This window comes from Phyllobates terribilis, unplaced genomic scaffold (assembly GCF_046119375.1).
Source record: "Phyllobates terribilis strain yellow unplaced genomic scaffold, ASM4611937v1 Scaffold_4__5_contigs__length_816908805, whole genome shotgun sequence".
NCBI lineage: Eukaryota > Metazoa > Chordata > Amphibia > Anura > Dendrobatidae > Phyllobates > Phyllobates terribilis.
In genome coordinates, this window is record NW_027362764.1 from 533428082 (window position 1) to 534004797 (window position 576716).

A 576716-nucleotide genomic window follows, 5' to 3' on the forward strand; every position below is an offset into this window, starting at 1 on the left:
TCAAACTGAAAGCCATAACCAGAGTCTCGAAATGCCCTTCAAAGGTATTGAACGCTGTTTTCCATTCGCCCCCTTCTCTGATTCTAGCTAGATTGTAGGCTCCCCTGAAATCCAACTTGGAGAATACCTTTGTTCCTACAACCTGGCTGAATAAATTAGGAATCAGAGGAAGACGGTATGGATCATGGATGGTAATTTGATTTAATTCCTGGAAATCTAAACAGGGACGTAGACTGCTGACACGCCAAGGGGATGGGGACGACTCGGAGCCCGGGCCTTGTTGCTGCCTGACCTTGGGGGGGATGTCGCGGTGGTTGGCTCCCGGGCCCGTACCCTGGGGTCACTCTTAAAAGAAGGGGGAAAGTTGTATGGGATAGGGAATGTTCATGACACCACGCGTGGTGTCTGGTGAAGATCACCAGCGCTGCGACAGTCCTCTGAGGCCGGTGTTCAGGCAGCTTAGTTGGTGTGGCTCCCCACAGGTGGAGCGGGGCCTCAGGGCAGTGTAAAGAGGGTGTAAAGTAGAGCGTCTGCGGGTGCAGAGCCGCAGAGAGAAAGAACAGACAGAGGCGGTAGTTGAAGTCATCGAAGTCTTTACTCACTTTGGTGTGCAGTCAGCTCAGAGCTTCTCTCTGCTGTCACATGGCGAGCTTCGGCCGCCAGGGTGGGGTTCAGCACACTCCAGGTAGTTCAGGAGCACTTGACAGGACCCCTCCTCTAAAGTGTTCCTCTCCTGTTGTACTTCTCCCGCTTTGTGTCTCCCACTGAGTCCCGTACGGGTACTGCGAAGTCCCTTGTAGGTAACGTTTAGTTCCCGGACCGACTGGGTGCCCTTTTTGGTGACTTGAGGTGAGAACGTGGCGTAAGGCCGGGTCCCTCTGGATAAACTCAGATTAGGGCATACAGGTGGCGACCCCGCTCCATCCGTATCCCCCTGGGATCCACATAATCCTCCGGACTTTTCCGACAGAGAAGTGAAGTGCAAAGTCAGAAAATTGGGGACCGGTACCCCTTTTGCAGCAGGGTCTCTCTGGCTGGGCCAGAATAAGGTATGCAGGTGACGACTCCGCTTCGTCCGCACCCCCTGAGATCCTTTCACCTGTGGAGCCTATCTCCTCTTGCTCCCCTCCTGGGCCTTCTTGCTTGGACCCTGACCGGGGACAGAGCCGGTTATAACTCTGCCCCGATCCCCTGCCTCGAGGCCTGAGACCAGGAACCGTGAACCCTCAGCCTGCTGCAGCCTTGTGCTGTCTTGCCGTCCCAAGGACCCACGACCAAAGACCTTGTTATTAAAATTGCCTCCAGTTATATAGAATTCTAATAAGTGCTTAGGCAAAGTGCTTCCTCCACCCTCACTCACTACGTGGTTCCCCCTTAACTTTGGTTCCCCCCAAATCCTCCATTCAGGCCCGGGGCAGCACTATGGTGCTTTAGGCCCCCTTCCGTACTGGAGTGGTGAAGTGTTGAGTGTGTGGTTGGGGTCCTGTGAGGTACTCCATCCTTACCTGGCAGAGGAGATACCATACCTCGTTCGGAGGTGCAGTACCCCTGTGGCGACTGAACCCTCAGGGGCGTCACACTGACATTTTTTTTCTTCCCAATAAAGAACCCTGCCTCCACAGGCGAAGATGAGGGTCTGATAAGTTCCTTCTCCAGCCTTTCCACAATGAAATCCCTCATGGCTTGTCTCTCAGGGCCAGAAAGATTATATAGTCTGGACTTCGGTTGTTTTGCTCCGGGGGTCAGGATAATAGGACAGTCATTTGCACGATGAGGAGGCAAATCCTGACACCCTCTCTCAGAAAAAAACGTCCTCAAGCCAGACAGAAAAGCAGGTAATATTTCAGTAGAGATAGTAGCAAGGAAAAAATCAGTAATCTCACCATTCAATAATCTCCCCATTTTGCCAATCCACCAGAGAATTATGTTTAGCAAGCCAAGGAATACCCAAAGCAACAGGTGTGGAAAAATTGTCAAGGACATAGCAAGGGATTATTTCACAATAAACTGACCCCACCCTCAGTTTTACATTATGTACAATCCGAGTAAATGCATTCTGTGGAAGTGGCACCGAGTCGATGGCAAAGATGGAAATAGGTTTAGCTAAAGTACAGCAAGGAAGCAAGACCATCACAGTTTTCACAAACTCTACCAGACTACCAAGAGTTAATAGAATCTCCTTTTGTTTAGGAATTGAAGGACAGGTCCCGACAAAATGTCCCTTTTTCTCACGCAAAAAACATACGCCTTTTTTCTTGCGAATCTCTGGGGAAATGTATGATGCAGAGACACCCCCCAACTGCATGGGTTCCTCCACCTCCCCCAGCTCTGGAGAAGGTGGTCTCACCCGTCTATCCCAAAGGCGTCTTTCAAGATGTATGGCCAATGACATGGCAGCCTCCAAGGACTGAGGGGTTTCATATACTGCCAAGGCATCTTTCAACGTTTCAACCTTTCAGAAAGACCCTCACAAAACTAATTTCTAAGGGCTGAGTCATTCCATTAGGAATCCGTTGCCCAGCTTCAGAACTGTACGTCTCCACTGACCGATTCTCCTGCTGAAGGCGATGTAGCCTAGACTCAGCCAAGGCAACTCAGTCAGGGTCATCATAAATGAGGGCCAGATCCCTGAAAAACCCCTCCACAGACTGGAGACAAACCAAGTCCTGCGGTAAAGAAAGCACTCACGACTGAAGATCTCCCTGCAATAGAGAGATCACAATTCCAACCCGTTGCTCCTCATTTCCGGAGGAGTAAGGACGAAGTTTAAAATACAGTTTGCAGGCCTCCCTTACTTGTCCCTACCGCCTGATAACCTGTCCGAGTTAGGCTGGACAGACCAACCTGTAGAGACCCCCACATTGGCAACCTATAGCCGCTGATGCTGCTGAACCTCACAGCGGAGGTCATTCACCTCCAGAGACAAACTGCGCATCCACTCTGTGAGCTCTGCAGCTGAACCTATACCATGGAGAAAGGAAAAAAAAACACCCCCAAAAAACACACACACAAAAAAAAGAGACCAAAGTGTCAGTCTTTTTTTTCCTTTTCAAAATGTGCTCGGCCGCCGATAATGTCACTCACACTCAGGTAGTACTTATGCAAAATTAATTTATTTACATGAAAAAGAACACTCAAACCATAGGAGGGTGAAGGTGACAGTAAATTTCGGTCCTTTTGTGCTTCTTAATCATTTTGGTCGCTATTGTTATCTTGCTTGGTTCTGTCAAGCAAGGTGTGGGGGGAAAGACTTAGTGCAACACAAAGGGAAGAGGGAAAGGGAGCCCAGTCTCTAGTGAAAGGGGGGAGTGGAGACCTCCTAAGCTGATCTACTATCGCCCTGTCTCCACTAACATCCCTGTATTGGCTCTTCACCAATCGCCGCAAGCGATCCTCGCCCTATCTTTCCCTGGCGTTGGGCCCTGGCTAGAAAAGGGAGGGGGATGAGCGCTAGTCGATCCCCACTGACCAACAAAGACAACAAGGGGGAACAAACAAGGGAAAATAGGTTAGCTTTTAGTTGATTTCAGAGAGATTAACACCCGTCCTCATAGCTCCAGAGAGGATGAAGTAATGCACTTGCTGCAAGCCTTCACAAAGGGTAATGTGAGTATCTCCGGCACCTCCCTCCAGAAGACAGCAGACATTTATACACCTAGGCCAGGGTGTTAATTATCCAGAGGAAGGTAGCTGCTGGGTCATAGAGAGACAGCCTCTAAGAAGGTGTCTGCAATGCCAAACGTAGAGATCTTGTGCAACCAACTGCAGGGCAATGGTCTGTCACTTCTGACACACCCGTGACAGGTTCTGGTTAGGCTTAGAATTTAGTGGGTGTTGCATCACAGTCACCCTGGTGATATCGTGGTGGAGGATGAGGATGAGGAGAAGGAGGAGGACAAGAGCAAATAGACAAAATCAGGAAGTTTATACACATGTCTAGTAGAGATGAGCGGTGTTCGACTAGAACTGTTCGCCAATCTCAAATTCGAGCTGTTTTGGGCGGTGTTCGAGTTGTTTGACGAACCCGAACGATTTGCAAAAAATTCGGCTGTTCGAGGTTATGTTCGATAACTGTTCGTGCACCAAAAGCGTGTCCTGCATGTCTGGCGCTATTTAGAGCACCAATCATGCAGGGATTGTCTGCCACTCACTGTAATGCCACAGCCATGGTGGTTGTGGCATTACAGTGATTGCCCAAATCGATGGGAACAGTGCCAACAGTGAAACATGAAAAGCCGGCAATTCAGCAGCGGCATACACCTGTACCCGACAATTTAGAACCGAAAGAATAGAGCTTCACACATAGATTAGATAGATATAAACATGTCAGCCACATATATGCGAAGTACAGTGAAAGTGCTGCTTACTGTACTTGTCATTTAGCGTAAAGGATTTATCAAAAAAAATAATAGTGTTTTCATGCACCGTCTCTTTAAAAAAGCCGGCCGGCAATTCAGCAGCGGTACCCGACAATTTAGAATAGAAGGAATAGAGAATCACACATAGATTAGATAGATAGAAACATGTCAGTCACATATATAAGAAGTGCAGTGACAGTGTTGATTACTGTACTTGTCATTTAGTGTAAAGGATTTATTTAAAAAAATAATAGTGTTTTCATGCACTGTCTCTTTAAAAAAGCCGGCCGGCAATTCAGCAGCGGTACCCGACAATTTATAACAGACAGAATAGAGCATCATACATAGATTAGATAGATAGAAACATGTCAGCCACATATATACGAAGTACAGTGAAAGTGCTGCTTACTGTACTTGTCATTTAGCGTAAAGGATTTATCAAAAAAAATAATAGTGTTTTCATGCACCGTCTCTTTAAAAAAGCCGGCCGGCAATTCAGCAGCGGTACCCGACAATTTATAACAGACAGAATAGAGCTTCACACATAGATTAGATAGATAGAAACATGTCAGTCACATATATATGAAGTACAGTGATAGTGTTGGTTACTGTACTTGTCATTTAGTATTAAAATAAAGGATTTATTATAAAAAAAATTGGCGTGGGGTTCCCCTTAATTTTAGGCTCTAGCGGAGGTTAAGCAGACGGCTGGGGCAGATGTTTGAAGCCTGGGAAGGGGGTAATACCCACGGAGCTTCCCAGGCTACTAATATCAGCCCCCAGCTGAATACATAGCCTTTACTAGCTATTAAAATGGGGGACCCCCCAAAAAAAATGACGTGGGGTCCCCCCTAATTTAATAGCTAGCAAAGGCTAGGCAGACAGCTGGGGGCTGATATTAATAGCCCAGGAAGGGAGCCATGAATATTGGCCCCCTCCCAGGCTAGAAACACCAGCCGTCAGCCGCCCCAGAAATGGCGCATTCATAGGATGCGCCAATTCTGGCACTTAGCCTCGCTCTTCCACGCTGCCCTGTAGCGGTGGCAGTGGGGTAATAGGGTTGGGGTTGATGTCAGCTTATAATGCCAGCTGACATCAAGCCCAGGTTAGTAATGGAGAGGCGTCTATAAGACACCCCCATTACTAACCCCATAGTCAAAGTTAAAAAAAACACAAACACCCAGAATAAAGTCCTTTAATTGAAATAAAGACACAATCCTTTATTGTTCTAAATTAAACCATACTTACCGTCACGCCCATTCCAGCTGAAGCCAACGATCTCCTGCAATAAAAGAAAAATAATAAAGCAACCTCATCCTTACCTTTCCATGGTTCCCACGACAGCTTCAGCTCTGCTACATCGAGATGACAGGCTGGACTGCAGCAGAACGCTGCCATCCAGCCTCTCATCCCGCAGACACTGAGAAGCGCAGGCTTGCTTGCGCTACTCAGCGTCTCTCTGTGACGACATCCAGATGAGCCGAGTTCATGTCCAATGAACTCGGCTCACCTCATGCACGTCACTGACAGCGTGGGAAAATTCTCAAGCTGAAGCGGCAAGTGCAGGAGAATTCTCCCACGCTGTCAGTGACGTGCATAAGGTGAGCTCATGTCCAATGAACTCAGCTCACCTCCTGCACGTCACTGACAGCGTGGGAGAATTCTCCTGCACTCAGCGCTTCAGCGTGAGAATTCTCCCGCTGAAGCGCTGAGTGCAGGAGAATTCTCCCACGCTGTCAGTGACGTGCATAAGGTGAGCTCATGTCCAATGAACTCAGCTCACCTCCTGCACGTCACTGACAGCGTGGGAGAATTCTCCTGCACTCAGCGCTTCAGTGTGAGAATTCTCCCACGCTGAAGCGCTGAGTGCAGGAGAATTTTCCCACGCTGTCAGTGACGTGCATGAGGTGAGCCGAGTTCATTGGACATTAACTCGGCTCATCTGGATGCCCTCACAGAGAGACACTGTGGAGCGCAAGCAAGCCTGCGCTTCTCAGTGTCTGCGGGATGACAGGCTGGATGGCAGCGTTCTGCTGCGGTCCAGCCTGTCATCTCGATGTAGCAGAGCTGAAGCTGTCCTGGGAACCATGGAAAGGTAAGGATGATGTTGCTTTATTATTTTTCTTTTATTTCAGGAGATCGTTGGCTTCAGCTGGAATGGGCGTGACGGTAAGTATGGTTTAATTTAGAACAATAAAGAATTGTGTGTTTATTTCAATTAAAGGACTTTTTTCTGGGTGTTGTGTTTTTTTTAAATACTTTACTAGAAATTCATGGTGGTCATGTCTAATATTGGCGTGACCCCATGAATTTCGGGCTTAGGGCCAGCTGATAATGCCAAGCTGGCCCTAACCCCTTTATTACCCAGTGAGCCACCGCATCAGGGCCCTGGATGAGTTGGGTACAGCGCCAGAAGATGGCGCTTCTATGAACGCGCCATTTTCCGGGGTGGCTGCGGACTGCAATTTGCAGCGGGGGTGGCCCAGAAAGCTTGGGCCTCCCTGCGCGGCGGATTCCAGCCCCCAGCTGCCTAGTTGTACCTGGCTGGACACAAAAACAGGGCGAAGCCCCACGTCAATTTTCTTTAAATTATTTCATGAAATAATTAAGAAAAAAAGGGCTTCCCTATATTGTTGTGTCCGGCCAGGTACAAATAGGCAGCTGGTGGTTGGGGGCAGCCCGTTCCTGCCTGCTGTACCTGGCTGGACACAAATATAGTGCGAAGCCCCACGTCAATTTTTTTTAAATTATTTCATGAATTTCCTGAAATAATTAAAAAAAATTGAAGTGGGGCTTCGCACTATATTTGTGTCCAGCCAGGTACAGCAGGCAGGAACGGGCTGCCCCCAACCACCAGCTGCCTATTTGTACCTGGCCGGACACAACAATATAGGGAAGCCCTTTTTTTCTTAATTATTTCATGAATTTCATGAAATAATTAAAAAAAAAGTACGTGGGGCTTCGCCCTATTTTTGTGTCCAGCCAGGTACAACTAGGCAGCTGGGGGCTGGAATCTGCAGCGCAGGGAGGCCCAAGCTTTCTGGGCCCCCCCCCCGCTACAAATTGCAGTCCGCAGCCACCCCGGAAAATGGCGCGTTCATAGAAGCGCCATCTTCTGGCGCTGTACCCAACTCATCCAGGGCCCTGGTGCGGTGGCTCACTGGGTAATAAAGGGGTTAGGGCCAGCTTGGTATTATCAGCTGGCCCCAAGCCCAAAATTCATGGGGTCACGCCAGGTTTAGACATGACCGCCATGAATTTCTAGTAAAGTATTTAAAAAAAACACAACACCCAGAATAAAGTCCTTTAATTGAAATAAAGACACAATTCTTTATTGTTCTAAATTAAACCATACTTACCATCACACCCATTCCAGCTGAAGCCAACGATCTCCTGCAATAAAAGAAAAATAATAAACCAACCTCATCCTTACCTTTCCATGGTTCCCACGACAGCTTCAGCTCTGCTACATCGAGATGACTGGCTGGACCGCAGCAGAACGCTGCCATCCAGTCTGTCATCCCGCAGACACTGAGAAGCGCAGGCATGCTTGCGCTCCTCACTGTCTCGCTGTGACGGCATCCAGATGAGCCGAGGTCATGTCCAATGAACTCGGCTCACCTCATGCACGTCACTGACAGCGTGGGAAAATTCTCACGCTGAAGTGCTGAGTGCAGGAGAATTCTCCCACGCTGTCAGTGATGTGCATGAGGTGAGCTCATGTCCAATGAACTCAGCTCACCTCCTGCACGTCACTGACAGCGTGGGAAAATTCTCCTGCAATCAGCGCTTCAGCGTGAGAATTTTCCCACGCTGTCAGTGACGTGCATGAGGTGAGCCGAGTTCATTGGACATGAACTCGGCTCATCTGGATGTCGTCACAGAGAGACGCTGAGCAGCGCAAGCAAGCCTGCGCTTCTCAGTGTCTGCGGGATGACAGGCTGGATGGCAGCGTTCTGCTGCGGTCCAGCCTGTCATCTCGATGTAGCAGAGCTGAAGCTGTCGTGGGAACCATGGAAAGGTAAGGATGAGGTTGCTTTATTATTTTTCTTTTATTGCAGGAGATCGTTGGCTTCAGCTGGAATGGGCGTGATGGTAAGTATGGTTTAATTTAGAACAATAAAGGATTGTGTCTTTATTTCAATTAAAGGACTTTATTCTGGGTGTTTGTGTTTTTTTTAACTTTGACTATGGGGTTAGTAATGGGGGTGTCTTATAGATGCCTCTCCATTACTAACCTGGGCTTGATGTCAGCTGGCATTATAAGCTGACATCAACCCCAACCCTATTACCCCCTGCCACCGCACCAGGGCAGCGTGGAAGAGCGAGGCTAAGTGCCAGAATTGGCGCATCCTATGAATGTGCCATTTCTGGGGCGGCTGACGGCTGGTGTTTCTAGCCTGGGAGGGGGCCAATATTCATGGCTCCCTTCCTGGGCTATTAATATCAGCCCCCAGCTGTCTGCCTAGCCTTTGCTAGCTATTAAATTAGGGGGGACCCCACGTCATTTTTTTGGGGGGGTCCCCATTTTAATAGCTAGTAAAGGCTATGTATTCAGCTGGGGGCTGATATTAGTAGCATGGGAAGCTCCGTGGGTATTACCCCCTTCCCAGGCTTCAAACATCTGCCCCAGCCGTCTGCTTAACCTCCGCTAGAGCCTAAAATTAAGGGGAACCCCACGCCAATTTTTTTAATAATAAATCCTTTATTTTAATACTAAATGACAAGTACAGTAACCAACACTATCACTGTACTTCATATATATGTGACTGACATGTTTCTATCTATCTAATCTATGTGTGATGCTCTATCTTTCTGTTCTAAATTGTCGGGTACCGCTGCTGAATTGCCGGCCGGCTTTTTTAAAGAGACAGTGCATGAAAACGCTATTATTTTTTTAAATAAATCCTTTACACTAAATGACAAGTACAGTAAGCAACACTATCACTGTACTTATTATATATGTGACTGACATGTTTCTATCTATCTAATCTATGTGTGAAGCTCTATTCTTTCTGTTCTAAATTGTCGGGTACAGATGCTGAATTGCCGGCCGGCTTTTTTAAAGAGACGGTGCATGAAAACACTAATATTTTTTTTAATAAATCCTTTACACTAAATGACAAGTGCAGTAACCAACACTGTCACTGTGCTTCTTATATGTGTGACTGACATGTTTCTATCTATCTAATCTATGTGTGATGCTCTATTCCTTCTTGTCTAAATTGTCGGGTACCGGTGTATGCCGCTGCTGAATTTGCCGGCCGGCTTTTTTAAAGAGAGTGTCTTCTGAACAGTTTGTCAGCTTTTGGACACCTTTGCAGGTGTTTTCTATGTGTTTCTATGTGTTTTTGTTTGCCTGCCATTGGTTTTAACGGTGTTCGACGGTGTTCTAAGGTGTTCGACGAACAGTTCGACGAACAGTTCCTCGAACATCCCGGTGTTCGACGAACCGAACCGAACCCGAACACTACGGGGGTGGCTCAACACTAATGTCTAGGCATGAAGAGGTGCATGGGAATAGACCTCCCAAAAAAGACACTGGATTTGAGCGTATGTTACGCTGCTATCATTCGGTGGTGTTGAGAAGTCTGGCCCAATCCAGCCCTTGTTCAGCCCATCAGTATTTTCAGTTGACTGGCGGATGCGCCTATCAGTTATAATTCCCCCAACGGCACTAAAAACCCGCTCTGACAGAACACTAGCGGAACGGCAGGCCAGGACCTCCAAAGCATAGAGAGCCAGTTCCTTCCACGTGTCCAGCTTGAATACCCAATAATTATAAGGCACAGAGGAATCATGGAGGATGTTGGTACGGTCGGTAAGGTACTCCTTCAACATCTTCATAAAATGATCCCTCCTTGTGACAGTACCCTGCGCATCAGGGCCTGTGCGATAGGAGGGTCTGAGAAAACTCTCCCAGACCTTTGACAGTGTTCCCCAGCTTCTGATGGATCGTATTTGTGTCTCTCTCACCTGTACTTCTTGGTTGTCCAACGAACTGTGACCTCTGCGGCCAACGTTTTCAGATGGGAATTTTTTTTAATAATTCTGCAACAAAGGCCTTCTGGTATTGCACCATTTTAGCAGACCTGTCTGCCATGGGAATGAGAGATAGAAATTTCTCCTTGTAGAATGGGTCTAGAAGTGTCACAAACCAGTAATGATTGTCTCCCAAAATTTGGAGAACATGAGGGACACGGGAAAGGCAGCAAAATATAAACTCGGCCATGTGTGCCAGACTGCTAATCTGGCAAGACTTCCATGTCCTCACCAAGAGGACGACTGACCTTGCTCTCCTCCTCATCCTCCTCCTCCTCCCTCTCCTCAAGCCATACACGCTGAACAGACGTAATGACAGTTGTGTGGAAACTATAGCGCAGGAAACTAGCTCCTGTTCTTCCTCCTCCTCCTCTTCCTCATTGTCACCCAATCCACGTTGGGATGAGATGAGGCTGGGCTGTGTGGAATCACCCTGTATGGTTTCTTGCTCCATCTCATCGTGCTCCGCCTGTAATGCTTCCTCTTTAATTGTGAGCAGTGATCGTTTCAGAAGACAGAAAAGTGGGATGGTGATGATAATTATGGTGTCATTGCCGCTCACCATCTTGATGGAGTCCTCAAAGTTTTGGAGAACGGCACAGATGTCTGACATCCATGCCCACTCCTGTGCCGAGGCTGAATTGAATACCGAAGGACGCTCACAAATCCTTCCCAACACATGCAACGTTGAGTTCCAATGTGTGGGGACATCGCACATCAGTCGGTGAGCAGGAAGCTGCAAACACTGCTGAAGCACAGCAAGGGCGGCCGAAGCTGGAGCTGACTTTCTAAAATGGGCACACAAGCAGCGCACTTTGACAAGCGGATCCGGCAGATCCGGGTAGGTTTTGAGAAACCGCTGAAACACTAGGTTGATCACATGGGACAGGCATGGTAAGTGTGTGAGCTTGCCTCGCTTCAGAGCCGCCATCAGGTTCCAGCCATTATCACACACGACCATGCCTGACTGTAGATACAGCAATGACAGCCACAGATCTGTCTTCTCTTTCAGAGCTGTCAGCAACTCTTCAGCGGTGTGTGGTTTGTCACCTAAGCATATTCACTTTAGCGTAGCCTGTTGTCGCTTGGCTGAGGTAGTGCTGTAGTGCTTCCAGCTTCCGACTAAAGCGGAGGAGGATGTACAGGAGATGTACAATGTGACAGCAACCCTGATTGACCAAGGGCCCGCAATCCTCGGCGTCAGGACGTTTTCCGTCCCAAGGTCCGACTGGGTCCCGGCTTCCACTATATTAACCCAGTGTGCCGTCAGCGAGATGTACCATCTCTGCCCACAAGCACTTGTCCACATGTCTGTGGTTAGGTGGATCTTCCCAGTAACTGCATTGTTGAGGGCACGGCTAATGTTCTGCAACACATGCTTGTGTAATGTGGGAAAGCATACCGGGAGAAATAGTGGTGGCTGGGGACTGAGTACCGAGGGATGGCCGCCGCCATCAGGTTGCGGAAAGCTTACATCTCCATGAGCCTAAAAGGCAACATTTCGAGTGAAAGCACTCGCGAAATGTATGAGTTTATTAGTGTGGCCTGTGGGGCGTTAGCTGCGTATTTGCACTAGCGTTCCAAGCACTAGGGTAGAAAAAACTGAATGCTGCGCTTGGACAAGGAAGTGGACATGGTTGCTGATGGTGGTAGTTCTGAATGTGCAGCGATAGATGCAGGGCGGGAGGCATCTTCACATGCTCCATGGACAGGGGATTGGCATGCATGGATAACAGCAGAAGAAGAAGTGGTGTCAACCGCAGACACTGTTTCTGGACCCTGGGATTTGGCCCACCTAGTCAGGTGCTTTGCTGTCATGTGCCTGAGTATGCTGGTGGTGGTCAGGTTGCTAGTTTTGCTACCCCTGCTGATGCTGGCCTGACAGAGGTTGCAAATGACCTTTTTGGGGTTATCTGCAGAGTCTTTAAAAAACAACCAGATTCAGGAAGACCTAACAATTGTGCTGGCAACTTTCGGGGTATTCCGGGGAACGGTTGCACGCCTTGTTTCTGTGGCCACCAGACTGCCTGTTCCTGCCTGTTTTGGTGCTACACCTCCATCTCCCTGTGTGCTGCTGTCCTCGTTCTGCATGTCACCTTGCCAGGTTGGGTCAGTGACTTCATGGTCCACCGCCTCATCATCCACTTTCGCACCTTGGTCCTCCTCCTGACTTTATGGCAATTGTGTCTCATCATCATCCACCTCTTGTGACAGTAATTACACTTTCCCACCGTCACCTTCATTTGACCGTGGTTGCTCAAATATTTGGGCATCGCTTCATGCAATCTCCTCTTGTCCCACTTAAAGCTGGCCAGGCGAGAGGCCAGAATCTATAAATGGAAAAGTGAACAGCTCTTCGGAGTGTCCAAGTGTGGGATCAGTTGTCTCTGGGCATTTGGTATAGTGGAAGGAAGGAGGATCAGGGTGAGGAATATGCCGTCCAGACTCACGGCTACTAAGACGTGACTGTGTGGAAGACAGGGTGGTGGTGATGGTGGCAAAGTGACTGCAAGCATTATCTGCTATCCAACCAAAAACCTTCTGTCACTGCTCTGGGGTCAATAGTTGTGTGCTGCGGTCCCCTAGTAATTGAGACAGAAAGGTCAGGCGACAAGATGTGGTTGCTTGTTGTGGCACAATTTCAGCTTGCCCACGGCCTCTACCTCGGCCTCTGCATGCAGAAACACCATCACATCCACTTTCCCGTCCCTTGAAATGTGCCTTACCCATTTTAAATTGAGGATAATATTTTACATGGTCCCTACAAATTGCTGGATTTGTACATCAGTTATATGGGAAACATCTGACGGACGCCCATGGTTTTAAATACCAGCCTTGTAGTTTCCTAATATTGGCAGTGACCACGTGTCAATTGTTAGAACCCTCCTGTTAGTTTTTTCTATCTTGTGTTTTGCGGTCACGTGACCATCTGCCTTTATATTCCAGCTCCGCCCTTCTGGCTGTGTTGGACTTCAGTGTTGTTTGACCGTTTTGCTAGCCTGGTGCTTCGGTGCCTATCTCTGTCAGTTTCTTGGTCCTCTTGGACCTCTAGTACTTTTTGTCAGTTTGTCTTTTGTGTTCTACATCATCTTCTGTTTAGGAGGTGTCCCATTTTTGTCCCAGTCCTTAGTACTTTTAGGGACCCCTCCCTTAATTCTATAGGTCTTTGTTCCGACTAGCCGAGGACTAAGGCGGGTCTGTTCACAAGGAACAGGCAGCCCTCTACATCGTAGGGATTCAGCTTAGTCTTACTGTAGGGACAGCTTTCCCCTATCTTTCCTTAGTACTTGTTGCAGATCATAACATCAATAGCTTCACCGACACACTTCTGCCTAACTGTAAAAGGGGGATAATATTTTACACGGTCCCTACAAATTGCTGGATTTGTACTGCAGTTTTATGTGATATGTCTGACGGACGACCACGCTTTTAAATACCGGTCTTGTAGTTTCCTATTATTGGCAGCAGCTACGTGTCAATAGCTTCACCGACACACTGCTGCCTAACTGTAAAAGGAGGATAATATTTTACACGGTCCCTACAAATTGCTGTATTGTACCGCAGTTATATGTGATACGTCTGATGGACGCCCATGCTTTTAAATACCGGCCTTGTAGTTTTCTATTATTGGCAGCAACCACATGTCAATAGCTTCACTGACACACTGCTGCATAACTGTAAAGGGCGGATAATATTTTACATGGTCCCTACAAATTGCTGGATTTGTACCGCAGTAATATTGGATCACGTCTGATGATGGAAAAGATCTGGCTGTATTCTGCAGTGCTAACAAGCAAATGGAGCAGTAAAATGTTGGACTCTATTACTTTTTAAGAAAATAATTAGGATTAAGAGCAAAAAAAAGCCCTGATATCTAGTCCAATGGCTATCTGTAACAAACAGCAGCAGCACCAGCACCAGACAGATCGTGCATTGGACACTATTGTGCTGTATAGTGTTCACAAATTTCTCTGCCTGCCTAACTCCTGATATCACCACTAAACATATACAGCTGGATTAGTCCTCAGAAGGACTGCTAGTTCAGATGGATATGTATCCTGGTGTTGAATACCTATACCTAAGTATTACACTGGCAATTCTGTCCCTCACACAGCAGCACCTCTTCCTACTCTGCCTGTCTGAAGGTTAGACTGTGATGACCATAGCAATTGCAAAAAGAACTTCGGCACTCCATACATTGTAGGTTAAAAGCCCAAGCAGAGACATATTGTCCATACAGGCTTACAGCCCAAGAGTGGCATATCCAGTGGTAGTGTAGCGTAGTTTCCCATCATACGAAGGTGACCTTGTCGTGGTTGATGGGCACACATAAATTGGCCAAATTATGCGCAAAAAAACTTCATTTTTCAAAGTGACATTAGTCCAGATACAATATTTCTTATATTTTCATGTATGGAGTGCCAAAGTTCTTTTTGCAATTGAGATTACTTTTTTCTTCAGAGCACCTGAATAGACCAGTGAGCGACCCCTCTATTTTTTCTATTAATCATTTTTGGGATCCCGCTCCTGGAGCATTGCAGCAGGTACGTGTTCACACTATTAGAAGTTTGACAGCCTTTTTTCTGACCATGTGTCCCTCCCATTCAGTCACAGGTGGTTTTAACTAGCTCTACCAGCCCATACATTGTAGGTTAAAAGCCCAAGCAGAGACATATTGTCCATACAGGCTTACAGCCCAAGAGTGACATATCCAGTGGTAGTGTAGCGTAGTTTCCCATCATACGAAGGTGACCTTGTCGTGGTTGATGGGCACACATAAATTGGCCAAATTATGCGCAAAAAACCTTCATTTTTCAAAGTGACATTAGTCCAGATACAATATTTCTTATATTTTCATGTATGGAGTGCCGAAGTTCTTTTTGCAATTGAGATTACTTTTTTCTTCAGAGCACCCGAATAGACCAGTGAGCGACCCCTCTCTTTTTTCTATTAATCATTTTTGGGATCCCGCTCCTGGAGCATTGCAGCAGGTACGTGTTCACACTATTAGAAGTTTGACAGCCTTTTTTCTGACCATGTGTCCCTCCCATTCAGTCACAGGTGGTTTTAACTAGCTCTACCAGCCCATACATTGTAGGTTAAAAGCTCAAGCAGAGACATATTGTCCATACAGGCTTACAGCCCAAGAGTGGCATATCCAGTGGTAGTGTAGCGTAGTTTCCCATCATACGAAGGTGACCTTGTCGTGGTTGATGGGCACACATAAATTGTCCAAATTATGTGCAAAAAACCTTCATTTTTCAAAGTGACATTAGTCCAGATACAATATTTCTTATATTTTCATGTATGGAGTGCCGAAGTTCTTTTTGCAATTGAGATTACTTTTTTCTTCAGAGCACCCGAATAGACCAGTGAGCGACCCCTCTCTTTTTTCTATTAATCATTTTTGGGATCCCGCTCTTGGAGCATTGCAGCAGGTACGTGTTCACACTATTAGAAGTTTGACAGCCTTTTTTCTGACCATGTGTCCCTCCCATTCAGTCACAGGTGGTTTTAACTAGCTCTACCAGCCCATACATTGTAGGTTAAAAGCCCAAGCAGAGACATATTGTCCATACAGGCTTACAGCCCAAGAGTGGCATATCCAGTGGTAGTGTAGCGTAGTTTCCCATCATACGAAGGTGACCTTGTCGTGGTTGATGGGCACACATAAATTGGCCAAATTATGCGCAAAAAACCTTCATTTTTCAAAGTGACATTAGTCCAGATACAATATTTCTTATATTTTCATGTATGGCGTGCCGAAGTTCTTTTTGCAATTGAGATTACTTTTTTCTTCAGAGCACCCGAATAGACCAGTGAGCGACCCCTCTCTTTTTTCTATGATGACCATAGCGTCACCAGGTCTTATATAGACCCGATGTTGCTATTACTTGGAGCAAGAAACATCTAAAAAAAGATTATCCATACCCATTCTGGAATAGATTTTCTAAGTTAGCACCCCAGTCTCATCTGGTCTGAGAAGTTTGTTTAATAATATAAGCATCTTGTATTGTGAAATCTGGTGCATAATCCATTTGCACTATATACCAAGACTTAAATCTCTTGCAGAACACAAAAACATGTACTTATTGTTAGGTTCTTTAGAACTTTGCTCACACTGTTTAATGATAATCTTATTAAGCTGCAGAAGACTTCCATCATTAGGTGGTTTACACTGCAAGTGACCAGTAATAGGTGTGAACATAACCCGCCTACTTACATTTTTACATTATTAAAAAAAACACATATTTAGCAATAGTATTACCATAGCAACCTGTACAATAAAGAAACATTTATAGTGCTCAGTGGCCATAATAATAATAACAATAATATTACTTTTCTGTACAGTGTTTTACTATTATCCTGAGAATATAAGAATGTGCAGCAATTACAACATTCAGGTATTTTAAAAGAGATGGATTTGAGTATTTTAGTCATTTGCTTAACCACATAAAAACACATTTACATTGTTCAACAGTATACAAGCCGGGCCAGTTTTAGACAATCCCTGATACCATTGCTCTGTCCCCATACCCCATACAGTATCTTGTTGTCGGCAGCACTTGATCTATTTACACAGGACAACACACTGCCGAGATTGATGATTTTTGTTCAGAGATCAATGATCCAATCATCTGATTAATGACCATTTTTCTAATTTATTTGGTGATTGTCAACATTTTTACAACTAGGAATGCTTGTATTTTTATCTGTGGATGCTACTCACACTGTATGTTACACAGACACCATGCTACACGCACTGTATGTCACACACACATCTTATGCTACACACCCACAGATTATATGTTACATACAAACTCTCCATGTTATACACATATTGCACAGTTCACACACACTGTATATTAAGCACAATGCAATTTCACACACTGCATGTTCCATGTGTAATAGTGGGGAAGGGCGTAGCCTTCCCTTGATACCGAGATAGCTAAAGGAAGTGCTCCTAAAGTCAGACCTCTCTGAACTGTTGGTAGACCAAGCTAGGGGTTAGCTTTAGTGGTCCAGTCAGTAGAGTAAAGGGGGGACTTAGTGCCCGGATCAAGCCTTGAGTGATATAGAGCTTGTTCCTGGCATAATTCATTGTGGGCTGCAGTACCTGTAAACAGCCACAAGATGCCACTGTTCTGGGTGCAGATGTCAGGTTGAGTCTGCTAGCAGGGTTACAGGCAGTGATGAGTTAATGCTGTGTGATGACAGCTGACCGAGGGTGGGCACTTTAGGAAGATTCCTGCTTAAGTGTCGAAAAAGCAGGAGGAGTCACTCAGTAAGAGACAGTACGGGGAATCGTGCGGGCAGCCTGACTATAGTGGCTGCTAGGGTAGACGGGAGCTCTACACCCTCAGACAGTGGGATCACTACTATGCAAGTCTCCTCACGCAAGAGCAAGAGTCCTGTTAGCTGGTCGGAGAAACTCATCAGAGGTAGTGAGGACCCGAGGCACTTCTAGTCTGCAGGAAGCAGAAGAAGATAAATAGGACTCCAGGCTAGGACGTGGGGGAGATATTTGATCCAGGTCACTGTTAATGTTACAGAAGAGTCTCGTGGACTAGAGATAAAGTCACAAGAGATGCTTCACTTAAAGAGGGAACCAGGGCTGAAGATGTTGTCAGTGCCTGTGAGAGAGATGATAGCCTGTCGGGCCTTATCCATTATATCTGCCTGTAAATACTGTATATATCCCTCTTCCCCAAGTAAAGTTCAAGTTCTGGTTAAGAACCTTGTGTCCTCTGAAGTTCTTGCTGCCCTGGTCCCAGAAGAGAAATGCCTGGAGACAGCCACGATCGGATGGATTGAAGTAAGTGAAGAGCAACACATGCACAGCCACACTTCAGAGGGAGGACACGTATTGTCTGTAGGGTGCCATAGCGAGTGGGGACTACAGCTCGCCCACGACTACCTCGCTGGGGCACCTTACACATGCAAGGTAAGTTACACGCACACTGTATGTTGCACACAAAGTGGAGAAGACATACCAGGCTCTCTTCAGTTCATCTACACTGCCACATGGTTAAGGACCATTAGTCACATGACCATGATGCTACCAAAGGTCCTTCTGTACTATTTAGCCTCAGAAGCTACACGGATAATGCAGGACTGGCATTATCAATACAGTTTCTGGTTTGTAAAAGCAAGTGGTCACAGGCTGACCAGCCACCAAACCTATAGCTGTGTAGGGTCTTCCGATGAGCATGTTTTGGAATGGAGGTCCTGGGCAATTGCCAAGTTTGTCCTTTATCCCCTTCAGTGCCACCCCTTTACTCACATTGTACACTCTTTAAACAGATGTTTCTGTGAATGAACTGTTCTAAACGTGTGGATGCAGGTGCATAGATTTCTGCAAACCACATTCAACAGAGACAGTTACAAAATTGTCTGCAACAAATCTGCTGTATGTGGATAAACGCCAATAGCTTCTCTCGCTTTCTCTCTGCTCAGGATATGGCAATTTACACATCTCTCTTTTTTAAATAAACAATCACTACTTTTGACCCAAATCCCTCTGTCAATTCTGCCCCCCCTAGCCATTTCATCACACACAGCTTTTTAGTGTTTTCTTTCTGATCTAAAACAATACTTTCTTGGATTTTTTTTTACAAGCACGCTTTGCGACTTTTTAATGCATATGTATTTTTTCAAAGGCATGGTCCAACATTGCATCAAAAGTGTAAAGGTAATTCAAAGTAAATACTTGTATAGCATTTAGTATCTCCTTTTTGACTTACAGCCATCATCTTTTTTCGGCAAAATTGAAATAAATGTCTTTGTATTTTACACATATCTAAAAATATGACTTAGGAAATCTTCTGTTTTGCTCCAGAAAACATCAGTTTGCTTCCTATTTGTATATCAGTTGTATATTACTTGAATTGTAAGTAAAAAAAAAGTCTATTCAATTGTATAGACATGAATGAAAAACATGGATCTTTCTCAAATTATTTTGAACACTCCTACAGCTATAAAGGCCCACATGGCAGTCTTCATACACCATTGGTATTAAAAAATGCAGCTGACGTAACAGTCATACTGTGAGAAATCATGGACAACAAAAGGCACAGAGGGTATCACTCTATAGAAGGGATCAACCTACACCATACCAAAAACTACCATAAATAGGAAAAGAAAGAAGAATACAAAAACACAGGTATACACTCCTAGGTGACAATATTGACTATTGGTGTCCTATTCATTATATTGCCAGATGGGGCAGACTCACGCTCCATTAAGGGTTGGTCTGGTAACGATTAGGCAACGGTCACACGTTTAGTATTTGGTCAGTTTTTTTCCTCAGCCAAAATCAGAAGCGGAACAATCAGAGGAAAAGTAGAATAGGAAAAGTAGAATAGAAACACATACACCACCACTTCGGCATGTATCACTCACTCCTGGTATTGGCTTACAAATACTGATCAAATAAAGCAATTGTGAAATTAATAATAAGACATAACTTTTAATGATATCATTTAAAATACAAAAATGCCATCTAAAAAAGAAAGAATATATATTTCATCTTAGATATAAGTCACCTTTTGCATGGTATGGAGATCTATTAAAATCAAGTTCAACAAAGAATGAGCCAATCTATCCTGCAGTGCAATATGGAGATCAGAGTCATAGTTTCTAGGACTTGTGTAGTGGATTAGGTTGGACACAGATCGACATTTAGTTGCGTACTGTCCAATGGTCCATTCACCTCCAAGAGGCAAGAAATCCTATTGCATAAACAGTACAGACCAAAAGTTTAGACACACCTTCTCATTTTAAGATTTTTCAGTATTTTCATGACTTTGAAAATTGTACATTCACACTGAAGGCATCAAAACTATGAATTAACACATGTGGAATTATATACTTAACAAAAAAGTGTGAAACAACTGAAAATATGTCTTATATTCTAGGTTCTTCAAAGTAGCCACCTTTTGCTTTGATGACTGCTTTGCACACTGTTGGCTTTCTCTTGATGAGCTTCAAGAGGTAGTCACCGGAAATGGTTTTCACTTCACAGGTGTGCCCTGTCAAGTTTAATAAGTGGTAATTCTTGCCTTATAAATGGGGTTGGGACCATCAGTTGTGTTGTGCAGAAGTCTGGAGGATACACAACTGATAGTCCTACTGAATAGACTGTTAGAATTTGTATTATGGCAAGAAAAAAGCAGCTAATAAAGAAAAACGAGTGGCCATCATTACTTTAAGAAATGAAGGTCAGTCTGTTCGAAAAATTGGGAAAACTTTGAAAGTGTCCCCAAGTGCAGTTGCAAAAACCAGCAAGCGCTACAAAGTAACTGGCTCACATGAGGACCGCCCTGGAAAGTAAGACCAAGAGTCACCTCTGCTTCTGAGGATAAGTTTATCCAAGTCACCAGCCTCAGAACTCGCAGGTTAACAGCAGCTCAGATTAGAGACCAGGTCAATGCCATACAGAGTTCTAGCAGCAGACACATCTCTTCAACGACTGGTAAGAGGAGACTTTGTGCGGCAGGCCTTCATGGTAAAATAGCTGCTAGGAAACCACTGCTAAGGACAGGCAACAAGCAGAAGAGACTTGTTTGGGCTAAAGAACTCAAGGAATGGACATTAGAGCAGTGGAAATCTGTGCTTTTGTCTGATGAGTCCAAATTTGAGATCTTTGGTTCCAACCACTGTGTCTTTGTGCGACGCAGAAAAGGTGAAAGGATGGACTCTACATGCCTGGTTCCCACCGTGATGCATGGAAGAGGAGGTGTGATGGTGTGGGGGTGCTTTGCTGGTGACACTGTTGGGGATTTATTCAAAATTGAAGGCATACTGAACCAGCATGGCTGCCACAGCATCTTGCAGCGGCATGCTATTCCATCCTGTTTGTGTTCAGTTGGACCATCATTTATTTTTCAACAGGACAATGACCCCAAACACACCTCCAGGCTGTGTAAGGGCTATTTGACCAAGAAGGAGAGTGATGGGGTGCTATGCCAGATGACCTGGCCTCCACAGTCACCAGACCTGAACCCAATCGAGATGGTTTGGAATGAGCTGGACCGCAGAGTGAAGGCAAAAGGGCCAACAAGTGCTAAGCATCTCTGAGAACTCTGTCAAGATTGTTGGAAGACCATTTCCTTTGACTACCTCTTGAAGCTCATCAGGAGAATGCCAAGAGTGTGCAAAGCAGTCATCAAAGCAAAAGGTGTCTACTTTGAAGAACCTAGAATATAAGACATATTTTCAGTTGTTTCACACTTTTTTGTTAAGTATATAATTCCACATGTGTTAATTCATAGTTTTGATGCCTTCAGTGTGAATGTACAATTTTCATAGTCATGAAAATACAGAAAAATGTTTAAATGAGGTGTGTCCAAACTTTTGGTCTGTACTGTACTTTTAAAGGACAATTGGTTATGTATCCCTTTCCATTGCTGCCTCAGATTCTCACTGATATCTTGTGCCAGGTACTGACAGTGGTCAGATTAGGACCATCTAAGCACAATGGGATGCATATATCAGACCATGTCAAATTAGCAGACATTGAAACTTAGAATAATACATGGTACAGATAAGAACACACAGTGGTTGGGGAAAATAGAACATTCTCCCCATTCTGTATTCTTTAATCCAGAAGCGGGTGTACTTCATCCTGGTTTATTCCTCCAGGAGAAAAGATGGGTGCAATATAGCCCTATAGGTCCATATAGAGGTTATATCTAGCTCTAACACCAAGTTCTTTCGCCCTGACAAGGGAAGTCCACTACTGGCCTTGTAATGGAGGCCTCGCACTCTCCGTTTGTTAGGATTTGAACCTGTGACCCATTGCTTGCTAGTCTGTTCCTTTGCTGTGGAGCTATTCGGAACTTGTTTAACTCCTGCCTGAAACCATATGAACTTCGTCTGGGATAGAGATCATCACCTGCCCTGCTGATTGTTCCCACCCTGATTGAGATTGATTGGACCTGCTATATATACCTGGCCCTGTGCAGCTTCCTGTTGCTGAGTATTGTGGTGCTCAGTCTAACTGAGTGAAGCATTATCTGAGCTCCTGACTTGGAAGGTGTTCTGCTGGCGCTTTCCTGCTTCTTGTGAAGACTCTGCTGTTCCTACCTCGAACTCCTATTGCCTAAACGAACCTGGTGCTTGTGTGTGATCCCGGCCGGCCCTTGCTCGGGCGGGCCCCTGCATCTGCTGACAAGGTGAACTACTACCGCAATATACTGCATCTTCTGACAAGGTGAACTACTACTGCCATATACTGCATCTTCTGACAAGGTGAACTACTACCGCCATATACTGCATCCCCAGAAGTCTTCCCACGGTCAGGTCACCTGTACACATCTGCTCCGGCCACTGACCTCCAGTCCAGTATCGCCAGTAGCGTGACAGAATACTCAGCCTCTCAAAAATGGAGGCCACTGGGGCAGAAACTATGGAGGCACGTGTCAGAAAACTGCAGGGTGCAATATCCAGTCTGCACGCCGAACAGATGAATGGAAAATCACGGGTAGACGCATTTATTGTACAGAGCGATCATAATGTTCAGAATCACCAACAAGCTATCCAAGATCTGCAGAATGCGGTACAAGTGTTGACTGCTCGAATTTCACAGCTAGAAGGACAAGCTCCCGTCTCGGCATTTGCCATGCCCCCCAAGCTACCACCTTTTCGTTTTGGCGGTGATCGAGACAAATTTCGTGGATTTTTGAATCAATGCTACCTGTTCTTTGATACACATGCTAATCAGTTCCCGACCGATAGGTCAAAGGTGTTATGCATCATTATGCTGTTAACCCACAAAGCGATCGCTTGGGCTAATCCTCTGATTGAGACTCGGGACGCACGTTTAGACAATTTGAATGAGTTTATTCGAGCGATGCAGCAGATGTTTGATGACCCAAATCGTGCAGCTACAGCTGAATCAACGTTGCTGGCATTACGACAAGGCAAACGTCCCGTCGCAGAGTATGCTATGGAGTATAGGAGGTGGGCCGTCGACACCGAATGGAATAATGCAGCAAAGGTAACTTTCTTTAAAAGAGGACTTTCTAGTGCAGTAAAAGACGAACTTGCCCGTGGAGAGACCCCTTCGGATCTGGATGATTTTATCAAGCATTGCATCCGGGTTGACACCCGTCTGTCTGAACGACGACAAGAGAAGTGGACCTCCATGAATCGTTCAACTAACTCGTATAACTCCTCCCTGCCATCGGTCACTAAAGAAGTGCCTAGCCGAAATTTCCGAGATACAGAATTAGAGCCAATGCAAGTGGATGCGATCCAGAGATGAGCGAGTGCAGAACGAAGATAACAGAGATTTAAAGAGAATCTATGTTTGTACTGCGGGGAAGCAGGACATTTTCTCATTAACTGTCCAAGTCGTCCCACAAACCGTTCAAGGAAAATGGTGGCAGCCATAATGGATCCTGATTCTTCCGACGAGGAGTCTTTCATCTCAGAGACTGATTATGCTAAAGATGAGATCCAGTCCATATCATCCATAGCTCCACATACCAGGAAGGAGAGCCGAGAATCTCATTATTTTGTAACTATCAAACTGAAGGTTAACTCCCAGTGGATCACCGCATCAGCCATGATTGACTCTGGGGCCAGTGGGACTTTCATGGATTCTGCATTTGCTCAAAAACATGGCATAGATGTGCAGAAAAGACGTTCACCTATTGTGATGGAGACAGTAGATGGATCTCCACTGAATTCAGGGTCAGTGGATCATGAGACAGGACTTTTGGAGATCTATATTGAGCCGCAGCATCGCGAGATGTTGACATTCCTAATTATTTCTTCTCCACATTTTCCCATCATTTTAGGTCTGCCGTGGTTGCAGAAGCAAAACCCTATCATCGATTGGGAGATGAAAAAGATTAGTTTCCCCGAAAACGAAGTTCAGGCGGAGGTTCCAAGTGAGTCCTCATTAAAAGCAGCTCAGAATCCAGAACTGCCTCAGCTGCCAGCGGTGTATGAAGATTTCTTAGATGTCTGTGACAAGAGGGGAGCGGATACACTTCCCCCACATCGACCGTACGATTGCCCAATAGAGCTACTCCCGGGGGCGGCTATACCATTTGGAACTATCTACCCTCTAGCGGGTCCTGAACTGAAGGCTCTCAAAGAATTTATTGATGAAAATCTAAGCAAAAAATTCATCCGTCCATCATCCTCGCCCGCTGGAGCCCCTATATTCTTCGTTAAAAAGAAGGATGGAGCACTACGGCCAGTAGTGGACTACAGGGAGCTTAATAAAGTCAGGGTCAAAAATCGTTATCCCCTACCGTTGATCCCGAAACTCCTAGAAAAAGTACAAAGTGCGAAAACCTTCACTAAGTTAGATTTACGTGGGGCATATAATTTAGTACGTATAAAACCTGGGGATGAATGGAAGACGGCTTTTCGTACCCGATATGGACACTTTGAGAGTCTAGTGATGCCCTTCGGACTTTGCAATGCTCCAGCTACTTTCCAGCACCTGGCAAATGATATTTTCCGAGACCTGTTGGACCAGTTCATGGTCGTTTATCTAGATGACATCCTGATCTTTTCAAACTCTGTGGAGGAACATCAGACGCACGTAAGACGAGTGCTACAACGGTTAAGGGAGAATTCGTTATATATTAAATTAGAAAAATGTGAATTCCATCAAGAAGAAATCCAGTTCTTGGGATACATCATTTCACCTCAAGGATTACGGATGGATGCTAAGAAAACGCAAGCTATCACCGAGTGGCCTATCCCTAAAAATGTGAAAGAAGTTCAGCGTTTTGTGGGGTTCGCCAACTTTTACAGACGTTTTATTAAGAATTTTTCAAAATCGTGGCACCCATCACGCAACTAACAAAAAAAGGAGCAAAATTCATCTGGACCCCCCCAAGCGCAAGAAGCATTCTCTCGTTTAAAAATGAAATTCACGACGGCTCCCATACTACGCCATCCTGACCCTGAATTGGCTTTTATCGTCGAGGTGGATGCTTCAGACTGTGCGGTCGGTGCTATCCTCTCTCAGAGGACAGGGGAAAAGAAGTTGCTGCATCCCTGCGCATTTTTCTCACAACGTATGTCTTTAGCCGAAAAAAATTATGACGTGGGAAATAAAGAATTGCTCGCCATCATATCAGCATTCAAAGAGTGGAGACATCATCTCCAGGGGGCTGCACAACAAATTCTAGTGTTGACCGATCATCGCAATCTAGAGTTTATCAGGTCTGCAAAATGCCTCTCTCCTCGGCAGACCCGTTGGAGTCTGTTTTTGAATCAATTCAATTTTGTAATTTCATACCGACCAGGCTCCCGTAACAAGAAAGCAGACGCATTATCCCGAATGTTTTCAAGTGAGGCTAACCTCGTGACAACACCCAAACCCATTGTGGCAGATACTAAGATCTTGGGAGTAATACATGATGGAGATTTGCTGGAAGATTTGAAAGCAGCATACGAAACAGACTCGTTTCTATCACGTCCATCAGGGGACGTGCATCTGTTTTTTAAAAATCAAGTATGGACCGATGGTCGACGACTATATGTGCCAGAAGCAGTTCGGTTAAAAGTTCTACAACTAGTGCACGATTCTAAAGTTGCAGGGCACAAAGGGGTACAAAAAACGCAGGAATTTTTGTCACGTTTCTTTTGGTGGCCTAACTTTCAAGAAGATGTGAAGAAGTACGTTAATTCCTGTGACATCTGTGCCAGATATAAGACTCCACGTGCATCTCCTATGGGACTATTGCAGCCTCTCGCCATCCCAACTCGACCATGGGGATCGATTTCAATGGACTTTATAGTAGACCTACCAGACTCCAAGGGAAAAACATCCATTCTGGTAGTAGTGGACCGACTTACGAAAGCAGCGCATTTTATCCCGTGTTCAGGTCTGCCTTCAGCAAAAGATACAGCTGATCTGATAATTTGCAATGTTTTCCGCCTCCACGGAGTGCCGGATGAAGTCGTCTCAGATCGAGGTGTGCAATTTACATCTAAATTTTGGCTCAGTCTATGCTCAGCGCTAGACAACAAGGTACGATTGTCAACCGCTTATCATCCCCAATCTAACGGTCAGACAGAACGTACGAATCAGACGCTGGAGCAGTATCTTCATTGTTATATTTGCCATCTGCAAGACGACTGGGTAGATCTGTTGCCATTTGCGGAATTTTCATATAACAATTCACAGAATGCCTCTACGAAACAGACGCCATTTTTTGCAAATCTTGGATATCACCCAAACATCCTTCCCAAGAATCCTGTGGCACCATTAATACCAGCAGTCGCAGAAAGAATCTCTCTTCTACAGCGAAATCTGAATCTTCTGAAAGACACATTAAGGGAAGCTCAGGAGAAATATAAAAAAGCTGCCGACAGGTATCGTAGACCCACTCCCACGTTTAGGATTGGAGATCGAGTGTGGTTATCCACTAAGAATTTGAAATTGAAGATTGCTTCTCCTAAATTAGGACAAAAGTTTGTGGGACCATACAAAATCAGTAAGATTGTGAGTCCATTGGCCGTACGTCTACAGCTACCAACATCAATGAGAATTCATCCCGTGTTTCACGTATCTTTGTTGAAAGCCGCCACAGCCAATCCATTTCCAGAACGTTCCCCTCTGCCTCCCGATGCAATTGAAGTGGACGGACAGGAGCAGTATGTGGTGGAAAAGATCTTGGATTCCCGAATACACAGAAATTGTTTACAATACTTAATCAAATGGCAGGGCTACGACACGGAAGAAAATTCATGGGAACCAGTAAGCAACGTCAATGCTCCCCGTTTGATTAGACAATATCATCAGCGGTATCCTGCAAAGCCTGGGCAAATTGCGTCCAGAGGCCGCCATTAAGAGGGGAGTATTGTTAGGATTTGAACCTGTGACCCATTGCTTGCTAGTCTGTTCCTTTGCTGTGGAGCTATTCGGAACTTGTTTAACTCCTGCCTGAAACCATAAGAACTTCGTCTGGGATAGAGATCATCACCTGCCCTGCTGATTGTTCCCGCCCTGATTGAGATTGATTGGACCTGCTATATATACCTGGCCCTGTGCAGCTTCCTGTTGCTGAGTATTGTGGTGCTCAGTCTAACTGAGTGAAGCATTATCTGAGCTCCTGACTTGGAAGGTGTTCTGCTGGCGCTTTCCTGCTTCTTGTGAAGACTCTGCTGTTCCTACCTTGAACTCCTATTGCCTAAACGAACCTGGTGCTCGTGTGTGATCCCGGCCGGCCCTTGCTCGGGCGGGCCCCTGCATCTGCTGACAAGGTGAACTACTACTGCCATATACTGCATCTTCTGACAAGGTGAACTACTACCGCCATATACTGCATCCCCAGAAGTCTTCCCACGGTCAGGTCACCTGTACACATCTGCTCCGGCCACTGACCTCCAGTCCAGTATCGCCAGTAGCGTGACACCCTTATTGCACGTCCTGATGTGTTTCATTCAATGAATTCTTCAGGGGACTAAACACTTGTATCTAGACGTAAGGTTTCTAAGGTGCTAGGTGCAAAGTAAAGTCCGTCCACTCTCTGTCCAATCATTTTTTGCAAAATTTTAGTATTTTAAATGGAATCATTAAAAGTTATGTCTTATTAATCTCACAATTGTTATATTTGATCTAACGGAATGGGATATCTGTATTGTTAGTGGGTAGTTACTCCCACTGTTTGCTATTTCTGATCTTACAAATACTTAGGTAAAAAACTCACCATATACTCAATGTGTGAACTTGGCCTTAGTGATAGTCACTGTGCTTTTCAAATGTTTTTAATGTATTTTTTGGGCATAATTTTTAAGTAAACATTAACTATTTATAGGTGATCCCTCTCTTTGCATACTTCTTTCTCTTCCTATTTCTGTGAGGAAACAGCAATAAAATATGGTGGTTTTGGTAAAAAATTATTTATATATCTATTATAAAATGTATTATATAAGTAACTGGAAATGTACTTTAAAATCTAACATTGACACTATGGATGTCATTAAAGATCACCTCCCATTCTGTATACTTTCAATACCAAACAATAATAACAATCATCTTTTTTGAGCAGGCAAGCTGTCATCTTACCATAGTCTCCAATGTAGTGTGTGTTTAAAAGGAGCTTGTCTACGTGTAGGTTCATCTTTGGGAAAGTATCAGACAATGCAACATTGAACTATCCAGGCAGAAAAAAATCCACATTGCCTATAGTAAACTGAGAAATCCATTATTCTCTTGAGGTCAGTCCCATGGGCCCAAAAATCTTGATATGTATTACTATATTTCAGCTGTCAAGATAGTATTCTAAAGTATGAGAAACACTATATTCATACGCACACATTAAAAACTTTGCTTTTTCATTGTTGATTTTTCTTATTGAATATCTATTACACTATTTTTCTCCTACTTTCCAAAATTTGAATCTTTGAATAATAATTATTATTATTTTGTTAAATGACAACAATAAATTGTACGTTCCATTTCCCATTAAAAAAATAATTTTATTTTCATATTTGGTTCTTTCACATCTATGACTTGAGCTCCAGTTATTGGATCCATATTTCACATGAATTCCATTTCTTCATTCCTAGAATGGATCAGAGATATCAAGCTTAAAAATGCAGGTATGACTAGACTCTATCTCGGTCTGTTCTGAAGATCTGCAGCAGGGGGTATGTGTCATAGTAAGACATATATTCAGTGAAAAGTCTATACAATGATTCTCCTTTTCATTATTGTAGGAGCCAAAACTAATTTTCTATAGTAGCTCCGTATGCTACACCAGAAATCTTACTTCAGTCTCTGACTGGAGTAAGATTTCTAGCATAAGTAATGCGTCATGAATTAGATGAGCTGTGGTGTCACACCCCGTTATTTACAAATTGCAGTGAGGCAAATAAACTCTAACTAAAGATTTTATAACGATTAAAATGTAAACTTTATTTTATATCACTTTAATGACTAATGTGCAGAATTAAAAACACAAGTTTGTGTTGGTCATTTGTAGGAGGAAATTTTTGGCTATACAAGCCAAGGAGCTCAATGATGTTATTTATGGGGGTTAACTCTTAATAGCCAAATATCTCTCAGAGGTTTACTGTTTATGTCGTTTATCAACGATTCAGTCTATCCCTCATAGGTTGGCCTCCATGTAGAGATTAGTATCTGGCATTACTATATTTTGTCTTGTATAACCATTCTGCCAGTGTATAACTGGTAACATAAATAGCTGATAGCTGACTAGCCGGTTACTGACTGATCTAATTGCCCCCACTATTCTAAATAGCTTGCTGTGATTTCTATTTAATTCAAGGTAATTGACTTGACTGTGACCCCTCACAATTACTGATACTGATTGTGACTCTTCAAAAGTCTTAACTCAGCACTTTAAAATAAATATTTCCTTCCAGGAATGACCAACACAAACTTGTGTTTTAGTACTGCACATTAGTTATTGAAGTGATAAAAAATAAAGGTTACATTTTAATCATTATAGAATCTTTAGTTTGGGTTTATTTGCCTCACGGCAATTTGTAAATAACGTATTGAATACCCTACGCTGGTTCTTATGAACACTTATGGTGGTGTCACACCCCAATCCACCCCAGTTCTGCCCATTTTGGCAGAGCTGGGAGAAACTGCAGTGAAAAAGCCAAAAAAACTCAACATTTTTGCTCAACTCCAAGTGGCTCAGAAAATTTGCAACTTTTAAAAGCAATTTATGCCAAAAGTCTAGCACAATTGCTTTGATGAATCTGGGCCTATAAGTGTATTTAAAGATGGTCCCTTCAAGAAAATTATTAAATAGAATTACCACACACCTAAATTGATTTAATATTTTATTCATAATAATATATCTTTGAAAACTTTGCTTAAAGGAGTGTTCTTAAGAATGATTTTTATGACTATCCCATCATGTAAAAGTGGCGCCACTAAGGTATGTCTGACCCTACAGGATGTTTATGTGGTTGAAAGGTAGGCATAGGAAACAGGATGAAATAACAAGATATTTTACTTGTTTTCACCAGGAGAGGCATTCTGAAGCTTGGTACTTCACAAAGGACACAATAGCTTATTACAACAGAAGCTCTTAAAACATGATAGCTTTGTATTATCCATAGAACTTTTAAGAAGAAAAGGCTTCTTAAACTTGTTAGTTTCTCTGCTTCTTAAGCCATAACCTTTTCCCACTCAAGTGGTGTCTGCTAGCCCAGACTCTCCTTGACATATACCCCCTGCCCACTGTGGTCATCTTTGATGGTCAATTAGAGAACCAATGAGAGAACCATCCCTGAACTGTACAACAAAACATGTGGCTAATGCATTACACGAAAGATAAACATAATCTGCTCCTTTTAGGCTCATTCATAATTATGCCAGACTGCAGATTGCAGTTTTTTTGTGTGTTTTAGTTATTTTTTCGCTTTAGACATACCATATGTGCAACCTTTGCATTTGCACAATAGTTATCTTTTCATATGGGACTACAAGACTAAAATTATAGTTGAACATTTATGACAAACACATATAGAAAATTAGCTAGTTTTAGGTCATAAATAGTGTTGAGCCACCCCCGTAGTGTTCGAGTTCGGTTCGGTTCGTCGAACACCCGTGTGTTCGCCGAACTGTTCGTCGAACTGTTCGTCGAACACCTTCGAACACCGTTAAAACCAATGGCAGGCAAACAAAAACACATAGAAACACATAGAAAACACCTTCAAAGGTGTCCAAAAGCTGACAAACTGCTCAGAAGACACAACTAACACATGGAAAAGTGACAAGTACATATAGTCATGCGAAAAGAAAAGAGGTGGAGGAGTAAAAGGAGGGGGAGACACAGATATAGGCATGTCATGCCCTTCTAAAATCCAAAAAGTGAGAAGCCGAGACGGCCAGTCCGCTCCTGCCCGTGCCACCTCCGTGTCGCCGGGTTTGTGCCAGAGCCGCGGTGAACCCTGACGGCCAGCCCCCCTCTCCCAATACTGGTGCCTGTCCGCTGGTGGGTCGAGAGAGCCCCCCTGTGGTGGAGGCAGCGCTAAGCTTTTTAATTTAAATTGTCCCTCTAATTTGAATGAATACACTTTAAATCCATTTACAAGGATCTATTGGAGGGCAAGTCTCATGCCAGCAGCCGCGTAATTCCAGCTCCAGTAGCGTCCACTAAAGCTGCTGCAGTTAAAAAGCTTTTATAAGGATCGAACTCGGCTGTCCACCGCAGGGCATCCTAGTGCCAGTCCCAGCCCCTATGCCTTGGGGTGCCTCCTGATGCTCTTCACTAAGTATCCCGTGGTCCCGAAGCATTTCCTTTTGAAAAAATTAAGTGTACAAACTACAGGTGGTGTAGCTTGCTTAACAGCCGGGATAATCCGCTGACTAGCAGACACTGCTACTAGGCACAAAGTATTTCCTGGGCTAGATGCAGTTAAAAATTTGTAAGTAGATACTCTCGTTGGATGCTGAGAAAGCATTCCATAGAGTCTCCTGGCACGCCATATATGATTCTCTTAAAAAGCTTGGGGTAGGGGTCTAGGGGACCCTTTTATAGCCAAAATCACGGCCCTGTATCACAATACGTCACCTAGGCTGAAGATAAATGGAACTGTAGCACCGAGGGCTCGGTTGCTACAGACGTATTGCACCTAACCCAGAGGTGTGATATCTCACTCTCAGATAAGGATGGAGTGTGGATCAGGACCCGACACCTGCATGCATTACACCACATTGCCGTGGGGCAGGGCGACCAATATGCCCCTGAGATGGGCACGACAGTCCCTGTCCCTGGCTGGAGTGGGGGGAGGGAACACTGAGGAAGGGGAACCCTGCAGTGCAGGAGCAGGGAGGAAGCAGTTCCTGGGTGCATTGAGAAGGGAGTATAAAAGGTGGGCACCATCTTAGTTCAGTGCAGAGAAGTCTGAGCAGAAGTGGCAGGGAGCAGGGGCTCTGCATGAGCTCTGCTCCGGAGGCGGGCCTAGTAACAGAGGCCCAGGCCTGCAAGAGGGAGAAGGAAGGAAGAGGAGCGGAGAAGGCTCCAGGAACGAGTAATGAAGAGATCCCAGGGGTGCGGACGGGCGAGTCGCCACCGCACGCCCGAATCCACCTGCGTGGAGGGGTCAGGCCAAAGGGGGAGACCGGTCCCCGAACTAGTGGAGGCAGGAAACGACCCTCAGCTAGAAACGGGAGGCTCTGACATTTTATGTGGCGCAGCCCCTTGCTCCACCCGCTAGGAAGGCACCACATAGGGTCAGGGAAACTGGCGCCAAGTTTACCAAGAGGAGGCCCGAGGCAGCCGGACAGAAGGGTTGGTAAGAAAGGCCAGACAAAGGACACACAAAGGGGGTCCTGTGAAGCGCTCCAAAGTTATCTGGGAGTTGTCTGAGCCCCTCACCTGGTGAGCACAGTACGATGTGGGCAGCCGTTACCTGCAGACGTGGTCTGGATAATAAGAACTGTGAGTAAAGGCCCTGAACTGCATCACTGACTCCGTGTCGTTACTGCTGCTGCCCTGCACCATCACCCCCATCCTCCGCATACACTGCCCTGAGGCTATACTCCTCCCGTGGGGAGTTATGCTACGCTCTGCTGCACCCACAACACCAGCCTTAGCGGTCTGCCCTGTAGCGGCGGTTCACTCTGACCGCAATCCACGGGTGGCGTAGTCGGACATTTAAACATCAAAACCACATAAATAGTTCCGCCACTGGTTTGACCGCCCTGAGCCACGGAACCGGATCGCCGCCACGAAGACTACAACCACCAGCATCCACCAAAAAGGGTCCGGCTCCGGGTGTCCCAAGGCCCAGGGGGTGCGTCAGAACATTTTCATCACCTTTCACAATCACCAATGGGACAAGGCAGGGATGTCCTCTGTCCCCTCTCTTATACATCCTAGTGACGGAGCACCTGCTCTCATCAATTCGCCATAACCCCAATATTAGGTGGATTGAGGTGGGAGGCACCGAGTACAAGTGCTCTCTATTTGCTGATGATGTCCTAGTATATATCACTCAATCACATATATCCATCCCTGCTGTTATGTCTGAAATAGATCACTTTGTTACATGGTAAAATTTTAAAATCAATGCAGCGAAGTCTGAGGCCCTCGATGTCTCCCTCCCTAAATCCATATAGGATTCCATCCAGTCCAACTTTCCCTTTGCCTGGCCCTCACAGGGTATCAAATACTTAGGAATTCCTATTCATAGAGACCTCTCCCATCTATGTTATCTTAATTTTGGGCCCTTTATTGAACAATTCCATACAGACCACGGTTGGCAAGTTAGAACTGTAAGATTCACTACGTGAACCACTGGTGTTTTGTGGAAAAGCACATGTACACCGCGTTCCAAATTATTATGCAAAAAGTGTTTAGGAGTGATAAGGGAAGAATTTGTTTGTTTGTCAGTTAAACTCATTGATGGTGATGTGTGTCAGGGCTCTTTGTATCACTGTAAGCAATTGCAGACACCTGTGCTAATTAGTTTGGCAGGTGTGTCCAATGAAAGGCAAGACTACTTAAGAAGGCTCTCTCACATTATTAAGCAGCCTACATTTTCTGCCAAAATGGGAAAGAAAAAGGATGTGTCGGCTGCTGAGAAGCAACAAATTGTGGAGTGTTTAGGTCAAGGCATGACTACAATCAACATTGTGCGATGATCAGGATGAAGTGTCTTGGCAATCAAGAAGTATGTAGCTGATTCACAGTACACACGTGTGCGTGCTGATAAGGGCAAATTGAGGACTCTTTCCTACAGGCAATTACGTCAGGTTGAAACAGCAGCGGCAAAAAAGCCTTGTCATAGCAGCAGACAAGTTTTTGAAGCTGCTTGTGCCTCCAACGTCCCCCGAACAACAAGATGCAGGGTCCTTCAGAGGTTTGCAGCTGTGCATATGCCATCCTGTCGACCTCCTCTATCCACTTCACACAAGCAGAAACGGCTCCAGTGGGCCAAACATTACATGAAGACTGATTTCAAAACTGTTTTGTTCACGGATGAGTGCCGTGCAGCGCTCGATGGTCCAGATGAATGGAGTGGAGGATGGCTGGTTGATGGACACCCCACGCAAACACGGCTACAGCGCCAACAAGGAGGAGGTGGAGTAATGTTTTGGGCTGGAATCATGGGGAGAGAGATTGTCGGCCCCTTTAGGATCCCTGAAGGCGCTAAAGATGAACTCCATAATGTATGTGGATTTTCTCAAACAGCACTTCCTGCCATGGTTCAAGAAGAAGAACCGTGTATTTCACAGCAAGATCATTTTTCTGCATGATAATGCACCATCTCATGCTGCACATAAAACATCTGCATCTCTGGCTGATATGGGCATAAAAGGGGACAAACTTATGGTGTGACCCCCATGCTCCCCTGACCTCTACCCCATTCAGAACCTTTGGAGCATCATTAAAAGGAGTGTCTATGATGGCGGGAGGCAGTTCACATCTAAGCAACAGCTCTGGGAGGGTATTCTGTCCTCATGCAAAACAATTGAAGCAGAAACCATCCAAAACCTGACAAATTCAATGGACGAGAGAGTTCAGAAGCTCCTTTCGAACAAGGGGTCCTATGTGAAAATGTAACATCACCTAGAATAAAGTTTTGAGTTGAAAACTGTTTGATTTCAGTTTCTAACAACCTGCTAATGCTTATAATTTCAAAAATGACCATTTTTTTGGTCTTTATTAAAATGAAAAGGTTGATCGAAAAGTTTGGGGGATCTAAGAGTGTGGCAACCCAGTAGTCATGATTACTTCGAATTCTGACAATATGAGGGTCATGCTGCAGGTAGTGCAGCAAGAAGGCACTTATGTGTCTTGCGCATCTCGGAGCCCCAAAATTATTTTCCGGGCTAGATGCAGCTAAAAATTATTTTTAATTTTAAATCTGGTGAAGCTTATTATAGATGGCCTAATAGGATCAGTGCTGCACACTGCTACAAAGCCCAAATTATTTTCCAGTCAAGATACAGATAAACATGATTAGTAATTTGAAAGCTTAAAACGGTTGGTAGGGTGATTTTAACCAATCATCAAGCTTTTACTCTCCCCAGGATGACACAGGGGTAGAAAAGTCGTTTCGGATCCATGATTTGTTCATCTTTATGAACGTGAGTCTGTCTACATTATCAGTGGAGAGCCGCGTGCGCTTATCTGTCAGCACACCACCAGCAGCGCTGAACACACGTTCAGACAGAACGCTGGCTGCGGGGCATGACAAGATCTCCAAGGCGTAAGTGGCTAGCTCCGGCCATTTATCCAGATTGGAAGCCCAAAAAGAGCAAGGGTCCAGTGACACAGTCGTGGCTTCAATGTTTACTTGGAGATACTCCTGTACCATCGTCTCTAGGCGTTGACTATGTGTCAGACTTCTTGTCTCCTGTGGCCTTGCAAAGGATGGGCTAAAAAAGTGGTGAAATGATTCCGCAAAATTGATGTTACCAGCAGATACTGTGGTTCTGTTACGGTTTGAGTGCTGAACACTTGACGGTCCCACGGTTGGCAAGTTGGAACTGTGAGATTCACTACGTGCACCACTGGTATTTTGTGGAAAAGCACATGTAAGATTCTGCAACAGTCTCTGCTGATACTCCTGCATGCGTGCATCCCTTTCTATGGCAGGAATAATTTCTGCAAATTTACTTTTGTACCGGGGATCTAACAGTGTGGCAACCCAGTAGTCAGGATTATTTCTAATTCTCACAATTCGAGGGTCATGTTGCAGGTAGTGCAGCAAGAAGGCACTCATGTGTGTTGCGCATCCAGGAGCACCAAGTCCCTGTTGTGTTGGTGGCGAGGTAGCAATCATGCTTCCTTCCTCTGTCCTCTCCCCCCAACCTCGCACAACAGAAATGTGATCAAGGTCTCCCTCATCTGATGAGTCTTCCATCAGTTCGTCCTCCACTTCTTCCTGGGCTCCTGCACCTTCCTCACTAGTTTGGCTGCTACCATGCGCCCTGGTAAAATCATCTCCCCCACCCTCACATGCCTGCCGCCTTGGTGCTGCCGACCGTCTGGACCTTGCAGATGTTAGCCCTTCCGCATACAACTCCTCCTCCTCTACTTCCTCCACCTCCTCTTGTGCCACCACCTGACTCCGAATTCTGTTTAACATGTGCTCCAGCATGTAAATCACCGGAATAGTCATGCTGATAATGGCATCGTCAGCACTAAACATCTTCGTCGCCATTTCAAAACTGTGCAGAAGGGTGCATAGGTCCCTGATCTGAGACCACTCCTCCAGCGTGATTTGCCCCACCTCTGAATCTCGTTGGCCCAGGCTATACGTCAGAACGTATTGCACCAGGGCTTGTCGGTGCTGCCACAGTCGCTGCAACATGTGCAGAGTTGAATTCCACCGGGTAGGCACATCGCATTTTAGCCGGTGAAGTGGCAGGCCCAACGACTTCTGTAGAGATGTAAGTCGCTGAGCTGCGGGATGCGAACGGCGGAAGTGAGCACACAGCGACCGTGCCCTCTGCAGAAGGCCATCTAGTCTGGGATAGTGGGCTAAAAATTGCTGGACAACCAGGTTCAACACGTGAGCCATACAAGGCACGTGTGTGACATTGCCCCGGCGAAGGGCCACACCCAGGTTTGCAGCATTGTCGCACACGGCCTTCCCTGGTTTCAGGTCCAGTGGAGACAACCATTCATGAAATTGGTTCTCCAGAGCTGACCACAACTCCTCAGCTGTGTGACTCACATTTCCCAGACATTTCAATGTAAACACCGCCTGATGACGTTGAGCCCTACTGCCAGCATAGTAAGGAGGTGTGCAGGATCCCTTCTGCGCAGTTAGAAAGCTTGTGGCATGACCAGACAGGCTTTGGGTGCAGGTGGAAGACCGAGAGGAGGTTGAGGAGGCAGAAGCAGTGGAGGAAAAATGACATAAAGAGGATTGATGCACAACTCGTGGGGACGGCAAGACTTGGACAGCAGCCCCTTGTCCTGCTGTCACCATAGTTACCCAGTGCCCAGTCAGCGACATGTAACGCCCCTGTCCATGCCTACTCGTCCAAGTGTCTGTGGTGAAATGCACCCTGTCACACACAGAGTTTCTCAAAGAAGCGGTGATGTTGTGTGCGACATGCTGGTGGAGCACAGACACACCTTTCTTTGAGAAGTAGTGCCGACTGGGCATCTGGTACTGGGGCACTGCGACGGACATAAGGTCTCGAAAATCCTCTGTGTCCACCAGGCGGAAAGGCAGCATTTCTGTAGCCAAGAGCTTGCAGATGGTGAAATTCAACCTCTTAGCTTTCTCATGGCTAGGAGGAAATGGTCTTTTACTTGTCCACATCTGAGGGACCGAGGGCTGGCTATTGTGCTTAGACGGGGTTGATAAGGGTGTCCCCGGCAAACTGCCGGTCTGTGAGGAAGATGCAGGCGGACATGTTAGGTTGCCTTGATCCAAAGGTGGTGCTATCGATGTCGGACAGCGCTCAAGACCAGCTGGTGTTACCACCTCCAAAGAAAATGATGACCTGCCAATCACGCTGGCTGTTGCGGGTAAAGAGGTGGCAGGTCTGCGCCCCAAAACAGGTGTGACTGCTGTCCCCCCAGTCACAGAGGATGAAGAGGCCGCGGATGCACAAGATATGGCAGACGGTGGTTGGCCCGGCCGGCTAGACCGCATTGTAGCACACTGAGCTTCCCACTGCAACTTATGCTTCATGTCCATGTGCCGGTTCATGCATGAAGTACTCAAACTATGTATTTTTTGGCCTCTACTAAGCTTTTGCTGACAAATGTTACAGATAACACGAGTTGGGTCATCTTTATCGATCTGAAAAAATGCCCAGGCTATGCAAGGCTTAGCACCCATGCGACCTGAAGAGCCACCACGACTTGTGGTGAGAGGCAGAGTTGTGTTTGAGGATGCAGTTGTTGACGTGCTTCCAGTACTACGTCTCTGTCCAGGAAGGCGCAACCTGACCTCGTCGTCACTAGCATCTTCCTCCACCTCCTCTGCTGACCTCATCTCTTGGCTGACTGTGGGTTGACAGTAAGTGGGATCTCCGACCTCATCATCATCACCCTGTGCGTTATCACACCCGTCGTCCTCAGAGCCAACCTGTTCCTGCCCTGACAAAAAACTAAAGTTGTCGCTCCAATCAGGTATTTGAGTCTTATCATCGTCTTCCTCATTGTCTCCACCAACAGGAGTTACAGTTTGGGAATGAGGGTCTACATTATGGTCAGAACCTTCTGCGTCTGGTCCTGGATCCGACTCATAAAGATTCTGGGCATCAGTGCAGATCATTTCCTCGTCTGGATTCACAGAAGCGCTGGAGTCGACCTCTGATTCCCAGGCTATAGTATGAGTAAACAGCTCTGCAGACTCAACCATCTGTTCTACCTCATACTCAGACGGGCAGCTGGAGATTTGGGAGCTGTGAGGAAGCAAGTGCGATTTGGGTGACACCTTTGAGGACTGGAGTATTTGTGATGTTGAAGTTGATGTGGAGGAGAGCCCACTTAAAGGAGCACTTGATATCCGTTGAAGCACCTGCTGTTTTTGTGCCTCATCTGGAATTTGTAGCGATTGGCGTGGCCGTAAGAAAGGGATCTTATCACATTGTCCGCTAAAAGAAGTAGACATTTTAGTTTGGCTGGAAGATGGTCTTTCTTCTGCACCTACCCCACGGACACAACCTTTTTTCCCCTTCCCAACACGCCTATTCCCCTTTCCACCAGCAGCAGGCCTTTTTCCACTCATTTTGGTGGTTAACTAATTCACAACTCTGGAGTTGTTTGCACAAAAAAACAATGGATGGTAACCGAGCAGAGCTGAGTGGCCAAACTGTGGTATTAGGCCAAAACTATTGGCTGGGTTAGATGCAGAAAAAAATTATTTTTAATTTGCAACCTGATGGAGGTCAGTATAGATGGACTAATAGACCAAGTCCCACACACCGCTAGAAGCCCAAATATTTTTTCAGAGCTAGATGCAGAAAATTTTTTTATTCAATTTGCAACCTGATGGAGGTCAGTATAGATGGACTAATAGACCAAGTCCCACACACTGCTAGAAGCCCAAATATTTTTTCAGAGCTAGATGCAGAAAAAAATTATTTTTAATTTGCAACCTGATGGAGGTCAGTATAGATGGACTAATAGACCAAGTCCCACACACCGCTAGAAGCCCAAATATTTTTTCAGAGCTAGATGCAGAAAAAAATTATATTCAATTTGCAACCTGCTGGACGTCAGTATAGAAGGACTAATAGAACAAGTCCCACACACTGCTAGAAGCCCAAATATTTTTTCAGAGCTAAATGAAGAAAAAAATTATTTTTAATTTGCAACCTGATGGAGGTCAATATAGATGGACTAATAGACCAAGTCCCACACACTGCTAGAAGCCCAAATATTTTTTCAGAGCTAGATGCAGAAAAAAATTATTTTTAATTTGCAACCTGATGGAGGTCAGTATAGATGGACTAATAGACCAAGTCCCACACACCGCTAGAAGCCCAAATATTTTTTCAGAGCTAGATGCAGAAAAAAATTATATTCAATTTGCAACCTGCTGGAGGTCAGTATAGAAGGACTAATAGAACAAGTCCCACACACTGCTAGAAGCCCAAATATTTTTTCAGAGCTAGATGCAGAAAAAAATTATATTCAGTTTGCAACCTGATGGAGGTCAGTATAGATGGACTAATAGAATGATGCTATGCCCAAAAGATTTTACTTCACTAGGTGCAGTAAAAAAATTGGTATTCTATACACAGGTGGTATATCTTGCAACACAGATAGGCTACTCCACTGACTAACACACTCTGCAATAGGCCAAAAAGGATTAGCTTTGCTAGATTCAGCCAAATGCTGTGAAAAAAACTTGCACAGCACTGGCACAGACCTGCCTGGCAAAAACTGATAGGAACTGATGTAACCTAGTCCTGAAAAGGACTCCAATTACAATTAGTCTTTACTCCCACAATCTATCTATTTAAGAGCACAGACCTGCCTGATAAAAGTCGTAGGAAATGCTGTAACCTAGTCCTTAAAAGGACTGCAATCACAACTATTCCCTACTCCCAAGCTATCTGTATATTTGTGCGAAAATTGGCTTGAAATTAACAAGGTATAGCGCACACAGCAACAGCGGTGCCGTCTAACACGCAGCTGCAGCAGTGAGAAAATGGTGGCGACGGGGAAAATTGCTTGGTCTTATAGGGCAAGGACATGTGACATACACTGCCAATCACACATGCCCTTGCTTGTGTGAAAAAAAGCACTTCGCTCCGTGTGTGCGCTGCTGATAGGCTGACAGATTGCACCTCCCCACTGCAAATGCGGGAAAGAGAAAAAAAAATGGAGATCTTCATTGTTCCTGCAGAGATCCATCCCCTGCCCCTCCCCCCGCCCCGCTGTACACTCAAACTGCGTATTAACATTAATTTTCATCATTACTGAGAAAAAATCCAGTTATGATTTTGGTGCACGAACAGTTATCGAACATAACCTCGAACAGCCGAATTTTTCTCAAATTGTTCGTGTTCGCCGACCGGCTCAAACACTGCCCAAAACAGCTCGAATTTGAGATTGGCGAACAGTTCGAGTGGAACAACGCTCATCTCTAGTCGTAAAGTGGCTTTTGCACAAGAATTATTTTCTGTCAACTGATCAATTGTGTGATTAAAGGGGTATTCTCATCTCTAAGATCCTATCCCAATATGTATAGTAGTAGGTGTAATAATAATAATAATATTATTAGCAAATATCTCCAATTAAAAATGTAGTATAGTATTTTTGATTCGCTATCTCCCTTTCCTCATGTGCAGGCATTGCAGGACCTTAGGTATCCACGGTTACGACCACTAGCAACTAGCTAACTAACTGTGACTTTATCAGTGGACGTAACCATGGATACCTAAGGTCCTGCGATGACTGCACATGAGGAAAGAGAGATAGCGAATCAAAAATACTATACTATATTTCTAATTGGAGATATTTGCTAATATTATTATTATTACATCTGCTGCATATTGGGATAGGATCTTGGAGATGGGAATACCCCTTTAACACTTTTAAATTTTCAAGTGCAAATCCAAAAGCAGCGATGGAGGAAACCTAGAGCTGGGAAGAAATACTCCAGACTTCATAGAAAAAAATATATTTATTGTAAGTTTCATGCTATTTTATATATTTTCCATGAAATATCATGTGTTTATCTATTTAGGCTGAATATGGTATAACCATCACCGACATTCATTGATCCTTACCTGCATTCACAGAGATTATTTTATAATTCCAATTCTCCTGTTACTCTGCGGTGTGAATGTCGCCAAGCTAAATTTACTGATTTTATAATAGGCATTATTCAGTGAAAATTAGAAAATAAAATAAAGCAAGTTAAAATTCAGTGATAATGTGCTCCTCAACCAAAAAAGAACTAAGAGGGATAAGAAAGGTGTTTTTTAATTGCTTTAATAATCATGTACTCGTGTTAAATATTTGTGCCTGTCATTCAAAACACCAATCTTCAAGCAATTTTCTACAATATCCCTTTAACTAATTAGATCACATATGTTTTAAAGCACAGGACAATGATGAATATTTATCCTAACACTTTATTTTAACGGTCCAACCAGAATGCAAAATATAATTTTGTTCATGTGATTAGTAGTTTTACGATCTACAGTAAATTATTAAAAGGTGAAAAGCTTGAAATCTACAATGTGGCTAAACACTTTTTAAGCATAAGTACAGTATAAAGTCATGTTTTTGAAGGCACACAGGTTAACATATATATATATATATATATATATATATATATATATATATATATACAGTTTTATGAGTAGATTTGTTTTAATTTTGAACACTTGAGAACAAAAATCTAAGTTAAAGTATGGTCTACGGTTAGTAGGGTTCGATTTCTGTGAAATATGTAAAAAATATTAGTATATTACTAATTATATTTTATTTTGCAGTTATCAATCAAGTCTAAAAAATAAATCTTTCATTATGATAACATTTTGCCTGCATTGTCTACATCAGAAAACATTTCACAAACTTTCTGATGGGCCAAAGAATTCTCAAAACCAAGGGTGCATAATCTGCAATGCCACTCCTTGCAGCATCATCCAATCATCTGATAACAGAGTCATGTCTCAGTTTCATGACTGCATTCATTGTTTCTTCATTTATGGCTTAAAAACAATGAGATACAATGCTATAGTATACCATGGTGAACTTTCATGGTGCTCACTGGAGGAAGTTAATCATTTTGGGGGTAGTAGATGTATTTCAAAATTTTCTACTGTGCTTATATGGATCCAAATGATGCCCACATAGTACAGTCATGTGCCATACATTTCCACAGTCATAAAATGTCCCCAGAGTGTCTTATTTTGATTACTGACAGTCAAAGCAAACCGTGCAAACTTAGTCATACTGTTCTCACATAATGCCTTGCCCAGTATTGCCATTATTTACCCCATTGATACAGTGCACTTCTTACCAACCTTAAAAAGAAATTGTGCAAGTGAGTTAAAACGTTCTTTACTGGTATTATCTTCTAGCAAAATGTACCACTGATATTAAAAGCTATATTGTAGACAATGGTGGAATTTAATAATACTGGCTTTTTTTACGCTGGTTTAAAAAAAACTGCTGGAGTATGACGCACCTAATTTAAGAAGCGCACTTTACTTAAATGGAACCTGTCACCAGTTTTTCATGTATGAATCAATACCACCACTTTCCTCAGCACTTGTACTGCATTCCAGAAAGTTGTATTTTATGTCCCGACTCCCCTACAAAGCCTAATACACTGCTTAACGCCGTCCTCCCGCTATGATAGTGGAACAAAGTCTCGCTCCTGGCAAGGACATCGCCGGCTTTCTCAAGCGCATTTTGCTCTGACCTACTGTGGTCAGAACCTAAGACCTAACTGCGCATGCACTCATTTTTCCAGATCCTGCTTACCGGAACCATTTTACCTATATCGTTTTGTTCCCTGCCACCAGAATTAAATTAGATTCCAGATTCAGAGAAAAAAAAAAGGCAGGAGCTGAAATGATGTGTGGTGGCGCACACACACTTAAGTTTTAAACTCTGCCCCCAATTGTACAGAGCAAAGTGCACCTGTGCAAGTTGGAGATGTCCCTGCGCAAGAGGTTGTTTGGCTATGTAGATGCTGGACTCATCAATCACAGTGGGAGGATGACATTTAGCCGGGAGGAGGAGGGAAATGCACTGCTGCAATTATGCCCATCGGACAAGTCACTCCAGATTTGCATACCTTGCTGGAGCACTTAAAAATGTTTTTTTGGTGATACTCAGGGGAGTCAGGACATAATATACAACTTTCTAGAATGCAGTGAAAGCTCTGAGGAAGATGGTGGTATTGGTTCATACATGAAAAAATTGGTGATGGGTTCCCTTTAATTAATTTTGTACAACTTTTGTGTTAATTTGCAGTATGATTTACTCAAATTTCTGGCTTATCTAGGGTAAATTTGTTGGACTAAGTCATACCTCCATTTAGAAAGGGGAGTGTGATTAGAGGAAAAAGTAAAAAGTTCCAAATTATTGCGCTAATAAGGTATGTGCCTTAATGTGCAAGCGATTTTCAATATAAAACTGGCATAGAGTGAATTTTAAACTACCTTAATGTTTCCAAGTATTAAAAGCCCTCCCAGCTGTTAGTGAGATGAGCAAATTAAACCACAGGACAGTACCTGAAATTAATGACTGTACTAGGACATGCTATGCTGTGGCAGCCACATTTCTTTTTGCTTTGTTGTGAGGACACGTATTTGTGTTTACATGATTTAACCTACAGGTATGTGCATGAGCTCTAATGTGAGCCCTCGTGTTTCGTGTTTATTAGTGCAAAGAACTTGTTAATGTCTTCAGGCCTGCCAAATCTAAGTTAGGCTGTGGTAGATCTTATGAGAACATTGAAGCAAAGAACAGTTGAGGGTGTGACTAATCAGGGTGGACACAGTGTCTTTTACTCATTACGCAGCTATGAATTCTGCTACTTGCTTTCATGTATGAACTGCATACATTTATGCACATAATGCCTATATGGCAGTCAAGGATATAAAATATACAAACACTTCAGCAAACTTGTGGAGATTGTTGGAAATAAAATGCTCGTGTATTTCTTCTGTTCACACTGGCTAGAAACTGAATCCTAGAAATGTCTACGTTGGAGTGATATCCACTCTTAGGCCATGGCCCCACTATCAGTATTTTGTCAGTATTTTTTCTCAGGAGTGGGAGCCAAAACCAGGCGAGGAACAATCAGAGAAAAGGTGTAATAGTAACTAGTGAACCAATTCTGCATTTATCACCCACTCCTGGTTTTAGCTCCCACTCCTGAGAAAAAATACTGACCAAATACTGATAGTGGGGCCATGGCCTAACAGTTTTGTAGGCACTATGGAAATATCAAAAACATTCTTTAAGATCTGAAAAGGGGTGCTTTCAGAGATTGTGAGAAGAAAGCCTATGTCTTACATACACTCTTACCTTGTTGGGAAAAATGTCCTGAGTTAGTCTTTGGAGGTTTTTACAGGGACGCTAAAAAAAATTTTTGGTACTGGTATTTTATATTGTGCTATTTGTGTGCTTCATTTTTCTTTAGGTGTGTGAATAAGTGTGCAATTGAAATATGTTAAATTCGGTAACATGATATCATTTCTTTGATACTGAGAGAAAAGAACAATCCGGGGGAATGGCAGCAGGCTTGACCTGTCAATAGAGAAGTAGTAGTGTATAAAGCTGTTTATTGAGTCAGGATAAGGACTCTTGCAGTTCCAAATGCCTACCCATAAGAAGCACCCTTGGTCAGGGGAACTTAAAGGGAATCTGTAAACAGGTTTTTGCTACCTCATCTGAGAGCAGCATAATTTAGAGAATGAGACCCTGAATTCAATGATGTATTACTTAGTTTATTGGATGCAGCTGTTCTGACATAATCAGAGTTTTTAGATTTAACAATGCAGCAGAGCTGAAAAAGCTTCCCCCGCCCGCACCAGGCTCTCTGTGTACATAGTGTATAGACATTGAGCTGGTTATCACAGAAGGGGGCTGAGTTGAACAAGTGCTCTCATGACATCTAGTCACAGCAATGATAATATCCTGATGAAAAAATCTTCAGGGTAAGTAAACAACAGCACACAGCCTGGCACATTATGTTTTAACCTCTACCTCATGATGTCCTCAATTTACATAGCAAAAACCTGCTGACGGATTCCCTTTAATTGCTTAGACAGTCTTGCCCCCAATGTCTGTTCTGTTATTGAAATGCAATCCCCCTGGCAATCCACAATAGGTGACATAGAAAGATTTAAGAAACACTAACTTATAACTCTATGTATGAGGAAGACTGGTGACTGACTTGACAAGTAGAAACTGATAGACTGCACTTTTCAACTAATACATTCTGAAACACTTTTTCCTTGGCAGGGAACAGTAAATGTCAAACATCTGGGAACTTGTTTCATTTATAGCTGCATTGGAAGGGTTTCTCCTTTTTAGATACTAACTATGCCTCAAAGCAAAAACAGGACAGCAGAGACTGAGAAAGCAGAAATAGAATGTACCTTCATTACAGAATTTAGGATATGATATTGAGACTCAAATCATTTTGTGGTGTTTGAAATTAGTTTATTGAAAACAAGAACAGGAGTGAAAAAACTGAGAAAGCCAATATAGAATCTACTTTCATTACAGAATTTGGGGTTGGATTTTGAGGCTAGGTTTCTTTTATGGTGTTTGAAATTAGCTTCATATGAGAATATCATTATTTTGAGGTCTTCGAAATTAGTCTCATAGACTAGGATCATTTTAAGATACATGAAATTAGTTTCATGGAAAGAAGAGAAAAATTAGGAAAGTAGTATCATTCCAAGTTACCGGAAATTAGTCTCAGGGATCCCATTGGGACCCCAACCCCAAAAAATAAAGACAAGCTGGATACTTCATGGTTGTTAGGATAGTCATGGATGCTTTGAGCAGTATATTGGGCAGAAATGCCTTAAAGAATATACACTGCTTAAAAAAATAAAGGGAACACTTAAACAACAGAATATAACTCCAAGAAAATCAAACTTCTGTGAAATCAAACTGTCCACTTAGGAAGCAACACTGATTGATAATCAATTTCACATGCTGTTGTGCAAATGGAATAGACAATAGATGGAAATTTTTGGCAATTATCAAGACACCCTCAATAAAGGAGTGGTTCTACAGGTGGGGACAACAGACCACATCTCAGTACCAATGCTTTCTGGCTGATAATTGGTCACTTTTGAATGTTGGTTGTGCTTTCACAGTCGAGGTACCATGAGACGGACTCTACAACCCACAGAAGTTGCTCAGGTAGTGCAGCTCATCCAGGATGGCACATCAATGCGAGCTGTGGCAAGAAGGTTTGCTGTGTCTGTCAGCGTAGTGTCCAGAGGCTGGAGGCGCTACCAGGAGACAGGCCAGTACACCAGGAGACGAAGAGGGGGCCGTAGAAGGGCAACAACCCAGCAGCAGGTCCACTCGCTTTGCCTTTGTGCAAGGAGGAACAGGAGGAGCACTGCCAGAGCCCTGCAAAATGACCTCCAGCAGGCCACAAATGTGCATGTGTCTGCACAAATGGTTAGAAACCGACTACATGAGGGTGGTATGAGGGCCCGACATGCACAGATGGGGGTTGTGCTCACAGCCCAACACCATGCAGGACTCTTTGCATTTGCCACAGAACACCAGGATTGGCAAAGTCGCCACTGGAGCTCTGTGCTCTTCACAAATGAAAGCAGGTTCACACTGAGCACATGTGACAGACGTGACAGAGTGTGGAGACGCCGTGGAGAGTGATCTGCTGCCTGCAACATCCTTTAGCATGACCAGTTTGGCAGTGGGTCAGTAATGGTGTGGGGTGGATTTCTTTGGAGGGCCGCATAGCCCTCCATGTGCTTGCCAGAGGTAGCCTGACTGCCATTAGGTACCGAGATGAGATCCTCAGACCCCTTGTGAGACCATATGCTGGTGCGGTTGGCCCTGAGTTCCTCCTAATGCAGGGCAATGCCTGACCTAATGTGACTGGAGTGTGTCAGCAGTTCCTGCAAGATGAAGGCATTGAAGCTATGGACTGGCCCACCCCTTCCCCAGACCTGAATCCGATTGAGCACATCTGGGACATTATGTCTCGCTCCATCCACCAATGTCACGTTGCATCACAGACTGTCCAGGAGTTGGCGGATGCTTTAGTCCAGGTCTGGGAGAAGATCCCACAGGAGACCATCCACAACCTCATCAGGAGCATGCCCAGGCATTGTAGGGAGGTCATACAAGGCACGTGGAGGCCACACACAATACTGAGCCTCATTTTGACTTGTTTTAAGGACATTACATCAAAGTTGGATCAGCCTGTAGTGTGTTTTTCCACTTTAATTTTGTGTGACTTTGTTGTCAGCACATTCAACTTTGTACAGAACAAAGTATTCAATGAGAATATTTCATTCATTCAGCTCTAGGATGTGTTATTTGAGTGTTCCTTTTATTTTTTTGAGCAGTATATAAAAAAGAGTGAATAAGCAAAGAAAATCTTTGAGTCACTGTTAAAAGCATGGATAAGGTGGCAGCAGTTTAGATAAACTAAGTGCAGGATTTATCACTAGTGATGAGCGAGTACCGTAATATTTGTAATCGCTATACTCATAACGAGTACTTTGTAATAATCGCATATTCGTTCTGAATAGCGAATACAATGTAAGTCAATGGGAAATGCGAGTAATTTTCTGCTGGACCCTAGAAAGGTGTCTGGGGGCCTGAGGAAAAGGCTGAAATGGATGGAAAAGTGATGAAACTAAATGGGAAGAGCCTGGAGAATGTGCCTGCATGCATTTCTGACTCACATATGGTTTCTGGGAATAAGTTTGTCACAGTACTACGCCTCTTTTACAGACACACAAGAACAACTACCAAACCTTACCTAAATTGCATTTAACAGGCCAAAAGGTTAAGAAACAGTTTTTCCTGCATAATCACTTGTATATAAGGCTAAATAAGCCAGAGAAACCCCAAAAATATCCCTTTTAGCCTTTGTTCACACATACTGTTGTGGCTTTTTTACAATCGCCTTTTACAATTGGTAGGGCCCTGACCTACACATTTTGTAGGTCCCTCTGTTATACATCATTTTTAGTTCGCTATTCCCCAGCACTTTACAAGCACAGATAAAGAGCACTAGTAGGTGTGTTGATCTTTGACCTCAGAGGCCTCAGGTGGCTCTGTAACATGCGATTTGGAGGGACAGCTGTTACTTAGACATTTGGGCGGTCCCTCCATCATTGACACTCAAATAGTGAAATACATATTCCATAGCAGTTTACCATGTGCCCATTGTAGCGTTAGGCTTCACCCTCCTCCTCCTCCACCACCATGTGATACTGCAGCCCTAAATTCAAATGTTCAGAGGGCCTGCAGTAGGCAGGAAAGCTGAGTTTTGTGAGAGCCCTCGTGTAGCCCTGTAACATACATTTTGAAGTGCTCCCCTCTAGAAATTTTGGAGGTGCCTCTTGTGTACATTTGAGAGTGCCCTCACTTATTCATATTGTAGGGCCTTCACTATTATTTAACTCATTTAAGGGCAGAGACTGCAGAGAAAATGTCCAAGAGACATGGAGTACTAGAAGGTAGCAGTGAGTGCGGCCTACGAACCTCAGGTATTGCTGAACTATGTGAACCAGAAAAATAAAGCTGCACTAGTCAACTGGATGACGAGCTCAAATATATCACTTGTGTAAGTCAATGCAAAGGATATATGGTGCCCCCCTCCAGGATGGGTTGGAGAAGCTTCTCCAAATGGCTTAGAGATTTTGATTGTCAATATTCCCCACATTACATAGCAAGAGAAGACTTATTGATACTGTACTACTTGGTCCAGGGCAGAATGTGCATCGTATTTCCAAAAATTACTCCAGGGGCTGGGGGCTGTGTCATAGATGCAGGAAGATTCCATGACAAGGGCCTCCCTTGACAAACATTATCTATGATGGAGTACTGTAGAAGTTGTGGCCCTCAATTCAAGGTTTCAGAGGGCCATCAGTCGGTCATCAACAGCCGGTGTAAATTTCTATTGAATATGTATCCCCTATCTCAGTCACAACGTGGCACAATCAGTGACAAGGGCCTCCAATGACAAATATTAGCTTGGTTGGACTACTGTACATTCCAGATTTGTCCACAGCACAATGTGCATAGGGCTTGTGAAAATTAGGCCTGTGGGCTGAGTCATGGTTGACGCAGGAAGCCACCATCCCAAGGGCCTCCTATCACAAATAGTAGTTAGGCTGGTGCAGGAATACTATTCTGGTTTGTCCACTGCACAATGTGCATAGGATTTTTAAAAATTAGCCCTATGGGCTGTTTCATGGTTGACTCACTATTTTGGCTGTGACTCTGACAGTTAGCTTGGCTTGTGCCATCAGCATCTGAAAATCTATCAACAAATCCCAAAATGCCAAAAAAGCCTGTTGTTAAGGGACGTGGACGTGGTGTTGTCAGTGGTGCACGAGAAGGCACTCAGTCTCTGTCAGGTCAGAAGAAGCTTGATCCATCCACTATGCTCCTGGAAAAAGTTCCCGGTCTGGAACGTAAACATGTGTGGAAGTCAGAAGAGTGAGAGCAGATTCTGTCTTGGATAGCAGACAAGGCCTCTACGCATTTGTCAAGCAGCAACAAATCTTCGACAACCATACAGTCTACTGTGGATACACAGAAGGCTGACCCTTCCAATCCTGAAGCTGGTTCTCCTTCCTCCCCCCATTATCAGTCACAGGAGAGATATGACCCCAAGCTTGGCCACTCCGAGGATCTATTTGGTATGTATCCTTTGGTTGGCTCTGGCCTATCACCGTGCAGCTTTGAAGAGGGACAAGAGGAGGTGGTGTGCATTGATGCTCAAGTATTTGAGGACCAACGGCCAGAAGAAAGCCACTTGGAGGAACGTCATTTACTGTCTCCAGAGGTGGAGGCTGATGATGATGAGACACAGTTGCCATCAGGTCAGCCTACAATGTCAACTGGGAAGGAGGATGAGATAGAAGACGAGGTGGTCGATGATGAGTCCACTGATCTGACCTGAACCATTGGCATGCATAGACATGACAGCAACACAGAGGAAGATGGATATGTAGCACCAACACAGGCACCAAGGGGTCATGGTTTTCCCAGAGTGAGAATTGGGTTAACTGTTCCCAAGAGCACCCCCGCTGTACACCAAGTCAGGGCTAGGGGGCGTTCAACTGCTGTGTGGAATTTTTTTTTCTAAAAGTCCTTCAGAGAAAAACATTGTTGTCTGTAGCATCTGCCATACCAAGTTGAACAGAGGCCAGGGCAAAGGAAACCTGAGCACCACCAGTATGAGAAACCACATGGCAGCCAAGCACCCCAGTAGGTGGGCGGAACACCAGGGTACCAAATCTGCGTCTGCGGGTCAAACCAATAATAATAATAATACTCTTTATCTATATAGCGCCAACCTATTCCGCCTCACTTTACATTTCAGAGGTTCATATTCAACAGTCATAAGAAACATAGTTAAAGATAATACACTAATTAAAGCAAAAATAATGACGACCCTTCTCGTAAGAGCTTACAATCTGCAATGAGGTGGGGGTGACACAAAGGACAGGGGCTTATTTACAATAATGGTCCAACCATCTTGAAGGGATGAGGGATAGATAAATGTTGCATGAGGTCATCACCAGCAGGTATCTCTAGTGCTTTTGGGTTCAGTGGAGACTTATGCCATGTCGCCTGGGCTATGTCCTTCAGAATCTGCAGTTCAAGAAGCAGGCGCTCATACCTCCTGCCCACAAGCTGCGGTTGCTCACACACAACAAACATCAACCATATCCACTTCCTTGTGACAGCAAAGCGTCCAATTGTTCGCGCCTAAGAGTTTGAAAAGAAAGCGTAAATATCCAGCCACGCACCCACAGGCACAAATACTAAACTCGCACATTGCCAAATTGCTAGCTGTGGAGATGTTGCCATTTAGGCTTGTGGGAGCAAAGTCTTCTGTGATCTCTTGGCTGTGGCTGCCCCATGATGCAGTGTTCCCAGCCGCCACTATTTTGCCTGGTGTGCCGTCCCTGCGTTACACAAGCAAGTCTTAAACAATCTGAACCGTGCTCTCACCAACGCCGTAAACCGGAAGGTCCACCTAACAACAGACACCTGGACAAATTGTTGGGTACAGGGATGATACATTTCTGTCATGGCACACTGGGGGAACCTGGTGGAGGGTGGGACAAAGGCGCTAACTGGAACATCACACATCCCACCCATGCTAAGAATAGCGGGCCCAACTTCTGTCAGGGTTTCCACCTGTTCATATTCCATTTATCTCTCCCCTTCTCCTGCTCCTCATCCTCTGCTGAAGTGCCCTACCCATCACTGACAAGCTGGGACCTGTGCAGCAGCACATCGGCAAAGTGGCAAGACGCTCTGCTGAAGCTGATCTGTTTAGGTCAGAAAGCACAGACTGCAACAGAGGTGTGGCAAGCTTTAAAGCAACAGACCAATCAGTGGCTCTCCCCGCTGCACCTCCAACCCAGTCTGGTCGTCTGCGATAATGGGCATATCCTGGAGGCGGCTTTAAAGATTGGCAAGCTGGTACACGTGCCATGCATGGCTCACGTGCTGAACCTAGTTGTTTAGAAATTTCTGAAAACTTTCCGTGACTTGCTGTACCTACTTGAGAAGGTACGCCATATTAGCGTCCATTTCCACCATTCCTCTACTGCTTTTGATGCTTTTACAGTGCTGCATAAGCGCTTGAATTTGCCAAGTCACCGACTCCCTTGCAACCTGCCCACGTGGTGGAACTCCACCTGTCATATGTTGGTGAGGATTAGTGAACAGTAGAGGGCAGTAGCTGAATACCAGCTTCAGCATGCCAGTCAGACTGAGAGTCAGCCACCACACATAACAACTGTCGAGCGGGTGTGGATCGCTGACATTTGTGAGGTTCTTGAGAACTTTGAGTACTGCACCAACCTTGTGAGCGGTGATCAGGCTATTATAAGTGTAATCATCCCACTGTTGTGTCTCTTGAAACAATCACTGCATAATCTCAAAGAGGAAGCCTTGAGTGCCCAGCGTGTTGGAGCCAGATTTCCCAATGGGTGATACTACCCAGCTTAGCCAATATTCTGAGGCAACATTGGGTGATGAGGAGGAAGATGAGGAGGGAGAGGACTTGTTTTTCTGTGCTACTGAGGGGACTCGTAATGCTACAGAGGGGACACCCAACGTAAGCTTCATATCTGTCCTGCCTTGATGGGCTGAAGAGGAGGAAGTGAAGGAGGAGGCGAGTCAGTGTGAGGAGAGGATGGGTACTGTTTTTACTGTTAGGGACACAGAACATTTGCCTTTTTGCAGTTTTGCCCACATGGCACCTTGAGTGCCCAGCATGTTGGTATGGAGCCAGATTTCCCAATTGGTGATACTACCCAGCCTAACCAACATTCTGAGGCAACATTGGGTGAAGAGGAGGAAGATGAGGAAGGAGAGGACTTGTTTTTCTGTGCTACTGAGGGGACTCGTAGTGCTACAGAGGGGACCGCCTGGATGGGCTGGAGAGGAGGAAGTGAAGGAGGAGGAGGAGGTGAGTCAGCATGAGGAGAGGATGGATACTGTTTCTACTGTTAGGGACACAGAATATTTGCCTTTTTGCAGCTTGGCCCACATGGCGCCGTTCATGTGTAAGTGTCTGTGGCAAGACCATCACGTGATACACATTTTATCCAACAGTAAAAATAATAATAATTTTTATTTATATAGTGCCAACATATTCCGCAGCACTTTACAATTAAGCGGAGACATGTACTTACAATAAATTCAGTTTAAACAGTTACATTAGGAGTGAGGTCCCTCCTCGCGAGCTTACATTCAACAAGGCAATGGGTGGACATAATAGGTGAAAAGTGCTTGTTATTTCAGGTCAGGCAATTATAATAAGTCGGGATTTTCATATAAGACTGCATGATCCGGTCATCAGCCAGTATGTTTTAGTGCAATAATCAAGTATCGAGTGTAGTTATCGTGTGCATGGAAGGTGTGGAGACAGATGAATAATAGGGTGAAGATTCAGAATAATATTTAGAAGGAGGGAGCAGGGGAAGTTAGTTTACTGAGTAGTTGAGGTGGTAGGCTTGTTTAAAGAGATGGGTTTTTAAAGCGCGCTTGAAGACGTGGTAGCTAGACATCAGTTGGATTGTCTGGGGTGCTCTTTTCAACACCAAGGGATAATTGGGAGAGACAAGAACACCAGCTCCAACAAATGTGGGGGGAAAATATGCACAAATTGGGCAATTTTCAATAGACCAGCACAACAGTAAAGGCTATCTGTGCCTGTAACAATGCCAAGGATGGAAAAGTTGCAGAACATGGTCAAGGGGTATTTAAGTGACCATACGTGCGTCCTTTCTGTTGCTTCAGTTTCCTTTAATTATTGGGTGTCTAAGCTGAACACTTGGCCTGACCTCTCCTTATATGCCTCGGAGGTGCTGGCCTGCCCGGCTGCTAGTATAGTGTCTGAGCGTGTTTTCAGTTCCCATAGGGCAATCATCACTGATAGGCGCACACGCCTCTCCATGGAAAATGCAGACAGACTTACTCTGATTAAATTCAACAAGGACTGGATATCTCCACAGTTTGTAATCCCTCCAGAAGAGAGCAAGCCAACCTAAATTCACCAAAAATGCAAATTTATGCTACTGCTGTTAACGTCACCCCCTTCCCATAACAACTCATTTCCTTCCTGCGTCAACCATGGCTCAGCCCATAGGGCTAATTTTTAGAAACCCTAAGCACATTGTGCAGTGGACAAACCAGGTCAGTATTCCAACTCCAGCCTAGCTACTATTTGTGATTGGAGGCCCTTGGGATGGTGGCTTCCTGTGTCAACCATGACTCAGCCCATAGGGCTAATTTTTACAAACCCTACACAGATTGTGCAGTGGACAAACCAGGACAGTATTCCAACTCCAGCCTAACTACTATTTGTGATTGGAGGCCCTTGGGATGTTGGCTTCCTGACTCAACCATGACACAGCCCATAGGCCTAATTTTTACAAACCCTACACAGATTGTGCAGCGGACAAACCAGGCCAGTATTCCTACTCCAGCCTTACTACTATTTGTGATTGGTGGCCCTTGGGATGGTGGCTTCCAAAATAGTGGTTAAAATGGCCTGGTGCTTGCTTTGTAGCAGGCAGTAGGAAATGTTTGGACTACTGCTTTGTGCAGGGTAATCAAAGATTTTTTACGTAGACTAATACGGATAGAAGGCAGGCTGACACCCCAAAATAGTGGTTAAAATGGCCTGGTGCTTGTTTGTAGCAGGCAGTATGAAATGTTTGGACTACTGCTTTGTGCAGGGCAATCAAAGATTTTTTAAGTACACCAATATGGACAGAAGGCAGACTCTGACTCCTAAAACAGAGGGAAAATAGACCAGTGCTAAAAAAAGAAAAAAAAGGCAGCACACAATGCTAATTCTGTGTCTGTGTGTGCAGGAAAAATATTGCTTTGCCTCGACAAGAGCTGTTTTAAGATGGACACTGGAAGACTACTTTATCCTCTCCCTAGCTAATACACAAGCTCTCCCCTGTACTCTGACTTTGTTGTAAGTCTTCAGCTCTGAAAAGAGCTATTTTTTGGTGGTATTATGGAGCAAGTGAGCGGCTCCTTTAAACACAGAACTAGTACACACTGCAGGTAGCTCTTAAAAGGGCTTTTGTTTGATCAAGAGGCCTAAACACTCTCCCTAGCAGCTCAGCGATCTCTCCCTATGCTTATAGAACACAGGCTCCAGACCCAATGTGCACAAAATGGCGGCGGCAGGACTTAAATAGACCCTATGACGCTGGGCAGCCAGCCAGTCACAGTAATGCCACTGTGATTGGTTAAGAAGCCCAGTATGTTTAGTGGCTGCAAAGGAGGCTTCAAAACTGCAGGGGGGACATCCGAATATAGCGAAGCGAGAATACTTGTCGAATAACGATTAACCCGAATATCGTACTATTCGTGCGTATAGCGAATAGTAACGAATATACTCGCTCATCACTATTTATCACCCAAGCTGACCTCCAAATGCATCACCTTCACCATTGGACCTGCCCTATAATACCTCCTCTCTAATTTTTAGGACTGGAACTCCAAGCCATGTAACTGGGAAAGGAGCACACCAGAGCATACTACTAGACAGAATACTTGAATACTGTATAGTAGCAAGGATGAGTTTATGACCAATAGTTTGAACATTGTCCAACCTGACAGGAAAGAAGTTCAGCAAGTAGATTACCATTGGGACTGAATTCTAGGACCCCCTCATCAAAGTACTAATGAGGTCCAACTGTGCTTAGCTTCCAAGATTAGATGGGATCAGATATGTTCATGGTGGTGGAGGGAGTTAATGGGGAGTGCAAAAATATAGAAATACTAATGGACAGAGATGGAAGGAAACCACGATGAGCCATCCAAGACTTTTGTTTCTGTGACTCATCCCTCCTGTCCTAAGGTGTGTGTTCATTCCTTCCAAAGAATTTCAATCCAGTTGTTGCTATGTCTGTGACTGAGTAGTTGTGTGTTATCCCTTGTATGAGCTAACAAAGAGTAAGAATACCTAAAGTATCTAAATCCATCAAAAAAGTGAATTAAGGTTTATATGGATAGTGAATGAAAGAATTAATATGTGTTGTACATGTAAAATGGTTTGACTAGTGATTAGTTTGATGGAAAGGAGTGTGATAATTGGGGAATTTTCTCTATAAAATTATGTAAAAAATGAAGTTTGGGAATGTTTATGCTTTTGTGTTTGCAAATACAATGGGCAATATTCTGTGATGGATATATGATTTATATGTTTGCTTGCTTATTATTATTGAATGATAGGAATTTGAGGCTCCGTCTGTGTGAGGTGAAGAATAATAAAGTATGAAAATGGAAAGTAATAGATAACATAATCATTGTAAATGTATTCTGTATAGTGTTTAGTTTAACAGTACTTTAGTTAATAATTTTAAACAGAAAACACTTAAAACCCTGCTGTTGTCTTCGGTCAAAAACAACCGATTTTGAACTTTAATATTTTTTAAAATATGCAAGATGCGGTTCTGAAACTTGTGGTTGATTGACTATTCCTCATTTGAGGGGTTCTTACTATGCGTATTGTTATATATATTTTTTTATGTTTACTTTTTGCTCCACAATTTTTTATACACTTGTACTCTTCGGTCAAAAATGACCGATAGCCTTTTATAGTGATCTCCAGCCATTTTATGAGTAAAATAAAGGAGCTATAATCTCATTTTGGACTATATATTACATCTACTACTATTTATCAATTTATTTATGTCCTTTTGTTCCATGCAGATTTACACATACATACATTTTCTCATTACAATACTGCTGATGGTTACCTTTCAGTATAGTTATGTGCCAAATATTTTTACCCTGCTGTTCCTGTAAAATAGTTCAATTCAGTTCTCAACATTTCATATTGTAAATGAACATATTCTCTTTTTTTACTTGTGTTCCCTGATCTAATTTCTGTGAAATGCTGACCTGAAAGAGTACTAATAAATTCTGTCTGAAAAGTGTGTTTGCTTTACTCTGAGCTCTTATCCTAAAGGGTGGGGGTGGGGTTTATTTTATCCTATCAGTAGACAATTGCCATAGTAGTCAATCCAGTTTCATTTTCAGTCCAGCTGGAGAGAGAGCAGAAAGGACATATACAGACAACAGAGTTCTAAAGGATCATCTTTACAGGTATGTAGCAGATAAACTATTTTTTTTTGTCAAAGTATTCAATTCTTTTGATTAGATTGTATAGTGTAAAGCAGCAATTGATAGAATGAGTGCATGCTTATATGGATGGTCTTGTTTGCGATACTCCAGCATCACAATCGCAGGGGATTTCTCAATGTGTGATGGGGTCCTAATTGTGTTTATTGTTGTAAAACTGGTAATAGTTTATTCTCTCATTGTATTATTATTTTTTATGTATATTTTATGTTTTCATTCCAGAGTGTTGCCTCTTTGCCTAATGAGAAAACGTATAATGATTGAAAAAGGTTTGGAGGACTTTGTAAACGCCTCTAATTCTGATGATGATGATGATGCCCCACCTGAGAATGTGTCAGAAGAGGAGGACCACATAAGTGATGGGGAATCCAATGCAGAGCAATCTGATTCTGAAGTGGAATCTGATGAGGAAACCCAGACAACTAGTGGGATCCAAGAAATCCTTTCAAAGAACAAAGATGTCATTTGGAACCTGCAGCCTTTTACTCAGTCTGGTAGAATGTCTTCTAAAGATGTCATAAAAGGTACACCTGGTCCTACCAGGTATGCTATATCAAGAATTGATAACATACAATCTGCATTCAAATTGTTTATAAATATTACCATACAAAACATCCTAATCCAAATGTCCAACATTGAGGGACAACAAGTTTATGGCGAGAAATGGAATACTTTAGATTTGACAGCTCTAAATGCTTTCATAGGATTACTACTGTTAGCAGGAGTCTACAGGTCATACGGTGAGTGAACCAGTAGTTTATGGGATTCAGAAACTGGTCGCCACATATTTAGGGCCACAATGTCTGTGAAAAGATTTTATCAAATTTCAAGAGTCCTTCATTTTGATAATAAAAGCAATCGAATTGAAAGAAGAGCCACAGACTAACTTGCCCCTATTAGAGATTTGTGGAACAAATGGGTAGAAAATCTACCAATATTTTATAATCCTGGTGACAATGTGACTGTAGATGAGCAATTACTCTCGTTCAGAGGTAGGTGTCCATTCAGGCAGTATATTCCAAGTAAGCATGCAAAGTACGGCATCAAAATATGGACTCTGTGCGACAGCAAAAGTGTGTAAGCTCTAAATGCACAGGTATACATAGGAAAACAAGCTGGAGAAAGAGCCGAAAAAAATCAAGGCATGCGAGTAGTCTTGGATTTGACCCAGGGACTCAAAGGACAAAATGTCACATGCGACAATTTTTTTACATCATATCATTTAGGGCAGATGTTGATGAAAAGAAAAATGACCATGTTGGGTACTATTAGAAAAAATAAGCCAGAACGGCCGCAAGGTATTCTCAGTAAGAGAGACATTTATAGTTCTATGTTTTATTTTACTAAGGATACCACAGTAGTTTCTTACGTCCCAAAAAAACACAAGCAAGTAATTCTGATGAGCACAATGCATCATGATAGTGAAATCAGTAATAGAGATGACAGAAAACCGGACATCATTTTAGCATATAATGCTACAAAAGGGGCTGTTGATACTCTAGATCAACTGATAGGCACTTACACCTGTAAGCGCAAAACAAATCGGTGGCCAATGGTGATTTTTTACAATATGCTTGATGTGTCAGCATACAATGCATTCGTGTATGGAAGGAAATAGACCCAAATTGGAAGAAAAATAAACTATATAAGAGAAGACTTATTATAGAGGAGTTGGGAAAATCACTGGTTAGCCCATATATTGAAGAACGAAAGTTAACACCAAGAGCTGATGGAGCGGCAGCCATTGTCCACAGGACCCAACAGCAAAATAAAGAAAGTAAACCAACAGCTTACACCAGCACTGCTACAATACCCACGGACGCCACCAGCAACGCAACCAGCCTAAAACGGAAACGATGCGACTTCTGTCCAACATCAAGCAATCACAAATTAAATGTGATATGTTACAGATGTGGAAAATATTTATGCAAAAGACATGTCAATATACCTGTGACAATTGCAAACAGTAAATTTTGCACCGTGTGACTTATTTATCATTTTACATAAAAAAAACTGAACTGTTAATTTTTTTTTTTTTTTTTTTTTTGGAAAATAATATAATTACATTTAGTTTATTGTTATTAGTTATAGTTTACAGTTGGATGAATAATTATTTTTGTATGTGCAAATATGCAATATGCATAAATATTCCAATAAAGCCATGTTAAATGTTTTGACACAAAAAAAATAAAAAGTAAGTTTTTCTTTCCATTTTTCATTTGTTTATAAACAACCAGGTTCACATACAATATAATACTGCAAAAATTATTCAATTAAAACACTTAAATTATATAAAAATCAAGACTTTATAAGGTCCGGTCAAAAATGACTGGAAGATAACAAGTGTATAGTGGTAACAAGGAGAATAGCAGGGTTTTAAAGAAGTTGTCCACTACTTGGACAATTCCATGTAATACCCCACGCTTGGCTCCGATAAATTAAAAAAGCTTATACTCACCTCCCATGCTGGCGCCGTTTCCATGGTGTTGGCACTCACTCTTCCTGGGACTCCCAAGCTGTTGTTGTGACTTGTGACGCTGGTGCCCAATCAGCGGTGGCGTCACTGCCCCTGCCCCCTGTCGAATTGAACATGAAGAGGTTGTCAGAGATCAGCTGCAGCCCAGACTTCCTCTTTTTGTTCGATTTGTCCAAAGGCAAAAAAGGTGATGCCAGCGCTGATTGGGCGCCAGGGTCAGGTATCATAACAAACACACAGCATCCCCAGGAGCACAAGTGCTGACACCGCTGGAATGGTGCAAGCATGGGAGGTAAGTATAAGCTTTTTAATTTTAGCGGGGCCAAACATTTAGTTCAAGAAGGGGTTGTCCAAATAGTGGACAACCACTTTAAATCTAGAATGTGCAAATTAAGACCAGCTTAAAGGAATAACATCCAGCATGTCTAGGGTTATCCTGTTGCAGAGAAAATCATGCTGAGAAAAAACAGGCTGATTCTCCAGTTGAAAAAGTTTGAAAAAAAAAAGCTTTCAATGTTAGAAGAAATTACTGTTATGAACTGTGAGAGATAAGTTTTCAACATTCATTTTTCAGGTTAATAGAGTAACATTTGAACCCAGCAGCAACAATGTGGCTTGGTTTAAAAAAGGGGAGAGAAGAATGGACAGATCAAAAACAGGAAAAGGGATGGGGCTATGAAAAAGTGAGGGAAATAAAGATATGAAGAATGTGTCTATTCTATTGCACACAAAAGTTTTCCCTTTTCTAATGAAATCTGAATTGAAAGAACTTGAGAATCTTGTTGAAATTTCAATTGCTAATGCATATTTTGAGCTTTTGTAGATGGCTTCATGTATTACACTGAGGGGATTCCATACACAATGACTACCTTTGAAGATGTGTTGATACCAAACCTACTCCCCCCTCCAGTTCAGCCAGGAGGTGGAAGCACAGTGAACTACTCACTGCAGCATGTACAATTGCAGGAGATCAAACAGCAAACAATTACACTTATTCCAGGTATGCCTTTGGAGTGACACATGACTATGGACCAATTTGGAAGATCAGGGGTTTTGTTGGGTCTTCAGGTAAGCCCATGCGCATTGCTGAAATTATGAAACAGCTATTCATAGTCCTGGAGCTGCATAAACAGGTAGCTAATATCAAAGTACAGGCTCAGATGAAAGAGAATACAATGGAAGCTAAGAGTAATGTTCTGGTGAATATTGATTTTACAGAAGCTTCCATTATACCAATATCAGAGAATTATGTATGTAGTTTTCAACAGGGTATATCTGTGGACTTTGAGCTGTTAGGTAAATTACAGTAGCAGTTCTCAGACAAGGGGAAAGAAGAATAGAATAATAAGGGAGCAAAATGTGTGTGTAATGTGTGTTGAGTGTGAGGTATGAATGAATAAAAAGGAATGTTTTTTTTTCTGCAATGCCGGGCATACCAGTATTACAATCAGAGATCGTCAGTGGATGGAGCCAGGAAACCAGGAGAAATTTAAGTGCGGTTTTATTGTCAACACATTTCAAAGTTAACAAACTTTTCCCTCAGAACAAACCACAGACTTTGTTTTGTTCTGAGGAAGAGGTTTGTTAACTTTGAAACGCATTGACAATAAAACCGCACTTAAATTTCTCCTGGTTTCCTGACTCCAGTCACTGATATTCCCAGTAGAACAGAAAAAAAAAACATTCCTTTTTATTCATCCTGGATTATCTTCTTGGTCTCCAGCAGCCATATTCCAATGTTTTTGTGTTGCTGTGGCCACACAACTTTCTCAGGTGAGGAGATTTCCTAATTACTACATGCTTTGTTACTAGAATCAGACGCTATTGTGCTACTTCTTTTTCCAACTTTTCATCAATCAATCTTTAATTTGGGGAATAGTTGAATGCATTGTACTATGGTGGCCATGCTTAATATCAATCAACATTGATTAGCACCAGGGTTCAATTAGGATGCTAATTAATATGTTTTTTTTCTTGTACGGTCTGTGCATTTCACAAATAAGGTAAGACTGTTAATGTCCCACAAAGATGAAGCCCTAGGCCATTTTATTAATTTCAGCCATTACTGATTGATTTTAGCTACACAGTTTTACAGTTACCTAAAGTAAGCACATGTGAGTTTATCCTGCCCGAGGCCTGGACTTGTGCTCTGGCAATGGTAAAAGCAGGTCTTAAGAAGCATGTGTTTCAGATAAGAGTTGGTATTATTTCTGATCACAACTAATGCTACACACGTATGAAACTGCAAAAATTCTTACTGTCGCTCTTATTCATTCTCGTCTGGACTACTGCAATGCTCTATTAATTGGTCTCCTTCTTACAAAACTTTCTCTTCTCTAATCCATCCTGTATTCGGCAGCCAGGATTGAATTTCTGTCCATCTGCTATACCGATGCTCCCACCTTGTGACAGTCATTGTACTGGTTATCTAGTCATTACAGAGTACAATATAAACTTATCTCTCCCACAAAATTCTCCACAATTCTGTACCACCCTGCATCTCCTCCCTCATTTCTGTCTATCACACTGCTCATGCTCTCCATTCTTCAACTGATCTAAGTCTAACATCCTCCATAATTCAAACCTCCTAATTCCGTCTCCAAAACTCCTCTAGTGCTGCATCAGTTTTCTGGACTGCATTACCCCAGAAGAACCGATTCATACCTATCTCCTGCATTTTTAAGAGTGCTATAAAAACACATCTCTTTAGACAGCCCTGTCATGTCACTATACTATTCTAACTCTTCCCTGTTCCCCAATTCTAAATTTTCCTCAGAAGCTGGTCTCTCAAACTCATCTGTCTCCACATTGTCCATGTACCCCATAGCAATTAGCAACTGTACTTAGACAATGGCTAATGATTGATTCATGCAGCTTTATTTGAATACTCCTATTTATTATTATGATGGCTGGACCATACATGACAAGCAATCTTTAACTATAATGTTCCCCATATTTCGTCATAGATTGTAAGATTACAAGCTCGACCCTCACTCCTACTGCAATTATTGATCAATGTGTTACTTTGTATTGTCTTTATTGTTTGCACATGTCCCCGCTTAATTGTAAAATGCTGTGGAATATTTTGGAGTTATATAAATAAAATTGTTATTATTAAGGATCTACAAGACGGGTGAGGTAATAAATTCATGAAACACCACCAGGTTATAGTAACATATTTAAATTGGCTAATCTCATTGGCTACTGGATTTTCACTCACTCCTATGTAGCAGCTTGAACTATGCCTTATCTGGCTGTGTTACTCTCACAAGAAGAGGTAACCCAGCCAAGTGCTAGAATTTAGTGATGACATCACATAAAACATAGGGAATGATGGATTAATATTAGTGCTAAACTGGTTATTGTAGGATGGACTAAAAAAACATGGTGGGCAGTATATATCAATCTAGGTAGAAATCCACAGGTAATGGTCTATCAAAAAGTTGAGGAGAAATGGAAGAAGGTCTAGATACCTTATGAGTACATGATCCTGGTGCATTTCACCCACACTCCTCATAATCAGTCATGGCCAAAAGTGTCGGCACCCTTGAAATTGTTCCAGAAAATGAAGTATTTCTCCCAGAAAATTATTGCAATTACACATTTTTTGATCTACACATGTTTATTTCCTTTCTGTGTACTGGAACAACACAAAAAAAACTGAGAAAAAAAGGCAAACTGAACATAATTTCACACACAACCCCAAAATTAGGCCACACAAAATTGTTGTCACTTTTCCAAAAATGTGGGTAAACAACTTTGTTTCAAGCATGTGATGCTTGTTCAAACTCATCTGTGGCAAGTAACAGGTGTGGGCAATATGAAAATCACACCTGAAACCAGATAAAAAGGGGAAAAGTTGACTCAATCTTTGCATTGTGTGTCTGTGTGTCACACTAAGCATAGAGAACAGAAAAGGGAGAAGAGAACTGTCTGAGGACTTGAGACCTGCCTTATGAAAATGAGAAAAGAATGAGAAAAGAAATTTGGTTGTTTCACATGTTAGTATGATTATCTGCTAATCATGCAAGTAAAATAAACAAATTAGCTGAACTTTTTTATAATGTTACTGATTATGTATTGATTTCTTAAATATATTTTCTACTCTTACAGTACAATTTATTTTTGCGACTAAATAGCACACAACTTTATTGGACTATTTTACCGCTTCACAAAGAGGAATTTGTCAAATTATAGACCCAGCCTGCTCTTAAAAAATTGACACCTCTAGGGTTATGCAGGTAAAATATGATACACAGTAGGCTAGGATTCCTAAAAGTAGAATTCTGAAAGGCTAACTCACAAGATAATTGGAATCCTAAATTATGTTTGCTAGATCCAGCTAAGTTGTTTAAGGGCCTAGGCAAATGGTTTTCAGGATTATTACAAATGGTAGTATATGTGATTGCTACAGCAAAATATGTAATAATAAGCACAATAATGATCAGTGTACCAGCTTGTGCAAAAAGGCTTACCTGAAATGTCACCAACTACACATATTTTGTGGAATCCATGTTTAAGATAGGAAAAGCGATGTGTGGTATTGCCCACCCTGAATGACTTTCCCCATGTAGTTAAGGGCCTGTCCCTTTATTGTTTGAAGAAGGAGTGGATTACGCAACTTCATCCATTAGGGTGACTGTTAGAGTGGTTAATGTCTTCAGGCCTGCCAAATCTCATAGTTGTGTGATAGTTATGTTAACATTGAAAAACCTGTTGAGGGATGTAACTAAGCTCGACTACTATCATGTATGAACTGACTAAACTTAGAAACAGAACACATATATTCATGAAGGGTATAAATATATAATATATATATATACAGTACAGACCAAAAGTTTGGACACACCTTCTCATTTAAAGATTTTTCTGTATTTTCATAACTATGAAAATTGTACATTCACACTGAAGGCATCAAAACTATGAATTAACACATGAGGAATTATATACTTAACAAAAAAGTGTGAAACAACTGAAAATATGTCTTATATTCTAGGTTCTTCAAAGTAGCCACCTTTTGCTTTGATGACTGCTTTGCACACTCTTGGCATTCTCTTGATGAGCTTCAAGAGGTAGTCACCGGAAATGGTCTTCCAACAATCTTGAAGGAGTTCCCAGAGATGCTTAGCACTTGTTGGCCCTTTTGCCTTCACTCTGCGGTCCAGCTCACCCCAAACCATCTCGATTGGGTTCAGGTCTGGTGACTGTGGAGGCCAGGTCGTCTGGAGTAGCACCCCATCACTCTCCTTCTTGGTCAAATAGCCCTTACACAGCCTGGAGGTGTGTTTGGGGTCATTGTCCTGTTGAAAAATAAATGATGGTCCAATTAAACGCAAACCGGATGGAATAGCATGCCGCTGCAAGATGCTGTGATAGCCATGTTGGTTCAGTATGCCTTTAATTTTGAATAAATCCCCAACAGTGTCACCAGCAAAGCACCCCCACACCATCACACCTCCTCCTCCATGCTTCATGGGAACCAGGCATGTAGAGTCCATCCGTTCACCTTTTCTGCGTCACACGGAGACACGGTGGTTGGAACCAAAGATCTCAAATTTGGACTCATCAGACCAAAGCACAGATTTCCACTGGTCTAATGTCCATTCCTTGTGTTCTTTAGCCCAAAAAAGTCTCTTCTGCTTGTTGCCTGTCCTTAGCAGTGGTTTCCTAGCAGCTATTTTACCATGAAGGCCTGCTGCACAAAGTCTCCTCTTAACAGTTGTTGAAGAGATGTGTCTGCTGCTAGAACTCTGTGTGGCATTGACCTGGTATCTAATCTGAGCTGCTATTAACCTGCGATTTCTGAGGCTGGTGACTCGGATAAACTTATCCTCAGAAGCAGAGGTGACTCTTGGTCTTCCTTTCCTGGGGCGGTCCTCATGTGAGCCAGTTTCTTTGTAGCGCTTGATGGTTTTTGCAACTGCACTTGGGGACACTTTCAAAGTTTTCCCAATTTTTCGCACTGTCTGACCTTCATTTCTTAATGTAATGATGGCCACTCGTTTTTCTTTACTTAGCTGCTTTTTTCTTGCCATAATACAAATTCTAACAGTCTATTCAGTAGGACTATCAGCTGTGTATCCACCAGACTTCTGCACAACACAACTGATGGTCCCAACCCCATTTATAAGGCAAGAAATCCCACTTATTAAACCTGACAGGGCACACCTGTGATGTGAAAACCATTTCCGGTGACTGCCTCTTGAAGCTCATCAAGAGAATGCCAAGAGTGTGCAAAGCAGTCTTCAAAGCAAAAGGTGGCTACTTTGAAGAACCTAGAATATAAGACATATTTTCAGTTGTTTCACACTTTTTTGTTAAGTATATAATTCCACATGTGTTAATTCATAGTTTTGATGCCTTCAGTGTGAATGTACAATTTTCATAGTTATGAAAATACAGAAAAATCTTTAAATGAGAAGGTGTGTCCAAACTTTTGGTCTGTACTGTATATATATATATATATATATATATATATATATATATATATATATATATATATATATATATACTCTTTCATGCCCCTGGAGATTATTAGAAATCACATGCTTGTGTATTTCTTTACAGTTATCAGTGGTTGACACTTTTTAATAACTAACTAAAAACTTTTCAGTTTGCCATTAAAATGTATCAACTGCTGATTAGTGGTTTATTTTTTCTATCTACTAGTCTTCATAGTATAAAGATACAGTGGGGAAAAAAGTATTTAGTCAGCCACCAATTGTGCAAGTCCTCCCACTTAAAAATATTAGAGAGGCCTGTAATTGACTTCATTCTTTCATGTACACGGATCAGTCGTCCTGGTCCCTTGTCAGAGAAACAACCCTAAAACATGATGCTGCTACCCCCATGCTTCACAGTAGGTATGGTGTTCTTTGGATGCAACTCAGCATTCTTTCACCTCCAAACACGCCGAGTTGTGTTTCTACCAAACAGTTCTACTGTGGTTTCATCTGACCATATGACATTCTCCCAATAGTCTTCTGGATCATTCAAATGCTCTCTAGCAAACTTCAGATGGGCCCGGACATGTAATGGCTTAAGCAGGGGGCACATCTGGCACTACAGCATCTGAGTCCCTGGTGGCATAGAATGTTACTGATGGCAGCCTCTGTAACGTTGGTCCCAGCTCTCTGCAGTTCATTCACTAGGTCCCCCCATGTGGTTCTGGGATTTTTGCTTACCTTTCTTGAGATCATTTTAACCCCACGGGGTGAGATCTTGTGTGGAGCCCCAGATCGAGGGAGATTATCAGTGGTCTTGTATGTCTTACATTTTCTAATTATTGCTCCCACTGTTTATTTCTTTACACCAAGCTGCTTGCCTATTGCAGATTGAGTCTTCCCAGCCTGGTGCAGGGCTACAATTTTGTTTCTGGTGTCCTTCAACAGCTCTTTGATCTTCACCATAGTGGAGTTTGGAGTTAGACTGTTTGAGGTTGTGGACCGGTGTCTTTTATACTGATAACAAGTTCAAACAGGTGCCAGTACTACAGGTAATGAGTGGAGGATAGAGGAGTCTCTTAAAGAAGAAGTTACGGATCTGAGAGCCAGAAATCTTGCTTGTTTGTAATTGACCAAATACTTATTTTCCACCCAAATTTGAAAAAAAATTTCTTTCCAAATCAGACAATGTGATTTTCAGGATTTGTTTTCTCATTTTGTCTCTCATAGTTGAGGTCTGCCTATGATGTCAATTACAGGCCTCATCTTTTTAAGTGGGAGAACTTGCACAATTGGTGGCTGACTAAATACTTTTTTCCCCTCTGTATTTTTCTGCTTAGCTTTGATTTAATAATGACATTGACTAATTCTATATGTTGTTGCACCTATATTTGCTTCCTCTTTTTTATTTCAGTTGTGTTTTATGTTATGGTAGTAAAAAGAAAAAAACAACAATAAATGATTATCTGTAGTCCCCAATATGAACCCATAAGAACTATTGGTTTTGCAAAATTCAATCCAATGAAGAAAATTAACCAGCCATAATACAAGATATTGCTTGAATATTGTAGATTATTAGATAATTTTCAATAAAACTTACAATGAAATTAGTATAGCTGCATTAATATTACAAATATTAACTCAACAAATATTGTATTAAATACCATGATGCAGCAAACTATTTCTTCCATTGAACACACCATTAAAAATGTTATTGAGGTTTTATGCATCATCGTATGTTAAGTGTAAAGGTAAAATCTGCTAGATATACTGTATATAATATATGGAAAAAATGGTAGCACTTAGTGTACTTGAGGTAGACCACATGATAATGAAATTTATTTTCCACTTTTTTTTCCAATCTAGTAATCATTACATTGCTATTAGTGATGAGCGAGCATGCTCGCTACTGCTCGGTGCTCACCCGAGCATCTCACTGCTCGAGTTGCTCGGCGCTCGCCGAGTATTTCCGTGGTTGCTCAGTGGGAGCTCGGGTCCTCTCTCTGCATGTTTGGTGCTCTTTAGATTCCCTGCCACTCACTCTAATGCTGTAGCCATGGTGGTTGTGGCAATCCAGTGATTAGATGGCAGCACAGCGTCATCAGGTCTATATTAGAGCTTGCGCCGCTGTGCTCGTCACAGTCACTCCGGAATCAGGCAGAGTAGGGAGAGGTGCTACTCCGTCAGGGAGAGATTTCCTTGTGTATTAGGTAGTGTAGGGAGAAAAACCGTACATCAAACATATCCATCCTAACAAACAGTCCTTTTGAGGACTAACTAATCCATCTGCAGAGATATCAGGCAGGCAGTGTATATAGCAGACTGCAGTGCATATAGCACAAGAGGCTCCATTCCAATTCTGCCTTCTGCTGCTGTTAGATGTTTCTCAGGGGCCAGGAATACTTTTTTTTGGATCCTAATCCTCATTATTTGCTTTAAAAGCAATCCAGAGAACACCATTTTTCTGCACCATTTGCTTGTTGGCACTGCAGAATACAGCAAGGTCTTTTCTATATTACAGCGCTAGAAATCCAGCTATTTAAAACTGTGTTTTCTCCATCACGCGGATCACATATACGTTTTCAGAAAATACTGCCATTTTTGGCCTCCATTCCAATTTTTTTTCACTGTGTCAGCGAAGTTTTTGACACCGGTTTGCTGTTCAAACTATTTACCTACAGACCAGGTATTTAAAACTGTGTTTTCTCCATCACACGGATCACATGTACGTTGTCAGAAAATACTGCCGTTTCTGGCCTCCATTAAAAATTTCTTTCTGTGTGTCAGTGAAGCAATTCACACCAATTTGCTGTTCAAACTAGTTACCTACAGGCCAGGTATTTAAAGCTCTGTTTTCTCCGTCACACGGATCACATATACTTTGTCAGAAAATACTGCCATTTCTGGCCTCCATTAATAATTTGCTTCAGCGTGTCAGTGAAGCAATTCACACCAGTTTGCTGTTCAAACTACTTACCTACAGGCCAGGTATTTAAAACTCTGTTTTCTCCATCACACGAATCACATATACGTTGTCAGAAAAAACTGCCATTTCTGGCCTCCATTAAAAATTTCCTTCAGCTTGTCAGTGAAGCAATTCACACCAATTTGCTGTTCAAAGTCATTACCTACAGGCCAGGTATTTAAAATTCTGTTTTCTCCATCACACAGATCACATATACGTTGTCAGAAAGTACTGCCATTTCTGGCCTCCATTAAAAATTTCTTTCAGTGTGTCAGTGAACCAATTCACACCAGTTTGCTGTTCAAACTAGTTCCCTACAGGCCAGGTATTTAAAACTCTGTTTTCTCCGTCACACGGATCACATATAAGTTCGCTCCAAACTCAGTCATTTGTAGTGAGCGTGGAAGATACTGTCCTCCATTTAAAATGGGTAAGGCACGTGGCAAGGGACAAGGAACTGGACGTGATGGTGATAGTGCATGCAGAAGCCGAGGGCAAGCTGAAATTGTGTCACAACAAACCCCCACATCTTCTCGCCCGACTTTCCTGTCCCAATTCCTAGGGTACCACAGCACACCACTATTTAACCCAGAGCAGTGTCAAAAGCTTGTTGGTTGGATAGCGGATAATGCTTCCAGTCACTTAGCCACCACCACCACCTCCACCCTGTCTTCCACACGGTCAAGTCTCAGTAGCTGTGAGTCTGGACCGCATACTCCTAACCCTGATCCTCCATCCTCCCACCATGCCGAGTGCCTGGAGACAACTGATCCCACACCTAGACACTCTTAAGAGCTGTTCACTTTTCCATTTATAGATTCGGGCCTTTCGCCCGGTCCACTTGAAGTGGGGCAAGAGGAGATTGCGTGTAGCGATGCCCAAATATTTGAGCAGCCACGGTCACACAAAGGTGACGGTGGGAAAGTGTCACAAGAGGTGGATGATGATGAGACACAATTGCCAGAAAGTCAGGAGGAGGACCAGGGTGCGAAAGTGGAAGACGAGGTGGTGGATGATATAGTAACTGACCCAACCTGGCAGGAGGACATGCAGAGCCAGGACAGCAGCACACAGGGGAAGAGAGGCAGAGCACCCCAACAAGCAGGAAGAAGCAGTGTGGTGGCCGCAGACAAAAGGCAGGCAACCGTTCCCCGTAACACCAACACGAAGGAAGTTGCCAGTACAACTGTTAGGTCTTCCCAAGTCTGGTTGTTTTTTAAAGACTCTGCCGATAACCCCAAAAAGGCCATTTGCACCACCTGCCAGGCCAGCATCAGCAGGGGTGGCAAAATGACAAGCCTGATCACCACCAGCATGATCAGGCACATGGCAGCAATGCACCCGACTTTGTGGGCCGAACCCCAGGATCCAGGAACAGTGTCTGTAGGTGTCACCATTGCTTCTTCCGCTGTTGTGCATGCAAGACAATTCCTTTCCATGGTGTTATGATCTGCAACATGCACTAAGGAATGATATGGGAAAACTAACCTGAATCCATACGATGAAGCGGGCTGCCTGTTCCTAGCGAACAGACCCACCTTAGTCCTCGGCTAGTCTGAACGAAGACCTATAGCATAAGGGGAGTGGTCCCTAAAAGAACTAAGGACTGGGACAAAAATGGGACACCTCCTAAACAGAGAAGTTGTTGCAGAACACAAAAAGATAAACAGACAAAAAGTACTAGAGGTCCCAGAAGGACAAAACGAACTGACTGAGAAAGGCACAGAAGTAGATATGAGCAGTGTTCGACTCGAACTGTTTGCCAATCTCAAATTCGAGATGTTTTGGGCGGTGTTCGGGCCGTTCGACGAACCCGAACGATTTGCAAAAAATCTGGCTGTTCGAGGTTATGTTCGATAACTGTTTGTTAGTGTTGAGCCACCCCCGTAGTGTTCGAGTTCGGTTCGGTTCGTCGAACTGTTCATCGAACACCATTAAAACCAATGGCAGGCAAACAAAAACATAGAGAAATACATAGAAAACACCTTCAAAAGTGTCCAAAAGCTGACAAACTGCTCAGAAGACACAACTAACACATGGAAAAGTGACAAGTACATATAGTCATGCGAAAACAAATGAGGTGGAGGAGTAAACGGAGGGGGAGACACAGATATAGGCATGTCATGCCCTTCTAAAACAAAAAAAGTGCGAAGCCGACATGGCCAGTCCGATCTAGCCCGTGTGACCTCCGTGTCGCCGGGTTTGTGCCAGAGCTGCGGTGGACCCTGACGGCCAGCCCCCCTCTCCCAATACTGGTGCCTCTCCGCTGGTGGGTCGAGCGAGCCCCCCTGTGGTGGAGGCAGGTCTAAGCTTTTTAATTTAAATTGTCTCTCTAATTTTAATGAATACACTTTAAATCCTTTTACAAGGATCTATTGGAGGGCAAGTCTCATGCCAGCAGCCGCGTAATTCCAGCTCCAGTAGCATCCACTAAAGCTGCTGCAGTTAAAAAGCTTTTATAAGGATCGAGCTCGGCGGTCCTTTGCAAGGCGTCCTACCACCAGTCCCAGCCCCTATGCCTTGGGGTGTCTCCCCGATGCTCTTCACTGAGTGTCCCAGGGACCTGAACCATTTCCTTTGAAAAAATTAAGTGTCCAAACTACAGGTGATGTAGCATGCTTAACGACTGGGATAATACGCTGACTAGCAGACACTGCTACTAGGCACAAAATATTTCCTGGGCTAGATGCAGTTAAAAATTTGTAATTAGATACTCTCGTTGGATGCTGAGAAAGCACTCCATGGAGTCTCCTGGCACGCCATATATTATTCCCTTAAAAAGCTTGGAGTAGGGGTCTAGGGGACCCTTTTATAGGCAAAATCACGGCCCTGTATCGTAATACGTCACCTAGGCTGAAGATAAATGGAACATTTTCAACACCTTTCATAATCACCAATGGGTCAAGGCAGGGATGTCCTCTGTCCCCTCTCTTATACATCATAGTGACGGAGCACCTGCTCTCATCAATTCGCCATAAACCCAATATTAGGTGGATTGAGGTGGGAGGCACGGAGTACAAGTGCTCTGCATTTGCTGATGATGTCCTAGTATATATCACTCAATCACATATATCCATCCCTTATGTTATGGCTGAAATAGATCACTTTGTTACATGGTCAAATTTTAAAATCAATGCAGCGAAGTCTGAGGCCCTCGATGTCTCCCTCCCCAAATCCATACAGGATTCCATCCAGTCCAACTTTCCCTTTGACTGGCCCTCACAGGGTATCAAATACTTAGGAATTCGTATTCATAGAGACCTCTCCCGTCTATGTTATCTTAATTTTGGGCCCTTTATTGAACAACTCCATACAGACCACAGTTGGCAAGTTAGAACTGTAAGATTCACTACGTGAACCACTGGTGTTTTGTGGAAAAGCACATGTACACTGTGTTCCTATTATTATGCAAAAAGTGTTTAGGAGTGATAAGGGAAGAATTCGTTTGTTTGTCAGTTAAACTCATTGATGGTGATGTGTGTCAGGGCTCTTTATATCACTGTAAGCAATTGCAGACACCTGTGCTAATTAGTTTGGCAGGTGTGTCCAATGAAAGGCAAAACTACTTAAGAAGGCTGTTCCACATTATTAAGCAGCCTACATTTTCTGCCAAAATGGGAAAGAAAAAGGATGTGTCGGCTGCTGAGAAGCAACAAATTGTGGAGTGTTTAGGTCCAGGCATGACTACAATCAACATTGCCAAGACACTTCATCCTGATCATCGCACAATCAAGAAGTATGTAGCTGATTCACAGTACACACGTGTGCGTGCTGATAAGAGAAAATTGAGGACTCTATCCTCCAGGCAATTACGTCAGGTTAAAAGAGAAGTGGCAAAAAAGCCTTGTCATAGCAGCAGACAAGTTTTTGAAGCTGCTGGTGCCTCCAACGTCCCCCGAACAACAAGATGCAGAGTCCTTCAGAGGTTTGCAGCTGTGCGTAAGCCATCCTGTCGACTTCCTCTATCCACTGCACACAAGCAGAAACGGCTCCAGTGTGCCAAACAATACATGAAGACTGACTTCAAAACTGTTTTGTTCACCGATGAGTGCCGTGCAACGCTCGATGGTCCAGATGGATGGAGTGGAGGAAGGCTGGTTGATGGACACCCCACGCAAACACGGCTACAGCGCCAACAAGGAGGAGGTGGAGTAATGTTTTGGGCTGGAATCATGGGGAGAGAGATTGTCGGCCACTTTAGGATACCTGAAGGGGTAAAGATGAACTCCATAATGTATGTGGAGTTTCTCAAACAGCACTTCCTGCCATGGTTCAAGAAGAAGAACCGTGTATTCCGCAGCAAGATCATTTTCATGCATGATAATGCACCGTCTCATGCTGCACATAACACATCTGCATCTCTGGCTGATATGGGCATTAAAGGGGACAAACTTATGGTGCGACCCCCATGCTCCCCTGACCTCAACCCCATTGAGAACCTCTGGAGCATCATCAAAAGGAGTGTCAAAGATGGCGGGAGGCAGTTCACATCTAAGCAACAGCTCTCGGAGGGTATTCTGTCCTCATGCAAAACAATTGAAGCAGAAACCATCCAAAACCTGACAAACTCAATGGACGAGAGAGTTCAGAAGCTCCTTTCGAACAAGGGGTCCTATGTGCAAATGTAACATCACCTAGAATAAAGTTTTGAGTTGAAAACTGTTTGATTTTAGTTTCTAATAACCTGCTAATGCTTATAATTTCAAAAATTACAATTTTTTTGTTCTTTATTAAAATGAAAAGGTTGATCGAAGAGTGTGGGGGATCTAAGAGTGTGGCAAACAAGTAGTCAGGATTACTTCGAATTCTGACAATCTGAGGGTCATGTTGCAGGTAGTGCAGCAAGAAGGCACTCATGTGTCTTGCGCATCTAAGAGACCCAAATTTATTTTCTGGGCTAGATGCAGCTAAAAATTATTATTAATTTGAAAGCTGATGGAGCTTAGTATAGATGGCCTAATAGAATCAGTACTACAAACTGCTACAAAGCCCAAATTATTTTCCAGCCAAGATACAGATAAACATGATTAGTAATTTTAAATCTGGTGAAGCTTAGTATACATGGCCTAATATAATCAGTACTGCAAACTGCTACAAAGCCTAAATTATTTTCCAGCCAAGATACAGATAAACATGATTAGTAATTTTAAATCTGGTGGAGTTTAGTATAGATGGCCTAATAGAATCAGTACTGCACACTGCTACAAGGCCCAAATTATTTTCTAACCAAGATACAGATAAACATGATTAGTAATTTTAAATCTGGTGGAGCTTAGTATAGATGGCCTAATAGAATCAGTACTGCACACTGCTACAAGTCCCAAATTATTTTCCAGCCAAGATACAGATAAACATGATTAGTAATTTTAAAGCTTAAAACGGTTGGTGAGGGGATTTTAACAAATCATCAAGCTTTTATTCTCCCCAGGATGACACAGGGGTGGAAAAGTCGTTTCGGATCCATGATTTGTTCATCTTTATGAACGTGAGTCTGTCTACATTATCAGTGGAGAGCCGCGTGCGCATATCTGTCAGCAAACCACGAGCAGGGCTGAACACACGTTCAGACAGAACGCTGGCTGCAGGGCATGACAAGATCTCCAAGGCGTAAGTGGCGAGCTCCGGCCATTTATCCAGATTGGAAGCCCAAAAAGAGCAAGGGTCCAGTGACACAGTCATGGCTTCAATGTTTACTTGGAGATACTCCTGTACCATCGTCTCTAGGCGTTGACTATGTGTCAGACTTCTTGTCTCCTGTGGCCTTGCAAAGGATGGGCTAAAAAAGTGGTGAAATGATTCCACAAAATTGATGTTACCAGCAGATACTGTGTTTCTGTTACGGTTTGAGTTCTGAACACTCAACGGTCCCATGGTTGGCAAGTTGGAACTGTGAGATTCACTACGTGCACCACTGGTGTTTTGTGGAAAAGCACATGTAAGATTCTGCAACAGTCTCTGCTGATACTCCTGCATGCGTGCATCCCTTTCTATGGCAGGAATAATTTCTGCAAATTTACTTTTGTACCGGGGATCTAACAGTGTGGCAACCCAGTAGTCAGGATTATTTCTAATTCTCACAATTCGAGGGTCATGTTGCAGGTAGTGCAGCATGAAGGCACCCATGTGTCTTGCCCATCCAGGAGCACCAAGTCCCTGTTGTGTTGGTGGCGAGGTAACAATCATGCTTCCTTCCTCTGTCCTCTCCCCTCAACCTCGCACAACAGAAATGTGATCAAGGTCTCCCTCATCTGATGAGTCTTCCAACAGTTCATCCTCCACTTCTTCCTGGGCTCCTGCACCTTCCTCACTAGTTTGGCTGCTACCATGCGCCCTGGTAAAACCATCTCCCACACCCTCACATGCCTGCCGCCTTGGTGCTGCCGACCGTCTGGACCTTGAAGATGTTAGCCCTTCCGCACACAACTCCTCCTCCTCTACTTCCTCCACCTCCTCTTGTGCCACCACCTGACTCCGAATTCTGTTTAACATGTGCTCCAGCATGTAAATCACCGGAATAGTCATGCTGATAATGGCATCGTCAGCACTAAACATCTTCGTCGCCGTTTCAAAACTGTGCAGAAGGGTGCATAGGTCCCTGATCTGAGACTACTCCTCCAGCATGATTTGCCCCACCTCTGGATCTCGTTGGCCCAGGCTATACGTCACAACGTATTGCACCAGGGTTTGTTGGTGCTGCCACAGTCGCTGCAACATGTGCAGAGTTGAATTCCACCGGGTAGGCACATCGCATTTTAGCCGGTGAAGTGGCAGGCCCAACGACTTCTGTAGAGATGTAAGTCGCTGAGCTGCAGGATTCGAACGGCGGAAGTGAGCACACAGCGACCGTGCCCTCTGCAGAAGGCCATCTAGTCTGGGATAGTGGGCTAAAAATTGCTGGACAACCAGGTTCAACATGTGAGCCATACAAGGCACGTGTGTGACATTGCCCCTGCGAAGGGCCGCACCCAGGTTTGCAGCATTGTCGCACACGGCCTTCCCTGGTTTCAGGTCAAGTGGAGACAACCATTCATGAAACTGGTTCTCCAGAGCTGACCACAACTCTTCAGCTGTGTGACTCACATTTCCCAGACATTTCAAAGTAAAAACCGCCTGATGATGTTGAGCCCTGATGCCAGCATAGTAAGGAGGTGTGCAGGATCCCTTCTGCGCAGTTATGAAGCTTGTGGCATGACCAGACAGGCTTTGGGTGCAAGTGGAGGACCGAGAGGCGGTTGAGGAGGCAGAAGCAGTGGAGGAACTTTGAGATAAAGAGGATTGATGCACAACTCGTGGGGACAGCAAGACTTGGACAGCAGCCCCTTGTCCTGCTGTCACCATAGTTACCCAGTGCCCAGTCAGCAACATGTAACGCCCCTGTCCATGCCTACTCGTCCAAGTGTCTGTGGTGAAATGTACCCTGTCACACACAGAGTTTCTCAAAGAAGCGGTGATGTTGTGTGCGACATGCTGGTGGAGCGCAGGCACACCTTTCTTTGAGAAGTAGTGCCGACTGGGCATCTGGTACTGGGGCACTGTGACGGACATAAGGTCTCGAAAATCTTCTGTGTCCACCAGGCGGAAAGGAAGCATTTCTGTAGCCAAGAGCTTGCAGATGGTGAAATTCAACCTCTTAGCTTTCTCAAGGCTAGGAGGAAATGATCTTTTACTTGTCCACATCTGAGGGACCGAGGGCTGGCTGTTGTGCTTAGACCGGGTTGAGAAGGGTGTCCCCGGCAAACTGCCGGTCTGTGAGGAAGATGCAGGCGGACATGTTAGGTTGCCTTGATCCAAAGGTGGTGCTATCAATGGCGGACAGCGCTGAACACTAGCTGGTGTTTCCACCTCCAAAGAAAAGGATGACCTGCCAAACACGCTGGCTGTTGCGGGTAAAGAGGTGGCAGGTCTGCATCCCAAAACAGGTGTGACTGCTATCCCCCTTGTCACAGAGGATGAAGAAGCCGCGGATGCACAAGATGTGGCAGACGGTGGTTGGCCCGGCCGTCTAGGCCACATTGTAGCACAGTGAGCTTCCCACTGCAACTTATGCTTCATGTCCATGTGCCGGTTCATGCATGAAGTACTCAAACTATGTATTTTTTGGCCTCTACTTAGCTTTAGCTGACAAATGTTACAGATAACACGAGTTGGGTCATCTTTATCGATCTGAAAAAATGGCCAGGCTATGCAAGGCTTAGAACGCATGCAACCTGAAGAGCCACTACGACTTGTGGTCAGTGGCAGAGTTGTGCTTGAGGATGCAGTTGTTGACATGCTTCCAGTGCTACGTCTCTGTCCAGGAAGGCGCAACTTGGCCTCGTCGTCACTAGCCTCCTCCTCCACCTCCTCTGCTGACCTCATCGACTTGCTGACTGTGGGTTGACAGTAAGTGGGATCTCCAACCTCATCATCATCACCCTGTGTGTTATCACACCCGTCGTCTTCAGAGCCAACCTGTTCCTGCCCTGACAAAAAACTCAAGTTGTCGCTCCAATCAGGTATTTGAGTCTCATCATCGTCTTCCTCATTGTCTCCACCAACAGGAGTTACAGTTTGGGAATGAGGGTCTATATTATGGTCAGCACCTTCTGCGTCTGGGCCTGGATCCGACTCATAAAGATTCTGGGCATCAGTGCAGATCATTTCCCAGTCTGGATTCACAGAAGCTCTGGAGCCGACCTCTGATTCCCAGGCTATAGTATGAGTAAACAGCTCTGCAGACTCAACCATCTGTTCTACCCCATACTCAGACGGGCAGCTGGAAACTTGGGAGCTGTGAGGAAGCAAGTGCGATTGGGGTGACACCTCTGAGGACTGGAGTATTTGTGATGTTGAAGTTGAGGTGGAGGAGAGCCCACTTAAAGGAGCACTTGATATATGTTGAAACACCTGCTGATTTTCTGCCTCATCTGGAATTTGTAGCAATTGGCGTGGCCATAAGAAAGGGATCTTATCACATTGTCCGCTTAAAGAAGTAGACATCTTAGTTTGGCTGGAAGATGGTCTTTCTTCTGCAGATGTTACTGTTGCTTTAACACCTACCCCACGGACACAACCTTTTTTTCCCTTCCCAACACTCCTATTCCCCTTTCCACCAGCAGCAGGCCTTTTTCCACTCATTTTGGTGGTTAACTAATTGACATCTCTATAGTTGTTTGCACAAAAAACGATGGATGGGAAATGAGCAGATATGAGTGGCCAAACTGTGGTATTAGCCCAAAAGTATTGTCTGGGTTAGATGCAGAAAAAAATTATAATGAATTTGCAACCTGATGGAGGTCAGTATAGATGGACTAATAGAACAAGTCCCACACACTGCTAGAAGCCAAAATATTTTTTCAGAGCTAGATGCAGAAAAAATTTATATTGAATTTGCAACCTGATGGAGGTCAGTATAGATGGACTAATAGAACAAGTCCCACACACTGCTACAAGCTGAAATATTTTTTCAGAGCTAGATGCAGAAAAAAATTATATTGAATTTGCAACCTGATGGAGGTCAGTATAGATGGACTAATAGAACAAGTCCCACACACTGCTACAAGCTGAAATATTTTTTCAGAGCTAGATGCAGAAAAAAATTATATTGAATTTGCAACCTGATGGAGGTCAGTATAGATGGACTAATAGAACAAGTCCCACACAATGCTAGTAGCCGAAATATTTTTTCAGAGCTAGATGTAGAAAAAAATTATATTGAATTTGCAACCTGATGGAGGTCAGTATACATGGACTAATAGAACAAGTCCCACACACTGCTAGAAGCCGAAATATTTTTTCAGAGCTAGATGCAGAAAAAAATTATATTGAATTTGCAACCTGATGGAGGTCAGTATAGATGGACTAATAGAACAAGTACCACACACTGGTGGAAGCATAAATATTTTTTCAGAGCTGGATGCAGAAAAAAATTATATTGAATTTGCAACCTGGTGGAGGTTAGTGTAGATGGACTAATAGAACAAGTCCCACACACTGCTACAAGCTGAAATATTTTTTCAGAGCTAGATGCAGAAAAAAATTATATTGAATTTGCAACCTGATGGAGGTCAGTATAGATGGACTAATAGAACAAGTCCCACACACTGCTAGAAGCCGAAATATTTTTTCAGAGCTAGATACAGAAAAAAATTATATTGAATTTGCAACCTGATTGAGGTCAGTATAGATGGACTAATAGAACAAGTCCCACACACTGCTAGGAGCTGAAACATTTTTTCAGAGCTAGATGCAGAAAAAAATTATATTGAATTTGCAACCTGATGGAGGTCAGTATAGATGGACTAATAGAACAAGTCCCACACTGCTAGAAGCCGAAATATTTTTTCAGAGCTAGATGCAGAAAAAAATTATATTGAATTTGCAACCTGATGGAGGTCAGTATTAGAGATGAGCGTTGTTCTACTCGAACTGTTCGCCAATCTCAAATTCGAGCTGTTTCGGGCGGTGTTCGAGCCGTTCGGCGAACACGAACAATTTGAGAAAAATTCGGCTGTTCGAGGTTATGTTCGATAACTGTTCGTGCACCAAAATCATAACTGGATTTTTTCTCAGTAATGATGAAAATTAATGTTAATACGCAGTTTGAGTGTACAGCGGGGTGGGGGGAGGGGCAGGGGATGGATCTCTGCAGGAACAATGAAGATCTCCATTTTTTTTCTCTTTCCCGCATTTACAGTGGGAAGGTGCAATCTGTCAGCCTATCAGCAGCGCACACACGGAGCGAAGTGCTTTTTTTCACACAAGCAAGGGCATGTGTCATTGGCAGTGTATGTCACATGTTCTTGCCCTATAAGACCAAGCCATTTTCCCCGTCGCCACCATTTTTTCACTGCTGCAGCTGCGTGTTAGACGGCACCGCTGTTGCTGTGTGCGCTATACCTTGTTAATTTCAAGCCAATATTCGCACAAATATACAGATAGCTTGGGAGTAGGGAATAGTTGTGATTGCAGTCCTTTTAAGGACTAGGTTACAGCATTTCCTACGACTTTTATCAGGCAGGTCTGTGCTCTTAAATAGATAGGTTGTGGGAGTAAAGACTAATTGTAATTGGAGTCCTTTTCAGGAGCAGGTTACATCAGTTCCTATCAGTTTTTGCCAGGCAGGTCTGTGCCAGTGCTGTGCAAGTTTTCTTCACAGCATTTGGCTGAATCTAGCAAAGCTAATCCTTTTTGGCCTATTGCAGAGTGTGTTAGTCAGTGGAGTAGCCTATCTGTGTTGCAAGATATACCACCTGTGTATAGAATACCAATTTTTTTACTGCACCTAGTGAAGTAAAATCTTTTGGGCATAGCATCATTCTATTAGTCCATCTATACTGACCTCCATCAGGTTGCAAACTGAATCTATTTTTTTTCTGCATCTAGCTCTGAAAAAATATTGGGCTTCTAGCTGTGTGTGGGTCTTGTTCTATTAATCCATCTATACTGACCTCCATCAGGTTGCAAACTGAATATAATTTTTTTCTGCATCTAGCTCTGAAAAAATATTGGGCTTCTAGCTGTGTGTGGGTCTTGTTCTATTAATCGATCTATACTGACCTCCATCAGGTTGCAAACTGAATATATTTTTTTCTGCATCTACCTCTGAAAAAATATTGGGCTTCTAGCTGTGTGTGGGTCTTGTTCTATTAATCCATCTATACTGACCTCCATCAGGTTGCAAATTCAAAATAATTTTTTTCTGCATCTAACCCAGCCAATAGTTTTGGCCTAATACCACAGTTTGGCCACTCAGCTCTGCTCGGTTACCATCCATTGTTTTTTTGTGCAAACAACTCCAGAGTTGTGAATTAGTTAACCACCAAAATGAGTGGAAAAAGGCCTGCTGCTGGTGGAAAGGGGAATAGGCGTGTTGCGAAGGGGAAAAAAGGTTGTGTCCGTGGGGTAGGTGTTAAAGCAACAGTAACATCTGCAGATGAAATACCATCTTCCAGCCAAACTAAAATGTCTACTTCTTTTAGCGGACAATGTGATAAGATCCCTTTCTTACGGCCACGCCAATCGCTGCAAATTCCAGATGAGGCACAAAAACAGCAGATGCTTCAACTGATATCAAGTGCTCCTTTAAGTGGGCTCTCCTCCACATCAACTTCAACATCACTAATACTCCAGTCCTCAAAGGTGTCACCCAAATCGCACTTGCTTCCTCACAGCTCCCAAATCTCCAGCTGCCCGTCTGAGTATGAGGTAGAACAGATGGTTGAGTCTGCAGAGCTGTTTACTCATACTATAGCCTGGGAATCAGAGGTCGACTCCAGCGCTTCTGTGAATCCAGACGAGGAAATGATCTGCACTGATGCCCAGAATCTTTATGAGTCGGATCCAGGACCAGACGCAGAAGGTTCTGACCATAATGTAGACCCTCATTCCCAAACTGTAACTCCTGTTGGTGGAGACAATGAGGAAGACGATGATAAGACTCAAATACCTGATTGGAGCGACAACTTTAGTTTTTTGTCAGGGCAGGAACAGGTTGGCTCTGAGGACGACGGGTGTGATAACACACAGGGTGATGATGATGAGGTTGGAGATCCCACTTACTGTCAACCCACAGTCAGCCAAGAGATGAGGTCAGCAGAGGAGGTGGAGGAAGATGCTAGTGACGACGAGGTCAGGTTGCGCCTTCCTGGACAGAGACGTAGTACTGGAAGCACGTCAACAACTGCATCCTCAAACACAACTCTGCCTCTCACCACAAGTCGTGGTGGCTCTTCAGGTCGCATGGGTGCTAAGCCTTGCATAGCCTGGGCATTTTTTCAGATCGATAAAGATGACCCAACTCGTGTTATCTGTAACATTTGTCAGCAAAAGATAAGTAGAGGCCAAAAAATAAATAGTTTGAGTACTTCATGCATGAACCGGCACATGGACATGAAGCATAAGTTGCAGTGGGAAGCTCAGTGTGCTACAATGCGGCCTAGCCGGCCGGGCCAACCACCATCTGCCATATCTTGTGCATCCGCGGCCTCTTCATCCTCTGTGACTGGGGGGACAGCAGTCACACCTGTTTTGGGGCGCAGACCTGCCACCTCTTTACCCGCAACAGCCAGCGTGATTGGCAGGTCATCATTTTCTTTGGAGGTGGTAACACCAGCTGGTGTTGAGCGCTGTCCGACATCGATAGCACCACCTTTGGATCCAGGCAACCTAACATGTCCGCCTGCATCTTCCTCACAGACCGGCAGTTTGCCGGGGACACCCTTATCAACCCCGTCTAAGCACAATAGCCAGCCCTCGGTCCCTCAGATGTGGACAAGTAAAAGACCATTTCCTCCTAGCCATGAGAAAGCTAAGAGGTTGAATTTCACCATCTGCAAGCTCTTGGCTACAGAAATGCTGCCTTTCCGCCTGGTGGACACAGAGGATTTTCGAGACCTTATGTCCGTCGCAGTGCCCCAGTACCAGATGCCCAGTCGGCACTACTTCTCAAAGAAAGGTGTGCCTGCGCTCCACCAGCATGTCGCACACAACATCACCGCTTCTTTGAGAAACTCTGTGTGTGACAGGGTGCATTTCACCACAGACACTTGGACGAGTAGGCATGGACAGGGGCGTTACATGTAGTGTTGAGCCACCCCCGTAGTGTTCGAGTTCGGTTCGGTTCGTCGAACACCCGTGTGTTCGCCGAACTGTTCGTCGAACTGTTCGTCGAACACCTTCGAACACCGTTAAAACCAATGGCAGGCAAACAAAAACACATAGAAACACATAGAAAACACCTTCAAAGGTGTCCAAAAGCTGACAAACTGCTCAGAAGACACTACTAACACATGGAAAAGTGACAAGTACATATAGTCATGCGAAAATAAAAGAGGTGGAGGAGTAAAAGGAGGGGGAGACACAGATATAGGCATGTCATGCCCTTCTAAAATCCAAAAAGTGAGAAGCCGACACGGCCAGTCCGCTCCTGCCCGTGCCACCTCCGTGTCGCCGGGTTTGTGCCAGAGCCGCGGTGAACCCTGATGGCCAGCCCCCCTCTCCCAATACTGGTGCCTGTCCGCTGGTGGGTCGAGCGAGCCCCCCTGTGGTGGAGGCAGCTCTAAGCTTTTTAATTTAAATTGTCTCTCTAATTTGAATGAATACACTTTAAATCCATTTACAAGGATCTATTGGAGGGCAAGTCTCATGCCAGCAGCCGCGTAATTCCAGCTCCAGTAGCGTCCACTAAAGCTGCTGCAGTTAAAAAGCTTTTATAAGGATCGAGCTCGGCTGTCCACCGCAAGGCATCCTACTGCCAGTCCCAGCCCCTATGCCTTGGGGTGCCTCCTGATGCTCTTCACTGAGTATCCCATGGTCCCGAAGCATTTCCTTTGAAAAAATTAAGTGTCTAAACTACAGGTGGTGTAGCTTGCTTAACAGCCGGGATAATCCGATGACTAGCAGACACTGCTACTAGGCACAAAGTATTTCCTGGGCTAGATGCAGTTAAAAATTTGTAATTAGATACTCTCGTTGGATGCTGAGAAAGCATTCCATAGAGTCTCCTGGCACGCCATATATGATTCTCTTAAAAAGCTTGGGGTAGGGGTCTAGGGGACCCTTTTATAGCCAAAATCATGGCCCTGTATCGCAATACGTCACCTAGGCTGAAGATAAATGGAACTGTAGCACTCTGAGGGCTCGGTTGCTACAGACGTATTGCACCTCACCCAGAGGTGTGATATCTCACTCTCAGGTAAGGATGGAGTGTGGATCAGGACCCGACACCTGCATGCATTACACCACATTGCCGTGGGGCAGGGCGACCAATATGCCCCTGAGATGGGCACGACAGTCCCTGTCCCTGGCTGGAGTGGGGGGAGGGAACACTGAGGAAGGGGAACCCTGTAGTGCAGGAGCAGGGAGGAAGCAGTTCCTGGGTGCATTGAGAAGGGAGTATAAAAGGTGGGCACCATCTTAGTTCAGTGCAGAGAAGTCTGAGCAGAAGTGGCAGGGAGCAGGGGCTCTGCATGAGCTCTGCTCCGGAGGCGGGCCTAGTAACAGAGGCCCAGGCCTGGAAGAGGGAGAAGGAAGGAAGAGGAGCGGAGAAGGCTCCAGGAACGAGGAATGAAGGGATCCCAGGGGTGCGGACGGGCGAGTCGCCACCGCACGCCCGAATCCACCTGCGTGGAGGGGTCAGGCCAAAGGGGGAGACCGGTCCCCGAACTAGTGGAGGCAGGAAACGACCCTCAGCTAGAAACCGGAGGCTCTGACATTTTATGTGGCGCAGCCCCTCGCTACACCCGCTAGGAAGGCACCACATAGGGTCAGGGAAACTGGCGCCAAGTTTACCAAGAGGAGGCCCGAGGCAGCCGGACAGAAGTGTTGGTAAGAAAGGCCAGACAAAGGACACACAAAGGGGGTCCTGTGAAGTGCTCCAAAGTTATCTGGGAGTTGTCTGAGCCCCTCACCTGGTGAGCACAGTACGACGTGGGCAGCCGTTACCTGCAGACGTGGTCTGGATAATAAGAACTGTGAGTAAAGGCCCTGGACTGCATCACTGACTCCGTGTCGTTACTGCTGCTGCCCTGCACCATCACCCCCATCCTCCGCATACACTGCCCTGAGGCTATACTCCTCCCGTGGGGAGTTATGCTACGCTCTGCTGCACCAACAACACCAGCCTCAGCGGTCTGCCCTGTAGCGGCGGTTCACTCTGACCGCAATCCACGGGTGGCGTAGTCGGACATTTAAACATCAAAACCACATAAATAGTTCCACCACTGGTTTGACCGCCCTGAGCCACGGAACCGGGTCGCCGCCACGAAGACTACAACCACCAGCATCCACCAAAAAGGGTCCGGCTCCAGGTGTCCCAAGGCCCAGGGGGTGCGTCAGAACATTTTCATCACCTTTCACAATCACCAATGGGACAAGGCAGGGATGTCCTCTGTCCCCTCTCTTATACATCCTAGTGACGGAGCACCTGCTCTCATCAATTCGCCATAACCCCAATATTAGGTGGATTGAGGTGGGAGGCACCGAGTACAAGTGCTCTCTATTTGCTGATGATGTCCTAGTATATATCACTCAATCACATATATCCATCCATGCTGTTATGGCTGAAATAGATCACTTTGTTACATGGTAAAATTTTAAAATCAATGCAGCGAAGTCTGAGGCCCTCGATGTCTCCCTCCCCAAATCCATATAGGATTCCATCCAGTCCAACTTTCCCTTTGCCTGGCCCTCACAGGGTATCAAATACTTAGGAATTCCTATTCATAGAGACCTCTCCCATCTATGTTATCTTAATTTTGGGCCCTTTATTGAACAATTCCATACAGACCACGGTTGGCAAGTTAGAACTGTAAGGGCTCTTTATATCACTGTAAGCAATTGCAGACACCTGTGCTAATTAGTTTGGCAGGTGTGTCCAATGAAAGGCAAGACTACTTAAGAAGGCTCTCTCACATTATTAAGCAGCCTACATTTTCTGCCAAAATGGGAAAGAAAAAGGATGTGTCGGCTGCTGAGAAGCAACAAATTGTGGAGTGTTTAGGTCAAGGCATGACTGCAATCAACATTGTGCGATGATCAGGATGAAGTGTCTTGGCAATCAAGAAGTATGTAGCTGATTCACAGTACACACGTGTGCGTGCTGATAAGGGCAAATTGAGGACTCTTTCCTACAGGCAATTACGTCAGGTTGAAAGAGCAGCGGCAAAAAAGCCTTGTCATAGCAGCAGACAAGTTTTTGAAGCTGCTTGTGCCTCCAACGTCCCCCGAACAACAAGATGCAGGGTCCTTCAGAGGTTTGCAGCTGTGCATACGCCATCCTGTCGACCTCCTCTATCCACTTCACACAAGCAGAAACGGCTCCAGTGGGCCAAACATTACATGAAGACTGATTTCAAAACTGTTTTGTTCACGGATGAGTGCCGTGCAGCGCTCGATGGTCCAGATGGATGGAGTGGAGGATGGCTGGTTGATGGACACCCCACGCAAACACGGCTACAGCGCCAACAAGGAGGAGGTGGAGTAATGTTTTGGGCTGGAATCATGGGGAGAGAGATTGTCGGCCCCTTTAGGATCCCTGAAGGCGCTAAAGATGAACTCCATAATGTATGTGGATTTTCTCAAACAGCACTTCCTGCCATGGTTCAAGAAGAAGAACCGTGTATTTCACAGCAAGATCATTTTTCTGCATGATAATGCACCATCTCATGCTGCACATAAAACATCTGCATCTCTGGCTGATATGGGCATAAAAGGGGACAAACTTATGGTGTGACCCCCATGCTCCCCTGACCTCTACCCCATTCAGAACCTTTGGAGCATCATTAAAAGGAGTGTCTATGATGGCGGGAGGCAGTTCACATCTAAGCAACAGCTCTGGGAGGGTATTCTGTCCTCATGCAAAACAATTGAAGCAGAAACCATCCAAAACCTGACAAATTCAATGGACGAGAGAGTTCAGAAGCTCCTTTCGAACAAGGGGTCCTATGTGAAAATGTAACATCACCTAGAATAAAGTTTTGAGTTGAAAACTGTTTGATTTCAGTTTCTAACCACCTGCTAATGCTTATAATTTCAAAAATGACCATTTTTTTGGTCTTTATTAAAATGAAAAGGTTGATCGAAAAGTTTGGGGGATCTAAGAGTGTGGCAACCCAGTAGTCATGATTACTTCGAATTCTGACAATATGAGGGTCATGCTGCAGGTAGTGCAGCAAGAAGGCACTTATGTGTCTTGCGCATCTCGGAGCCCCAAAATTATTTTCCGGGCTAGATGCAGCTAAAAATTATTTTTAATTTTAAATCTGGTGGAGCTTATTATAGATGGCCTAATAGGATCAGTGCTGCACACTGCTACAAAGCCCAAATTATTTTCCAGTCAAGATACAGATAAACATGATTAGTAATTTGAAAGCTTAAAACGGTTGGTAGGGTGATTTTAACCAATCATCAAGCTTTTACTCTCCCCAGGATGACACAGGGGTAGAAAAGTCGTTTCGGATCCATGATTTGTTCATCTTTATGAACGTGAGTCTGTCTACATTATCAGTGGAGAGCCGCGTGCGCTTATCTGTCAGCACACCACCAGCAGCGCTGAACACACGTTCAGACAGAACGCTGGCTGCGGGGCATGACAAGATCTCCAAGGCGTAAGTGGCTAGCTCCGGCCATTTATCCAGATTGGAAGCCCAAAAAGAGCAAGGGTCCAGTGACACAGTCGTGGCTTCAATGTTTACTTGGAGATACTCCTGTACCATCGTCTCTAGGCGTTGACTATGTGTCAGACTTCTTGTCTCCTGTGGCCTTGCAAAGGATGGGCTAAAAAAGTGGTGAAATGATTCCGCAAAATTGATGTTACCAGCAGATACTGTGGTTCTGTTACGGTTTGAGTGCTGAACACTTGACGGTCCCACGGTTGGCAAGTTGGAACTGTGAGATTCACTATGTGCACCACTGGTATTTTGTGGAAAAGCACATGTAAGATTCTGCAACAGTCTCTGCTGATACTCCTGCATGCGTGCATCCCTTTCTATGGCAGGAATAATTTCTGCAAATTTACTTTTGCACCGGGAATCTAACAGTGTGGCAACCCAGTAGTCAGGATTATTTCTAATTCTCACAATTCGAGGGTCATGTTGCAGGTAGTGCAGCAAGAAGGCACTCATGTGTGTTGCGCATCCAGGAGCACCAAGTCCCTGTTGTGTTGGTGGCGAGGTAACAATCATGCTTCCTTCCTCTGTCCTCTCCCCCCAACCTCGCACAACAGAAATGTGATCAAGGTCTCCCTCATCTGATGAGTCTTCCATCAGTTCGTCCTCCACTTCTTCCTGGGCTCCTGCACCTTCCTCACTAGTTTGGCTGCTACCATGCGCCCTGGTAAAACCATCTCCCCCACCCTCACATGCCTGCCGCCTTGGTGCTGCCGACCTTCTGGACCTTGCAGATGTTAGCCCTTCTGCATACAACTCCTCCTCCTCTACTTCCTCCACCTCCTCTTGTGCCACCACCTGACTCCGAATTCTGTTTAACATGTGCTCCAGCATGTAAATCACCGGAATAGTCATGCTGATAATGGCATCGTCAGCACTAAACATCTTCGTCGCCATTTCAAAACTGTGCAGAAGGGTGCATAGGTCCCTGATCTGAGACCACTCCTCCAGCGTGATTTGCCCCACCTCTGAATCTCGTTGGCCCAGGCTATACGTCAAAACGTATTGCACCAGGGCTTGACGGTGCTGCCACAGTCGCTGCAACATGTGCAGAGTTGAATTCCACCGGGTAGGCACATCGCATTTTAGCCGGTGAAGTGGCAGGCCCAACGACTTCTGTAGAGATGTAAGTCGCTGAGCTGCGGGATGCGAACGGCGGAAGTGAGCACACACGAACCGTGCCCTCTGCAGAAGGCCATCTAGTCTGGGATAGTGGGCTAAAAATTTCTGGACAACCAGGTTCAACACGTGAGCCATACAAGGCACGTGTGTGACATTGCCCCGGCGAAGGGCCGCACCCAGGTTTGCAGCATTGTCACACACGGCCTTCCCTGGTTTCAGGTCCAGTGTAGACAACCATTCATGAAATTGGTTCTCCAGAGCTGACCACAACTCCTCAGCTGTGTGACTCACATTTCCCAGACATTTCAATGTAAAAACCGCCTGATGACGTTGAGCCCTACTACCAGCATAGTAAGGAGGTGTGCAGGATCCCTTCTGCGCAGTTAGAAAGCTTGTGGCATGACCAGACAGGCTTTGGGTGCAGGTGGAAGACCGAGAGTAGGTTGAGGAGGCAGAAGCAGTGGAGGAACTTTGACATAAAGAGGATTGACGCACAACTCGTGGGGACGGCAAGACTTGGACAGCAGCCCCTTGTCCTGCTGTCACCATAGTTACCCAGTGCCCAGTCAGCGACATGTAACGCCCCTGTCCATGCCTACTCGTCCAAGTGTCTGTGGTGAAATGCACCCTGTCACACACAGAGTTTCTCAAAGAAGAGGTGATGTTGTGTGCGACATGCTGGTGGAGCGCAGGCACACCTTTCTTTGAGAAGTAGTGCCGACTGGGCATCTGGTACTGGGGCGCTGCGACGGACATAAGGTCTCGAAAATCCTCTGTGTCCACCAGGCGGAAAGGCAGCATTTCTGTAGCCAAGAGCTTGCAGATGGTGAAATTCAACCTCTTAGCTTTCTCATGGCTAGGAGGAAATGGTCTTTTACTTGTCCACATCTGAGGGACCGAGGGCTGGCTATTGTGCTTAGACGGGGTTGATAAGGGTGTCCCCGGCAAACTGCCGGTCTGTGAGGAAGATGCAGGCGGACATGTTAGGTTGCCTTGATCCAAAGGTGGTGCTATCGATGTCGGACAGCGCTCAACACCAGCTGGTGTTACCACCTCCAAAGAAAATGATGACCTGCCAATCACGCTGGCTGTTGAGGGTAAAGAGGTGGCAGGTCTGCGCCCCAAAACAGGTGTGACTGCTGTCCCCCCAGTCACATAGGATGAAGAGGCCGCGGATGCACAAGATATGGCAGACGGTGGTTGGCCCGGCCAGCTAGGCCGCATTGTAGCACACTGAGCTTCCCACTGCAACTTATGCTTCATGTCCATGTGCCGGTTCATGCATGAAGTACTCAAACTATGTATTTTTTGGCCTCTACTTAGCTTTTGCTGACAAATGTTACAGATAACACGAGTTGGGTCATCTTTATCGATCTGAAAAAATGCCCAGGCTATGCAAAGCTTAGCACCAATGCGACCTGAAGAGCCACCACGACTTGTGGTGAGAGGCAGAGTTGTGTTTGAGGATGCAGTTGTTGACGTGCTTCCAGTACTACGTCTCTGTCCAGGAAGGCGCAACCTGACCTCGTCGTCACTAGCATCTTCCTCCACCTCCTCTGCTGACCTCATCTCTTGGCTGACTGTGGGTTGACAGTAAGTGGGATCTCCGACCTCATCATCATCACCCTGTGCGTTATCACACCCGTCGTCCTCAGAGCCAACCTGTTCCTGCCCTGACAAAAAACTAAAGTTGTCGCTCCAATCAGGTATTTGAGTCTTATCATCGTCTTCCTCATTGTCTCCACCAACAGGAGTTACAGTTTGGGAATGAGGGTCTACATTATGGTCAGAACCTTCTGCGTCTGGTCCTGGATCCGACTCATAAAGATTCTGGGCATCAGTGCAGATCATTTCCTCGTCTGGATTCACAGAAGCGCTGGAGTCGACCTCTGATTCCCAGGCTATAGTATGAGTAAACAGCTCTGCAGACTCAACCATCTGTTCTACCTTATACTCAGACGGGCAGCTGGAGATTTGGGAGCTGTGAGGAAGCAAGTGAGATTTGGGTGACACCTTTGAGGACTGGAGTATTTGTGATGTTGAAGTTGATGTGGAGGAGAGCCCACTTAAAGGAGCACTTGATATCTATTGAAGCACCTGCTGTTTTTGTGCCTCATCTGGAATGTGTAGCGATTGGCGTGGCCGTAAGAAAGGGATCTTATCACATTGTCCGCTAAAAGAAGTAGACATTTTAGTTTGGCTGGAAGATGGTCTTTCTTCTGCAGATGTTACTGTTGCTTTAACACCTACCCCACGGACACAACCTTTTTTCCCCTTCCCAACACGCCTATTCCCCTTTCCACCAGCAGCAGGCCTTTTTCCACTCATTTTGGTGGTTAACTAATTCACAACTCTGGAGTTGTTTGCACAAAAAAACAATGGATGGTAACCGAGCAGAGCTGAGTGGCCAAACTGTGGTATTAGGCCAAAACTATTGGCTGGGTTAGATGCAGAAAAAAATTATTTTGAATTTGCAACCTGATGGAGGTCAGTATAGATGGACTAATAGAGAAAGTCCGACACACTACTAGAAGGCCAAATATTTTTTCAGAGGTAGATGCAGAAAAAAAATATATTCAGTTTGCAACCTGATGGAGGTCAGTATAGATGGATTAATAGAACAAGACCCACACACAGCTAGAAACCCAATATTTTTTCAGAGGTAGATGCAGAAAAAACTATATTCAGTTTGCAACCTGATGGAGGTCAGTATAGATGGACTAATAGAACAAGTCCCACACACTGCTAGAAGCCCAAATATTTTTTCAGAGGTACTGTAGATGCAGATAAAAATTAGTATTAATTTGCAACCTGATGGAGGTCAGTATAGATGGACTAATAGAGAAAGTCCGACACACTACTAGAAGGCCAAATATTTTTTCAGAGGTAGATGCAGAAAAAAATATATTCAGTTTGCAACCTGATGGAGGTCAGTATAGATGGATTAATAGAACAAGACCCACACAGAGCTAGAAGCCCAATATTTTTTCAGAGGTAGATGCAGAAAAAACTATATTCAGTTTGCAACTTGATGGAGGTCAGTATAGATGGACTAATAGAACAAGTCCCACACACTGCTAGAAGCCCAAATATTTTTTCAGAGGTACTGTAGATGCAGATAAAAATTAGTTTTAATTTGCAACCTGATGGAGGTCAGTATAGATGGACTAATAGAGAAAGTCCGACACACTACTAGAAGGCCAAATATTTTTTCAGAGGTAGATGCAGAAAAAAATATATTCAGTTTGCAACCTGATGGAGGTCAGTATAGATGGACTAATACAACAAGTCCCACACACAGCTAGAAGCCCAAATATTTTTTCAGAGGTACTGTAGATGCAGAAAAAAATTATTTTGAATTTGCAACCTGATGGAGGTCAGTATAGATGGACTAATAGAGAAAGTCCGACACACTACTAGAAGGCCAAATATTTTTTCCGAGGTAGATGCAGAAAAAAATATATTCAGTTTGCAACCTGATGGAGGTCAGTATAGATGGATTAATAGAACAAGACCCACACACAGCTAGAAACCCAATATTTTTTCAGAGGTAGATGCAGAAAAAACTATATTCAGTTTGCAACCTGATGGAGGTCAGTATAGATGGACTAATAGAACAAGTCCCACACACTGCTAGAAGCCCAAATATTTTTTCAGAGGTACTGTAGATGCAGATAAAAATTAGTTTTAATTTGCAACCTGATGGAGGTCAGTATAGATGGACTAATAGAGAAAGTCCGACACACTACTAGAAGGCCAAATATTTTTTCAGAGGTAGATGCAGAAAAAAATATATTCAGTTTGCAACCTGATGGAGGTCAGTATAGATGGATTAATAGAACAAGACCCACACAGAGCTAGAAGCCCAATATTTTTTCAGAGGTAGATGCAGAAAAAACTATATTCAGTTTGCAACCTGATGGAGGTCAGTATAGATGGACTAATAGAACAAGTCCCACACACTGCTAGAAGCCCAAATATTTTTTCAGAGGTACTGTAGATGCAGATAAAAATTAGTTTTAATTTGCAACCTGATGGAGGTCAGTATAGATGGACTAATAGAGAAAGTCCGACACACTACTAGAAGGCCAAATATTTTTTCAGAGGTAGATGCAGAAAAAAATATATTCAGTTTGCAACCTGATGGAGGTCAGTATAGATGGACTAATACAACAAGTCCCGCACACAGCTAGAAGCCCAAATATTTTTTCAGAGGTACTGTAGATGCAGATAAAAATTATTTTTAATTTGCAACCTGATGGAGGTCAGTATAGATGGACTAATAGAGAAAGTCCGACACACTACTAGAAGGCCAAATATTTTTTCAGAGGTAGATGCAGAAAAAAATATATTCAGTTTGCAACCTGATGGAGGTCAGTATAGATAGACTAATACAACAAGTCCCACACACAGCTAGAAGCCCAAATATTTTTTCAGAGGTACTGTAGATGCAGATAAAAATTAGTTTTAATTTGCAACCTGATGGAGGTCAGTATAGATGGACTAATAGAGAAAGTCCGACACACTACTAGAAGGCCAAATATTTTTTCAGAGCTAGATGCAGAAAAAAATTATATTCAGTTTGCAACCTGATGGAGGTCAGTATAGATGGATTAATAGAACAAGACCCACACACAGCTAGAAGCCCAATATTTTTTCAGAGGTAGATGCAGAAAAAAATATATTCAGTTTGCAACCTGATGGAGGTCAGTATAGATGGACTAATAGAACAAGTCCCACACACTGCTAGAAGCCCAAATATTTTTTCAGAGGTACTGTAGATGCAGATAAAAATTAGTTTTAATTTGCAACCTGATGGAGGTCAGTATAGATGGACTAATAGAGAAAGTCCGACACACTACTAGAAGGCCAAATATTTTTTCAGAGCTAGATGCAGAAAAAAATTATATTCAGTTTGCAACCTGATGGAGGTCAGTATAGATGGACTAATAGAGAAAGTCCGACACACTACTAGAAGGCCAAATATTTTTTCAGAGGTAGATGCAGAAAAAAATATATTCAGTTTGCAACCTGATGGAGGTCAGTATAGATGGATTAATAGAACAAGACCCACACACAGCTAGAAGCCCAATATTTTTTCAGAGGTAGATGCAGAAAAAACTATATTCAGTTTGCAACCTGATGAAGGTCAGTATAGATGGACTAATAGAACAAGTCCCACACACTGCTAGAAGCCCAAATATTTTTTCAGAGGTACTGTAGATGCAGATAAAAATTAGTTTTAATTTGCAACCTGATGGAGGTCAGTATAGATGGACTAATAGAGAAAGTCCGACACACTACTAGAAGGCCAAATATTTTTTCAGAGGTAGATGCAGAAAAAAATATATTCAGTTTGCAACCTGATGGAGGTCAGTATAGATGGACTAATACAACAAGTCCCACACACAGCTAGAAGCCCAAATATTTTTTCAGAGGTACTGTAGATGCAGATAAAAATTAGTTTTAATTTGCAACCTGATGGAGGTCAGTATAGATGGACTAATAGAGAAAGTCTGACACACTACTAGAAGGCCAAATATTTTTTCAGAGCTAGATGCAGAAAAAAATTATATTCAGTTTGCAACCTGATGGAGGCCAGTATAGATGGATTAATAGAACAAGACCCACACACAGCTAGAAGCCCAATATTTTTTCAGAGGTAGATGCAGAAAAAAATATATTCAGTTTGCAACCTGATGGAGGTCAGTATAGATGGACTAATAAAACAAGTCCCACACACTGCTAGAAGCCCAAATATTTTTTCAGAGGTACTGTAGATGCAGATAAAAATTAGTTTTAATTTGCAACCTGATGGAGGTCAGTATAGATGGACTAATAGAGAAAGTCCGACACACTACTAGAAGGCCAAATATTTTTTCAGAGCTAGATGCAGAAAAAAATTATATTCAGTTTGCAACCTGATGGAGGTCAGTATAGATGGACTAATAGAGAAAGTCCGACACACTACTAGAAGGCCAAATATTTTTTCAGAGGTAGATGCAGAAAAAAATATATTCAGTTTGCAACCTGATGGAGGTCAGTATAGATGGATTAATAGAACAAGACCCACACACAGCTAGAAGCCCAATATTTTTTCAGAGGTAGATGCAGAAAAAACTATATTTAGTTTGCAACCTGATGGAGGTCAGTATAGATGGACTAATAGAACAAGTCCCACACACTGCTAGAAGCCCAAATATTTTTTCAGAGGTACTGTAGATGCAGATAAAAATTAGTTTTAATTTGCAACCTGATGGAGGTCAGTATAGATGGACTAATAGAGAAAGTCCGACACACTACTAGAAGGCCAAATATTTTTTCAGAGGTAGATGCAGAAAAAAATATATTCAGTTTGCAACCTGATGGAAGTCAGTATAGATGGATTAATAGAACAAGACCCACACACAGCTAGAAGCCCAATATTTTTTCAGGGGTAGATGCAGAAAAAACTATATTCAGTTTGCAACCTGATGGAGGTCAGTATAGATGGACTAATAGAACAAGTCCCACACACTGCTAGAAGCCCAAATATTTTTTCAGAGGTACTGTAGATGCAGATAAAAATTAGTTTTAATTTGCAACCTGATGGAGGTCAGTATAGATGGACTAATAGAGAAAGTCCGACACACTACTAGAAGGCCAAATATTTTTTCAGAGGTAGATGCAGAAAAAAATATATTCAGTTTGCAACCTGATGGAGGTCAGTATAGATGGATTAATAGAACAAGACCCACACACAGCTAGAAGCCCAATATTTTTTCAGAGGTAGATGCAGAAAAAAATATATTCAGTTTGCAACCTGATGCAGGTCAGTATAGATGGACTAATACAACAAGTCCCACACACAGCTAGAAGCCCAAATATTTTTTCAGAGGTACTGTAGATGCAGATAAAAATTTGTTTTAATTTGCAACCTGATGGAGGTCAGTATAGATGGACTAATAGAATGATGCTATGCCCAAAAGATTTTACTTCACTAGGTGCAGTAAAAAAATTGGTATTCTATACACAGGTGGTATATCTTGCAACACAGATAGGCTACTCCACTGACTAACACACTCTGCAATAGGCCAAAAAGGATTAGCTTTGCTAGATTCAGCCAAATGCTGTGAAAAAAACTTGCACAGCACTGGCACAGACCTGCCTGGCAAAAACTGATAGGAACTCATGTAACCTAGTCCTGAAAAGGACTGCAATTACAATTAGTCTTTACTCCCACAACCGATCTATTTAAGAGCACAGACCTCCCTGATAAAAGTCGTAGGAAATGCTGTAACCTAGTCCTTAAAAGGACTGCAATCGCAACTATTCCCTACTCCCAAGCTATCTGTATATTTGTGCGAAAATTGGCTTGAAATTAACAAGGTATAGCGCACACAGCAACAGCGGTGCCGTCTAACACGCAGCTGCAGCAGTGAGAAAATGGTGGCGACGGGGAAAATGGCTTGGTCTTATAGGGCAAGGACATGTGACATACACTGCCAATGACACATGCCCTTGCTTGTGTGAAAAAAAGCACTTCGCTCCGTGTGTGCGCTGCTGATAGGCTGACAGATTGCACTTCCCCACTGTAAATGCGGGAAAGAGAAAAAAAAATGGAGATCTTCATTGTTCCTGCAGAGATCCATCCCCTGCCCCTCCCCCCACCCCGCTGTACACTCAAACTGCGTATTAACATTAATTTTCATCATTACTGAGAAAAAATCCAGTTATGATTTTGGTGCACGAACAGTTATCGAACATAACCTCGAACAGCCGAATTTTTCTCAAATTGTTCGTGTTCGCCGAACGGCTCGAACACCGCCCAAAACAGCTCGAATTTGAGATTGGCGAACAGTTCGAGTAGAACAACGCTCATCTCTAGTTACATGTCGCAGACTGGGCACTGGGTAACTATGGTGACAGCAGGACAAGGGGCTGCTGTCCAAGTCTTGCCGTCCCCACGAGTTGTGCGTCAATCCTCTTTATGTCAAAGTTCCTCCACTGCTTCTGCCTCCTCAACCTCCTCTCGGTCTTCCACCTGCACCCAAAGCCTGTCTGGTCATGCCCCAAGCTTTCTAACTGCGCAGAAGGGATCCTGCACACCTCCTTACTATGCTGGCAGTAGGGCTCAACGTCATCAGGCGGTTTTTACATTGAAATGTCTGGGAAATGTGAGTCACACAGCTGAGGAGTTGTGGTCAGCTCTGGAGAACCAATTTCATGAATGGCTGTCTCCACTGGACCTGAAACCAGGGAAGGCCGTGTGCGACAATGCTGCAAACCTGGGTGCGGCCCTTCGCCGGGGCAATGTCACACACGTGCCTTGTATGGCTCACGTGTTTAACCTGGTTGTCCAGCAATTTTTAGCCCACTATCCCAGACTAGATGGCCTTCTGCAGAGGGCACGGTCGCTGTTTGCTCACTTCCGCCGTTCGCATCCCGCAGCTCAGCGACTTACATCTCTACAGAAGTCGTTGGGCCTGCCACTTCACTGGCTAAAATGCGATGTGCCTACCCGGTGGAATTCAACTCTGCACATGTTGCAGCGACTGTGGCAGCACCGACAAGCCCTGGTGCAATACGTTCTGATGTATAGCCTGGGCCAACGAGATTCAGAGGTGGGGCAAATCACGCTGGAGGAGTGGTCTCAGATCAGGGACCTATGCACCCTTCTGCACAGTTTTGAAATGGCGACGAAGATGTTTAGTGCTGACGATGCCATTATCAGCATGACTATTCCGGTGATTTACATGCTGGAGCACATGTTAAACAGAATTCGGAGTCAGGTGGTGGCACAAGAGGAGGTGGAGGAAGTAGAGGAGGAGGAGTTGTATGCGGAAGGGCTAACATCTGCAAGGTCCAGACGGTCGGCAGCACCAAGGCGGCAGGCATGTGAGGGTGGGGGAGATGGTTTTACCAGGGCGCATGGTAGCAGCCAAACTAGTGAGGAAGGTGCAGGAGCCCAGGAAGAAGTGGAGGACGAACTGATGGAAGACTCATCAGATGAGGGAGACCTTGATCACATTTCTGTTGTGCGAGGTTGGGGGGAGAGGACAGAGGAAGGAAGCATGATTGTTACCTCGCCACCAACACAACAGGGACTTGGTGCTCCTGGATGCGCAACACACATGAGTGCCTTCTTGCTGCACTACCTGCAACATGACCCTCGAATTGTGAGAATTAGAAATAATCCTGACTACTGGGTTGCCACACTGTTAGATCCCCGGTACAAAAGTAAATTTGCAGAAATTATTCCTGCCATAGAAAGGGATGCACGCATGCAGGAGTATCAGCAGAGACTGTTGCAGAATCTTACATGTGCTTTTCCACAAAATACCAGTGGTGCACGTAGTGAATCTCACAGTTCCAACTTGCCAACCGTGGGACCGTCAAGTGTTCAGCACTCAAACCGTAACAGAACCACAGTATCTGCTGGTAACATCAATTTTGCGGAATCATTTCACCACTTTTTTAGCCCATCCTTTGCAAGGCCACAGGAGACAAGAAGTCTGACACATAGTCAACGCCTAGAGACGATGGTACAGGAGTATCTCCAAGTAAACATTGAAGCCACGACTGTGTCACTGGACCCTTGCTCTTTTTGGGCTTCCAATCTGGATAAATGGCCGGAGCTAGCCACTTACGCCTTGGAGATCTTGTCATGCCCCGCAGCCAGCGTTCTGTCTGAATGTGTGTTCAGCGCTGCTGGTGGTGTGCTGACAGATAAGCGCACGCGGCTCTCCACTGATAATGTAGACAGACTCACGTTCATAAAGATGAACAAATCATGGATCCGAAACGACTTTTCTACCCCTGTGTCATCCTGGGGAGAGTAAAAGCTTGATGATTGGTTAAAATCACCCTACCAACCGTTTTAAGCTTTCAAATTACTAATCATGTTTATCTGTATCTTGACTGGAAAATAATTTGGGCTTTGTAGCAGTGTGCAGCACTGATCCTATTAGGCCATCTATACTAAAGCTTCACCAGATTTAAAATTAAAAATAATTTTTAGCTGCATCTAGCCCGGAAAATAATTTTGGGGCTCCGAGATGCGCAAGACACATAAGTGCCTTCTTGCTGCACTACCTGCAGCATGACCCTCATATTGTCAGAATTCGAAGTAATCATGACTACTGGGTTGCCACACTCTTAGATCCCCCAAACTTTTCGATCAACCTTTTCATTTTAATAAAGACCAAAAAAATGGTCATTTTTGAAATTATAAGCATTAGCAGGTTGTTAGAAACTGAAATCAAACAGTTTTCAACTCAAAACTTTATTCTAGGTGATGTTACATTTTCACATAGGACCCCTTGTTCGAAAGGAGCTTCTGAACTCTCTCGTCCATTGAATTTGTCAGGTTTTGGATGGTTTCTGCTTCAATTGTTTTGCATGAGGACAGAATACCCTCCCAGAGCTGTTGCTTAGATGTGAACTGCCTCCCGCCATCATAGACACTCCTTTAAATGATGCTCCAAAGGTTCTGAATGGGGTAGAGGTCAGGGGAGCATGGGGGTCACACCATAAGTTTGTCCCCTTTTATGCCCATATCAGCCAGAGATGCAGATGTTTTATGTGCAGCATGAGATGGTGCATTATCATGCAGAAAAATGATCTTGCTGTGAAATACACGGTTCTTCTTCTTGAACCATGGCAGGAAGTGCTGTTTGAGAAAATCCACATACATTATGGAGTTCATCTTTAGCACCTTCAGGGATCCTAAAGGGGCTGACAATCTCTCTCCCCATGATTCCAGCCCAAAACATTACTCCACCTCCTCCTTGTTGGCGCTGTAGCCGTGTTTGCGTGGGGTGTCCATCAACCAGCCATCCTCCACTCCATCCATCTGGACCATCGAGTGCTGCACGGCACTCATCCGTGAACAAAACTGTTTTGAAATCAGTCTTCATGTAATGTTTGGCCCACTGGAGCCGTTTCTGCTTGTGTGAAGTGGATAGAGGAGGTCGACAGGATGGCGTATGCACAGCTGCAAACCTCTGAAGGACCCTGCATCTTGTTGTTCGGGGGACGTTGGAGGAACAAGCAGCTTCAAAAACTTGTCTGCTGCTATGACAAGGCTTTTTTGCCGCTGCTCTTTCAACCTGACGTAATTGCCTGTAGGAAAGAGTCCTCAATTTGCCCTTATCAGCACGCACACGTGTGTACTGTGAATCAGCTACATACTTCTTGATTGCCAAGACACTTCATCCTGATCATCGCACAATGTTGATTGTAGTCATGCCTTGACATAAACACTCCACAATTTGTTGCTTCTCAGCAGCCGACACATCCTTTTTCTTTCCCATTTTGGCAGAAAATGTAGGCTGCTTAATAATGTGAGAGAGCCTTCTTAAGTAGTCTTGCCTTTCATTGGACACACCTGCCAAACTAATTAGCACAGGTGTCTGCAATTGCTTACAGTGATATAAAGAGCCCTGACACACATCACCATCAATGAGTTTAACTGACAAACAAACAAATTCTTCCATTATCACTCCTAAACACTTTTTGCATAATAATTTGGAACGCAGTGTACATGTGCTTTTCCACAAAACACCAGCGGTTCACGTAGTGAATCTTACAGTTCTAACTTGCCAACCGTGGTCTGTATGGAGTTGTTCAATAAAGGGCCCAAAATTAAGATAACATAGATGGGAGAGGTCTCTATGAATAGGAATTCCTAAGTATTTGATACCCTGTGAGGGACAGGCAAAGGGAAAGTTGGACTGGATGGAATCCTATATGGATTTGGGGAGGGAGACATCGAGGGCCTCAGACTTCGCTGCATTGATTTTAAAATTTGACCATGTAACAAAGTGATCTATTTCAGCCATAACAGCAGGGATGGATATATGTGATTGAGTGATATATACTAGGACATCATCAGCAAATAGAGAGCACTTGTACTCGGTGCCTCCCACCTCAATCCACCTAATATTGGGGTTATGGCGAATTGATGAGAGCAGGTGCTCCGTCACTAGGATGTATAAGAGAGGGGACAGAGGACATCCCTGCCTTGTCCCATTGGTGATTGTGAAAGGTGATGAAAATGTTCTGACGCACCCCCTGGGCCTTGGGACACCCGGAGCCGGACCCTTTTTGGTGGATGCTGGTGGTTGTAGTCTTCGTGGCGGCGACCCGGTTCCGTGGCTCAGGGCGGTCAAACCAGTGGCGGAACTATTTATGTGGTTTTGATGTTTAAATGTCCGACTACGCCACCCGTGGATTGCGGTCAGAGTGAACCGCTGCTACAGGGCAGACCGCTGAGGCTGGTGTTGTGGGTGCAGCAGAGCGTAGCATAACTCCCCACGGGAGGAGTATAGCCTCAGGGCAGTGTATGCGGAGGATGGGGGTGATGGTGCAGGGCAGCAGCAGTAACGACACGGAGTCAGTGATGCAGTCCAGGGCCTTTACTCACAGTTCTTATTATCCAGACCACGTCTGCAGGTAACGGCTGCCCACGTCGTGCTGTGCTCACCAGGTGAGGGGCTCAGACAACTCCCAGATAACTTTGGAGCACTTCACAGGACCCCCTTTGTGTGTCCTTTGTCTGGCCTTTCTTACCAACACTTCTGTCCGGCTGCCTCGGGCCTCCTCTTGGTAAACTTGGCGCCAGTTTCCCTGACCCTATGTGGTGCCTTCCTAGCGGGTGTAGCGAGGGGCTGCGCCACATAAAATGTCAGAGCCTCCGGTTTCTAGCTGAGGGTCGTTTCCTGCCTCCACTAGTTCGGGGACCGGTCTCCCCCTATGGCCTGACCCCTCCACGCAGGTGGATTCGGGCGTGCGGTGGCGACTCGCCCGTCCGCACCCCTGGGATCCCTTCATTCCTCGTTCCTGGAGCCTTCTCCGCTCCTCTTCCTTCCTTCTCCCTCTTCCAGGCCTGGGCCTCTGTTACTAGGCCCGCCTCCAGAGCAGAGCTCATGCAGAGCCCCTGCTCCCTGCCACTTCTGCTCAGACTTCTCTGCACTGAACTCAGATGGTGCCCACCTTTTATACTCCCTTCTCAATGCACCCAGGAACTGCTTCCTCCCTGCTCCTGCACTACAGGGTTCCCCTTCCTCAGTGTTCCCTCCCCCCACTCCAGCCAGGGACAGGGACTGTCGTGCCCATCTCAGGGGCATATTGGTCGCCCTTCCCCACGGCAATGTGGTGTAATGCATGCAGGTGTCGGGTCCTGATCCACACTCCATCCTTACCTGAGAGTGAGATATCACACCTCTGGGTGAGGTGCAATACGTCTGTAGCAACCGAGCCCTCAGAGTGCTACAGTTCCATTTATCTTCAGCCTAGGTGACGTATTGCGATACAGGGCCGTGATTTTGGCTATAAAAGGGTCCTCTAGACCCCTACCCCAAGCTTTTTAAGAGAATCATATATGGCGTGCCAGGAGACTCTATGGAATGCTTTCTCAGCATCCAACGAGAGTATCTAATTACAAATTTTTAACTGCATCTAGCCCAGGAAATACTTTGTGCCTAGTAGCAGTGTCTGCTAGTCAGCGGATTATCCCGGCTGTTAAGCAAGCTACACCACCTGTAGTTTAGACACTTAATTTTTTCAAAGGAAATGATTCGGGATCATGGGATACTTAGTGAAGAGCATCAGGAGGCACCCCAAGGCATAGGGGCTGGGACTGGCAGTAGGTTGCCTTGCGGTGGACAGCCAAGCTCGATCCTTATAAAAGCTTTTTAACTGCAGCAGCTTTAGTGGACGCTACTGGAGCTGGAATTACGCGGCTGCTGGCATCAGACTTGCCCTCCAATAGATCCTTGTAAATGGATTTAAAGTGTATTCATTCAAATTAGAGAGACAATTTAAATTAAAAAGCTTAGAGCTGCCTCCACCACAGGGGGGCTCGCTCGACCCACCAGCGGACAGGCACCAGTATTGAGAGAGGGGGGCTGGCCGTCAGGGTTCACCGCGGCTCTGGCACAAACCCGGCGACACGGAGGTGGCACGGGCAGGAGCGGACTGGCCGTGTCGGCTTCTCACTTTTTGGATTTTAGAAGGGCATGACATGCCTATATCTGTGTCTCCCCCTCCTTTTACTCCTCCACCTCTTTTATTTTCGCATGACTCTATGTACTTGTCACTTTTCCATGTGTTAGTTATGTCTTCTGAGCAGTTTGTCAGCTTTTGGACACCTTTGAAGGTGTTTTCTATGTGTTTCTATGTATTTTTGTTTGCCTGCCATTGGTTTTAACGGTGTTCGAAGGTGTTCGACGAACAGTTCGACGAACAGTTCGGCGAACACACGGGTGTTCGACGAACCGAACCGAACTCGAACACTACGGGGGTGGCTCAACACTAGTCAGTATATAAGGACTAATAGAACAAGTCCCACACACTGCTACAAGCTGAAATATTTTTTCAGAGCTGGATGCAGAAAAAAATTGCATTGAATTTGCAACCTGATGGAGGTCAGTATAGATGGACTAATAGAACAAGTCCCACACACTACTAGAAGCCGAAATATTTTTTCAGAGCTAGATGCAGAAAAAAATTATATTGAATTTGCAACCTGGTGGAGGTCAGTATAGATGGACTAATAGAACAAGTCCCACAAACTGCTAGAAGCCGAAATATTTTTTCAGAGCTCGATGCAGTAAAAAATTATATTGAATTTGCAACCTGATGGAGGTTAGCATAGATGGACTAGTAGAACAAGTCCCACACACTGCTAGAAGCCTAAATATTTTTTCAGAGCTCGATGCAGAAAAAAATTATATTGAATTTGCAACCTGGTGGAGTCTAGTATAGATGGACTAATAGAATGATGCTATGCCCAAAAGGTTTTACTTCACTAGGTGCAGTAAAAAAAATTGTATTCTATACACAGGTGGTGTAGCTTGCAACACAGATAGGCTACTCCACTGACTAACACACTCTGCAATAGGCCAAGAAGGATTTGCTTTGCTAGATTTAGCCAAATGCTGTGAAAAAAACTTGCACAGCACTGGCACAGACCTGCCTGGCAAAAAGTGATAGGAACTGATGTAACCTAGCCCTGAAAAGGACTGCAATTGCAATTAGTCCCTACTCCCAACCTATCTATTTAGTAGCACAGACCTCCCTTATAAAAGTCGTAGGAAATGTTGTAACCTAGTGCTTAAGAGCACTGCAATCACAACTCTTCCCTACTCCCAAGCTATCTGTAGATTTGTGCGAAAATTGCCTTAAAATTAACAAAGTATAGCGCACACAGCAACAGCGGTGCCGTCTAACACACAACTGCAGCAGTGAGAAAATGGTGGCGATGGGGAAAATGGCTGGGTCTTATAGGGCAAGGACATGTGATATACACTGCCAATGACACATGCCCTTGCTTGTGTGAAAAAAAGCAGTTCGCTCCCTGTGTGCGCTGCTGATACGCTGACAGACTGCACTGCCCCATGGTAAATGCGGGGAAGAGAAAAAAAATGGAGATCTTCATTATTTCTGCAGAGATCCATCCCCTGCCCCGCCCCCCGCCCCGCTGTACACTCAAACTGCGTATTAACATTAATTTTCAGCATTACTGAGAAAAAATCCAGTTATGATTTTGGTGCACGAACAGTTATCGAACGTAACCTCGAACAGCCGAATTTTTTTCAAATCGTTCGTGTTCGCCGAACGGCTCGAACACCGCCCAAAACAGCTCGAATTTGAGATTGGCGAACAGTTCGAGTCGAACACCGCTCATCTCTACTGTTCGTGCACCAAAATCGTAACTGGATTTTTTCACAGTAATACTGTTAATAAATGTTAACAGACAGTTTCAGTGTAGAGTGGGCGGGGGGAGGGTCAGGGGATGGATCTCTGCAGAAATAATGCCAATCTCCATTTTTTTTTTCTTTCCCGCATTTACAGTGGGGAGGTGCAGTCTTTCAACCTATCAGCAACGCACACACGCAGCGAAGTGCTTTTTTTTCACACAAGCAAGGGCATGTGTCATTGGCTGTGTATGTTACATGTCCTTGCCCTATAAGACCCAGCCATTTTCCCCGTCGCCACCATTTTCTCACTGCTGCAGCTGAGTGTTAGATGGCACCGCTGCTGCTGTGGGCGCTATACTTTGTAACTGTGTGAATTGCAAGTGAATTTGCTCTTAAATAGACAGATAGGTTTAGGGAGTAGGGACTAGTTGGAATTGCAGCCCTTTTGAGGGCTAGGTTACAGCAGTTCCTAGCACTTTTTGCCAGGCAGGTTTGTGCCAGTGCTGTGTAAGTGTTTTTCACAGCATTTGGCTAAATCTAGCTAAGTTAATCCTTTTGGGCCTTTAGCAGTGTGTGTTAGTCAGTGGAGTAGCCTATCTGTGCTGCAAGCTACACCACCTGTGTATCTAATACCAATGTTTTACTGCACTTAGCCCAGTAAATACTTTTGGGCCTGTAGCATTGTCTGTTACTCATTGTAGTAGCCCATCTGTACCAAGCTACACCACCTTTGTATTTAATAATAATTTTGTACTGCATCTAGCCCAGTAAATCCTTTTGGGCCTGTAGCAGTGTCTGTTACGCATTGTAGTAGCCCATCTGTACCAAGCTACACCACCTTTGTATTTAATAACAATTTTTTACTGCATCTAGCCCAGTAAATACTTTTGGGCCTGTAGCAGAGTCTGTTACTCAATGTAGTAGCCCATCTGTACCAAGCTACACCACCTTTGTATTTAATAACAATTTTTTACTGCATCGAGCCAAATAAAACCTTTTGGGCATAGTAGCAGTGTCTGGCAGTCAGTGGAGTAGCCCATCTGTACCAAGCTACACCACCTTTGTATTTAATAACAATTTTTTACTGCATCTAGCCCAGTAAATCCTTTTGGGCCTGTAGCAGTGTCTGTTACGCATTGTAGTAGCCCATCTGTACCAAGCTACACCACCTTTGTATTTAATAACAATTTTTTACTGCATCTAGCCCAGTAAATACTTTTGGGCCTGTAGCAGAGTCTGTTACTCAATGTAGTAGCCCATCTGTACCAAGCTACACCACCTTTGTATTTAATAACAATTTTTTACTGCATCGAGCCAAATAAAACCTTTTGGGCATAGTAGCAGTGTCTGGCAGTCAGTGGAGTAGCCCATCTGTACCAAGCTACACCACCTTTGGATTTAATAACAATTTTTTACTGCATCTAGCCCAGTAAATACTTTTGGGCCTGTAGCAGTGTCTGTTACGTATTGTAGTAACCGATCTGTACCAAGCTACACCACCTTTTATTTAATAACAATTTTTTACTGCATCTAGCCAAGTAAAACCTTTTGGGAATAGTAGCAGTGTCTGGTAGTCAGTGGAGTAGCCCATCTGTACCAAGCTACAGCACCTTTGTATTTAATAAAAAATTTTTACTGCATCTAGCCCAGTAAATACTTTTGGGCCTGTAGCAGTGTCTGTTACTCCTTGTAGTAGCCCATCGGTACCAAGCTACACCAACTTTGTATTTAATAACATTTTTTTACTGCATCTAGCCAAGTAAAACCTTTTTGGCCTGTAGCAGTGTCTGTTTCTCATTGTAGTAGCCCATCTGTACCAAGCTACACCACCTTTGTATTTAATAACAATTTTTTACTGCATCTAGCCAAGTAAAACCTTTTGGGCCTGTAGCAGTGTCTGTTACTCATTGGAGTAGCCCATCTGTACGGATATGCAGCGATACTAAATAACCTATGGTGCCCAAGCTTATGGACTCAGTATTGGGCAGAACAAGTACTGACAAAAAAACAGACACTCCTGGAACTCTTCCCAATAGTGGTAAAAATAGAAATATGGGGCGCACGCCTGGCTGACAAAAATATACGCTTCATAACAAAAAACACCAGCCTAGCGCACTGCATTAATAAGATGGCATCATCATCTCTCCCAGTGCTAGGCCTACTACGCCGGCTAGCATTCCTGTGCCTAAAACACAATGTATGGGTCCGCGCTAGCCACGATGCTGAGGGGTCTAACACTGCTGCTAACGCTTTATCACAATCCAATTGGCAGATTTTCACAGAGCTCCTCCCCAACGCCCACCCATCGGGCAACAGTTGCCCACCCTCCCTATGGGATCTATTGGTGAATCGATGATGCCATTAATCAGAGCGTCTGTTGCCCCGTCGACGTGGCAAGCATACGGTAAGGCACGGTAAGAGTGGACACGACTAGTAGCAGGCAGACGGGTTGACCAATGTGAACAAGCCAGATTACAAGTCACCATAGAATTTCTCCACCAGCTAATGATGAGGGGCATATCAGGGGCGTCAGCGCAGCGGTGTCTGACCGGAGTAGCATTTCACTTCCAACTACTGAATTGGGGAGATGTGACAAAGAGATTCATCATCAGACAATCCATAAAAGGGTGGAAAAGGGGTCAGCCAAGTCAGGAGTGTAGACGTCCCGTCCCGTGTCACTAAAACTGATTTCTCACATCATATCCCTAACACCGTTAACATGACACTCACAATTTGAAACAGCACTACTGTCTACTGAATTTGCAATCGCCTTCTTCGGGGCGCTATGCATAAGCAAATTAGTCCCTCAATCCAAAATTACCACCAGTGGAGGCTTATTACACCAGGACGTAGTCATAGCCAATAATGCAATACGTCTACGCATATGCAAATCGAAAACGGTTCCAGCGGGCAGGGGCACTTGGGTACTTCTACAACCCACAAACGGTACACTGAGTCGGGTAACAATAGTAAAAACATATATAACCATCAGATCACAAAGTAATTTCTTCTTATCACACATTGATGGAACGCCATTATCAAGATACCAGTTCCAAGCTATGTTTAATAAATGCCTAACATCGGCAGGGAACCACCCCAAAGATTACGGGACACACTCATTCCACATAGGCACGGCCACGGAAGCAGCAAGAGCAGGACTGTCAGAAACGGAAGTTCAGAGGATAGGGAGGTGGCGATCCACGTGTTTGGCGAGATACATAAGACCAGACTTGTTATCCTAACGTGGTTTGTTTCTTTTACAGGTGACGCTAAGCCAACAGTGTGGGTGATAGGTCACTCGTATATATATTGGGCAGAAAAAAGGGCGAAAGTCCGCCCAGGCGGAAGGAAATTAGAGTTTCATAACACATATTTCAACTGGAGAGGTATTAGAGGCCTGCTATGGCCACAAGTACTAATGGAGGTAATCAAGGTAGGGAGAGAGGCAAGAGGTCTGGTCATCTTAGTTATACAGGCCGGGGGAAACGACCTAGGTCATCACAAGAGCCCATAACTAATGGCAATAATGAAACTAGACACTGAGCGCTTCAGAGAATTTTTCACAAGACTAACTATAGTATGGTCAGAGATTGTGCCGATAGCGGTATGGCAATGTGCGCGAGACATCACGGCCATCGAACGGACAAGGCGGGTAATAAATATTCGGATGGTAAAATTTAGAAGAGACAGAGGCGGTGTAGTGATACGACACCGACAACTGGAAGGAGATAAAGCAGGCCTCATACGTCCCGACGGTGTTCACTTAATGGATATTGGACTGGACACATTCCTGTCAGGACTCCAGGACGGAGTGGAACAAGCCTTAAGAGTGATGGATGGGGGTCAGAGTCCTGCATACGAGTACGCAGGATCCTCCGTGACCTGGAAATAGAAAGGACATGTTGGAGAGTTACACTTGTTGGCCAACTTGCCGGTGTGGAGACACAGGGCATGCTGCAACAAGCTGAATTATTTTAGAAAGAAAATGACTTTCTAATGGAATGAGTATAAAGAGTTAATAAAGCTGTGACCGATCCTCACCCATCCAGTTGTAAGAGTTACATTATTGTATTGTCAAGGAAAGGGGGGCGGTAGGGGGGTTGAGCGTCTGGGTTTGGTTGTCGGTTCCCACAGTCTGCCTAGGCTAGATGCAGTTAAAAATTCTTATTAGATACACAGGCGGTGTAGCTTGCTTCAGAGCTGGGCTACTACGCTGACTAGCAGACACTGAAGCTTTGGAGCAGAACTCTGAGTAAACAGCTCTTCAGACTCAACCATCTGTGTTACCCCGAGCCATAGTGTATGTTGTTTCTTATGGTTTAAAGGGGGGGGGAGTGACCCAACCCACCTGGAATTGACGATGCCAACGTCACATAAAACACAGCAAGGGGACTCCAAAAAGAGTCTCCATTTTTTCCAAAAATTGTGGCACAGACACCACTTAAGTGGCATCAATTGCCACAGAGTTGCTTAAAATGGTTGGTGAGGTGATTTTACCAAATCCTCAAGCTTTTAGTCTCCCCAGGATGACACAGGGGTAGAAAAGTCCTTGCGGATCCATGATTTGTTCATCTTTATGAACGTGAGTCTGTCTACGTTCTCTGTGGACAGCCGCGTGCGCTTACCTGTCAGCACACCACCAGCAGCACTGAACACATGTTCAGAGAGAACGCTGGCTGCAGGGCATGACAAGATCTCCAAGGTGTGAGTGGTGAGCTCCGGACATTTTTCCAGATTAGAAGCCCAAAATGAGCAAGGGTCCAGTGACACAGTCATGGCTTCGATGTTCACTTGGAGATACTCCTGTACCATCGTCTCTAGGCATTGGCTATGTGTCAGACTTCTTGTCTCCTGTGGCCTTGCAAAGGATGGGCTAAAAAAGCTGTGAAATGATTCCGCAAAATTGCTGTTACCAGCAGATACTGTGTTTCTGTTACGGTTTGAATGCTGAACACTCGACAGTCCCACGGTTGGCAAGTTAGAACTGTGAGATTCACTACATGCACCACTGGTGTTTTGTGGAAAAGCACATGTAAGATTCTGCAACAGTCTCTGCTGATACTCCTGCATGCGTGAATCCCTTTCTATGTCAGGAATTATTTCGACAAATTTACTTTTGTACTGGGGATCTAAGAGTGTGGCAACCCAGTAGTCGGGATTACTTCGAATTCTGACAATCCGAGGGTCATGTTGCAGGTATTGCAGCAAGAAGGCACTCATGTATCTTGTGCATCCAGGAGGACCAAGTCCTTGTTGTGTTGGTAGCGAGGTAAGAATCATGCTTCCTTCCTCTGCCCTCTCCCCCCAACCTCGCACAACAGAAATGTGATCAAGGTCTCCCTCATCTGATGAGTCTTCCATGCCCATCGCCAGTTCATCCTCCACTTCTTCCTCGGCTCCTGCATCTTCCTCAACAGTTTGGCTGCTACCATGCGCCCTGGTTAATCCGTCTCCCCCACCCTCCCATGCCTGCCGCCTTGGTGCTGCCGACCGTCTGGACCTTGGAGATGTTATCCCCTCCTCATACTACTCCTCCTCTACTTCCTCCACCTCCTCTTGTCCCACCACCCGACTCCGAATTCTGTTTAACGTGTGCTCCAGCATGTAAGTCACCGGAATTGTCATGCTGATAATGGCATCGTCAGCACTAAACATGTTCGTCGCCATTTCAAAACTGTGCAGAAGGGTGCATAGGTCCCTGATCTGAGACCACTCCTGCAGCGTGATTTGCCCCACCTCTGGATCTCATTGGCCCAGGCTATACATCAGAACGTATTGCACCAGGGCTTGTTGGTGCTGCCACAGTTGCTGCAACATGTGCAGAGTTGAATTCCACTGTGTCGGCACATCGCATTTCAGCCAGTGAATTGGCAGGCCCAACGACTTCTGTAGAGATGTAAGTCGTTGAGCTACGGGATGCGAATGGCGGAAGTGAGCACACAGCGACCGTGCCCTCTGCAGAAAGCCATCTAGTCCGGGATAGTGGGCTAAAAATTGTTGGACAACCAGGTTCAACATGTGAGCCATACAAGGCGCACCCAGGTTTGCAGCATTGTCGCACATGGTGTTCCCTGGTTGCAGGTCCAGTGGAGACAACCATTCATGAAACTGGGTCTCCAGAGCTGACCACAACTCCTCAGCTGTGTGACTCATATTTCCCAGACATTTCAAAGTTAACACCGCCTGATGCCGTTGAGCCCTGCTGCCATCATAGTAAGGAGGTGTGCAGGATTCCTTCTGCACAGTTAGAAAGCAGGTGGCATTACCAGACAGGCTTTGGGTGCAGGTGGAGGACCGAGAGGAGGTTGAGGAGGCAGAAGCAGTGGAGGAACTTCTAGATAAAGAGGATTGACGCACAACTCGTGGGGACAGCAAGACTTGGACAGCAGCCCCTTGTCCTGCTGTCACCATAGTTACCCAGTGCCCAGTCAGCGACATGTAACGCCCCTGTCCATGCCTACTCGTCCAAGTGTCTGTGGTGAAATGCACCCTGTCACACACAGAGTTTCTCAAAGAAGCGGTGATGTTGTGTGCGACATGCTGGTGTAGCGCAGGCACACCTTTCTTTGAGAAGTAGTGCCGACTGGGCATCTGGTACTGGGGCACTGCGACGGACATAAGGTCTCGAAAATCCTCTGTGTCCACCAGGTGGAAAGGCAGCATTTCTGTAGCCAACAGCTTGCAGATGGTGAAATTCAACCTCTTAGCTTTGTCATGGCTAGGAGGAAATGCTCTTATACTTGTCCACATCTGAGGGACCGAGGGTTGGCTGTTGTGCTTAGACGGGGTTGAGTAGGGTGTCAACGGCAAACTGCCGGTCTGTGAGGAAGATGCAGGCGGAAAAGTTAGGTTGCCTTGATCCAAAGGTGGTGCTCTCGTTGTCGTAGAGTGCTCAACACCAGCTGGTGTTTCCACTTCCAAATGAAATGATGACCTGCCAATCACACTGTCTGTTGCGGGTAAAGAGGTGGCAGGTCTGCGTCCAAAAACATGTGTGACTGCTGTCCCCCCAGTCACAGAGGATGAAGAGGCCGCGGATGCACAAGATGGGGCAGACGGTGGTTGGCCCGGCCGGCTACGCCGCATTGTAGCACAGTGAACTTCATACTGCAACTTATGCTTCATATCCATGTGACGGTTCATGCATGCAGTACTCAAACTATGGATTTTTTGGCCTCTAATTAGCTTTTGGTGACAAATATTACAGATAACACGAGTTGGGTCATCCTTATCGATCTGAAAAAATGCCCAGGCTATGCAAGGCTTAGAGCCCTTGGACCTGAAGAGCCATCACGACTTGTGGTCAGAGGCAGAGTTGTGGTTGAGGATGCAGTTGTTGACGTGCTTCCAGTACTCCGTCTCTGTCCAGGAAGGCGCAACCTAACCTCGTCGTCAATAGCATCCTCTTCCACCTCCTCTGCTGACCTCATCGACTGGCTGACTGTGGGTTGACAGTAAGTGGGATCTCCAACCTCGTCATCATCACCCTGTGTGTTCTCACACTCATCGTTCTCAGAGCCAACCTCTTCCTGCCCTGACCGAAAAGTCAAGTTGTCGCTCCAATCAGGTATTTGAGTCTCATCATCGTCTTCATCATTGTCTCCACCAACAGGAGTTACAGTTTGGGACCGAGGGTCTACATTATGCTCAGAACCTTCTTCATCTGGTCCTGGATCCGACTCATAAATATTCTGGGCATCAGTGCAGATCATTTCCTCATCTGGATTAACAGAAGCTCTGGAGCAGACCTCCGTTTCCCAGGCTATAGTTTGAGTAAACAGCTGTGCAGACTCAATCATCTGTGTTACCCCATACTCAGACGGGCAGCTGGAGACTTGGGAGCTGTGAGGAAGCAAGTGCGATTGGGGTGACAACTCTGAGGACTGGAGTATTTGTGATGTTGAAGTTGAGGTGGAGGAGAGCCCACTTGAAGGAGCACTTGATATCCATTGAAGCACCTGCTTTTTATGTGCCTCATCTGAAATTTGTAGCGATGGGCGTGTCCGTAAGAAAGGAATCGTATCACATTGTCCACGAAAAGAAGTAGACATCTTAGTTTGGCTGGAAGATGGTCTTTCTTCTGCAGATGTTACCCCCCCCCCACCGCCGGGGGGCTCGAACCACAAGCGGACAGGCACCAGTATTGGGAGAGGGGGGCTGGCCGTCAGGGTCCACCGTGGCTCTGGCACAAACCCGGTGACACGGAGGTCGCACGGGCAGCAACGGACTGGCCGTGTCAGCTTCACACTCCAGCGTAGTCTCTCTGCCCGCTCGCACCCGTAACCTCAAAGGGATGCGCAAGTGGCTTTTCTTCCCAGGGCTGTTCCCCGCCCAGCAGGAACGTGGGGGAACTCAGGTCGGCCTTCCACTGTACTCCCTTACCTCTCTCGCCCTCTTTCCTTCTTCCGTTCTCCATCTAACCCCTCGGCTCTGTGGTGTCCGCTCTCCCTCCAGCTCTCTCCTTCTCACAGGTGGACTACCACGTGTATTCACACTGTGGTGAATCTTTTGGGCCCAGGCATAAGAAGTTGTCGAGGTAATGGATAATATATGCCCCCTTAGAAACATCCATTACAACCCATTCGAGGAAGCAACTAAACGCCTCAAATAGTGAGCAGGATCTGGACCACCCCATGGGCAAACAGCAATCTATATAGTATGCTCCTTCCCAGAAGCAGCCCAATAGGTGGACACTATTCAGAGGCACAGGTAGTAAGTAACCGGAACGCCGCATCATTGTCTGTTTTGGCCATTAAGGTGACCCTTCCCAACTTCTTGATCTGCCTTATTGCCTTGTCAAAGGATGTACAGTATATACTACTGTACATGGTTCCGCGTCGATGTTGTCGTTTACTGTCCTGCCCCTTGGATATGACAAATGGTGGATTAGTCAGAATGTATTGATTTCTGTTTTTGGCACAACTCACTACGGGGATACCGCTATGTCTTGTAAGGAAAGTGTTCTGAATGGAACCGCCATTCTACCTAAAGATATTTCTTTTTTTAATTTTCTTGTCACGACTTCTGGGTGTTGGTAGGCTGATTTTAGATTTTTACTCCAGCCTTTCTTGATTTTAGAAGGGCATGACATGCCTATATCTGAGTCTCCCCCTCCTTTTACTCCTCCACCGCTTTTCTTTTCGCATGACTATATGTACTTGTCACTTTTCCATGTGTTAGTTGCGTCTTCTGAGCAGTTTGTCAGCTTTTGGACACCTTTGAAGGTGTTTTCTATGTGTTTCTATGTGTTTTTGCTTGCCTGCCATTGGTTTTAACGGTGTTCGACGGTGTTCGATGAACTGTTCGACGAACAGTTCGGCGAACACACCGATGTTCGACGAACCGAACCCGAACACTACGGAGTTGGCTCAACACTACACAGAAGCACCTAGCTAGAGAAACAGTCAAACACTGAAGTCCAGCACAGCCAAAAGGGCGGAGCTGGAATATAAATGCAGATGGTCACGTGATCGCAAAACACAAGATGGAAAAAACTAACAGGAGGGTTCGAACAGTACCCCCTCTTTTATGAGGATCCTCCAGATCCTCCAGGCCCAGGCCTATCCGGAAACCTCTTGTGGAAAGCTTTTACAAGCCTAGGAGCAGAGACATCATCCGTCCTTACCCAGGAGTTGTCTTCGGGACCGAAACCCTTCCAGGAGACAAGATAGTGTAATCTCCCTCTATGCCATCTAGAATTCAAGATACAAGAAATTTCATTTTCGCCGTCTTCCACCACAAGAGGAACTAAGACAGTGGCATCCCTATCTGATACATCAGCCTTTTTCAACAAGGAAACATGAAACACAGGATTAATCTTCCAGGAAGTAGGGACATCCAACCTAACAGCAGACGGGTTAACAACCTGAAGCACTTTAAATGGACCCACAAACTTAGGACCCAGTTTTTTAGAGGGAATCCTCAACCACAGGTTCTTTGAGGACAACCAAACCATGTCACCCAAATACACAACCACATTCTTACCAATCAAAGGTCTCAGGATGTCATTAATAAGGTTCTGAAAAAATGCAGGTGCATTGGTAAGACCAAAAGGCATCACCAGATTCTCAAAATGACCTACTGGAGTGTTAAAAGCAGTTTTCCATTCATCACCCTCCTTCACTTGTAACAAATTGTATGCCCCCCGGAGATAAATTTTAGAGAACCACTTGGCCCCCACCAACTGGTTAAACAAGTCAGGAATTAACATCAATGGGTAGGAATAGTGTAGGGTAATCTTATTAATTTCATGAAAATGCAGACATGGACGTAAACTCCTGTCCTTTTTTTTTAACAAAGAAAAATCCAACTGCCACAGGCGACTTAAAAGGTCTAATGTGACCAGCAGCCAGGCTAGACTGTATGTACTCCCCCAAGGCCTTTCTTTCAAGGATAGTCAGATTAAACAAGCGACTCTTGGGAAGAGTAGCTCCAGGAACAAACTCAATGGCGAAATCATAGTCCCTATGAGGAGGTAAAACTTGCGACTCCTCCTCCGAAAAAACCCTCAAAAAATCTTGAATAGGTACAGTTAATACCTCTTTTTCCACAGCCGCAATGCAACCATTACAACATTTATCATAACACTTCGGACTCCAAGACTTAATCACATTAGTAGACCAGTCCAGCAAAGGATTGTGCAGTTTTAACCAAAGCAATCCTAGAATGACCGGAGAGGGTAGATTATCTAATACAACCAAGTCCAAAATTTCTTGGTGAACTCCATTGATAGTGAGGGGAAATGCAGCAACCTTGTGAGTAATACATTTCAAGGGAGTGTTATCAATTGCAATAACAGAAATAGGTGATGACAAAGGTTTGGATTTCAATTTAAGGTTTTCCAAAAACCCTTTATCAATCACATTAAGTGTTGAACCACAATCCACAAATACCTGAAATTCAATCAAATTTTCCTGCAAAGTAGTACTCCCAGAAAGAAATACTCCTGCAGAGCGTAAACAAGCTATACGGGCGTAACTGACCTTGTTTTTTTCTTTACTTAAACGAAGCTCACAATACTTTATCAAATGGTCAGCTTTACCACAATAAAGACACATTCCCTTGTGAACCTCCAATCTCTTTCCTGAGAGGGGAGTGACTTCTCCCCAACCTCCATTGGTTCTCCGCCGTCAGAGCAGATTTTCTGGGGACTAGGACCTGACATTACAGGAGTCTTTACCTCATTCTGTCTAAATCTCAGTCTCCTATCCACATGAACAGCTAATTGCATGGCATCCTGCAGAGTCTCAGGTGCGGGGAATGCAATTAGCAAATCCTTAACCCTTTCACTCAGACCAGCAAGAAATTGACATTTCAGAGCTGGATCATTCCATTTAACTTCTGAGGCCCATCTTCTAAAGTTTGTACAATAATTTTCAACATCACCTGACCCCTGATTTAAATGCCTGAGTTCTGTCTCAGCAGATGAGATTCTATCAGGATCATCATATAATAGTCCCATAGCAGAAAAAAATTCTTCTACAGACCTTAAACATGGATCATTAGGTTGGAAAGAAAAGGCTCACCCCTGTGGTTCTTTGCGCAAAAGTGACATAATAAAACCAATGCACTGTGATTCATTCCTAGAGGACCTTGGTCTCAAATGAAAATATAACAAACAAACATTTTTAATGGAAAAAAAATCTTGCTGTTTACCATTAAAAACATCAGGCAGTCCTAGCTTGGGTTCCACAATATGCGCTTCAGAACAGCTACTCACGTGTTGCTGGAACTTGGCTACCTCCAGAGACAATCCCTGCAGGCATTGAGCCAAATCCTGAATGGAAACCATACTGATCCCCGAATTTCTTTCCTTTTAGTTTATTTTTTGGGGGCTGGACTTACTGTTATGATCTGCAACATGTACTAAGGAAAGATAAGGGAAAACTGTCCCTACAGTAAAACTAAGCTGAATCCCTATGATGAAGCGGGCTGCCTGTTCCTAGCGAACAGACCAGCCTTAGTCCTCGGCTAGTCTAAACGAAGACCTATAGCACAAGGGGAGGGGTCCCTAAAAGAACTAAGGACTGGGACAAAAACGGGACACGTCCTAAACATAGAAGTTGTTGCAGAACATAAAAAGACAAACAGACAAAAAAGTACTAGAGGTCCCAGAAGGACAAAACGAACTGACAGAGAAAGGCACAGAAGCACCTGGCTAGAGAAACAGTCAAACACTGAAGTCCAGCACAGCCAAAAGGGCGGAGCTGGAATATAAAGGAGATGGTTACGTGACCGGAAAACACAAGATGGAAAAAACAAACAGGAAGGTTCTAACACATGGTGCATGCGAAGATGCCTCCTGCCCTCTACCTGTCGTTGCGCACTCTCAAGTAGCAGCATCAGGAATCACGTCCATGTCCTTGTCCCAGTGCAGCATTCAATTGTCCATACCCCAGTCCTTGGAACGCACGCGCAAAAATGCTGCCAACGCCCCACAGGCCACACTACTAAATTCTCACATTTCACGACTGCTTGCGCTCGAAATGTTGCCTTTTAGGCTCCTGGAGACGGAAGCATTCCGCAACTTGATGGCGGCGGCCGTCCCTCGGTACTCGGTCCCCAGTCGCCACTATTTCTCCCGACGTGCCGTCCCTGCATTACACAAGCACGTGTCCCAAAACATTAGCCGTACCCTCAACAATGCAGTTACCAGGAAAGTCCACCTATCAACGGACACATGGACAAGTGCTTGTGGGCAGGGACGGTACATCTCGCTGATGGCACACTGGGTTAACATAGTGGAAGCCGGGACCCAGTCGGACCTTGGGACGGAACACATCCTCCCAAGGCCAAGGATTGCGGGCCCTAGGTCAATCAGGGTTGCCCCCATGGTATACAGCTCGTGCACCTCATCCTCGTCAGCCTCATCCTCCTCTTCAGCCTCCATCTCCGAAATTACCACATCAGTCACAAGCTGGAAGCACTGCAGCACTGCCTCGGCCAAGTGGCAACAGGCTTTGTTGAAGCTAATATGCTTAGGTGAAAAACCGCACAATGCTGAAGAGTTGTGGACAGCTCTGAAACAACAGGCAGATCTGTGGCTCACACAGCTGAACCTACAGCCAGGCATGGTTGTGTGTGACAATGGCCGGAATCTGGTGGCGGCTCTGTGGCGAGGCGAGCTCACACACGTACTATGCCTGGCCCATGTGCTTAACCTCGTGGTTCAGCGATTTCTTAAATCCTACCCGGAGCTGCCGGATCAGCTTGTTAAAGTACGCCGCCTGTGTGCCCAGTTTAGTCAGCTACAGCTTCCGGCTCACAGACTGGTGTGTGATATCCCCACTCGTTGAAACTCCACACTGCAGATGTTGGGAAGGATTTGTGAGCAGAAGAGGGCATTTGTTGAGAAAAAGCATCAACAAGTCTGTCGGTATTCAGTTCAGACTCCACACATAAGACCTCAGGAGTGGACATGGATGTCAGACATATGTACCATCCTCCAAAACTTTGAGGACTCCACCAAGATGGTGAGCAGCGATGACGCCATAATTAGCATCACCATCCCGCTTCTCTGTCTTCTGAAACGCTCTCTGCTCACAATCAAAGAGGATACATTGCAGGTGGAGCATGATGAGATGGAGCAAGGAACCATACAGGGTGATTACACACAGATCAGCCTCATCTCATCCAAACGTGGATTGGGTGACAATGAGGAAGAGGAGGAGGAAGGACAGGAGCTAGTTTCATGCGCTATAGATGGTACTACTTGCACAGCTGTCATACCGTCTGTTCAGTGTGGATGGCCAGAGGACAGAGAGGAGGAGGAGAGCATGGTCAGTCATCCTCTTGATGAGGACGCGGAAGTCTTGCCTGTTTCTAGTCTGGCACGCATGGCTTAGTTTATGTTACGCTGCCTTTCCCATGACCCTCGCGTTCTCAAAATTTTAGGTGACAGTCACTACTGGTTGGTGACACTTCTAGCCCCACGCTACAAGGAGAACTTTATATCTCTTATTCCTGAGGCGGACAGGTGTACAAAGATGGGGCTGTACCAGAAGGCCCTTGTTGCGGAACTATTAAAAAAAAAAAACTTCGTTGGACAACCAAGGAGTACAGGCGAGAGAGACAAAACTCCAATCCAGCAGAGGCAGGTAAACACTGTCAAAGTTCTGGGAGAGTTTTCTCAGCCCCTCCCATCGCACAGGCCCTGAGGCACAGGGTACTCTCACAAGGAGTGCAAAGTTTGGGAAGATGCTGAGGGAGTACCTTGCCGACCGTACCAACGTCCTCTGTGATTCCTCTGTGCCTTATAATTATTGGGTATCCAAGCTGTATACGTGGAATGAACTGGCTCTCTATGCCTTGGAAGTCCTGGGCTGCCTTACCACCAGCATTTTATCAGAGCGGGTTTTTAGTGCAGTTGGTGGAATTATAACTGATAAGCGCATCTTCCTGTCAACTGAAAATGCAGACAGGCTGATTCTTATAAAAATGAACAAGGGCTGGAATGGGTCAGACTTCTCAACACCACTGAATGATAGCAGCGTAACATAAACTCAAATCCAGTGTCTTTTCTTGGGAGGTGTATTCAATTGCACCTTTTCACACCCAGACATGGGTATACGCTTCCTGATTTTGGCTATTTGCTCTTGTCCTCCTCCTTCTCCTCATCCTCCACCACCATATCACCAGGGTGACTATGGTCTGTAATGCAACACCCACATAATTTTTTTAAAGGGTGTTTATGATGCCCGTAAAAAAAAAATTTTTATACGGTATGTTCATGTATACCCCCCAGGGGTAAAGGTTTGTCAGCCCATACACTTGTACACTAGTACATAGCATTACAAGTATAGGAGGCCCGCTCCTTTCTAATGGGAACATTTTTTTATGAGGCCCTCCTCCACGTCGTTTCCAAGGGGCATTGGAGTGCCTCCAAATTTTTGGCAACCCTTGCATTCACTGCATAGGCCAACACTATGGGAGACCCACTTCCTAATAATGGGAAGATTGTTTGAGGAGGCCCTCTGACCTCAATGTCTCTTCTAAGGGGCATTGAAGTGCCTCCAAATTTTTGTCAGCCCTTGCATTCACTGCATAGACAAACACTATGGGAGACTCTCTCCTTTCTAATGGGAATTTATTGTTACTGTGGCCCTGCTCTATATGTCTTTAATTTCTTAGTGTGATTTTCCTAAATTTGGTCAGCCGTTGGACTCCCTACATACCCTATAACTGTATAGCACAGTCTCTCCTTTCTAATGGGAATTTGTCGTTACTGTGGCCCTGCTCTATGTGTCTTTATTTTCTTAGTGGGGTTTTTCCTAAATTTGGTCAGCCGTTAGACTCACTGCATACCCTGTAACTGTATAGCAGACCCTCTCCTTTCTAATGGGAACATGTCATACTTGTTATTGTGGCCCTGCTCTATGTGTCTTTAATTTCTTAGTGGGGTTTTTCCTAAATTTGGTCAGCCATTGGACTCACTGCATACCCTTTAACTGTATAGCAGACTCTCTGCTTTCTCATGGGAATATGTCGTACTTGTTATTGTGGCCCTGCTCTATGTGTCTTTCAGAGTCCCTAAATCATCAATGAAACAGGATGTGTCTGATGATGTCACACACCACATTGCCAGATAAGGTTGTAAAATGTTATAATGACATTTCCCGGTGAATGCATTTGTCTTAAAAAATAACGTAAAAAAAAAAACAGTAGGATCTTTCTTTAGTATAAAAACAGAGTCGCCAATGTAACCTCAGTGTAATCACATTGTTCAGCTCCTGCACCTCCTCCTCCATCTCCGAAATGACCACATCAGTCACAAGCTGAAAGCACTGCAGCACTGCGGCAACAGGCTGTGCTGAAGATAACATGCTTAATACTTAGGTGACAAACCGCCCAGCGCTGCAGAGTTGTTGAAAGCTGTAACACAGCAGCTTCATCTGTGGCTCTCACCGCTGAACATACAGCCAGGCATGGCCGTGTGTGACAATGGGCGGAACCTGGTGACAGAGAAATGACAGCCAGAGTAGATACGGTTTCCCTCTATGCCAGTCCTTTACCCGAGCTAAAGAATATGGCTGTGGCGAAATACAACTCCCACTGAGAAGCTGTTTCAGATTGAACAACATTGTGCCCACCAGAGAATTTGATTCTGAGGGCTCACCTTTCTCCCCCGCTCAAGCGCCCCAATGCAGCTGCAAAGTTAGCGCTATCATGAACTCTCCTGATGTAGAAGCCAGGGCACACCAGAGGATTCCCTAGTGGGACCTTCCAACCCTGCCGAGAAGCTGTTCCCGGACACTCTATGGCTGCTTTTTTACTGAGGTGGAAACCCAAGCAAACATGGGGAGAACATACAAAGACCTTGCAGATGTTGTCCTTGTTGGGATTTGAACCCAGGATTCCAGTGCTGCAAGTCTTCAATGCTAACCACTGATCCAATGTGCTGCCATTCAACCTCTAATATCTAACAGGCTGGAGAAACTTGCACCTACTGCCACTCTATCTTCAGCTCCTTTGTGAGAAACTAATGTATTTGGGCAGCCACTCAGACTACCAAATAAAATTCCTGAGAAGAAAATTGGGGATGGCTTCGCTACTGATACTGCGGTCAGTGCTAATACCATGGCGTCGTACCATAGTTTACTAGCAGGAGGCAAGCAAATTCCTACAGAAAAGTACCAGCAGTAATGTTCAGTGACCCGCGCTTGTAGAAGGCGGAGACAACACGGAGAGAAATAGTGACGGCTGGGGACACAGTATGGACACGAGCATGAGGCATGAGGTTGTGATAAGCTTCCGCCTCCACGAGCCAAAAAGGCCACATTTCAAGTGCAAGCAGCTGCCCAGAAACCTGGCAGTTAAGTATTGCAGCCTGTGGGTGGGTGGGTGGCTGCATACTTGCGCTTGCATTCCAAGTAACAGTCAACTAAGCAGATGGTGGCCTCTATCATCATCATGGCCTCACCTCTGCACTATGAACTCTCCTGGAGGAAAAGCCAGGGCCCACCGGAGGAGTCTCTGGTTTTCTGGTGGGTCCGTCCAACCCTGCCGAGAAGCAGCACTGGATAAGAAAAGTGTGGGGGAAGGTTCCCGGACACTCTATGTTTTTTTTTTTAATGTGGATAGGACATGCTTATGCATGTTATTTCTCAAACCGGATTGCAGATCAGGCCATTGCCCAACTCTGTAGTCATGAAATTAAATGCGCAAAGAAAGATGTTTGTGTGTCAAAGCACCACCGAGAAGTGCGAGTTGATGTTGGACAGGCTGCCATTGCTTCTGCAAAAGCTGCTTTAGAGGACTTCCTGGGAGAAATGACACCCAGAGTAGATACGGTTTCCCTCTATGCCAGTCCTTTCACCGAGCTAAAGAATATGGCTGTAGTGAAATACAACTCTCAGCAAAAAAAGCTGTGGACTGGCTCCATACCGTCCCTTGCCGCATTCACCTGTCCATGTGTTTGTGGTTAGGCGGTCCTTCCCAGTAAGTTCACTGGGGAGGGCACGGGTAATATTGTGGGACCCGTGCTTGTGGAAGACGGACACGACACTGGGAGAAACAGTGGCGGCTGGTGACCGAGTATGGACACCAGGCCACCGCCGGCATGAGGTTATAAAAAGCTTCCGCCTCCACGAGCCTTAAAGGCCACATTTCAAGTGAAAGAAGCATTAGAGGACTTCCTGGGAGAAATGACAGCTGGGTAGATATGGTTTCCCAAGTCCTTTCACCAAGCTAAAGAATATGGCTGTGGTGAAATACAACTCAGCAAAAAAAGCTGTGGACTGGCTCCGTACCATCCCTGGCCACATTCACTTGTCCACGTGTTTGTGGTTAGGCGGGCTTTCCCAGTAAGTGCACTGGGGAGGGCACGGGTAATGTTGTGGGACCCGTCCTTGTGGAAGGCGGAGACGACATTGGGACAAATAGTGGTGGCTGGGGACCGAGTATGGATACCCGGTCACCACCGCCATAAGATTGTGGACAGCTTCCGCCTCCTCGAGCCTAAAAGGCCACATTTCAAGTGCAAGCAGCTGTCAAAAATTTGGCAGTATAGTATTGCAGCCTGTGGGTTGGTGGGTGGCTGGCTGCATACTTGCGCTTGCATTCCAAGGAATGGGGTAGGGACAACTGAACGCAGCACAGGTGCATGGCGGGAGGCATCTTTGCATGCGCCAAGGATCACTTATGATGGGCACACTTTTAGGCAGTGATCTGGGAGTCAGAAATGCTTCCAGAGGTCTTTCCCATGCTGTTTACATGTCTTTTCAGCACTGTATGCATGTGTCTGATGATGTGTCACACACCACATGGCCAGATAAGGTTGTAAAATGTTAAAATGACATTTCCTGGTGAATGCATTTGTCTTGGTTAAAAGCAATGCAAAAGTGTAAAAACGCATCAAAAACGCTACGTGTGAACATAGTCCAAGGTGTGAAGGAGTATTTTTGGTTTTGGTTATTTATTTTGCCTTATATACAAGTCATTACCCTGGAAAGGATGTTCCTTAACATATTTCCCAGGAAAATCCATTTTGGTTTCGTTTTGTATGTTTTATTGTGAGTCCGTAAAAGTGACGTAATACTCTGACAACATTGTTAACAGCAGTGATCTCGGAGTCAGAGATGCTTCCAGGGGTCTTCTCCATGCTGTTCCCATCAATTTGGGCAATTTTCAGGTCCTCTGCTGACCGCCGGGGGGAGCTCGCTAATCACTAATTGCTATAAATATTCGGCTGGTCAGCTGTATAGAGAATAATAATAAGGCCACGTTCATACATTCAGTATTTGGTGAGTATTTTACATCTGCATTTCTAAGCCAAAACCAGGATTAGGTGAAAAATGCAGAAGTGGTGACGTGTTTCTATTATTCATTTACTATGATTGTTCCACTCCTGATTTTGGCTTACAAATACTGATGTAAAATACTGACCAAATACTGAACGTGTGAATGTGGTCTTATTCTTATTCTCTATACAGCTGACCTACAGAAGATTTATATCTAGGTAATAATGGGATAAAGTGAGGCAATGAATACTGAATTGAAAAAAGTATTAGAGAAGATGAAGATGAATAGTAAATAATGTGATAACTGTGAGATCGGTGGTCTCCTCAATCCTTGATTTGAGAAAATTGGATTACCATCACTAGAAGTGGGAGAACTTTTGTTTAAAGAGATTGTCAAGCAAACAAAGTAAATTTTAATGCATAGCTCTTGGAATAATAATGTTTCATAATTGGATATGTTAAAATATATTACTGTGCTGAGATAATCTAATAAGTATTCCCCTATTATATACTGTTTTCTTTGCAATATCCGACCATGCATAGCTGCTTCAGTTCATGGTCGGCATATACCGCAGTTCCTGGTCAGGAAGGAAGCATAAGTCACTTATGATAAGTAACTATATAGATGATACAACAGGGGCTTGCAAATGCTGCATTCTGTGAAATATCACATTTCCCTTCCTCTTTTATCACAAGTCTGAGAGTTGCTGTTGCATTTCCAGCCCTCTGAGCTCATCATAAATCAATTCAGTGACGTAGGAGCTCTAGTGATCGCTGAGGGCTAGGCACCCAGCAGAAACACTCAGTCCTGTGATAAAACAGGCAGAGAAATTTGTTACTTATCAGAAAGGAACAGTTGTGAGCCCCTGCTATGTCATCTATATACGCTTTTTAAGATTTTCCCCTGTTACGATACTGTTGTAGTACTGCTGGAAACCAGTGACCAAAGGAGCAGAAGCAGGACCAGCAAGCAGTAGTAGAAGTTTTTGGAGTTAGTAAAAGGAGTTGTAAGAAACAATCCATAGATAGGTGAGAACAGCCTGGGTAAGAATGTTCAGGAGCTGGAGACTGGAACTAGGCTAACAGCTAGACACAATACTCAAGAAATGAGTGAGAGATCCATGCGGCTTAAAGTAGGCCTAAACAGGAAACAAAATGGATCCCACAGGTTCAAAATCTGCCATCTTAGTAAAGGACAATTTCAGAACACAATAGCAGCCTCCAGTGGTAAGGAGTGTGATTGCAGCACAATTATTAAGGTGAACATTATCAGCCACTAGTGGTTAAATTGTAGAAGGACAACAGGAATTCTGATATCCCCTGGCTAGGAATTGTGGTATGTGACGACCATGAAATGGAGCAGATCTATATGGTCTGACTCAGCAAGTAAGACAGTACTTAGCAGGTGCACATTTGTAAGAATATATCAGTACAGGAACATTTTTAACACATCCAAGATGTATTAATTAAAAAAAAGGGACTATGTTCATTGGACAACCCCTTTAGGCTATCTTATATTTGAAATATATAGAAATAAGAGATTTAAAAGATGAATACATAAAATATAAATTATAATATAAATTAATAAGATAAAAATATTTTAAAATACAAAATAAATATCACACTATTTGATCCAGTTATTATATACAGGAGTTATTGATGTATATATTTTGATGTTTTGAATTCATACAAGATCTTCACAACAAAAGGTAAATTGTCAAAAAACAGAACAGTTAGTTTTCATCAGCATCTCTTAGCAGTGCAATCTCAGAGTGTGTGGCCTAAATTTAAAGGCAATCATATTTAAGTCTATAGATGAATATGGTAGATTCTTTGCTATTTCAATTTGTTGAAAGATTAAACAGTATATATACATGAAATTTAATGCAACCTTCAGATTGTTGAAATGTACAATAATTGTGTTGTAGAACATGCCCTGGCTAGATAGATAGATATATTTGCTATACCAATGCAAAGTAGCAATTATTTGTGAAGTGTAAAGGAAATGATACTTGGTTTTCTAATTATTTAAAAAATATCTGAAAATTGTGACTGGCATTTGTATTCAGTTCCCTGTAGTCTGATACCTCAAAATAAAATACGGATTGACCAACTGCCTCCTGAACTCACATAATTAGTAAATTGAGTCCATCTGTGTGTAATTTATTCTCAGTATAACTACCTCTGTTCTATAAAGGCCTCAGAGGTTTGTTTGAGTGCCCCAGGAACCAAAAAGCATAATGAAAACCAAGGAATACACCACACAGATCAGGGATAAAGTTGTAGTAGGTTAAAGTTGTGGTAGGAGTAAAGCAGGGTTAGGTTATAAAAAATAGTCCAAGCTCTGAATATGTCACAGAGCACTGTTAAATGTATTGTCTAAAAATGGAAGGAGTATGTCACATCTTCAAAACGTACCAAGGCATGGCCGTCTGCCTAAACTGACATTCCAAGCAATAATTATCAAAGCAGCCAAGAAGACCATGGTTCCTTTGGAGGAGCTGCAGAGAGGCACAGCTGAGGTGGGAGAATCTGTCCAGAGGATAGCTATTAGGCCATGGCCCCACTATCAGTTTTTGGTCAGTATTCAGTCAATATTTTTTCTCAGGAGTGGGAGCCAAAGCCAGGAGTGGGTAATAAATGCAGAATTGGTGCACTTGTTTCTATTATGCCTTTTCTCTGATTGTTCCTCACCTGGTTTGGCTCCCACTCCTGAGAAAAAATACTGACCAAATACTGATATTGGGGCCGTGGCTTTAGGTTGCGGTCAGACGGCCGCAGATTCTTTCATGCGAGAGAATTGGGCCGATTATGCTAATAACAATGGGCTCAAACTCTGTTACAGTTTGAGCCCAGTGTCATCTTAATGTTATCCGATTCTATCGCTTGAGAGAATGGGAGCACAGATGTGGAGAAAATGTAGAACTTAATTTCTCCATGTTCTCCATTGTTCGTGTCCTCGTAAATCAGACTACACTCGGATGATATCCGAGTGCAGTCAGATGTTTTACATGCACCCATAAACTTATATGAGTCAGATTATTGGATGCACTCGCAGCATGATGGAATTTTTTTCTCATGCCAAATCGGCAAGAGGAAAAATTGCAAATCTGCTCTGCCCCATAGTATAACATTGGGCCAAGTGCTATTTGATTAAAGGTGCTCTGGTCAGATGAGACCAAAGTAGAACTTTTTGGGCTAAATGCAAAACGCTATGTGTGGCAGAAAACTAACACTCCACATCACCATCAAAACACCATCCCCACCATCAAACATGGTGAACTAAAGCAGGGTTAGAATATTAAAAAATAGCCCAAGCTCTGAACTTCTCATGGAACATTTTTTAATCCATCATCCTAAAGTGGAAGGAGTATAGCACAAATGAAAACCTACCAAGGAAAGACCTAAATTGACATCCCAAGCAAGAAGAGTACTAATTAGAAAATCAGCCAAGAAGCCCATAGTGCAGAGAGCCACAGCTCAGCTGAAAGAATCTGTCCACAGGACAACTATTAGTCATATTCTCCTCAAATCTGGCATTATGGAAAAGTGGCACTGATAAAGACATTTTTGAAAGAAAGTCCCATTTGCAGGTTGCAAAAATCCATGTAGGGGATACAGCTAGCATGTGGTAGAAGGTGCTCTGGTCATATGAGACCAAAGTAGAACTTTTTGGGCTAAATGCAAAACTCTAACACCATCCTCACCGTCAAATATGATGGTGGGAGCAATATGCTGTGGGGATGCTTTTCTTTAGTTTCTCCAGCAAGGACAGAAAAGCTGGTAACAGATAATGGGAAGATGGATGGAGCTAAATGTAGGGCAATCCTGGAGGAAAACCAGTTAGAGGCTGCAAAAGACTTGAGACTGAGGAATAGGTTCACCTTCCAGCAGGGCAACAACCCTAAACATACTGCCAGAGCTGCAATGTAATTGTTTAGATCAAAGCATATTTAATTTATGTGTTTGAATGGTTCAGTCAAAGACTAGACCTAAATGCCATTGAGAATCTGTGGCAAGACTTGAAAATAACTACTCACAGACGGTCACCTTCCAATCTCTCTGAGCTAGAGATTGTTTACAAAGAAGAATGGGAAGAAATGTCAGCCTTTAGATGTGCAAAGCTGTTAGAGACATACCCTAAAAGAATTGCAGCGAAAGGTGGTCCTGGAAAGTATTGACTCAGGGAGGCTGAATACAAATGCATGTCACAATTTTCAGATTTATATTTTTAAAATATTTAGAAAATCATGTTTCTTTTCCTTTACACTTGATAAATATTTGCTACTATGTGTTGGTATATTATTAATATTATAGCTCCATTTATTCCATGGTGCTTTATATGTGAAAAAAGGGTATACATGGCGAAAACAATTACAATAATCTTGAACAAAACGTGATGGCGACTGGTACAGGAGGAGCGAGGACCCTGCCCGCAAGGGCTCACAGTCTACAAGGGATGGGTGAGGATACAGTAGGTGAGGGTAGGGCTGGTCGTGGAGCGATATGGTGGAGCGATGGTTAATGCAGGTTGTAGGCTTGTCAGAAGAGGAGGGATTTCAGGTTCCTTTTGAAGGTTTCCACGGTCGGTGAGAGACTGATATGTTGGGGTAGAGAGTTCCAGAGTAGGGGGGATGCATGGGAGAAACCTTGTATGCGATTGTGGGAGGAAGAGATAAGAGGGGAGTAGAGAAGGAGATCTTGTGAGGATCGGAGGTTGCGTGCGGGTATGTACCGGGAGACTAGGTCACGGATATATGGAGGAGGCAGGTTGTGAATGGCTTTGTATGCCATGGTTAGGGTTTGGAACTGGAGTCTCTGAGCGATGGGAAGCCTGTGAAGAGATTAACAGAGAGGAGAGGCTGGGGAATAGCATGGGGACAGGATGATTAGTCGAGCAGCAGAGTTTAGGATAGATTGGAGGGGTGCGAGAGTGTTGGAAGGGAGGCCACAGAGCAGGAGGTTGCAGTAGTCGAGGCGGGAAATGATGAGAGCATGCACTAGTATTTTTTCATATTCTTGGTTGAGGAATGTGCGGATCCGGGAGATATTTTTAAGTTGGAGTCTGCAGGAAGTGGAAAGGGCTTGGATATGTGGTTTGAAGGAGAGTACAGACTCCAGAATTACCCCAAGGCAGCGAGCTTGAGGGACTGGGGAGAGTGGACAACCATTGACATTGATAGATAGGTCAGTTGGGGGGGTTGAATGAGATGGCGGAAAGATGATGAGTTCTGTTTTGTTCATGTTAAGGTTTAGAAAGCTAGCCGAGAAGAAGGATGAAATAGCGGACAGACATTGTGGGATTTTTGATAGTAGGGAGGAGATATCAGGTCCAGAGAAGTAGATCTGTATGTCGTCGGAATAGAGGTGATAATGAAAGCCATGAGACTCTATGAACTGTCGCAGGCCTAAGGTGTAGATGGAGAAGAGTAGGGGTCCTAGAACTGAACCTTGGGGGACACTGACAGATAGGGGGTGAGGTGAGGAGGTGGTGTGTGTATATCACATAAAATCCCAGTTAAATACCTTTACGTTTGTGGGGGTAACGAGAAAAATGTGGAAAAGTTCACAGGGTATGAATACTTTTTCAAGTCACTGTAGATAGATAGAGATAGATAGAGTCAAATGATAAGAAAAAAAAGAAATCCATGGATCTAATGAGCTGTAAAAAAAATTACAAAGTAATATAGAGAAGATAGTCAGTTTAGTGAATGAAAATGAAAGAAAAAAATGGATAAGCTCTTCCAAGATATAACAAATGGAAGGTCATAGGATCAGAATTTGCAATTAATAGGTGATATATAATAAAGAAACTCTCCATTTATCGCGATGTATCATACATTTAATTGTAACTATGCAGCAAAGAACACATGAATATTTTTGCAAGTAAAAATGACATGACCCAAGAAGAGATCTATTTTATTTACTGCTGGAAGTATGGCAGTTTTATGGTTCATCTATTATTATGTTTCCATAGTCAATTAATTTGTATTTGTAACACAATACAATACTTCTCCCTAGCAAATGTCCTTGATCAGCACATTTAGAATTTGCTAATTAAATAAAAAATGACATTATTTTATTTTGGAAGAATAATAACCTTTCTTCTACCCATCACTTATTATTTGTAAATATGGTGTAACTAAAACTTTAAATAACCTTTCTGAACTGGCTTAGTCTGCTGTATTGAGAGTGCCTAGCATTTCTCAGGCAACTCTTCCTAATTTGGTCTTCATTTATAAAGAATAATGCAATAACCTTTAGAATAAAATATGACTGTTAGACTACAAGCCGCTTTTTCGGCAATTTTATTTCAGTATCAAGTTAAGTAACAGTGAAAGCTTAGTTTTAAAAGACTAAAATGTGAAATAAACATGTATACTGTTTTCAGAGAGATTTGCTACAGTACTTTTAGAGTAAAGAATGTAGCTAATTGAAGGGTAGTACATTAAAGATAAATTTAAAAGCCATATAAAAAATAAATCTTTGTCTAAAGGTCTGCACACAACTCTTTTATCCACACTCAATCACTGAGATCTAAAAAATCATACCACAGCACCCATAGCAAGCTATTAGACTATACTGTACTGCTAACTCCTAAAATTAAATATGGAGACAGACATTTTCCTGATGGATTCATGCAAAATCCGCTAACTAGTGATGAGCGAGCACTAAAATGCTCGGGTACTCATTGCTCGAGTCGAGCAAATTGGAATACTCGGGTGCTCGACCCGAGCAATGAGCCCAATGTAAGACTATGGGAAACTCGAGAATTTTTCAGGTGGCTCCCCCCCGGCGGCCTGCAGAGGGCCTAAAAATTGCCCAGATTGATGGGAACAGTGCTCAAATGACATGGGAACAGCATGGGGAAGACCCCTGGAAGCATTTCTGACTCCCAGGTCACTGCTGTCAACAAAGTTGTCAGACTATTACGCCACTTTTACGGACTCACAATAAAACATACAAAAACAAAACCAAAATGGATTTTCCTGGGAAATATGTTAAGGAACATCCTTCCCAGGGTAATGACTTGTATATAAGGCAAAACAAATAACCAAAACCAAAAATACTCCTCCACACCTTGGGATATGTTCACACATAGCGTTTTTGATGCGTTTTTGCACTTTTGCATTGCTTTCAACCAAGACAAATGCATTCACTGGGAAATGTCATTTTAACATTTCACAACCTTATCTGGCCATGTGGTGTGTGACACATCATCAGACACATGCATACAGTGCTAAAAAGACATGGGAACAACATGGGGAAGACCTCTGGAAGCATTTCTGACTCCCAGGTCACTGCCTAAAAGTGTGCCCATCATAAGTGATCCTTTGCGCATGGGAAGATGCCTCCTTTCATGCACCTGTCATTGCAGACTTGCAACAATCACCGTCCACGTCCTTGTCCCAGTGCAGCGTTCAGTTGTCCCTACCCCATTCCTTGGATTGCAAGCGCAAGTATGCAGCCAGCCACCCACCCTCCTACAGGCTGTAAAACTATACTAACAAATTTTTAACAGCTGATTTCACTTGAAATGTGGCCTTTTAGGCTCATGGAGATGGCAGCTGTCCACAAGCTTATGGCGGTGGCGACCGGGTATCCATACTCGGTCCCCAGCCACCACTATTTCTCCCGGTATCATCTCCGCCTTCCACAAGCACGGGTCCCACAACATTACCCGTGCCCTCCCCAGTGCACTTACTGGGAAGGGCCGCCTAGCCACAAACACGTGAACAGGTGAATGTGGCCAGAGACAGTACGGAGCCAGTCCACAGCTTTTTTTGCTGAGAGTTGTATTTAGCTCGCTGAAAGGACTGGCATAGAGGGAAACCGTATCTACTCTGGGTGTCATTTCTCCCAGGAAGTCCTCTAATACAGCTTGCTGCAGAAGCAATGGCAGCCCGTCCAACATCAACTCGCATTTGTCGGTGGTGCTTTGACACACACATCTTTCTTTGCGCATTTAATTTCATGACTACAGAGTTGGGCAATGGCCTGATCTGCAATGCGGTTTGAGAAATAACATGCATAATCACGTCTGATCCACAATAAAAAAGCAGCCATAGTGTCCGGGAACCTTCCCCCACACTTTTCTTAGCCAGGGCTGCTTCTCGGCAGGGATGGACAGACCCACCAAAAAACCGAAGTCTCCTTCGGTGGGCCCTTGCTTCTCCTTCAGGAGAGTTCATAGTGCCGAGGTGAGGCCATGATGATGATAGAGACCACCATCTGCTTAGTTTTCTGTTACTTGGAATGCAAGCGCAAGTATGCAGCCAGCCACCCACCCGACCACTCACAGTCCGCATCACTAAACTGCCAGATTTCTGGGCAGCTGCTTGCACTTGAAATGTGGCCTTTTAGGCTCGTGGAGGCGGAAGCTGTCTACAATCTTATGTCGGTGGCGACCGGGTATCTATACTCGGTCCCCAGCCGCCCCTATTTTTTCCGGTATCGTCTCTGCCTTCCACAAGCACGGGTCCCACAACATTACCTGTGCCCTCCCCAGTGCACTTACTGGGAAGGACCGCCTACCCACAAACACATGGACAAGTGAATGTGGCCAGGGACGGTACGGAGCCAGTCCACAGCTTTTTTTGCTGAGAGCTGTATTTAGCTCGGTGAAAGGACTGGCATAGAGGGAAACCGTATCTACTCTGGGTGTCATTTCTCCCAGGATGTCCTCTAATGCAGCTATAATGTTGCTATAGGGCTCTTGAGCTTGGGGAGAAAGGTGAGCCCTCAGAATCAAATCCTCTGGTGGGCACAATGTTTTCCAATCTGAAACAGCTTCTCACTGTATGTTGTATTTCACAACAGCCATATTCTTTAGCTCGGTGAGATGACTGGCCTAGAGGGAACCCGTATCTACTCCGGCTGTCATTTCTCCGTCAACAGGTTCCACCCATTGTCACACATGACCATGTCTGGCCGTATGTTCAGCGGTGAGAGCCACAGATCAGGCTGCTGTGTTACAGCTTTCAACACCTCTGCAGCGCTGGGCGGTTTGTCACCTAAGCATTAAGCATGTTATCTTCAGCACAGCTTGTTGCCGCTTGGCCAAGGCAGTACTGCAGTGCTGTTAGCTTGTGACTGATGTGGTCATTTCAGAGATGGAGGAGGAGGTGCAGGAGCTGAACAAAGCGATTATATTGAGGTTAAATTGGTGATGCTGTTTTTTATACTAAAGAAAGATCCTATTGTTTTGGGGTTTTTTACGTTATTTTTAAGACAAATGCATTCACCGGGAAATGTCATTATAACATTTTACAACCTTATCTGGCAATGTGGTGTGTGACACATCATCAGACACATCCTGTTTTATTTATGATGGAGGGACTCTGAAAGTCATAAAGCCTATTTTTCTAGGGCTATCAGACGGCCCTTACTATTCTTAAAAGGCCATCAGACGGCTATGCTTTGTCGTTCCCATTATTAGCAATCGGGTCTTCTATACTGTTATTGCGTATGCAGTGACTGCAAGGGCTGTCAAAAATTTGGACACAACCCAATACCCCTTTGAAGAGACATAGAGGAGGGTCTCAGTAAAAAAAATGTTCCCATTATAAAGGAGCGGGTCTCCTATAATGGTAATGCCCATGCTGTGACTGCAAGGGCTGTCAAAATATGGGAAAAACCCCACTCTGAATTTAAAGACACATAGAGCAGGGCCACAGTAACAACAAATTCCCATTAGAAAGGAGAGAGTCTGCTATACAGTTATAGGGTATGCAGTGAGTCCAACGGCTGACCAATTTTAGGAAAAACCCCACTAAGAATTTAAAGACATATAGAGCAGGGCCACAGTAACAAGTACGACATGTTCCCATTAGAAAGGAGAGGGTCTGCTATACAGTTATAGGATATGCAGTGAGTCCAACGGCTGACAAATTTTAGGAAAAACCCCACTAAGAATTTAAAGACATATAGAGAAGGGTCACAGTAACAAGTACGACATGTTCCCATTAGAAAGGAGAGGGTCTGCTATACCGTTATAGGGTATGTAGTGAGTCCAACGGCTGACCAATTTTAGGAAAACCCACTAAGAATTTAAAGACACATAGAGCAGGGCCACAGTAATGGCAAATTCCCATTAGAAAGGAAAGAGTCTGCTATACAGTTATAGGGTATGCAGTGAGCCAAACGGCTGACCAATTTTAGGAAAAACCCCATTAAGAATTTAAAGACACATAGAGCAGGGCCACAGTAACGACAAATTCTCATTAGAAAGGAGAGGGTCTCCCATAGTGTTGGCCTATGCAGTAACTGAAAGGGCTGCCAAAAATTGGGTGGCACTCCAATGCCCCTTGGAAGAGGCTTAGAGGGCCTCATAAAAAAATGTTCCCATTAGAAATGAGCAGGTCTCCTATACTTGGAATGCCCTTGTACTAATTATATGGGCTCACAAACATTTACCCCTGGGGGGTATACATGAACATACGGTATAATTTTTTTTTTTACGGGCATCATAAACATCCTTTAAAAAAATTATGTGGGTGTTGCATCACAGACCACGGTCACCCTGGTGATATGGTGGTGGAAGATGAGGATGAGGAGAAGGAAGAGGACAAGAGCAAATAGCCAAAATCAGGAAGCTTATACCCATGTGTTGGTGTGAAGAGGTGCATGGTAATACACCTCCCAAAAAAAGACACTGTATTTGAGTTTACGTTACGCTGCTATCATTCGGTGGTGTTGATAAGTCTGGCCCAATCCAGCCCTTGTTCAGTTTTATAAGTGTCAGCCTGTCAGCATTTTCAGTTGACAGGCGGATGCGCTTATCAGTTATAATTCCACCAGCGACACTAAAAACCCGCTCTGATAAAACGCTAGTGGCAGGGCAGCCCCGGACCTCCAAGGAGTAGAGACAGTTCATTCCACGTATCCAGCTTGGATACCGAATAATTATAAGGCACAGAGGAATCACAGAGGACCTTGGTACGGTCAGCAAGATACTCTCTCAGCATCTTCCATAACTTTGCACTCCTTGTGAGAGTACCCCACGCCTCAGGGCCTGTGCGATGGGAGGGTCTGAGAAAACTCTCCCAGAACTTTCACAGTGTTCCCCTGCCTCAGCTGGATTGCATTTGTGTCTTTTTCACCTGTACTCCTTGGTTGTCCAACGAACTGTGACCTCTGCCCCCAGCATTTTCAGATGGGAATTTTTTTAATAGTTCCGCAACAAGGGCCTTCTGGTACTGCCCAATTTTTGTACACCTGTCCGCCTCAGGAATAAGAGATATAAAGTTCTCCTTGTAGCATGGGTCTAGAAGTGTCATCAACCAGTAATGACTGTCACCCAAAATTTTGAGAACGCGAGGGTCATGGGAAAGGCAGCGTAACAAAAACTCAGCCATGCGTGCCAGACTGCTAACAGGCAAGACTTCCGTGTCCTTCTCAAGAGGATGACTGACCATGCTCTCCTCCTCCTCCTCCTCTCTATCTACAGGACATCCACACTGAACAGGTGATATGACAGTTGTGCAGGTAGTACCGTCTATAGCGCATGAAACTAGATCCTGTTGTTCCTCCTCCTCTTCCTCATTGTCACCCAATCCACTTTGGGATGAAATGAGGCTGGGCTGGGTGTAATCACACTGTATGGTTCCTTGCTCCATCTCATCGTGCTTCACCTGCAATGCATCCTCTTTGATTGTGTGCAGAGTGTTTCAGAAGACAAAGAAGCGGGATGGTGATGCTAATAATGGCATCATCGCCGCTCACCATCTTGGTGGAGTCCTCAAAGTTTTGGAGGATGGTACATATGTCTGACATTCATGTCCACTCCTGAGGTCTTATATGTGGAATCTGATGCTGGTTCTCAACAAATGCCCTCTTCTGCTCACAAATCCTTCCCAACATCTGCAATGTAGAGTTCCAACGCGTAGGGACATCACATACCAGTCTGTGAGCCGGAAGTTGCAAACGCTGCTGAAACACGGCAAGGGCGGCGGAAGCTGTAGGTGACTTTGTAAAATGGGCACACAGGCGGTGTACTTTAACAAGCAGAGCCAGCAGCTCCGGGTAGGATTTGAGAAACCACTGAACCACGAGGTTGAGCACATGGGCCAGGCATGGTACTTGTGTGAGCTCGCTTCGCCTCAGAGCTGCCACCAGGTTCCGGCCATTGTCACACATGACCATGCCTGGCTGTAAGTTCTGTTGTGTAAGCCACAGATCTGCCTGCTCTTTCACAGCTGTCCACAACTCTTCAACATTTTGCGGATTGTCACCTAAGCATATTAGCTTCAGCACAGCCTTTTGCCACTTGGCCGAGGCAGTACTGCAGTGCTTCCAGCTTGTGACTGATGTGGTCATTTCGAAGATGGAGGCTGAAGAGGAGGAGGAGGCTGAGGAGGATGAGGTGCAGGAGCTGTAGACTGTGGGGGAAACCCTGATTGACCTACGGCCCACAATCCTCGGCGTCAGTAGTACGTGTTCCATCCCTAGGTCCGACTGGGTCCCGGCTTCCACTATGTTAACCCAGTGTGTCGTCAGCAAGATGTACCGTCTCTGCCCACAAGCACTTGTCCACGTGTCAGTGGTTAGGTGGACTTTCCAGGTAACTGCATTGTTGAGGGCACGGCTAATGTTTTTGGGTTTTAGTTGTGTAATGCGGGGACGGCACACCAGGAAAAATAGTGGCGGCTGAGGACCGAGCACCAAGGGTCGGACGCCGCCATCAGGTTCCGCAATGCTTCCATTTCCATGAGCCTAAAAGACAACAATTGGAGCGCAAGCAGTCGTGAAATGTGGGTATTTAGTAGTGTGGCCTGTGGGACATTGGCTGCGTATTGGCGCTTGCGTTGCAAGGACTAGGGTATGGACAACTGAACGCTGCGTTGAGACAAGGACGTGGAGATGCTTCCTGATGCTTCTACTTGAGAATGACAGGTACAGGGCAGGAGGCATCTTTGCATGCACCATGGACAGGGGAACGGCTTGCGTGCACAACAGCGGAAGAAGCAATGGTGCCACCCGCAGACACTGTTCCTGGACCCTGGGGTTTGGCCCACAAAGTCGGGTGCTTTGCTTCCATGTGCCTGATCATGCTGGTGGTGGTCAGGCTGGTCGTTTTGCCACCCCTGCTGATGCTGGTCCGGCAGGTGGCGCAAATGGCCTTTTTGAGGTTATCGGCATAGTCTTTAAAAAACAAACCAGATTCGGGAAGACCTAACAGTTGTACTGGACACTTCCTTCATGTTGGTGTTACGGGGAACGGTTGCCTGCCTTATTTCTGCGGCCACCACACTGCTTCTTCCTGCCTGTTGGGGTGCACTTCCTCCCTCCCTCCCCCTGTGTGCTGCTGTCCTGGCTCTGCATGTCCTCCTGCCAGGTTAGGACAGTTTCTATATCATCCACCATGTTGTCTTCCACTTCCACACTCTGATCCTCCTCCTGACTTTCTGGCAATTGTGTCTCATCATCGTCCACCTCTTGGGACACTTTCCCACCGTCTCCTTCATGTGACCGTGGCTGCTCAAATATTTGGGCATCGCTACATGCGATCTCCTCTTGCCCCGCTTCAAGTGTACCGGTCGAGAGGCCCGAATCTATAAATGGGAAAGTGAACAGCTCTTCGGAGTGTCCAAGTGTGGGATCAGTTGTCTCTGGGCTCTCAGCATGGTGGGAGGAAGGAGGTTCAGGGTGAGGAATATATCGTCCAGACTCACAGCTACTGAGACTTGACCGTGTGCAAGACAAGGTGGTGGTGGCTAAGTGACTGGAAGCATTTTCTGCTATCCAACCAATAACCTTTTCACACTGCTCTGTGTTCAATAGTGGTGTTCTGCGGTCCCCTTCCTTTGAGACAGGAAGGTCGAGCGAGAAGATGTGGTTGTTGTGTTGTTGAGGCACAAATTCAGTTTGCACACGGCCTCGGCCTCTACAAGCACCATCATCACCATCACATCCTGTTCCCTGTCCCTTGCCATGTGCCTTGCCTATTTTAAATGGAGGACAATATCTTCCACGCTCACAACAAATGACAGAATTTGGAGCGAACTTATTTGTGATCCGTGTGACGGACAAACCACAGTTTTAAATACCTGGCCTGTAGGTAACTATTTTGAACAGCAATCTGGTGTCAATTGCTTCACTAACACACTGCAACAAATTTTTAATGGAGGTCAGAAATGGCAGTATTTTCTGAAAACATATATGTGATCCGTGTGACGGAGAAAACACAGTTTTAAATACCTGGCCTGTAGGTAACTTTTTTGAACAGCATTCTGGTGTCAATTTCTTCACTGACACACTGAAACAAATTTTTAATGGAGGCCAGAAATGGCAGTATTTTCTGAAAACATATATGTGATCCGTGTGATGCAGAATACACAGTTTTAAATACCTGGCCTGTAGGTAAGTATTTTGAACAGCAATCTGGTGTCAATTGCTTCACTGACACACTGAAACATATTTTTAATGAGGCCAGAAATGGCAGTATTTTCTGAAAATGTATATGTGATCCGTGTGACGGAGAAAACACAGTTTTAAATGCCTGGCCTGTAGGTAACTATTTTGAACAGCAATCTGGTGTCAATTGCTTCACTGACACACTGAAACAAACTTTTAATGGAGGCCAGAAATGGCAGTATTTTCTAAAAACGTATATGTTATCCGTGTGAGGGAGAAAACATAGTTTTAAATACCTGGCCTGCAGGTAACTATTTTGAAAAGCAATCTGGTGTCAATTTCTTCACTGACACACTGCAACAAATTTTCAATGTAGATCCGAAATGGCAGTATTTTCTGAAAACGTATAAGTGATCCGTGTGACGAAGAAAACACAGTTTTAAATACCTGGCCTGTAGGTAACTATTTTGAACAGCAATCTGGTGTCAATTGCTTCACTGACACACTGAAACAAATTTTTAATGGAGGTCAGAAATGGCAGTATTTTCTGAAAACATACATGTGATCTGTGTGACGGAGAAAACACAGTTTGAAATCTCTGGCCTGTTGGTAACTATTTTGAACTGCAATCTGGTGTCAATTGCTTCACTGACACACAAACAAATTTTTAATGGAGGCCAGAAAATGCAGTATTTTCTGAAAACGTACATGTGATCTGTGTGACGGAGAAAACACGTTTTAATAACCTGGCCTGTAGGTAACTATTTTGAACAGCAAACCTGTGTCAAAAACTTTGCTGACACACTGAAACAAAAGTTTAATTGAGGCCAGAAAAGACAATATAATCTGAAAACATATATGTGATCCATGTGACGAAGAATACACAGTTTTAAACGCCTGGCCTGTAGGTAACTATTTTTAACAGCAATCTGGTGTCAATTGCTTCACTGACACACTGAAACAAATTTTTAATGGAGGCCAGAAATGGCAGTATTTTTTGAAAACGTATATGTGATCCGTGTGACGGAGAAAACACAGTTTTAAGTAGCTGGATTTTTAGCGCTGTAATATGGAAAGGACCTGGCTATATTCTGCAGTGCCAACAAGCAAATGGAGTAGAAAAACGGTGTTCTCTGGATTGCTTTTTAAGCAAATAATGAAGATTAAGATCCAAAAAAATTATTCCTGGCCCCTGAGACCTGGACCTTTGTCTAGAAATATCTAACAGCAGCAGAAGGCAGAACTGGAATGGAGCCTCTTGTGCTATGTGCACTGCAGTCTGCTATATACACTGCCTGCCTGCCTATATACACTGCTTGCCTGATATCTCTGCAGATGGATTAGTCCTCAGAAGGACTGTTTGGTGAGGTGGATATGTGTCTCTAATGTAGTCTGTACTCCTACACTAACTAGAAGCAAGCAAATCTCTCCCTAGCTCAGCAGCACCTCTCCCTACACTGTCTGATTCCGGAGTGACTGTGACGAGCATGGCGGCACCAGGTCTGTTATAGACCTGATGACGCTGTGCGGCCAGCCAATCACTATAAAGCCACATCTAACATGGCTACGGCATTAGAGTGAGTGGCAGGCAATCCCTGCATGTTCATTGGCTCTCTAAAGAGCACCAAACAGGCAGGGAGGAGACTCGAGCTCCCGCCGAGCAACTCCAGAAATACTCGGTGCGCCGAGCATGTCGAGCAGTGAGATGCTGGGGCGAGCACCAAGCAGTAGTGAACATGCTCGCTCATTACTACCGCTAACCTGAGCTTATACAGTTATGTGACATTTTGCATATAAAACAAACATTTGTAAAAAATGGTCTCTTACACCTTTGTTATCATGATTGGTCACTATCCCAAACGTTCCACTGTTCTTATCCTATGTTATAGCATATCCTAGCAAAATCTGCGCTGTCGGTGGCTGGTAGTAACATAATGAGGTACAAACAAATATTACAGCCAGAATCATTTAACACCACTATGTAGTTTATACATAGAAAAGTCCTAAAATCAATCTTAAGATTGTTAAACAATTAGGGACATACCCTTTACCCTACTTATCTGTATAATGAAAGGAACTAAGGTGCCTATATAGAAAAGGTATTTTATTTATAATCAGACATAGTGAATCTTGATATTTGTCAAATATGTGATATATCTATGGCTACCACAAACATTTTAATTGTCAGCAGAAAATTAGTTTGGTCTGCCAACAAACTTCTTCTATTCATAGCAACGTCTTTACATTAATGACTATTCTCACAAAGATTCTTTATACATTTTCCTTGCAAATATTGGCATCAAAATGGGAAGAACACAATGTTAAAGCAATATTCATTGCTGGAGATTTTATCAAGCTAGTTGCACCAGAATTCTGGCACAATTAGTGCCAAAAACCTGTCTAGTCTAAGCATTCAAGATATCAGGATTAGACAGTATCGAAAAACCTTCTCTATTGTTTCTGCTAGCCTTTTGGTGTAAAGTTTACTGTTGACATGAAAAATAATAATTTGTGGACACAAGCAGAAATCTCAGGGGCCTCATACACAATAGATAGATTAGTTTAACAATGGTTTGTCTGATCTCTCAGCCAATAGCGATCTCTCTTACTCCTCCATTAACAGAAGCGCTCGCTGTATCGATCATTCATGCGCTCTCTACGAGAGAGTCGATACCAGACTCCTCTGGCGGTGGCTTATCTTGTTGAAAACGAAAGGATCGACAGTCCAAAAGTGAATATGCTGATGAGGTTGGAGGAGAGTCTAGAGGTCCTAATGCACATTAGATTGTGGGCTGAGCCCACTGATATCAATGGGTTCCAGTTACGTTAGTCTAACATGTATAGGGTCCTTATATGTAGGGAGTCATTAAAGGTACCTCTTAAGTAAATGTTCTTATTGTCAGTTATAAGAGGAGTGAACCATTATATTCCTTATTTTTGCAGCATGTAAAATTCAGTTATATCCTTACTGAATAGGTTGGTCAACGAAGAGACTGATAAGAAGTTTATTTGTTTTTGACATGTACATGTGTTCATGGTAGAAATGAGTGAATTGATTCTAAATAAATCAGGCTCTTTTATTATTTACCAAAAATGTATGATTTAGGCGAATCCAAATTGCACAAATTAATTAAAATGTATCCAGTGGCCTTTTCTGCATTGGAAGGGGTTAAAAAAATAATAAACTGTTATACTCAGCTCTCCTTGGCCATCCTCATGCCTGTCTTTCTGTCGCTCCCCATTAGGTCCTCCTATTGGCTTCTCTTAAGTCTTCTTCTCCCTCAAGGTCTTCTGGTGGGTGCCACCCATGCTGACTAGTCCCCATGCTGTCAATAACATATGCCAAAACCCACATGGCCAATCAATGACATGAGTTGCATGGAACAGACAAGTAGCGTTGGAAGCGTCAAAACAGATATGGGGAACATTGAGGAGAGGTCAATATAACAGTTTATTATTTTTTATACTTTTCTGACCAGATTCAATTTGCACTTAATTTATTTGATACAAATTGAATCACCTTCATGAGTTGAGCAAATCTGACTGCATCAAATTTTTTCAAGTTCATTCAACTTTAGTAGATATGTGACTGTGTTTACTGAATGTACTGTGATGTACTGGAACACACCGTAAATATATTGTGATACAGTGGTATCCAGGGGATTCCAAGAGAGGGTTTGATGATGGTGGATTCTCAGTGGAATCTATCAAGGATGGTGTGGTTGGTGAGGGTTATGACAATGATTAAGTGCTTGCAGCAGGGTTTGACTCAACCTCTGTTGAGGAGAAGTAATGGCTCAGAAAATAAATATCAATGTGAATAGAGAGCGGATGTGTGAGAAGCATGCAGATTTTTTGTCATGTACAGTATATGCTCTGCTTGAAGAATGAATGCTAGACCGTGTGCGTAGAAGTATAAATGCCATGTGCAACAGCATGGGTTTTGGAAATACAATGGGGAAGGCATTCACACTTGCTGGTAGTGCATCCAACAACTTTACTTGCATTCAAGTACCGTATATTGAAGTGGCTTTAGTGCCAACAAGGAAAAGCATGTATGGTTATTTCGTGGTTCCTATTCGAGTTGGGATTTGTTCCATTAATTAGGAACGTGGAGTACTAAAATCCTGTAAACATCAACATCTGATTGCAGACTATGGAAAGCTGCTAAGAGGGTTATAGAGTGTCCTGATGTAAAGGTCTGAAAAAGAGCAGTAATAGATTTGGTACTCTTGTAACACATGAGACCAAATCATCATGGGAGGGTGAGCTCACACTAGGAACCTTATTAAAATTTGCGCATGAGGTCTTCTCACTGGGTCCCCAACTGATCATTTGAGCAGGGCTTTGAAATGCCATATTGGAATGAATTTATAATTAGCAGAAAAAACCTAACACATCATAAACTACTAGTGCACATCCCATATCTTAAAAAAAGATCTTTGTTAACATATACATAGTTACATAAATATTTAGGTTGAAAAAAGATTTAAGTCCATCAAGTTCAACATTCCGCCACCAGTTATAAATTCTAATGTTGTATTATCTTCCCTGGTTGTATTACGCAATGCTTGTTTTATATTGTGTTTCATGTTCTGAGCTTAGTTGTGTATAAATTTCACCATTTTTTCATTTTGCTGTGGTGTCTTTCTAATTGGCAAGGAGTTGACCAGGGCTGTAAAGTTGGAAGTGCAAACCAAATAATTATATCCGTTGGAATGAGCAGGAACTAGATTCGAGCAAATCAATTTGCAGGAGATTCTTCACACAAAGGTACTATCAAATGGTAACCATGTGATGCATCATGAAACATGGAGGTACAAAGATATTGCATCATGGCGGGTTGGGAAATTTAATATGAAAGGATTGTAGTGATGCCAGATTAGTTGTTGGATGTATACCTGTGCTCTGTGCAAAACCACCACTGAGATGTTGTTCTCTGTATTCCTGGTGAGATTCAGGGCCAAAACAGCTGAGCCTAAAAGGCCAAAAGGAAAGAATAGATTTTGTTGAGAGGCCACTGTGGGAGGAATTAAGTGTTCAGCTAGAAAGTGGCATGGTCTATTCAGACTACTGCGGGTGCAGTGACTGAGAGCCAAAAAGCATGGGTGTAGGAGTAGTCGAGTGCTTTTGTGTGAAGGGTCTTATTGTCCAAAAGTAGATGGAAGCAGAGACACCTGTGTAAGTGACCCTAGGTTTGAAGCTCAGGTGCCATCGCCAGAAATTTCCAATGAATGTTAAAGGAGTTTTACAATTTCAAGAAAGTAGACCCCAAAAGCTGTAAAATTCCTAAACTAGCAGAGCAGATACTCACCCTCCCCGAGTCAAGCTGTGGCTTCCCGCTAATGCTCAGATCTTTATTTTTTTGGCTGCAGTGGTGACTTCACATCAATATCGCACATCACGGGTGCAACCAATAACTGAGCTCAGCATCTATGCAAACGTGGATAGCATGATGTTCTCTGCCGACGTGGCACCACTGCTACAGCTCTTACAGCTAGATACAAGCAGTAAAAGAAAGTCGGTGTTGATCCCAGGAAGGATGGAAAGATGAGTATCTGTTACTGCTATTTTAGATATGCTACATCATGTCTACAGTGCTCATCATGCAGTCTACTTCGGCACAGCCACCGAGCTCAGTTAGTGGCTATTGGTGACTGACATCATTGCTGAAAGTGGAAAACCCCTTTAATCTAATTGTTACTCCTTTTCGTATGAGGATGTTTTTTTCCCACGTTTGAGAAACTTAGTGCTACTGAGTAGATTCATTTATAAAGTTGAATTATTCATAAAAAAAATAGTTTTCATAAGTGTGAATTGTTCAGAGTTTTCTCTTTAGAAATATTTTATTTTTACCCTAAGTAAATCTTGCATAGCTTTCAGTGAGAATTTCACTTACATTTAAGCACTTGAAACACAAAAGAGCATTGATTTGTATTATTTCTCTGCACTTGTCAAAACAATTTTACACATCTTCATTGTTCACATCATTGTTATACAGTACTGTGTATGGAGTCTCTTGAAACTATAAAACACATTTTCTTGAAATATTGCAGACATCATCATATTTTTATTAAAAATGTTTCAAATAGAGGTAGATAACTAAAACTCTTCTATAACACTAGAAATAGACTTCAGTAATTCCACATACTTATGAATAAAATCAATATCTATGGTAACTTCAATATCGAATATACCTGAGCTTTAAAAATCTGTAACATTAGAAGGTCAAGACTCAAAACATGTATCAATACAACCTCGATGGTAAACACCTGTTAGACCTTATTCACATATTAGTGTTTTTTTTTTCATGTCCATGGACCATTTTTATTCAGTGTACTGGATATGGTCATCATTTGCTTTTGGTCTGTGTGCCATTTTTACCATTCATGTATCATCTGTTTTTCTTGCACGCAAACAACATGATGGAGGTACCCGAAGTTTCTTCTAGCAGCCAGTCAGTGAAAAACTGATAGCACATGCCAAAAGTGTCCTGTCCATGTTTTCCATTGACCCATTCACATGAATGGGCAAGTTATGGAACATAGTAGGAGTCTCTATGTTTTATGCAGACCACCGGACATGTAACATGCAGACCACCACACATGTAACATGCTCAATAGCATACTATCACATGTAAAGCGCCATGGAATAAATGGAGTTATAATAATAACTAATAATAACAATAATGTGTGCTGTCATTGAAAGACAAAATGAGGGGAAACCAAGGGGGATAAACCTCATACTGTGTTTTATTTTGTGTAATATTACTTTAAGAAAATAGATATTTGTTACGGTGGCTAAGTGGTTAGCACTGCAGCCTTGCAGCGCAAGAGTCCTTTGTTCAATCACACCAAGGACAACATCTGCAAGGAGTTTGTATGTTCTCCCCATGTTTGCGTGGGTTTCCTCCAGGTTCTCCGGTTTCCTCCCACACTCCAAAGACATACTGATAGTGAATTTAGATTGTGAGCGCCAATGGGGACAGTGCCAATAATGCATGTAAAGCGCTGTGGAATTAATGGCGCTATATAAGTTAGTAAAATAAATAATTAAATACTGCTATTGCCATGTAATATATAAAGAATTATTCTGTTTTGTGTTCTGTCCTAAACAGTCTATAGATCTTGTAGTCCATGGTATAATGAGATGGTGCACTGCAAGATTGCTTCAAAGTAGCTCAGGAGCAGGAATGATGTATCTTAACTAGAGATGAGCATATCTGAAAAAATTCAAATTCGCCAAATTGCTCGGATTTAACTGAGAAATTTGATTTTCAGTGCACCACATTACACGCTGCCAGCCAATTAGAAGCAAGCAGCTTACGACACGTGCATGTGACGGGGCACATGGCAGTGACGTCACACGCTCTCGTCGCATGCTGGAGTCAGCTGCTGGCTTCACAAGAGGAAGCGTGTTGTTCGAGAGTGAAGGAACAATGAGTATTTTTTTTTTTTTTTTTTTAAATATGGGATGCATGCATTATACTACTATGGAAGACAATGGGGGTGCATTATACTTTATAGGATGACTATGGGTGTGTATTGTCCTACTATAGGTGAAAATGGGGGTGCATTATACTACTATGGATGACACTGGGGTGCATTATACTATATGGATGACTATGAGGTGCATTATAGTACATGGATGACTATCAGCTGTGCAGTATACTATATGGAGGACTATGGGATTCATTATACTATATGAAACACTATGGGGGATTCAATATACTTCTTCTATGAAGCCCTATGACACGGACATATATACCAGGATGGAGGATGCATATATATATATAATTTATTCAGGATGGAAGGGACCCTGTCTAAATATTGCAGCAGGGCCCATCAGACTCTACTTACGCCACTGCCTATGTTTCTTCATCATACCGCATCTCCGGTCTATTGTTCACACTCAGCCAGGACTTCTGTCTGTGAGTAACCCTCAAAGCATGCACAATGAACTTCAGGGCCTGCTTGTGGTCAGATGCTCTGGCCTAGAGTAAACACCAGGGCTAATGATGTGGTGTGACAGAGGCACGGAGGACTGGAAAGTGGGTATGGAGCAACAGGAGTGACTTTTGTAAACTTTTGCAGGCCCTCTACTATTCAGCAAGATGGAGACTATCATTTTCCTAAATTACAAACAAAGTATTCTCCAAAATGTGGATTTTTGTGAAATTTTAATAGAATTAAATTCTTTTTGAATAAGTTCAGTGTCATTGTGGACCCAGGAATGAGCCTGATGTTGACATAGCTATGTGCATTGTAGCGCTGATGCACTGTGCTAGAACACATTGGAAGAGGGAGAGAGGGGTCTATATAGGTCTATATGAGCTTTCTACTGTTGATTACCCTTCCTTAAAGTCACAGAGTCTACACGTTAGCAGAAAGATGTGTAATAAAATAGTGTAAATGTATTCTGCCCTCTTATAATCTACAAACTAGAATTTACACTAGTTTGATAGATCTAGTTCTATCCTGCCACCTAGTGGATATACATTCTTACTCCATGAAAACATGGCTTATCAAACACATGGGTTCTAACAGTAGCACTAAAATAATATATTCAGTTAGAAACATAATTTACAATATTGTGTAGCACAATGATGCTTCCCAATGCACTAATTATAAGGAAGCTATAATTGTGCATATGTTTCTTTTTAATCATGTTTTAATAGTAATACTTTGTATTTATTGCATTACTCTTAAATTCTTATTTGGTGCATTGCAAACTGCTGTTGATAAAAATGTATATTTGAAGAAATCAAACTTTTTATATGCCTTTCTTTCTAATTATATACAAGCAGTGGAATGGCTGTAAAACTCTGTAGAGAGATGATCAGTGATTCAAAACATTAGTGAAGGAATTAGGGTTGCATGTAAGCTAGAAAGATTATGCAGCATGATCTTGATTTATTCAGAGCAACTACCAATTCGTTCCATTCTCCTCTGCAGTCATCTCTTCTGCACAGTAATTCCCAGTGTTCCCTTTTGAAAGCCCTTGATACTCAGTTAGCCCCAAGGTATAATGTTTGATAATATAACTACTGCTCCTGTCACTGTGCTTTGTATAAATGCATTATGTGTGGCCCAGAATAGTAAAGATTTATGTATGGGTATGGAAAATAAAAATCAGCATTGATTAAAAGCCCCGGATAGACCATCCAATACCGCCCAAAGAACATCAGTTATTTTGCATTTTGACGTGGCGATTGATAACTCATAAATGCAAGCTGGAATGACAAATGTGGATGGAAACTGCCTTTGACAAAAACGATAACAGTATCAGTCTCATGGGGCGATGAAGGTATAAGCAGGAGCTGTTTAAAATATTTAATCATTTTATGAAGGCTGCAAGATGTTGTTTGACCCTGAAGGAGTGTGAATGTCACATGGATCAGAAATTGCAAAGTCTTTGAAGTGAAATAAAAAAAATGGTGTTATTATAGATCCTTCTTGACATCCTATCACTTTTGTGTAGGATTAAAAATATGTATACAAAGCTCCAGATAAAGGACTTCAACAAAAAGATGTCTCGCTTGTGAAACTAAAAATGAAAAAAGAAGAGGCATATTTTTATGATTTTTTTTTTCTTAAAAATCCTAAGGGGTCCTTTGTTCTTCTGGAATTGATCCAACAGCCCCTGGGTAGAAATAAGTTGCTTTGTAACTGCACTTAAGGCTACATTAAATTGTTAACAAGAACTTGTCATTTTCCATAGCATTTTCTGTGGTAACGTAGAAAAATGATCAGTAGCATTTTTATTTAGGTTGCTGCATTTTGGATAAAACATGAATCACTGTATCTGTCCTTTTTTAAAGAATTATAGTTTTTTTACCCCCAATTAAATTAATTTCTGAGCGTTGAATGTTTTGTCAATATACTAATACTTTAAAAATAAGTGTCAATACAGAGAATTACACTGTATTTGATGAACTATACTTTCAGATACCATCACCCTGTATGTAAGACCCAAATAGTGGATTTGAAGGTACTGCACAAAGTAATGAATTTATTGTCCACATACTAATCTTTATGTAATGAAATTGCTTGTAGACACAAAAGAGATGTCAGGCAACAGTTTCTCTGACAACAATTAGGATGATAAATTTACCTGTAAATATAGAGTGTCAGATCTTATTTCTTCTGGAAATGTTTGCATGTTAGTGGATCTATTAACAAAGAAGTGAGGGTCCCATACCGTCTGGTGAGGGCTTTTGATAAAAGCCATACTAGAACCGCCTCGTTTATGTAACCAACAGTTATCTGCATTTGCACCTTTGGATCACACACCCTATATCTGTGGATCACTAATACTACATCATGTTTTTAAATACATACAGTGGATACGGAAAGTATTCAGACCCCTTTAAGTTTTTCACTCTTTGCTTCATTGCAGCCATTTGGTAAATTCTAAAAAGTTCATTTTTTTTCTCATTAAAGTACACTCTGCACCCCATCTTGACTGAAAAAAACAGAAATGTAGAATCTTTTGCAAATTTATTAAAAAAGAAAAACTGAAATATCACATGGTCATAAGTATTCAGACCCTTTGCTCACACACTCATATTTAAGTCATATGCTGTCCATTTCTTGTGATCCTCCTTGAGATGGTTCTACTCCTTCATTGGAGTCCAGCTATGTTTAATTAAACTGCTAGGACTTGATTTGGAAAGGCACACACCTGTCTATATAAGACCTCACAACTCACAGTGCATGTCAGACCAAATGAGAATCATGAGCTCAATGGAACTGCCCAAGGAGCTCAGAGACAGAATTGTGGCAAGGCACAGATCTGGCCAAGGTTACAAAAGAATTTCTGCATTACTCAAGGTTCCTAAGAGCACAGTGGCCTCCATAATCCTTAAATGAAAGAAGTTTGGGGCCACCAGAAGTCTTCCTAGACCTGGCCGAACAGCCAAACTGAGCAATCGTAGGAGAAGAGCCTTGGTGAGAGAGGTAAAGAAGAACCCCAAGATCACTATGACTGAGCTCCAGAGATGCTGTAGGGTGATGGGAGAAAGTTCCACAAAGTCAACCATCACTGCAGCCCTCCACCAGTAGGGCCTTTATGGCAGAGTGGCCCGACGGAAGCCTCTCCTCAGTGCAAGACAAATGAAAGCCCGCATAGAGTTTGCTCAAAAACACATGAAGGACTCCCAGACTATGAGAAATAAGATTCTCTGGTCTGATGAGACGAAGATAGAACTTTTTTCTGATAATTCTAAGTGGCATGTGTGGACAAAACCAGGCACTGCTCATCACCTGCCCAATGCAATCCCAACAGTGAAACATGGTGGTGGCAGCATCAATCTATGACGGTGTTTTTCAGCTGCAGGGACAGGACGACTGATTGCAATTGAAAGAAATATGAATGCGGTCAAGTACAGAGATATCCTGGATGAAAACATCTTCCAGAGTGCTCTGGACCTCAAACTTGGCCGAAGGTTCACCTTCCAACAAGACAATGACCCTAAGCACACAGCTAAAATAACAAAGGAGTGGCTTCAGAGCAACTCTGTGACCATTCTTGACTGGCCCAGCCAGAGCCCTAACCTAAATCCAATTGAGCATCTCTGGAGAGACCTGAAAATGGCTGTCCACCAACGTTCACCATACGGCCTGACGGAACTGGAGAGGATCAGCAAGGAAGAATGGCAGAGGATCCCCAAATCCAGGTGTGAAAAACTTGTTGCATCATTTCCAAGAAGGCTCATGGCTGTACTAACTCAAAAGAGTGCTTCTACTCAACAATGAGCAAAGGGTCTGAATACTTATGACCATGTTATATTTCAGTTTTTATTTTTTAATAAATTTGCAAAAATTTCAAAGTTTCTGTTTTTTTTCAGTCAAGATGGGGTGCAGAGTGTACATTAATGAGACGATGAACTTTTTAGAATTTACCAAATGGCTGCAATGAAACAAAGAGTGAAAAATTTAAAGGGGTCTGAATACTTTCCCTACCCACTGTATATCATCTTTAAACCATCAGCATAAGAATGAAAAAGGTGTAACATAAAAATACCAAATATATGGTCAGAGCCATACGTTCTAGCTGTCAGCATATCTTCACACTGCCACTATTGAAGAACCAATAGAATAACCATCATGCTGTCATGCAGAGACAATATAGTGGTCAGACATTCTGCCCAGTATTATTGTGCTGAAGACTATACAAGGGAATACAGTACTGACCAACATTAAAGGGAACCTGTCTTGTAAAATGTTAAATAATCAAATATTAATTTCTATTTTCAGTTCTGTACTGGTACATTGTTTCACCCTCACGGAAGGTTTGCTTACATTACATTTTGATTATTTCTGTACACATACCTCATTGTAGATGGTAGGACCATATATGGAAACAGGTGCTATGTGAGACATATATTTAAACCATGTGAGACACAGAGGGGGGCTCTCTCTCTTCAATCACCTCATTCATTAGAAGGGTCTACGTGCAACAGCTGAGATGTGATCCTCTTGGTACCAGAAATTGAACATTCACTCATGGATAAAGGCCTGACCCACGTTCTTCCATTCCTGCAACATCTTCGACCATGATATTGACACAGACAGACACAAATTACCATTAAGAATCCATGGATGAAGATGGATAAAGGCTTGACACATGTTCCTGTCCGTAAGGCATTTTGGGTCTAAATACATGCAGAGGCATGTGCTCCTGAAGTTTACGATATCCTGGGTAAGCAGTTGAGACGTACTACTACAGCCTACTGTAGCTTGAACGGACACTCATGGAATAGCAACTGATCTAATGAGCTAATTATGGACAAATGGACAATTTCTTTGTCACTACTTCACATATTTTATATTTTGCTGCAATGATACTTTTTGGTGGACAATCCAATAAACCACTAAATTTTTTATAAGAATTATCATGATATTTTCTTTGGAGTATCGCATCTGGTAAGAAATCCTGAATATATAACTATACAAGATAAGTATATTTAACATAAAATAACACTACAAAACTGCAGATATGTGGTTAATCTGCAGGTTAATAGCATCCTCACACCGTGCAGTGCCAGCACTGAGAGCCCTGCTCTTAGGATAAAATTAACTTCATTCCTCCCTGTAGCATTCGGCTTCCTGTCATAGGGGTGGTGCTGGTACGGATTCAATCATCACTCAGTGCATAGTGAGTGGAGCCCCCGGCACTGACTGACAGCCAGCTCTAATACCGAGCTCTAATGCACTGAGCGGTGACTGAAACCATGCTGGCACCACCCCTTTGACTGGAAGCCAAACGATGCTGGAGGGGATAAAGTTAATTTCTTCCCGGCAGCAGGGCTCTCAGTGCTGGCACAGCACAGTGTTAGAACGCTATTAACCTGCAGATTAACTTCATATCTGACGGGTTCCCTTTATTAAGCAGTATATTTAATAATTAACCAGCACCTTTGGAAATGGAGTGTCTGGTTTGGCGTCTTATCCTAAGTTATGTGGCAAGGCTAATTAAAGGGTCTATGATAACTTTTAGGATTGCTAATTCCAATAGATGACACTAGTTCAAGTCCTTTTTCGCTCTGAAGAGGCAATTTGCATATTTAAACAGCACCTGTCAGCTTTCCTGATTATTATTATTTATTATTATGGCACTATTTATTCCATGGCACTTTACATGTGAAAAGGGGTATACATAATAAAAACAAGTACAATAATCAATGTTTCTTGTCTCTGTTATTCATCATGGAAATGTATGAATAAATTGATAAATCGTTCTAACCATTTTCCTTGTCAAAGCACACTTTCCATAGATAGTCTAAACATTTCCTATTGTAACAGTCAATGACTGATGGCTGCAAAGTTGGCAACAATGCATCTTTGGCCCTATTTGGCCATCCATAGTCTCTATAACAACACTACTAAATTCAGATTTCAGACAAGATACCAAAAATAATTCAGACAGCAGATAATACATCTATTTAAATTTAGATACCAGACAGATGCCTAAATGTATGGAGATCCTAGGCCTAACAAATCTGAACCCCAGACTAAATAATTCAGACCCCATGCTATACCCTTTAATCAATTTAGACTCCAGACCAGACAGCTAAAGGAATTCAGATCCCAGACCAGATCTGTAACAGTTGTAGTGGAGCAGAGAGCCATCAGCAGCCTGCTCAGCCATTTACTCTTGCATGCTGCAGTCTACTTATTTCTGGCCTGTGGAGGTCAGCGCTATTTAGATGACATCAAGCAGCCTGATGACATCACTGTATCATGCTGCCCGCACTGTCTCACTGCTAAACAAGCCAGACAAGGAGATGGAGGCTAAGGTGGACAGGTGACCAGGATTGGGTGAGTATAAGATTTTTTATTTATTTTTCATATTATGTAGCCTGGGAATCAGGATTGGGGGCTGTGGTGGTATCCTACTTTGTATGAGAGACTGTGCTAAGGAGCATCATACTGTATATATTGGGTATCATGCTGTATACAAGGAGGCTATATGGCATCATACTGTGTGTGGAGGATTATAGTGGGTCATCATATTGTGTATAGGGAAGCTATGGGTGCATTATACTATGTATGGAAGGCTATGAGCCATCATACTATGTATAGGAGACTTTGTGGACATTATACTATGTATGGGGGATATGGCCATCATACTTGATATAGGGGGTTATTTAAAATCATACTGTAAAGAGGAGGCTATGGGCCATCATACTGTATATCGATAGCTATGGGGAATATATTGTATATAGTGGGCTCTAGGGCATCATCATTTGTATAAAAGGCTATGAGAGCATTATACTTTGTACAGAGGACCGTGAGGGCATCATACTTCTTATAAGAGTCTATAGAGCATCATACTGTGTATAGGGGGCTATTTGGCATCATACTGTGTCTAAGGGCTATGTGCCATCATACTTTATATTGGCAGCTACGGGTATCATATTGTGTATAGGGGTTTATAGGGCATCATACTGTGCATATAGGGCTATAGACATCATCCTACTGCATGTTGAGAGGCTGTGGGACCATGCTATTGTGTATGGAGGTGATAGTCACTATCAAACTGTAAGAGAGGATTGTGGGGCCATTATATTGTGTATTTGTGTTGTGGGGCCATCATACTGTATATGGGTGTCTGTGGGGGCCATATCACAGTGTATGGGGGGCTATGGGGACCATCATATGGTGACTATGGGTCATTATACTGTGTATGAAAGATTGTGGTGGATATCATACTGTGTATGGGAATCCTGTGGGGCATCATTATAAGGCGGCACAGTGGGGGATCATTATCAGTATAAGGAAGCACAGAGTTACTATTACTCTAAGAAAGCATGGGGGGCATTTTCATTGTTATAAGGAGGTACCTGTCATTACTATTATAAGAAAGCACAGTAGAGATTATTATTAAAGGAGGCTTAAGGGATTATTATAATTAGGAGTCACAGGAGGACATTATTTCTATAGGGTACTGCATAACTGTAAGGAAGCACAAGGGAGCATAATTCCTATGGGGAAGTACAGATGGAATATACTATTAGGAGGAGCATGCTGTTCTACTGCTTTCCAAAAATTTACTCAAAGGTGTAAAAATCCATTTAATGATCGGTATGATGGCATTATTCTGTCACTATTTGGTAGTAGTAATAATAATAATAATTTTATTTCTATAATGCCAACATCTTCCGCAGTACTTTACATTGTATTTGTAGTCATAGCATAGTGGTATTATTTAACCTTATATAGTAGTATCATGGTAATATTACTCTTGCAGTAAATCTTGATTTCTCCAGGCATGGAAATATTTGTACTAGGGACCTCCATTTGGAAAAGGGGAGGGGCAGCATGGATTTTATGTGAATCAAATCTTATTCAAATGCATTCTTACACATTGAGGAAGATTTCAGCGGCCACAGAAGGCTATTATAGAATCATAGAATGTTAGAGTTGGAAGGGACCTCCAGGGTCATCATGTACAACCCCCTGCTCAATGCAGGATTCACTAAACCATCTCAGACAGATGTCTGCCCAGCCTCTGTTTGAAGACTTCCATTGAAGGAGAACTCACCACCTCCACTCATTGTTCACCCTCACAGTCAAAAAGTTTTTTTGAATATCTAATTTGTATCTTCTCCCTTTCAGTTTCATTCCATTGCTTCTCGTGTTTCCATGTGCAAATGAGAATAAGGATTATCCCTCTACACTGTCACATTCCCTCAGATATTTGTAGACAGCTATTAAGCCTCCTCTTAGTTTTCTTTTTTACAAGCTAAACATTCTCAGATTTTTTAACTGTTCCTCGTAGGACATAGCTTGCAGTCCGCTCACCATCCTGGTAGCTCTTCTCTGAGTTTGTTAAAGTTTTTTATGTCTTTTTTTAAATGTGGTGCCCAGAACTGGACTCAGTATTCCAGATGAGGTCGGACCAAGGAGTAGAAGGGGATAATAACTTCACGTGATCTAGACTCTATGATTCTCTTAATACATGCCAGAACTGTTTGACTTTTTTGCTGCTGCATCACAATGTTGACTCATGTGCAGTCTGTTATCCATTGGTATACCCAAGTCTTATTCACACGTGCTGTTTTTTAGTTCTATTCCTTCCATTCTGTACATGCCTTTTATATATTTTTCCTGCCCAGATGTAGAATCTTTCATTTCTTACTGTTAAATACCATTTTATTAGTTGCTGCCCATTGTTCAAGCTTATCTAGATCCTTCTAATTCCTATCTCGGTATTCTCTAGTGTTAGCTATCCCTCCTGCCTTTGCATTAACTGCAAATTTGATTAGCTTACCTTCAGTTCCCTTATCTAGATCATTTAAAAAAATGTAGAACACTGGGGCCCGGACAGAGCCTTGTGGTACCCTACTTGAAACACTCTTCCAATTGGATGAGCAACCATTTATTAGCACTCTTTGAGTACGAGCAATGAGCCAATTATGAATCCATCTAACCGTAGCCTTGTCAATCTGATACTTGGTCATTTTTCCAATAAGGATAGCATGAGATACTTTTTCAAATGCTTTACTGAAGTGGATATATACTATATCTACTGCATTTCCATGATCCACCCTGTCAGTGATTCCATCATAGAAGGAAATTAGATTAGTCAGGCATGACTTGTTTGCTACAAACCCATGCTGGCTCTTGTTAATTACTGTATTCTTATCCAAGTACTTATATACATGCTGTTTAATCAATTGTTCAAACATCTTTCCTGGTATAGAAGTAAGGCTCACTGGCCTGTAATTTCCTGGTTCCATCTTCTTTCCTTTTGTGAAGATAGGGACAACATTTGCCTCTCTCCATTATTCTGGGACTTCTGGTTTCAGGAATTTTCAAAGGTTCTGGCTAGTGGTTCTGAAATTTCCTCTGCTATCTCTTTCAGTATCCTAGGATGTAAGTCATCTGGACCAGAAGATTTAAAATTAATTTAGATTAGCTAAGTGTTCCCTCACAATATCTCTGTTTAAAGATAGTGTGGATTCTTTTATTACTTCAATAGCACAGTGAAGATCAGTTGATGCTACATTTGCTATCTTAAGAGAATTCAGATGTAAATTAGGAATTTAAGAGTTTTGCCTTCTCAACATCATTTTTGACCACTTCACCCTTTTTGTCCTGTAAAAATCCTACAGCAACATTGCCTTTTCTTTTGCTTTTGACATACCCTCAAAATCTTTTTTTATTCCTTTTGGTCTCCCTTGCAAGCCTCACTTCATTACTGGCTTTAGCTCTTCTAACGCTTACCCTGCATTTCCTGTAGAAAGCATTATATTCTTCTTTAGATATGCCCGCCTCTTTCCATTTGATATACATTTATTTTTTATGATATGACGTCACACATGACAAGACTTCAGATATGACCGCCAGGGCTTCCCAATGATGCCTTGCAGTTATCACATTACATGGTATACCACAGCCAATCAGAAGGGACAATCTTAGCCGGTAATTTTATTATATTGAGAGTACTTCAGAGATCAAAGCAAGTCAATAGGGAATAGAAAGCCCTTAAAACATATTCCAGACAGTAATGTATTGTATAACTGCAGCAGTGAAGAAGATGAAAGTGGAGGGGAGGAATAATACAAAGATGCAATTGATAGTGGGAGAGAGTGATAGAAGAGGTGCAAGCAGAAGAGTCCAGATTGATTAGTAATATGGTATAGCTAGTATGTTTCTAGGTGCATTTGAATTATAATTACAGATTTTATTCTTCATTCCTAATGCACTAAAAAGCAGAAGCAAGATAAGGCAATAGTTTTTACAGATTTTTTTTTAACTAAATATCAAACAGATAGTGTGCTTGTTTGACTCAAGAAACTGTAGTGACTTTTTGTATTTCTTTAGCAATTGTTTTGTGAAGAGGTGAATAACTGTTTTTTAAAAATGTAAAATACCCCATAATCCAAATATTTACCTGCAACTGTCTACATTCCAATGTGTGTCATATTTTTTTAATATATCCTCTTTTACTCATTAAATTTTATATCCTTACACGTCTCACTAATACATGGCCCTGTTGCAGGTGTTGGCTTTTTGATTGTGTACCTACCTAGCATTTCTTATTATATCATTTTTGGGATAGAGGTGAATTTTGTTAAAAAATGTAAAAAAAATAAATAAATAAAGTAGACATTTTAAAGTGCAAGTTGGTGTTTGCAAAACTATTTTACTAGGCTAAATTGACAATTATACATGTCACATCTAACCTGCGGCTTGCTGACACATTTTGCTCTCTGTTCATGTACCTAACTTCTTGCCATTTCTTATGACATATTTTTAGGCAATAGTTGAATAATTATAATTGGAGTTGAAAAGAATGTGAAACGCTAATTATAGAGTTGTACAGATCGTATGTTAAAATCCAAAGTGACCGTGGCTATTGATAGGAAAACATAAAAGTAATGAAAGCCCATACCATGGCTAACAATGTGGGAGCTGCTAGCAGCAGCAGAAGAATCAGCATCACCACTGGCTCTAGGCATCTGGGCAGTAGTACTACCAACTGCAGACCATAATTAGCCTCCTTTGCCTTCGGCAGACGTATTACTTGGGAAGAAGTGGAGGGGTATTATGGAATATACGGCACATCACTCATCTCAGTCACAGCATGATGATGCTTCTTCTAACAGCGACACTATCAGGTCTGCCTGATCACAAGTAACGAAGAGGGGTCATATTTGGATTATTTTATTTTTTTTCTATAAAACATGAAAAGTCTGTCAGTGAACTGTCGTTAAATTGGCTGTCAGTTACTATTGGGTTACCATCAGTTTCTATGGTGAGGACACTTAGATATTACTAAGACTGTGTTTATATTATAGAGATTGAGGTCTCCTAGAACTGTATCCAAGCCCTTTCAAAGTGAATCAAATTGTTGGTCACACCAAATATTTATTTTATTTAGATTTCTCTTTTGTTCATTCACTTTTCATTTTGTTGATTAAAATGAACTAGCAACACTTCTATTTTTGAAAGTGGTCTTATTGTTTAGCATTTTAACGCCTGACTAAAACATTTGCTCAATACTGTATGCCTTTATATAAGTCTTTTCATCTTAAATCTATAGTGGGGAAAATAAATATTTGATACACTGACGATTTTGCAAGTTTTCCCACCTACAATGAATGGAGAGTTCTGTAATTTTTATTGTAGGTGCACTTCAACAGTGAGAGACAGAATCTCAAAATAAAAAATAGAAAATCAAATTGTATGATTTTTAAATAATTACATTGCATTTTATAAGTATTTGATCACCTACCAACCAGCAAGAATTTGGGCTCTCACAGACCTGTTAGTTTTTCTTTAAGAAGCCCTACTCATTAACTGTATTAATTGCATCTGTTTAAACTTGGTGCCTATATAAATGACACCTGTCCACACACTCAATCAACCACACTCCAACCTCTCCACCATGGCCAAGACCAAAGAGCGTTCTAAGGACACCAGGGACTAAATTGTAGACTTGCACAAGGCTGGGATGGGATACAGGACAATAGCAAGCAGCATGATGAGAAGGCAACAACTGTTGGCACAATTATTAGAAAATGGAAGAAACACAAGATGACTGTCAATCTTCTTCAGTCTGGGGCTCCATGCAAGATCTTGCCTACTAGGGTAAGGATGATTCTGAGAAAGGTCAGGAATCAGCCCACAACTACCGGGAGGACCTGGTCAATGATCTGAAGAGAGCTTGGACCACAGTCTCAAACATTACCGTAAGTAAGACACTACGCCATCATGGATTAAAATCCTGCAGAGCACGCAAGGTCCCCCTGCTAACGGCAGCACATGTAGAGGCCCTTTTGAAGTTCGCCAATGACCCTCTGGATATTCCAGAGGAGGCATGGGAGAAGGTCATGTGGTCAGATGAGACCAGTATAGAACTTTTTGGTATTAACTCCCCTCGCTGTGTTTGGAGGAAGAAGAAGGATGAGTACAACCCCAAGAACACAAGAACACTATCCTAAACGTGAAGCATGGTGGTTGAAACATCATACTTTGGAGGTGCTTTACCTCAAAGGGGAAAATAGATTAGCAAATATAATAATCAGCAAAATTTAGCTGTGTTTACACAAGAATATATTCCCCTACAACTAGAATGCACAACAGACAATAATGAAAATCAAAAAGCTTTATTGGATAAAATTAGACAGACAAATATATAATAGTACAGGATCCAACAGGTGTTTGTATATAGGGTAAAGTGCCAAGATAAATGAATGAATAAATAAGTGCACAAAATCATGGGGACATGTATAATATATTAGAAATGGCAAATAATGCTAGAGACATGGAAAACCCAAGAAAATGTATTAAAATTTACACATGGTGGGTAAATGCAGACAAGACCGCAAAATGCATGATCTAAATACCAATAATTAATTATATTCAAAGGCTCAACAAGTGGAACTATGAATAAAAAGAGGAAGAGCTCATCAGAATTTGTATAAATCACAAAATTGTGAAATAGATAATTGTGATATTTCCCGTAGTGGTAACAAGATAAAGTGACAATGCAAGTAAAGTGCAGATATGCAGAAATAAATAAAGAGAAAACAATTCATAGATTAAGGTAAAATACCCCCAATTAGAGCAGTGAACCCCTCATATGATAAGAAGGGGAGCAGATAAAGAATAAGATGAGATAAGTATGCTTACCACCAGTGTGTTGGCACTGAACCCCGCATATCCCGACGCGCGTTTCACCTTGCTGGCTTTAACGAGGGATGATAGGAACATGGGTGTGGGGTCATTAAATATAATCCATTGGCCAATGCAATTGAGGCAAGTGGTTACGGTCCCCCGCAATAGGTAGTCATGCGGGGCCGTCCACAAGCCCTGGCGCCATTTCCGTGTCACGCGACGCGACCCAAAGGTCACGGCACAGGAGCGGAAATGACGTCAGGGTGCGTTCCACCATGGGACGCATGTTGAAAGTGAGACGACGGGAGCGGTCAAAAAAGGGAAAGCGGAAATGTAAACAGGTAGTGTACCACCAGGGAGCATGTTGAAGAATATATCCCATTGGAAAACAATCGGAACTAAGTCCACAATAATCTCATGAACAGAAAATAACATATATATACCAAGAGTGACAATTATCAAGTGAAAAAATAAAGAGACCAGATATAGACATAGTGAAAAAAGAAAATGAGAATAAAATGAAATGAATGTGAGAATTAGTAAATCATGAATGATACATAGTAATAGTAAAAAAATAGTGAATGAAGATTACGTACAATGACTTTATGTCAATAAAAGAAAAACTGTTGTTGAAATTAGGCCCAAATGAGGGGAAAGTGCAGATGGTGTGTATTCTGTGAAAGAGAGATGACCATCAGTCCAGATGAATAAATTCCGGCCAAAGGAATAAAAAATGTCTCATTGGCGAAAGAACTACAAAATAAACAAAAATTAAAATCAAGTAAAAAAGTAAAACAAATGGATAAAAACAAATGAAAACAAAGACCATATAATAGAGACCAATGGCTTAGAGAAAAGGTACAAAACGCACCGTTTCATTTAGACCCCTCGGAGTGAGGGTTTCCAAGAGAGTAATCCATTTTACTTCCTTCTGTGCAAGAATTTTCTTCCAGTTTCCACCCCTCTGGTCTCAATAAACTCGATCGATGCCCCTGACTAATAACTTTGAACTGTCACAATTGTGGTAGTATTTAAAGTGGCGTGGTAACGTCTTTAATTCCGATGAATCAGAACTTCCTTTAGCCGCCTCAATGTCTAACACATGTTCTCTAACACGTCTTCTAAGTTCACGTGTAGTTAGACCCACATAATATTTGTTACAGGGACAGTTGGCTAGGTAGATTATGCCAATAGTTTTACAGGAAATAACATGAGTAATTTTATAGTTCTTTGTCATAGATGAGTCTGTGAAAGAATCCGTTTTAGTAATGTTTGGACAGGCAACGCAGAATCCACAAGGTTTACAACCCCATTTGGGCTTTCCAGTATTGAAGACTGTTTTTTGATCATCTCTTTTGATATAGCTTTGTACTAGTAAATTCTTTAAATTATGTGAACGACGGTAGGTAATTGCTGGACATTTTGTAACATAATTGACAAGAATAGGAACCAAGGTAAGTATGTTCCAATATTTTTTAAGACTCGCCCACACATCCTTGTTTCCAGAATTGAATGTAGATATAAATCTAATAATCTCATTATCCTTTCTTGGCTTGGTGTTATACAGAAGTGTATTTCTTTTTGTGAACTTTGCACGACGATAACCTCGTTGTATCGATTTATTGGAGTAACCACGTTCCCGAAAGCGTTTGATAAGGTCCTGTGATTGTTTCTCAAAATCATAGTCATTGGAGCAAATCCTGCGCATACGTAAGAATTGACCTATCAGTATGCTGTCGATGCGTTTCCTCGGATGTGAAGAGTCTGCACGCAATAAAGAATTAGCAGCCGTTTCTTTTCTGAAAACATCTGTTTGGATGGTGCCCGAGGTGTCAATCTCCAATCGTACATCCAAAAAATCGATATTCTTGCGTCCCATCTTGTAAGTTAATTTGATGTTTAGGGCATTATTATTCAAGGATTGCATGAAGACTGAAAGTTCCTCATCCGTGCCCTGCCATAGAAACAAAACATCATCTATGAAACGATGCCATGACAAAATCTTTTCCAAATGAGGCAGGGAATCGGATGAAAAAATGTCCTTCTCCCACAGCCCCAGGAACAGGTTGGCATAAGAGGGTGCACAAGCTGCCCCCATTGCTGTACCCCAGAGCTGTAGGTAGAAAGATCCATCAAAAAGAAAAAAGTTATGTGTCAAGGCAAACGCCAAGAGATCAAGAACAAAATTGATGAATGGAACATCATGCCTGGACATTTCTAAAAAATATCTGGCCTTTCGCAAACCATCGCTGTGATTGATGGATGTGTATAGGGATTCTACGTCACAAACAACAATCACCATATTGATGTCCACAATTAGTCCATCCATCTTTTTGAGAAGTTCAGAGGTGTCTTTAAGATAAGAAGGCAGTGTCTCGACCAGGGGTCTGAGAGTATGGTCAATGAACCGGCAAATGGGCTCGCACATACTCTCAACTCCTGACACTATAGGTCAACCTGGAGGATGGATCGGGTCCTTGTGAACCTTGGGTAACAAGTAAAAAACAGATACCTTTGGAGCTTTATAGAAAAGGCACTCTTTTTCTTTTTCAGTGATTGTTCCGGTAGAAGCTGCGTCTTGAAGAAGAATCTGAAGTTCATCCTGGAATTTGGAGAGAGGATTGAAGGTAAGTTTCATGTACGTGGCTACATCTTTCAATTGACGTTTGACTTCATTGTTGTACATAGTAGAGGGCCAAAGTACTACATTACCACCTTTATCAGATACTTTGATTATAACATTATCCAACTCTTTTAATTCATTGAGAGCCTTCCTTTCTTCTCTACTCAAGTTGTTATATAAAAATGTGGTTGAAATTCGTTTGAATCAGCACTGACTAGTTGGACAAAAAGGTCTATATTTGGATATAAAGATAGGGGGGGAAATTTGGCAGATGTAGGAATGATATTTTTTGGTAGCCTACCTGTTTGAGGAGCAAATTGTTCCTCCAATAGACTCTCTAAAATCCTCACCACCTCTTGTTCTTCTATAGTAGAAAAGGTATTGTCAATTGGTTTATGAATCATCTTTTTAAACAATAATTTGCGGGCGAACAAATGTAAATCCTTTATGGCTGTAAAATAGTCAAACTTAGATGTGGGGGAAAAAGAAAGACCCCTATTGAGAACATCTAGCTGAATTTGAGTCAACTTAATATTAAAAAGGTTGATTACCTTTGAAGTTGAGCCTCCTGGATTGGCATCCGCCAGATTTTTTAGTGCATTTCGTCTGAAGTTGTATTGTCGATGTCCAGGTTTTTGTCTCCCCAGATGTACGTCAGATGTGCCTTCGGTGTCAGTTGAAGTAGCTGATGAGAAAGAAGTGGGGCGTATATCTTGTTGTGGTGTAGACAGCCACTTGTAGACTTTATCGGTACGAAAATCTTGTAGATCTCGTTGGAATTTGGTCAGTTTGGTATTTTGGATATGTTTTTCCCATGAGGTAAAACTGTCATCCATATCCTTATTGAAATTATCCAATTCAGTGGTGGTCGCCAATAATTTCAAATCCTCTTGTAGCTTAAGAATCTCTTTGTCCAACGACAAGAGAGTGCTGGCATTTTTCTTGATGATGAGAAGAAGAAACTTTTCGGAACAGTCATCACAGATGATTCTCCATTTCTTGGTGAAATCATCATCATCACGGCCATAAGAGGGGAATACCTGCACTCTCAAGCCCCAGGGAATCAATTTCTCCTTCACATAATTTTCTAAAGTGGTTTTATTCCACCAAACCTTGATTTTTTGGTGGAGATGATGCTTCAGGTCCCGTTTAATGTCAGATATTTTAGTTAGGTCATTGTTTTCCACCTGTGGAATCCTGTTATTAAAAACTGTAAGCGCTTGGGAATGTCAAGCAACCTCTTTAGTACGCCAGTCCATAATAAGACTAAGAAAAGACCTCTGTGAAAACACAGGAAAATAGATTAGCAAAAATATTAATCAACAAAATTTAGCTGTGCAGACACAAGAATATATTCCCCTACAACTAGAATGCATCTTCCAGTATTGAAGATTGTTTTTTGATCATCTCTTTTGATATAGTTTTGTACTAGTAAATCCTTTAAATTATGTGAACGACGGTAGGTAATTGCTGGACATTTTGTAACATAATTGACAAGAATGGGATCCAAGGTAAGTATGTTCCGATATTTTTTAAGACTCGCCCACACATCCTTGTTTCCAGAATTGAATGTAGATTGCATTGTCACTTTATCTTGTTACAACTAGGGGAAATATCACAATTATCTATTTCACAACTTTGTGATTTATACAAATTCTGATGAGCTCTTCCTCTTTTTATTCATAGTTCCACTTGTTGAGCCTTTGAATATAATTAATTATTGGTATTTAGATCATACATTTTGCGGTCTTGTCTGCATTTACCCACCATGTGTAAATTTTAATACATTTTCTTGAGTTTTTCTTGTCTCTAGCATTATTTGCCATTTATAATATATTCTACATGTCCCCATGATTTTGTGTACTTATTTATTCATTCATTTATCTTGGCACTTTACCCTATATACAAACACCTGTTGGATCCTGTACTATTCTATATTTGTCTGTCTAATTTTATCCAATAAAGCTTTTAGATTTTCATTATTGTCTGTTGTGAACTCAAAGGGGACAAGTCGACTGCACCGCATTGAAAGGAGGATGGATGGGGTCATGTATCGTGAGATTTTGGCCAACAATCTCTTTCCCTCAGTAAGAGCATTGAAGATGGGTCATGGCTGGGTCTTCCAGCATGACAATGACCCAAAACACACTGCCAGGGAAACTAAGGAGTGGCTCCGTAAAAAGCATTTCAAAGTCCTGGAGTGGCCTAGCCAGTCTCCAAACCTGAACCCAATAGAAAATCTTTGGAGGAAGCTTAAACTCAATGTCGCCCAGCAACAGCCCCAAAACCTGAAAGATCTGGAGAAGATCTGTATGGAGGAGTGGGCCAAAAATCCCTGCTGCAATGTGTGCAAACTTGGTCAAGAACTACAGGAATCATCTGACCTATGTAATTGCAAACAAACGTTTCTGTACCAAATATTAAGTTATGTTTTCCTAATGTATCAAATACTTATTTCAAGCAATAAAATGCAAACAATGTGATTTTCTGGATATTTTTTTAGACTCTGTCTCTCACAGTTGAAGTGTACCTATGATAAAAATTACAGACCACTCCATTCTTTGTAGGTGAGAAAACTTGCAAAATCGTCAGTGTATCAAATACTTATTTTCCCCACTGTAGCTGTTAAAAAATATACATTACATGGCAAAAAGTATATGGTCACCTACCATCATACCTACATGAGCATGTTGGACATCCCATTCCAAAACCATGGGTATCAATATTGAATTAGGCCATTTTCTTTAGCTGTCCTGTGAAAATTTTCCACAAGGTTTTGGATGTGCAGCGCTGCTGCCAGCCTCCTGCTCAGTGTCCCTTTCTCCCCCATGCGTGTCCCTGATCTTGCTTCCTTGTTCCTGTGTGCGCGCCGTAGTCCCAGTGGGTGCGATTAGTACGTGCATGCTCTAGCTTTCCCATTTTTAAAGGGGCAGCATGCACATTATGCTAAATGCCTTCAGCTGGTTGCTGAGTGGCATTTAGCATAAATAGTACAACTGCAAGATGGCTCCCAGCCAATAGCTGGGAGGCATCTTGTATAAAATACTCCCTTTCCCCTAGGGAGTCATCAAGCAACGAGTTGAATCATTAGTACTGAGTCTGTAGTCCCCTGGTTCTGGAGCGGCCAGTGCCTGAACCCTCATCCCTTTGTGCCGGAGTGGCCAGTGCCTGAACCCTCATCCCCTGGTCCTGATGTGGTCAGTCCTGTTCTTAAAGTCCCCTGATCCTGGTATGGCCAGTGCACCAAACATTGTCCCCTAGTCATGGTGTGGCCAGTCCTGTCCTCGAAGTTCCTGTCCCCTGGTCCTGGTGCGGCCTGTCCCGCCCCCAAAGTCCCCTGCTACCGGTGTGGCCAGTTTCTGAATATTCTACTATCTAAGTCTCCATGTCAGTGATCCTGGACTGTATCTAGTTTGAACGGAGCCCTTATCAGTGTCAGCTAACCTGTCAGACTCCACCCTGGAGTGGTACCTGGCAGCTACCTGCCGAACAAGCTGGACCTCACCACTAGAGGCTCCAGTGAACACCAAAGTAGCTGCTTAGTCATGCCTCTCCAGGGTAGGCCCAGTCCATGGCACAGTGGGTCCACAAATCCATGTGTGCCACCAGTGGGCATAACAAGCGGTACCCCCATCTATGCCATTTCAGCCTAAGCAGAAATTATGAATTCAGCAGCTGATGTTGGATGAGATGATCAGAGCTTTAGACAGACTCCTAAACCTCCTGGGGTGGAGAGAAGTCAGAGGAGCGGCGGACTGTTATTCTTTTTTTTTTTAAACTTAATGTATGGAGATTTTGGCAAGCCAATCAGGAAACAGGAACCATCCACAACATCCAGACATAAGGGCTGCCAAAGTCACATGTCCCTCTCCATATAAAGAGTGGACATGTTGTTTTGGCGCCATTTTGACAGTGTAACAGCGCGGAAAGGCTGCTCCTGCTGCTTCTCCTGGATAGTGAGAGAGTGAGATAGTTAGCTGGGTGCTTGCTTGTAAGTCACATAGTTTAGATGAATATGATCCTGTGTGGCTGTGAAATCAACCTTCCAGCAGATCAATAGTTTTTGCTAATAGTGGGGTCCAGGCAGAGACACCAGGCCACATTTCAGCATAGAACTCTGTTGTGCTGATTTTGTGCTCCATGCAGGAGTACATCTTTGAAACTCTAATTTTTTTTCTGTTACTATTGTGCTACATAAAGAAGGCCACATCTGAGCTTGTAATTGTTTTGCACTGAGATTCTGCTCTATCTAGGGCTCCACATTAGAAAATGAAATTTTTTCTGGTACTACCATGCTACGGAAAGCAGGCCAAATCTGAGCGTGTAATTTTATGCACTGAGATTCCGCTGTATCCAGTGCTCCACAGTAGAAAATCAATTTTTTTTCTGTTACTACTGGGCTACATAAACAAGGCCCCTTTGGAAGTGCATTGAGGTGAAGGGTGCATTGCTGGAAAAGGGGAAAAAAAAAAACTCTTTAAATCTCTTAGTTTGCAAGTGTGAACGAGCTGCGTGTGTCCGGAGCGTAAGTGCGAACGAAAGTAAGTGTGTGACTTGTTTTTCAGTGTCTTTGTATTCAGGGAGTTTGGAAGGGAGGACTTTGGCCTGAATTGCTGACTGTATTTCATTAATTCTTTACTTTTCTTTTTACTTAACATTCTGTATATTGCAATCCCCATTAGGAAATGAGCTCCATTATTGACAATGCTATCCAGTGTACATCTTGCCACATGTATGTATTCCTTGAACAGCCAGTCGAGGTTGCTTACTGCTGCGCAAGATGTGTGCACGTTGTGCGTTTGGAAGCCCAGATACTGGATCTAAATGAGAAGCTGGCAACACTGAGATCCATTGACAACATGGAAAGGAGTCTGCAGCTCACTGAGCAGCAGCTCACTGGGGTAGATGTGGGGGAGGGTGGTAGTCGGGAGCTGCAGGACAGTGAGGTCGCTAGTTGGGTGACAGTTAGAAGGGGTGGTAGAGGGAAGAGTGCCAGGGAGGCTAGTCCTGATCTGGCACACCCCAATAAGTTTGCAAAGTTGGCAGATGAGGGGAGTGACGGTACAGGGGTAGCACTACTGCAGCAAGGCATGTCCCCTGAAAGCCGGAGGAGTGTCAGCTCCAGTAAAGAGGGAAATAGGAGAGTAGGGCAGGCCAGGCAGGTGCTGGTAGTGGGGGGCTCAATTATTAGGGGAACAGATAGGGCAATCTGTCACAAAGACAGGGATCGTCGAACAGTGTGCTGCCTACCTGGCGCTCGAGTCCGGCACATCGCTGATCGGGTTGACAGATTACTGGGAGGGGCTGGTGAGGACCCAGCGGTCATGGTGCACATTGGCACAAATGACAAAGTTAGAGGTAGGTGGAAGGTCCTTAAAGATGATTTCAGGGAATTAGTGTTAGAACTCTCCTGTTAGGTTTTTTCTATTTTGCTGGTCACATGACCTTTTTGCCTATTTAATCCTGCTCCGCCCTTCTGGCCATGCTGGACTTCATTGTAATTTCAACTCTTAAGCTAGCCAGGTGCTTTGTAACCTTTCTCAGTCAGTTTAGCTAGGTCTTTTGACCTTTATGTTCTATGTTGTGTGTTTGTCTTTTTACTGCTACAATTTCTGCTAGGAGGTGTCCATCTTTCTCCCAGTCCCTAGTTCTTGTAGGGATCCCTCCCTCACATCTATAGGTCTTCGTTCAGACTAGCTGACGACTTTAGCGGGTCTGATCGCAGGATCAGGTTCCCCGTTACATCGTAGGGATCTAGCTTAGTTCTATTGTAGGGACAGATCTCCTGTCTTTCCTTAGTGCTTGTAGCCTATCATAACAATTAGGCTGCAAGCTGAAAGCAAGGACCTCCAAGGGGGTATTCTCTGAAATACTACCGGTACTATGTGCCACGCCAGAGAGGCAACGGGAGACTAGGGAGATAAATAAGTGGCTCAAGAACTGGTGTAGGAAGGAGGGATTTGGGTTCCTGGAGAACTGGGCCGACTTCTCAGTTGGCTACAGACTCTACGCTAGGGACCGGCTGCACCTTAATGCGGAGGGTGCAGCTGTGCTGGGGGAGAAAATGGCTAGAAGGTTGGAGGAGAAACGCACCAAAATATGGTGGAACAATGCGTTTCTTGAGAAATATTTGCAAAGGGACCTAATTCCGAGGGGTCTTAGAGTTCAGGTGTTCCCTTCGTTTCCCATCCTTGACGTAACATTTAAAAATAGATGGGAAGAATTATCGGATACCTGCTCTAAGGGATTTCTCTCACTACTTAGAGATACGAATGCCACCACGTTACAGGATATTGAAGCTGAGATTGAAAGCCTCCAAGTTACCCTTAAAATGGGGATGTCTGGGGAATCATTGAAAAAAATGAATGAGGAGATTGATATTGAGATGCAGAAGTGGGCCCATGAGATCCAAACCGGTAAAGCGAAGAAATTTCAGAGGGATGTCTGGGACAAACAGAACCTTAGTGTATATAGCTGGAGAGGTCAGTCTGGCCGCTCTAGGTCGAGATGTCAAAATACATCCAACTTCAGATCAAGATCAAGATCTACACAATCAAATAGATCTCAAGATGACACACATTCCGTATCCTCAGCGGGTTCGCATATGTCCTCCTCTTACGCTTCTAACAAAATGCAGACCAGACAGTCCTCTAAAAAAGGATCGAACCAGGCGGCACCTGCGGTTCCACCTCGGGGCGGGCTCCAGGTAATCAATCTGTCCCCGCATGTACTATCTAGAGCACAGGTCGAGGTCCTGGGGAGGGGACTTTCCTTCTGCCCCTCTAATACCTTTAATTATTTTACAGCATTAAAAGATTTACATCTATTCTCCCGCAAATTGGTTTTGAAGAAATTGCACCACAGGGGCCTGGGGAGCACGGATGCAGCAGGGGTCGAGGAGGAGGCATTGAGGTGCTTGGAGGAACTGGCAGAGGAACATCGTGGTCTCTCACGAGGTGGGTTCCCCCATTCTAATTTTCCTAAGTCTACAAGGTTTCCCCCCTTTTCTCTGTGCCCTGCGGTGGAGATATTTATCAAACTGGTCACTGAGGACTTCCTGAGGCTGTCCACCAGGCGAAGATTAGACAATCTCACATCTGCACATCGTCAGGCATTGCAACAGCTTCAGGAACTCAGTGGCGTGGTTATAAAGGGTGCAGACAAGGGGGGTAACATTGTTATTTGGCCTATCCAAAACTATGAGCGTGAGGCATTCCGACAATTGAGGGACCCCAACACGTATGTCAGATTGTCCTCCTGCCCCCTGACCCAATTCTCTACCCTGCTGCAGGACATTCTGACCCAGGCCCTTGATTGTGCAATTATTTCCAAAAAGGTTTATGAGGGATTGACGGTGGCCCTCCCTAGGACCCCGACCTTCTATCTCTTACCCAAAATCCACAAGGATCCCGTCGACCCTCCGGGGCGCCCGATTGTGTCCGGCATTGGGGGACTATGTGAGCCCATATGTAAGTTCATCGATTATTATTTAAAATCTTTGGTGATCAATTTACCATCATATATTAAGGACACAACGGACGTCCTCTCTAGGGTCGATGGTATCACGGTGGATGAGGGGACTCTCCTGGCTACTTCCGACGTTGAAAGTCTTTATACCAGTATTAACCATACTGATGGGTTAAATGCGGTGTGCTTCTTCCTTAGGGCCTCCGACCTGGACGGCCCCTTGTGTGAGCTCATCCTTGAGCTGCTGGAATTTGCCCTGACCCATAATATTTTTGTCTTCAAGGATCAGTTCTATCTTCAGAAGTGCGGCACAGCCATTGGGGCGGCCTGTGTCCCCTCTTATGCTAACCTCTTCCTAGGGCAGTGGGAAAGAGAGATTTTTGATGGGGAGGCTATACCAGAGGCCCACCATGTGCTGTGCTGGCTGAGATATATTGATGACATCCTGTTTCTGTGGCGGGGCTCAGCACAGCAGCTCGGAGAGTTCATGGACTGTCTCAACGTGAATCAATATAACATCAAGTTGACCTACACCTTTGACACGACGAGGGTGAACTTCCTGGACATATCCTTGTTTGTTGATGCCCAGGGGGGTATCCAGACGGATGTGTTCAGGAAACCAACCTCCGTCAACTCTTTGATTCACCCTGGGTCTGCCCACAGTCCTGTCACGATTGGGGCCGTCCCGGTTGGACAGTTCCTGAGGATGAGACGCATTTGCTCTACTGAACAGGACTTTCGGCGCCAGGCATTTGACCTTAGACAGCGTTTCCTGCAGCGTGGTTATAGCCGGAGATGCATTAAGAGGGGATTTGATAGGGCATCCAAGACCCCTCGTGCCTCCCTCCTTCACTCCAAGAGTCAACCACCCGGGAAGGACGAGACTATACGATTCATCTCCACCTATAACCTCGAGTGGGATAATATGAGAGTCATCCTCCAAAAACATTGGGGCATTTTGATGGTGGAGCCCGCTCTGAGGGGATATCTCGGGCCTAATCCATCCATGACACCGAGGAGATGTCGTAATCTCGGTGACATATTAACCAAGAGCCACTATGTAGCACCGGTGTTGCGTCCTTTTGGCTCAGGGGGCCCGGTAACCGTAAGCTTCAAATGTGGACATTGTGTGGCTTGCCCCAATATTTTAAGGTGCACCAATTTCAGTTCGGCAGACGGCCACAAAATATTTGACATTAGACACCACATTTCGTGTGGTACATCTAATGTCATTTACTATGCCACGTGTAGCTGTCCCATGATTTATGTTGGCTTGACTACAAGGGAATTGCGGGTACGCACACGTGAGCACATTCGTGACATCTCTGCGGCAGCTTAGGTGAGTGATCCAGCCCAACTAAAGAAAATACCACGTCACTTTAAAATTAAACACAACTGTAATCCCCGTTCTTTTATGGTGCGTGGTATTGATTTGATACACATAGGGATACGAGGAGGCAATGCAAAGAAGCTGCTTGCTCAGAGAGAGTCGCAGTGGATCGTGCACCTTAACACGGTGACACCTCATGGTTTGAATGAGTCCCTGAGTTTTGCTCCATTCTTATAACTACACCATTTGCACATTTTTTTCACATGCTGAGGGTTTAGCATGTGTGTTTTTTGAGTGGTTTTTACTTTATATTGTTTGTTTTTTATTAGTGACTTTAATCATTTTTGCCTTTTTGTTTCTGCTATCCCCTTTTCTATAGTGCATAACTGTGGAAGTTCCCCCAGAATCTACTTCTATGTGGAGAGTCATGCAATATATCTACCATGGGACTTACTATTTTTGATGGGAGTGTCATTGGACCAGAATTTCTACTATGTTTGGCTGTACTGAAGATACACCTCACTTCAATATATTAGAGACATAAGTTGTACTTCTACTGGCCCATCTGTGCACTCACCATACTGTGACTTTGTTACTTCTTTGTCCCATGTACTCTCCGTTCTTGTCCTGCTATAATTTTTATGGCAGTCTGCAGCACTAGATATCTCTGTGGGGTGCGCGTGCAGGTGCGGGCCGGGGTGTCGCGTCGCACGCTCTTCTGGCTATCTCTGTGCTGCTTTGCGCTTGCGTGGACGCTTCCTGTCCACGCATGCGTGATAGCGGTCTGACGGCTGGGGCACGCGGCGCGCTCCCTGACCTGCGCGCATGCACCGATCTCTTACCACGTCATGTGATCGGTGGAACACGCCCCCGGCTTAGTTCGCCACTTCCGTGTGCGTGCCCCGCTTCACAGCTGCGCTCTTTCTGGGTCAGTAATTGACAGCACAGTTAAAAGCGCTTTGGGGCACCACGGAGTACCACTTGCCCTTGAGAAAGCGGTTGGACACACCGCAAAATGCGCGTCGGGCTCCTGGCACCACTCTATCTTCCCCTCTCCACTCTGACTGTGCTAGTTTGTCAGGTAACTACTTATGATTTTGTACACTGTTTTGGTACCTGGTTTAGATCATGCTTTTTATATGCTATTTCAATGGCTTTACCTTGCCATTCTAAAGGTGGAAGGTCCTCTCTAATAGGGATCTCCATTAGACAATGTTCTTGTGCTCTTTTTATATATTCATACTTATAATTGATATATATATATACATTTTTTTACTATGGGCATTAGTGCAATTTAGCCTATTCCAGGGACCGACATTACTATTTTTAACACTTGCATGCGCCTGACCCTCTAGCATTTTCTCCATCTAGTCACCTCTTTTAGTCTTTTATATTTATCCTTTACTCCTGTTTGATTTAATAAATATACTTTTTTTGCAATGTTATGCTGAGTTGTTCTCCTTTTTTACTAGGTTTTTCAGCTTGCTGTTTGGACGGATGCCTGTCATGTGACTAGCTATCTGCCCATATTTCTCTTATTGATTTTTTTGTGTGGCAGTGCTTCTGTTGTTAAGGTTGGAGGAGTGTTTAAACTAGGGATTGGGGGGGAGGGTATTCATTTTATAGGTGGGGAAGATAGTGCAGATAGTGACCTGGGCACAAATAAAGAAATTGGGGGTGGGGTTAGAACAGTCAATAAAGTAAGAAGGAATAGAGGTACAGAGAGATACATAAAATGCATGTACACTAATGCCAGAAGCCTCACCAACAAAATGGAGGAATTAGAATTAATTTTGTTGGAAAATAATTATGACATGGTAGGGATATCTGAGACGTGGCTGCACGAGAGCCATGACTGGGCAGTTAATTTACAGGGCTATAGTCTGTTCAGAAATGACCATACAAACAAGCAAGGGGGAGGGTGTTTATATGTAAAATTATCCTTAAAACCTGTCTTGCGGGAGGATATATGTGAATCTAATGAAAATGTAGAGTCCCTGTGGGTGGAGATAAGGGGAGGGGGAAAAAATAATAAATTACTGATACGGGTTTGTTATAAGTCTCCAAAAATAATGGAAGTAGCGGAGAATATCCTCGTAAAGCAAATAGATGAAGCAGCGACTCATGGAGAACTCATTATTATGGGAGAATTCAACTACCCTGAAATATATTGGGGGACAGAAATATGTAGTTCAAGCAAAGGAAATAGGTTTTTGACTATGAGAGACAATTACCTTTCACAACTGGTTCAGGACCCAACAAGAAGGGGGTCACTGCTAGACCTAATATTAACCAATAGGCCAGACCGCATATCAAATATACGAGTTGGGGGTCACTTGGGTAATAGTGATCACAAAATAATACGTTTTCATGTAACCTTTAATAATATGTATAGTAGAGGGGTTACAAGGACACTAACCTTCAGGAAGGCAAATTTCCAACGGTTAAGAGATGATCTTTGTGCAGTAAACTGGGACGATATCCTGAGACATAAAGCTACACAAAGCAAATGGGAGACATTTATTAACATCCTGAATAGGACCTGTGCACAATATATACCCCTTGGGAATAAACATGCTAGAAATAGGAGGAAACCACTATGGCTAAATAGAGCTGTAAGGGGCGCAATAAGTGACAAAAAGAAAGCATTTAGAGAACTAAAGCAAGTAGGTAGTGATGAGGCATTAAATAAATATAGAAAATTAAATAAATTATGTAAAAAACAAATCAAGGCAGCAAAGATTGAAGCAGAGAGAATCATTGCCAGAGAAAGTAAAAATAACCCCAAAATATTCTTTAACTACATAAATAGTAAAAAACTAAAAAATGATAGTGTTGGCCCCCTTAAAATAGTCTGGGTGAAATGGTGGATGAGGATGAGGAAAAAGCCAATATGCTAAATTATTTTTTTTCAACCGTATTTACACAAGAAAATCGCATGACAGAAAACATGATCAGTGATAACAAAAATTCTCCATTTAATGTCACTTGCTTCACCCAGCAGGAAGTACGGCGGCGTCTAAAAATCACTAAAGTTGACAAATCCCCGGGCCCGGAAGGGATACACCCGCGAGTACTGCAGGAATTAAGTAATGTCATAGATAGACCATTATTTTTAATCTTTAAAGTTTCCATAATAACAGGGTCTGTACCACAGGACTGGCGTATAGCAAATGTGGTGCCAATATTCGAAAAGGGGACAAAAACTGAACTTGGAAATTATAGGCCAGTAAGCTTAACCTCTACTGTGAGTAAAATCCTGGAGGGTTTCCTAAGAGATGCTATGATAGAGTATCTGAAGAAGAATAACCTCATGACCCAATATCAACATGGGTTTTCGAGGGACAGTTCCTGTCAAACTAATTTGATCACTTTTTATGAGGAGGCAAGTTCTGGACTGGACCAAGGAAATGCAGTGGATGTTGTGTATATGGACTTTTCAAAAGCTTTTGATACGGTTCCACACGAAAGGTTGATACATAAAATGAGAACAATGGGGATAGGGGAAAATATATGTATGTGGGTTAAGAATTGGCTCAGTGATAGGAAACAAAGGGTGGTTATTAATGGAAAACACTCAGACTGGGTCTCAGTTTACAGTGGGGTACCACAGGGGTCAGTATTGGGCCCCCTTCTTTTTAACATATTTATTAATGACCTTGTAGGGGACATACAGAGTAATATTTCAATATTTGCAGATGATACTAAACTCTGCAGGGTAATCAATACAGAGGAGGACAATTTTATATTACAGGAGGATCTATGTAAACTAGAAGCTTTGGCTGATAAATGGTAAATGAGCTTTAATGGGGATAAATGTAAGGTAATGCACTTGGGCAGAGGAAATAAAATGTATAATTATATGCTTAATTGTAAAACACTGGGCAAAACTGTAACTGAAAAAGACCTGGGAGTATTGGTGGACGACAAGCTCACGTTTAGTGGCCAGTGTCAGGCTGCTGCTGCAAAGGCAAATAAAATAATGGGATGCATTAAAAGAGGCATAGATGTTCATGAGGAGAACATAATTTTACCTCTATACAAGTCATTAGTGCGACCACACTTAGAATACTGTGTACAGTTCTGGTTTCCGGTGTATAAGAAAGACATAGCTGAACTAGAGCGGGTGCAGAGAAGAGCGACCAAGGTTATTAGAGGACTGGGGTGTCTACAATACCAAGACAGGTTATTACATTTGGGGTTATTTACTGTGGAAAAAACAAGGCTTAGGGGTGATCTTATTACTATGTACAAGTATATGGGGGGACAGTACAAAGACCATTCTACTGATCTTTTTACTCTGAGGCCTGAGACTGGGACAAGGGGGCATCTTCTACGTCTGGAGGAATGAAGGTTTATTCATAATCACAGACGGGGATTCTTTACTGTAAGAGCAGTGAGACTATGGAACTCTCTGCCACATGATGTTGTAATGAGTGATTCACTGTTAAAATTTAAGAAGGGCATGGATGCCTTTCTTGAAAAGTATAATATTACAGGTTATAAATACTAGATTCCTTGATAGGGCGTTTATCCAGGGAACCAGTCTGATTGTCGTATGGAGTCGGGAAGGAATTTTTTTCCCCAATGTGGAGCTTAGTGTTTGCCACATGGTTTTTTTTTGCCTTCCTCTGGATCAACAAGTTAGGCTATGGGTTGAACTAGATGGACTTAGTCTTCCTTCAACCTTAAAAACTATGTTACTATGTAAAAACTATGCTACTATGTTACCTCTGAGCTTGTTATTGATTTGTGCTGAGATTCTGCTCTATCCAGGGCTCTACATTAGAAAATCAATTTTTTTCTGTTACTACCATGCTACAGAAGCCATGCCACATTTGAGCTTTTAAATCTTTTGCACTGATATTCTGCTCCAGCCAGGAGTCCACATTTCTGAATCTAAATTATTTGTGCTAATAGCGTGATCCAGAAACCAGGCCACATTTCAGCATATAAACATTTTGTGCTAATATTGTGCTCCATCCAGGAGTCCAAATTTCAGAAACTAAATTGAAACTGAAATCAGGCCACATTTCAGCATGGTACAGGGCTTGGAGAAGGATTTCTAGCTTAAACTTTGATCAGTATCTGGAAGATGAATTACATTTGTAGACCTGGTGCTCTGATAACCCTGCCAAATTCAAGCAACTCACATGAAGGAGAACCAACTTTAAGTCAAAACATTTCCAAAAATTCGGGGCAGACACCACTAAAATAACATCGATATTTTTTAATTATTTATTGATTTTACTCACTTATATAACACCATTAATTTCACAGCGCTTTACAGACATGATTAATTTCCCCAGAGTAAAAACAGTATACTGGAGCTCTGACACCCCTTCCACTACAGGCAACCCATCATATGGAGACCCAATTGGAGTCTCCACATTTCTAAAAATTGATAGTAACATCAGCAGCAGTAGCAACAACAGGCACAGAAGCCATGACAAAGGTGTAACAGACTGCAATAACGCGAGATCAATGCAGAACACTTAAAACTACACCATCCCCTAGTCTGCCCAGTCTGCGATTGGGATGAAAAAGTCATTGGAGATCCATAACTTGTTCACCTTGATGAAAGTTAGGTGGTCTACACTTTCAAGGGACAGCCAGATGCACTTTTCTGTCGGTACACCACCAGCAGTGATGAAGACACATTCTGACATTCTGAGAGAACGCTGGCTGCCGGCCATGACAAAACTTTCAAGGCGTGACAGGTGAGTTCAGGCCACTCTTCTAGACCAAAATTCAAAAGGGTCCAAACCCCCCTGATGGCATTGATATTGAGCTTGAGATACTCCTACACCATCTTCTCCAGTCGTTCACTACGTGTCAGATTTGTACTCTGTTCTGCTGGTGCATAGGCTGGTCTAAAAAATAAGTGAAACGACTCACAGAATTTTTTTTTTTATATTTATTTTAAACAGATATTACAGTTAATTCCACAGCGCTTTACAGACATTTACAGACATTATTGGCACTGTCCTCGTTGGGGCTCACAATCTAAATTTCCTATCAGTATTTCTTTGGAGTGTGGGAAGAAACCTGAGTACCAAGAGGAAACCCTCGCAAACACGGGGAGAACATACAAACTCCTTGCAGATGTCGTCCTTGGTGGGGTTGGAACCCAAGATCCCAATGCTGCAAGGCTGCTAATGTTTTTGCGTTACTCTTGTACCATGGATCTAGCAGAGTGGGAACCTAGTAGTCAGCACTATGTCTAATCCTAACAATATGGGCAACAATCATGTTGCAGATAGTGTAGCAAGAAGGCACTCATGTGTCAGGTTCTTCCATGAAGTCCAAGTCCATTGTGTGTTGGTGGAAGGGTAACACTCAACCTTGCTTCCTCTGTCCTCTCCCGCCAACTACGGACAACAGAGATGGGATTATTATCCTCTTTGACTCCTAACTGTTGTGCGCCCATAACCTCTTCATCATTGTCCTCTTCCATTTGTTCCTCTGCTCCTGCACCTTTACTAACAGTTTGTCTAGTACCATGAGCCCCCCTCGATCGCTGTGATCCACCCTCCCATGGCACCTGCCTGTGCAAAGACAGTTTGGAACTTAGAGATATTGCTATCCTTCCGAATCCTCCTCTACTTCCTCCTCTATTCCCTGGGATCAACATCTCCTTCCGCAGACTATTCAAAGTGTGCTCCAACATATAGATGACAGGAATAGTGATGCTGATGACGGCATCGTCAGCGGTAACCATCTTAGTAGCCATTTCAAAGCAGTGCAAAAGGGTGCAGAGGTCTGTGCCCACTCCACAAGTGTGATTTGCATCACGTCCGTACTGCGTTGGCCCAGGCTATGCAAAATGACATTCTGCACCAGGGTTCTTCACTGCTGCCACAGTCGCTGCAATATGTGCAGAGTTGAATTATACCATGTTGGCATATCGCGTATCAACTGGTTAACCAGCAGGCTGAAAGATCTCTGTAACAATGCAAGTCGATGACCCACGGGTTGCGAATGGCAGAAGTGAGCACACAGCAACTATGGTTTCTGAAGCAGCACATCCAGGTCGAGATAGGATGGAGAAATTGCTGTACCACCATGTTGAAGATGTGAGCCATGCAAGGTTCGTGTGTGAGGCTGCCCCGGCATAGGGCGACCACCAGGTTCGCATCATAATTGCACGCGGCCTTCCCTGGTTCCAGATTCAGTGGAGACAGCCATTGCTCAAATTCAGCCTGGATAGCTGTCCACAACTCTTGAGCTGTGTGACTGTGATCTCTAAGGCATATCAATTTAAGTACTATTGCATGGATGGAATGCCTTTCTCATTAAGGGAGAGGTTGAGAGCACAGGTGGAGGCCCTAGAGGTGGTGGACGAGTCAGAAGCAGTGGAGAAAGTGTTAGATACAGAGGTTTGTCCCGCAAGCCTTGGGGATTCCAAGACTTTGTGTCTAGTGACACTTTGGTGTCTAGTGGTTTTGCTCTCCATCCACTGGTTTGTAGTGGTTTAGTTCTCCAACCCTAGGTGTTTAGTAGTTTAGTTCTCCAACCCCTGTTGTCTAGTAGTTTAAATCTCCATCGTCTGGTGTGTGGTGGTTTAGTTCTTCAACCCTAGGTGTTTAGTAATTTAGTTCTCCAACCCCTGTTGTCTAGTAGTTAGACCTCCATTTATTCTGGTGTGTAGTAGTTTAGTTCTCCAACCCCAGGTGTTTAGTAGTTTACTTCTCTATACCCTGTTGTCTACTACTTTAGTTATCCATATTCTGGTGTGTAGTGGTTTAGTTCTCCTTCCCTAAGCACCCTTCAAGCCTTGGAGATTTAAAGACTTGTGGAGCAGCCCATTCCCTGCCTGCCCCCACAGCCACCAGAGTGACACAGTGCCTAGTCAGTGAGATGTAATGCCCCTGCCCATGCTTGCTTGTCCAGGGGTCAGTGGTGAAATGCACCCTGGTAGACATAGATTTTTTCAAGGAATGGGTGATGTTGTCTGCGACATGCTGCTTTAGTGCAGGCACATCTTTCTTAGAGAAGTAATGGTGACTGGGCAACTGGTACTAGTGAACTGCGACGGTTACCAGCTTTCGGAAAAGCCACCAGGCAGAAAGGCAGCATTTCCGTGGCCATTGAAGTTGGTGAAGTTCAAGTTCTTTGTAGGAGGAAACAATCTTTTACGTGACCACAACTGCGGGTCTGAGCTGACAAAGGGTGGAGTAGGGTGAACATGACAAGCTGCTGAACTGTGAGAGTGGCGCAGGCAGAAATGTTATGGTGGATTGAGAAAGATGTGGTGTGCTCTGTGTCTTGGTGAATAGCAAGTATGTCCACTTCCGTAACAGCTGACGGGCTCTCACTCACCCCCACTGTAGCAGGCAAATAAGTGGAGGTTCTGCAGCCAGAGACTTGCGTGAGAACACTTGCCACCGCGACGACGGAGGAGGAAGAAGCATTAGATGCGGTTAATGGGGTGGCCGGTGGTTGGCGAGGCCCGCTATTCTGCATTTTAGCCCAGTGAGATTCCAAGACACGCATGTTGATTGCGCATGTGCCAATTCATGCATGTAGTACTCAAACTATTGCAATTTTTGCCTCTAATCAGTCGTATTTAACAAAGTTGACAGATAACGTGAGTTGGGTCATCCTTTGTGGTCTCAAAAAAGGCCCAGTCTAGACCACCCTTGCCGCCCCTGCGAACTGTAGACCCGCGACGGCAGCTGGCCATAGCCACAGTTGTGACTGAGGATGCAGTGATTGTCGTGGTTGCTGTTAGAACCCTCCTGTTAGTCTTTATTCTATTTTGTTGGTCACATGACTTTCTGCCTATATAATCCAGCTCCGCCCTTCTGGCCTTGCTGGACTTCAGTGTTTCTTTTACTCTCAAGCTAGCCAGGTGCCTTTGTACCTAACTCTGTAGTTTGCTTGGTCCTTGGACCACTAGTACTTTTTGTTTGTTTGTCTTTGCTCTGCTACAATTTCTGCTAGGAGGTGTCCATCTATATCCCAGTCCTTAGTTCTTGTAGGGACCCCTTCCTTATATCTATAGGTCTGCGTTCAGACTAGCCGAGGACTTAGGCGGGTCTGTTCACAAGGAACAGGTTCCCCACTGCATCGTAGGGAATCAGCTTAGTCTTATTGTAGGGACAGTTTTCCTATCTTTCCTTAGTGCTTGTAGCAGTTCATAACAGTAAGTCAAACCCAAAACAAAAATAAAACACTCTAAGGAAAGTAATCCAGATATCAGCATGGTGTCGGTTCAGGACTTGGCTCAACGCCTAAAGGGACTGTTTTTGGAGGTGGCCGAGCTCCAGCAACACGTGAGTAGCTGTCCTGGAGCGCATTTTGTGGAACCGAAGGTAGGACTGACAGATTTTTTTTATGGTAAACAGCAAGATTTTTTTTCCTTTAAAAACGCTTGTTTATTATATTTTCATTTAAGACCCAGATCCTCTGGGAATGAATCACAGCGCATTGGGTTTATAATGTCACTTTTGCGCAAAGAACCACAGGGATGGGCCTTTTCTCTCCAACCTAATGATCCGTGTTTTAGATCAGTGGAAGATTTTTTTTCTGCTATGGGGTTGTTGAATGACGATTCTGATCGAGTCTCATCTGCTGAAACTGAATTAAGACGTTTGAAGCAGGGGTCAGGTGATGTTGGAAATTATTGTACATACTTCAGAAGATGGTCGGCTGAAGTGGAATGGAATGACTCGGCATTAAAATGTATGTTTCTTGCTGGTCTAGGTGAAAGGGTTAAGGATCTGCTGATTGCCTTCCCAACACCTGGAACCTTGCAGGAGGCAATGCAATTAACTATACGTGTGGACAGGAGACTGCGTGCTAGGATTAATGAAGAGAAATCTACTGCTATGGCAGCTCCTAGTTTTCAGAGGGTCTGCTCGGACGGTGGAGAACCGATGGAGATTGGGGCGATGTCACCCCATTCTCAGGAAAAAGACCGCAGGTTTGCTAAGGGATTAATTGCGGTAAATCTGACCACTTTATTAAGAACTGTGTGCTTCGTTTGAGCAAAGAAAAAAAAAGGTTAGTTACGCCCGAATAGCTTGTTTAAACTCAAAGGGTGTATTTCTTTCTGGGAGCACCTCATTTCAGGAGGAGTTGATTGAATTTCGGGAATTTGTGGATTGTGGTTCTACGCTCAATGTGATTGATAAGGGATTGTTGGAAAAATGTAAATTAGAATCCAAACCTTTTTCATCTCCTATTTCTGTGGTTGCTGTTGATGGCTCTCCTTTGAAATGTACTACTCAGAAGGTTTTTGAATTACCCCTCACCATTAATGGTATTCACCAAGAGAATTGGATTTGGCGGTATTACATAATTTGCCTTCTCCAGTGGTTTTGGGGTTACCTTGGTTAAAATTGCACAATCCTGTAGTGGACTGGTCTACCCATGAAATTAAGTCTTGGAGTCCTAAGTGTCATGATAAATGTTGTAACGGTCGCATTGCTGCTGTGGAAAAAGGGGAATTACCTGTACCTATTCAGGATTTTTGGAAGGCTTTTTCTGAGGAGGAGTCACAGTTTTGCCTCCTCATAGGGACTATGATTGCACCATTGAGTTTGTCCCTGGAGCTACTCTTCCCAAGAGTCGCTTATTTAATCTGACTATCCCTGAGAGAAAGGCCTTGGAGGAATACATACAGACAAGCTTGGCTGCCGGTCACATTAGACCTTCTAAGTCTCCTGTGGCTGTTGGATTTTTTTTTGTAAAAAAAAAGGACGGCGGTTTACGTCCATGTCTGGACTTTCGCGAAATTAATAAAATTACCGTACGCAATTCCTACCCACTGCTATTAATTCCTGACTTGCTCAACCAGTTAGTGGGGGCCAAGTGGTTCTCTAAAATTGATCTCCGGGGGGCATACAATTTGTTACGAATGAAGGAAGGTGATGAATGGAAAACTGCTTTTAACTAGAGATGAGCGGTGTTCGACTAGAACTGTTCGCCAATCTCAAATTCGAGCTGTTTTGGGCGGTGTTCGAGTTGTTCGACGAACCCGAACGATTTGAGAAAAATTCGGCTGTTCGAGGTTATGTTCGATAACTGTTCGTGCACCAAAAGCGTGTCCTGCATGTCTGGCGCTATTTAGAGCACCAATCATGCAGGGATGGTCTGCCACTCACTGTAATGCCACAGCCATGGTGGTTGTGGCATTACAGTGATTGCCCAAATCGATGGGAACAGTGCTCACAGTGAAACATGAAAAGCTGGCAATTCAGCAGCGGCATACACCGGTACCCGACAATTTAGAACCGAAAGAATAGAGCTTCACACATAGATTAGATAGATAGAAACATGTCAGCCACATATATATGAAGTACAGTGACAGTGTTGCTTACTGTACTTGTCATTTAGTGTAAAGGATTTATCAAAAAAAATAATAGTGTTTTCATGCACTGTCTCTTTAAAAAAGCCGGCCGGCAATTCAGCAGCGGTACCCGACAATTTAGAATAGAAGGAATAGAGCATCACACATAGATTAGATAGAGAGAAACATGTCAGTCACATATATAAGAAGTACAGTGACAGTGTTGATTACTTTACTTGTCATTTAGTGTTAAAATAAAGGATTTATTTAAAAAAAAATTGGCGTGGGGTTCCCCGTAATTTTAGGCTCTAGCAGAGGTTAAGCAGACGGCTGGGGCAGATGTTTGAAGCCTGGGAAGGGGGTAATACCCACGGAGCTTCCCAGTCTACTAATATCAGCCCCCAGTTGAATACATAGCCTTTACTAGCTATTAAAATGGGGGACCCCCCCCAAAAATGATGTGGGGTCCCCCCTATTTTAATAGCTAGCAAAGGCTAGGCAGACAGCTGGGGGCTGATATTAATAGCCCAGGAAGGGTGCCATGAATATTGGCCCCCTCCCAGGCTAGAAACACCAGTCGTCAGCCGCCCCAGAAATGGCGCATCCATAGGATACGCCAACTCTGGCACTTAGCCTCGCTCTTCCCACTGCCCTGTAGCGGTGGCAGTGGGGTAATAGGGCTGGGGTTGATGTCAGCTTATAATGCCAGCTGACATCAAGCCCAGGTTAGTAATGGAGAGGCGTCTATAAGACACCCCCATTACTAACCCCATAGTCAAAGTTAAAAGAAAACACAAACACCCAGAATAAAGTCCTTTAATTGAAATAAAGACACAATTCTTTATTGTTCTAAATTAAACCATACTTACCATCACACCCATTCCAGCTGAAGCCAACGATCTCCTGCAATAAAAGAAAAATAATAAAGCAACCTCATCCTTACCTTTCCATGGTTCCCAGGACAGCTTCAGCTCTGCTACATCGAGATGACAGGCTGGACCGCAGCAGAACGCTGCCATCCAGCCTGTCATCCCGCAGACACTGAGAAGCGCAGGCATGCTTGCGCTCCTCAGTGTCTCGCTGTGACGGCATCCAGATGAGCCGACAATGAACTCGGCTCACCTCATGCACGTCACTGACAGCGTGAGAGAATTCTCCTGCACTCAGCGCTTCAGCGTGAGAATTCTCCCACGCTGTCAGTGACGTACATGAGGTGAGCTGAGTTCATTGGACATGACCTCACCTCATGCACGTCACTGACAGCGTGGGAAAATTCTCACGCTGAAGCGCTGAGCGCAGGAGAATTCTCCCACGCTGTCAGTGACGTGCATGAGGTGAGCCGAGTTCATTGGACATGAACTCGGCTCATCTTTATGTTGTCACAGAGAGACACTGAGGAGCGGAAGCATGCCTGCGCTTCTCAGTGTCTGCGGGATGACAGGCTGGATGGCAGTGTTCTGCTGCGGTCCAGCCTGTCATGTGAATGTAGCAGAGCTGAAGCTGTCCTGGGAACCATGGAAAGGTAAGGATGAGGTTGCTTTATTATTTTATTTTTATTGCAGGAGATCGTTGGCTTCAGCTGGAATGGGCGTGATGGTAAGTATGGTTTAATTTAGAACAATAAAGGATTGTGTCTTTATTTCAATTAAAGGACTTTATTCTGGGTGTTTGTGGTTTTTTTTAACTTTGACTATGGGGTTAGTAATGGGGGTGTCTTATAGACGCCTCTCCATTACTAACCTGGGCTTGATGTCAGCTGGCATTATAAGCTGACATCAACCCCAGCCCTATTACCCCACTGCCACCACTACAGGGCAGTGGGAAGAGCGAGGCTAAGTGCCAGAATTGGCGCATCCTATGGATGCGCCATTTCTGGGGCGGCTGACGGCTGGTGTTTCTAGCCTGGGAGGGGGCCAATATTCATGGTACCCTTCCTGGGCTATTAATATCAGCCCCCAGCTGTCTGCCTAGCCTTTGCTAGCTATTAAAATAGGGGGGACCCCACGTCATTTTTTTGAGGGGGTCCCCCATTTTAATAGCTAGTAAAGGCTAGGTATTCCGCTGGGGGCTGATATTAGCAGCCTGTGAAGCTCCGTGGGTATTACCCCCTTCCCAGGCTTCAAACATCTGCCCCAGCCGTCTGCTTAACCTCCGCTAGAGCCTAAAATTACGGGGAACCCCACGCCAATTTTTTTTTAAATAAATCCTTTATTTTAACACTAAATGACAAGTACAGTAACCAACACTGTCACTGTACTTCTTATATATGTGACTGACATGTTTCTATCTATCTAATCTATGTGTGATGCTCTATCTTTCTGTTCTAAATTGTCGGGTACAGATGCTGAATTGCCGGCCGGCTTTTTTAAAGAGACGGTGCATGAAAACACTATTATTTTTTTTAATAAATCCTTTACACTAAATGACAAGTACAGTAAGCAACACTGTCACTGTACTTCTTATATATGTGACTGACATGTTTCTATCTATCTAATCTATGTGTGATGCTCTATCTTTCTGTTCTAAATTGTCGGGTACAGATGCTGAATTGCCGGCCGGCTTTTTTAAAGAGACGGTGCATGAAAACACTATTATTTTTTTTAATAAATCCTTTACACTAAATGACAAGTACAGTAACCAACACTGTCACTGTACTTCATATATATGTGACTGACATGTTTCTATCTATCTAATCTATGTGTGATTCTTTATTCTTTCTATTCTAAATTGTCGGGTACTGAATTGCCGGCTGGCTTTTTTAAAGAGACGGTGCATGAAAACACTATTATTTTTTTAAATAAATCCTTTACACTAAATGACAAGTACAGTAAGCAACACTATCACTGTACTTCATATATGTGTGACTGACATGTTTCTATCTATCTAATCTATGTGTGATGCTCTATTCCTTCTTGTCTAAATTGTCGGGTACCGGTGTATGCCGCTGCTGAATTGCCGGACGGCTTTTTTAAAGAGAGCGTCTTCTGAGCAGTTTGTCAGCTTTTGGACACCTTTGAAGGTGTTTTCTATGTGTTTCTATGTGTTTTTGTTTGCCTGCCATTGGTTTTAACGGTGTTCGACGGTGTTCTAAGGTGTTCGACGAACAGTTCGACGAACAGTTCCTCGAACATCCCTGTGTTCGACGAACCGAACCGAACCCGAACACTACGGGGGTGGCTCAACACTACTTTTAACACTCCGGTTTGTCATTTTGAGAATCTGGTTATGCCTTTTGGTCTTACCAATGCACCAGCGTTTTTTCAGAACCTTATTAATGACATCCTAAGACCGTTGATCGGTAAGAATGTGGTGGTGTATTTGGATGACATTTTGATTTATTCGCCAGATCTGGAGTCTCATTGGCAGAGCATACGTGGGGTATTGCAGTTGTTAAGTGACAATTCACTTTTTGCTAAGCTGGAGAAATGTGAGTTCGCTGTGCAGAGAATTCATTTTTTGGGCTACATTATCTCCAGCGAGGGCTTTGAGATTGACCCGGTGAAGGTTCAGGCAGTGCAGGAATGGCCTAGGCCTATTGGTTTGAAATCGATGCAGAGATTTTTGGGTTTCGCCAATTATTACAGAAAATTCATTAAGAATTTTTCTATAATTGTTAAACCGCTGACCTATCTCACCAGGAAAGGTGCGAATACGGTTCAGTGGACTACGGAGGCCATTGAACTTTTTGTGTATCTCAAGGAGAGGTTCAGTTCTGCCCCCATCCTTATGCAGCCAGATGAGACCAAGCCTTTTTTGGTCGAGGATGAAGCTCCTTCGGTGGGGGTCGGTGCTGTTTTGTCTCAGGAAAACAAGGATGGAGTACATCCCTGTGCTTTTTTTTCAAAAAAATTTTCTGAGACCGAACTTAATTACGATGTTGGTAATCGGGAATTGCTGGCTATTAAACTCGCATTTGAACATTGGCGTCATCTCTTGGAAGGTGCTAAATTTCCCATTCAGGTTTTCACTTATCATAAGTATCTGATCTATCTTGATGCTGCCAAGCGCTTGAATGCCCGTCAGGCTAGGTGGGCACTTTTTTTTTTGCGGTTTAATTTTTCTGTTACCTACATCCCGGGAACCAAGAATGTAAAAGCTGATGCTTTATCTTGCAGCTTTTCTCCCATGGTTGGTACCGAGGAGGAGGAGAGCATTTTACAGGAAGGTGTTGTGATAGCAGCATTGGACTCCATTTTGGAAGATGGGATTCTGAAGGCCCAGGAGGATGCCCCGTCTAACACTCCCCATGGGAGGTTGTTTGTGCCTAGGAACTTTAGGAGAGATTTGTTTGTGGAGTGTCATGAGTCTTGGTTGGTAGGTCATTCAGGAATTTCTGAGACTAAGAGACTTGTAGGTCGCAGTTTTTGGTGGCCTGGGTAGCAGAAGGAAGTCATTGTACTGTGTGTGCTAGATCTAAGTCTTCACATGCTCCTGCTGCGGGGTTGCTTTGCCCTCTGGAGTTTCCTAGTGCACCATGGACGCATCTTGCTATGGATTTTATCACTGACCTTCCTGCCTCTGAGGTTTTCTCTGTCATCTGGGTGGTCGTGGACTGTTTCAGCAAGATGTGTCTCTTGGTTCCTTTCATCAAACTGCCCTGCGCTAAGACACTCGCTAAGGCTTTTGTTAAAGAAATTGTCAGACTCCATGGCGGTCCTACCAACAATGTTTCTGATAGGGGACCTCAGTTCGTGGCTCGTTTTTGGTGTGCCTTTTGTGACAGGTTGGGAGTTCATTTGTCATTTTCATCTGGATATCATCCTGAGTCTAATGGACAGACAGAAAGAAAGAACCAGGATGTTGAACAGTTTTTGCGTTGTTTTGTGGCTGACAATCAAGAGGGGTGGTCTGAGTTTCTGCCACTTGCTGAATTTGCTCTTAACAACCATACATCCTCTTCTGCTGGGTGTTCTCCATTTTTTTGTTGTACTGGGAGACATCCATCGTTTGGGTCATTCTCCAAATTGGTATTGGCTGTGCCAGAGGAGGAGATTTTTTCCGGTGATTTGGAGAGAGTTTGGACTGATGTACAGTACAGACCTGAAGTTTGAACACACCTTCTCATTTAAAGATTTTCCTGTATTTTCATGACTTTGAAAATAGTACATTCACACTGAAGGCATCAAAACTATGAATTAACACATGTGGAATGATATACTTAACAAAAAAGTGTGAAACAACTGAAAACATGTCTTATATTCTAGGTTCTTCAAAGTAGCCACCTTTTGCTTCGATGACTGCTTTGCACACTCTTGGCATTCTCTTGATGAGCTTCAAGAGGTAGTCACCGGAAATGGTTTTCACTTCACAGGTGTGCCCTGTCAGGTTTAATAAGTGGGAATTCTTGTCTTATAAATGGGGTTGGGACCATCAGTTGTGTTGTGCAGAAGTCTGGTGGATACACAGCTGATAGTCCTACTGAATAGACTGTTAGAATTTGTATTATGGCAAGAAAAAAGCAGCTAAGTAAAGAAAAACGAGTGGCCATCATTACTTTAAGAAATTAAGGTCAGTCAGTGTGAAAAATTGAAAACTTTGAAAGTGTCCCCAAGTGCAGTTGCAAAAACCATCAAGCGCTACAAAGAAACTGGCTCACATGAGGACCGCCCCAGGAAAGGAAGACCAAGAGTCACCTCTGCTTCTGAGGATAAGTTTATCAGAGTCACCAGCCTCAGAAACAGCAGGTTAACAGCAGCTCAGATTAGAGACCAAGTCAATGCCACACAGAGTTCTAGCAGCAGACACATCTCTACAGCAACTGTTAAGAGGAAACTTTGTGCAGCAGGCCTTTATGGTAAAATAGCTGCTAGGAAACCACTGCTAAGGACAGGCAGCAAGCAGAAGACACTTGTTTGGGCTAAAGAACACAAGGAATGGACATTAGAGCAGTGGAAATCTGTGCTTTGGTCTGATGAGTCCAAATTTGAGATCTTTGGTTCCAACCACCGTGTCTTTGTGCGACGCAGAAATGGTGAACGGATGGACTCTACATGCCTAGTTCCCACCATGAAGCATGGAGGAGGAGGTGTGATGGTGTGGGGGTGCTTTGCTGGTGACACTGTTGGGGATTTCTTCAAAATTGAAGGCATACTGAACGAGCATAGCTACCACAGCATCTTGCAGCGGCATGCTATTCCATCCGGTTTGCGTTTAGTTGGACCATCGTTTATTTTTCAACAGGACAATGACCCCAAACACATCTCCAGGCTGTGTAAGGGCTATTTGACCAAGAAGGAGAATGATGGGGTGCTACGCCAGATGATCTGGCCTCCACAGTCACCAGACCTGAACCCAATCGAGATGGTTTGGGGTGAGCTGGACCGCAGAGTGAAGGCAAAAGGGCCAACAAGTGCTAAGCATCTCTGGGAACTCCTTCAAGATTGTTGGAAGACCATTTCCGGTGACTACCTCTTGAAGCTCATCAAGAGAATGCCAATAGTGTGCAAAGCAGTCATCAAAGCAAAAGGTGGCTACTTTGAAGAACCTAGAATATAAGACATATTTTCAGTTGTTTCACACTTTTTTGTTAAGTATATAATTCCACATGTGTTAATTCATAGTTTTGATGCCTTCAGTGTGAATGTACAATTTTCAAAGTCATGAAAATACAGAAAATTCTTTAAATGAGAAGGTGTGTCCAAACTTTTGGTCTGTACTGTACGTTGTAACCTTCAAGAGGCTAGCAAAACATCTAAGAGGTACTTTGACAGGAAACGTCAAGAGGTTTTGTTTACGGTTGGTGACATGGTTTGGTTGTCCTCTAAGAATCTGCGGTTGAGGATTCTGTCTAAGAAATTGGGCCCGAAATTTGTAGGGCCGTTTAAGGTACTTCAGGTAGTTAACCAATCTGTTGTTAGGTTGGAGGTTCCCACCTCCTGGAAGATTAATCCGGTGTTTCATGTTTCCTTATGGAAAAAAGCTGATGTTTCGGATAGGGACGCCACTGTCTCTGTTCCTCCGGTGGTGGAAGACGGTGAATATGAAATTTCTCGCATTCTTAATTCTAGATGGCATAGAGGGAGATTGCAGTATCTCGTCACTTGGAAAGGTTTCGGTCCCGAGGATAACTCCTGGGTAAAGGCGGATGATGTCTCTGCTCCTAGACTTGTCGGTGCGGTCACAGGAGGTTTCCTGATAGACCTGGGCCTGAAGGATCCAGAGGATCCTCATAGAAGAGGGGGTACTGTTAGAACCCTCCTGTTAGTCTTTTTTCTATTTTGTTGGTCACATGACTTTCTGCCTATATAATCCAGCTCCACCCTTCTGGCCTTGCTGGACTTCAGTGTTTCTTTTACTCTCAAGCTAGCCAGGTGCCTTTGTACCTAACTGTAGTTTGCTTGGTCCTTGGACCACTAGTACTTTTTGTTTGTTTGTCTTTGCTCTGCTACAATTTCTGCTAGGAGGTGTCCATCTATATCCCAGTCCTTAGTTCTTGTAGGGACCCCTTCCTTATATCTATAGGTCTGCGTTCAGACTAGCCGAGGACTTAGGCGGGTCTGTTCACAAGGAACAGGTCCCCCGCTGCATCGTAGGGATTCAGCTTAGTCCTATTGTAGGGACAGTTTTCCTATCTTTCCTTAGTGCTTGTAGCAGTTCATAACAGTTGCATCACTACGTGTCTGTGCGGGAAGATGTCTTCCTCCTCCACCTCCTCTGCTAAGCTACTCAGCTGCATGCCTCTGGGTTCACACCAAGTCGGATCTAAAACCTCATCGTCATCCTCTCTGTTCTCCCACCCTCCTCCTCTTCCTGCCCTGACAGCACAGTACAATCCGCATGTGCCTCAGGTATCTGAATCTCATCAGGATCACCTCCACCCTCGGGGGTTAAAGTCTGGTGATGAGAGTCTGGATTGTTCTCGGACCCTACTTCGTCCAGCCCCGGATCCAACTGAAAAAAATGTTGGGCATCGCTGCAAATGCTTTCCTCCTCTTGAGTCTGAATCTTTGGAGCGGACCTCTGATGCCCATGGAATAGAATGTGGGAACAGCTCTGCTACTCGCCTATCTGTGGTTCCCCACAGTCAGTTGGGCAGTTGGAGAGGTGTGACACAGGGGGAAACAAGGGTAATTGGGGTTCCCCCCTGAGGACTGCACTGTGTGATGTTAAGGTGGAGGAAGAGGAGGAGAGGCCACTGGATGCAGCGCTTTGCCATCCACTGCAGCAAATGCTCTTTCTAGCCCTTTATTACAAGGTGTACCACTGCACGGCTGCCAAAGAAAGGGAGTGAATTAGCCCATTCAGCAACAGAAGTTGTCAAAATGCTGTGCAATTACTCACTGCAGCAAAACAAACCTACTTCTCACCTTCCAAATATCATCCCTGTCTCACAACCCTAAACAACTATTCAGTGCTTTCAAATCTCTCCTCCGTCCACCAGCTCCACCTCCCACTCCTCTCATCTCAGTTGAAAACTGCCTCATTCTTCAAGCAGAAGATTGAGAACGTAAGGCAAAGCTTTTTGCTTAAAGTCCTCACAGCGCCTCCTCATAACTACTCAACTCTACTCATCCAAAACCAGGTTCTCCGCAATCACTGAAGATCAACTTTCCTCTTCACTCTCTAAATCACATCTCACCACCTGTGAACTTGACCTAATCCCATCCCACCTCATTCCAAACCTTACCACTGTCTTCATCCCAAACCTAACCCACCACTTCAACCTGTCATTAACAACTTGTGTCTTCCTCTCATGCTTCAAACATACCTCAATCACACCCATCCTCAAAAAGTCCTACATTGACCCATCCTCTGTGACTAGCTATCACCCAATTTCACTTCTCCACTACGACTCAAAGCTACTGGAACAACACGTCCACTTTGAACTGTCCTCCTGCCTCTCCTCCTTCTAGTTCTTTGACCGCTTACAACCTGGCTTCCTACTGCATTATTCCACTGAAACTGGCCTGTTTTAAGTCACCAACAACCTACTAACTGCCAAATCCAGATGACACTAGTTTTGACCGTATCTTGGATCTCCTCATACCTAACAGACGACAAGACATTCAGTGCCTTCAATAAAACCTCCTCATCTAGCCCCCTACCTGTTGGTGTCCCCCAAAGTTTAGTTCTAGGACCCCTGCTCTTCTCAATCGACATCTTCTGCCTGGGACAGATCATAGAGTCTCACAGCTTTCAGCATCACCTCTATGCTGATGACACACAGATCAACCTTTCTGGACTTGATATCACCTCCTTACTAACCAGAATCCCACAATGTCTGTCCACTATTTCATCTTTTTTCTCTGCTAGATTTCTAAAATGCAACATCAATAAAACTGAATTCATCATCTTTCAGCATCTCATTCAACCCACCCAAGTGACCTAACTGTAAAAGTCAATGGCTGCCCACTCTCCCCAGTCCCGCAAGCTTGACTCTGATCTCTCCTTCAAACCTGAGATCCAAGTCCTTTCCACTTCCTGCTGATTCCAACTCCAAAATATCTCCCGAATTCGCACATTCCTCAACCATGAATCTTCAAAAACACTACTGCAAGCCCTTATCATCTCCCACCTTGACTACTTCAACCTCCTGCTCTGTGGCCTCTCTTCTAGTACTCTCACTTGTAGCACAATCTATCATAAACTATGATGGCCGACTAATCATCCTGTCACCCCGATATTCCCCGGCTTATCCCCTCTGTCAATCCCTGCACTGGATCCTCGTTGCCCAGAGACTCCTGTTCAAAACCCTAACTTTGGCATACAAAGCCATCCGAAACCTGTCTCCTCCATACATCTGTGACCTAGTCTCCCGGTACTTACCTGCACACAACCTCCCATCCTCACAAGATCTCCTTTTCTACTCCCCTCTTATCTCCTCTTCCCACAATCACATACAAGATTTCTCTCGTGCATCTCCCCTACTCTGGAACTCTCTACCCCAACATATCAGACTTTCGCCTACTGTGGAAACCTTCAAAAGGAACCTGAAGACCTACCTCTTCCGACAAGCATACAACCTGCAGTAACCCTCACTCCATCATACTGTTGCATGACCAGCTCTAAGCTCACCTACTATATCCTCACCCATCCCTTGTAGATTGTGAGCCCTCGCAGGCATGGTCCTTTCTCCTTTTGTACCAGTTGGTGACTCTTTTTTTGTTCAAGATTATTGTACTTGTTGTTTGCTATGTATATGTAACACATGTAATTTAGATACAGTGATACAGAAACACAGAGCAGCCAGTACAGGGTTAATAGACAAGGGGGATTTACTGTAACAGGGTCAATCTCCACGCAGGGAGTAACAGGGGAAATATGGGGAAATATGGGGACAACAAGGGGAGTAGCCGGTAAAAGACTATAAACGACAATTCACAGTTTGGCTAGATGTAGCAGAGTCGACACGGTTGTAATCGGCAGTTTTACACTTAGCTGACTCTTATTCCCAACAAGGCAGATGCTGGCTGATGCCGGTGTTATTTTCTTCTGGCTTCACCGCCTAAACAATGCTCCATCTTCTGGTGGCAGCGGGTGGTCTCCGGCTTGACCCGCTGAGCCCCTAGTCCATAACACTGCACCTCACTTGCTCGGCTCCACGTTTTCTGGCGGCAGCGGGCGGTCTCCGGTTTGACCCGCTGAGCCCCTAGTCCATAACACTGCACCTCACTTGCTCGGCTCTACGGACCCTGCGTCTCTTCTCCCTCTCGTCGGGCTTGAGTCCCACTGTCAACTGCCTGCTTTCCGGTGCAAAACTCCTTTTTCTCCCTCTTCCTAGACACGCTTCCAGCTCCCCGGTCACCTGACCCCTGAGCTCTGGCTTTGGACACGCCCCCAGCTTCCCAGTCACCTGACTCCTGTGCTCGCAGTCTGTCTTCCCCCTGCAACCAGAGTCACGGCCTCGGCAGTTTCGGTTCCCTTGTTCTGAAAGTACTTACACCCCGGTCTTCCCCCTTACACTCCCACTCTCCTTTAACTCGCCATTCCACGGGCGAGAGTTCCTTCACCAAACGTTCACTTTCTTGGACTTCCTGAACGATACGTTGCCATTTAAATTGATCTTGTTCGTAACGGTGAGGAGGCACTACTGCTGTTGTCCTTTCTGACCGGCGTAACTCAGTTTGACCGATGGCGGGTGCAGGGACACTTGGATTCCCAATCTCCGCCTGCCCGGTGGCTTCATCCGATGGTGTTCCCTCGCCGCCTGCACTGGGGACTGCAGGTAATCGAGTGCTGGGGCTCGGAGGTAGAATCAACAATTCTTCTTCATCCACATCGTGGCTTGGGGCAACTGTGACAGGACCCTCTCTAGAAGCAGGTGATCCTTCCTCATCTTCGTCATCTTTAGACAGACAGGGCCGCAGCATACTACCGTGAACCACTCTGGTAGGGGCTCCTTCAGCCCCCTCGGGTTGAACTTCATACACAGGTCCTTCAGCGCCAACCCTGCGCTTCACTCGGTGCGGGGTCCGTTCCCACCGCCTACTCAATTTGCCTCGGAGCCGCCTGTCTTGAACCAACACCCGCTCCCCGGGCCTCAGAGCTGTCCCTCGCAGAGGCAATGTCTCATGATGTTTGAGCTCCCGAAACTTTTGTTGTACCAACCGTCGGAGGGTCTGCAGTCGATGCCGGTGTTCCCGGACCCAGGAAGACATCCCCGTCCGTGGGTAGTCCTCCTCGGGGTCTAGCTCTAACTCAGTAATATCTCGCCCCTTTCGCCCGAACAGTAAGGTATAAGAAGTGAACCCCGTCGTACTATTTACTCGGTTGCTGTAGACCCACACCAGCCCAGCCACAAACTCAGGCCACCGTACCTTCCGATCTTCCTCCAACGTGCGGAGCATTTGGATCAGTGTCCGATTAAGCATTTACAGGCCCCATTTCCTTGAGGGTGGTAAGGAGTAGTCCGTGACTTATCAATCTTGTACAACCAGTGGAGCTCTTCCATCACCCGGCCCTGGAAGCAGGCGCCTTGATCGGAATGGATCTTCTTTGGGCAGCTGTACACCCGAATGAAGTCTCGGCAGATGGCCTGCGCTGCAGATTCGGCGGTCTGGTCTCTGGTCGGGGTCACCACCGCAAACTTTGTGAAGTGGTCTGTCATCACTAGGCAATGTTCATACCCGAGATGCGCCGGTCCAACAGTCAAATAGTCGATCATCAGCACCTCCAAGGGGGCAGAAGTCACAATGGTTTGTATGGGGACCCGCTGCTCCGGAGGCTTAACCAGCTCACAGCTCCGACATCTTCGACAAGTGTCTTCTATTGTTGCTCGCAGTCGGGGGTGATACACCAGCCTCTGCAACCACTGCAATGTCTTCTCTGGTCCGAAGTGAGCCCCTCATTCATGAGCCTCCTTAGCCACTACTCTGACCAACTTCTCTGGGATCACCACTTGCCTAGTGATCCCGAACTCTCGCAGTAGCTGTACCAGTCGGTACAGCAGCCCGTCTCGCAAACAAAGTCTCTCCCATTGTTCCAGCATTTTCAGGGCCCCTGGGGACAGGGTACTCCTCTCCTTTCGACTGGGGACCTGTCTCAAAGCCACCCATTGACGTAATTGGGCGACTTCTTTGTCAGTCTGTTGAAGTCAGACCGAGTCGTCTCTTGACTGCAATTGCACTTGTTCTTCTGACGTCTCTCGGATCTGTCCCTGCGCCCGCAACCAGCGGTCCCACGAAACTTCGGAAGCTAGGGACCTCATCAGCCTCCAAATCTTCAACACGGTCATGATCAAGCCATTCATATGTCACTCTGGAGAAGGTGTCGGCGTGAGTATTCTCTGCCTTAGACCGGTAGGCGATCTTATACCGGTACCTCGCCATGCGGGCCACCCATCGCTGCTCCAGGGCCCCCAATTTTGCATTCTCCAGGTGAGCCAGCGGTCATTGTCACGCCCCCAGGGCCGTGGGGTGCTCGGCAGCACGGGCCTCTTAGACACTTGGGGGATATCACGGTGGCTGGCCCAGTCCGTGGCCCAGGGCGGACAACTGAAAAGAGGAGAATGTATATTGGTATAATAGGTTTGTAAATGTTCGTGACGCCACCTGTGGTGTCTGGTGAGGATCACAAGCGCTGCAGCAGTCCACTGAGGCCGGTGTTGTGGTAGCTTAGATGGTATCACTCCCCACAGGTGGAGCAGGGCCTCAGGGCAGCGTAGGAGGGGGGATGCAGGACAGAGGGGACCCAGCCGGGTCAGAGCAAGAATAGGAGCACACACGAAAGTCACTTCAGTACCTTTTACTGATGGAAATTCAGGCACGTCCCGGATCAGTGTAGGGTGAGGGGTGCACGTCCGGATTCTCCCCAGTGACCTGGTGTAGGGCCTCCTGTTTCTTGCCTCTCTGTAGTAAGTTTCTGACCTGCCTGGAGCTAGGCCTAACTTGGTTTCTGTTCTGCACCTGCTGACTTGGTGATAGGGCCTTCTGTTGGAGGTCACTCTCCCTATTCTTTGGGGTCTCCGTGATTCCTGACCCTGGTACATATCAGCTTTTGGTGATCCTGGGACATGTAGTTCGCCAGGGGTTCCGGTTGTTTTCTACTGGTCATGAAGATCCACGTAGACTCGGACCCGGTGTCCGATATATGCTTCTGGGGTGAGCTTGTAAAGCTCCTCTGCCACCTATGTTACTTTCTTCCACTTGCCTTCGGCCCCGCTCGGGCCCTCACTAGGCTACACACACTGCAGCCGGGACGCTGCTCTTCTTCGCCGCTCTCAGAGTGTCGGCACACTCCTAGCTCTCTATCCTGGGCTCTGTGAGTTCTAGTCTGGACTCACTCTACAGACTGTACTGAACTCTTTCTGCAGGAACTGCTAGGCTCTGACTCGATTGCACTGACTCCTTCTCTGTCTGAGCAGGAACTCCCTAGCTGCTCTGTACTCTAGCAGGCTAGGAACTGAACTGCCTAGCTCCACCTTCCCTATTTATATCCCTATCGGGCTCCCTCTGGTGGTCTGAGGTGGAAGGTGGAGGTGTGTGTATGCTGTGGGGGCCTCTTGTGGAGAAATCCCTTTATGCACCCCTCTAGGATCTGTGGTACCAAGCGCAGCTGGGCACCACATTCCCCTCTAGCAAAGCTCAGCACTCCCGGGCTGAAGTACATTTTATAAAACAATAAACATTAACAATCTTCCCTTTATGGGAGGCACTTTGACTTGAACGTTGCATAACAAAAACATTATAAACATATAAAACATTTTCAGCAGTTCAATAATGGTGCTATTTCCGGGGAAGCACCTGTCCATTATAGGCGGGCCCAGCCGGGTCATCAGCCGTAGATGGCGGGGGTTTGCTCTCCTCCCCCACCTTGTGGACATTCAGGGCCATGGGTATGACAGGGGTTACAGGTCCTGCTAACGGGGCGGCCGCTTCGGCCTGCTCTGTGCCGAGCTCGGGTTGAACATCAGGGCGGTGAACTGGTGCTCCGGCGCTGTGCTGTTCCTCCGACATTCTGGCGCCCACCTAGCGGACTGTGGCCTACCTTCCTTTCTTTTCTTCCGGTAGGCCGCAGCTCCGCAGGTGACGGTCTTCTTCAGGACCTTGCGTAGCTTGCGTCCTACGTCAGAGCATCCAGCGACGCTCCTTCCAGGACCTGGTACTTACTGGTTTGACGTTGAGGTGTGGGGCGTGACCGGGGCTTCGCGTGCTTTTGCAGGTACGCCCCTCAGTTTCCCGCGGTTACGCCCATCTTCTCGTTCGGCGGCCAAACAATGGCGGCAATCTTCGCCACAGTTAAATAAACAGTTTTTGATTGAAGGCGCACAGTACCCGGTGGCAACGGGCATAGCACTCCGCCGTTGCAGCAGGCACGGAATCCTGTTTGTGACGCCAGAAGTTGTCGCTCCCCCAGGGCCGTGGGGTACTCGGCAGCACGGGCCTCTTAGACACTTGGGGGATATCACGGTGGCTGGCCCGGTCCGTGGCCCAGGGCGGACAATTGAAAAGAGGGGAATGTATATTGGGATAATAGGTTTGTAAATGTTCGTGACGCCACCTGTGGTGTCTGGTGAGGATCACCAGCGCTGCTGCAGTCCACTGAGGCCGGTGTTGTGGCAGCTTAGATGGTATCGCTCCCCACAGGTGGAGCAGGGCCTCAGGGCAGCGTAGGAGGGGGGATGCAGAACAGAGGGGACCCAGCCGGGTCAGAGCAAGAATAGGAGCACACACGAAAGTCACTTCAGTACCTTTTACTGATGGTAATTCAGGCACGTCCCGGAGCACTGTAGGGTGAGGGGTGCACATCCGGATCCTCCCCAGTGAGCGGGTGTAGGGCCTCCTCTTTCTTGCCTCTCTGTAGTAAGTTTCTGACCTGCCTGGAGCTAGGCCTAACTTGGTTTCTGTTCTGCACCTGCTGACTTGGTGATAGGGCCTTCTGTTGAAGATCACTCTCCCTATTCTTTGGGGTCTCCGTGATTCCTGACCCTGGTACATATCAGCTTTTGGTGATCCTGGGACATGTAGTTCGCCAGCGGTTCCAGTTGTTTTCTACTGGTCATGAAGATCCACGTAGACTCGGACCTGGCGTCCGGTATATGTTTCTGGGGTGAGCTTGTAAAGCTCCTCTGCCCCCTATGTTACTTTCTTCCACTTGCCTTTGGCCCAGCTCGGGCCCTCACTAAGCTACACACACTGCAGCCATGACGCTGCTCTTCTTCGCCGCTCTCAGATTGTCGGCACACTCCTAGCTCTCTATCCTGAGCTCTGTGAGTTCTAGTCTGGACTCACTCTACAGACTGTACTGAACTCTTTCTGCAGGAACTGCTAGGCTCTGGCTCGACTGCACTGACTCCTTCTGTGTCTGAGCAGGAACTCCCTAGCTGCTCTGTACTCTAGCAGGCTAGGAACTGAACTGCCCAGCTCCACCTTCCCTATTTATATCCCTATCGGGCTCCCTCTGGTGGTCTGAGGTGGAAGGTGGAGGTGTGTGTATGCTGTGGGGGCCTCTTGAGGAGAAATCCCTTTATGCACCCCTCTACGACCTGTGGTACCAAGCGCAGCTGGGCACCACATTATCTGTTCTCACCAGTACTTCGGACTCAGACAAATACTCTGCAAACTTTTTGGTCATTGCCCAAACCAGAGCCAGCAACTCTAATTTGAAAGAGCTATAATTATCTGGGTTCCTCTCAGAGTCATGAAGGGAGCGACTGGCGTACGCAATCACACGCTCTTTCTCCTCCTGTACTTGGGATAACACGGCTCCCAGACCATGTAGGCTCACATCAGTGTGAAGTATGAATGGTTGGGAGAAATCCACATAGGCAAGTATTGGGGCCTTGGTCAGGGCCATTTTTAGGGCACGGAAGGCCTCTTCATGGCTGCTTCCTCACCGAATCGCCTGATTCTTGGAGCCTGCAGGCACTCCCCTAAGTAGCTCCAGCAATGGGTTTGCTATGCGGGTGAAGTTCTTCACGAATCTTCGGTGGTACCCGGCAAGTCCCAGGAAGGCCCGAACGTCCTTCACTGTCTTCGTGGTAGGCCACTCCGGTATGGCGGCCACCTTTCCCGGGTGGGCCTGACTCTTTCACCGGACACAGTATGACTGAGATTTTCAATCTATATGCGGAACAGGTGGCACTTCAGGGGCTTCACTTTTAGGCCATGACTCTGTAGGCGACTCAGTATTTGCTCCAGTTGCTGGAGGTGCTCCTCGAAGGTGGCGGAATAGACAATTGTGTCATCAAGATAAATCAGTGTCGCCTCGAAGTTCAAATCGCCCAGGCACCTCTTCATCAGACGCTGGAATGTCCCGGGGGCGTTAGTCAGGCCGAAGGGCATCCGATTGAATTCGAACTGTCCCATGGGTAGTATAAACGCTGTCTTTGCACGGTCATGTTCGGCCACGGGCACTTGCCAATACCCACTGGCCAAATCCAAGGAGGAGAAGTATCTTGCCTTCCCAAAGGCCGACAGGGACTCTTCGATTCGGGGTAGTGGGTAAGATTCTTGTACTGTACAGGCATTCAGTCGTCTATAGTCCACACAGAACCGCCGGGTCCCATCTTTCTTTCTGACCAGGACAATCGGGGCTGCCCACTGACTCTGACTCTCCCGTATCACACCATTCTGTAACATATGGGCTAGCATTTCCTTGACCTCTTTATACATCTGGGGAGGCATCTGCCGGTATCTCTCAAAGACTGGGGCAGCGCTCCCCGTGGGAATCTCGTTGGTAATGGCTTCGGTGCAAACAAAATCATCCTCATGGCAAGCAGAGACTTCCTGGTACCACTCCAGTACCTCCTCAAACTGCTGCACCTGTCGAGGTGAAAGTACCATCAATTCAGCCCGCATTTGTTCAAGGATTCTTCGTCCCCCCTTCGCACTAGCACGGTGGGATTCCGGCGGCACGGTGACCGCCAGAGTCCAGGGGTCTCCTCGTACAGCAGACAGCTGTACGACATCAGGTCACACCAACTTCTCTGGCATTCCCTGAATTTGGCCTATTTCCGCCCTGGAAGGAAGTGTGAGATCACCTTCGCCCAGATTAATGCATCGCACTATAACATTGCCACCCTGGACGGTGGCCAGTGTCCGAGCCACCAGGAGTCTGGGGGGTACTTCGTCCATCGCTGTTGGTTCTATCTGAACTTCGACCCCCTTAAGAGGTGTGCAGGCCCGTGTGGGTAACGTGAGTACAGTTTGTCCTGGCGGTAAGGTGAGCGCCGTAGCTGCTGGCATTATTATTTTCCCCAGGACGTTCCCTTCACTCGACTTCTCCTGAGCCTGGGCAGCTCGGATTAATTGTTGAAAAATCCTCCTTTGGGGAGTACGTGGGTCCCACCGGTCTAAAGGAATCTCCTTCAGCTCACTAGTCAGGATTTGCCGGATCTCTTTCAGCACATTCATTCCGAGGGTAACCAGGGGTCCACTTCCGGTTTCCCCTGCGACCAAGACGACCCCTTTTTTTCCCACATATTTTCCATACACTCGGATCTTCATCCATACCACCCCTGCGACCGGGATGCGTAATTGATTAGCTGCCGTGAGTCTGATTACTGGTTCCCATTCAGGCCGCGCTATCTCTGGAAATTGCTGTTGAAAGTAGGCTTCTGTCATCGTAGTCATCTGGGATCCCGTGTCAATCAGGCAGTGAACAGCCTGACCGCTTATTTCGGCCCAGACAGTCGGGCTGGTGGAAACTAGGTCTTTGGGACTTCCTCTTTTTCTTTCCCCTTCCTTAGGCTCCGGAGAGTGTCCCCCAAACACGGAACCTGTTAGTTTAACGGCTGCCGCGACAGGGGCCGCCCTCAGCTTGCACAGCCCCTGGCATAATGTCCTGCGCCTCCGCACTTCCAGTAGGTCGTGTCTCTGTCTGTGTAGGGCTGCCTCACTTCTCTACGGAACTCGTCTGCAGGGCGGGGCCTGAATTCAATTCTTTCCCTAACTGGGGCAATCGATCTGGGTATCTCTGGTGTCAGTGCAGGGGTCTTCTTGAGACTCGACCATTCACCCCGCATTTCCTGTATCTCCTTTCGCATCTCTCGAGCCCTTTCCGGTTCAGCTGCAGACAGGGTGGGTACCTCATTACTCCGGACCATCCCTGTCAGGGCCGTCACCCCCATCTCCTGCTCTCTCACACGTGCCTCCGTCCCCACTTCTAGAAAAGTCATACGTGGGTTAGTGCGCAGGCGCTCCCGCAAGGCCTGCTTCAGCTGCACATCCCTGAGGCCTGCCACAAATTGATCCCTTAAAATCACATCAGGGGGCCCATTCCCAAATTCCCCATGTTGCCTTTTCTAGTGATATAGGCATGCACCCTCTGTAATGCATTAACATACTACATCACAGTCTCCCCCTCCTGCTGCACTTGGTGAAACAGCCGTATCCTCAGCTCTCCTACATTGGTGGGATCCCCATGCATCTCCTCCAATATCCGCACCACTTTTTTTCTACAGTATCCCGGTCATGAGGAGGGTGGTACATCACGGAGTGCCAGGCCTCGCCATCTAGGGCCAGTAGGGCTATTTCGACTTGCATAGCTGGGGTCATCGGATGCATACGTAACATACTCCTAACTCTCTCAACCCAGTCCCACAGCATCATGTTGTCCCCGGGGAACTTTGGGAGATTACTGAGCAAGGCCCCCAGCGGCAAGCTATATCTAGGGGCTCCAAGGAGGGACTGATCTGTAATGTCTGTGCCTAAAGACTGCATCCTGCCGACTACACCAAATGTAACACAGGTACTTTAGATGCAGTGACACAGAAACACAGAGCAGCCGGTACAGGGTTAATAAACAAGGGGGATTTATTGTAACAGGGTCAATCTCCACGCAGGGAGTAACAGGGGAAATATGGGGAAATATGGGGACAACAAGGGGAGTAGCCGATAACAGACTATAAATGACAATTCACAGTTTGGCTAGATGTAGCAGAGTCGACACGGTTGTAATCGGCAGTTTTACACTTAGCTGACTCTTGTTCCCAACAAGGCAGATGCTGGCTGATGCCGGTGTTGTTTTCTTCTGGCTTCCCCACCTAAACAATGCTCCGTCTTCTGGTGGCAGCGGGTGGTCTCCGGTTTGACCCGCTGAGCCCCTAGTCCATAACACTGCACCTCACTTGCTCGGCTCCACGGACCCTGCGTCTCTTCTCCCTCTAGTCGGGCTTGAGTCCCACTGTCAACTGCCTGCTTTCCCGTGCAAAACTCCTTTTTCTCCCTCTTCTTAGACACGCTTCCAGCTCCCCGGTCACCTGACCCCTGAGCTCTGGCTCTGAACACGTCCCCAGCTTCCCAGTCACCTGACTCCTGTGCTCGCAGTCTGTCTTCCCCCTGCAACCAGAGGCACTGCCCCGGCAGTTCCGGATCGCTTGTTCTGAAGTACCCCGGTCTTCCCCCTTACATATACCCCTTTTAACATGTAAATAAATAGTGCTATAATAATAAATAATAATAGTTATAATATTTGTACTCTGGGTCAATTGATTCCACTTTTCCTATTGTATACCCCTAATTTGAGCTGTTTTGGCAGCTTTTGGGCCCCTTTGAAGGTGTTGTCTATGAGTTTGGCTTTGCCTCCCATTGAATTCAATGGGGTTCAGATATGTTCGACGAACTGTGTGGTGAACATTGGGAAATTCGTTGATCTGAACCATATCAAACTTTGAAAAACTCACTCATCTCTACTCATAGCCATAGAGATGGGGCAACAGAAAATCAATTTAGCATGAGACAAGCAAAATGAATTGAAACCCCCATAATTAATTCAAACTTCAGACTAAACTCATCTAAATAAATATAGACCCCAGACAAGAGAAAAAATACCAGTCCAGACTGCAGCATATTTTCATGTAAAAAATACATTACAAGGCCACGGCACCGCTATCAGTATTTAGTTAGTATTTGGTCAGTATTTTTTCTAAGGAGTGGGAGCCAAAACCGAGAGTGGATGATAAATGCAGAATTGATGCACTTGTTTCTGTTATGCTTTTTCTCTGACTGTTCCTCATCTGATTTTGGCTCCCACTCCTGAGAAAAAATACTGACCGAATACTCACCCGTAGCCTAATAGATATCTAACTAGCTAGCCCTTTCCTGACCAAAAGACTTTCTGTTTTTGTGCTTTTGTTTTTTCCTTTCTTTCTTCCAAAAGTCCATCAACATAGACACATGAGAGCTTGTTTTTTGTGGGACAGGCTGTAATTTTGAATAATACCGTTCATTTTATCACTCGATGTTTTCATGTACTGGAAAACCAGAAGAAAAATCAAAGTGTGATGAAATTGCAAAAAAAAGCAATTGTTCTTTGAGTTCCAGGTCACAGCACTGCCAAACATTTTTTTTTAAGTGGTGAAAAAAAAACAGAAATTTGAAAAAAAAAAAAGTTTGCTTATGTCGCTAAAACCTGTAATGTTTTCACTTGACAGTTAATGGAGCTGTATGATGGCTTGTTATTTTCATTTTTGACATTATATTTATTTTACATAATTTTGGGGTAGATACAATGCTTTGAATGTTTGCTGCATTTCCTGCTGAGTTGTGGCAACAGAAAAACCTGATATTCATGAGTTAAGATTTTTTTCTCATTATGGCATTTATGGATTATGTTTAGTGTTGAGTGAACATGCTCGACACTGCTCGGTACTCGCCCGAGCATCATGCTACTTGGGATGTTCAGCGAGCACCGAGCATTTCCAGGTTACTCGGGCGGGAGCTCAGGTCTCCGCCTTGCATGTTTGGCGCTCTTTACAGAGCCAATGAACATGTAGGGATTGCTAGCCAGTCACTGTAATGCCGCAGCCATGTTGGTTGTGGGCATTACATTGATTGGCTGGCCGCACAGCGTCACCTCGAGTATTTAAAACCGGGCGCCGCCATCTTGGACACAGACAGCTGGGATCAGACAGTGTAGGGACAGCGCTGCTGATTTAGGGAGAGATATATACTGCGAAATAGTTAGTGTAGGGTCTGTAAAGGATGCCAGATCAAACAAACAGTCCTTCTCAGGACTAATATCAATCCCAGATAACAGGCAGGCAGGCTGTATAGGAGACACAGTGGTTATACCAGCAAACGCTGCATTACAGTCCTGTGTGCTCCTGTTGCTGAAATTGCTGGACTTAGCACCAGGTGTCGGGGGCCAGGAAAAATCCTTTTTTTTTTCATCTAAATCCTCTTTTTTTTTTTTTCCCTCCTTCACACTGTACAAATACCCATCTTATTAACCTTTTGGTGTCCCCCCCCCCAAAAAAAAAAAAAGTGTGTCTGTGACAGTTCAGACACAAGTATATGTTTTTAAAAGAGTCTGGTATAGGCCAGAGAAATAGAAGTGTGGTTTTGCAGTTCCACGGTTCAAACCTCTGTATTATCCACTTTTGGGCCATTTTTACCTAAAAAAAACAGTTTGAGTGTGTCGCTCACTGTTCAGCGGCAAATATTTCTATTTAAAAAAGTATGGTATACACCAGTAAATTATAACTGTGGTTTTGCCATTCCACGGTAAATAATCTCTATTATCCTGCTTTTGGTATTTTTTCCATAAAGAAAAACAGTAATAGTGTCTCCTGATTGTTCAGACATCAATATATCTGTTTAAAAGAGTCTGGTATACACCAGTAAATTATAACTGTGGTTTTGCCGTTCCACGGTTAAAAATCTCTATTATCCAGCTTTTGGTATTTTTTCCGTAAAGAAAAACAGTAATAGTGTCTCCTGATTGTTCAGACACCAATATATCTGTTTAAAAGAGTCTGGCATACACCAGTAAATTATAACTGGTTTTGCCGTTCCACGGTAAAAAATCTCTATTATCCTGCTTTTGGCATTTTTTGCCGTAAAAAAAAATTTAATAGTGTTGCTGTTAGGCTTTGGGCATTTGCTGGATTTGAAAAGGGTCCAGAGCCTTCTGTGGTCTCCAATTCCAGTCCAGCTGGGGCTGATGCTGCTCAGCATCATCATCAGTCCCAATGCCTAGCTAGTCCACGAGACGTACAGGCAGTCTCTTGGGGATTTGTGCCTAACAACATGAAGCATAGGTTGCGGAGGGAGACAGGGCTGCTAAAGCCTAAGTCCACGATTCTCTGTACTGAGCATGCCCGTGACATGGCAGACCGTGATTGGTGGTTTGGGAGTCAGCTGATCCGGTGACCTGGCACCGCCTGTTTGGTCGTGGGTGACATCACCAATGGTGCGACGGTGGGCAGGGCTTAATCTTTAAAAAGCCGGCCCACAAACATGGCGGCGCACTCTGATCATTGAGCAGTGATGGTGTTGTGTGGACGCTTGGTCGTTTGAGCTCCACGTGTGCTTTAGTGGAAATAGGCTGGTTTAGTGGAAATAGGCAGGTAGCTTCGTCTGACAGTCTGGCTCCGACGAGGGGGTCGCCATACACCCCGAGCAGTCTGCAGACGCCGTATTTCCAGTACCGCTTGTAAGCCACGTGGAGTGATTCTCCTCAGTCCGGTAGCAGGTCGGCTGAGAGCACTTACACGCCGGCGTGAGTCACACACGCATCCTAGCGCAAACTGTGTACTCCCTGTGCTGCAACAGGACTACAGATGCTTTAATTATCATGCATCTCTCGTGTAGTTAACGGAGATAGTGCGAATTCCTATTCCCGCTCCGGTGTGCTGTAACACGGAGGGGATTGTTATTTAAGTTGGTTGTTTTACCTTCTCACCCGGAAGGTGTTCGGCAGCAGTCCACCAGGCTGCATCGCGGACCCCGGGGTCGGTTGCGTTCCATTATAAAAAAGTTGTTTGCAACCGTCCCCTTAACAGTCTCCCTGATTGTTCAGACACAAATATATTTGTTGAAAATAGTCTGGTGTAGGCCAGAGAAATAGAAGTGTGGTTTTGCAGTTCCACAGTTCAAACCTCTGTATTATCCACTTTTGGGCCATTTTTACCTAAAAAAAAACAGTTTGAGTGTGTCGCTCACTGTTCAGCCGCAAATATATCTATTTAAAATTGTCTGGTATACCCCAGTAAACAATAACTGTGGTTTTGCCATTCCATGGTAAAAAATCTCTATTATTCAGCTTTTGGTATTTTTTCCGTAAAGAAAAACAGAAATAGTTTCTCCCTGATTGTTCAGATTGTTTAAAAAAGTGGGGTGTAGGCCAGAGAAATAGAACTGTGGTTTTCCTCTTCCACGGTTCTAATCTACTTTTTATTACCCTTTTTCCATTGATAGTGCAAGTGTAAGCTATTTTACGTTCTTTACAATGGGCAAGGCACGTGGCAAGGGACGTGGAACTGGACGCTCTGGTGATGGTGCGTGCAGAGGATGGGGCTCTGGCCAAGGTGAAAATATGCCACAACCAACAGCCACATCTTCTCGCTCCCACTTCTTGACCGAATTACTAGGGAAGCACAGAACAACACCAGTATTGCGAACTGATCAGTGTGAACAGGTTATTAATTGGATAGCAGTTAATACTTCCAGTTACCTGGGCACCACCACCTCTGGTCTGTCTTCCACATGGTCAAATCTTAGTAGCCGTGAGTCTCGACCGCATACTCCTCCTCACCCTGATGCTCCTTCCTCCCACCATGCCGAGTGTCGTCAGACAGCAATTGATCCCATACTTGGACACTCTGAAGAGCTGTTCACTGGTCCATTTCCAGATTTGTGCCCCTCGCCTGCTCCGCGTAGCGATGCCCAAATATTTGAAAAGCCACAGCCACAGGAAGTCGACGATTGCAATTTGTCACAAGAGGTGGACGATGACGAGACACAATTGCCAGGAAGTGAGGAGGCGGATCGCGCAAGTGGAAGAGGAGGAGGTGGTGGATGATCTAGTAACTGACCCAACGTGGCAGGAGGACATGCAGAGCGTGGCCAGCAGCACACAGGGTGAGGGAGGCAGAGTACCCCAACAGTCAGGAAGAAGCAGTATGGTGGCCGCACACAGAAGGCAGGCAACAGTTCCCCGTAACGCCAACACGAGGGATGCTGCCAGTACATCCTGTAGGTCTTCCAGAGTCTTGAATTTTTTTAAAAACTCTACTGATAACCCCAAAAAGGCCATTTGTACCACCTGCCATGCCAGCATCAGCAGGGGTGACAAAACTACCAGCCTGACAACCACCAGCATGATCAGGCACATGGCAGCAAAGCACCCAACTTTGTGGGGTGAACCGCAGGGTCCACGACCAGTGTCAGTGGGCGTCACCACTGCTTCTTCCGCTGTTGTGTGTGCAATAGAACCCCCTGTTGTGTGTACAAGGCAATCCCCAGTCCATTCTGCATGCAAAGATGCCCCCTCCTCTCAGTCTTCACTTGTTATGGCAGTTTCTCAAGAAACAGCATCAACATCCACGTCCACGTCCCACCGCAGCGTTCAATTGTCCACATCCCAGATCTTTGAACGAAAGCGGAAATTCTCAGCTAACACCCCACAGGCCACAGTCCTAAATTCGCACATTTCACGATTGCTTGCGTTGGAAATGCTGCCTTTTAGGCTGGTGGAGATGGAATCCTTCCGCAACATTATGGCGGTGGCCGACACTCTGTACTCGGTCCCCAGCCGACACTATTTTCCCCGGTGTGTCATTCCCGCACTACACAAGCAGGTGTCCCAAAACATCTGCCGTGCCCTCAACAACGCAATTATTGGGAGAGTCCACCTGACAACGGACACGTGGACAAGTGCTTGTGGCCAGGGACGGTACATCTCCCTGACGGCACACTGGGTAAACATAGTGGAAGCCGGGACCCAGTTGGACCTTGGGACGGAACACATCCTCCCCACACCGAGGATTGCGGGCCCTATGTCAGTCAGAGTTGCCCCCACAGTGTACAGCTCCTGCGCATCATCCTCCTCCTCATGTTCAGCCTCCATCTCAGATATCACCACTTCAGTTACAAGCTGGAAGCACTGCAATACTGGCTGTGCTGAAACTCATAAGCTTAGGTGAGAAACCTCACACTGCTTGTGAGTTGTGGACAGCTGTGAAAGAGCAGGCAGATCTGTGGCTGAGACCGCTGAACCTACATCCAGGCATGGTCGTGTGTGACAATGGCCGTAACCTGGTGGCGGCTCCAAGGCGAAGCGAGATCACACATGTACCATGCCTGGCTCATGTGCTTAACCTCGTGGTTCAGCGGTTTCTTAAATCGTACCCCGAGTTGTCAGATCTGCTCTTCAAAGTACGCCGCCTGTCAGCTCATTTTCGCAAGTCGGCTACAGCTTCCGCCGCCCTTGCTGTGTTGCAGCAGTGTTTGCAGCTTCCGTCACACCGACTGGTGTTTGATGTCCCCACATGTTGGAACTCTACTCTCCACATGTTGCAAAGGATTTGTGAGCAGAAGAGAGCAGTTGTGGAGTACCAGCTGCAACAAGGCCGTTGATATTCAGGTCAGACTCCACACATAAGACCTCAGGAGTGGACCTGGATGTCTGACATATGTACCATCTTGACAAACTTTGAGGAGTCCACCAAAATGTTGAGTGGCGATGACGCCATCATTAGCGTCAGCATTCCACTTGTCTGTCTTTTGCAACGCTCTCTGCAGAGAATTAAAGAGGAGGCGTTGCAGCCAGAGTATGATGAGATGGATCAAGAAGCCATAGCGGTCGATTACACACAGCCCAGCCTCATCTCATCCCAACGTGCATTAGGGGACAATGAGGGAGAGGAGGAGGAGGAGGAGGAAGAACAGGAGCTTGTATCATGCGCTGTAGAGGGTAGTACCTGTACAACTGTCATATCGTCGGTTCAGCGTGGGTGGCCTGAGGACAGGGGGGAGGAGGAGGAGAGAATGGTCAGTCGTCATCTTGGTGAGGACACGGAAGTCTTGCCCGTTACCAGTCTGGCACGCATGACTTTATGTTACGCTGCTTTAACCGTGACCATCGCGTTGTCAAAATGTTGGGTGACAGTCATTACTGGTTGGTGACACTTTTAGACCCCCGCTACAAGGAGAACTTTCACTCTCTTATTCCTGAGGTGGAGAGGTCTGCAAAAATGGGGCAGTACAAGAAGGCCCTTGCTGCAGAACTGTTAAAAAAATTCCCATCTTAACACGCTAGCGGCAGATGTCATAGTTCGCTGCCCAACCAAGGTGTACATGCGAGAGAGACGCAACTCCAATCCAGCAGAGGCAGGGGAACACTGTTAACGTTCTAGGACAGTTTTCTCAGACCCTCCCTTCGGACAGACCCTGAGGCGCTGGGTACTCTCACAAGGAGTGGAAAGTTTCAAAAGATGGTGAGGGAGTACCTTGCCGACTGTACCAGCGTCCTCCGTGATTTCTCTGTGCCTTTAAATTATTGGGTATCCAAGCTGGACACTTGGAATGAACTCGCTCTGTACGCCTTGGAGGTCCTGGCCTGCCCTGCCGCTAGCGTGTTATCGGAGCATGTTTTTAGTGCCGCTGGGGGAATTATAACTGATAAACGCACTCGCCTGTCAACTGACAATGCTGATAAGCTGACCCTTATCAAAATGAACAAGGGCTGGATTGGGCCAGACTTCTCATCACCACCAAATGACAGCAGAGTAACATAAAGTCAAATCCACTGTGTTATTTCGGGAGGTGTATTCATTCACATGCACCGCTTCACACCCACACATGGGTATACGCTTCCTCATTTCGGCTGTTTTATGCTCTTCTCCTTATCCTCAGCCTCCACCACCACTATACCACCAGGGTGACCGTGGTCCGTGTTGCCATTATTGAAAGTTCCTCCGTCCTTATTTTTGGCAGCTTTTGCTTGGAAGGCATAAGCAAAGACTGTGGGAGACCCACTCCCCAATAATGGGAATAATATTTTTAAGATGCTGTACTGTATGGCTCTTGTAAGGGGCATTAAAACCGTCTAGTTAAGCTACTGCGACCTCCACCACTTTTCCAAGGGGCATTAAAACCGTCTTGTTAAGCTACTGTGACCTCCACGTCTCCTCCGAGGGGCATTAAAAGCGTCTTGTTAAGCTACTGGGACCTCCGCGTCTCTTCCAAGGGGCATTAAAACCGTCTTGTTAAGCTACTGCGACCTCCACATCTCTTCCGAGGGGCATTAAAACCGTCTTGTTAAGCTACTGGGACCTTCACGTCTCTTCCGAGGAGCATTAAAAGCGTCTTGCTAAACCACTCTGAACTCCACAGCTCTTCCAAGGGGCATTGAAATGGTATTTTTAATTAACTCTAACCTCCACGACTCTTAGAACCGGCATTGCATTTCCTCCTAATTTTTGGCAGCTTTTGCTTGGAAGGCATAAGCAAAGACTATGGGAGACCCACTCCCCAATAATGGGAACAATGTTTCTAATATGCTGTACTGCATGGCTCTTGTAAGGAGCATTGCAAGTTCCTCTGTCCTAATTTTTGGCAGCTTTTGCTTGGAAGGCATAAGCCAAGGCTATGGGAGACCCACTCCCCAATAATGGGAATAATGTTTGTAATATGCTTTACTGCATGGCTCTTGTGAGGCGCATTGCAAGTTCCTCCGTCCTAATTTTTGGCAGCATTTAAGGCATAAGCAAATACTATGGGAGACCCACTCCCCAATAATGGGAATAATGTTTGTAATATGCTGTACTGCATGGCTCTTGTAAGGGGCATTGCAAGTTCCTCCGTCCTAATTTTTGGCAGCTTTTGCTTGGAAGGCATAAGCAAAGACTATGGGAGACCCACTCCCCAATAATGAGAATAATGTTTTTAAGATGCTGTACTGTATGGCTCTTGTAAGGGGCATTAAAACCGTCTTGTTAAGCTACTGCGACCTCCACCACTTTTCCAAGGGGCATTCAAACCGTCTTGTTAAGCTACTGCGACCTCCACGTCTCTTCCGAGGGGCATTAAAACCGTCTTGTTAAGCTACTGTGACCTCCACCACTTTTCCAAGGGGCATTCAAACCGTCTTGTTAAGCTACTGTGACCTCCACCACTTTTACAAGGGGCATTAAAACCGTCTTGTTAAGCTACTGCGACCTCCACGACTCTTCCAACGGGCATTGCATTTCCTCCTAATTTTAGTCAGCTTTTGCTTTTCAATGCATAGGCGAACACTAAGGGAGACCCACTCGCCAATAATGGGTAGAAGGTTTTTAGTACGCTGTAATCCACGCCTGTTTCAAGGGGCATTGCAGTTCCTCATAATTTTTGGAAAGAATTCCATTCACTGCTTAGGCCAGGGGTCTCAAACACGCGGCCCGCAGGCCGCATGCGGCCCCTCCGGCTGCTTCTTGCGGCCCGCAGGCACAGACCCCGTAACTATCGCGGCTCTCTCCATCCTCCGCCGACATCAGCGCTGTAGTCCAGTGTATTGCCGCGCAGAGACCGGCTCTCTGCACAGCAATACCAGTGTCAGCCGCCGGCCTATCAGAGGCCAGCAGCTGACGTCTGCGTCCCAGCGCAGCAGCATATGACGTCACTGCCATGCGCAGATGTCAGCTGCTGGCCTCTGATAGGCCGGTGGCTGGCACTGGTATTGCTGTGCAGAGAGCCGGTCTTTGCGCGGCAATACATTGGACTACAGCGCTGATGTCGGCGGCTGCTGGAGAGAGCCGCGATCGTTATGGGGTCTGTGCCTGCGGGCCACAGGTGCAGAAAGGACGCCGAGGGAATGGAGGACAGGTGAGATCTTTTTTTTTTTTTTTTTTCTCTGTCATGTGAAATACAGCACAAGGGGACCCTGACCGCAGTATGGGGGGACGGGGACTGCAGTATGGGGGATCAGGGACCGCAGTATGGGGGGACGGGGATCGCAGTATGGGGGGACGGGGACCGCAGTATGGGGGGATGGGGACCCTGACCGCAGTATGGGGCGACGGGGACCCTGACCGCAGTATGGTGGGACGGGGAACCTGACCGTAGTATGGGGGGACGGGGACCCTGACCGCAGAATGGGAAGATGGGGACCCTGACCGCAGTATGGGGGAACCTGGATGGGGGAACATGTCTGTATAATGGGGGACCATGTCTGTAATATGGGGGAAATGGATGGGGGCACCATGTCTGTAATATGGGGGACCTACATTGGGGACCATGTCTGTAATATGGGGGACCTGGATGAGGGACCATGTCTGTAATATGGGGGACCATGTCTGTAATATGGGGGACCGGGATGGGGGACCATGTCTGTAATATGGGGGACCATGTCTGTAATATGGGGGACCTGGATGGGGGACCATGTCTGCAATATGGGGCAACATGTCTGCAATATGGGGGACCATGTCTGCAATATGGGGGACCATGTATTCAAAATGGGGGACCATGTTTGCAATATTGGGGACCTGGATGGGGGACCATGTCTGCAATATGGGGGACCAAGTCTGCAATATGGGGGACCTGGATGGGGGACCATGTCTGCAATATGGGGGACCTGGATGGGGGACCATGTCTGCAATATGGGGGAACAGGATGGGAGACCATGTCTGCAATATGGGGAACCTGGATGGGAGACCATGTCTGCAATATGGGGGACCTGGATGGGAGACCATGTCTGCAATATGGGGGACCTGGATGGGAGACCAAGTCTGCAATATGGGGGACCTGGATGGGAGACCATGTCTGCAATATGTGGGACCTGGATGGGGGACTATGTCTGCAGGATGGGAGACCATGTCTGCAGGATGGGAGACCATGTCTGCAAGATGGAAGAACATGTCTACAGTATGGGGGACCTGAATGGGAGGCCTTGTCTACAGTATGGGGGACCTGAATGGGAGGCCTTGTCTACAGTATGGGGGACCTGAATGGGAGACCATGTCTACAGTATGGGGGACCAGAATGGGAGACCATGTCTACAATATGGGGGACCTGAATGGGAGACAATGTCTGCAGAATGGGGGACCTGAATGGGAGACCATGTCTGCAGTATGGGGGACCTTGATGGGAGGCCATGTCTGCAGTATGGGGGAACTGGATGGGAGACCATGTCTGCAGTATGGGGGACCTGGATGGGAGACCATGTCTGCAGTATGGGGGACCTGGATGGGAGACCATGTCTGCAGTATGGGGGACCTTGATGGGAGACCATGTCTGCAGTATGGGGGACTTGGATGGGAGACCATGTCTGAAGTATGGGGGACCAGGAAGGGAGACCATGTCTGCAGTATGGGGGACCTGGATGGGGGACCAGGATGGGAGACCATGTCTGCAGTATGGGGGACCTGGATGGGAGACCATGTCTACAGTATGGGGGACCTGAATGGGAGACTATGTCTGCAGTATGGGGGAACTGAATGGGAGACCATGTCTACAGTATGGGGGACCTTGATGGGAGACCATGTCTGCAGTATGGGGGACCTGGATGGGAGACCATGTCTGCAGTATGGGGGAACTGGATGGGAGACCATGTCTGCAGTATGTGGGACCTGGATGGGAGACCATGTCTGCAGTATGGGGGACCTGGATGGGAGAACATGTCTACAGTATGGGGAACCTGGATGGGAGACCATGTCTGCAGTATGGGGGACCTGGATGGGAGACCATGTCTGCAGTATGGGGGACCTGGATGGGAGACCATGTCTGCAGTATGGGGGACCTGGATGGGAGACCATGTCTGCAGTATGGGGGACCTGGATGGGAGACCATGTCTGCAGTATGGGGGACCTGGATGGGAGACCATGTCTGCAGTATGGGGGACCAGGATGGGAGACCATGTCTGCAATATGGGGGACCCGGATGGGAGACCATGTCTGCAATATGGGGGACCTGGATGGGAGACCATGTCTGCAATATGGGGGACCTGGATGGGAGACCAAGTCTGCAATATGGGGGACCTGGATGGGAGACCATGTCTGCAATATGGGGGACTTGGATGGGGGACTATGTCTGCAGGATGGGAGACCATGTCTGCAGGATGGGAGACCATGTCTGCAGGATGGAAGAACATGTCTACAGTATGGGGGACCTGAATGGGAGACCTTGTCTACAGTATGGGGGACCTGAATGGGAGACTATGTCTACAGTATGGGGGACCAGAATGGGAGACCATGTCTACAGTATGGGGGACCTGAATGGGAGACAATGTCTGCAGTATGGGGGACCTGAATTTGAGACCATGTCTGCAGTATGGGGGACCTGGATGGGAGGCCATGTCTGCAGAATGGGGGAACTGGATGGGAGACCATGTCTGCAGTATGGGGGACCTGGATGGGAGACCATGTCTGCAGTATGGGGGACCTGGATGGGAGACCATGTCTGCAGTATGGGGGACCTGGATGGGAGACCATGTCTGCAGTATGGGGGACCTGGATGGGAGACCATGTTTTCAGTATGGGGGACCTGGATGGGAGACCATGTCTGCAGTATGGGGGACCTGGATGGGAGACCATGTCTGCAGTATGGGGGACCTGGATGGGAGACCATGTCTGCAGTATGGGGGACTAGATGGGAGACCATGTCTGAAGTATGGGGGACCAGGAAGGGAGACCATGTCTGCAGTATGGGGGACCTGGATGGGGGACCAGGATGGGAGACCATGTCTGCAGTATGGGGGACCTGGATGGGAGACCTGGATGGGAGATCATGCCTGCAGTATGGGGGACCTGGATGGGAGACCATGTCTACAGTATGGGGGACCTGAGTGGGAGACTATGTCTGCAGTATGGGGGAACTGAATGGGAGACCATGTCTACAGTATGGGGGACCTGGATGGGAGACCATGTCTGCAGTATGGGGGACCTGGATGGGAGACCATGTCTGCAGTATGGGGGACCTGGATGGGAGACCATGTCTGCAGTATGGGGGACCTGGATGGAAGACCATGTCTGCAGTATGGGGGACCTGGATGGGAGACCATGTCTACAGTATGGGGGACCTGGATGGGAGACCATGTCTGCAGTATGGGGGACCTGGATGGGAGACCATGTCTGCAGTATGGGGGACCTGGATGGGAGACCATGTCTGCAGTATGGGGGACCTGGATGGGAGACCATGTCTGCAGTATGGGGGACCTGGATGGGAGACCATGTCTGCAGTATGGGGGACCTGGATGGTAAACCATGTCTGCAGTATGGGGGACCTGGATGGGAGACCATGTCTGCAGTATGGGGGACTTGGATGGGAGGCCATGACTGCAGTATGGGGAACCTGGATGGGAGACCAAGTCTGCAATATGGGGGACCTGGATGGGAGACCATGTCTGCAATATGGGGGACTTGGATGGGGGACTATGTCTGCAGGATGGGAGACCATGTCTGCAGGATGGGAGACCATGTCTGCAGGATGGAAGAACATGTCTACAGTATGGGGGACCTGAACGGGAGACCTTGTCTACAGTATGGGGGACCTGAATGGGAGACTATGTCTACAGTATGGGGGACCAGAATGGGAGACCATGTCTACAGTATGGGGGACCTGAATGGGAGACAATGTCTGCAGTATGGGGGACCTGAATTTGAGACCATGTCTGCAGTATGGGGGAACTGGATGGGAGGCCATGTCTGCAGTATGGGGGAACTGGATGGGAGACCATGTCTGCAGTATGGGGGACCTGGATGGGAGACCATGTCTGCAGTATGGGGGACCTGAATTTGAGACCATGTCTGCAGTATGGGGGACCTGGATGGGAGGCCATGTCTGCAGAATGGGGGAACTGGATGGGAGACCATGTCTGCAGTATGGGGGACCTGGATGGGAGACCATGTCTGCAGTATGGGGGACCTGGATGGGAGACCATGTCTGCAGTATGGGGGACCTGGATGGGAGACCATGTCTGCAGTATGGGGCACCTGGATGGGAGACCATGTCTGCAGTATGGGGGACCTGGATGGGAGACCATGTCTGCAGTATGGGGGACTAGATGGGAGACCATGTCTGAAGTATGGGGGACCAGGAAGGGAGACCATGTCTGCAGTATGGGGGACCTGGATGGGGGACCAGGATGGGAGACCATGTCTGCAGTATGGGGGACCTGGATGGGAGACCTGGATGGGAGACCATGCCTGCAGTATGGGGGACCTGGATGGGAGACCATGTCTACAGTATGGGGGACCTGAGTGGGAGACTATGTCTGCAGTATGGGGGAACTGAATGGGAGACCATGTCTACAGTATGGGGGACCTGGATGGGAGACCATGTCTGCAGTATGGGGGACCTGGATGGGAGACCATGTCTGCAGTATGGGGGACCTGGATGGGAGACCATGTCTGCAGTATGGGGGACCTGGATGGGAGACCATGTCTGCAGTATGGGGGACCTGGATGGGAGACCATGTCTACAGTATGGGGGACCTGGATGGGAGACCATGTCTGCAGTATGGGGGACCTGGATGGGAGACCATGTCTGCAGTATGGGGGACCTGGATGGGAGACCATGTCTGCAGTATGGGGGACCTGGATGGGAGACCATGTCTGCAGTATGGGGGACCTGGATGGGAGACCATGTCTGCAGTATGGGGGACCTGGATGGTAAACCATGTCTGCAGTATGGGGGACCTGGATGGGAGACAATGTCTGCAGTATGGGGGACTTGGATGGGAGGCCATGACTGCAGTATGGGGAACCTGGATGGGAGACCAAGTCTGCAATATGGGGGACCTGGATGGGAGACCATGTCTGCAATATGGGGGACTTGGATGGGGGACTATGTCTGCAGGATGGGAGACCATGTCTGCAGGATGGGAGACCATGTCTGCAGGATGGAAGAACATGTCTACAGTATGGGGGACCTGAATGGGAGACCTTGTCTACAGTATGGGGGACCTGAATGGGAGACTATGTCTACAGTATGGGGGACCAGAATGGGAGACCATGTCTACAGTATGGGGGACCTGAATGGGAGACAATGTCTGCAGTATGGGGGACCTGAATTTGAGACCATGTCTGCAGTATGGGGGAACTGGATGGGAGGCCATGTCTGCAGTATGGGGGAACTGGATGGGAGACCATGTCTGCAGTATGGGGGACCTGGATGGGAGACCATGTCTGCAGTATGGGGGACCTGGATGGGAGAACATGTCTGCAGTATGGGGGACCTGGATGGGAGACCATGTCTGCAGTATGGGGCACCTGGATGGGAGACCATGTCTGCAGTATGGGGGACCTGGATGGGAGACCATGTTTGCAGAATGGGGGACCTGGATGGGAGACCATGTCTGCAGTATGGGGGACCTTGATGGGAGACCATGTCTGCAGTATGGGGGACCTGGATGGGAGACCATGTCTGCAGTATGGGGGACTAGATGGGAGACCATGTCTGAAGTATGGGGGACCAGGAAGGGAGACCATGTCTGCAGTATGGGGGACCTGGATGGGGGACCAGGATGGGAGACCATGTCTGCAGTATGGGGGACCTGGATGGGAGACCTGGATGGGAGACCATGCCTGCAGTATGGGGGACCTGGATGGGAGACCATGTCTACAGTATGGGGGACCTGAGTGGGAGACTATGTCTGCAGTATGGGGGAACTGAATGGGAGACCATGTCTACAGTATGGGGGACCTGGATGGGAGACCATGTCTGCAGTATGGGGGACCTGGATGGGAGACCATGTCTGCAGTATGGGGGACCTGGATGGGAGACCATGTCTGCAGTATGGGGGACCTGGATGGGAGACCATGTCTGCAGTATGGGGGACCTGGATGGGAGACCATGTCTACAGTATGGGGGACCTGGATGGGAGACCATGTCTGCAGTATGGGGGACCTGGATGGGAGACCATGTCTGCAGTATGGGGGACCTGGATGGGAGACCATGTCTGCAGTATGGGGGACCTGGATGGGAGACCATGTCTGCAGTATGGGGGACCTGGATGGGAGACCATGTCTGCAGTATGGGGGACCTGGATGGTAAACCATGTCTGCAGTATGGGGGACCTGGATGGGAGACCATGTCTGCAGTATGGGGGACTTGGATGGGAGGCCATGACTGCAGTATGGGGAACCTGGATGGGAGACCATGTCTGCAGTATGGGGGACCTGGATGGGAGACCATGTCTGCAGTATGGGGGACCTGGATGGGAGACCATGTCTGCAGTATGGGGGACCTGGATGGGAGACCATGTCTGCAGTATGGGGCACCTGGATGGGAGACCATGTCTGCAGTATGGGGGACCTGGATGGGAGACCATGTTTGCAGTATGGGGGACCTGGATGGGAGACCATGTCTGTAGTATGGGGGACCTGGATGGGAGACCATATCTGCAGTATGGGGGACCTGGATGGGAGACCATGTCTGCAGTATGGGGGACTAGATGGGAGACCATGTCTGAAGTATGGGGGACCAGGAAGGGAGACCATGTCTGCAGTATGGGGGACCTGGATGGGGGACCAGGATGGGAGACCATGTCTGCAGTATGGGGGACCTGGATGGGAGACCTGGATGGGAGACCATGCCTGCAGTATGGGGGACCTGGATGGGAGACCATGTCTACAGTATGGGGGACCTGAGTGGGAGACTATGTCTGCAGTATGGGGGAACTGAATGGGAGACCATGTCTACAGTATGGGGGACCTGGATGGGAGACCATGTCTGCAGTATGGGGGACCTGGATGGGAGACCATGTCTGCAGTATGGGGGACCTGGATGGGAGACCATGTCTGCAGTATGGGGGACCTGGATGGGAGACCATATCTACAGTATGGGGGACCTGGATGGGAGACCATGTCTGCAGTATGGGGGACCTGGATGGGAGACCATGTCTGCAGTATGGGGGACCTGGATGGGAGACCATGTCTGCAGTATGGGGGACCTGGATGGGAGACCATGTCTGCAGTATGGGGGACCTGGATGGGAGACCATGTCTGCAGTATGGGGGACCTGGATGGTAAACCATGTCTGCAGTATGGGGGACCTGGATGGGAGACCATGTCTGCAGTATGGGGGACTTGGATGGGAGGCCATGACTGCAGTATGGGGGACCTGGATGGGAGATCATGTCTGCAGTATGGGGGACCTGGATGGGAGACCATGTCTGCAGTATGGGGGACCTGGATGGGAGACCATGTCTGAAGTATGGAGGACAAGGAAGGGAGACCATGTCTGCAGTATGGGGGACCTGGATGGGGGACCTGGATGGGAGACCATGTCTGCAGTATGGGGGACCTGGATGGGAGACCTGGATGGGAGACAATGTCTGCAGTATGGGGGACCTGGATGGGAGACCATGTCTGCAGTATGGGGGACCTCAAGGGGAGACCATGTCTGCAGTATGGGGGACCTGGAGGGCAGACCATGTCTGCAGTATGGGGGACCTGGAGGGGAGACAATGTCTGCAGTATGGGGGACCTGGAGGGGAGACCATGTCTGCAGTATGGGGGACCTGGATGGGAGACCATGTCTGCAGCATGGGGGACCTGGATGGGAGACCATGTCTGCAGTATGGGGGACCTGGATGGGAGACCATGTCTGCAGTATGGGGGACCTGGATGGGAGACCATGTCTGCAGTATGGGGGACCTGAATGGGAGACCATATCTGCAGTATGGGGGACTTGGATGGGAGACCATGTCTGAAGTATGGGGGACCTGGAAGGGAGACCATTTCTGCAGTATGGGGGACCAGGATGGGGGACCTGGATGGGAGACCATGTCTGCACTATGGGGGACCTGGATGGGAGACCTGGATGGGAGACCATGTCTGCAGTATGGAGGACCTGGATGGGAGACCATGTCTACAGTATGGGGGACCTGAATGGGAGACCATGTCTGCAGTATGGGGGAACTAAATGGGAGACCTTGTCTACAGTATGGGGGACCTGGATGGGAGTCCATGTCTGCAGTATGGGGGACCTGGATGGGAGACCATGTCTGCAGTATGGGGGACCTGGATGGGAGATAATGTCTGCAGTATGGGGGACCTGGATGGGAGACCATGTCTGCAGTATGGGGGACCTGGAAGAGAGACCATGTCTACAGTATGGGGGACCTGGATGGGAGACCATGTCTGCAATATGGGGGACCTGGATGTGAGACCATATCTGCAGTATGGGGGACCTGGATGGGAGACCATGTCTGCAGTATGGGGGACCTGGATGGGAGACCATGTCTGCAGTATGGGGGACCTGGATGGGAGACCATGTCTGCAGTATGGGGGACCTAGTTGGTAGACCATGTCTGCAGTATGGGGGACCTGGATGGGAGACCATGTCTGCAGTATGGGGGACCTGGATGGGAGGCCATGTCTGCAGTATGGGGGACCTGGATGGGAGACCATGTCTGCAGTATGGGGGACCCGGATGGGAGACCATGTCTGCAGTATGGGGGACTTGGATGGGAGACCATGTCTGAAGTATGGAGGACAATGAAGGGAGACCATGTCTGCAGTATGGGGGACCTGGATGGGGGACCTGGATGGGAGACCATGTCTGCAGTATGGGGGACCTGGATGGGAGACCTGGATGGGAGACAATGTCTGCAGTATGGGGGACCTGGATGGGAGACCATGTCTCCAGTATGGGGGACCTGGAGGGGAGACCATGTCTGCAGCATGGGGGACCTGGAGGGGAGACCATTTCTGCAGTATGGGGGACCTGGAGGGGAGACCATGTCTGCAGTATGGGGGACCTGGAGGGGAGACCATGTCTGCAAGATGAGGACCAGTTCAAACGGTGTTTAGAAAATAAAATGGTATCACTAAAAATGTCACTTTGTCATACAAATAATGCGGCCCCCAAAATTAAATGTTTTTCCGTGTGCGGCCCATATGCCCAGCTGAGTTTGATACCCCTGGCTTAGGCCAACAGTGCACAGGAGACCCAGTTGCTATAAATGGAAAAAATGGTTTAGTTAAGGCCCTCTGACCTCCATGTCACTTCCAATGGGCATTGGAGTGCCTCTAAATTTTTGGTAGGCATTGCACTCACTGTATGCCCTATAACTGTGTAGCCGAACCGCTCCTTTTGTTACAGAAACATATCCTACAAGACATGTGTGGTTTACTGGCCTGATATTGATGTGAATGGTCCCTGCTCCTCCTGCTCTTTCTCCTTTGCACCACCTCATCCATCATTTATCACCTGAAGCTTTGTTTTAACGGGAGTCATAGAACTGGGATAGTAGCAGGAAAATATCCAGCAATCCTCGGATGAGGTAGGATATGCACCAAAACGCTGACCACCTCAGGCCTAACTGCTACTACATACATGCGCTTGCATTTCAAGAAAACAAAGCAGATGCTAACTTCTATAATCATCATCATGCTCCTCACCTTGGCATTCTCAACTCCCCTGATGGAGAAGCCAGGGCCCACTGGAGGAGTCTGGTTCTCTGGTGGGCTCGTCCAATGCTGCCCTAAAGCAGGCCAGGCTAAGAAAAGTGTGTGGGGAAGTTGACAGGAGAAATGGGGGCGGTTGGGGACCGTTTATGGACACCCGGCCGCCCCCAGGCGGCTGGGGACCGTGTGTTGACAACCGGCCGCGGGGCGGCTGGAGACCGAGTATGGACACCCGGCCGCCCCCTGGCGGCTGGGGACCGAGTGTGGACACCCGGCCGCTGGGCGGCTAGGGACTGAGTATGGATACCAGGCCACCAAATCAGCCATGAGGCAGTGGCCAGCTTCGGCCTACTCCAAACTAAAAGGCCCCATTTCAAGTGCAAGCTAGCAGTATGGCATTGCAGCCTGGGGGTGGGTGGGTGGCAGGCTGCACACTTACGCTTGCATTAAAAGAAAACAAAGCAGATGCTAACTTCTATCATCATCATCATGCTCCTCACCTTCGCACTCTCAACTCCCCTGATGGAGAAGCCAGAGCCCACCGGAGGAGTCTGGTTGTCTGGTGGGCTCGTCCAATGCTGCCCTAAAGCAGGCCAGGCTAAGAAAAGTGTGGGGAAGGTTACCGGGACAAATAGTGGCATCTGGGGACTGAGTATGGAGACTTCGCTGCCGAAGTAGCCATGAGGTAGTGGCCAGCTTCGTCCTCCTCCAAACTAAAAGGCCCCATTTCAAGTGCAAGCAAGCAGTATGGTATTGCAGCCTGGGGGTGGGTGGGTGGCAGGCTGCATATTTGCGCTTGCATTGCAAGGAATGGGGGAGGTACAATTGAACACTGCCCTGGGACAAGGACTTGCACGGGGATAGTTGCAAGTCTGCATCTTCTGATGCGGCAAGGATCACTTCTGATGGGCACACTTTTAGGAAGTGACCTGGGTGTCAGAGATGCTTCCAGGAGTCTTCCCTATGCTGTTCCCATGTCTTTTCAGCACTGTATGCATGTGTCACACAGCACATGGCAGGATAAGGTTGTAAAATGTTAAAATGACATTTTCCGGTGAATGCATTTGTCACGGTTGAAAGCAATACAGAAGTGCAAAAACGCATAAAAAATGCTACTTGCGAACATAGCCCAAGGTGTAGAGGAGCATTTTTGTGTTTGGTTATTTATTTTACCTTATACACAAGTTTTTACCCTGGAAAGGATGTTCCTTAACCCGTTTCCGACTAGGTCAGTGATAGTACGCACCTGGTCGGAAAGGCCGGTTCAGCGGGGGCTCCGGCGCTGAGCCCGCACTGAACAGGGCACATGTCAGCTGATTCTTTCAGCTGACATGTGCCCGCAACAGCCGCGGGTGGAATCGCGATCCACCCACGGCTGTTAACATGTTAAATGCCGCTGTCAATCTCTGACAGCGGCATTTAACTCGCGCTTCCGGGAAGCGCGTCCTAAGCCCCACCCATCTGTGACCCCGTCAAGTGATCGTGGGTCACCAATGGGTGGTCATGACAACCCAGGGTCTGCAGCAGACCCCTTTGGTTGTCATGTCTCAATTGCTATGAGCGCCACCTAGTGGTTGGAGCTCATAGCAAGTGAGCATTTCTGCTGCATACAAGCAATCTGCTCATCGCCTGTATGCAGTAGAAGCAATCAGACAACTGCTGCTTGTAGTCTCCTTTGGAGACTATTGAAGCATGCAGTAAGTGTAAAAAAAATGTTTTTAAAAATATAAAAAAAATAAAAAATATATAAAAGTTTAAATCACCCTCCTTTCGCCCCATTTAAAATAAAATAATATTAAAAAAATCCCACATACACATATTTGGTATCGCCGTGTTCAGAATCGCCCGATCTATCAATATAAAAGAAGAATTAATCCGATCGGTAAACTGCGTAACGAGAATAAAAATCTAAACGCCAGATTTATGTTTTTTTGGTCGCTGCAACATTGCAATAAAATGCAATAAAGGGCGATCGAAACATCGGATCTACCTTAAAATAGAATCAATAAAAACATCAGCCCGGCGCGCAAAAAATAAGCCCTCACCCGGCCCCAGATCCCGAAAAATGGAGACGCTACGGGTCTCGGAAAAAGGCTTCTTTTTTAGCAAACTTTGGATTTTTTTTCACCACTTAACTAAAAATGAACCTATACATGTTTGGTGTCTACGAACTCATAAAGACCTGGAGAATAATAATGGCAGGTCAGTTTTAGCATACAGTGAACATGGTAAAAAAAGGACCCAAAAAACATCTGTGGAATTGCATTCTTTTTGCAAATTCACCGCACCTGGAATTTTTTTCCCGTTTTCCAGCACACGATATGGTAAAACCAGTAATGGTATTTAAAAGTAAAACTCGTCCCGCAAAAAATAAGCCCTCACATGGCCATATTGAATGAAACTTAAAAAAGTTCTGGCTCTGGGAAGAAGAGGAGCAAAAAATGAAAACACAAAAACAGAAAGACCCATGGTCGTTAAGGGGTTAACATATTTCACAGGAAAACCGTTTCAGTTTAGTTTTTGAACGTTTTATTGTGAGCCTGTAAAAGTGGCTTAATACCTCTGACCAAGTTGTTGACAGCAGTGACCTGGGGGTCAGAAATGATTCCTGGGGCGATGCCCATGCTGTCCCCATGTCTTTTGAGCACTGTCACTATCATTTTGGTCACTTTTTAGGCTTTCTACAGACTGCCGGGGGTGCCGCCGCAAAAATGCTCGGGTCTCCCATAGACTAACATTGGGCTCGTTGCTCAGGTCGAGCACCCGAGTATCACGGTGAGCTCGGCCCGAGCTTCGAGCACCCGAGCATTTTAGTGCTCGCTCAACACTAATCATGTTAAATAACTTTATATTTTGATAAATAGGCCTTTTACGAATACAACAATGTGTATTTTTTTTATTTTATTTTTATTTTATTTTTAATGGGAGAAAATGGGTTGATTCGAGCTTATGGTTTTTTTTTATTTTTTTATTATTATTATTATTATTATATTAAACAAAATTCTACTTTTTACTGTGCTTGTTATTTTTCTTAAGGAAGTAGACTCTGTGACCATCCAATTGCTTATACAATACACTGCAATACCAAAATATTGCAGCATGCAATAAAAAATCACAACTATCCATTAACGACAGCCTCAGGCTGCTTCTCATAAGAGCACCATCATAATTGTCATGGGGATCTTCAGCATATCTCTGGCTGTCATGGCAACCCATCAGTGCCCTACAATCCTGTTGTGAGGGGGTGGAGCAATAAGTGTGTGAAACTGCCTGACCCCAGATCCTACATCAAGGATTGAGTAGCTACTGCTGGGACGTGTGGTTCCACTGTTGAGTTTATAATAGAACTATTTGCTAAATGAGTATTGCTTGGACTTTTGGATCAATGTGCAAGGAGTTTATAAGTAGAAACAGAAATTTTAAAATCATTGGGTTATTCAGGTTCCTGAAAGTGCACCAACATCCAATTTCAACTGGGCCCTAATGGTGGAATATTACTTGCATGGCAGCAGCCATCTGTGGTTAAGTTTTGTTAGTTAGAAGGAGTGTGTTTGGGTTCACACATGGATCCAGCTTGGGGTTGCAGGGTCAAGATTCTTTGGGATGCAGTGAATGTATGTCAGGATTCTCCTCTGAATTAAGTCAAGCAGAGGTGGGCAACTCGTGGTAATCTGGCTGGTCTTCAGTTGTGGTACAGCTCCAGGTCTCACTGTTCCCCTCTCACACTGGGCAGCAGAGATGTCAGCACTCACTCTGTGCTCCTGTCCTGGGTCCTCACAGTCCTCAGCAATGGACGACAATCTATACATTTCTAGTGAAGCTAGCTCCTACCTCCTTCTCCAGCTTTCTCAGCCAATCAGTCCTTTCATCTGCAGCTCTTCCTGGGCAACACAGTAAAAGAGGGATTAATGTCTGTTACTGTGAAACCCTGTTTGCTCCTACGTGTAGCGTCTCTGCTCACCATGGTCCTCTTACAGGGGTTACAGTTCTATTATATGTGTCATGAATTTTATCAATCAGTTTTCGTCCATGTAGCAGAGAAAAATTTAAATCTCTAAGACATCTCAGGAGAGGGGACATATCACCCTCCCATTGAACATATGGGTTAATCATAACGGGGAAAGTGAGAAAGAACACTTCAACCTACATTGAAGTAAGACTCCACATTGAACATATGGGATTAATTATAGCTAGGGAAGAGTAAAATTAATTATAACCGGGAAAGTGGGAGGGAGTTGACATTTCAAACTACATTAAAGTAGTGCAGTGACCAGGTAACTACAACAAGGAGTCTGAGTAGAACCTGCCAAAAATGCTAGGATTCGTATACACAGGGGTGGAGAAGTACAGGGGCTTCCTTAGTTCAAAGGACTCAACTTCCTCCGATCAAATCCTGGTGCTGAGACGTTTTGAAGCCAGTGGTCAGTGATGAATATTGGGGTTTGCATTGATCCAATATTTATGGGAGATATATTTTTGGCGTTGCAGCAAAGGGACGAACATAACGCATTCACTCACATCACTCTAAGACCAGCAGAACCCTCCAAATTTAATATTGATCCCATGGATAGTGCTATCCGTGCCATGTTTCATCTCTATGGACAGGTAAAATCACAAGAAAAAAACATGATGACAAAATCTACCACCTGGGAACTTCAGGGGTAAAGATATCCTGTAAGTTCGGGATCTCATAAAATTTTAACAGACCTAGCACATCCCACAGACAGCCCCCACATGAACTCATCAAGGGAAGGTATGTGGGCAAAACCGTGATCTAATAAAAAACAGAGTTTGGGTTTCTGTAATTTATTAGTCCTGGAAGGTACAGTTCTGTCTGTTTTCTTAAGGAGTACCTCCCTCCACTAAGCTGTGAGGCATTTCAGTGACATCAGGTTTAGTAATTTTTTTTTGTTATCCCTTTTACATGTAATTGTATATATCGTATTGTTTTGTTCCCATTTTGTATCGTCTTTGTATATTTTTTAGAGACACTGCCTACCTTTCTGGATTCAATATACAAAGTTTAATAGCTCTGTTCCTCTTGCTCTGTAAACCGCACCCCTGAAGCCATATGCTACCTGTAATGGGTGTCCAATCGGCCTCTATAAGCGTTTGGTGGTGGCAGCTAGTAGTTCTTTTGGTTATTGTGAAATTGTACAAACTGGTTTGACCTTTCCGGCACTACCTGTTTTCGTTTTTACAATTCTTCACTTCGTCTAAAAGTCATAACTTTTTATTTTTCAGTTGACACAGTCACATGAGGGCATATTTTTTGTGAACTGAGTTCTAAATTTGAACTTTTACTTTTTCTCCAAGCCTTTTAGATGACATTACACTTCTCACTACTTCATATTCTCTTATCCCGTTTTTCACTGCAAAGACTGTAAATCAACATTAATACTATTGTGATCATAGGCCTTTAGAAATTAGTCCTCTCTACCAAAACAAAGTCAGCTTACAAATATCTACGCTTTGTCACTAAGATATTCATGTTAGGTTGCTTCTATCTATCTATCTAAACACAAAAGAACTGGAGTATAATGTCCATAAAAAGTATGCATTTTATTCAATCCAAATAGAATGCAGAGGCAATTATACATATATTTGATAAACAGGTCAGATCAGGTGTTAAACAATATATGGTACCCACAAATACATGCAAGTCTGGTTTGGGGAGAGCACATATAGATAAAGAGTACAATTTACAAGTGCCAGGGCACACAGCATTAGCTCAGATCTAAGTCAGTACAAAAATATCATATATTAAATACATGGACCACAGCAATCTCAGAGCAAGCTCTTATCCATAGTGTACCAGTGTAGGACACTACCGCAGCAGCCCAAACTAGGTCATATCTACCTAGTGTGAGGCAGTGACCAGGATCGTATATGAGGGACGTTATATATCCCCCAGAATGTGTACAGAGACTTAAAAATCCATTGGAGTGCATTGCAGTCACAAACTCAGCTGCGGCTGCAATGCAGGAATGAAGGTGAGCATTGACCTGGTCAGGCTATCTGGCTGAGGCAGATTAAGTAAAACCCGGCAGGGCCTTCATTTCTTAGGGGAGGCTACAGGAAGGCAGTGGGGTGGCCTCCTCCCTCCAACCCAGGTTTTCCAGTGGCTCTTGCCATAGGTTCTTTAAAAATCCTGCATTAAGGATTAGTGGTGTTCTATGTTGGAACCTGCTAGGAGCTTAGCAGGAAAGCTCAGCAGGATTGAGTGTGTCTGAACCCACGCCTGGGAACCCTCTGCACCTGTCAGGCGCTGAGTGGCCCGGCGCGGCCGTTGCCCACGGCAACCGTTGTTTAAGGATTTGTGTTAACTCGGCTGCGAACCGGAGGACTTTTTTGTTTACCCGTGAGTTGCTGAATAAAGCTGCTTATGTTGGACTTGCTTGGGTCACTGCCTCAGTTACTGCATGGTGTGAACACCGCTGCCTCACACTAGTTATACTATTATGCTTTCTGTTCAATTGATATGGTTTCTATCTATCTATCTATCTATCTATCTATCTGTCTATCTATAGTAGGACCAAAAGTTTTGCATTTTTTTTAAAAGTGTGATTACTTCTGTCTGGTTGTTGTTATGCCATTTTTCTGGTCATTTTAGTAAACGAGGAGCAAATGGTTGTCAGCAATAAGGAAGAAAACTGTGTTTGACATAGTTTTTAACATTTGCTGGGCCAAATGTTTTGCATATTTTGTCATGGGTAGTCGAATTTTGCTTAAAGTTTTATTTTATTTTATTTGTATTTTTAGGTTAAAACGTGGCAAAGATAAAGCCAAATTTATCACCAGATATCAGGAAGCTTAATATTTTGTGAGTGAAGTCAGGCAAAAGCTGTGGAACTGATCTCAGAGTCAAGTGTCGCGTATATTAAAGAAAGGGAAAGAAGGTTATGGAACAGCTGACAAACCTAGAAGCGAACGACCACAGAAAACTTTTTGCAGAGTTGATCACATTATTAAGAAAAAGTCAGTATCTGATGTCCATAAAAGTGCAGTACAGATTTTGCACGAATTGAACGAAGAATATGGGGTCAAATTGAGTCGCCAAATTGTGGTGAGACGGCCAAGAGCAGTAGGGTTGAATGCACGAGTTGCAGACAAGAAGCCTTTCATCTCTGCAAAGAATCAGAAGGTTCGACTTGAGTTTGCCAAAGAACACAACCAATGGAAAGAGACAAATTTGTCTAAGGTGTTGTGGTCATAGAATCATAGAATCATAGAATGGTAGAGTTGGAAGGGACCTCCTGGGTCATCTGGTCCAACCCCCTGCTCAAAGCAGGATTCACTAGATCATCTCAGACAGATGTCTGTCCAGCCTCTGTTTGAAGACGTCCATTGAAGGGGAACTCACCACCTCTCGTGGCAGCCTGTTCCACTCATTAATCACCCTAACTGTCAAAAAGTTTTTTCTAATATCTAATCTGTGTCTCCTCCCATTTAGTTTCATCCCATTGCTTCTAGTCTTTCCTTGTGCAAATGAGAATAAAGATGATCCTTCTACAATGTGACAGCCCTTGACATATTTGTAGACAGCTATTAAGTCTCCTCTCAGTCTTCTTTTTTGCAAGCTAAACATTCCCAAATCCTGCAACCGTTCCTCATAGGACATGGTTTGCAGACCAGTCAACATTCTGGTCGCTCTTCTCTGAACTTGCTCCAGTTTGTCTATGTCTTTTTTAAAATGTGGTGCCCAAAACTGTACACAGTATTCCAGATGAGGTCTGACCAAAGAGGAGTAAAGACCGATAATGACTTCACGTGATCTAGACTGTATGCTTCTGTTAATACATCCCAGAATTGTATTTGCCTTTTTTGCTGCTGCATCACACTGTTGACTCATGTTCAGTCTATGATCTATTAGTATACCTAAGTCTTTTTCACATGTACTGTTGCTTAGCTCTATTCCTCCCATTCTGTATATGCTTTTTTCATTTTTATTGCCCAGATGTAGTACTTTGCATTTTTCCCTGTTAAAAACCATTCTGTTGGTTGCTGCCCACTGCTCCAGTTTATTTAGGTCTTTTTGAATCCTCTCTCTCTCTTCTCTAGTATTAGCTATCCCTCCTAGCTTTGTGTCATCAGCAAATTTAATCAGTTTACCCTCAATTCCTTCACCTAAATCATTGATAAAGATGTTGAACAATACAGGTCCCAGGACGGAGCCCTGTGGTACCCCACTTGAGACATTCATCCAGCTGGATGTGAATCCAAGTTCAATCTGTTTGGAAGTGATGGCAAGCACTCTATATACTGCCCAATTGGAAAACGTAATGATGTAAGGTACCAAACACCTACAGTGAAACATGGTGGTGGCAATGTCATGGTTTGGGGCTGCTTTTCTGCATCTGCTATTGGCCCTCTGCATAGAATTGATGGAAATATGAATGCTACCATGTACAAGGATATACTGGAGAATGTAATGCTGCCACGTGGTAAAACCAAAGTAGGCAGGGGATGGAAATTCCAGCAAGACAATGATCCTAAGCACACATGCAATTTAGTCACAAATTGGTTAGCAAAGGAAAATGTTCGCCTGTTACAATGGCCAAGCCAATCACCTGATTTAAACCCTATAGAGCACCTTTGGGATGAGTTAGGGTGATGAGTTGGGGCCCATACCCATAGCAATAAAGATGAATTGTTTGCAGATTTGCAAATAAAATGGAGCAAGATACCTCAAGATGTCTTGAGTACCCTAGTGGCTTCAATGCCCCGTCGGTGTAGTGCAGTAATTAAACAAGAGGTTGTGCTACAAAATACTAAGTTATGGCCTTGTAAACAATGAGTTACTCTCTATGTTGAGATAAATAAATAGTATATGCAAAACTTTTGACAGTCAGTTTTCTTAAATTAAATGACCGTACCTATATTCAAAACCATTTTGGTTAAAATTAAGGTCTTGCATGATGACAACTTCATGTACTTTCAATTCATCACCAGGAAAATGGCATTACAACAACCAGACAGAAGGAATCACACTTTTAAAAAAAATGCAAAACTGTTGGTCGCTACTGTATCTATCTGTAAACAACATAAAGAATAAATGTATGATCACTAGGGATCCCACTATTCTCATGCAGATCAGTGTCCGGCCCATAGTCCTGAACAGCTCATTTACATATAAGAAAAGCACAAATTTCTTTGGAATAAGACATTGGATCACAGATATCAAGGTATCATTTTTTTCAGCTTCCTATGTGCCCATATAGATGGCTTAGGATGGTTGATCCTACTGACAGATTCACTTTAACCACTGCTGTAGAGGTTTTTGTATGACACAATGGTCATACATGCATACTATTGCTCCTGTGAGTAGGCAATAATTGTTTTTTCTTGTGCCAGCCTCTTTTAAGTAAAGATGAGGCTTAAGGGTGTGAGGCAATCTTATTACAATTTTCAAATACATTAAGAGACAGTACAGAGATATTTCTAATGATCTTTTTACACTTAGGCTGGTAATAATGGGGGTATGGGAGCATCCTCTACATGTAGAGGAAAGAAGGTTTATTGATAGGCACAGCAATGATTCTTTACTGTAAGAGAAGTAACATTATGAAACTCTCAGCCACATTATGTTGTAAGGTGCCCCAGCGAGGTAGTTGTGGGTGAGCTGTAGCCCCCTCTCGCTCTGGCACCCTACAGACAATTCATGTCCTCCCTCTGATGTGTGGCTGTGTATGTGGGGCTCTCCACTTACTTCAAACCATCCGATCGCAGCTGTCTCCAGGCATTTCTCTTCTGGGACCAAGGCAGCAATAAATTCAGAGGACACGAGGTTCTTAACCATAACTTGGACTTTACTTGGGGAAGAGGAATATGTACAATATTTACAGGCAGATATAATGGATAAGGCCCGACCGGTTATTATCTCTCTCACAGGCGCTGGCAAAATCTTCAGCCCTGGTTCCCTCTTTAAGTGAAGCATCTCTGTGACTCTAATCTCTGGCCCAAGAGACTCTTTTGCAATACCAACAGTGTTCTGGATCCAATATCTCCCCCATGTCTTAGCCTGGAGTCCTAATTATCTTCCTCTGCTTCCTGCAGACTAGAAGTGCCCCGGGTCCTCACTACCTCTGTTGATTTTCTCCGGCCGGCTAACAGGACTCTTGCGCAGGGAGACTTTTGCACTGGTGATGCCACTGTCTGAGGGTATGGAGCTCCTGTCTACCCTAGCAGCCACATATAGTCAGGCTGCCCGTACAGTTCACTGTCCTATCTCTACTGATCATCACTTCCTGCTTCTGGAAACTTTCTTAAAGTGCCCACCCTCTGTGGACTTTCATAAAACAGCATTAACCCATCACTGTCTGTAACACTGCTGGCAGACTAAACCTAACATCTGCACCCAGGACAGTGGCATCTTGTGGCTGATTACAGGTACTGCAGCCCACAAGGAATTATGCCAGGAACAAGCTCTACAACTCTCAAGGCTTGATCAGGGCACTAAGTTCCCCCTCTACTCTACTGACTGGACCACTGAAGCTAACCCCTTAGCTTGGCCTACCAACAGTTCAGAGAGGTCTAACTACAGGAACACTTCTTTTAACTTCCTCAGTGCCAAGGTAAGGCTACGTCGTTCCCCACTATTACATTCCCCCACACTTTAATGTTGGTCATCCCCGACCACACTAAACAATCAATACATATCAGCAGCTATAACATCATTTCACATTACTACATTTACTAAAACATTTTAGTACACGACTGGTCCTGAAGTCTTCTTCTTGAGTAGGAGACTGGCCCTTCTCGGTTAAGGGCCCCGGAACTGCAATTCAGGACAGTCCATTATCAACTTTCAAACTTCTCAAAGGTACTGGTCCTTCTTGGTAAGGACCCTGGAAACACAATGTCCATGTCCATATTTTTAAGACAGGTTACACACCATTAGCCCTCAATCTTCTTTGAAGGCTGCATTCTGAGGCACACAGTCACAGGGAACACCCTGTGAGTCACTTTCTTCTTGGCCCTAACGGGGGTCACCGGTTCTTGCCGCTAGGCCATAAGTCTCTTAGATTTAGAGGACAGTCATCCTCACAGTGTGCCTCAGTGTTTCAAATTCCAGCAGAAAAAGGCGCAACAAGCGCAACAAAAGTAAGAATAAAAGTAAAAACAAAAAGAGCAGCGCTCTTGGGCACACAGCTTCAGTGCTGCTTAGGGCCTTCCTGGGCTGGGAGGTAGGGGAACAGTCCTCCATTTTTCCTTTTCTTTTAACTTAACTTCTCATGGGGCATTCCGCCCCCATTGGGAAACAGTCCCGAACCAGAACTACCGCCGGTGGATCCTCATGTGTGACAAACAATAAGGTCAACGGACCTTTTTAACAAGCCAGCTTACTTCTTCTGGGCCTCCCTCCACTCCCTCATGAAGGCGGCCCAGGCTCTGAATGAAGGTAGCTTACTCCACCTCCAAGGTTGATCGGGATACTTGGTAGGCCCAGGGTCCTCATCCGAGGACATGGCACTGCTGCAGCCAACTTGGGTGGGGCCATAGCTGGTAACGGCAAAGTTGTGAACGACATTACTGGCGCCAGCTTTGATTTCCCCCACAGCTCTTGCAGCCCCTCCTGGGTATTTTGGTGCCAACTCCTCCTCCGGCACCTCACTAGGGGAATCAGCTTCCTTGCAACTTGCAAAATCTTCCTCCTCATTGCTTACAATTTCCCCCCACTGCCGCTTCCTGGGCTCTTCTGCTGGCGAAGCATCGGCCTTAGGTGGGGGCAGAAACCCCTTAGGGGCTTCCCTAGCCCAACGCTGGTGATCCCACTGTCTGAGGGTATGGAGCTCCTGTCTACCCTAGCAGCCACATATAGTCAAGCTGCCCGTACAGTTCACTGTCCTATCTCTACTGATCAGATCATCACTTCCTGCTTCTGGAAACTAAGCAGGGGTTTTCTTAAAGTGCCCACCCTCTGTGGACTGTCATAAAACAGCATTAACCCATCACTGTCTGTAACACTGCTGGCAGACTCAACCAAACATCTGCACCCAGGACAGTGGCATCTTGTGGCTGATTACAGGTACTGTAGCCCACAAGGAATTATGCCAGGAACAAGCTCTACAACACTCAAGGTTTGATCAGGGCACTAAGTTCCCCCTCTACTCTACTGACTGGACCTCTGAAGCTAACCCCTTAGCTTGGCCTACCAACAGTTCAGAGAGGTGATTACAGGTACTGCAGCCCACAAGGAATTATGCCAGGAACAAGCTCTACAAAACACTCAAGGTTTGATCAGGACACTAAGTTCCCCCTTTACTCTACTGACTGGACCACTGAAGCTAACCCCTTATCTTGGCCTACCAACAGTTCAGAGAGGTCTAACTACAGGAACACTTCTTTTAACTACCTCAGTGCCAAGGGAAGGCTACGTCCTTCCCCACTATTACAATGTTGTAAAGGTTAGTTCAATGTAAAAATTCATGGAGGACCTGGATGTTTTTCTTGCTAAATATAATATTACAGGTTATGGTATCTAGATTCTGTGATGAATTGTTGATCCAGGAAATTAGTCTGATTGCTATAGAAGAAGTTGGCAAGGATTGTTTCTTCTAATATGATGCAATTAGCTTCTGCCTCATGGGGGTTTTACCTTTCTCTGACTCAACATGTTAAATTATAGATTGAACTTGAAGGACTTGTGTTTTCTTTCCACCTTAAAATATGAAAATATGAGATGCAATAAACCAGGAGAGCTACAATTGAGAGTTAGGTTATGTGCCCGTGATGCAGAAATGCTCAGGATTTTTTCCTGAGCGTTTCTGCATCTCCCTGGTAGAAAAAAACGCATAATGTCAGCGCAGGTCCTTCAGTCCATCGCTAGCTGCCGGCAAGCACAGACAAGGAGACCGGGGGCCTCCAGAAGGTAAATATAATCTTTATTTTTTATTTTATTCTTTTTTTCACAGTTTCTATGGTACCCGGGTCCGGAGGAAAGTCTCCTCTCCTCTAGACCTGAGTACCATCCGCACATTGGAACGCGTGCATTCCGCATGTCCTTATCTAGTGAAGCGGAATGCATGCGTTCTAATGCAAGTCAATGCCGGCGAAAACGCTGCACTTTCGCAAAATAATTGGTAGTGCTGCATTTTTTTCCGCAATGATAATCCGCAGCAAAAATTTCCGCAGCATGTGCACAGCACATGTGGATTATCATTGGGGAGCATGTGTTTTTTAAGCTTTTCTGCAGCGTTTTTGCCACTGCGGAAATGCTTAGAAAACGCATCGTGGGCACACAGCCTAAAGATAAGTAATACTGCATGTGTATATGGTCAAGAGTAGAGATGAGCGTTGTTCTACTCGATCTGTTCCCCAATCTCAAATTCGAGCTGTTTTGGGCGGTGTTCGAGCCGTTCGGCGAACACGAATAATTTGAGAAAAATTCGGCTGTTCGAGGTTATGTTCGATAACTGTTCGTGCACCAAAATCATAACTGGATTTTTTCTCAGTAATGATGAAAATTAATGTTAATACGCAGTTTGAGTGTACAGTGGGGTGGGGGGAGGTGCAGGGGATGGATCTCTGCAGGAACAATGAAGATCTCCATTTTTTTTTTCTCTTTCCCGCATTTACAGTGGGGAGGTGCAATCTGTCAGCCTATCAGCAGCGCACACACGGAGCGAAGTGCTTTTTTTCACACAAGCAAGGGCATGTGTCATTGGCAGTGTATGTCACATGTCCTTGCCCTATAAGACCAAGCCATTTTCCCAGTCGCCACCATTTTCTCACTGCTGCAGCTGCGTGTTAGACGGCACCGCTGTTGCTGTGTGCGCTATACCTTGTTAAGTTCAAGCCAATTTTCGCACAAATCTACAGATAGCTTGGGAGTAGGGAATAGTTGTGATTGCAGTCCTTTTAAGGACTAGGTTACAGCATTTCCTACGACTTTTATCAGGCAGGTCTGTGCTCTTAAATAGATAGATTGTGGGAGTAAAGACTAATTGTAATTGGAGTCCTTTTCAGGACTAGGTTACATCAGTTCCTATCAGTTTTTGCCAGGCAGGTCTGTGCCAATGCTGTGCAAGTTTTTTTCACAGCATTTGGCTGAATCTAGCAAAGCTAATCCTTTTTGGCCTATTGCAGAGTGTGTTAGTCAGTGGAGTAGCCTATCTGTGTTGCAAGATATACCACCTGTGTATAGAATACCAATTTTTTTACTGCACCTAGTGAAGTAAAATCTTTTGGGCATAGCATCATTCTATTAGTCCATCTATACTGACATCCATCAGGTTGCAAATTGAATATAATTTTTTTCTGCATCTAGCTCTGAAAAAATATTGGGCTTCTAGCTGTGTGTGGGACTTGTTGTATTAGTCCATCTATACTGACCTCCATCAGGTTGCAAACTGAATATATTTTTTTCTGCATCTACCTCTGAAAAAATATTGGGCTTCTAGCTGTGTGTGGGAATTGTTCTATTAATCCATCTATACAGACCTCCATCAGGTTGCAAACTGAATATATTTTTTTCTGCATCTACCTCTGAAAAAATATTGGGCTTCTAGCTGTGTGTGGGACTTGTTGTATTAGTCCATCTATACTGACCTCCATCAGGTTGCAAACTGAATATATTTTTTTCTGCATCTACCTCTGAAAAAATATTGGGCTTCTAGCTGTGTGTGGGACTTGTTCTATTAATCCATCTATACAGACCTCCATCAGGTTGCAAACTGAATATATTTTTTTCTGCATCTACCTCTGAAAAAATATTTGGCTTCTAGCTGTGTGTGGGACTTGTTGTATTAGTCCATCTATACTGACCTCCATCAGGTTGCAAACTGAATATATTTTTTTCTGCATCTACCTCTGAAAAAATATTGGGCTTCTAGCTGTGTGTGCTACTTGTTCTATTAATCCATCTATACAGACCTCCATCAGGTTGCAAACTGAATATATTTTTTTCTGCATCTACCTCTGAAAAAATATGTGGCCTTCTAGCAGTGTGTGGGACTTTCTCTATTAGTCCATCTATACTGACCTCCATCAGGTTGCAAACTGAATATAATTTTTTTCTGCATCTAGCTCTGAAAAAATATTTGGCCTTCTAGCAGTGTGTGGGACTTTCTCTATTAGTCCATCTATACTGACCTCCATCAGGTTGCAAATTAAAAATAATTTTTATCTGCATCTACAGTACCTCTGAAAAAATATTTGGGCTTCTAGCTGTGTGTGGGACTTGTTCTATTAGTCCATCTATACTGACCTCCATCAGGTTGCAAATTGAATATAATTTTTATCTGCATCTAGCTCTGAAAAAATATTTGGCCTTCTAGCAGTGTGTGGGACTTTCTCTATTAGTCCATCTATACTGACTTCCATCAGGTTGCAAATTGAATATAATTTTTATCTGCATCTAGCTCTGAAAAAATATTTGGCCTTCTAGCAGTGTGTGGGACTTTCTCTATTAGTCCATCTATACTGACCTCCATCAGGTTGCAAATTAAAAATAATTTTTATCTGCATCTACCTCTGAAAAAATATTTGGGCTTCTAGCTGTGTGTGGGACTTGTTCTATTACTCCATCTATACTGACCTCCATCAGATTGCAAACTGAATATATTTTTTTCTGCATCTAGCTCTGAAAAAATATTGGGCTTCTAGCTGTGTGTGGGACTTGTTGTATTAGTCCATCTATACTGACCTCCATCAGGTTGCAAATTAAAAATAATTTTTATCTGCATCTACAGTACCTCTGAAAAAATATTTGGGCTTCTAGCTGTGTGTGGGACTTGTTCTATTAGTCCATCTATACTGACCTCCATCAGGTTGCAAATTGAATATAATTTTTATCTGCATCTAGCTCTGAAAAAATATTTGGCCTTCTAGCAGTGTGTGGGACTTTCTCTATTAGTCCATCTATACTGACCTCCATCAGGTTGCAAATTAAACATAATTTTTATCTGCATCTAGCTCTGAAAAAATATTTGGCCTTCTAGCAGTGTGTGGGACTTTCTCTACTAGTCCATCTATAATGACCTCCATCAGGTTGCAAATTAAAAATAATTTTTATCTGCATCTACCTCTGAAAAAATATTTGGGCTTCTAGCTGTGTGTGGGACTTGTTCTATTAATCCATCTATACAGACCTCCATCAGGTTGCAAACTGAATATAATTTTTTTCTGCATCTAGCTCTGAAAAAATATTTGGCCTTCTAGCAGTGTGTGGGACTTGTTCTATTAGTCCACCTATACTGACCTCCATCAGGTTGCAAATTCAAAATATTTTTTTGTCTGCATCTAGCTCTGAAAAAATATTTGGCCTTCTAGCAGTGTGTGGGACTTTCTCTATTAGTCCATCTATACTGACCTCCATCAGGTTGCAAACTGAATATATTTTTTTTCTGCATCTACCTCTGAAAAAATATTGGGCTTGTAGCTGTGTGTGGGACTTGTTCTATTAATCCATCTATACAGACCTCCATCAGGTTGCAAACTGAATAAAAAAATTTTCTGCATCTACCTCTGAAAAAATATTTGGGCTTCTAGCTGTATGTGGGACTTGTTCTATTAGTCCATCTATACTGACCTCCATCAGGTTGCAAATTGAATATAATTTTTTTCTGCATCTAACCCAGCCAATAGTTTTGGCCTAATACCACAGTTTGGCCACTCAGCTCTGCTCGGTTCCCATCCATTGTTTTTTTGTGCAAACAACTCCAGAGTTGTGAATTAGTTAACCACCAAAATGAGTGGAAAAAGGCCTGCTGCTGGTGGAAAGGGGAATAGGCGTGTTGGGAAGGGGAAAAAAGGTTGTGTCCGTGGGGCAGGTGTTAAAGCAACAGTAACATCTGCAGAAGAAAGACCATCTTCCAGCCAAACTAAAATGTCTACTTCTTTTAGCGGACAATGTGATAAGATCCCTTTCTTACGGCCACGCCAATCGCTACAAATTCCAGATGAGGCACAAAAACAGCAGGTGCTTCAACGGATATCAAGTGCTCCTTTAAGTGGGCTCTCCTCCACATCAACTTCAACATCACAAATACTCCAGTCCTCAAAGGTGTCACCCCAATCGCACTTGCTTCCTCACAGCTCCCAAATCTCCAGCTGCCCGTCTGAGTATGAGGTAGAACAGATGGTTGAGTCTGCAGAGCTGTTTACTCATACTATAGCCTGGGAATCAGAGGTCGACTCCAGCGCTTCTGTGAATCCAGACGAGGAAATGATCTGCACTGATGCCCAGAATCTTTATGAGTCGGATCCAGGACCAGACGCAGAAGGTTCTGACCATAATGTAGACCCTCATTCCCAAACTGTAACTCCTGTTGGTGGAGACAATGAGGAAGACGATGATAAAACTCAAATGCCTGATTGGAGCGACAACTTTAGTTTTTTGTCAGGGCAGGAACAGGTTGGCTCTGAGGACGACGGGTGTGATAACGCACAGGGTGATGATAATGAGGTTGGAGATCCCACTTACTGTCAACCCACAGTCAGACAAGAGATGAGGTCAGCAGAGGAGGTGGAGGAAGATGCTAGTGACGACGAGGTCAGGTTGCGCATTCCTGGACAGAGACGTAGTACTGGAAGCACGTCAACAACTGCATCCTCAAACACAACTCTGCCTCTCACCACAAGTCGTGGTGGCACTTCAGGTCGCATGGGTGCTAAGCCTTGCATAGCCTGGGCATTTTTTCAGATCGATAAAGATGACCCAACTCGTGTTATCTGTAACATTTGTCAGCAAAAGCTAAGTAGAGGCCAAAAAATGCATAGTTTGAGTACTTCATGCATGAACCGGCACATGGACATGAAGCATAAGTTGCAGTGGGAAGCTCAGTGTGCTACAATGCGGCCTAGCCGGCCGGGCCAACCACCGTCTGCCATATCTTGTGCATCCGCGGCCTCTTCATCCTCTGTGACTGGGGGGACAGCAGTCACACCTGTTTTGGGGCGCAGACCTGCCACCTCTTTACTCGCAACAGCCAGCGTGATTGGCAGGTCATCATTTTCTTTGGAGGTGGTAACACCAGCTGGTGTTGAGCGCTGTCCGACATCGATAGCACCACCTTTGGATCAAAGCAACCTAACATGTCCGCCTGCATCTTCCTCACAGACCGGCAGTTTGCCGGGGACACCCTTATCAACCCCGTCTAAGCACAATAGCCAGCCCTCGGTCCCTCAGATGTGGACAAGTAAAAGACCATTTCCTCCTAGCCATGAGAAAGCTAAGAGGTTGAATTTCACCATCTGCAAGCTCTTGGCTACAGAAATGCTGCCTTTCCGCCTTGTGGACACAGAGGATTTTCGAGACCTTATGTCCGTCGCAGTGCCCCAGTACCAGATGCCCAGTCGGCACTACTTCTCAAAGAAAGGTGTGCCTGCGCTCCACCAGCATGTCGCACACAACATCACCGCTTCTTTGAGAAACTCTGTGTGTGACAGGGTGCATTTCACCACAGACACTTGGACGAGTAGGCATGGACAGGGGCGTTACATGTCGCTGACTGGGCACTGGGTAACTATGGTGACAGCAGGACAAGGGGCTGTTGTCCAAGTCTTGCCGTCCCCACGAGTTGTGCGTCAATCCTCTTTATGTCAAAGTTCCTCCACTGCTTCTGCCTCCTCAACCTCCTCTCGGTCTTCCACCTGCACCCAAAGCCTGTCTGGTCATGCCACAAGCTTTCTAACTGCGCAGAAGGGATCCTGCACACCTCCTTACTATGCTGGCAGTAGGGCTCAACGTCATCAGGCGGTTTTTACATTGAAATGTCTGGGAAATGTGAGTCACACAGCTGAGGAGTTGTGGTCAGCTCTGGAGAACTAATTTCATGAATGGTTGTCTCCACTGGACCTGAAATCAGGGAAGGCCGTGTGCGACAATGCTGCAAACCTGGGTGCGGCCCTTCGCCGGAGCAATGTCACACACGTGCCTTGTATGGCTCACGTGTTGAACCTGGTTGTCCAGCAATTTTTAGCTCACTATCCCAGACTAGATGGCCTTCTGCAGAGGGCACGGTCGCTGTGTGCTCACTTCCGCCGTTCGCATCCCGCAGCTCAGCGACTTACATCTCTACAGAAGTCGTTGGGCCTGCCACTTCACCGGCTAAAATGCGATGTGCCTACCCGGTGGAATTCAACACTGCACATGTTGCAGCGACTGTGGCAGCACCGACAAGCCCTGGTGCAATACGTTCTGACGTATAGCCTGGGCCAACGAGATTCAGAGGTGGGGCAAATCACGCTGGAGGAGTGGTCTCAGATCAGGGACCTATGCACCCTTCTGCACAGTTTTGAAATGGCGACGAAGATGTTTAGTGCTGACGATGCCATTATCAGCATGACTATTCCGGCGATTTACATGCTGGAGCACATGTTAAACAGAATTCGGAGTCAGGTGGTGGCACAAGAGGAGGTGGAGGAAGTAGAGGTGGAGGAGTTGTATGCGGAAGGGCTAACATCTGCAAGGTCCAGACGGTCGGCAGCACCAAGGCGGCAGGCATGTGAGGGTGGGGGAGATGGTTTTACCAGGGCGCATGGTAGCAGCCAAACTAGTGAGGAAGGTGCAGGAGCCCAGGAAGAAGTGGAGGACGAACTGATGGAAGACTCATCAGATGAGGGAGACCTTGATCACATTTCTGTTGTGCGAGGTTGGGGGGAGAGGACAGAGGAAGGAAGCATGATTGTTACCTCGCCACCAACACAACAGGGACTTGGTGCTCCTGGATGCGCAACACACATGAGTGCCTTCTTGCTGCACTGCCTGCAACTAGAGATGAGCGTTGTTCTACTCGAACTGTTCGCCAATCTCAAATTCGAGCTGTTTTGGGCGGTGTTCGAGCCGGTCGGCGAACACGAACAATTTGAGAAAAATTCGGCTGTTCGAGGTTATGTTCGATAACTGTTCGTGCACCAAAATCATAACTGGATTTTTTCTCAGTAATGATGAAAATTAATGTTAATACGCAGTTTGAGTGTACAGCGGGGCGGGGGGAGGGGCAGGGGATGGATCTCTGCAGGAACAATGAAGATCTCCATTTTTTTTTCTCTTTCCCGCATTTGCAGTGGGGAGGTGCAATCTGTCAGCCTATCAGCAGCGCACACACGGAGCGAAGTGCTTTTTTTCACACAAGCAAGGGCATGTGTGATTGGCAGTGTATGTCACATGTCCTTGCCCTATAAGACCAAGCCATTTTCCCCGTCGCCACCATTTTCTCACTGCTGCAGCTGCGTGTTAGACGGCACCGCTGTTGCTGTGTGCGCTATACCTTGTTAATTTCAAGCCAATTTTCGCACAAATATACAGATAGCTTGGGAGTAGGGAATAGTTGTGATTGCAGTCCTTTTAAGGACTAGGTTACAGCATTTCCTACGACTTTTATCAGGCAGGTCTGTGCTCTTAAATAGATAGATTGTGGGAGTAAAGACTAATTGTAATTGGAGTCCTTTTCAGGACTAGGTTACATCAGTTCCTATCAGTTTTTGCCAGGCAGGTCTGTGCCAGTGCTGTGCAAGTTTTTTTCACAGCATTTGGCTGAATCTAGCAAAGCTAATCCTTTTTGGCCTATTGCAGAGTGTGTTAGTCAGTGGAGTAGCCTATCTGTGTTGCAAGATATACCACCTGTGTATAGAATACCAATTTTTTTACTGCACCTAGTGAAGTAAAATCTTTTGGGCATAGCATCATTCTATTAGTCCATCTATACTGACCTCCATCAGGTTGCAAACTGAATATAATTTTTTTCTGCATCTAGCTCTGAAAAAATATTTGGGCTTCTAGCAGTGTGTGGGACTTGGTCTATTAGTCCATCTATACTGACCTCCATCAGGTTGCAAATTAAAAATAATTTTTTTCTTCATTTAGCTCTGAAAAAATATTTGGGCTTCTAGCAGTGTGTGGGACTTGTTCTATTAGTCCTTCTATACTGACCTCCAGCAGGTTGCAAATTGAATATAATTTTTTTCTGCATCTAACTCTGAAAAAATATTTGGGCTTCTAGCGGTGTGTGGGACTTGGTCTATTAGTCCATCTATACTGACCTCTATCAGGTTGCAAATTAAAAATAATTTTTTTCTGCATCTAGCTCTGAAAAAATATTTGGGCTTCTAGCAGTGTGTGGGACTTGGTCTATTAGTCCATCTATACTGACCTCCATCAGGTTGCAAATTAAAAATAATTTTTTTCTTCATTTATCTCTGAAAAAATATTTGGGCTTCTAGCAGCGTGTGGGACTTGTTCTATTAGTCCATCTATACTGACCTCCATCAGGTTGCAAATTAAAAATAATTTTTTTCTGCATCTAGCTCTGAAAAAATATTTGGGCTTCTAGCAGTGTGTGGGACTTGGTCTATTAGTCCATCTATACTGACCTCCATCAGGTTGCAAATTAAAAATAATTTTTTTCTGCATCTAGCTCTGAAAAAATATTTGGGCTTCTAGCAGTGTGTGGGACTTGGTCTATTAGTCCATCTATACTGACCTCCATCAGGTTGCAAATTGAATAAAAAAATTTTCTGCATCTAGCTCTGAAAAAATATTTGGGCTTCTAGCGGTGTGTGGGACTTGGTCTATTAGTCCATCTATACTGACCTCCATCAGGTTGCAAATTAAAAATAATTTTTTTCTGCATCTAGCTCTGAAAAAATATTTGGGCTTCTAGCAGTGTGTGGGACTTGGTCTATTAGTCCATCTATACTGACCTCCATCAGGTTGCAAATTAAAAATAATTTTTTTCTTCATTTAGCTTTTTAAAAATATTTGGGCTTCTAGCAGTGTGTGGGACTTGGTCTATTAGTCCTTCTATACTGACGTCCAGCAGGTTGCAAATTGAATATAATTTTTTTCTGCATCTAGCTCTGAAAAAATATTTGGGCTTCTAGCGGTGTGTGGGACTTGGTCTATTAGTCCATCTATACTGACCTCCATCAGGTTGCAAATTAAAAATAATTTTTTTCTGCATCTAGCTCTGAAAAAATATTTGGGCTTCTAGCAGTGTGTGGGACTTGGTCTATTAGTCCATCTATACTGACCTCCATCAGGTTGCAAATTAAAAATAATTTTTTTCTGCATCTAGCTCTGAAAAAATATTTGGGCTTCTAGCAGTGTGTGGGACTTGGTCTATTAGTCCATCTATACTGACCTCCATCAGGTTGCAAATTAAAAATAATTTTTTTCTTCATTTAGCTCTGAAAAAATATTTGGGCTTCTAGCAGTGTGTGGGACTTGTTCTATTAGTCCTTCTATACTGACCTCCAGCAGGTTGCAAATTGAATATAATTTTTTTCTGCATCTAGCTCTGAAAAAATATTTGGGCTTCTAGCGGTGTGTGGGACTTGGTCTATTAGTCCATCTATACTGACCTCCATCAGGTACCAAATTAAAAATAATTTTTTTCTGCATCTAGCTCTGAAAAAATATTTGGGCTTCTAGCGGTGTGTGGGACTTGGTCTATTAGTCCATCTATACTGACCTCCATCAGGTTGCAAATTAAAAATAATTTTTTTCTGCATCTAGCTCTGAAAAAATATTTGGGCTTCTAGCAGTGTGTGGGACTTGGTCTATTAGTCCATCTATACTGACCTCCATCAGGTTGCAAATTGAATAAAAAAATTTTCTGCATCTAGCTCTGAAAAAATATTTGGGCTTCTAGCGGTGTGTGGGACTTGGTCTATTAGTCCATCTATACTGACCTCCATCAGGTTGCAAATTAAAAATAATTTTTTTCTGCATCTAACCCAGCCAATAGTTTTGGCCTAATACAACAGTTTGGCCACTCAGCTCTGCTCGGTTACCATCCATTGTTTTTTTGTGCAAACAACTCCAGAGTTGTGAATTAGTTAACCACCAAAATGAGTGGAAAAAGGCCTGCTGCTGGTGGAAAGGGGAATAGGCGTGTTGGGAAGGGGAAAAAAGGTTGTGTCCGTGGGGTAGGTGCAGAAGAAAGACCATCTTCCAGCCAAACTAAAATGTCTACTTCTTTTAGCGGACAATGTGATAAGATCCCTTTCTTACGGCCACGCCAATCGCTACAAATTCCAGATGAGGCACAAAAACAGCAGGTGCTTCATCGGATATCAAGTGCTCCTTTAAGTGGGCTCTCCTCCACATCAACTTCAACATCACAAATACTCCAGTCCTCAAAGGTGTCACCCAAATCGCGCTTGCTTCCTCACAGCTCCCAAATCTCCAGCTGCCCGTCTGAGTATGAGGTAGAACAGATGGTTGAGTCTGCAGAGCTGTTTACTCATACTATAGCCTGGGAATCAGAGGTCGACTCCAGCGCTTCTGTGAATCCAGACGAGGAAATGATCTGCACTGATGCCCAGAATCTTTATGAGTCGGATCCAGGACCAGACGCAGAAGGTTCTGACCATAATGTAGACCCTCATTCCCAAACTGTAACTCCTGTTGGTGGAGACAATGAGGAAGACGATGATAAGACTCAAATACCTGATTGGAGCGACAACTTTAGTTTTTTGTCAGGGCAGGAACAGGTTGGCTCTGAGGACGACGGGTGTGATAACGCACAGGGTGATGATGATGAGGTCGGAGATCCCACTTACTGTCAACCCACAGTCAGCCAAGAGATGAGGTCAGCAGAGGAGGTGGAGGAAGATGCTAGTGACGACGAGGTCAGGTTGCGCCTTCCTGGACAGAGACGTAGTACTGGAAGCACGTCAACAACTGCATCCTCAAACACAACTCTGCCTCTCACCACAAGTCGTGGTGGCTCTTCAGGTCGCATGGGTGCTAAGCCTTGCATAGCCTGGGCATTTTTTCAGATCGATAAAGATGACCCAACTCGTGTTATCTGTAACATTTGTCAGCAAAAGCTAAGTAGAGGCCAAAAAATACATAGTTTGAGTACTTCATGCATGAACCGGCACATGGACATGAAGCATAAGTTGCAGTGGGAAGCTCAGTGTGCTACAATGCGGTCTAGCCGGCCGGGCCAACCACCGTCTGCCATATCTTGTGCATCCGCGGCCTCTTCATCCTCTGTGACTGGGGGGACAGCAGTCACACCTGTTTTGGGGCGCAGACCTGCCACCTCTTTACCCGCAACAGCCAGCGTGATTGGCAGGTCATCATTTTCTTTGGAGGTGGTAACACCAGCTGGTCTTGAGCGCTGTCCGACATCGATAGCACCACCTTTGGATCAAGGCAACCTAACATGTCCACCTGCATCTTCCTCACAGACCGGCAGTTTGCCGGGGACACCCTTATCAACCCCGTCTAAGCACAATAGCCAGCCCTCGGTCCCTCAGATGTGGACAAGTAAAAGACCATTTCCTCCTAGCCATGAGAAAGCTAAGAGGTTGAATTTCACCATCTGCAAGCTCTTGGCTACAGAAATGCTGCCTTTCCGCCTGGTGGACACAGAGGATTTTCGAGACCTTATGTCCGTCGCAGTGCCCCAGTACCAGATGCCCAGTCGGCACTACTTCTCAAAGAAAGGTGTGCCTGCGCTCCACCAGCATGTCGCACACAACATCACCGCTTCTTTGAGAAACTCTGTGTGTGACAGGGTGCATTTCACCACAGACACTTGGACGAGTAGGCATGGACAGGGGCGTTACATGTCGCTGACTGGGCACTGGGTAACTATGGTGACAGCAGGACAAGGGGCTGCTGTCCAAGTCTTGCCGTCCCCACGAGTTGTGCGTCAATCCTCTTTATGTCATTTTTCCTCCACTGCTTCTGCCTCCTCAACCTCCTCTCGGTCTTCCACCTGCACCCAAAGCCTGTCTGGTCATGCCACAAGCTTTCTAACTGCGCAGAAGGGATCCTGCACACCTCCTTACTATGCTGGCAGTAGGGCTCAACGTCATCAGGCGGTTTTTACATTGAAATGTCTGGGAAATGTGAGTCACACAGCTGAGGAGTTGTGGTCAGCTCTGGAGAACCAATTTCATGAATGGTTGTCTCCACTGGACCTGAAACCAGGGAAGGCCGTGTGCGACAATGCTGCAAACCTGGGTGCGGCCCTTCGCCGGGGCAATGTCACACACATGCCTTGTATGGCTCACGTGTTGAACCTGGTTGTCCAGCAATTTTTAGCCCACTATCCCAGACTAGATGGCCTTCTGCAGAGGGCACGGTCGCTGTGTGCTCACTTCCGCCGTTCGCATCCCGCAGCTCAGCGACTTACATCTCTACAGAAGTCGTTGGGCCTGCCACTTCACCGGCTAAAATGCAATGTGCCTACCCGGTGGAATTCAACTCTGCACATGTTGCAGCGACTGTGGCAGCACCGACAAGCCCTGGTGCAATACTTTCTGACGTATAGCCTGGGCCAACGAGATTCAGAGGTGGGGCAAATCAAGCTGGAGGAGTGGTCTCAGATCAGGGACCTATGCACCCTTCTGCACAGTTTTGAAATGGCGACGAAGATGTTTAGTGCTGACGATGCCATTATCAGCATGACTATTCCGGTGATTTACATGCTGGAGCACATGTTAAACAGAATTCGGAGTCAGGTGGTGGCACAAGAGGAGGTGGAGGAAGTAGAGGAGGAGGAGTTGTATGCGGAAGGGCTAACATCTGCAAGGTCCAGACGGTCGGCAGCACCAGGGCGGCAGGCATGTGAGGGTGGGGGAGATGATTTTACCAGGGCGCATGGTAGCAGCCAAACTAGTGAGGAAGGTGCAGGAGCCCAGGAAGAAGTGGAGGACGAACTGATGGAAGACTCATCAGATGAGGGAGACCTTGATCACATTTCTGTTGTGCGAGGTTGGGGGGAGAGGACAGAGGAAGGAAGCATGATTGTTACCTCGCCACCAACACAACAGGGACTTGGTGCTCCTGGATGCGCAACACACATGAGTGCCTTCTTGCTGCACTACCTGCAACATGACCCTCGAATTGTGAGAATTAGAAATAATCCTGACTACTGGGTTGCCACACTGTTAGATCCCCGGTACAAAAGTAAATTTGCAGAAATTATTCCTGCCATAGAAAGGGATGCACGCATGCAGGAGTATCAGCAGAGACTGTTGCAGAATCTTACATGTGCTTTTCCACAAAATACCAGTGGTGCACGTAGTGAATCTCACAGTTCCAACTTGCCAACCGTGGTCTGTATGGAATTGTTCAATAAAGGGCCCAAAATTAAGATAACATAGATGGGAGAGGTCTCTATGAATAGGAATTCCTAAGTATTTGATACCCTGTGAGGGCCAGGCAAAGGGAAAGTTGGACTGGATGGAATCCTATATGGATTTAGGGAGGGAGATATCGAGGGCCTCAGACTTCGCTGCATTGATTTTAAAATTTTACCATGTAACAAAGTGATCTATTTCAGCCATAACATCAGGGATGGATATATGTGATTGAGTGATATATACTAGGACATCATCAGCAAATAGAGAGCACTTGTACTCGGTGCCTCCCACCTCAATCCACCTAATATTGGGGTTATGGCGAATTGATGAGAGCAGGTGCTCCGTCACTAGGATGTATAAGAGAGGGGACAGAGGACATCCCTGCCTTGTCCCATTGGTGATTGTGAAAGGTGATGAAAATGTTCTGACGCACCCCCTGGGCCTTGGGACACCCGGAGCCGGACCCTTTTTGGTGGATGCTGGTGGTTGTAGTCTTCGTGGCAGCGATCCGGTTCCGTGGCTCAGGGCGGTCAAACCAGTGGCGGAACTATTTATGTGGTTTTGATGTTTAAATGTCCGACTACGCCACCCGTGGATTGCGGTCAGAGTGAACCGCCGCTACAGGGCAGACCGCTAAGGCTGGTGTTGTGGGTGCAGCAGAGCGTAGCATAACTCCCCACGGGAGGAGTATAGCCTCAGGGCAGTGTATGCGGAGGATGGGGGTGATGGTGCAGGGCAGCAGCAGTAACGACACGGAGTCAGTGATGCAGTTCAGGGCCTTTACTCACAGTTCTTATTATCCAGACCACGTCTGCAGGTAACGGCTGCCCACGTCGTACTGTGCTCACCAGGTGAGGGGCTCAGACAACTCCCAGATAACTTTGGAGCGCTTCACAGGACCCCCTTTGTGTGTCCTTTGTCTGGCCTTTCTTACCAACACTTCTGTCCGGCTGCCTCGGGCCTCCTCTTGGTAAACTTGGCGCCAGTTTCCCTGACCCTATGTGGTGCCTTCCTAGCGGGTGGAGCAAGGGGCTGCGCCACATAAAATGTCAGAGCCTCCGGTTTCTAGCTGAGGGTCGTTTCCCGCCTCCACTAGTTCGGGGACCGGTCTCCCCCTTTGGCCTGACCCCTCCACGCAGGTGGATTCGGGCGTGCGGTGGCGACTCGCCCGTCCGCACCCCTGGGATCCCTTCATTCCTCGTTCCTGGAGCCTTCTCCACTCCTCTTCCTTCCTTCTCCCTCTTGCAGGCCTGGGCCTCTGTTACTAGGCCCGCCTCCGGAGCAGAGCTCATGCAGAGCCCCTGCTCCCTGCCACTTCTGCTCAGACTTCTCTGCACTGAACTAAGATGGTGCCCACATTTTATACTCCCTTCTCAATGCACCCAGGAACTGCTTCCTCCCTGCTCCTGCACTGCAGGGTTCCCCTTCCCCAGTGTTCCCTCCCCCCACTCCAGCCAGGGACAGGGACTGTCGTGCCCATCTCAGGGGCATATTGGTCGCCCTGCCCCACGGCAATGTGGTGTAATGCATGCAGGTGTCGGGTCCTGATCCACACTCCATCCTTATCTGAGAGTGAGATATCACACCTCTGGGTGAGGTGCAATAAGTCTGTAGCAACCGAGCCCTCGGTGCTACAGTTCCATTTATCTTCAGCCTAGGTGACGTATTGTGATACAGGGCCGTGATTTTGGCTATAAAAGGGTCCCCTAGGCCCCTACCCCAAGCTTTTTAAGAGAATCATATATGGCGTGCCAGGAGACTCTATGGAATGCTTTCTCAGCATCCAACGAGAGTATCTACTTACAAATTTTTAACTGCATCTAGCCCAGGAAATACTTTGTGCCTAGTAGCAGTGTCTGCTAGTCAGCGGATTATCCCGGCTGTTAAGCAAGCTACACCACCTGTAGTTTGGACACTTAATTTTTTCAAAGGAAATGCTTCGGGACCACGGGATACTTAGTGAAGAGCATCAGGAGGCACCCCAAGGCATAGGGGCTGGGACTGGCACTAGGATGCCTTGCGGTGGACAGCCGAGCTCGATCCTTATAAAAGCTTTTTAACTGCAGCAGCTTTAGTGGACGCTACTGGAGCTGGAATTACGCGGCTGCTGGCATGAGACTTGCCCTCCAATAGATCCTTGTAAATGGATTTAAAGTGTATTCATTCAAATTAGAGGGACAATTTAAATTAAAAAGCTTAGAGCTGCCTCCACCACAGGGGGGCTCTCTCGACCCACCAGTGGACAGGCACCAGTATTGGGAGAGGGGGGCTGGCCGTCAGGGTTCACCGCGGCTCTGGCACAAACCCGGCGACACGGAGGTGGCACGGGCAGGAGCGGACTGGCCGTCTCGGCTTCTCACTTTTTGGATTTTAGAAGGGCATGACATGCCTATATCTGTGTCTCCCCCTCCTTTTACTCCTCCACCTCTTTTCTTTTTGCATGACTATATGTACTTGTCACTTTTCCATGTGTTAGTTGTGTCTTCTGAGCAGTTTGTCAGCTTTTGGACACCTTTGAAGGTGTTTTCTATGTGTTTCTATGTGTTTTTGTTTGCCTGCCATTGGTTTTAACGGTGTTCGAAGGTGTTCGACGAACAGTTCGACGAACAGTTCGGCGAACACACGGGTGTTCGACGAACCGAACCGAACTCGAACACTACGGGGGTGGCTCAACACTACCTGCAACATGACCCTCGAATTGTGAGAATTAGAAATAATCCTGACTACTGGGTTGCCACACTGTTAGATCCCCGGTACAAAAGTAAATTTGCAGAAATTATTCCTGCCATAGAAACGGATGCACGCATGCAGGAGTATCAGCAGAGACTGTTGCAGAATCTTACATGTGCTTTTCCACAAAATACCAGTGGTGCACGTAGTGAATCTCACAGTTCCAACTTGCCAACCGTGGGACCGTCAAGTGTTCAGCACTCAAACCGTAACAGAACCACAGTATCTGCTGGTAACATCAATTTTGCGGAATCATTTCACCACTTTTTTAGCCCATCCTTTGCAAGGCCACAGGAGACAAGAAGTCTGACACATAGTCAACGCCTAGAGACGATGGTACAGGAGTATCTCCAAGTAAACATTGAAGCCATGACTGTGTCACTGGACCCTTGCTCTTTTTGGGCTTCCAATCTGGATAAATGGCCGGAGCTAGCCACTTACGCCTTGGAGATCTTGTCATGCCCCGCAGCCAGCGTTCTGTCTGAACGTGTGTTCAGCGCTGCTGGTGGTGTGCTGACAGATTAGCGCACGCGGCTCTCCACTGATAATGTAGACAGACTCACGTTCATAAAGATGAACAAATCATGGATCCGAAACGACTTTTCTACCCCTGTGTCATCCTGGGGAGAGTAAAAGCTTGATGATTGGTTAAAATCACCCTACCAACCGTTTTAAGCTTTCAAATTACTAATCATGTTTATCTGTATCTTGGCTGGAAAATAATTTGGGCTTTGTAGCAGTGTGCAGCACTGATTGTATTAGGCCATCTATAATAAGCTCCACCAGATTTAAAATTACTAATCATGTTTATCTGTATCTTGACTGGAAAATAATTTGGGCTTTGTAGCAGTGTGCAGCACTGATCCTATTAGGCCATCTATACTAAAGCTTCACCAGATTTAAAATTAATAATAATTTTTAGCTGCATCTAGCCCGGAAAATAATTTTGGGGCTCCGAGATGCGCAAGATACATAAGTGCCTTCTTGCTGCACTACCTGCAGCATGACCCTCATATTGTCAGAATTTGAAGTAATCATGACTACTGGGTTGCCACACTCTTAGATCCCCCAAACTTTTCGATCAACCTTTTCATTTTAATAAAGACCAAAAAAATGGTCATTTTTGAAATTATAAGCATTAGAAGGTTGTTAGAAACTGAAATCAAACAGTTTTCAACTCAAAACTTTATTCTAGGTGATGTTACATTTTCACATAGGACCCCTTGTTCGAAAGGAGCTTCTGAACTCTCTCGTCCATTGAATTTGTCAGGTTTTGGATGGTTTCTGTTTCAATTGTTTTGCATGAGGACAGAATACCCTCCCAGAGCTGTTGCTTAGATGTGAACTGCCTCCCGCCATCATAGACACTCCTTTTAATGATGCTCCAAAGGTTCTGAATGGGGTAGAGGTCAGGGGAGCATGGGGGTCACACCATAAGTTTGTCCCCTTTTATGCCCATATCAGCCAGAGATGCAGATGTTTTATGTGCAGCATGAGATGGTGCATTATCATGCAAAAAAATGATCTTGCTGTGAAATACACGGTTCTTCTTCTTGAACCATGGCAGGAAGTGCTGTTTGAGAAAATCCACATACATTATGGAGTTCATCTTTAGCGCCTTCAGGGATCCTAAAGGGGCCGACAATCTCTCTCCCCATGATTCCAGCCCAAAACATTACTCTACCTCCTCCTTGTTGGCGCTGTAGCCGTGTTTGCGTGGGGTGTCCATCAACCAGCCATCCTCCACTCCATCCATCTGGACCATCGAGCGCTGCACGGCACTCATCCGTGAACAAAACAGTTTTGAAATCAGTCTTCATGTAATGTTTGGCCCACTGGAGCCGTTTATGCTTGTGTGAAGTGGATAGAGGAGGTCGACAGGATGGCGTATGCACAGCTGCAAACCTCTGAAGGACCCTGCATCTTGTTGTTCGGGGGACGTTGGAGGCACCAGCAGCTTCAAAAACTTGTCTGCTGCTATGACAAGGCTTTTTTGCCGCTGCTCTTTCAACCTGACGTAATTGCCTGTAGGAAAGAGTCCTCAATTTGCCCTTATCAGCACGCACACGTGTGTACTGTGAATCATCTACATACTTCTTGATTGCCAAGACACTTCATCCTGATCATCGCACAATGTTGATTGTAGTCATGCCTTGACCTAAACACTCCACAATTTGTTGCTTCTCAGCAGCTGACACATCCTTTTTCTTTCCCATTTTGGCAGAAAATGTAGGTTGCTTAATAATGTGAGACAGCCTTCTTAAGTAGTCTTGCCTTTCATTGGACACACCTGCCAAACTAATTAGCACAGGTGTCTGCAATTGCTTACAGTGATATAAAGAGCCCTGACACACATCACCATCAATGAGTTTAACTGACAAACAAACAAATTCTTCCCTTATCACTCCTAAACACTTTTTGCATAATAATTTGGAACACAGTGTACATGTTCTTTTCCACAAAACACCAGTGGTTCACGTAGTGAATCTTACAGTTCTAACTTGCCAACCGTGGTCTGTATGGAGTTGTTCAATAAAGGGCCCAAAATTAAGATAACATAGATGGGAGAGGTCTCTATGAATAGGAATTCCTAAGTATTTGATACCCTGTGAGGGCCAGGCAAAGGGAAAGTTGGACTGGATGGAATCCTATATGGATTTGGGGAGGGAGACATCGAGGGCCTCAGACTTCGCTGCATTGATTTTAAAATTTGACCATGTAACAAAGTGATCTATTTCAGCCATAACAGCATGGATGGATATATGTGATTGAATGATATATACTAGGACATCATCAGCAAATAGAGAGCACTTGTACTCGGTGCCTCCCACCTCAATCCACCTAATATTGGGGTTATGGCGAATTGATGAGAGCAGGTGCTCCGTCACTAGGATGTATAAGAGAGGGGACAGAGAACATCCCTGCCTTGTCCCATTGGTGATTGTGAGAGGTGATGAAAATGTTCTGACGTGCCCCCTGGGCCTTGGGACACCCGGAGCCGGACCCTTTTTGGTGGATGCTGGTGGTTGTAGTCTCCGTGGCGGCGACCCGGTTCCGTGGCTCAGGGCGGTCAAACCAGTGGCGGAACTATTTATGTGGTTTTGATGTTTAAATGTCCGACTACACCACCCGTGGATTGCGATCAGAGTGAACCGCCGCTCCAGGGCAGACCGCTGAGGCTGGTGTTGTGGGTGCAGCAGAGCGTAGCATAACTCCTCACGGGAGGAGTATAGCCTCAGGGCAGTGTATGCGGAGGATGGGGGTGATGGTGCAGGCAGCAGCAGTAACGACTAGTGTTGAGCCACCCCCATAGTGTTCGAGTTCGGTTCGGTTCGTCGAACACCCGTGTGTTCGCCGAACTGTTCGTCGAACTGTTCGTCGAACACCTTCGAACACCGTTAAAACCAATGGCAGGCAAACAAAAACACATAGAAACACATAGAAAACACCTTCAAAGGTGTCCAAAAGCTGACAAACTGCTCAGAAGACATAACTAACACATGGAAAAGTGACAAGTACATATAGTCATGCGAAAATAAAAGAGGTGGAGGAATAAAAGGAGGGGGAGACACAGATATAGGCATGTCATGCCCTTCTAAAATCCAAAAAGTGAGAAGCCGACACGGCCAGTCCGCTCCTGCCCGTGCCACCTCCGTGTCGCCGGGTTTGTGCCAGAGCCGCGGTGAACCCTGACGGCCAGCCCCCCTCTCCCAATACTGGTGCCTGTCCGCTGGTGGGTCGAGCGAGCCCCCCTGTGGTGGAGGCAGCTCTAAGCTTTTTAATTTAAATTGTCTCTCTAATTTGAATGAATACACTTTAAATTCATTTACAAGGATCTATTGGAGGGCAAGTCTCATGCCAGCAGCCGCGGTATTTCCAGCTCCAGTAGCGTCCACTAAAGCTGCTGCAGTTAAAAAGCTTTTATAAGGATCGAGCTCGGCTGTCCACCGCAAGGCATCCTACTGCCAGTCCCAGCCCCTATGCCTTGGGGTGCCTCCTGATGCTCTTCACTAAGTATCCATGGTCCCGAAGCATTTCCTTTGAAAAAATTAAGTGTCCAAACTACAGGTGGTGTAGCTTGCTTAACAGCCGGGATAATCCGCTGACTAGCAGACACTGCTACTAGGCACAAAGTATTTCCTGGGCTAGATGCAGTTAAAAATTTGTAATTAGATACTCTCGTTGGATGCTGAGAAAGCATTCCATAGAGTCTCCTGGCACGCCATATATGATTCTCTTAAAAAGCTTGGGGTAGGGGTCTAGGGGACCCTTTTATAGCCAAAATCACGGCCCTGTATCGCAACACGTCACCTAGGCTGAAGATAAATGGAACTGTAGCACCCTGAGGGCTCGGTTGCTACAGATGTATTGCACCTCACCCAGAGGTGTGATATCTCACTCTCAGGTAAGGATGGAGTGTGGATCAGGACCCGACACCTGCATGCATTACACCACATTGCCGTGGGGCAGGGCGACCAATATGCCCCTGAGATGGGCACGACAGTCCCTGTCCCTGGCTGGAGTGGGGGGAGGGAACACTGAGAAAGTGGAACGCTGTAGTGCAGGAGCAGGGAGGAAGCAGTTCCTGGGTGCATTGAGAAGGGAGTATAAAAGGTGGGCACCATCTTAGTTCAGTGCAGAGAAGTCTGAGCAGAAGTGGCAGGGAGCAGGGGCTCTGCATGAGCTCTGCTCCGGAGGCGGGCCTAGTAACAGAGGCCCAGGCCTGGAAGAGGGAGAAGGAAGGAAGAGGAGCGAAGAAGGCTCCAGGAACGAGGAATGAAGGGATCCCAGGGGTGCGGACGGGCGAGTCGCCACCGCACGCCCGAATCCACCTGCGTGGAGGGGTCAGGCCAAAGGGGGAGACCGGTCCCCGAACTAGTGGAGGCAGGAAACGACCCTCAGCTAGAAACCGGAGGCTCTGACATTTTATGTGGCGCAGCCCCTCGCTACACCCGCTAGGAAGGCACCACATAGGGTCAGGGAAACTGGCGCCAAGTTTACCAGGAGGAGGCCCGAGGCAGCCGGACAGAAGTGTTGGTAAGAAAGGCCAGACAAAGGACACACAAAGGGGGTTATGTGAAGTGCTCCAAAGTTATCTGGGAGTTGTCTGAGCCCCTCACCTGGTGAGCACAGTATGATGTGGGCAGCCGTTACCTGCAGACGTGGTCTGGATAATAAGAACTGTGAGTAAAGGCCCTGGACTGCATCACTGACTCCGTGTCGTTACTGCTGCTGCCCTGCACCATCACCCCCATCCTCCGCATACACTGCCCTGAGGCTATACTCCTCCCGTGGGGAGTTATGCTACGCTCTGCTGCACCCACAACACCAGCCTCAGCGGTCTGCCCTGTAGCGGCGGTTCACTCTGACCGCAATCCACGGGTGGCGTAGTTGGACATTTAAACATCAAAACCACATAAATAGTTCTGCCACTGGTTTGACCGCCCTGAGCCACGGAACCGGGTCGCCGCCACGTAGACTACAACCACCAGCATCCACCAAAAAGGGTCCGGCTCCGGGTGTCCCAAGGCCCAGGGGGTGCGTGAGAACATTTTCATCACCTTTCACAATCACCAATGGGACAAGGCAGGGATGTCCTCTGTCCCCTCTCTTATACATCCTAGTGATGGAGCACCTGCTCTCATCAATTCGCCATAACCCCAATATTAGGTGGATTGAGGTGGGAGGCACCGAGTACAAGTGCTCTCTATTTGCTGATGATGTCCTAGTATATATCACTCAATCACATATATCCATCCCTGCTGTTATGGCTGAAATAGATCACTTTGTTACATGGTAAAATTTTAAAATCAATGCAGCGAAGTCTGAGGCCCTCGATGTCTCCCTCCCCAAATCCATATAGGATTCCATCCAATCCAACTTTCCCTTTGCCTGGCCCTCACAGGGTATCAAATACTTAGGAATTCCTATTCATAGAGACCTCTCCCATCTATGTTATCTTAATTTTGGGCCCTTTATTGAACAATTCCATACAGACCACGGTTGGCAAGTTAGAACTGTAAGATTCACTACGTGAACCACTGGTGTTTTGTGGAAAAGCACATGTACACTGCGTTCCAAATTATTATGCAAAAAGTGTTTAGGAGTGATAAGGGAAGAATTTGTTTGTTTGTCAGTTAAACTCATTGATGGTGATGTGTGTCAGGGCTCTTTATATCACTGTAAGCAATTGCAGACACCTGTGCTAATTAGTTTGGCAGGTGTGTCCAATGAAAGGCAAGACTACTTAAGAAGGCTCTCTCACATTATTAAGCAGCCTACATTTTCTGCCAAAATGGGAAAGAAAAAGGATGTGTCGGCTGCTGAGAAGCAACAAATTGTGGAGTGTTTAGGTCAAGGCATGACTACAATCAACATTGTGCGATGATCAGGATGAAGTGTCTTGGCAATCAAGAAGTATGTAGCTGATTCACAGTACACACGTGTGCGTGCTGATAAGGGCAAATTGAGGACTCTTTCCTACAGGCAATTACGTCAGGTTGAAAGAGCAGCGGCAAAAAAGCCTTGTCATAGCAGCAGACAAGTTTTTGAAGCTGCTTGTGCCTCCAACGTCCCCCGAACAATAAGATGCAGGGTCCTTCAGAGGTTTGCAGCTGTGCATACGCCATCCTGTCGACCTCCTCTATCCACTTCACACAAGCAGAAACGGCTCCAGTGGGCCAAACATTACATGAAGACTGATTTCAAAACTGTTTTGTTCACGGATGAGTGCCGTGCAGCGCTCGATGGTCCAGATGGATGGAGTGGAGGATGGCTGGTTGATGGACACCCCATGCAAACACGGCTACAGCGCCAACAAGGAGGAGGTGGAGTAATGTTTTGGGCTGGAATCATGGGGAGAGAGATTGTCGGCCCCTTTAGGATCCCTGAAGGCGCTAAAGATGAACTCCATAATGTATGTGGATTTTCTCATACAGCACTTCCTGCCATGGTTCAAGAAGAAGAACCGTGTATTTCACAGCAAGATCATTTTTCTGCATGATAATGCACCATCTCATGCTGCACATAAAACATCTGCATCTCTGGCTGATATGGGCATAAAAGGGGACAAACTTATGGTGTGACCCCCATGCTCCCCTGACCTCTACCCCATTCAGAACCTTTGGAGCATCATTAAAAGGAGTGTCTATGATGGCGGGAGGCAGTTCACATCTAAGCAACAGCTCTGGGAGGGTATTCTGTCCTCATGCAAAACAATTGAAGCAGAAACCATTCAAAACCTGACAAATTCAATGGACGAGAGAGTTCAGAAGCTCCTTTCGAACAAGGGGTCCTATGTGAAAATGTAACATCACCTAGAATAAAGTTTTGAGTTGAAAACTGTTTGATTTCAGTTTCTAACAACCTGCTAATGCTTATAATTTCAAAAATGACCATTTTTTTGGTCTTTATTAAAATGAAAAGGTTGATCGAAAAGTTTGGGGGACCTAAGAGTGTGGCAACCCAGTAGTCATGATTACTTCGAATTCTGACAATATGAGGGTCATGCTGCAGGAAGTGCAGCAAGAAGGCACTTATGTGTCTTGCGCATCTCGGAGCCCCAAAATTATTTTCCGGGCTAGATGCAGCTAAAAATTATTTTTAATTTTAAATCTGGTGGAGCTCATTATAGATGGCCTAATAGGATCAGTGCTGCACACTGCTACAAAGCCCAAATTATTTTCCAGTCAAGATACAGATAAACATGATTAGTAATTTGAAAGCTTAAAACGGTTGGTAGGGTGATTTTAACCAATCATCAAGCTTTTACTCTCCCCAGGATGACACAGGGGTAGAAAAGTCGTTTCGGATCCATGATTTGTTCATCTTTATGAACGTGAGTCTGTCTACATTATCAGTGGAGAGCCGCGTGCGCTTATCTGTCAGCACACCACCAGCAGCGCTGAACACATGTTCAGACAGAACGCTGGCTGCGGGGCATGACAAGATCTCCAAGGCGTAAGTGGCTAGCTCCGGCCATTTATCCAGATTGGAAGCCCAAAAAGAGCAAGGGTCCAGTGACACTGTCGTGGCTTCAATGTTTACTTGGAGATACTCCTGTACCATCGTCTCTAGGCGTTGACTATGTGTCAGACTTCTTGTCTCCTGTGGCCTTGCAAAGGATGGGCTAAAAAAGTGGTGAAATGATTCCGCAAAATTGATGTTACCAGCAGATACTGTGGTTCTGTTACGGTTTGAGTGCTGAACACTTGACGGTCCCACGGTTGGCAAGTTGGAACTGTGAGATTCACTACGTGCACCACTGGTGTTTTGTGGAAAAGCACATGTAAGATTCTGCAACAGTCTCTGCTGATACTCCTGCATGCGTGCATCCCTTTCTATGGCAGGAATAATTTCGGCAAATTTACTTTTGTACCGGGGATCTAACAGTGTGGCAACCCAGTAGTCAGGATTATTTCTAATTCTCACAATTCGAGGGTCATGTTGCAGGTAGTGCAGCAAGAAGGCACTCATGTGTGTTGCGCATCCAGGAGCACCAAGTCCCTGTTGTGTTGGTGGCGAGGTAACAATCATGCTTCCTTCCTCTGTCCTCTCCCCCCAACCTCGCACAACAGAAATGTGATCAAGGTCTCCCTCATCTGATGAGTCTTCCATCAGTTCGTCCTCCACTTCTTCCTGGGCTCCTGCACCTTCCTCACTACTTTGGCTGCTACCATGCGCCCTGGTAAAACCATCTCCCCCACCCTCACATGCCTGCCGCCTTGGTGCTGCCGACCGTCTGGACCTTGCAGATGTTAGCCCTTCCGCATACAACTCCTCCTCCTCTACTTCCTCCACCTCCTCTTGTGCCACCACCTGACTCCGAATTCTGTTTAACATGTGCTCCAGCATGTAAGTCACCGGAATAGTCATGCTGATAATGGCATCATCAGCACTAAACATCTTCGTCGCCATTTCAAAACTGTGCAGAAGGGTGCATAGGTCCCTGATCTGAGACCACTCCTCCAGCGTGATTTGCCCCACCTCTGGATCTCGTTGGCCCAGGCTATACATCAGAACATATTGCACCAGGGCTTGTCGGTGCTGCCACAGTCGCTGCAACATGTGCAGAGTTGAATTCCACCGGGTAGGCACATCGCATTTTAGCCGGTGAAGTGGCAGGCCCAACGACTTCTGTAGAGATGTAAGTCGCTGAGCTGCGGGATGCGAACGGCGGAAGTGAGCACACAGCGACCGTGCCCTCTGCAGAAGGCCATCTAGTCTGGGATAGTGGGCTAAATATTGCTGGACAACCAGGTTCAACACGTGAGCCATACAAGGCACGTGTGTGACATTGCCCCGGCGAAGGGCCGCACCCAGGTTTGCAGCATTGTCGCACACGGCCTTCCCTGGTTTCAGGTCCAGTGGAGACAGCCATTCATGAAATTGGTTCTCCAGAGCTGACCACAACTCCTCAGCTGTGTGACTCACATTTCCCAGACATTTCAAAGTAAAAACCGCCTGATGACGTTGAGCCCTACTGCCAGCATAGTAAGGAGGTGTGCAGGATCCCTTCTGCGCAGTTAGAAAGCTTGTGGCATGACCAGACAGGCTTTGGGTGCAGGTGGAAGACCGAGAGGAGGTTGAGGAGGCAGAAGCAGTGGAGGAACTTTGACATAAAGAGGATTGACGCACAACTCGTGGGGACGGCAAGACTTGGACAGCAGCCCCTTGTCCTGCTGTCACCATAGTTACCCAGTGCCCAGTCAGCGACATGTAACGCCCCTGTCCATGCCTTCTCGTCCAAGTGTCTGTGGTGAAATGCACCCTGTCACACACAGAGTTTCTCAAAGAAGCGGTGATGTTGTGTGCGACATGCTGGTGGAGCGCAGGCACACCTTTCTTTGAGAAGTAGTGCCGACTGGGCATCTGGTACTGGGGCACTGCGACGGACATAAGGTCTCGAAAATCCTCTGTGTCCCCCAGGCGGAAAGGCAGCATTTCTGTAGCCAAGAGCTTGCAGATGGTGAAATTCAACCTCTTAGCTTTCTCATGGCTAGGAGGAAATGGTCTTTTACTTGTCCACATCTGAGGGACCGAGGGCTGGCTATTGTGCTTAGACGGGGTTGATAAGGGTGTCCCCGGCAAACTGCCGGTCTGTGAGGAAGATGCAGGCGGACATGTTAGGTTGCCTTGATCCAAAGGTGGTGCTATCGATGTCGGACAGCGCTCAAGACCAGCTGGTGTTACCACCTCCAAAGAAAATGATGACCTGCCAATCACGCTGGCTGTTGCGGGTAAAGAGGTGGCAGGTCTGCGCCCCAAAACAGGTGTGACTGCTGTCCCCCCAGTCACAGAGGATGAAGAGGCCGCGGATGCACAAGATATGGCAGACGGTGGTTGGCCCGGCCGGCTAGACCGCATTGTAGCACACTGAGCTTCCCACTGCAACTTATGCTTCATGTCCATGTGCCGGTTCATGCATGAAGTACTCAAACTATGTATTTTTTGGCCTCTACTTAGCTTTTGCTGACAAATGTTACAGATAACACGAGTTTTGTCATCTTTATCGATCTGAAAAAATGCCCAGGCTATGCAAGGCTTAGCACCCATGCGACCTGAAGAGCCACCACGACTTGTGGTGAGAGGCAGAGTTGTGTTTGAAGATGCAGTTGTTGACGTGCTTCCAGTACTACGTCTCTGTCAAGGAAGGCGCAACCTGACCTCGTCGTCACTAGCATCTTCCTCCACCTCCTCTGCTGACCTCATCTCTTGGCTGACTGTGGGTTGACAGTAAGTGGGATCTCCAACCTCATCATCATCACCCTGTGTGTTATCACACCCGTCGTCCTCAGAGCCAACCTGTTCCTGCCCTGACAAAAAACTAAAGTTGTCGCTCCAATCAGATATTTGAGTCTTATCATCGTCTTCCTCATTGTCTCCACCAACAGGAGTTACAGTTTGGGAATGAGGGTCTACATTATGGTCAGAACCTTCTGCGTCTGGTCCTGGATCCGACTCATAAAGATTCTGGGCATCAGTGCAGATCATTTCCTCGTCTGGATTCACAGAAGCGCTGGAGTCGACCTCTGATTCCCAGGCTATAGTATGAGTAAACAGCTCTGCAGACTCAACCATCTGTTCTACCTCATACTCAGACGGGCAGCTGGAGATTTGGGAGCTGTGAGGAAGCAAGTGCGATTTGGGTGACACCTTTGAGGACTGGAGTATTTGTGATGTTGAAGTTGATGTGGAGGAGAGCCCACTTAAAGGAGCACTTGATATCCGTTGAAGCACCTGCTGTTTTTGTGCCTCATCTGGAATTTGTAGCGATTGGCGTGGCCGTAAGAAAGGGATCTTATCACATTGTCCGCTAAAAGAAGTAGACATTTTAGTTTGGCTGGAAGATGGTCTTTCTTCTGCAGATGTTACTGTTGCTTTAACACCTACCCCACGGACACAACCTTTTTTCCCCTTCCCAACACGCCTATTCCCCTTTCCACCAGCAGCAGGCCTTTTTCCACTCATTTTGGTGGTTAACTAATTCACAACTCTGGAGTTGTTTGCACAAAAAAACAATGGATGGTAACCGAGCAGAGCTGAGTGGCCAAACTGTGGTATTAGGCCAAAACTATTGGCTGGGTTAGATGCAGAAAAAAATTATTTTTAATTTGCAACCTGATGGAGGTCAGTATAGATGGACTAATACAACAAGTCCCACACACAGCTAGAAGCCCAATATTTTTTCAGAGGTAGATGCAGAAAAAAATATATTCAGTTTGCAACCTGACGGAGGTCAGTATAGATGGACTAATACAACAAGCCCCACACACAGCTAGAAGCCCAATATTTTTTCAGAGGTAGATGCAGAAAAAAATATATTCAGTTTGCAACCTGATGGAGGTCTGTATAGATGGATTAATAGAACAAGTCCCACACACAGCTAGAAGCCCAATATTTTTTCAGAGGTAGATGCAGAAAAAAATATATTCAGTTTGCAACCTGATGGAGGTCAGTATAGATGGACTAATACAACAAGTCCCACACACAGCTAGAAGCCCAATATTTTTTCAGAGGTAGATGCAGAAAAAAATTATATTCAGTTTGCAACCTGATGGAGGTCTGTATAGATGGATTAATGGAACAAGACCCACACACAGCTAGAAGCCCAATATTTTTTCAGAGGTAGATGCAGAAAAAAATATATTCAGTTTGCAACCTGATGGAGGTCAGTATAGATGGACTAATACAACAAGTCCCACACACAGCTAGAAGCCCAAATATTTTTTCAGAGGTACTGTAGATGCAGATAAAAATTATTTTTAATATGCAACCTGATGGAGGTCAGTATAGATGGACTAATAGAGAAAGTCCGACACACTGCTAGCAGGCCAAATATTTTTTCAGAGCTAGATGCAGAAAAAAATTAGATTCAGTTTGCAACCTGATGGAGGTCAGTATAGATGGACTAACAGAGAAAGTCCCACACACTGCTAGAAGGCCAAATATTTTTTCAGAGCTAGATGCATACAAAAAATTATTTTGAATTTGCAACCTGATGGAGGTCAGTATAGGTGGACTAATAGAACAAGTCCCACACACTGCTAGAAGGCCAAATATTTTTTCAGAGCTAGATACAGAAAAAAATTATATTCAGTTTGCAACCTGATGGAGGTCTGTATAGATGGATTAATAGAACAAGACCCACACACAGCTAGAAGCCCAATATTTTTTCAGAGGTAGATGCAGAAATAAATATATTCAGTTTGCAACCTGATGGAGGTCAGTATAGATGGACTAATACAACAAGTCCCACACACAGCTAGAAGCCCAATATTTTTTCAGAGGTAGATGCAGAAAAAAATATATTCAGTTTGCAACCTGATGGAGGTCAGTATAGATGGACTAATACAACAAGTCCCACACACAGCTAGAAGCCCAATATTTTTTCAGAGGTACTGTAGATGCAGATAAAAATTATTTTTAATTTGCAACCTGATGGAGGTCAGTATAGATGGACTAATAGAGAAAGTCCGACACACTACTAGAAGGCCAAATATTTTTTCAGAGCTAGATGCAGAAAAAAATTATATTCAGTTTGCAACCTGATGGAGGTCAGTATAGATGGATTAATAGAACAAGACCCACACACAGCTAGAAGCCCAATATTTTTTCAGAGGTAGATGCAGAAAAAAATATATTCAGTTTGCAACCTGATGGAGGTCAGTATAGATGGACTAACAGAGAAAGTCCCACACAATACTAGAAGGCCAAATATTTTTTCAGAGGTACTGTAGATACAGATAAAATTTATTTTTAATTTGCAACCTGATGGAGGTCAGTATAGATGGACTAATAGAGAAAGTCCAACACACTACTAGAAGGCCAAATATTTTTTCAGAGCTAGATGCAGAAAAAAATTATATTCAGTTTGCAACCTGATGGAGGTCAGTATAGATGGATTAATAGAACAAGACCCACACACAGCTAGAAGCCCAATATTTTTTCAGAGGTAGATGCAGAAAAAAATATATTCAGTTTGCAACCTGATGGAGGTCAGTATAGATGGACTAACAGAGAAAGTCCCACACACTACTAGAAGGCCAAATTTTTTTTCAGAGGTACTGTAGATACAGATAAAATTTATTTTTAATTTGCAACCTGATGGAGGTCAGTATAGATGGACTAATAGAGAAAGTCCGACACACTACTAGAAGGCCAAATATTTTTTCAGAGCTAGATGCAGAAAAAAATTATATTCAGTTTGCAACCTGATGGAGGTCAGTATAGATGGATTAATAGAACAAGACCCACACACAGCTAGAAGCCCAATATTTTTTCAGAGGTAGATGCAGAAAAAAATATATTCAGTTTGCAACCTGATGGAGGTCAGTATAGATGGACTAACAGAGAAAGTCCCACACACTACTAGAAGGCCAAATTTTTTTTCAGAGCTAGATGCAGAAAAAAATTATATTCAGTTTGCAACCTGATGGAGGTCTGTATAGATGGATTAATAGAACAAGACCCACACACAGCTAGAAGCCCAATATTTTTTCAGAGGTAGATGCAGAAAAAAATATATTCAGTTTGCAACCTGATGGAGGTCAGTATAGATGGACTAATACAACAAGTCCCACACAGCTAGAAGCCCAATATTTTTTCAGAGGTAGATGCAGAAAAAAATATATTCAGTTTGCAACCTGATGGAGGTCAGTATAGGTGGACTAATAGAACAAGTCCCACACACTGCTAGAAGGCCAAATATTTTTTCAGAGCTAGATGCAGAAAAAAATTAGATTCAGTTTGCAACCTGATGGAGGTCAGTATAGATGGACTAATAGAATGATGCTATGCCCAAAAGATTTTACTTCACTAGGTGCAGTAAAAAAATTGGTATTCTATACACAGGTGGTATATCTTGCAACACAGATAGGCTACTCCACTGACTAACACACTCTGCAATAGGCCAAAAAGGATTAGCTTTGCTAGATTCAGCCAAATGCTGTGAAAAAAACTTGCACAGCACTGGCACAGACCTGCCTGGCAAAAACTGATAGGAACTGATGTAACCTAGTCCTGAAAAGGACTCCAATTACAATTAGTCTTTACTCCCACAACCTATCTATTTAAGAGCACAGACCTGCCTGATAAAAGTCGTAGGAAATGCTGTAACCTAGTCCTTAAAAGGACTGCAATCACAACTATTCCCTACTCCCAAGCTATCTGTATATTTGTGCGAAAATTGGCTTGAAATTAACAAGGTATAGCGCACACAGCAACAGCGGTGCCGTCTAACATGCAGCTGCAGCAGTGAGAAAATGGTGGCGACGGGGAAAATGGCTTGGTCTTATAGGGCAAGGACATGTGACATACACTGCCAATGACACATGCCCTTGCTTGTGTGAAAAAAAGCACTTCGCTCCGTGTGTGCGCTGCTGATAGGCTGACAGATTGCACCTCCCCACTGTAAATGCGGGAAAGAGAAAAAAAAATGGAGATCTTCATTGTTCCTGAAGAGATCCATCCCCTGCCCCTCCCCCCACCCCGCTGTACATTCAAACTGCGTATTAACATTAATTTTCATCATTACTGAGAAAAAATCCAGTTATGACTTTGGTGCACGAACAGTTATCGAACATAACCTCGAACAGCCGAATTTTTCTCAAATTGTTCGTGTTCGCCGAACGGCTCGAACACCGCCCAAAACAGCTCGAATTTGAGATTGGCGAACAGTTCGAGTAGAACAACGCTCATCTCTAGTAACGACACGGAGTCAGTGATGCAGTCCAGGGCCTTTACTCACAGTTCTTATTATCCAGACCACGTCTGCAGGTAACGGCTGCCCACGTCGTACTGTGCTCACCAGGTGAGGGGCTCAGACAACTCCCAGATAACTTTGGAGCGCTTCACAGGACCCCCTTTGTGTGTCCTTTGTCTGGCCTTTCTTACCAACCCTTCTGTCCGGCTGCCTCGGGCCTCCTCTTGGTAAACTTGGCGCCAGTTTCCCTGACCCTATGTGGTGCCTTCCTAGCGGGTGTAGCGAGGGGCTGCACCACATAAAATGTCACAGCCTCCTGTTTCTAGCTGAGGGTCGTTTCCTGCCTCCACTAGTTTTGGGGACCGGTCTCCCCCTTTGGCCTGACCCCTCCACGCAGGTGGATTCGGGCGTGCGGTGGCGACTCGCCCGTCCGCACCCCTGGGATCCCTTCGTTCCTCGTTCCTGGAGCCTTCTCCGCTCCTCTTCCTTCCTTCTCCCTCTTCCAGGCCTGGGCCTCTGTTACTAGGCCCGCCTCCGGAGCAGAGCTCATGCAGAGCCCCTGCTCCCTGCCACTTCTGCTCAGCTTTCTCTGCACTGAACTAAGATGGTGCCCACCTTTTATATTCCCTTCTCAATGCACCCAGGAACTGCTTCCTCCCTGCTCCTGCACTACAGGGTTCCCCTTCCTCAGTGTTCCCTCCCCCCACTCCAGCCAGGGACAGGGACTGTCGTGCCCATCTCAGGGGCATATTGGTCGCCCTGCCCCACGGCAATGTGGTGTAATGCATGCAGGTGTCGGGTCCTGATCCACACTACATCCTTACCTGAGAGTGAGATATCACACCTCTGGGTGAGGTGCAATACCTCTGTAGCAACCGAGCCCTCAGGGTGCTACAGTTCCATTTATCTTCAGCCTAGGTGACGTATTGCCATACAGGGCCGTGATTTTGGCTATAAAAGGGTCCCCTAGACCCCTATCGCAAGCTTTTTAAGAGAATCATATATGGCGTGCCAGGAGACTCTATGGAATGCTTTCTCAGCATCCAACGAGAGTATCTAATTACAAATTTTTAACTGCATCTAGCCCAGGAAATACTTTGTGCCTAGTAGCAGTGTCTGCTAGTCAGCGGATTATCCCGGCTGTTAAGCAAGCTACACCACCTGTAGTTTGGACACTTAATTTTTTCAAAGGAAATGCTTCGGGACCACGGGATACTCAGTGAAGAGCATCAGGAGGCACCCCAAGGCATAGGGGCTGGGACTGGCACTAGGATGCCTTGCGGTGGACAGCCGAGCTCGATCCTTATAAAAGCTTTTTAACTGCAGCAGCTTTAGTGGACGCTACTGGAGCTGGAATTATGCGGCTGCTGGCATGAGACTTGCCCTCCAATAGATCCTTGTAAATGGATTTAAAGTGTATTCATTCAAATTAGAGAGACAATTTAAATTAAAAAGCTTAGAGCTGCCTCCACCACAGGGGGGCTCGCTCGACCCACCAGCGGACAGGCACCAGTATTGGGAGAGGGGGGCTGGCCGTCAGGGTTCACCGCGGCTCTGGCACAAACCCGGCGACGCGGAGGTGGCACGGGCAGGAGCGGACTGAACGTGTCGGCTTCTCACTTTTTGGATTTTAGAAGGGCATGACATGCCTATATCTGTGTCTCCCCCTCCTTTTACTCCTCCACCTCTTTTCTTTTCGCATGACTATATGTACTTGTCACTTTTCCATGTGTTAGTTGTGTCTTCTGAGCAGTTTGTCAGCTTTTGGACACCTTTGAAGGTGTTTTCTATGTGTTTCTATGTGTTTTTGTTTGCCTGCCATTGGTTTTAACGGTGTTCGAAGGTGTTCGACGAACAGTTCGACGAACAGTTCGGCGAACACATGGGTGTTCGACGAACCGAACCGAACTCGAACACTACGGGGGTGGCTCAACACTAGCCAAGAGTGTATATTTCATGTTTCTATGTCATATAAGTGATAAGCTATATTGATTGTTTTAGAATTTTACAATTTGCTGGTATTGAGGTCAATAGTTTTATATATTTGCAAACATACAAAACAAAAACTGTAGCACACTTGAAACATTAAATGTAGAATTTCAGTGTTTGGCAACATAGCGGGAGCAAAGCCTTTTATTCTATATGCTGAGTAAGTTCTACATTCCTTAACAGTAGGAATCTTTACATATTCAATATCAAATCCCCTAACTATGCTGTGAAGTTATATTTATTTGCATGTCCTGTGGGAGCTGATACCTTCATTTGCTCACAATGTCACAGATGCTTGGCTTCTGTTGGTATATGGGCTTATGCCACCTCCTTTCAATAGTCATTTGCATGTTTCATTGATTTTAGACAAGTTTATATAATTTAGATCACAATATGTCTTTCTCTGGAATATCCTCAGAGGCTATAGGCACAACAGGGGTAATTCCATTTCCAACACTGAAAGTATCACTATCACTTTTATGTTGTTTGCTTCTTAGTGAAATGAAAATGCAATGTAAAAGTTATTTTCAGGCGTTATTTAGCAATTTACTATGGCCTAGATATAAAAATTGAAACTTGCAACCTTAGCATAACAAATATTATTTATGCGCTGTTTAAAGGGAATCTGTCAGCTGACTCATGGTGACCTCACCACAGGTATCATGAATCAGACACCGACTGCATGATTGCAACCATGTATATTTTACTCTAAAATGCTGCAGTGTTTCAGAGAAAACATGTTTTGAAAAGTTGTCCAGAGACTCTGATAACTAGTCTAAGACTGGTCCCAACAACTTCTCCCCCCTTGCATTGGTAGACTGACAGGTCTCTCCCTATACACACACAGGCTTATCAGACATGGAGAGAGGGCAAGTTGAATCTGCTGGGAACCTGCCTCATGTCATTCAAGATGCATAGTCCTCAACTAGCTTTTCAAAGTATGTCTTCTCATAAAATTCACAGCTTTTCAGCATAAAATATACACAGCAGCAATAACGCAACTAGTGTCTGTTTCATGCTGACTGTTGTTCAGGCACCATGAGTGAGTTGACAGGTTCCCTTTAATAATCCAAGTCTTTCTTGAATGTCTCATAAAAGTTTGCTAAATATTTTTATTATGTGCCATGGTGATTAATCAAAACTCAACAATGGATAAAGGCATGTATTATGTCAAACAAAAGACATATTTTCAGAGGATCTGTTCTATCTCCTGATATGTCTGGTTAGGCACATACTAGCATTTCCTATGATGCAAAAAAAACTATCCATTTCTAACTTTTTATCATGGTATTCCTTCTAAAAATCTTTGTATAAATTGAAACCTGGGCGTCACTATACCCTTTGTTAATAGTGTATGTGTCCATATACACTCTAGCCCTATCTAAAGTCTAATTCACACTTAATTATTGATATACAGCCACCACTCATTATGTACTGAAAAGTGACTGAAGCAGTGCTGGCTGCACTGTTTAATTGTGAAACTATGGGAAATTTGGCGTAAATTTTGAAAATTTTACAATTTTCAAACTTTTAATTTTTATGCCCTTAAATCAAAGAGTTTTATCACACAGATTAGCTAGTAAATAACATTTACTATATGTCTACTTTATATCAGCACCATTTCTTAAACATAATTTTTGTCAGGAAGTTAAAAGGGTTAAAAAGTTATCAGCAATTTCTCCTTTTCCAACAAAATTTACAAAATCATTTTTTAAGGAACAAATCACATTTGAAGTGACTTTGAGGGGCCTATGTGACCGAAAAAAAAGTGGCACAATTTTAAAAACTGCACTCTTCAAAATGCTCAAAACCACATTCAAGAAGTTTATTAATCCTTTAGTTGCTTCACAAGAATTAAAGAAATTTGGAAGGGAAAAAATGAAAATATTACATTTACCCTAAAAAATGTTGCTTTAGCCCCAAATTTTTCATTTTCACAAGGGTAACAGGAGAAAATGGATCCCAAACTTTGTTGTGCAGTTTCTCCTAAGTACACTGTTACCCCATATGTGGTACAAAACTACTGTTTGGGACACTGCAGGGCTCAGAAGGGAAGGAGCACCATTTGACTTTTGAAGCACAAAATTGGCTGGAACAGATAGTGGATGCCATGTCAAGTTTGCAGAGCCCCTGATGTGCCAAAATAGTGGAAACCCCCCACAAGTGACCCGATTTTGGAAATTACACCCATCAAAGAAAATATATCTAGCTGTATGGTGTGCAGTTTTATCCCACAAGTGCTTAACAGAATTTGATAAAGTTGAGCCAAGAAAATGAAAAAAAAAAAATTTTTAGCAAAAAAATGTTGCTTTAGCCACAAATTTTCATTTTCACAGGGGTATCAGGAGAAAATGTACAGCCAAATTTGTTGTGCAATTTCCCCTGAGAATATTGATACCCTAAATGTGGTGGAAAACTACTGTTTGGGCACACTGCAGAGCTTGGAAAGGAAAGAGCAACATTTGATTTTTGGAGCGCAAAATTGTCTGCAGTAGTTATTGGATGCCATGTCGTATTTGTAGAGCCTAAACAGTGGAAACCCCTTACAAGTGACCCCATTTTTGAAACTATACCGTTATAGGAAATTATCTAAAGGTGTGGTGAGCACCTTCAACCCACAGGTGCTTCACAGAATATAACGTTGAGCTATGAAAATGAAAATTTAGCTGATAGCCCATGTGGGAAATTATTGTGTGGGCACACTGAAGAGCTCGAAAAGGAATGAGCGACGTTTTTGAGCTCAGACTTTGATGGAATGGTCTGTGGGCGCCAAGTTGCGTTTGGAGAGCCACTGATGTGGCTAAACAGTGGAAACCCACCACAAGTGACCCCATTATGGAAACTACACCCTCAAGGAATTTATCTAGATGTGTGATGAGCACCTTGAAACCACAGGTGCTTCAATGAATTTTATAACGTTGAGCCATGAAAATAAAATTATGACATTTTTCCCACAAATATGTTGCCTTTGCCAAAAAAAATTAATTTTCACAAGGGTAAACAGGTGAAAATGAAGGTACAATTTGTTACGCAATTTCTTCTGTGTACGCCAACACCCCATATGTGGTCAAAAACTACTTTTGAAGCACAGTACAAGGCTTAGAAGTGAAGGAGCACCATATTGTAATGCACATTTTGCTTTCATGATTTGAGGGTGCCAGATTACATTGGCAGAGCCCCTCAGGTGCCAGAAAAAGAGAACCCAAGAACCCTTCCATATTTGATCCCATTTTACAAACTGAACCTCTCAATGAATTCATCCAAGGGTGCAGTGATCATAATGACACCACAGATGTGTCACAGAACCTTATACTATTGGACGATGAAGAAAAACCAATTACATTATTTATTACCACAAAAAAAAAAAATTTAGCCCCAGATTTTACATTTTCACATAGTTAAATCTGTAAAAATGGCATCAAATTTTGTCACACAATTTCTGCTGAAAGTGGCAATACCCTATATGTATCTGTACAGTACTGCTTAGCCACAAAATGAGACTTGTGAAGGAAATAGAGCTATTTGACTCTTGGAGCATAGATTTTCCTAGAATAGTTTTTGGACTCCATATACAGAGCCCCTAAGTTGTAGAACAGCAGAATCACCCCTCAAGTGACCACAGTTTGAAAATTAAACCCCTCTGGGAATTTATCTACAGGTGTAGTAACGATTTTAACTCCATCGGTATTTTCCAGGAACAAACAGAAATAGATGTTTCTGAGTGAAAATTGCAAGTCTGCCATTGTAGTGCCCAGTACATTGTAGTGCCCAGTATGTTGTAGAGACAAGTACATTGTATTGCCCGTACATTGTGTCCAGCTCATGCTCCTGGAGACACGCATCCCGTAAATTAAGCGGGTTCTCATCGCTACAGTATTGATAAACATGTGGACGCTAAATATAGTATAGACACACTGTGTGGCCTAGAAGGGAGGAGGGGCATTTGGATTTGGGAGTACAGAAGTCACTTAATTTCTTTTAGGGGGGTTATTTTGCTTTTTCAGAGCTCTTGTGTTACCAGTATAGTGGAATCCCCCTATATTTTCTTTGAAAGATGACAAGCCTCAGTGGGACTTGCTATTTTTGTGTATTAAGTGAAGCTTTTATTGAGAACATTTTACGCAATATTTTTGATCACACTTATCCTGTGCTCTACGTAAAGCACTTACATTGGGGTTTCCATCTAAATCTTCAAATGATGTAATTTAGATAAAACCCTAAAGGATCCAATTACTAAAATTAGGCAGCAGCGTTACTCTTGACTCCGTCTGTTCAACAGTATCCTTCTTATTAGAGGTGCACAAAACAATGGCTGACCGCACTTTTATGCACACTTAAAACGACAGAGACTGTAGGATCGTAAATAAATCAATAGATCTAAAATAAATATAGTCATAACCAAACCATCAAATCAAAACCATGACCACTACAATTAATATTAAAATTAATGTTTACTAAATAACACTGTTGACAAATGACAATATTAAAAAACAAAATGCAAGGTACCTCAGTTGTGAGGGACAACCTATAGCAATGCCCTATAAATAATAGTGACTACAGAGATCAAAGTTTAACTATAAATGTCTGACAGTCATAAATAGGCAAAATACATATATGTATAAATAATAGCTCAAGTGGCATTGATAAACAGGATGCCAATCCAATAAATATATAAAAACCTAAAATTACATATATTGATCACTCATAATAATCTTATAATATATGAGGTAGCAATCTATACTACTATGAGATCCACAGAATGAATAGAAAAAAAGTGCAAAGTGCAAACAGTACCTAAGATAGGATTTAGAGTATCTCAAAGTCATAAAAAATTAGTACAATCAGAAAGTCTGGACCTATAATTAAATAAAGTGCAGCACTCTATCATCTATGGATACCCATAAAATAGCGTTAAAATACCTGAATTAATAGTAGAGCTCTGGGTAGGGCATGCAAGCGTCCCTCAACCCCGAAGCGCATTTTGTTAGCACTTCCTCAGGAATCGCAGACCAGACAGAGTCAGAGACAGAGTTTGGACCTGTGGAAGCGTTCTGCTGAACGTGAAACAGCCTTCATGAGTTGTTCTTTCCCCGCACCCATTGCATGCTGCCAACATGTCCCGCATTAAGTAATAAAGGACTGTTTTTATAAGGATCGGTGAGTGCTGCTTTTTTCTTAATCTCTATACAGCACATAAAGTGACTGTAACATACCTGGCGGCGTCCTTGCATAGTGGACCATCTCCCACTGTGCAAGATCGCGCACTTGATCTCCAGTCCAGTCTGCTAGCCTGGCTTCCCTCCATGCTGTCTGCTTGCCTCTGTTTCTGCTGCTTAAGGGCGGCACCCGATCACTTCCTGCTTCTTGTAGCTGCTGCAGGCACACCCCTTGTGCGTTCTCAGCCTATTGCTGTCTGTCACCTGGTATTTAGCCCAGCTCCTTCCTGGAATCCTTGCCTGAGCATTGTGTTCTGTCAGTTGGCTTCTGGTCACTGATGTGCCAGGTCCTGTCTATGTTTCCTGCCTTGCGGTATCAGTTCCTGTGTCTGAACTGTGTCCTGTCTGAACTATCTTCTATCCTGTTGTCTTCTGCCTATCCTGGAGGCTGTTTTTCCAGGCCAGTGTGAACACGCTCCTAGCCTGTTCTTTCCGCCTTCTAGGGGCCGCATACCTAGACCCGTTCCTGTATCTTGCCTGTTCCTGTCTGAACACGCTCCTTGCCTGTTCGTTCCGCCTTCTAGGGGCCGCAAACCTAGACCCGCTCCTGTATCTTGCTGCTGTGTCTGTTCTTGTCTGAATACTCTCCTAGCCTGTTACCTGTTTTTCTCTATGTTCGTACCTTCCCTTTTCCTGCAGAATCTGATCCCGTACCTAACTCCTACTCGTTGTCCCTGTATTCCCGTTTGTGAGTTTAGAGTCCACTCGCTACTTCATTGCAAGTATCTTGGGTGTACCTGGTTCTGCCTTTCCCTTCCAGTCTGTTCCGTGTGAACAGAGCCCTGTCCCCTCTGCTCTGCCTTGCTCACCGCTCCGGCGGTTCTTGCCTGCTCTGCCTTGCTCACCGCTCCTGCGGTTTCTGCTCTGCTCTGCCTTGCTCGCTGCTCCGGCAGTCTCGCTCTGCTCTGACCCTTTGCTCGCAGCTCCGGCAGTCTCGCTCTGCTCTGACCCTTTGCTCGCTGCTCCAGCAGTCTCGCTCTGCTCTGACCCTTTGCTCGCTGCTCCGGCAGTCTCGCTCTGCTCTGACCCTTTGCTCGCTGCTCCGGCAGTCTCGCTCTGCTCTGACCCTTTGCTCGCTGCTGCAGCAGTCTCGCTCTGCTCTGACCCTTTGCTCGCTGCTCCGGCAGTCTCGCTCTGCTCTGACCCTTTGCTCGCTGCTCCGGCAGTCTCGCTCTGCTCTGACCCTTTGCTCGCTGCTCCGGCAGTCTCGCTCTGCTCTGACCCTTTGCTCGCTGCTGCGGCTGTCTCGCTCTGCTCTGACCCTTTGCTCGCTGCTCCGGCAGTCTCGCTCTGCTCTGACCCTTTGCTCACTGCTCCGGCAGTCTCGCTCTGCTCTGACCCTTTGCTCGCTGCTCCGGCAGTCTCGCTCTGCTCTGACCCTTTGCTCACTGCTCCGGCAGTCTCGCTCTGCTCTGACCCTTTGCTCGCTGCTTCGGCAGTCTCGCTCTGTTCTGACCCTTTGCTCGCTGCTCCGGCAGTCTCGCTCTGCTCTGACTCTTTGCTCGCTGCTCTGGCAGTCTCGTCCTGCTCCTCTCTAGCTCACCGCTCCAGACGGCCTTGTCCTGCTCTTCTCTCGCTCACCGCTCCTGGCAGTTTCGTCTTGTTCTGCTCTTGCTCGCCGCTCTGGGCGGCCTCACTCTGCTGTGTTTGTCCACCGCATCTGCGCTTCTGTTCCTGAGTCCCAGTCTGTACTGGGTCCTATCCGCTCGGTGCTCCAACCTGTCGTACCTGCCAGTACCTCCCTGCCTGCATACCAGTCTTGCTTACCAGCATCCGCCAGTCTGCATACCAGCCGTGTCTGCCTATAACCAGCAGTCTGTGTGCCAGCATAACCTGCCTGTTCCTGTATTCCCCTGTGTGGGTCAACAGCCGTGTCCAGGGTCTGTCCTGGAGTAGCACCAGGTCCCTCTGCTCGGTTCCTCCTTGGTGCCGTCGTGCGACCCTGGTCGGATCGGGTGGATACTTAGTTACGCCCCTCCAGGCATTCACTCTCCGGCACGGTCCAGTGGAATCACTTCATATACATGCACACGCCACTCAGCCCGGGCGTGTGCATTACAGTGACCTTGGTCGGAATTGTAAAATTTGACCTGGTCATGAAGGTGAAAAAAGGCTTGGGGGTTAAGGGGTTAACAATTTTTTTTACACACTTTCTTGTCGTAATAGTCCAATATTAGACTCGCATATACCACCTGAATTCAGGGGCCTGTTTTAGGTTTACAATTTAAGCAGCCTAAAAATTCTAAAAGGGGTTTATCTAATCCTAAAGGTGAGATGAGTCCTGTATTGTAGATGCGAAAATCTGACAAAAAATGAGGCAAAATCAACCAAGAAATGTGATTCTCATTTAATCCTTAATGACAAGCACTGTACAAGTGCGACACTCGTCAGGAGCGTGCTCCATCAAGTTTGGCTTTGAAATTTGATCTACAGTGCTTTGATTGACAATGAATTGAAAGTACACCAAAGCATGTATGACACTAAAGCCCCCATCACACTAAGCGAGATCGCTAGCGAGATCGCTGCTGAGTCACAAGTTTTGTGACGCAACAGCGACCTCAGTAGCGATCTATTTACGTTTGACACGTAGCAGCGACCAGGCCCCTGCTGTGAGATCGCTGGTCGTGTCGGAATGGTCTGGACATTTCTTTGATCGTTGAGGTCCCGCTGGGTAGCATGCATCGGTGTGTTTGACACCTTACCAACGACCTTGTTAACGACCCAGACACAGAAACACATAGGCGTGCATCGTTATACAGGTCGTTACGGGTCGCCGCGTCTTTGCTGCGTCGTTGGGAAGATCTGACTGCTTGACATCTCACTAGCGACCACATAGCGACGCAGCAACGATACCTGCCAGGTCGTATCGTTGTCGGGATCGTTGTAGTGTCGCTTAGTGTGACGGGGCCTTAATAGGTGTCCTAGGACTGCATCCAATAAATTGAAAACTCTCTAATACAAACACAGTCTTAGCAATGTCAAAGGAACCTCAACACATATGAAAAATGGTAAATGGATGGTAACTGGTGAGTCATTTTAAAAACACTCTGCACTGTCAGAATTTTTTTTTACTTTTTAAAATAAAAAATAACTTAAAAAATAACTTAGCTTTGAGCAGAGGCCTGCTGTGCCAGTGTTTAAACATGTGCAATGTATAAGAAGCTATGACTTTTTAGTAAGTGTTCGTAAAAATAAATGATCCCTCTTGGGTAGTGATGAGTGAATATATTAGAGTGGAATTTAAACCCAATTGAATATTACAAGAGTTGGCATTTGCTAACATTCGGATTATTTGTAATTTACTTCCAATGCTGGCCACCATTTTGCTGAACCCTAAAGAGCCATCAAAAAGTTATAACATTTAAAAAAATACTTATACTCACCTTCCTGCTCACCTCTCCAGCCCCTCCGCTTGCATAGAAATCTCCTGGGTCTCATCAGAGCCAGAAATCCATTCCCAGCATGTAGATAACTGGGGACTCAGAGCTTGCAGCATTGATAAGAAGACGGGCTAAGTGTTGAACGGGTGACAGTGAGGAGCAGAGTGGCCAGAGAGGTAAGCATAATTTTTTTTTTTTTTTACATTTTATTTTTATTATGCTCTGGGGTCTGATTACCTCCATTGATGTCTGCCTCTGTGGAAACTGGTATTTTAAGGTTTACTGGAATATTGAAAGTTAATCTGACAGCTTGTTCACACAGTCCAAACCATTGGCAGGATGAATCAGGGGCCAGCTCTGTTGTTTAGCCATGCGTGTCTTTTTTCCAAAACCCTGCTCTACTTGCCTGACAGATCCCTACTTTTACACATACAAATGGAAAGACCTATCAGTCTAGAGTAGTGGAGCAAGGGGAACCCACTAGGTTCTTCTCTCTTGGAGTAGTCATCCTAGTCGCATTGTCCCCAGTCAGTTTTTACAATAAGTGAGCGGTTTTCTGATTCATGCTTCCCATTATTTGGCCAGTAATAATCAGCTGTTAGGTTCCCTATAATCAACTACAACTTGTAAGAAATAAGAAGCCCATACTATTGTTATTTATTGAAAATAGACTGAAAAAAATATATAATTAGGTATTCATTGAAGTCATAGGCTAAGGTATATTACACAGTATGTATGTTCAGTTGACTTGGTAATCATGAAGAACTTTTAGCTATTCTTCATTTGACAAATGACCATTTAATTGTAAAAAATAATGAGAGGCACTTTGAAAACTTAAAGTGGCTGTCTGAGATGTTAAAGATTTTTTTTTTTTTTTACAAAAAATGGGTTAAAAAATAAGGAACCCCCTCCACTGTCCCATCACTGGCTTGTCCCCCACCTGTTTCTACTTCCTATTTCAATGATGACATCATAAATCAGGGACACTTGACTGCTGCAGACAATCACAGACCACATTTGTATCTCACTAAAGGCAGTGATTGGCTGCAGCAGTCACATGTTCATGTGTTGGGACATTAATACAGCAGCAGAAAGTTGAGACTAGTGGGGAAACTGGGTTATGTCATTATGTGAAAGTCTGTATTTACTGAAGGCAGATTTGGCCTGTTATAAAATTGAAAGTGAAAGATCAGTCCATAAGGAGAAAGGAGCAGATTCCTCTGATAAGATATATCACAAAGTTTTCTATTTTCATGTGAACTATTGATTTATGAAAATGTATCAATAAAAAAGTGATGGTTAGAATTTCAAATTCATTGCTTTAGAATTTCCTTGACTGATCGATCTTCTTTTTTCTTTCCATCCATGACATGGAACACTTGATTGAAAAAAAACATTTTGCATCAATAATGTTGATCAACAGGTACATTCCAGCCATTCCTTATAACATTGTAGCAAATGTGTAGCAAGTGAGATCGGTATGCCCCTATGTCATGTTTAAAAACATGCTTTCTAATAGCAAACAACCGCCTGCAAAGTCAACTCCTCTCCTGAAAGTCATAGCTATTTTATAATCTCTGAGTCATTAGATAACAGATAGAACTCCACACTTAGTGGTTTCAAATGTTTATGGTCTGCAATTCATTCTTAATGAGCTCTCTCCATGTCTTTATTCTTCTTCACACCCTCCTGCTGGGAAATGTCTTACTCTGCCTTGGCTTTTGTTAATGATTCCACAATCATTTCAGAGTCATTTCTTCTGCCTCATGTGATTCTGACACCGCATAAGAGCCAGGCTTTGCAGCCTCACAGTTGGAATTATAACCTTTAATGTATTAATTTCTCTTGCTCAAAACAATTTAACCTCTGTCTTGGTTTTGTGATTGCTAAGTGTTCCAATTAAATGCCTCTTTCATTTTTTGTCCTGGAGGGCCTGATCTTACCACTATAATGTTTAACATATCCTACCTAGTAAATGATGAGCACTCCAGGGTCCCTCAAGTATTTTTCTTCCATATCAATCTATTATCTATCTCAGGAGTGTCTGTCATGCCTCTGAAACAAAAAGAAGCTTAATTAAAGAATTCTAAACACCGAGTAGTAAGCGAGGAAGTATACAATTATGAACACGGAGACTTGGCATGCCAGAGATGTGATTGCCTTTCATATTCAATGGCAGTGAGACGTTCCCTATTTGAAATGTTAAAGCTCCTACATTAGAGAAAAAATGATGTCAAGAGTGTGAAAATTCATCACATCGACATAATTTTATGCTGTTGTCATATTTCCTCTGATGACAGCTCATGCCTCGTACTGTAAACTTTTCTAATAAGCCTTAAATATTTTGCAAAATTGACTATGAATAATGAACATTCTTGCTAATCCTCTGTCATGGCGGTATGATGAGGAGGAAGCAAATTCTGTTTATTTTTAGCAGTAAATTTAATATTAATTAGAACACAGACAAATAGAAAATTAAGCAGTACAGTATTCTGTCAGGGAGTGTTATATATGGGAGCTACGATTGTTATTCAGTTGCTAGTATTTCATATTTAAAAGCATCTCCAACCATTACTTCCTTGAAAAATAGGAATTATTTAGAATAACAGAAGAAGCAAACAAGAATTAGGGGCATGGATCCAGACTTGCATCTAAACAAAGGGAGTGCTTTATATGACATTACTATGCCATATACATAAATGCATGGAAGAAAGTGGTTTTCCTAAGCAACTAGTCTGCATTAGCTCTGGCATGCTACTTAATGTGGAACTCACAGCCAATAGGCCAACACAAATTGTCATTGAAGTTTCTTCTACAAGTAGCTACCTCTGAGACACTTTGGAATCTAAATTATGACACCTAGAGCAGATGAAATAAGTATTGAGCACATCACCAATTTTCTAAGTAAATATATTTCTAAAGGTGCTATTGACATGAAATTCTCACCAGGTGTTGGTACCAACCCACCCAATCCACACAGGCAAAGAAATCATACCATAGATGTCCGTAAATTAAATGATGTGTAATAATAAGAAATGACACAGGGAAAAAGTATTGAACATGCTTACTGAAATTTATTTATTTATTTAATACTTCGTACAAATGCCTTTGTTGGTAATGATGACAGCATCAAGACACCTCCTGTATGGAGATACTAGCTGCATACATTGCTCAGGTGTGATTTTGGCTAGTGATGGGCGAACCCGAACAACAAAGTTTGGAGTCCGTATCGAACACCTACTATTTGGGCAGGAAGTCTTTGTTAATGTTTGGGTTCAGCGCAGGAAACATAGGCTCTGATCGGTGGTAATAGCATTGCTGCGGTCAGAGTGCTGTGAGATCATGCTGACAGGTGTCAGCATGATCCCACAGCTGTGACAGTGACCCTCGGTAAAAAGCTTACCTCGGGTAATAGGCACCGGCTGATGGTACTACTTCCACAAACAGCCGGCGCCTACTGCCATAGGAAACAGTGAGCGCAGGTGTGGCTGGATGGGAGCAGTAGTCTCTCACCAGCGGTGCCTGTGCTCAAAGTAAAAAAAATGTTCAAATTAATTAAAAAAATTAAAAAAAAAAAAAAACACATTATACTCACCTACACCTTGTCCCCGATTTTCTTCGCCCCTGCAAAAAATAAAAAAACACCATATACTCACCTTACAGCTAATCAGTAGCTGTCAGGTCAGCGCATGCGCGGTGAGTATTTTCCCACACTTGCGTCAAGGAGTTTAACTCAGTTCAACTCATTGACGTCAGCACAAGCGTGGGAAAATTCTGCGCATGCGCTAACCTCATTTGCCGGCAATGTGAGTCAGTGTATTGCCAGGAAATGAACAGAGCGGTCACATTTTACAATGTGGCCGTTCTGTTCATGGGATCATTGTGGGATCCTCAATATTTGGACTGCGGCAGACAGGTGAGGATGAGGTTGCTTTATTATTTTACCTTTATTATAGCTGATCATGGGTTTCGGGGATTAGCTGAAAGGTGAGTATATAGTTTTTTTTTTTAATTATTATTTTTTTTTTGTCTGCATGATCTCATGCTATTACCACTGATCAGAGCCTATGTTTCCTGCGTTGTCACGCAAGTGACAGCGTGGTAAACACCCGAACCCAAACATTAACACGGACTTCCTGAGGAACCAGTTATATTCGGCTCCCCCATTCACATGAATGGGGTCCGTGTTCAGGAACCCAAACTTTTAATAAACTGTTCGGCGTTCGGCTCAATTAGCCGAACCCGAACTGTCACAGGTGCGCCCATTACTAGTTTTGGCCCATTCTTCCACACAAACACTTTTCAAATCCTGAAGGTTCCATGGGCTCTGAACTTTAGTTCCTTCCATAAATGTTCTCTTGGATTCAGGTCAAATAATTGGCTGGGCTATTCTAGCAGCTTTATTTTCTTTCTCTGAAACAAATTAAGAGTTTCTTTGACTGTGTGGTTGTGTCACACAAGGTGTGGGAAAGACTTTGTGCAACACAGAGGAAAGGGGGTGAGGGAGCCGAGACACTAGGGAATGGGGGGAGTGAAGACCTCCTAGTCTGATCTAGTGTCACCCTGTCTCAACTACCATCCCTATATTGGCTCTTCACCAATCGCCACACGTGTGCCTCGCCCTGACTTTCCCTGGCGTATGGCTAAGGCTAGGGAAGGGAGGAGATGAGCACTAGTTGATCTCCACTAAACTCTATAGACAACAAGGGTAGACAAACAGGGGGTAACTGCTTAGCTTTAGACGACTCCAGACAAATGCACACACGGCCTCAAGCTCCAGAGAGGATGAAGTACTGCTCTTGCTAAAGCCTCACAAGTAGTTATGAATATCACCGGCACCTCCCTCTCAGACACACCAGGTATTTATACACCCAGGCCAGGGAGCTAATTAGCCAGAGGGAGGTAGCCACTGGGTCCTAGAGACAGCCGGCCTCTAAGAAGATGTCTGTAATGCTAAACATAGAGATCTCCTACAATCAACTGCAGGGTGACTATCTGTCACCTCTGACACACCCGTGACAGGTTGGGATCATTGCTGAAATGTCCACCCTCATTTCATCTTCATCATCACGGTAGATGGCAGCAGAGTTTTAGCAAGAATGTCTTGGTACATTTGTCCATTCATCCTTCCTTCAATCACATGAAGTTTGCCATTGCCTTATTTTGAAAAACAGCTCCACACCATGATGTTCCCACCTCTAAGCTTCACTGTTGGTATGGTGTTTTTTGGATGATATGCAGTGCCTTTTGGCCTCCAAACATGGTGTGTATTATGGCATCCAAAGAGTTCAATTTTGGTCTTATCTGACCAGACTATTTTCTCCCAGTATTTCACACGCTTCTCCATATGTTGTTGAGCAAATTTTAAACGTGTTTGAACATGCTTTTTGTTCAGCAATAGAGTCTTGCGTGGTGAGCATGTATACAGCCCATGGAGACGCATTACTTTCTTTGTACCTGCTGATTTCAGGTCTTTCTGTAGTTCTTCACAGGTGGTCCTTGGCTCTTGGACAATTCCTTTGATAATTCTTTTCACTCCTCTGTCTAAAATCTTGCCTGGTTGTGGCTGGTTTATGGTGAAATTATGTTCTTTCCACTTCCTTATTATGGTATCAACAGTACTCACTGGAACATTCAGTAGTTTAGAAAATTCTTCTGTAACTTCTCCTGATTCAGGTATCGATCATCTGGATCAACATTTTAACAAGAATTTTGCACACATATATACGTATTTTTGTTATTTTATTATAAAAAGGCATCTAAGCCTTTTATTCAACCATCAACGATTCCCGCTATTACAAACTTCTGAGGTAGTCTGTTCCATAGATTAACAGTTTTCATGGTAAAAAAGCATTAACTCCTGAGGAGATTGAACTTTTTTTTCCCCAGACGGAGTCAATGCCCACTTGTCTTTTGAAGGGGTTTTGCAATAGACAGCTTTTGGTTAAATTTTTTAATCAGGTTACTCTTTTAGATGTCTCTTCTCAAAAGTAAATAAATTTAATTATTTTAATATTTACTCCTAACTAAGATCTTGCATACCCATTACATGCTATGTGTCTCTTTTTACCTAACCCCAGGGGCAGGGCATGTTTTCTATGAACAGATGCCCAGAACTACATATTCCAGATAAGGTCACATTTATATGGTGGTATTAAGGTCATGTCCCACAAGTTCATGCATTGTTTAATATATGACAATACACTTCTGACTTTAGAAGCTGCTGATTGACATAACATACCTGCCATTATTCAGTCGGTGATCTACAAGTACACACACAACTGACTTTACAAGTGACTCTCCTAGTTTTTATCCCCGTTAGAACATATGATGGCAGCATATTATTAGTGCACAGTAGTATAAACTTTACATTTATCCACATTGATCCTCAACAGCCAGGTGGATGCCCAAACACTCAGTTTGTTTAAGTCAGCTTGTAGATTATGAATATCTTCCAAAGACTTCACTATACACCATAGCTTGTTGCCATCTGTAAAAAAAATTAAAAAATAATAATTAATATGTTGAATAATAGCGGACCCAGACTCCACCTTGGGGTACATCACTTATAAGAGGAAACCATTCAGAGTAGCAGTCATTCACCATAACTCTATAGGTGCAATCTTTGAGCCAGTTTTCAATCCTAATATAATCCCTATTTTCTTATCCTATAGACCTTCATTTACCGATTAGGCATCTTTATGGGACAGTGACAAACACCTTTGCAAAGTCCAAAAGCACTTTTTTCCATAGCTATGCCCAGGCCCATGTTTCTTCTCACCTCTTCATAAAAAGTAATAAGGTTAATTTGAAAACTTTAGTCCTTAGTAAAACTGTGCTGGTTATCACTTAAAAAATTATTTTCTACCATCACCTTCTTTTATATAGTTCCTTACAAGCCTCTCAAACATTTTCCCGCTATGGATGTTAAACATGTTAGTCTCATATTACCTAGGAAAGACCTAGTGCATTTTTTGAAAATGAGCATTACGTTACCTCTGTGCCAGTCGCTGTACCAGTCATGAGAGAGACTCTAAAAGTTATTAACAGCACAGCAATAACTAAGCTGAGTTCCTTAAGAACTCTTGGATGCAGCCTATCTGGGCCTGGGACATGGTTCACATTAAAGGGGTTGTCCATTACTAGGACAATCCCCTCTCAATCTTCTCCTGTTAAAATAAAAATGCCTGCTTCACTGCTCTTGACTTAGGACTAGTGATGAGCGAGCATGCTCGCCACTGCTCGGTACTCGCCCGAGCATCTCAGTACTCGAGATGCTCGGAGCTCACCGAGTGCTTGCGCGATGCTCGGGCAGGAGGTCGGTCCCCATCCTGCATGTTTGGCGCTATTTAGAGCACCAATCATGCAGGGAAGCACCAAGCACCAATCATGCAGGGAATGTCTGCCACTCACTGTAATGTCATAGCCATGGTGGTTGTGGCATTACAGTGATTGCCCAAATCGATAGGAACAGTGCTCACAGTGAAACATGAAAAGCCGGCAATTCATCAGCGACATACACCAGTACCCGACAATGTAGAACAGAAAGAATAGAGCATCACACATAGATTAGATAGATAGAAACATGTCAGTCACATATATAAGAATTTCAGTGACAGTGTTGGTTGCTGTACTTGTTATTTAGTGTTAAAATAAAGGATTTATTAAAAAAAAAAAAATAATAGTGTTTTCATGCACCCGTCTCTTTAAAAAAGCCGGCCGGCAATTCATCAGCAGCTTACATCGGTACCCGACAATTTAGTACAGAAAGAATAGAGCATCACACATAGATTAGATAGATAGAAACATGTCAGTCACATATATAATAAGTAGAGTGACAGTGTTGGTTACTGTACTTGTCATTTAGTGTTAAAATAAAGGATTTATTAAAAAAAAAATTGGCGTAGGGTTCCCCGTAATTTTAGTCTCTAGCGGAGGTTAAGCAGACGGCTGGGGCAGATGTTTGAAGCCTGGGAAGGGGGTAATACCCACGGAGCTTCCCAGGCTACTAATATAAACCCCCAGCTGAATACTTAGGCTTTACCAGCTATTAAAATGGGGGACCCCCCAAAAAAAGATGTGGGGTCCTCCCTAATTTAATAGCTAGAAAAGGCTAGGCAGACAGCTGGGGGCTGATATTAATAGCCCAGGAAGGGTGCCATGAATATTGGCCCCCTCCCAGGCTAGAAACACCAGCCGTCAGCCGTCCCAGAAATGGCGCATCCATAGGTTGCGCCAATTCTGGCACTTAGCCTCGCTCTTCCCACTGCCCTGTAGCGGTGTAAGTGGGGTAATTGGATTGGTGTTGATGTCAGCTTATAATGCCAGCTGACATCAAGCCCAGATTAGTAATGTAGAGGCGTCTATAAGACACCCCCATTACTAACATGAACTCGGCTCATCTGGATGCCGTCACAGCGAGAAACTGAGGAGCGCAAACATGCCTGCGCTTCTCAGTGTCTGCGGCATGGCAAGCTGGATGGCAGCTTTCGGCTGCGACCCAGCCTGTCATGTGAATGTTGCAGAGCTGAAGCTGTCCTGGGAACCATGGAAAGGTAAGGATGAGGTTGGTTTATTATTTTACTTTTATTGCAGAAGACATTGGCTTCAGCTGGAATGGGCGTGATGGTAAGTATGGTTTAATTTAGAACATTAAAAAAATTTGTGTTTATTTCAATTAAAGGACTTTATTCTGGGTGTTATGTTTTTTTTAAATACTTTACTAGAAATTCATTGTGGTCATGTCTAATATTGGCGTGACCCCATGAATTTCGGGCTTAGGACCATCTGATAATACCAAGCTGGCCCTAACCCCTTTATTACCCAGTGAGCCACCGCACCGGGGCCCTGGATGAGTTGGGTACAGCGTCAGAAGATGGCGCTTCTATGAATGCGCCATTTTCCGGGGTGGCTGCGGACTGCAATTTGCAGCGGGTGGGGACCAGAAAGCTTGGGCCTCCCTGCAGTGTGGATTCCAGCCCCCAGCTGCCTAGTTTTACCTGTCTGGACACAAAAATAGGGCGAAGCCCCACGTATTTTTTTCTTTAATTATTTCATGAAATTCATGAAATAATTAAAAAAAGGGCTTCCCTGTATTTTTGTTTCCAGCCAGGTACAAATAGGCATCTGGGGGATGGGGGCAGCCCGTTCCTGCCTGCTGTACCTGGCTGGACACAAAAATAGGGCGAAGCCCCACGTATTTTTTTTTTTAATTATTTCATGAAATTCATGAAATAATTTAAAAAAAATTGATGTGGGGCTTCGCCCTATTTTTGTGTCCAGCCAGGTACAGCATCCAGGAACGGGCTGCCCCCAACCACCAGCTGCCTATTTGTACCTGGTCAGACAAAACAATATAAGGAAGCCCTTTTTTTATTATTATTTCATGAAATTCATGAAATAATTAAAAAAAGGGCTTCCCTGTATTTTTGTTTCCAGCCAGGTACAAATAGGCATCTGGGGGATGGGGGCAGCCCGTTCCTGCCTGCTGTACCTGGCTGGACACAAAAATAGGGTGAAGCCCCACGTATATATTTTTTTAAATTATTTCATGAATTTCATGAAAAAAATAAAAAAAAAAATACGTGGGGCTTCGCCCTATTTTTGTGTCCAGCCAGGTACAACTAGGCAGCTGGGGGCTGGAATCCGCAGCGCAGGGAGGCCCAAGCTTTCTGGGCCCCACCCGCTGCAAATTGCAGTCCACAGTCACCCCAGAAAATGGCGCATTCATAGTAGCGCCATCTTCTGGCGCTGTACCCAACTCATCCAGGGCCCTGGTGCGGTGGCTCACTGGGTAATAAAGGTGTTAGGGCAGCTTGGTATTATCAGCTGGCCCAAAGCCCAAAATACATGGGGCCACGCCAATATTAGACATGACCGCCATTAATTTCTAGTAAAGTATTTAAAAAAACACAGCACCCAGAATAAAGTCCTTTAATTGAAATAAACACACAATTTTTTAATGTTCTAAATTAAACCATACTTACCATCACGCCCATTCCAGCTGAAGCCAATGTCTTCTGCAATAAAAGTAAAATAATAAAGCAACCTCATCCTTATCTTTCCATGGTTCCCAGGACGGCTCCAGCTCTGCTACATTCACATGACAGGCTGTATCGCAGCCGAAAGCTGCCATCCAGCTTGTCATCCTTCAGAGACACTGCAGAGCGCAAGCATGCCTGCGCTCTGCAGTGTCTATGAAGGATGGCATGCTGGATATCAGCGCTCAGCTGCGATCCAGCCTGTCATCTCAATGCCATCCCAGCGTGGGAGAATTCTCCTGCTCAAGCGCTGAGCACAGGAGAATTCTCCCACGCTGTCAGTGACGTGCATGAGGTGAGCTGAGTTCATTGGACATGAACTCGGCTCATCTGGATGCTGTCACAGCCAGACACTGAGGATCGCAAGCATGCCTGCTCTTCTCAGTGTCTGAGGCATGGCAAGCTGGATGGCAGCTTTCTGCTGTGATCCAGCCTGTCATGTGATTGTAACAGAGCTGGAGCCGTCCTGGGAACCATGGAAAGGTAAGGATGAGGTTGGTTTATTATTTTATTTTTATTGCAGGAGATCGTTGACTTCAGCAGGAATGGGCGTGATGGTAAGTATGGTTTAACTTAGAACATTAAAGAATTGTGTGTTTATTTCAATTAAAGGACTTTATCCTGGGTGATTGTGTTTTTTTTTACCTTTGACTATGGGGTTAGTAATGGGGGTGTCTTATAGACGCCTCTCCATTACTAATCTGGGCTTGATGTCAGCTGGCATTATAAGCTGACATCAACCCCAACCCTATTACCCCACTGACACCGCTACAGGGCAGTGGGAAGAGCGAGGCTAAGTGCCAGAATTGGCGCATCCTATGGATGCACCGTTTCTGGGACGGCTGATGGCTGGTGTTTCTAGCCTGGGAGGGGGCCAATATTCATGGCACTCTTCCTGGGCTATTAATATCAGCCCCCAGCTGTCTGCCTAGCCTTTGCTAGCTATTAAAATAGGGGGGACCCCATGTCATTTTTTTTGGGGGGGGCCCCATTTTAATAGCTGGTAAAGGCTAGGTATTCAGCTGGGGGCTGATATTAGTAGCCTGGGAATCTCCGTGGATAATACTAGGCTTCAAACATCTGCCCCAGCCATCTGCTTAACCTCCACTAGAGACTAAAATTACGGGGAACCCCACGCCAATTTTTTTTTTAATAAATCCTTTATTTTAACACTAAATGACAAGTACAGTAATCAACACTATCACTGAACTTATTATATATGTGACTGACATGTTTCTATCTATCTAATCTATGTGTGATGCTCTATTCTTTCTGTTCTAAATTGTCTGGTACCGGTGTATGCCGCTGATGAATTGCCGGCCGACTTTTTTAAAGAGACAAAAACACTATTATTTTTTTTTAATAAATCCTTTATTTTATCACTAAATAACAAGTACAGTAACCAACACTGTCACTTTACTTATTATATATGTGACTGACATGTTTCTATCTATCTAATCTATGTGTGATGCTCTATTCTTTCTATTCTAAATTGTCGGGTACCGGTGTATGCCGCTGATGAATTGCCGGCCGGCTTTTTAAAAGAGACGGGTGCATGAAAATCGGAGGGCACTAGTGTGTTCCAAGTGCCCTGCTATATTTTTCATGCACCCTCCTATATACCCTGGCTGCCTGTCTGCCTATATATTCTGCCTGCCTGACGTTTAATTGAGCACTGTTCCCATCGATTTGGGCAATTTTTGACCTTCTGCAGACCGCCGGGGGGGGACCACCAGAAAAATGATCGAGTTTCCCATAGACTTACATTGGACTCGTTGCTCGGGTCGAGCACTCGCGTATTCCAATGTGCTCGACCCTAGTTTCGAGCACCCAAGCATTTTAGTGCTCGCTCATCACTACTTAGGACGCATAAATAAGCAAGCGGAAGTGAGAGGCCAGCCGCAGTTCTCACTTCCTCTTGATTACTTATACAAGGCTCATGTGACATAACAACCTCATGTGAGCCCCGGGAACGCGAGACCCCACACTTAATTAACAACGTCGGCATGGAGATGAGTATAGGTGTTTTTATTTTAATGGGGGCAAACATTCAAATTGAAAAGGTGTTGTAGTGGACAATCTCTTTAATTTTATGTATATTCACTAGGACCATATTTATGTTTAACGAACTGAATATATTAGTTGATGTATTTAGAGCATTGGTATCAACTACATCAGTCACTCTATCTTCTTTGCTATACACATTGTTATTTGCAAAAACTTTGGAAAAAGCATATTTCGGAAAGCAAGTATCACATGTTTTGCATGTCTTTTTTTAACGCTTTCTCAACCCTTGCCATATATACACTTTGTGCATGTATGTTACTATAACTTGTCATATACATACTGCGTTGGTATGGAGCAGGTGTCAGCTGAATTTTACAGCTGATAGTTTGCTGCAGGTAAGTCTAATCCTGTCTGTTTAACCCTTTGATATATCTAAGTGGTTAGACAGAAGTGTTCACTTTGTCACCAAATCTTTTAAAAATGACAGAATTATACATCATCATCATTACTGTATTACATAATCCACAAAGAAATTGCATGATCAAGTTCCCGTGGATGATTATATACAATGCAAGAAAAAGTTAATTAAAATGAATAAAAATATTTAAAAGCTAATTAATAACCACAAACATCCTTTTTCAATTACAAAATTTTTTAATATGTAAAAACAATAAAATAAAAACTACACATGAGTAGAATAGCTGTAACATAACATCTGGTAATATAACGTGCCAATATTTCTGTGGGGTTTTTTTGTCAACAGAAAATTAAAAATATTGTATGTCATAGAAATGGCAAAACAAAAAATGAACATATACTTTATTGTGCAAAAGTAGGAAAAAGTAAAAAAATATATTTTATCCTACTAATATTATAAATGCCAAAGTTTGTGAGTATGTATGTTTGTTACTCTTTCACGAAAAAACTACTGGACGGATTTGCATGAAACTTTACAGTAATATAGATTATACATCGGAATAACATATAGGCTACAATTTGTAATGATTTTATGTAATTTTGGTCATAATATAACGATACATGTCAATTAAGTCGGAAAAAAATCTGGCCTCTGAGAGCTCTCTTATATACACACATACACAGGTGATATTTAAATGGCTGATTTACAGCAGTCAGAAGAGATTGATAATACAATAATTTGCCCATGGTGGATCATTGTATATTGAGGTCACAGTTGCCGCCTGTCCACAGTCAGAATACAGGGGTGATCATATACCGTGGCCAGGTACAAGTGTGGCACAGGGGGTTCACACACGACCCCCAGGGACTGACATTTCCTAGAAACTTTGGCAGCTGTCAGTCATGAGCTCACCCTGATACATTACACTCTGGAAACAGCTGAAAGGAGAAGGATAATTTATGACATTTTCTCAGACTTAAAAAAAAAACAAAAAAACACAGAAAACAGCCCATATGTCAGGAACAGGTTACTAGGGAACTACACGTCCCAGCACGGCCTGCCCGCGCCCACAGCCCGGGGGGAGTGTGACGCTTCCTCCTGCAGGTTGCCCGGGGGCACCGGGCCGTCATTGTCCTCACACAGGGGGTCCCCGCCGCCATTGTCCCTCCACATAACACCGTATAATAAAACATGCGCTCACCTGCGCCAGCTGCTGCAGCCGGGAAAGTTCCAAGCGCCTCACCTGGGCGGAGGGGAAGTGACTCACACACGGGGAGGGGCAGTAACCTGAGCGCGGCTCCATGGAGGATGCACACACTGCAGCCTGACAGCACCGGCAGCAGCGCTACACAAATGGCGTCCTCCCCTCCTGTGTGCAGCACAGCCCTGTGTGTGTGCAGCGCAGCATGTCACCCACAGCACCAGCAGGCTGCTCTCAGCTCCCACAGAGCACTGGGAATGGTTGCTATGGGTAACCGCGCCACAGCTGCTCCTCATAGACCATGTCACCCACAGCACCAGCAGGCTGCTCTCAGCTCCCACAGAGCACTGGGAATGGTTGCTATGGGTAACCGCGCCACAGCTGCTCCTCATAGACCAGTCATGTACAACTGATATTGTCTGTACAGCGATCGTAATAAAACTAATTAGATTGTTTTAGTATTTTGTTTGAACTTTACTAAGTACCTATTTTGTAATTAGTACTTATAAAAATGCCGCGAAAGCGTAAGTCTAACATTTCGCTCTAATAAATAAAGCTCTAATAAAGCCCGAGCTATGAAAATAATTAGACGTGATGAGACATCTCAACAAGCCGAGCAACGAAGGCTTGAGCAGGCGGTGCGCTGTGCGGCACATAGAGCTGCAGAGACTCCAGAACAATCCCAAGCCCGACGTGAACGGAATGCGGAGTTTTTGGCATCTCAACGGGCTGCTGAAACTCAAGAACAGTCCCAAGCCCGACATGAACAGCATGCGGAGTATCTGGCGTCTCAAAGGGCTGCTGAAACTACAGAACAGTCCCAAGCTCGACGTCAGCAGCAAGTGACTTACATGGCGTCCCAAAGAGCCACTGAAACTTATGAAATGCCCGAATCTCGCAGACGCACTGTTGCTGAAAGGGCAGCACAGCGACGTCAAACATTTACAAGAAATACATGGATATTGTTTGATAAAGCTGCATTTGAGTATGACGAGACTCTTGATTATAAAACTCACAAGCTTATAAAAATAGAAGCAATGACCATAGATTGCAAATATTGCGGAGCTCTTAAGTGGAAAGAGGAAGTAGCAGGTATGTGTTGTTTGGGCGGGAAAGTAGCTCTTCCTTATATAAACGAGCCAGTTCAACCTTTAAAAGAGCTTTTCTCTAATGAAACTGATGAATCTCGCCTTTTTCTAAATAATATAAGAAAATACAACATGGGCTTTCATATGACGTCTTTTGGAGCAGATCAAATTGTCTCAATGCCAGGGTTTTGCCCGACCTTTACAATACAAGGACAAGTATACCACCGTATTGGTTCTTTAATTCCTACGTCCATTTCGCAACCACAATTTTTACAAGTTTATTTCATAGGTGACGAAGAAGAACAAATCAACAGGCGTACTGAGTGCATGCAAAGCGTAGATAGAAACATAGTTAAAAAATTACAACAAGTACTTCACGACCACAACATTTTGGTGCATGAATTTAAAACGGCTAGAGACAGAATGATCAATGACGATCATTTCAAAGTAGTGATTCACCCAGACCGTGTACCACGTGGTCAACATGAGAGACGATTCAATGCCCCTACTACAGATGAAATAGCTGCTGTAATAGTTAGTAGCGAACAAACTATGTCTCGGGACATCGTTGTGCAGCCGCGCGATGGCATGCTCACTAGGGTTCCCGATACACATAGATTCTATGACACTCTCGAGTACCCAATAATTTTTTGGAAAGGACAAGAGGGGTACAGCATTGATATTCCTCAGATAAATCCAATTACCAAACAAGCAATGCCAAGCAAAAAGGTGTCCTGCAAAGATTTTTATGCCTTTCACTTGATGGTCCGTCGCAGCGATTTTAATTTGATGCTTAAGTGTAGGCTCCTTCTTCATCAGTTTCTGGTCGACATGTATGTAAAGATGGAAAGTGAGCGCTTAAGGTTCATTTCTTTAAATCAAAAAAAACTGCGCGCAGAAAATTATATTCACTTGCAAGATGCAATAAGAAATGATGCGGATTTGGATCCAAATAACTTAGGTCAGATGGTGATTCTCCCGTCATCATTTGTAAATAGCCCGAGATACCTACACGAATACACACAAGATGCGTTCACATACGTACGTAATTATGGGAGGCCTGATTTATTTATTACAATGACTTGCAACCCCGCTTGGCCAGAAATCACCAAAGAACTTATGGCTGGTCAAAATTCAACGGACAGACATGACTTAACAGCTCGAGTATTTAGAATAAAAGTACAGAAGTTGGTAGCTCTACTTACAAAAGGTAACATATTTGGTGATATGCAATGCTTCATGTACTCGATCGAGTGGCAAAAGCGAGGTTTGCCTCATGTGCACTTACTGCTGTGGTTAAAGGAAATATTGCATCCGAACCAAATTGACGAAATCATATGTGCTGAGATACCAAACCCAGAAACCGATCAAAAGCTCTATGATACAGTGACAAAGAATATGATTCACAGGCCATGTGGTACATTCAATTCTTCATCGCCAGGCATGAAGGAAGGAAAATGTACCAAAAAATATCCGAGGAAGCTTTTAAAAGATACTCAAACCAATGACAAAGGTTATCCTTTGTACAGGCACAGAGCACCAGAGAATGGTGGACGCACGACGATTATAAAAACCCGTAGAGGAACACAGGAAATATTGGTGGACAATAGCTGGGTGGTCCCATATTCTCCACTCTTATCAAAATTTTTTAATTCTCATTTAAATGTAGAGCTCTGTAATACGGTACAGGCGATAAAATATATTTGTAAATATATTAATAAGGGTAGCGACCAGGCTATTTTTAACATCCGCCAGCAAGGGAATGTTAACATTGACCCAAGAGATGAGGTGCAGACCTTTAGAACTGGCCGATATGTTAGTAGTAATGAAGCAGCGTGGCGGATCTTAGGTCTGCCTCTGCACGAGAGACACCCAACCGTCACTCATCTCGCGATTCATTTACCCAAAGGTGAGAGGGTTTACTTTACGGAAAATAATTTTAGAGAGAGATTAGAAGCGCCATATAAAAATACACTAACTGCATTTTTCCTGTTGTGCCAAAGTGATACGTTTGCAAAAACATTACTTTACATTGATGTGCCTCGCTACTATACTTGGAATGTGGCACGGAAGCAATGGAAACGTCGTTTACAAGGAACACCTGTCGATGGCTGGCTAGGTGTGAAGGCAGGAGACGCTCTAGGTCGCATTTACACGGTGCACGTTAGCAATTTTGAATGTTATTGCTTGCGTATGCTGCTGAATGTAATAAGGGGTCCAACCAACTTCTCAGATTTAAAAACATTTCAAGGTCAAGAACTTGCAACTTTTCGGCAGGTGTGTGAGAGGATGCGGTTGTTGGAAGATGATAACCACTGGGATACCACCTTAGAAGAGGCCGTGCTATGTCGCTCCCCGGCGCAAATAAGAGAGCTGTTTGCCATATTGATATGCACTTGCGGTTTATCCAATCCTCTACAACTCTACAACTGCGTTATCAGAGGATATCATACACAGATTTGAAAGAATGGATCACGTTAACGATGATCTCTGCTTCAATGAGGCGTTGGGGCTTATCAAGGACAAAATATTAATAATTTCTGGAAAGAAATTGTCCGATTTTGGTCTACCCTCACCGCGGTGTAGAGGAGAGCTGTCGAACGAGTTGATAAAAGAGCTAAGCTATGATACCAACCAGTTAGACGCTCACGTTTGCGAAACTGAGCCACGTTTGCTACCAAAGAGAGATTTATCACAAAACAGTAGGACGAGTTGAGAATGGTGAAGGCGGACTTTTTTTCCTTGATGCCCCAGGTGGTACAGGAAAAACTTTCTTGCTTAATTTACTTTTAGCAAAAATTCGTAGCGGTCATAACGTTGCATTAGCTGTGGCTTCCTCTGGAATTGCTGCAACATTGCTAAGCGGTGGATGGATGGCACATTCAGTCTTTAAATTACCTCTTAATCTGGTGAACGAAGAAACCCCATCGTGTAATATCAGCAAGAGCAGCGCCCGTGGCCTCCTGTTGCAACAGTGCAAATTAATCGTGTGGGACGAGTGCACAATGTCACACAAACGTGCCATCGAAGCTCTTGATCGCTGTCTACAAGACTTACACAGTAAACAAACAATAATGGGTGGTGTGGTTGTTTTATTGGCTGGGGACTTTAGGCAAACTTTGCCTGTCATCGAGCGAGGCACTGCAGCAGACGAAATTAACGCATGTCTGAAATCCTCATATTTATGGACCAAAGTTGAAAAGCTGCACCTCACCACCAACATGCGTGTCCAGTTATTCAGTGATCTAGAGTCGGGCGCGTACGCTGAGAAACTGCTCGAGATCAGTGAAGGTCGAATCGAAACTGACAAAGAAGGTATGGTTCTATTTACTAAACAATTTTGTCATGTTGTGGATTCGGAAGACGCACTTATTGCTCAAGTTTTTCCAAATTTGCAACAAAACATCCACGATGAAAATTGGCTATGTGAAAGAACTATACTAGCACCAAGAAATGAAACAGTTGCGAAAATCAATAAAATTATCTTGGACCAAGTAACCAAGCGATGCAACAACCTACAACTCCATCGACACAGTCATGTCATCTGAAGACTGCACGAGCTACCCCGTGGAGTTTCTTCACTCTTTGGAGCTATCCGGGGTCCCATCTCATAAGCTTGAATTAAAGGTCGGTATACCGTTTTGTTAATGCGCAACTTGGACGCCCCGAGATTATGTAATGGCACTTGATTGCGAGTCACTGAAATAGGCAGGCACATTGTAAAGGCCACAATTTTAACTGGAGAAGCTAAGAGTGAAAATATTCTTATACCACGCATCCCAATAATACCCAATAACTTACCCTTTAGTTTCAAACATTTGCAGTTCCCACTTAAAGTTGCATTTTCAATGACCATCAATAAATCGCAAGGGCAAACTTTGAAGGTAGCGGGGATACATTTTGGCACGCCCTGTTTTTCCCACGGTCAGCTATACGTAGCTTGCTCACGTGTTTCTAAATCGCAAAATCTACATATTTTCGCTGAACGAAAGAAATCAAATAACATAGTTTACAGGAGTATATTGCAGTAAAAACACATATATAAATTACCTGCAGATGTCCATTATTCCAATTACATACTAATTCTTTACTAACACGAACAATATTAAACGCAAGTAACTTCAGTCCGTCCTGTTTATTAATCAGTGTTTAGTAATCCGTTTGTGATGAAATTTGATATGGATAATTTCAAGCCTGGGGAAGGACATAGGGCTACCTTTTGTAAACACACCATACAGGCGAAGATTATATAAAACTGTAAACCTGATTGACTGACACACCAAGCGGTCAACGCACAGCCGAAACCACTGAACTTAGCAGCTTGAAATTTGCAGATAGGTTCTATTATAGCTTAAATGAGCATTAAGAAAGGAAATTTGATAATTCCACCCTCAAGAGTTTCCCTCTTCATATTATAGGGGTTCAAAGATTGTATGGAATCCGTCAGTTTTGAAGTTAGACATCTGAAATTTTGGATGTACGAGTAACTAAATAAGATTATTTTTTTTACTATTAAGATTATTTTTTTTTACTATTAAGATTATTTTTTTTTACTATTAAAATGATATGTCACGAAACTTAATGTGGCAGACCAAATTCCATGCGAGCGAAGCCGCGGGTAAAGGCTAGTATTACATAATTGTATCAACATGCACAATAATGTTTACCTGTCATTTTACAATGAAAACTATATAAAAAAACATTATAGAACTGCAATTTGTTTCCATTCCCCATTCAAACAATAAGACATAAATTGATCAGAATGACGTGTATATTAGAGATGAGCGGTGTTCGACTAGAACTGTTCGCCAATCTCAAATTTGAGCTGTTTTGGGCGGGTGTTCGAGTCGTTCGACAAACATGAACGATTTGCAAAAAATTTGGCTGTTCGAGGTTATGTTCGAAAACTGTTCGTGCACCAAAAGCGTGTCCTGCATGTCTGGCGCTATTTAGAGCACCAATCATGCAGGGTTTGTCTGCCACTCACTGTAATGCCACAGCCATGGTGGTTGTGGCATTACAGTGATTGCCCAAATCAATGGGAACAGTGCTCACAGTGAAACATGAAAAGCCAGCAATTCAGCAGCGGCATACACCGGTACCCGACAATATAGAACAGAAAGAAAAGAGTATCACACATAGATTAGATAGATAGAAACATGTCAGTCACATATATAAGAAGTACAGTGACAGTGTTGGTTACTGTACTTGTCATTTAGTGTAAAGGATTTATTAAAAAAAATATTAGTGTTTTCATGCAGTGTCTCTTTAAAAAATCCGGCCGGCAATTCAGCAGCGGTACCCGACAATTTATAACAGAAAGAATAAAGCATCACACATAGATTAGATAGATAGAAACATGTCAGTCACATATATAAGAAGTACAGTGATAGTGTTGATTACTGTACTTGTCATTTAGTGTTAAAATAAAGGATTTATTAAAAAAAAAATTGGCCTGGGGTTCCCAGTAATTTTAGTCTCTTGTGGAGGTTAAGCAGACGGCTGGGGCAGATGTTTGAAGCCTGGGAAGGGGGTAATACCCACGGAGCTTCCCAGGCTACTAATATCAGCCCCCTAGCTGAATGCCTAGCCTTTACTAGCTATTAAAATGGGGGACCCCCAAAAAAATGATGTGGGGTCCCCCCTAATTTAATAGCTAGCAAAGGCTAGGCAGACAGCTGGGGGCTGATATTAATAGCCCAGGAAGGGTGCCATGAATATTGGCCCCCTCCCAGGCTAGAAACACCAGCCGTCAGCCGCCTAGAAATGGCGCATCCATAAGATGCGCCAATTCTGGCACTTAGCCTTGCTGTTCCCACTGCCCTGTAGCGGTGGCAGTGGGGTAATAGGGTTGGGGTTGATGTCAGCTTATAATGTCAGCTGACATCAAGCCCAGGTTAGTAATGGAGAGGCGTCTATAAGACACCCACATTACTAACCCCATAGTCAAAGTTACAAAAAAACACAAACACCCAGAATAAAGTCCTTTAATTGAAATAAAGACACAATTCTTTATTGTTCTAAATTAAACCATACTTACCATCACGCCCATTCAAGCTGAAGCCAACGATCTCCTGCAATAAAAGTAAAATAATAAAGCAACATCATACTTACCTTTCCATGGTTCCCACGACAGCTTCAGCTCTGCTACATTCACATGACAGGCTGGACCGCAGCAGAATGCTGCCATCCAACTTGCCATGCCGCAAAGACTGCGAAGCACAGGCATGCTTGCCCTCCTCAGTGTCTGGCTGTGAAGGCATCCAGATGAGCCGAGTTCATGTTAGTAATGAGGGGGTCTTATAGACGCCTCTCCATTACTAATCTGGGCTTGATGTCAGCTGGCATTATAAGCTGACATCAACCCCAACCCTATTACCCCACTTACACCGCTACAGGGCAGTGGGAAGAGCGAGGCTAAGTGCCAGAATTAGCGCAACCTATGGATGCGTCATTTCTGGGACGGCTGACGGCTGGTGTTTCTAGCCTGGGAGGGGGCCAATATTCATGGCACCCTTCCTGGGCTATTAATATCAGCCCCCAGCTCTCTGCCTAGCCTTTTCTAGCTATTAAAATAGGGGGGACCCCACATCTCTTTTTGGGGGGTCCCCCATTTTAATAGCTGGTAAAGCCTAAGTATTCAGCTGGGGGTTGATATTAGTAGCCTGGGAAGCTCCGTGGGTATTACCCCCTTCCCAGGCTTCAAACATCTGCCCCAGCCGTCTGCTTAACCTTCGCTAGAGAATAAAATTACGGGGAACCCTACGCCAACTCAGCTCACCTCATGCACGTCACTGACAGCATGGGAAAATTCTTCTGCGCGTGCGGTGAGTGCAGGAGAATTTTCCCACGCTGTCAGTGACGTGCATGAGGTGAGCTCATGTCCAAAGAACTCAGCTCACCTCATGCACGTCACTGACAGCGTGGGAAAATTCTCAGCGCTCAGCGCTTGAGCAGGAGAATTCTCCCAAGCTGGGATGGCATTGAGATGACAGGCTGGATCACAGCTGAGCACTGCCATCCAGCATGCCATCATTCATAGACACTGCAGAGCGCAGGCAGGCAGGCAGAGCTCATCTGGATGCCGTCACAACCAGACACTGAGGAGCGCAAGCATGCCTGCGCTTCTCAGTGTCTGCCGCATGACAAGCTGGATGGCAGCGTTCTGCTGCGGTCCAGCCTGTCATGTGAATGTAGCAGAGCTGAAGCTGTCGTGGAAACCATGGAAAGGTAAGTATGATGTTGCTTTATTATTTTACTTTTATTAGAGGAGATCGTTGGCTTCAGCTGGAATGGGTGTGATGGTAAGCATAGTTTAATTTAGAATAAAGAATTGTGTCTTTATTTCAATTGAAGGACTTTATTCTGGGTGTTTGTGTTTTTTTGTAACTTTGACTATGGGGTTAGTAATGGGGGTGTCTTATAGGCGCCTCTCCATTATTAACCTGGGCTTGATGTCAGCTGGCATTATAAGCTGACATCAACCCCAACCCTATTACCCCACTGACACCGCTACAGGGCAGTGGGAAGAGCGAGGCTAAGTGCCAGAATTGGCGCATCCTATGGATGCGCCATTTCTGGGGCGGCTGACGGCTGGTGTTTCTAGCCTGGGAGGGGGCCAATATTCATGGCACTCTTCCTGGGCTATTAATATCAGCCCCCAGCTGTCTGCCTAGCCTTTGCTAGCTGTTAAAATAGGGGGGACCCCACGTCATTTTTTGGGGGTCCCCCATTTTAATAGCTAGTAAAGGCTGGGGGCTGACATTAGTAGCCTGGGAAGCTCCGTGGGTATTACCCCCTTCCCAGGCTTCAAACATCTGCCCCAGCCATCTGCTTAACCTTCGCTAGAGACTAAAATTACTTGGAACCTCACGCCAATTTTTTTTTTTAATAAATCCTTTATTTTAACACTAAATGACAAGTACAGTAATCAACACTATCACTGTACTTCTTATATATGTGACTGACATGTTTCTATCTATCTAATCTATGTGTGATGCTCTATTCTTTCTGTTATAAATTGTCGGGTACCGATGTATGCCGCTGCTTTTGCTGGCTTTTCATGTTTCACTGTGAGCACTGTTCCCATCGATTTGGGCAATCACTGTAATGCCACAACCACCATGGCTGTGGCATTACAGTGAGTGGCAGACAAACCCTGCATGATTGGTGCTCTAAATAGCGCCAGACATGCAGGACACGCTTTTGGTGCATGAACAGTTATCGAACATAACCTCGAACAGCCGAATTTTTTGAAAATCGTTCGCGTTTGTCGAACGACTCGAACACCGCCCCAAACATTTCGAATTTGAGATTGGCGAACAGTTCTAGTCGAACACCGCTCATCTCTAATTTACACGTCATTCTGATCAATTTAGGTCTTATTGTTTGCATGGGGAATGGAAACAAAGTTCTATAATGTACACTATCACTGTACTTATTATTAATGTGACTGACATGTTTCTATCTATCTAATCTATGTGTGATGCTCGATTCTTTCTGTTATAAATTGTCGGGTACCGATGCTGAATTGCCGCTGGCTTTTTTAAAGAGAAGGTGCATGAAAGTACTATTATTTTTTTTAATAAATCCTTTAACACTAAATGACAAGTACAGTAACCAACACTGTCACCATACTTCTTACATATGTGACTGACATGTTTCTATCTATCTAATCTATGTGTGATGCTCTATTCCTTCTTGTCTAAATTGTCGGGTACCGGTGTATGCCGCTGCTGAATTGCCGGCCGGCTTTTTTAAAGAGAGTGTCTTCTGAGCAGTTTGTCAGCTTTTGGACACCTTTGAAGGTGTTTTCTATGTGTTTCTATGTGTTTTTGTTTGCCTGCCATTGGTTTTAACGGTGTTCGACGGTGTTCTAAGGTGTTCGACGAACATTTCCTCGAACATCCAGGTGTTCGACGAACCGAACTGAACCCGAACACTACGGGGGTGGCTCAACACTAGTGTATATCCTGAATTGGTCCAAATAAATCTCCAACTTATCTCTAAAAAGACAAACCCTCATACACTTCTCTATCAACAGAAAAATAAAATATATACAGTGGGGAAAAAGTTTTAGTCAGCCACCAATTGTGCAAGTTCTCCCACTTAAAAAGATGAGAGAGGCCTGTAATTAACATCATAGGTAGACCTCAACTTTGAGAGACAAAATGAGAAAAAAAATCCTGAAAATCACATTGTCTGATTTGGAAAGAATTTGGAAAATAAGTATTTGGTCAATTACACACAAGCAAGATTTCTGGCTCTCACAGACCTGTAACTTCTTCTTTAAGAGGCTCCTCTGTCCTCCACTCATTACCTGTAGTACTGGCACCTGTTTGAACTTGTTATCAGTATAAAAGACACCTGTCTGCAACCTCAAACAGTCACACACCAAACTCCACTATGTTGAAGACCAAAGAGCTGGGGCTCCACACAAGATCTCACCCCGTGGGGTCAAAATGATCTCAAGAAGGGTGAGCAAAAATCGCAGAACCACGTGGGGGGACCTAGTGAATGACCTGCAGAGAGCTGGGACCAACATTACACAGGCTACTATCAGTAACATACTGCACCACCAGGGACTCAGATCCTGCAGTGCCAGACGTGTCCCCCTGCTTAAGCCATTACATGTCTGGGCCCATCTTAAGTTTGCTAGAGTGCATTTGGATGATCCAGAAGAGTATTGGGAGAATGTCATATGGTCAGATAAAACCAAAGTAGAACTGTTTGGTAGAAACACAACTCATCGTGTTTGGAAGAGAAAGAATGCTGAATTGCATCCAAAGAACACCATTTCTTGGCTTCTCTGCCAAGGGACCAGGACGACTGATCCGTGTACATGAAAGAATGAATGGGGCCATGTATCGTGAGATTTTGAGTGCAAACCTCCTTCCATCAGCAAGGGCATTGAAGATGAAATGTGGCTGGGTCTTTCAGCATGACAATGATCCTAAACACTCTGCCAGGGCAACGAAGGAGTGGCTTCGTAAGAAGCATTTCAAGGTCCAGGAGTGGCCTAGCCAGTCTCCAGATCTAGACCCTATAGAAAAACTTTGGAGGGAGTTGAAAGTCCGTGTTGCCCAGCGACAGCCCCAAAGCATCACTGATCTAGAGGAGATCTGCATGGAGGAATGGGCCAACATACCAGCAACAGTGTGTGCCAATCTTGTGAAGACTTACAGAAAATGTTTGACTTCTGTCATTTCTAACAAAGGATATATAACAAAGCATTGAGATGAACTTTTGTAATTGACCAAATACTTATTTTCCACCAAAATTTGAAAAAAAAATTCTTTCCAAATCAGACAATGTGATTTTCAGGATTTGTTTTCTCATTTTGTCTCTCATAGTTGAGGTCTACCTATGATGTCAATTACAGACCTCTCTCATCTTTTTAAGTGGGAGAACTTGCACAATTGGTGGCTGACTAAACACTTTTTTTCCCCACTGTAGCTGTCAAACTAGTGACACAAAACACTAAAGTTTTTAAAAGTTACTTTATGTTGCAAAAGTAGTAAAATAAAATAAGATACCGTATTTTTTGGATTAGAAGACTTTTTTTCTCAAAAGTTTGGGAGGAAAATGGGGGTGTGTCTTAACCCGAAGGCAACTTACGGGGGGGATGTGCCTGCGCGTGGAGCAGGATCACAGGAGACAGGGTGCCTGCTTCAGTAAGCGGGCAGATTCAGGAGTGGAATGATGCTGCAGGCTCTCCTAAGATGTCAGCGCCAGTGAACAGAGTCCCCTTTTCCATTGATCTAATTTCCCGAGATTTCAATCTGCGCATGCTTCACCTTCGGCAGCCATTTTCCCGAAGCCCACCACAGGAAAATCAATAGGAGAGAGGACTCCACTCACTGGCGCCGACATCTTATGAGAGCCCAGGGCCCGCAGCCTCCACCATCTGGATGCTCCCTCCTTACAGCCAGGGGCCCACAGCATTGCCTCACTCCTGCCATCGCCGGCCTACTGAAGCAGTGACCTTGCCTCCTGTGTCTCCGCTCCGCCACCGCTGCCCCCCAAGGAAGCTACCGTTAAAACCTACTATATGCAGCAACATTTTAGTTATTTAAAAAACATTTTTCCCATTTTCCTCCCTAACATTTGGAGTGCATTTTGTGGTCCAATGCGTATAATAATCCAAAAAATACAGTACATACATTTGGTATGTTCTTGTTGTAATTGTAATACTCAAAGAATAAAGCTAACATGTCATTTTACCTCATGATGAATGCCTTAAAGAAACTGAAAAACAATACCAGAATTGCTATTTTCGTTTCATCTTGATTCCCCAAAAAGTGGAATAAAGCCGATCAAACAAACTTAAGGAACTATGTCATTTATACAGCAGAAAAAAATAACTTGCAGAAGTGTGAATAAAATTCATTACATTATTAGAACTCAAACTGTTTACATCAGCTGAAAGATTAAAAAGTAATTGTTCTTGCAACACTATGGAGCAAAAAAAGCTTAAATTTGTATTACAGTTTTTTGAAGAGCAAAACTTGATAATTTTTCAAATAAATGTTCATATGGTGATAAATTCAACATTACCTTTGAGGGTTGTTTTAAGCACATAAAATAATAGCAGCAGGAACTTGGACCAATTGAAAACCCCATTATCTTAGCTTTTTTTTTTTTACTTAATAAAAATATACCTTTCTACTTTTCCAATGGGCCTGCTAAGAAATGTGTGGTTACAGGGTACATTTTGTTTGAGTTGAAACACCTTCCTAGTACCTTGATCTCAGCTGATTATTTGTGAAAACCCAGAACAAAAGATATATACCGTATTCCTTAAATGCATCTTGGTATTCACTGAATAATTGGAAATATTCCTCCCTTATGCATATAAAATAATATAAAACTATAATAGACACAATAACATTTAGATGAAATATTAATCCAGCTCATCTTACCATGAAATGTTTGTTACAAACTCACTTGGTCCCTTTGCTGCATTGTCTGCTTTCCCTTTTAGGCGACTTCTCTCTGACCCACCTAAACTATCATTAAATTTGACATTTTATACAGCTAAAATCCCAGCTCCTCTAACTAGTAGTATAATCATTGCCCAGTTCTAATTCAGAATTTAAAAACATGTTAAGTATAGCTTAACTGCCTATAGAAGGGTAGATTTGGTGGCCATCAGGGTGTATGGCAACTTATTTAAGTCCTACGATGACACCCTGTCCATGCCATTTATAAGTGTTTATTCTGCTCTTGGTGCAATATTCCAGATTTATATTTTTTTATATACCTGGCCCAGTTCATATATAACTGCCAGTTCATTTTATATACCTGGCACTACTTTGCTGACTGACCCTCAGATGGGTACAAGGACTTGACCCTGGGCTGATTTACCCCTTTCATGCTTGCAGATTTTTTCTCTAGTACTGTCCTGAGCTGTGACTATGAAGTCACAAGAGCATATTCTATTTTGTCAAACAATATACACTATCGCAAAAGACCAACAATCGGTATCAACAAGTATGAGAAGTTGTGAACACCATTCTTTGAAATAGTTCTCAGAAAGTACAGTATGTGCCTTGAGATAAGGGAAGAACAAGCTTCTGCAGAGAATTGTGACTTGCGAGAAGTTTGATTTTTTCATTTTTTAAGAAAAAAAAGGTATAGTATAAAATAAATATAAATAAAGATAAAGAATAAACCTAAAGCTACTGTAGAAAGCTATGTTTAAAAAACAGCATTACTCTGTTGGAATATTGCAGTATATTACAGTATTTCAGGGTATAGTAAAAATGTTGGTCTGCTATGGAGCTCAGCCTATGGCCAGTGATCAGGGCCTTCAGCAGACCACCAGTTGTCATAGTAGTTGCTGGGAGCCGATGTGAGTTGGTGCAAATGAGAACCAGCACATGTTCTATTTAAATATTTCTGTCAGAGATTGGCAGCAGCTTTTGACCCTTTCTCAACATTGGATGTACCAGTATGTTCTATTTTGCAGCGTGCTCCCGCACAATCAGCGCCTGAAGCTCATCTTATGTGATAGCCAAGCCCAGGCTGTCACAGCCAGGAGTGGTACCCGCACCATCCCCAGGCTGTTTAACCCCCTAAATACCATAGTCAGTAGCTATATCAGCATTTGGATGGTTAGGAGAAGGAGGGGGCTCCCTCGTCCACCCGATTGGCAGCCCTGTGACGTAATCACGGGCTGCCGATGGTAGTCATGGCAACCGGAGGTCAAATGACAACTTCCAGGTCTGCCATGAGCATAGTTTAAAAGGCTTCTGTCAGTGTAACACTGAAAGGTTTAATGCATTGCAGTACTGGTGCATCACAATGTATTATACTAGTGATCAGAGTAATAAAAGTTATAGACCCATAGAGGGACTAAGTAAAAAATTGAAAATAAAAGTTTAAAAAAATATATAAAAGTATTTAAAAAAATCATAAAATAAAGAACAAAAAAGTGTAAAATAATTTTATACCAATAAATACGTATATTTATGTAAAAACAAAAATAAATCAAAAAAGTACACATATTTAGTATCGCCGCATCCAGAATGACCCAATCTATAAAACTGTTAACCTTTTCAGTGAACAGCATAAAAAATAAATAAAAATGTGTCAAAAAACGATGCTTTTTCATCATACTGCTGATCAAAAAGTGGAATAAAGCGCAATCAAAAAGTCAAACATAAATAAAAATGGTGTCTCTGAAAACGTTTTCTTGTCCCGCATCCATCAGCAGAGAAACAAAAAATCTATAAGCTCTCAGAATATAGAGATGCAAAAGAATTATTTTTTCTGAAAAACTGTTTTTATTGTGTAAAAGTGGCAAAGCATAAAAAAAAATTGTAAATCTGGTATCGTTGTAATCGTACTGACCCGAATAATAAAGCTGTCATCACTTTTACCACACGAAAAACAACATAAAAAAAAAACTATTCCTCATAGAAAGGAATCAAAAAATGTTATGTGCCTAAAAATGGTACCAATAAAAACTTCAATTCATCCTGCCAAAAACAAGCCCTCACATGACTCAGAAAAATAGAAAAATTATAACTCTCAAAATACAGCGATGCAAAAACTTTATTTTAAAAGGAAAAACATTTTTTAGTGTCTGGTAGCAGCCTTATATAAAACTCTATATAAATCTGATATTGCTGTAATCACATTGATCCGAAAAATAAAGTCATCAAATCACTTATACCACACGAATAGCGGCATAAAAAGTAAATAGAATCAATTCTTGACCTGCTATTGATTTGTTCATTCTGCCTCCCAAAGATCGCAATAAGGCTCAGTTCACATTTATCCTGCCCTCTATGCTGAGCACTTACACTGGGATTTTCATGTAAATCTCTGATGTACACAATTAAAACAGAACCCCCAAAGGAAGATTCCCTATAATGAGGCAGATGGAGTCACTTTTGACTCTCTCTGCCCTTTGATCCAGCAGTGTACCTCTTTTAAGCATCTTTTTAGGCATGCACAAAAGCGCAGTTAGCCACAGTTTTGTGTACGTCTGAAAAGAAGGACATCATTGAACAGAGGTCAAACGGAGTCTAGAGTAACTCTGTTGCCTCATTATAGTGAATGGATCCCTTGGGGTTTTCATCTCAATCATGTCATTCTGAGGTTTAGATGGAAACCCATATGTAAGTGCTCAGAGTAGAGAACAGGATAAATGTGATCCAAAATGTTATGTAAAATGTTCCCAATAAGAACTTCAAAACAATACAAAAACAAAAACAAGTCTCCACTCAGGTCCATCATCTGTCAATGAAAATATAGTGGTCTTACATGTTACTGGCAGTAAAAGGCTCTGCAAAGAGCTATGCCTCTCCCCAAAAAAGAAATACTGCAAAATCTGAGCTCAAAAATCTTAATGCCCCCCCTCTTTTCTGAGCCTGACAGTGTGCCTAAATCACATTTAGCCTCCACATGTTTAGCATTTCTGTAGCGATGAGACCCTGCTTAATTTACAGAGTGAATGTCTCCAGAAGCATGAGCTGGGCACAATGTACTGGGCGCTACAATGCACGAGCATTACAATGGCAGATTTAAAATTTTCACTCAGCAACATCCATTGCTGTTTGTTTCTGGAAAACACCCATGAAGTCAATATTATCACTACACCTGTAGATAAATTCCCAGAGGGGTCTAGTGTCCAAAATGTGGTCACTTGATGGGGGATTCTGCTCTTCTGGCACTTAGAGGCTCTGCATATGGAGTTCACAAACTAATATTACTAATATTTGTTCTCCAAGATTCAAATTTTGTTCCTTCTCTCCTAAGTCTTGCTTTGTGGCTAAGCAGTACTGTACAGCCACATATGGGGCATTGCCACATTCAGCAGAAATTGTGTGACAAATTTTGAAGACATTTGTATTAATTTCCCTCGATGAAAATGTAAAATCTGGGGCTAAACCAAAATTTTTGTGGTAAAAATGTAATAATTTTTAATTCACCGCCCAATGGTTTAAAAATTCTGTGACACATCTGTGGTGTCAATATGATCACTGGACTCTTAGATGAATTAATGGAGAACTATAGTTTGTAAAATGGGGTCACTTATGGGGGTTCTACTTTTCTGGCAACTCAGGGGCTCTGTCAATGTGACATGGCACCGACAACCCATAAAAGCAAAATCTGTACTATAATATGGCGCTCCTTCCCTTCTGAATTTTCCACTATGCCTGAAAAGTAGTTCTCTATTACAGTTAGGGTATTGGCGCACTCAGGAGAAATTGCACAACAAACTAAGAGGTCTATTTTTTCCTATTTGCCCTTATAAAATTAAATACAATATAAAACAACATGTTAGTGGTAAAAATGCAATTATTCTTTGTTCATCACCCAACAGTATAAAATTCTATTAGGCACATGGGGTGTCAATAAGCTCACTGTGCAGATGAATTAACTGAGGGCTGTAGTTTGCAAAGTAGGGTCATTTATGTGGGTCTGCTTTTCTGAAACGTCAGGGGTTCTGCCAGTGTGACATGACACCCTCAAATCATTCTAACAAAATCTGCACTACAATATGGTGCTCTCTCACTTCTGAGCTTTGCACTATACCTCAAAAGTAGTTTTCAAACACATATAGGATATTGGTGTACTCAGGAGAAATTGCGTAACAAACTATTCTGTTTGTTTTCTACTATTACCCCTTTTCAAAATGTAAAACTTTGGGCCAAAGCAACATTTTAGTGGAAAAAACGGTAATTTTACATTTACTCAGCCCAATGTCATACAATTCTGTGAACTGCCTGAAGGTTAAAAATGCTCACTAAAAAAGTGATGCTGATGTAATGTAGACATGTAGTAAATGTTATTTATTTTCTATTTTGTGTGGTATAACTATGTGGTTTAAGGGCATAAAAATATTTTGTTTAAAAATTGCAAAATGCTTAACATTTTTTGCAAATTTTTGATATTTTCATAAATAAGCGCAAATCATATCGACCAAAATTTACCACTACCATGAAGTACAACATGTAACGAAAAAACATTCTTATAATCTCTGAGATATGTTGAAGTGTTTCAGAGGTATTAGCTTATTGAGTGACACTGGTCAGATTTGTAAAATTTGGTCGGTTCAGAAAGGTGAAAATAGGCGTGGGGTGGGGGGGCTTAACACTAGTCATTTTGACTCCTTTCGTTTTTTATTTCTCTTCTGTGACTACATTTTTCATAATTCCGGCTTGAAACTCGGTGACTTTTCCTCAAATATGATGTGAAAAAAGATTTTGTGAGAGTAAATAATTTTGGTGAAAAATTTGCGCGTTTTTTTCAAAATTTACCAAGAACTACTGAAGGGAGTCATTTTGACTCCCTACTATATTTTGAGGTCCTTTTGTCACTAAATGTTGCTATAAAGTTTTGTGCATAATTTTTTTCACTCTGTCTTATTTACCCTGATGTTCATATAGATGTAGTTCAATTTTCATGTCAACTTTTCACATTTTCCTTGTGTTTTACCTGCTTGTATTACTGTGTAATGCTGAACAAAATAGCTTGTTTACTCTAGGCTCTTATCTTATGCTAATGAAGGGTGGTGTTTTTCTAAGGTCCTAGCAGGAGAGAGTATTCTGGATAGTAACTTTACTTTCAGTTCAGCTGAAGAGACAAAGAGAACAGACGCAGACATATGAGCTCTGAAGACTCATACAGGTATGAATTGTTATGAAATAGTTTAGCTGTCTGTCAACTGATTCAGCCCACCTACTTTTAGTTTTCATTTCATTTCTATTTTTCAGCAGGGAACTATATAGAATTATGGAATTTGTGAGGAATATGGAGAGAAGACGTTTGATAAAGCCTCGGGATATTCTGGCTACTTTGCAATCCATACCGGAGGATGAATCGGAATCCGAATTGCAGGAACATGTATTTGATTCTGACAGTGATGAAGATTTCATTCCTCAGAACATATCAAGTGAATCTGAGGACTCAGAAGGAACAAATCCAGAAGGTAAGTAGTTATGTGTATTTATTTGTTCTTCCACACACTGAGTTAGGGCCTGTGCACACTAGCAGAATTCTGGCTGAATAGCCATCTGGATATTCTTGCCGCAATACAGGCCGTACCTGCCCGCTCATGCCTGAAGCTCCGCTCCGAACCCCGGGCTGGAGCCGCTGTCAGGGACAGAGCAGCGCTTGCTTACGCGCGAGCACGGCTCTGTCCCAGACAGCGGCTCCAGCCCGGGGTTCGGAGCGGAGCTTCAGGTATGAAACTCCGCTCTGTACCTGAGCGGGCAGGTACGGGCCGGATTGTGGTGAGAATATCCGGTCGGATATTCCGCCGCTAATCCAGCCAGTGTGCACGGACCCTTACAAAACAAAAATTCTAAATATTCATCAACTTTTTTACAGATATTCCAAGCACATCAACTGGGGATCGGGCTCATGCAGTTATGTTGCCTCGTGACCATCCTCCTGGTCGTGGACAGAAAAAATCAGCAAAACGTCCCAGAAATGAAAGAACAACAGATAACGATGGCGGCGAAGGTAATGCAACAACAAACACCAGAGAAGGCGAATCTGAAGGAATACTAGTTTCAGCGGATGGTATTCAATGGAAACCTGTTGAAATTGGAGAACACTTGCCTGGTAGGCGTGACAGCCAAAATATTCTTCGAGAAGCACCTGGCCCTACAGGATACGCCAGAAGAAATATCATTATCGATAGTCCTTTGAGCGCATGGCGTTTATTTTTTGATTCATATATATTGACACATATAAAGAACTGTACGCTTGCAGAAGCATGCAGGAACAATAATTTACAGTTTACTCTATCTGATGAGGAGCTAGATGCATTCATTGCGATATTCTATGCTCGTGGAATATCTGGCACGAACCGTCACTCGATTAGCAGTATTTGGTGTAATGACTGGGGAATACCGTTTTGCAAAGCGACAATGTCTAGGGACCGCTTTGTTGAAATTATGAGGTTTCTCAGATTTGATGAGAAATCTACTCGATCGGAGAGACTGCAAACGGACAAGTTTGCTCTATTTTCTACTGTGTGGGACAGGTTTATTGAAAATTGTATTGCGTGTTACAAACCTGGCCCATACATAACGGTGGTTGAGCAACTTTTCCCAAGCAAAACTAGGTGTCCATTCACGCAGTACATGCCTTCCAAACCAGATAAATATGGCCACAAATATTGGCTAGCTGTTGATAAGAGGAGCAAATATCTGGCAAATGGCTTCCCTTATCTAGGCAAAGATGACACACGCCGTGCTGAGGACCGTTTAGCTGACCATGTGGTAATGAAGTTATTGGACCCGTTTTTGAAAAAAGGTCGCAATGTTACAACTGATAATTATTTTACTTCAGTAAAATTAGCTAAACAGCTAAAAAGCAAAGGAACAACCATCGTGGGAACACTGAACAAGATAAGGCGAGAAGTGCCTAAAGAAATAAAATCCATGAAAGAGGAATTGTACAACACTAAAGTGTTTAGAAATGAAGACAATTTTACACTTACAGTATATCAAGGAAAGCCCAACAAAAATGTTGTCATTTTGAGTTCCGTCCATCCAGATGTTGTTGTTGCGTCTGATTCCGCTAAAAAAACTCCAGAAACGGTAAAGTTTTACAATGAAACAAAATATGGAGTAGATGTAGTGGATCAGATGGCACGAAAATATACCACACGAACATGCACAAGGAGATGGCCTGTTCATGCATTTGAAAATGCCTTAGACTTTGCGGGTATAAATGCATGGATAATATTCAAGGAGATTACCCACCAAAAAATGTCACGCAAGGCATTTTTGCAAACGCTTGTGAGAGAGTTGAGTGGTCCTTATGTCACAGATAGGGAAAAGGGTTCCACGTCCCAAGTTTCTACATGCTCAGAAGTGATGGTTCAAACAAAATTTTGCCAGATCAAAGAAAAGTGCAAGAAAAATAGATCTGTCGGAAATTGTAAGACTTGTGTTAAGTCTTTGTGTGGGCAATGTACTGCCATAAATCAAAGGCAATGCCTAAAATGCGAAACACCAAATGTTTAGAAGGTGAATTCTGAGCCATATTTTCATTTTTATGCTCCTCCACCTACATTTTCTCTGCTTTTTGTTCTTCAGTTGTTGTTTATATGTGTGCACTTGAATAAAAAAAAATGTTTGAAAAACGTCTATTATAATTATTGTTATTTTCTGTAGAAAAATAAGAAAAGCAGAAAAAAAACAATTAAAAGCATTACTGTTGGATCTCACAATAATAATACATTACAAAAAATAAAATTATTAATAAATAACCACAAATGAAACTCTAAAAATAAACGAAAACAAGCAAGGAGTCAAAATGACTCCTTTCAGTAGTTCTAGGCGGGGTCACGAGTCCAGTAGTCCTAGTGTTAAATGGTTAACAGCCCCCCCCCACAGATGCCCCATGTTGAGACATCCCAGCTCCTGAGACCCCTCTATAATTCAGTAGCCCAGACCGTCAATACAATGTCCTTTAGTAGGAAGGTTAAACAAGTATTTATTATTTATTTGTGTAATGATTCTAATGAATGTAGATCTCTTTGTAGAGATTTGTTTGGAGTGTGGATTTATCAAACTGACAAACCAGAGACAAACCAAGGTTTTTGTTGGCTGTGTCAGATGTTTTATCGTTCTACTTTTGTTGATAACCCAAATCATGTATCAAGATTTTTTTAAAGGATTGAACATTGTCTCATGGAAGCTAGCTATAGATTGAACTAGAGACAATTTTCTACTATTTATGAACAAGCCTGCCAAACCTCGAATTCGGCAGTTCACTCAAATTTGACCAGGAAATTTACTTTGTCATGGCATTGCATAAGGCCTTTCTCTGACAGAGCACCAAATTCTTTAGAAGTCGCACTTTTCTAATGAATTTGGCGCATCTCATTTTAGTACATACTTTATCAAGACAGGCATTCAAAATGCCAAATTTGATGAGTCTTACAAACCAACTTACTTGTTATATGCCCTGAGTATTTGGATTTTATTTTATTTTACTCGCTGAACAAAACTACAATAGAGATTGTTTTTATCATCAATTTTTTTTTTTTTTGCGAAGAATAAAGAAGAGCAAGCTTTCGAGATCATCACATGCTAGAATGATGTCCCATTCTAATCCCTTAATCAATTTAACAGTATGACAGGAGGTCACACAGTCACATCTAGAATACAGTAGGAACAGATTGATCTGCTTAATAATTTTAGTCATTAAAACATTGTAATTACCCTACAGCATAGTAATGTTATAATTGGCTTAATAAAGATCTGAGGTTTCAAAAGCATCATGTGTATTAACATCATTATAATGTAAACAGAGCTATGCAGAGATGCATAACATAAGGTTATAGATGTACATGATTTTACCTTTGCTACAAATATAAATGTTTTTAAAAAATGGAAAAGACTGACATGGGAGTATGATTTACTTTCCCATCGCCTGATGGTAGTGAAGAGATAAAGGTAATGTGTAGCATTGCCATGAGTACTGGTCAACACCCAACATGTCTCGTGCGTCAGTTGTATTAAGTAGAATAGAACTGATTTCAAGTGCTGTATGATTATCTTAACAACTCAACTGCACTATATCTCTCTAAGCCCAACATGAAATTGAGCGGGAGGATAAAAGTTAAAGGTATTTAAACTTTTGACAAAAATGGGTACAAATGCAGCAATAACATCAATAAAAAAAATGCAAAGCATTATAGAACAAAAATACTTTTTTCCATGGGTGATATAGAATAAAGAATAAAGACTTCGACTGTTGGAGGCAGGAAACACCTTGACTACAGTATACTCTGTGTTTGTAGTTGGTACTAGAAGACATTTATTACCCAGGATGTAATGTGTACTAACAGGATATCATTGAAATAAAAGGCTACATATTTTGGCACTGAAGCAAAGTCCTCCTCAGGCTGTCAACTGGTAAAGATAACCAGTCCTTCTTTTTCACCTACCTACTTTCAACTCCATAACCACTCAATACTAGGCTCAGATTGTTCCTTTTTTCCTTTCTCTCTACTGCCTTTTGAGATGTTATCTCCATCTACTCAGGTTTTGAATAGACATATACAATGGCCCTGTAAACTGTTTACATCAAGCTGATGCCATAGCTACAAGCAGCTTAATGGTGCCATGTGCTGTATCCCTACCTATCAGATACTGTTGACCTACTCGAAGGACAGATCACCATTATGTAAGTAATGAAAAACCACTTTAATCCCTTCACCCTGAAGCCTGTTTTCCCCTTCCTGACCAGGCCAAATTTTAAAAACCTGACCAGTCATCAGCGTCACTTTATGTAGTAATAACTCTGGAACGCTTCAACGAATCCCAGTGATTCTGAGAATGTCTTTTAATGACAAATTGTACTTTATGTTAGTCATAAACTTAGGTAAAACATTTTTGCACTTATCTGTGAAAATATCAGAATTTGAGAAAATTTTGAAAATTTAGCAATTTTCAAACTTTCAATTTTAATATCCTTAAAGTAGTTAGTCATGCTGTATAAAATAATTTATGAATAACATTTACCATATGTCTAATTTACATCATCAACATTTTTGAAACATAATTTTTTTGTTGGAAAGTTAGAACGATTAAAAATTTATCAGCAATTTCTAATTTTTCCAAAAAAATTTAGAAAACCGTTTTTTTTAAGGGCCACATCATTTTGAAGTGACTTTGAGGTGCCTATATGACAGAAAATACCCAAAAGTGACACCATTTTACAAAACTTCACCCCTCAAAGTCCTCAAAACCACATTTGAGACGTTTATTAACCCTATAGGTTCTTCACAGGAATTATAGGAAATGTGGAAGGACAAAATTAACATTTTAACTTTTCCAACAAAAATGTTCATTCAGCCCCAAATTTTGCATTTTTCCAAGAGGAACAGGAGAAAATTAACCATACAATTTGTTGTGCAATTTCTCCTGAGTATGCTGATATCCAATTTGTGGTGGAAAAATGCTGTTTGGTCACATGGCAGGGCTCGGAAAGGAAAGAGCACCATTTGACTTTTGAAACGCAAAATTGGTTGGAATAGATAGCAGACATCATGTCGTGTTTGCAGAGCCGCTAATGTGCCTCAACAGTGGAAACCCCCCACAAGTGACCCTATTTTGGAAACTATACCCCTCAAGGAATTTATCTAGAGGTGAGGTGAGTAATTTAAACCCACAGGTGCTTGGCAGAATTTTATAACGTTTTATAACAATTTTATTTACATTAGAGTTTTTGATCGCGTTTTATTCTACTTTTTGATCAACAGTATGATGAAAAAGCATAGCTTTTTGCCACGTTTTTTTTTAACGGTGTTGACTCAAGGGGTTAACTAGTGGGTCAGTTTTATAGATCAGGTCGTTCTAGATGCAGAAATAGCAAATATGTGTACTTTGTTTGTATTTTGGTTTGTTTTTACATAAAAACAAACATAAATTTAAATTTATAAATTTATTGAATTCATATTTTTTCTTTTGTTTTGTTCTTTATTTTGTGATGTTTTTTATATTTTTTTAAAATTTTTCAAATCCTTTTTCTTATCTTTTTACTTTGTCCCAGGATGGGACATCAACTTTCGCTGCCCTGATCGCTGATCTAATACTCTGCAATTCTTTTGCATTGCAGGGCATTAGAATACAGTCTCGCAGACAAGGAGGAGGCGTACCAGTTCCTGCTCTGGGACGAAAGATGGCTATGGGATCACTATGAAGACTATCGGCACAACGAGATCGCAATCGCCTATCAATGTCACTATCAGTACTGACAGCGGCATCAAAGGGGTTAAACGCCTGTGATCTGCACCAACACCCATCGCGGGTGTTGCTACAAGGTGTAAGCTATCATATAGTGCTGATACTCGCTTTTGATCACGCTGGCGCTTGTACCATGCCCGCGTGATTGTCACGCCATACATGTATGGCAGTTTGCAGGAACGCCAAACATGTACAGCAGATGTCGTGAAGGGGTTAAAGAGTTACTGTCATTTTAGTTCTTTCATAAATCAATAGTACATGGGAATATGAAACTTTGTAATATATCTTAGCAGAGAATTCTGCTTCTTTTTCCTTCTGGACTGATCATTCATTCTCAAACTTCTTTATTCATGAGTAAAATATGTATTCGGAAAAGACAACTTCTTACATTACTGAGATAGGAGATGGCAGTTGCTACTGATGAGATTCTATGTAGACTGGAAGGGGGCATAGAGAGGAGCTCTTCCTCGAGGTCCCCACCCTGGCCTCTCCTTCACCCTCCCCTTTACATAGGAGATGGCAGTTACTATTGGTAAGATTCTATGTAGACAGAAAGGAGGAAGAGTAGAAAGAAGGAGGGAGCTCTGCTTTTAGCCCCTCCCTTTTCCTGCCCCCTCTCTGCTACATAGGAGATAACAGTTGCTACTGATAAAATCCTATCTCAGTAATGGAACATTCTGTCGTCATTGAATATAGATTTTACCTGTGAACTGAGAATTTTAAAAATGACGGATCAGCCCAGGATGAAAAAGAAGCAGATTTTTCTTTTAAGATATATTACAAAGTTTCCTATTACAATTTGTACTACTGATTTATGAAATAAAAATTAAAATGACAGCTACTCTTTAAGTCTCTTTTATAATTTGGTTTATTTCTATAATTATTTATTTGTATAGCTAAAAAGGTAGTAAGTCATTTATACTTCTATTTAAGTTTTAATAGTAAATGTTGAATAGGTCAATTTTTAGATCAGTTTTGTAGCTCATATTTGTATTATTTCTCTTTAGTAATGATACATATATTACTAGATTTATAGTATATTATATTGGGATAGTTATCTGTATGGATGAACAGACAAAGCCATATCACAAATTAATAATGGGAAGCTTCAGCACCCATATTGGTATCTGTTTCAATAATTCTTGTTTGGTATGGCTTCAATGAGATTTACGAAGCCTAAAGTTTACATATTTAATTTTACACTTGTTGGTATAGTCACTTTGAATATTATCTTATGACTGAATAGCTATATTCACACCTGCTATCCATTCCTCAATACAATACTAAAAGCTAATAGTAAAATCCTGGTAGTAGTCATAGTAATAGATATCATCTTGACATTTTGAGCACTGTTTCCCACTTTTGGCAGTAAGAAGAAAATATTAACAATAATAATAATATAGCGCCAAAGTATTCCGCAGCACTTTACAATTTATTGGGGTCATGTACATGCAATAAAGACATCACAAAATAACACATAGTTCAACAGTTACAGTAGGAATGAGGGCCCTGCCCGCAAGCTTACAATCTATAAGGAGATAGGGGGAACACATTAGGTAGAAAGTGCTTGTCTTGTATGGTCCAGCCATCATTATAATAAATAGGAAATTTCAAATAATGCTGCATGAGCCAGCCATAAGCCAATATTTGTCTAAGTACAGTTACCAGTGCTATTGGGTGCATGGAGGATGTGGACACAGATAAATAGGAGGGACCAGATTCTGAGTAAAATATAGAAATTGGGAACAGGAGAGACTGAATTAAGGTGATAGGCTTGTCTAAAGAAATGTGTTATCAAAGCACTATTAAAAATGTAGGGGTTAGGTAATAGTCAGATCATCCGGGGTAGTGCAGTCCAGAAAACTGGCACACGAGTGAAGTCTTGGAGATGGAATTAGGAGGTTCGGATTATGGAGGATGTTACTCTTAGATCACTTGCGGAGTGGAGAACATGGGTAGGGTGATATAGATGGGAAAGAGAGATAGAGTAGTGCAGAACTGTGGATAGATTTGTGGGAGATAAGTTTTTATTGTATTCTGTAACAAATAGGCAACTAATGCAATGACTGGCACAAGGTAGAGACATTGTTGAAGTGGCTGGACAGAAATAAGACCCTGGCTACCGCATTCAGGATGGATTGAAGAAGAGAAAATTTGAATAGAGAGAGACCAATCAATAAAGAGTTGCAGTTGTCCAGACGAGAATGTATAAGAGCAACAGAATGAATTTTTACAGTTTCAAAGTTGAGAAAAGGTCAGATTCTGGAGATGTTTTTGAGATGCAGATAATATGAGCGAGTGAGTGACTGGATATAGGGAATAAAGGAAAGTTCTGTGTCAGATATGACACCAAGATAGTGAGCGTGCTGCTTGGGAGTTACGGTTGAACCACCCAAGACAATTGCAAAATCGGGTATGTCAGTTACTGGAGGGAGGAAACATGAGAAGTTCTGTTTTGGAGAGATTCAGCTTCAAATAGAGGGAAGACGTGATGTTACAGACAGCAAACAGACATTCCCTGGTATTTTGTATTAAGGTAGGGGTAATGTCAAGAGAAGAGGTGTATAATTGGGTGTCATCAGCATAGAGATGATAATGGAAACCAAATCTGTTGATGGTTTGTCCAATAGGGGAAGTGTATATAGAGAAGAGGAGGGGGCCTAGGACTGAGCCTTCAAAGTAAGGACCCCCGACAGTAAGGGGAAGAGGAGGGGAAAAGGAGCCATCAAAAGATACAGTGAAGGAGTGGTCAGATAGGTAAGAGGAGAAACAAGAGAGAACGGTGTTCTTGAGGCTGATAGAGTGTAGTATAGTGAGGAGGAGCTGGTGATCCACAGTGACAAATGCAGCAGAGAGATCCAGGAGAGACATCAGGGAGCAGTGGACATTAAATTTAGCTGGTAGTAGATTGTTAGAGACTTTAGTGAGGGCAGTTTCAGTAGAGTGTAAAGAGTAGAATTAAGCCACCCCCGTAGTGTTCGAGTTCGGTTCGGTTCGTCGAACACCCGTATGTTCGCCGAACTGTTCGTTGAACTGTTCGTCGAACACAGTTAAAACCAATGGCAGGCAAACAAAACACATAGAAACACATAGAAAACACATAGAAAACACTTCAAAGGTGTCCAAAAGCTCACAAACTGCTCAGAAGACACAACTAACACATGGAAAAGTGACAAGTACATATAGTCATGCAAAAAGAAAAGAGGTTGAGGAGTAAAAGGAGGGGGAGACACAGCTATAGGCATGTCATGCCCTTCTAAAACCAAAAAAGTGCGAAGCTGACGCGGCCAGTCTGTCCCTGCCCATGCGACCTCCGTGTCGCCGGGTTTGTGCCAGTGCTGCGGTGGACCCTGATGACTAGGCCCTTTCTCCCAATACTGGTGCCTGTCCGCTGGTGGGTTGAGCGAGACCCCCTGTGGTGCAGGCAGGTCTAAGCTTTTTAATTAAAATTGTCTCTCTAATTTGAATGAGTACACTTTAAATCCTTTTACAAGGATCTATTGGAGGGCAAGTCTCATGCCAGGAGCCGCGGGAATTACAGCTCCAGTAGCGTCCACTAACGCTGCTGCAGTTAAAAAGCTTTTATAAGGATCGAGCTTGGCGGTCCACTTCAAGGCGCCCTACGACCAGTCCAAGCCCCTGTGGCTTGGGGTGCCTCCTGATGCTCTTCCCTGAGTGTCCTGGGGGCCCGAAGCATTTCCTTTGAAAAAATTAAGTGTCCAAACCACAGGTGGTGTAGCTTGCTTAACAGCTGGGATAATCAGCTGACTAGCAGACACTGCTACTAGGCCCAAAGTATTTCCTGGGCTAGATACAGTTAAAAATTTATAATTAGATACTCTCGTTGGATGCTGAGAAAGCATTCCATAGAGTCTCCTTGCACGCCATATATTATTCTCTTAAAAAGCTTGGGGTAGGGGTCTAGGGGACCCTTTTATAGCTAAAATCACGGCCCTGTATCGCAATACGTCACCTAGGCTGAAGATAAATGGAACATTTTCATCACCTTTCATAATCACCAATGGGACAAGGCAGGGATGTCCTCTGTCCCCTCTCTTATACATCCTAGTGACGGAGCACCTGCTCTCATCAATTCGCCATAACCCCAACATTAGGTGGATTGAGGTGGGAGACACCGAGTACAAGTGATCTGCATTTGCTGATGATGTCCTAGTATATATCACTCAATCACATATATCCATCCCTGCTGTTATGGCTGAAATAGATCACTTTGTTACATGGTCAAATTTTAAAATCAATACAGCGAAGTCTGAGGCCCTTGATGTCTCCCTCCCCAAATCCATACAGGATTCCATCCAGTCCAACTTTCCCTTTGCCTGGCCCTCATAGGGTATCAATTACTTAGGAATTCGTATTCATAGAGACCTCTCCCGTCTATGTTATCTTAATTTTGGGCCCTTTATTGAACAACTCCATACAGACCACGGTTGGCAAGTTAGAACTGTAAGATTCACTACGTGAACCACTGGTGTTTTGTGGAAAAGCACATGTACACTGTGTTCCAAATTATTATGCAAAAAGTGTTTAGGAGTGATAAGGTAAGAATTTTTTTGTTTGTCTGTTAAACTCATTGATGGTGATGTGTGTCAGGGCTCTTTATATCACTGTAAGCAATTGCAGACACCTGTGCTAATTAGTTTGGCAGGTGTGTCCAATGAAAGGCAAGACTACTTAAGAAGGCTGTCCCACATTATTAAGCAGCCTTCATTTTCTCCCAAAATGGGAAAGAAAAAGGATGCGTTGGCTGCTGAGAAGCAACAAATTGTGGAGTGTTTAGGTCAAGGCATGACTACAATCAACATTGCCAAGACACTTCATCCTGATCATCGCACAATCAAGAAGTATGTAGCTGATTCAAAGTACACACGTGTGCGTGCTGATAAGGGAAAATTGAGGACTCTTTTCTACAGGCAATTACGTCAGGTTAAAAGAGCAGTGGCAAAAAATCCTTGTCATAGCAGCAGACAAGTTTTTGAAGCTGCTGGTGCCTCCAACGTCCCCCGAACAACAAGATGCAGGGTCCTTCAGAGGTTTGCAGCTGTGCGTGAACCATCCTGTCGACCTCCTCTATCCACTGTACACAAGCAGAAACGGCTCCAGTGGGCCAAACAATACATGAAGACTGACTTCAAAACTGTTTTGTTCACCGATGAGTGCCGTGCAACGCTTGATGGTCCAGATGGATGGAGTGGAGGATGGCTGGTTGATGGACACCCCATGCAAACACGGCTACAGCGCCAACAAAGAGGAGGTGGAGTAATGTTTTGGGCTGGAATCATGGGGAGAGAGATTGTCGACCCCTTTAGGATCCCTGAAGGGGTAAAGATGAACTCCATAATGTATGTGAAGTTTTTCAAACAGCACTTCCTGCCATGGTTCAAGAAGAAGAACCGTGTATTCCGCAGCAAGATCATTTTCATGCATGATAATGCACCGTCTCATGCTGCACATAACACATCTGCATCTCTGGCTGATATGGGCATAAAAGGGGACAAACTTATGGTGTGACCCCCATGCTCCCCTGACCTCAACCCCATTGAGAACCTCTGAAGCATCATCAAAAGGAGTGTCTATGATGGCGGGAGGCAGTTCACATCAAAGCAACAGCTCTGGGAGGGTATTCTGTCCTTATGCAAAACAATTGAAGCAGAAACCATCCAAAATCTGACAAATTCAATGGACAAAAGAGTTCAGAAGCTCCTTTCGAACAAGGGGTCCTATGTGCAAATGTAACATCACCTAGAATAAAGTTTTGAGTTGAAAACTGTTTGATTTCAGTTTCTAATAATCTGCTAATGCTTATAATTTCAAAAATGACCATTTTTTTGTTCTTTATTAAAATGAAAAGGTTGATCGAAGAGTGTGGGGGATCTAAGCGTGTGGCAACCCAGTAGTCAGGATTATTTCGAATTCTGACAATCTGAGGGTCATGTTGCAGGTAGAAGCAAGAAGGCAGCCCCAAAAGGAGCCCCAAAATTATTTTTCGGGCTAGATGCAGCTAAAAATTATTATTAATTTGAAAGCTGGTGGAGCTTAGTATAGATGGCCTAATAGAATCAGTACTGCAAACTGCTACAAGGCCAAAATTATTTTACAGCCAAGATACAGATAAACATGATTAGTAATAATTTGAAATCTGGAGGAGCTTAGCATAGATTGCCTAATAGAATCAGTACTGCAAACTGCTGCAAGGCCAAAAAAATTTTACAGGCAAGATAGAGATAAACATGATTAGTAATAACTTGAAATCTGGTGGAGCTTTGTATAGATGGCCTAATAGAATTAGTACTGCACACTGCTACTATGCCCAAAATTATTTTACAGGCAAGATACAGATAAAAATTATAATTAATTTGAAAGCTTAAAACGGTTGGTGAGGTGATTTTACCAAATCCTCAAGCTTTTACTCTCCCCAGGATGACACAGGGGTAGACAAGTCCTTGTGGATCCGTGATGTGTTCATCTTTATGAACGTGAGTCTGTCTACATTGTCAGTGGACAGCCGCGTGCGCTTATCTGTCAGCACACCACCAGCAGCGCTGAACACATGTTCAGAGAGAGCAAAAATTATTATTAATTTGAAATCTGGTGGAGCTTAGTATAGATGGCCTAATAGAATCATTACTGCAAACTGCTACAAGGCCAAAATTATTTTACAGGCAAGATACAGATAAACATGATTAGTAATAATTTGAAATCTGGTGGAGCTTAGTATAGATGGCCTAATAGAATCAGTACTGCAAACTGCTACAAGGCCAAAATTATTTTACAGGCAAGATACAGATAAACATGATTATTAATAACACAGGTGTACAAAAAAAATAAAAATTTCTGGCATGGACTTTAAGAACAGTTTTAGCCTAATTTGAGGGTGCTGAATTCAAATCTGATCTTATAATTTCTCTATCACATCACTTTTTTGCGCTATAGGTATATAGCCCATTTTCAATAATTCCAAGAAAAATATAAGTAGTGTATGAAAAGTGCCGGTTTATACCGTTCACTAAGGTAAATTTAGTTTTTATTTAGTCTCCCAATAAATGTGAGAATATCTTTGTTTTCTTTGAACATGCATAATTCCCATTTGTTATGATAAGAAAGTAAAAAAACAGTTTTCTAACCCCTTTGTTTTCTGTGCTACTGGGACAGTAGAGCTACAGCAGAGCATTGGGTGAAAACTGAATGGCCTCAGCAATAGAGATGAGCGGTGTTCGACTAGAACTGTTCGCCAATCTCAAATTCGAGCTGTTTTGGGCGGTGTTCGAGTTGTTCGACGAACCCGAACGATTTGCAAAAAATTCGGCTGTTCGAGGTTATGTTCGATAACTGTTCGTGCACCAAAAGCGTGTCCTGCATGTCTGGCGCTATTTAAAGCACCAATCATGCAGGGATTGTCTGCCACTCACTGTAATGCCACAGCCATGGTGGTTGTGGCATTAGAGTGATTGCCCAAATCGATGGGAACTGTGCTCACAGTGAAACATGAAAAGCCGGCAATTCAGCAGCGGCGTACACAGGTACCCGACAATTTAGAACCGAAAGAATAGAGCTTCACACATAGATTAGATAGATATAAACATGTCAGCCACATATATATGAAGTACAGTGAAAGTGCTGCTTACTGTACTTGTCATTTAGCGTAAAGGATTTATCAAAAAAAATAATAGTGTTTTCATGCACCGTCTCTTTAAAAAAGCCGGCCGGCAATTCAGCAGCGGTACCCGACAATTTAGAATAGAAGGAATAGAGAATCACACATAGATTAGATAGATAGAATCATGTCAGTCACATATATATGAAGTACAGTGACAGTGTTGATTACTGTACTTGTCATTTAGTGTAAAGGATTTATCAAAAAAAATAATAGTGTTTTCATGCACCGTCTCTTTAAAAAAGCCGGCCGGCAATTCAGCATCTGTACCCAACAATTTAGAATAGAAGGAATAGAGAATCACACATAGATTAGATAGATAGAAACATGTCAGTCACATATATATGAAGTACAGTGACAGTGTTGCTTACTGTACTTGTCATTTAGTGTAAAGGATTTATTAAAAAAAATAATAGTGTTTTCATGCACCGTCTCTTTAAGAAAGCCGGCCGGCAATTCAGCATCTGTACCCGACAATTTATAACAGACAGAATAGAGCTTCACACATAGATTAGATAGATAGAAACATGTCAGTCACATATATGTGAAGTACAGTGATAGTGTTGGTTACTGTACTTGTCATTTAGTATTAAAATAAAGGATTTATTATTAAAAAAAAATTGGCGTGGGGTTCCCCTTAATTTTAGGCTCTAGCGGAGGTTAAGCAGACAGCTGGGGGAGATGTTTGAAGCCTGGGAAGGGGGTAATACCCACGGAGCTTCCCAGGCTACTAATATCAGCCCCCAGCTGAATACATAGCCTTTACTAGCTATTAAAATGGGGGACCCCCCCAAAAAAATGACGTGGGGTCCCCCCTAATTTAATAGCTAGCAAAGGCTAGGCAGACAGCTGGGGGCTGATATTAATAGCCCAGGAAGGGAGCCATGAATATTGGCCCCCTCCCAGGCTAGAAACACCAGCCGTCAGCCGCCCCAGAAATGGCGCATCCATAGGATGCGCCAATTCTGGCACTTAGCCTCGCTCTTCCCACTGCCCTGTAGCGGTGGCAGTGGGGTAATAGGGCTGGGGTTGATGTCAGCTTATAATGCCAGCTGACATCAAGCCCAGGTTAGTAATGGAGAGGAGTCTATAAGACACCCCCATTACTAACCCCATAGTCAAAGTTAAAAAAAACACAAACACCCAGAATAAAGTCCTTTAATTGAAATAAAGACACAATTCTTTATTGTTCTAAATTAAACCATACTTACCGTCACGCCCATTCCAGCTGAAGCCAACGATCTCCTGTAATAAAAATAAAATAATAAAGCAACCTCATCCTTACCTTTCCATGGTTCCCACGACAGCTTCAGCTCTGCTACATCGAGATGACAGGCTTGACCGCAGCAGAACGCCGCCATCCAGCCTGTCATCCCGCAGACACTGAGAAGAGCAGGCTTGCTTGCGCTCCACATTGTCTCTCTGTGACGGCATAAAGGTGAGCCGAGGTCATGTCCAATGAACTCGGCTCACCTCATGCACGTCACTTACAGCGTGGGAGAATTCTCACGCTGAAGCACTGAGTGCAGGAGAATTTTCCCACGCTGTCAGTGAGGTGCATGAGGTGAGCTGAGTTCATTGGACATGAGCTCACCTCATGCACGTCACTGACAGCGTGGGAGAATTCTCCTGCACTCAGCACTTCAGCGTGAGAATTTTCCCACGCTGTCAGTGACGTGCATGAGGTGAGCCGAGTTCATTGGACATGACCTCGGCTCATCTGGATGCCGTCACAGCGAGACACTGAGGAGCGCAAGCATGCCTGCTCTTCTCAGTGTCTGCGGCATGACAGGCTGGATGGCAGCGTTCTGCTGCGGTCCAGCCTGTCATCTCGATGTAGCAGAGCTGAAGCTGTCGTGGGAAGCATGGAAAGGTAAGGATGAGGTTGGTTTATTATTTTTCTTTTATTGCAGGAGATCGTTGGCTTCAGCTGGAATGGGCGTGATGGTAAGTATAGTTTAATTTAGAACAATAAAGAATTGTGTGTTTATTTCAATTAAAGGACTTTATTCTGGGTGTTGTGTTTTTTTTAAATACTTTACTAGAAATTCATGGCGGTCATGTCTAATACTGGCGTGACCCCATGAATTTTGGGCTTGGGGCCAGCTGATAATACCAAGCTGGCCCTAACCCCTTTATTACCCAGTGAGCCACCGCACCAGGGCCCTGGATGAGTTGGGTACAGCGCCAGAAGATGGCGCTTCTATGAACGCGCCATTTTCCGGGGTGGCTGCGGACTGCAATTTGCAGCGGGGGTGGCCCAGAAAGCTTGGGCCTCCCTGCGCTGCAGATTCCAGCCCCCAGCTGCCTAGTTGTACCTGGCTGGACACAAAAATAGGGCGAAGCCCCACGTATTTTTTTTTTAATTATTTCATGAAATTCATGAAATAATTAAGAAAAAAAGGGCTTCCCTATATTGTTGTGTCCGGCCAGGTACAAATAGTCAGCTGGTGGTTGGGGGCAGCCCGTTCCTGCCTGCTGTACCTGGCTGGACACAAATAAAGTGCGAAGCCCCACTTCAATTTTTTTTAATTATTTAATGAAATTCATGAAATAATTAAGAAAAAAAGGCCTTCCCTATATTGTTGTGTCCGGCCAGGTACAAATAGGCAGCTGGTGGTTGGGGGCAGCCCATTCCTGCCTGCTGTACCTGGCTGGACACAAATATAGTGCGAAGCCCCACTTCAATTTTTTTAAATTAATTCAGGAAATTCATGAAATAATTAAAAAAAAATTGACGTGGGGCTTCGCACTATATTTGTGTCCAGTCAGGTGCAGCAGGCAGGAACGGGCTGCCCCCAACCACCAGCTGCCTATTTGTACCTGGCCGGACACAACAATATAGGGAAGCCCTTTTTTTCTTAATTATTTCATGAAATAATTTAAAGAAAATTGACGTGGAGCTTCGCCCTGTTTTTGTGTCCAGCCAGGTACAACTAGGCAGCTGGGGGCTGGAATCCGCAGCGCAGGGAGGCCCAAGCTTTCTGGGCCACCCCCGCTGCAAATTGCAGTCCGCAGCCACCCCGGAAAATGGCGCGTTCATAGAAGCGCCATCTTCTGGCGCTGTACCCAACTCATCCAGGGCCCTGATGCGGTGGCTCACTGGGTAATAAAGGGGTTAGGGCCAGCTTGGCATTATCAGCTGGCCCTAAGCCCAAAATTCATGGGGTCACGCCAATATTAGACATGACCACCATGAATTTCTAGTAAAGTATTTAAAAAAAACACAACACCCAGAAAAAAGTCCTTTAATTGAAATAAACACACAATTCTTTATTGTTCTAAATTAAACCATACTTACCGTCACGCCCATTCCAGCTGAAGCCAACGATCTCCTGAAATAAAAGAAAAATAATAAAGCAACATCATCCTTACCTTTCCATGGTTCCCATGACAGCTTCAGCTCTGCTACATCGAGATGACAGGCTGGACCGCAGCAGAACGCTGCCATCCAGCCTGTCATCCCGCAGACACTGAGAAGCGCAGGATTGCTTGCGCTCCACAGTGTCTCTCTGTGAGGGCATCCAGATGAGCCGAGTTAATGTCCAATGAACTCGGCTCACCTCATGCACGTCACTGACAGCGTGGGAAAATTCTCCTGCACTCAGCGCTTCAGCGTGGGAGAATTCTCACAGTGAAGCGCTGAGTGCAGGAGAATTCTCTCACGCTGTCAGTGACGTGCAGGAGGTGAGCTGAGTTCATTGGACATGAGCTCACCTTATGCACGTCACTGACAGCGTGGGAAAATTCTCCTGCACTCAGCGCTTCAGCGTGGGAGAATTCTCACGCTGAAGCGCTGAGTGCAGGAGAATTCTCCCACGCTGTCAGTGACGTGCAGGAGGTGAGCTGAGTTCATTGGACATGAGCTCACCTTATGCACGTCACTGACAGCGTGGGAGAATACTCCTGCACTCAGCGCTTCAGCGTGAGAATTTTCCCACGCTGTCAGTGACGTGCATGAGGTGCGCCGAGTTCATTGGACATGAACTCGTCTCATCTTTATGCCGTCACAGCCAGACACTGCAGAGCGCAAGCATGCCTGCGCTTCTCAGTGTCTGCGGGATGACAGGCTGGATGGCAGCGTTCTGCTGCGGTCCAGCCTGTCATCTCGATGTAGCAGAGCTGAAGCTGTCGTGGGAACCATGGAAAGGTAAGGATGATGTTGCTTTATTATTTTTCTTTTATTGCAGGAGATCGTTGGCTTCAGCTGGAATGGGCGTGATGGTAAGTATGGTTTAATTTAGAACAATAAAGGATTATGTCTTTATTTCAATTAAAGGACTTTATTCTGGGTGTTTGTGTTTTCTTTTAACTTTGACTATGGGGTTAGTAATGGGGGTGTCTTATAGACGCCTCTCCATTACTAACCTGGGCTTGATGTCAGCTGGCATTATAAGCTGACATCAACCCCAGCCCTATTACCCCCTGCCACCGCTACAGGGCAGCGTGGAAGAGCGAGGCTAAGTGCCAGAATTGGCGCATCCTATGAATGCGCCATTTCTGGGGCGGCTGACGGCTGGTGTTTCTAGCCTGGGAGGGGGCCAATATTCATGGCACCCTTCCTGGGCTATTAATATCAGCCCCCAGCTGTCTGCCTAGCCTTTGCTAGCTATTAAATTAGGGGGGACCTCACGTCATTTTTTTTGGGGGGTCCCCCATTTTAATAGCTAGTAAAGGCTATGTATTCAGCTGGGGGCTCATATTAGTAGCCTGGGAAGCTCCGTGGGTATTACCCCCTTCCCAGGCTTCAAACATCTGCCCCAGCTGTCTGCTTAACCTCCGCTAGAGACTAAAATTAAGGGGAACCCCACGCCAATTTTTTTTAATAATAAATCCTTTATTTTAATACTAAATGACAAGTACAGTAACCAACACTATCACTGTACTTCATATATATGTGACTGACATGTTTCTATCCATCTAATCTATGTGTGAAGCTCTATTCTGTCTGTTATAAATTGTCGGGTACAGATGCTGAATTGCCGGCCGGCTTTTTTAAAGAGACAGTGCATGAAAACACTATTATATTTTTTAATAAATCCTTTACACTAAATGACAAGTACAGTAAGCAACACTGTCACTGTACTTCATATATATGTGACTGACATGTTTCTATCTATCTAATCTATGTGTGAGGCTCTCTTCCTTCTTGTCTAAATTGTCGGGTACCGGTGTATGCCGCTGCTGAATTGCCGGCCGGCTTTTTTAAAGAAAGCGTCTTCTGAGCAGTTTGTCAGCTTTTGGACACCTTTGAAGGTGTTTTCTATGTGTTTCTATGTGTTTTTGTTTGCCTGCCATTGGTTTTAATGGTGTTCGACGGTGTTCTAAGGTGTTCGACGAACAGTTCGACGAACAGTTCCTCGAACATCCCGGTGTTCGACGAACCGAACCGAACCCGAACACTACGGGGGTGGCTCAACACTACTCAGCAACAGAGTTTGGCATTTGGTGATAAGAATGTCATCCATGATCCTCTAGTGGATAGGAAGAACATTGTCTTTCCTCCCTTGTACATAAAACTTGAATTGATGAAGCAGTTCGTCAAAGCTCTCAATCACAGTGGAGAATGCTTTAACTATATATGTTCAACTTTTCCTGGTCTTAGTGAAGAGAAGAAAAAGGCTGGAATATTTGATGTACCTCAAATAAGAACACTTATGAGAGACTCAAACTTTATCACATCAATGAATGAGACAGAAGAAAGAGCTTGGAATGCATTTTGTAATGTGGTGCAGAATTTTCTAGGGAATAAGAAAGCAGACAACTATGAAGAAATTGTGGAAGAGCTACTAATGAGTCTGCAAAATCTTGGATGTAGAATGAGTATCAAAATTCACTATTTACACAGCCATTTGGACTTTTTTCCAGAGAACCTTGGGGATGTGAGCGAGGAACAAGGGGAGCGTTTTCATCAGATATTAAAACAATGGAAGAACGGTATCAAGGCCGGTGGGACTCACATATGATGGCTGACTATTGCTGGAGCTTGATGAGAGACAACCCAGAAGCTGTACATCACAGATCAGCCAAGAAAAGAAAGTTCAAATAACTGCCATTTGCCATTGATTTGTGTGCCATATATATGTGTTTTTATATTTTGTAGTTTAATTTTGTAAGTATATTTGATTTGCTGTACACAGACTTTGTAATTTTTGTTATTCCTTGATTAAAAATATACAAAATGTAGTAACGAAAATGATGAGGTTTTTATCAAAAAACATTCGATAGGAGTAATTTCCATCAAAAATATCTCAAAATCCTGATGTGATAGCCAAAAACGGAGTTCGTATTAATAATCAGCAGCCAAAATTGACTTAAAATATGTTTTAAAACCTTTTGACAGAAAAATTGCGTTGACCAGTGTAATTTTAAATCTGGTGGAGCTTAGTATAGATGGCCTAATAGAATCAGTACTGCAAACTGCTACAAGGCCCAAATTATTTTCCAGCCAAGATACAGATAAACATGATTAGTAATTTTAAATCTGGTGGAGTATAGTATAGATGGCCTAACAGAATCAGTACTGCACACTGCTACAAGGCCAAAATTATTATACAGGCAAGATACAGATAAACATGATTAGTAATTTGAAAGCTTAAAACGGTTGGTGAGGTGATTTTAACAAATCATCAAGCTTTTACTCTCCCCAGTATGACACAGGGGTAGAAAAGTCCTTTCGGATCCATGATTTGTTCATCTTTATGAACGTGAGTCTGTCTACATTATCAGTGGAGAGCCGCGTGCGCTTATCTGTCAGCACACCACCAGCAGTGCTGAACACATGTTCAGACAGAACGCTGGCTGCGGGGCATGACAAGATCTCCAAGGCGTAAGTGGCGAGCTCCGGCCATTTATCCAGATTGGAAGCCCAAAAAGAGCAAGGGTCCAGTGACACAGTCATGGCTTCAATGTTTACTTGGAGATACTCCTGTACCATCGTCTCTAGGCGTTGACTATGTGTCAGACTTCTTGTCTCCTGTGGCCTTGCAAAGGATGGGCTAAAAAAGTGGTGAACTGATTCCGCAAAATTGATGTTACCAGCAGATACTGTGGTTTTGTTACGTCTTGAGTGCTGAACACTAGACGGTCCCACGGTTCGCAAGTTGGAACTGTGAGATTCACTACGTGCACCACTGGTGTTTTGTGGAAAAGCACATGTAAGATTCTGCAACAGTCTCTGCTGATACTCCTGCATGCGTGCATCCCTTTCTATGGCAGGAATAATTTCAGCAAATTTACTTTTGTACCGGGGATCTAACAGTGTGGCAACCCAGTAGTCAGGATTATTTCTTATTCTCACAATTCGAGGGTCATGTTGCAGGTATTGCAGCAAGAAGTCACTCAGGTGTCTTGCGCATCCAGGAGCACCAAGACCCTGTTGTGTTGGTGGCGAGGTAACAATCATGCTTCCTTCCTCTGCCCACTCCCCCCAACCTCGCACAACAGAAATGTGATCAAGGTCTCCCTCATCTGATTAGTCTTCCATCAGTTCATCCTCCACTTCTTCCTGGGCTCCTGCACCTTCCTCACTAGTTTGGCTGCTACCATGCACCCTGGTAAAACCATCTCCCCCACCCTCACATGCCTGCCGCCTTGGTGCTGCCGACCGTCTGGACCTTGCAGATGTTAGCCCTTCCGCATACAACTCTTCCTCCTCTACTTCCTCCACCTCCTCTTGTGCCACCACCTGACTCCGAATTCTGTTTAACATGTGCTCCAGCATGTAAATCACCGGAATAGTCATGCTGATAATGGCATCGTCAGCACTAAACATCTTCGTCGCCATTTCAAAACTGTGCAGAAGGGTGCATAGGTCCCTGATCTGAGACCACTCCTCCAGCGTGATTTGCCCCACCTCTGGATCTCGTTGGCCCAGGCTATACGTCAGAACATATTGCACCAGGGCTTGTCGGTGCTGCCACAGTCGCTGCAACATGTGCAGAGTTGAATTCCACCGGGTAGTCACATCGCATTTTAGCCGGTGAAGTGGCAGGCCCAACGACTTCTGTAGAGATGTAAGTCGCTGAACTGCGTGATGCGAACGGCAGAAGTGAGCACACAGCGACCGTGCCCTCTGCAGAAAGCCATCTGGTCTGGGATAGTGGCCTAAAAATTGCTGGACAACCAGGTTCAACACGTGAGCCATACAAGGCACGTGTGTGACATTGCCCCGGCGAAGGGCCGCACCGAGGTTTGCAGCATTGTCGCACACGGCCTTCCCTGGTTTCAGGTCCAGTGGAGACAACCATTCATGAAACTGGTTCTCCAGAGCTGACCACAACTCCTCAGCTGTGTGACTCACATTTCCCAGACATTTCAAAGTAAAAACAGCCTGATGACGTTGAGCCCTGCTGCCAGCATAGTAAGGAGGTGTGCAGGATCCCTTCTGCGCAGTTAGAAAGCTTGTGGCATGACCAGACAGGCTTTGGGTGCAGGTGGAGGACCGAGAGGAGGTTGAGGAGGCAGAAGCAGTGGAGGAACTTCGAGATAAAGAGGATTGACGCACAACTCATGGGGACGGCAAGATTTGGACAGCAGCCCATTGTCCTGCTGTCACCATAGTTACCCAGTGCCCAGTCAGCGACATGTAATGCCCCTGTCCATGCCTACTCGTCCAAGTGTCTGTGGTGAAATGCACCCTGTCACACACAGGGTTTCTCAAAGAAGCGGTGATGTTGTGTGCGACATGCTATTGGAGCACAGGCACACCTTTTTTTGAGAAGTAGTGCCGACTGGGCATCTGGTACTGGGGCACTGCGACGGACATAAGGTCTCGAAAATCCTCTGTGTCCACCAGGCGGAAAGTCAGCATTTCTGTAGCCAAGAGCTTGCAGATGGTGAAATTCAACCTCTTAGCTTTCTCATGGCTAGGAGGAAATGGTCTTTTACTTGTCCATATCTGAGGGACCGAGGGCTGGCTGTTGTGCTTAGACGGGGTTGAGAAGGGTGTCCCAGGCAAACTGCCGGTCTGTGAGGAAGATGCAGGCGGACATGTTAGGTTGCCTCAATCCAAAGGTGGTGCTATCGATGTCGGAGAGCGCTCAACACCAACTGGTGTTTCCACCTCCAAATAAAATGATGACCTGGCAATCACGCTGGCTGTTGCAGGTAAAGAGGTGGCAGGTCTGTGTCCCAAAACAGGTGTGACTGCTGTCCCCCCAGTCACAGAGGATGAAGAGGCCGCGGATGCACAAGATGGGGCAGACAGTGGTTGTCCCAGCCAGCTAGGCCGCATTGTAACACAGTGAGCTTCCCACTGCAACTTATGCTTCATATCCATGTGCCGGTTCATGCATGAAGTACTCAAACTATGTATTTTTTGGCCGCTACTTAGCTTTTGCTGACAAATGATACAGATAACACGAGTTGGGTCATCTTTATCGATCTGAAAAAATGCCCAGGTTATGCAAGGCTTAGCACCCATGCGACCTGAAGAGCCACCACGACTTGTGGTCAGAGGCAGAGTTGTGTTTGAGGATGCAGTTGTTGACGTGCTTCCAGTACTACGTCTCTGTCCAGGAAGGCGCAACCTGACCTCATCGTCACTAGCATCCTCCACCACCTCCTCTGCTGACCTCATCGACTGGCTGACTGTGGGTTGACAGTAAGTGGGATCTCCAACCTCGTCATCATCACCCTGTGTGTTATCACACCCGTCGTCCTCAGAGCCAACCTCTTCCTGCCCTGACAAAAAACTAATGTTGTCGCTCCAATCAGGTATTTGAGTCTCATCATCGTCTTCCTCATTGTCTCCACCAACAGGAGTTACAGTTTGGGATCGAGGGTCTACATTATGGTCAGAACCTTCTGCGTCTGTTCCTGGATCCGACTAATAAAGATTCTGGGCATCAGTGCAGATCATTTCCTCGTCTGGATTCACAGAAGCTCTAGAGCCGACCTCTGATTCCCAGGCTATAGTATGAGTAAACAGCTCTGCAGACTCAACCATCTGTTCTACCCCATACTCAGATGGGCAGCTGGAGACTTGGGAGCTGTGAGGAAGCAAGTGCGATTGGGGTGACACCTCTGAGGACTGGAGTATTTGTGACGTTGAAGTTGAGGTGGAGGAGAGCCCACTTAAAGGAGCACTTGATATCCCTTGAAGCACCTGCTGTTTTTGTGCCTCATCTGGAATTTGTAGCGATTGGCGTGGCCGTAAGAAAGGGATCTTATCACATTGTCCCCTAAAAGAAGTAGACATCTTAGTTTGGCTGGAAGATCGTCTTTCTTCTGCAGATGTTACTGTTGCTTTAACACCTACCCCACGGACACAACCTTTTTTCCCCTTCCCAACACGCCTATTCCCCTTTCCACCATCAGCAGGCCTTTTTCCACTCATTTTGGTGGTTAACTAATTGACAACTCTGGAGTTGTTTGCACAAAAAACAATGGATGGGAACCGAGCAGAGCTGAGTGGCCAAACTGTGGTATTAGCCCAAAAGTATTGGCTGGGTTAGATGCAGTAAAACAATTTTATTACATACACAGGTGGTGGAGCTTAGTATAGATGGACTAATAGAACAAGTCCCACACACTGCTACAAGCCCAAATTGTTTTTCAGAGCTAGATGCAGATAAAAATTATTTTTAATTTGCAACCTGGTGGAGGTTAGTATAGATGGACTAATAGAACAAGTCCCACACACTGCTACAAGCCCCCCAAAAAATTTCAGAGCTAGATGCAGAGAAAAATTATTTTTAATTTGCAACCTGGTGGAGGTTAGTATAGATGGACTAATAGAACAAGTCCCACACACTGCTACAAGCCCAAATTTTTTTTCAAAGCTAGATGCAGATAAAAATAATTTTTAATTTGCAACCTGGTGGAGGTTAGTATAGATGGACTAATAGAATGATGCTATGCCCAAAGCTTTTACTTGGCTAGTGTAACATACCTGGCGGCGTCCTTGCATGGTGGTCCATCTCCCACTGTGCAAGAGGGCGCACTTGATCTCCTGTCCAGAATGTCTCTCTGGCTTCCCTCCATGCTGTCTGTTTGTGTCTGTTTCTGCTGCTTAAGGGCGGCGCCCGATCACTTCCTGCCTTTTGTACCTGCTGTGGGTCACACCCCTTGTGCGTCCTCAGCCTATTGCTGTCTGTCACTTGGTATATAGCTCAGCAGCTCCCTTCTTTCCCTGCCTGAGCATAGTGTTTCCTTCAGTGTGTGCTTGCACTCTGAAGGTGCCAGGTCCCGTCTCTTGTCTCCTGCTTTTTTGTATCAGTTCCCGTGTCTGAACTGAGTCCTGTATGTCTCCTGCTTTGCGGTATCAGCTCCCGTGTCTGAACTGTGTCCTGTATGTCTCCTGCTTTGCGGTATCAGCTCCCGTGTCTGAACTGAGTCCTTTCTGTGCTCTCTTGTCTGTCCTGTCTGAACACGCTCCTTGCCTGTTCGTTCCGCCTTTTAGTGGCCGATTTCCTAGACCCGCTCCTGTGTCTGGTCTGTCCTGTCTGAACACGCTCCTTGCCTGTTCGTTCCGCCTTCTAGTGGCCGATTTCCTAGACCCGCTCCTGTGTCTGGTCTGTCCTGTCTGAACACGCTCCTTGCCTGTTCGTCCCGCCTCTCTGGGGGCCGTATTCCCAGACCCGCTCCTGTATCCCTCTGCAGTGTCGGTCTCCTCCGTACACTCAGTTCCAGTCTGAACTCTCTCCTGTCCTTTACCTGTTTTGCCTCTATGTCCATTCCCTTCCTTTTTCTGCAGAGTCTGAACTCGTACCTAACTCCTGCTTGTTGTCTCTGCAAGTACTGTGTGAGTGTCTGGCTCTGCCTTTCCCTTCCTGTCTGTTCCGTGTGAACAGAGCCCTGTCCTCCCTGCTCAGCCTTGTCTGCACTCTAGCTGTGCTTGCCTGTACCCCTTTGCCTGTATTGTTCCTGTGTCCCGGTGTGTACTGGGTCCTATCCCGCCTGTGTTCCTACCTGCTAGTGCCTCCCTGTCTGCACTCTAGCTGTGCTTGCCTTTACCCCCCTGCCTGCATACCCGCCTGCCTGCATATCAGTCGTGCCTGCCTATACCCACCAGTCTGTGTGCCAGCCTACCAGCCTGTTCCTGTATTCCCCTGTGTGGGTCAACAGCCGTGTCCGGGGTCTGTCCTGGAGTAGCACCTGGTCCCTCTGCTCGGTTCCTCCTTGGTGCACTGGCGTCGTATGCCGTCGTGCGACCCTGGTCGGATCGGGTGAATACTTAGTCATGCCCCTCCAGGCATTCACTCTCCGGCACGGTCCAGTGGAATCACTACCAATCACACGCACACGCCGCTTAGCCCGGGCGTGTGCATAACAGCATGCTCAGGCCATGGTTCCCGTTGAGCCCCACGGCCTTCGCTCTTTGAGAAGTTTTTCCAGCGAATACATGCATTAAAATAAAATAAATAAATTTTTTTCCCCCTTTAGCTGAGTTCCAGGCGAGTTACGCTCCCGTCCAGATGGATCTATCAGCCCTCGTTCCTGCGGATCCGCCACGTTACTATGGGGATCCAAGACAGTGTCGTGCATTTGTGGAGCAATGCATGCTACACTTTAAGGCCTACCCTCTCTATTTTCCTTCCGATTGGGCTAAAGTGGCCTTTATGATTGACTACCTAGCGGGTGATGCCTTGATATGGGTCACCCCCCTATGGGAAGCATGGGATCCTGTCATCCTTGACCTGCAGGCCTTCCTGGTGGCCTTTCGTATGGTCTTCGAGGACCCTAACTCTGAAGCCCCTGCTGAAGCTTCACTTCCCAATATCCCGGAGCAGCCCCGACGGGTAATGTGTGTGGGTAGCGCAATAGTCCTCCAGCCCAATGAGACTACTGCCCACCCAGAATCCTCACAGGGTGACTACGCTTTCCGGAATACTTCTCTCAACCTCAAGAGGCAGTCCAGACGTGCTAGACTTAGAGGCAAGCCGTCACGCCAGGGTCTGTCCTCCCTGAGACCTCCTGACCCCAACCTTGAAGTCCCTACTGAAGCTTCATCTCCCTGTATCCCGGAGAAACCCCAATGGGTAATGTGCGTGGGTAGTGCACCAGTTCTCCTGGCCGAAGAGACTTCTGCCCATCCAGACTCCACACAGGAGAACTTCCTGCACCCGGCATCAGATGCTTCTTTCTCTTTAACCGGTGTGCATGTCCAAGGATGCTCCAAAGCTGTGGTTACCTCAGAGTCTATGCACCTCTATTACCTGGCGGAGGATCCCCTGTTGCCTCCTGAACCCTCCGGGATACCACTCGATGACAAATGGAGAGAGACTTCTCTACACCCGGTACTCAATACTTTGTCCGCTTCGTCCTGTGAGCCTGACAATGGGTACCCCAAAGTGGTAGTTACCTCCGAGTCTCTACACCCCTCCGACCAGGCGGAGGATCTCCAGTTGTCTCCTGAACCCTTTGGGGTGCTACCTGGTAGCGAAAGGACAGAGACTCTCCTATACTCTGTACCTGATACCTCGCTCGCTTCGTCCAGTGAGTCCAACTTAGTGTACTCCGAAGCAGAGGTTACTCCTGAGTCTCTACACCCCTCCGACCAGGCGGAGGACCTCCAGTTGTGTTCAGAATCCTTCGGGGTGCCACCTGGTGGTGAATGGACAGAGACTTTCCTATATCCTGGATCTGATACCTCGCTTGCTTCGTCCAGTGAGTCCGACCTAGTGTACTCTGAAGCAGAGGTTACCCGTGAGTCTCTACACCCCTCTGACCAGGCGGAGGACCGCCAGCTGTCTCCAGAACCCTTCGGGGTGCCACCTGGTGGTGAATGGACAGAGACTTTCCTATACTCGGTACCCGATACCTCGCCTGCTTCCTCCAGTGAGTCCGACCTAGTGTACTCTGAAGCAGAGGTTACCCGTGAGTCTCTACACCCCTCTGACCAGGCGGAGGACCGCCAGCTGTCTCCAGAACCCTTCGGGGTGCCACCTGGTGGTGAATGGACAGAGACTTTCCTATACTCGGTACCCGATACCTCGCCTGCTTCCTCCAGTGAGTCCGACCTAGTGTACTCTGAAGCAGTTGTTTTCTCTGAGCCTCTGCACTCTTCTGACCCGGCGGAGGTCCTCCAGTTGTTTCCTGAATCCTCCGGGATACCACCAGATAACAAAGAGACAGTGACTTTTCCTCATTATGTACGTGATAACCCGTCTATTTCTTCCTGTGAGCTTGACAAGATGTACCTCGAAGCAGAGATTACCCTTAAGTCTCTGTCCCCCTCCAACCCAGTGAACGACTGGCCCTCGAATTCCCTGCGGAAGATTCTGGCAGGCCTGAAGAAGAGGGGGCGTAAGGGGGGAGGTACTGTAACATACCTGGCGGCGTCCTTGCATGGTGGTCCATCTCCCACTGTGCAAGAGGGCGCACTTGATCTCCTGTCCAGAATGTCTCTCTGGCTTCCCTCCATGCTGTCTGTTTGTGTCTGTTTCTGCTGCTTAAGGGCGGCGCCCGATCACTTCCTGCCTTTTGTACCTGCTGTGGGTCACACCCCTTGTGCGTCCTCAGCCTATTGCTGTCTGTCACTTGGTATATAGCTCAGCAGCTCCCTTCTTTCCCTGCCTGAGCATAGTGTTTCCTTCAGTGTGTGCTTGCACTCTGAAGGTGCCAGGTCCCGTCTCTTGTCTCCTGCTTTTTTGTATCAGTTCCCGTGTCTGAACTGAGTCCTGTATGTCTCCTGCTTTGCGGTATCAGCTCCCGTGTCTGAACTGTGTCCTGTATGTCTCCTGCTTTGCGGTATCAGCTCCCGTGTCTGAACTGAGTCCTTTCTGTGCTCTCTTGTCTGTCCTGTCTGAACACGCTCCTTGCCTGTTCGTTCCGCCTTTTAGTGGCCGATTTCCTAGACCCGCTCCTGTGTCTGGTCTGTCCTGTCTGAACACGCTCCTTGCCTGTTCGTTCCGCCTTCTAGTGGCCGATTTCCTAGACCCGCTCCTGTGTCTGGTCTGTCCTGTCTGAACACGCTCCTTGCCTGTTCGTCCCGCCTCTCTGGGGGCCGTATTCCCAGACCCGCTCCTGTATCCCTCTGCAGTGTCGGTCTCCTCCGTACACTCAGTTCCAGTCTGAACTCTCTCCTGTCCTTTACCTGTTTTGCCTCTATGTCCGTTCCCTTCCTTTTTCTGCAGAGTCTGAACTCGTACCTAACTCCTGCTTGTTGTCTCTGCAAGTACTGTGTGAGTGTCTGGCTCTGCCTTTCCCTTCCTGTCTGTTCCGTGTGAACAGAGCCCTGTCCTCCCTGCTCAGCCTTGTCTGCACTCTAGCTGTGCTTGCCTGTACCCCTTTGCCTGTATTGTTCCTGTGTCCCGGTGTGTACTGGGTCCTATCCCGCCTGTGTTCCTACCTGCTAGTGCCTCCCTGTCTGCACTCTAGCTGTGCTTGCCTTTACCCCCCTGCCTGCATACCCGCCTGCCTGCATATCAGTCGTGCCTGCCTATACCCACCAGTCTGTGTGCCAGCCTACCAGCCTGTTCCTGTATTCCCCTGTGTGGGTCAACAGCCGTGTCCGGGGTCTGTCCTGGAGTAGCACCTGGTCCCTCTGCTCGGTTCCTCCTTGGTGCACTGGCGTCGTATGCCGTCGTGCGACCCTGGTCGGATCGGGTGAATACTTAGTCACGCCCCTCCAGGCATTCACTCTCCGGCACGGTCCAGTGGAATCACTACCAATCACACGCACACGCCGCTTAGCCCGGGCGTGTGCATAACAGCTAGGTGCAGTAAAAAAATTTGTATTTTATACACAGGTGGTGTAGCTTGCAACACAGATAGGGTCCTCCACTGACTAACACACACTGCAAGAGGCGAAAAAGGATTTGCTTAGCTAGATTTAGCCAAATGCTGTGAAAAAAAACTCGCACAGCACTGGCACAGACCTGCCTGGCAAAAAGTCCTAGGAAATGCTGTAACCTAGTCCTGAAAAGGACTGCAATTACAATTAGTCCCTACTCCCAACCTATCTATTTAAGAGCACAGACCTGCCTGATAAAAGTCGTAGGAAATGATGTAACCTAGTTCTCAAAAGGATTGCAATCACAACTATTCCCTACTCCCAAGCTATCTGTAGATTTGTGCGAAAATTGGCTTGAAATGAACACTCAAAGTATAGCGCACACAGCAACAGCGGTGCCGTCTAACACGCAGCTGCAGCAGTGAGAAAATGGTGGCGACGGGGAAAATGGCTGGGTCTTATAGGGCAAGGACATGTGACATACACTGCCAATGACACATGCCCTTGCTTGTGTGAAAAAAAGCACTTCGCTCCGTGTGTGCACTGCTGATAGGCTGACAGATTGCACCTCCCCACTGTAAATGCGGGAAAGATAAAAAAAATGGAGATCTTCATTATTTATGCAGAGATCCATCCCCTGCCCCTCCCCCCACCCCGCTGTACACTCAAACTGCGTATTAACATTAATTTTCAGTTTTACTGAGAAAAAATCCAGTTATGATTTTGGTGCACGAACAGTTATTGAACATAACCTCGAACAGCCGGATTTTTTTCAAATCGTTCGTGTTCGCCGAACGGCTCGAACACTGCCCAAAACAGCTCGAATTTGAGATTGGCGAACAGTTCGATTTGAACACCGCTCATCTCTAGTAAAGAGTGGAAACCAGATTATAAAATGAGTTATCCGAGATATAGCAGATTAAATGAGAGTGAACCAAGCATCCGGGAGTTTAGAAATGAATGGAAGATTAGAGACCGGTCTGTAGTTAGCAGAGGGGTTATGACGCCATGTTTGAGTGAAGAGGGAAAGATATCAGAAGAGAGAGATGTTAAATATTTTAGAAAGACGGGTAGTGACAACTAGGGAGAGATTGGAGGAGATATGAGGGAATAGGTTCGCTGGTGCAGGTTGTAGAGCGAAAAGAAGCAAGGAGCCTGGTAACTTCTTCTTCTGTGACAGTTTCAACTGTGGAAAGTGAGCTTGAGGTGCAGAAAGGTAGAGGATTCAGGCCCTGAGAGGATTGAGCAAAAATGTCCTAGTGGATATGGTTGATTTTTTTGTAGGAAATAATTGGCCAGATTGTGAGCCCTGAGGTTGGTGACTGGGGTTTGTACTTTAGGGCTCAGGAGTAGAGATGAGCGGTGTTCGACTAGAACTGTTCGCCAATCTCAAATTCGAGCTGTTTTGGGCGGTGTTCGAGTTGTTCGACGAACCCGAACGATTTGCAAAAAATTCGGCTGTTTGAGGTTATGTTCAATAACTGTTCGTGCACCAAAAGCGTGTCCTGCATGTCTGGCGCTATTTTGAGCACCAATCATGCAGGGATTGCCTGCCACTCACTGTAATGCCACAGCCATGGTGGTTGTGGCATTACAGTGATTGCCCAAATCGATGGGAACAGTGCCAACAGTGAAACATGAAAAGCGGCAATTCAGCAGCGGCATAGACCGGTACCCGACAATTTAGAACAGAAAGAATAGAGCTTCACACATAGATTAGATAGACAGAAACAAGTCAGCCACATATATATGAAGTACAGTGACAGTGTTGCTTACTGTACTTGTCATTTAGTGTAAAGGATTTATCAAATAAAATAATAGTGTTTTCATGCACCGTCTCTTTAAAAAAGCCGGCCGGCAATTCAGCAGCGGTACCCGACAATTTAGAATAGAAAGAATAGAGAATCACACATAGATTAGATAGATAGAAACATGTCAGTCACATATATGAAGTACAGTGACAGTGTTGGTTACTGTACTTGTCATTTAGTGTAAAGGATTTATTTAAAAAAATAATAGTGTTTTCATGCACCGTCTCTTTAAAAAAGCCGTCCGGCAATTCAGCCTCGGTACCCGACAATTTAGAACAGAAAGATAGAGCATCACACATAGATTAGATAGATAGAAACATGTCAGTCACATATATAAGAAGTACAGTGATAGTGTTGATCACTGTACTTGTCATTTAGGGTTAAAATAAAGGATTTATAAAAAAAAAATTGGCGTGGGGTTCCCCGTAATTTTAGTCTCTAGCGGAGGTTAAGCAGACAGCTGGGGCAGATGTTTGAAGCCTGGGAAGGGGGTAATACCCACGGAGCTTCCCAGGCTACTAATATCAGCCCCCAGCTGAATACCTAGCCTTTACTAGCTATTAAAATGGGGGACCCCCCAAAAAAATAACGTGGGGTCCCCCCTATTTAAATAGCTAGCAAAGGCTAAGCAGACAGCTGGGGGCTGATATTAATAGCCCAGGAAGGGTGCCATGAATATTGGCCCCCTCCCAGGCTAGAAACACCAGCCGTCAGCTGTCCCAGAAATGGCGCATCCGTAGGATGCGCCAAATCTGGCACTTAGCCTCACTCTTCCCACTGCCCTGTAGCGGTGGCAGTGGGGTAATAGGGCTGGGGTTGATGTCAGCTTATAATGCCAGCTGACATCAAGCCCAGGTTAGTAATGGAGAGGCGTCTATAAGACACCCCCATTACTAATCCCATAGTCAAAGTTAAAAGAAAACACAAACACCCAGAATAAACTCCTTTAATTGAAATAAAGACACATTCCTTTATTGTTCTAAATTAAACCATACTTACCACCACACCCATTCCAGCTGAAGCCAACGATCTCCTGCAATAAAAGTAAAATAATAAAGCAACATCATCCTTACCTTTCCATGGTTCCCACGACAGCTTCAGCTCTGCTACATCGAGATGACAGGCTGGACCGCAGCAGAACGCTGCCATCCAGCTTGCCATGCTGCGGACACTGAGAAGCGCAGGCATGCTTGCGCTCCTCAGTGTCTGGCTGTGACGGCATAAAGATGAGACGAGTTCATGTCCAATGAACTCAGCTCACCTCATGCACATCACTGACAGCGTGGGAGAATTCTCCTGCACTCAGCGCTACAGCGTGAGAATTTTCCCATGCTGTCAGTGACGTGCATGAGGTGAGCTCATTCATGTCCAATGATCTCAGCTCACCTCATGCACGTCACTGACAGCGTGGGAGAATTCTCACGCTGTAGCGCTGAGTGCAGGAGAATTTTCCCACGCTGTCAGTGATGTGCATGAGGTGAGCTGAGATCATTGGACATGAACTCGTCTCATCTTTATGCCGTCACAGCGAGACACTGAGGAGCGCAAGCATGCCTGCCCTTCTCAGTGTCTGCGGGATGACAGGCTGGATGGCAGCGTTCTGCTGCGGTCCAGCCTGTCATCTCGATGTAGCAGAGCTGAAGCTGTCGTGGGAACCATGGAAAGGTAAGGATGAGGTTGCTTTATTATTTTACTTTTATTGCAGAAGACATTGGCTTCAGCTGGAATGGGCGTGACGGTAAGTATGGTTTAATTTAGAACAATAAAGAATTGTGTGTTTATTTCAATTAAAGGACTTTATTCTGGGTGTTGTGTTTTTTTTAAATACTTTACTAGAAATTCATGGCGGTCATGTCTAATATTGGCGTGACCCCATGAATTTCGGGCTTAGGGCCAGCTGATACTGCCAAGCTGGCCCTAACCCCTTTATTACCCAGTGAGCCACCACACCAGGGCCCTGGATGAGTTGGGTACAGCGCCAGAAGATGGCGCTTCTATGAACGCGCCATTTTCCGGGGTGGCTGCGGACTGCAATTTGCAGCGGGGGGGACCCAGAAAGCTTGGGCCTCCCTGCGCTGCAGATTCCAGCCCCCAGCAGCCTAGTTGTACCTGGCTGGACACAAAAATAGGGCGAAGCCCCACGTATTTTTTTTTAAATTATTTCATGAAATTCATGAAATAATTAAGAAAAAAAGGGCTTCCCTATATTGTTGTGTCCAACCAGGTACAAATAGTCAGCTGGTGGTTTTGGGCAGCCCGTTCCTGCCTGCTGTACCTGGCTGGACACAAATATAGTGCGAAGCCCCACGTCAATTTTTTTTTTTAAATTATTTAATGAAACTAGATGGTGGCCCATTCTAACGCATCGGGTATTCTAGAATATGTATGCGGCAGACCCGGCGCAATCAGCAGAGCGGTGTTTAAATTTGGCGCCAAAATCGCTGACTGGTCGCGGCCAGCAACCGCGACCAATCAGCAAAGCGGTGTTGAAATTTGGCGACTATATCGCTGATTGGTCACGGCCGGTGGTTGCGACTAATCAGCAGAGCGGGGTTTAAATTTTGCGCCAATAATGCTGATTGGTTGCGGTTGCGACCAATCAGCAAAGCGGTGTTTAAATTTGGCGCCAATAACGGTGATTGGTCACGACCGCGAACATTCAGCAGGGCGGTGTTTAAATTTGGCGGCAACAATGTTGATTAGTCGCGGCCGGCGTTCGCGACCAATCAGCAGAGCGGGGTTTAAATTTGGCGCCAATAATGCTGATTGGTCGCAATCGCCGGCCGCGACCAATCAGCAGAGCGGTGTTTCAATTTGGCGCCAAAATCGCTGATTGGTCGCGGCCGGCAACCGTGACCCATCAGCAGAGCGGGGTTTAAATTTGGCGCCAATACAGCTGATTGGTCGCGGCCGGCAACCGTGACCAATCAGCCGAGCAGGGTTTTAAATTTGGCGCCATTACTGCTGATTGGTTGCGGACGGCGACCGCGATCAATCTGCAGAGCGGTGTTTAAATTTGGCGCCAATAATGCTGATTAGTCGCGGCCGGCATCCGCGACCAATTAGCAGAGCGGGGTTTAAATTTGGCGCCAATCTCGCTGATTGTTCGCGGCTGGAGTCCGCGACCAATCAGCAGAGCGTTGTTTAAATTTGGCGCCAATCTCACTGATTGGTCGTGGCCGCTATTTAAATGTGGCGCCCAAATCGGTGATTGGTCGCGGGCAGTTTCCGTGACCAATCAGCAGAGCGGTGTTTAACTTTAGCGCCAAGATCACTGATTGGTCGCGTGCGGAGAGCGCGACCAATCAGCGAATCGTATTGGTGAGGACCGGGGAGCGCCGCTGCCTGGTCGGATACTTCCGCTGCGAGAAGCCGGGAGATGAGCGACTGCTCGCAGCAGATGTATCCCAACCCACAGCTCCGCTCCTCGTTCCTCCCTTGACACCCTAGCCGCTGATCTCCCCACAGTATCCGCATGGTGTTACAAAGATCCGGACATTTGTGTTAAAAATCGCTGATTGGTCGCTGGCGCTGCCCGCGACCAATCACCGATTTGGGCGCCAAATTTAAATATCGGCCGCAACCAATCACCGATCTTGGCTCCACATTTAAACACCGCTGTGCTGATTGGTCGCCGACGCTGGGCGCGACCAATCACCGATTTTGGCGCCACATTTAAATAGCGTCCGCAACCAAGCAGTACAGCGGTGTTTAAATGTGGAGCCAAGATGGGTGATTGGTCGCGGCCGATATTTAAATTTGGCACCCAAATCGGTGATTGGTCGCGGGCAGCGCCAGCGACCAATCAGCGATTTTTAACACAAATGTCCGGACCTTTGTAACACCATGTGGATACTGTGGGGACATCAGCGGCTAGGGTGTGAAGGGAGGACCGGGGAGCGGCGCTGCGGGTCGCGATACTTCTGCTCCGAGCGCCCGCTCATGTCCCGGGTTCTCGCAGCGGAAGTATCCGCACAGGCAGCGCCGCTGACATCCATGCGGCTAGGGCGTGAAGGGAGGACCGGGGAGCGGCGCTGACATCCAATTGGTCGCGGCCGCTATTTAAATGTGCCGCACAAATCGGTGATTGGTCGCCGTCTTGACCGCGACCAATCACTGATCTTGCCGCCAAAGTTAAACACTACTGTGCTGATTGGTCGCGGACGCTGCCCGCGACCAATCACCGATTTGTGCGCCAAATTTAAATATCAGCCTCATGCACGTCACTGACAGTGTGGGAAAATTCTCCTGCACTCAGCGCTTCAGCGTGAGAATTCTCCCACGCTGTCAGTGACGTGCATGAGGTGAGCCGAGCTCATTGGACATGACCTCGGCTCATCTTTATGCCGTCACAGCCAGACACTGAGGAGCGCAAGCAAGCCTGCGCTTCTCAGTGTCTGCGGGATGACAGGCTGGATGGCAGCGTTCTGCTGCGGTCCAGCCTGTCATCTCGATGTAGCAGAGCTGAAGCTGTCGTGGGAACCATGGAAAGGTAAGGATGATGTTGGTTTATTATTTTACTTTTATTGCAGGAGATCGTTGGCTTCAGCTGGAATGGGCGTGATGGTAAGTATGGTTTAATTTAGAACAATAAAGAATTGTGTGTTTATTTCAATTAAAGGACTTTATTCTGGGTGTTTGTGTTTTCTTTTAACTTTGACTATGGGGTTAGTAATGGGGGTGTCTTATAGACGCCTCTCCATTACTAACCTGGGCTTGATGTCAGCTGGCATTATAAGCTGACATCAACCCCAGGCTTTTAACCCCACTGCCACCGCTACAGGGCAGTGGGAAGAGTGAGGCTAAGTGCCAGATTTGGCGCATCCTACGGATGCGCCATTTCTGGGACAGCTGACGGCTGGTGTTTCTAGCCTGGGAGGGGGCCAATATTCATGGCACCCTTCCTGGGCTATTAATATCAGCCCCCAGCTGTCTGCTTAGCCTTTGCTAGCTATTTAAATAGGGGGGACCCCACGTCATTTTTTTGGGGGGGTCCCTCATTTTAATAGCTAGTAAAGGCTAGGTATTCAGCTGGGGGCTGATATTAGTAGCCTGGGAAGCTCTGTGGGTATTACCCCCTTCCCAGGCTTCAAACATCTGCCCCAGCTGTCTGCTTAACCTCCGCTAGAGACTAAAATTACGGGGAACCCCACGCCAATTTTTTTTTTTATAAATCCTTTATTTTAACACTAAATGACAAGTACAGTGATCAACACTATCACTGTACTTCTTATATATGTGACTGAGATGTTTCTATCTATCTAATCTATGTGTGATGCTCTATCTTTCTGTTCTAAATTGTCGGTACCGAGGCTGAATTGCCGGCCGGCTTTTTTAAAGAGACGGTGCATGAAAACACTATTATTTTTTTAAATAAATCCTTTACACTAAATGACAAGTACAGTAACCAACACTGTCACTGTACTTATTATATATGTGATTGGCATGTTTATATCTATCTATGTGTGATGCTCTATTCTTTCTGTTATAAATTGTCGGGTACCGCTGCTGAATTGTCGGCCGGCTTTTTTAAAGAGACGGTGCACGAAAACACTATTATTTTTTTAAATAAATCCTTTACACTAAATGACAAGTACAGTAAGTAACACTGTCACTGTGCTTCTTATATGTGTGACTGACATGTTTCTATCTATCTAATCTATGTGTGATGCTCTATTCCTTCTTGTCTAAATTGTCGGGTACCGGTATATGCCGCTGCTGAATTGCCGGCCGGCTTTTTTAAAGAGAGCGTCTTCTGAGCAGTTTGTCAGCTTTTGGACACCTTTGAAGGTGTTTCCTATGTGTTTCTATGTGTTTTTGTTTGCCTGCCTTTGGTTTTAACGGTGTTCGACGGTGTTCTAAGGTGTTCGACGAACAGTTCCTCGAACATCCCGGTGTTCGACGAACCGAACCCGAACACTACGGGGGTGGCTCAACACTACTCAGGAGTAGAGATGAGCGTTGTTCTACTCGAACTGTTCGCCAATCCCAAATTCGAGCTGTTTTGGGCGGTGTTCGAGCCGTTCGGCGAACACGAACAATTTGAGAAAAATTCGGCTGTTCGAGGTTATGTTCGATAACTGTTCGTGCACCAAAATCATAACTGGATTTTTTCTCAGTAATGATGAAAATTAATGTTAATACGCAGTTTGAGTGTACAGCGGGGTGGGGGGAGGGGCAGGGGATGGATCTCTACTGGAACAATGAAGATCTCCATTTTTTTTTCTCTTTCCCGCATTTGCAGTGGGGAGGTGCAATCTGTCAGCCTATCAGCAGCGCACACACAGAGCGAAGTGCTTTTTTTCACACAAGCAAGGGCATGTGTCATTGGCAGTGTATGTCACATGTCCTTGCCCTATAAGACCAAGCCATTTTCCCCGTCGCCACCATTTTCTCACTGCTGCAGCTGCGTGTTAGACGGCACCGCTGTTGCTGTGTGCGCTATACCTTGTTAATTTCAAGCCAATTTTCGCACAAATCTACAGATAGCTTGGGAGTAGGGAATAGTTGTGATTGCAGTCCTTTTAAGGACTAGGTTACAGCATTTCCTACGACTTTTATCAGGGAGGTCTGTGCTCTTAAATAGATAGGTTGTGGGAGTAAAGACTAATTGTAATTGGAGTCCTTTTCAGGACTAGGTTACATCAGTTCCTATCAGTTTTTGCCAGGCAGGTCTGTGCCAGTGCTGTGCAAGTTTTTTTCACAGCATTTGGCTGAATCTAGCAAAGCTAATCCTTTTTGGCCTATTGCAGAGTGTGTTAGTCAGTGGAGTAGCCTATCTGTGTTGCAAGATATACCACCTGTGTATAGAATACCAATTTTTTTACTGCACCTAGTGAAGTAAAATCTTTTGGGCATAGCATCATTCTATTAGTCCATCTATACTGACCTCCATCAGGTTGCAAATTAAAACAAATTTTTATCTGCATCTACAGTACCTCTGAAAATATATTTGGGCTTCTACCTGTGTGTGGGACTTGTTGTATTAGTCCATCTATACTGACCTCCATCAGGTTGCAAACTGAATATATTTTTTTCCTGCATCTACCTCTGAAAAAATATTGGGCTTCTAGCTGTGTGTGGGTCTTGTTCTATTAATCCATCTATACTGACCTCCATCAGGTTGCAAACTGAATATAATTTTTTTCTGCATCTAGCTCTGAAAAAATATTTGGCCTTCTAGTAGTGTGTCGGACTTTCTCTATTAGTCCATCTATACTGACCTCCATCAGGTTGCAAACTGAATATAATTTTTTTCTGCATCTAGCTCTGAAAAAATATTTGGCCTTCTAGTAGTGTGTCGGACTTTCTCTATTAGTCCATCTATACTGACCTCTATCAGGTTGCAAATTAAAACTAATTTTTATCTGCATCTACAGTACCTTTGAAAAAATATTTGGGCTTCTAGCTGTGTGTGGGACTTGTTGTATTAGTCCATCTATACTGACCTCCATCAGGTTGAAAACTGAATATATTTTTTTCTGCATCTACCTCTGAAAAAATATTGGGCTTCTAGCTGTGTGTGGGACTTGTTGTATTAGTCCATCTATACTGACCTCCATCAGGTTGCAAACTGAATATATTTTTTTCTGCATCTACCTCTGAAAAAATATTGGGCTTCTAGCTGTGTGTGGGTCTTGTTCTATTAATCCATCTATACTGACCTCCATCAGGTTGCAAACTGAATATAATTTTTTTCTGCATCTAGCTCTGAAAAAATATTTGGCCTTCTAGTAGTGTGTCGGACTTTCTCTATTAGTCCATCTATACTGACCTCCATCAGGTTGCAAATTAAAACTAATTTTTATCTGCATCTACAGTACCTCTGAAAAAATATTTGGGCTTCTAGCTGTGTGTGGGACTTGTTGTATTAGTCCATCTATACTGACCTCCATCAGGTTGCAAACTGAATATATTTTTTTCTGCATCTACCTCTGAAAAAATATTGGGCTTCTAGCTGTGTGTGGGACTTGTTGTATTAGTCCATCTATACTGACCTCCATCAGGTTGCAAACTGAATATATTTTTTTCTGCATCTACCTCTGAAAAAATATTGGGCTACTAGCTGGGTGTGGGTCTTGTTCTATTAATCCATCTATACTGACCTCCATCAGGTTGCAAACTGAATATAATTTTTTTCTGCATCTAGCCCTGAAAAAATATTTGGCCTTCTAGTAGTGTGTCGGACTTTCTCTATTAGTCCATCTATACTGACCTCCATCAGGTTGCAAACTGAATATATTTTTTTCTGCATCTACCTCTGAAAAAATATTTGGCCTTCTAGTAGTGTGTCGGATTTTCTCTATTAGTCCATCTATACTGACCTCCATCAGGTTGCAAATTAAAACTAATTTTTATCTGCATCTACAGTACCTTTGAAAAAATATTTGGGCTTCTAGCTGTGTGTGGGACTTGTTGTATTAGTCCATCTATACTGACCTCCATCAGGTTGCAAACTGAATATATTTTTTTCCTGCATCTACCTCTGAAAAAATATTGGGCTTCTAGCTGTGTGTGGGTCTTGTTCTATTAATCCATCTATACTGACCTCCATCAGGTTGCAAATTCAAAATAATTTTTTTCTGCATCTAACCCAGCCAATAGTTTTGGCCTAATACCACAGTTTGGCCACTCAGCTCTGCTCGGTTACCATCCATTGTTTTTTTGTGCAAACAACTCCAGAGTTGTGAATTAGTTAACCACCAAAATGAGTGGAAAAAGGCCTGCAGCTGGTGGAAAGGGGAATAGGCGTGTTGGGAAGGGGAAAAAAGGTTGTGTCCGCGGGGTAGGTGTTAAAGCAACAGTAACATCTGCAGAAGAAAGACCATCTTCCAGCTAGAGATGAGCGTTGTTCTACTCGAACTGTTCGCCATTCTCAAATTCGAGCTGTTTTGGGCGGTGTTCGAGCCGTTCGGCGAACACGAACAATTTGAGAAAAATTCGGCTGTTCGAGGTTATGTTCGATAACTGTTCGTGCACCAAAATCATAACTGGATTTTTTCTCAGTAATGATGAAAATTAATGTTAATACGCAGTTTGAGTGTACAGCGGGGTGGGGGGAGGGGCAGGGGATGGATCTCTGCAGGAACAATGAAGATCTCCATTTTTTTTTCTCTTTCCCGCATTTGCAGTGGGGAGGTGCAATCTGTCAGCCTATCAGCAGCGCACACACGGAGCGAAGTGCTTTTTTTCACACAAGCAAGGGCATGTGTCATTGGCAGTGTATGTCACATGTCCTTGCCCTATAAGACCAAGCCATTTTCCCCGTCGCCACCATTTTCTCACTGCTGCAGCTGCGTGTTAGACGGCACCGCTGTTGCTGTGTGCGCTATACCTTGTTAATTTCAAGCCAATTTTCGCACAAATATACAGATAGCTTGGGAGTAGGGAATAGTTGTGATTGCAGTCCTTTTAAGGACTAGGTTACAGCATTTCCTACGACTTTTATCAGGGAGGTCTGTGCTCTTAAATAGATAGGTTGTGGGAGTAAAGACTAATTGTAATTGGAGTCCTTTTCAGGACTAGGTTACATGAGTTCCTATCAGTTTTTGCCAGGCAGGTCTGTGCCAGTGCTGTGCAAGTTTTTTTCACAGCATTTGGCTGAATCTAGCAAAGCTAATCCTTTTTGGCCTATTGCAGAGTGTGTTAGTCAGTGGAGTAGCCTATCTGTGTTGCAAGATATAACACCTGTGTATAGAATACCAATTTTTTTACTGCACCTAGTGAAGTAAAATCTTTTGGGCATAGCATCATTCTATTAGTCCATCTATACTGACCTCCATCAGGTTGCAAACTGAATATAATTTTTTTCTGCATCTAGCTCTGAAAAAATATTTGGGCTTCTAGCAGTGTGTGGGACTTGGTCTATTAGTCCATCTATACTGACCTCCATCAGGTTGCAAATTAAAAATAATTTTTTTCTTCATTTAGCTCTGAAAAAATATTTGGGCTTCTAGCAGTGTGTGGGACTTGTTCTATTAGTCCTTCTATACTGACCTCCAGCAGGTTGCAAATTGAATATAATTTTTTTCTGCATCTAGCTCTGACAAAATAGTTGGGCTTCTAGCGGTGTGTGGGACTTGGTCTATTAGTCCATCTATACTGACCTCCATCAGGTTGCAAATTAAAAATAATTTTTTTCTGCATCTAGCTCTGAAAAAATATTTGGGCTTCTAGCAGTGTGTGGGACTTGGTCTATTAGTCCATCTATACTGACCTCCATCAGGTTGCAAATTAAAAATAATTTTTTTCTGCATCTAGCTCTGAAAAAATATTTGGGCTTCTAGCAGTGTGTGGGACTTGGTCTATTAGTCCATCTATACTGACCTCCATCAGGTTGCAAATTAAAAATAATTTTTTTCTGCATCTAGCTCTGAAAAAATATTTGGGCTTCTAGCAGTGTGTGGGACTTGGTCTATTAGTCCATCTATACTGACCTCCATCAGGTTGCAAATTAAAAATAATTTTTTTCTTCATTTAGCTCTGAAAAAATATTTGGGCTTCTAGCAGTGTGTGGGACTTGTTCTATTAGTCCTTCTATACTGACCTCCAGCAGGTTGCAAATTGAATATAATTTTTTTCTGCATCTAGCTCTGAAAAAATAGTTGGGCTTCTAGCGGTTTGTGGGACTTGGTCTATTAGTCCATCTATACTGACCTCCATCAGGTTGCAAATTAAAAATAATTTTTTTCTGCATCTAGCTCTGAAAAAATATTTGGGCTTCTAGCAGTGTGTGGGACTTGGTCTATTAGTCCATCTATACTGACCTCCATCAGGTTGCAAATTAAAAATAACTTTTTTCTTCATTTAGCTCTGAAAAAATATTTGGGCTTCTAGCAGTGTGTGGGACTTGTTCTATTAGTCCTTCTATACTGACCTCCAGCAGGTTGCAAATTGAATATAATTTTTTTCTGCATCTAGATCTGAAAAAATAGTTGGGCTTCTAGCGGTGTGTGGGACTTGGTCTATTAGTCCATCTATACTGACCTCCATCAGGTTGCAAATTAAAAATAACTTTTTTCTGCGTCTAGCTCTGAAAAAATATTTGGGCTTCTAGCAGTGTGTGGGACTTGGTCTATTAGTCCATCTATACTGACCTCCATCAGGTTGCAAATTAAAAATAATTTTTTTCTGCATCTAGCTCTGAAAAAATATTTGGGCTTCTAGCGGTGTGTGGGACTTGGTCTATTAGTCCATCTATACTGACCTCCATCAGGTTGCAAATTAAAAATAATTTTTTTCTGCATCTAGCTCTGAAAAAATATTTGGGCTTCTAGCAGTGTGTGGGACTTGGTCTATTAGTCCATCTATACTGACCTCCATCAGGTTGCAAATTAAAAATAATTTTTTTCTTCATTTAGCTCTGAAAAAATATTTGGGCTTCTAGCAGTGTGTGGGACTTGTTCTATTAGTCCTTCTATACTGACCTCCAGCAGGTTGCAAATTGAATATAATTTTTTTCTGCATCTAGCTTTGAAAAAATAATTGGGCTTCTAGCGGTGTGTGGGACTTGGTCTATTAGTCCATCTATACTGACCTCCATCAGGTTGCAAATTAAAAATAATTTTTTTCTGCATCTAGCTCTGAAAAAATATTTGGGCTTCTAGTAGTGTGTGGGACTTGGTCTATTAGTCCATCTATACTGACCTCCATCAGGTTGCAAATTAAAAATAATTTTTTTCTGCATCTAGCTCTGAAAAAATATTTGGGCTTCTAGCGGTGTGTGGGACTTGGTCTATTAGTCCATCTATACTGACCTCCATCAGGTTGCAAATTAAAAATAATTTTTTTCTGCATCTAGCTCTGAAAAAATATTTGGGCTTCTAGCAGTGTGTGGGACTTGGTCTATTAGTCCATCTATACTGACCTCCATCAGGTTGCAAATTAAAAATAATTTTTTTCTGCATCTAGCTCTGAAAAAATATTTGGGCTTCTAGCGGTGTGTGGGACTTGGTCTATTAGTCCATCTATACTGACCTCCATCAGGTTGCAAATTAAAAATAATTTTTTTCTGCATCTAGCTCTGAAAAAATATTTGGGCTTCTAGCAGTGTGTGGGACTTGGTCTATTAGTCCATCTATACTGACCTCCATCAGGTTGCAAATTAAAAATAATTTTTTTCTTCATTTAGCTCTGAAAAAATATTTGGGCTTCTAGCAGTGTGTGGGACTTGTTCTATTAGTCCTTCTATACTGACCTCCAGCAGGTTGCAAATTGAATATAATTTTTTTCTGCATCTAGCTCTGAAAAAATAGTTGGGCTTCTAGCGGTGTGTGGGACTTGGTCTATTAGTCCATCTATACTGACCTCCATCAGGTTGCAAATTAAAAATATTTTTTTTCTGCATCTAGCTCTGAAAAAATATTTGGGCTTCTAGCAGTGTGTGGGACTTGGTCTATTAGTCCATCTATACTGACCTCCATCAGGTTGCAAATTAAAAATAATTTTTATCTGCATCTACAGTACCTCTGAAAAAATATTTGGGCTTCTAGCAGTGTGTGGGACTATTTGTATTAGTCCATCTATACTGACCTCCATCAGGTTGCAAATTCAAAATAATTTTTTTCTGCATCTAACCCAGCCAATAGTTTTGGCCTAATACCACAGTTTGGCCACTCAGCTCTGCTCGGTTACCATCCATTGTTTTTTTGTGCAAACAACTCCAGAGTTGTGAATTAGTTAACCACCAAAATGAGTGGAAAAAGGCCTGCTGCTGGTGGAAAGGGGAATAGGCGTGTTGGAAAGGGGAAAAAAGGTTGTGTCCGTGGGGTAGGTGTTAAAGCAACAGTAACATCTGCAGAAGAAAGACCATCTTCCAGCCAAACTAAAATGTCTACTTCTTTTAGCGGACAATGTGATAAGATCCCTTTCTTACGGCCACGCCAATCGCTACAAATTCCAGATGAGGCACAAAAACAGCAGGTGCTTCAACGGATATCAAGTGCTCCTTTAAGTGGGCTCTCCTCCACATCAACTTCAACATCACAAATACTCCAGTCCTCAAAGGTGTCACCCAAATCGCAGTTGCTTCCTCACAGCTCCCAAATCTCCAGCTGCCCGTCTGAGTATGAGGTAGAACAGATGGTTGAGTCTGCAGAGCTGTTTACTCATACTATAGCCTGGGAATCAGAGGTCGACTCCAGCGCTTCTGTGAATCCAGACGAGGAAATGATCTGCACTGATGCCCAGAATCTTTATGAGTCGGATCCAGGACCAGACGCAGAAGGTTCTGACCATAATGTAGACCCTCATTCCCAAACTGTAACTCCTGTTGGTGGAGACAATGAGGAAGACGATGATAAGACTCAAATACCTGATTGGAGCGACAACTTTAGTTTTTTGTCAGGGCAGGAACAGGTTGGCTCTGAGGACGACGGGTGTGATAACGCACAGGGTGATGATGATGAGGTCGGAGATCCCACTTACTGTCAACCCACAGTCAGCCAAGAGATGAGGTCAGCAGAGGAGGTGGAGGAAGATGCTAGTGACGACGAGGTCAGGTTGTGCCTTCCTGGACAGAGACGTAGTACTGGAAGCACGTCAACAACTGCATACTCAAACACAACTCTGCCTCTCACCACAAGTCGTGGTGGCTCTTCAGGTCGCATGGGTGCTAAGCCTTGCATAGCCTGGGCATTTTTTCAGATCGATAAAGATGACCCAACTCGTGTTATCTGTAACATTTGTCAGCAAAAGCTAAGTAGAGGCCAAAAAATACATAGTTTGAGTACTTCATGCATGAACCGGCACATGGACATGAAGCATAAGTTGCAGTGGGAAGCTCAGTGTGCTACAATGCGGCTTAGCCGGCCGGGCCAATCACCGTCTGCCATATCTTGTGCATCCGCGGCCTCTTCATCCTCTGTGACTGGGGGGACAGCAGTCACACCTGTTTTGGGGCGCAGACCTGCCACCTCTTTACCCGCAACAGCCAGCGTGATTGGCAGGTCATCATTTTCTTTGGAGGTGGTAACACCAGCTGGTGTTGAGCGCTGTCCGACATCGATAGCACCACCTTTGGATCAAGGCAACCTAACATGTCCGCCTGCATCTTCCTCACAGACCAGCAGTTTGCCGGGGACACCCTTATCAACCCCGTCTAAGCACAATAGCCAGCCCTCGGTCCCTCAGATGTGGACAAGTAAAAGACCATTTCCTCCTAGCCATGAGAAAGCTAAGAGGTTGAATTTCACCATCTGCAAGCTCTTGGCTACAGAAATGCTGCCTTTCCGCCTGGTGGACACAGAGGATTTTCGAGACCTTATGTCCGTCGCAGTGCCCCAGTACCAGATGCCCAGTCGGCACTACTTCTCAAAGAAAGGTGTGCCTGCGCTCCACCAGCATGTCGCACACAACATCACCGCTTCTTTCAGAAACTCTGTGTGTGACAGGGTGCATTTCACCACAGACACTTGGACGAGTAGGCATGGACAGGGGCGTTACATGTCGCTGACTGGGCACTGGGTAACTATGGTGACAGCAGAACAAGGGGCTGCTGTCCAAGTCTTGCCGTCCCCACGAGTTGTGCGTCAATCCTCTTTATGTCAAAGTTCCTCCACTGCTTCTGCCTCCTCAACCTCCTCTCGGTCTTCCACCTGCACCCAAAGCCTGTCTGGTCATGCCACAAGCTTTCTAACTGCGCAGAAGGGATCCTGCACACCTCCTTACTATGCTGGCAGTAGGGCTCAACGTCATCAGGCGGTTTTTACATTGAAATGTCTGGGAAATGTGAGTCACACAGCTGAGGAGTTGTGGTCAGCTCTGGAGAACCAATTTCATGAATGGTTGTCTCCACTGGACCTGAAACCAGGGAAGGCCGTGTGCGACAATGCTGCAAACCTGGGTGCGGCCCTTCGCCGGGGCAATGTCACACACGTGCCTTGTATGGCTCACGTGTTGAACCTGGTTGTCCAGCAATTTTTAGCCCACTATCCCAGACTAGATGGCCTTCTGCAGAGGGCACGGTCGCTGTGTGCTCACTTCCGCCGTTCGCATCCCGCAGCTCAGCGACTTACATCTCTACAGAAGTCGTTGGGCCTGCCACTTCACCGGCTAAAATGCGATGTGCCTACCCGGTGGAATTCAACTCTGCACATGTTGCAGCGACTGTGGCAGCACCGACAAGCCCTGGTGCAATACGTTCTGACGTATAGCCTGGGCCAACGAGATTCAGAGGTGGGGCAAATCACGCTGGAGGAGTGGTCTCAGATCAGGGACCTATGCACCCTTCTGCACAGTTTTGAAATGGCGACGAAGATGTTTAGTGCTGACGATGCCATTATCAGCATGACTATTCCGGTGATTTACATGCTGGAGCACATGTTAAACAGAATTCGGAGTCAGGTGGTGGCACAAGAGGAGGTGGAGGAAGTAGAGGAGGAGGAGTTGTATGCGGAAGGGCTAACATCTGCAAGGTCCAGACGGTCGGCAGCACCAAGGCGGCAGGCATGTGAGGGTGGGGGAGATGGTTTTACCAGGGCGCATGGTAGCAGCCAAACTAGTGAGGAAGGTGCAGGAGCCCAGGAAGAAGTGGAGGACGAACTGATGGAAGACTCATCAGATGAGGGAGACCTTGATCACATTTCTGTTGTGCGAGGTTGGGGGGAGAGGACAGAGGAAGGAAGCATGATTGTTACCTCGCCACCAACACAACAGGGACTTGGTGCTCCTGGATGCGCAACACATGAGTGCCTTCTTGCTGCACTACCTGCAACATGACCCTCGAATTGTGAGAATTAGAAATAATCCTGACTACTGGGTTGCCACACTGTTAGATCCCCGGTACAAAAGTAAATTTGCAGAAATTATTCCTGCCATAGAAAGGGATGCACGCATGCAGGAGTATCAGCAGAGACTGTTGCAGAATCTTACATGTGCTTTTCCACAAAATACCAGTGGTGCACGTAGTAAATCTCACAGTTCCAACTTGCCAACCGTGGGACCGTCAAGTGTTCAGCACTCAAACCGTAACAGAACCACAGTATCTGCTGGTAACATCAATTTTGCGGAATCATTTCACCACTTTTTTAGCCCATCCTTTGCAAGGCCACAGGAGACAAGAAGTCTGACACATAGTCAACGCCTAGAGACGATGGTACAGGAGTATCTCCAAGTAAACATTGAAGCCACGACTGTGTCACTGGACCCTTGCTCTTTTTGGGCTTCCAATCTGGATAAATGGCCGGAGCTAGCCACTTACGCCTTGGAGATCTTGTCATGCCCCGCAGCCAGCGTTCTGTCTGAACGTGTGTTCAGCGCTGCTGGTGGTGTGCTGACAGATAAGCGCACGCGGCTCTCCACTGATAATGTAGACAGACTCACGTTCATAAAGATGAACAAATCATGGATCCGAAACGACTTTTCTACCCCTGTGTCATCCTGGGGAGAGTAAAAGCTTGATGATTGGTTAAAATCACCCTACCAACCGTTTTAAGCTTTCAAATTACTAATCATGTTTATCTGTATCTTGACTGGAAAATAATTTGGGCTTTGTAGCAGTGTGCAGCACTGATCCTATTAGGCCATCTATACTAAAGCTTCACCAGATTTAAAATTAAAAATAATTTTTAGCTGCATCTAGCCCGGAAAATAATTTTGGGGCTCCGAGATGCGCAAGGCACATAAGTGCCTTCTTGCTGCACTACCTGCAGCATGACCCTCATATTGTCAGAATTCGAAGTAATCATGACTACTGGGTTGCCACACTCTTAGATCCCCAAAACTTTTCGATCAACCTTTTCATTTTAATAAAGACCAAAAAAATGGTCATTTTTGAAATTATAAGCATTAGCAGGTTGTTAGAAACTGAAATCAAACAGTTTTCAACTCAAAACTTTATTCTAGGTGATGTTACATTTTCACATAGGACCCCTTGTTCGAAAGGAGCTTCTGAACTCTCTCGTCCATTGAATTTGTCAGGTTTTGGATGGTTTCTGCTTCAATTGTTTTGCATGAGGACAGAATACCCTCCCAGGGCTGTTGCTTAGATGTGAACTGCCTCCCGCCATCATAGACACTCCATTTAATGATGCTCCAAAGGTTCTGAATGGGGTAGAGGTCAGGGGAGCATGGGGGTCACACCATAAGTTTGTCCCCTTTTATGCCCATATCAGCCAGAGATGCAGATGTTTTATGTGCAGCATGAGATGGTGCATTATCATGCAGAAAAATGATCTTGCTGTGAAATACACGGTTCTTCTTCTTGAACCATGGCAGGAAGTGCTGTTTGAGAAAATCCACATACATTATGGAGTTCATCTTTAGCGCCTTCAGGGATCCTAAAGGGGCCGACAATCTCTCTCCCCATGATTCCAGCCCAAAACATTACTCCACCTCCTCCTTGTTGGCGCTGTAGCCGTGTTTGCATGGGGTGTCCATCAACCAGCCATCCTCCACTCCATCCATCTGGACCATCGAGCGCTGCACGGCACTCATCCGTGAACAAAACAGTTTTGAAATCAGTCTTCATGTAATGTTTGGCCCACTGGAGCCGTTTCTGCTTGTGTGAAGTGGATAGAGGAGGTCGACAGGATGGCGCATGCACAGCTGCAAACCTCTGAAGGACCCTGCATCTTGTTGTTCGGGGGACGTTGGAGGCACTAGCAGCTTCAAAAACTTGTCTGCTGCTATGACAAGGCTTTTTTGCCGCTGCTCTTTCAACCTGACGTAATTGCCTGTAGGAAAGAGTCCTCAATTTGCCCTTATCAGCACGCACACGTGTGTACTGTGAATCAGCTACATACTTCTTGATTGCCAAGACACTTCATCCTGATCATCGCACAATGTTGATTGTAGTCATGCCTTGACCTAAACACTCCACAATTTGTTGCTTCTCAGCAGCCGACACATCCTTTTTCTTTCCCATTTTGGCAGAAAATGTAGGCTGCTTAATAATGTGAGAGAGCCTTCTTAAGTAGTCTTGCCTTTCATTGGACACACCTGCCAAACTAATTAGCACAGGTGTCTGCAATTGCTTACAGTGATATAAAGAGCCCTGACACACATCACCATCAATGAGTTTAACTGACAAACAAACAAATTCTTCCCTTATCACTCCTAAACACTTTTTGTATAATAATTTGGAACGCAGTGTACATGTGCTTTTCCACAAAACACCAGTGGTTCACGTAGTGAATCTTACAGTTCTAACTTGCCAACCGTGGTCTGTATGGAGTTGTTCAATAAAGGGCCCAAAATTAAGATAACATAGATGGGAGAGGTCTCTATGAATAGGAATTCCTAAGTATTTGATACCCTGTGAGGGCCAGGCAAAGGGAAAGTTGGACTGGATGGAATCCTATATGGATTTGGGGAGGGAGACATCGAGGGCCTCAGACTTCGCTGCATTGATTTTAAAATTTTACCATGTAACAAAGTGATCTATTTCAGCCATAACAGCATGGATGGATATATGTGATTGAGTGATATATACTAGGACATCATCAGCAAATAGAGAGCACTTGTACTCGGTGCCTCCCACCTCAATCCACCTAATATTGGGGTTATGGCGAATTGATGAGAGCAGGTGCTCCGTCACTAGGATGTATAAGAGAGGGGACAGAGGACATCACTGCCTTGTCCCATTGGTGATTGTGAAAGGTGATGAAAATGTTCTGACGCACCCCCTGGGCCTTGGGACACCCGGAGCCGGACCCTTTTTGGTGGATGCTGGTGGTTGTAGTCTTCGTGGCGGCGACCCGGTTCCGTGGCTCAGGGCGGTCAAACCAGTGGCGGAACTATTTATGTGGTTTTGATGTTTAAATGTCCGACTACGCCACCCGTGGATTGCGGTCAGAGTGAACCGCCACTACAGGGCAGACCGCTGAGGCTGGTGTTGTGGGTGCAGCAGAGCGTAGCATAACTCCCCACGGGAGGAGTATAGCCTCAGGGCAGTGTATGCGGAGGATGGGGTGATGGTGCAGGGCAGCAGCAGTAACGACACGGAGTCAGTGATGCAGTTCAGGGCCTTTACTCACAGTTCTTATTATCCAGACCACGTCTGCAGGTAACGGCTGCCCACGTCGTACTGTGCTCACCAGGTGAGGGGCTCAGACAACTCCCAGATAACTTTGGAGCACTTCACAGGACCCCCTTTGTGTGTCCTTTGTCTGGCCTTCCTTACCAACACTTCTGTCCGGCTGCCTCGGGCCTCCTCTTGGTAAACTTGGCGCCAGTTTCCCTGACCCTATGTGGTGCCTTCCTAGCGGGTGTAGCGAGGGGCTGCGCCACATAAAATGTCAGAGCCTCCGGTTTCTAGCTGAGGGTCGTTTCCTGCCTCCACTAGTTCAGGGACCGGTCTCCCCCTTTGGCCTGACCCCTCCACGCAGGTGGATTCGGGCGTGCGGTGGCGACTCGCCCGTCCGCACCCCTGGGATCCCTTCATTCCTCGTTCCTGGAGCCTTCTCCGCTCCTCTTCCTTCCTTCTCCCTCTTCCAGGCCTGGGCCTCTGTTACTAGGCCCGCCTCCGGAGCAGAGCTCATGCAGAGCCCCTGCTCCCTGCCACTTCTGCTCAGACTTCTCTGCACTGAACTAAGATGGTGCCCACCTTTTATACTCCCTTCTCAATGCACCCAGGAACTGCTTCCTCCCTGCTCCTGCACTACAGGGTTCCCCTTCCTCAGTGTTCCCTCCCCCCACTCCAGCCAGGGACAGGGACTGTCGTGCCCATCTCAGGGGCATATTGGTCGCCCTGCCCCACGGCAATGTGGTGTAATGCATGCAGGTGTTGGGTTCCTGATCCACACTCCATCCTTACCTGAGAGTGAGATATCACACTTCTGGGTGAGGTGCAATACGTCTGTAGCAACCGAGCCCTCAGGGTGCTACAGTTCCATTTATCTTCAGCCTAGGTGACGTATTGCGATACAGGGCCGTGATTTTGGCTATAAAAGGGTCCCCTAGACCCCTACCCCAAGCTTTTTAAGAGAATCATATATGGCGTGCCAGGAGACTCTATGGAATGCTTTCTCAGCATCCAACGAGAGTATCTAATTACAAATTTTTAACTGCATCTAGCCCAGGAAATACTTTGTGCCTAGTAGCAGTGTCTGCTAGTCAGCGGATTATCCCGGCTGTTAAGCAAGCTGCACCACCTGTAGTTTAGACACTTAATTTTTTCAAAGGAAATGCTTCGGGACCATGGGATACTTAGTGAAGAGCATCAGGAGGCACCCCAAGGCATAGGGGCTGGGACTGGCAGTAGGATGCCTTGCGGTGGACAGCCGAGCTCGATCCTTATAAAAGCTTTTTAACTGCAGCAGCTTTAGTGGACGCTACTGGAGCTGGAATTACCGCGGCTGCTGGCATGAGACTTGCCCTCCAATAGATCCTTGTAAATGGATTTAAAGTGTATTCATTCAAATTAGAGAGACAATTTAAATTAAAAAGCTTAGAGCTGCCTCCACCACAGGGGGGCTCGCTCGACCCACCAGCGGACAGGCACCAGTATTGGGAGAGGGGGGCTGGCCGTCAGGGTTCACCGCGGCTCTGGCACAAACCCGGCGACACGGAGGTGGCACGGGCAGGAGCGGACTGGCCGTGTCGGCTTCTCACTTTTTGGATTTTAGAAGGGCATGACATGCCTATATCTGTGTCTCCCCCTCCTTTTACTCCTCCACCTCTTTTATTTTCGCATGACTATATGTGCTTGTCACTTTTCCATGTGTTAGTTATGTCTTCTGAGCAGTTTGTCAGCTTTTGGACACCTTTGAAGGTGTTTTCTATGTGTTTCTATGTGTTTTTGTTTGCCTGCCATTGGTTTTAACGGTGTTCGAAGGTGTTCGACGAACAGTTCTACGAACAGTTCGGCGAACACACGGGTGTTCGACGAACCGAACCGAACTCAAACACTACGGGGGTGGCTCAACACTACTCAGGAGGGAGTTAAAAGTTTCAAAGAGTCATTTTGGATTGTCGGCTAGGGATGTTATGAGGGTGATGAAGTAGACTAGTTTGGTGAGATGGAGAGCAGAGTTATAAGTTTTCAGCATGAACTTATAGTGGATGAAGTCTTCTGCGAAAAGTAATTTTCTCCACTGCCACTCAGCACACTTTGAGCAATGCTGGAGAAAACATGTTTGCACCATGTGCCAAGATTGCCGTCATCAGTGTCAAATCACTCTGCTTATAGCAGGTGCTATTTCATCCAGGGCACTCTGCTTTCAAGACATTAGAGAAAGTAGGCGATTGGCAGATGGAGAGAGCTAATTACCATGATGAGAGTGGGAATGTCACAGGTTAGAAGGTGTGGAAGCCATGTGGCAAAGTGATCTAGGAACTAGTTGGTTTTGCCTGGAGGGCGATACACAACCACCAATCATAGAAGGGTTGGAAAAGTCTGATGGTGTGGACTTCAAAGGAGGGAAACATAAGTGAAGGTAGTGGGGGAAATTACCTGCAAAGCACATTGTGATGAAAGGAGCAGGCCAACACTTCCATCTTGTCTGCTCTAAGGTCTAGGATTTGTGAAAATTGTAGTCCACCACATGAGAGAGCAGTGATGCTGGTGTCTGACTGCTGGATCAAGGTTACAGTCCTTCGTCCCAAACGCATGTCAGGGTTGTGCCGCAATCTCCCTCTTTGGACACAGCAATAAGGTACAGTCTATTTCTTCGGCCTCCTGCCCCTCCACACTGCATGAGCATTACATAGCTACAATTCATCCCCTTATAATCGTACATTTATGTGGGAGGACAGATACTGACCATTATTTATTGTAGATGGTTGTGCATGGTGCCCGGTGACATTACATCTTAATCACCTGAAGTACTTACTATCCATTTCATTTTTTTCAATTTTTTCACTTTATGCATCATTCGGGCACCAAATACTGTTATCACTTTCACATTTGCTAGATTGGCTGTAACACACCTGCTGCATTTGTTGTATACCAAGTTTTCTGTGGTCCAATTTTATTATGTTCATTGATTACATTGATATTGTATTTGCACTATTCTGATTGCGGAAAATCTTGTGTCTGTAATACCACTATAACGATCCCGTCAATAAAGGTTTTTTATATAGCCAATGTTTATTTGATTTTTGGATCTGACATTCGGTGGTTCTCCTTTCTTTGTGTTCTCATCTGAATGGTCTGCCATTCACTGTGTCCACATAGTACACAATTCTCATTTATATGGGCTTTCATATTGACCAATGAGTCCTTTTTGAAATCTCCCATAGATGTGGATTTCCTTAGTGTATCTTGTGTTTTCAACAAACTTTGCATAAAATAATGTCCCTAAGGAAGCCAAAAATAAAATAATTTACATGACAGATGATAATAGGAATACAGCATATATCCCAGTCAGTGATGAGTTGTTTACCACCAATCTGGCAAAAGGAGCTGGCTCTCTTCTGGAACAATGGGAGCTGGTACCCTAGTAAGAGCCACTTGCAGTTTCTAAATTGCTCTCAGGGACAGATAAAATCATGGTGTTCAGCTGTCAAGGCAACTGTTGCTTAAGAAAGATTCTATGATAGGACCGAAATGTCGTCACATGTGCTAATAAAGTCCACACTTTTTGCCTAGCCATGAAGTACTGCCTCTTCTTATCTTTATACAGCTGTCAAGACAGATCGGTAGGGTTTTGACCGTATGAGACTGCAATGATTTTACCATTAAAAATCTGATTACATACAGGTGGATACATATTTAATAGGGATCTATTTGGGATCCAAAAGTGATGGCTCTTTTTAGTGAGCAGAGCCAAATGATGTAGATAACCAAAAAGAGTCGGACTTCCCATTTCAGTTGCCATATAACCAGCCCCTCCTACTCACCACACACTCTAATTAAATGATAATGATCACTGTAGGGTATGAGATTGTTAGCTAGCATATTATGATCACTATTATTGAATGAGGTTGTGATTCTATAGAGTAGAAGGGGCTGTTTACATGGCAACTGTGATGGGCAGTCCTATTCAAGTGAGTAATTATCTTTTTTTTGGCACATATACTATCTCTTGTAGCACTATGCATGAACCTGTATGATGCATACTCTCCCCACAATGGATTTTTTATATGTTTTTAATATGCTCAGAAATCAAAGGTGTTCACTTTGTTATCTGATTGTGTTTAGTTTCTATGACAGTGGCGGCATGACCAGTAGGAGGAGGACAATGATGGCGTGATCTGCCGACTTATCTGGGCAAATTAAGTGGCATTATATGTGTTTTTATATTACCTGTTTTTTCTTGTATTTGTTGGCTTAACTGATATTTTTGATTACACAATAACTTTTGGGAGCACCTTTGGTGCCTTGGATTTTGATTATAAGCAGCTTTGTAAAATGTGTTTTCAAGAAAATATGCATATATCTCCTATTCTGTGACACTTCTCCTTGTCCATCCTGCCTCCTGAACTCATTTTTCACTATGAAAAAACAGCTGAAGTCCTTCTTGATGGAAACCTTGATGAGGTGAAAGTTTACACAGCACAATGAAGCCTATAGAGAGGTCAATGGGAAGAGAGGAAAGAAGAGCAGAGTGAGAAATCATGAAAATCAGAGAAACAGTTCATACTAAGTAGTTTATCCCATTGCTGCATTCACAGCTACACTGCTGATGTATAATGTCCTCCATGCTGCTTCTGCTTCTGTGTGCTACCAAAGGACAAAATGAAAAGGAATTCCTCTACGTGTTTAGTGTATGGGAGACACCACAGCAGCTAGTCTACCATCACTAGAACAGAATCAATTGCAAATAAGAGATACAACCTGCAGAGGGGAAATATGGTGAAAAATCCAGGATTTAAGCCATATAATGACTAGAAATAGTGCTATTCCTCATATGCACACAAAACAACATGTTCTGAAAAGTTACTTGAAACTATAGTTACCCTATAAGCAGGTGAGCAGTATTTTTTTTAACCTAACCATCATGTAGCTAATTATTGTTATGACTACCCATTATGAAATGTTGAAACTTCCACTCAGTTGATGATCAGCTTAATCATAGTGCAAGGGGCTGGAAAAAGTAAGCATACTTTAATATATAGTAGAAATGTACAATTTAAAAATTATCGACAAGTTTGATTTTTGTGCTCCCATACATGAAGAATATTAGAAGTGTGATGAAAATAACAAAAATGTTAACATTTTTTGGCAGTGATTCCTCTTCACGGAACAACTAGAAAGATGAACTAACACTTTCTCAAATATGGACAAGGATAAATTTATCATAGTATTTTATGTTGAATGATAAATTTGGTGCAACTTGAAAAAAAAGTTGCATGCTAACCAAAACTCCTTCTGATAAACCATGCCTACATGTCTAATGAACTACAAAAAGTATTTAAAATATAAAATAATATAAAATAAAACTGGTACAAGACACATATACCACATTTTTTAATGCAAATTGATCTAAAATTCTGGCACATTTATCTTAGAAAATCTTCTTTTATCTTAAAAATTATTCAACACAAAGCTATTTCTAATTCTTCTTTTCCCCAGTAAGGACACCTGTACTTGAATATCACAAATTTGATATAGAGTTTCTATTTTTACAATTCCTAAAATGGTAAACTGTGTAGCCAATAGTCATTTATTTTCATTATACTTGCTCCTTTCTCCAACACAGTTGTCACCCATTATATTACAATATATTCTACATTTGTGGAAAAATGTTATTTGAGGCAATTTAAATCTTCCTTCAGTCATGAATTCACTATTTAAGAAAAAAAGAAAGGAACAAAATAGAAACCAGTGAAGAAGTGTTAAAACCGTTAACCTTTAAACAGATGGATAATTCTAAACAGTGTAGTAAAATTAATGGAGCTTGTACTATACGTCTGCAAACTTTATTGAATGCATGTTTCATAGTTCGTTTTAGAGATTTTCCTTTTCTTGGTACACTTCAGATATTAAATAAAGCCCAATGAGTTTGTTATTTAGAAATTGGACTTTAAAACAAAAGTTAGACAGATATTTCAAGTTTGATAGAACTGACTATAAAGAGCTCTGCATGTGAATGGGAAATGTATCCTGAAATGTAATAACATAAAATGGAAAAGTTATCCAGGTATTTCAATGTTGTATTATTTTTACATTTTTATTTTCATTTGTATGTCAAATTAATGCTAAGTTCATATAAAAAATCTCCAGGATTATGTAACTTTAAAAGCATTTGCCTGGGGGAAGTGCAGTCACCTGTAGTAGAGCCACTGTACAAGTAGGAGGTGGTTCGCAGGCTACTTATCCAGTGGCCATGGAATAATGCCGCTGGTCCATGGCCCTGCAAATAGATTTGCTCATCTCTAAAATGAAATGTCTACTATCAGAGTAAATATATTTTTGTCGGTCATTGGATTAAAAAGGGGCTGTCACTGACATGTCTAATAAATTAATTGCGTTAAATTTTATGATTGAGTGGGGTATTTAATATTGCATGGAGATGATCAATTGACCATCTGTATATCAACTGTGAGTCAAAATTAATGAAATTCACAAGTCCCAGTGAATTTAAACAAATTCTGATTCAAGTCATACAGATAATAAAAAAAATAGCAACACCATTTCACTCATTGACGAAGATTGAATAAGCCAGCTACCAGGGTCACATTACCTCAGGCATGACTATGCAAGCTTACTCATAATGCCTTGCAGCTATCATATCACATGGACAAGTGGAACCAATCAGGAGAGCCTATCACAGCCACTATAAAAAAATGAGGGCAGGAAAGGCAGCGACCATTTTAAGGTTTTACAGCTTATGTATAAGAGGCAAGAGCACACAGCACATTACTTCAGATAGGTATAGAATGGAGTGCAGTGTCCTACTGCACTATATAACAATATAGAAAATGGGAGTGTAGTCTCAGTCCAAGAATAGTAATACATATATTCAAGTAATAGAGAGGTGTAGGATCTGCAGAGTCTGTTTGACTGTGAATTTATTGATCAATGATATACTTCCATACAGCATCTTTTGAACACAATTTTTTTCACTCTTGATGCACTACAAACTAGGAGGGCAGTTTAAGTGCCATCAGTCCTAAATTTATGACTAAAAAAACATACTGATACCAAGACTTATCTGTCTGGAACGTTCTGAGACAGGCAAGCCATAAGCTACATATTTTTGCATTTTTATTTGTCAAGGGTTTTTTATTATAATTTTTTTCTAACATTCCAGAAATTTAAATGCAACTGTCTACGTCACAAAGTGTGCATGGTTTAAAAAATGTTTTTTGCACTTTTGCATTTTTTGCACACTTTCTTTAATAGTCCAATATAACACCCAAACATGGCACACAAATATAGTGGCCTGTTGCATGGGCTGCCTTTAGCGATGTATACCTGCATAGTTTTTCATGTCATGTATTTTTTACTAAGTTTTTTGTTTTTTTCAAACTATTTAATAAAAAATGAGTACCCATTTTACATTCTGCATACCTGTTTTACTAGTCCAATTTAGAAGAAAAACAAAAATCAGAGGGGCACTTTGTCATGCATTATCATCTTGGCAGGTAGAGTGTGTGAAAAATCAGGGTACTAACTTGAGACGGTTGTGCAGGATTAGGTGCGATACTAGAGAGAAACGTGGTTGGGAAAGTAACACATTCCGGCGGCTGCTCCATAAAGCTATAAACATTCACCATTCACTGCTGTTGGAATCTAGTGGAGTATTGGGAATAATGGAAGCTGACAGTATTAAGGCACAGTTTGGGTGTTACTAAGGGAATCTGGTACAATATAGTCTTGAGGAATAAAATCTTTTAATGTTATTAATGTACAATAAAAAACAACATGTTTCTGGCAGGTTCTGCGCCTTCCTCAGGTCCATAGGTATGAAATACAGATAAAATAACTATATACACATAGCTACAAATGATCCATCCATATGCTTAAAAGGTTTCTATTTTCTACCTTCTTTTGTGCTGAGAGTAAACAGCACTGATTATGGGCACAAGTTGGAATGACACTTAAAGAGCTGGGCACATAAGACAAAAACGTTTTCAAAACAAGATTCTTTGTCTTCCATGACTCACATTTTCAGTGTGTCTCAGCTTCTTCCTCATTTTTATTGAAATTCATTTTGTAGGAGCAATATCCTGGGTGGATTCCACAGGTAGGACCCTGTGCAGGACTGGTCCTATGTGCAGAGATGTGCACAAAAAGCAAAATTTGTTGTAAAAAAAATTGTTAGGCTTTCATGACTCCCAATTTTCTTTAGGTTTCAACTTTTTCCCTATTTCCTCAATAACATTTTGGGATGCAACTACTGTGTTGACTTTCCCTAGTAGGGCCCTGAACAACATTAGGCCCTTGTGCAAGGCTGAAAGAAAAATAATGTTGTAACTTAGTAAACAAAAATTCTTGGTAATCTTTTCTTTTACAAAATGTTCATTTTTTTAAGAAATAATAATTTCTTGTTTTGGATTAAGTTCCTCTGTAGATGTCTGCACAGAATTGGTCCTCTGCCCAGTATTGGGGACATTAGTAGCATTTTTTTCTTATACGATTAATATTCACTATTAAACAAATATCAGATAACTTAGGAGACTGATGGATCCGTCTCAATGCTGACAGATACATCTTTAAGAGATAATAATGCTAAACAGTTATTTTTCAGGTTCAACAGAATTTCATTTACTCTAGTAATGGCTAATTCTTCTGATGATGGTGTATCAAATGCCATTTTTTTACCTAAAAAAAATCACAATTCTCCAATACAGATTTTTGATGGAGAAGTTTCATTTATTGGCACTAACACACATAGTTGGAGAGGGTGATCACTCAAGAAATAGAATTCTATGTTTACTGATGTCTGGACACCACGTTAGCATAGGAAAGTACCATCCAAAGTTGATAGGTATCATGCTTATGTATTCGAACCCTTGATTCTGTGGTCAGCGTCTCTTTCTGCTGAGCCATAACAGATGCACTTTTTATTGTTGTGTTTTAATTCTGTTATCTTTTTTTCTGTTGGTTTTGGGTAACAAGTGTTTTTCATTTACTCTGTGTGTCCTATTATCTTTTGGGTGCTGCTTTAAATACCTTCCCCTACTGGTCTTTCCTGCTGGTGATAGACTTTTTTGTGTTCATTCACTGTGCTGTAGTTTGTGTTGGTTGCAGTTGCTTTGTGTGTGATTCATTTTCTCCTTAGTGAACTGCTACTCTAGCAATCCTAGGAGGCTCCATTACATTATCTTAGGGTGCCAACCTCCGCAGTCAGGCAGGGACAGACCAGGGACAGAGAAGGGTATTTCCTAGTCTGAACAGGGACCTGTCAGGTTCAGGTATTTGTCTTCCTGGATTGTACATTACTAGAGATGAGCGTTGTTCTACTCGAACTGTTCGCCAATCTCAAATTCGAGCTGTTTTGGGCGGTGTTCGAGCCGTTCGGCAAACATGAACGATTTGAGAAAAATTCGGCTGTTCGAGGTTATGTTCGATAACTGTTCGTGCACCAAAATCATAACTGGATTTTTTCTCAGTAATGATGAAAATTAATGTTAATACGCAATTTGAGTGTACAGTGGGGTGGGGGGAGGGGCAGGGGATGGATCTCTGCAGGAATAATGAAGATCTCCATTTTTTTTTCTCTTTCCCGCATTTGCAGTGGGGAGGTGCAGTCTGTCAGCCTATCAGCAGCGCACACACGGAGCGAACTGCTGTTTTTCACACAAGCAAGGGCATGTGTCATTGGCAGTGTATGTCACATGTCCTTGCCCTATAAGACCAAGCCATTTTCCCCGTCGCCACCATTTTCTCACTGCTGCAGCTGCGTGTTAGACGGCACCGCTGTTGCTGTGTGCGTTATACCTTGTTAATTTCAAGCCAATTTTCGCACAAATCTACAGATAGCTTGGGAGTAGGGAATAGTTGTGATTGCAGTCCTTTTAAGGACTAGGTTACAGCATTTCCTACGACTTTTATCAGGCAGGTCTGTGCTCTTAAATAGATAGATTGTGGGAGTAAAGACTAATTGTAATTGGAGTCCTTTTCAGGACTAGGTTACATCAGTTCCTATCAGTTTTTGCCAGGCAGGTCTGTGCCAGTGCTGTGCAAGTTTTTTTCACAGCATTTGGCTGAATCTAGCAAAGCTAATCCTTTTTGGCCTATTGCAGAGTGTGTTAGTCAGTGGAGTAGCCTATCTGTGTTGCAAGATATACCACCTGTGTATAGAATACCAATTTTTTTACTGCACCTAGTGAAGTAAAATCTTTTGGGCATAGCATCATTCTATTAGTCCATCTATACTGACCTCCATCAGGTTGCAAATTGAATATAATTTTTTTCTGCATCTAGCTCTGAAAAAATATTTGGCCTTCTAGCAGTGTGTGGGACTTGTTCTATTAGTCCATCTATACTGACCTCCATCAGGTTGCAAACTGAATATAATTTTTTTCTGCATCTAGCTCTGAAAAAATATTTGGCCTTCTAGCAGTGTGTGGGACTTTCTCTATTAGTCCATCTATACTGACCTCCATCAGGTTGCAAATTAAAAATAATTTTTATCTGCATCTAGCTCTGAAAAAATATTTGGCCTTCTAGCAGTGTGTGGGACTTTCTCTATTAGTCCATCTATACTGACCTCCATCAGGTTGCAAATTAAAAATAATTTTTATCTGCATCTACCTCTGAAAAAATATTTGGGCTTCTAGCTGTGTGTGGGACTTGTTCTATTAGTCCATCTATACTGACCTCCATCAGGTTGCAAACTGAATATAATTTTTTTCTGCATCTAGCTCTGAAAAAATATTTGGCCTTCTAGCAGTGTGTGGGACTTTCTCTATTAGTCCATCTATATTGACCTCAATCAGGTTGCAAATTAAAAATAATTTTTTTTCTGCATCTACCTCTGAAAAAATATTGGGCTTCTAGCTGTGTGTGGGACTTGTTCTATTAATCCATCTATACAGACCTCCATCAGGTTGCAAACTGAATATAATTTTTTTCTGCATCTACCTCTGAAAAAATATTTGGGCTTCTAGCTGTGTGTGGGACTTGTTCTATTAGTCCATCTATACTGACCTCCATCAGGTTGCAAACTGAATATAATTTTTTTCTGCATCTAGCTCTGAAAAAATATTTGGCCTTCTAGTAGTGTGTGGGACTTTCTCTATTAGTCCATCTATACTGACCTCCATCAGGTTGCAAATTAAAAATAATTTTTATCTGCATCTAGCTCTGAAAAAATATTTGGCCTTCTAGCAGTGTGTGGGACTTTCTCTATTAGTCCATCTATACTGACCTCCATCAGGTTGCAAATTAAAAATAATTTTTATCTGCATCTACCTCTGAAAAAATATTTGGGCTTCTAGCTGTGTGTGGGACTTGTTCTATTAGTCCATCTATACTGACCTCCATCAGGTTGCAAACTGAATATAATTTTTTTCTGCATCTAGCTCTGAAAAAATATTTGGCCTTCTAGCAGTGTGTGGGACTTTCTCTATTAGTCCATCTATACTGAGCTCCATCAGGTTGCAAATTAAAAATAATTTTTATCTGCATCTAGCTCTGAAAAAATATTTGGCCTTCTAGCAGTGTGTGGGACTTTCTCTATTAGTCCATCTATACTGACCTCCATCAGATTGCAAATTAAAAATAATTTTTATCTGCATCTAGCTCTGAAAAATTATTTGGCCTTCTAGCAGTGTGTGGGACTTTCTCTATTAGTCCATCTATACTGACCTCCATCAGGTTGCAAATTAAAAATAATTTTTATCTGCATCTAGCTCTGAAAATATATTGGGCTTCTAGCTGTGTGTGGGACTTGTACTATTAATCCATCTATACAGACCTCCATCAGGTTGCAAACTGAATATAATTTTTTTCTGCATCTACCTCTGAAAAAATATTTGGGCTTCTAACTGTGTGTGGGACTTGTTCTATTAGTCCATCTATACTGACCTCCATCAGGTTGCAAACTGAATATAATTTTTTTCTGCATCTAGCTCTGAAAAAATATTTGGCCTTCTAGCAGTGTGTGGGACTTGTTCTATTAGTCCACCTATACTGACCTCCATCAGGTTGCAAATTCAAAATAATTTTTTGTCTGCATCTAGCTCTGAAAAAATATTTGGCCTTCTAGCAGTGTGTGGGACTTTCTCTATTAGTCCATCTATACTGACCTCCATCAGGTTGCAAACTGAATATATTTTTTTTCTGCATCTACCTCTGAAAAAATATTTGACCTTCTAGCAGTGTGTGGGACTTTGTCTATTAGTCCATCTATACTGAACTCCATCAGGTTGCAAATTAAAAATAATTTTTATCTGCATCTACCTCTGAAAAAATATTTGGGCTTCTAGCTGTGTGTGGGACTTGTTCTATTAGTCCATCTATACTGACCTCCATCAGGTTGCAAACTGAATATAATTTTTTTCTGCATCTAGCTCGGAAAAAATATTTGGCCTTCTAGCAGTGTGTGGGACTTGTTCTATTAGTCCACCTATACTGACCTCCATCAGGTTGCAAATTCAAAATAATTTTTTGTCTGCATCTAGCTCTGAAAAAATATTTGGCCTTCTAGCAGTGTGTGGGACTTTCTCTATTAGTCCATCTATACTGACCTCCATCAGGTTGCAAACTGAATATATTTTTTTTCTGCATCTAGCTCTGAAAAAATATTTGGCCTTCTAGCAGTGTGTGGGACTTTCTCTATTAGTCCATCTATACTGACCTCCATCAGGTTGGAAATTAAAAATAATTTTTATCTGCATCTACCTCTGAAAAAATATTTGGGCTTCTAGCTGTGTGTGGGACTTGTTCTATTAGTCCATCTATACTGACCTCCATCAGGTTGCAAACTGAATATAATTTTTTTCTGCATCTAGCTCTGAAAAAATATTTGGCCTTCTAGCAGTGTATGGGACTTTCTCTATTAGTCCATCTATACTGACCTCAATCAGGTTGCAAATTAAAAATAATTTTTTTTCTGCATCTACCTCTGAAAAAATATTGGGCTTCTAGCTGTGTGTGGGACTTGTTCTATTAATCCATCTATACAGACCCCCATCAGGTTGCAAACTGAATATAATTTTTTTCTGCATCTACCTCTGAAAAAATATTTGGGCTTCTAGCTGTGTGTGGGACTTGTTCTATTAGTCCATCTATACTGACCTCCATCAGGTTGCAAACTTAATATAATTTTTTTCTGCATCTAGCTCTGAAAAAATATTTGGCCTTCTAGTAGTGTGTGGGACTTTCTCTATTAGTCCATCTATACTGACCTCCATCAGGTTGCAAATTAAAAATAATTTTTATCTGCATCTAGCTCTGAAAAAATATTTGGCCTTCTAGCAGTGTGTGGGACTTTCTCTATTAGTCCATCTATACTGACCTCCATCAGGTTGCAAATTAAAAATAATTTTTATCTGCATCTACCTCTGAAAAAATATTTGGGCTTCTAGCTGTGTGTGGGACTTGTTCTATTAGTCCATCTATACTGACCTCCATCAGGTTGCAAACTGAATATAATTTTTTTCTGCATCTAGCTCTGAAAAAATATTTGGCCTTCTAGCAGTGTGTGGGACTTTCTCTATTAGTCCATCTATACTGACCTCCATCAGGTTGCAAATTAAAAATATTTTTTTTTCTGCATCTACGTCTGAAAAAATATTTGGGCTTCTAGCTGTGTGTGGGACTTGTTCTATTAATCCATCTATACAGACCTCCATCAGGTTGCAAACTGAATATAATTATTTTCTGCATCTACCTCTGAAAAAATATTTGGGCTTCTAGCTGTGTGTGGGACGTGTTCTATTAGTCCATCTATACTGACCTCCATCAGGTTGCAAACTGAATATAATTTTTTTCTGCATCTACCTCTGAAAAAATATTTGGCCTTCTAGCAGTGTGTGGGACTTGTTCTTTTAGACCACCTATACTGACCTCCATCAGGTTGCAAATTCAAAATAATTTTTTGTCTGCATCTAGCTCTGAAAAAATATTTGGCCTTCTAGCAGTGTGTGGGACTTTCTGTATTAGTCCATCTATACTGACCTCCATCAGGTTGCAAACTGAATATATTTTTTTTCTGCATCTACCTCTGAAAAAATATTTGGGCTTCTAGCTGTGTGTGGGACTTGTTCTATTAGTCCATCTATACTGACCTCCATCAGGTTGCAAATTCAAAATAATTTTTTGTCTGCATCTAGCTCTGAAAAAATATTTGGCCTTCTAGCAGTGTGTGGGACTTTCTCTATTAGTCCATCTATACTGACCTCCATCAGGTTGCAAACTGAATATATTTTTTTTCTGCATCTACCTCTGAAAAAATATTTGACCTTCTAGCAGTGTGTGGGACTTTGTCTATTAGTCCATCTATACTGAACTCCATCAGGTTGCAAATTAAAAATAATTTTTATCTGCCTCTACCTCTGAAAAAATATTTGGGCTTCTAGCTGTGTGTGGGACTTGTTCTATTAGTCCATCTATACTGACCTCCATCAGGTTGCAAACTGAATATAATTTTTTTCTGCATCTAGCTCGGAAAAAATATTTGGCCTTCTAGCAGTGTGTGGGACTTGTTCTATTAGTCCACCTATACTGACCTCCATCAGGTTGCAAATTCAAAATAATTTTTTGTCTGCATCTAGCTCTGAAAAAATATTTGGCCTTCTAGCAGTGTGTGGGACTTTCTCTATTAGTCCATCTATACTGACCTCCATCAGGTTGCAAACTGAATATATTTTTTTTCTGCATCTAGCTCTGAAAAAATATTTGGCCTTCTAGCAGTGTGTGGGACTTTCTCTATTAGTCCATCTATACTGACCTCCATCAGGTTGGAAATTAAAAATAATTTTTATCTGCATCTACCTCTGAAAAAATATTTGGGCTTCTAGCTGTGTGTGGGACTTGTTCTATTAGTCCATCTATACTGACCTCCATCAGGTTGCAAACTGAATATAATTTTTTTCTGCATCTAGCTCTGAAAAAATATTTGGCCTTCTAGCAGTGTATGGGACTTTCTCTATTAGTCCATCTATACTGACCTCAATCAGGTTGCAAATTAAAAATAATTTTTTTTCTGCATCTACCTCTGAAAAAATATTGGGCTTCTAGCTGTGTGTGGGACTTGTTCTATTAATCCATCTATACAGACCCCCATCAGGTTGCAAACTGAATATAATTTTTTTCTGCATCTACCTCTGAAAAAATATTTGGGCTTCTAGCTGTGTGTGGGACTTGTTCTATTAGTCCATCTATACTGACCTCCATCAGGTTGCAAACTTAATATAATTTTTTTCTGCATCTAGCTCTGAAAAAATATTTGGCCTTCTAGTAGTGTGTGGGACTTTCTCTATTAGTCCATCTATACTGACCTCCATCAGGTTGCAAATTAAAAATAATTTTTATCTGCATCTAGCTCTGAAAAAATATTTGGCCTTCTAGCAGTGTGTGGGACTTTCTCTATTAGTCCATCTATACTGACCTCCATCAGGTTGCAAATTAAAAATAATTTTTATCTGCATCTACCTCTGAAAAAATATTTGGGCTTCTAGCTGTGTGTGGGACTTGTTCTATTAGTCCATCTATACTGACCTCCATCAGGTTGCAAACTGAATATAATTTTTTTCTGCATCTAGCTCTGAAAAAATATTTGGCCTTCTAGCAGTGTGTGGGACTTTCTCTATTAGTCCATCTATACTGACCTCCATCAGGTTGCAAATTAAAAATATTTTTTTTTCTGCATCTACGTCTGAAAAAATATTTGGGCTTCTAGCTGTGTGTGGGACTTGTTCTATTAATCCATCTATACAGACCTCCATCAGGTTGCAAACTGAATATAATTTTTTTCTGCATCTACCTCTGAAAAAATATTTGGGCTTCTAGCTGTGTGTGGGACGTGTTCTATTAGTCCATCTATACTGACCTCCATCAGGTTGCAAACTGAATATAATTTTTTTCTGCATCTACCTCTGAAAAAATATTTGGCCTTCTAGCAGTGTGTGGGACTTGTTCTTTTAGACCACCTATACTGACCTCCATCAGGTTGCAAATTCAAAATAATTTTTTGTCTGCATCTAGCTCTGAAAAAATATTTGGCCTTCTAGCAGTGTGTGGGACTTTCTGTATTAGTCCATCTATACTGACCTCCATCAGGTTGCAAACTGAATATATTTTTTTTCTGCATCTACCTCTGAAAAAATATTTGGGCTTCTAGCTGTGTGTGGGACTTGTTCTATTAGTCCATCTATACTGACCTCCATCAGGTTGCAAATCGAATATAATTTTTTTCTGCATCTAACCCAGCCAATAGTTTTGGCCTAATATCACAGTTTGGCCACTCAGCTCTGCTCGGTTCCCATCAATTGTTTTTTGTGCAAACAACTCCAGAGTTGTGAATTAGTTAACCACCAAAATGAGTGGAAAAAGGCCTGCTGCTGGTGGAAAGGGGAATAGGCGTGTTGGGAAGGGGAAAAAAGGTTGTGTCCGTGGGGTAGGTGTTAAAGCAACAGTAACATCTGCAGAAGAAAGACCATCTTCCAGCCAAACTAAAATGTCTACTTCTTTTAGCGTACAATGTGATAAGATCCCTTTCTTACAGCCACGCCAATCGCTACAAATTCCAGATGAGGCACAAAAACAGCAGGTGCTTCAACGGATATCAAGTGCTCCTTTAAATGGGCTCTCCTCCACATCAACTTCAACATCACAAATACTCCAGTCCTCAAAGGTGTCACCCCAATCGCACTTGCTTCCTCACAGCTCCCAAATCTCCAGCTGCCCGTCTGAGTATGAGGTAGAACAGATGGTTGAGTCTGCAGAGCTGTTTACTCATACTATAGCCTGGGAATCAGAGGTCGACTCCAGCGCTTCTGTGAATCCAGACGAGGAAATGATCTGCACTGATGCCCAGAACCTTTATGAGTCGGATCCAGGACCAGACGCAGAAGGTTCTGACCATAATGTAGACCCTCATTCCCAAACTGTAACTCCTGTTGGTGGAGACAATGAGGAAGACGATGATGAGACTCAAATACCTGATTGGAGCGACAACTTTAGTTTTTTGTCAGGGCAGGAACAGGTTGGCTCTGAGGACGACGGGTGTGATAACGCACAGGGTGATGATGATGAGGTTGGAGATCCCACTTACTGTCAACCCACAGTCAGCCAAGAGATGAGGTCATCAGAGGAGGTGGAGGAAGATGCTAGTGACGACAAGGTCAGCTTGCGCCTTCCTGGACAGAGACGTAGTACTGGAAGCACGTCAACAACTGCATCCTCAAACACGACTCTGCCTCTCACCACAAGTCGTGGTGGCTCTTCAGGTCACATGGGTGCTAAGCCTTGCATAGCCTGGGCATTTTTTCAGATCGATAAAGATGACCCAACTCGTGTTATCTGTAACATTTGTCAGCAAAAGCTAAGTAGAGGCCAAAAAATACATAGTTTGAGTACTTCATGCATGAACCGGCACATGGACATGAAGCATAAGTTGCAGTGGGAAGCTCAGTGTGCTACAATGCGGCCTAGCCGGCCGGGAAAACCACCGTCTGCCATATCTTGTGCATCCGCGGCCTCTTCATCCTCTGTGACTGGGGGGACAGCAGTCACACCTGTTTTGGGGCGCAGACCTGCCACCTCTTTACCCGCAACAGCCAGCGTGATTGGCAGGTCATCATTTTCTTTGGAGGTGGTAACACCAGCTGGTGTTGAGCGCTGTCCGACATCGATAGCACCACCTTTGGATCAAGGCAACCTAACATATCCGCCTGCATCTTCCTCACAGACCGGCAGTTTGCCGGGGACACCCTTATCAACCCCGTCTAAGCACAATAGCCAGCCCTCGGTCCCTCAGATGTGGACAAGTAAAAGACTATTTCCTCCTAGCCATGAGAAAGCTAAGAGGTTGAATTTCACCATCTGCAAGCTCTTGGCTACAGAAATGCTGCCTTTCCGCCTGGTGGACACAGATGATTTTCGAGACCTTATGTCCATCGCAGTGCCCCAGTACCAGATGCCCAGTCGGCACTACTTCTCAAAGAAAGGTGTGCCTGCGCTCCACCAGCATGTCGCACACAACATCACCGCTTCTTTGAGAAACTCTGTGTGTGACAGGGTGCATTTCACCACAGACACTTGGACGAGTAGGCATGGACAGGGGCGTTACATGTCGCTGACTGGGCACTGGGTAACTATGGTGACAGCAGAACAAGGGGCTGCTGTCCAAGTCTTGCCGTCCCCACGAGTTGTGCGTCAATCCTCTTTATGTCAAAGTTCCTCCACTGCTTCTGCCTCCTCAACCTCCTCTCGGTCTTCCACCTGCACCCAAAGCCTGTCTGGTCATGCCACAAGCTTTCTAACTGTGCAGAAGGGATCCTGCACACCTCTTTACTATGCTGGCAGTAGGGCTCAACGTCATCAGGCAGTTTTTACTTTGAAATGTCTAGGAAATGTGAGTCACACAGCTGAGGAGTTGTGGTCAGCTCTGGAGAACCAATTTCATGAATGGTTGTCTCCACTGGACCTGAAACCAGGGAAGGCCGTGTGCGACAATGCTGCAAACCTGGGTGCGGCCCTTCGCCGGGGCAATGTCACACACGTGCCTTGTATGGCTCACGTGTTGAACCTGGTTGTCCAGCAATTTTTAGCCCACTATCCCAGACTAGATGGCCTTCTGCAGAGGGCACGGTCGCTGTGTGCTCACTTCCGCCGTTCGCATCCCGCAGCTCAGCGACTTACATCTCTACAGAAGTCGTTGGGCCTGCCACTTCACCGGCTAAAATGCGATGTGCCTACCCGGTGGAATTCAACTCTGCACATGTTGCAGCGACTGTGGCAGCACCGACAAGCCCTGGTGCAATACGTTCTGACGTATAGCCTGGGCCAACGAGATCCAGAGGTGGGGCAAATCACGCTGGAGGAGTGGTCTCAGATCAGGGACCTATGCACCCTTCTGCACAGTTTTGAAATGGCGACGAAGATGTTTAGTGCTGACGATGCCATTATCAGCATGACTATTACGGTGATTTACGTGCTGGAGCACATGTTAAACAGAATTCGGAGTCAGGTGGTGGCACAAGAGGAGGTGGAGGAAGTAGAGGAGGAGGAGTTGTATGCGGAAGGGCTAACATCTGCAAGGTCCAGACGGTCGGCAGCACCAAGGCGGCAGGCATGTGAGGGTGGGGGAGATGGTTTTACCAGGGCGCATGGTAGCAGCCAAACTAGCGAGGAAGGTGCAGGAGCCCAGGAAGAAGTGGAGGACGAACTGATGGAAGACTCATCAGATGAGGGAGACCTTGATCACATTTCTGTTGTGCGAGGTTGGGGGGAGATTACAGAGGAAGGAAGCATGATTGTTACCTCACCACCAACACAACAGGGACTTGGTGCTCCTGGATGCGCAACACACATGAGTGCCTTCTTGCTGCACTATCTGCAACATGACCCTCGAATTGTGAGAATTAGAAATAATCCTGACTACTGGGTTGCCAGTAGTGTTGAGCCACCCCCGTAGTGTTCGGGTTCGGTTCGGTTCGTCGAACACCGGGATGTTCGAGGAACTGTTCGTCGAACTGTTCGTCGAACACCTTAGAACACCGTCGAACACCGTTAAAACCAATGGCAGGCAAACAAAAACACATAGAAACACATAGAAAACACCTGCAAAGGTGTCCAAAAGCTGACAAACTGCTCAGAAGACACTCTCTTTAAAAAAGCCGGCCGGCAAATTCAGCAGCGGCATACACCGGTACCCGACAATTTAGACAAGAAGGAATAGAGCATCACACATAGATTAGATAGATAGAAACATGTCAGTCACACATATAAGAAGCACAGTGACAGTGTTGGTTACTGCACTTGTCATTTAGTGTAAAGGATTTATTAAAAAAAATATTAGTGTTTTCATGCACCGTCTCTTTAAAAAAGCCGGCCGGCAATTCAGCATCTGTACCCGACAATTTAGAACAGAAAGAATAGAGCTTCACACATAGATTAGATAGATAGAAACATGTCAGTCACATATATAATAAGTACAGTGATAGTGTTGCTTACTGTACTTGTCATTTAGTGTAAAGGATTTATTTAAAAAAATAATAGTGTTTTCATGCACTGTCTCTTTAAAAAAGCCGGCCGGCAATTCAGCAGCGGTACCCGACAATTTAGAACAGAAAGATAGAGCATCACACATAGATTAGATAGATAGAAACATGTCAGTCACATATATATGAAGTACAGTGATAGTGTTGGTTACTGTACTTGTCATTTAGTATTAAAATAAAGGATTTATTATTAAAAAAATTGGCGTGGGGTTCCCCTTAATTTTAGGCTCTAGCGGAGGTTAAGCAGACGGCTGGGGCAGATGTTTGAAGCCTGGGAAGGGGGTAATACCCACGGAGCTTCCCAGGCTACTAATATCAGCCCCCAGCTGAATACATAGCCTTTACTAGCTATTAAAATGGGGGACCCCCCCAAAAAAATGACGTGGGGTCCCCCTAATTTAATAGCTAGCAAAGGCTAGGCAGACAGCTGGGGGCTGATATTAATAGCCCAGGAAGGGAGCCATGAATATTGGCCCCCTCCCAGGCTAGAAACACCAGCCGTCAGCCGCCCCAGAAATGGCGCATTCATAGGATGCGCCAATTCTGGCACTTAGCCTCGCTCTTCCACGCTGCCCTGGTGCGGTGGCAGGGGGTAATAGGGTTGGGGTTGATGTCAGCTTATAATGCCAGCTGACATCAAGCCCAGGTTAGTAATGGAGAGGCGTCTATAAGACACCCCCATTACTAACCCCATAGTCAAAGTTAAAAAAAACACAAACACCCAGAATAAAGTCCTTTAATTGAAATAAAGACACAATCCTTTATTGTTCTAAATTAAACCATACTTACCATCACGCCCATTCCAGCTGAAGCCAACGATCTCCTGCAATAAAAGAAAAATAATAAAGCAACCTCATCCTTACCTTTCCATGGTTCCCACGACAGCTTCAGCTCTGCTACATCGAGATGACAGGCTGGACCGCAGCAGAACGCTGCCATCCAGCTTGTCATCCCGCAGACACTGAGAAGCGCAGGCTTGCTTGCGCTGCTCAGCGTCTCTCTGTGACGACATCCAGATGAGCCGAGTTCATGTCCAATGAACTCGGCTCACCTCATGCACGTCACTGACAGCATGGGAAAATTCTCACGCTGAAGCGCTGATTGCAGGAGAAATTTCCCACGCTGTCAGTGACGTGCAGGAGGTGAGCTGAGTTCATTGGACATGAGCTCACCTCATGCACATCACTGACAGCGTGGGAGAATTCTCCTGCACTCAGCACTTCAGCGTGAGAATTTTCCCACGCTGTCAGTGACGTGCATGAGGTGAGCCGAGTTAATTGGACATGACCTCGGCTCATCTGGATGCCGTCACAGCGAGACAGTGAGGAGCGCAAGCATGCCTGCGCTTCTCAGTGTCTGCGGGATGACAGACTGGATGGCAGCGTTCTGCTGCGGTCCAGCCAGTCATCTCGATGTAGCAGAGCTGAAGCTGTCGTGGGAACCATGGAAAGGTAAGGATGAGGTTGGTTTATTATTTTTCTTTTATTGCAGGAGATCGTTGGCTTCAGCTGGAATGGGTGTGATGGTAAGTATGGTTTAATTTAGAAGAATAAAGAATTGTGTCTTTATTTCAATTAAAGGACTTTATTCTGGGTGTTGTGTTTTTTTTAAATACTTTACTAGAAACTCATGGCGGTCATGTCTAATACTGACGTGACCCCATGAATTTTGGGCTTGGGGCCAGCTGATAATACCAAGCTGGCCCTAACCCCTTTATTACCCAGTGAGCCACCGCACCAGGGCCCTGGATGAGTTGGGTACAGCGCCAGAAGATGGCGCTTCTATGAACGCGCCATTTTCCGGGGTGGCTGCGGACTGCAATTTGTAGCGGGGGGGGGGCCCAGAAAGCTTGGGCCTCCCTGCGCTGCAGATTCCAGCCCCCAGCTGCCTAGTTGTACCTGGCTGGACACAAAAATAGGGCGAAGCCCCACATACTTTTTTTTTAATTATTTCATGAAATTCATGAAATAATTAAGAAAAAAAGGGCTTCCCTATATTGTTGTGTCCGGCCAGGTACAAATAGGCAGCTGGTGGATGGGGGCAGCCCGTTCCTGCCTGCTGTACCTGGCTGGACACAAATATAGTGCGAAGCCCCACTTCAATTTTTTTTAATTATTTCATGAAATTCATGAAATAATTAAGAAAAAAAGGGCTTCCCTATATTGTTGTGTCCGGCCAGGTACAAATAGGCAGCTGGTGGATGGGGGCAGCCCGTTCCTGCCTGCTGTACCTGGCTGGACACAAATATAGTGCGAAGCCCCACTTCAATTTTTTTAAATTATTTCAGGAAATTCATGAAATAATTTAAAAAAAATTGACGTGGGGCTTCGCACTATATTTGTGTCCAGCCAGGTACAGCAGGCAGGAACGGGCTGCCCCCAACCACCAGCTGCCTATTTGTACCTGGCCGGACACAACAATATAGGGAAGCCCTTTTTTTCTTAATTATTTCATGAAATAATTTAAAGAAAATTGACGTGGGGCTTCGCCCTGTTTTTGTGTCCAGCCAGGTACAACTAGGCAGCTGGGGGCTGGAATCCGCAGCGCAGGGAGGCCCAAGCTTTCTGGGCCACCCCCGCTGCAAATTGCAGTCCGCAGCCACCCCGGAAAATGGCGCGTTCATAGAAGCGCCATCTTCTGGCGCTGTACCCAACTCATCCAGGGCCCTGATGCGGTGGCTCACTGGGTAATAAAGGGGTTAGGGCCAGCTTGGCATTATCAGCTGGCCCTAAGCCCGAAATTCATGGGGTCACGCCAATATTAGACATGACCACCATGAATTTCTAGTAAAGTATTTAAAAAAAACACAACACCCAGAAAAAAGTCCTTTAATTGAAATAAACACACAATTCTTTATTGTTCTAAATTAAACCATACCATCACGCCCATTCCAGCTGAAGCCAACGATCTCCTGAAATAAAAGAAAAATAATAAAGCAACATCATCCTTACCTTTCCATGGTTCCCATGACAGCTTCAGCTCTGCTACATCGAGATGACAGGCTGGACCGCAGCAGAACGCTGCCATCTAGCCTGTCATCCCGCAGACACTGAGAAGCGCAGGCTTGCTTGCGCTCCACAGTGTCTCTCTGTGAGGGCATCCAGATGAGCCGAGTTTATGTCCAATGAACTCGGCTCACCTCATGCACGTCACTGACAGCGTGGGAAAATTCTCCTGCACTCAGCGCTTCAGCGTGGGAGAATTCTCACACTGAAGCGCTGAGTGCAGGAGAATTCTCCCACGCTGTCAGTGACGTGCAGGAGGTGAGCTGAGTTCATTGGACATGAGCTCACCTTATGCACGTCACTGACAGCGTGGGAAAATTCTCCTGCACTCAGCGCTTCAGCGTGGGAGAATTCTCACGCTGAAGCGCTGAGTGCAGGAGAATTCTCCCACGCTGTCAGTGACGTGCAGGAGGTGAGCTGAGTTCATTGGACATGAGCTCGGCTCATCTGGATGTCGTCACAGAGAGACGCTGAGCAGCGCAAGCAAGCCTGCGCTTCTCAGTGTCTGCGGGATGAGAGGCTGGATGGCAGCGTTCTGCTGCGGTCCAGCCTGTCATCTCGATGTAGCAGAGCTGAAGCTGTCGTGGGAACCATGGAAAGGTAAGGATGAGGTTGCTTTATTATTTTTCTTTTATTGCAGGAGATCGTTGGCTTCAGCTGGAATGGGCGTGACGGTAAGTATGGTTTAATTTAGAACAATAAAGGATTGTGTCTTTATTTCAATTAAAGGACTTTATTCTGGGTGTTTGTGTTTTTTTTTAACTTTGACTATGGGGTTAGTAATGGGGGTGTCTTATAGACGCCTCTCCATTACTAACCTGGGCTTGATGTCAGCTGGCATTATAAGCTGACATCAACCCCAACCCTATTACCCCCTGCCACCGCACCAGGGCAGCGTGGAAGAGCGAGGCTAAGTGCCAGAATTGGCGCATCCTATGAATGCGCCATTTCTGGGGCGGCTGACGGCTGGTGTTTCTAGCCTGGGAGGGGGCCAATATTCATGGCTCCCTTCCTGGGCTATTAATATCAGCCCCCAGCTGTCTGCCTAGCCTTTGCTAGCTATTAAATTAGGGGGGACCCCACGTCATTTTTTTTGGGGGGTCCCCCATTTTAATAGCTAGTAAAGGCTATGTATTCAGCTGGGGGCTGATATTAGTAGCCTGGGAAGCTCCGTGGGTATTACCCCCTTCCCAGGCTTCAAACATCTGCCCCAGCCGTCTGCTTAACCTCCGCTAGAGCCTAAAATTAAGGGGAACCCCACGCCAATTTTTTTAATAATAAATCCTTTATTTTAATACTAAATGACAAGTACAGTAACCAACACTATCACTGTACTTCATATATATGTGACTGACATGTTTCTATCTATCTAATCTATGTGTGAAGCTCTATTCTGTCTGTTATAAATTGTCGGGTACCGCTGCTGAATTGCCGGCCGGCTTTTTTAAAGAGACGGTGCACGAAAACACTATTATTTTTTTTGATAAATCCTTTACGCTAAATGACAAGTACAGTAAGCAGCACTTTCACTGTACTTCGTATATATGTGGCTGACATGTTTATATCTATCTAATCTATGTGTGAAGCTCTATTCTTTCGGTTCTAAATTGTCGGGTACAGGTGTATGCCGCTGCTGAATTGCCGGCTTTTCATGTTTCACTGTTGGCACTGTTCCCATCGATTTGGGCAATCACTGTAATGCCACAACCACCATAGCTGTGGCATTACAGTGAGTGGCAGACAATCCCTGCATGATTGGTGCTCTAAATAGCGCCAGACATGCAGGACACGCTTTTGGTGCACGAACAGTTATCGAACATAACCTCGAACAGCCGAATTTTTTGCAAATCGTTCGGGTTCGTCGAACAACTCGAACACCGCCCAAAACAGCTCGAATTTGAGATTGGCGAACAGTTCTAGTCGAACACCGCTCATCTCTAGTTGCCACACTGTTAGATCCCCGGTACAAAAGTAAATTTGCTGAAATTATTCCTGCCATAGAAAGGGATGCACGCATGCAGGAGTATCAGCAGAGACTGTTGCAGAATCTTACATGTGCTTTTCCACAAAACACCAGTGGTGCACGTAGTGAATCTCACAGTTCCAACTTGCCAACCGTGGGACCGTCAAGTGTTCAGCACTCAAACCGTAACAGAACCACAGTATCTGCTGGTAACATCAATTTTGCAGAATCATTTCACCACTTTTTTAGCCCATCCTTTGCAAGGCCACAGGAGACAAGAAGTCTGACACATAGTCAACGCCTAGAGACGATGGTACAGGAGTATCTCCAAGTAAACATTGAAGCCATGACTGTGTCACTGGACCCTTGCTCTTTTTGGGCTTCCAATCTGGATAAATGGCCGGAGCTAGCCACTTACGCCTTGGAGATCTTGTCATGCCCCGCAGCCAGCGTTCTGTCTGAATGTGTGTTCAGCGCTGCTGGTGGTGTGCTGACAGATAAGCGCACGCGGCTCTCCACTGATAATGTAGACAGACTCACGTTCATAAAGATGAACAAATCATGGATCCGAAACGACTTTTCTACCCCTGTGTCATCCTGGGGAGAGTAAAAGCTTGATGATTGGTTAAAATCACCCTACCAACCATTTTAAGCTTTCAAATTACTAATCATGTTTATCTGTATCTTGGCTGGAAAATAATTTGGGCTTTGTAGCAGTGTGCAGCACTGATTCTATTAGGCCATCTATAATAAGCTCCACCACATTTAAAATTACTAACATGTTTATCTGTATCTTGGCTGGAAAATAATTTGGGCTTTGTAGCAGTGTGCAGCACTGATCCTATTAGGCCATCTATACTAAGCTCCACCAGATTTAAAATTAATAATAATTTTTAGCTGCATCTAGCCCGGAAAATAATTTTGGGGCTCCGAGATGCGCAAGACACATAAGTGCCTTCTTGCTGCACTACCTGCAACATGACCCTCATATTGTCAGAATTCGAAGTAATCATGACTACTGGGTTGCCACACTCTTAGATCCCCCAAACTTTTCGATCAACCTTTTCATTTTAATAAAGACCAAAAAAATTGTCATTTTTGAAATTATAAGCATTAGAAGGTTATTAGAAACTGAAATCAAACAGTTTTCAACTCAAAACTTTATTCTAGGTGATGTTACATTTTCACATAGGACCCCTTGTTCGAAAGGAGCTTCTGTACTCTCGTCCATTGAATTTGTCAGGCTTTGGATGGTTTCTGCTTCAATTGTTTTGCATGAGGACAGAATATCCTCCCAGAGCTGTTGCTTAGATGTGAACTGCCTCCCGCCATCATAGACACTCCTTTTGATGATGCTCCAGAGGTTCTGAATGGGGTAGAGGTCAGGGGAGCATGGGGGTCACACCATAAGTTTGTCCGCTTTTATGCCCATATCAGCCAGAGATGCAGATGTTTTATGTGCAGCATGAGATGGTGCATTATCATGCAAAAAAATGATCTTGCTGTGAAATTCACGGTTCTTCTTCTTGAACCATGGCAGGAAGTGCTGTTTCAGAAAATCCACATACATTATGGAGTTCATCTTTAGCGCCTTCAGGGATCCTAAAGGGGCCGACAATCTCTCTCCCCTTGATTCCAGCCCAAAACATTACTCCACCTCCTCCTTGTTGGCGCTGTAGCCGTGTTTGCGTGGGGTGTCCATCAACCAGCCAATCTCCACTCCATCCTTCTGGACCATCGAGCGCTGCACGGCACTCATCCGTGAACAAAACAGTTTTGAAATCAGTCTTCATGTAATGTTTAGCCCACTGGAGCCGTTTCTGCCTGTGTGAAGTGGATAGAGGAGGTCGACAGGATGGCGTATGCACAGCTGCAAACCTCTGAAGGACCCTGCATCTTGTTGTTCGGGGGACGTTGGAGGCACCAGCAGCTTCAAAAACTTGTCTGCTGCTATGACAAGGCTTTTTTGCCGCTGCTCTTTTAACCTGACGTAATTGCCTGTAGGAAAGAGTCCTCAATTTGCCCTTATCAGCACGCACACGTGTGTACTGTGAATCAGCTACATACTTCTTGATTGCCAAGACACTTCATCCTGATCATCGCACAATGTTGATTGTAGTCATGCCTTGACCTAAACACTCCACAATTTGTTGCTTCTCAGCAGCCGACACATCCTTTTTCTTTCCCATTTTGGCAGAAAATGTAGGCTGCTTAATAATGTGAGACAGCCTTCTTAAGTAGTCTTGCCTTTCATTGGACACACCTGCCAAACTAATTAGCACAGGTGTCTGCAATTGCTTACAGTGATATAAAGAGCCCTGACACACATCACCATCAATGAGTTTAACTGACAAACAATCAAATTCTTCCCTTATCACTCCTAAACACTTTTTGCATAATAATTTGGAACACAGTGTACATGTGCTTTTCCACAAAACACCAGTGGTTCACGTAGTGAATCTTACAGTTCTAACTTGCCAACCATGGTCTGTATGGAGTTGTTCAATAAAGGGCCCAAAATTAAGATAACATAGATGGGAGAGGTCTCTATGAATAGGAATTCCTAAGTATTTGATAACCTGTGAGGGCCAGGCAAAGGGAAAGTTGGACTGGATGGAATCCTATATGGATTTGGGGAGGGAGACATCGAGGGCCTCAGACTTCGCTGCATTGATTTTAAAATTTGACCATGTAACAAAGTGATCTATTTCAGCCATAACAGCATGGATGGATATATGTGATTGAGTGATATATACTAGGACATCATCAGCAAATAGAGAGCACTTGTACTCGGTGCCTCCCACCTCAATCCACCTAATATTGGGGTTATGGCGAATTGATGAGAGCAGGTGCTCCGTCACTAGGATGTATAAGAGAGGGGACAGAGGACATCCCTGCCTTGTCCCATTGGTGATTGTGAAAGGTGATGAAAATGTTCTGATGCACCCCCTGGGCCTTGGGACACCCGGAGCCGGACCCTTTTTGGTGGATGCTGGTGGTTGTAGTCTTTGTGGCGGCGACCCGGTTCCGTGGCTCAGGGTGGTCAAACCAGTGGCGGAACTATTTATGTGGTTTTGATGTTTAAATGTCCGACTACGCCACCCGTGGATTGCGGTCAGAGTGAACCGCCGCTGCAGGGCAGACCGCTGAGGCTGGTGTTGTGGGTGCAGCAGAGCGTAGCATAACTCCCCACGGGAGGAGTATAGCCTCAGGGCAGTGTATGCGGAGGATGGGGGTGATGGTGCAGGGTAGCAGCAGTAACGACACGGAGTCAGTGATGCAGTCCAGGGCCTTTACTCACAGTTCTTATTATCCAGACCACGTCTGCAGGTAACGGCTGCCCACGTCGTACTGTGCTCACCAGGTGAGGGGCTCAGACAACTCCCAGATAACTTTGGAGCGCTTCACAGGACCCCCTTTGTGTGTCCTTTGTCTGGCCTTTCTTACCAACCCTTCTGTCCGGCTGCCTCGGGCCTCTTCTTGGTAAACTTGGCGCCAGTTTCCCTGACCCTATGTGGTGCCTTCCTAGCGGGTGTAGCGAGGGGCTGCGCCACATAAAATGTCACAGCCTCCGGTTTCTAGCTGAGGGTCGTTTCCTGCCTCCACTAGTTTCGGGGTCCGGTCTCCCCCTTTGGCCTGACCCCTCCACGCAGGTGGATTCGGGCGTGCGGTGGCGACTCGCCCGTCCGCACCCCTGGGATCCCTTCATTCCTCATTCCTGGAGCCTTCTCCACTCCTCTTCCTTCCTTCTCCCTCTTCCAGGCCTGGGCCTCTGTTACTAGGCCCGCCTCCGGAGCAGAACTCATGCAGAGCCCCTGCTCCCTGCCACTTCTGCTCAGACTTCTCTGCACTGAACTAAGATGTTGCCCACCTTTTATACTCCCTTCTCAATGCACCCAGGAACTGCTTCCTCCCTACTCCTGCACTACAGGGTTCCCCTTCCTCAGTGTTCCCTCCCCCCACTCCAGCCAGGGACAGGGACTGTCGTGCCCATCTCAGAGGCATATTGGTCGCCCTGCCCCATGGGCCCTACCCCAAGCTTTTTAAGAGAATCATATATGGCGTGCCAGGAGACTCTATGGAATGCTTTCTCAGCATCCAACGAGAGTATCTAATTACAAATTTTTAACTGCATCTAGCCCAGGAAATACTTTGTGCCTAGTAGCAGTGTCTGCTAGTCAGCGGATTATCCCGGCTGTTAAGCAAGCTACACCACCTGTAGTTTGGACACTTAATTTTTTCAAAGGAAATGCTTCGGGACCACGGGATACTCAGTGAAGAGCATCAGGAGGCACCCCAAGGCATAGGGGCTGGGACTGGCAGTAGGATGCCTTGCGGTGGACAGCTGAGCTCGATCCTTATAAAAGCTTTTTAACTGCAGCAGCTTTAGTGGACGCTACTGGAGCTGGAATTACGTGGCTGCTGGCATGAGACTTGCCCTCCAATAGATCCTTGTAAATGGATGTAAAGTGTATTCATTCAAATTAGAGAGACAATTTAAATTAAAAAGCTTAGAGCTGCCTCCACCACAGGGGGGCTCGCTCGACCCACCAGCGGACAGGCACCAGTATTGGGAGAGGGGGGCTAGCCGTCAGGGTTCACCGCGGCTCTGGCACAAACCCGGCGACACGGAGGTGGCACGGGCAGGAGCGGACTGAACGTGTCGGCTTCTCACTTTTTGGATTTTAGAAGGGCATGACATGCCTATATCTGTGTCTCCCCCTCCTTTTACTCCTCCACCTCTTTTCTTTTCGCATGTCTATATGTACTTGTCACTTTTCCATGTGTTCGTTGTGTCTTCTGAGCAGTTTGTCAGCTTTTGGACACCTTTGAAGGTGTTTTCTATGTGTTTCTATGTGTTTTTGTTTGCCTGCCATTGGTTTTAATGGTGTTCGAAGGTGTTCGACGAACAGTTCGACGAACAGTTCGGCGAACACACGGGTGTTCGACGAACCGAACCGAACTCGAACACTACGGGGGTGGCTCAACACTATACATTACCTGTGTGAATGTGCTTTGCAATTCATAACAATAGAATACACGGACACAATATCATTGCTACCAGAATGGATGTCCGTCATCAAAGTCCAGGATCCTGCATGCATAATTTGGAAAATGTATGGACAATCAGGTTTGGCGTAGACCACAGGTCAAGGCAGGTAATTTCTGAGTTGGTAAAATGACATTTCTGTCATTTTCATGGACTTACAAGTTATGTCAGAATTTTTTGCCTTATCACAAAACAGTAAGAGGGATCATTTTTGGACACTTTTTCATTTTAAAAATCCTAAGGAATGTATGTGCTATCTGTTATTAAATGCACTACTAATTATCACTGGTTACCAACTGTTTTGTTTGTCACCTAGACATTACTAAGGATCTGTGTTTGTGTTGAACTGTTCAAAAGGGGTTCAATACAGTCAGTCATAGGAGACCTCAAACTGCTACAAGCATCTTTTCTGTGCAATTAGAGGCTTTGCAGTATTAGTATTGTTATTCCCATCAAACAGTTTTTCTGCAAATCACATTTTTGGGAAAAATTACACAAAATCTGGGGAAATCAATTTTTAAAAGATTTGATCATTTCTCCTTACAGTTCTAGTCTGATTATTGCCCACTTTCAAAATGTTTATATAGTTTTCAAGTAATCTTGATACTATAGGAATAGGTGCTAATGAATATAGCTATTTATTCTTTCTAGAAGTTTTTCAAGCTGTGAGGCGTTAAGGTGAGTCTCATTGCACACATGAAGACCAGTAAGCTATATTTATTTTGAGTTTAGGATGCTAAAATTATTAGTATTATTATTAGTGGTAACACATTTTGCTTAAAATATTTTATTTGGATCAGTTATGCAAAGCTGACAAAATATTTTACACATCAAAAGAATTGTTAACTTTTTTTGCATTGTGTTTGATCTTTACTCATTTTTTACATAGGTTAAGTCTTTCTGCTGCCAAAATAAACTACATGTTTTATTAAAACTCTATGTAGTTTAAATTCAGATGTTTGGCATTAATGGATAAAATTGAATTGTCTCTACAAAGGATTTCCTCCTTGAATGTAAATAAACACTGGAACAAAGGACTTTTGTGCATATACAATTATGGTATTAGTGGACTTGCCGTTAAGTTGGGAAAAATAATGTTTGGTGATATATTTTACTTAGACAAAACATTGCTCATTTCACAGCACTTTATGCATGCAGGTTATAACACCTGATCAATTTCATGTCTGGCTTATTTCAACAGAATTATAGAAAAGGTATTGTTTTGCTAACAGAGACTGATTCCTTTTATTGAACCCAAAGATATAATTTATTCTTCCTTACTATAAATCAAAACAAGTCATTTAACTTTGGATTGTGAATTTTTTACTTGTCCCTTTTTAGCATAAAAAGTAAGGAATATATTAATATGAGGAGTTAAGTATTAATATGTGTAGGCAACTGTTTTTAAATTTTATGATTGTGGAGACACGGGGGGGTCAGTGAGTGCTCTTGTCCACTGGCCCAAGACCGTATGGACAAGGGCGCATCCCACTGAATGCCCGCAATCCTTTCCCGTGGGCACAATACTACTCAGAAAACACAGAGTTAAGGTAAAACAGTGTGGCAATACTTTATTGAACTACCAAACAGACAGTAACATATGTAATAGTCCAGCAAGTTGGTGAAAATTACAGAGTCTCACCCATCCGCTGACTCCCTGGAATTAGAGCAGCTGCGACTTCTAAGCTTCCAGGGCAAACTACCTCCACGAATGGCACCCTGCTTTTGGCGGGCACCCACAGAAAGGAGGTAATGACAAGTCTAGGAAGCTGACAGTCCAATGAGGCATGTGGCCAGGTGACCGGAGGGTCACAATCCTGGTTTTCCCAAACGTCTCCATGGGGCGAAGCAACTGGATGGTCCCAACCTGGCTTCTCTGAATGTATCCATGGGGCCAAGTTACCAGAGAATCACAATCCTGGTTTCCCCAAACATCTCCATGGGGCCAGGTGACCAGATTGTCCCAACCTGGCTTCACTGAATGACTCCATGGGGTCAGTGATGGTCTATGGAGCAGATCTGTATTCTTTCAGCTAGGACCATGGTCCCATAAGCTGACATCCTGTAGAGTTACTGTCTGTTCCCATGGATTGAGCCATGGTGTCCTGTCTGTTGTTTTGTAGAGTCTCCTGGAACAGAAGCATATTCTCCTTATGTAGTACAAAATGCACAGGTCGAGGGGAAGGGGTGATGAGACTAACTCACGTTGTTTGAGTATTTATAGTTTAACCTTCAATGTTTGCAAGTCAACAAACTGCAGGGCCTGGTGTAATGTGTAAGCAGCATATTATCAAACATCATTGTTTAATGACCCTGCGTCCCTGTCTTGCAAAGATAACACTACAATAAAGTGTAGGAGCTGATATAAGAGGTAAATAGAAAACATTCATCAATTTACAAATATCAATTCAACCTACAAAAAGAGTCAACATTCAGACTCCTATGACAAAAGTCCATGTGTCTTGACCGACCAAAGAAAAACACATCAATTCAATAGTCAACAATCAGACAAGAGCTTATATCTCTGGACCTACTGAATTTATGTCTGCCATAATTAATATTAAATGATGTGCCGTCACACAATGATATTATTATTATAAACGCAATAAAATGTTAAAATATACATAAAAAAACATAGTTGCACATGCCAAATACTGACAAAAAACACACTTAAACAGGTTAATTATAGCACAGTGGACCACACTGGCTTGTCATTATTAGATATCCCATTAAAGCCATTGGTCTCTTACCCACTTCCCAGCTGAGCAATTTCCCATTTTTTAGTGCCTCTGTTTTTTCCTCCTTTTCTTCTATTTTTCCATTAACAAAGTTGTATGAGAGCATGTTTTTTGTGGGACGAATTGTTGTGTTGAGTGACACAATCCATTTACCATTTAATGTGCTGATAAATGGAAAAAAATTCAAAATGCGGTGAAATTGTGAAAAAAAAAATGCAATAAAATTATTGTTTTTTTTGTATTGCTTTCATAGTGCTGTAAAAAATACCTACCAATACGATTATCAAGATCATTATAATTACATAAACCAAACTTCTATAGTTTTTTTTTATACCAATCTTTTAAAAAATTGGTTCACTGGAAGAAACGAGGCGAAACTCGCTTTGGGGTGAGAGGGAACCACGGATCTTCATATATTCATCTACAGGTAGTAGAATTCCTTATGGTTATATGTACTGAGCCATTGGATTTTACAATGAGAGGTTTAATATGACTATTGCAGCCTAATGTCTCAGGGCTATATGCTATAATTACAAAAGCTTAGGATGGAGGCATGCTATTCTTGTTCAGGTACATTATCTTATGTTTTTGTATGTCTGTGATACAGACCATCTATTACTAGGGTATTATTACATTCACTTTTGTTGTATAAATTATATTAATGAATTCTTGGTCTAGCTCTGAATAATGCATTGATATTGCGGCCTTCTTTACATTGAGATTTACTATACTTGGATTTGATCTTACTGTGGTGCCTTCTAGAGGCATTGTTTGTTTTTTATTTACATTGTTTTATTGAGATCATGTCTTTGATCCTTGTTTTAATTAATTTTGAATAAAGATTATATTCTTTTATTTTTATATGGAACTCTTCATTTTTCTATATGTCAATTCCCCTGGGGAAGGATATTGACTGTATTTAGAAGTGCCATTTGTATCTGCTGATAGCAGTTGGACTTATATAATTAATTAAGTATATCAGAGATGCAACCAGATAAAAAGAAGATTGGGGAGGAGGAAGAGAGAAATGGTGCTAGAATGGCCACGGATTAAATGGGTGAGTATCACTTCTTTTGTGCTGCTTCTACATTATTAACTTATGGGTACTTAGTATGGTGCAATGCTTTATGGGAGGAATACAATACCTATGTGGCATAGCATTACATGGACTACTGTATAATTGTTTTTAACAGGTACAGAATAAGCCCATAGCATGCTATGAGATTTATCTGCAGCTCCCTGATCATGGTCAGCTTGAGGGTCCGTGCCTACGATGTGTTTTTCAAGCGTTTTTGCTGCGGAGTTTTTGCAGTGTAAACGCTTGTAAAACGCTTGGTAATCCTACTCCCATGGTCCCCAATGTAAATTCGCAATTTTAATGCCCATGCTGCGGAATTTTCCACAGTATTTTTGATGTGCGAAAAATTCCGCAGCATGTCCATTATTTGTGCGTTTACCCATGTGGAATTGCCTTCTCAATGCATTAGAAAATGCAAGGCAATTCCGCATGTGCAAAACGCGCGAAAAACGCGTGTCAAATTCTGCACGCGTTTTTCCGGGCAAGGACATGCAGAAATTAAGCGGAAATTTTCCGCTTCATTCCTGCATCATGGGCACATAGCCTCAAATACAGTTTCCTTCACCTCAAAGAACTAAGATTTATTCTGAAAAACACAACATTTCATAGAAAATCTACGGTAGTTTTAAAATGAGCTGGGCACAGTGAGATTTGCATGGATTTTGCACTATTTACAAATGTGAGACAATTCCAACATTTTTCCTGCCAATATTTTTATAACAGCTTAAAGGGCAACATAAAAAACAGTGGAATGGTAACTTAAAAAACAAATTGTAACTTAACCACTTCCTGCAGCAGTCTGTTTTTAACTTTCTGAACAGGCCGAAGTTTTCATTTATGACCAGTGTCAGTTTATGTGATAATAACTTTGAAATGTTTCACAATATCCCAGTGATATCCCAGTACTTCATGAAAGTAGTAAATTTAAGTCAAAATGATTTGATAAAAATTTAGAAAATGTTGCAAGTTTTTACATTTTAATTTTTATGACCTTAAACAAGATAGTTATGCCACACAAAATAGTGAATAAATAACATTTATCACATGTCTACTTTACTTCAGGATAATATTTTTAATTACTTTTTTTGTTAGGGTGTCGGAAAGGTTAGACATTTAGCAGCAATTTTTCATTTTTTTCAACGCAATTTACAAAAACTATAATTTTAGGGACCACTTCACCTTTGAAGAAACTTTGAGGAGCCTGTATGTAAGAAAACACACAAACAAGACCCCATTTTAAAAACTGCACCACTCGTGGTATTCAGAACTGAATTCAGGACAAGTATTTAGTTTACTAAAATATCACATTAGTCCCAAATTTTAAATTTTCCCAAGGGTAAAAGGAGAAAATGGACATATCAATTTGTGAGTACACCAATCGATCAAACACTGGAAATAAAACAAAAGTAATATAAAATAAAAACTTTTTATTTAAAAAAACACTATGCATTTTGGCTGCATCCAGCCTTCCTCAGGTGTATGGATGCAGCCGAAACACAGTGTTTTTTAATTAAAAAGTTGATATTTTTTTATTACTTTTGTTTTATCATTACTCATTTACTCATTGGATCGATTTGCCTCTTTCTATCAAGTTGAGAGCATCCTCTATCTGTTTTTTTTTTTTCTTCATCTGGCTCTGCTGGAACTCTTCATGGAGAAATTTACCATAGTATACCAGGTTGGCTGAACACACTGGGGTCCACTTTCTTTTCCACCAAGGAAAATCCATATTTTGATTGAATTTTCACAACGGTAATGGGAGAAAATGACGTTACAAATTGTTGTGCAATTTCTCCTGAGTACGCTGATACCTCAATTGTGGTCAGAAATTACTGTTTGGGTACACTGAAGGGTTCAGAAGGGAAGGATCACCATTTGAATTTTGATATGCAATTTTTGCTAGAATAGATTATGGATACCATGCCACATTGGCAGAGCCTCTGAGATGCAAAAACAGCAGGAACCCTCCATAAGTGACCCTTTTTACAAACTATACCCCTTAATGAATTAATATACTAAAGCAGTTAGTATATTAACATCATAGGTGTCACAGAATTTATACCATTAGTGGTGTAGAAAAAATAATAACTTTTTCATAAAAATATTGTTTTAGCCCAAAGATATTAATTTTCAAAAAAAACAGTAGGAGAAAATGGACCAAAAATGTGTTATGCAATTTCTTCAAAGTACGTCAATAACCCATAAGTGGTTAGAAACTAATTTTCAGGCACATTGCAAAGCTCAGAAGTGAAGGAGTGCAATATTGGAGTACAAATTTTGCTGTAATGATTTGGGTGCCATATCACATTTTTAGAGCCCCTGAGGTGCCAGCACAGCAGAACTACCCTTAATTGACACATTTTACAAACTATACTCCTCAAAGAATTCATCTAGGCATGCAGTGAGCATGTTAACACCACCAAATTTTACAACAATGGGCAGTGAAAAATAAAATTACCACTAAAATGTTGTTTTTGTCCCAAATTTTCCATTTCCTTAAGGGCAATAAAGTAAAATGACACCATAATTTGTTACAAAATTTCATCTGAATGTGTCATTACACCATATGTGACTGTTCAGTACTGTTTGGCCACAGGGTAGGGTTTGGGAGGGACGGAGCGCTATTTGACTTTTGGAGCACAGATTCTCCAGGAAGAGTTTGCGGACTCCATTTTCAGAGCCTCCAAGTGCCAGAATAGTCGAACCTCTCCCCCTCAAGTGACCCCATTTAGGAAGTTACACTCTTCTGGGAATTCATGTATAGGTATAGTGTTGATTTTTACTTATAAGGGTGCTTTCAAGTAAACAGTACACGTGTTGAAGTGTGAAAAGTGTGAGGAGTGAAAATTGCAAATATGCCATTGTAGTGTCCAATACATTGTAGTGTCCATTATATTGTGTCCAGCTCATGCTTCTGGGTACATGAACCCCATAAATTTAGTGGGCTCTCTTTGCTACAGTAATGCCATACATGTGGATGCTAAATTCAGTTTATGCAAAATAAGGGGTTCAGAAGGGAGATGAGCACTTGTTATTGGGAGTGCAGATTTTACTGGATTTTTTTGAGGACAGATACCTCATATATTACCATGAACAGATGTCGGATGGTGATTGGAGACTTGTTTTTTGTGGACTAAGTTGAGTTGAAGATTAAATTGGTACCATTTTGGCATTCATAACATTTTGAATCACATTTAAGGCTTGGCTCACATTTATCCTGTGAACTATGCTGAGCGCTTATGTAAGGGTTTATGGCTGTGTCTTAAATACGTGATTCATAAGAAACCACTGAAGAATCCATTTACTATAATGAGACAAGCCAAGTTACTCCGGACTTTTTCTGGCATCTGCTCGGTGGTTTCCATCTTTTCAGTGGCACACAAAACTGTGGTCGGCCGCGCTTTTGTGCATGACTGTAAAGACTAACAAGATCGAATCACAGGCTATACGGAGTCCAAACAGCTTCATCTGCCTAAATATAATGAATCTTCCATTGTTTTTTTTTATCTTAATTAGTGTTGAGCCACCCCCGTAGTGTTCGGGTTCGGTTCGGTTCGTCGAACACCGGGATGTTCGAGGAACTGTTCGTCGAACTGTTCGTCGAACACCTTAGAACACCGTCGAACACCATTAAAACCAATGGCAGGCAAACAAAAACACATAGAAACACATAGAAAACACCTTCAAAGGTGTCCAAAAGCTGACAAACTGCTCAGAAGACGCTTTCCTTAAAAAAGCCGGCCGGCAATTCAGCAGCGGCATACACCGGTACCCGACAATTTAGACAAGAAGGAATAGAGCCTCACACATAGATTAGATAGATAGAAACATGTCAGTCACATATATATGAAGTACAGTGACAGTGTTGCTTACTGTACTTGTCATTTAGTGTAAAGGATTTATTAAAAAATATAATAGTGTTTTCATGCACTGTCTCTTTAAAAAAGCCGGCCGGCAATTCAGCATCTGTACCCGACAATTTATAACAGACAGAATAGAGCTTCACACATAGATTAGATAGATAGAAACATGTCAGTCACATATATATGAAGTACAGTGATAGTGTTGGTTACTGTACTTGTCATTTAGTATTAAAATAAAGGATTTATTATTAAAAAAAATTGGCGTGGGGTTCCCCTTAATTATAGTCTCTAGCGGAGGTTAAGCAGACAGCTGGGGCAGATGTTTGAAGCCTGGGAAGGGGGTAATACCCACGGAGCTTCCCAGGCTACTAATATCAGCCCCCAGCTGAATACCTAGCCTTTACTAGCTATTAAAATGGGGGACCCCCCCAAAAAATGACGTGGGGTCCCCCCTAATTTAATAGCTAGCAAAGGCTAGGCAGACAGCTGGGGGCTGATATTAATAGCCCAGGAAGGGAGCCATGAATATTGGCCCCCTCCCAGGCTAGAAACACCAGCCGTCAGCCGCCCCAGAAATGGCACATCCATAGGATGCGCCAATTCTGGCACTTAGCCTCGCTCTTCCACGCTGCCCTGTAGCGGTGGCAGGGGGTAATAGGGCTGGGGTTGATGTCAGCTTATAATGCCAGCTGACATCAAGCCCAGGTTAGTAATGGAGAGGCGTCTATAAGACACCCCCATTACTAACCCCATAGTCAAAGTTAAAAGAAAACACAACACCCAGAATAAAGTCCTTTAATTGAAATAAAGACACAATCCTTTATTGTTCTAAATTAAACCATACTTACCATCACGCCCATTCCAGCTGAAGCCAACGATCTCCTGCAATAAAAGAAAAATAATAAAGCAACCTCATCCTTACCTTTCCATGGTTCCCACGACAGCTTCAGCTCTGCTACATCGAGATGACAGGCTGGACCGCAGCAGAACGCTGCCATCCAGCCTGTCATCCCGCAGACACTGAGAAGCGCAGGCATGCTTGCGCTCTGCAGTGTCTGGCTGTGACGGCATAAAGATGAGACGAGTTCATGTCCAATGAACTCGGCGCACCTCATGCACGTCACTGACAGCGTGGGAAAATTCTCACGCTGAAGCGCTGAGTGCAGGAGAATTCTCCCACGCTGTCAGTGACGTGCATAAGGTGAGCTCATGTCCAATGAACTCAGCTCACCTCCTGCACGTCACTGACAGCGTGGGAGAATTCTCCTGCACTCAGTGCTTCAGCGTGAGAATTCTCCCACGCTGAAGCGCTGAGTGCAGGAGAATTTTCCCACGCTGTCAGTGACGTGCATAAGGTGAGCTCATGTCCAATGAACTCAGCTCACCTCCTGCACGTCACTGACAGCGTGGGAGAATGCTCCTGCACTCAGCGCTTCAGTGTGAGAATTCTCCCACGCTGAAGCGCTGAGTGCAGGAGAATTTTCCCACGCTGTCAGTGACGTGCATGAGGTGAGCCGAGTTCATTGGACATTAACTCGGCTCATCTGGATGCCCTCACAGAGAGACACTGTGGAGCGCAAGCAAGCCTGCGCTTCTCAGTGTCTGCGGGATGACAGGCTGGATGGCAGCGTTCTGCTGCGGTCCAGCCTGTCATCTCGATGTAGCAGAGCTGAAGCTGTCATGGGAACCATGGAAAGGTAAGGATGATGTTGCTTTATTATTTTTCTTTTATTTCAGGAGATCGTTGGCTTCAGCTGGAATGGGCGTGACGGTAAGTATGGTTTAATTTAGAACAATAAAGAATTGTGTGTTTATTTCAATTAACGGACTTTTTTCTGGGTGTTGTGTTTTTTTTAAATACTTTACTAGAAATTCATGGCGGTCATGTCTAATATTGGCGTGACCCCATGAATTTTGGGCTTAGGGCCAGCTGATAATGCCAAGCTGGCCCTAACCCCTTTATTACCCAGTGAGCCACCGCATCAGGGCCCTGGATGAGTTGGGTACAGCGCCAGAAGATGGCGCTTCTATGAACGCGCCATTTTCCGGGGTGGCTGCGGACTGCAATTTGCAGCGGGGGTGGCCCAGATAGCTTGGGCCTCCCTGCGCTGCGGATTCCAGCCCCCAGCTGCCTAGTTGTACCTGGCTGGACACAAAAACAGGGCGAAGCCCCACGTCAATTTTCTTTAAATTATTTCATGAAATAATTAAGAAAAAAAGGGCTTCCCTATATTGTTGTGTCCGGCCAGGTACAAATAGGCAGCTGGTGGTTGGGGGCAGCCCGTTCCTGCCTGCTGCACCTGACTGGACACAAATATAGTGCGAAGCCCCACGTCAATTTTTTTTTAATTATTTCATGAATTTCCTGAAATAATTTAAAAAAATTGAAGTGGGGCTTCGCACTATATTTGTGTCCAGCCAGGTACAGCAGGCAGGAATGGGCTGCCCCCAACCACCAACTGCCTATTTGTACCTGGCCGGACACAACAATATAGGGAAGGCCTTTTTTTCTTAATTATTTCATGAATTTCATGAAATAATTAAAAATAATTGAAGTGGGGCTTCGCACTATATTTGTGTCCAGCCAGGTACAGCAGGCAGGAACGGGCTGCCCCCAACCACCAGCTGACTATTTGTACCTGGCCGGACACAACAATATAGGGAAGGCCTTTTTTTCTTAATTATTTCATGAATTTCATGAAATAATTAAAAAAAAAATACGTGGGGCTTCGCCCTATTTTTGTGTCCAGCCAGGTACAACTAGGCAGCTGGGGGCTGGAATCTGCAGCGCAGGGAGGCCCAAGCTTTCTGGGCCCCCCCCGCTGCAAATTGCAGTCCGCAGCCACCACGGAAAATGGCGCGTTCATAGAAGCGCCATCTTCTGGCGCTGTACCCAACTCATCCAGGGCCCTGGTGCGGTGGCTCACTGGGTAATAAAGGGGTTAGGGCCAGCTTGGTATTATCAGCTGGCCCCAAGCCCAAAATTCATGGGGTCACGCCAGTATTAGACATGACCGCCATGAATTTCTAGTAAAGTATTTAAAAAAAACACAACACCCAGAATAAAGTCCTTTAATTGAAATAAACACACAATTCTTTATTGTTCTAAATTAAACTATACTTACCATCACACCCATTCCAGCTGAAGCCAACGATCTCCTGCAATAAAAGAAAAATAATAAACCAACCTCATCCTTACCTTTCCATGGTTCCCACGACAGCTTCAGCTCTGCTACATCGAGATGACAGGCTGGACCGCAGCAGAACGCTGCCATCCAGCCTGTCATGCCGCAGACACTGAGAAGAGCAGGCATGCTTGCGCTCCTCAGTGTCTCGCTGTGACGGCATCCAGATGAGCCGAGGTCATGTCCAATGAACTCGTTTCACCTCATGCACGTCACTTACAGCGTGGGAGAATTCTCACGCTGAAGTGCTGAGTGCAGGAGAATTCTCCCACGCTGTCAGTGACGTGCATGAGGTGAGCTCATGTCCAATGAACTCAGCTCACCTCATGCACCTCACTGACAGCGTGGGAAAAGAAGATGAAGATAACATAGTTTTTGACACGTATCTTAGTTATTTTTTACTATGTTCACTTTAGGGTTAAAATGTTTGACAGTTTTATAGATTAAATCGTTATGGACACGGTAATGCCAAATGTGTGTACTTTTCTTTTTTATTTTTCCATAAAATATGCACATTTATTGGCATAATTTTTTTCATAATCTTTTCATTCTTTATTTTGTGTATTTTTATATTTCTACAGTAGGTTTTTTTTTCCATTTTTTTTTTCATTAGTGTTTCGCTATGGGACTTTAAATTGAATTTACCTGATCACTGTTCTAATGCATTGCAATACAGAAATCCCACTTATTAAACCTGATGGGGCACACCTGTGAAGTGAAAACCATTTCCGATGACTACCTCTTGAAGCTCGTGAAGAGAATGCCAAGAGTGTGCAAAGCAGTCATCAAAGCAAAAGGTGGCTACTTTGAAGAACCTAGAATATAAGACATATTTTCAGTTGTTTCACACTTTTTTCTTAAGTATATAATTCCACATGTGTTAATTCATAGTTTTGATGCCTTCAGTGTGAATGTACAATTTTCATAGTCAAGAAAATACAGAAAAATCTTTAAATGAGAAGGTGTGTCCAAACTTTTGGTCTGTGCTGTATCTGCATTGCTTCATTGAATAACATTGGTCTGAGTCCAATTTCTTTTTTTATTGGATTGCACTAATCCAATTTACACACTCATATGCGTGAGTTCTTAGGCTGAGATTCACAGGAGAGTCAAAACAGAGGACTTCAAATACACAGCACAAAAATGTAAGATTTTAATGAAAGAAGTTTGTACTCACTTCCCAACTGACTTGTCTGACCTCTCTGCTGCTCACTGCATGCCCTCCAGTCCTCAGTGTTAGCTCCTCTTTCTTTCATTGCAAGCTGCATCTCCTAGCCTGTTCTCTCTAAGGTGCAAGTGAACAGGCCAATGCTACAATGGAAGAAAGAAGAGACCTTAAGGACCGGATGGCATGCAGTACGCCACGCTGCCTGCTGTTCAGGCTTTTTCTTTCTGGTGTCACATCACCAACCTATTCACATAAATACAGTACTGAAACCATCATAAGTACAATGTATATGAATACAATACTAAGCAGGTCCAGACTGGGGTGTCAGGGGCCCACAAAGGAAATTGACTCTAGGGGCCCACCCTACAGCTATATGCAAATACCTGTTGGCCGTTATCCCTGCTATAATAGAGCGTCAACTGTAGTGATGAGCGAGCACTAAAATGCTCGGGTACTCATTGCTCGAGTCGAGCAAATTGGAATGCTCGAGTGCTTGATCCGAGTAACGAGACCAATGTAAGTCTATGGGAAACTTGAGCATTTTTACGACCGCCCCCCTCGGGTTTTCTGCAGAGGGCTTAAAAATTGCCCAAATCGATGGGAACAGTGCTCAAATGACATGGGAACAGCATGGGGAAAACGCCTGGAAACATCTCTGACTCCCAGGTCACTGCTGTCAACAATGTTGTCAGAGTATTACGCTTCTTTTACGGACTCACAATAAAACATACAAAAATGAAACCAAAATAGATTTTCCTTGGAAAAATGTTAAGGAACATCCTTTCCAGGGTAATGACTGTATATAAGGCAAAATAAATTACCAAAAACAAAAATGCCCCTCTACATCTTGGGCAATGTTCACACGTAGCGTTTTTGATGTGTTTTTGCACTTTTGCATTGCTTTCAACGGTGAAAAATACATTCACCGGTAAATGTCATTTTAACATTTTACTACCTTGTTTGGTCATGTGGTGTGTGAGACATGATCAGACACATCCTGTTTCATTTATGAAGGAGGGACTTTGAAAGTTACAAAGCCTACTTTTATAGGGCCCTCAGGCGGCCCTTACTATTCTTAACAGGGCAGCAGTTGGCCCTCGCTATTGTTAGAGAGCCATCAGCCGGCTATGCTTTGTTGTTCCCATTATTAACAAGTGGGTCTCCTATACTGTTATGGCGTATGCAGTGACGGCAAGGGCTGCCAAAAATTTGGACACACCCCAATACCCCTTTGAAGAGACATAGAGGAGGGCCTCAGTAAAAAAAATGTTCCTATTATAAAGGAGTGGGTCTCCTATTGTGGTAATGTCCATGCAGTGACTGCAAGGGCTGCTTAAATTTGGGAAAAAAAACAATACAATTTTAAAGACACATAGAGTTGGGCCTCAGTAACGACATGGTCCCATTAGAAAGGAGCGATTCAGCTATACAGTTTTAGGGTATGCAGTAAGTACAAAGGCTGACAAAATTTGGGAAAAACCCCAATAACAATTTAAAGACACATAGTGGTGGACCTCAGTAATGACATGTGCCCATTAGAAAGGAGCGAGTCTCCCATACTGTTCTTGCGTATGCAGTGACTGCATTGGCTGCCAAAAATTTGGAGGCACTCCAATGCCCCTTGCAAGAGACGTGGAGGAGGGCCTCCTGAAAAAAATGTTCCCATTCTTAGGAAGTGGGTCTCCCATGCTATTTGCCTAGGCAGTGATTGCAATGGCTGCCAAAAAATTGGAGGCAATCCAATTCCCCTTCAAGAGACGTAGAGGAGGTGATATGGTAGATATGGTGGTGAATGATATGGTGGTGGAGGATGAGGAGAAGGAGGATGACAAGAACAAATATACAAAATCAGAAAGCTTATACCCATGTCTGGGTGTGAAGAGGTATATGGGAATAGACCTCCCCAAAAAACAAACAAACTGAATTTGAGTTTATTTTATGCTGCTATCATTCGGTGGTGTTGAGAAGTCTTGCCCAATCCAGCCCTTGTTCATTTTTATAAGAGTCAGCCTGTCAGCATTTTCAGTTGACAGGCGGATGCGCCTATCAGTTACAATTCCCCTGGCAGCACTAAAAACCCGCTGTGGCAAAATGCTAGCGGCAGGCCAGGCCAGGACCTCCAAGGCATAGAGAGACAGTTCATGCCACGGGTCCAACTTGGATACGCAATAATTATAAGGCACAGAGGAATCACGGAGGACTTAAGTACGGTCGGAAAGGTACTCCCTCAGCATCTTCCCAAACTTTTCCCTCCTTGAGAGAGTACCCCGCACATCAGGGCCTGTGCAATGGGAGGGTCTGAGAAAACTGTCCCAGAACTTTGAAACCCAAAATTTGGACAACGCAAGGGTCACGGGAAAAGGCCGCGTACCATAAACTCAGTCATGTGTGCCAGACTGCTAAGAGGCAAGACTTCCTCCTCCTCCTCCTCTTCCTCATTGTCACCCAATCCATGTTGGGATGAGATGAGGCTAGGCTGTGTGGAATCACCCAGTATGGCTCCTTGCTCCATCTCATCGTGTTCCGCCTGCAATGCATCCTCGTTAATAGTGATCAGCGAGCGTTTCAGAAGACAGAGAAGCGGGATGGTGACACTAATTATGGCGCCATCGCCGCTCACCATCTTGGTGGAGTCTTCAAAGTTTTGGAGGATGGTACAGATGTCTGACATCCATGTCCACTCCTGAGGTCTTATGTGTGGAGTCTGACCTGAGTACTGATGGCCGTGTTAATGATGGTAGTCAACAACTGCCCTCTTCTGCTCACAAATCCTTCTGAACATCTGCAAGTTGTAGAGTTCCAAATCATGGGGACATCACAGATCAGTCGATGAGCTGAAAGCTGCAAACACTGCTGAAGCATCGCAAGGGCAGCGGAAGCTGTACCTGACTTTCTAAAATGGGCACATATGCGGCATACTTTGACAGGTTGATCGGGCAGATCTGAATAGGTTTTGAGAAACTGCTGAACCATGAGATTAAGCACATAAGCCATTTCTATCTGTGTGAGCTCGCCTCGCTTCAGTGCCCCCGCCAGGTTCCGGCCATTGTCACACATGACCATGTCTGGCTGTAGGTTCAGCAGTTTCAGCCATATATCAGTCTGCTCTTTCAGAGCTGTCCACAACTATTCAAAGTTGTGCGGTTTGTCACCTAAGCATATTAGCTTCAGCACAGCCTGTTCCCGCTTGGCCGAGGCAGTGCTGCAGTGCTTCTAGCTTGTGACTGATGTGGTCATTTCAGAGATGGAGGCTGAAGATGAGGAGGAGGTGCAGGAGCTGTAGAATGTGGGGGCACTCTGATTGACCCAGGGTCCGCAATCCTCGACGTTGGGAGAACGTGTTCCGTCCCAAGATCGGACTGGGTCTCAGCTTTCGCTATATTAACCCAGTGTGCCGTCAGCGAGATGTACCATCCCTGCCCACAAGCACTTGCCCACATGTCCGTGGTAAGGTGGACTTTTCCAGTAACTGTGTTGTTGAGGGCACGGCTAATATTGTGGAACATGTTCTTGTGTAATGCGAGAACTGCACATCGGGAGAGAGACATCCGCCGCCATCAGGTTGCGGAAAGCTTCAATCTCCACGAGCCTAAAAGTCAACATTTCGAGCGCAAGCATTCAAAAAATGTGTGAATTTAGTAGGGTGGCCTGTGGGGCATTGGCTGCGTATTTGCGCTTGCGTTCCAAGGACTGAGGTAGGGACAATTGAATGCTGCGCTGGGACAAGGACGTGGACGTGCTTGCTGATGGTGCTAGTTGAGAGTGTGCAATGACAGGTGCAAGGCTGGAGGCATCTTCGCATGTGCCATGGACAGGGGATTGGTATGCACACACAACAGAAGAACAAGCAGTGGTGTCACCCGCATACACTGTTTCTGAACCCTGGTGTCGGGAGTAGAGATGAGCGTTGTTCTACTCGAACTGTTCGCCAATCTCAAATTCGAGCTGTTTTGGGCGGTGTTCGAGCCGTTCGGCGAACACGAACAATTTGAGAAAAATTCGGCTGTTCGAGGTTATGTTCGATAACTGTTCGTGCACCAAAATCATAACTGGATTTTTTCTCAGTAATGATGAAAATTAATGTTAATACGCAGTTTGAGTGTACAGCGGGGTGGGGGGAGGGGCAGGGGATGGATCTCTGCAGGAACAATGAAGATCTCCATTTTTTTTTCTCTTTCCCGCATTTACAGTGGGGAGGTGCAATCTGTCAGCCTATCAGCAGCGCACACACGGAGCGAAGTGCTTTTTTTCACACAAGCAAGGGCATGTGTCATTGGCAGTGTATGTCACATGTCCTTGCCCTATAAGACCAAGCCATTTTCCCCGTCGCCACCATTTTCTCACTGCTGCAGCTGCGTGTTAGACTGCACCGCTGTTGCTGTGTGCGCTATACCTTGTTAATTTCAAGCCAATTTTCGCACAAATATACAGATAGCTTGGGAGTAGGGAATAGTTGTGATTGCAGTCCTTTTAAGGACTAGCTTACAGCATTTCCTACGACTTTATCAGGGAGGTCTGTGCTCTTAAATAGATAGGTTGTGGGAGTAAAGACTAATTGTAATTGGAGTCCTTTTCAGGAATAGGTTACATGAGTTCCTATCAGTTTTTGCCAGGCAGGTCTGTGCCAGTGCTGTGCAAGTTTTTTTCACAGCATTTGGCTGAATCTAGCAAAGCTAATCCTTTTTGGCCTATTGCAGAGTGTGTTAGTCAGTGGAGTAGCCTATCTGTGTTGCAAGATATACCACCTGTGTATAGAATACCAATTTTTTTACTGCACCTAGTGAAGTAAAATCTTTTGGGCATAGCATCATTCTATTAGTCCATCTATACTGACCTCCATCAGGTTGCAAATTAAAACTAATTTTTATCTGCATCTACAGTACCTCTGAAAAAATATTTGGGCTTCTAGCAGTGTGTGGGACTTGTTCTATTAGTCCATCTATACTGACCTCCATCAGGTTGCAAACTGAATATATTTTTATCTGCATCTACCTCTGAAAAAATATTGGGCTTCTAGCTGTGTGTGGGTCTTGTTCTATTAATCCATCTATACTGACCTCCATCAGGTTGCAAACTGAATATCATTTTTTTCTGCATCTAGCTCTGAAAAAATATTTGGCCTTCTAGTAGTGTGTCGGACTTTCTCTATTAGTCCATCTATACTGACCTCCATCAGGTTGCAAATTAAAACTAATTTTTATCTGCATCTACAGTACCTCTGAAAAAATATTTGGGCTTCTAGCTGTGTGTGGGACTTGTTGTATTAGTCCATCTATACTGATCTCCATCAGGTTGCAAACTGAATATATTTTTTTCTGCATCTACCTCTGAAAAAATATTTGGCCTTCTAGTACTGTGTCGGACTTTCTCTATTAGTCCATCTATACTGACCTCCATCAGGTTGCAAATTAAAAATAATTTTTATCTGCATCTACAGTACCTCTGAAAAAATATTTGGGCTTCTAGCTGTGTGCGGGACTTGTTGTATTAGTCCATCTATACTGACCTCCATCAGGTTGCAAACTGAATATATTTTTTTCTGCATCTACCTCTGAAAAAATATTTGGCCTTCTAGTAGTGTGTCGGACTTTCTCTATTAGTCCATCTATACTGACCTCCATCAGGTTGCAAATTAAAACTAATTTTTATCTGCATCTACAGTACCTCTGAAAAAATATTTGGGCTTCTAGCTGTGTGTGGGACTTGTTGTATTAGTCCATCTATACTGACCTCCATCAGGTTGCAAACTGAATATATTTTTTTTTGCATCTACCTCTGAAAAAATATTTGGCCTTCTAGTAGTGTGTCGGACTTTCTCTATTAGTCCATCTATACTGACCTCCATCAGGTTGCAAATTAAAAATAATTTTTATCTGCATCTACAGTACCTCTGAAAAAATATTTGGGCTTCTAGCTGTGTGCGGGACTTGTTGTATTAGTCCATCTATACTGACCTCCATCAGGTTGCAAACTGAATATATTTTTTTCTGCATCTACCTCTGAAAAAATATTTGGCCTTCTAGTAGTGTGTCGGACTTTCTCTATTAGTCCATCTATACTGACCTCCATCAGGTTGCAAATTAAAAATAATTTTTTTCTGCATCTAACCCAGCCAATAGTTTTGGCCTAATACCACAGTTTGGCCACTCAGCTCTGCTCGGTTACCATCCATTGTTTTTTTGTGCAAACAACTCCAGAGTTGTGAATTAGTTAACCACCAAAATGAGTGGAAAAAGGCCTGCTGCTGGTGGAAAGGGGAATAGGCGTGTTGGGAAGGGGAAAAAAGGTTGTGTCCGTGGGGTAGGTGTTAAAGCAACAGTAACATCTGCAGAAGAAAGACCATCTTCCAGCCAAACTAAAATGTCTACTTCTTTTAGCGGACAATGTGATAAGATCCCTTTCTTACGGCCACGCCAATCGCTACAAATTCCAGATGAGGCACAAAAACAGCAGGTGCTTCAACGGATATCAAGTGCTCCTTTAAGTGGGCTCTCCTCCACATCAACTTCAACATCACAAATACTCCAGTCCTCAAAGGTGTCACCCAAATCGCACTTGCTTCCTCACAGCTCCCAAATCTCCAGCTGCCCGTCTGAGTATGAGGTAGAACAGATGGTTGAGTCTGCAGAGCTGTTTACTCATACTATAGCCTGGGAATCAGAGGTCGACTCCAGCGCTTCTGTGAATCCAGACGAGGAAATGATCTACACTGATGCCCAGAATCTTTATGAGTCGGATCCAGGACCAGACGCAGAAGGTTCTGACCATAATGTAGACCCTCATTCCCAAACTGTAACTCCTGTTGGTGGAGACAATGAGGAAGACGATGATAAGACTTAAATACCTGATTGGATCGACAACTTTAGTTTTTTGTCAGGGCAGGAACAGGTTGGCTCTGAGGACGACGGGTGTGATAACGCACAGGGTGATGATGATGAGGTCGGAGATCCCACTTACTGTCAACCCACAGTCAGCCAAGAGATGAGGTCAGCAGAGGAGGTGGAGGAAGATGCTAGTGACGACGAGGTCAGGTTGCGCCTTCCTGGACAGAGACGTAGTACTGGAAGCACGTCAACAACTGCATCCTCAAACACAACTCTGCCTCTCACCACAAGTCGTGGTGGCTCTTCAGGTCGCATGGGTGCTAAGCCTTGCATAGCCTGGGCATTTTTTCAGATCGATAAAGATGACCCAACTCGTGTTATCTGTAACATTTGTCAGCAAAAGCTAATTAGAGGCCAAAAAATACATAGTTTGAGTACTTCATGCATGAACCGGCACATGGACAAGAAGCATAAGTTGCAGTGGGAAGCTCAGTGTGCTACAATGCGGCCTAGCCGGCCGGGCCAACCACCGTCTGCCATATCTTGTGCATCCGCGGCCTCTTCATCCTCTGTGACTGGGGGGACAGCAGTCACACCTGTTTTGGGGCGCAGACCTGCCACCTCTTTACCCGCAACAGCCAGCATGATTGGCAGGTCATCATTTTCTTTGGAGGTGGTAACACCAGCTGGTGTTGAGCGCTGTCCGACATCGATAGCACCACCTTTGGATGAAGGCAACCTAACATGTCCGCCTGCATCTTCCTCACAGACCGGCAGTTTGCCGGGGACACCTTTATCAACCCCGTCTAAGCACAATAGCCAGCCCTCGGTCCCTCAGATGTGGACAAGTAAAAGACCATTTCCTCCTAGCCATGAGAAAGCTAAGAGGTTGAATTTCACCATCTGCAAGCTCTTGGCTACAGAAATGCTGCCTTTCCGCCTGGTGGACACAGAGGATTTTCGAGACCTTATGTCCGTCGCAGTACCCCAGTACCAGATGCCCAGTCGGCACTACTTCTCAAAGAAAGGTGTGCCTGCGCTCCACCAGCATGTCGCACACAACATCACCGCTTCTTTGAGAAACTCTGTGTGTGACAGGGTGCATTTCACCACAGACACTTGGACGAGTAGGCATGGACAGGGGCGTTACATATCGCTGACTGGGCACTGGGTAACTATGGTGACAGCAGGACAAGGGGCTGCTGTCCAAGTCTTGCCGTCCCCACGAGTTGTGCATCAATCCTCTTTATGCCAAAGTTCCTCCACTGCTTCTGCCTCCTCAACCTCCTCTCGGTCTTCCACCTGCACCCAAAGCCTATCTGGTCATGCCACAAGCTTTCTAACTGCGCAGAAGGGATCCTGCACACCTCCTTACTATGCTGGCAGTAGGGCTCAACGTCATCAGGCGGTTTTTACATTGAAATGTCTGGGAAATGTGAGTCACACAGCTGAGGAGTTGTGGTCAGCTCTGGAGAACCAATTTCATGAATGGTTGTCTCCACTGGACCTGAAACCAGGGAAGGCCGTGTGCGACAATGCTGCAAACCTGGGTGCGGCCCTTCGCCGGGGCAATGTCACACACGTGCCTTGTATGGCTCACGTGTTGAACCTGGTTGTCCAGCAATTTTTAGCCCACTATCCCAGACTAGATGGCCTTCTGCAGAGGGCACGGTCGCTGTGTGCTCACTTCCGCCATTCGCATCCCGCAGCTCAGCGACTTACATCTCTACAGAAGTCGTTGGGCCTGCCACTTCACCGGCTAAAATGCGATGTGCCTACCCGGTGGAATTCAACTCTGCACATGTTGCAGCGACTGTGGCAGCACCGACAAGCCCTGGTGCAATACGTTCTGACGTATAGCCTGGGCCAACGAGATTCAGAGGTGGGGCAAATCACGCTGGAGGAGTGGTCTCAGATCAGGGACCTATGCACCCTTCTGCACAGTTTTGAAATGGCGACGAAGATGTTTAGTGCTGACGATGCCATTATCAGCATGACTATTCCGGTGATTTACATGCTGGAGCACATGTTAAACAGAATTCGGAGTCAGGTGGTGGCACAAGAGGAGGTGGAGGAAGTAGAGGAGGAGGAGTTGTATGCGGAAGGGCTAACATCTGCAAGGTCCAGAAGGTCGGCAGCACCAAGGCGGCAGGCATGTGAGGGTGGGGGGAGATGGTTTTACCAGGGCGCATGGTAGCAGCCAAACTAGTGAGGAAGGTGCAGGAGCCCAGGAAGAAGTGGAGGACGAACTGATGGAAGACTCATCAGATGAGGGAGACCTTGATCACATTTCTGTTGTGCGAGGTTGGGGGGAGAGGACAGAGGAAGGAAGCATGATTGTTACCTCGCCACCAACACAACAGGGACTTGGTGCTCCTGGATGCGCAACACACATGAGTGCCTTCTTGTTGCACTACCTGCAACATGACCCTCGAATTGTGAGAATTAGAAATAATCCTGACTACTGGGTTGCCACACTGTTAGATCCCCGGTACAAAAGTAAATTTGCAGAAATTATTCCTGCCATAGAAAGGGATGCACGCATGCAGGAGTATCAGCAGAGACTGTTGCAGAATCTTACATGTGCTTTTCCACAAAATACCAGTGGTGCACGTAGTGAATCTCACAGTTCCAACTTGCCAACCGTGGGACCGTCAAGTGTTCAGCACTCAAACCGTAACAGAACCACAGTATCTGCTGGTAACATCAATTTTGCGGAATCATTTCACCACTTTTTTAGCCCATCCTTTGCAAGGCCACAGGAGACGAGAAGTCTGACACATAGTCAACGCCTAGAGACGATGGTACAGGAGTATCTCCAAGTAAACATTGAAGCCACGACTGTGTCACTGGACCCTTGCTCTTTTTGGGCTTCCAATCTGGATAAATGGCCGGAGCTAGCCACTTACGCCTTGGAGATCTTGTCATGCCCCGCAGCCAGCGTTCTGTCTGAACGTGTGTTCAGCGCTGCTGGTGGTGTGCTGACAGATAAGCGCACGCGGCTCTCCACTGATAATGTAGACAGACTCACGTTCATAAAGATGAACAAATCATGGATCCGAAACGACTTTTCTACCCCTGTGTCATCCTGGGGAGAGTAAAAGCTTGATGATTGGTTAAAATCACCCTACCAAACGTTTTAAGCTTTCAAATTACTAATCATGTTTATCTGTATCTTGACTGGAAAATAATTTGGGCTTTGTAGCAGTGTGCAGCACTGATCCTATTAGGCCATCTATAATAAGCTCCACCAGATTTAAAATTAAAAATAATTTTTAGCTGCATCTAGCCCGGAAAATAATTTTGGGGCTCCGAGATGCGCAAGACACATAAGTGCCTTCTTGCTGCACTACCTGCAGCATGACCCTCATATTGTCAGAATTCGAAGTAATCATGACTACTGGGTTGCCACACTCTTAGATCCCCCAAACTTTTCGATCAACCTTTTCATTTTAATAAAGACCAAAAAAATTGTCATTTTTGAAATTATAAGCATTAGCAGGTTGTTAGAAACTGAAATCAAACAGTTTTCAACTCAAAACTTTATTCTAGGTGATGTTACATTTTCACATAGGACCCCTTGTTCGAAAGGAGCTTCTGAACTCTCTCGTCCATTGAATTTGTCAGGTTTTGGATGGTTTCTGCTTCAATTGTTTTGCATGAGGACAGAATACCCTCCCAGAGCTGTTGCTTAGATGTGAACTGCCTCCTGCCATCATAGACACTCCTTTTAATGATGCTCCAAAGGTTCTGAATGGGGTAGAGGTCAGGGGAGCATGGGGGTCACACCATAAGTTTGTCCCCTTTTATGCCCATATCAGCCAGAGATGCAGATGTTTTATGTGCAGCATGAGATGGTGCATTATCATGCAGAAAAATGATCTTGCTGTGAAATACACGGTTCTTCTTCTTGAACCATGGCAGGAAGTGCTGTTTGAGAAAATCCACATACATTATGGAGTTTATCTTTAGCGCCTTCAGGGATCCTAAAGGGGCCGACAATCTCTCTCCCCATGATTCCAGCCCAAAACATTACTCCACCTCCTCCTTGTTGGCGCTGTAGCCGTGTTTGCGTGGGGTGTCCATCAACCAGCCATCCTCCACTCCATCCATCTGGACCATCGAGCGCTGCACGGCACTCATCTGTGAACAAAACAGTTTTGAAATCAGTCTTCATGTAATGTTTGGCCCACTGGAGCCGTTTCTGCTTGTGTGAAGTGGATAGAGGAGGTCGACAGGATGGCGTATGCACAGCTGCAAACCTCTGAAGGACCCTGCATCTTGTTGTTCGGGGGACGTTGGAGGCACAAGCAGCTTCAAAAACTTGTCTGCTGCTATGACAAGGCTTTTTTGCCGCTGCTCTTTCAACCTGACGTAATTGCCTGTAGGAAAGAGTCCTCAATTTGCCCTTATCAGCATGCACACGTGTGTACTGTGAATCAGCTACATACTTCTTGATTGCCAAGACACTTCATCCTGATCATCGCACAATGTTGATTGTAGTCATGCCTTGACCTAAACACTCCACAATTTGTTGCTTCTCAGCAGCCGACACATCCTTTTTCTTTCCCATTTTGGCAGAAAATGTAGGCTGCTTAATAATGTGAGAGAGCCTTCTTAAGTAGTCTTGCCTTTCATTGGACACACCTGCCAAACTAATTAGCACAGGTGTCTGCAATTGCTTACAGTGATATAAAGAGCCCTGACACACATCACCATCAATGAGTTTAACTGACAAACAAATTCTTCCCTTATCACTCCTAAACACTTTTTGCATAATAATTTGGAACGCGGTGTACATGTGCTTTTCCACAAAACACCAGCGGTTCACGTAGTGAATCTTACAGTTCTAACTTGCCAACCGTGGTCTGTATGGAATTGTTCAATAAAGGGCCCAAAATTAAGATAACATAGATGGGAGAGGTCTCTATGAATAGGAATTCCTAAGTATTTGATACCCTGTGAGGGCCAGGCAAAGGGAAAGTTGGACTGGATGGAATCCTATATGGATTTGGGGAGGGAGACATCGAGGGCCTCAGACTTCGCTGCATTGATTTTAAAATTTTACCATGTAACAAAGTGATCTATTTCAGCCATAACAGCATGGATGGATATATGTGATTGAGTGATATATACTAGGACATCATCAGCAAATAGAGAGCACTTGTACTCGGTGCCTCCCACCTCAATCCACCTAATATTGGGGTTATGGCGAATTGATGAGAGCAGGTGCTCCGTCACTAGGATGTATAAGAGAGGGGACAGAGGACATCCCTGCCTTGTCCCATTGGTGATTGTGAAAGGTGATGAAAATGTTCTGACGCACCCCCTGGGCCTTGGGACACCCGGAGCCGGACCCTTTTTGGTGGATGCTGGTGGTTGTAGTCTTCGTGGCGGCGACCCGGTTCCGTGGCTCAGGGCGGTCAAACCAGTGGCGGAACTATTTATGTGGTTTTGATGTTTAAATGTCCGACTACGCCACCCGTGGATTGCGGTCAGAGTGAACCGCCGCTCCAGTGCAGACCGCTGAGGCTGGTGTTGTGGATGCAGCAGAGCGTAGCATAACTCCCCACGGGAGGAGTATAGCCTCAGGGCAGTGTATGCGGAGGATGGGGGTGATGGTGCAGGGCAGCAGCAGTAACGACACGGAGTCAGTGATGCAGTCCAGGGCCTTTACTCACAGTTCTTATTATCCAGACCACGTCTGCAGGTAACGGCTGCCCACGTCGTACTGTGCTCACCAGGTGAGGGGCTCAGACAACTCCCAGATAACTTTGGAGCACTTCACAGGACCCCCTTTGTGTGTCCTTTGTCTGGCCTTTCTTACCAACACTTCTGTCCGGCTGCCTCGGGCCTCCTCTTGGTAAACTTGGCGCCAGTTTCCCAGACCCTATGTGGTGCCTTCCTAGCGGGTGTAGCGAGGGGCTGCGCCACATAAAATGTCAGAGCCTCCGGTTTCTAGCTGAGGGTCGTTTCCTGCCTCCACTAGTTCGGGGACCGTTCTCCCCCTTTGGCCTGACCCCTCCACGCAGGTGGATTCGGGCGTGCGGTGGCGACTCGCCCGTCCGCACCCCTGGGATCCCTTCATTCCTCGTTCCTGGAGCCTTCTCCGCTCCTCTTCCTTCCTTCTCCCTCTTCCAGGCCTGGGCCTCTGTTACTAGGCCCGCCTCCGGAGCAGAGCTCATGCAGAGCCCCTGCTCCCTGCCACTTCTGCTCAGACTTCTCTGCACTGAACTAAGATGGTGCCCACCTTTTATACTCCCTTCTCAATGCACCCAGGAACTGCTTCCTCCCTGCTCCTGCACTACAGGGTTCCCCTTCCTCAGTGTTCCCTCCCCCCACTCCAGCCAGGGACAGGGACTGTCGTGCCCATCTCAGGGGCATATTGGTCGCCCTGCCCCACGGCAATGTGGTGTAATGCATGCAGGTGTCGGGTCCTGATCCACACTCCATCCTTACCTGAGAGTGAGATATCACACCTCTGGGTGAGGTGCAATATGTCTGTAGCAACAAAGCCCTCAGGGTGCTACAGTTCCATTTATCTTCAGCCTAGGTGACGTATTGCGATACAGGGCCGTGATTTTGGCTATAAAAGGGTCCCCTAGACCCCTACCCCAAGCTTTTTAAGAGAATCATATATGGCGTGCCAGGAGACTCTATGGAATGCTTTCTCAGCATCCAACGAGAGTATCTAATTACAAATTTTTAACTGCATCTAGCCCAGGAAATACTTTGTGCCTAGTAGCAGTGTCTGCTAGTCAGCGGATTATCCCGGCTGTTAAGCAAGCTACACCACCTGTAGTTTAGACACTTAATTTTTTCAAAGGAAATGCTTCGGGACCATGGGATACTCAGTGAAGAGCATCAGGAGGCACCCCAAGGCATAGGGGCTGGGACTGGCAGTAGGATGCCTTGCGGTGGACAGCCGAGCTCGATCCTTATAAAAGCTTTTTAACTGCAGCAGCTTTAGTGGACGCTCCTGGAGCTGGAATTACGCGGCTGCTGGCATGAGACTTGCCCTCCAATAGATCCTTGTAAATGGATTTAAAGTGTATTCATTCAAATTAGAGAGACAATTTAAATTAAAAAGCTTAGAGCTGCCTCCACCACAGGGGGGCTCGCTCGACCCACCAGCGGACAGGCACCAGTATTGGGAGAGGGGGGCTGGCCATCAGGGTTCACCGCGGCTCTGGCACAAACCCGGCGACACGGAGGTGGCACGGGCAGGAGCGGACTGGCCGTGTCGGCTTCTCACTTTTTGGATTTTAGAAGGGCATGACATGCCTATATCTGTGTCTCCCCCTCCTTTTACTCCTCCACCTCTTTTATTTTCGCATGACTATATGTACTTGTCACTTTTCCATGTGTTAGTTGTGTCTTCTGAGCAGTTTGTCAGCTTTTGGACACCTTTGAAGGTGTTTTCTATGTGTTTCTATGTGTTTTTGTTTGCCTGCCATTGGTTTTAACGGTGTTCAAAGGTGTTCGACGAACAGTTCGACGAACAGTTCGGCGAACACACGGGTGTTCGACGAACCGAACCGAACTCGAACACTACGGGGGTGGCTCAACACTAGTCGGGAGCTTTGCTGTCATGTGCCTGATCATGCTGGTGGTGGTCAGGCTGCTAATATTTCTACCCCTCCTGATGCTGGCCTGGCAGATGGTGCAAATGGCCTTTTTTGGGATTATCTGCAGAGTCTTTAAAAAACAACCAGACTCGGGAAGAACTAACAGTTATACTGGCAACTTCCGTCGTGTTGGTGTTACAGGGAATGCTTTCCCACCTTCTGTCTGCTGCCACCACACTGCTTCTTCCTGCCTGTTATGGTGCTATGCCTCCCTTCCCCTGTGTGCTGCTGTCCTCGCACTGTATGTCCCCCTGCCAGGTTGGGTCAGTTACTATATCATCCACCACCTCGTCTTACACTTCTGCAACCTGGTCCTCCTCCTGACTTTCTGCCAGTTTTGTCTCTTCATCATCCACCTCTTGCGACAGGAATTGCACTTTCCCACTATTGCCTTCGTGTGACTGTAGCTGCTCCAATATTTGGGCATTGCTACACGTGTTCTCCTCTTGCCCCACTTGAAGCTGGCCTGGCGAGAGGCCCGAATCTATAAATAGAAAAGTGAATAGCTCTTCAGAGTGTCCAAGTGTGGGATCAGTTGTCTCCGGGCACTCGGTGTGGTGGGAGGAAGGAGAATCAAGGTGAGGAATATGCTGTTCACACTCATGGCTACTGAGACTTGACCATGTGGAAGACAGGGTGGTGGTGGTGATGGCAGAGTGACTGGAAGCATTATCTGCTATCCAACCAACAACCTTCTGACACTTCTGTGTTCAATAGTGGTTTTCTGTGGTCCCCTAGTAATTGGGACAAGAAGGTCGAGCGACAAGATGTGGGTGTTTGTTGTGGCACAATTTCACTTGCCCACGGCCTCGGCCTCTGCATGTACCATCACAATCACATCCACTTCCTCGTCCCTCACCACGCGTCTTGCCCATTTTAAATTGAGGACAATATTTTCCACATTCACTACAAATGGCTTGATTTGAACCGTAGTTATATGTGATACGTCTGATGGACAACCATGGTTTAAATAGAGGGCTTGTAGTTTACTGTTCTTCACAGCGACCTCGTGTGAATAGATTCACTGACTCACTGCAACAAACTGTAAATGAAGGCCAATATTTTCCAGGTTTACTACAAATTTCTGGATTTTTATCGCTGTAAAATGGAAAAGATCTGTCTGTATTACCAATTATTAGTATTAAGTAGTATTGTGTTAGTGCTAACAAGCAAATGGAGCAGAAAAATTGTGTACTCTGGATTGCTTTTTAAGCAAATAATCAGGATTAAGAGCAAAAAAAATATTAGGTCTGGCCCCTGATATCTGTGGCTATGTCAACAAATATCTGTAACAGCAGCAGCAGATAGAATGTGCAATGGACCCTCCTGTGCTGTATACACTGCAGTCTGCCATATACCCTGCCTGCCTGCCTTGCTTTCTAAGCAAATTATCAGGATTAAGATCCTTAAAAAATAGCCCTTGTACCTGATATCTGGGGCTATGTCTACAAATATCTGTAACAGCAGGATCAGTCAGAACGTGCAATGGATCCTCTTGTGCTGTATGCACTGCAGTCTGCCACAAACCCTGCCTGCCTGCCTAACTCCTGCTGTCACCATTGAATATACAGTACAGACCAAAAGTTTGGACACACCTTCTCATTTAAAGATTTTTCTGTATTTTCATGACTATGAAAATTGTACATTCACACTGAAGGCATCAAAACTATGAATTAACACATGTGGAATTATATACTTAACAAAAAAAGTGTGAAACAACTGAACATATGTCTTATATTCTAGGTTCTTCAAAGTAGCCACCTTTTGCTTTGATGACTGCTTTGCACACTCTTAGCTTTCTCTTGATGAGCTTCAAGAGGTAGTCACCGGAAATGGTCTTCCAACAATCTTGAAGGAGTTCCCAGAGATGCTTAGCACTTGTTGGCCCTTTTGCCTTCACTCTGCGGTCCAGCTCACTCCAAACCATCTCGATTGGGTTCAGGTCTGGTGACTGTGGAGGCCAGGTCATCTGGCGTAGCACCCCATCACTCTCCTCCTTGGCCAAATAGCCCTTACACAGCCTGGAGGTGTGTTTGGGGTCATTGTCCTGTTGAAAAATAAATGATGGTCCAACTAAACGCAAACTAGAAGGAATAGCATGCCGCTGCAAGATGCTGTGGTAGCCATGTGTAACGGGTCCGGGAGGCGGAACCTCTGAGCTACTATACAAGGGGGCGGCCCTTGTAAGGGAGCGGGTGGCAGTCTCTGGGTGAACGGACAGGGAGTTACGGCAAGTGATCAGGGCAGTCTCTGGGTAAGGGGTAGGTACGACCTGTGATGGCAGAGCCTCCGGGTAGGCTAGCAGGCAGATGGTAGATGTGTGCTCCCAGGTGAGCAAGCGAGAGTCTCTGGAATAGCAGGTGGTCACGGCACGTGACGGCGGAACCTCCGGACTGGCAGGCAGGTAGGTAACGGAGAAGCGCTCCCAGGTGAGCGGGCAAGAGTCTCTGGAATAGCTGGTGGTCACCGCACGTGACAACGGGACCTCCGGGCTGGCAAGCAGGCAGGTAACGGAGATGCGCTCCCAGGTGAGCGGGCAAGAGTCTCTGAGATAGCTGGTGGTCACAGCACGTGACAACGGAGCCTCCGGGCTGGCAAGCAGGCAGGTAACGGAGATGCGCTCCCAGGTGAGCGGGCAAGCTGGTCCATAGACAGACTGACCGGAGTAGTAAGGCAGACCGTCGGACCTCAGGCAAGCAGGCAGGTAGCTGATATGCGCTCCCAGGTGAGCGGGCAGGCTGGTCCTTTAGACAGACTGACAGGAGTAGTAAGGCAGACCGTCGGACCTCAGACTGGCAGACAGGTAACAAGTATTCAGGCAGGAATCAGGCAGGTAACTGGCAGGTAACTGGCAGGAAACTGGCAGGTAACTGGCAACGGGACCTGAGGGCTGAAGCACAGGTGAGACACAGGTGCAAACAACATTGCTCGGGCACCTCCATTTTGGAGGAGGTGCCTTATATATGATGAAGTCCTCCGGCCATTGGCCGGGGACTCTTTAGGGCGGCGCGCGCGGCCCCTTTAAGAGGAGGGGAGCGCGCGCGCGCGCGCCCTAAGCACAGGGACCGGGAAGGAGCGCGCGCTGAGAGCAGAGCAGGAGGAGGACGCCGGGACGGAGCGCGTGCTGACAGCAGAGCGGGGAGAGGACGCCGGGACGGAGCGCGCGCTGACAGCAGAGCGGTGAGGGGAGCAGCGTCCCTGCCTAGCAGAGGGCAGGGACGCCAGCGCTACAGTACCCCCCCCTTTAGGCCCCCCCTTTTTTAGGCCAGACAGAAATTTAGCTAGGATGAGAGGGGCATGGATATTCTCCCGGGGCTCCCACGTTCTCTCCTCAGGACCAAACCCCCTCCAATCTACCAAGAAAAAGGTCTTTCCTCTTACCCTTTTGGTGGCAAGAATGTTCTCTACCTCAAACTCGTCCTCAGCAGAAACCGGAGCAAGAGGCGTACCTGTAGACTTAGAAAAAGAGTTAAGTACCACAGGTTTGAGGAGAGATACATGGAAGGAGTTAGGGATCCGTAAGTTGGCCGGGAGTTTCAATTTATAGGCCACCGGGTTGATCTGACTGATAACCTCCAGTGGGCCGATGAACCGAGGCCCCAACTTATAGGAAGGGATCTTGAGCCGGACATATTTGGACGAGAGCCAGACTTTATCCCCAGGACGGAATTGAGGAGGATCCAGACGTCCTTTGTCAGCGTGCCTTTTCATACGCTCGGATGACAGAAGGAGTGCGGACCGGGTACTCTCCCATATGGAGGAAGACTCGCTCACGTGATTGTTGTACGAGAATTCGGCCCATGGCAGGAGATCCACCCAGTCAGAATGGTGAGCATTAACGAAGTGCCGGAGGTAACTGGTCAGGTTCTGATTGATCCGCTCCACTTGACCATTAGACTGTGGGTGGTAAGCGGAGGAGAAGTCCAGAGTGACGTCTAGCAATTTACAAGTGGCTCTCCAGAAACGAGAAGTGAACTGTACTCCTCGATCCGACACGATGTGACGGGGCAGGCCATGAAGACGGAAGATGTGGCGGATAAAGACTCTAGCCAGCTCGGGTGCAGACGGAAGACCTGGCAGGGGAATGAAGTGAGCCATCTTGGAAAAGCGGTCAGCGACCACCCAAATGACCGTACAACCGGCAGAGACGGGCAGATCAGTTACGAAGTCCATCGCTATATGCTGCCAGGGGGCAGCAGGTGCTGGCAGAGGAAGAAGGCGGCCGGCCGACAGGTGTCTCGGAACCTTGTTGCGGGCGCAGGACACACAGGCAGAAACAAAGTCCATAACATCCTTGTGCAGGTTAGGCCACCAGTAGTGCCGGGTAATAAGCTGGAGGGTCTTTTTCTGACCGGCGTGGCCAGCTAGTTTAGACGAATGACCCCAGTGTAGGATCCTCTCCCGATCAGGTACCGATACGAACGTCTTACCAGGAGGGAGACAATTTAGACTCACGGGAGCCACCTGCATTACTCTGACGGGATCGATGGGGCAGTCACATGGTCTATGAGGTGGTAATGTCTCTGCCTCCTCCATATCAAAGACATCAGCACAAGACCAATAAGGAATCGGAAGTCCAGGTAGATTAGCTGGGATAGGAGAGGGACGGACGGAATGGACGGGAACCAGACAGGTTTTATGACAGTCTTGTCCCCAGCGAAGGACTTCTCCGGTTTGCCAGTCAAGCACGGGTGCATGTCTCTGGAGCCAAGGCAGACCTAGCAAGAGGGCGTGAGAGAGTCCAGGCAGAACGTGAAGGGAGATACTCTCTGAATGCAGCATACCCACTTGCAGAGTAATGGATTCGGTGATGAATTGGATGGGGCGAGATAAGAGGCCCCCATCCACGGCAACAACAGACAAGGGTACAGCCAGAGGTTTGGTGGGGATGCGGTATTTCTCCACCAGGGACAGTGAAATAAGATTTCCGGCTGCTCCAGAGTCAAGTTGGGCTAGTTCGGAATAACGATTCTCCCCGCAGATGATTGAGACAGACAGCAGCAGGGATGGAGAGGATTTATTTTTGTCTAGATCAAGTCCTCTGAGCGAACCTAGACACAGGCGTTCTCCCGACCTCTCCGGGCAGGCACGGATCCGATGCTCCTTACTGCCACAGTAGAAGCAGCTCCCCTCGGCACGGCGAAAGTCCTGACGGGATTTGACCATCTTGGTCTGGTCGACCTGCATAGGCTCAGGAGAGTGTACCTGGGGAGAAACGGAAGGAGTGACGGGTTTCAGAAAAGTAGGAACCAGACGTGGAAGCCCCTTTTCACGGGTGACCTCTTTGGCACGTTCCTGGAACCGTAGGTCAATCCGGGTGGCAAGAGTTATTAGGTCATCGAGAGTGGTAGGAATGTCCCGACCAGCAAGTTCATCTTTAATACGGCCGGACAGACCCTCCCAGAAGACGGATACCAGAGCTTCGTTATCCCAGGCCAGCTCCGAGGCAAGGGTACGGAACCGTATGGCATATTGACCCACGGTGAGGCTTCCCTGACGGAGGCGTAGCAGAGATGATGCGGATGAGGTCCTCCGTCCGGGTTCGTCGAAGGCTTTCCGGAAAGCCGTGAGAAAGGCAGGCAAGTCGGACACCAGGGGGTCTCCTCTCTCCCATAGAGGATTTAGCCAGGCCAGAGCCTCCCCGGTGAGATGGGACATGATGAATGCAATTTTGGCTCGGTCGGAGTTAAACTGGTGGGACAATAGTTCAAAGTGCAGGGTGCACTGATTTATGAAGCCCCGAGCCTGGACGGGGTCGCCTCCGAAGCGAGGAGGTGCAGAAAGCCGGGGTCCGGGGTAGGATACCATAGTATTAGTGGGCAGCGAAGCTGCCGGATTGCAAGATATGGCACTGGCGGAGGTTGTTGGTGGATCAGACAGAGTGTTCAGGCGAGTATTAACATTCCGCAGGTGACCCAGGATGGCCTCCTGTTGGGACCTCTGACGGGACAGTTCATGACACAGGTCCGTGAGCGAGGGAGCTTGGGTGCCACCGGGTTCCATGGCCCGAGCAAACTGTAACGGGTCCGGGAGGCGGAACCTCTGAGCTACTATACAAGGGGGCGGCCCTTGTAAGGGAGCGGGTGGCAGTCTCTGGGTGAACGGACAGGGAGTTACGGCAAGTGATCAGGGCAGTCTCTGGGTAAGGTGTAGGTATGACCTGTGATGGCAGAGCCTCCGGGTAGGCTAGCAGGCAGATGGTAGATGTGTGCTCCCAGGTGAGCAAGCGAGAGTCTCTGGAATAGCAGGTGGTCACGGCACGTGACGGCGGAACCTCCGGACTGGCAGGCAGGTAGGTAACGGAGAAGCGCTCCCAGGTGAGCGGGCAAGAGTCTCTGGAATAGCTGGTGGTCACCGCACGTGACAACGGGACCTCCGGGCTGGCAAGCAGGCAGGTAACGGAGATGCGCTCCCAGGTGAGCGGGCAAGAGTCTCTGAGATAGCTGGTGGTCACAGCACGTGACAACGGAGCCTCCGGGCTGGCAAGCAGGCAGGTAACGGAGATGCGCTCCCAGGTGAGCGGGCAAGCTGGTCCATAGACAGACTGACCGGAGTAGTAAGGCAGACCGTCGGACCTCAGGCAAGCAGGCAGGTAGCTGATATGCGCTCCCAGGTGAGCGGGCAGGCTGGTCCTTTAGACAGACTGACAGGAGTAGTAAGGCAGACCGTCGGACCTCAGACTGGCAGACAGGTAACAAGTATTCAGGCAGGAATCAGGCAGGTAACTGGCAGGTAACTGGCAGGAAACTGGCAGGTAACTGGCAACGGGACCTGAGGGCTGAAGCACAGGTGAGACACAGGTGCAAACAACATTGCTCGGGCACCTCCATTTTGGAGGAGGTGCCTTATATATGATGAAGTCCTCCGGCCATTGGCCGGGGACTCTTTAGGGCGGCGCGCGCGGCCCCTTTAAGAGGAGGGGAGCGCGCGCGCGCGCGCCCTAAGCACAGGGACCGGGAAGGAGCGCGCGCTGAGAGCAGAGCAGGAGGAGGACGCCGGGACGGAGCGCGTGCTGACAGCAGAGCGGGGAGAGGACGCCGGGACGGAGCGCGCGCTGACAGCAGAGCGGTGAGGGGAGCAGCGTCCCTGCCTAGCAGAGGGCAGGGACGCCAGCGCTACACCATGCTGGTTCAGTATGCCTTCAATTTTGAATAAAACCCCAACAGAGTCACCAGCAAAGCACCCCCACACCATCACACCTCCTCCTCCATGTTTCACGGTGGGAACCAGGCATGTAGAGTCCATCCGTTCACCTTTTCTGCGTCACACAAAGACACGGTGGTTGGAACCAAAGATCTCAAATTTGGACTCATCAGACCAAAGCACAGATTTCCACTGGTCTAATGTCCATTCCTTGTGTTCTTTAGCCCAAACAAGTCTCTTCTGCTTGTTGCCTGTGCTTAGCAGTGGTTTCCTAGCAGCTATTTTACCATGAAGGCCTGCTGCACAAAGTCTCCTCTTAACAGTTGTAGAGATGTGTCTGCTGCTAGAACTCTGTGTGGCATTGACCTGGTCTCTAATCTGAGCTGCTGTTAACCTGTGATTTCTGAGGCTGGTGACTCAGATAAACTTATCTTCAGAAGCAGAGGTGACTCTTGGTCTTCCTTTCCTGGGGCGGTCCTCATGTGAGCCAGTTTCTTTGTAGCGCTTGATGGTTTTTGCAACTGCCTTGGGGACACATTCAAAGTTTGCCCAATTTTTCGGACTGACTGACCTTCGTTTCTTAAAGTAATGATGGCCACTCGTTTTTCTTTACTTAGCTGCTTTTTTCTTGCCATAATACAAATTCTAACAGTCTATTCAGTAGGACAATCAGCTGTGTATCCACCAGACTTCTGCACAACACAACTGATGGTCCCAACCCCATTTATAAGGCAAGAAATCCCACTTATTAAACCTGACAGGGCACACCTGTGAAGTGAAAACCATTTCCGGTGACTACCTCTTGAAGCTCATCAAGAGAATGCCAAGAATGTGCAAAGCAGTCATCAAAGCAAAAGGTGGCTAGTTTGAAGAACCTAGAATATAAGACATATTTTCAGTTGTTTCACACTTTTTTGTTAAGTATATAATTCCACATGTGTTAATTCATAGTTTTGATGCCTTCAGTGTGAATGTACAATTTTCAAAGTCATGAAAATACAGAAAAATCTTTAAATGAGAAGGTGTGTCCTAACTTTTTGTCTGTACTGTATGCAGCTTGATTATTCCTCAGAAGCACTGTTACTTCAGATGGATATATGGATATGCTGTGGAATACCTATACTAACTATAAACAAGCTAATCTCTCCCTGACTCAGCAGCAGCCCGTCTTACTCTGCCTGTTTCCGGGGTAGACTGTAATGAGCATAGTGCCACCAGGTCTTATATAGACCCGATTATGCTATGCGGCCAGCTAATCACTGTAATGCCACAACCAACATGGCTACGGCATTACAGTGCCTGGAAAGCAATCCCTGCATGTTCATTGGCTCTCTAAAGAGTGCCAAACATGCAGGGCGGGGACCCGAGCTCCCGCCCGAGCAAACCGGAAATACTCGCCGAGCTTGTCGAGCACAGTGATGCTCAGGCGAGTACCGAGTAGTGGCGAGCACATTCGCTCATTACTAGTCGACTGTAAAATACACGAAGGCTCCTGTACATCTACTTTGTGCCACCATAACTTGGATGTACAATTGCGATAGTTTTCATTAAAGGGTTCTTTGATGAAAATAAGTTATTACCGATCCATAGGTTAGGTATCTTCTTGATTGGTGGAATCCGACCATTGGAAACCGCAATGATCAGAAGAATGGGGAACTTTTATCCCTGACAGGGCACTTTTATGCCCATTTTAAAATAGAGCGGCAGTTGGGATGTCTGACTGGAGCTCAATTCATCCTCTTTGGGGCTTTCCAGAAAAAGTCAAGTGCAGCCCTTTAGGGAATGAATGGATTAGTGGTCAAGTCGTACATGCCGCTCCATACTAATGAGGAGAAAAGTTGCACATTCTGCAGATTGGTGCAGGTCCCAGCAGTCAGTCCCCCACCAATCAACTTATCAGTTATCCTTTGGCCTCATTCACACGTTCAGCATTTGGTCAGTATTTTACATCAGTATTTGTAAGCCAAAAAAAGAAAAGTATATTACAAGCACGTCACCACTTCCGCATTTGTCACCCAATACTGAGGCTTACAAATACTGAGGCAAAATCCTGATCAAATACTGAATGTGTGAGCATGACCTTAGGATAGGTGATGATTACTTGTTTTCACTGTAGAACCCCTGTAAGTGCATATTTGCTACTGTGTAATATTCACACGACAGGGAGAAGTTAAACATCCAAGTATTTAATCTCTATTGGAAATCAAGACTCTTCCCCATATTGATATCAGAGAGAACAAGTGACCTCCATACACAACATAATCCACTATACCAAGACCAATGATACCACATACAAGGAAAAAATGCCACCAACACTGTGACCAAATAATACCACATATAAGGGAGAAATACCACCACACCATGACCATATCACATATTACCACCACATAGTGACCGAATACTACAATACTGATCATTAATAAAACCCATAATGCTAATAACACTAATATTACCACCTGTGACATTACACATGGGGACTCTGTATATAGCATACAGTGTATAGTGTCAGTGTACAGGTAATGCAGTGATCACCAGTGACATTATACACAGGAGCTCTGTATATAGTATACAGTTTGTAGCATCAGTGTACAGGTAATGCAGTTATCACCGGTGACATTATACACAGCGACATAGTGCTGCCCTGCACAGTAACAGGACCCCCTATTTTTACCCACCGTGAAAGGCAGTATCTTCAAAAGTAAATTAAATTACAGAAGTAACAATGTCCCCTGATTGGCCCTTACAGTAATTATGTCCCCAGTTGTCACCATAAACCAATAATGTTTTTCCTTATCCTGACCCCCATAAAGTAATTATGTCACCCCTTTATTTAATAAGGTCCCAGATTCTGAGCCCCTTTATTTAGTGTCCCCATCCTAGGCCCCTATGTTGCCCCCATCTATGTTCACTTTAATAAGGTCCCCATCCTGGGCCCCTGTATTTAATAATTTCCCCATCCTGGGCCCCTTCTAGTAATAATGTCAACATCCTAGGCCCCTTTCAGTAATAATGTCCCCATCCTGGGCCCCTTCCAGTAACAATGTCCCCATCCTAGGCCCCTATGTCAGCCTGTATGTCCACTACCCTGCCCAATCACTGAGGGGAAAAAAAAAAGATTTTTCTCACCTTCCCTGGCGTCTTCTTGTGGCTTCATATTCGGCATGGTCATTAAAATGGCCACCGAATGCAGCTGTGACAGGGTGTTCTGCTCTGTGACATGCTGCGCACTGACGTCAAATATCAGTAACATTGAAAGGCCACCAGCCTATCAAAAGCTGCAGGTGTTAGCATGTGGCTCCTAATAGGCCTGTGGCCATTTAATGTAACTGCTGTGTGACGTCAGCGCACTGCCTGTCACAGAGCAGAGCACCCTGTCACAGCTGCAGCTGGCATTCATCTCTAGGTTTTGTGAGCCCCGGGCGAAAGAGTCTCAGTGGGCCCCTTTAACATATACCACGATTCATGATGCACAGAGACAGCAGAGAAATATAGATATAGTACAGTGCCAAAGATTTCACTTACTTCTTACATTACATGAGTGATATTTACTGTAAATTCTACAACAGCTCAGACACTGGCGAATCATACAGTGCGTGCCCATAGGGCATTCAAAAGTCTGCAGTCACACAGAGAGCCACACAGAGGGACTGCAGACTTATAATTTTAGACTGAACATACAGAATTATGGGCCCCATATATTTCCCATACAGTATTATGGGCCCAATATAGTGCTCCATACAGTAAAATTGCTCCACACAGTGTGCCATACAATATTATGGGCCCCATATATTGCTCCATACAGAATAATCGCCCCATATATTGCTCCATACAGTGTAATGGGCCCCATATATTGCTCCATATAGTATATTAGGCCTCATATAATGCTGCATACAGTATAATGGGCCCCATAAAATGCACCATACAATATAATGGGCCCCATATATTGCTCCATACAGAATAATTGACCCCATATATTGCTCCATACAGTATTATGGGCCCCATATATTGCTCCATATAGTATATTAGGCCTCATATAATGCTGCATACAGTATAATGGGCCCCATAAAATGCACCATACAATATAATGGGCCCCATATATTGCTCCATACAGAATAATTGACCCCATATATTGCTCCATACAGTATTATGGGCCCCATATATTACACCATACAGTATAATGGGCCCCATATATTGCACCATACAGTATTATGGCTCCATATATTGCTCCATGCAGTATAATGGGCCCATATATTGCTCCATACAGTATAATAGACCCCAAAGATTGCTTCATACAGTATAATGGCCCCATCTATTGCTCCATTCAGTATAATAGTCATATATACAGTATATTGCTCCATACAGTATAATGGACCCATATATTACTCCATACAGTATAATGGGCTCAACACAGTGCTCCATACAGTATAGTGGTCCAATATATTGCTCCATACAGAGTAATGGGCTCCATATATTACGCCATACAGTATAATGCCATACAGTATAATGAGCCCCATATATTGCTCCATGCAATATAATGGGCTCATATAATACACCATACAGTATAATGGGCCCCAAATATTGCACCATACAGTATAATGGCCCAATATATTGCTACATAAAGTATATAATGGCCCCAATATAATGCTCCATACAGTTTAATGGGCCCCAAATATTGCACCATGCAATATAATGGGCCCATATAATGCACCGTATATAATATAACCAGGGATGCGTGTCTCTGTCTGAAGCCTTTATAGACTGTGTAAGCGCCACATGCCTGCGCATTCTGACTCCAGACAGAAGCACGCATGGAGCCGTTACAAGTAAGAGGAGTGTGTATGGCGCCGGAGAACATGGTATGCGTAGTCACTGAACGCATACCGCAATCTCAGGCGCCATACTTACATACTTACCTGACCGGGAGGAGCATCGCCGTGGCGCCTATCTTTGCCGAAGACGGGAGCAGGAGTGAAGGCGTCGGAATTGGCGCATGCGCATAGCACTATCCGGCGCCATTTTACTGAAGACACATTTGCAGTTTGTCTTCAGCCAAATGGCGCCGAACAGCGCAGTAGGGGCATGCGCGTACGCCGGCGCAGCACTCCTCCCCCGGCAGAACAGGACACCGCAGCACTGGAGCACAAGGAAGAAAGGTGAGCATAAGTGTTTATTTTTTGTATGTGTGCAGCGTGAAAGGGATGAGGGGTGCAATGCATACCAGGAATGGGGGATGAGGGGTACCATACATACCAGGATTGGGGGATGAGGGGTACCAAGCATGCCAGGATTGGGGGGATGAAGGGTACCATGCATACCAGGATTGTGGGGTGAGGGGACCATGCATATCTGGATTGGGGGGTGAGGGGACCATGCATACCAGGATGAGAAATGGGATGCCATGCATACCAGGATGAGGGGTACCACACATTCCAGGATTGGGGGTGAGGGTACCATGCATACCAGGATTGGGGGGTGAGGGGACCATGTATACCAGGATGAGGGGTACCACACATACCAGGATTGGGGGGTAGAGGGGACCATGCATACCAGGATGAGGGGTACCCCACATACCAGGATTGGAGGGTGAGGGGACCATGCATACCAGGATTGGGGGGTGAGAGGACTATGCACACCAGGATGAGGGGTACCACACATACCAGGATTTGGGGGTGAGGGGACCATGCATACCAGGATAAGGGGTACCACACATACCAGGATTGGGGGTGAGGGTACCATGAATACCAGGATTGGGGGGTGAGGGGACCATGCACACCAGGATGAGGGGTACCACACATGCCATGATTTGTGGGTGAGGGGACCATGCATACCAGGATTGGGGGGTGAGGGGACCATGCATAACAGGATTGGGGGGTGAGGGGTGTCATGCATACCAGGATTGGGGATGAGGAGTGCCATACATACCAGGGTTGGAGATGAGGGGTGCAATGCATGGATGAGGGGTGCTATGCATACCAGGATTGGGGATGAGGGGTGCCATGCATACCAGGATTGGGGATGAGGGGTGCCATGCATACCAAGATAGAGATGTGGGGGGGGCATGCATACCAGGATTCGGATGAGGGGCCATGCATACCAGGATAGGTATGAGGTGTACCATCCATACCAGGATAAGGGGTACCATACATACCAGGATAGGGATGAGGGATGGGGTACCATGCATACCAGGATAGGGATGAGGAGTGCCATGCATACCAGGATGGGGGTGAGGGGCCCATGCATAGCAGGATTGGGTATGAGGAAGCCAAGCATACCAGGATGAGGGGTGAGGGGTGCCATGAATACCAGGTTTGGGGGTGAGGGGTGCCATGCATACCAGGATTGGGGGTGTGGGGTGCCTTGTATTCCAGGATTGAGGGTGAAGGGTTCCATGCATACCAGGATTGGAGATGATGGATGCCATGCATACCAGGATGGGGATGAGAGATGCCATGCATTCCAGGACAGGGACGAGGGGTGCCATGCATACCAAAATAGGGATGAGGGGTGCCATGCATACAGGGGTGGATTAAAAGTAGCCAGGGCCCCGAGCAGTTTAGAAGGCTTGGCACCCCCCCCCCACTGATAGAGATAGCAGTGAGTGTATCGCGGCGCTCACATTTTTCCCTTATGTACAGCAGAAGGGAAAAATATATAACATAGCGCCATACATAAGAGGGCAGGGGTGGGAGATTAATTTTCAGAAGGGGCCACATGAGAGACCATGACTGTTGTGGAGGCGGAACAATAGGCTGAAATTAATTCTGCTCAATATTAACATATTAATTATAATTATTTTTAATTTTATTTGAATCACTTATTATTGAGCAGAATAAATATGCTGACATAACCCATATATAGAACGAGCCCCCACATAGTCCCCTCAATCAACAACCAAAGCAATCAAGCTATGGGGCCTTCATACATGTAAACCATAAAAAAAAACTAAAAAAATTCTCTTTATTTTACAAACTCAATTCATAAAGACATTATTGATGAGCGAATATGCTCAGATAACTTGTTATCCCTGCACGCTCGGGTGTTATCCGAGTATCTTGTGCTCAGATAATATATACAATATGAGACCCACACAGCCCTCCATATACAGTATGAACCCACACACAGCCCCCTTTTTATAGTATGAGCCCCTACATAGCTGCCTAGATACGGTAAGAGCTCTCACACAGCCCCGTAGATACAGTATGAGCTCCCACATAACTCCCTTTATACAGTATAAATCCACACAAAGTCCCCTACATACAATGACACCACAGTCCCCCAATATACAGTATGAGCCCCCAACATAGCCCCCTACATACAGTATGAGATCTTTACATACACTATGACACCACACAGTCCCCCAATATACAGTATGAGCCTCCATATAGCCTCCTATATACAGTATGAGCTTCCACATACAGTATGAGCCCCCTGCATACAACATGAACCCCCACACAGCCATACTCATACAGTATGAGTCCTCACATAGCTCCCAATATATAGCATGATCCCCCACATAGCTCCTTGCAGCCCCCAAACCCACAGGATAACAGTAATCTGTAGCCACCAAGATAATATACTATGCAGCCACTAGCAGCCCCCACGGTCACATATCCAACGCCCCCCCCCATGCTCACATATCCTGCGCCCCCCCCATGGTCACATATCCTGCTGCCCTACCATGGTCACATACCCTGCAGCCCCCCCATGGTCACATACCCTGCTGCCACCCATGGTCACATACCCTGCAGCCCCCCCATGGTCCCATACCCTGTAGACCTCTCTTGGTCACATACCCTGCTGCCCTCCCTTGGTCACATACCCTGCAGATCCACCATGGTAACATACCCTGCTGCCCCGATGGTCACATACCCTGCTGCCCTCCCTTGGTCACATACCCTGCTGCCCCCCCATGGTCACATACCCTGCAGCTCTCTCCCCATGGTCCCATATCTTGCAGCCCTCCCCCCATGGTCACATAACCTGCAGCCCCCCATGGTCCCATACCCTGCAGCGCCTCCCTTGGTCACATACCCTGCAGCCTCCCTACGGTCACATACCCTGCTGCCCCCCATGGTCCCATAACCTGCAGCCCTCCCTCCATGGTCCCATACCCTGCAGCCTTCCCTTGGTCACATACCCTGCAGCCCCCCCATGGTCCCATACCCTACAGCCCTCCCTTGGTCACAAACTCTGCTGCCCCCCATGGTCCCATACCCTGCAACCCTCCCATGGTCATATACCCTGCTGCCCCCCATGGTTACATACCCTTCAGCCCCCCCATGGTCACACACTCTGCAGTCCCCCCACGGTCACATACCCTGCTGCCCCCCATGGTCACATACTTTGCATCCCCCCACATGGTCATATACCCTGAAGCCCCCCCATGATCACATACCCTGCAGCCCCCCCATGGTCACATACCCTGCTGCCCTCCATGTCACATACATTGCGCCTTCCCCCATGGTCACATACCCTGTAGCCCCCCCCCCATGGTCATATGCCTTGTGGCCCCCCCCGTGTTCACATACCCTGCAGCCCACAGGGTGACATGCCCAAGTCACTCTCTCACAGAACTGGAAGCAGTTATTTGCTTCTTATCGTCACCAGGAGCTGCCAGCAGGAGGGAAAAGGAATAAAGGCAGCACTGAGCACAAAACGAGCAGGGGGCGAAAACAGCACCGAGCACCACAGGAGCTGCAGTGCAGGAGCCGACAGTGGGAATCCCAGGGGCTCCGCACATGAGTACAGCAGACGTGAGCACGCAGAGTGCGCTGCGTGTTTGAGTCTGCTGCATTGTCCTGCGAGCAGCGCCCATAACATTATAATGAGGGCAGTCTGGCCATGGGCCCTCTCGGAGCTCCGGGCCCCGGGCGGTAGCCCAGATTGCCCTCATTATAATATGCCTATGCATGCATAGCAGGATAGGGATGAGGGGTGACATGCATACCAGGATAGGATGGTGGGAACAGGATGAGGGCAGCACAAATACCAGGAGGGGGGCAGCACATACCAGCATGGGAGACCATATACCAAAAAAAATGCTCGCCACCCGGGTGTATAACGGGTTCAAAAGCTAGTACAGTATAATGGGCCCCATATATTGCACCATACAGTATATTGGCCCAATATATTGCTCTATACAGTATATAATGGTCCCAATAAAATGCATCTCTGGCTGCTGTGGGCATAAAAGGGGACAAACGTATGGTGTGGCCCCCATGCTCCCCTGACCTTAACCCCATTGAGAACCATTGGAGCATCATCAAAAGGAGTGTCTATGATGGCGGGAGGCAGTTCACATCTAAGCAACAGCTCTGGGAGGGTATTCTGTCCTCATGCAAAACAATTGGAGCAGAAACCATCCAAAACCTGACAAATTCAATGGACGAGAGAGTTCAGAAGCTCCTTTCGAACAAGGGGTCCTATGTGCAAATGTTACATCACCTAGAATAAAGTTTTGAGTTGAAAACTGTTTGATTTCAGTTTGTAATAACCTGCTAATGCTTATAATTTCAAAAATGACCATTTTTTTGTTCTTTATTAAAATGAAAAGGTTGAAAACTCTGCTGTGCATAATAATTTGGAACATGCATTTTGAGTGCAGTTTGAGTGTTTTATTTTTTTAAAAATATACTGTTATCATAGGCAGTTTGTACAAAAACCTTTCAATTGTACTCTAATAGTTATTTGACTGGAAAATTACAATGACTGCAATTCATATAGGTAATTTGGGAAAATCTGAGAAAATATTATTTTCATAATAATTTGGAACACAGTTTATAACTGATTGAGACGCCATGATGAATTTTCACATCCACAGTTTGTCTCTGCAGAATTTTATCTTCTCTTGCCTTTTGCAGCACATCTTGACACGGGAATAAAAATATCCACACAAGCTGTGCCAATGAATAAATAATTACCCATCACTATGCTCTCTGCAAAAAATATGTTCCCACAGTGACCTCTCCCATAAAATATTGCCTCTATACTTTTCACTTTTAAGAATTAAAGCCTCCACATTGTCCCCCAATTGTGAACTATTACTGCCACACTGTCTGCTCTTATGAACTATAACCACTACACAGTCCTCCCCTGTGAACTACAATTGTCACTTCATTCACCCTATGAATCATAACTGCTACACTTTCCGCCTTAAGAACTATGATCTACATACCATCCCCACTTCACTTTGTCCCCACCTAACCCTGTCCCCATCTCCACACTATCCCCACACGTTTCCCCCCACTTCACATTGCTGCCAGCTCTGAATGCTGAAATGCTGCCACCTACAGTGGGTACGGAAAGTATTCAGACCCCTTTAAATTTGTCACTCTTTGTTTCATTGCAGCCATATTCTCATTAATGTACAATCTGCACCCCATCTTGACTGAAAGAAACAGAAATGTATAAATGTTTGCAAATTTATTAAAAAAGAAAAACTGAAATATCACATGGTCATAAGTATTCAGACCCTTTGCTCAGTATTAAGTAGAAGCACCCTTTTGAGCTAGTACAGTCATGAGTCTTCTTGGGAATGATGCAACAAGTTTTTCACACCTGGATTTGGGGATCCTCTGCCATTCTTCCTTGCAAATCCTCTCCAGTTCCGTCAGGGTGGATGGTGAACATTGGTGGGCAGCCATTTTTAGATCTCTCCAGAGATGCTCAATTGGGTTTAGGTCAGGGCTCTGGCTGGGCCAGTCAAGAATGGTCACAGAATTGTTCTGAAGCCACTCCTTTGTTATTTTAGCTGTGTGCTTAGGGTCATTGTCTTGTTGGAAGGTGAACCTTCAGCCTAGTCTGAGGTCCAGAGCACTCTGGAAGAGGTTTTCATCCAGGATATCTCTGCACTTGGCCGCATTCATGTTTCCTTCAATTGCAACCAGTCGTCCTGTCCCTGCAGCTGAAAAACACCCCCATAGCATGATGCTGCCACCACCATATTTCAGTGTTGGGATTCTGTTGGGCAGGTGATGAGCAGTGCCTGGTTTTCTCCATTCATACCGCTCAGAATTATCCCCAAAAGATTCTATTTTCATCTCATCAGACCAGAGAATCTTATTTCTCATAGTCAGTGAGTCCTTCATGTGTTTTTGAGCAAACTCTATGCGGGCTATCATATGTATTGCACTGAAGAAAAGCTTCCGTCGGGCCACTCTGCCATAGAGGCCCAACTGGTGGAGGGCTGCACTGATAGCTGACTTTGTGGAACTTTCTCCCATCTCCCTACTGCATCTCTGGGGCTCAGTCACAGTGATCTTGGGGTTCTTCTTTACCTCTCTCACCAAGGCTCTTCTCCCACGATTGCTCAGTTTGGCTGGACGGCCAGGTCTAGGAAGACTTCTGGTGGTCACAAAATTCTTCCATTTAAGGATTATACAGGCCACTGTGCTCTTAGGAACCTTGAGTACTGCAGACATTCTTTTGCAACTTTGCCAGATCTGTGCCTTGCCACAATTCTGTCTCTGAGTTCCTTGGGCAGTTCCTTTGAGCTCATGATTTTCATTTGGTCTGACATGCACTGTGAGTTGTGAGGTCTTATATAGACAGGTGTGTGCCTATCCAAATCAAGTCCTATCGGTTTAATTAAACACAGCTGGACTCCAATGATTGAGTAGAACCATCTCAAGGAGGATCACAAGGAAATGGACAGCATGTGACTTAAATATGAGTGTCTGAGCAAAGGGTCTGAATACTTTTGACCATGTGATATTTCAGTTTTTCTTTTTTAATAAGTTTGCAAAAAATACTACATTTCTTGGGGGTTTTTCAGTCAAGATGGGGTGAAGAGTGTACATTAATGAGAAAAAAAAATGATCTTTTTAGAATTTACCAAATGGCTGCAATGAAACAAAGAGTGAAAAATTTAAAGGGGTCTGAATACTTTCCGTGCCCACTGTATACATACTATCTCCTCACACATTGTCACCTCTTTATGCTGTCCCATACACTGTCCCCTGTTCATTTTGTGTCTCCTCTTCACACTGTCCTCCCTCATGCTCTCCCACTTTCAACTCTGCCCGAAACAGCCTCCGTTCTACATATTGTATACTCACACTGTCCCCTCAAGGCTGCCTTTCTCTTTGCAGTACCCCTCTGACACTTTCTTCCTTCTGCATACTTTCCCCTTACACTGTGCCCTCATCCTTACCTCACCATTGTTTAAAAGAAAAAAATCCCCTGTGTCTTTGGCTCCATGAAGCACTTACCTTCCCACCGTGTTTGCTTGCTCTGCAGTGCAGCAGTGATGTCAGCCGTGTGATGAGGTGATGTCATCACATAGCTGCACATTAACTGTGCTCTTGCAGCGCTACCATTCATCTGAAAGATATAGCTACAATTGAATGCAGTCAGCAGGGAACTGGTGATCTATTACTTCATTTAGCCGATTGTTAGTTTAACAATCAGTTTGGAGATCCAGCCGAATCCCACTTCCAGGGGGACGCAGAATGGTACTCCTTGGGAGACACCTCAAACCGCCGCCTGAGGTGAGATGCTCATCATAAGTGGCCCTATACATAAGTATATATTTATGAAATGTATATGTATATAAATATACACAGTGCAGGTATACACAGTATGTATGTACATTATGACATACTATATTTCTGCCATTATATATTAACCATCATGGTGCATTCCTTCTCTTGCAGCACATACAGTGTAATTTCTAGCTAGAGTAGTTATGCTTAGCTTCATGGAAAAAAAAGCATCTGGAAAACATAAAATAATTGGATATTTTTATAAATATGATGCCTGATCAAAAAACAAAACTCTAATGTAGGTTTGGAGAAAATTTAAGTTCAAAGTGTAATGCTGCATAGCTGCCAACCTTAGATATGCCAATTCCTCAGAGACTTTTTCATTAGCAGAAAGCTGTGGAATAAACTTGAAGCGTGATGTGATGATCTCTTGCCTTGATACCTCATAGACCACTGCTAATTATGAAGCTGGTTGACAAGCAAACAGTGCTCCATATTTATAATAAAACAGTAGACAAAATCCGCCAATTTGTAATTTTAATGTTAGATGTAACCTCATATTTCCCTGCAAAAGCATAAAAAATGTGGTAAATAAATTAATGAGAACAATATTTTAGAGCCTGCAGAAAAAAAAACCCATACATATACAGGAAGATACAGAGATGGCTCACAGACCAATTAGCCTTAATATTTACCCCATTGCATGATTTCGGTACATCAAAGCCTGCCTATTTCTATACCCTTATTTAGGGTTTTACCAACTGACTGCAATTAAAGCAGCTCTGATGACAAATAAAAACAAATGCTTTGGCATTGGGCTACATATTTCCAAATTCAAATTTAAACATGGTTGCATTGGGAAAGAAGATTTTTATGTATAACAGTAAATGAGAGCAAAGGATGGAAGATTCTTGCATAATTATACTTTATCATTAGGACGCAGCTTTTCACTTTCAACTTCAAAAGTGAAGTTCAGCTCAGTAATTTTCATTCAGTCATTCAATGCATCAGATGATTTCTTGTGTGATTTTATGAGCTTTAAATTCACAGTAGAAAGGATGCCATAGACTGGCAGATATTTCAACCGATAATGAGCAGTCTCACTGTGTCTATGGTAAGAAAACAATATTTCTTGGCAGATGAAATCAGTTGCATTGGCCCAAACATTTATCAAGCAGGTTTAGACTTTTTTTTTGGTTTTCCTAAATTTGTAATTCTACTTTGTTATGCATGCAAATTTTCCAATCAACTAGAGTTTCTTTGTACTGTGAATTCTCAGTTCTTACGTATATACAGGGTGGGCCATTTATATGGATGCACCTAAATTAAATGGGAATGGTTAGTGATATCAACTTTCTGTTTGCGGTACATTAGTATATGGGAGGGGGAAAACTTTTCCAGATGGGTGGTGACCATGGCGGCCATTTTGAAGTCTGCCATTTTGGATCCAACTTTATTTTTTTCAATGGGAAGAGGGTCATGTGACACATCAAACTTATTGAGAATTTTATAATAAAAACTATGGTGTGCTTGGTTTTAACGTAACTTTATTCTTTAATTAGTTTTTTACAAGTTTATGACCATTTATAAAATGTGTTCAAAGTGCTGACCATTGTGTTGAATTGTCAATGCAACCCTCTTCTCCCACTCTTGACACACTGATAGCAACACCGCAGAAGAAATGCTAGCACAGGCTTCCAGTATCCATTGTTTCAGATGCTGCACATCTCGTATCTTCACAGCATAGACAATTGCCTTCAGATGACCCCAAAGATAAAAGTCTAAGGAGGTCAGATCGGGAGACCTTGGTGGCCAATCAACTGGTCCACGATGACCAATCCACTTTCTAGGAAACTGTTCATGTAGGAATGCTCGGACCTGACACCCATAATGTGGTGGTGCACCACATTGTTGGAAAAACTCAGGGAACGTGCCATCTTCAGTGCAGAAAGAGGGCAACACATCATCATGTAGCAATTTCAGATATCTAGTGGCATTGAGGTTTCCATTGATGAAGAATGGCCCCACTATCTTTTTACCCCATATACCACACCATACCATCAAGATACGAGATGTGCAGCATCTGAAACAATGGATACTGGAAGCCTGTGCTAGCATTTCTTCTGCAGTGTTACTATCAGTGTTTCAAGAGTGGGAGAAGAGGGTTGCATTGACAATCCAACACAATGGGCAGCTCTTTGAACACATTTTATAAATGGTCATAAACTTGTAAAAAACTCATGAAAGAATAAAGTTACATTAAAACCAAGCACACCATTGTTTTTCTTATGAAATTCTCAATAAGTTTGATGTGTCGCATGACCCTCTTCCCATTGAAAAAAATAAAGTTTGATCCAAAATGGCCAACTTCAAAATGGCCGCCATGGTCACCACCCAACTGGAAAAGTTTTCCCCCTCCCATATACTAATATGCCACAAACAGGAAGTGGATATCACCAACCATTCCCATTTAATTTAGGTGTATCCATATAAATGGCCCACCCTGTATACAACTGTTCACACGTCCCTTTGCATCTCAGCCATTCTGGTGTGGATAGTACACTAATGACATACTTATTTGGTGTGGTCATGTAGCGTCCTTACCAGATTTTATGTCTTACATCAATGGGAATACAGCCACATTTATTTTTTTCCATAATTCGGATTTATGTTCAATTTATTAGATTACCATTACAATAAAGTTGATTGCCAAATTTATAAGAAACCAATGACTAATCATACCATGCATAATTTGCCTATTTGAGAATATGTGTGCACATGCTAGTGTTTCTCCACCATACAAAACTATGAGCAAGAATGTTTTTTATTATTATGATTTATTTTTAGAGCACCATTGATTTTATGGTGCTGTACATTAGACTTAATGTGTTAACATTGATCTGCAATTATGACGAGCCTTGCTAAATATATTGTTGATTCAAAAACAAGACAATTAATACCTATTACCTAAAAATGATTAGCTTGTGCCAAAGAGAGTTCGTACAATTGGGGATATTATTTCTCCTTGTGATCATACTGTTAATGCTGAATGCATGGAATTAACTTGGTTGACTGCTGGAGGTTCTTATAAATGTGGTTAAAGACAGATTATAAGAATAATGCTCTTAAATGAATAATACAAGAAAATGTCATTTATTTTCCACTATTCAGGACCACAATATCAAAATCTTCATTTATTCTAGCAGTTCATTTGTAATACCATTTATTCTAGCAGTTCATTTGTAATCCATTCTATTAGTTGTAAGATATGCAAACTTCAATATGTGGGTTGTACTTCTTGATCCTTACAAAAATGCACTGGGAAACATATGTGTGATGCATTAAATCCACTACACATAATTTATCAGCTGCTTTCTAGTTTCTAACATTTCCATATAGAACATTTCAGTAATATTAGTGGATTAAAAGTAACTGCTATAGAGAAAGTACTTAGACACAAGCGTCGTGGGGATCGGCATCGTTTATTGCATTTGTGTGAGGCTTTTTGGATCCTTAGATTAGATACTAGATCATTTGCTGGCACGAACATTAACACAGATTCAGTGCTCAGTATAAATGAGTACACATCATTTGAAAAGTAAGATTTTAGTCAATATCTCACTGAATGCAAGAACAATTTGCAAAGTTTTGACAAGTTGAGTTTCATGAGAACAATTTTTTTAACTCATGAAATGAAAGTATGGTTAATAATGTAGCTTTTCTTACAAAATCTTCAGTTTCACTCAAATTATTTGATGCAAAAATGAATACACCCCATCAATAACTACGACACCAAGTATTTAGTATGACTGCCAGAATTTTTAGGGATAGCATGAAGTCTTCTAGGCATGGAATGAACAAGTTGATGACGTTTTGCAACATCTTTTTCCATTGTTCAATATCAAGCCCTTTTAGAGCCTGGATGTTGGAGAATGATGCTCACCTTGTCTCTTCAGAATTCCCCACAGGTGTTTGATTGGGTTCAGATCAGGACACATAATTGGCCACTGAATCACTTTCACATTGTTCTTCTTCAGAAATGAAACAGATGTGTGTTTTGGACATTTGTCATGTTGGAAAAGTGGTGATGCTCGTAGCATCTTCTTTTTCAATATAGAGCCGTACATCTATAAGTTTATGATAACATCAATGAAATGTAGCTCCCCCACACCAGCAGCACTAAAGGTAACTCCACATAAGGTCACTGCCACCACCAGGGGTGGATTAAGAGTAGCCAGGGCCCCGGGAAGCGCCATACATAAGAGGGCAGGGGTGGGAGTTTAATTTTCAGAAGGGGCCACATGAGAGACCATGACTGTTGTGGAGGCCGAACAATAGGCTGAAATTAATTCTGCTCATTATTAACATATTAATTATAATTATTTTGAACTTTATTTGTATCACTTAATATTGAGCAGAATAAATATGTTGACATAACCCATATACAGTACGAGCCCCACATAGTCCCCTCAATCAACAACCAAAGCAATCAATCAATCTATGGGGCCTTCATACATGTAAAACCTAAAAAAATTCTCTTTATTTTAAAAACTCAATTCATAAAGACATTAGTGATGAGCGAATGTGCTCAGATAACTTGCTATCCCTGCACTCTCGGGTGTTATCCGAGTATCTTGTAATGCTCGGATAATATATATAATATGAGCCCCCACACAACCCTCCATATACAGTATGAACCCACACACAGCCCCCTTTTTATAGCATGAGCCCCTACATAGCTGCCTAGATACGGTAAGAGCTCTCACACAGCCCCAGATACAGCATGAGCTCCCACATAACTCCCTTTATATAGTATAAATCCACACAAAGTCCCCTACATACAATGACACCACAATCCCCAAATATACAGTATGAGCCCCCAAAATAGCCCCCTACATACAGTATGAGGTCCTTGCATACACTATGACAACACACAGTCCTCCAATATACAGTATGAGCCTCCACATAGCCTCCTATATACAGTATGAGCTTCCAAATACAGTATGAGTCAACACACCGCACCCAATATACAGTATGAGCCCTCACATAGCCCCCAATATGCAGTATGAACCCCTGCATAGCCACAGTAAGAACCCTAACACAGCCCCATAGATACAGTATGAGCGCCCACATAACTCCCTTTATAGAGTATGAATCCACACAAAGTCCCCTACATACAATGACACCACACAGTCCCCCAATATACAGTATGAGCCCCCAACATACAGTATGAGCCCCCTGCATACAACATGAACCCCCACACGGCCATGCACATACAGTATGAGTCCTCACATAGCTCCCAATGTATAGTATGAGCCCCCACATAGCTCCTTGCAGCTCCCAAACCCTCAGGATAACATTAATCTGTAGCCCTCAAGATAATATACTATGCAGCCACTAGCAGCCCACACCGTCACATATCCGGTGGCCCCCCATGGTCACATACCCTGTGCCCCCCCATGGTCACATACCCTGTGGCCCCCAAATGGTCACATACCCTGCTGCTCTCCCATGGTTACAAACCTGCAGCCCCCCCATTGTCACATACCCTGCTGCCCCCCATGGTCACATACCCTGCAGCCCCCCCATGGTCCCATACCCTGCAGCCCTCCCTTGGTCACATACCCTGCAGCCCCCCTATGGTCACATACCCTGCAGCCACCCCATGGTCACATACCCTGCTGCCCTCCCTTGGTCACATATCCTGCAGCCCCCCCATGGTCCCATACCCTGCAGCCCTCCCTTGGTCACATACCGTGCAGCCCCCCCATGGTTCCATACCCTGCAACCCTCCCTTGGTCACATACCCTGCTGCCCCCCCATGGTCCCATACCCTGCAGTCCTCCCATGGTCATATACCCTGCTGCCCCCCATGGTCACAAACCCTGCTGCCCTCCATGGACACATATCTTGTGTCCCCCCACATGGTCACATACCCTGCAGCCCCCCCCTTGGTTACATACCCTGCTGCCCCCCATGGTCACATACATTGCACCTTCCCCCATGGTCACATACCCTGTAGCCCCCCATGGTCATATGCCTTGTGCCCCCCCCCATGGTCACATACCCTGCAGCCCACAGGATGACATGCCCAAGTCAGTCTCTCACAGAACAGGAAATAGTTATTTGCTTCTTATTGTCACCAGGAGCTGCAAGCAGGAGGGAACAGGAGGAAAGGCAGCACTGAGCACAAGATGAGCAGGGGGCAGGCCAGCACCGAGCACCACAGGAGCTGCAGTGCAGTAGCCGACAGCCGGGAATCCCAGGGGCTCCGTGCGTGAGTACAGCAGACGTGGGCACGCAGAGTGCACTGCGTGTTCGCATCTGCTGCATTGTCCTGCGAGCGGCGCACATAACATTATAATGAGGGCAGTCTGTCCATGGGCCCCCTAGGAGCTCCGGGCCCCGGGCGGTAGCCCACATTGCCCTCATTATGATCCGCCTATGGCCACCACCATGATTCACTGGCACCATTCATTTTTCTAAATGCATGATGCCTAAAGTCAAACATGGTGGTGGCAGTGTCCTTATGTGGGGCTGCATGAGTGCTCCTGCATTGAGGTGTATTCAGTTTTGAGTAAAACTGAAGATTTTGCAATGAAAGTTATGTTATTAACTTTACTTTCATCTTAAAAACAATGTTTTATGAAACGCAATCTTGTTATATATACAGTATGAATTATATATATGAATGCTGGTCAAAGGGTGAAAGATTTGGACACACGTGTTCATACAATGGTTTTCTTTTCTCTTATTGTAATGTGCACATTGTAGATTCAGATTGAAGGCAGCAAAAAGGTGACACTGTGTGTGATTTATACCAAATGCAAAGCACACTTATGCATCATGGCTACCACTGCATTCTGTAAAGACAAACCATCTCACCTGGCTTGCAATAATTTGTAATGCAATAGGACAATGACCGTAAACCAGGGGCGGACATTCCTAGGAGGTAAGGGGATCCACTACCACCTCCAAAGCCGGTGTAATTGTGCATTATTGAATTGCAGAGGACCCATATACTGTTCCTGTACAGAGGCCCGTTTTCGGTCTACATCCAACACTGCCCTAAACACACCTCCAGACTGTATAATTGCCAATGTGACCAAAAAAATAGAGCAATGGAGTGCTGTGTCTGATGACAATTCCACAAAATCACCTGACCTAAATTCAATTGACATGATTTGGGATGAGTTGGAGCACAGAGTGAAAGCAAAGCAGCCAACAAGTGCTCAGCACTTCTGGACATTCTTTCAAGACTGTTGGAAAGATATTCCAGGGGACTACCTGATGAAGAAGCTTGCGAGAATGTCAAGGGTATGTAAAGCTATAAGAGTAAATAGGGCTACTTTGAGGAATCTCAGATTTAACACACTAGACTAGATATAAGCGGATCGATTCACGGAACTCCGGTCCAGGTCAGTGATACCTGGTGGCTGGACAGGAGGCCCTCAAATCTCTTACTTTTCGGTGTCCCCGGCATGGCTTTTGATTAGCTAAAGCTGGCGCAACATCATTTGTGCGTCCTGCTCATCTCTAGTGGGGACCTATAGATTTATCTTTTGTTCATTCATTCATTCATTCATAGTCTTAGCAGCTAGAGATGAGCGAGCGTATTCTGTTAACCCTTTCGGCGATCATGCTCGGGTGCTCAGTGAGTATTTGCGGCGTGCTCGAATGTTATGTTTTGAGTCACTGTGTGTGCATGATTTGCGACTGTTTGACAGCTTTAATACATGTAAGGAATGCCTTACAAACCGGCATTCCTCACATGTATTAAAGCTGTCAAACAGTTGCAAATCATGCACACGGAGTGACTCAAACATAACATTTCAGCACACCGAAGATACTTGGACAGCACCCGAGCATGCTCATAAATCTCGAGTAACGAGCATGCTCGCTCATCACTAGTAGCAGCCAGAGCTTTCTCACCTTTACATAGCTTCACTACTGTATATGACATCTGGCTTTTTTGTGTCTGTAAGGCCGTGTTTGCACATAGAATAAATACTGTGTCTTTTGTTTTCTGCAGGTGTCCGTACCAAACTATGCAATAACAATCTTCACTGGTTATTGCATTTTTTCTGCATTTTCCCCCTTTTTTATGTGTTTTTAATAAGCTTTTTATAGCACAGAAATGCTTTGATTCTGCGTTCAAAAAAATGACTGCAGTTTTTTACATGTGTTTTTTTGGCTTCACATGGAAGCCTCTAGAGAAAAAAATGCACCAAAACTGCACAATTCAGACGCACAGTGGGCCAGTTTTCACAAAATCACATCTACTTTTCTTGGACAGTTAAACATAGCAGAATTTCTGTGCAAAGAAAGCAGCAGAAAATACGCTATATGTGAATACGGCCTAAATGTCCAAGTGAAGTGGATATGATTTAATGAAAACTCCGCCCTCGGTGTATCTAAAGACACTGCTGAACTGTTCCGTTTTGGTGCTTTTTTCCTTTATAGGCTTCTATATGAAGCGTGAAAAAAATGTAAGAAAAAAAAAAACGCCATTGCATTTTTAAGAGCATAATCAAAGCTTTTCTGTATTATTAAAAAAGCATTAAAAACGTGGCTTCACATCTGCACCAAAAATGCATTAACTAAGGGGGGAAATGCATAAAAGAAATGCAGCAAACACGCAATAATCAGAAAAGATGCGGACACCTGCAGAACAAAAGCAGAAAAAATGCAACATTTATGCTACGTGTGAACATGCCCTGAGTTACATTTGTATTACAATTTTTATGGGTTTAATAGAGAAAAAAACAATCATGCCATTTTGTATGCCATTTACCGATCCCCATAAATAATCTGATCACTTTGTTATGTGAGTTATTATGATTACATGGGTATCAAATATGTTTGTTATTTGCTGATTATTTTTTTTTTTAAAAAAGCGCAGTAAACATGACATTATTGTAATTGTTTTTTTTATTATTTTTTTTAAATTTTATAGGAAGAAAAAAAAATCTTTCTTCTATTCTCACTCTATAATACAGAGACATAGAAATATTCTTCTATGTACAGATGTATCTCTATTAGTGATGAGCGAACGTGCTCACCACTGCTCGGTACTCGCCCGAGCATCATTGTGCTCGACGAGCTTAGCGCTCGGCGAATATTTCCGAGTTGCTCGAGGGGTAACTCGGGTCCCTTCCCTGCATGTTTGGCACTCTTTAGAGAGCCAATGAACATGCAGGGATTGTCTGTCATGCACTGTAATGCTGTAGCCATGTTGGTTGTGGGCATTACAGTGTTTGGCTGGCCGCACAGCATCATCAGGTGTATATAAGACCTGGCGCCGCCATGCTCGCCACAGTCTACTCCGGAACCAGCAGAGTAGGGAGAGCTGCTGCTGCATCAGGGAGAGATTTGTTTCTTCCTAGTTAGTATAGGTATTCCACAACATATATATATATATATATATATATATATATATATATATATACAACTGAACTAACAGTCCTTCTTAGGACTAATCCAGCAGCATATATTCAGTGGTGATAGCAGGAATTAAGCAGGCAGGCAGTGTATGTGGCAGACTGCAGTGCATGTAGTGCAAGAGGGTCCATTGAATGTTCCTGCTGATATTGCTGTAATAATTACACATATTTGTAGACATAGCCCCAGATATCAGAGGCCAGGGAAAAAAATTTTTTGATCTTAATCCTGGTTATTTGCTTAAAAATCAATCCAGAGTACACCATTTTCTGCTCCAATTGCTTGTTCTCACTGCAGAATAAAGCCAGATCTGTTCCATATTTCAGCGATAAAAATCCAGAAATTTAAACTGAACGTGGAAAATATTGGCCTCCTTTTCCATTCTGTTGCAGTGTGTCGGTCAAGCTATTCACACTAGGTGTCTGTGAAGGATAATATTAGTAAATAACAGGCCTGCTATTTAAAACCGTGGTTCTCTGTCAGACATAACACCTATAAAAGTGTTCCAAAATCAGACATTTCTTCCATTTTCATTCCGTTGCAGTGTATCGGTCAAGCTATTCACACTATGTGTCTGTGAAGGATAGCATTAGCAAATTACAGGCCTGCTATTTAAAATCGTGGTTCTCAGTCAGACATCTATAATATAACGCTGCAAGCATCCCTCTGTCTGAAGCCACTATAAACTGCGTAAGCGGGAAACGCAGTCTGGCTCCAAACAGAAGAACACATGGAGCCGTTACAGATAAGAGGAGTGTATAGCGCTGGAGAGCGCGGTATGTGTAGACACTGAACGCATACCGCGATCTCCGGCGCCATAGTTACTTACTTACTTAACCAGGAGGAGCGCATACCAGGATTGAGGATGAGGGGTTCCATGCATACCAGGATTGGGGGTGAGGGGTGCCATGCATACCAGGATTGGGGGTGAGGGGTGCCATGCATTCCAGGATAGGGATGAGGGCAGCACATAACAGGATGGAGGAACAGGATTGGGGAGCACAAATACCAGGATAGGGGCAGCACAAATACCAGGATGGGGGCAGCACAAATACCAGGATGAAGGCAGCACATACCAGCATGGGAGACCATATACCAATAAAAATGCTTGCCATCTGGGCGTAGAACGGGCTCAATAGCTAGTAAAAACTATAAGAGAGTTCCAAAATCAGACATTTCTTCCATTTTCATTTCGTTGCAGTGTGTCGGTCAAGCTATTCACACAAGGTGTCTGTGAAGGATAGTATTAGCAAATAACCGGCCTACTATTTAAAACCTATTATTTAACTATTATTTAATAGAATTATCATGATAAAAAGCACTCCCACAAATTTTGGAATTCCTTGAACCTGTCTAAATGTGTACGCAATGTAAAGTAAGTGCGATAATATTCTCAATGATCACCATCTTTCTCAATTTCCAGTGGAACTCTAGTCCTCTTCTGACTGATGAACTGAGAGTGCATTTTTGCCTGTAGATAATGTTTATATTATGTACTAATGTAATATTCAGCCATCATTTGCCTCTAACAGGCATGCATGGAGTGGAGCTCTGACCATGGCCATTTACTTGTTAAATGCTGCTGTCAATGACAATGACAGCGGCATTTACAGCTAGAGTTCAGTGGGGCACACTGTACTAATCGCTCATTGACGCGGGTCTGCTGAAGACCTACATGCATCTAATGAAGGTAGTTCTCTGAAAAAACAGCTGGCATACATAGGAGACCATTATTGTTGCTATAAATAGCAATACTGTGGTATTGCTGTATATAGCAAAAGTAATCAGACAATCGCAGGTTCAAGTCCCCTAAGGGGATGACAAATTACAGAAAAAAATATATGGGAAAAAATTTATATTAGTATAAATCACCCCCTTTTTCCCTTTTAAAATGTAAGAAATAAAAAAAAAAAAAAATACAGATATGTGGTATTTTTACATTCATAAAAGCCCAATCTATCAAAATATAAAATTAATTAATATGATCATTAAATAGCGCAATGAGAAAAAAAAAGTGCCAGAACTGCGGTTTTTCAGATGCCACAACAGTGCATTAAAAATGCAATAAGAGGCGATCAAAACATCTTATATATCCCCAAATCACATCAATAAAAATGTTGGCACAGGGCGTAAAAAACAAGCCCTCACACATCTCCATCACCTTAAAATTAAAAACGTTGGGGCTCTCGGAAAATGGCAACACAAGCAATTTTTTTTTCCAAAATTTCCAATTTGTTTCACCACTTCAATTAAAAAACTATGCTTGTTTGGTATTTCCATAATTATTTTGACCTGGAGATTCATAAATCCAGGTACTTTTTACTGTATAATGAAAGCTGCAAATAAAATAAATAAATAATTATGGAATTGTGATTTTTACGTTTTTTCACCGCAATTGGAATTTTTTTTCCTGCTTTCCAGTTTATTACTTGAAAAATGGATGATGCAATTCAAAAGTACAAACCATTCTGCGAAAAATAAGACCTCATACAGCTATGTCAATGGAAAAATAAAAAAGTTATGGCTCTTGGAAGAAAGGGAGAAAAAAACTAAAGCACAAAAATGGTACTGTATGTCAAGAAGGGGTTATACTGGTGCTTTCCACAATCAGTGATGGTTTGGGGAGCCATCTCATCTGCTGGTGTAGGTCCACTGTGTTTTATCAAGACCAAAGTCAGCGCAGCCGTCTACCAGGAAATTTTAGAGCACTTCATGCTTCCCTCTGCCGACAAGCTTTTTGGAGATGTAAATTTCATTCTCCAGCAGGACTTGGCACCTGTCCACACTACCAAAAGTACCAATACCTGGTTTAAAAACAACAGTATCACTCTGCTTGATTGGCCAAAAAACTCGCCTGACCTTGGTCTTGGTATTGTCAAGAGGAAGATGAGAGACACCAGACCCAACAATGCAGACGAGCTGAAGGCTACTACCAAAGCAACCTGGGATTCATTAACACCTCAGCAGTGCCACAGGCTGATCACCTCCATGCCACGCCACACATTGATGCAGTAATTGATGCAAAAGGAGCCCCGACCAAGTATTGAGTGCATTTACTAAACATACATTTCACTAGGCCAACATTTTGGATTTTAAAAACATTTTTCAAGCTGTTGTTATAAAGTATTCTAATTTACTGAGATAATGACTTTTGTGTCTTCATTGGCTGTAAGCCATAATCATCAACATTAACAGAAATAAGCACTTGAAATAGATCACTCTGTTTGTAATGACTATAATATATGAGTTTCACTTTTTGTATTGAAGAACTGAAATAAATTAACTTTTTGATGATATTCTAATTTTTTGAGAAGCACCTGTAGAAGAACTTCCAATCTATTTTATTGCCTAAACCTGTGTAGATGCTTATGTACTCTTAGTTTAATTGCGTAAATATACTCACTAATCGTTTTCTTCCCCAGTTTCCAGCGCTGCTCCGGTCCTCTTCTGAGTCATGTGATGGATATTCCAGCTCACTAGATAACACTGGTGTCTATGTCTGGGCCAGAAGTTACTTTTGCAATCTTCTGATGCTCCACATTTACATTGTAAAAGCGACTTCTGAGTTACACATAGAGCCCTGTGTAAGCAACTGGTCAGCATAGCCATCTGAATCAGAAGAGGACTGGACAAGCGCTGGGACCTGAGAAAAATGGTGATTGGTGAGTATATTACTGCACTAACCCGACAGTACACAAACATTTACACCGGTTTAGCTAATAAAAACGATGATTGGGAATGCTTCTTTAAGAACCATAGAACTGTTCTTTATTTTTGTAAATCTTTGTTTCTGCAGCTTCACTTCCAGTGGTCGCAGCTTAGATGAAGCTTTTCTTGTTTCAGCAATGAAAGATTGAAATAGGAATGCCCCTTTAACAAAATAAATCTTTAGATTTAATAGCTATTCATAGACATGTAACACACTGATCATGTTATTTTTAACTAATTAATTACTTTCATTGTGCTGTTATGACATTTACCCATTTTTTTTTTGCTATTCAGAGAACAACGTTGACTTTTGGTTGCATTTTATATTTTCCCTACCACTTTAAACTGTAGTTGTTCTGTTTGCAAGTTGAAAACATGCACACATGGTTAAGGAAATATATGACATCAATATCACTAATATAGGTTTAAATGTAATTTTTGTAATGAACCTACGATTTTTATTCTACTATTACTATCTTAACATCAACATTGTATAGTGGAAATCTATAATGAGTTTTTTTTATAGGTTTTACTCATGCACAAGAGCACCCTCTTGTGAGGTTAGAGAAACTAATCATTAAATGTTCTTGTTTGTATGACATTTTAACATTTTACAGCATGTGTGTATGTATGTGTGTGTGTGTATGTTGTGTTGGTGTTTATTACATATCTTGGTATTTCTTTTGAAGGTAATTATGACCAGCAAAGTGTGCAGATTTGAATTTCTAGTATATCTGCAAAGTAATTCTGAAACTATTTTCAGTCCATATGTTTTTGTGAGCTGTACTGGAGGAAAGTCCCTATGATAGATCCAGTTGCACATACTCTACATGTCTTTATTGTTCAGCTAAAACTTGTATATATGTTCATACATTCATGTAGTTGTGGGATAAAGATAAAAATACTGCAAGTAGAAGGTGAATCAAGTTTTTGTAGAACTAAATAAAATGGCCTAGCTACGTAAAATTCCACAGTTATCAGCCTCAGAATTGGCATGTTTGCTTGAAATTGCACTCTAAACAACATAGAAAGGTAATAGGTAGAAGTACATGTAAAACTTGTCAAATTGTGGTAATACTGGAATCAGTGATTAAGAAGATGGACAGAATAGCTTGCAGTCAGGACCACCTCTACTGATTTATTTTCTAGCTACCAGAGTATGGCAGGGGTGCTGATGACAACCTGGTTGTGTACTGATCAATCACATAAAAAGAAATCTCCACTGATCATTATAAGTATGGCCATTTGTCCCCAGTTCCTCGTATTAATTGCCACAATGAGGATTTGCTTCTTAAGCAAAACATTGAACTGCATTCTCAAAATTCAAAAAAACACGTTACTCAAAATTGGACATCAATTTATATTGTGAATTCCAAAATGCTGGTATTATTGTAGATACTGAACTATTATACAAGATATATATAACACAGTAGCTACCATAGGGTAGAGGGGGCGGTCGCTCATAGAGGTCCACTTGGAGCTACCGCCTATTGCCATTCTTAACTGTATTGGCGTATGCCGCACACTGAAACAGTTAAACTCTGAGATAGAGCAGCGAGACATCATCTCTCTGCACTACTGCTCTTCTTTTTGTAAACCACAGGTTGCTTTAGGCCTGGGGCCTGCTGAATGATAGGGTGACACACTAGACAAGTTCCAGGTGGGGATGGTGTAATGTGATGACATCACCACATTGGTCCACCTGGGCCTTGATGCGGTCTCCTGGTGGACTCTCCAGGATCTCTGGCTAGGTAAAAATATGATGTTTTTTTCATTTTAATAGTAATTGTGGGGTCAACATAAAGTGTAGAGACAACTATTGGGGACATCCTAATGTGAAGGCGCTACTGTGGGGACCATCATATAGTGTGGGAGCTACTGTGGAGGCCAACATACAGTTTGAAGGCTACTGTGGGAGGCCATTTTACAGTGCGAGGGCCATCATACATTATGGGGGATTTTGTGGGGACCACAATACAGTGTGGTCAGTGTGGGATCCATCACACTGTATGTAGGCCACCATACAGTGTGGGGACCATCATACAGTGTGAGAACTATTGTGACAGCCATCATACAGTGTGAAAGCTACTGTGGGGAACATCATAAAGTGAGGGGCTACTGTGGGGACCATCATACAGTGTGGGGACTACTGTGGGGGCTATTATACAGTGTGGGGGGGCATCACAGTGTGGGAGCTACTATGGGCGCCATCATACAATGTGTGCATTATACAGTGCAAGGGGCAATATTTTGTGTGTAGATGAGCATGGGGCCCATCATTCTGTGTATATGGGAGTAATGTGCTCATAATACTGTGTATAGGAAGGTGTGGGGAAATCATACTGTGTACATTATATGAGGTAGAACTAGGGGACATTATTACTGTATGTGGGCAATTTGGGGGACATTTTTCCTGTAAATAGGGTAACACTGGGAACATTATCAAATGTTGTGTGGGCACTTAAGAAAAATCATTATTATTATAGTGGCACTTATGGTATTGTGACTGTCAAATGTGCACACAGGGGGCATTATTACTTTCTAGGGGCAAAATGTTGGCAATGTTTTCTAGGGCTCTTACACAAAGAGTGCATTTTTGCCTGCAGATAATGTTTATATTATGTACTAATGTAATATTCAGCCATCATTTGCCTCTAACAGGCATGCATTGAGCGGAGCTCTGACTGTGGCCATTTATTTGTTAAATGCCGCTGTCAATGACAATGACAGCGGCATTTACAGTGAGAGTTCAGTGGGGCACACTGTACTAATCGCTCATTGATGCGGGTCTGCTGAAGACCTACATGCATCTAATGAAGGTATTTCTCTGAAAAACCAGCTGGCATACATAGGAGACCATTTTACTTTTCAAGGGGCACAGTGGTGGACATGATTATGTAGGAACATTAAGAGGAGCACTGTTTTTCTGTCACACAGAAGGTGCAGTAATAGGGATACATATTGCAGTAGTAGGCTCAGCATTGGAGTGGCAATAGGATGAGGGGTTTGTGTCTGTTGAAAATAGATGGATGCTATGCTGGAAATGTGAGAAGTCAAAAGTGTATTTTTTGTTAAGTTTGCAGATGAGGTGTTGCTGGAAGATGTTATCATGGTGGTCTGGGTCAGATGGAAAAGATGGCAAAAGTGAATGACTCCAGCCGTAAAAATGTCACCTGTAAATCACTACCTCTATCTATATTATAATCTCTTAATACATTCTGCAGTACTGGTATCTACCACTTTATGGCCATTGTATGGTGTTAATATTGGTGTTGGTCTTTGTGTAGTAATTCTTTTTTTCAGTAAAACTATGATCATTTATTAAGGTTGTTCTATACCCACAATTAGGGTGTGCCATAATTGTTATATATGTGGTTATATGTGTGACACTTATCTGACCTCTAGTATGGGCATACAGGTGATAGAAATGTAAATCTAGACCTACCTGTATGCCTCATATTGGAGGTCTTGTTGCTGTGAAAAGTCTTTTTATTTAATTAAGTTTCTGATGCTTGGGGGCCGGGGGACGGGAAGAAATCTCTGCCTACTGAGTTAATTACAATGTGTCCTGTGTCCTGTGACGTGTAGTTGCCGTGGCCGAACCCCTCGCCTGCTCTCTTCACCTTTTACGCAATGCGCACTTCTTCCTGCCGTCTATGTTCATTGTAGAGCAGGGATCTTGTGTGCTGGTGCCGGCAAGTCACTCTGACTTCCCAGTGTCTGTGCACAAGATTCCTGCAGTACAATGAACATAGACGGCAGGAAGAAGTGCGCATTGCGTAAAAGTGAACTGAGCAGGCGAGGGATTTGGCTGCCATAACTGATCATCACAGGGCACTGTGACGTGCAGGGGAGGGGGGAAACATTATAATTCACACAGGGGGCAGGATTTCTTGCGAGCCCCGGGAAGGGGAACGCATCAGAAACTTGAAGGAATAAAAAGACATTTCACAGCAACAAGACCTCTAATATGAGGCATACAGGTAGGTATAGATTTACATTTCTATCACCTGTATGCCCATATTAGAGGTCTGATAAGTGCCAGGGGGTGACAGATTCCATTTAAGGGCTCATTCAGATGTTTTTCTACTCTTCCCCCCACTGAGCTGGACCCCTAGCTACGCCTCTGATCCAACAGTTCCTGCAGAGTTCTGTTACTGTGGCCTGTATGTATTTTCTTCCTAATGTATATGATGGCAGTGAGACAGGTGGTCTTTAGACTCTGGAAACTTGGTACTTTTTGAAAAGGATTTAGTTTGTTGAAACCCTTTGCTATGCCATAAGACTGGATTAGATGATGTTTCCAGTAGATCAGGACAGCTTTTACAATTTGTTTAGCTCTTCTTGCCAAGAAAATGAATTTGGAAAGGATATGGCTGGCACTTCTTCAGTCTATCAAACATATCCTTTTTCCCTTACCCCTCGCTAGTACCCTCTTGTCATTTCTCTAATGTAAATGTACCACCATGGTTTTCATTTATTCATTAGTTCCTTTGGTTCTGGTTTCATCTATGATTACTTTTTCTTCCTGCAGCCCCATGGTGATTAGTAGTTTAAAAATGTTGTAACTGCATGTTCTTTGCAGTGAAATGATGGTTGGTACCAGTCTTCTTACCATTGTTCTGAAACAACAAATTTTACTTTTAGAATATGTCTATATGCAGGGCCAGCCATAGGCTGAATGGCGCCCTTTGCAAATTTGCCCTTTGGAGCCCACAACCCTCTGTTTGTTTACCCAGAACACATGAGCGGACATGTTTGCACATGATCTGTACATGGCTTGCTTCATTCTCGGATGCCGCAGAACCTGTGAACAGTTGAGCAAGGTGGTGACAGGTGTCAGACCCAAAAACAGTCTAATACTGATCACCTATACAAGGTATAAGGAAATTCCATCAATATCTAAGTACTGGACAACACTTTTAAAATATTTGTCTAGTACATGTGACTATAGATGAGAACATGCAAAATACAGGCCTTCTGATGAGAACAACAGCTGGATGTCAACCCTCGCTTTAAGTGCAATGCTGTTAGCTGAGACATTGTTTCTAAGCCTACCATGCATTAAACTGCCTGCTAAACTGTTTTATCTCTTAAATTCACCATCAATATCAAAATTCTGAACCTTTAAAGGGCCTTTATCATCTCCTACATTGATGGCATAGGCCCACAGGATTGGCCATAAATGTGTAGTAAATGTAGTCCCATATCTATTTATTTTACTAGCAAACAAAGCAGCACTCTGTAACACTAAGTATGCGAACATGAAATATATGAAATTTGAATAGCATTACTGCTGTAGAAAAATTGAAATAAATGAGAAATCTTAGTGCATAAATTGTCCAATTCATGTGTACCTGGTAGCCACGTTAAGGTGCTTCTCAAAACTACCAGGACCCTATCAATGTGAACTCCTCTCTAAGTTATTATGCCTGCTTGTGTGTGGGATAATTAGATCCTGCTGTAATTAAAATCGCCTGTGGCATAGAGGAGGAGTGCTCAGTCAAAGCTTATACATAGAAACAGAAAAAACTGGCCGGCACTTCCAAAACAAGAAATAGGTGTGAACAGGTGCTTACTAGGAGAAGCTACCTCCATAAAATACTAACAAACAAAGCAGCACACTGTAACGCTAAGTATGCGAACATGAAATGTACGAAATTTGAATAACATTACTGCTGTAGAAAAATAGAAATAAATGAGAAATCTTAGCGCATAAATTGGCCAATTCATGTGTACTTGGTAGCCACAGTAAGGCGTTTCTCAAAAATACCAGGACCCTATCAATGTGAACTCCTCTCTGAGTGACTAAGTCTGCTTGTGTGTGGGATAATAAGATCCTGCTGTAATTAAAATCGCCTGTGGAGGTACCATATGACCATAGATGAGAGTATGCAAAATACAAAACTTCTAATAAGAATAACAGCTGGGTGTCAACCCTAATTTGAGGTGCAATACTGTTTACTGAGATGTTGCATCTAAACCTACCTTGCATGATACTGCCGTCTGAACTGTTATAGCTGAGCCTATCATGTATGTACTGTCTGCTGAAACTCTTGATGTAAGCCCATATTTACTCTCTGCTATGTACAACATGAATTATTTATTAGACTGTCCATAGTAATAACCTCCCCACATCGTATGTACAGTACAAATTGTAGTATCGGCGTCTCTGCTAGAGATGAGCGTTGTTCGACTCGAACTGTTCGCCAATCTCAAATTCGAGCTGTTTTGGGCGGTGTTCGAGCCGTTCGGCGAACACGAACGATTTGAAAAAAATTTGGCTGTTCGAGGTTATGTTCGATAGCTGTTCGTGCACCAAAATCATAACTGGATTTTTTCTCAGTAATGATGAAAATTAATGTTAATACGCAGTTTGAGTGTACAGCGGGGTGGGGGGAGGGACAGGGGATGGATCTCTGCAGGAACAATGAAGATCTCCATTTTTTTTTCTCTTTCCCGCGTTTACAGTGGGGAGGTGCAATCTGTCAGCCTATCAGCAGCGCACACACGGAGCGAAGTGCTTTTTTTCACACAAGCAAGGGCATGTGTCATTGGCAGTGTATGTCACATGTCCTTGCCCTATAAGACCCAGCCATTTTCCCCGTCGCCACCATTTTCTCACTGCTGCAGCTGAATGTTAGACGGCACCGCTGTTGCTGTGTGCGCTATACCTTGTTAATTTCAAGCCAATTTTCGCACAAATCTACAGATAGCTTGGGAGTAGGGAATAGTTGTGATTGCAGTCCTTTTAAGGACTAGGTTACAGCATTTCCTACGACTTTTATCAGGCAGGTCTGTGCTCTTAAATAGATAGGTTGGGAGTAAAGACTAATTGTAATTGCAGTCCTTTTCAGGACTAAGTTACATCAGTTCCTATCAGTTTTTGCCAGGCAGGTCTGTGCCAGTGCTGTGCAAGTTTTTTTCACAGCATTTGGCTGAATCTAGCAAAGCTAATCCTTTTTGGCCTATTGCAGAGTGTGTTAGTCAGTGGAGTAGCCAATCTGTGTTGCAAGCTACACCACATGTGTATAGAATACCAATTTTTTTACTGCACCTAGTGAAGTAAAACCTTTTGGGCATAGCATCATTTTATTAGTCCATCTATACTGACCTCCATCAGGTTGCAAATTGAAAATAATTTTTTTCTGCATCTAGCTCTGAAAAAATATTTGGGCTTCTAGCAGTGTGTGGATCTTGTTCTATTAGTCCATCTATACTCTCCTCCACCAGGTTGCAAATTGAATATAATTTTTTTCTGCACCTAGCTCTGAAAAAATATTTGGGCTTCTAGCAGTGTGTGGGACTTGGTCTATTAGTCCATCTATACTGACCTCCATCAGGTTGCAAATTAAAAATAATTTTTATCTGCATATAGCTCTGAAAAAATATTTGGGCTTCTAGCAGTGTGTGGGACTTGGTCTATTAGTCCATCTATACTGGCCTCCATCAGGTTGCAAATTAAAAATAATTTTTATCTGCATCTAGCTCTGAAAAAATATTTGGGCTTCTAGCAGTGTGTGGGACTTGGTCTATTAGTCCATCTATACTGACCTCCATCAGGTTGCAAATTAAAAATAATTTTATCTGCATCTAGCTATGAAAAAATATTTGGGCTTCTAGCAGTGTGTGGGACTTGGTCTATTAGTCCATCTATACTGACCTCCATCAGGTTGCAAATTGAATATAATTTTTTTCTGCATCTAGCTCTGAAAAATATTTGGGCTTCTAGCAGTGTGTGGGACTTGGTCTATTAGTCCATCTATACTGACCTCCATCAGGTTGCAAATTAAAAATAATTTTTATCTGCATCTAGCTCTGAAAAAATATTTGGGCGTCAAGCAGTGTGTGGGACTTGTTCTATTAGTCCATCTATACTGACCTCCACCAGGTTGCAAATTGAATATAATTTTTTTCTGCATCTAGCTCTGAAAAAATATTTGGGCTTCTAGCAGTGTGTGGGACTTGTTCTATTAGTCCATCTATACTGACCTCCATCAGGTTGCAAATTAAAAATAATTTTATCTGCATCAAGCTATGAAAAAATATTTGGGCTTCTAGCAGTGTGTGGAACTTGGTCTATTAGTCCATCTATACTGACCTCCATCAGGTTGCAAATTGAATATAATTGTTTTCTGCATCTAGCTCTGAAAAAATATTTGGGCTTCTAGCAGTGTGTGGGACTTGGTCTATTAGTCCATCTATACTGACCTCCATCAGGTTGCAAATTAAAAATAATTTTTATCTGCATCTAGCTCTGAAAAAATATTTGGGCGTCTAGCAGTGTGTGAGACTTGTTCTATTAGTCCATCTATACTGACCTCCACCAGGTTGCAAATTGAATATAATTTTTTTCTGCATCTAGCTCTGAAAAAATATTTGGGCTTCTAGCAGTGTGTGGGACTTGTTCTATTAGTCCATCTATACTGACCTCCATCAGGTTGCAAATTGAACATACTTTTTTTCTGCATCTAGCTCTGAAAAAATATTTGGGCTTCTATCAGTGTGTGGGACATGGTCTATTAGTCCATCTATACTGACTTCCATCAGGTTGCAAATTAAAAATAATTTTTATCTGCATCTACCTCTGAAAAAATATTTGGGCTTCTAGCAGTGTGTGGGACTTGGTCTATTAGTCCATCTATACTGACCTCCATCAGGTTGCAAATTGAATATAATTTTTTTCTGCATCTAACCCAGCCAATAGTTTTGGCCTAATACCACAGTTTGGCCACTCAGCTCTGCTCGGTTCCCATCCATTGTTTTTTTGTGCAAGCAACTCCAGAGTTATGAATTAGTTAACCACCAAAATGAGTGGAAAAGGCCTGCTGCTGGTGGAAAGGGGAATAGGCGTGTTGGGAAGGGGAAAAAAAGTTGTGTCCGTGGGGTAGGTGTTAAAGCAACAGTAACATCTGCAGAAGAAAGACCATCTTCCAGCCAAACTAAAATGTCTACTTCTTTTAGCGGACAATGTGATAAGATTCCTTTCTTACGGCCACGCCAATCGCTACAAATTCCAGATGAGGCACAAAAACAGCAGGTGCTTCAACGGATGTCAAGTGCTCCTTTAAGTGGGCTCTCCTCCACATCAACTTCAACATCACAAATACTCCAGTCCTCAGAGGTGTCACCCCAATCGCACTTGCTTCCTCACAGCTCCCAAATCTCCAGCTGCCCGTCTGAGTATGAGGTAGAACAGATGGTTGAGTCTGCAGAGCTGTTTACTCATACTATAGCCTGGGAATCAGAGGTCGGCTCCAGAGCTTCTGTGAATCCAGACGAGGAAATGATCTGCACTGATGCCCAGAATCTTTATGAGTCGGATCCAGGACCAGACACAGAAGGTTCTGACCATAATGTAGACCCTCATTCCCAAACTGTAACTCCTGTTGGTGGAGACAATGAGGAAGACGATGATGAGACTCAAATACCTGATTGGAGCGACAACTTTAGTTTTTTGTCAGGGCAGGAACAGGTTGACTCTGAGGATGACGGGTGTGATAACACACAGGGTGATGATGATGAGGTTGGAGATCCCACTTACTGTCAACCCACAGTCAGCCAAGAGATGAGGTCAGCAGAGGAGGTGGAGGAGAATGCTAGTGACGACGAGGTCAGGTTGCGCCTTCCTGGACAGAGACGTAGTACTGGAAGCACGTCAACAACTGCATCCTTAAACACAACTCTGCCTCTCACCACAAGTCGTGCTGGCTCTTCAGGTCGCATGGGTGCTATACCTTGCATAGCCTGGGCATTTTTTCAGATCGATAAAGAAGACCCAACTCGTGTTATCTGTAACATTTGTCAGCAAAAGCTAAGTAGAGGCCAAAAAATACAGAGTTTGAGTACTTCATGCATGAACCGGCACATGGACATGAAGCATAAGTTGCAGTGGGAAGCTCACTGTGCTACAATGCGGCCTAGCCGGCCGGGCCAGCCTCCGTCTGCCACATCTTGTGCATCCACGGCCTCTTCATCCTCTGTGACTGGGGGGACAGCAGTCACACCTGTTTTGGGACGCAGACCTGCCACCTCTTTACCCGCAACAGCCAGCGTGATTGGCAGGTCATCATTTTCTTTGGAGGTGGCAACACCAGCTGGTGTTGAGCGCTGTCCGACATCGATAGCACCACCTTTGGATCAAGGCAACCTAACATGTCCTCCTGCATCTTCCTCACAGACCGGCAGTTTGCCTGGGACACCCTTATCAACTCCGTCTAAGCACAACAGCCAGCCCTCGGTCCCTCAGATGTGGACAAGTAAAAGACCATTTCCTCCTAGCCATGAGAAAGCTAAGAGGTTGTATTTCACCATCTGCAAACCCTTGGCTACAGAAATGCTGCCTTTCCGCCTGGTTGACACAGAGGATTTTCGAGACCTTATGTCCGTCGCAGTGCCCCAGTACCAGATGCCCAGTCGGCACTACTTCTCAAAGAAAGGTGTGCCTGCGCTCCACCAGCATGTCGCACACAACATCACCGCTTCTTTGAGAAACTCTGTGTGTGACAGGGTGCATTTCACCACAGACACTTGGATGAGTAGGCATGGACAGGGGCGTTACATGTCGCTGACTGGGCACTGGGTAACTATGGTGACAGCAGGACATGGGGCTGCTGTCCAAGTCTTTCCGTCCCCACGAGTTGTGCGTCAATCCTCTTTATCTCAAAGTTCCTCCACTGCTTCTGCCTCCTCAACCTCCTCTCGGTCCTGCACCTGCACCTAAAGCCTGTCTGGTCATACCACAAGCTTTCTAACTGTGCAGAAGGGATCCTGCATACCTCCTTACTATGCTGGCAGTAGGGCTCAACGTCATCAGGCGGTTTTTACTTTGAAATGTCTGGGAAATGTGAGTCACACAGCTGAGGAGTTGTGGTCAGCTCTGGAGAACCAATTTCATGAATGGTTGTCTCCACTGGACCTGAAACCAGGGAAGGCCGTGTGTGACAATGCTGCAAACCTGGGTGCGGCCCTTCGCCGGGGCAATGTTACACACGTGCCTTGTATGGCTCACGTGTTGAACCTGGTTGTCCAGCAATATTAAGCCCACTATCCCGGACTAGATGGCCTTCTGCAGAGGGCACGGTCGCTGTGTGCTCACTTCCGCCGTTCGCATCCCGCAGCTCAGCGACTTACATCTCTACAGAAGTCGTTGGGCCTGCCACTTCACCGGCTAAAATGCGATGTGCCTACCCGGTGGAATTCAACTCTGCACATGTTGCAGCGACTGTGGCAGCACCGACAAGCCCTGGTGCAATACGTTCTGACGTATAGCCTGGGCCAACGAGAACGAAAGGTGGGGCAAATCACGCTGGAGGAGTGGTCTCAGATCAGGGACCTATGCACCCTTCTGCACAGTTTTGAAATGGTGACGAGGATGTTTAGTGCTGACGATGCCATTATCAGCATGACTATTCCGGTGATTTACATGCTGGAGCACATGTTAAACAGAATTCGGAGTCAGGTGGTGGCACAAGAGGAGGTGGAGGAAGTAGAGGAGGAGGAGTTGTATGCGGAAGGGCTAACATCTGCAAGGTCCAGACAGCCGCAGCACCAAGGCGGCAGGCATATGAGGGTGGGGGAGATGGATTTACCAGGGCGCATGGTAGCAGCCAAACTAGTGAGGAGGGTGCAGGAGCCCAGGAAGAAGTGGAGGACGAACTGATGGAAGACTCATCAGATGAGGGAGACCTTGATCACATTTCTGTTGTGCGAGGTTGGGGGGAGAAGACAGAGGAAGGAAGCATGATTGTTACCTCGCCACCAACACAACAGGGACTTGGTACTCCTGGATGCGCAAGACACATGAGTGCCTTCTTGCTGCACTACCTGCAACATGACCCTCGAATTGTGAGAATTAGAGATAATCCTGACTACTGGGTTGCCACACTGTTAGATCCCCGGTACAAAAGTAAATTTGCAGAAATTATTCCTGCCATAGAAAGGGATGCACGCATGCAGGAGTATCAGCAGAGACTGTTGCAGAATCTTACATGTGCTTTTCCACAAAACACCAGTGGTGCACGTAGTGAATCTCACAGTTCCAACTTGCGAACCATGGGACCGTCGAGTGTTCAGCACTCAAACCGTAACAGAAACACAGTATCTGCTGGTAACATCAATTTTGCGGAATCATTTCACCACTTTTTTAGCCCATCCTTTGCAAGGCCACAGGAGACAAGAAGTCTGACACATAGTCAACGCCTAGAGAAGATGGTACAGGAGTATCTCCAAGTAAACATTGAAGCCATGACTGTGTCACTGGACCCTTGCTCTTTTTGGGCTTCCAATCTGGATAAATGGCCGGAGCTCGCCACTTACGCCTTGCAGATCTTGTCATGCCCCGCAGCCAGCGTTCTGTCTGAACGTGTGTTCAGCCCTGCTGGTAGTATGCTGACAGATAAGCGCACGCGGCTCTCCACTGATAATGTAGACAGACTCATGTTCATAAAGATGAACAAATCATGGATCCGAAACGACTTTTCTACCCCTGTGTCATCCTGGGGAGAGTAAAAGCTTGATGATTGGTTAAAATCACCTCACCAACCGTTTTAAGCTTTCAAATTAATAATCACATTTATCTGTATCTTGGCTGGAAAATAATTTGGGCTTTGTAGCAGTGTGCAGTACTGATTCTATTAGGCCATCTATACTAAGCTCCACCAGATTTAAAATGACTAATAATGTTTATCTGTATCTTGGCTGGAAAATAATTTGGGCTTTGTAGCAGTGTGCAGTACTGATTCTATTAGGCCATCTATACTAAGCTCCACCAGATTTAAAATTACTAATCATGTTTATCTGTATCTTGGCTGGAAAATAATTTGGGCTTCGTAGCAGTGTGCAGCACTGATTCTATTAGGCTATCTATACTAAGCTCCACCAGATTTAAAATTACTAATCATGTTTATCTGTATCTTGGCTGGAAAATAATTTGGGCTTTGTAGCAGTGTGCAGTACTGATTCTATTAGGCCATCTATGCTAAGCTCCACCAGATTTAAAATTAATAATAATTTTTAGCTGCATCTAGCCCTGAAAATAATTTTGGGGCTCCGAGATGCGCAAGACACATAAGTGGCTTCTTGCTGCACTACCTGCAACATGACCCTCAGATTGTCAGAATTCTAAGTAATCCTGACTACTGGGTTGCCACACTCTTAGATCCCCCACACTCTTCGATCAACCTTTTCATTTTAATAAAGACAAAAAAAATGGTCATTTTTGAAATGATAAGCATTAGCAGGTTATTAGAAACTGAAATCAAACAGTTTTCAACTCAAAACTTTATTCTAGGTGATGTTACATTTGCACATAGGACCCCTTGTTCGAAAGGAGCTTCGGAACTCTCATTCATTGAATTTGTCAGGTTTTGGATGGTTTCTGCTTCAATTGTTTTGCATGAGGACAGAATACCCTCCCAGAGCTGTTGCTTAGATGTGAATTGCCTCCCGCCATCATAGACAATCCTTTTGATGATGCTCCAGAGGTTCTGAATGGGGTAGAGGTCAGGGGAGCATGGGGGTCACACCATAAGTTTGTCCCCTTTTATGCCCATATCAGCCAGAGATGCAGATGTGTTATGTGCAGCATGAGACGGTGCATTATCATGCATGAAAATGATCTTGCTGTGGAATACACGGTTCTTCTTCTTGAACCATGGCAGGATGTGCTGTTTGAGAAACTCCACATACATTATGGAGTTCATCTTAACCCCTTCAGGGATCCTAAAGGGGCCGACAATCTCTCTCCCCATGATTCCAGCCCAAAACATTACTCCACCTCCTCCTTGTTGGCGCTGTAGCCGTGTTTGCGTGGGGTGTCCATCAACCAGCCATCCTCCACTCCATCCATCTGGACCATCGAGCGTTGCACGGCACTCATCCGTGAGCAAAACAGTTTTGAAATCAGTCTTCATGTATTGTTTGGCCCACTGGAGCCGTTTCTGCTTGTGTGCAGTGGATAGAGGAGGTCGACAGGATGGCGTACGCACAGCTGCAAACCTCTGAAGGACCCTGCATCTTGTTGTTCGAGGGACGTTGGAGGCACCAGCAGCTTCAAAAACTTGTCTGCTGCTATGACAAGGCTTTTTTGCCGCTGTTCTTTTAACCTGACGTAATTGCCTGTAGGAAAGAGTCCTTAATTTGCCCTTATCAGCACGCACACGTGTGTACTGTGAATCAGCTACATACTTCTTGTTTGCCAAGACACTTCATCCTGATCATCGCACAATGTTGATTGTAGTCATGCCTTGACCTAAACACTCCACAATTTGTTGCTTCTCAGCAGCCGACACATCCTTTTTCTTTCCCATTTTGGCCTTTTTAAGTAGTCTTGCCTTTCATTGGACACACCTGCCAAACTAATTAGCACAGGTGTCTGCAATTGCTTACAGTGATATAAAGAGCCCTGACACACATCACCATCAATGAGTTTAACTGACAAACAAACAAATTCTTCCCTTATCACTCCTAAACACTTTTTGCATAATAATTTGGAACACAGTGTACATGTGCTTTTCCACAAAACACCAGTGGTTCACGTAGTGAATCTTACAGTTCTAACTTGCCAACCGTGGTCTGTATGGAGAGTTGTTCAATAAAGGGCCCAAAATTAAGATAATATAGACGGGAGAGGTCTCTATGAATAGGAATTCCTAAGTATTTGATACCCTGTGATACCCAGGCAAAGGGAAAGTTGAACTGGATGGAATCCTGTATGGATTTGGGGAGGGAGACATCGAGGGTCTCAGACTTCGCTGCATTGATTTTAAAATTTGACCATGTAACAAAGTGATCTATTTCAGCCATAACAGCAGGGATTGATATATGTGATTGAGTGATATATACTAGGACATCATCAGCAAATAGAGAGCACTTGTACTCGGTGCCTCCCACCTCAATCCACCTAATATTGGGGTTATGGCGAATTGATGAGAGCAGGTGCTCCGTCACTAGGATGTATAAGAGAGGGGACAGAGGTCATCCCTGCCTTGTCCCATTGGTGATTATGAAAGGTGATGAAAATGTTCTGACGGGCCCCCTGGGCCTTGGGACACCCGGAGCTGGACCCTTTTTGGTGGATGCTGGTGGTTGTAGTCTCTGTGGCGGCGACCCGGTTCCGTGGCTCAGGGCGGTCAAATCAGTGGCGGAACTATTTATGTGGTTTTGATGTTTAAATGTCCGACTACGCCACCCGTGGATTGCGGTCAGAGTGAACCGCCGCTGCAGGGCAGACCGCTGAGGCTGGTGTTGTGGGTGCAGCAGAGCGTAGCATAACTCCCCACGGGAGGAGTATAGCCTCAGGGCAGTGTATGCGGAGGATGGGGGGGATGGTGCAGGGCAGCAGCAGTAACGACACAGAGTCAGTGATGCAGTCCAGGGCCTTTACTCACAGTTCTTATTATCCAGACCACTTCTGCAGGTAACGGCTGCCCACGTCGTACTGTGCTCACCAGGTGAGGGGCTCAGACAACTCCCAGATAACTTTGGAGCGCTTCACAAGACCCCCTTTGTGTGTCCTTTGTCTGGCCTTTCTTACCAACCCTTCTGTCCGGCTGCCTCGGGCCTCCTCTTGGTAAACTTGGCGCCAGTTTCCCTGACCCTATGTGGTGCCTTCCTAGCGGGTGTAGCGAGGGGCTGCGCCACATAAAATGTCACAGCCTCCGGTTTCTAGCTGAGGGTTGTTTCCCGCCTCCACTAGTTTCGGGGACCGGTCTCCCCCTTTGGCCTGACCCCTCCACGCAGGTGGATTCGGGCGTGCGGTGGCGACTCGCCCGTCCGCACCCCTGGGATCCCTTCGTTCCTTGTTCCTGGAGCCTTCTCCGCTCCTCTTCCTTCCTTCTCCTTCTTCCAGGCCTGGGCCTCTGTTACTAGGCCCGCCTCCGGAGCAGAGCTCATGCAGAGCCCCTGCTCCCTGTCACTTCTGCTCAGACTTCTCTGCACTGAACTAAGATGGTGCCCACCTTTTATACTCTCTTCTCAATGCACCCAGGAACTGCTTTCTCCCTGCTCCTGCACTACAGGATTCCCCTTCCTCAGTGTTCCCTCCCCCCACTCCAGCCAGGGACAGGGACTGTCGTGCCCATCTCAGGGGCATATTGGTCGCCCTGCCCCACGGCAATGTGGTGTAATGCATGCCGGTGTCGGGTCCTGATCCACACTCCATCCTTACCTGAGAGTGAGATATCACACCTCTGGGTGAGGTGCAATACCTCTGTAGCAACCGAGCCCTCAGGGTGCTACAGTTCCATTTATCTTCAGCCTAGGTGACGTATTGCGATACAGGGCCGTGATTTTGGCTATAAAAGGGTCCCCTAGACCCCTACCCAAAGCTTTTTAAGAGAATAATATATGGCGTGCCAGGAGACTCTTTGGAATGCTTTCTCAGCATCCAACGAGAGTATCTAATTACAAATTTTTAACTGCATCTAGCCCAGGAAATACTTTGTGTATAGTAGCAGTGTCTGCTAGTCAGCGGATTATCCCGGCTGTTAAGCAAACTACACCACCTGTAGTTTGGACACTTAATTTTTTCAAAGGAAATGCTTCGGGACCACGGGATACTCAGTGAAGAGCATCCGGAGGCACCCCAAGGCATAGGGGCTGGGACTGGCGGTAGGATGCCTTGCGGTGGACAACCGAGCTCGATCCTTATAAAAGCTATTTAACTGCAGCAGCTTTAGTGGACGCTACTGGAGCTGGAATTACGCGGCTGCTGGCATGAGACTTGCCCTCCAATAGATCCTTGTAAAAGGATTTAAAGTGTATTCATTCAAATTAGAGAGACAATTTAAATTAAAAAGCTTAGAGCTGCCTCCACCACAGGGGGGCTCGATCGACCCACCAGCGGACAGGCACCAGTATTGGGAGAGGGTGGCTGGCTGTCAGGGTCCACCGCGCCTCTGGCACCAACCCGGCGACACGGAGGTGGCACGGGCAGGAACGGACTGGCCGTGTCGGCTTCGCACTTTTTGGATTTTAGAAGGGCATGACATGCCTATATCTGTGTCTCCCCCTCCTTTTACTCCTCCACCTCTTTTCTTTTCGCATGACTCTATGTACTTGTCACTTTTCCATGTGTTAGTTATGTCTTCTGAGCAGTTTGTCAGCTTTTGGACACCTTTGAAGGTGTTTTCTATGTGTTTCTATGTGTTTTTGTTTGCCTGCCATTGGTTTTAACGGTGTTCGAAGGTGTTCGACGAACAGTTCGGCTTACACACGGGTGTTCGACGAACCGAACCGAACTCGAACACTACGGGGGTGGCTCAACACTAGTCTCTGCCCCCTGACAGGCAGAGACGCCGTCTCACTTACCGCAGCGCTCCCTGCCCGGCGTCCTCCGGCGCTCCTGCCTCTGTTGCTGCCGGCACGCGCAGCTCCCCGGGCACTGTGCTTAGGGTGCGCGCGCTCCCTCCCTCTTAAAGGGGCCGTGCACACCATCCTAAGGAGACCCCGGCCAATGGCCGGAGGACCTCTCATATAAAAGGCACCTCCTCCAAAATGGAGGTGCCCATGCAAGTTTGTAGCTTTGTGTATTATACTCTGCTTCAGCCCTCAGGTCCCGCTGCCAGCCTGATTACCAGTCCAGCCCGCCAGCCTGACTACAAGTCGAGCCCGCCAGCCTGACTACAAGTCCAGCCCACCAGCCTGACTACAAGTCCAGTCCACCAGCTTGTCTACTCTCCAGCCCGACAGTCTGCCTACAGTCTAGTCTGCCAGTCTGTCTATGGGCTCTGCCCACCTGCTTACCTAGAAGCACCTGCCTGTTACCTCCAGTACCTACCAGCCAGCCTACCTGGAGGCTCCTGAGCATTATCTGCCATGCCTGCCGGCCTGCTTACCTAGAAGCACCTGCCCATTACCTGCTGTGCCTACCAGCCAGCCTACCTGGAGGCTTCTGCTTGTTACCTGCCGTGTCTGCCAGTCCGTCTGCCCGGATCACCCGTCAGCCTGCCAGCCGTGCTCATCTGCTGTACCGGTCAATCCCTGCCTTCTGACCCGTGAGAGTCACCTGCTCTCATACAAGGTCGGTCCCAGAGTAGCACCTGGTCCCTCTGCTCGGTCCTTCCCAGGTCACGGAGTCGATTGAGGCGCCGTACGATCTTGGTTGGTCCAAGTTGATACCTAGTTACGCCCCTCTGGTCCCTCCTTGCACCGCAGCACAGGGGTTCCACCACTCGGATCCGTAACAGTTTGCATGGGCCATGGAATCCGGTGGCCCCCAGGCCCCTTCGCTTGCTGACCTGTACCAGGAGGTTTCTCGTCAGGGGCTTTCTGAACCAGTGCATGCTGCACTTTGAACTTCTGCCACATCAGTTTCCCTCCGACCGGGCCAAGGTGGCGTTCGTCATGTCTCACCTCACCGGGGAAGCATTGGCATGGCTTAACACTCTATGGGAGAGAGGGGATTTCCTGGTGTCCGATCTTCCGGCTTTCCTTACTGCCTTCCGGAAGGTCTTCGATGAACCCAGACGAAGGATTTCTACTGCCTACTCATTGCTTCGTCTCCACCAAGGGAGTCTCACCATGGCCCAGTATGCCATACGGTTCCGTACCCTCGCTTCTGAGCTTGTCTGGGACAATGAGGCCCTGGTGTCCACCTTCTGGGAGGGCCTTTCCGGTCGGATTAAGGACAAGTTAGCCGGCTGGGACATTCCTACCACCCTGGATAACCTGCTGTCACTAGCAACCCGGATTGACATCCGTTTCCTAGAACGTGCTAAGGAGACTACCCGGGAGAGAAGATTTCCTCGTCTTGCTCCTGTTTTCCAGAAACCGGCTTCCCAATCAGCAACTCGCCAGGCATGCTCGCCCGAACCTATGCAGATCGACCAGACCAAGATGGTCAAGTCTCGCCAAGAAACACGATGAGCCAAGGGGAGCTGCTTCTACTGTGGTAGTAAGGAGCACCTGATCGGTTCCTGCCCGGTAAAGCCGGGAAACTCCAGTGTCTAAGACCGCTCGGAGAGGTCGTCCTGGAAAAGAGTAAATCCTCTCGGTTCATGACTTTGTCCGTCTCTATCTCCTGTGAAGAGAACCACTTCTTTGAGACCGCCCATCTGGACTCCGGAGCCGCTGGGAATCTCATTTCCCAGTCCCTTGTACAGAAATATCAGATCCCTACAAAATCTCTGGCTGAACCATTGGCATTTGCTTCCGTGGATGGAAGACTCCTTTCGGTGACCATCTTGCTCGTCACAGAGCCCGTAACCCAGCAGTTGGGAATGCTGCACTCCGAGCAGACCTCCCTTCCGTTCCTGGGCTATATTATCTCTAAGACTGGTCTACGGATGGACCCCGAGAAGGTCTCTGCCGTTTTAAAGTGGCCCCGTCCGGAGGAGTTGAAGGCGATTCAGCGATTCCTGGGCTTCGCCAACTATTACCGTCTCTTCATTCCACATTTCTCTTCCCGGACTGCTCCCATCTCTGCGCTCACCCGAAAAGGAGCGAATCCTAAGGAATGGCCATCCGAAGCGGAGGAGGCCTTCCTTTCCTTTAAACAAGCCTTCTCTTCTGCCCCTGTGCTGCACCGTCCAGATAGCAACAAACAGTTCTTTCTGGAGGTGGATGCTTCCTCTTTCGGAGCCGGAGCGGTGCTCACCCAGAAATCTCCATCCGGGAGAATAGTAACCTGCGGCTTCTTCTCCAAGCTCTTCTCCTCGTCTGAGCGCAACTACTCCATAGGAGAGTGAGAACTGCTAGCCATCAAATTGGCGCTGGAGGAGTGGCATTACCTGCTCAAGGGGACTCTTTACCCGGTGGTCATCTATACTGACCACAAAAACCTGGTTTATCTACAGAATGCCCAAAGACTCAATCCGCGTCAGGCCCGGTGGTCATTGTTCTTCGCCTGCTTCCACTTTACCCTACATTACCGCCCGGCGGACAAGAATGTTAAAGCCGACGCCTTGTCCCGATCCTTCCTGTCGTCCGATCAAGAGGAGGAGCCTATGCATATCATCGATCCCCTGACAGGCAGAGACGCCGTCTCACTTACCGCCGTGCTCCCTGCCCGGCGTCCTCCGGCGCTCCTGCCTCTGTTGCTGCCAGCACGTGCAGCTCCCCGAACACTGTGCTTATGGCGCGCGCTCCCTCCCTCTTAAAGGGGCCACGCGCGCCGTCCTAAGGAGTCCCCGGCCAATGGCCGGAGGACCTCTCATATAAAAGGCACCTCCTCCAAAATGGAGGTGCCCATGCAAGGTTGTAGCTTTGTGTGTTATACTCTGCTTCAGCCCTCAGGTCCCGCTGCCAGCCTGACTACCAGTCCAGCCTGCCAGCCTGACTACAAGTCCAGTCCGCCAACTTGTCTACTCTCCAGCCCGACAGTCTGCCTACAGTCCAGTCTGCCAGTCTGTCTATGGGCTCTGTCCGCCTGCTTACCTAGAAGCACCTGCCTGTTACCTGCCATACCTACCAGCCAGCCTACCTGGAGGCTCCTGCCCGTTACCTGCCATGCCTGCCAGCCCGCTTACCTAGAAGCACCTGCCCGCTACCTGCCGTGCCTACCAGCCAGCCTACCTGGAGGCTCCTGCTTGTTACCTGCTGTGTCTGCCAGTCCGTCTGCCCGGATCACCCGTCAGCCTGCCAGCCATGCTCATCTGCTGTACCGGTCAGTCCCTGCCTTCTGACCCGTGGGAGTCACCTGCTCTCATACAAGGTCGGTCCCAGAGTAGCACCTTGTCCCTCTGCTCGGTCCTTCCCTGGTCATGGAGTTGATTGAGCTGCCGTACGACCTTGGTCGGTCCTAGTTGATACCTAGTTACGCCCCTCTGGTCCCTCCTTGCACCGCAGCACAGGGGTTCCACCTCTCGGATCCGTAACACAAATACTGAAAGCAAAATAATTCTATATCCCCTATCTTAGGCCCTATTGACATGTCTGTTATTTTACACAGATAGGACACATCCCCATTATAGTCTTTTAGGCTGTTCATGTCCGAATTTCATCTGATTTGCAGATCAAACTTACTTAGCACTCGGAAACCATCTGTCTGTTGTCCTAGTACAGTATGTTTTTTACTGTCTAATGGATTGTAGAAGCTTGGAAGTGTATATATTTTTGTTGCTTATGAGAAAAAATTATGCAGCAAATGATAAGAAAACAGTCATTTTTCCTCACATGTAAAAAAAATGATGTCTAAATAAGGTCTTAGCTATATAATATGTATAGGGTGCTTAAAGTGTTTTTCTATTTTCAGGAAAGTTGTGTCCCTAGTTTGCTTTAAAAAAAGAAAGTGCCTTACTCACCCTTCTTGGTATAATGCTGAATCTTCACCTCTATTGCAGTGTCTATTGTTTTCTGCAGCACTGACACCACTTCGACATCACTGCATCTAATCAGTGAAATCAGCGACTCTGCCCATGTTGATTGCATAAGATGTTAAGTTCATGGATTGACTGCAGCTCTGCCAACGTGATAACAGCACTGCACAAAACAACAGACACTATAGGAGGGGCGGAGTTTTATCGCTGGACCTGGGGAGGGTAATTACTGTTTCTGCTGTGTCTCCAGAACTCTGACTTCATTGTAAATCAAGTCAGTGATGTAAGCTGCAGAGCTTGTATATTGCTGACTTGACTTATGATGCGGAATAATGACATGGCAGAAACACTCGCTCCTGTGATAAAACAGGCAGGAAAATCTGTTACCTCAGAAAGCAGTATTACTTTCTTATAATAAATGACTATTGCTTCCCCAGGAGCTGTGGTATGTGCCAATCATGAACTGGAGCAGCTCTGCATGATTTGACACAGAAATTACACAGTACATAGCAGGGGCACATTTATAAGATTATCTCTGCACAGGAACATTTTTTTAACAGATACAATTGTGGAACTTATTATTAGTGTTGAGCCACCCCCGTAGTGTTCGAGTTCGGTTCGGTTCGTCGAACACCCGTGTGTTCGCCGAACTGTTCGTCGAACTGTTCGTCGAACACCTTCGAACACCGTTAAAACCAATGGCAGGCAAACAAAAACACATAGAAACACATAGAAAACACCTTCAAAGGTGTCCAAAAGCTGACAAACTGCTCAGAAGACACAACTAACACATGGAAAAGTGACAAGTACATATAGTCATGCGAAAAGAAAAGAGGTGGAGGAGTAAAAGGAGGGGGAGACACAGATATAGGCATGTCATGCCCTTCTAAAATCCAAAAAGTGAGAAGCCGAGACGGCCAGTCCGCTCCTGCCCGTGCCACCTCCGTGTCGCCGGGTTTGTGCCAGAGCCGCGGTGAACCCTGACGGCCAGCCCCCCTCTCCCAATACTGGTGCCTGTCCGCTGGTGGGTCGAGAGAGCCCCCCTGTGGTGGAGGCAGCTCAAAGCTTTTTAATTTAAATTGTCCCTCTAATTTGAATGAATACACTTTAAATCCATTTACAAGGATCTATTGGAGGGCAAGTCTCATGCCAGCAGCCGCGTAATTCCAGCTCCAGTAGCGTCCACTAAAGCTGCTGCAGTTAAAAAGCTTTTATAAGGATCGAGCTCGGCTGTCCACTGCAAGGCATCCTAGTGCCAGTCCCAGCCCCTATGCCTTGGGGTGCCTCCTGATGCTCTTCACTAAGTATCCCGTGGTCCCGAAGTATTTCCTTTGAAAAAATTAAGTGTCCAAACTACAGGTGGTGTAGCTTGCTTAACAGCCGGGATAATCCGCTGACTAGCAGACACTGCTACTAGGCACAAAGTATTTCCTGGGCTAGATGCAGTTAAAAATTTGTAAGTAGATACTCTCGTTGGATGCTGAGAAAGCATTCCATAGAGTCTCCTGGCACGCCATATATGATTCTCTTAAAAAGCTTGGGGTAGGGGTCTAGGGGACCCTTTTATAGCCAAAATCACGACCCTGTATCACAATACGTCACCTAGGCTGAAGATAAATGGAACTGTAGCACCGAGGGCTCGGTTGCTACAGACGTATTGCACCTCACCCAGAGGTGTGATATCTCACTCTCAGATAAGGATGGAGTGTGGATCAGGACCCGACACCTGCATGCATTACACCACATTGCCGTGGGGCAGGGCGACCAATATGCCCCTGAGATGGGCACGACAGTCCCTGTCCCTGGCTGGAGTGGGGGGAGGGAACACTGAGGAAGGGGAACCCTGCAGTGCAGGAGCAGGGAGGAAGCAGTTCCTGGGTGCATTGAGAAGGGAGTATAAAAGGTGGGCACCATCTTAGTTCAGTGCAGAGAAGTCTGAGCAGAAGTGGCAGGGAGCAGGGGCTCTGCATGAGCTCTGCTCCGGAGGCGGGCCTAGTAACAGAGGCCCAGGCCTGCAAGAGGGAGAAGGAAGGAAGAGGAGCGGAGAAGGCTCCAGGAACGAGGAATGAAGGGATCCCAGGGGTGCGGACGGGCGAGTCGCCACCGCACGCCCGAATCCACCTGCGTGGAGGGGTCAGGCCAAAGGGGGAGACCGGTCCCCGAACTAGTGGAGGCAGGAAACGACCCTCAGCTAGAAACCGGAGGCTCTGACATTTTATGTGGCGCAGCCCCTTGCTCCACCCGCTAGGAAGGCACCACATAGGGTCAGGGAAACTGGCACCAAGTTTACCAAGAGGAGGCCCGAGGCAGCCGGACAGAAGTGTTGGTAAGAAAGGCCAGACAAAGGACACACAAAGGGGGTCCTGTGAAGCGCTCCAAAGTTATCTGGGAGTTGTCTGAGCCCCTCACCTGGTGAGCACAGTACGACGTGGGCAGCCGTTACCTGCAGACGTGGTCTGGATAATAAGAACTGTGAGTAAAGGCCCTGAACTGCATCACTGACTCCGTGTCGTTACTGCTGCTGCCCTGCACCATCACCCCCATCCTCCGCATACACTGCCCTGAGGCTATACTCCTCCCGTGGGGAGTTATGCTACGCTCTGCTGCACCCACAACACCAGCCTTAGAGGTCTGCCCTGTAGCGGCGGTTCACTCTGACCGCAATCCACGGGTGGCGTAGTCGGACATTTAAACATCAAAACCACATAAATAGTTCCGCCACTGGTTTGACCGCCCTGAGCCACGGAACCGGATCGCCGCCACGAAGACTACAACCACCAGCATCCACCAAAAAGGGTCCGGCTCCGGGTGTCCCAAGGCCCAGGGGGTGCGTCAGAACATTTTCATCACCTTTCACAATCACCAATGGGACAAGGCAGGGATGTCCTCTGTCCCCTCTCTTATACATCCTAGTGACGGAGCACCTGCTCTCATCAATTCGCCATAACCCCAATATTAGGTGGATTGAGGTGGGAGGCACCGAGTACAAGTGCTCTCTATTTGCTGATGATGTCCTAGTATATATCACTCAATCACATATATCCATCCCTGCTGTTATGGCTGAAATAGATCACTTTGTTACATGGTAAAATTTTAAAATCAATGCAGCGAAGTCTGAGGCCCTCGATGTCTCCCTCCCTAAATCCATATAGGATTCCATCCAGTCCAACTTTCCCTTTGCCTGGCCCTCACAGGGTATCAAATACTTAGGAATTCCTATTCATAGAGACCTCTCCCATCTATGTTATCTTAATTTTGGGCCCTTTATTGAACAATTCCATACAGACCACGGTTGGCAAGTTAGAACTGTAAGATTCACTACGTGAACCGCTGGTGTTTTGTGGAAAAGCACATGTACACCGCGTTCCAAATTATTATGCAAAAAGTGTTTAGGAGTGATAAGGGAAGAATTTGTTTGTTTGTCAGTTAAACTCATTGATGGTGATGTGTGTCAGGGCTCTTTATATCACTGTAAGCAATTGCAGACACCTGTGCTAATTAGTTTGGCAGGTGTGTCCAATGAAAGGCAAGACTACTTAAGAAGGCTCTCTCACATTATTAAGCAGCCTACATTTTCTGCCAAAATGGGAAAGAAAAAGGATGTGTCGGCTGCTGAGAAGCAACAAATTGTGGAGTGTTTAGGTCAAGGCATGACTACAATCAACATTGTGCGATGATCAGGATGAAGTGTCTTGGCAATCAAGAAGTATGTAGCTGATTCACAGTACACACGTGTGCGTGCTGATAAGGGCAAATTGAGGACTCTTTCCTACAGGCAATTACGTCAGGTTGAAAGAGCAGCGGCAAAAAAGCCTTGTCATAGCAGCAGACAAGTTTTTGAAGCTGCTTGTGCCTCCAACGTCCCCCGAACAACAAGATGCAGGGTCCTTCAGAGGTTTGCAGCTGTGCATACGCCATCCTGTCGACCTCCTCTATCCACTTCACACAAGCAGAAACGGCTCCAGTGGGCCAAACATTACATGAAGACTGATTTCAAAACTGTTTTGTTCACGGATGAGTGCCGTGCAGCGCTCGATGGTCCAGATGGATGGAGTGGAGGATGGCTGGTTGATGGACACCCCATGCAAACACGGCTACAGCGCCAACAAGGAGGAGGTGGAGTAATGTTTTGGGCTGGAATCATGGGGAGAGAGATTGTCGGCCCCTTTAGGATCCCTGAAGGCGCTAAAGATGAACTCCATAATGTATGTGGATTTTCTCATACAGCACTTCCTGCCATGGTTCAAGAAGAAGAACCGTGTATTTCACAGCAAGATCATTTTTCTGCATGATAATGCACCATCTCATGCTGCACATAAAACATCTGCATCTCTGGCTGATATGGGCATAAAAGGGGACAAACTTATGGTGTGACCCCCATGCTCCCCTGACCTCTACCCCATTCAGAACCTTTGGAGCATCATTAAAAGGAGTGTCTATGATGGCGGGAGGCAGTTCACATCTAAGCAACAGCTCTGGGAGGGTATTCTGTCCTCATGCAAAACAATTGAAGCAGAAACCATCCAAAACCTGACAAATTCAATGGACGAGAGAGTTCAGAAGCTCCTTTCGAACAAGGGGTCCTATGTGAAAATGTAACATCACCTAGAATAAAGTTTTGAGTTGAAAACTGTTTGATTTCAGTTTCTAACAACCTGCTAATGCTTATAATTTAAAAAATGACCATTTTTTTGGTCTTTATTAAAATGAAAAGGTTGATCGAAAAGTTTGGGGGATCTAAGAGTGTGGCAACCCAGTAGTCATGATTACTTCGAATTCTGACAATATGAGGGTCATGCTGCAGGTAGTGCAGCAAGAAGGCACTTATGTGTCTTGCGCATCTCGGAGCCCCAAAATTATTTTCCGGGCTAGATGCAGCTAAAAATTATTTTTAATTTTAAATCTGGTGAAGCTTATTATAGATGGCCTAATAGGATCAGTGCTGCACACTGCTACAAAGCCCAAATTATTTTCCAGTCAAGATACAGATAAACATGATTAGTAATTTGAAAGCTTAAAACGGTTGGTAGGGTGATTTTAACCAATCATCAAGCTTTTACTCTCCCCAGGTTGACACAGGGGTAGAAAAGTCGTTTCGGATCCATGATTTGTTCATCTTTATGAACGTGAGTCTGTCTACATTATCAGTGGAGAGCCGCGTGCGCTTATCTGTCAGCACACCACCAGCAGCGCTGAACACACGTTCAGACAGAACGCTGGCTGCGGGGCATGACAAGATCTCCAAGGCGTAAGTGGCTAGCTCCGGCCATTTATCCAGATTGGAAGCCCAAAAAGAGCAAGGGTCCAGTGACACAGTCGTGGCTTCAATGTTTACTTGGAGATACTCCTGTACCATCGTCTCTAGGCGTTGACTATGTGTCAGACTTCTTGTCTCCTGTGGCCTTGCAAAGGATGGGCTAAAAAAGTGGTGAAATGATTCCGCAAAATTGATGTTACCAGCAGATACTGTGGTTCTGTTACGGTTTGAGTGCTGAACACTTGACGGTCCCACGGTTGGCAAGTTGGAACTGTGAGATTCACTACGTGCACCACTGGTATTTTGTGGAAAAGCACATGTAAGATTCTGCAACAGTCTCTGCTGATACTCCTGCATGCGTGCATCCCTTTCTATGGCAGGAATAATTTCTGCAAATTTACTTTTGTACCGGGGATCTAACAGTGTGGCAACCCAGTAGTCAGGATTATTTCTAATTCTCACAATTCGAGGGTCATGTTGCAGGTAGTGCAGCAAGAAGGCACTCATGTGTGTTGCGCATCCAGGAGCACCAAGTCCCTGTTGTGTTGGTGGCGAGGTAACAATCATGCTTCCTTCCTCTGTCCTCTCCCCCCAACCTCGCACAACAGAAATGTGATCAAGGTCTCCCTCATCTGATGAGTCTTCCATCAGTTCGTCCTCCACTTCTTCCTGGGCTCCTGCACCTTCCTCACTAGTTTGGCTGCTACCATGCGCCCTGGTAAAACCATCTCCCCCACCCTCACATGCCTGCCGCCTTGGTGCTGCCGACCTTCTGGACCTTGCAGATGTTAGCCCTTCCGCATACAACTCCTCCTCCTCTACTTCCTCCACCTCCTCTTGTGCCACCACCTGACTCCGAATTCTGTTTAACATGTGCTCCAGCATGTAAATCACCGGAATAGTCATGCTAACAATGGCATCGTCAGCACTAAACATCTTCATCGCCATTTCAAAACTGTGCAGAAGGGTGCATAGGTCCCTGATCTGAGACCACTCCTCCAGCGTGATTTGCCCCACCTCTGAATCTCGTTGGCCCAGGCTATACGTCAGAACGTATTGCACCAGGGCTTGTCGGTGCTGCCACAGTCGCTGCAACATGTGCAGAGTTGAATTCCACCGGGTAGGCACATCGCATTTTAGCCGGTGAAGTGGCAGGCCCAACGACTTCTGTAGAGATGTAAGTCGCTGAGCTGCGGGATGCGAACGGCGGAAGTGAGCACACAGCGACCGTGCCCTCTGCAGAAGGCCATCTAGTCTGGGATAGTGGGCTAAAAATTGCTGGACAACCAGGTTCAACACGTGAGCCATACAAGGCACGTGTGTGACATTGCCCCGGCGAAGGGCCGCACCCAGGTTTGCAGCATTGTCGCACACGGCCTTCCCTGGTTTCAGGTCCAGTGGAGACAACCATTCATGAAATTGGTTCTCCAGAGCTGACCACAACTCCTCAGCTGTGTGACTCACATTTCCCAGACATTTCAATGTAAAAACCGCCTGATGACGTTGAGCCCTACTGCCAGCATAGTAAGGAGGTGTGCAGGATCCCTTCTGCGCAGTTAGAAAGCTTGTGGCATGACCAGACAGGCTTTGGGTGCAGGTGGAAGACCGAGAGGAGGTTGAGGAGGCAGAAGCAGTGGAGGAAAAATGACATAAAGAGGATTGACGCACAACTCGTGGGGACGGCAAGACTTGGACAGCAGCCCCTTGTCCTGCTGTCACCATAGTTACCCAGTGCCCAGTCAGCGACATGTAACGCCCCTGTCCATGCCTACTCGTCCAAGTGTCTGTGGTGAAATGCACCCTGTCACACACAGAGTTTCTCAAAGAAGCGGTGATGTTGTGTGCGACTTGCTGGTGGAGCGCAGGCACACCTTTCTTTGAGAAGTAGTGCCGACTGGGCATCTGGTACTGGGGCACTGCGACGGACATAAGGTCTCGAAAATCCTCTGTGTCCACCAGGCGGAAAGGCAGCATTTCTGTAGCCAAGAGCTTGCAGATGGTGAAATTCAACCTCTTAGCTTTCTCATGGCTAGGAGGAAATGGTCTTTTACTTGTCCACATCTGAGGGACCGAGGGCTGGCTATTGTGCTTAGACGGGGTTGATAAGGGTGTCCCCGGCAAACTGCCGGTCTGTGAGGAAGATGCAGGCGGACATGTTAGGTTGCCTTGATCCAAAGGTGGTGCTATCGATGTCGGACAGCGCTCAAGACCAGCTGGTGTTACCACCTCCAAAGAAAATGATGACCTGCCAATCACACTGGCTGTTGCGGGTAAAGAGGTGGCAGGTCTGCGCCCCAAAACAGGTGTGACTGCTGTCCCCCCAGTCACAGAGGATGAAGAGGCTGCGGATGCACAAGATATGGCAGACGGTGGTTGGCCCGGCCGGCTAGACCGCATTGTAGCACACTGAGCTTCCCACTGCAACTTATGCTTCATGTCCATGTGCCGGTTCATGCATGAAGTACTCAAACTATGTATTTTTTGGCCTCTACTTAGCTTTTGCTGACAAATGTTACAGATAACACGAGTTGGGTCATCTTTATCGATCTGAAAAAATGCCCAGGCTATGCAAGGCTTAGCACCCATGCGACCTGAAGAGCCACCACGACTTGTGGTGAGAGGCAGAGTTGTGTTTGAGGATGCAGTTGTTGACGTGCTTCCAGTACTACGTCTCTGTCCAGGAAGGCGCAACCTGACCTCGTCGTCACTAGCATCTTCCTCCACCTCCTCTGCTGACCTCATCTCTTGGCTGACTGTGGGTTGACAGTAAGTGGGATCTCCGACCTCATCATCATCACCCTGTGCGTTATCACACCCGTCGTCCTCAGAGCCAACCTGTTCCTGCCCTGACAAAAAACTAAAGTTGTCGCTCCAATCAGGTATTTGAGTCTTATCATCGTCTTCCTCATTGTCTCCACCAACAGGAGTTACAGTTTGGGAATGAGGGTCTACATTATGGTCAGAACCTTCTGCGTCTGGTCCTGGATCCGACTCATAAAGATTCTGGGCATCAGTGCAGATCATTTCCTCGTCTGGATTCACAGAAGCGCTGGAGTCGACCTCTGATTCCCAGGCTATAGTATGAGTAAACAGCTCTGCAGACTCAACCATCTGTTCTACCTCATACTCAGACGGGCAGCTGGAGATTTGGGAGCTGTGAGGAAGCAAGTGCGATTTGGGTGACACCTTTGAGGACTGGAGTATTTGTGATGTTGAAGTTGATGTGGAGGAGAGCCCACTTAAAGGAGCACTTGATATCCGTTGAAGCACCTGCTGTTTTTGTGCCTCATCTGGAATTTGTAGCGATTGGCGTGGCCGTAAGAAAGGGATCTTATCACATTGTCCGCTAAAAGAAGTAGACATTTTAGTTTGGCTGGAAGATGGTCTTTCTTCTGCACCTACCCCACGGACACAACCTTTTTTCTCCTTCCCAACACGCCTATTCCCCTTTCCACCAGCAGCAGGCCTTTTTCCACTCATTTTGGTGGTTAACTAATTCACAACTCTGGAGTTGTTTGCACAAAAAAACAATGGATGGTAACCGAGCAGAGCTGAGTGGCCAAACTGTGGTATTAGGCCAAAACTATTGGCTGGGTTAGATGCAGAAAAAAATTATTTTTAATTTGCAACCTGATGGAGGTCAGTATAGATGGACTAATAGACCAAGTCCCACACACCGCTAGAAGCCCAAATATTTTTTCAGAGCTAGATGCAGAAAATTTTTTTATTCAATTTGCAACCTGATGGAGGTCAGTATAGATGGACTAATAGACCAAGTCCCACACACTGCTAGAAGCCCAAATATTTTTTCAGAGCTAGATGCAGAAAAAAAATATTTTTAATTTGCAACCTGATGGAGGTCAGTATAGATGGACTAATAGACCAAGTCCCACACACCGCTAGAAGCCCAAATATTTTTTCAGAGCTAGATGCAGAAAAAAATTATTTTTAATTTGCAACCTGATGGAGGTCAGTATAGATGGACTAATAGACCAAGTCCCACACACCGCTAGAAGCCCAAATATTTTTTCAGAGCTAGATGCAGAAAATTTTTTTATTCAATTTGCAACCTGATGGAGGTCAGTATAGATGGACTAATAGACCAAGTCCCACACACTGCTAGAAGCCCAAATATTTTTTCAGAGCTAGATGCAGAAAAAAAATATTTTTAATTTGCAACCTGATGGAGGTCAGTATAGATGGACTAATAGACCAAGTCCCACACACCGCTAGAAGCCCAAATATTTTTTCAGAGCTAGATGCAGAAAAAAATTATTTTTAATTTGCAACCTGATGGAGGTCAGTATAGATGGACTAATAGACCAAGTCCCACACACCGCTAGAAGCCCAAATATTTTTTCAGAGCTAGATGCAGAAAATTTGTTTATTCAATTTGCAACCTGATGGAGGTCAGTATAGATGGACTAATAGACCAAGTCCCACACACTGCTAGAAGCCCAAATATTTTTTCAGAGCTAGATGCAGAAAAAAAATATTTTTAATTTGCAACCTGATGGAGGTCAGTATAGATGGACTAATAGACCAAGTCCCACACACCGCTAGAAGCCCAAATATTTTTTCAGAGCTAGATGCAGAAAATTTTTTTATTCAATTTGCAACCTGATGGAGGTCAGTATAGATGGACTAATAGACCAAGTCCCACACACCGCTAGAAGCCCAAATATTTTTTCAGAGCTAGATGCAGAAAAAAATTATTTTAAATTTGCAACCTGATGGAGGTCAGTATAGATGGACTAATAGACCAAGTCCCACACACCGCTAGAAGCCCAAATATTTTTTCAGAGCTAGATGCAGAAAATTTGTTTATTCAATGTGCAACCTGATGGAGGTCAGTATAGATGGACTAATAGACCAAGTCCCACACACTGCTAGAAGCCCAAATATTTTTTCAGAGCTAGATGCAGAAAAAAATTATTTTTAATTTGCAACCTGATGGAGGTCAGTATAGATGGACTAATAGACCAAGTCCCACACACCGCTAGAAGCCCAAATATTTTTTCAGAGCTAGATGCAGAAAAAAATTATTTTTAATTTGCAACCTGATGGAGGTCAGTATAGATGGACTAATAGACCAAGTCCCACACACCGCTAGAAGCCCAAATATTTTTTCAGAGCTAGATGCAGAAAAAAATTATATTCAATTTGCAACCTGCTGGAGGTCAGTATAGAAGGACTAATAGAACAAGTCCCACACACTGCTAGAAGCCCAAATATTTTTTCAGAGCTAAATGAAGAAAAAAATTCTTTTTAAGTTGCAACCTGATGGAGGTCAGTATAGATAGAGTAATAGACCAAGTCCCACACACTGCTAGAAGCCCAAATATTTTTTCAGAGCTAGATGCAGAAAAAAATTATTTTTAATTTGCAACCTGATGGAGGTCAGTATAGATGGACTAATAGACCAAGTCCCACACACCGCTAGAAGCCCAAATATTTTTTCAGAGCTAGATGCAGAAAATTTTTTTATTCAATTTGCAACCTGATGGAGGTCAGTATAGATGGACTAATAGACCAAGTCCCACACACTGCTAGAAGCCCAAATATTTTTTCAGAGCTAGATGCAGAAAAAAATTATTTTTAATTTGCAACCTGATGGAGGTCAGTATAGATGGACTAATAGACCAAGTCCCACACACCGCTAGAAGCCCAAATATTTTTTCAGAGCTAGATGCAGAAAAAAATTATTTTTAATTTGCAACCTGATGGAGGTCAGTATAGATGGACTAATAGACCAAGTCCCACACACCGCTAGAAGCCCAAATATTTTTTCAGAGCTAGATGCAGAAAATTTGTTTATTCAATTTGCAACCTGATGGAGGTCAGTATAGATGGACTAATAGACCAAGTCCCACACACTGCTAGAAGCCCAAATATTTTTTCAGAGCTAGATGCAGAAAAAAAATATTTTTAATTTGCAACCTGATGGAGGTCAGTATAGATGGACTAATAGACCAAGTCCCACACACCGCTAGAAGCCCAAATATTTTTTCAGAGCTAGATGCAGAAACATTTTTTATTCAATTTGCAACCTGATGGAGGTCAGTATAGATGGACTAATAGACCAAGTCCCACACACCGCTAGAAGCCCAAATATTTTTTCAGAGCTAGATGCAGAAAAAAATTATTTTAAATTTGCAACCTGATGGAGGTCAGTATAGATGGACTAATAGACCAAGTCCCACACACCGCTAGAAGCCCAAATATTTTTTCAGAGCTAGATGCAGAAAATTTGTTTATTCAATGTGCAACCTGATGGAGGTCAGTATAGATGGACTAATAGACCAAGTCCCACACACTGCTAGAAGCCCAAATATTTTTTCAGAGCTAGATGCAGAAAAAAATTATTTTTAATTTGCAACCTGATGGAGGTCAGTATAGATGGACTAATAGACCAAGTCCCACACACCGCTAGAAGCCCAAATATTTTTTCAGAGCTAGATGCAGAAAAAAATTATTTTTAATTTGCAACCTGATGGAGGTCAGTATAGATGGACTAATAGACCAAGTCCCACACACCGCTAGAAGCCCAAATATTTTTTCAGAGCTAGATGCAGAAAAAAATTATATTCAATTTGCAACCTGCTGGAGGTCAGTATAGAAGGACTAATAGAACAAGTCCCACACACTGCTAGAAGCCCAAATATTTTTTCAGAGCTAGATGCAGAAAAAAAATATTTTTAATTTGCAACCTGATGGAGGTCAGTATAGATGGACTAATAGACCAAGTCCCACACACCGCTAGAAGCCCAAATATTTTTTCAGAGCTAGATGCAGAAAATTTTTTTATTCAATTTGCAACCTGATGGAGGTCAGTATAGATGGACTAATAGACCAAGTCCCACACACCGCTAGAAGCCCAAATATTTTTTCAGAGCTAGATGCAGAAAAAAATTATTTTAAATTTGCAACCTGATGGAGGTCAGTATAGATGGACTAATAGACCAAGTCCCACACACCGCTAGAAGCCCAAATATTTTTTCAGAGCTAGATGCAGAAAATTTGTTTATTCAATGTGCAACCTGATGGAGGTCAGTATAGATGGACTAATAGACCAAGTCCCACACACTGCTAGAAGCCCAAATATTTTTTCAGAGCTAGATGCAGAAAAAAATTATTTTTAATTTGCAACCTGATGGAGGTCAGTATAGATGGACTAATAGACCAAGTCCCACACACCGCTAGAAGCCCAAATATTTTTTCAGAGCTAGATGCAGAAAAAAATTATTTTTAATTTGCAACCTGATGGAGGTCAGTATAGATGGACTAATAGACCAAGTCCCACACACCGCTAGAAGCCCAAATATTTTTTCAGAGCTAGATGCAGAAAAAAATTATATTCAATTTGCAACCTGCTGGAGGTCAGTATAGAAGGACTAATAGAACAAGTCCCACACACTGCTAGAAGCCCAAATATTTTTTCAGAGCTAAATGAAGAAAAAAATTCTTTTTAAGTTGCAACCTGATGGAGGTCAGTATAGATAGAGTAATAGACCAAGTCCCACACACTGCTAGAAGCCCAAATATTTTTTCAGAGCTAGATGCAGAAAAAAATTATTTTTAATTTGCAACCTGATGGAGGTCAGTATAGATGGACTAATAGACCAAGTCCCACACACCGCTAGAAGCCCAAATATTTTTTCAGAGCTAGATGCAGAAAATTTTTTTATTCAATTTGCAACCTGATGGAGGTCAGTATAGATGGACTAATAGACCAAGTCCCACACACTGCTAGAAGCCCAAATATTTTTTCAGAGCTAGATGCAGAAAAAAATTATTTTTAATTTGCAACCTGATGGAGGTCAGTATAGATGGACTAATAGACCAAGTCCCACACACCGCTAGAAGCCCAAATATTTTTTCAGAGCTAGATGCAGAAAAAAATTATTTTTAATTTGCAACCTGATGGAGGTCAGTATAGATGGACTAATAGACCAAGTCCCACACACCGCTAGAAGCCCAAATATTTTTTCAGAGCTAGATGCAGAAAATTTGTTTATTCAATTTGCAACCTGATGGAGGTCAGTATAGATGGACTAATAGACCAAGTCCCACACACTGCTAGAAGCCCAAATATTTTTTCAGAGCTAGATGCAGAAAAAAAATATTTTTAATTTGCAACCTGATGGAGGTCAGTATAGATGGACTAATAGACCAAGTCCCACACACCGCTAGAAGCCCAAATATTTTTTCAGAGCTAGATGCAGAAACATTTTTTATTCAATTTGCAACCTGATGGAGGTCAGTATAGATGGACTAATAGACCAAGTCCCACACACCGCTAGAAGCCCAAATATTTTTTCAGAGCTAGATGCAGAAAAAAATTATTTTAAATTTGCAACCTGATGGAGGTCAGTATAGATGGACTAATAGACCAAGTCCCACACACCGCTAGAAGCCCAAATATTTTTTCAGAGCTAGATGCAGAAAATTTGTTTATTCAATGTGCAACCTGATGGAGGTCAGTATAGATGGACTAATAGACCAAGTCCCACACACTGCTAGAAGCCCAAATATTTTTTCAGAGCTAGATGCAGAAAAAAATTATTTTTAATTTGCAACCTGATGGAGGTCAGTATAGATGGACTAATAGACCAAGTCCCACACACCGCTAGAAGCCCAAATATTTTTTCAGAGCTAGATGCAGAAAAAAATTATTTTTAATTTGCAACCTGATGGAGGTCAGTATAGATGGACTAATAGACCAAGTCCCACACACCGCTAGAAGCCCAAATATTTTTTCAGAGCTAGATGCAGAAAAAAATTATATTCAATTTGCAACCTGCTGGAGGTCAGTATAGAAGGACTAATAGAACAAGTCCCACACACTGCTAGAAGCCCAAATATTTTTTCAGAGCTAGATGCAGAAAAAAAATATTTTTAATTTGCAACCTGATGGAGGTCAGTATAGATGGACTAATAGACCAAGTCCCACACACCGCTAGAAGCCCAAATATTTTTTCAGAGCTAGATGCAGAAAATTTTTTTATTCAATTTGCAACCTGATGGAGGTCAGTATAGATGGACTAATAGACCAAGTCCCACACACCGCTAGAAGCCCAAATATTTTTTCAGAGCTAGATGCAGAAAAAAATTATTTTAAATTTGCAACCTGATGGAGGTCAGTATAGATGGACTAATAGACCAAGTCCCACACACCGCTAGAAGCCCAAATATTTTTTCAGAGCTAGATGCAGAAAATTTGTTTATTCAATGTGCAACCTGATGGAGGTCAGTATAGATGGACTAATAGACCAAGTCCCACACACTGCTAGAAGCCCAAATATTTTTTCAGAGCTAGATGCAGAAAAAAATTATTTTTAATTTGCAACCTGATGGAGGTCAGTATAGATGGACTAATAGACCAAGTCCCACACACCGCTAGAAGCCCAAATATTTTTTCAGAGCTAGATGCAGAAAAAAATTATTTTTAATTTGCAACCTGATGGAGGTCAGTATAGATGGACTAATAGACCAAGTCCCACACACCGCTAGAAGCCCAAATATTTTTTCAGAGCTAGATGCAGAAAAAAATTATATTCAATTTGCAACCTGCTGGAGGTCAGTATAGAAGGACTAATAGAACAAGTCCCACACACTGCTAGAAGCCCAAATATTTTTTCAGAGCTAAATGAAGAAAAAAATTCTTTTTAAGTTGCAACCTGATGGAGGTCAGTATAGATAGACTAATAGACCAAGTCCCACACACTGCTAGAAGCCCAAATATTTTTTCAGAGCTAGATGCAGAAAAAAATTATTTTTAATTTGCAACCTGATGGAGGTCAGTATAGATGGACTAATAGACCAAGTCCCACACACCGCTAGAAGCCCAAATATTTTTTCAGAGCTAGATGCAGAAAATTTTTTTATTCAATTTGCAACCTGATGGAGGTCAGTATAGATCGACTAATAGACCAAGTCCCACACACTGCTAGAAGCCCAAATATTTTTTCAGAGCTAGATGCAGAAAAAAATTATTTTTAATTTGCAACCTGATGGAGGTCAGTATAGATGGACTAATAGACCAAGTCCCACACACCGCTAGAAGCCCAAATATTTTTTCAGAGCTAGATGCAGAAAAAAATTATTTTTAATTTGCAACCTGATGGAGGTCAGTATAGATGGACTAATAGACCAAGTCCCACACACCGCTAGAAGCCCAAATATTTTTTCAGAGCTAGATGCAGAAAAAAATTATATTCAAGTTGCAACCTGCTGGAGGTCAGTATAGAAGGACTAATAGAACAAGTCCCACACACTGCTAGAAGCCCAAATATTTTTTCAGAGCTAAATGAAGAAAAAAATTATTTTTAATTTGCAACCTGATGGAGGTCAGTATAGATAGACTAATAGACCAAGTCCCACACACTGCTAGAAGCCCAAATATTTTTTCAGAGCTAGATGCAGAAAAAAAATATTTTTAATTTGCAACCTGATGGAGGTCAGTATAGATGGACTAATAGACCAAGTCCCACACACTGCTAGAAGCCCAAATATTTTTTCAGAGCTAGATGCAGAAAAAAATTATATTCAGTTTGCAACCTGATGGAGGTCAGTATAGATGGACTAATAGAATGATGCTATGCCCAAAAGATTTTACTTCACTAGGTGCAGTAAAAAAATTGGTATTCTATACACAGGTGGTATATCTTGCAACACAGATAGGCTACTCCACTGACTAACACACTCTGCAATAGGCCAAAAAGGATTAGCTTTGCTAGATTCAGCCAAATGCTGTGAAAAAAACTTGCACAGCACTGGCACAGACCTGCCTGGCAAAAACTGATAGGAACTCATGTAACCTAGTCCTGAAAAGGACTGCAATTACAATTATTCTTTACTCCCACAACCGATCTATTTAAGAGCACAGACCTCCCTGATAAAAGTCGTAGGAAATGCTGTAACCTAGTCCTTAAAAGGACTGCAATCACAACTATTCCCTACTCCCAAGCTATCTGTATATTTGTGCGAAAATTGGCTTGAAATTAACAAGGTATAGCGCACACAGCAACAGCGGTGCCGTCTAACACGCAGCTGCAGCAGTGAGAAAATGGTGGCGACGGGGAAAATGGCTTGGTCTTATAGGGCAAGGACACGTGACATACACTGCCAATCACACATGCCCTTGCTTGTGTGAAAAAAAACACTTCGCTCCGTGTGTGCGCTGCTGATAGGCTGACAGATTGCACCTCCCCACTGCAAATGCGGGAAAGAGAAAAAAAAATTGAGATCTTCATTGTTCCTGCAGAGATCCATCCCCTGCCCCTCCCCCCGCCCCGCTGTACACTCAAACTGCGTATTAACATTAATTTTCATCATTACTGAGAAAAAATCCAGTTATGATTTTGGTGCACGAACAGTTATCGAACATAACCTCGAACAGCCGAATTTTTCTCAAATTGTTCGTGTTCGCCGACCGGCTCGAACACCGCCCAAAACAGCTCGAATTTGAGATTGGCGAACAGTTCGAGTAGAACAACGCTCATCTCTACTTATTATCCCAATATCTATTAATTAAAATGTACTTTGTGTACTTTGTTCATGGAACAACCCATATAACATGAATTTAAAGGTGATTGGCTAATTCAAACACAAGCACATTCCCAATAATAAGAAAGTGTACACATTTATGCAACCACATTATTTTAGCTGTGTTTTTTAATTTTTGCCCTAAAAAATATTTCTGTTTTTTTTTTTCACAATTTCTTTTTGCTTGACAAAAACCTGGTATTTTAACATGGGTGTGTAGACTTTTTATATCCACTGTACTTATATTACAACATCAACATTGTAACACTGTATAAGATATTACAATAATAATTCCCATATTTTACTAATACTGTTTAAAAGCAGTAAAATACAAATTAGTCTTAAGTAAATTAATATACTCTACATGAGTAAAAGTATGCGAACACCCCTTCTAAGTTTTGAGTTCAGGTGTTTTAGTCACACTCATTGGGAAAAAAATGCAAAATTCAAGCACACAGCCATGAAATTTCCATAAACATACACTGGCAGTAATATATGTCATAATATTGAGTTCAAGAAGTAACTTCATCAAATTCTGCTAAATTTCCCCAGATCAACCATACATCTTGCGTCGAAGAATAAAAATGATTTTTCAAGAATGGTAGACAACACAAACTAGCAGAGCAGGACTACACACAAGCTTTAAAGAACAGCAATCATTTGAACTGAAAAAAACAAAACCTCTTGACACTTTCTTCCTTAATCTCTGATCCAATTATGTCTCAAGTTACAATTAAAACTTTGTAATCTATATGTGTCCAGGAGATGAGAGATGTCCTTCCTCTTCTTCCTTTGTATTTTGTGTCTGGCTGTAAGAGAACTGGTTGGAGCAGGAGCCTCACATTTATGTACTACCTGCAGTAGGTGAAAAAGATTGTCCCAGATGAAGCCTGAGCGAAACGCGACTCGAGTGTGTTTTCTCCCCATATGATGGGTAAATATATTTTGTAAATGGCGCTAACTTGACTTTTCCATTCTGTGACTGTGCTAATTGCTTTCTCACAGTAGCTGAGTTATTTATTTCCTAAATGGATAGTTCTTACATTTATTCTAATTCCTTATATGCATTTATTTATGGATGGATTTATATTTAATACTCTTGTATATATTCTACTATTTATTTCACCCCCATTTTGCTGTTGCTAGCTTTATTATGATTCTCCAGTTGTATTTTTACACACTTTTTCATGTACATGAAAGCTCAGCAACTGAGATATACTACAACTACTGAGCATAATTATTTTTCATGTTTTTTAAAGAACATGCCATATTTATCACATTTTCATAGTTACTTCCTTACATGTTTTACCATGTCAGCTCTGTTTTTGTCCCTCCTTTTATATGTTTTAAATAATCAATTATGTAATGTAATAAAGGATATATTTATATTACATTGTGTCTGGCATTTTCTCTTCCACCCTCTGCAGGTCAAAAAGATTGTTAAGTTGTTCCCCTTGACCAATCTTCTCAAACATTCCCTATAAAAAATGAGACCTTTAAGAAGCACATCAACCCATATGTTCTTTAGAGGATTTCTACTTGACTATTGCGTTAGAGTACAGATAAAATGTTTGTGTTCTTTTGAGTGATAAATTATGTTTTACTTTCTGGGAGTCTGCTGGATAAATCTCAGTTTGATGTGTATTCATAAAAAAACTACCTACAGTAATGCATAGTGCCTACTGTGAAATTTGGTGAAGGAGAGTTAATAGTGTGGGGTATTTAGGGTTTCAGCTAGGCCTTATATCCAGTTAAAAATGGCAACCATTTTTAAAAGATCCTTTCCGGTTTCAGAATGCCCCTATGCACAAAGACAGGTTCATAAACACCTGATTTTATAAACTTGATGCGAAGGAGCTCAAGTTACCTACACAGAGCCAAGAACTCAACCCCATCAAACATCTTTGGGATGGATTAGAACACTGGTTGTGAGTAAGATCTCCTCCAAAATTAGTGCCTGACCACACATAAGCTTTTTTGGCTAAATAGACACAAAACAAAAGCACATACAGGTTTAATTCACAGCCATCCCTATACTGTTGGTCATACTATACAGGAACTGTCAATCCAAAACATATTGTCAGCAACTGCTCATAGTCTCGAAAGACAGGACACGTAAACACTCATCCATATCAGTTGTCAGGAAGGATATTTTATGTAGACTATCCATGACTATTCCTTACTTTGTATAAATTTACCAAAATTTAAAAATATGTACTTTTTACTTACATACAGTGCAGACCAAAAGTTTGGACACACCTTCTCATTTAAAGATTTTTCTGCATTTTCATGACTTTGAAAATTGTGCATTCACACTGAAGGCATCAAAACTATGAATTAACACATGTGGAATTATATACTTAACAAAAAAGTGTGAAACAACTGAAAATATGTCTTATATTCTAGATTCTTCAAAGTAGCCACCTTTTGCTTTAATGACTGCTTTGCACAATTTTGGCATTCTCTTGATGAGCTTCAAGAGGTAGTCAATGGAAATGGTCTTCCAAAAATCTTGAAGGAGTTCCCAGAGATGCTTAGCACTTGTTGGCCCTTTTGCCTTCACTCTGTGGTCCAGCTCACCCCAAACCATCTCGATTGGGTTCAGGTCTGGTGACTGTGGAGGCCAGGTTATCTGGCGTAGCACCCCATCACTCTCCTTCTTGGTCAAATAGCCCTTAAACAGCCTGGAGGTGTGTTTGGGGTCATTGTCCTGTTGAAAAATAAATGATGGTCCAACTAAACGCAAACCGGATGGAATAGCATGCCGCTGCAAGATGCTGTGGCAGCCATGCTGGTTCAGTATGCCTTCAATTTTGAATAAATACCCAACAGTGTCACCAGTAAAGCACCCCAACACCATCACACCTCCTCCTCCATGCTTCACGGTGGGAATCAGGCATGTAGAGTACATCCGTTCACCTTTTCTGCGTCGCACAAAGACACGGTGGTTGGAACCAAAGATCTCAAATTTGGACTCATCAGACCAAAGCACAGATTTCCACTGGTCTAATGTCCATTCCTTGTGCTCTTTAGCCCAATCAATAGGTAAAGAGAGGAGAGAACAAGGCGCAATGGGTGACTCAGTATTGCAATTGTAGGAGGGGTGTGGGGATGGCTACTAACCTTACGAAGTTGTGCACCTCTGCACAACCCCAGTGTAAAGCTCCACAAGCTCTGCTCTGTTGGTGGCTGTCATCTATTTCCAGCGGCGTTCACAGATCCTGATCTCTCGGTGGTGGATCACGTGGTCAGGTTAGTTGCATTTAACGCCGAGATGGACGCTCTGCTTCACCAACACCCCCGGCAGCGCTCCGGAGGGGTTAGGGCAGCGCAGCTTGGAAAACCAGGGTAGTAATTCTAATTAAATTCCTCCCACAGGTGAAAGAAAAATAAATTAAAGGCAGCTCTACCGCACCCCAACAGGGGGAAAGGGACAATCAGTGAATATGAATAGCGGTACCAGAGCGCCAATAACAGGGCAAAAATATTAAAAGGACTGATTGAAGGTGACACCAGATGAAGGTGGCTGTGTCCACCGAAACGCGTTGTGTGTATTAATAAATCAGTCCTTTTAATATTTTTGCCCTTTAGCCCAATCAAGTCACTTCTTGTTGCCTGTCCTTAGCAGTGGTTTCCTAGCAGCTATTTTACCATGAAGGTCTGCTGCACAAAGTCTCCTCTTAACAGTTGTTGTAGAGATGTGTCTGCTGCTAGAACTCTGTGTGGCATTGAACTGGTCTCTAATCTGAGCTGCTGTTAACCTGCGATTTCTGAGGCTGGTGACTTGGATAAACTTATCCTCAGAAGCAGAGGTGACTCTTGGTCTTCCTTTCCTGAGGCGGTCCTCATGTGAGCCAGTTTCTTTGTAGCGCTTGATGGTTTTTGCAACTGCACTAGGGGACACTTTCAAAAGTTTTCCCAATTTTTCGCACTGACTGACCTTCATTTCTTAAAGTGATGATGGCCACTCGTTTTTCTTTACTTAGCTGCTTTTTTCTTGCCATAATACAAATTCTAACAGTCTATTCAGTAGGACTATCAGCAGTGTATCCACCAGACTTCTGCACAACACAACTGATGGTCCCAACCCCATTTATAAGGCAAGAAATCCCACTTATTAAACCTGACAGGGCACACCTGTGAAGTGAAAACCATTTCCGGTGACAACCTCTTGAAGCTCATCAAGAGAATGCCAAGAGTGTGCAAAGCAGTCATCAAAGCAAAAGGTGGCTACTTTGAAGAACCTAGAATATAAGACATATTTTCAGTTGTTTCACACTTTTTTGTTAAGTATATAATTCCACATGTTATTCCACATTCATAGTTTTAATGCCTTCAGTGTGAATGTACAATTTTCAAAGTTATGAAAATACAGAAAAATCTTTAAATGAGAAGGTGTGTCCAAACTTTTGGTCTGTACTGTACACCAAAAGTTTCAACCATAACAGAACAGATATGGATTTGGTCTACTTAAAAGTTTCATTGCTGCAATAAAACCTATAATAATTGCTTGGTAATACGTGGGTGGAAATATGTATTGGGGACAATATGTGGCACACTAAGCGTGTGTCCTTTCAGTGACTCATATTGAAATCAATGTATATAAAATGGCACTGTCGGTTCTATATATGTTTAAATTTGCATGCACCTTTGCAATTTTTGCTGCACATTAGTTCATTTTTCTCAGTGTCACTTCCATAGCAAATAGAATATGCTAATTGGTCACATACTCATTTTTCATACCTCATTGGGTTCATTGACATGCCTTAGGCACTAGAGTCAGTCCTGCTAATTTTCTATGCAGTGCACACCTTTTATGCTAATTACCTATTGATGATGAATAACCCACTCTGTCTGCTTTTCCTGCTCCTCCTAGGAGAACTTTTCACGAGCACGTTTAGAGAACCAATAATGTTTATATGAGACGCAAATGTGGTAAGTGAAACTTATACATTTCATGTTTTAATTAATTTGCCTTCATTTTTCTTGATATTATAATTCATTTATGTGATTTGACCTGCTTTACTATAAAATGAGTGCTCATGTATATAACAACAAGAGGTGAAAGTAGTCTATCAGCAAATGAAAAAAAATGAAATCATAAAAAATCATTTAACAAATCCTTTGGGAAAGATCGAGAAATATGATTTTTAGACAGCCTCCTGCTCAGACCTTTCCATCATTTTTTACATTTTAATATCATTAAATGGTATCATAGAAGCAACATTTACATTGATTTTAGGTTTTGATCAATATAATAACACTGGTGCTCTTAACTTGGATATTGATCCCACTCTCTAACACTTGACTTGATACATCTCCTCTATTGACACGATCAGATTTATATTCCGTGTTTCAATTAGCACACATGGGAAGATTTAATGACTTTCCTGTTTGCCAAAAACATTTTATTGTAGTTCCCATGAATATGTTATCATTCTTGATCAAAGTTCTCAAGGGTAATCCCTCTGGTGTAAGTGGAGATTTGTATATAAAGCATTTACCATTATTTAATATACAATCTTCTTGTTTCATTTTGCTTGTCCTTCATTTGGCTTGTCAATAACAACAGTGTGTTGCCTCATAACATTCTAGTATATCTACATTATTTTAGCTTACTTCTCATTAAAAGAAAATTGCACTGATCTTATTTTGTGTAATATATTACACATATACACACAAGCAACTTTTTTTACATTATGGTTCAATGCATAATCTTACTGGGGTCAAAAGTTTTCACTAATTAGTGAAGGAAATTGTGTGAGTTTGCACTGTGGAAAGAAACTATACTATAAGGAAGACAGCGGGAAGCAAAAGAATAATGATATTAATAATATTTTATTTCTATAGTGTCAACATATTTCTCAGCACTTGACATTACAGTGAGGACTTGTACAGATAATAAAGACATAACAGAGTAACACATAATTCAACATATACCAAGAGGAGTGAGGGCCATGCTCACAAGCTTAAAATCTATGAGGAAATAGGGGGAACATGAAATGTAAAGAAAAACACAAATGCTCTATAGATACAGTAGTTAAACTATTTTCCTGCTAAAATTGAATATAATGGTCAGGTTCCAAGTCTTAACCTGTGGAATGTCTACCCATGGGTATGTGCTTTGTGTCTAGAGGGTACTTGATTGGCATCCCGGCTTTGCCTTTAATGTTCAGCACAAGCCATGTAAGGGGGTGTCCTTGACATTGCCGATGAACATAGGGTGAGTGATGTGCGTCTTTTGTTTGTTTGTCTGCCTTCCTGTGTGTGTCTTATGTCTGAAGCTTCAGGACGATGCATTGAAAGCCATGCTCCAACCCGAAATGTGTTAGCAGTCTAATCTGTCAGCCACTCAGCTGAGAGGAGACAGGAGAGGCAGGGAACAAGGATAACACTCCACTGATTGCGACCTGATCAGAGTCTGTTTGAATAATAAACTTGTGTATTTCTTATAACTTCAATGTGGTTCCGACCCATCTTTCACCTTCGCAGGCATGATCAGTGTTGGGATACTTTGCTGTAATTTATTTTACTAGAATGTAGTTGGCTTAGAAACACTTATGTGTGTATGCACTTACTGTATGCTAACATAACCTAAGGTAAATATAAAATGAACAAATACCCTGCAGTAGGTAAATAGCAATATATATGTAAATAAGATGGGGCACTTAGTTGGCACTGTTTTGTTCATAAAAGCGTATAAGCCATCCTACTGCAACAAGGTGTACCTGCTCAGGATGATCCTCTCTCTAAAGTATAACCTCTCTGTGTGCCAACTGGCCTGAATAGATATGGGCAGAGCAAGACCCAGGTCTGACAATTTATACACCTGCCTGTAGAAAGATATATAAATTATTGAAGTTTATATAGCAAAGTTTATATAGCGAAAAAAGGCTGCCGACATCTATTAAGGCCAGTTGTCACATAGAGAGGATTTACTTTAGAGATAGGACCATCCTGAGCAGGTACACTGTGTCGCTTTGGGATGGCTTATATGCTTTTTTGATCAAAACAGTACCAACTAAGTACCTCATGTTTCTTACATCTACTACTACTATTTACTCATTTACTTACTGCAGAGCATGTATTCATTTTGTTTTTATCCTAGGTTATGTTTGTTAATGGCCACTGTGTGACTGTGTACCTGCACATTGCACTAATATCAACATGTGTTCAAGCTCATTTCTTTGATGTTATAGTATAAAATCAGTGTAACTACTAGGGTCAGCTCACCCAACTATAGAATCCCCTGGGTGTTTCCAAGTCAATCACATGGTGTGCACCTAATATAACAAAGGTTCTTACAGTGACAACCCATTTTAGAGCCAATATTTTAAGAAGAGTCTGTATTAGTTGTTTTTTTCTATGAAGTGCATGCCCATGTAGACAGCTTAGGTTGGTTAATTCTACTAACAGATTCTCTTTAATTCATTATTTGATCATCTAATCGTTGAAATCTACAAGTATTGAAAATATTGATAACTAACTTTAATGTATCCCTTTACATGATAAGAAATAAATAACTGTCCCAAAGAGTTTATTCAATATACATTTCTTAAAAAAGTTGTTACCCCTTTCTTCAGAAGTGAGAACCATTATTTTTATCTTTGCCTAATGACAGCATTAGACCCTAAAGTTTATATTCACCTGTAAATGCAATTGTCACTTTTATCACAACTGAGAAAGTAATTTGACAGTCAACTCTTTACTTCTGTGTTCTACATACTGTATGCTGTATGCTGACACTTTGCATTGTAAAGTAAATGGCAGAAACATGAATGGAGTTACAATTCCAATTGTCTTTATTTGTTCATATCCTGCAAAAAGACACATCTAAAATTTGTAAAGCAGGTAATATGAAGTCCAAATTTAGTGTCAGAACAAGGTTAGAAGGTCAGGACAGGATCATTACATGGAATATGCAAGATCATACAAAGTCAAGCAAGCCATATCAAACACAGAAAATCCACAGGAATGCAAATAGGAAACCAGTAAACTCACTAAAAGGCAGATAATCAAGCAACCAAATTCCAGATCAGTTTCCCTCTAAGCTCCTGGAATGCTGATGGCACATGCTGTGTCAAATCTTGAACATGTCATTGAAGCTGTTCATAGCAAACAAAGAAAAGCTATGGCATCATCTTAGGAATGGTACACCACAGATCCAGATGGGTTGACGCCACTCACTGTTGGAAGGCGACTACAGTGGCTCTTTTTGCACTAGAGCGCCCAACAGATGAGGAGAGTGGCAATAATGCTTTAAAACATGGCAACAAAATGTTTCAATAATATTATAATGTTAAACACTAACCACATCCAAGAAGATAGCAAGGTAAATCTGTATGATAAGTAAAATAATATCTGGATGATCTACTTCTTTATTTGCTATTGTTATAAATTCTTTGCAATGCATCCTGTGGAAAAATGATGTGTGTTTGCAGTGGAATCGGTGGCAAAAATCCAAAGATGACCCTCAATTTTTTGTTGTGGGTCCATACACAAATTAATCACATATAATGAGGCAAATTTCCTCATGCGAGAGAATCGGGCTGATTATGCTAATGTCACTTGGATCAACCTCTGTCAGACTTTGTTCCGAGTGTCGCCTTAGTGTGATCCGATTCTCTCGCATGAGAGAATCGTATCACAGGTGTGGAGAAGGCAGAGAACTTAATTTCTCCATCTTCTCTGCGGTAATCGGACTGCACTGGGATGACATCCGAGTGCGGTCCGATGTTTCACACGGATCCATAGACTTATATGGGTGCACATGATCCTATTACTGGATGCACTTGCAGCTTGTTGCAAATGTTTTGTCATGCCGAATCGGCATGAGAAAAAAACGCTGGTTGGCACTGCCCCATAGTATAACATTGTGCCCAGTGCTATCCGATATGTAGCACAGATTTTTCATTGAGCACAGAGGGAGTCGAATTTGGGTGCTTTTTACTCAAATTTTGGTGCATAATATGTTCTGAAATTTGCTTGGAAACAGAACTTGGTGTGAAAGTAAGGTTAGACTAGAGAGTAGAATTAGAAATATAAAATCAGATTAAATCGAATACTGATGCCTACTTCCACACTGACCCAAGGAGAAGAAGCAGGGTCAGGGTCATCAGAGGATTGGGGATTTAATGGCAGCTCTGCTTAAATATACAGCACAACACTATACACACATATAAGGTTCTATATGCACCTCCTCTGTGCATCCTTTGGTTGTACTACCTTACTACAACGCTTTATGGAGACTCATAGTATGTATCTATCATATTTCTGTGTCATTTAAATCTCAAATATTTCAGCTACATTAACGGGAACATGACATCTGACACATGTTGCCTAATACTTGGACAGCAACATGTATCAGACACTGGTTGCATGATTTCAGTCATATACTGTATGTTTAACTCTGAAATGGTCTGGCATTTCATAGGACCAAGCCGCATGAGTGACTAGTCATTAAGATGGCACCCCAGCAGTACTCCCTACCTGTGGCCAATGACTGTCAGGTATCTACATATGCACGCACACAAGGAAAGACTTATCACTCAATGGATGCATGCGAGGAGAAACCCCTGAGAACCTGCCTGTTCAACTAATCTCCTGTGTGGCTTTGAAGCCAGTGGCTTTTAAGGCTTTTTTTTTTTCTGAAACTTCACAGCATTTTAGAGTTAAACATACCTCGCTGATTCACACAGTCTACGTCTGATACATGCTGTTCGTGAATCAGGCAGGATGTATCAGCTATCAGGTTCCCTTTAAAGCACACACTTTGTGGCACGGTCTTTACAAATAATAGAGGATAGAAGTATATATCTCCAATATGGCAGACTCCAGCAATGTATTTAAGAAATACATTGGTTCATTATTAAAAGAAATATTAATCATCTGCATTCTCATATCTAAAATTAATGGGTTGTCAATTACTTTGAAATTAATGGCCTATCCCTAGAATAGGTAGGTTACAAATATTATATCACCGGAGGCTCAAAACCCAGCACCCAAGCCGATCAGCCGTTTGTGGAGGCACCAACAGCCAGAAAAAAACATTGCATGGTGGCCATTCTTGAGTACAGCAGTTCAGCTCTTAATCATTTCAATAGGAGATGAGCAATAAGCCGAAACAACATATGCCGTCCCGGCTCTGTATACTGCTTACATCCCCCTGCTGTCAAAGCTGCTATCAGCTGTTAGGTGAGGGTGCCATGAGTTAGATTCCCATGATCTGATTTTAATAACCTATCCTAAAGAATGTACAATATCATTAAATGTCCAAGACACTTCTATAATGGAGATTATAATCTGTCCTTCCTTCTGTATTCCTCAATTTTGCATTATTATGCAAATGCTGAGATCTAATTGTTTATATGCATTACACTTTTTAAAGTATATGGCTTGTGCATCATATTTTCAGATAAGTACAAAGTAGCAATACAACGTTTTGTATCCAATTCAGAATTGGAATGTATTTTTTATTTGCATTGAAATGTAACATTTATCAAAGAAGCTCCAGAATGATTTCTGAGTAGAGTCATCTCTTGCTACATCAATTGACATATGTGTCATTTTTGTTATTAACATTACGTGGGATTGTTTTTCTTCTGTTTAAAATTGTTCTTTTGGGAAATCCTCCCATTATTCCTCTCAGTGCTTTGCTTCTCCATCAGGCCCTATGCAATTACTACAATGTGCAAATATAATTTATTTCAAGTAAAATTCAATCAGTCACCCCAAGCACAGAACTATACATGTTAGAACAATAACACAGAAAGTTCCATTGTAAAAGGCACAGGGGACTTTTATGACTTCCTAAAACAAATATGTTGCAATGTATAAATGTAACTTAGGTTTGATCAGGTAACGGAAAAAAAAATCAACACATTTATACATCTAGAGCACTGTATAAACAAAGGTTGCATCGTAATATCAACATATGTACGCTCCTTAAGTAGAATGAGGTAGATCTTATCCAGATATCCTCAACTGTTACTAAGTTGTTACATATATAAAAAATTTTAAAGGACACGTGGCATACCTAATAACATTACACTGCATAATCTGAAGGGTAATAGAAAACCTATTCTAAGGAGTTGCCTAGCAGCACTATCTGTTCATTCATGAATATCTAGCACTGTTGGGCAGGCATGTCACTACATCTGAAATTATTAGACAAAGCCTAAGATAAAAACAAATGAGTAAGTAAATGGTAATAGTACATGTAAATAACATAAGGTATTTGGTTGACACTATTTTGATCAAAAAACATAAAAGTCATCCCACCACGACAAGGTGTACCCAATTAGGATGGTTCTATCTTTAGCATTTCACCTCTTTATATGCCAGCAGGCCTCAATAAGCGGGGGCAGACTAGCACCTAGGTCTGACTGCTGTGCACCTACCCATTGAAAGCTATATAGACAAAATGCATAACCCAAAAAGGGGGGCCACACTCCTATATGTGAAGATTACATGGAACTAAAGCAAAATCACCTTTGTAGATTACCTCAACTCCATCAGACCTGAATTACAATTTACTATCAACTCCAGGAATTCAAAAATTGCATTCCTATACAAATTAATTCTTAAAGATAATGGTGGTTACTTCACCACTGACCTTTACTCTAAACCTACAGACTGTAATAGTTTGGTTCACTATGTTATTTGCCATCCAAAAACCAGCAAAAATAGTCATTGCTCCCAATTCCAACAGGTTTCCAGGATAGTCACCAATGACACACTGTTACCCACAAGGCTTGATGAAATATCCCAAAAATTCACAGATAAGAATTGCACGCCCCTACTCCTAGACCAATAGAAATTTATAGCCCTTAACCAAAATGTATCAACTACCTACACAACCAAAAAGGAAGGCATCCCATTTGTACATTCCTAGCATCCAATGATGCCTATGATGTACAATACCATAAGAAAACATTGGCCCTTACTCACTAAAGCATACCCTATTATTAAAGCCTTCAAAACACCAGCACTAATTCGCCCCAAAAGACCTTGCAATATCCGGGACCATTTCATCAAGCTCGACATTGGCAGCCGTTCAAAACAACCTACGTAAAGATTCCTCGGCACAAGGAGAACAGACATTTTCTTGATTTGGTTGCGCAGCATGCTCCAATGTCTTTAAATCTAGTGACATCACATATCCACACAGGGGCAAAACCTACCCCATCAAAGGCTTCTATATATGTATACCAATTTAGTGGTATACATCATTAAATGTCCATGTGGTCACCTCTATCTGGGGTAAACCACCCAACATGGATTGCCAGCCTCAAGTCCACTATCAAATATAGCAAGATATGGCTACCCCTACCCCATCACTTCTCTATTGCCAAATACATGGCCTCACAATTTCGATTCCAAGTAATTGAACAGGTTCCTAGACCAAGACGTACTGGGAACCAAGTTAAACTTTTTTTTTTTAATTATCTTTATTGAATTTTTCAAAGTGAACAAAACATAAACATAACTATTATCTAGTACAGTGAAGAAAGGAACATGGGAAGGGAGGAGATATAACTTATACAATTAAAACAAAGTAATCCAGTACAGTAGCTTAATCAGATAATATTGTCTGACAATAGTAAACTTTTAAACAAAGCAGAATAATACACAATTAAAATGGCATTTTAAAATATTTGTGTATTCAAAATATAGGAGAAAAATATTTAAATTAACACTTTCTAGTAGTATAATTAACAAAGATAATATATACAAACAATATATACAGTTAGGTCCATATATATTTGGACAGAGACAATATTTTTCTAATTTTGGTTCTAGACATAACCACAATAAATTTTAAACAAAACAATTCAGATGCAGTTGAAGTTCAGACTTTCAGCTTTCATTTGGGGGTATCCACATTAAAATTGGATGAAGGGTTTAGGAGTTTCAGCTCCTTAACATGTGCCACCATGTTTTTAAAGGGACCAAAAGTAATTGGACAGATTAAATAATTGTAAATAAAATGTTAATTTCTAGTACTTGGTTGAAAACCCTTTGTTGGCAATGACTGCCTGAAGTCTTGAACTAATGGACATCACCAGATGCTGTGTTTCCTCCTTTTTGATGCTCTGCCAGACCTTTACTGCAGTGGTTTTCAGTTGCTGTTTGTTTGTGGGCCTTTCTGTCTGAAGTTTAGTCTTTAACAAGTGAAATGCATGCTCAATTGGGTTGAGATCAGATGACTGACTTGGCCATTCAAGAATATTCCACTTCTTTGCTTTAATAAACTCCTGGGTTTCTTTGGCTTTATGTTTTGGGTCATTGTCCATCTGTAGAATGAAACGACGACCAATCAGTTTGGCTGCATTTGGCTGGATCTGAGCACACAGTATGGCTCTGAATACATCAGAATTCGATCGGCTGCTTCTGTCCTGTGTCACATCATTAATAAAGACTAGTGACCCAGTGCCACTGGCAGCCATGCATGCCCAAGCCATCACACTGCCTCCGCCGTGTTTTACAGATGATGTGGTATGCTTTGGATCATGAGCTGTACCACGCCTTCGCCATACTTTTCTCTTTTCCATCATTGAGGTTGATCTTGGTTTCATCTGTTCAAAGAATGTTCTTCCAGAACTGTGCTGGCTTTTTTAGATGTTTTTTAGCAAAGTCCAGTCTAGCCTTTTTATTCTTGATGCTTATGAGTGGCTTGCACCGTGCAGTGAACCCTCTGTATTTACTTTCATGCAGTCTTCTCTTTATGGTAGATTTGGATATTGATACGCCTACCTCCTGGAGAGTGTTGTTCACTTGGTTGGCTGTTGTGAAGGGGTTTCTCTTCACCATGGAGATTATTCTGCCATCATCCACCACTGTTGTCTTCCGTGGGCGCCCAGGTCTTTTTGCATTGATGAGTTCACCAGTGCTTTCTTTCTTTCTCAGGATGTACCAAACTATAGATTTTGCCACTCCTAATATTGTAGCAATTTCTCGGATGGGTTTTTTCTGTTTTTGCAGCTTAAGGATAGCTTGTTTCACCTGCATGGAGAGCTCCTTTGACTGCATGTTTACTTCACAGCAAAACCTTCCAAATGCAAGCACCACACCTCAAATCAACTCCAGGCCTTTTATCTGCTTAATTGAGAATGACATAACAAAGGGATTGCCCACACCTGTCCATGAAATAGCATTGGAGTCAATTGTCCAATTACTTTTGGTCCCTTTAAAAACAGGGTGGCACATGTTAAGGAGCTGAAACTCCTAAACCCTTCATCCAATTTTAATGTGGATACCCTCAAATGAAAGTTGAAAGTCTGAACTTCAACTGCATCTGAATTGCTTTGTTTAAAATTTATTGTGGTAATGTCTAGAACCAAAATTAGAAAAATGTTTTCTCTGTCCAAATATACAGTTATATGAAAAAGTTTGGGCACCCCTGTTAATGTTAAGCTTAATGTTTTATAAAAATTGGTGTTTTTGCAACAGCTATTTCAGTTTGATATATGTAATAACTGTTGGACACAGTAATGTTTCTGCCTTGAAATGAGGTTTATTGTACTAACAGAAAATGTGCAATCTGCATTCAAACAAAATTTGTCAGGAGCATAAGTATGGGCACCCTTATCATTTTCTTGTTTTAAATACTCCTACCTACTTTTTACTGACTTACTAAAGCACTTTTTTTGGTTTTGTAACCTCATTGAGCTTTGAACTTCATAGCCAGGTGTATGCAATCATGAGAAAATCTACTTAAAGTAGCCACTTGCAAGTTGTTCTCCTGTTTGAATCTCCTCTGAAGAGTGGCATCATGGGCTCCTCAAAACAACTGTCAAATGATCTGAAAACAAAGATTATTCAACATAGTTGTTCAGGGGAAGGATACAAAAAGCTGTCTCAGAGATTTAACCTGTCAGTTTCCACTGTGAGGAACATAGTAAGGAAATGGAAGAACACAGGGACAGTTCTTGTTAAGGCCAGAAGTGGCAGGCCAAGAAAAACATCAGAAAGGCAGAGAAGAAGAATGGTGAGATCAGTCAAGGACAATCCTCAGACCACCTCCAGAGAGCTGCAGCATCAACTTGCTGCAGATGGTGTCACTGTGCATCGGTTAACTATACAATGCACTTTGCACAAGGAGAAGCTGTATGGGAGAGTGATGCGAAAGAAGCCGTTTCTGCAAGCACGCCACAAACAGAGTCGGCTGAGGTATGCAAAAGCACATTTGGAGAAGCCAATTTATTTTTGGAAGAAGGTCCTGTGGACTGATGAAACCAAGATTGAGTTGTTTGGTCATACAAAAAGGCGTTATGCATGGCGGCAAAAAAACACAGCATTCCAAGAAAAACACTTGCTACCCACAGTAAAATTTGACGTAGGTTCCATCATGCTTTGGGGCTGTGTGGCCAATGCCGGCACCGGGAATCTTGTTAAAGTTGAGGGACGCATGGATTCCACTCAGTATCAGCAGATTCTTGACAATAATGTTCAAGAATCAGTGATAAAGTTGAAGTTACGCAGGGGATGGATGTTTCAGCAAGACAATGATCCAAAACACCGCTCCAAATCTAGTCAGGCATTCATGCAGAGGAACAATTACAATATTCTGGAATGGCCATCCCTGTCCCCAGACCTGAATATCATTGAACATCTGTGGGATCATTTGCAGAGGGCTGTCCATGCTCGGCGACCATCAAACTTTACTGAACTGGAATTGTTTTGTAAAGAGGAATGGTCAAAAAACCTTCATCCAGGATCCAGGAACTCATTAAAAGCTACAGGAAGCGACTAGAGGCTGTTATTTTTGCAAAAGGAGGATCTACTAAATATTAATGTCACTTTTCTGGTGAGGTGCCCATACTTATGCACCTGTCAAATTTTGTTTGAATGCAGATTGCACATTTTCTGTTAGTACAATAAACCTCATTTCAAGGCAGAAACATTACTGTGTCCAATAGTTATTACATATATCAAACTGAAATAGCTGTTGCAAAAACACCAATTTTTATAAAACATTAAGCTTAAGATTAATAGGGGTGCCCAAACTTTTTCATATAACTGTATATGGACCTAACTGTATATAACAGTTGTGTCAGAATTCCTATTGCAGGGGAAATTGTTCATTCCAAAAGTTCCATTGATTATAATATTTGTGTAAAGAGCTGTTTATTTTGCTTCCCAATTAGACGCGATTAAATTTTTGACTAAGAGAATGTGTATGATTATATGTCTAAAATTTTTTGGAATTAATTCTGTGCCTAAAGATAGAAGCGCGAGATTTGGGGTGTTTATAATTTTTTGCTTAGTGATTCTATAAACCAATAAGGAAATATCTTTCCACATGTTATCTAGAATTGGACAGTTCCAAAAGATGTGAAGTATATCTCCTTTAAGCCAGCAACCAAGTTAAACTCTTAAAACAAAGAGTCATTCTGGATACATACACTACAGACACTAGCCCCAAGGGTCTTACAGGGAACTTGTTCTGCTTGTTTATTAATATGTCAAGATGTTTTTGTCATTACTATATTTTTATTGATCTGATCATACCTATAAAGCCATTGATATATCATCATTCCCTTGGTATGTGCACTGGCTTCCGCTAGCTTTTTTCCCCATACCTCTCTGTCTACCAACATTTTCACCCTGTCTATTTCTAGTCCAGCTGCTATACTCTCCATGCCCTATACATTAATCTCTATATTTTGCTCATCACACAAGCGCAGTTTCATTTTCTCCATATCTGACAGCCTTTCTTTTCCTCCTCTTTACTTTCATTTATGCATGCGCGTTCCAGTGACGGTGGTCCCTACATTGCCAATGCTACCGCATCTGTGACACCTCTACAGTGACATGGCCAGCTATGACGCACTTCCAGCACGGCTCTCGCTGATATCAGAAATTCCTCCTCCTGCAGATAAATACAATGCCGCTCTCTCTCCGTACCACACACCTTCTCTGTAGCGCACAAGGCACTGTATATTAGGATTCTCCACCTGCCTTGGACACAAGTACCCATTCTTTGAGCCAGTGCTTTGTGCTAAATTGCATTATTTACCCAATATATGTGCCTATTATATCGGTTATATATTTTACTGCCACTCCTTTCTAATATATACCTACTATGTTCTTTCTTACTACTATACTTATCAGACATGTATGATTATGTCTCTCATTGTTATTCAATATTATTTCCCCCCATTTGGGATATGCCTAGTATGATCTGGACTACTACTCCTATCCTGTGGACTTTTACCCCTGTCCTGCTGCGAAGCCTTCCTTTGTACCATTCTCTCAGACTATGTCTATATGAGACCATTTATCTCCTCTACCTACTCATTATGTCATTTACATGTTTTTTTGCTTTTGATGCCTCTTGTTTTATTGTCTATGATACCTTTTGAATATATTCTGGATCATAATTTATGTGTTTATTTATGTACCTATTCACTGTTTATACTGTACAGCATTTTTTTATTCTCTCATCCTCTCCCCCATCGACTTACTGATAAAGACCCGGGATGGTTCAAAACGTCCTTAACTTGCTACCGGTCACTTATGTCCCCATACCCAACTCCATGTCATTTTGCTTCATGCACAAATAAAGCTTCAGCATTAAAAAATTTCAGAAATCTCCTTGTGAGTGCGATTGATTTTCTTCTGACTATTGCTTCTATATAGTTCGACCTGCACCTCCTCATCATGCCCACCAAAGCTTCTCCTATCAGGCCTCAACAGCTGGGAAAGAGAAGGACCTAGGTAGATCTCTTCCAGATATCATCAATTGTCACAAAGTTATCACATATGCACAATTGTTAAAGGACACATGGCATAGCTATTCAACATTACACTACATAATCTGAAGGGTAATAGAAAACTTATTCTAAGGAGTTGCCTGGCACCACTATGTGCTCATTCATGAATATCTAGCACTGTTATGCAGGAATGTCACTACATCTGAAATTATTAGGTTTAGTTCAGACATCTATGAGTCACATACATGTTTTATCTGTGTTTTTCATGGACAGAACATGTATTCATTATATTATTTTGAGTTGTTCACATATCTGTGTTTTTAGCAGACCAATTGGTCCACAAAAATGTATGGCGAAATGTCACAAATCAAAATTACCCTTACAAATCAATTGGTCCATGAAAATAACAGAAAATACACAGATGCCAACTGTTTGCAATCCCCGTGGTGTCTGTGATTAACATTGTAATGGGTAGGAGATGCTTTGCAATTTTTTTTTCTTTATCAGTTAAAATCACTGATTAAACACTGATGGTAAAAACTGGAAAACTGACCAATCATTGATGAAACTTAAATCCAAAACACTGATGTTGTTATGTATGAAAAAAATCACAAATGTCTGAATGAGGCCTTATATATATCCGACATTGCTGTGTCAGCACTATTGTATAGCTTGAGAATCTCCTCTTATGTCCAATCAGCAAAGCAAAGTGAACTTGGTTTCACTTTTGGTTGCAGATAAACTTTCCTACAATGAAACGGGATGTAGGTGGGAAGGCATGGTGTGTAGGGTGATGTAGGGTGTACAGTATTATTTAATATCATTCATTTCACTTCCCTCCGTTAAATAATTACCTAAAAATTTCACTGGCTGTCGGCGAGTGACATTGTTCTCTGTATCTCCCCAAAGCTTTAAATACCTAAAAGTATATTCTAGTACCTTTTATTTATGACTAGGGATGAATGGACCCGTGGATGTTCAGGTTCGCCCAAACTTTAGCCCTCCTATGTTTGGCAAAATTTTACGATTTCCTATGAACGCCGGCCACAGAAGTATCATAAGCACTGACTGCCTACCGCAATGTCCAGAGCTATGAAGACATACCCTGATTGGAGGAGGAGTGTGGCGCTGGATTCAGCGCTTGCGAATAGCACGATCACTGGCAATTTATTTAAATAATGCAGGGGAGTGGGAGAAAGGTAAGTAGGAGTGTTTTTTTTATGGATAGGACAACAGTAGCGCAGGCAGGATGGGGGAACATATACCAGGATGGGGGAGCATATTCCAGGATGGGGGAGCATATACCGGGATGGCAGAGCATATACCAGGATGGGGGAACATTCAGTTTCAGTCATGGGGTAGGATTGTCTGCGAATTCGCATATATAGTGTCTTCAATAAAATGGTGCCGGATAGCGCGGTGTGCGCACATGCTGACTCCGGTGCCATTTTATTGAAGTAATGTACTACAACATCAACATAACAGTGCGCATGCACGACCCATTATCCCTATGGGCAGCGTGTGCGCACTGCTATGTTGATGTTGTAGTACATTACGTCAATAAAATGGCATCGGAGTCAGCGTGTGCGCATACCGCACTAACCGGCGCCATGTCATTGAAGACACTGTATATGCGTATTCACAGACATGGTGTTTTAAAAAAAATTATGCTGGAAATCTACCAATAAAAATACTCACCACCAGGGAATAGAACGGGTTCAATAGCTAGTATATATACAGTACAGACCAAAAGTTTGGACACACCTTCTCATTTAAAGATTTTTCTGTATTTTCATGACTATGAAAATTGCACATTCAAACTGAAGGCATCAAAACTATGAATTAACACATGTGGAATTATATACTTAACAAAAAAGTGTGAAACAACAGAAAATATGTCTTATATTCTAGGTTCTTCAAAGTAGCCACCTTTTGCTTTGATGACTGCTTTGCACACTCTTGGCATTCTCTTGATGAGCTTCAAGAGGTAGTCAACGGAAATGGTTTTCACTTCACAGGTGTGCCCTGTCAGGTTTAATAAGTGGGATTTCTTGCCTTATAAATGGGGTTGGGACCATCAGTTGTGTTGTGCAGAAGTCTGGTGGATACACAGCTGATAGTCCTACTGAATAGACTGTTAGAATTTGTATTATGGCAAGAAAAAATCAGCTAAGTAAAGAAAAACGAGTGGCCATCATTACTTTAAGAACTGAAGGTCAGTCAGTGCGAAAAATTGGGAAAACTTTGAAAGTGTCCCCAAGTGCAGTTGCAAAAACCATCAAGCGCTACAAAGAAACTGGCTCACATGAGGACCGCCCCAGGAAAGGAAAACCAAGAGTCACCTCTGCTTCTGAAGATAAGTTTATCCGAGTCACCAGCCTCAGAAATCACAGGTTAACAGCAGCTCAGATTAGAGACCAGGTCAATGCCACACAGAGTTCTAGCAGCAGACACATCTCTTCAACAACTGTTAAGAGGAGACTTTGTGCAGCAGGCCTTCATGGTAAAATAGCTGCTAGGAAACCACTGCTAAGGACAGGCAACAAGCAGAAGAGACTTGCTTGGGCTAAAGAATACAAGGAATGGACATTAGACCAGTGGAAATCTGTGCTTTGGTCTGATGAGTCCAAATTTGAGATCTTTGGTTCCAACCACTGTGTCTTTGTGCGATGGCAGAAAAGGTAAATGGATGAACTCTACATGCCTGGTTCCCACAGTGAAGCATGGAGGAGGAGGTGTGATGGAGTAGGGGTGCTTTGCTGGTGACACTGTTGGGGATTTATTCAAAATTGAAGGCATACTGAACCAGCATGGCTACCACAGCATCTTGCAGTGGCATGCTATTCCTTCCGGTTTGCGTTTAGTTGGATCATCATTTATTTTTCAACAGGACAATGACCCCAAACACACCTCCAGGCTGTGTAAGGGCTATTTGACCAAGAAGGAGAGTGATGGGGTGCTACGCCAGATAACCTGGCCTCCACAGTCACCAGACCTGAACCCAATCAAGATGGTTTGGTGAGCTGGACCGCAGAGTGAAGGCAAAAGGGCCAACAAGTGCTAAGCATCTCTGAGAACTCCTTCAAGATTGTTGGAAGACCATTTCCGGTGACTACCTCTTGAAGCTCATCAAGAGAATGCCAAGAGTGTGCAAAGCAGTCATCAAAGCAAGAGGTGGCTTCTTTGAAGAACCTAGAATATAAGACATATTTTCAGTTGTTTCACACGTTTTTGTTAAGTATATAATTCCACATGTATTAATTCATAGTTTTGATGCCTTCAGTGTGAATGTACAATTTTCATAGTTATGAAAATACAGAAAAATCTTTAAATGAGAAGGTGTGTCCAGACTTTTGGTCTGTACTGTATATAGATGGACTGTTTTTCAGTAATGAACCTAATCCAATTTGGTGTGTTTTACCATTCTTCCTTTAGCATGCATAAAAAAAAACAACTGAAAGAAATTTCTAAAGCTTCTCCTAGCAACTAGTCTAGAAAAAATGGGCAACACATGGATACAACTTGGATGGACAGACTGTTTTCTAATGCACCCACTCACTAGTGTCTAAGAGATGAGTGTGGTCAGCAAAATGGAACAAATCTCATAGATTATAAGCTTGTGAGCAGGGCCATCAGTCCTCTTGGTATCTGTTGAATTATGTATTTATGCTGTAATATCTGATATTAATATATAAATAAAAATTATTAATTAAAAGAATGTAATTGGACGAGAATAAGTTGGCAGGCCAGTCAGACCTGGAATATGTACCACTCTCACAAGTTTTTGAAGATCATAACCCTTCCTGAAGATTTGACAAGAGCCCAAGAATTTGCTTTGCAACATTTTTTGTACTTTTTAAGCAAAAGAAATGTCATATGTTTAATTTCTGCAACGTAGAAACAACAATCATTTAAAATGGTAAAATAAAAAATGTAAAAATAATGATAATAATGAGCTACATTAAAAACAAAAAGGGGTTATCCTTGATTAAAAAAAATACATTAAACATGCAAAGTATTGAAAGTATAAAGAAACCTGAAAAATCTAGTATTTTGTTCCTTTCATTCCCGTTCTTACACAAGGCACGCAATGCAGCATTTTTTCTTCTTCTTCTGGTTTGAAGAAAGTATGCCAACGGTAAGCTCTGAACGACAGTTCCCACAATGACTTGTACCTTCTCTTCCAGCTGAAGAGTAAGCGCCCACTACATTGCTCATGCGCGAGCATTGCCTACTCAGCACACCTTAAGGCTGTGTTTCCACAGCGGCAAAAATGCTGCATAAACGCTTAAAAACGCATGGTAGAAGGCCTGCCATGTTCCCCAATGATAATCCGCATGTGCTGTGCACATGCTGCGGAAATTTCCGCTGCGGGTTATCATTGTGGAAAAAAAACGCAGCACTCCCAATTATTTTGCGGAAGCGCTGCGTTTTCGTCGCCAGTGACTTGCATTGAAACGCATGGATTACGCATCACTGCATATGTAGATGCGCATTCCATGCGTTTCAATGTGCGGATGGTACCCGGGTGTGGATGAGAGGAGACTCTCCTCCAGACCCGGCTATCATAGAACCTGTAAAAAAAAGAATAAAATAAAAAATAAATATTATATTTACCTTCTGACGGCCCCCGCTGCGCTCGTCCTTCCTTGCCGGCAGCTCGCGATGGACTGAAGGACCTGCGCTGACGTCATAGTCATGTGACGGCAGGTCCTTCAGTGCAGTGTACCGCAAGAGCCGGCAGCCAGGACGGAGCGAATAAAGACTGCGGGGGCCCTCAGAAGGTAAGTATAGATTTATCTTTTATTTTATACCATTCTTATACCATTCTTTAGGTCACAGTATATAAATCCATGCCGTTTGCATGGATTTATATAGTGTGACCAAGTTGTCAAGCACTTTCCAAGTGATGCTAAAATCGCTTGGAAAGCGCTTGACAACCCGCATGTGGAAATGCAAGTGAAGAACGCTTCACATCCGCATGTCCCTGGCAGGAAAAACGCATGTACAATCCGCATGTACAATCCGCATGCGTTTTTTTTTGACAGGGAGATGCAGAAACCCTCAGGAAAAAATCCTGAGCATTTCTGCATCATGGGCACATAGCCTTAGTTAGGAATTTCCCTCTTCTCAGTGCATCCTCATTTTAGCTAAACTAAGGTGTTCTAATGTGCATGTGCCATGTTGGACGGCATCTATGTATTGTAGACATGCAGAGATAGACCCGTTCCATTTACATGATGTCTTTACTGACAACTTATTTATTAGGTTAGTTTATAACTCTTGTCGAAAACACGACATGTGATCTACTAGTAATATTGGAAGTGGAATGGAGTCACATGGAGTCAAACTGAACAGCAAAAGCAGCATGGCTTTCTGACAGGGCTGTGCTAAAAAGCAATTATAACTAATTGTTGACCACATTTAGTGGGGAAAAAATCCTAGAATATACTGTGGGTACAGAAAGTATTCGGACCCCTTTAAATTTTTCACTCTTTATTTCATTTGTTTCATTGGTGTGTGCCTTTCCAAATCAAGTCCTATCAGTTTAATTAAACATAGCTGGACTCCAATGAAGGAGTAGAACCATCTCAAGGAGGATCACAAGGAAATGGACAGCATGTGACTTAAATATGAGTGTCTGAGCAAAGGGTCTGAATACTTATGACCATGTGATATTTCAGTTTTTCTTTTTTAATAAATTTGCAAACATTTCTACATTTCTGTTTTATTCAGTCAAGATGGGGTGCAGAGTGTACTTTAATGAGAAAAAAATGAACTTTTTAGAATTTACCAAATGGCTGCAATGAAACAAAGAGTGAAAAATTTAAAGGGGTCTGAATACTTTCCGTACCCATTGTACCTTAAAATTGATAAAGTCATTAGATAAGACCCAGAGCATAAGGAAAATTAGGCTTTATGTAATTAACACCAGTTTATTGGTGAAATAAATAGCTTTTCTGTGCACTATGATGTTGTGCTGTATTACACAAAAATATTGACAGCCAGGGGTGTAACTACAATAGGTGAAGAGATGGAGAAATAAATAAATTATAAAGCTTCTCTAATGTTAAACACAGACAGAACACAGATGGTACATTGATGCCATCTGTGTGCTACATGTGTTTTACACAGACCCATAGACTTATATTGGCCCTTTTCATCCATGCTGCTGGAAAAAATGCACATGTCTCCGTGTATTTTGCATGGACACAAGGTCCTTGAAAAATACGGACAGCAGCATAGATTATAATGGGTCCGTGAGAAAAACGAATACAACATGTATATGCAACATGGAAATCTGAATGAGGCCTAAGTAATATACACAGTACATATTATCCACTTTAGAAGATCTGTGGTGATTCCTTCTATGCACATACACTTCTTACATCACATAAAGTTCCCTTACTTTACAATAGTTCAATAATCAAGGACATTTATTTAGTGCAATTCATGATGAACTGGTGTGCAGGATGCATAGAACTGTGGCATGAAAATGTAGTTTGCAATCTACTAGTAATCCTAAAAGTGCGCTATATCTGTAAGGGCTCGCTCATACGAGCGTATAACACAGCCAAGTGCTATCCGATGTTTTATCGGACAGCACTGAGCCCAATTTTATACCATGGGGCAGTTCAGACCTGCGATCTTTTTCTTATGCCAATTCGGCATGAGAAAGTAGTCGCAGCATGCCGACAGTGTGTCCGATGATCAGATCACACTCACCCATACAAGTCTATGGGTGCATGTGAAACATTGGACTGCCCTTGGATGTCATCTGAGAATACGCACTTGCTAAAGTTCCTATGTGGTTAGTCAGCTGCTGTCAGGCAGGAAAGGCATGAGATCCTGCAGAACAACATCGCAGAGAAGAGCTGAGCAGCAATGCAGGAAACCTAGAAAGGCTCCTTTGCCACTGTAGCACTGCTACTACTACTATGCTGATACAATTAAATCAATGGAAAGGAACTTCACAAAGAAGATCAGGGATAAACACACCCAATGACCAAAAAAAATCATGTCCGCAACATATTTGTTGTGTCCTTCAAGGCTTCAACTAAAATATTTATCTTTCACAGGACCTTTACAACAGATAAATGTATAATTTGGAATGTACACAACTTATAAAGAATAATTTCAGAAAAGTAAATGCAAAAACACAGAAAGTGCAAAGATACAGTTTAATCTTATGTGTACTTTTGCTCTGAAAAATGTTTTTAGATATGTGTATGTTGATAGGAGTTGCACTTATTTCTGTAGTGCCATGTGTGACATGCCTTATGGAGCTGCAGGTTGAGAGTTCAGTTGGCATTCCCTATAAACTATGCTTTTATTCTCTCTAACAACTCCCTACTTCCTCTCTTAACTAAGGCCTCATTCAGACATAGTCATGTATACAAAACATTTTTTTTTTATGATCAGTGTTTTATCAGTGATTTTCACACAAGAAAAAAAGAAAATAGAAATTGTAAAGCTTTCCCCATCTATTACAATGTTAATCATGGACAGTACACTGATGTCATCTGCACTTTTCACGGACCCATAGACTTGAATAGGTGATATTCCTCTGTGATGCCAATAAAAAATGGACATGCCTCCATGATGTTTTTGCAGATACACGGTCTCCAAAAGAGACTGACATGTGAACAGCCACACAGACTTTAATGGCTGCGTTTTCCATCTGTGAAAACCACAGATAGAACAAGTACATGAAAAACATAGAGCAAATAAGGCCTAACATTGCAAAGAAAGCTGTGGTTTCTATGAGAAATTGCTCCACACACATCTCATTGGGAATTTATAACACTATTATGGGTATGTTCACATAAGGCGTTTTTGCTGCATATTTTACATAGTGTGTTTGACCAATCTGCTTTGATCACAGATGTCTTATGGGTGAGCAAGAAACAGAGATTAGATGGAAGCAGATAAATATCTGCACAATAAAAATACACGCAAGGATTTATTTTAATCGCTAACAATAAAGTAACTACATCAACTAGCAACGCATTTATATACCCAAAATAATAGACTATTTTTAATCAAGACAGTTTCTTTATTTTGTATTGTTAATGCATGGGAGCAAAGAAGAGATAGTCTCAAAGGTGCAAATACCATATACAAATTACTGAACCCAGAATATAAAATCACATATTATACTCCACAGAAAACCATATGTACTCTAAACCAATTATTCTATTTCTAAGGTACATAAAATTGGGATAAAAAACATCATATATCAATATCTATTATTATTATTATTTTTTCAAAAAGAATCTGCTCTCAAATTTCCTCATTTTTGATCGAGGCACCCTATTAGGCCACGGCCCCAATATCAGTATTGATCAGTATTCAGTCAGTACTTTTTCTCATGGGTGGGAGACAAAACCAGGAGTGGGTGATAAATGCAGAATTGGTGACTTGTTTCTATTATACCTTTTCTCTGATTGTTCCTCACCTGGTTTTGGCTCCCACTCCTGAGAAAAATACTGACCCAACACTGACTGAATACTGATAGTGAGGCCGTGGCCTTAAGCGAATAATTGTACAGAATCCTTTTGTATCTGTTGCAGCTATGCTAGTCCTCTTAATGCTGAGCTCTGTCTAACCAAGCCCACACATAGCGTTATTCCTACTCTGTGCATAGACATAGGCAGAAAGATGCCAATCAATAGTAGGGGACAGGAGCTCATCATTGAGAGGCTGAGCAGAGCTCCAAAGATAAAATAATGTTTATTAAAACTACAACATGCAGCTAAGTAAGTTACTCAAAGCTAGAATCAAGGTATCTGCCCCTACTTCATGATTAGAAAAATATCTTGGACTCTGGCAGTATACATATGTCAATAGGGTATAGGGAGAGGTGATGTCAATCACACATTAATTAAACTGACACATGTCTGCCCAGACCATGAATGGCTGACCATTCGGAAACATGCACAAAGCCTACAAGAAAAAACCCGAACCTGAGGTCATAAAGTGACAAGAGATGGATATTAATAAAAAAAACCTTTATTACAGTCAATGGTTAATGGATAGCAATGCACTGAAGAGTGTACACACACAGATTATATAAAGAATAAAAAGGCCGGACTAGAGCTATGATATAAATATACAACAATTATCCAAAAAAATATTTTTCAAAAAAATTATCAACCAATTATTTTATATCTGGTAATCATAACACCATGTGCCTATAATATATATCCTATCAATTGTAATAGACCATAAAGTATGAATACTTAGCCCAAAAATTGATGGTATATAGTAAATCACTCTAATTACTCCACTAAAAGGTATACAAACTATATGTATTGAGACTATATCAGTTCCACCATGAGGCTACACTAATTCTCATAGAGTCAAAACCTAGTACTCATATAGATGTGAGCCAATATCAAAAAGGGTTAAATAGTCACACCCATACATTAATAAGAATTGTCTAGAGCAGAGTTACCTAGCTAGGCCGGATGCCTGTGTTGTGGCACGCCAAAACCCGATGCGCGTTTCGGAACGTGCTTCCTTCATCAGACGGTGTGGCGTCCAACATGCAGCTTATGGTTAGAAGGTATCACGGACCAATGGGAAGAGACCGGGTGAATGTATGACACATCCGGCACCAGGAGGATCTTGACATCAGCTGATCCTCGAGTCACGCGAAACCATGGCGACAGGGCACAGTCAAGTGACCGGACACAACGGATCGCGTATAGATACAAGGGCCAGCAAAACGCAGGGAACACAGGCAGCGCATGCGTAACAGCCGGTTTCCAAACAGCGGTATATTAAGGAGTAAAGTCTGCAGAACGTACTGTCCATAATTATTGCAATGATTAAATGAAAATATATATGAATATTCCAATATTGATGGTACAACGATTACATATGTAAATAACTAAGAAAAGTGATTAAATACTCGCAATTCACACAATTTAACCCCTAAATACACTATGTTGCTAGTACCCAACATCATATGTATATATGGAATAAATAAATGGGTAATCTGAAGGCCCGATGACCACTTAAATACATAGAATAAATAATTGACATAAATGAATAAATACAGATAAGACCATACCATTCATATAGAATATATGTGGATAAAAGAATAATTATATGAATAGATTACATCATGCATAGATATTCAACATACATAATACTGTAGAATTAATAAATATGACTCAATATTTGTAAAAAAATGTGCACAGTGAGTGACCAAAAATTGATATGTAATAAAAACATGAGACAATTCATTATGGTTTGTAAAAAGCCATAAATATGGTAAATACAACACAAAAAGTGCATATCGTGGATAAAACAATTAATAGGGATATACATACATATATATATGTATATGTATCAATGCTGGTAACAACACCCTAAATACTATGTGATAAAGAATTCTGTAGTGAAAAAAGAAATAATATGTGATAACATGCTTTGTGGCAGACCAAAAATATATAAAGAACAAAATTATGGGTCCGCAAGTGTGGAAGTACACCAAACAACATAAACCAAGTGATATACAAGTGTGAGTGTGCCTTAAAAGGCTGATGAGTTTGCAGGACATAGTTTTCAAATCAGCAGATAAGGGTGGGAATGTGGTGGTGTGACCCAAAAAGATGTATGAAACTGAAGCCTTCAGACAATTGAAGGATAATACCTGTTATAAAAAACTTATATACAATCCTCTTAAAAAGTTTCAAGAGGAATTAATAATAAATCTAAAGGATGCTCTGGATTGTGAAATAATTACAAAGGAATTGTTTGAAGCGCTTCAAGTCACGGAGCTCACCATTCCCACCTTATATCTGCTACCAAAAATCCATAAAAATCAATCTGTACCTCCTGGAAGGCCAATCATCTCTGGCAGTGGCAACTATCTGGAGAATATTAACAAATACATTGACTCTGTACTGCAGCCATTGGTGGAATCACTACCATCACACACCAAAGACACCAGTGATTTTTTGAAAAAAGTGGACCGACTGTTCATCAGGGAAGATACCCTCTTGATCACATGTGACATAGAATCACTTTATACTAACATCCGTCACAGTGATGGTATTAAGACGATTGAATTTTCCTTACGACGTCATCATCTCTCCTACCAATCATGTCGGACTTTATTATTAAACTCTTGGAGTTTACCTTGTCTCACAATTGGTTTATAATTTTATTGAAAAATATTTATTTTGGTAATTGTTGTATATTTATATCGCTCCAGTCCGGCCTTTTTATTCTTTATATAATCTGTGTGCACTCTTCAGTGCATTGCTATCCATTAACCATTGACTGTAATAAAGGTTTTTTATTAATATCCATCTCTTGTCAGGTTCGGGATTTTTCTTGTAGGTTTTGTCCCTACTTCATGATGTGCAGTAAAGGTGACAGGTTCCCTTTAATAAATAGTCTTTAGGAGTACCAACATTAATTTATCTCATAATAATTTTTTTTAAAGAAAGAATCAACATAGTTCAGAAAATGTAGAACTTTTTTTATTAGTTATGTTCAAAAAAATGGTTAAATCAACTACCATTGTAGGAGATTCCAGTTTAGCAATTTAATGCCATTACTCTGCATAATACACATGAACAAAGTTTATTAGCCCACACATAAATAGCAATCGTTTCACAGGACTCAGGTCATAACCCAATGAAGAATGCAAAGCATCCACGGCATCGCCTTCTGGCCTGCACAGCAAACATTTACAAACAAATATACTTTTTCACAGCGCTTTGAGCTTAAGTTCCATAGGTGTGTTTTAAATGTTTATGCTCTACTTACATGTAATAACACAATATATTGGAAGAACAAATTTCCTAATGATTTAAACCTTGAACTCCATGATTGTTATGAATTAGAGGGAGTTGTAAAAATATGACGAAACTTTAATGTGTTTTTTACCTTGCAAAGTTCTAAATCCATTTGATAAGAAGACTTGAAAACGCTCGAGAAAAATATGCAGTTTAGTGAATGTAGCCCTTAGGGTGTAGAGTTTGTGATAAAAGGTCAGTTATTGGGAATTTTGATGATTTATGACACTTATGTTTAAACAAGTTGTTATCTATGCACACATAAAATTAATCCAGACTATTTCCAACAGTAATTGAAGTTCTGATCAGTGAGGACAGCCTTTCATTTCTGTAACAATCGAGGGCACACAAGAGTCAACTCATTAGAATATGAGTGGCTTCTTTCTGGTCTTTCACTATTAAATTCCTATAATGTCACTTGTCACTTATTAATGACAATTAACAAGTAATCAACGGTGAAACTATTTGAGGTGGTGGTTGCTTGACAGGTGTAGAAAAGGAACACAGATGAGTGCCATGCAGTGACACAGAACTTTCAAAGGAATCACAGTCTTTCCATAAATTATTTCACAGAGAAATTATCTGCATTTGTTCTCCCTCTTTAACTATAATTGAGCTAAGTAAGGCCATTACCATTTCAATTTTCACTGACCAAGAAGCAGGAATGTAACAAATTATATTTTTATGCCTGAGTTTATATTAGTATAATATTCGGAATTATGGTTATGAAATGCATTAATGTGGATTTTCAAACAATCACTCATATTTTCTCTGTAGTTTTATATATTGAACATGTACTTATTAAAAAAGTTTTTAACTATAAAAATAACCCTTTAAATTGCAAGCTATAAAGCAAAACCCTTATACTGTGCTTTAAACTGAGCATTGGGTTCAAGAATCTAAATTCTTGAAGAATGAAGCCCCAATGTAGTAATTCAGTATAATGGGACAGATGGAGTAACTTGAGACTCTGTTTGGCCAACCTCTGTTCATCTTTTTTAGACAAAAGTATGGTAGACCACAGTAGGATTGAGAACTCGATCTTGTTTTTCTATTGGTAATAGAAATCTGAAGTTTTATATGTACTCTGTATAGCAAAACTGTGACATCACCTACAGTATACTCTGCTACCCAATCCAAATGGAGCATGTGATACAAGGAAGGAGTGCCAAGTTTGTGGATATAAAGTTTAATTTAAATGAAATTTGAAACTTTTACAATTCCAATATATTCATAAAAGCATCTTTTATTGATATTCCAATTACAATTGCTTGCAATTTACATTGAAACTGCTGACATGTTTCTGATGCATCATGGATCTTATGGCCAAATTCTGATGTCCGTGAAACATATAAGCCTATTGGGCTGTCAAGTTTGGATCAGGAGACCCTCTGCCAGTCCATAAATTGAGGTTGGTCCTCGACCATATTTATGGACATCAGAATAAGGCAATAAGAGCCATGACGCATGTCTGAATGAGGCCTTAGTCATAACATGGTTCCCTCTTACTGGTGAATAGGGCTTAAAAGACACTAAAATTAAACAAACTGCAACATATAACTACTGATAAATTAGTATTCATTTGTGTTACCTACATTCAAAAAGCAGTCCTGTTCTAAACACAGTTCACACAATTCTTCACATACTCTAGTTTTTGGAAAGCTGAAACACTGAAATTAGAGATGACTGGGTGTTTTGAAATTAGAATTCACTGACTTCTCAGATATTTTCCCAAAATATTTGATTCGCAGAGAATAAATTCACATGGATTTTAATACTGGAAAGCTTGTAACACTTTATAGGCGAGAGAGGAAGAGGAACCCACTGACCATAAGAGCTTACACTTTACAGGTGAGAGAGTATGGATCCTGCTGACATGAAAAATTTAGACTCTACAAGAGAGAGCGGATCCTACTGACCATAAGAGCTTACACCTTTACAAAAGTAAGAAAGAGAGAGAGAAGACCCTGCTGATCATAAGAGCTTACACTCTACAAGAGAGAGAAAGAAAGAGAGGACCCTGCTGATTATAAGAATTTATACCTTACAGGAGAGAGGACCCCTCTGACCTTAAAAGCTTATACTCTACAGGAGAGAGAGGATCACGCTGACCATAAGAGCTTACACTCTACAGGAGAGTGAGAGGACCCCGCTAATCATAAGATCTTAAACTGGTATTGTTGTAATCTCACTGACCTGAAGAATAAACCTGTCTTATCAAAACTGCTGTTTATTTGTTCAATCTGCCTCCCAAAAATCATAATAAGGCTCAGTTCACATTTATCCTGTGTTCTACACTGAGTAAGTACCTCAGGGTTTCTGAGTAAATCCTTAAAAACGGCATTCAGATGAAACCATTCACTATTATGAAGCAGGTGAAGTCACTGTGAAGTGCACCTGTCCACTGTTCTGGTGGGGACTAGTCATTTTTGGCATCCATTTAGAGCAGAAAAGTGTGGTCGACCACAGTTTTGAGCATGTCTAAAAAGACGGACACAACCAAAACAGAGTGACTCAATCTGCCTTGTTATAGTGAGTGGTTCGGTCGGAGATTTTATCTGAAACTTATTTTTTGGGGACTTTTTGGGGACTTATATGGAAACCCAGATGTAAGTGTTGTGTGTAAAGTACAGAATAAATGTAAATCTTGCGTTATACTGAAAGTGCCCAAAAAAATAATATATGCTCCAAAATTCTACTAATAAAATCTCTAACTTATACTGCAAAAAAACAAGTTCCCAGTCAGGTCCATCACTTGTCATTAGAAATACACTGCTCAAAAAAATAAAGGGAACACTTAAACAACAGAATATAACTCCAAGTATATCTAACTTCTGTGAAATCAAACTGTCTACTTAGGAAGCAACACTGATTGACAATCAATTTCACATGCTGTTGTGCAAATGGAATAGACAATAGATGGAAATTATTGGCAATTATCAAGACACCCTCAATAAAGGAGTAGTTCTGCAGGTGGGGACCACAGACCACATCTCAGTACCAATGCTTTCTGGCTGATTTTTTGGTCACTTTTGAATGTTGGTTGTGCTTTCTCACTCGTGGTAGCATGAGACGGACTCTACAACCCACAGAAGGTGCTCAGGTAGTGCAGCTCATCCAGGATGGCACATCAATGCAAGCTGTGCAAAGAAGGTTTGCTGTGTCTGTCAGTGTAGTGTCCAGAGGCTGGAGGCGCTACCAGGAGACAGGCCAGTACACCAGGAGACATGGAGGGGACCGTAGAAGGGCAACAAGCCAGCAGCAGGACCGCTACCTCCGCCTTTGTGCAAGGAGGAACAGGAGCAGCTCTGCCAGAGCCCTGCAAAATGACCTCCAGCAGGCCACAAATGTGCATGTGTCTGCACAAAAGGTTAGAAATCGACATCATGAGGGTGGTATGAGGGCCGGACGTCCACAGCCCAACACCGTGCTGGACGCTTGGCATTTGCCACAGAACACCAGGATTGGCAAAGTCACCACTGGCGCCCTGTGCTCTTCACAGATGAAAGCAGGTTCACACTGAACACGTGACAGACGTGACAGAGTCTGGAGACGTCGTGGAGAGTGATCTGCTGCCTGCAACATCCTTCAGCATGACCGGTTTGTCAGTGGGTCAGTAATGATGTGGGTGGAATTTCTTTAGGGGGCCGCACAGCCCTCCATGTGCTCATCAGAGGTAGCCTGACTGCCATTAGGTACCGAGATGAGATCCTCAGACCCCTTGTGAGACCATATGCTGGTGCGGTTGTCCCTGGGTTCCTCCTAATGCAGGACAATGCCAGACCTCATGTGGCTGGAGTATGTCAGCAGTTCCTGCAAGATGAAGGCATTGAAGCTATGGACTGGCCCGCCCCTTCCCCAGACCAAAATCCGATTGAGCACATCTGGGAAATCATGTCTCGCTCCATCCATGTCTCCAGCCTGGGAGGAGATCCCACAGGAGACCATCCGCAACCTTATCAGGAGCATGCACAGGCGTTGAAGGGAGGCCATACAGGCACGTGGAGGCCACTCACAATACTGAGCCTCATTTTGACTTGTTCTAAGGACATTACATCAAAGTTGGATCAGCCTGTAGTGTGTTTTTCCACTTTTATTTTGGGGGTGACTCCAAATCCAGGCCTCCATTGGTTAATAAATTTGATTTCTATTGATGATTTTTGTGTGATTTTGTTGTCAGCACATTCAACTTTGTACAGAACAAAGTATTCAATGAGAATATTTCATTCATTCAGATCTAGGATGTGTTATTTGAGTGTTCCCTTTATTTTTTTGAGCAGTGTATAAGGATTTTCCACACCACTGGTAGAACAAATACAATGGAAAAATGACATGGTTCGCCCATCCCAAATAATATTCTGTGCTCCCACATGTCCCCTTCCTACTGAATCCCACAGTGGACCTAAACCTCAGTAAGAATCCAGATATTTAACATTACATTAGTGGGGAAAGCACATTGAACAATTTTTCAGGTGTGTGACTTCAGAAGTGCAAGATGGGTTTTTCCAGTAAAAACAATTGAGCAGATGTGGCAGAATGAAAATGCTTAAAATACTTGTGGGGCCCAAATAGTAATTGCAGCAGTAGATGAATTCCTCAAGAGGTGTAGTTTCTAAAATGGGATAACTTTTCGGGGTTTTCTGTTTTGACATCTTCACGGCTCTGCAAATGGTTCTCACAAACTATTCTAGCAAAATCTATGCTCCAAAAGTCAAATAGAGCTCTTTCCTGCTAAGCCTTGCTGTGGGGTCAAACATTAGTTTTTGACAACATATGGAATAATACTGCATTTGGGTATATTGCTGCATTTGAGACATGAACATATTTGAACACTAGGACAGAGGCGTTCTCGTAAGCCTCCGTCTTGACACGCAGCGGCGTGATGAGCTCAGGATGCTGCTTACCTCATCACACTGCTGTGGTCACCACTGTGCCACGGAGATGGTGGAAAAGCCAACAGTAAACGCTCCATGGAAAAGCCAAAAACAAAATGTCCTATTATTTTAGAAGAGGTTGGAGGAGAGGATTGATGTTACTGCACATTATAGGGCAATTATGGGGGATTGTGAAAGGGAGCACAGTATTGCAAGGGCAGTAGGGGGGGACTTTATGCAGAGAGGTAGTGTGGGAGGAATATTATAGAAAGGGGAAGTTTGGGGGGATATTTTAGAGAGAGGCAAAGTGGGGGGACATTATGGAGAGGGACAGTGTGAAGGATAAAGTGGGGGGATATTATGGAAAAGAGCACGGTGGGAGTATATTTTGGAGAGGGGTAGTGTTGGGGAATATTATGGGGAAGGGCAGGGTGAGGATATTTTGTGCAGGAAGCACAGTGAGGGGCAAATGTTTATTCAGGGATGCAGCATGGGAGATATTTTTATTTATGGGGTAGTCGAGAAGTGCTAATGAAGATGGAAAAGAGGGAACTCTGGAGAGATGAGATCTGGGCATGATATCTCATCATGGCGTGTGAATTACATGGAAAGAAAAGGGATTGAAATGACTCCAAACAGAGAAGTTGTCACCTATGAGATACCTTGATGTAAATGTTTATTTGTGATACTGATTACTACTCAGTGTGCTTCCTGTATGGTCTGTAGTTTGATGATGTCTGGTAACAACTCCCATTATTTCCTGAGTCCTTGCCATTTTTAAAATCATACTGGGAATTGTAGATTCATGCAATACAATTATATATGTAACTTACCTGACATCACAAATGATTGCTGTACTAAGCTGTATACATATACTGATGTTGGTTCTGGTGATGTATTCATTTACTAATGGTGGTTCTGGTGCTGCATTCATGTACTGACAGTATCTCTGCCACTGATTTCATGTACTAATGGTGGTTCTGGTGATGTATTCATTTACTAATGGTGGTTCTGGAGCTGCATTCACGTACAGATGGTGTTTTGGTGTTTCTGGTGCTGCATTCATGTACTGATGTTGGTTGTGGTGCTGCATTCATATATCGATGGTGGATCTGATACTGCATTCATGTATTAATGGTGGTTCTGATGCTGCATTAATGTACTAATGGTGGCAGGGCTGGCTCCAGGTTTTTGTTGGCCCCGGACGAAAGAGTCTTAGTCCCCTTTAACACATACCATGATTCATGATGCACAGATGCAGCGGAGAAATATAGGTATACAACACAGGGTCCAGGCTGTCCCCTCATCCTTCACATATGCAGAAATGCACACATATACAGTACGCAGATATGCACACACACACACAGTACACAGACATGCACACACACGGTACGCAGACATGCACACACACGGTACGCAGACATGCACACATACATGGTACGAGGACATGTGCACATACACGGTACGCAGACATGCACACACAGTGCACAGACATGCACACACACAGTATGCAGACATACGTGCACACACAGTATGCAGACATGAGCACACACAGTAAGCAGACATGCGCAGGCACACACACAGTACACAGACATGAACACACACAGTATGCAGACATGCACACACACGGTATGCAGATGTGCACACACACGGTACGCAGACATGCATAAACACAGTACGCAGACAAGCACACTCATGGTACGCAGACATTCGCACACATACAGTACACAGACATGCGCACACACACAGTATGCAGACATGCGCACACATTGCAGACTGCGTGCAGACATGCAGACATGCGCAGTCACACAGTACGCAGACATGCGCACACATGCAGACCTGCGCACACACACAGTACTCAGACATGCACACATAAGCAGACATGCGCACACATACACACATGCACACATACAATATGCAGGCATGCACATACACAAACATACAGATATTTGAACACAAATTCTTAAAAATACATATAAAACAGACATAAATATATATACACAGTCATGCACACTGACATACACAGACATTCACATCATACATGCACACACGCACATTGGAAATATTTTTAACATGGGGATTGGAGAAGCTGGCAACAAGCCTTGCTCATCTGCCCCTGGTCTATCTCCCATCCAGCTCCTCTGGCATGTGGCTGTGCAGGGCCACCGGCGTGTGTTTGATGGCAGTCACAGACATGGCCCTGGACCATCAGGGGGGCCCTGGACCATCAGGGGGGCCCACTCACTGTCAGGGCCTGGGCCGCTCCTCCAGTATCTGTGCAGGACCTCTGGCGCTCTTTGAGTGCTGTCACTTCACCAGACATGGCCGTGCACATTGCGCTGCTGTGCGGCTGTGTCTGCTAGTAATGACGCGGTAGGGGGGACACACAAGCACAATTAAAGGTGCAGTGCCGACCCTGCTGCATCATTACTAGCAGACACAGCCACACAACGCAATGCGCGCAGCCATGTCTGGTAAAAGTGACAGCAATCAAGCAGCAGCACCGGCGGTCCTGCACAAATGCTGGGGGAGCGGCCCGGGCGCTGATGGCGAGTGGGCCCCCCTGATGGTCCAGGGCCCCAGCACTTGCCCAGATGCGCCAGGTATTGACATCGGACGTGGATGGTGGTTCTGGTGATGTATTCATATACTGATGGTGGTTCTTATCCTGCATTCATGTACTGATGGTGGTTCTGGTACTGCATTCTCTTACTAGCAGTGGTCTTGGCGCTGGACTCATGCTGAATGTGGTTCTGACCTTGTACACATGTAGCAATCCATACATGCTTCATGCATATGTTAAAACTTAATCTCTAAGTTTTGAGGATTTTTGTGAAGAAAATGTGGCAAGTCTCTGCTCCAGAAACTCAGTTTAATTTAGAGTGTGTGTTCATGCTGATTTTCTTGTAGTAGAAACTAAGCAGAAACTCTCCAAATACTCCTCAAATACTCAAAACTTTGTTTTGGTGGTGTATTAATATACTGATCGTGGTTTTGGTGTTGTATTTATGTGAGTACCCCTTTAAAAGTTTTGCAGCCCATGGGATGCGTTCAATGTGGCCCTTGGACCAAAAAATGTTATGCACCCCTGATCTAGTGAAACAAAATTTGCATTTCCAAAGCCAAAAAGCTGTCCTTCCTTTCCAATCCTACCATGTGATCTAACAGTAGTAGTGTACAACCATATTTGGGGCATTGCTTCATTTGGTAAAAATTGCATAACAAATTGTGGTGTCTATTTTCTCCTAGTACCTTTTATATGAATTAAAGCTTCAAAAATATAATACCACTCTTTGCTTTCCGAGCCTTGCTATCTGCACAAACCTTATTTTTGACGGCATATTGAGTAACAGTGTATTCAGGAGAAATTGCAAAACAAACTATGGAGTTCATTTTCTCCTACAACCTTTTGTGAAAATTACAAATTTGGGGCTAGAACAACACTTTATCAGAAAAAAATATGTATGTTTGTTTTCATATCAAAATGTAACAAAGTTTGATGAAGTACAGTACAGACCAAAAGTTTGGACACACCTCATTTAAAGATTTTTCTGTATTTTCATGACTATGAAAATTGTACATTCACACTGAAGGCATCAAAACTATGAATTAACACATGTGGAATTATATACTTAACAAAAAAGTGGGAAACAACTGAAAATATGTCTTATATTCTAGGTTCTTCAAAGTAGCCACCTTTTGCTTTGATGACTGCTTTCCACACTCTTGGCATTCTCTTGACGAGCTTCAAGAGGTAGTCATCGGAAATGGTTTTCACTTCACAGGTGTGACCTGTCAGGTTTAATAAGTGGGATTTCTTGCCATCAGTTGTGTTGTGCAGAAGTCAGGTGGATACACAGGTCATAGTGCTACTGAATAGACTGTTAGAATTTGTATTATGGCAAGAAAAAAGCAGCTAAGTAAAGAAAAACGAGTGGCCATCATTACTTTAAGAAATGAAAGTCAGTCAGTGCGAAAAATTTGGAAAACTTTGAAAGTGTCCCCAAGTGCAGTTGCAAAAACCATCAAGCGCTACAAAGAAACTGGCTCACATGAGGACCGCCCCAGGAAAGGAAGACCAAGAGTCACCTCTGCTTCTGAGGATAAGTTTATCCAAGTCACCAGCCTCAGAAATCGCAGGTTAACAGCAGCTCAGATTAGAGACCAGGTCAATGCCACACAGAGTTCTAGCAGCAGACACATCTCTTCAACAACTGTTAAGAGGAGACTTTGTGCAGCAGGCCTTCATGGTAAAATAGCTGCTAGGAAACCACTAAGGACAGGCAACAAGCAGAAGAGACTTGTTTGGGCTAAAGAACACAATGAATGGACATTAGACCAGTGGAAATCTGTGCTTTAGTCTGATGAGTCCAAATTTGAGATCTTTGGTTCCAACCACCGTGTCTTTGTGCAACGCAGAAAAGGTGAATGGATGGACTCTACATGCCTGGTTCCCACCGTGAAGCATGGAGGAGGAGGTGTGATGGTGTGGGGGTGCTTTGCTGGTGACACTGTTGGGGATTTATTCAAAATTGAAGGCATACTGAACCAGCATGGTTACCACAGCATCTTGCAGCGGCATGCTATTCCATCCGGTTTGCGTCTAGTTGTACCATCATTTATTTTTCAACAGGACAATGACCCCAAACACACCTCCAGGCTGTGTAAGGGCTATTTGACCAAGAAGGAGAGTGATGGGGTGCTACGCCAGGTGACCTGGCCTCCACAGTTACCAGACCTGAACCAAATCGAGATGGTTTGGGGTGAGCTGGACCGCTGAGTGAAGGCAAAAGGGCCAACAAGTTCTAAGCATCTCTGGGAACTCCTTCAAGATTGTTGGAAGACCATTTCCGGTGACTACCTCTTGAAGCTCACCAAGGGAATGCCAAGAGTGTGCAAAGCAGTCATCACATCAAAAGGTGGCTACTTTGAAGAACCTAGAATATAAGACATATTTTCAGTCGTTTCACACTTTTTCGTTAAGTATATAATTCCACATGTGTTAATTCATAGTTTTGATGCCTTCAGTGTGAATGTACAATTTTCATAGTCATGAAAATACAGAAAAATCTTTAAATGAGAAGGTGTGTCCAAACTTTTGGTCTGTACTGTAAATCTGAAAATTGAGACATGCATTATGCATTTGTATACAGCACCCCCCCCCCCCCCCCCACCCCCCACATGCACACACACATCGTCTTCCCTGGCCTGGCTGCTTGTCTTGCTACATTTGAATTACATATTTTTTCATTATTCTTTATGCACAAGAGAGCAGCAAGCCAACTCAATGTTTTTCTATCAAAAAAATCTGAACTCTGTGCCAGTCAAAGAAAGTGCACTTGTCCAAAGTGAGTAACTGTACCAAGTTTTTGGTTTCTTGTGCAAATCTTTATGAGCAATAATTGATGTTTTAAAAATACAAAAGAAAATTAACTAAAAACAGATATTTAACTGAGACTGTTTACCTCAAAAAGTGGTGCTCGTGTCATAAACAATTTTTTTTTTGACCATCTATTTTACTAGTCAAATTTTAGATTGGTACACATCCTACCAATACACTGGCCATTGTTGGCTTTTTTGGACATACACCCACCTAACTCTCATTTCTTGTTAGGTATTTTTTAGGACGGGGGTTGTGACGAATGGCACCAGAGAGATCCCGCAGAATCCAACTGCTGCGACCACATGTGAAAGATCTCCACCTCACTACCCGCCTGACGTCACTATTACGTCAGATGGATCACGTGATACCGATCTGCACTTTGCACCAACATGATGTTCCGCACTCGCTCGGGCACACGCAGGGTCAGATTGGTACAGTTCTACACAGACACCCCCTGTCCACAAGGGTACAGGAAGGTACCGGAAGTGAGAAGAGATGGCCCACTCAGTCACTGACGTGGCACCACACTTGCTCACACCACTGACAGGCTGAGAAGCCCCTCTTACTGACCCAAGTGAAACAGAACCCTGTCAGCCTTGTAGAGCTGCCACCAGTTCCTATTAAATATAATTCCCGCTAGCGGACCGCGGGATTATATCGGGCCAGGAACTGAGGGATTATATCGGGCCAGGAACCAGCCCGGTAGCGTGTTCGCTGCACCGAACAACAGACTTGAGTGTTCGTGGATCGAGATAAAAGAGCAGCAAAGGTTTAATTATATATTTAATCGCCTTAAGGGCACACTAGACATACACTATATACATACCGGAATGGTCCGGGATGCAAACACAATAGTAGTGGTACAAAAGATATAAGCAGATAGTAAGAGTCAATTACCAGTCAGATGGAAGGCCTGACTTGCAGGGGAGGGGCTGCCACATGGGAGGCTTGTGGGTCCTTCTCTCTTTTCTGTGCCTTCCTTCACAAGATGTATCATCGCGACCTCCCAGAGAAAAGATCATGGGCCAGAGCTGCAGGAGCTCTTAACCTCTCTGGGTCACTCCCCCTTCTACCCCCTGGGCTGGACCTAAATCTCCACCCCTGGCCTCCCTCAGCTACAAGCTTCAAAAACTAAAAAGGGCTATACTTCCTTAATGGACAGTCCTAGGGAGCTGGTTCTGGTGTCATCGGATCCAGCCGCGCCCCTGCTACGTGTTGCGACCAAACACAGTGGCCCTATGGATTTCCCAAAGGCTGTGCCGTGTATCTCCCCATCCCTACATGCTAGACTGTGCTGGAAGCCAGGCTGACTTTCCTCATGTTCGTGTGATTCCAAAAATCTATTTGGTGTATCACTGGGATGTAACGTAGACCCATAACTCGATATTGAATTATAATTGTCTGACACAAAGGGAATGCTGCATGGCTTGGGTCCACAGCGGGTCTTCCTGTAGCAGCTCCACAGCTGAGAGCTGCTGTGAGACATTTGTCACTCACTGTCTCTCTGCCCCCTCCCTTCTTCTTAGCTGAAGAAGTATCTGGCTACAGCTGTACACTGTAGACCATTATAATCTCCTGCCAAACAGGATCCGCTGATTGACGTGGGATTATATCTACAATATTCTTTACAGTGGGAATTTTTTTTTTTTTTGTTTTAAAAAGTACAAAAAATTCAGACTTGAATTGTGTATGTCTGTTTTTGCACACTTGCTCTGCTTGTTCAATTTAACACTCATACATACCAACCAAATAGAGCAGCTTGTTATTATTTTTATTATTTATTATTATAGCACCATTTATTCCATGGCGCTTTACATGTGAAAGCTTGTTGTAATTGCGGTCTTTTTGGACATGCACCTATATACCTATCATTTTTTAATCCTTGTTCACAAGAAGGGGAATTTTTTTAAATATATAGCAAGAAAAAATTAAAAATCGAAACATTTAACTGCGTATGTTTATTTTTGCACATCTATTAAACTATTGTATTTTTCAGACTATAAGATGCACTTTTTTCCTACAAAATTTTGGAAGAAAGTGAGGGGTGCGTCTTCTAGTCCGAATATATGTTCGGCTGTGGCTGTGGGTGGTGGGGGGGATGGGTGGTAGCGGCAGCAGGGGATGAGCGGGGCACACCATGGGTGTGGTGAATACTCATGGACTTTAATAGTGGGCACACTGACTGCCGAGTGCAGCAGGAGCCACACTGCAGCTAAAGTGTGCGCGCTATTAAAGTCCATAAATATTCACCACACCCATGGGAGTAGTGAATATTCATGACCTTTAATAGCGGGCGCGCTGACAGCCGAGCGCAGCAGGAGCCGCGCTGCGGCTACAGTGTGCACGCTATTAGGGAGAATGGTTACTGCTCCACACACACACAGTCCCAGCATGGGGAGCAGTGACTATTCCCGCACCAAGCAGGACACAGCAATGGAGGAGAGAGGAAGGGAGTATAATTGTTTGTTTTTTTTCTGTGCAGCTCGACGGGGATCAGGGGGTGCCAAGCATACCAGGATGAGGGGGGCATACATACTGGGATTAAGGGTGCTAGACATAACAGGAAGAGGGATGAGGGGGGCCATACATATCGGGATGAGGGGGGCCATGCATACAAGTATGAGGGGGGCCATACATACAGGGATGAAGGGTGCTATACATACCAGGAAGAGGGATGAGGGGGGCCATACATACAAAGATGAAAGGGGCTGTACATTCAGGGATGAGGCATGAGGGGGGTCATACATACAGGGATGAAGGGTGCCATACATACTAGGATGAGGGGGGGCATACATACAGGGATGAAGAGTGCCATACATACCAGGAAGAGGAATCAAGGTGCCATACATATCAGGAAGAGGGATGAAGGTGCCATACATACCAGGATGGGTGTGAGGGGGGCCATACATACCAGGATGAAGGGTGCCATACATACCAAGATGTGGGATTTGGGGTGCCATGCATACCAGGATGGGGGATTGGGGTGCCATGCATACCAGGATGGTGGATTGGGGTACCATGCATATCAGGATGGGGATGAGGGCCACGTATAACAGATAGGTGGGGGCCATATATAGCAGGATGGGGGATATTAACAGAATTGGGGGACATTACCCCTATAACTGTGTCAGCAGCAGACCCCCTTCTCCTTAACAGGGCATCATAACCACATTTTTTGCTTACTTTTTTTTTCTATTTTCCTCCTCTAAAACCTAGGTGCGTCTTATAGTCTGAAAAATACGGTAGTTCAATTTCCACCTGTACACATCACACCAATATAGTTTCTGTCTTTTTGGATGTGAACTTTCATACCCATTATTTCTTGGTATGTCTTTTTTGGGAAGGGTGGAGAATTAGCATAAAGTATTATAAAAAAAATCCATGCAAAAATGTGCATATCTGTATTTGCACACATGTTTTAGTAATACAATTTGACACCCATACAAGCTACAGCAATACAGCATTGCACTTGTTGGCTTTTTGAATATGCACCTATTTACCTAGCATTTCATGTGCAGTCAGTTTTGGCAAGCGGAAAATAATTTTAGTTGAAAAGATTGACAAAAGTTATGTATGTACCTATAGACCTAGAACAATTGTCTAATATGTTGACACACCCAGAACTAATAAAAAAAAATATCTGCAAACAGACACACACCAAATAATAAAGGATTTAAATACTTCATTTTATTATGAGACAATTGCTAATAAGAAAAACAGCCCCAAACTGAACCAGAGATAATATATTACAATGTGTAAAAATGCATTACAATACCATAAGATATGTCAAATCACAGGCCTACAGAGGAACAAAATGTAACTAGAAAAGCAGTGTGCAATACAATACCAACATTAAGAAGTATTGAGTTCAAAGATATATTAGTATCAAAATAAGCTTGCATTAAACACAGACATATATCTAAATGTTATACTGTATATAAACACATATAGAATAAATTAATTAATGCTATAAAATGCTAGGTGCAAAGGTGCTAAAAGTGAACATCATTGTAAATAAGCCCCTGTACTTTGTGTCACCCCCACCTCATTGAAGATTGTAAGCTCTTACGGGCAGAGTCGCAATTATTTTTGCTTTAATTATTGTATTATCTTTAACTTTGTTACTTATGATTGTTGTATATGAACCTTTGAATTGTAAAGCGCTGCGGAATATGTTAGCGCTATATAAATAAAGATTGTTATTATTATTATTATTATTATTATTATTAAAAGTAAAGAGGTTGAGTGCAAAAACTCATATCAAATTACAATTGCACAACATTTAGGACTAAATAGCAACAGATACAAATTAACAGGAAAAATTGCATTAATAAGTACATGACAAACCAGTACAAGGATGCGGACTACACTCAACCCACGTTTTGCTAGATGCTTTATCAAGAGTATGGTAATGACACAATAGGTCAACTATCTATACAGGGCTGCACCAATCAAGAAACAATGGATTAGGTGAATTTTATTAATCGGGTTAAATTTGACTAGGGTTGGCACCTACCTCATACATTAGTAGTAAGATGTCAGAAAGGGAAAGGACTACATTCTAACATGCATTTCAGCCTGAAGCACATCACCAACTGGCCGAAAAAAGAAGAGGAGAATATCCACTTGCGCTCCACACTGGAGAGCATAGTCATATAGTAGGGTCACTAGAACATGATGTGTTCCAAAGTGGAACACAAGGCACAGAGCTACATAGGTATGTAATTAAGAAGTGTAAATCCAATTATTGTGTAAACCCAATTATTCAATAAAGCACTTAAAATAGTTAGTTACATATATACATATTTATATAATTAATAAGTGAGCAAGATTAATTACAAAACGTAGAATAAAAAAATTAAACAAATATGTAAACTTAAATACATAAAAATGAAAATCCATCCAAAATATGTAATTGTGTAGTATTAAAATAATATAGAGCATGCATAATTGTATAAATGCAGATAAAGATATAAATAAAATGCAAAAATGCATGAGAATAAATGTATAAATTATGCATAGACCATTTAACATATATGTACTTGATGAAATATAAAACTAAGACTTATGTATATAAATATGTAAAAATTAATATTGTTAAATAGTGAAAATAATGAAACTATTTAAAAAAAATGAAAAGCCTAATGCAAATCCAGCACGAAAAAGAAGAGTGACTAAAAGAGATTTGCGGATTTTTAAAATTTGAATTTGCCAGCTTTGCCGAATTTTCCCCCAAAATTTTATTTACAGCCACTAAATTTGCATGAATCTTAATTTTACGAAGCTTGTAATTGTTTGGAAAATACATGAGAGAGAGAGGACCCTGCTGGCCATAAGAGCTTACAATCTATAGGCGAGAGATACAGTGAGAAACCTGCAGACCATAAAAGCTCATACACTGAAGAAGAGAGAAAGTACCCCGATGATCATAATAGCTAGCACTCTACAAGAGAGAGAGGACCCATCTGAACATAAGAACTTACACATGACAGAAGAGATAGTCTTATGCAGTGACTCTAGAGATGGAAAACTACCATACAGCCTGTGCTCCACTAGGAACCGCTGATCTGTGATGGCCCAGGTACTGACCACCACTGTACAAGTTATGATAACCCACTACATATCAAAGCTGCAGGGAAAACCAGCTCAACCACACAAAAAGACAATAGCCTGCATCAGCAGTATGGGGAATAGTGCCTAAAACATTTTTGGGGTATTTTTGCGAACGACAAATCGAATGTCAAAGTGTTCAGATTTACATTAAACCAGAAATTTCGGGAAATTCGACTCATACTCGATCTTTCACCGATTAATCCACTCATCTTCAGTAACTGCCCAAACAGTCCTATCCTATCACACTCCAAAATCAAGCAGTCACCATAGAAACAAAAGAAAAAAAGGGAGGAAAGACAGAATGATGAAAACCATACTAAAATCTCGGATTAAAAATACTCTCAAGAAAACAAATATAAATCCAATAATCAGATAAATATGGGAATGAGCATATCGACTCCAACTCGATCTTTCGAGGATCAATCCGCTCATCTCCAGTGACTATCCAAACATTCATATCTTATAGCGCTCCAAAATCAAGCACTCACCATAGGAACAAAAGAAAAAAGGGAAAAAAGACAGAAGATAAAAATCATACTAAAATCTCGGAATAAAATAATCTTAAAAGTACAAATATAAATCCAATAATCAGATAAATGTGGAAATGAGCATATCAAGCTATTATTTTCATTTAATCTTTTAGATGCTTAGGGTTGAAATCCATTTGGTTTCATTGTGGGTCATATTTTTTTTCAACTGCCACCCATCACACCACTCATATACAGTCATCGCCGAAAGTGTTGGCACCTTTGAAATTATTCCAGAAAATGAAGTATTTCTTCCAGAAAATTATTGCAATTACACATGTTTTGTTATAAACATGTTTATTTCCTTTGTGTGTATTGGAGCAACACAAAAAATAACATAGAAAAAAAAGGCAAATTGGACATAATTTTACACAAAATCCCCAAAATGGGTGGAACAAAATTATTGCCACCTTTCCAAAATTGTGGGTTTGTTTCAAGCATGTGATGCTCACTCAAACTCACCTGTGGCAAGTAACAAGTGTGGACAATATGAAAATCACACCTGAAACCAGATAAAAAGGGGAGAAGTTAATTCAGTCTTTGCATTGGGTGTCTGTGTGTGCCACACAGAGCATGGAGAACAGAAAGAGGAGAAGAGAAGTGTCTGAGGACTTGAGAACCAAAATTTTTGAAAAATATCAACAATGTGAAGGTTACAAGTCCATCTCCAGAGATCTTGTTGTTACTTTGTCCATGGTGAGCAACATAAATCAAGAAGTTTACAACCCATGGCACTGCAGTCAATGTCCCAGGACGTGGACAGCAGAAAAAGAATTGATGAAAGGTTGCAACACAGGATAGTCCGGAGAGTGGATAAATAGTGTCAGCACAAACTATCCATCAACATTTGAATGAAGTAAAACACTATGGCAGGAAGCCCAGGAGGGCCTCCACTGCTGATACAGAGAGACAAAAAAAGCTAGACTGCAGTTTGCCAAAATGTACTTAAGTAAGCTAAAGTCGTTCAGGGAAAGAGTCTTGTGTACAGTTCATACCAAGATAGAGCTGTTTAGTAAAGCACATCATTCTATTGTTTATCGAAAACAGAATGAGGCCTACAAAGAAAGGAACACAGTACTCAAGAAGCACTCAGAGATGGATGGAAACAAAGCGCTGGAGAGTTCGGAAGTGGCCAGCAATGTGTCCGGATCTAAATCCCATTGAACACATGTCGAGAGATCTTAAAATTGCTGTTGGGAGAAGGCACCTTTCAAATATGACAGATCTGGAGCAGTTTGCAAAAGAAGAGTGGTCCAAAATTCCAGTTGAGCTGTGTAAGAAGCTTGTTGATGGTTATAGTAAGAGATTGATTGCAGTTATTTATTCCAAAGGGTGTAGAACCAAATATTAAGCTGAGGGTGCCAACAATTTTGTCCAGCCCATTTTTGGGGTTTTTGTGAAATTGACTGTATTCCTCAGTGCCTTACTGATGCCACTCACCTTTAACAATTTTTCTTTAACACTGTTGTAGTGGTGGTCTCTGTTGCTACTTGAATGTCTAGGACATGCTCTCTCATTCTTATACATAGTTATCTTGTGGTAAGCCCAATGTAGAGAAGATTACAGGATATTGAATGGATAACTTCATATATGCCTTCTCTCTCTAATAGTCTGAAAAAGAAGTAGCATATTCAACGTTAGCTTATTCAACGCCACACATGATCCACATAGTAGGCATCTGCAGGTAGGGCCAATTTAGCCAAACTGCTTCTCAAAAGCAATGCCTGGCTTTTGGCTTTTTACCAAGATGTTTTTTAGATTTTTTGACAGATGCTATAAACTTGTTGGATCAATAGGAAGATATTGACATAAAACGCTATCAAGAGATAGGACATTCCAATATTTACTCAAGTCTGTCTTCACTTCAAACCAATGGGAGTTTTAAGATATAATGAATTTCACATTGTTTGGTGAGTCATTCATCTTCCTTGTAGAATGAGTAAATGAAGATGCCCTCTCCAAAAAAAACATACTGTTAAATTATAATCTTGTTCTTCAAAAGTTTCATAGTTTGAGCAGATTCCATTAATGAGATTGCTTGAGTGCAAAGATGTTGCATGTGATAAGTAAGAAACAGACATTCCTCACATGTATTAAAGCTGTCAAACAGTCGCAAATCATGCACACAGGAGTGATTCAAGCATATCACCGAGCAGCTGTAACTACTCGATGCTCGCCCGAGCATACTCGGCGAAAGGGTTAACAAAACATACTCGCTCATCACTAGTAAGAAGCAGACATTCCTCACATGTATTAAAGCTGTCAAACAGTCGCAAATCATGCACACGGGAGTGATTCAAACATATCACCGAGCAGCTGTAAATATTCGGTGCTCGCCCGAGCATACTCGGCGAAAGGGTTAACAAAACATACTCGCTCATCATTACTCATCCACAAAGAGTGAGATGTCCAAGAACTCAGTTATTACTGACAAACTTGGAGGTCAATTTTATTTTCATATCATTTTAGTTCAAAGCATTTATAAAACAATGTAAAGCATCTGTTGAACAGGGCCAAATGAAAATCACATAATATATCATCCTCAGAATTCAATGATTTCAATGGTTGGTCTATTAATAAAATAAGAAGTTGGCATATAACGGTGCACAAGCTGCCCCATTGCAGTTTCTTGAAACTATAGGTAGAAGGAACCCTTAAATGGGAATAAATTCTGGGTTAGAACAAACTGCAGAAGATCCAAAATCAATGTGCTCATTTCTTTATTTACATCTGATGACATTCAGATTTTTTCTGCTTTAATACCATCACTCTGTAGAATTGAAGTGTAGAAAGATTCATTGTCAAGTCACCAGTATCATGTCTCCGTCCATCTTTATGCTGTACATTTTCTTCAGGACATAACTTGTGTCCTTAAAAGTAAAGAGGATAAAGATTCAAACAAGGGTCTGAGGATGTAATCAATGAATTTACAGACTGTCTCACTCAAGCTATTGATTCCCAAAACAATTCGGCAACCAGGTGGATGGTTCTCATCTTTATGAATGTTTGGTAGCATGTAAAAATTAGCCACTGTTTGGTCCTGAATGAACAAATACTCCATTTCTTTTTTTGTAAAAATGCTTCTGTGGACTAACTCCTCCATGATTTCACTTAATTGGTTTATATATGTAGAGAGAGAATTGAATATTAGCTTCTTATATGCCTCAGGGTTTACACAATTAGCCTAAAGCCTCCCTCTCATTCAAATCTGTTGGCCAGACGCCCACATTGCCACCCCTATCAAAGGGGTTTGATGACAACATCGTTCATCTGGTGCAACTGATTGAGGGCTATTCATTCATGATTGAAGTTGTATTCTTTTATTATCATGTGGATTCATTTCAATTTATTACTAATCAAGTATATAAAAATATCAATATTTGGATGTATAGTCAATTGTGGAAATTTATTTGAAGTATGAATAATAGCTTTTGGTAACTTACCTATGGATGGTCGCAACAGGGCACTGTATTGGTGTAGTGTAGACAAATGTCAATTTTCACTTCTAAACCATGTGCAAATAAAAAATAAATTGTGATATGGACACCTTGTGTAGTAGACAATCACAGGTACTGACTGGATCTTCAGGAGTTTTCTTTTGACTATTTAGAAAACAATTATTCCTCCATCCTCCATCCTTTTAAATTAATTGCACAATCTCAGTACAGTCTGTTTTGACAAGTAGCACAATGTTTCTGACTGACACTGATATATTTAATTTTTCTTTTAAAAAATACTGAGCTAAGTGGCTTGCTGTTTTCTAGTGCATGAAGAATAATGAAAAAATATGCAATTCAAATACAGCAGGACAGATGCCAGCTATCCCATATCACTGATCAATCACACTAAGTCTGGCACTGCTGCTTCTGTCAGCTCTCCTATTTTCAACTCCATCAATTGAATCTATATGTTATTTGCACACCACATGTTACACTTGTTAACTTCAGTGCTGCAGTTATAAAATAATAATCTGTCTGGAATATTTGTCCAAAGCTTCAGGGGTTTTCTCCCCATCTTTACTGCTGATTTGTGTTATCTGAAGTCCTTTCTCTAGGCTGAAAAACCTTAAAATGGCTGCTAGCTTCCCTGCCTCAGTTTTTATAATGATTTTTTGATTGTCCCTCCCGATTGCCTTTGCTATACTATGCTGCAAGGCACTATGGTGAAGCCAGACCCGAGTTCATTTCAGTTTTCTGTGGCTTATGCAATCTTCGACAATATGTAAAATAAAGTAAGGCATTTTTTTGGCTATTTGCACTAATTAAATCACGAATTGTTAGAATTCGCCAGGACTTGCAAATAGCATAAAATTCTACACAAAATTGATTTGCATAGAATAGATTTATTCTCTAGCAATAATTAATTCAACTACAACCACTATGACATATGCCACATTTAAAGTTATCACTTTTATTACCAATATAATTTGCTACCAAACAGAGTTACACATATTCTATATATGACTATACATTGTTCTTGGGATTTTTTTTTATATATTTTCAAAGTAAGGGTCATAGAACATATCATAGAACATATCATTACGTTTACAGCATATTAAAGCCCTTTTTAACATGTTACACTATTTACACCTAAGGCCAGTGCACTTGGGTTTTCATCATTTACTCAGCTGATAATATAAGAGATTGAGGAACTGCCAACAGACGTCTCCTGGCACAATCAACCATTGTTCATAGTTTGCTAATCTGAATGATGGAACAAAGCACATTAGTCAAACTTTGATCCTTGTTAAAAAAATCTATTTTTTCCTCTGAAACTGGAGAGTGATGTTGGCTTTCTGAACTATGTGATTTCTAGACAAGCCCCAATCCTTCAGTTTGTGACATTTCTGTGCTTCCATGACAACAAGTGACATGCATTGTGCATGTGAGTTTACAAGCAGTGTCAGCTTTCTTTTAACGCAAATGTTAAAATTAATTCCTTAATCTTTAACTGCTTGACTACCATGTGTTACAGCAACAGGCTTCACAATAGCCTATACCAATTAATCTGACTGCGAAAGCTGTCTATGAAGGAAGAGACATTAACAAGGCAACTGGTTAATAATATTGTTCATATTCTAAATGTTATTCAATTACATTTTCTTAGATTTTCCAGATATAAAATAAAAAAAAAAAATCAATGGTGCTAACTGAAATTGCACTTCAGAATTATAATAAAGATAATATAGAAAATGTAGTAAATGGGGCACTAAAGTTTCTTTATTTGCAGATTCAAAGCAAACTTGGCTAACAGATGTTTTGCATGAAAATCACGCTTCCTCTGAGCACCACTGGAGCTAATTTACTGCTATCAAGTATATAAAGTCATATGTGGACATTGCCTTAGTGTGAATTGTGAGCAGTGCCAGATCCGTGTTTTCTACTACATTGAAATACAATAAAGCAGTATTAGTCAAAAACAGCTGAAGATGATACTCCACATCCCCAGATTGTTACCTGGAAAGATAATGGAATTGTAGTCATTGTAAGAATTGCCTTCACCTAAATAAGCCAATCCACAAAATGTACAGCATAGTCATATTGTTAGAGCTTCGACCAGGTACCGATGCCTGCTGGATTCCAGCCTACAATAAGTTCACATATGTTAAAGAACATGAGTTTGACAATAACAATCTTGTACATTTGCATAGATTGCTTTACAACTATTAGACACCAATACATTAGAAATCTTCAGGCATCTAATATGGTAAGGTCCTGTAATTTCCAGATTCTGGGATGATGTGATAAACTTTTTGTCTATTGCAGTATTTGCTCATGAATCATTAAATATAGTAAGCTTGTCCTCTAGCACTACTCAATGAACCCCCTTAGCAGACACAATGAGGCTGATTTATTAAGGCGTTGTACACGTTGCTCTTAATGAAGGTGCGTGCAGAAGTAAGATGGACCTAATTCATTAAGAGGTGCAGAGTGCAGACCACTTAACTAATTAGGCCCATTCTACCACTCGTGTGGGTCTCTGCAAGAGATGTACTCCAGAGACTGGAGTACATTTCTGGCAAATTTATGCCACTAAAATGGCATACATTTTCATACATTAGCTGGGCAGGCTTAGCCACATGGCAACCCGCACATGCTCTGTACATTTTGCCAAAGCTGGCCAAAAATAATAGTAAAACATCAAAAGTAGTTACATTTTTGCACAACTCCTGAGTTGCGCCAAAATTTGAATACTTTTCAAGGTGTTGTACTCCAGAATTCTGGCAAAAACTCCTTATCGAATTGGCCCCAATATTTTTATCTCATAAGAAAACTGCAATGCGGTGGATGGCTAAGCATATACTTTAGCTAACTCAGTAGAAGAACATGGTCTATAGTGCATTGACCTATAAGAAATTTCTATAGAAAAAAACAGGTGTGTACTGAAGTTCCTCCATATTTGGGATTCATGATCTTTTTTGCCACTCCTCACCTTCTGCCTATAACTTTTACATTATTTTGTCTTTTACTGCTAGGACTAATAATGTCATTGTACAGAAAGTTTTGACATGTCAGAAGTTTTAAGCAGTCCAGATGCTGAGACCCCCGCATCCAATAAACTGAAGGAACAGAAGAGCTCAAGCGAACATTGCTCTTATCCGAGTATGAACATACGCTCAATAGGTACATCCAGGTTAAAGGCACATAAGCTTTCTCTGGCATACTCACCATGGGAGGTCAGTTTAAGTGACAGCCAAGCTCCAGTGCAACAGCCATGGCCAATGCCTAGACGGTCTCTGGCTGTTTTACCCTCCAAATGCTGCAGTCAGTAGTGACTGTGGCATTTATATGGTTGTGAGAGGGAGGGGGCTCCCTCTACATCCCATCGGCCACCCTTGCAATGGGATTCCGATGGTTGTCATTGTGACGAGAGTGCAAAGAAAGACTTCTGGGTCTCCATAGTACAGTGTCATGTTAGTCCTTGCCATAAGCAGGGTCTAACAGGCCTCCTGTCAACGTAAAAGATAAATGCTGCAAAAACGCTGTACTGTCACACAAAACGATAAACAAACGCAATTAAAAAGTTGGAAGCAAAGAATGAGGGTAGAAATGAAAATGGTATCACTGAAAATGACAACTCATCTTGCAAAAATGCAAGCCCTCACTCAGGTGTTGGTGGAAAAATATAAAAAGTTACAGCTCTCAGAATATATGCATGAAAAAAAAAAACATTTTCTACATTTAGGAATTGCTATTTTTTGCTCATTCTGCTTCCAAAAAATTAGAATAGAAAGTGATCAAAAAACGCTATGTACGCCAAAATAGTATCAATGAGAACAAGCCTTCTTACAGCTCAGTTGGCAGAAAATAGAAAAAGTATAGTTTTAAACCTTTGTAAATCTGGTATCAGTGTAATTGTAAAGGCGTCTCATCAGTAATACAGCATGATGAACAGTATAAAAAATAAAAAAAAGCAATTCTTGAACTTGTTGATTTGTTAATTCTGCCTCCCAAAAAATCGCAATTATGTTAGGGTCACATTTATCCTGCTCTCTATGCTTAGCACTTACATCAGAGTTTCCATCTAAATCTTTAAAGAAGAGGATTCAAACAAAACCCTCGATGGAACCATTCACTATAATCGTGCAGATGTACTGTAGTAACTTTAGACTCTATCTGGACCATTTCCCAGAGATGTTCCATCTTTTTAGGCAACCACAGTCAGCCATACTTTTGTGCATCTCTAAAAACCAGACAACTCCAGAACAAAGGCTCAATGGAGATGAAATTTACTCCTTCTAACTCACTACAATGAATGCTCCTGTCAGGGGTCCTGTCTGAATCAAATGTTTATATGGAAATCCCGAATAAAGTGTTCATTGTAGAGCACAGGATAAATAGGAATGTAGCCTTAAGAGTCATGCAAATGTTATGTACCCCAAAATGGTACAAGTGAAAACTTCAACTTAACCCTCAAAAGCAAACCCCCACTAAGTTGCATCATCTTTGGTGGGGGTTTATCACATTACTTGTATTTCAAATAAACAAAAAAAATGTTTTTTAATCACGCAGTCTGTATAAGTCATATAACAATTGATCAAATATTTGGATATTAATGAAAGGCTTCTATGGTTATGGTCATCACCAGTGTAAGACCTGTTCACACACCAAGAAAATGCAATTTTTTTTCCAACCTATTATAACAGTAAAGTTTTTTTCTATCATAGCTTTTCAAATTTCACTTTAAACCATATAATATATATTATTGAATGCAACTTATAATATATAGGCTCTGCAACTAGAAAATCCAAAACCACAGTGAGAATACATCTCTATGACATTGTGCATCCATTATATCAAATGCATCTAAACATTTTATTTCAGTCCATAATAGAAAAATATTAAACTTTATTATTCACGTCATTGAATATATTCCCCCACATGTTCGACAAGATGATTGGGAGCATTAGGGAAGCTTTTTTTTCTACTACTTAAATACACGAGTCCTTATGGGGTAAAATCCAAGGAAGGAAATGTTTGTATTATTATAGATTCTTGCAGGCAGAGGAGAAAATAACCGTCACCATTCAATCTAGCATACCTTGGATCAGCCTTGTGGATCAAATTGCAGCTTGCAAGTGCCAGGATCAACAGGTGCACCACCCAGGGATTTCAAATTGTTTATGAAGTCGTGAAGGTAGGAGAAACGGTGGCACTCTGAATATCCTTAAAATTCTTCTTTATTATCACAATTTTAAAACATGGATGCAGGGGAGCTAGTCATCATCAGGTTAACGGCCGTTACGCATATGAACGACGCTTCAACGGGTCCAGGTGGATATTCAGATATTCAGAGTGCCACCTTTTCTTCTACCTTCTTGACTTCATAAAGATTATTGATCTTTATTTCCCTGTTTGTTAGCACTTTCAATTAACAGTTAGGGCCAAAAGTGTTGACACCCTTGAAATTATTCCAGAAAATTAAGTATCTCTCCCAGAAAATTATTGCAAATACACATTTACTTCCTTTGAGTGTACTGCAACAACACAAAAAAAACAGAATAAAAGGAAAATTGAACATAATTTTTCTCAAAACCCCAAAAATGGACAGGACAAAATTGTTGGCTCCTTCAACTTAATATTTGTTTGCACAACTTTTGGAATAAATAACTGCAATCATTCGGTTCCAATAACCCTCACCAAGTTTCTTACACCTTTAAACTGGCATTTCAGACTACTCTTCCTTGGCAAACTGCTCCGGGTCTTGAAAATTTGAAGGGTGCCTTCTCCCAACAACAATTTCAAGATCTCTCTATCCATTTCTGGGTATTTCTTGAAGTATGTTTGGGGTTATTTTCCTGCTGGAAGACCCATGACCTAGGGAGCAAAATGGCCGGGTCTTCCAGTATGACAATGACCTAAAACACACAGCTCCGCAAGAAGGATTTCAAGGTCCTGGAGTGGCCTAGCTAGTCTCCAGACCTGGACCCAATAGAAAATCTTTGGAGGGAGCTGAAACTCAATGTTGCCCAATGACAGCCCCGAAACCTGAAAGATTTGGAGAAGATTTGTATGGAAGATTGGGCCAAAATCCCTGCTGCAGTGTGTGCAAACTTGGTCAAGAACTACAGGAAACGTCTGACCTCTGTAATTGCAAAGAAAGGTTTCTGTACCAAATATTAAGTTCTGTTTTTCTATTGTATCAAATACTTATTTCATGCAATAAAATGCAAATTAATTATGTAAAAATCATACAATGTAATTTTATGGTTTCTATTTTTAGATTCTGTCTCTCACAGTTGAAGTGTACCTACAATAAAAATTACAGAGCTCTCCATTCTTTGTAGGTGGGAAAACTTGCAAAAAATCGGCAGTATATCAAATACTTATTTTCCCCAGTATATGAAGCTATCATAGTCAGGTCAGCAGACTTGTGACAAATCTGTACATTGCGTTTCATTCTAGCACAGATTTGTCCTGACATCTGAAGTCATCCTTAGCTAAATGCAGGTAAGATTGTAATGCTCAGTGTTAGTGTGGAATACTGGATCAGTTTGTCTGTAGAAACAATACTGGACAGAGGATAGTTTGCTGGACAGCAAATTTAGCAACTAGGGGAAAGAAACCTATGCATAAAAACTAAAACACTATTTCACCCTCACAATTAGCGCCATTTCTCATTTGCAGAGCTTCTGAGGTGCCAAAACAGGATAAAGCTCACCAAGAGACCCTGTTTTCGATATTCCATCCCTCGGGAAATTTTTGAGGCTGTGATGGTCAAGTAGAGACACAGCTAGTTCATGCTTTGAGGACTGTGCTTGGACCAATTTGCACGGACGTCTGAAGCAGCCATTAATCAGACTGCATGGTGTGAAGGGTTTATATACCATGAGCCTAAATGATGCCAGGTGAGACAGAGCTACAGTTCTGAATCAGAATAACTATTCTATATTTCTAATTGGAGATATTTGCTAATATTATTATTATTACACCTACTACATACTGGAATAGGATCTTGGAGCAGGGAATATCCCTTCAAGGACATTTTTAGAAGATGGGTTAGTGTACTTCAGTTCAGAGTGTCTGAGCTGAATACTGGGGAGCTATTTGATCAAAAAAGTAGCTGTAATGTAACCCCTAATTTCCTGGACTATTGATTTTGTTTTGCTTTTGTTTAGTAATTTTGCTCAAAATGAACAAGAACATTGACTGCAAAAGCTTGAGTGATGACCATCTTTGATGGACAGTGTGCTCACTCCCCAACAGAGTCCACAATCTCTTTCAGCCAAAAATAAGCTTCAAAACAAAAATAGTGCACTTCTCATTTCATGCCATGTACACAAACCAGAGTTTCTGATCACACATCAGATATAGTCATATTCAAGAGAAATTATGTAACAAACCATGGGTCCATTTTTCCATATTACCTCATTTTCACAGCCCACTATTGTAAAATTCCATGTATTATTTAATTATTTTACTCACTCATATAGCACCATCACACTATGCAGCGCTTTTGTTACGGGTATGTCAGAAGTGACAGACAGTCGCCCTGCAGTTGGTTGCAGGAGATCTCTTTGTTTGGCATTATAGACACCTTCTTAGAAGCTGTCTCTAGGACCCAGCAGCTACCTTCCTCTTGCTAATTAACACCCTGGCCTGGGTGTATAAATATCTGCTGTTTGCTAGAGGGAGGTGCCAGGGCCAGGGCCAAATGCCAGAGAAAGACAGGGTGAGGTTCCTGTGCGGCGATTGGTGCGGAACCAATATAGAGACGTTAGGGGACACACTTCCGCTACCCCCTTTCCCTAGAGTTTGGGCCCCCTTTTCCCCCTTCCCTTTATGTTGCACTTAGTCTTTCCTACACCTTGCGTGACATTATCGCCGACTATGCACGTTTTCAAAAGAAAAAGAAAACTGACACTCTGGGGTTTTTTGTGTGTGTTTTCTGGGTGTGGACTTTTTTTCCTTTTCTCCCTTGGTATTATTATTATTTATTTATATAGCGCCATTGATTCCATGGTGCTGTACATAAGAAGGGGTTACATACCAAATACAGATATCACTTACAGTGAACAAACTAACAATGATAGACTGGTACAGAGGGAAGAGGATCCTGCCCTTGCGGGCTTACATTCTACAGGAATGGGGAATGAGACAGTAGGTTGGGGGGATTGCTGTAGCTCCGGTGTTGTTGAGATGGCAGCAAGCAAGGTCGTGGCAGGCTGTTAGCTTGTTTGAAGAGATGGATTTTCAGATTCCGTCTGAAGGATCCAAATGTGGTGGATAATCGGATGTGTTGAGGCACAGAATTCGATAGGATGAGGGATATTCGGAAGAAATCTTGGAGGCGATTGGGTGAGGAAAGAATAAGTGTGGATGGCTTTGTAGGTCAGTGTTAGTAGTTTGAACTGGATATGCTTGGCAATTGGGAGCCAATGAAGGGATTTGCAAAGGGGGGTAGCAGAGGAGTAGCGAGGCAAGAGATGAACCAGTTGGCCAGCAGAGTTAAGGATGGACTGGAGGGGTGCGAGAGTGTTAGCCGGTAGGCCACATAAGAGGATGTTGCAGTAGTCAAGGCGGGAGATGATGAGGGCATGCACAAGCTGTTTAGTAGATTGAGGGTTGAGGAAAGGACGGATTTTGGAAATATTTTTGAGCTGGAGGTGACAGAAGGTGGCGAGAGCTTGGATGTGGGGCTTTAAGGACAGGGCAGAGTCAAGGGTTACTCCGAGGCAGCGGATTGCCGGTACAGGGGAAAGTGTGATGGCATTTATTGTGATAGAAAGATCAGGTGGGGAAGATATGAGAGATGGGGGAAAGATAGTGAGTTCAGTTTTGTCCACATTGAGGTTCAGGAAGTGGGAGGAGAAGAAGGAGAATATGGCTGCTAGACATGCTGGGATTCTGGACCGCAGAGAGGTGATGTCTGGGCCAGAGAGGTAGATCTGGGTGTCATCAGCGTACAGATGGTACAGGAAGCCATGGGATTTTATGAGCTGTACCAGGCCAAGGGTATAGATTGAGAAGTGTAGGGGTCCTAGGACAGAGCTTTGACGGACTCCCAACAGAGAGAGGGCAGGGTGAAGAGGTATTGTGTTAGTGGAAGACGCTAAATGTGCGGTTAGAAAGGTATGAGGAGATCCAAGATAGGGCAAGGTTTTTGATGCCAAAGGAAGAGAGGATCTGTAGTAGGAGGTAGTGGTCAACTGTGTCGAAAGCAGAGGACAGGTCAAGAAGAAGGAGCACAGAGAATTGTCTGTTAGCTTTGGCTGTAAGTCATTGGTGATTTTGGTAAGGGCAGTTTCGGAGGAATGGTGGGGGCAGAAGTCGGATTGTTGGTTGTCGAAGAGAGAGTTAGATGAGAAGTGAGAGGAAAGTTCAGCGTGAACATGTTGCTCAAGGAATTTGGAGGCAAATGGGAGCAGCGAGATGGGGCAGTAGCTGGACAAGGTGGTTGGGTCGAGGGATGGCTTTTTGAGGATGGGCATGATTGTGGCATGTTTGAAAGCACCAAGATACCAGAAGTTATTGATAGGTTGAAGAGATGGGTTAGGGATGGGATGAGTGTGGGGTGAGGTTGGGGAGGAGGTGGGATGGGATGGGGTCGAGTGCACAAGTGGTAAGCTGTGATTTAGAGAGGAGACGAGCAAGGTCTCTTTCCTTGATGTTGGGAAGGGAAGTTATGGCGGAAGGGCAATGGTCTGGAAAACAAAGGGGTTGTGTTGGTTGGACAGTAAATACTTGCCTGTTTTTGGTCAATCTTGTTTTTGAAGTGTGTGGCAAACACCTCAGCAGAGATGACAGAGGTCAGAGGGGGCAGTGGAGGGCAGAGGAGAGAGTTAAAAGTGTTGAATAGCTGTTTGGGGTTGTAGGATAGGCAATATATGAGGGTTGTGAAGTAGGCCTGTTTAGCAGAGGTGAGGGCTGATTTGAATGCGAGTGTTGCTTGTTTGAATGCAGTGAAGTCATCTTGAGAATGTGTTTTCTTCCAATGCCGCTCCACAAATCTGGATGCTTGCCGAAGCTGTTTAGTGAGGTTGTTGTCCTAGGGTTGCCTATTGACTCGTCATGCTCTGCCATGTACAAGAGGGGCGACCGAGTCAACAGATGATGCGAGAGTGGCATTGTAGAAACGAGTGGCGCTGTCTGTGTTGTGGAGTGAAGATATGGATGTCAGTGGTAGAATAGAGTCAGAGGGGGTGTGCTAGTTGCTGGACATGGGTGACAGGTGCAGAAAACAGGGATGAGAAGGTGAGTAGATGGTGGTAAGATAGGGATAGGGGGAAGGTTGTGAGGTTAGATAGGGAGCAGAGTTGGGTGAAGATGAGGTCTAGTGTCTGTCCGTCTTTGTGGGTGGTTGAGGAGGACCACTGAGTAAGTCCAAAGGATGAAGTAAGCGACAGGAGTTTGGATGCTGTTGACTTGCGAGTGTCAGTGCTGATGTTGAAATTGCCCATGATGATTGTGGGAATGTCAGCAGAGAGAAAGTAAAGAAGCCAGGTGGAGAATTGGTCAAAAAAGGCAGTGACCAGGTCTTGGGCCTGGAGGTCGGTATATGACAGCCACTAGGAGGTTGGAAAGAGAGTAGATGCGGACAGAGTGGACTTCAAAAGAAGGGAGAATAAGGGAGGGTAGAGGTGGGGTAGGGCTAAAGGTGCAGTTGTTAGAAAGGAGAAGACCCACTCCTCCACCATGTCTGTTACCAGGGCGAGGAGTGTGGGTGAAGTGCAAGCCACCGTAGCACAGCGCAGCAGGGGAGGCAGTGTCGGAGGATGTCAGCCATGTCTCTGTGATGCCCAGGAAGGAGAGATTGAGAGAGGTAAAGAGGTCGTGACAAAATTGAGCTTGTTGCAAACAGAGCAGGCATTCCAGAGTAGTGTTGAGCCACCCCCATAGTGTTCGGGTTCGGTTCGGTTCGTCGAACACCGGGATGTTCGAGGAACTGTTCGTCGAACTGTTCGTCGAACACCTTAGAACACCGTCGAACACCGTTAAAACCAATGGCAGGCAAACAAAAACACATAGAAACCACCTTCAAAGGTGTCCAAAAGCTGACAAACTGCTCAGAAGACACTCTCTTTAAAAAAGCCGGCCGGCAAATTCAGCAGCGGCATACACCGGTACCCGACAATTTAGACAAGAAGGAATAGAGCATCACACATAGATTAGATAGATAGAAACATGTCAGTCACACATATAAGAAGCACAGTAACAGTGTTGGTTACTGCACTTGTCCTTTAGTGTAAAGGATTTATTAAAAAAAATATTAGTGTTTTCATGCACCGTCTCTTTAAAAAAGCCGGCCGGCAATTCAGCAGCGGTACCCGACAATTTAGAACAGAAAGAATAAAGCTTCACACATAGATTAGATAGATAGAAACATGTCAGTCACATATATAATAAGTACAGTGACAGTGTTGCTTACTGTACTTGTCATTTAGTGTAAAGGATTTATTTAAAAAAATAATAGTGTTTTCATGCACCGTCTCTTTAAAAAAGCCGGCCGGCAATTCAGCATCTGTACCCGACAATTTAGAACAGAAAGATAGAGCATCACATATAGATTAGATAGATAGAAACATGTCAGTCAGATATATAATAAGTACAGTGATAGTGTTGATTACTGTACTTGTCATTTAGTGTTAAAAAAAAGGATTTATTAAAAAAAAATTAGCGTGGGGTTCCCCGTAATTTTAGTCTCTAGCGGAGGTTAAGCAGACGGCTGGGGCAGATGTTTGAAGCCTGGGAAGGGGGTAATACCCACGGAGCTTCCCAGGCTACTAATATCAGCCCCAGCTGAATACCTAGCCTTTACTAGCTATTAAAATGGGGGACCCCCCAAAAAAATGACGTGGGGTCCCCCCTATTTTAATAGCTAGCAAAGGCTAGGCAGACAGCTGGGGGCTGATATTAATAGCTCAGGAAGGGTGCCATGAATATTGGCCCCCTCCCAGGCTAGAAACACCAGCCGTCAGCCGCCCCAGAAATGGCGCATCCATAGGATGCGCCAATTCTGGCACTTAGCCTCGCTCTTCCCACTGCCCTGTAGCGGTGGCAGTGGGGTAATAGGGCTGGGGTTGATGTCAGCTTATAATGCCAGCTGACATCAAGCCAAGGTTAGTAATGGAGAGGCGTCTATAAGACACCCCCATTACTAACCCCATAGTGAAAGTTAAAAAAAACACAAACACCCAGAATAAAGTCCTTTAATTGAAATAAACACACAATTCTTTATTGTTCTAAATTAAACCATACTTACCGTCTCGCCCATTCCAGCTGAAGCCAACGATCTCCTGCAATAAAAATAAAATAATAAACCAACATCATCCTTACCTTTCGATGGTTCCCAGGACAGCTCCAGCTCTGCTACATCGAGATGACAGGCTGGACCGCAGCAGAACGCTGCCATCCAGCCTGTCAACCCGCAGACACTGAGAAGGTTTTTAATATAGGCAGTATAGGTACCGTCCCAATTTAGGGTCACCTTGCCGCTGGTGGGACGGCTTGTATACTTTTTTTGATCAAAAATAGTTCACTAAGTACCCTATATTTATTATGCAATTTTGCTTTACATTTATATATAATTATGGTACGGTATAAGATATATTTTTGTCTTGCTTCTTTTTTGCTAGTGTGAACATGCCTCTGTTTCTTGTATGTCTGCCATCTTAGACCTCAGTTCACATTGTCTGTTTTTTTGACTTGTTTGCATTCTGTGCAATTTAAGGGTGTGGCATGCCCTTTGTTGAGCTGATTGGTATATATGTAGCTTACCACGGGCCTAGGTGGTCTGGAGTTGGGACCCGGTCCTATTTGTCTACCCTTTTATATGCATTACTTCAACTTTGATATACAGTAAGGTTTTTAATATAGGCAGTATAGGTACCGTCCCAATTTAGGGTCACCTTGCCGCTGGTGGGACGGCTTGTATACTTTTTTTGATCAAAAATAGTTCACTAAGTACCCTATATTTATTATGCAATTTTGCTTTACATTTATATATAATTATGGTACGGTATAAGATATATTTTTGTCTTGCTTCTTTTTTGCTAGTGTGAACATGCCTCTGTTTCTTGTATGTCTGCCATCTTAGACCTCAGTTCACATTGTCTGTTTTTTAGACACTGAGAAGAGCAGGCTTGCTTCGCTCCTCAGTGTCTCGCTGTGACGGCATCCAGATGAGCCGAGTTAATGTCCAATGAACTCGGCTCACCTCATGCACGTCACTGACAGCGTGGGAAAATTCTCCTGGACTCAGCGCTTCAGCGTGGGAGAATTCTCACGCTGAAGCGCTGAGTGCAGGAGAATTTTCCCACGCTGTCAGTGACGCACATGAGGTGAGCTAAGATCATTGGACATGAGCTCACCTCATGCACGTCACCGACAGCGTGGGAAAATTCTCACGCTGAAGCGCTGAGTGCAGGAGAATTCTCCCATGCTGTCAGTGACGTGCATGAGGTGAGCTCATGTCCAATGAACTCAGTTCACCTCATGCACGTCACTGACAACGTGGGAAAATTCTCCTGCACTCTGCGCTTCAGCGTGAGAATTTTCCCACGCTGTCAGTGACGTGCATGAGGTGAGTTCATGTCCAATGATCTCCGCTCACCTCATGCACGTCACTGACAGCGTGGGAGAATTCTCACGCTGAAGCGCTGAGTGCAGGAGAATTTTCCCACGCTGTCAGTGACGTGCATGAGGTGAGCTGAGTTCATTGGACATGAGCTCACCTCATGCACGTCACTGACAGCATGGGAGAATTCTCCTGCACTCAGCGCTTCAGCGTGAGAATTTTCCCACGCTGTCAGTGACGTGCATGAGGTGAGCCGAGTTCATTGGACATGACCTCGGCTCATCTGGATGCCGTCACAGAGAGACACTGAGGAGCGCAAGCATGACTGCTCTTCTCAGTGTCTGCGGGATGACAGGCTGGATGGCAGCGTTCTGCTGCGGTCCAGCCAGTCATCTCGATGTAGCAGAGCTGAAGCTGTCATGGGAACCATGGAAAGGTAAGGATGATGTTGGTTTACTATTTTTATTTTATTTCAGGAGATCGTTGGCTTCAGCTGGAATGGGCGTGATGGTAAGTATGGTTTAATTTAGAACAATAAAGAATTGTGCGTTTATTTCAATTAAAGGACTTTATTCTGGGTGTTGTGTTTTTTTTAAATACTTTACTAGAAATTCATGGCGGTCATGTCTAATACTGGCGTGACCCCATGAATTTTGGGCTTAGGGCCAGCTGATAATACCAAGCTGGCCCTAACCCCTTTATTACCCAGTGAGCCACCGCACCAGGGCCGTGGATGAGTAGGGTACAGCGCCAGAAGATGGCACTTCTATGAACGCGCCATTTTCTGGGGTGGCTGCGGACTGCAATTTGCAGCGGGGGGGGGCCCAGAAAGCTTGGGTCTCCCTGCGCTGCAGATTCCAGCCCCCAGCTGCCTAGTTGTACCTGGCTGGACACAAAAATAGGGCGAAGCCCCCGTATTTTTTTTTTAATTATTTCATGAAATTCATGAAATAATTAAGAAAAAAAGGCCTTCTCTATATTGTTGTGTCCGGCCAGGTACAAATAGGCAGCTAGTGGTTGGGGGCAGCCCGTTCCTGCCTGCTGTACCTGGCTGGACACAAATATAGTGTGAAGCCCCACTTCAATTTTTTTTAATTATTTCAGGAAATTCATGAAATAATTTAAAAAAAATTGACGTGGGGCTTTGCACTATACTTGTGTCCAGTCAGGTGCAGCAGGCAGGAACGGGCTGCCCCCAACCACCAGCTGCCTATTTGTACCTGGCCGGACACAACAATATAGGGAAGACCTTTTTTTTTTAAATTATTTCATGAAATAATTAAAAAAAAATTGACGTGGGGCTTCGCACTATATTTGTGTCCAGCCAGGTACAGCAGGCAGGAACAGGCTGCCCCCAACCACCGGCTGCCTATTTGTACCTGGCCGGACACAACAATGTAGGGAAGCCCTTTTTTTCTTAATTATTTCATGAAATAATTTAAAGAAAATTGACGTGGGGCTTCGCCCTGTTTTTGTGTCCAGCCAGGTATAACTAGGCAGCTGGGGGCTGGAATCCGCAGCGCAGGGAGGACCAAGCTTTCTGGGCCACCCCCGCTGCAAATTGCAGTCTGCAGCCACCCCGGAAAATGGCGCGTTCATAGAAGCGCCATCTTCTGGCGCTGTACCCAACTCAGCCAGGGCCCTGGTGCGGTGGCTCACTGGGTAATAAAGGGGTTAGGGCCATCAGGGGATCGTTGGCTTCAGCTGGAATGGGCGTGATTGTAAGTATGGTTTAATTTAGAACAATAAAGAATTGTGTCTTTATTTCAATTAAAAGACTTTATTCTGGGTGTTTGTGTTTTTTTTTAACTTTGACTACGGGGTTAGTAATGGGGGTGTCTTATAGACGCCTCTCCATTACTAACCTTGGCTTGATGTCAGCTGGCATTATAAGCTGACATCAACCCCAGCCCTATTACCCCACTGCCACCGCTACAGGGCAGTGGGAAGAGCGAGGCTAAGTGCCAGAATTGGCGCATCCTATGGATGTGCCATTTCTGGGGCGGCTGACGGCTGGTGTTTCTAGCCTGGGAGGGGGCCAATATTCATGGCACCCTTCCTGGGCTATTAATATCAGCCCCCAGCTGTCTGCCTAGCCTTTGCTAGCTATTAAAATAGGGGGGACCCCACGTCAATTTTTTGGGGGGTCCCCCATTTTAATAGCTAGTAAAGGCTAGGCATTCAGCTGGGGGCTGATATTAGTAGCCTGGGAAGCTCCGTGGGTATTAACCCTTCCCAGGCTTCAAACATCTGCCCCAGCTGTCTGCTTAACCTCCGCTAGAGCCTAAAATTACGGGGAACCCCACGCCAATTTTTTTTTAAATAAATCCTTTATTTTAACACTAAATGACAAGTACAGTAATCAACACTGTCACTGTACTTCATATACATGTGACTGACATGTTTCTATCCATCTAATCTATGTGTGATGCTCTATTCCTTCCATTCTAAATTGTCGGGTACCCTGCTGAATTGCCGGCCGGCTTTTTTAAAGAGACGGTGCATGAAAACACTAATTATTTTTTTAATAAATCCTTTACACTAAATGGCAAGTACAGTAAGCAACACTGTCACTGTACTTGATATATATGTGACTGACATGTTTCTATCTATCTATCTAATCTATGTGTGATTCTCTATTCCTTCCATTCTAAATTGTCGGGTACCGCTGCTGAATTGCCGGCCGGCTTTTTTAAAGAGACGGTGCATGAAAACACTAATATATTTTTTTAATAAATCCTTTACACTAAATGGCAAGTACAGTAGGCAACACTGTCACTGTACTTCTTATATATGTGACTGACATGTTTCTATCTATCTAATCTATGTGTGAAGCTCTATTCTTTCGGTTCTAAATTGTCGGGTACCGGTGTACGCCGCTGCTGAATTGCCGGCTTTTCATGTTTCACTGTGAGCACAGTTCCCATCGATTTGGGCAATCACTCTAATGCCACAACCACCATGGCTGTGGCATTACAGTGAGTGGCAGACAATCCCTGCATGATTGGTGCTCTAAATAGCGCCAGACATGCAGGACACGCTTTTGGTGCACGAACAGTTATCGAACATAACCTCGAACAGCCGATTTTTTTGCAAATCGTTCGGGTTCGTCGAACAACTCGAACACCGCCCAAAACAGCTCGAATTTGAGATTGGCGAACAGTTCTAGTCGAACACCGCAGAGTGCTCCAGAGAGAGCATAAGTGGGAGAATTGGTGGAAGGTGCAAGCTGTGGGGGCCCAGGATTAGGAGATTTGTCGCCAGCAGTGAGGAGAAGCAGAAAAAGGGAGAGCAGGTGGGAGAAGGAGAGTGTCCGTCTTGTGTTTTGTTTTGGTAGGATAGATCTGAGGTTGAGTAGCAGGTCTGTAGAGGTCAGGTGGGGAGGTACGAGGGAAGGAGAGATGATTTGCATAGAGGGTGCAGGGGTTTGGGGATAGCGAAGGAGAGTGACGATTTGTGGAGCAAAAACAGTAAGGTCATATGTAAGCATGATGAAAGTTAAGTGTGAATGAGAAAAAGAAACTAAGTACAATTAGTATATAGTTACCTGTACCTTCTGGTCACTTCTGGCCCATTTCTGGCATATTTCATTTTTAGACCCTTAAAAGCAACCCTTCATAGCCAGACCGGTCTGTTCCAGACCTGGCTAGCTTGATTTATGGAGCTCTGAACAGCACATGAGGTGGGTCAGGTTTGTGCAGGAGGGGAGGAGCTGCAGGTAGACTGCTGACAAAAGCATGGGTGGAAGGGGGGAGTAATTAGGACACAGGCTAAATGTATTCAGGAAACAGACAGATAGGGACCAGTGTGCATTGGGATCAAAGGATTGAGGTGATAAATGTGCAGATGGGATCAAACATACCCAGGACAGATAGAATGAAATTAGCAGGGATCAGTGGATACACAGCAGATATTGGATGCAGGAAACATACCGGGAGACAGATAGATATGACGCGCCACTGGGCCTGCTGTGTCGCGCAGCGTCTCGCGCACGGGGGCTTACCCGGAACCGGATCAGATGAGGGTTGTAGTCTCCGAGTGGCGGGGACCCGGTCCGTGCCCAGGGAGTCAACTCAGTGTGTGGCAGTCTTGATAGATGTTATTGGAGTGTCGACTACGCCACCCGTTGATTTGCAGCTATGGAGCTGTCGCTGCAGGGCAGACCGCTGAGGCCGGTGTAGAATTGTGCAGCGTGATAGTATAACCCCCAACGGGAGGGGTATGGCCTCAGGGCAGCCGACGTGGAAGATGAGGGTAGCAGGAACCACTCAGAGACGGTGCGGTGTAATTCAGGGTCTTTACTGGTAACAACGATAGACCCTCCCGGAGTACTTGCTAGCGAACGGGGCCTGGTCAGTCCTTGAGCAGATGGGATCTCCCCTGGCCAGGCGGAGTTGTAGGCCTCCCAAACTGACTGTACTCTTCTGGCTACCTTGCTAGAAGCGGATAAAAGTAGCCCACGTCCCTGAGTGTACCGTGTGGTGCTCACCCGTATGGCCGGTGACTCGGGGCCTTCTAATGGCTTCCGCTCCACGATGGCGGCGCTGGTCCCACGCGTGTGACCGTGCCTTCGGGTTTCTGGGCCAGAGGACCTGCAATCCCCTGCCGGTCGGTTTCTGCTGCTGGATAAGGATTAGTCCCCACAGCCTCGGACGCCGGGTCCGGTAAGAAAGCTTCTCAGTCAGGGCGAGCTCTGCAGCTGCCAGCCCCTGACTTGTAGTAGTATTGCTCCCACTGAGCTTCTGCTGTTTCTTCCTGTGACTGTTTCTTGTCTCTACTCTGCTTGACTGACTAACCCTGCTTCAGCCCTGGGTTTATATAGGGGAAGGTCTTCCCCTCCCAAGACTGGGCAGGAGGTGTGGCATGCACAGGATCCCTGACCAAAGGACCTCCCACCTGCTCTCAGACATAACATTACATTACTGTGGGAAACCAGACCCCTGGGGTGCCACATTCCCCCCTAGTGAAATTTAGTACTCCGGGACTAAACATATTTTAGAAAAACATAACAAGATATAACAACAATAATAGTACAATAAGAAGAAACACATAAAGGTGGTCACGGATATCCGTAACCAGGTGCAGTCTTTGAAGAAAGCAAGGTGTCCATTTCACCAAAACAGGGAGACGTAACCAGGTAGGGGTCTGTTCTGCCCCGAGTCCTTAACAGTCTTTAGTCCGTCCTGGGTTACGCTCCAACTATGTACACAGGATTCCCGGTAAATCCACCAAAGACTCCTATAAACAACTAGAAACACATAATTATACACAAGCAATAAGAAAAACAGGTAACCACAAATAAAACAACTTATACATTTCAAATCCTCCAACGTGCGGGTAACTGGCCTCTAGTGGCCCTAGTGGACCTACGGAGCTGACTGTCTAGCCCTGAACTACAGGGTGTAGGAGCTGTCAAGGGTAAACTGGGCAGCTGTCTACCGGCTCTTTGGCTCACTAGGGATATGGCAGGCTCACTGCAAGCAGAGGGTTGATCCTCCTGGTCTGCGGGTGTGGGGTCTTCTGCCTCCTGGACCGGCTGTTCTTCCAGCTCTACCTGTTGCTCCGTAGGTGCTTGGGATGCTGGTTGGAGGAAGGTGAGTACGGGTACCACACCTGCACCATTGACTTGAGTCCAAGACCGAGGGAAGTCCCCGAGCACAGTACTAACCATATCTTCCCTTTCCTCTACGGGTCGATGGTCTTCTTGTTCCTCTTCAGGGTTCCTCAGTTGTTCGGGACACTTCTTCAGGTGGTCCCGGGATACAATGGCTGTAGTTTCCCCTCCGTCTTTACTGATGGTACAAACCTTCGGGTTCTCGTGGCTTGAGGGCAGTACGGTGTACGGGTCCTTCTCCCACTGGTCGTCCAACTTGTGGAGCCGTCTCTTCCTCTTCAAGACCTGCTCTCCGGGTACCAGGGGAACAGCGGGAGCATACTGGTTGTAAGTTTTCTCTTGTCTTTCCCTAGCCTGACAGAGACTTCGCTCCACGCTCTCCTGTACTCTCCGGTACTGCTGCTGCCTCTCTGTGTCCCAGTCTGCTTCTGGTGAAGTGTCCTCGGGTGTCAGGACTCCCATTTCCAGGTCAACAGGTAACTTACCAGGTCTTGCCCTCATTAGGTAAGCCGGGGTACAGTTGGTGGAACCTACCGGGATGTGGTTGTATAGGTCCACCAGATCGGGCAGCTTCTCAGGCCACAGACTGCGTTCTTCCAGGGGCAACGTTTTCAGAAGATCCATTACCACCTGGTTCATTTTCTCACAAAGTCCATTAGTTTGCGGATGATAGGGTGTCGTCCTTATCTTCCGGCAGCCATACAGAGTGCAGAATTCTTGGAAGACCTCCGCTTCAAAGGCAGGTCCCTGGTCTGTCAACACTTGGTCCGGGTACCCGTGTGGACGGCAGAAATGCTGCTGGAAGGCTCTCGCTGCTGTTCGAGCTGTTAAGTCCTTGACGGGGACGACAACCAAGAACCGGGAGTAGTGATCCACGATGGTTAGTGCGTAGACGTAGCCACTTCTGCTTGGGGTCAGTTTTACATGATCCAAGGCTACCAGTTCCAACGGCTGCCGGGTGACGATGGACTGCAGGGGAGTCTTCTGGCTGGCACGATCCTTCCTTCTTAGGTTGCACGGGCCACAGTCTCTGCACCACTTCTCAATGGTTCCCCTCATGCCTACCCAGTGGAATCGCTCGCGCAGCAGGAACTCCAGCTTCTTCCACCCGAAGTGTCCAGCTCCGTCGTGGTATGCCTCCATCACCATGGCTGTGTCTCTTCGTGGCACCACTACTTGCCAGAGTAGTTCATGCGTCCGGGAGTTAACCATTCTGCGGCACAACTTCCCCTTGTAAAGGAACAGTCGACTCCTCTCTGCCCATAGTTGTTTGGCTTCCTCCGGAGCGTCTGGTTCAAGGCAAGCCTCCGGGCGAGTCAGCATCTCCTTCACCAGTCGGACGGCAGGGTCGCTGTCTTGCGTTTCCGCCCAGTTGTAGTGAGGTAAGGGGTTCAACGTAGCAGCCTGCTTACTCCTTACCCGGTGGGAGTACTGGATAGTCCCATGACGGTGGAACGCAGGGAGTTCAACTTCTTCCAGTCCCTCCGGATCTTCTCCTTCGTCCGGCAGGTTGGGCATCCTGGACAGGGCGTCCGCGTTGGTATTGGAGCATCCGGCCCGGTATTTGATTGTGAACTCGTAGTTGGACAGACGGGCCATCCACCTCTGCTCCAGGGCACCGAGTCTTGCCTTGTCCAGGTGTGTCAACGGGTTGTTATCCGTGTACACGGTGAACCGGGAAGAAGCGAGGTAATGCTTAAAGCGCTCGGTGACTGCCCATACTACGGCCAGGAACTCTAGCTTAAATGAGCTGTAATTCTCGGGATTCCTTTCGGTGGGTCGCAGCTTTCGGCTGGCGTAGGCGATTACTCGTTCCTTCCCCTGCTGGATCTGGGACAGTACGGCTCCTAGCCCGATGTTACTGGCGTCGGTGTAGAGGATAAAGGGCTGGCTATAATCCGGGTACGCCAGGATTTCGTCCCCCGTGAGGGCCATCTTCAGCTGGCGGAAGGACTCTTCTTCCAGCTCCTCCCATTTGAAGGGCGGCTTCTGGTTCTTGGCCTTCCGGGACTGGCCTATCAGGAGGTCCTGCATAGGTGCTGCCTTTTTGGTGAAACCGGGAATAAACCTTCAGTAGTAGCCTACCAACCCGAGGAACTGCCGCACTTCTTTTACGCTGGAGGGGCTTGGCCATTCCTTAATTGCGGTGATCTTATCAGGGTCGGGAGCCACTCCGTCAGCGCTCACCACGTGTCCCAGGTACTGCACCTTTGGTTTCAGGAGGTGACACTTGGAGGGTTTCACCTTTAGGCCGTAACTCGCCAGAGCTTCGAACACTTCCGCCAGGTGTTTCAGGTGGTCCTCATACGTCTTGGAATATACGATGACATCGTCCAGGTACAACAGGACCGTCTCGAAGTTTCTGTGGCCCAGACAACACTCCATTAGTCGTTGGAAGGTTCCTGGTGCGTTGCAGAGTCCGAACGGCATGCAGGTGAACTCGCTAAGTCCCATCGGGGTGGTGAATGCGGTCTTCTCCCGGTCCGCCTCTGCTACAGGAACCTGCCAGTACCCGCTAGTGAGATCCAAGGTAGAGAAGAAGTTAGCAGATCTTAAAGCAGCCAATGACTCCTCTATCCTTGGTAAGGGGTACGCATCCTTGTGTGTGATACGGTTGATTTTCCGGTAATCTACACACATCCTCATGGTGTTGTCTTTTTTTCTGACTAAGACTAGTGGAGCTGCCCAGGGGCTACAGCTATCCCTGATCACCCCAGCCTCCTTCATGTCTCTAAGCATCCCCTTGGCATGTTGGTAGTGTGCAGGGGGTACGGGTCGATACCTCTCTTTTATGGGAGGATGGTCTCCCGTGGGGATGTGGTGTTCTACCCCCTTGACTCGCCCGAAGTCTAACGGGTGTTTACTAAACACTCTCTCGTACTCTTGAACCACCCGATAGACTCCCTGTTTCTGATGTGAGGGAGTGGAGTCAGTACCCAAATGTAGTTGCTGACACCAGTCCTCCTTTGTTTTCTTAGAGCCATTACCTTCCTCCGGGTGAGATGGAGGCAAGGGTTCCACAGATTGTATAGCATTTTGGTTAATGGTATATAATTTGGCTAGCGTGGCATACCGGGGCAGGTACACTTCCCTCTTCCCGATATTGATTATGCGAACGGGCACCCTCCCATGGCGTACATTAACCACCCCCCGTGCTGTCAAGATGGTGGGCCTACTGTCTGAGTAAACTGGTTCTACCATTGCCTGGTAATCTCTACCTCTCAGACCAATAGCTGCCCGGCACCAAATCATCATTTCACTTTTTGGGGGCATGGCAATAGGAAAAGGGTCACACATTCTTACGCTACCAATCTCACCGCCGGAGAGTTCCACCTGTTGCCGTCGCATCAGTGCCCGGATCTCTTTCTGGAGCACCCGCTGCTCGCCGGAGCTGGCGTTCTTGGCAACCTGCTGTAAAAGGAAAATCACCTCTGCAAGACAATTTTCAATTACATTAGTTCCTAGAGTTATTTTTGGGTGACTCTCATGTTTGTCAATATCTACAATGATCAGTCCCTGTGCTGCCAGTTCGACTCTACCGATTTTGATGGTCACCTCTTTAAATCCAATCTGTGGCACGGGCTGGCCATTGCTGGCGATGATACTCAAGTCGTCGTCAGGGTAGCGGGTAATATCCGAGTCATTCCAGTACTGCTTAAAGAGCACGTACGGGATGGTGGTGACCTGTGACCCGGTGTCCAGTAGGGCACTCATGGGAATGCCATCCAGTACCACAGGCAAGACTGGACGTCCTCCCACATATCTGTCGCGCCAGTTCGATGGGCCTGGTGATCTTTTTCCTGGGGGTTGGCCCTCTACCCCAGGTTGTGCCCGTTTAAAGAACAGTACCTTGCCATATGTCCGCGTTGATTGCAGCAGCGGCAGATGGGTCGTCCGTCTTCGCTGTATCGGTCACTGGGTCTTCCTCTGGCCGGTGGGGTCCTCCTTGGTCGACGCCACGGGATGTCCTCCGGTCCGGATGCCAGCTGGATCTTCCCTGGGGTGGAAACCTGTAAAGACTGCACAGTTCGGGTTAGCGCAGCAAAGCTCTTAGCTAGCTCTTGGACCTGATGGTGTAGGTCTGGAGCCGGGTCATTGTCCAAAGCCTGCGCATCAGCTCCCACAGGCCCTGCCGACAAGGGCGCCGCCTCCTGGTGGTAAGTGATAGCTGGGCGCCTGTGGGTCACAACGCCACCCGGTGCCAGTTCTCGGAGCACCCGGATGGCTCTGTCCTTGAACTGTGCAAAGCCCAGATGGGGATCCTGTAAGGCCATCGCCCGCAACTGGGTTCGGTGGGCATTACAATATAGTCCCTCTATAAATTGTTCAGTCAACAGCCTGTCCTCGTTTCCCACTCCATCAGGGTCGGTCTGCTTAATGGCCCTCAGGGCCTCTTGTAGGTTTAGTGCATAGTCCCTTATACTCTCATGCGCTCGCTGCTTGCACCCTTAGAATCTAAGCTTAATCTCGGCTGAGGTGCGGGTATCAAAGGTATCCTTCAGCAGGGTTAGTATCCCTGCGACAGTCTTCCTCCCAGGTGGCCAGGATTTTACTTCCCTTTTGGCTGCCCCGGTTAGTTGGGCCACCAGGATGCTCACTTTTTGCTCTTCTGTGAGGGGGTACACCTGGAAGAGGCTATCCAGCTTTTCTCTAAAGTCATGCAGGGTATGTGACTCCCCTGAGTACTGGGGTAGCCAAGCTGCTCCCGGGATATAGGGCATGGTGAAGGGCATAACTGCAGCAGCGGTGGCGCTGGCGGGGGTTGAGGCAATGAAGCTCTCCTCCGCATCCGACATCTTCCTCCCCCCTAGTGGACCGTGGCCTACCTTGCGATGATCCTGTTCCGTAGGCCGCGGCTCCGCAGTAGATCGTCAGAGTTGAGGACCTTCCGTCGCGCTCCGGTGACGTCGGCGTCTGCTGGGCTCCTTCCAGGACCTTACGCAACGTCCGGACGTGAGGCGGGGCTTCAGTTCTCGCGCGCTTTCGGAGTCCACGCCCCTCTTCTTCCCGCGCGGCGTCCTCAAGATGGCGTCCAACGGCGGGAAAACTCCACGGATGGCGGGAAGAAGGCTGAAGATGGCGCCGGATGGCGGGAATCTTCACAGATGGCGGGAAGAAGGCTGAAAATGGCGCCGGATGGCGGGAATCTTCACCGATGGCGGGAAAACTTCACGGATGGTAAGTTTTAAAAGTCTCTTTTTCAGGCACGCAGTACCCGGTGGTTGCGGGCACGAGATCCTGCCGACTACGCCAAAGTTGACGCGCCCCTGGGCCTGCTGTGTCGCGCAGCGTCTCACACACGGGGGCTTACCCGGAACCGGATCAGATGAGGGTTGTAGTCTCCGAGTGGCGGGGACCCGGTCCGTGCCCAGGGAGTCAACTCAGTGTGTGGCAGTCTTGATAGATGTTATTGGAGTGTCGACTACGCCACCCGTTGATTTGCAGCTATGGAGCTGTCGCTGCAGGGCAGACCGCTGAGGCCGGTGTAGAATTGTGCAGCGTGATAGTATAACCCCCAACGGGAGGGGTATGGCCTCAGGGCAGCCGACGTGGAAGATTAGGGTAGCAGGAACCACTCAGAGACGGTGCGGTGTAATTCAGGGTCTTTACTGGTAACAACGATAGACCCTCCCGGAGTACTTGCTAGCGAACGGGGCCTGGTCAGTCCTTGAGCAGATGGGATCTCCCCTGGCCAGGCGGAGTTGTAGGCCTCCCAAACTGACTGTACTCTTCTGGCTACCTTGCTAGAAGCGGATATAAGTAGCCCACGTCCCTGAGTGTACCGTGTGGTGCTCACCCGTATGGCCGGTGACTCGGGGCCTTCTAATGGCTTCCGCTCCACGATGGCGGCGCTGGTCCCACGCGTGTGACCGTGCCTTCGGGTTTCTGGGCCAGAGGACCTGCAATCCCCTGCCGGTCGGTTTCTGCTGCTGGGTAAGGATTAGTCCCCACAGCCTCGGACGCCGGGTCCGGTAAGAAAGCTTCTCAGTCAGGGCGAGCTCTGCAGCTGCCAGCCCCTGACTTGTAGTAGTATTGCTCCCACTGAGCTTCTGCTGTTTCTTCCTGTGACTGTTTCTTGTCTCTACTCTCCTTGACTGACTAACCCTGCTTCAGCCCCGGGTTTATATAGGGGAAGGTCTTCCCCTCCCAAGACTGGGCAGGAGGTGTGGCATGCACAGGATCCCTGACCAAAGGACCTCCCACCTGCTCTCAGACATAACATTACATTACTGTGGGAAACCAGACCCCTGGGGTGCCACAGATACAGTTTGGAAAAGACGGTCAGTTATGCAGCGTAGGGTTTGCAGATGGGGTCAGATGATGTACCAGGAGACAGATAGATACAGATTGGAAAAGACGATCAGATATGCAGCGTAGGGTTTGCAGATGGGGTCAGTTGCAGAGCTCACAGAGCGGCTGCGCAGTCTGTCTCTGGAGGTGAATGACCTCCGCCGTGAGGTTCAGCAACAGCATCAGCGGCTACAAGTCACTAATGTGGGGGTCTCTGCAGGTAGGCCTGCCCAGCCTGAACCCAAGGTTGCCCTCCTGGACAGGTTTTCAGGAGGTAGGGACAATTTTTTTGTATTCAAGGAGGCCTGCAAACTGTATTTTAAACTTCGTCCTTATTCCTCCCGAAATGAGGAGCAACGGGTTGGAATTGTGAACTCACTAGTGCAGGGAGATCTTCAATCGTAGGCGTTTTCTTTACCACAGGATTTGGTTTGTCTCCAGTCTGTGGAGGGGTTTTTCAGGGCTCTGGCCCTCATCTATGATGATCCTGACCAAGTCACCTTGGCTGAGTCTTGGCTACGTCGCCTTCAGCAGGGGAATCGGTCAGTGGAGACGTACAGTTCTGAATTATATATATGGGCAATGGATTCTAAATGGAATGACGCGGCCCTTAGAAGCCAATTATGTGAGGGTCTTTCTGAAAGGTTGAATGATGCCTTGGCAGTATATGAAACCCCTCAGTCCTTGGAGGCTGCCATGTTGTTGGCCATACGTCTTGATAGACGCCTTCGGGATAGATGGGTGAGACGACCTTCTCCAGGGCCTTTTTGTCGGGGGTTATGTACCTCTGCCAAGGAAGCGGTCTGATGGTCAACCAGTATTGGGGGAGGTTGAGGAACCTATGCAGTTAGGGGGGGGCTTTACATCATACATTTCCCTGGAGATTCGCAAGAAAAGAGGAGTATTTTTTTTGTGGGGAAAAAGGGACATTTTATTGGGACCTATCTGTCAATTCCTAAAAAAAAATGAAACTCAATTAACTCTCGGTAGTCTGTAGTTGGATAAGCAAGGGGCCAACATTTGTGGCCAACCTGCAGTTTCCAGATTGTTCTGACAGCAGAGGTGGTGCTAGAGAGCAAAACCGAGAAAATTTCTGTGTTTGTTGACAGAGGAGCCGAAGTCAGCATGGTTGATACTGAGTTTATGAAAACTCATGGTCTTGCTTGCTGTACTTTAGCTAAACCCATTTCCAACTTTTCCATTCACTTGGCGCCACTTGCACAGAAAGCATTTACTCAGATTGTACATAATGTAAAACTGAGGGCGGGGTCCTGGACAGTCTTGCGACCCCAATTGTTCCTGGACTCCCCTGGCTGGTGAAACATAATCCTTTGGTGGACTGGAAAGCCATGGAGATCATTGAATGGGGCGATTACTGCCCTGAGAACTGTTTAGATATTTTCCTTGCTACTGTCTTTACGGAAGTATTACCTGCTTTTTTGTCTTGTTTTGAGGATGTTTTTTCTGAGAGTGGGTGTCAGGAATTGCCTCCTCATCGTTCATATGACTGTCCTATTAACCTGACCCCCGGAGCTAAACCATCGAAGTCCAGACTGTATAATCTTTCTGGCCCTGAGAGACAAGCCATGAAGGATTTCATTGTGGAAAGGGACACATCAGGCCCTCATCTTCGCCTGTGGTGGCAGGGTTCTTCTTTGTGAAGAAAAAAGATGGCAGTCTACGTCCTTTAGATTTCTGGGAATTAAATCAAATTGCCATCTGAGATCAATACCCTCTTCCTCTGATTCCTGATTTGTTCAGACAGGTTGAAGGAGCTAAGGTATTCTCCAAGTTATATTTAAGGGGAGCCTACAATCTGGTTAGAATCAGAGAAGAGGACGAATGGAAAACAGTGTTCAATACCCCTGAAGGGCATTTCAAGAGTCTGGTTTTGCCTTTCGGTTTGACCAATGCGTCTACGATATTCCATCATTTAATAAATTATATTTTCCATCATATGATGGGGAGGTTTGTGGTGGTCTATCTGGACAATATTTTGGTTTACCCACCTGATTTTGAGTCACGTCGGGGGCATGTTAAATAGGTGCGCCAGATATTAAGGAATAACAATCTCTATGCCAAACTGGAAAAATGTGTTTTCGCCATGCAGAAGGTGCAGTTTTTGGGGTACTTGTTGTCATCTTCAGGTTTTCGGATGGATCCAGAGAAGATTCGTGCAGACCTTGATTGGGACCGTCCCAGAACCTCAAGGCGCTACAATGTTTTCTAGGCTTTACTAATTTTTTCCAGAAATTCATCAAAAATTACTCTGTAATTATTAAACCCCTTACTGACATGACTAAGAAGGGGTCTGATTTTTCCAAATGGTCGGAGGCCTCCCTCCAGGCTTTTTCTTCCTTAAAGAATCATTTTGCTGCTGCATCTATACTCAGTCAACCCAATGTTTCTCAGCCCTTTATTGTTGAAGTTGAAGCATAGGATGTGGGGGTTGGGGCTGTGTTGTCTCAGGGTCCGTCCCCTGGTAAATGGTGTCAATGCGCCTTCTTTTCTAAAAAATTGTCTTTGGCTGAGAGAAATTATGATGTGAGTAATAGGGAACTCTTGGCGATCAAATTGGCATTCAAAGAAAGGCGACATTGGGTGGAGGGGGCTGTCCATCCTATTACTGTTATTACTGACCATAAGAACCTGTCATATCTCCAGTCAGCTAAACATCTCAACCCTAGGCAAGCCAGATGGTCCCTGTTTTTTACTAGCTTCCCGGGTGGCGGTGAACACTAGAGATGAGCGTTGTTCTACTCGAACTGTTCGCCAATCTCAAATTCGAGCTGTTTTGGGCGGTGTTCGAGCCGTTCGGCGAACACGAACAATTTGAGAAAAATTCGGCTGTTCGAGGTTATGTTCGATAACTGTTCGTGCACCAAAATCATAACTGGATTTTTTCTCAGTAATGATGAAAATTAATGTTAATACGCAGTTTGAGTGTACAGCGGGGTGGGGGGAGGGGCAGGGGATGGATCTCTGCAGGAACAATGAAGATCTCCATTTTTTTTTCTCTTTCCCGCATTTACAGTGGGGAGGTGCAATCTGTCAGCCTATCAGCAGCGCACACACGGAGCGAAGTGCTTTTTTTCACACAAGCAAGGGCATGTGTCATTGGCAGTGTATGTCACATGTCCTTGCCCTATAAGACCAAGCCATTTTCCCCGTCGCCACCATTTTCTCACTGCTGCAGCTGCGTGTTAGACGGCACCGCTGTTGCTGTGTGCGCTATACCTTGTTAATTTCAAGCCAATTTTCGCACAAATATACAGATAGCTTGGGAGTAGGGAATAGTTGTGATTGCAGTCCTTTTAAGGACTAGGTTACAGCATTTCCTACGACTTTTATCAGGGAGGTATGTGCTCTTAAATAGATCGGTTGTGGGAGTAAAGACTAATTGTAATTGCAGTCCTTTTCAGGACTAGGTTACATGAGTTCCTATCAGTTTTTGCCAGGCAGGTCTGTGCCAGTGCTGTGCAAGTTTTTTTCACAGCATTTGGCTGAATCTAGCAAAGCTAATCCTTTTTGGCCTATTGCAGAGTGTGTTAGTCAGTGGAGTAGCCTATCTGTGTTGCAAGATATACCACCTGTGTATAGAATACCATTTTTTTTACTGCACCTAGTGAAGTAAAATCTTTTGGGCATAGCATCATTCTATTAGTCCATCTATACTGACCTCCATCAGGTTGCAAATTAAAACTAATTTTTATCTGCATCTACAGTACCTCTGAAAAAATATTTGGGCTTCTAGCAGTGTGTGGGACTTGTTCTATTAGTCCATCTATACTGACCTCCATCAGGTTGCAAACTGAATATATTTTTTTCTGCATCTACCTCTGAAAAAATATTGGGCTTCTAGCTGTGAGTGGGTCTTGTTCTATTAATCCATCTATACTGACCTCCATCAGGTTGCAAACTGAATATATTTTTTTCTGCATCTACCTCTGAAAAAATATTTGGCCTTCTAGTAGTGTGTCGGACTTTCTCTATTAGTCCATCTATACTGACCTCCATCAGGTTGCAAATTAAAACTAATTTTTATCTGCATCTACAGTACCTCTGAAAAAATATTTGGGCTTCTAGCTGTGTGTGGGACTTGTTGTATTAGTCCATCTATACTGACCTCCATCAGGTTGCAAACTGAATATATTTTTTTCTGCATCTACCTCTGAAAAAATATTTGGCCTTCTAGTAGTGTGTCGGACTTTCTCTATTAGTCCATCTATACTGACCTCCATCAGGTTGCAAATTAAAAATAATTTTTATCTGCATCTACAGTACCTCTGAAAAAATATTTGGGCTTCTAGCTGTGTGCGGGACTTGTTGTATTAGTCCATCTATACTGACCTCCATCAGGTTGCAAACTGAATATATTTTTTTCTGCATCTACCTCTGAAAAAATATTTGGCCTTCTAGTAGTGTGTCGGACTTTCTCTATTAGTCCATCTATACTGACCTCCATCAGGTTGCAAATTACAACAAATTTTTATCTGCATCTACACTACCTCTGAAAAAATATTTGGGCTTCTAGCAGTGTGTGGGACTTGTTCTATTAGTCAATCTATACTGACCTCCATCAGGTTGCAAATTAAAACTAATTTTTATCTGCATCTACAGTACCTCTGAAAAAATATTTGGGCTTCAAGCAGTGTGTGGGACTTGTTCTATTAGTCCATCTATACTGACCTCCATCAGGTTGCAAACTGAATATATTTTTTTCTGCATCTACCTCTGAAAAAATATTGGGCTTCTAGCTGTGTGTGGGTGTTGTTCTATTAATCCATCTATACTGACCTCCATCAGGTTGCAAACTGAATATATTTTTTTCTGCATCTACCTCTGAAAAAATATTTGGCCTTCTAGTAGTGTGTTGGACTTTCTCTATTAGTCCATCTATACTGACCTCCATCAGGTTGCAAATTAAAACTAATTTTTATCTGCATCTACAGTACCTCTGAAAAAATAATTGGGCTTCTAGCAGTGTGTGGGACTTGTTCTATTAGTCCATCTATACTGACCTCCATCAGGTTGCAAACTGAATATATTTTTTTCTGCATCTACCTCTGAAAAAATATTTGGCCTTCTAGTAGTGAGTTGGACTTTCTCTATTAGTCCATCTATACTGACCTCCATCAGGTTGCAAATTAAAACTAATTTTTATCTGCATCTACAGTACCTCTGAAAAAATATTTGGGCTTCTAGTAGTGTGTGGGACTTGTTCTATTAGTCCATCTATACTGACCTCCATCAGGTTGCAAATTAAAACTAATTTTTATCTGCATCTACAGTACCTCTGAAAAAATATTTGGGCTTCTAGCAGTGTGTGGGATTTGTTCTATTAGTCCATCTATACTGACCTCCATCAGGTTGCAAACTGAATATATTTTTTTCTGCATCTACCTCTGAAAAAATATTTGGCCTTCTAGTAGTGTGTTGGACTTTCTCTATTAGTCCATCTATACTGACCTCCATCAGGTTGCAAATTAAAACTAATTTTTATCTGCATCTACAGTACCTCTGAAAAAATATTTGGGCTTCTAGCAGTGTGTGGGACTTGTTCTATTAGTCCATCTATACTGACCTCCATCAGGTTGCAAACTGAATATATTTTTTTCTGCATCTACCTCTGAAAAAATATTGTGCTTCTAGCTGTGTGTGGGTCTTGTTCTATTAATCCATCTATACTTACCTCCATCAGGTTGCAAACTGAATATATTTTTTTCTGCATCTACCTCTGAAAAAATATTTGGCCTTCTAGTAGTGTGTCGGACTTTCTCTATTAGTCCATCTATACTGACCTCCATCAGGTTGCAAATTAAAACTAATTTTTATCTGCATCTACAGTACCTCTGAAAAAATATTTGGGCTTCTAGCAGTGTGTGGGACTTGTTCTATTAGTCCATCTATACTGACCTCCATCAGGTTGCAAACTGAATATATTTTTTTCTGCATCTACCTCTGAAAAAATATTGGGCTTCTAGCTGTGTGTGGGTCTTGTTCTATTAATCCATCTATACTGACCTCCATCAGGTTGCAAACTGAATATATTTTTTTCTGCATCTACCTCTGAAAAAATATTTGGCCTTCTAGTAGTGTGTCGGACTTTCTCTATTAGTCCATCTATACTGACCTCCATCAGGTTGCAAATTAAAACTAATTTTTATCTGCATCTACAGTACCTCTGAAAAAATATTGGGCTTCTAGCTGTGTGTGGGTCTTGTTCTATTAATCCATCTATACTGACCTCCATCAGGTTGCAAACTGAATATATTTTTTTCTGCATCTACCTCTGAAAAAATATTTGGCCTTCTAGTAGTGTGTCGGACTTTCTCTATTAGTCCATCTATACTGACCTCCATCAGGTTGCAAATTCAAAATAATTTTTTTCTGCATCTAACCCAGAAAAAAAGTTTTGGCCTAATACCACAGTTTGGCCACTCAGCTCTGCTCGGTTACCATCCATTGTTTTTTTGTGCAAACAACTCCAGAGTTGTGAATTAGTTAACCACCAAAATGAGTGGAAAAAGGCCTGCTGCTGGTGGAAAGGGGAATAGGCGTGTTGGGAAGGGGAAAAAAGGTTGTGTCCGTGGGGTAGGTGTTAAAGCAACAGTAACATCTGCAGAAGAAAGACCATCTTCCAGCCAAACTAAAATGTCTACTTCTTTTAGCGGACAATGTGATAAGATCCCTTTCTTACGGCCACGCCAATCGCTACAAATTCCAGATGAGGCACAAAAACAGCAGGTGCTTCAACGGATATCAAGTGCTCCTTTAAGTGGGCTCTCCTCCACATCAACTTCAACATCACAAATACTCCAGTCCTCAAAGGTGTCACCCAAATCGCACTTGCTTCCTCACAGCTCCCAAATCTCCAGCTGCCCGTCTGAGTATGAGGTAGAACAGATGGTTGAGTCTGCAGAGCTGTTTACTCATACTATAGCCTGGGAATCAGAGGTCGACTCCAGCACTTCTGTGAATCCAGACGAGGAAATTATCTGAACTGATGCCCAGAATCTTTATGAGTCGGATCCAGGACCAGACGCAGAAGGTTCTGACCATAATGTAGACCCTCATTCCCAAACTGTAACTCCTGTTGGTGGAGACAATGAGGAAGACGATGATAAGACTCAAATACCTGATTGGAGCGACAACTTTAGTTTTTTGTCAGGGCAGGAACAGGTTGGCTCTGAGGACGACGGGTGTGATAACGCACAGGGTGATGATGATGAGGTCGGAGATCCCACTTACTGTCAACCCACAGTCAGCCAAGAGATGAGGTCAGCAGAGGAGGTGGAGGAAGATGCTAGTGACGACGAGGTCAGGTTGCGCCTTCCTGGACAGAGACGTAGTACTGGAAGCACGTCAACAACTGCATCCTCAAACACAACTCTGCCTCTCACCACAAGTCGTGGTGGCTCTTCAGGTCGCATGGGTGCTAAGCCTTGCATAGCCTGGGCATTTTTTCAGATCGATAAAGATGACCCAACTCGTGTTATCTGTAACATTTGTCAGCAAAAGCTAAGTAGAGGCCAAAAAATACATAGTTTGAGTACTTCATGCATGAACCGGCACATAGACATGAAGCATAAGTTGCAGTGGGAAGCTCAGTGTGCTACAATGCGGCCTAGCCGGCCGGGCCAACCACCGTCTGCCATATCTTGTGCATCCGCGGCCTCTTCATCCTCTGTGACTGGGGGGACAGCAGTCACACCTGTTTTGGGGCGCAGACCTGCCACCTCTTTACCCGCAACAGCCAGCATGATTGGCAGGTCATCATTTTCTTTGGAGGTGGTAACACCAGCTGGTGTTGAGCGCTGTCCGACATCGATAGCACCACCTTTGGATCAAGGCAACCTAACATGTCCGCCTGCATCTTCCTCACAGACCGGCAGTTTGCCGGGGACACCCTTATCAACCCCGTCTAAGCACAATAGCCAGCCCTCGGTCCCTCAGATGTGGACAAGTAAAAGACCATTTCCTCCTAGCCATGAGAAAGCTAAGAGGTTGAATTTCACCATCTGCAAGCTCTTGGCTACAGAAATGCTGCCTTTCCGCCTGGTGGACACAGAGGAATTTCGACACCTTATGGCCGTCGCAGTGCCCCAGTACCAGATGCCCAGTCGGCACTACTTCTCAAAGAAAGGTGTGCCTGCGCTCCACCAGCATGTCGCACACAACATCACCGCTTCTTTGAGAAACTCTGTGTGTGACAGGGTGCATTTCACCACAGACACTTGGACGAGTAGGCATGGACAGGGGCGTTACATGTCGCTGACTGGGCACTGGGTAACTATGGTGACAGCAGGACAAGGGGCTGCTGTCCAAGTCTTGCCGTCCCCACGAGTTGTGCGTCAATCCTCTTTATGTCAAAGTTCCTCCACTGCTTCTGCCTCCTCAACCTCCTCTCGGTCTTCCACCTGCACCCAAAGCCTGTCTGGTCATGCCACAAGCTTTCTAACTGCGCAGAAGGGATCCTGCACACCTCCTTACTATGCTGGCAGTAGGGCTCAACGTCATCAGGCGGTTTTTACATTGAAATGTCTGGGAAATGTGAGTCACACAGCTGAGGAGTTGTGGTCAGCTCTGGAGAACCAATTTCATGAATGGTTGTCTCCACTGGACCTGAAACCAGGGAAGGCCGTGTGCGACAATGCTGCAAACCTGGGTGCGGCCCTTCGCCGGGGCAATGTCACACACGTGCCTTGTATGGCTCACGTGTTGAACCTGGTTGTCCAGCAATTTTTAGCCCACTATCCCAGACTAGATGGCCTTCTGCAGAGGGCACGGTCGCTGTGTGCTCACTTCCGCAGTTCGCATCCCGCAGCTCAGCGACTTACATCTCTACAGAAGTCGTTGGGCCTGCCACTTCACCGGCTAAAATGCGATGTGCCTACCCGGTGGAATTCAACTCTGCACATGTTGCAGCGACTGTGGCAGCACCGACAAGCCCTGGTGCAATACGTTCTGACGTATAGCCTGGGCCAACGAGATTCAGAGGTGGGGCAAATCACGCTGGAGGAGTGGTCTCAGATCAGGAACCTATGCAACCTTCTGCACAGTTTTTAAATGGCGACGAAGATGTTTAGTGCTGACGATGCCATTATCAGCATGACTATTCCGGTGATTTACATGCTGGAGCACATGTTAAACAGAATTCGGAGTCAGGTGGTGGCACAAGAGGAGGTGGAGGAAGTAGAGGAGGAGGAGTTGTATGCGGAAGGGCTAACATCTGCAAGGTCCAGACGGTCGGCAGCACCAAGGCGGCAGGCATGTGAGGGTGGGGGAGATGGTTTTACCAGGGCGCATGGTAGCAGCCAAACTAGTGAGGAAGGTGCAGGAGCCCAGGAAGAAGTGGAGGACGAACTGATGGAAGACTCATCAGATGAGGGAGACCTTGATCACATTTCTGTTGTGCGAGGTTGGGGGGAGAGGACAGAGGAAGGAAGCATGATTGTTACCTCGCCACCAACACAACAGGGACTTGGTGCTCCTGGATGCGCAACACACATGAGTGCCTTCTTGCTGCACTACCTGCAACATGACCCTCGAATTGTGAGAATTAGAAATAATCCTGACTACTGGGTTGCCACACTGTTAGATCCCCGGTACAAAAGTAAATTTGCAGAAATTATTCCTGCCATAGAAAGGGATGCACGCATGCAGGAGTATCAGCAGAGACTGTTGCAGAATCTTACATGTGCTTTTCCACAAAATACCAGTGGTGCACGTAGTGAATCTCACAGTTCCAACGTGCCAACCGTGGGACCGTCAAGTGTTCAGCACTCAAACCGTAACAGAACCACAGTATCTGCTGGTAACATCAATTTTGCGGAATCATTTCACCACTTTTTTAGCCCATCCTTTGCAAGGCCACAGGAGACAAGAAGTCTGACACATAGTCAATGCCTAGAGACGATGGTACAGGAGTATCTCCAAGTAAACATTGAAGCCACTACTGTGTCACTGGACCCTTGTTCTTTTTGGGCTTCCAATCTGGATAAATGGCCGGAGTTAGCCACTTACGCCTTGGAGATCTTGTCATGCCCCGCAGCCAGCGTTCTGTCTGAACGTGTGTTCAGCGCTGCTGGTGGTGTGCTGACAGATAAGCGCACGCGGCTCTCCACTGATAATGTAGACAGACTCACGTTCATAAAGATGAACAAATCATGGATCCGAAACGACTTTTCTACCCCTGTGTCATCCTGGGGAGAGTAAAAGCTTGATGATTGGTTAAAATCACCCTACCAAACGTTTTAAGCTTTCAAATTACTAATCATGTTTATCTGTATCTTGACTGGAAAATAATTTGGGCTTTGTAGCAGTGTGCAGCACTGATCCTATTAGGCCATCTATAATAAGCTCCACCAGATTTAAAATTAAAAATAATTTTTAGCTGCATCTAGCCCGGAAAATAATTTTGGGGCTCCGAGATGCACAAGACACATAAGTGCCTTCTTGCTGCACTACCTGCAGCATGACCCTCATATTGTCAGAATTCGAAGTAATCATGACTACTGGGTTGCCACACTCTTAGATCCCCCAAACTTTTCGATCAACCTTTTCATTTTAATAAAGACCAAAAAAATGGTCATTTTTGAAATTATAAGCATTAGCAGGTTGTTAGAAACTGAAATCAAACAGTTTTCAACTCAAAACTTTATTCTAGGTGATGTTACATTTTCACATAGGACCCCTTGTTCGAAAGGAGCTTCTGAACTCTCTCGTCCATTGAATTTGTCAGGTTTTGGATGGTTTCTGCTTCAATTGTTTTGCATGAGGACAGAATACCCTCCCAGAGCTGTTGCTTAGATGTGAACTGCCTCCCGCCATCATAGACACTCCTTTTAATGATGCTCCAAAGGTTCTGAATGGGGTAGAGGTCAGGGGAGCATGGGGGTCACACCATAAGTTTGTCCCCTTTTATGCCCATATCAGCCAGAGATGCAGATGTTTTATGTGCAGCATGAGATGGTGCATTATCATGCAGAAAAATGATCTTGCTGTGAAATACACGGTTCTTCTTCTTGAACCATGGCAGGAAGTGCTGTTTGAGAAAATCCACATACATTATGGAGTTCATCTTTAGCGCCTTCAGGGATCCTAAAGGGGCCGACAATCTCTCTCCCCATGATTCCAGTCCAAAACATTACTCCACCTCCTCCTTGTTGGCGCTGTAGCCGTGTTTACGTGGGGTGTCCATCAACCAGCCATCCTCCACTCCATCCATCTGGACCATCGAGCGCTGCACGGCACTCATCCGTGAACAAAACAGTTTTGAAATCAGTCTTCATGTAATGTTTGGCCCACTGGAGCCGTTTCTGCTTGTGTGAAGTGGATAGAGGAGGTCGAGAGGATGGCGTATGCACAGCTGCAAACCTCTGAAGGACCCTGCATCTTGTTGTTCGGGGGACGTTGGAGGCACAAGCAGCTTCAAAAACTTGTCTGCTGCTATGACAAGGCTTTTTTGCCGCTGCTCTTTCAACCTGACGTAATTGCCTGTAGGAAAGAGTCCTCAATTTGCCCTTATCAGCACGCACACGTGTGTACTGTGAATCAGCTACATACTTCTTGATTGCCAAGACACTTCATCCTGATCATCGCACAATGTTGATTGTAGTCATGCCTTGACCTAAACACTCCACAATTTGTTGCTTCTCAGCAGCCGACACATCCTTTTTCTTTCCCATTTTGGCAGAAAATGTAGGCTGCTTAATAATGTGAGAGAGCCTTCTTAAGTAGTCTTGCCTTTCATTGGACACACCTGCCAAACTAATTAGCACAGGTGTCTGCAATTGCTTACAGTGATATAAAGAGCCCTGACACACATCACCATCAATGAGTTTAACTGACAAACAAACAAATTCTTCCCTTATCACTCCTAAACACTTTTTGCATAATAATTTGGAACGCGGTGTACATGTGCTTTTCCACAAAACACCAGCGGTTCACGTAGTGAATCTTACAGTTCTAAATTGCCAACCGTGGTCTGTATGGAATTGTTCAATAAAGGGCCCAAAATTAAGATAACATAGATGGGAGAGGTCTCTATGAATAGGAATTCCTAAGTATTTGATACCCTGTGAGGGCCAGGCAAAGGGAAAGTTGGACTGGATGGAATCCTATATGGATTTGGGGAGGGAGACATCGAGGGCCTCAGACTTTGCTGCATTGATTTTAAAATTTTACCATGTAACAAAGTGATCTATTTCAGCCATAACAGCATGGATGGATATATGTGATTGAGTGATATATACTAGGACATCATCAGCAAATAGAGAGCACTTGTACTCGGTGCCTCCCACCTCAATCCACCTAATATTGGGGTTATGGCGAATTGATGAGAGCAGGTGCTCCGTCACTAGGATGTATAAGAGAGGGGACAGAGGACATCCCTGCCTTGTCCCATTGGTGATTGTGAAAGGTGATGAAAATGTTCTGACGCACCCCCTGGGCCTTGGGACACCCGGAGCCGGACCCTTTTTGGTGGATGCTGGTGGTTGTAGTCTTCGTGGCGGCGACCCGGTTCCGTGGCTCAGGGCGGTCAAACCAGTGGCGGAACTATTTATGTGGTTTTGATGTTTAAATGTCCGACTACGCCACCCGTGGATTGCGGTCAGAGTGAACCACCGCTACAGGGCAGACCGCTGAGGCTGGTGTTGTGGGTGCAGCAGAGCGTAGCATAACTCCCCACGGGAGGGGTATAGCCTCAGGGCAGTGCATGCGGAGGATGGGGGTGATGGTGCAGGGCAGCAGCAGTAACGACACGGAGTCAGTGATGCAGTCCAGGGCCTTTACTCACAGTTCTTATTATCCAGACCACGTCTGCAGGTAACGGCTGCCCACGTCGTACTGTGCTCACCAGGTGAGGGGCTCAGACAACTCCCAGATAACTTTGGAGCACTTCACAGGACCCCCTTTGTGTGTCCTTTGTCTGGCCTTTCTTACCAACACTTCTGTCCGGCTGCCTCGGGCCTCCTCTTGGTAAACTTGGCGCCAGTTTCCCTGACCCTATGTGGTGCCTTCCTAGCGGGTGTAGCGAGGGGCTGCGCCATATAAAATGTCAGAGCCTCCGGTTTCTAGCTGAGGGTCGTTTCCTGCCTCCACTAGTTCGGGGACCGGTCTCCCCCTTTGGCCTGACCCCTCCACGCAGGTGGATTCGGGCGTGCGGTGGCGACTCGCCCGTCCGCACCCCTGGGATCCCTTCATTCCTCGTTCCTGGAGCCTTCTCCGCTCCTCTTCCTTCCTTCTCCCTCTTCCAGGCCTGGGCCTCTGTTACTAGGCCCGCCTCCGGAGCAGAGCTCATGCAGAGCCCCTGCTCCCTGCCACTTCTGCTCAGACTTCTCTGCACTGAACTAAGATGGTGCCCACCTTTTATACTCCCTTCTCAATGCACCCAGGAACTGCTTCCTCCCTGCTCCTGCACTACAGGGTTCCCCTTCCTCAGTGTTCCCTCCCCCCACTCCAGCCAGGGACAGGGACTGTCGTGCCCATCTCAGGGGCATATTGGTCGCCCTGCCCCACGGCAATGTGGTGTAATGCATGCAGGTGTCGGGTCCTGATCCACACTCCATCCTTACCTGAGAGTGAGATATCACACCTCTGGGTGAGGTGCAATACGTCTGTAGCAACCAAGCCCTCAGGGTGCTACAGTTCCATTTATCTTCAGCGTAGGTGACGTATTGCGATACAGGGCCGTGATTTTGGCTATAAAAGGGTCCCCTAGACCCCTACCCCAAGCTTTTTAAGAGAATCATATATGGCGTGCCAGGAGACTCTATGGAATGCTTTCTCAGCATCCAACGAGAGTATCTAATTACAAATTTTTAACTGCATCTAGCCCAGGAAATACTTTGTGCCTAGTAGCAGTGTCTGCTAGTCAGCGGATTATCCCGGCTGTTAAGCAAGCTACACCACCTGTAGTTTAGACACTTAATTTTTTCAAAGGAAATGCTTCGGGACCATGGGATACTCAGTGAAGAGCATCAGGAGGCACCCCAAGGCATAGGGGCTGGGACTGGCAGTAGGATGCCTTGCGGTGGACAGCCGAGCTCGATCCTTATAAAAGCTTTTTAACTGCAGCAGCTTTAGTGGACGCTCCTGGAGCTGGAATTACGCGGCTGCTGGCATGAGACTTGCCCTCCAATAGATCCTTGTAAATGGATTTAAAGTGTATTCATTCAAATTAGAGAGACAATTTAAATTAAAAAGCTTAGAGCTGCCTCCACCACAGGGGGGCTCGCTCGACCCACCAGCGGACAGGCACCAGTATTGGGAGAGGGGGGCTGGCCATCAGGGTTCACCGCGGCTCTGGCACAAACCCGGCGACACGGAGGTGGCACGGGCAGGAGCGGACTGGCCGTGTCGGCTTCTCACTTTTTGGATTTTAGAAGGGCATGACATGCCTATATCTGTGTCTCCCCCTCCTTTTACTCCTCCACCTCTTTTATTTTCGCATGACTATATGTACTTGTCACTTTTCCATGTGTTAGTTGTGTCTTCTGAGCAGTTTGTCAGCTTTTGGACACCTTTGAAGGTGTTTTCTATGTGTTTCTATGTGTTTTTGTTTGCCTGCCATTGGTTTCAACGGTGTTCGAAGGTGTTCGACGAACAGTTCGACGAACAGTTCGGCGAACACACGGGTGTTCGACGAACCGAACCGAACTCGAACACTACGGGGGTGGCTCAACACTAGTGAACACTAGAACCCTGCCCTGATATTACAGAAGGGGGTAGTCAGTTTGGCATTATATCTTGAACTGGAGGGTGAGGTGTTGGAGGCTCAGGGGACACCGCTGCCTCCTGCCCTCCAGGAAGGTTATTTGTACCATCCAATCTGTGCCATAAGGTTATTAAAGAACATCATAGGTCTCTGCTTGCTGGTCATCCAGGTGGTAAGGAAACCACAGATCTCGTCTCTCGTCTTTTCTGGTGGCCGGGTTTGCATCGGGGTGTGATTGAACACGTATCTGCTTGTAGTATTTGCGCTTGTTCTAAGATTTCGCATACCCGTCCATCTAGTACTCTTCTTCCTCTACCTATACCTAGTAGGCCATGGACACACTTGTCCATGGATTTTATTACTGACCTACCGGTTTCTGCAGGCAAAAAGCTGGTTTTGGTGGTTGCAGATAGGTTCAGTAAAATGGTTCACTTTGTCGCATTACATGCACTTCCAAATGCCAAGACACTTGCTCAGGTGTTCATAAATGAGATCGTGAAGCTTCACGTGGTTCCCCCCGATGTGGTGTCAGATCAGGGGACCTAATTTGTTTTAGGCTATGTGCCCACGTTGCGGACCTGAAGCATATTTTTTACGCTTCTCCCTGGCGGGAAAATCGCATGCGGATATTACATGCGGTTTTCCCGCCAGGTAGAAGCGTTTGTGAGGCGTCTTTGCATGCATTTCCGCATGCGGGTTATCAAGCACTTCTCCAAGCATCACTTGGAAAAGTGCTTGACAACTTGTTCAGAATGGTAAAAAATAAAAAAATAAACTTTATACTCACCTTCCGATGCATTCTCTGCCCCGTCCGGAGTCTTGAGCGGCTCACGCTGTTGTGTGCAGGACCTGCGGTGACGTCATTGAGTCATGTGGTGGGTCACATGACTCAATGACGTGGCAGGTCCTTCAGACAACAGCGCGACGGAGGGAAAACATCAGAAGATAAGTATAAACTTTATTTTATTCTTTTTTTTACAGGTTCTTTGGTACCCAGGTCTGGAGGAGAGTCTCCTCTCCTCCAGACTTGGGTACCATCCGCACATTGATTCCGCAGCGCTTCCGCAAAATTAATGAACATGCTGCGGATTTTTGACTGCAGCATATACGCTGCGGAAAAATCCGCAGCATGGGCATTGACATTGCGGAATGCCATTGGGGACCATGGGGTGCGGATCTACATGCGTTTTTCAAGCGTTTACGCTGCGGAAATTCCGCAGCATATACGCTTGCAAAACGCTACGTGGGCACACAGCCTTAAAGTTCTGGAAGGCATTCTGTCCTCGACTGGGGATGCAGCTGTCCTTTTCCTCGGCCTTCCACCCTCAGTCGAATGGACAGACAGAGCGTGTAAATCAGAATTTGAAGACCTACCTCAGGTGTTTCGTCTCCGAAAATCAGGACGATTGGGCATCCTACTTACCGCTGGCAGAATCCATTAATAATCATCACCAAGTATCCACTGGCAGACCACCGTTCTTTGGTGCATACAGTTACCACTCACAGTTTGGTACCTTTAGTGCGGGTGGAGCTTCAGGAGTTCCTGAGGAGGAATCATTTGCTTCGTCGCTCTCCTTGGTATGGCGGGGTGTTCTGAGTAATTGAAAGATCATGGGAGACAGGTATAAACTTATGGCTGACAGAAAATGCTTGCCAGGTCTGGACCTGAATGTGAATGACTGTGTGGTTGTCTATCATGAATATGAGATTGAAAGTTCCTTCTTGGAAGCTGGGATCTAGGTTTATTGGTCCCTATAAATTAACTGCCGTCATTAACCCAACAGCGTTTCGTCTTGAACTTCCTCAGGCCTTTAAGGTCCACAATGTGTTACACAGGTCCTTAGTAAAGAAGTATGTGTAACCTCTTGAGCCCTCACCTCTACCATCACCCCCATTAATGGTTGATGGTAATGTGGAGTTCAAGATTTCGAGAATTGTAGATTCTCATCTCCAGCGTCGATCTCTACAATACTTGGTGCACTGAAAGGGTTATGGTCCAGAGGAGAGGATGTGGGTTTCAGCATCAGTGGTGAACGCTCCCAGGTTAGTTCATTCATTCCACACCTCTTATCCTGAGAAACCTGGTCCTGAGTGTCCAGAGGCCACTCGTAGAGGGGGGTACTGTCACGGGTGTGTCAGAAGTGACAGACAGTCGCACTGCAGTTGGTTGCAGGAGATCTCTTCATTTGGCATTGCAGACAGTTGCTTAGATAGGAGGCTATCTTTAGGACTGAGCGACTACCTTTCTCTTGCTAATTTTCTCTCTGGCCTGGGTGTATATATACCTGGTGTGTCTGAGAGGGTGTCGCCGGTTATATTCATTTCTACTTGTGAATTTTAACAGGAGCAGTACCTCGTCCTCTCTGGAGCTTGAGGTCGTGTGCACATTTGGAGTTCATCTAAACCTAAGCCATTTTCCCCTGTTTTGTCTACCCTTGTTGTCTTTAGAGTTTTAGTGGAGGTTGACTAGTGCTCATCTCCTTCCATCCCCAGCCGTAGCCATATGCCAGTGAAAGTAGGGCAAGGCACGCGATCGGCGATAGCTGAGGAGGCTATATAGGGACCTTCTTAGAAGCTGTCTCTCTAGGACCCAATGGCTACCTTCCTCTTGCTAATTAACACCCTGGCCTGGGTGTATAAATACCTGCTGTTTGCTAGAGGGAGGTGCCGGCGATATTCACATGACCCCTTGTGAAGGCTTGAGCAAGAGCAGTACTTCTTCCTCTCTGGAGCTAAGAGGACGCGTGTTCATCTCTCTGAAGTCGAATAAAGCTAAGCCATCTTCGCTTGTTTGTTCCCTCTTGTTGTCTTTAGTTGTCAGTGTGGATTGACTAGCGCTCATCCCCTTCCTTCCCTAGCCAGGGCCAAACGTCAGGGAAAGACAGGTCGAGGTTCTTGTGCGGTGATTGGTGCAGAACCAATATAGGGACGTTAGGGGAGACAGGGTGATATAAGGTCAGCCTAGGAGGTCTCCATTATCCCCTTTCCCTAGAGTCTGGGCCCCCTTTTCCCCCTTCCCTTCGTGTTGCACTTAGTCTTTCCTACACCTTGTATGACAGCTTTACAGATATCATTATCACTGTCCCTAATGGGGCTCAAGATCTAATTTCCCTATCAGTATGTCTTTGGGGAGGAAACCCACGCCAACACGAGGAAAACATACAAACTCCATGCAGATGCTGTCCTTATAGTGGAATTTGAACAGATTACCTGAACGTTTCAACCATTGAGCCACTGTGTTACCCATCACCTGGGGCTTCAAAATGCTCACTGCATCTCTGGATGAATTCAACAAAATTTCCCTTTCTAGCCCTGCCATGTACACAAACAGTTGTTTCAGATACCACATATGGCGCATTGGAGTACACAGAAGAAAGTACACCACAAAATGCGGTAGGGTTTTTACCTGTTACCCTTGTGAAATTTCAAACTTTGGAGTGAAAACAACATTTTAGTGAAAACAATGTAATTTTTCATTTTCACATCCTAATGTAAGGACTCCTTCGGACAATAATGATTTTTCTCATACACAAAGAACAATCTAAGTTTCCTCAGTGTTTTTGTCAGAGTTTGGTCAGTGAGGCAGTTTTTACCATCAGAGTTTGGTCAGAATTTCATAAGTTTTTCTTGGATGAAAATAAAAACTGATG